Source organism: Coturnix japonica, chromosome 8 (genome assembly GCF_001577835.2).
Source record: "Coturnix japonica isolate 7356 chromosome 8, Coturnix japonica 2.1, whole genome shotgun sequence".
In the NCBI taxonomy this organism is placed as follows: Eukaryota; Metazoa; Chordata; class Aves; order Galliformes; family Phasianidae; genus Coturnix; species Coturnix japonica.
In genome coordinates, this window is record NC_029523.1 from 997667 (window position 1) to 1574382 (window position 576716).

Genomic DNA, 576716 nt, shown 5'->3' on the forward strand with positions numbered 1-576716 from the left:
CAGATATCTCAGAGTTTCCTCAGCCCTTCCTCCACAGCACACATCATCAGGTGCCACAGGCTCATCACAAATGAAACCTTTTATCCACCTCTGCTATCCAGCAACATTGCTAAGTGGCTGGAGCAAGAAATCACTGCTGTATCAGGAATACTTTTTCTAGCGTAAATAACGATAGAGAACACGCTCATCATTTCCTTGCATTTCCATCTTACAAGCAGTGTGTGGGGAGTCAAAAGTAGTTTCCCTTTTTGTCTTCCACTTTTTCCCCAGGCTGTTTTAACTCCTACGCTCTAGCAGGGACAAAATGTCAGAATACAGAAACAGTGAATGTGTAATTAAGAAAAATTTTGCCAATTCTCTCCTCAATTCAGCAGCAGAATTTTTGTAAGAGATAACCACGAGTGCCCTCTCCCACACAACGCTGGACCTCCATTACCAGATTTGCTCCAGTCACTAGTGCAACATCCTTGGGCTGCCCCTGAGCTTTTTTAGTAAAGCTTTCTCTTTCCAAGTTACTTAAAGAATATTAGTCCCTCTGGGACCAATTCTCTGCTACACCACCAGCCCAAATGCTTGTCTTGCTAGTCTCCTTCGTCATTTGGACACTTCGTTCTCATCCTTGCATAAGCCATCAGAATGACCATTCAAGGAACAGAATGACCATCTGCTTCATTCAGCCCTGCATCTCAGAACACAACTTTTGTCTGAAAAGTCTGCAGAGTCCAGTGCAAAACAGAATTACCCAAATATCTTAAGCAACTGCCCTTGACATTCAAGCACTCCATTTTCACCCATGAAATCTTCTTTTGAAAATACCTCTCCAAATTTGCCGTGCTGCCTACTTCTATTAACATACCTGTCAGAAAACTAAATTGACACATAGGCCACCCTGTCTTCAGCCATCCACAGTCTTCCTCAGCCTTTTTCAACTAGGAATAATTTACCTATGTTAACTGCATAACTGGCCACTCTAATGTTATAGACAGTCCAAAGCTATCTTGTGAGATGGACAGACATCTACATGCTTCTTTCCATGCCTACAAAGGAATAAATTCTCTTTGTTATCTAACCTGAAAACACCAACATACTGTGCTTGTGAATAAAATGCAGCAGTTTAAATTATATTTTTATGACTTTCTTACAGCAGTTGTAATAACAGCTCAAAAACCTGAAGTACATCGTAAACTTCAGGACACAAGCATGTCACCAAAAAAAAAAAAAAAAAAGACTAATACTGAAGTCCAAATAAAGCAATGAACCTTGGCAATCTTGAAATGTCTGACTAGGTAAGCTCTACACTTCAATTTTCAAAACTGAATTTCATTATTTGAACATTATCTTTTGGGGAAACATTAAGAATACAAGCAGTATATAACAGGCATTTGGCTACCATATAGCAGCTATTTGATTTTTATCAGCATTCTAAAGTTTGTTTCAGCAAGAGCTATATAAAATATCTTTCACAACAGGAGGTCAGGCTAAATAAACCGTAATTCCTTCAGGGGACTAAGCACAAATATGCTTTCTTTTACCATCAATTTAAGTCTTATGAAATAAAATACTCCAAGAAAAATACTAAAATCTCAGCTCAAACACATCTCTCTCTCCAAAATGAAATATGAAATGATTAAATATGCAATTGATATCTATATATGTCCCAAGCAATCAAATAAAGAAAAAGCTAGAATTGTTTACTGTAGCTTTTCACATCTTCCCCATGTGGAAAACAGACATATGGACATCACATACTTCATTTCCAGAAAAGCCTTATTTGTCAAGAGAAACAACGAAGAATCCTTGCTTCACAAATTCTAATACTGACTGCATCTCCCCTTGGATGTTCTTCTTCTTTTGGAGATCCTTAAAAGATTTTTACTGACTTTAAAACTGTTGTCTGAAATATATTTTGAATGGACATATTACTGAAAGCCTGCTGGCTCCCGGCTCCTGGCTCCCAACAAGCAAAAATATCGAGAAGGAATATTATTATTATTATTATGTTGATTAAATCCTTACAGAAGTAAGAAACTAATGGAACACAAATAACATGAACACTGCTGGGGAAAAAAAAAAAAAGAAGCAAACAAAAGAGAAAAAGTGATATCGTGAATCACAAAGAGTAGAAGCCACTGTAGCATTTGGGAGTCTTTGGCCTCAGTTACAGGTATTGAGCTCTTTGCACAGTATTTGGGACAAGCAGCCCCGCCAGCTGCAGACACAGCAGGTTTCATACTGTGGTTTCATAATTTGCAGGGGCAGGGAGTTAAAGGAAGAGGACTAGGAACACTACGTATGGAAAAGAATCTCCTCTTTTATTCCAAACCTAGTTAGAATTGACAGGTACCCCTTAACACTACCAGTTGGAAACGGCAGTTTAAAAAGTCTCCCTGCATGGTCCACTACCATTTTCCTCTAGTGATTGGCTCTTCCATTTCTCCCATTGCATTTTGAGGGGCATTTCTTTTAATTGCTTCTTCGGTAGCTTTTCAGCACTAGATAAACTTCAGCAATTAGGACCTGCACAGACCCCCTCCCTGTTCTCTCTCTGGGTCAAGCCCACTGAGGTGTTGCTTATACCCATTACAAACATTTCAAATTAGTGTTGAAAAATTGCTTCTCTGGAGTACTTAATTAACAACTCAACTTCTCCCTCCCAGTCTCCAAGTAATTTTAATCTAAATTTATCTATCTTATTTGGAAAGAAAATAATGTACTGGAGAAAAAATTAATGAGAGAGATTTTATATTCCTCAGATTTTTCTACATCAGTTTTCCACCAAGTGAGGAATATATAAGCTTCACTACATGAATCACATCACAAAAAAAGGAAGAAACAAATATATCATACTCACACTAATGCAAACATGACCCTTAGCAAATTAATGCACAGCAAGCTCCTTTCAAAAGTGAATTAGCAGCAAAACAAGACAAGGTATCAACAAGAGCAGGTGCTGACCTAGACACCGTTAAGTAGATAATATCTTCTGTTACAAAATGCAGAAAAATCACAGGCACTGTAAACACAGCCTGAATTGAGCCATTATTACCAGTGGGGGGGGGGGGAACAAAAAAACAGTAAACCTCATAGGTATTGTTAAAGTTCAGATATAAACTTCCAGTTGGCCATAACTCTGTAGGACTGTCAACTTGAATAGAAGAGGAATCATCTCCTCCTGCATGTTTCTGCCTGACCTGAAAAGCTGCAGGTACGCAGCTATGGGAGCGGGCTGACCTGTAAAGTCGCAGGTTCTGGGGTTAACAATATTTACTCTTCCAAAAAAATACAATACATCTGGTGCAGGCAAGGAAGAGGGATAGGGAGGAGCATTGGGTTGGTTTTGTTTTAAGGAGAAATAGGTCAGGTTTTGAAGCTACTTTTCTCACATCAATTATTTGAAGAAATGCGATCCTGTCAGAAATTAGGCAGCATTTGTATGCAGATCTTTGCAAAACAGCACCTAATTTGAAAAGTGTTATTATATTTGAAAATGAGTAAGCCATTCTATTTAATTAAAACCCACCTCTGAATAATCATAACAGAAATGCAAGTGCATGAAATATCAGATAAGGAGTCTGTATTTTTAAGTATCAAAAGAAGAAATACTACAGGGAGCTGAAATAAGTCTTTATACCTTGAACGCTCCTCAACATCCAACCCTGAGCTAGACCTTTGCATTTTAGAGCTGTTATTATTCTGCCCTCCATGTTATGCTTATAAGAATTCAAAATACTCCACACAGAACTATTCAGAATCATGGACACTCCGAGAGCACACTGCTGAAGTAAGTTTTACTATGTACGTGACATGAAATCTGATCCTGTATTCATCCAACATTAAGGAAAAAGGTACAAAGTAACATCCACAGGCATTAGAAACCTGCATTTTTTCTTACCATTTTACTAGCATAGATCACCACAGAAAACATACCAAACATTAATCTGCCATAAGTATTTTAACTAAATAATATCTGCTGGCAATTACTGACAAAAGGACAATTTTAAGTTCAGTTTCCCTTTTAGAAGTGTAGGTGACCAAAATCCAAACTTTTAAGCACCTTACCACTACCATGCATAGTACATACAAACATAAGAAAAAGCTTCCAGCCACACCTGGAATTTCATGTGAAGTTGGACCTCACTCCCTGCTTTGACTCACAATAGACCTCCCTCAGAATCACACTGTCTATGAACAGCAGAACTGCTTTTTTTTTCCTCATGTTAAACTTTCACCATTCCAGCTGATCACTTCACACAAAAATGCCAACCAACAGCAAGGTAACTGTGTAATAAGATAAAGTTAGAGCAAAGGGCATGAATACAAATAAACAATTATTTCGCCATCTTGACAATATTACAATTCTACTAATTTACTGGAAAATATGAAAAGAAATCATTAAGGGGTGTTCTCACTAGATATAGACAACGTATTTCACAAGGTGTGGTTTTCAGCTCCCTTCCCACTTTCTTTCCTCAAAAAGCAACACCGATTACTTACAGTTAATTCATTGTCTCTGTTCCCACTAGGCTGTTTTATTTCAGAACTATCTTTGAAGATGCTATTTACTGAATTAATCAATCAATCCTCCATATGTTAATACTCAGATACTTTGGTTCGTTACATCAAAGAGTCACCACCAAGAACACACTCTATATTATTAACTATATCACAAGTAAATTGTCTGTTTGATCAAGAACATACAACTTCTAAGACTTCCCTAGGAAATTTGCTTATTTGATCATATGACAAGTGGCTTTCTTTAGATCAAACAATTTACAGTTTTAACTTTTTTGGTAACGTAATGCATTCTTTTAAACAAGATGATGTCTCTCCCTTATCTTACTTTCAACTCACTTCCTTGAGAAGTACAAGAGGCAGACCGCTTTGAGGGAATCTGTTTCTGTATAATAGCTATAAACAATGTTACCTAACAAGAACAAATACGAGTCACACTTCAGTACTGGTAAATCAATACTATCAGTACCTTGTATACCTTAAATGTTACCTGGCTGAGTCTTATAAATAAGAGCTTTACTTAAGTTTGGATTTTAAGTCTTAATTGCCCACCATGATAAACATTTAAAGTTTCATATTCAGTAAAGCATTAACCTATGATAAGTGTCTCTGTTTTGGAGTTGAAATTGTACAAGTGTGAACTAGATAGGAACATAAAGCTGCAAATTGCTGTGCAAACACCTAAATCTGCAAAGACAGACAAAAGGGTAACAGGGAGTTTGCAGGGACATCTGATCAGATCTGAACAGGGACAAGGACATCTGATCACGCAGTGAAATATCAAGGACAAACAGATAACCAACATTATATGTTTAGAGACTAGAAAAAATGCTTAGGATATTATACAAAAAACTATTTATGTGGCAGGACTCAATTTGCAAGACGTGCCATCACTAACAACTTACTTCATGCTGATAGAATTTTTAGAAAGGCTTACTAATTTTCATAGTAGTGCTCCTCACATGTAACAAGGTAAGCTGTGAAAATGTAAGGACAGCAACATCTTTCATGTTTGTGAACCGAAAGATACAGTATCTAAATGGATTTATTTATAATTGTTTACATGCTGTTTTGAAAAACTGTTTTGTTATCACATTCCGTGCTATTCTTTCACTGTGCTCTTAACCACCTACAAATTCTTCACACTGTTTTTGCTGTGCCTGGAATAATCTAAAGAAATCACATAGCTATAGAGTGAATGGTTGCCTGTAACCCTGAAAGACATTTGATCGCAAACAACTGGAATCTTAGCAAAGCACAAGCAGCCATGAACCTGGTATTCATTTGTGTGGTACTGAATTATTCATACTGATGGAGAAGCCCTGGCAGACATTTGTTTATTGCTTTGGTAACCTACTATGTGAAATTGGTGTAAGTGAAACACCTTTTGAGGCTGTTTGAAAAATGCAGCAGATATCTAAGGCTTTTAAAGTGCTCTGATAAGAAAGCTTTAATTTAATGTGTCAGTGTTCAATATGTCAGAGCTCAAATATTCTCTCAGAAGGAGCCTTAATGCATATGCATTATTAATACTCTATCTGAGGGAACAGATCTATTTAAGCTGAATCTGACCAATGTCATTAGTCACAGAGTGCAAATTTGGAAATAGGTAAGAGAATAATTTTCACATAGCCTGTGTCACATACCAGTTTTCTATGAAATCCAGAAAACCAATGAGCTATCTACAATTTATGTAGCTTGTTTAATCTAAAACGTTACGTACGTTTTAGGCTTGAGAATCAATGAATCTCAAGACTATTTCCCTTCAATCAGATGATGTGTTCCATTTCCCTTGAGTTGAACAGCACGAATTGACATCTAATTGAAATCGTTTTTCAGAAATATATTAGCCATATCTGAGCTACTGTGCAAATTCCTCAGCTGCCTAAAAACTTAATACGGAGGAGACAAAATAAAAATAATAAATAACAAAAGTCCTGTTTTTAAGGATTTTTTTTTTTTAACAAAATCTCCGCTACTTGGATATAGGACTGAAAAAGAAATATGTCAGATTCATTAGCTCCACAGAATTCATCTGTACCCTAATCACCACAATAATCATGGGTTTCTTGCTGATGTTTCAGGCATGATGTTAATATTGCGATTTCAGTAAAAATGTCAAAGCATACACAGCAATCATTTTACCTCTGAGGGTGACATTTTAACAAGGTACATTAAAAAAGGCCAGTCTCTGTTGGCAAGATGTTTTCATGCACTTTTTAGTTTGTGAAAAAGAGATGTTGAGTAAAGACTAATTAAAAGGACATTGTTGGTTGAGGTTTTGCAATATTTATCCCATGCATTTTGAAATCCAGCAATACTAAACTCAAGTAGAGGCCCTGAGCTAATTAAGTCTGACTCTGCGCAGCATACTGAAATAGACAAACTTCACACACTCCTTCCAGCTTCAGTTCTTCTTTGGTTTCATTTTTAAGTGCATTTCTGCATAACATTTTCCTATCTAGTTTGACACTGGCAATTTTTAGAGTAAACTACAAAGCACAATGAGAAAAAAAAAACCACAATTATATGAGTGAACTGGACATCACTCAGGACAAATCAGCATAACATATGGCGTTCTATATTACATTAATGGATTCAGATACTAAGTCAATGTGAAAACGTAATATGTGGCCTTTCAAGGAAAAGGACTCGAATGCCATTGTGAGGACTACCTCATTCAACTGACTCCATGCTCTATCACAATTAACAAACACTAAACTAAGCACAAATTAACATTTGGTGGATGGAAGTAGAAGTTCAGTGTCCACATGAGACGCGTAATAGTAACTGACATCTTTCCCCTAATTATTTATTCTTTCATCTTATAATGAAAGAAAAAAAATTAAACATTACAGCAATGATGAAAATAGCAGTTGCCACATAAGACATTAAGCCTGATAATTAGCCAAGTGAGTAGTTCTAAAGACCAAGTAATACAGCTGAGGTATATACACTCAAATTAGAGGAAGACTTTCAGCATGCAACAATTTCTTACAATAAAGAGCTGCTAGCACAAAATTGGTTGACAAAAGATGTTATTCTGTGGTTTGGGGGGCTTTTTTTTTTTTTTTTTAAGCAAACATTAAAAAAAAAAAATCTGTTTGAGAACTTTTTAGAAAAAAGGAATATTTACCAGTACTGCTGTGTTTTGTGTAATTTGTAGGTATGAAACATTTCTTCTGATTGCTCTGGTTCTTTTTTTCCCACAAAGGAGGAAAAAAAAAAAAAGACTAGATGGGACATTTTACTGGAAAAATGTATCAAAATTGTCTTGCACTTGCAACCAGTTTTTGAGGTTTTAATAGTTAGCAAGCAGCAAATAAGCCATGCACAATCACATAGCTGACAAACTCTCACTTAATACAAGTCTCTAGTGTGGCTGAGTAATTTGGTGCAGTAATTTGGCTGTACATTTCTATTAATATTATCTTGGGTATGAAATGACTCTATGCTTAAACAAATGCTATTCGACACACTAGATTAAACAAGTGCTCCACATCTAGTGAAGTCTTTGCAGTACTATCTTTAAAAAGGTGCTAATTTACTCATACAGCTATAAGCTCATCTATTATTATTAACAGAGTTCCAAGAACAAAGTAGCAACTGCCCAAATCAACCACTACTGCTATTAAGTAGTGCTTCTGAGGCAATAAGCCATAACCGTCTCACTGTGCACCAGAACCTCCACTCACACCAATGAGAGGGAACAGGCACACCAAGACCAAACTAAAGCAAGTACAATATGTGGGTTCCTGCTAAAACATTCCAAACTGTGTGGGAAAAACTTCTTGAACTCAGAATCCAACCAAAGTTGCAGCTTCGACAGTTTGACTGCAATGGTGATGGTGCTGCCTCAATGTCCTGCTTCATTTTACTTTCTAGAAGAAAAAAACAAAGCTCACAGCAAACCAGATCTTTTCAGATAGTACAAAATACACTAAAATAAGAAAAAAAACAAAAATAAAAGTAGAACAGTGCAGACTCTGCTTCAGCTTCAGAAATAACTGTGAAAAGATGAGCAGTTTCACAAGAACAGTAACCAGTTGTTCCCAGTCTCCCTTGTGACAAAACAACTTGGACAATAGACTACAATAACAACAGAGCAAGCCAAGAGGTAGAATATTTTTTATCATTTGTTAAGGTTGTTTTCTTACAAAGTTAACTAGTATGAAAAGTAGCACTCTGAAAACTGCACTCAGATTTCTAAGATTTGCCATATCAAGTGTGCCAAATGTATTCTGCCCTTCAAGCTTAAACTAAGCCCAGTATGCAATCCTGTGTTCTCCTCTATTTCATACTTCATCAATAACAGAAGCTTTCCATATCCAGAGACAAATTCTCCTCTCAGTTACACCAGAGCAGCAAAAGAATTATTCAGCCAATTTCATTGGATTTAGTTCTTCTCTATGATGAAAAGATATTAACAGCATCTTTCTTGAAATGCATTTACAGGTTCGGGAACCAAAGTAAGGTATCTTTACACTAAGTGCCTTTTCAGCAGTAACTATTATCACTGTTGCTCATTGACCAATATAAACATCTAACCCACAAAAGCAGAAATTCAGCCTAACATAGTCATGACAATGGTGGGGTGGGGGGGTGGGGAAATTCGTAATTTACAAATTCTGAGAAATATCCTAATCTGTTCTTGTGTTACATTCTTAGATGAAGACTTGCAAACACCTGATTTCATACAGAACACTATCAAGAAGACAACAAAACTGCACTGAAATTTCTTTCTGGAATGATAAACATCATCATTCCTGATAATCCAGCAAGCATCAAGCATCTAATCCAGCCCTTCTTAACTGTGCCATTTTTGCAGACTCTGTAAAGTTTAGAAATAACAAGAAGCACTTTGCACAAAAAAAAGTAGTAATTATCATTGTGTATGGTGAATAACTGCATACTTTTAATCATGGCTACTCTTCAGAACAGAATGACACTACCAGAGCATGCAACCTACTCCATCAGCAAGAAAATCCCCAAAAACAACTCAAATCAACCATCCAGTTGATCAGAACTTGCCTTCATTTATTCCCAAACTCTTGTACCTTAGCACTTACTAGAATATCATTATTGCTATACACTGAGGTATGTTTTGAGAGAGCTGCTGTGGGAAATATGCTGTAAGGTCAAACCCCTATAACAGACTAGATGAAAGTAGAAGAGCTTCATAAAGTACAAAAGTTCCGCATTTAAAACTCAGTGGTTAGAAAACAGCAAAGAAAAAGCATTGGCTGATGCAAATCATACCACTATATCATGTTACATGTTAGCCCTGGCCTGTAGTAACTCCTCCAGTTACCATGCTTCTGCATTTCAACCTTTAATCACACGGGAAAAGGCTAACCCAGAGGCATGGGCTTACAGGAGGGATGATCGTCTGTGCAAGACAAGGCTGGCACCACCATGCTCACTGAGAAACCTCAGTATCACTAGTGGAATGAGTACCACAATAACCTGTCAGCCCTGCAGGCCCCAGTCTCTCTGCTCACAAGGCAACTGGCAGCAGCAGCCCTTCCTGCAAAGGCTTGTCTAGGGGCATCACTGAGAGGAGGTGAGTGAGGCTGAGGGGCTAGACCCAGCCCAGCATTAACTGGGAGCCTCAAAGGAGCTGCACATGCATACACAAGAGACGGGAATGTCCTCAAGCACTAAAGACCAGAGGGAGGGAAAAAAAAAAAGAGAGAGAGAGGGCAAGAAAACATGCCTGCACAGAAATGAAAAGATATTTGAGAATAAATGAGGAGATGCTCCTGGGAGATAAAAATAAAAGAAAAGAAAAAAGAAAAAAGAATAGTCTTCGTGATTTTAACATTTCTGTTCTTGGTTTTCTGGATTTTTTGCACACAAGTATGAGCCAGGAAGTCTGAAAACCAATCAAAAGTTGCAGAGCTAAAGCTGAAGCATCAGACTTCCTCGTGATTTCCATGCAAGTTACATTTTATGTTTATCTAATTATCAATAACGACAAAGCAGCAGGGAGAGCACATGGACAGAAAGATAGGAAAAGGTGATGTATGCAGCTTTCTGCATACTTAAAGTCTCTTCCCATTTCCCACTACAATATCAGTAAATTTTTGCCAAAATATGTCATCTCTGTCTTTGCTAAAATGAGTAAGATTTTTATGGTTAGAGGGCTTCATTTTATCTGTCTAGCTCTGGCTGTCTTCCCTTTTATTTTCATTTAAATCATTAACAGTAATCAGACTGAGGTTTTGAAGAAATATATATAGCTTTTAAGCAAGTTTCAGTCATATCAGCTCATAACAGCCTTTTTCTCCACTTTGCCAACTTTTGCAATCATATCCAAAAAAAACCCTTATTTATCCTACCACTTTATTTTCACAGGGACAACCTCACTCTCCCCTGCACTTTGTTGTTTATCATTTTAATAAAGCAATACTTTGTCATCTGATTCCCTTGTTCACATCTTTTACATTCAGTAAGAATAATCTGAGGTGCTAATAATCATAGTTGTCTTTCCAACAAGAAACAGAAATGGAAATAAAGCTCACGCTGCATAACAATAACATTACCTTCAATGCTGCATTTCAACAACTTTGAGAAGTCGAAAGCAGTCTGCTTCTCTTAGTTCAAAATATACAGAGGAAATCAGGCTTTTGAAATGAGATGTAGCAAGTTGAGCAACTTATTCCATATACTAAAGATTAGATTAGTTAAAAACTACCTAGAAAAATGCCAGAATCCCCTCGTATCAAGTCTTCAGCATCGTCTTTCAAACATAATACAACTACTCAAAATTAAATGGGAGGGGAAAAAGTTATCAGAACGGTATATATTTGTCACTAAAACAATTAATACTACTCCCAGTTCCTTAAGACAGCATTACCAAAATAGTCTTAGCAGCAAATTTGGCAATATATAGTGTAGAGTGCCCTCTTTCTTTTTCAAGAGGAGTTTCAGGGAAATACCCCATTAATGAAGATGTGTCAGCACTATTGTTTTTCACAAGGTCAAACAAAACAGATAACTAGGCTGCATTAAAAAATAAAATGTAAGCAGTGTAACTTAAATTAAGAATCATTCCTACGCTTGAGTAATATGACTTTATTTAACACAAATACTTACAGAGCCATCTGAAATTGTTCAAGCCATTTTTTCTTCAAATCTTTAGTTTTGCAATAAACTTCTAAACCATTTTGACCTTGGATATGAATGAGGTAGAAGCCATAAGACCACTGCAGAAAAAGATCAACAACACACATCACCAAGTTATGGAGAACAAATTTTAAAAAAATAAGAAAAAACATCCCTATGTTCCTTAATAAAAACCCTCATCCCTGAAACAACAAGAGCATGCTATTCTGTTGACATGAGAAAAGCTCACTTAAATGTCTTAACCACATCAGAATAAACTAAGTTGAAATCTCTAAATATTCATCTCGGTTTGGGGATAATATATAAAACCTCGTAAATAAATTGTATGTGCACATTCTAAATTCCGGCAAAAGAAGTTTCTAACTGCTGTCAAATCTATTTATCTTCTACATGAACATTATTAATAAGCATTTACCTTTTTATTTTCTTTATCAGTAGTGGGGTTATTTGTAATTTTGTATTTCTGAAGATCTATTATTTCCTTCATTTCATAATTATCACCTCTCCGTTTGCAAACAATTACAGCCAGATCAAACAAGAAGATATGCCTACAAAAATACAACATGAACAAAGTTAAAAACATTCCAGATAGCCAGCACACCAAGTCTCATCTTATAAACCTTAGCCTGTGGCTCCTAAAAGCTTGAACAACTTAACTATTAAATATCAAAACAAGAAACACTGAAAGTAATTATGCTAGAGACATAGATTATCTTATATGATAATGCAATAGCTTATTTCCCAAAAATTACTTCTTCGCAAATTCACTTTCTAAATAGTGATGGTCTCTACAAATGCACAGTGAAATTGAAGTGCTCTCAAGAATCACTGATCTGACCTCAAATATGCAAAGAGAAAGTTGCTTCACAGGCATTTTAATAGCAAACACCAGAAGTCACGACATCACCTGTCTTGCCTTGCACGTTTGTCTAACGTAGTTATCCTTATCTCCCCATCACCTTGAGGTCTTCCATACTGTAAGAGGGAATGATTCTGAAACAGAAATAATACACTTGATTCAGTACAGCAAAAGTGGTAAGATAACACACTCAAATGTTACACCACTCACTCCTTTTACCCCAAAAAAGGGTTGTTGAGGTCATTGTCATTTGAACTAAATACAAGGACTGCTCCAAAATTAATGCCTCTTATTTTATTATGTTGGTTCCTCACATCAGAGGCAGATGTCAGAGGTTAAACCTTCCCACCAGTAGACCATTATGTTTTGTTGCTTTGGACTGATAGCAGCAGAGGAGCAGTCTGACAAAATGGATTCAGACATGGAAGCACGTAGGAGGTAAAGGTGTGTCACTGAATTCATCCATGCTGAGAAATGCAGATTTTTTCCATATTTGTCTTCAGACAGGAAAAATCTTTTGCATTTCACAATCATCTGAATTGCTGTACAAATACAAACATTTATCTACCCAAATCTTTGCAACTATGTATAGACCCCCAGCAGGGATTTACAGAATATTAACAGATACTTCTGCAAGTAATTCTATCATTCTACACCAAGCAAGTCGAAGTCGCACATTAATTTCACCAAGAGTACTTACTATATTATATGAAACGAAGAAAACTATATGTGCATCACTGCATTTGATCAAATGTTATTAAGAACTGTATAAGCTAAAACTATCGCATACCAAATTCTCTATTGATAGTTGAAATTGTCTAATTTCACGGAGTGTTTCATTATCTCTCTTCACTTCATTTACATATTGAGCCAAGTCCTAGAGCATCAAACAAAAAAAAGAGAAAAAAGTCCAGAACAGACCACTTCAATACATTATCTCAGCACATTTATTTCTAGTTCTGTCTTTGGCTTATCTTCATATTTAAATAAGTATATACATACATATATTCAAATATACATACTTGATATTTGTGAATTATCAATCTGCCTGCCTAAAAATAGAAAAAAAGCACCTGCACACCATACATCAAATATACAGCTTTCTTCAGTTTTTCTGTTCAAATCCAAATCCTGTTGCAAGAAAGGACAATGTACCATTTTGTTTTTGTTGTTGTTGTTTTAAAGGGTTCACTTCTTCTGTCTTATTCTAAAAACTGAAGATGGAAATGTAATTCATGCAGTACAGCTGTGGCCTAAAGAAAGCAGTCAACAACATTCAAATACAGATAATAGAAAAGAAGGTAAAAATAAAATATAATAGAAAACATATAATGCTCCTCAAAAGCAAGGATTTAATTTATGTGAAGAAACACATATTAAGGGGGACATAAGAAGCTACTGCACAGTAATAGTGTTGTACAGCAGAGAGAAGATAATAGAGATTTTAAAAGCGCCCTTAAGGCAATATACTACTTGAAGTCACAGGTTGAGATCATTATTGTCTCCCTTACCAGAGCACATAACATAGACATTTCACTAAAGCCTTTAAAAAGCTTTGAATGTGCTTGAGTAATAGTGACAATTTGCTGGGGCTTCTCTGTTTATGGCTAGAGATAAGAAACAAGCAGCAGTAGTAATTGGTGAGGTCAGGGACACTGAGAGCAGTGGTTAGAAAAGGTATTCTGATCTTCACAACTTGCTTTTACAATATCCTTCAATATGGCTATAAATTTGGGAGGGTGGGAAAAGGATACATCTTCTTTCTAATAAAATTTTAATCAGAATCTAAGAAAAGCTGCAATTATCATGCCAGTTCCCTGAAGGAATGCAAGCAGGATACAATCACATCAGTCTTACAAGACTTGGAGTAGCAATTAAATAACCTCTTGATTGTTGCTAAAAGAATTTTGACAGTCAGATTTCTTACCATCTTCTTGTCAGGTTTTTTTTCTTTTTTTTTCCAAATATCATTTTCAGACAAATGAAAGCCTTTAGAAGCAACATATCTATGCTGCATGGCTACTTCTACTGCTCTGACAGGGTTTAGTATGAGAGGATATGGTTTAATTAGGAGGAAACCGATGCTGTGACCTTTGTGAGGAGATGCCACTTCCCACAGAATTATTTTTATTATTATTGGCTGGCTGGCAAGACACAACTGCCGCAATCATTCTGACAAGAGTTTTCTTAATTGGTCTTAATTTGAGTCCAGCCATCACCAGAAACAATGAAGCACATAATCACAGGAAAATAAAAAAGAACAGAAAAATAAAGCCATGGTTGTTTTCCTAGCCAATTATCAGCAGCCAAGATGCCTGCCTTGCCACCAGCTGGAAACAGTACTGGTGCCAGTCCCATTTCAGGCATCTTCCTTGGGAGATTATCACTGAAGTGCTCTATGCACTCACTGCACAGAACTGGGAAACAAAAAGAGAAGCCAAGAACCTCACTTGTTGAGCTAGTCTGTATTCTAAGAATTCAAGTAGCAGCATAGGCAGCTGCATGACTGAAAACTTACTTATTCTGTCTTCTGCATCTCCTGTGGATGATAGAGATTGCAACAGAAGGAGATATGACCTGTACTGTATTGGCTTTCCCCACCACAGAATAGAAAAAAATTCAATTCTACCACATGAATTTCACAATTCATATAGTGAAGCCAACTGAAGCAGAAATTTCACCATACAGAGGAACACAAGGCAATATTAAGGCAGTACTGCCCTTCTATAAAGGATTTCTTTGTGCCACTTGCAGGTGAATGTACACTGACAGGTACTGCACCGAAAGAAAGATACCACTAATTTCAAGGCTAAAGCCACAGAGATCATAGGAAAAAAGTGTTTTAAAGAAAGATGTCTTTACCTCAATGGGAAGCCACCAACCTCAGCTATAATTGGCTTGGAGTTATAGAAATAGTCCTACGTTTTGGAACTAAGACCAAATTTAGTGAAACACCTGCTGCTTACCTCAGTACATGACAGCAAAGTGATAAAAAAGGAAATTGAAACAAGGAAGCTCCATTATATATATGCTCCCTTCAGAAAATTACTGAATTTGTTCCAAGACTTGGGGAAAACCTTCAACTATGTTCTCACAAAGTACACAATGACTTGAGCAAACATCTATTTGATCTGTTGTGAAAAACGTTATTTTCCAGGAAATACAGTTATGAGCCCCATTTTAAATGCCAACATAGACAGACATACTTCATCAGCACAACTTACCTTCATTGCATCAAGCGCCAGTCTTAGATTTGCTTTCTCCATGGGATCTGTGGTGTGCTTTACCAGCTCCTATGGACAAAAGTAGTTAGAACTTCTCACCTGCTGTCTGCCAGCTGAAGACTGAAGTTGTTATTCCATGCACCATCCCTCAACAACCACCAACCCACTCCACCCAAAAACTAGAGAAAACCTCACACCTTAGAACAGAAAACATCACCCAAGAATTCACGTTTTCTTTCCCACTGTAACCAACTTGCAAGCTAAGCAAGGACTGTTGCAAATAAATAATTGGCAAAGATCATTTAAGAATGATATAGTCTAAACACCAATATTTGTATTAATGAATAATCATTAGAAACTAATTTGGCCTACACAGCAATTAAGTATCGCCAATTGGATCTTAAGTCAAGTTCATTTGCTCACTGCTTTCCAGTGTATAATCCTTTCCAAGGCATTCACTTGACCGCAGACAGGGATGTATGTTACCAATAAGATCTCAAGTAACTGGATGACTACCTAAAATGTCACTGTTTCGTTACACCTACAACAAAGCTGACTCAGAGGACACGTTTAAGTCACATGTAAGTATTCAAAGAATCTTTTTAGCCACTTCCCCTTTGGAAAATAAAAGGTTTTTCATTTTCTTCTGAAGTTAAGAAAAAACCTCCTAGGGAAACCGAACCTTTGTTCTGCATGTTTTGAAAATAAAATTATACATCCCAGCCAGCAAAAAAAAAAAAACTCCGTAAACTCCTCTGAAATAAAATATTATTTATATTTCAAATTACAGTTTTAAGAGTTTTTCTGGATTTTTTCATTTAAATTCTATAAAATATATATATTAACAACGTATACAGTTATTACATGTTATCTCAAATCCCTAGAACATAGCGACACATTGTATTTCATCTTCTCATAATGTAAAGGTTGATTGCATAACTACAGAATCCTAGAATTGCTCAGGTTGGAAAAGATCTTAAAGATCACAAGTCCAACCACAACTACCCTAACTTTAATAATCCATCACTAAGAAGTCGTGTTTTTTAAAGAGCAGTTTGATCATTCGTTTTGTTCTGAATTTCTGTTGATAAAAACGTTGATGGCTCAGAAATATTTCAAAAATGTTACATACTAAATCCATGTTGTTCCACAGAGTCAAAATTTTACTATACATGCAAGCAGTAGATCTTTTTAAAACGACATTTTACAAGCATCAGCAGGGTTGACAGTCTCATATAGTAATATATTTCTTTGCAGCTGAACTAATGAGTCTCCTGGCACAGCTATCAAATTAAATTTATAAGACTCTCCACCCTTATTACAGGGCTAACTGTGAGAGCTCGCGCTTTGTGGGTTATAACAAGAAGCATTTCAAAATAAATATGGCTTTATTGTAATTTATGACAGTAGAAAAGCATCTTAAAAGTATGCTGTAAGTATACTTCAGCTTACTCGTTGGGGGATAATGAACTACATTTCCAAGCACCACGATTATAGCATGGTACTACTAACAATTTTAAACATTCCAAGAATGAAAGGTTCAAATACTGGGAAACAGATGTGTTTTTTCATCATTCTCAGACATGCGTTAGCTCTGAGGAATCAACCCTTTAAGAAAACCTGCTCTTCACTGGATTTTATTTCATAACAAATCAAAAAGTCTCAAACCTATAGAAATGTCAGTTACCTGCCTTTGAAAAAGGCTGTAAGCTCTCATTCTTATAAACCACTGATGATAAACAATCACAGTACTGTTATTCAAAAATAAAATACCTGGAGCAGTAGGTGGTATTTTAGCACTCTTTGCATTGGAACCACTAAAAGATCTCGCAAAGTAAATTTCCCATTATTGGCCCTCTTGGAACATTCCTATTTTGAAACAGAAGAATAAATTAGGACAAGAGTTTAAGAAAGAAGAAGAAACAAAGACTGTGTCTAGACATTTGTTCTTGGGTATTTCAACAACAGAACAAAAAACATGGAAAAACTATCACAACAGACATTCGGCATAGGATTGCACTGCCAGGGTATGTACCTCAACAGCTAAACATTAATTTGATGAGAGGCTCCAATAAATTACAAGGAAGATATACAAATTCAGTTTTAATCCACTATGTTTTTTACTTGGATGAAAGCAGTACAAAGTTATCAGGACACATATAATACACAAACATGAACACACAAAAATTCTTATACCTCTAACTTCAACTTAACATCTTCTTTTGTCTTTGAAATGTTGTCTAAGCATGATATGGCTGTTTCCACTTGACTGCAGTACTGTCCATAAATGACCAATCTAAATCAATGTGAGAGATAAAGAATAAAGAGAACGTTTGCTTATTTTATTTTAGGAAATTTATTGATGTTTTTCACCAAAAAAGGCAATCTTCTTTTCAATGGAAGTAGCATTTACACATGCAAAGATCATATGTAGCCAGACTCAAACAATGAACACAATGAAAAATATTCAGAAAAATAAAGTTGAAAGTTGCTTTCAAAATGCTATAAAAATCACTGCAACTTCCTTTAACATTCACATACGTATGCTGCAATAAATGTAGGACTCATTAAAAGCAGCATAACCACTGCCTAAAACATCATGTATTTATAACACAGCAGATTTGCAAGAGTGTAGTGAATAAGTTCTCTAACAAGTTTATTAGGATTAATTGTGCATATCCTTTAAAGAACAGGTAAGTTATCAATAACTGATCCATCTCCAACAGTTTCTATCAGGCTACAACATGTGAGCTTTCAGATCCAAATAACGGTGTAAATTAAAACAAATACCCAGTAGCTGTCAAAAGAACTAGTGCTTTGTGGAAGAGTCTGGTTTTCTAACAGTATCCTCCTGACCCTCCTTAAAGTGCTTCTGTTAGTCTCATTGCAGGGTTCTGCTTTGTTACACTTTTTCCCATGCATTTCTTCAGGTGACTCCTTCCCTATGCTTCAAAATCCCTTGTTGGGCAGTTCCTATAGCTTTACTTTCGCGCCTCCTGAATTCCTTTATCCCTAGCTGAATCTTAGCCACTCTCAATTGGTGATGATAGTGACTAAACACCACTTCTGATTACTTTCAGTATGTGCTACAATCCCTACATCCTGCTGTTTTCCTTTTGCATAATAAATCTAAGCTTGAGATTTCTTCTCAGTGTCCTTCATTAAATAGCACACATTTCAATACTACTTTCAAAAAACAAGTGTTTTCCAGAGCAAATTCTTGTCCTTTATTTCCCTCCTAGAGCAACATTAATTCTATCAGCCTACAGAATAATTTTGTCCTCCTCTGCCAGAAAAGCTGAGATAGAGGACCTCAAAGACAAAACTGTTTATGGACAGTCTGGCAGGTCCTCCTCCCTCAGAAAACAACCTGTCAAATATTTTCCAGGTGGTACTGCTCAGTTCCTCACAAGCCCATTATTATTCCAACAATGTCCCTCCCCAATAATCCTCAAGAGGATCCAATATGATCTGACCACTCTTTTACACTGGACCCAGAAACTCATTTTTAACCATAACCCAGGGGTTACTTTGTGCTAAGTCAGCCTGTAGACCACAGCACAGCTTTTCAGCTAAGTATCACGGGTCTGTAAGTTCAACCACACAGCTCAACAGTTGTTCAGTACTGTTCAGTACAAAAACACAACTTGAAAAGGGGTTAAAAATATTGACAACTAGCCTACAGGGTACAATACACTCCCTTGGCTATCCTGTTATTAGTCTGGCTATTTTTGTTAGTTTGAAGGTGAAGAATGCTTGATTTACTGCACTGTGAGCAAAAAACACTATTTAAGTTTCATTCAAAATGTAGCTGCTACTTGTCTGTAGAATCACGTAAGCTAGAAAAGACCTCCAAGATCATCTCCAACCACCAGCCTTACCTACCAAGTCCCATCACTAGGCCATGTCCAAATATCTCTTAAAAACATCCAAGGAGAGTGACTAAATCAGTTCCCTGGGCAGCCCATTCCAATGCTTGAACACTCTCTCCATGAAATCTTATTACCAAACTAAACCTTCCCTGGTGGAACTTGAAACTGTTGGTATAAAACTATGCAACAATTCTGCCAAAACTGGGAGTAAAAAAAGAGGAAAAGCTCATTAAATAATAAATGACATTTTGACTTCCAGGCTCATAACACAAAATATTAGCTTTATAAAGCTGATGTTGATTTCAATTTTAGATTAGAAATACTCAAAAGTATAGTAAAATGATGTTACAGATTGGGCATAGGTATCATAATTAGTACGTAAATCTTACCTCTCCTTGTAGTTAATAAAAATTTGATACAAGTTCTGATCATTTTTGTTAATAATGGAATCACTGATGTCCTGTGTTAGACTCCTGTGAATTTTCACCAAATCCTTAAAAACAGTGATGAGAAGGGGGAAATTATTTGAAAAACAGAACAATCAAAGTTCTAAAAATAAAATTAAGTGGCTTCATCTTAAATCCATTAATTGAAAAAAAACAAACAAAAAAAAAAAACAACCAGGAACACACATCATTTGGGATTAGAACCTAAATTCAAGGTTTGCGCACCTTCCATACACTGCAATAAAAAAAGCTCAATTCCATGAACTACCTATTTAAGAATCATTTATTCTGGTTTGGAACACGCACTGTTAATTCATCTTCATTTTATAATGATAATTTTAAAATTAAGCAAGTCAAGTAAATGCTTTAGTGACAAGATAAAGTAATGATTCATGTCCCTGAGCTGTGAAAAATTAGTTTTGTACATTACATTGGTCAATTAGTGATGTTCTAGTGCTAAGTTAACTGCAATCATAATGAGTTTCCCAATACAGCAGACAACTAATGGCTGAGAGAAAGGCACAAGTACTACAGAAAGATTTTCTCTGTGAACACGGTAGAAAAGAATCTTAGTTTGCAATTATATAAAAAACCTGTGTGCTATTAAAGATGACTCCAGCCTTATACTGCATGGATGCTGTCAGAGAAGTCGTAACAACTTAAGTCAAAGCAGATTAAAAAATTCTGTAATCAGGACAATTAAGTGGTATGCAGACCTCTGTAATGAAAAACAGGAGAATGTTTTTGAAAGCTGCCGAAAATTGTAAATGAGTGTAAATGCAGTAAATGATACATTACAAAAATACACAGCTATGAGTTCTGAATTAAGTGAAACCATTTTGCATCACACTGATGGAAACTATGAGTATCTGTACGGTCAATCACCTAACAGCTGATGTAGCAGAAGCTCAAAACCAACCAAATTCAGTTGCTACCATTTGTACAACCACATCCTCAGAAGCTTAAACTCCTCCAGCATATAAAGACACTACTAAAGAAATGCTTCCAGATGAATGTACTGCACCAGCACATATTTTCAGGATCGTACAGAAATTCAGCTAAGCAGCAAACCTGAAATAAAGTTGAATGTTAAATAACAAAATGCCTTTAAACTTCTCTCTCCACCAAAATCACTTCACTTTTTAAATTGAACTTTTGCTAACATCATTAAAAGTTAATGAAGCATCAATACTTCAGTACATTATGTTTATTTCCACCTCCCCTCCATGCAACTCAAATGCATGCAGAGACACACATACAAAAGCATCTCGCATGCATACAACAGAGGTGTACAGATGCACGCAAATACACAGCCATACATACATTTTAAAGGACAGAATTTAGAATTCTGAGCCCTGATGAAAGGTGCTATCTATACTGGTGAACAGTGGTTAGGGCCTTTTTCCTTAATAAAAATGTTGACATCAGCAAATAATTTTGTAAGGCTAGCATCCTCATATAATCCATATATAAGGATCACACCACCCTAAAGCAACCTTTTAATGGTGGCAAATCTGTCCTGTTTTGAGATTACCACAACTGCTCTTCACATTGCCGTTCACTGTAGAGCTTGCAACAGCTATTCTTAGTTTAAAGTGAGCTTCCACTGCCCTCCAGCCTTCCTTCTGAGGAACTGCTGCAGAGACAACGTCATAGCAGAGAAAACACTTGCATTTTTTTTTGGCTTAGACAAGTCCTACATTTCTGCCCGTGTTGCTAGATGCCTATGAGATGTTAGGAGCTGGAAATAACTGGGATCTTGTAAAACGCATTTGTTTTCAAAGCAAAGGGTTCTCTAAAGGCAGCTGATATATTCTAAGACAAGTGGGTTACTGAAATCTGTGGCAGTACTTTGGACTAACGGCCAAAGACAAGGAAATTGTAGCTATTAAGACTCACAATATAAAATTTAACAGAGAGACAAATATGGAAAGATGTAAGGTATCACCTTATGATTCATCGGTTCAACAACTGCTATAATTTGACTGCAGTCAGGTTGGTACTAGCTCAGCAATTAAAATATTTCTGCAGAGTAGGTTCCATTGAATAAAAAAAAATCCCAAACATCTCTCCTCACAGCCCTGAGAAGCTGCAGGACATTCCAGATATAGCCAACACAAATGATCTTTCATAGGTGATAAAGGTTTGATGTGTTCTGTGGGCCACGCTTTGGGGATCCTTCCTTTACAGTCTGCCTCATAAAAGAACAATCCTTTCATTTCTCTCTGTTAAGAGGAGTTTCAGACCACGTCTGATGTCTTTCTTTAATGTCAGATAAAGGAAAGATATCTGCTGGATACTCATATCAACTACAAAAAAAGTATGTAAAAATTGTCACGCTATTGTGAATAGGCCAAAAATAAGTGGGACAAAGTGATAATCACAGGAAACCTTGAACAGTTCAGTTAAATAATGTCTCCTACACACTTCAGAGGATTTGCTGTTCCTGTTCAGTGCCAGACTCAGAATCTAAAAGTTATCTGAACATCAAAATGTCTGCAACGGCAGACCAAGCTAGACAAAGATTTGCAGGCTCTCTATAGAAATCCTATTGAAGGCAATGCTGAATGTTAAATGGTATGTAACACAACAGTGACGATTTTATACACTCACTCAAATAGTGGCCTATTTTAGAAATCAACCTATCTTCTGTAAATTATCCTCTACAGGACGAAAATGATGCTTTTTGGTAAAAAAGTGCTTAAACTCGCCATCTGGTACAAGAAATAGTACAAGAGTAACTATTTCTCCCTTTATTCCATTAAAAGGACTAAAAAATAAATAGTAAAAAATAAATAGTGTGCATACTCTATTTCATCAAGAAAATCTACAGCTACATAAATCAATTTTGCACTGCATTTCAAATACTCAATTTATGCACTGACTTAAAACAGAAATATACCATAACCAGATACGAATCTTAAAGCTCTTTATTAAATAAACAGTTACTCACAGGAATGTTGATGAAAACAGTTTCAAACTCTGATGCTGACAAAAATCTTTTCAATGGCACCATAAAAAACTGTGTGGAAAAAATACATACATTGACTGTGTTGTTATATTTTCTAGAATGCTATAGAATCACATATGTAATGCTTTTGTGAAGTAGTAATACTTACTTTCTCTATTGATTCCAGAGTTTCAGTGTATTTCTCTTCAGTTTGTTTTATTTCAGCAAGACAACAACTTCTTACATCATTCTCGGTATGTTTCTGAAATTACAATGAAGCCAGGTTTATGTTATTAACAGGCACCAAATGGATAATGCATTTGTTTAAAACTTAGAAATTAAGATAACTTATTCCTGAATTTTTTTTCAGTGTAATGCAGCCTCCAGAGATGATAGTAGTAACAAAATATTTTAACGCTCAAATAGCTGATAGCTTTCAGACTTAACCTACTAAAATTCCACATCAAAGATGTATAACACAGTACACAGCTAACCGTATTTAAACTGACCGTGAGCCACACACACATGCTGTTTTTGGGATAGCTTGGCCATATATGAAGAGTAGAAAATGCATGCAAACTAGGTAAAAAGTTTCAAATCATATAGACACAAAGCGTCATCACTATCTTCATCACCTTATCACCTTCACCCTACTGTGTTTATCTCTGTATGATTCTACAAGCAATTCCTGCAACTTGAACAGGCTCCTTCTCACAGAACATGGGTATCTGTTGTTCATCAACTGATAAGGGTGATGCAAGCAAATCCTGGAATTTTGTGTAAAATATCTGACTTTGGTCTTGTGCCAAAATAGACTGTTCTCACAATCACTTCTGACAGCATTTAACACAATTTTCTATTCATACCACAAAGTTTTGCATATTGGGTGCAGTAAACAAAAGGAGAAAAGAAAATAATAATGTGTACCTAACAGTACAAGAGAAGAAAATTGCATCTGAAGGTCATCAACTGAGAGAAAACATAGTGGAATAGTTTACTTAAGACGATAATGATAAATCAAGGTTGAGAGAGACAAAAAGCATTATGGCTGCTGTTATTGTCTCTTAAAAGCATCAGGTTCTTCTAAATATCTGCACAAAGATTGTCCTGAGCTTATCTTTTCCATATGCAAGGAGTTCTTGTAGGAGTATTCAAATGAAAGAACTGTGTTAAATCATCATATTAGCACACAGCGCATTTATAAACCTGAGATGAAATTATCACAAAGCAGAAATAATTATCACATTCAAGAAAGCTCCCAGAGCAAAGCAATTGTAACGTCTCCATTCATTATGTGCTGGGGAAGAAATAGTTAGCTGTACTAAGTTTTCATGTTTCATTTATGTTCTATTAGAAACAAACAGTCTGTTGAATCTGAAGAATCCAGGCTAAGATGCAATCCAATTTAAAGCGTGTAAATTCTAAATTCTCTATTAATCGTTTGCTAGAAAGACTGATAGGCAAGTGAATTCCAAATCATTGTGAGCTTCAATATAAAAAGAAATGACAGTAAATAATTACTACTATCCAAATGCTTCTCTAAAACAACCTACTTGCAACTGAACGTGACTTGATCAGATACGAAGGTTTTTCATCTCAAATTTCATTCAGTTATTTCCCAAGTCTAACTTTTTGTCATTGAACAAATGCAAGCAAGAAGCTAATAACTAACAGGTTTCTCCACAAGTCATCTTTGATATTAAGCGTACTAGCTGCAGAATACTGTATTAGCAGAAAAACAGATTTGAAAACTTTTATACTTGAAACTACACTGTTATAAAGATTAAAACAAATCATTATGCTTCCCAAACAATTTCTGTTTGGTTTGTTTGGGTTGTTGTTTGGTTTTTGTTGTTGTTGTTGTTTTTTAAATACAGTACTAACTGCAAAAGTAAACAAATCACATCAGGCATCTATTATACCTGTACTGCAAATCTACATTTTCACTTTCGTCATTTTGTCAAGATTAATTGTCGGAATTACGGCTTAAAAAAACATTTATTTATTAGTAATCTTACATTTCAGTTAAATAAACTACATTTCTTTCAAAACATTACTACAGCTAAATGTTCAACCCCTGGCCAAAAGAGACCACAAAGTAGGGGAGAACGCACTGCATACAACAGATCCACATGCAATTAAGCAGGAGTGAATCTGAGTGAAAGTAGCTATAAAGAGATAATTTCAGAAACATCAAATAATCATGATTGTGCAAAAAAGTTCTGAATTCAAAAACATACGGGTTGCTGCGCTGCTTCATCTTTCATTAGGTCTTCGTAAACCTCCCCACCTTCATCTTCTCCATAGACACAATCATACAGCTCCTCATCTTCATCAATACCAGTTTCACTGAAATGATAAAGAATTAAAAATAAACAAAAAAAAGCTATGCAGCACGAGCAAGTTACAATGCCAGCTCAGGAAAGGAGCCTTTCTTGGAGGAAAATAATTGTTGCAGTATACAGAGAGATTAATTAATAGAATTATCTAGTGAAGAGGAAAATAAAGGTCACCAAATGGATTTTAAAACATTATCATATGAAAACAACACAATACTGAAGACTGAATGCATTTACAACCACATAAAATCACTTAGGCACAAGAAGCAACTTGTCATAACAGTTCTGTCAAGACATACCACCCAGCCCCACTCTTCTCCCTTTTCCCCATCACATCCAAAGGCAGGGAAGCTGACCCTTCTTACTGCCTGGCATCCCACTGCAATGCAGGGCAGTGGTACAGGCTTCCTAAAGGAAAAATTATCTGAGGGTCAAATATAGTGAAGACTGCAGAGCAAGCAGCTGAGAGTCTGTACCTCCATACTATAAGCAGCCTTCAGCTACCCAAAATGATCAAGTGCCTTTTCCTATTTAAAATCAGGTATTTAAAAGGAAAAAATAAATAAATAAATAAAAATATTCAAAACAATGCAAAAGAGGTCCAATTACACAGACAATATAATTAGTTCCACATAAAGTCAGAGCTCAACTCTGCCCTCAGGTAATTTACCTTCATTACAGTCAGCCCTGTAGGAGTTTTGCTTAATTTACACTATGACAGTACATAGTCCACAAAACCCCTTGCACACACATTTCTTAGATTACATCTACAAAACAGCTAAAAGATAATGAAAGTATTTTGATCATAATAATACAAAGGCTTGCTCAGATTTGCTAATCATTTGGGGATTTACTTGTAGGAAGATAACACTGAAATTCTTCTGAGTGAAAAGGAAAAAAAAGAAAGAGAATCAATCCACTCAGGTATATGACTACAATTAAAAAAGGATAATTATTACTTGTCACCATAATGGCAAACCAAAATTTAAAAGAAAACCCTAATATCCCCTTATTCATTAAAATTACATGTTCTATAGCATCATATAAATAGTAGCGTGTAACTGAAATCCAAAATCTTTCATTTAACCCAAGATTTACAACATACTCTATCAAATCAGGAAGACATTTGTAGATATCTTCATCATCAATGCTTTCTTCTGTAGGGAAGGGCCTGTAGAAAGAAAAATACTATAAATTTGTGTAGTTGCAAAGTCATTTTTTGTTTGGCTTCTGACGTTTTCATACAGATAAGTTCATTAGTGTTAAAATGCTTTATGCTTCCTTCTTTACTTGATAAGAACTAACAGTTATATTTAGGTTTTACATACAGCTTGATACTTCATAAAAACTCATTCACACAAGACAGCTGAATTAAAACATACAAAGAAAGGGGAGAATTTCAAAGTTAAAGGATGCAATTTTTCTCCTCCTCTCACAGCCCACCATTAGAATTCCCAAAGTTAAGTTTGACTGACCTGTTGGGTGGGTTTTTTAGTTGGTTTGATTTTTGAGTTTTGGGTTTTGTCTGTGTCTTTTTTACAACAAGAATCTCCCTAACTTGGCACTTTTGCTTACTTCTAGAAAACAGAACTGGGAGCAAATCTTTTATTTATACAGATCAGTAGTCAGGATTACAATCTATATTGTAATTATCACAAACATTCTACAACACTACTCATTTGTTCATTTCCACGTTTCAGCACAAGAAGGCTTCAGGTACTTCTGAAAACATACCTGAAGGGAGGATTCCCTTTAGAATCAATTTCCAAATAAACAGCAAGACAGACTTCTGCTGCTTCTGCCAGATAATGCAAGCCACTGATAAAAAAATATCATGCCTACCTGCATGGCCCTCACCAGCATTTCCAAGGAGGACCATGCAGGAGGCATTATTCGTACCGCTTACTAGGCCAATAACGTACCTTATTCCTGTGCCTATTGCAATAGGAGTGCGAGAAAGTTTTGAGAGTGTCTCTATCACCTGGAGAAAAAGAAATTAACCATGATTAGTTGTAGAATAGAAGCATTAAAACTCTATCTTCTAATCACAGCATATGATACAAGATGACACAGAATCTGGCTGTGCCAAATACTGCGCAGTGTGTACTTCCACAGGTTGCCCACGATGTGATCTTCAGTGCTTGCAGTGACGGAATCACAGAGAAACAAAGGGTTATTTCTTACTTATAAGTTTCAGTGCTACTAAAAGTATATATAAAAAAAGTAGATTTAGAACCAAATAATGTGGTAATTTTAAGTTAAACGCGTACATTAATTGTATCAGCCTCGCTCATTGCTCTGGAGGTTTTTGGGTTTTTTTAACCTAGACACATTTCATTGAGCGTTCCCAAAGGCTGACCAGAAGAGGGAGTCAGAGGACAAGTGGAAGAGCCCTTTTCAGGACTTGCTTGGAAAGATTTCTATTAGCAAAACAGGAAATTAAGCTATACATTTGAGTCCATGAGCTCTGTTTATTTTTAGAAGATTGCAGCAGTATGGGAGATCTCATTCTAAGAAAATACTTCCCATAAGTGCTCAAGGTTATACAGAAGAGAGGAGAACATTAGGGAGGATAGAGGAGAATATCTGGTCATAAACAAAGTCATTTTGCTGTCAGCTATAAGAGAACAGCTCGCACTCTACCTAGAGTGTCCTTTATGTTACAGATAGTTTCTCTTATTTTGACCACTATCAGATTGACAAGTCTCATTTGCTACCGAAAGAAAAGATGCCAAAATGACACACAGTAGGACAAGGCCCCCTGAACATCCCAGGTATTTCAGGTTGGCTCATTAGAACTTAAAACACAGATTAAATTCGAGTCAAACATCTGGAGAAGGTTTGTACCAGTAGTATATAAGATTCAGATATAGCAACAGATGTTCCAGGGGCATTTGTGAATAAAGTTCACAGATAGAGCTATTTATTCTTGAAGTTCTGATCACAAGACTAGCCTGATCATCAAGTTTATGCACTTAAAGCGTTAAAGTGTTTGGAAAATTAACACAACAGAACATTTGATTTTGCTGTACACAAATGATCCCCCCCCCTGCAAAAAAAAAAAAAAATAAAATAAAAAATCTATATATAGGTATAGATATATAATGCTGTGTACATAATCAAAGATGATGGTGCATTAATTCCCCAAGAACAGGAGCAATGCAACACATGCGGCCTAGAAAAAAAATGTTGCAAGCTGCAAATACATTGAAAATGTTAATGAAAAATTATTTTACATTATTCAAAAGGTCAGAAAGGAAAAAGAAATATACTCTTAAAAGTCCTCCTATTTGAAACCGGTTGAGTTGTGGTTTATACAGCAAAACCATCTGTCTTTGCAAACTTGAGAACTTCAGTGCAGAACTGGGCAAAGACCACTGAACCATACGAGACAATGCTCCACAGGAAGTCAGTCGATAGCTATCAAAGAGTCCTGTCCTGACAGATGGGTGAATATTGACTGGCAAAATAACAGGAAAAGAGGTTTAATGATTATTGAAAAAGTGGAGGACAAGTCTGGTGAACTAAATATCCTTCTCCTGTTTCAACGTGTTATTTCCTGGCACACAAAACATCGCCTTCAAAAGGTTTCACCGGCCCACGCAAATCCTCCTCCTAAAGGGATTCTCATTTATCTGGTGTAATCAAACCCAATAGCCATACAGCTTACTCTTTGTACCTAGCTATGGCTTGTTTCAAGATAACATGAAACAATCTGGACAAAAAGCATGAATTTTAGGAAGATAATGAGCAAATATTCTCAAAGCCTACTGTCCATGTGTATTCTGCAGCTAACAATATGCACACACTAACAAAAGCAAGACTTAGACATTATGAGAATATATACTTTATCAGAAATCAATGTGAAATCTGCTTAAAAAACAAACACAAAGGTAAAGAAACCAAAGAAATGTCTGAGAAAATACACATACAAAAGAAACTGTGACTAGAAAAGAAAAGAGACAGCTAGTAATTTTCACTGCTCTTGTAAAAACATAGAGAAAGCTTGGCACTGTATGAAGAAGAAACAAGCCAGGAAGCTAACAGGCAGAACTGTAACAAAATCTGAGCAGTGGATAAGAAGGCAACAGCAATCAACACAGCCACTGTCTGTGTCACAGCAGAGATACAGTGCTCCCTAGAAAGAGGGCAAGCCTTATGGAAGGAGAATGCATTGGGCAGAGACTGCTATTAGTCTGTGCAATAAGAAAATAGGTAAGAACTAAAGATGACTGATGCCCTCATGTTTTTAAGATGAAAATACCTAACTGAAAACAGCTGCAATTTCTACAAAATACCAATCGATGCTTGCCTACTGACCACTCCTATTATAGGACAATTTAAAGCAGCTCTCTGACTAGAAATATAAAGATTTCTACCTGAGGGTTTTGCCACTATTGCTTTTGGGGGAGTTATGTTGGGATATTTCTCCTTCCTCTCCAAATTATTAAGAGAAGGTGTCAGGATAAATGCCACAGCTTACACGAACAAATATATGAACCTGTCACTTTTGGTCAACACACTAGGCTTAAGTTAATACTACACATTTATTTGCTTCAGCGTTAAGTGGGGCAAAGAAGGTTTCTGCATTTCTCCTACATGAAATGTCAGCTCTTTGTTGGTAATGCACAGAATTTTTTCATTTGGAGTTTTCTGGGTCTGTGTCAGAAATACCATCAGAATTTTACCAAATTACCAAATTCTAATCAAATTAGCAAACCATCCCCAGTAAAATGTCTGACGTCCAACAGACTGACAGAGAGGAGATTCCTAAGCAGCTCTACTTTGAAGCCCAAAGCAGTTGTTGTGGGGAAGCTATAATACACTGCAATTTTGAAATCGAAAATTACAGTGTACCATTCATATGAATGTTCAAAAGACCTAATTAAATGCTTTTCATGTTAGTTTTTTTATATATACATATATAGTTTTTTGTTTAGGTTTTTTCTTCCTTATTTTCTTGCACTCAGAGGACCTTTAACCTGTTTTATGCATTAACCCTAGATGATTTTTCAGTTCTCTTCCACAGCAAGGCCTCGAACTCTCCATTCAGACAGATGCTCCTGCCTACGCTAATGTGGATCCCAGCTTCGAGTGCAAAATTAGCACTTCTTGCTTGTACAAAGTCCAGAACAACAATGTTTCTATGGCTGAGACTACTCCACAGCAAACAAGTACACAAAGAGACCCAGGGTCCCTGAGCAACTCTGCACACCCAGGACTACCCAGAACAGGCACCAAGAATTAGATAATGAGTAAAACTCTATTTATGCTACTTACATTCTAGCAACCTATACCATTTAAAAAACAGGTTTTATGTTACAAAATATCTTGCAACAACTACATAAAACCATTTAGTCAAGCTTAAAAGCTCACTAACTCTACATCTCCCCTACAGAGAACCAGGAACTGGTAGGTGTTTGCAAGAGTCTTCCAGTCACATGAAGAACCCCTCCCAGCTCCCTTCTCACTGTCACTTCCTCCCACTGACTAACTCTGTCACACAAAGGTTAAGCAGTTCTTTAGAAGTCACATCAAAGCCACGCTCCAAGAACATGTGAATATCCAAGCCTGGTTCTCAGTATGCTGCCAATTTAGGCAAAACACTGCATGAAATTCAAAATTAGGGCCCTGCTAGAGGAAGTGTACCTTGGCCAATAGCCCAGTGAGGGACACTACTCTTCAGCCTTGTTTCAGGTGCTGCTGGCAAGAGCCACGGCTTCACTCAGCCCATTAATTTCTTACTTCAGTAATTACTCCAACGGCAGATTTTTATTTTTTTTGGCTTGGTATTTATTATTGTTTCACTTGACTTAATGTTGTAGGTCATACACTTCAGATAATGTTAGGACTCTCGTATCCCTTGCTGAAACCTTCTTCTGTAATTTCCTGCTGTCATACTCTGCTGCAGCCAGTCACCCCAAGTATTCCTGCACACACCTACCACAGCAGTACACTAGAGGGACTATTTTACTTCATAGTACATACTACATAGCCTTACTAAGTACTCTGGTGGAGTCACTTCTTTATCTTGTTTCTCAAAAAGCAACTTAGAAATCATGCAATTCAAAAGCAGACAAAATACATTTTAGAAGTACTTTTCCTCTTTTAGAGTAAATAAAAATATATAATTGTGGCTCACTGTTTTCCCTAAAAGGCATTTCCTTGCTGCTGACAGCTGCCTTCAGGACTAGGCCCATGTTTACATTTATGATGTTTAGCTACACCGAAATTAAGACATCTACAAGTGTTGATGGCAATCGTTTCAGAATTCATACCTGTAAAACTTAAAATACGCACAAGCTAAAAGAAAGCAGTTCAGTTTCTTTGTATGCACTTGGACAAGCGTGTGTTTTTCTAACACAGCCAAAGTCAAAGAGTTTGTAACTGTATTCTATTTCAAGACTTTACTTCAAAATCTGGGTATCCAGTTTAGTATCTGAGTGCTACATAGTCTTGGAAAGTTAGCTCTCGTCTCTCCCTTGAAGAAAATCAATTTAGCCAATAGATACAGACAAAAATAAAACAGTTATATTTGCCAATGAAAAATATTTCCTTCAGCCTACTTTTTGACATGCTATTTTGAAAAGCACATTTGGGTTTCTTCCCAAACAGGATTTTACTACATCACATTCTGGGGATGGATTTAAAAAACATCAGTTATACAGGAAAATGAATCCTTCAGAGAGTTGATCATCTCCTTGGCTCAGATAAGTCTCCATTTCATTCTCTTTAAGAAAACTTTTGAAATGTATAGCTACACATCTAACATACTCTCTATCAAGTTATTCCCTATTAACTACTTCACAAGTTGTAAATACTCTCAGCCTAACGTCTATTCATTGAAGACAGCCTCATAGTTGCCTAAGCCTGCCTAAAATTCAGTAAAACCAACTCAAAGGAAACTACATAACTACTATTTGCTTCCTCAGAAGAAAGCCCACCTGTAGTTTGTTATTCTGAAAGAATGTTTCTCTGTCTATGCTTGACTAAGTCTGAACATCCCTCAATTTTGTATGCAGTATCAGCATATTGGCCCTTTGTCACTTCAAGGATCACTTTGTTCAAAGTCTCTCTAAAACATATTCAAATTCCTATTGACAGTAAAGGCACTTGCTCAATTAGGTTATAGGGAAAAAAAAGATGCTGTATTCTATTCAGCAAGTCTATGTGAACTTCTGTTTTCCAATCAAAACACATCAGCAATATAGTAATATACAATGGATTAGAATCTTTCTGAGGAATACAAAAAGCACCACTAAAAGTTAATCATTAAAGAGATTCTTGAGGTATGAACTCTTCACTATTAACACATTTCCCACAGTTTATTGGCAGATTCTGAAAAACAAAATTAGATCAAGTTCTAAGTGTTTCTACCTAGGAGATGGCAGGTGAATTACTTGGAAAATACTTATAGAGGCCCAAGAATCATATTGAGCGTATCATATTGAGGATGCTTCCAAGCCAGTACTACCACTCATATCCTCATACCAAGAGGTTTTTCCATGAAGCTGTTTTCACTTATGCATTACATGGTATATAAGGTAAAAAAGCAAGGAAACTTCACTTTGCATATCTGTCACTCAGAGATAAGATCAATCTGCTACACTTCAGTATGTTCTCAGTATCTTACATTTTTATCATGTGCTACTCTGAGGAAAGCATCTGCAGTTCACCAGGCCCTGGGCAATCACAGATCAATACTTCATTTGGCACAGAAGGGGGGAGTGCATCTCTTAGTATTTTACTATAACCCATCATTTTTCAAGGCCAGGTTGGATGGGGCCCTAGGCAACCTGATCTAGTGCCTGATTTAGTGGTTGGCAGCCCTGCCCGTGGCAGGAAAGTTAGAACTAGATGATATTTAAGGTCCCTTGCAATTCAAGCTGTTATATGAATGCACGATCAGCTCTAAGACCAAAAGATCTCCAAGAACTGTTGCATTAACATTTAAAATTTTAATGTTTAAAAAAAAAAAAAAAAAAAAAAAAAAAAAAAGACACTTGGTTAGACATTTCCAGGGTGATTACATGGCATGATATGCTTCTTAGATGCCTTAGGTGTATTACATGCATCAGTAAGTAAATCTGAACATTCTCTCCCAATCTGATTTGCTCTGGCATTGTGTTGGTATTCTCTGCTAGTTCAGCTTAGTTTTAATCAAAGCACAAGCCTCTAGGGAGGCAGGAAAAAAGAGGGGTATTCCAAAAGGCAGAACAAAATGAAAGCACATGGCCTAAAAGTAAACCTAGTTTCACACCTCTAACAGGCCATTAAAAACAAAAGGCTAGTTTTAACTCCCAGCTTTGTAAATATGCTTCTGCTAAATACTTCCATGGAATACAATAAAGTGCTCAAGTCATACAGACAAACATGGGGAAAAAAATTTACAGCCTTGACACTCTCACCAGCACCTCATTAGAAACACCACGGTCTCCAGACCTTCAGCATATAAGAGTGTAGAAATGTCCGGTTTTGATTAAACAAAACTTCACACAGCAGTAATTTCCATCTCATTGAAATTACAAAATACAATCTTTAAGTGTACAGCAGAAGAATATGTTGAAGTCATTCATTTCTATAGGAATGATCACCAGCCCCAAGGCACTATTTCCTCACTGATATCATCTCCAGTTTGAGTGTCTGTCATTGTCCAAGTCAGATTTTCATTTCTCCTTAACTACATTCTCCAGAAATATACCAAAGGAATACATTATCCTCCTTTCCCTTCTCATCTCATCCCTGGCATTGCAGTAGTAAACAGCCAAAGAATCACAGTGAATGACAGCAAAGAAATTTACAACCCCGAGCCAAGTTTCTGTGACTGACAGGAGCCCACCAGCAGCTCTGAAAAACAGTTTGAAACCAGGTGTCAAGTGCTTATGTAGAGAGGGAGCAAAGGTAAAGCAACTGCCATAAAAGCTGTTCTTGGCAGTCATGCATGTTTCCTCTGAAAACAGCCCCAGCTCCCAGCTGCAAGAAGAGACCTCCATGGTGCTGCTGTGCTGGTTGGGGGAACATCTGGTGGCTTTGACATGGATATCAGGGCATTTTCTCCTACCCTCCCAGGCAGGGGATAGGTACCACGTGTGCATTGCCTTGGGGAAGGCCCATCCTTCATCCTTTTTCTTCAAGTATGTCTCCAGCATCTACACAGACAAGCAAGTAACAGGAAATTCTCTCTCTTGACAGAAAAAAAAGAAATAGCCAAGACAAAAAAGAGAAAAAAACCTCCCAGGTGCTGCTTATCTACAAAGACGGGGAGGCAAAGTACAGAGTTGCAAACTTAGTGAGCCCTGAAAAACACTGGAGAGTCAACAGCTATTGATGGTGCAACATTGTCTCCAAAGCCTTGTGAAAAGGAGAGGGGAGGCAGGTGGCTTGGCACGAGGAAGGCAAGCAGAGCCCAAGAGGTCGTTTTTAGAAAACACTCTGGAAGATACAAGAACAGAAAATCTGATACCCATAAGGGCATGTCAGGGCTGGGCACATTTACATACATTTACATTTTGTTACACCATAGACAGAGGTATACAGTATCTCAGAAGAGCTCTAAGTTACATTAAGCAATATTTGAAGTCATATTCTTAAATTACAGATATAAGGTACCTACTGCGCTTTTCTCTAGTGTTTTAAATTCAAGTATAAACGTAGCTTTCAAGCAATATCAAAGGACAGGCTGTAACCCAAGCTTACCAAGCCTATCTCCCACCCCTTCAGCTCACTGAGCATTTTGAATATTTCATCCCTTTTGCAGGGAGCAATAGCTCAGATCACTCCAGCTCCTCAGTGGGAACAGAGGGCTTGGGGCTGCACACACAGCTCCTGAACATGGCTTAGGATAAAACAAAAGGAGAAACAAAACTGAACGCTCTCCAGGAATTCGTAACAGACAATCTCACTATTAGGAATATAATGAACAAGTCCTTAACAACCAGTATCCAATTACGCACACAAATCTATAGCTATTACACAAAAATTGTTCCTAAAATCTCATTTTTCAATTTCAGCCCATGACAAGGCTAGAGATCCTGGCCCAAAAGCATGAAAGTTTCTCAAGACAGTTCTGCTCTTACAAGGAAGTGAGAAAAACCAAACTGCACAAGCAGCATATCCCAGCTAATGTTAGGTTTGCTTTGTCCAGAAGGCTGAGATACTAACCAAAGAAAGCAAGGGGGGAGGGGGGGTGGGGAGCTTCAGCAGCTGCTTCCTGCCTGCAGCTTGTGGTTTTGGTTCTATGAATACCTTCAAGCCTCACTGTGCCTGAAGGGGTTTGGGTTGCCCTTTTGTTTTTTTCCTGCTAAGGTGATGTTGCTTCAAGAATGACTGCCTCACTCCAAGCACTACTTGAACATGAACTGGGCACTTAAACACTGCAGCTGGTAAAATGCATGTGCAGACTGCCTTCAAGCACACTGCCCATGTAAAAACTGCAGAATAAGTTGGGAATTTGTTCTCCTTTCTGATGCAGTTATTATTTTTCATGTTGTGCTTTAGAAAGTATATGCTCAGGTCAATTCTGCAAAATATACTTGCTGTTGAATCGTTGTAGTTCCCTTCACAAAAGCCTTCATGAAGTTAACTCAATCTTTGTGTTTTCAAATGGTATCTACAATTTGTTTAAATGCTTTCTATGACTTTTAAACACTCTTATTAACAATACCACAATATTTACCTTATTTTATAAGGGCCATAACACTAAACAATTGTGGACAAAGTCATTATCTCCTGTACTTCAAATAACACCTTTTAATATAGTCCAAATCTCTTCTTGAAAGTAAGCATCCATTTTTCAACCTTAATGACTAACAGCAGGATTTTCCAAGGCATTCAGTTAATATGACATGGAAAAAAATAAACAAATAAATGGGCATTAATTGATGCTTTCCATCTTTCAGAACATTTATTTGCCATTTTCCTTTTATAGGCTTCAAAAGACTATCTTTTCTTACTTGAAAACAAGCAAATTCTCTAAATTGTAAATGCTAGCTAAGGTGTTTGTACACTGTACACGTTTTGACTGTGCTTGACCTTGGATGATCCATATTAGCACAAACATGTTAAAGAAATAAACAAGCACTTTTGCATTCATTATTGATTGCACCTTAAGCAAATACCGCTTTAGGTATGCATCCTTGAGTTTAAGTGGTATGTGGTTTCTGCACTCCCACTGTATTATTTCACATTTATATTTAAACCAATTCCTTGTCAAGCCTGATATCAGTAAGAAGGGTGTTAAGAGGAGACTCTGCAATTTCATCCTCTCTTCTGTTAAAAGCAGAGGAAGACTTTTCTCTTCCTGTCTTAAGCAAACCATGCACTGCACAGTTCTCCCTTTTCAGAATTCACTTCAACCACAAATTCAGCTGAGGCTGATGAACGGTATTAAGTCCCACTTGAATTTACTCTGGTACACAATAGTTATTGGGGTAAAAATATGTTCTCTATCTTGTTAATCACATCAAGAAAAAAAGTTTCCCTGCTACAGAGAGCAGTGCAAAGCGAGTGAGCTGCTCTCTGATGCACACAGACTTTCATTGTAGCTTACAATGTAGCTTATCTTCAAATCTCATGCTCTGGAGATCTCTTCTCAACCAGAAGTGATGACGGAATGAATCAGTCCATATAAAAAGCATTGCAGCTGCCCTCCTCACTACAGAAAAATAAACAAGTCAACATAACTCACAACTTACACCTTCTACCACTCTCACTTCTAATTGTTGTCTCTGTAACTGGACAACAAAAGATACCTGAGAAGACATCCCGCCATGGGAATGGCAAAACTATCAATTCCCTTTATAGAAGCCTGAGAAGTGCTATGGTTTGCTTCTATCTCTCATTATCTGTTCATTTAGATGACAAGCAAAACTACACTTACTGCACTAAAAGAGACTAAAAAACAAGGTTTACATTCATATTATGTTTGTTCTTAACTATCCGTTAGCAGGATCCTTACTCTGAAAAATCAGAAAAGGAGAGAAATAAATTATTTTGCTTATTTTAATCACTGTTCTGTTCCCTTGAACATGCAGCAGCTTGCGAACTTGAATATTACCTATAAATAGATAGAACTTTCACCTCAAACAAACACATTACCAACACAGAACTGCACAACCAACACAAAGAAGGACTCCTCTGTGGTTGTTTTTTTTTTTCATTAAAAAAGGAATAATTTGCATGTAATGCTGACTATCCACAAAATACAATCTCTGTGCCAGTCAGTCTCTTACTGACACCACACCCTTCACAATGACAGTGTCCTTATGCTGCCCACACCAAAATTAAGTCAGAAAGATCTTGGAGAGCTTACTGTCAGTTAGAAAACAGAAAGTGCAGACAAAGAGGATGTCTAAGAGAAGTACATTATTTCATCTTCCACAAATGCCTATTTGGGTCAGTGTTTTTTCCCAAGCCAGTCACCTATTAACATTGTAAAACACAGAAGTGTTTAATTATAAAGCAATAATAACAATAACAATAATAACAGCAAAAGAGGAAAAACTTCTCATCTCTGTACCAAAGAGAATATCACATTAGGCTTTGTGCCCAAATCACTCACCTTTCAGAACTAAATTCCATAACAGCTCCATAACCCTGACTATCCTCATGCAAACTAGATTTACTTGAGTGCTACACTGGGAAATGATGCTATCTATGGTTAAGGAAAGCAGTACTTGCTTTAAGTCTTCCTATCATTTTCACACAGCAAAGCGGATGCAACATTGTTCCTGGATGCTCTAATACAATTCAACAAAGCTGTGGGGCTTCAGGCACAGGAATAAAGGTAGAAAGTCTGAGTATGATTTGGAGGAATGCCTTATTTAATGCACCAGTATTAGGTCTTTTCGAACCTTGATAAGATAACCTTCTGCGATTCTAGTCTATTGACTGCAGCACCAGAGTTTAACTGCAGACAGAAAACACATTTTCTTATAATATTTCTAATGATGTTCTTCATATATTTGACATCCTCCAGATAAGGAATTTTTCTTCAGTTTTCACTTGGCTGTATGCTTTTATGCTCTTCAAATACATAACAGGAATCATACTATGCACCTTAGATGCAGATACTGCGATAAATAAAGCAAACCACAGATACTTATCATTAAATTAACAAGTAGTTTTATTTAATGTTAAGATGCATCTCAAGATTTCAGTAACACTCCTGATTTAGGAGATTTCTGTCCCTGTCCACTTATCCTGTGCTCTTTGACCTTGTTTCTGTCCTGCAGTTACATGAAAGGGAGAGGGATTGAATACAGCGTGGATTTATAACAGAGTATAAAGCTTTATCTAAGGTCAATTTCAGTCCTGCATCAAGCACCTAAGAGTTCAGTGAAATATTTGATATGAATCAGGCATTTCAGTCCAACACAAACTGTCCACACTGAACACTATATACACAGTAACACTGTAGTCTCTCAGCAGAAAAGTCTAAGAGTGAACAAAAGCAAAATTAACTGCAGGACAAGCAGACGAACCCAGATAACACAACACGAGTAATTCTGAAACTGTTTTAGACAGGAAGAGCCAACAGAAGCAGCCACACTTAATGGACATAAGGCTACTATATTTTCTGTGGTTGATGCACAAAGTCATTCCTGTGCAGTATAAGTGGAAAAAGACATGGCAATCAAACAACCTTGCATAAGCACCCTGCTCTTGATTGACTAACATACAATAAGAAAACTTACATGATACCAGTAATACTCTACTAGTAGCATTGTCATAGGTACAAAAGCCTTATTGAGAGGCAATGTTGGCAGGAAAACAAATAATAATAATAATAATAAGATTCTCATGGGTCATCTGCCCAGGAAAATAAATCAGTTACTTAAATTTCACTTCACATCATCAACAAAATTACAGACTTAACTACAAGCACAAGTTGAAAGTCAACATTTTCAAGTTACACTCCGTGTCCAGTAGCAATTTAAATTGAGTTATGCTTCTCCCTTCTCAGTTTGCTTTTTTTACATCAAATAGAAAATCTGAAAGAAAAAGGTATGCTGGCTTGTGGATGTTAAAGTAACTGAAATAGAGTCAATATCAAGACTTCAAGAAAGCTGTTAAGTATGAGTGCTTGTAGTTTTATCCTATGTTGATCTAAACATGCCTTATAAAACTGCGTCCTTCAATGTATTTCATTTTTACTTGGCAAGCACTAATTATAAGGCTCATAGCTACTTCCAACAGCAAAGAAGTTCTCTTGCTGCATTCATACCAAAAAATAATAGCTTCAAGGATGAGATATTATCAAATGGTGACACACAGCAATATTGAACTGAGGCAGATGTGAAAAGTAATCCTCAGCAGTGAAATCAAAGGGTTTGGAGAGAGCTACCATCTGGAAAAGATAAGAGATGTCAACAACAGAAAGAGGCAAGAAAGGAGGCTGAAGGAGGGAGGATAAAGCAAAGGACAAAAGGGAGAAATCTCATTTTAGAGCAAGCAATGTTGTCAACTTCTGATGGAGTTTGAAATGACAAATCTAATCTCAAAAATTAGGAATCAGGATAAGAAAACTGAAACCAAACCTAAAAAGCAACTGAAATAAACAGCAAACAAAAAGTCAGTTCCCTCAATAGTAGTTTATTCCCTAAAAAAGAAACAAAGGAACAAAAATATCATCAGACAAGCTTATCCCACAAATCTTTGTCATCTGTATTAACATCGTTTCTTTCTTGCTGTAGCTGAAGCTACTTCTCAGACAGCATTCAGTATTACAAACATAACAGGCCAGGCTACTGCAACTTAAGTGCAATCTATCAGTGGATTTAGATTGCCAAGACGCTCACATTTCTCACTGCCTGCAGCAGTCCCAGTGAGACTTTTCATGGCAACCTTCGACTAGTAAAGCTGACACAGAGCAGGCAAGAGAAGGAAGGGCTGCTGAAGGGACTCACTGCCCAGTTCAAGGTTCCTTAGACTTCACAGTAAGATTTTTGCTGTAAGCATTTCTTCTGCCAAGTCAGCTAACATGGATCAATTTAAAGCCATCATGAGGACTGAAGCACACTGTCAGACCAATCCTTTTTGTCCAGCCAAGCAGCTCTGATACAACTGTACCAACTCGCAACACTTGGAAAATGCTGACTTAGCTTCTAACATCCTACCTACCATTACAAAACAGACTTCCCTGTATAGCCAGAGGTCTGTGCTTGCAAAAATGCATCAGGAAGAAAAACAAGATAGCTTGATAGCATCTATTGGAACAGCCAAACTGACTGTGTCAAGTTATTTTCAACATGCATGCAAGTAGCAGAGCAAGACCTAGTATTAGTATTGTAAGATGAGTAGCTTCATGTATTTGCTATCTATCATTGATAAGGTGGGTTGTTTTTTTTTTCTTTTAATTTAGGGAAAGCATTTCAAAACCAATCATCTTATTTAGCATAGAAAGCAGATCAACTGACACAAGTTTACATTACTGAAACACTGTGAAAGCTCATCTCTCACATCTGTGGGAATACCTGCTTTCTCTATATCAGCTCCAGAATTCACCATCACATACCATTTTGAGGAAACCACTCAGAAACTGAGTAACTGTTTTACACTGTTTTGTCCAAGCAATAATATAAAGCACCTTTCATGACCATAAGAAAAATACATTTAAGGAGAAAGAAAGTTTACTAATTCTTACTCACTCCCCTAAATAGGATACACCTCCTCTCTTAGCCATAACCAGAAACAACCAAACTATTCCCAGTTGGCCTGCCTCCATGTTTTTCCAGCCACCTCAGAGGTAAGAGTTGGAGACTCCCAGCACCTGGCTATATGACTGGACACAGGCGCTTCAATTATAAAAGAGAAATCAAGGCACCAGCATCCACTTAAAAGTTAACCAAATCAGCTTCTACACAAAAAATTATCATAAGCTTAAACACACCATGTACTAAGCAGACACTAGTCCATTGCTGCAGGCACACAAATTCAATAACACCCTCACATCTACCTCCAGTCTCCCTGCACTATCCCAGTACTTTCCTGAGGAGAGCGGCAGGAAGAGCCACACACAGACTGGCAGCCTGCATGGGCAGGAGCTGCTGGGAAGAGCAAATTCACTGCAGCATGATTGAGTAGAGCCTGGGCCCTTTGTGCTCCATAACATTATAACTGAGCAGCTCAGCTGCAGCCTTCTGCTTGCAATGCCTGAATTCAAATGACTTGCACCACCACAGCAGTCTTGTGGCAGGACTTCATGCCACCTAAGTTTCATATTTGCAGAAGGCAAAGAATATTTTACTGCATGAGAATTTTAAATTCATACTATTATTTTATTGAACAATTTCTTGGCCACAAATATTTAAGTTACTTCTCTGCTACTTTGAGTTTGGCTGGTTTTTTTTCTCCATTTGAGACAGAGGAAATAAAATTTTATCAACCCATCAGTGCTAATAATTCTTTCCTTTTCAGAGGTTTGCTAGTGCCAGACAACATAGACTGATGCCCTTAGTTTCCTGTGCCATTCAAAATATAAAATATACTCCCAATCAGATGCAAGAGGAAGCAAACAAAACCACACTTCAAAATTCCCTCTTATATGACTGAAATGATAAAAGATGGCATGATATTCAAATTCTAACAGACATACAGGAACAAAGGAAGCTGAAGTGCAGGATTTCCAAACTAGTTCTAATTTTTCTCTTGCATGTAGCGAGTACTTATCAGGTAGGCAGAAAATTCTGAAGGAATATTTAAATAAGCACAAGAACAACAGGACCAGTCTCCTGGTCAAAAGTAAGACACAAAACAAGACTGGGGAAACTAACCTGAAATGCAAAAACAGAGGAGGCCCAAAAACCACTTGAGAAGGAAGGACATACAGCAGCCTTCAAAGCAAAGAGATGAGAGGGGCTAAGCATGAAGCAGTGAATGAGACATGGCAGTGATGAAGAGCTAACAGTAACTAAAAAGGGAAAACAAACTTAAATTATGTGATGAGAGTTGAAACAGTGACGCAGGTTGAGCTCATAATGGACAAGGCTGGAGCAAGGACAGAATGAGACAGTGCCAAGAGCCAGGCACAAAAGAAGGAAACGGGTGGCTTTGCTGATCTCAGCAGCGAGTCCTCAGAAAAGGTTTTCTGTACTCTGCTGCCCTCACCTTAATATATCCCTCATCTCTCCTCACTTGAGTATGGACAGGTAAAACAGCTGGTAGGACTTCAAAACCAACTCATCCTAACTAACCTACCACAAAGCTATAAAAAGAAGAGTAACAAAACAGTTTCTCCTGTTCACATCCCATAGTTCTGAACCAACACCACAGTGGGGACAGGAGGGTACAATTACTGCTTTGCTCACGTAAACTATTTAAGTGGCACCTTTTTCTAGTGTTTAGGAAACTCCTACAGGCACAGGTGAACTACTCTGAAGAAAGAAAGACTTCCACAGCTGAAACAGGCATAAAGAAATCTACAGATGTTCTGTGATTTGAATAGAAAGGTTCTCATGCACTCCCACTAACTTGGCACCAGCATCATTATGCTTGCACTGATGAACTGCTGGCTAATCTAATTAATAAATCTTGCCTTTGTATGCATTAAAATCAGTCTGGTTGTGGCTTCTACAGATTCTGTATTTATGCCACCCACATGTGGGTGGCAAATCTCCATTAAAAAAAAACAAAATGTAAATGTGAAATATTTTGCAATATTTATCTCATCAAAATGCATGGTATGTGTTTTGAATTTGAGGTCTTTCACTGAGTTTTGGGTGATATCATCTAATCCCAAATATAACAGCAACTTCTAACATCTTGTCTTTTATCTGACACTTGGGGGTGGGGAGGGAAATGAAATCAGGAATACTACAGTTACACCATAGACAAAAAGCATCTGAATTTCACTGTGACAAAAATGAAGCTACTCTATACTCTCAGAAGGCAAAACAGTATCCAAGGAAGAGCAGTTCAGAGCACAACACTCATTATTAGCTCTACATCCATTCAAAATATTACTGAAATACTAAACACAATACTAATACAAATAATAATAGAAATATAAAACATTTAATCTATTTAGTTGAAAGCAAGTTTATACCAACTTGGTCAGTGAAATCCAGTTTTTGTTATAATCATGCTTGAAACATTTTCTACCAGAAAACATGCAATTAAGGGTAGTTTGTATAGCGGCATGTAGTTTGTATAGCACCTCCAAGTTAGCATACATACAGAGACATCAACACTTAAAAAAATTGTATGACAGCATTACTAATGAGGTGGTTTAAAAACTTTCATCAGCTTTACCAAACTAATCCTTTCAGACTTGCAATGAAGCTAATCTCTGAGACTCACTGTTTCTTAGAGATGGAAAAGACCGTCCATGTCCATCCACTGAATCGGGTGCTCAAGCTGCTTAAGCTTTTTTCAGGTAGCTGAAGGAATCTAATGGAATCTAATTGAGCACTTCCCCAAGAAAAAACAAACAAACAAAGCACAACAAAAATAAACTCAAAATCATCTCACTCAACAGCCTTCAGTGTACCAGAACAAGTATTAAGAGAGGGCAAGGGCTTTATTCTCAAAAGTTATTTGTGTACACTGGACTGTTAGAATAAACCAGTGGTGATCAAGTGATTATTTAAAAATCAGGAGAAGCCACAACAGTCAAATATCTTAAATGCAGGAAAATGCTCTTAAGCAGAACACGTACAGCTTTTCCTTTGCACGGCTGGCCATTTGGTCCCAACAGTCATAAAATTTCTTATTACTTTTCTAAGAAAACAAATTTCAAGGAAAACTTAAGGATAAGATATTCACATATTAAACAAGTAGGTCTAACTCCTTATTCCACTTCTTTTGAAGAAAAAGCTTTTGCAGGCAAGAGTTCATTGAAAAGATCACTACACGACTCAAGCTACAACCACTTATCAGGTCCTTGATAGCAACACTATTTAGACAGTAAATACAGCCAATTCTTCTGACTGCGACTGCCACAAGTTTGGTATTATTCCCTTTCCCAGTGCCATGATTTACTCAACTAATCTTCGAGAGTTATGATGTGAGAGGTGTCAGCTATTACACCTACCCATAGCTTTACCTAGCATCAGAGCAGCACCAAAGGTGCACATCAGCCACCATCAGCCACAGGGGGACACAACCATGCTGCACCTCAAGGAACCCTGGAGAAATCCATTCCCAGCTGCTGAGGCACAAGCAACAAAGAACAGTTCTGAATCAGTACTGGAGAAAGCAGTTGCCCTTTTCTCTCTGCTTTCTCCAGCAGGGATCCCTCACAGCCTGAGCCCTGCTCCCCCTGCATGCTGAGACCCCACCCCTTCTAGGCACCTCAGGGAGCAGGCATTTCACACCCCTGACCAACATCTGGAGGGAATGGCCCTCCTTCCAACACAGCTTTAAGCATCAGCTCAATATATACCAGGGTATGTCTTCCATTAAGTCTCAGCTCAAAATTTTACAGCACATGTGCTGGCAAGCACAGCTGAACACAGTGGGTACTGTAATTTGCAGTATTACATGAAAGTACTAAATATCAGTTACACAAAGACTCCTCTCTGTTTACCTAGCACCAGGGAAGAAAGAGCTACAGAATGTGGTACTGAGTCACAGGGAAATCAGCAGCACCTCTGCTCAGCACTTGAAACTACACTGAGTTTTGGACAACAGCTTGCCCCAGAGAAGACTAAATAGGAAGCTGTGGAATAGCCCACACACCCCAGCAGCAGCCTACATTCCACTTTTTGCTCCACTCCCCCAAAGGCATGGGCAGTAAATCTTCTCTTAAGTGTAATTTACATATTTTGGTTAAGAACTCAATTATGGGGTACAACAAAACACTCAGCAAGCATCAATTAGCTACTGCAGGAAAAACACATCATGTACTTCCACAATGTCACTGACGCATTTTGGCTCAAATCAGTTCTAATTTAAAAGCACTTTGAATCTTTCAGCATCTTAAATTAACCATGAAGTAGAATTTTGGAGAATATATTTATGAGAGTTAGACCTCAACCAGCTCTGCTGCGTAATTCTGGCTAGTGCCCCCTTACAAGTGAACTGAAGAAAATAGCTTTCAGTTACATATTGCTTTCAGATATATTCAGACCCACAGGAAACTCAGTTTAAATCAGGACTTTTGTTTTACTTGATTTCAAAGTAAAAAGTTGCATATGCAATATGCTTGGAATAGCACCTTTTAAAAACTCAGATACGCTTTTGTCAGCGACCTCAGCATCACAGCACACTGTACAACAAGCCCATGTTGCTACTTCATATCAAAGACTCTCTTAAGGAAGGTCTAAAGATGTATGCTAGCAATTTGTACACAGTGAGGGGAAATCCAGGATTGAAGAAATTAGAAAGAGCTGAAGTATCACCATTTAATCTAATTTCCGTTAACAATACTTTAATTTGTTCTGTACTGTTACTTTCCAGTTAGCAGCTATCACAATTTGTAACTGTAAACAGGTTGAACTTAACCAACAAATATGTTCATAATCTTTTTGCACTGATTGATTTCACTACTGAATGGTTATTTCATAAATTAAATCATCATTTTTCAGTCATTAGTGTTTCAGTTTAGAAATCTGCTCAGTGTAACAAGTCCAAATCTCATTATTCATGTTGGAATATAAACTACTTTCTTCAATCATTTCTATCTGAAAATACAGACACAGTTTCGGCATAGGAACCAAGAGCTTTCTCTCCTCAGCACCAAGGTGCCATCACCCCAGTCTGCCTATCCTAGAACCAAACACTCCCTTTCATTCTTGTACTTCCCTCCACAGGTTCCCCTTTCCCACTCATTTTTTATAGCTATAGTGCTCACAGAAGACATGGTTACCAACATTGAAGACCTGAAAGGCTATGACTCAAAGCAGCACCGTGCCATGACACAGAGCACTGCAGCTCCAGGTCACACAGTCTGGTAGATAAACCTCTGGTGTCCATGGAAACAATCCTGACAGTCCCACAGCACCACGAGTGATGCCTCAGCAGAAAAACATATCCCTGTCCCACACGCCAAGCCTTCTACTTAGGCAGGTGCTGGCAGAACCAGGACTGAGGCTCTGGGTGCAGAGCAGAGGAGGGTAGCAAAAGGATTGGTTTTTGAGCTGGTGCTGAACAAGGAGCAGTCACAGGAAGAAGCCTACAGCCATAGGCTCCAGGCTGTTCCTGAGCACTCAGCACCTTCAACTGACAAGGGGCTCACATCAAATGATTTTCCTTCTACTTCCTTCCAGCCACTGTGCTTTAGGAACCTCTTTTTGCTTTAGGACTGAGCAAAGCAAGCATCTTACTGAGTTACATGGGCTGATTTGCATCAGTCATTTTCTCTGCTCCAGAAATCGACCACCCTTTTGAAACATTTTCTTTGTAGAACTCTACCAGCTTCTGCAAGAACGACACATTCCCTTCTCATCATGATTTGACAATCAGAGAAAGATAGTACCAGGCATACCTAATTCTACAGCAGCAGGCAAGTTTGCTTTATGCTTCTGCTAGGAGGTGATTTGACCAAAACAAAAAGCCCTCTCCCTAAATAAACCTCATGTTGGCGCAGAAAGACACATCAGTTTTCATAGCTAGGTAGTCTTTATGACCAAGTAAATAGAAGCTTAAATTCATAAATACATTAATATACACTCCAGTGACATTTATTCACCACAATGTGTGTCAGAATGAAAACCAGCAGAACACAGTTCACTATCAAACACCTCTAACCCTGCTGCCAACAGACTGAAAGCTCTCTAACACACACTGCAAACACTTCCCACTAATTTAATGCCTATTTTCAATTTATGAAATACTCAAATGACGTTTGTTGCTGCAAATCATTCATTATAGGTTTCACCTTCTATTGAAAATGGGCCGAAAAAGCAGTAACTCAAACTACAACCAATGAGACTAGCACAGCATCCTATAGACTGTACAAATGCAGAATTTATAATATAGAAAAACAACCCTTTTTGAAAATATGCTGTTATTTGGAACTTTCCACTAAAATTCACTTCTGTTTTTACACAGTAGAAACAAAAAAAAACCTGCATCAAGAGTTAAGATGCTCATCCCCTCCTCTGCACTACTCGGAAGAAGGAGTTTCCACAATGAACACAGCATACTACTGACAGTACACTACCTGTCCCCAGGTTTGGTCCCACAATGGTCTGAAGTTATACCTGGAGAATGGTTGCACTTTCTTGACTAACTCTGCACAGGAAACCCTGCACAGTACAACTGAGGGCTGAAGCCACTGTTTCCCTCTGCCTTAACATTTCAGCCTCTGAGGTAGGAATCAAGACTGATGCTGACATTTTTCTTTGACTAAAAGGAAAGTTTAGGTACTTCAAAATTATCCCAAGGAAAAACAGGAGAACAAACAAATTTAACATTTTCACTAACTTTTTTTTAATATATCGGAGCAGAGCAAAGAAAAGCAGCTGTTTCATTATTTTAAAACCATGCAGAGACAAGCATATCAGGTTAACTGAAAAGGGATCATCATCATTAATGCATACAACAAAGACATTTTGGTAAGCAGTACAGGGACTAATAATTATTTCAAGCTGCTCACTCCTGAATGTCATTTTTGTTTCTGTTTCTTCCCCTCAGCCTTAGACTTTTAGGCAAGATACAGCTGTGATTCAGAATAAGCTGTAGGAAACAATATGAAAAGCAGATACTAGTGCAGAAGATGCTCTGGGGAATGCAAAGTGCTGCACTTCAGTCTTGCCCTGACAAAAGACTAGGCACAGGGGAACTGTGCATTAGAAAGAACAGTTTACCGGTATCTGAATAATTAAGATAAACGTTGTAATCAAAACTCCTCAAGGATACAATGGTTAGAAACTGATTCTTTTCTTACATAAATCCTACCTACATCTTAAAGAAGGTGTCCAATTTATTACTACTTTTGAATAAGCATTCTACTATTTTCTTTTTAACACCGTCCTATAAAACGCATTTCAAGAGAAATATGTAAAGCTTTCTCAGATTCTCCACTATAGCCTTCATTGAAGTCTTAGGAAAACAAGTAGATACAAACTGCATCAAAGGGGCTCTGAAGCTAGATAACAGTACTACAAGAAAAAGAGGTAGAAAAGAAAAATAAAACCAAGAGGGACTGTAAGAAGAGCTAACCCATAATTTACAGAGCTGAATGAACGCCGTTACAGTAAACATAGCATAAGCAAGCAAATCATGAATAGACATTCCTTAAATCAAAAGAAATGTGGTGGAACACGTGTTTTTCAACAAGAATAACAGATAACATGTTTGATGAGCGTGTAAAGAGTATGTCAACACTGAAGCATGTCATACAGCCTGCTGTTCTTTTTTAACTAATAACCAGGGGCAGGTCTACAGATTGTCCTTGACCTGTTAATATTCAGACTCCACAACCAAAATTGTTCAGTCACTTCATCTTATACCATGATCTAATAGTAACAGCAGTTTGCTTCTTCAGCTACAAGAGCAGCCAAGTGTGTAAGTAGACTCTACTTCAGTCCTCATGGTTCAATTACACATTGATTTTAATATGAGTATTACAAGCAGACAGAAAGTATACTATAAACCACTTAAAGTTCTCCCCCTAGAAATATTAATGCAAACTCTGAGACAAAGTAAAGCCTGAATTTGATGTACAAGCCTTGTCTCATAATCTAATAAAGGTTATGCCAGAACATACCGTTACGGAAAAATTAGCATACAAGTGAACACAGACTTAGATCTCAAACTGAAAGCATCCTAAACAAAACAAAAAAAAAAAAAAACCAAAAAAAAAACACCAAACCCACTCTGAAAACAAGCCTTGAAGTCAACGTAAAGCCCAGCAGACTGTCATGAAGTAAATTAAATTAAAATAGAAAAAAAAAAAAAAACAGGTAGCTTTGGTAGCAATAACTGTTAATGGTGAAACATTAATGGTTACCACTTCCTTGCAGAGGTTGTAGGGAATTAACTGGAAAACTTGAAAATAAATGACTGCACTAGGTTAACCTACTTTCTGGATAGGCAAATAAAATGCGTATGTGTGACAGACCTCCCCAGAGCGTAGACCATACAGTGACATCCAGCTCTCTCTCCTTTTCATCACTTCCAAAATAGAAAAAGAATGAATAGAGTATTCAAGTTTTAAAAATGAAGACATCCAATGTTTACCTTCAATATATAGTGTGTGTGTGTATATATATATATATATATATATATATATATATATATATCATATAGAAATTTTGACATGGAAGTAATACCTAAAAGTAGACATGACACGTATCAACTGAAAGTAAACATCCCCTGCTCAGAGGACACCAAGAGTCATTAAGGGAGTAAAAATGGCAAATCACGTAGGTCTGAAACTGTGCTCTACTTCAGGTTCTAACTTCAGTACTTAAAATTTGCACCTCTGATGAAAGTAGAAGCACATTAACCCAAAGACATGGCCCAAGTCTTCTCATGTTCATTGGCAACTTCAACTTCCATTCAGAACCTGAAATCTGAACATATTTGCAACAGGCTCTGTAGGCTCATGTCAAGCCCATTTCATGGGTTAACTGGATTTATCAAAATGATCAGCAGTCACAGGTAACTGCAATAACCCTATTGTATCTGTTCCTAGAGACATAAATTTATCTTCATGTCCTTTAAATCTCAAAATCCCAGAGCAGCGAGAATAACAAGTAGAGAGCTCAGGCAGCAAGTAGGAGAATCTGGGCCAAAACAGGAGAGGGATTCTCTTAGAAAAGTACAAATATGATACAGCACAGAACAGCTTATACACAGAGTTCTCCACTTTTCCATGTATTCTGCTATACTTACAGACAAGTATGACTATGCCTTGTTCTTTCTTCATTCACTCCCAAGTATGCCTTGAAGAACTTCATCAAGTACTATTCATCCCAAATCAGTTCATGTCACTGGAGCACTTGACAGCATTAAAATGTAGCAATTGTAGAGCTGGTTTATTGAGCACACCCTGAGTTTTTTTGTTTTTGTTTTTTTTCATTCAATCATTAAGAACTCAGAGAGTAAACATACACAACTCAGATTCTGAGTGACTGTGTTGTTTTCATCCATTCATTTCCCATTTCCTACTGTAGGTTTTATTATCTTTATCAAAATATCCCATCTTGACATATTCCCTAACATTTTGCAGTTTTATTATGACTAATAGGGTTAATAAAATGTGAAACAACTGGAGTTAATCACAAATATTTTTGTTCATTGAAGATTTCATAACTGTTTCTCCTCTTCTCTCTTTCTGGAAAGGTATTTAAGTTGTCATAACAACTATTGCTCTTTGTTGTGTTGATTTTGGTGTGCGCAACTCAAGCACATCTGCCTCATCTTCCTGGAATCTGCTAGACCTGAGGGAATACTAACACACCAGGGTCCTGAAATTCAGCATGACTTTCTGCTTCATCATTGCCCAGATTTCCTTTGCACTAACAGAGCAACTAAAACCATCACACACTGCATGACCTTAGCATTTGCATTCCATAATTTCACAGCAATTCCTTTCTTTTACATAAACAAGCTTTCTAAGCATCAGTGTAGAGTTGGCCACATCAGATGCTATCTTAAACGCTTTTTAAAAGTGTATTTCAGAAATTAGGTACTTATTTGATGAGTATTCATTGATATCTGATTGTCCTGGCTTTTTTTTTTTTTTTTTTTGCTTAAATCATAATATTGTAGATTATTTCTAGATACCTATTGCAAGGTTCTGCTATTATGTAACCTATTTTGAAAGTAAGTCTATTTGTTTCTTACTGCCAGAGTTCAAAAATAAAAGCATGTTCATATTAGATGAGTTGAATCATAAAAAACACTATGCTCAGTTACTGCTGACAATACTTAAAAGCACAGCAAACAAAGCTCTTATCCTGACAATATCTGGACAGCATTTTCTCCACAAGTCCTCTAATACTCCTCCTGAGGCCAGCGAATGCCTGTTGACATCAACAGGAGCTGGATCTAATCCCAGTTCCCATTTCTGCCACGCAGGAGTTTGAAACTCCTTCAGAGAACAGGGATAGCAGCAATTTGTTGTGGCATATGGAACACCACAGGCACTGCAGCAGGAGCGTGCAGGGTCCAGAGCTGACAGAACAAGCATCAACACTACTTGTTGATTCTGGCACACAGGTAGAAAGGAAGAACCTGACAAAGTTGTGCTAGTGAAAAATGACTCTCCAGCATGGAATTTGCAATGAAAACACTGTCTGGCACCCCGCATGCGTGGGAGGGCATTTCATGCTCTGTAAGGAACTGAACAAGGCAACCATGAAATTTACTGAAGGAAAGGTGACTGAGTGGGAATGGGTGAGTACTGCAGACAGTAGGGAAAAACAGGGGTTTTACAGCTAGAAAGCATAGTTTAAGGACCTTCCTGTTTCTGTGCAACATATCCCTTCTCTTTTACAGTCAGTCTAAAAAACAAAAAATCTGTGCTTTTGTGTCTAAAAGAGAAGAAAACCCTCATTGTGTAACAGCTGATATTAACAGTCATACAACGCTTACACACTGATAACATACTCAAGGGGTTGCCTGCTTTCTACACGCTGGTGCTCCAGCTTCCACCCTACTATCTATAGAAATAACTGCAAATACCCTTCTTTAATCACAGAGATCAGAGTGTCTCCAAAGCAGAGCACGAAGTTCACCACAAATTTCTATATGTTTTGATGCAATACGTGAAAGCTCCAGCCTGTTTACCCCTAGCTTTAAACTCAAGTTTCACCATTATCATCAAATATTTTCTAACCGGTATTATCTAAGGTCGATAAATGGTGTATGTCTATATAGACAACATACAGCTACTACTACCATGACACAAAGCTGTGCTTCAAAAAGAATGTGTATATACACACATATATATTGAAACAAGATAGTATTTATCACCAAGTCTATCGTATTTTTTTTTTCCATTCCAGATTATTTCCTTGAAAGCATATCACTCAATTACAGTTGACACATTTTTCCTGTTGTCTTCATTACTGTACTTATTTGGTCACTGAAATATGTTAAAGCAGAATATTTTATCATAAGACAATAAATTCAGGTGTTTCTTTTTTTTTTAATAAATTCCTTATTTTTTTTCCTTTTAAGTACCAGGTGTGTAAGGCTGAAAGGGTCACATCATCAACAGGTCATTTACATCTCAGCACTGGTAATTACTTGCCAATTTCTGACAACTCAGCTACAGTCTGGCCTACAGGAGATTCAAATGTTTCAAAGGTTGTGGAAATCGCGTGTACGCATCCCATCACCCATTCAGTCAACAGTCTGAAAACATGCATCTGAGAGGATTTCTAAGCCATATTATGTTAGTGCTCATAATCATCCAGATTTTACACATGAGGGAGAAAAGTTTAAAGAATTATATTCAGAAACAGTAAAATGACCAGGCTGTAGCAGAGGAAAAATGTTGGGTGCTGCTTTATTGGCCTTTTGCATGTCTGTAACTTCAGTTCAGGAAGGCTGGAGATTTAAGACTATGTTTGCATGGTTATACACAGAAATAATCAATAATTCATACAAAAGTTAAAAATGAAAAACCGGGCAGAAAAACAAAAGTTTTCTTATTCCCATTGCTGGTAATAATAGTCAGAATTTCCAAAGTAACAGGTACTTTATCATATGAAACCCCATGACACTTCACAAATATTCTCAAGCTAATTGTGCAAACTTGACTCTTTTAAACCATAGAAATAACAGAGCATAATGCTAACTACATGTTTTAATCTGTCAGGAAGCTGCCTACATACTCATTTGCAGAAGCTAGCATAACTAAAGACCAGCATACTTAAGCATAACACACCACCACCTCCAATTGCACAGCAAGCTTTCATACATACAAGCATGCAAGAGCAACAGCATAAAAACAGCAACATTTCGCACCTAGGAGCATGCCCAGCACAGTACTTACAAGGATTGTTTGGGTTTGTCAAAAATCAATCTCCACCCCTACAAGCAGTTGTTATTGCACATGTAATTTCATTAAAGAGTCCCACACACTGGTTTCTTTCACATTTGTCACAGCATTTTCACCCGGTAACACTGGTGACAGTAGCCACTAAACAGTACCAGGAATATGAGGTCTATTGTATGACAGTGTGCCAACATTAGTATAAAAGCCACAAGTCTAATTTTATAGATTTTAATGGATCTAACTACACTCTGGGAAGGTAAGTAAAACAACAAAAATATTGGATGGAAGACTGATAGGTTCAAATAAACTCTGTTAAAAATACAGTACAAGAGTGTCAAAAATATTTGTGCTAGGCTAAATTCAGCCTTAATTCAGAACTTGTTTACTTGTATGCAATTATACAGTAATAATTTGCATCACAAAGTATTTCTTCACAATCAGGCTGTTTTTTAAAAAAAGACCAGTTATGTTCATGTGGTGAGAAGTATGAAAAATCTCAGTAATGAATTAGAAGTTACATTTCAAAGATTTGATGTAAATATTAAGGATATCTGAATGTCTAAATACCTTAATAAAGACACTGATAGCGTACAAATACAAATAAAACACAGTAATTGGTTTTCCTTTCAATTGTGCAAGAAGCAGAGGAATTTCAATCTTTAAGATATGTTATATACTAAATTTGCAAGTAGACTGCATTTTAGCAAATGCTTCCCCTTAAATATCATTTAAGAGGACAAAACACACTCATTATCACTAAGAAACAAGTGCATTTACCTGATTTCTCTCTTTTCCTTTTTTACTGTTACTTAGCAAAAGACTTAAGGACTTGACAGAAGATTCAGTAAAAACAAGGATATTTTGGTCAATAGTCTTAACTGAAGCTTTTCAAACACACAGTCACTTCTTAGACCTGAATCATGACTGAACTCTTACGTTATTGTTACCTCCATGTCTACTTACATAACTGTTAGCTAATTAAAGTATGGGCTCTTTATTTTAAACATTATTTCTTTTTTTAAAGTAAATTTGAATAAACAGCTGTTTCTTCTGCTACTTCATTTTCTATGGAAATAGGGTAATGATACCCTATGACTCAAAAGCAGAAACCGAAGTTGAACTAAAGTTATGCTGGCAATGACGGATCAAACAGATACGTGGGAGGCTATGAACAATACACTGGAAAAAGCTTTTATATTTAGAATAACTAGTGATAGGTTTAAAGAAGAATGTATTTCAGGCTGTGCAAATTAGAATAGTCATGTAAACCAAATGTAGCTGTATCTCAGCTTTACAGTGGTTACAAAAAAAAAAAAAAAAAAAACAGCTTGAAAACTGATTGGTAATAAATTGACACAGGAAGATAAGTGAAAGAATTTCAAGCAGTTGAGAAGAAAGAAACATGCTGGACATCGCATGGTCATAGAATGAAAACACCCAGACCTTCTAATTCCAAACTGTCATTGGATTAGGTCTTGGTTGTTTTTGTTGATTTTGTTTAAGTCAAAAATTGTTTAAGTCACCACACAGTACCTGCTCTTATTCTGCCACCTCTGCCTGTTTCCTGTACATTTTAACTCATCATCTTTCAAATACAGTTTGTAACTTCACTCGTCCCCTTTCGCATCTTCAGTTTTCCTACCAGCAGTTTTCCTCCACTACTTATTAGAACATCCAATTCCATTTTCCTGTTTTCCTAATCTTCCTTTTCTTTTTTCCTAATGGCAGCCCATCCATTGGTTACAACTTCTATGCCACACATACAAAGGAAGTCTTTTATCCTTAAGCAGCAGAACATGAGTGTTAGTCACAATACAACGGCTAAAAGATCCTTACCTTTCCAAAGTCTCTCACATCAAACAAATCAAATGCTTCAAAAAGTTCACTTTTCTTCATCCCAAATATTTCACAACATGCCGAAAGAAAAGTCCTTATGTTCTTCAAGCAAAGGAACTAGGGAAAAGAAAAAAATGCTAAGCATAAAGCATGTCAATCAGCAACCTGTACACCAGCGCTTTGATCACAAATACTTAACAAAATTTGCAGATGCAATCATTTCAAGTCAGCACTTCCATTGTGCCATGACCTTCTTCTGGTTCTAATTCAGCTATAAACATTCCCTGCAGTCTCAGAAGCAATAACACAGCTCTGTGTAGAAACATTTTGTGAATAGAAACAGTTTTAATCATGTAAACAAGAATTATAATAAGCTACTGGATATAAAATTAGCCTAAATACACTTATTTTCCAGTCCTATATAGAAAGCAAGCCACAGAACATAAAGAGAACTTTCAATTTTTGAAATGAACTACCTTAGTAAAATCACATTAATATGAAAAAGTTGAAGTTGTTCTGCAAGTACATAAACTACTTCTTGTGTTAAGATAAAATCCAGGTTTGAAAGTCTAATGGTCAGACATTAAAGACATTATGAATATATATTCACCATTCACAGGAGGGGATGAAAATGACATGTGAAAAATTACCCTTCCACTTATCTACAGGAAATTTAATAACCTTAAACCACCCTGATTTCTGTACAGAATTCAAAGGCTATTTTCTTCCTTGTCCTCCTATATGGAATGTTACCTCCATAAAGATTTCAGCACAGATTGTTAAAATCCATTATACAATTCAGTACTAAACCAAATACAGTATTTACAAGCAGCAATATCCCAAATATGCTCTTCACATGCATTTTATCATAACCTATAGAGCATATTACATATATATGTATACATATATATTACATATATTAACCTATAGAGAATATTACAACTGAGTTCCCAGGGTTCCTCACTTCATATCTTAGAGCTAACCAGACAGACAGAGGAAAAAGCATCACATCTGGTAGATCAGGCTGACTAGAAGCAAAAATTCAACAGAAGAAGAAGTCTAGAGCACACAACTCCAATGGTTGTGGGCAACAACACACAGCAGGAGCCCACAATCTCACTGCCAAGTGCCACTGAAGCCATCACAGGAGCTCCCAGCAAGGTGCCTGTGATGAGCTCTGAGCTGCAACTGACAACATGCACACCAACTCTGAGGGTCTGCAGGTGGACACACTGGTATTGCAGCAAGCAGCCAGCCCCCAGCCTCCCAAAACACCCAGCACCGTGGTCCCACATACTCCAGCTACATCAGGCTGCATCGAGCTGCACAGCCAGCAGGGCTGCTCAGTGACCATGCTGTGCTCATACATACCTGCAGTTACAACTACTGAAACATGAGACAATGAGCCAAGATTTCTTAGTCAACACCACAAGTTTCTCATTTCACAGAACTTACAATTTTCAAGTCAAACTTACTGAGAATACAGAGCCTGCAAACAGTTAAGTTGTGCACATGCCTTCCACTCTAGCCCTGTGAGAAAGCACCAATGAAAAACTCACACCTCCCTTCTATCCCTCTACAGCATGCTAAGTTTACCTCTACAACGTGCTAAGTTTAGATTAGGGATGATGAACTCTCATGGAAAGAAAGCTCACAGGTGCATTAATTTGCTTACCTTTAGAAAGAGAACCAGAAGTTAAGGGGGAGACAGGAGCTGTCACAGACCTGAAAGCTGGCCTAGATTTGCCTCAAGTATTTCCATAAGTTGCACTTGTTTTTTTAATGTAGCTAAAAACTGCTTGCACACCAGCAGGCACACACAAACAAAACGTTCTTTCCATTCTGCAAAACTTCTCCAAGTCTTCCTAGCAGAGGTCTCTTAGAATAAAAGGTAAAGATGGCATTATTTAGTCCAAAATTACAAATCAGTCATTTCAAGTTCAAGGGGAATTTTGTGAAACTAAGATTCCCTAGCCCTCTGTTTTTAGAAATATGTTAAAAGGTTTGCACTTCAAGTAAGAAACGTAGTTATTATGCACGTTCTAACAGAAACCCAAGAGGATTCTTATCCCCACTCCCTACCTCAAACTATTCAGGGGTCATGTTTGTTTTTCAATACTCACTCATTAAGTGTCAAAGTGCACTTAACATACATCATATGCAAAACAGGCACGATGTGATTATAATTCAATATTCAATAACCGTAAGACAATGCTGCAGTGATATAACATGCCTTGTACGATCCAGAAACCACGCACTAAGCGTTACTCAAACCTACCCACACTTGGGACTGGACCACATCATCAATTACAGAGTGCCAAATGGTGCCTTTAACAGAACAGGCCTCCAGACAATACAGACTAACCCCTGCCAGTTCACAGGAAGCCTAATGAGTTTAGCAAGGCATCTAATGATTCAGTAACCAATTTTCTCTTGCAAAACTGAAAATGAAAGGCTTATTTCTAAACCATTAAGTTAACCACAGTAGCTACCTGTATGTAACTCAGACTACTAAAACCAAAATCTGTTTATATTACATGTACACCGTTTTCAAAAGAGAGCAAGAGTAAGAAAACTTTATGAAGAACTAGCTAGCCACTGCGTATATTTTCTACAAGTCTACTGCACTAACCAGATAACTTTCAGAAAGATTTCAAAAGCATTACATTGCGATCATCCAAAACAACAGTCTTCTCACTGAAAACAATGATTTTAATCACTGTGGTTACTGTATTGCAAATTAGTAGAAGAAACCTCAAAATTAAGAAAGAGAATACACCTAAATCCAAGGAAGTTCTCTGAAAGACAACCCTCCTTGCCAGCAATAAAGAGAAGGCAGCATGAGCCTGCAGTCAGTCTCTCAGAAACAAGAATGATTTTGAAGATGTTTGGAAACTCACTATGTTTGTTTGTTTTCTTTTGTTTCTTTTTGGGAAACAAAAAAAGCAGCATTATTCTTTGGTACACCACAGGAGATCAAAGATATGAGGAGCAGTTTTTGTACAGGTGCAACAAGAACCAAATGTCTCCCATTTGGACTGAGCTCTGAAGCTCTCCTTCACAGGAACCACTGTCTTTCAGTACAAGAACTGGTTTGTCCTCATTATTTTGAGACATACTCTTTAGGACACCGCAGTCTGGAATTGTAGATAAAAATAATAAGCAGCAGGATAATGGAACACACAATCCTAAAACAATTACACTAGTGAAAATTAAACCTCCTGTCTGGCTTTTCTCCATGAAAATCAAGAGAGGAGAGCATGCTCAGCACCCAGCTAGACTTCAAAAATCACCATCTTCTAGGGATAGCCAGCACCCTGAAAACATGCAGACGAGTGTGATTGCTCCATCCATCCCTGCCATTTTCTGTGCAGCAATGGATGCTGAGCACAGACAGCTTCCCAGGATTTCCTATTTGGCAGCAAAGTTGGGGAAATATCACCACCAAGTACATTTAATACACTGATGGTGGGGGGGAGAAAAATAATTTCATAATTCATGCTAGTTTTGCTCTATTTTCAACAGTAACACCTGCAGATTACCAATATACTTACAATACAGTCCCAGATGTGCCACCACACTGGCACTTACACTTCTACCAACAGATCATGCTGTTATTGAGGGTGCTGCTGACATGTTATAACTCCTGCAATGAATCTTTTTTATGGAACAGATTAGAACACTAGTGGCTTCTGGTCCATTCTGCTCTGAATATCATTTCCTAGGATGCATTAGGGCAATATTTATTGAAACTAAGAACAATTTTGAGGAAAAAATAAAAATAAAAGAATCTAACATCGAAAGATGGAATCGTGGTTTAAATGTTTGGTAAAGTATTTGTATGAACTTAAATTGGAACTGAGCAGATAAACCAAATCATATTCAATTCCACACAAAAAAAGTATGTTGTTTTCTACTGTGACATTTGCTATTTGACACAAAAATAAATTTTTACTTGAGGCTTTGTCAACATAGTGCATCGCTATGAGTACTGACAGAAACGTATAGACATTCCTCACAAAAGGAACTGAATAGAAATGACTAACTAGACACTAAAAGCACAGGCTGGACTATCGCTGCCTAAAGGGAAGATAGATTTCTCCAGCCAAGCTTCTAATGAAGTGAAAGTTTAAATGCAAAAGAAAGAAAAGAAAACCAATTCCATATACTCTCTATTACTACAGTCTTTGAAGTATTTCTCAGGGAAAATATTCTAGCACTGAGCTACTTCAATGGAATAAAAGTCCATTAGTAGGGACCGTACTCTGTACCTAGACATAGCTTCTGTACTAAAAGTATTCCTAAGAGAGTTCAGAAACCAACATAAAGGGTTTTGAAGATGAAATTCTACCCTTAGATGTTTACATGGAACTGCAACATCATCCAGGCAAGTGAAAACCTGAAAGCCAAAAAAAAATATTTAGAGAGAATGGTAAGGGAAAAAAAAAAAAAAAGAAAAAAAGAAAAAAAAAAGATATTTATTTCAACTTCATCACCTTTTTGTTATATGGTTCTGTCATAATACAGGGAGAAAATATTGGTAGCTAGAAACTTTCCTATATTTATATATGAATCAATAGACATTTATATAGTACATAGGACAAACCAGGACAACACACTAAGCACAGAACAAACTGAAGTTCAGCTCCTGAGATGGCCTGAAGAGATGCTGATCTATGAAGGGACATTAAATGCAAAGCAGAAGGCTGTTATTTTTTGTTGGGAAAAAGGTGGGTTGTTTCCTCTCCTTTGGAAATTAAGTTCACAAACAATTAGTCCAGCATTTCTTAAACATGTACCAACTCGGTGCTTTTTTTTAGACATCATACCCATTTCCTTCATGCCTGCACCTCCCAGCTTTTGCAATGCTGCAAAGATGTCACGAGGTTCCCAGAACTGGCCAGTTGCTCTTGGAAAGTAACATGTAGTAATTATGATATAAAGTAAAAGCAAAGAAAAAGAGGATTTTGCTTAGCTAGTTGTCCTCTCAGTCCACCTTGTCCTCTTAGAGAGGAATAGGAGCTGTCAACATGTAATACATACACAGCTGCAGCTACTCGCCTTTGCCTCAGCAGCTTCATCAGCCACATGGGCATACCCAAGAAGTAGGGGGGTTTACGTAAAAGCAGACATGAGTGACAAAAATAGTTGAGGAAAGGCCAGACATTCAAACTAAGTGTATGAAAGGGAAGTAATCAGATGAGCGAATCTGGCCTCAATTCATGCATCTCAGAAGGCACAATCACATTTGGGTTGTTTTTATATTAAATACTGATGTTGCATGCAAGAAAGCACATACAGGGTTATTAAGATGGGAGGTTTTTCTGTCAGTCTTCATTTATAAGTCCAGCAAAACCGAGTTAAGCAAGAACAGAAGGCAGAAAAATTAAAGAGGAACAAATCACTGCCAGAATACTTGCACGCTCTTTCAAGACCTCAGCACATAGCGCAGAACATAGGCTCCTGACCTTTCCTATCCTCTCCTCGGAGAGGAACTCTGCAGAGAGGGACCTGGGTGTCCTGGTGGACGACAGGTTGGCCATGAGCCAGCAGTGTGCCCCCATGGCAGAAAAGGCCAATGGCATTTTGGGGTGCATTAAAAAGAGCATGGCCAGCAGGTCAAGGGAGGTGGATCCTCCCCCTCTACTCTGCTCTGGTAAAGCCTCATCTGGAGTACTGTGTCCAGTTCTGAGCTCCCCAGTATAAAAAACACAGGGATCTCTTGTAAAGAGTCCAGCGGAGGGCCACAAAGATGGTGAAGGGCCTGGAGTATCTCCCCTACGAAGAAAGGCTAAGCAAACTGGGTCTGTTTAACCTTGAGAAAAGAAGACTGAGAGGGGCCCTGATCCAGCTCTATACATATCTAAGGTGTGGAGGCCAAAGTGGTGAGGCCAGACTCTTTTCAGCAGTGCGTGGAGACAGGACAAGGGGAAAAGGCCAGAAACCAGAGCAGAGGAAGTTCTGCACAAACGTCCACAAGAACTTTACAATGAGTGTGACAGAGCACTGCAACAGGCAGCCCAAGGGTGTCGTGGACCCTCCTTCTCTGGAGATATTCAAGACCCACCTGGACGCCTACCTGTGCAACCTAGTGTAGGGAACCTGCTTTGGCAGGGGGGTTGGACTCAATGATCTCTGGCCAGACAGTCCCCTAACACATGCCATTTTATAGGTTGACCCCAAAAGCAGAGTCACAAAAATAGCTGCATGTTACACATCTATTAAACTTATAAATATTAAAATCTGTTATGATCGTTAACATCAGGTTACCAGGTACTCAAAGTGGGAGCCCATTGTGGTAACGATGGAATTGCACATTCAGGGTTAAAAATTCAACAGACATCGTTCCTGGCTCCTTCACAGATTTCAGCTGCCAAAGAAGATTAGATTAGTTCTGCTCTGCCAACAGGAGTAATTATCACTATATGCAGTAAAAATAGCTGTAAGGATTCTCAGTGAATCAAGTACGGACCCACTGATGAAGTCTTAATTCAGCATCTACTAATGTCCTCTCCTGAGCCAGCAAGAGGGAAAAAGCAATATCTAAGTCAAGAACAGAGATTTAACTTCTGTATCACTCCCCTGTGCCATTTTCTCATGAAGCTCCAAAGACTTGGAGTCCTACTGAGAGCAATGCAAATGGGCTGTAAGGACTTTAAGAACAAGTCAATGGGATAGGATGTGTGGTGTTATTTTCAGTAAGACAATGAAAGCTAAAAGGCTATCTCCTAAGTTTCCGGGGTTGGAGCATCAGCACACAAGTGAGTATTACTCTGAGATAAACCATTAACTTGCAAATGACCATTAAAAAAAAAAATTAAAAAATGAACTAATAAACACAGGAAGAATCAGTTTTAGTTTGCAGCTCAAGAGACCAAATGTAGAACCTATCTCCATCATTCAGATGATCAATATTTTTAAACCTCTAAATCGGAGCAAACAAGCCAAATGTTAAATATCTCCTAACCTTCACACTCCAAAAGGATTGTCAGGAATTATTTTTAGTTGCGCCACAAAGCAGACACGCTAATAAGGACACAGGAGACAACACACTGGGTTCTGAAAAAGCCAGGATCATTACCAGCATTTATACAACTCTTTTTGAATAGTCACTTAAGGCAGGAATCCTTTTTGGGTAACAAAACATGCAAGACTGGTGCTACTATATAATGATCAAGAACTTTGCTTAGAACTGTGCTTTGAAGAGAAGAGCAGACATTCCTTAATTCTGAGAGGATGCTTTAATGTGCAGTCCTACAGACAGAACAGCTAGGGAGATGTGGGGAGGTAAGATGTGGGCATTCTTTGAAGGCCTATACAACACACAGCATGCTGTATGAACTATAAAACATATTAAATTCCTTTGAACCATTGCTAACACAGTACGAATATTAACAGCATGTTCTTTATTTGCTCAGTTAATGTATTAATTAAATATTCATGGAAAAGCTCTTCTTAAAATTCCTGACTATTATTCAATCATGTCTATTGCATTTTGGCTTGCATATGGAATACAGTTTATGTACATTTGTTCTTCACTATGCTTCAAATAAAGAAAAAAGAAATTGAAAGTTGAAGAAAGAGCTGAGGAAGCACTAAGTATGCCAACCTTTGTTAGTACTGACATGGAGGGTAGGAAAATAAAAAACTCTAGACACTCTGGACTCCTGACTCTTCCTTGTCTAAGCTGGCACCGTGGTACTGATTAACAAGGAAAGGCAAAGAAGCATGTAAAATCTGCGTTCCTTAAGTCCTCCTACAAGCCATGAAATTGGCAACTTCTAAGTAAACAGTCACCAAAACCTATCCAGCAAATAGCTGTCATGTCCCACAATGCATACATGAACAGCCATCACCATGCTGCCCCAGGAAACCTGCCCTCCACAGCCTGTTGCAAGATGCACAATAAAACAGAGCTTGGGGGTAGCACAGTTACTAAACAGAAAACAATTTTTAGACCACAGAATCCCAAATGCAGGAATTCCCCAAGTTACAAGTTTAATTAGCAAGAGGCAGGGCTGGGAGCTCAGGACAGTATCCCGTTGTAAATAAGTTTTTGGGGAGCCCTTTGTTCCATGCTGGCAAGACTTAACATGTCTATTCTGCAGTATCTCATCAAAAAGAACAGTAATTAGAACACCGTATTAAGTATGCAAAGTGCACACAGATTAGCTAAGAGGTTCCTCTGCTTAGTTACCTTTTCAAATGACTAGCCCTATCCCATCTTACCTCCTGAAGCTGCATTCCTGAAACAAAGCAGGAATACAAAGAGAACATGGAACACGCTCCTGAGAAGAGCAAGAATAGGGAAAAAAAAAAAAAAAAAACAGAAGCAAGGAAAGAAAAAGTGTGCAACAGGAAAAGGAACAGAAAAGGAAGAGAAACAGTGAAACAAATGTCAAAAAGAAAAAAAAAAATCAAAATAGGCTAATAAAAAGAACCAGCGAGAAAAAACATTTAGCTAATACAATATTTGTCTCATGTTTAAATCACGGGGAAACATTAAGCAAGTCTAACACAAGGGAACAATATGTTAACATGTTGGTGTTAAAATGCTTTGGGCAAAAAAATTTACCAAACTGCCATTTACAGTAAGACAGTGGTCACCATGAATCATACAACCATGACAAGGAAAAGGCTTCTGTAAAGAGTAGAAGTGTGAACAAAACTAGTTTTTCTTCTAGGATGCATTTTCATGGGTTTTAACAAAGTTTCTATTCATTCAAATTACAGCTTTATTGATGAAACATTAGCAGTTCCATGAAACTGCTCGTCTATACTTGGAAAAGCCTTGAAACCTATACCTACACAGAGTATCTAAACATACAGAGAAATTCAAGAAAACGTAAAAGCTACAGCCTACTTGACACATTAAATCTGCAAAACAAATGGAAAATTTCAAAGAAATTAGCACCAATTCTTTCACAACCAATGTTAAAAAGAAATTCATATCTATACTCAAACACATTTCATAGTTAGCCTGACACACTAAGATGCTGCTTACATTGTATTTTAATGTCATTAATTCATCTATTTTTACAAGTCTATAATGTTAGAAGGTGCAGAAGACTCATACAGAGCTTGCATTTAAGATACATAGTTCAATTCACCTTCTTTTTGGAAATACAGTCCCTTTCTCAATGCCTCGCCCCAACCCTCAAACAAGCCCCATTGAAATCATCATTCAAACTCAATCTATACTAGAGAAGTCATGCTTTAACACCCTGGACACTCCTACAAGGCCACACCTGGATCCCAGCCACCACATTCCTTTGTGAAGGCTCACAGTGCAGATGTTTTAAAATATAATTTTAAGACTAGCCTGTACTCACTCATTCTTCTTCAACTACAGTTTACAAACTTTCTATACAAAATACAGATTCAACATTATTTTTTTTTTAAGACTTTAGGAACAAAACATTCAATCCTGCATGGAAATTCAACATAATAAAATGCTTTTTAAAGGGTTAGTAAGCATCTGTTACAGTTAAATCTAATCCAAGTAACTCCTACACTCTTCTATTTCTTACCAGTAGATCATATTGCTCATGTACTAGGTCTGTGATTTCCAGCATAAAAGAGAAACCTTCTTTTCATTCATCAGTGTTGACAAACATGAATCCTGAAACATTTTAAATGCTTTCTTGAATTGCATGAGCAGTCTCTTCCAGGCTCTTACGCTAATGGAATAAACTCCTAGCAAGATCTGAAGATATAGTTAAGCTCTCTACAAATTACTCAATATGAACATGGCTGTCATCTATTTAAAAAACCCACTGCTCTATTCTCACTAGTGTGACATGTCAGGTTTGCAGCATATTAGGCTGCTCCCTGTAGTAAGGACAGGCTTTTCACAAACACACTTGGTGAGCACTTCATAGGGATTGCCAGCTCAGTAAGTAGAACAGCAAAGTCCAGAAGTCCTAACCAGAAGCCAGTGGGAATAGTCCGACCAACTCCAGCAGTAAGTGTGCAGAATTCTAAGTGAAAACTCAGTAGACACCGTGGATACTATATATATATATATATATATATATATATATATATATATATATCTTACATACAGATATATGTTTATTTATTTTTAACACATTTTTACATTCTCTGCAGCTTTAATATATTGTCACTGCACCAAATGTCATCGTTTATTGCACTGATGGCCAAACAGTTGTGATCTCAGAAGCTGAGGAAGAAAACAAATCTCTCAACTTCAACAAACCTAAAATAACTTCACATGGAGATGCATTTTACTTATCAGGCTATGAATGTCTGATAGTTTTGCAACCTTTGCAATTAATCACTTAAGTAACATGTTGCTAGCAGGAAAAGCAAATCCAGAGTTGGTTTTACTGTTTCTAGATCCTTATCAATTTATCAGAGCAACAGGCACCAGATACATCATCTTTTCTGCTCAGTGGAGAAATGAGCCAGGTTAGAGTGCCGCGGAACACAACAACCTTCATTCATCAAACAGCCATCACATGCACCACCTCTATTTCAACACCCAAGAAAAGACAATGCAGATCATTGTGCCATAGCTGTATCTCAGGTGTATGTTTGGTGGCCCTGCTAGGCAGGGGGGTTGGAACTACATGATCATCCTTGAGGTCCCTTCCAACCCGGGTCATTCTGTGATTATGTGATTCTGTGTGACTCAGTCTTGAACCAAGACTGGGATCAAGACTGAGCTGCTCTTACAACTAAATCACATAGCAGCAGAAAGGAAAACTGCTTCACCCTTCGGGCTCTTCAGGTTTCATTTTCTCCCTCTCTCCAGTAGGCAAAAGATTCTGGGAAAAATACCAAAGAGCCACAACCTTCCAGCCCCTGTGCAGGTGTAATGAGGTAGGAGCAAGGATGTAGTCATCACTCCAGCACCACAGGTTACCTTTACTTGCCAACTTTCCTAGTCCCCCAGCACATGGAAGCACAGGGCCCTTCATCCCCTCTTTTTAGGGATGCCCCATCCCAGACCTCATACAACTGCAAGAGAACTTGCTGCTTGAGTCATCATACACCTGATGAGACTTAATCTATCACACCAGAAAAATGGGAAGCCTGAGGCAAACAACTCTCTTCAAGATAACTAGGAGCAAGTAAATCAATTTTAAAAGCAGAAGCACTCTACAATTTATTTTCTCTGTCAAGGAGATGTGCATACACAACTGTGTATGGACCACACATTTAACCAGCAGCACTGCCTCCAAGACTGGGTTCTCAAGCACGGAGTATCACCCCCAGGATGATCACGATCTACGCTACATAAATAAACATAGATATATCAAGTAAAATATATCTTTATTTCGACCTAAAAATGGAAATGAAAGCATAACGCCATTTATTCAATAAATATATAAATGGCCTAAAGCTCTGATACTTCATTTTATACAGCACTGCAAGTTTTTCAGAGAACAAAATTTATTTGGGTGATTTCTGTGACTGACTTAATCGATCATGTCTTTTACTGTACTGCATTACCTCAGATGAGCTTTAAAAAACACTTGCAGCGCTAATGACAAAGCTTTTCAGAAACACTTAAAAGCCAATACATAGACCACAATCTCAAGTTTAAGAAGATGTAGCAGACCACACTGACTAACTCAGTAAGGTGAAGCAACTTGCTCTGAGTCTGCTACTCACCACTTGCACTAGATATCCCTCCAGAAGGAAAAGCAAAAATTATCCTCCCTCAGGCCTCTGCCATGACCTCCACCTACAACATCTCTTCCCCAGGCTGAAAAAATCCTTCCTTCTCTGTTGAGCTGTTTTCCACCAGAAAGCATCTGATACTTTTGAAAACCCCATTGTCCTCCATACCTTTCTCATTTTCTAACACCCTTTTTAAAACGAAAGGCCACAAGTAAGTGACCTTGGATTATGCAGAAGATTGCAATGGTATAATACACTGTGATGCATAAGATACAGAGCCAGATGAAACTAGAGTTTGATCCACAGCTGCAATTCCTATGATTTCAACATCAACAGGACACAAACGCTGACAGTTCTCAAGCTTCCAAAAATGTTCTGCAGTAGAAATTAATTAAAATGCAAGTCTAATGCTTCTTTAATTACAACTGTTTCTCACACAGCCATTCTCAAGTCCAGCCAGTGTTAGGCAAACTCTCCTCCACTTCTTCAGTAACAAGCAATCTTCTTAATTAAGGAATTCAAAGTGAAATAGTGACAAAGTAGTTATGATGAGAGAACCAATAATTTTAAATCAAATTCTACTACCAGCAACATTGTATTACAATATTAGCTGAAAATATGCTGCCTATTTATGAAGGCTCAGTTTTACTTTCTTAAGGATGCTGATAAACAGAGAGGTAAACATGGCATGTTTCAGCCAACTACTGGCATAGGTCTTTGCTGTCTAAAACACTGCATTTGATTAACCTAGCTGCCTGCCAAAATGGAACACATCACTGAAGCAACCTGAACTTGTATGGGAAATGTGTCCAAGTCACATAAACACCTACTTCCACTAGTATGAATTAGCAGCTACGACAGCCTCAGCAGAGGGAAATGAGTGGAACGGTCATGGAAATTCAACTGTCACTTCTGCATGTGGCCCATTCGATGTCTCCACTGAATCATACCAATGTATTGCCTCTGCAGCCCTTGAAGTACACCCATGCATAGGCCAAAACTTGATTTCAAAAGATGCCACTTTGGCACCTCACAAATTTAAACATAACCATGAGCATGGATTCATTAGAAAATATATTTATGAATTTTTTTTAAATTAAAATCCCAGAGCACAAAACACGATTAGATCATCTAAATTAATCAAGTGGTGAATAAGTGCTAAGTTGCAGCAGACAGTCATCTAGCATAGTCTAGATTCCCATTCCCCAAGCCATTCACTGCCCTACCATCAGTGTCAGTGAGCAGCCTCACCAGGCCATACTGCATGCTGAGTCTTAAGGATAGTCATTCCATTTCTCCCTCCAATTCAATTCTTCCCCCCCCCCCCCCAAAAAAAAAAAAAAAGAAAAAATCACTGTAATATAGTCAGTTGTTTCCAATAGCTCATGATAATCAACACACAGGCAAGGCTGAACACAAAGCTCCACATCATAACTGAAGATCCAGTGCTCATCACATGAAATCCAGGAGACGAGCACACCTAGAAGCTGTCTTTTACAGGAAGCAGCATGGAGCTCCAGGGCCTCTCAAACTCACAGAACACATATAGATGAGTAATGGAAACTTTCTTCCCAAAACAGGACCCAAAAACCACAACTGTAGGAAGTTCCCAGGCGGTACACCTTCTGGTCCCTAAATTCAGTGAAGGGGCTGAACCCTTCCTACTGTATACACTGAATGAAGCCTATTAAAATCATAATGTGGCTAGAAAAAAAAAAGAACAAAGTTTTCTATTCCAGCAGCTATGTATGCTAAGAAGATGTAGAAACGAACTCATTTTTACAAAAGCATTCCTATCATCCTGAATTTAACGTGATCAATAAAAACTGAGTTTATAAAGCACACACATCAGAGCAAGATGCTGCCTACCTGCACAGAACTACACAAAAGCCAACAGTCACCCACATAACAGCTAAAAATAAATTCTGTAAGCAGTAATCTATCACTAGTTTTGGTACTGATGCATACAAAAAGGAAAACATAGTATCACAGCATAGAGCCAGTAAAAGCATTTGCCTGCCTGCAAGTTGTGGGCAAATATTTTCTTTAAAGTTATTATACAGTACACATTCAAAACCAAAACATGCAGCTGCTGTAACATACTTTCAGACCTCTGGACAGGCATCAGCTTTCTAAATACTTAACAGAACAAATGATTCTTCAGGATATTCTCCATTTATGTAGCACTGAATACAAGCATTGAAGCAAAGCTATAACAACATGTAGAAATCCTAGGATTGCCTCTTGTTCAGTGTTGTTTTGTTCTACAAACTAGTCTACTAAATACAGTGATACCTAAATAAAACACAATGTGACCCTAGACAAGAACCTAGCTCTAAAAGGCACGGTTTGGTGTGTTAACAAAGCAGGTAGAGATTAGAAAGCACAACAAAATCAATTTATGTGCAGTTGGTAACTAGGATTTTGTAACAATGACACATTTTCTTCTGCCTCCACATGGAAATGGTTCTCAGCACAGGGGACATGAGTTATTTTCAGACTAGTGGACACGATAACTGCACAAGGCTGAGTCTTCCCTCTTAAGTCAGATAAGCAGAATGACAGCATGGAGTCCTTGCAGCAGGAGACAAATCTGTTCTATTTGTTGAATGAAGAAAGAATAGCATGAAAAACTAGACAGAAAAATGACTTAGCAACATTATTTTAAATGGATCAGAAGTGAGATTATGTGAAACACAGGCACGACAATAAGGAGGCAAGGCAATTGAAATAGACACTTGAAACCAGCTCTGCAGCTGTATTCACTGTTTTCAATGGACATCCTAATTGTTGCTTTCAGAAACTAGCATTTCCCTACTTGTGACAATGACATACTACTTTTAAGTCTGCTTCCACAAAACAAAATATAGACCACAAGTCAGCATACAGTAAGGACCCAAACTATACATCCTCACTATTTAATTTCTACACAACTCATTCATTACTAAATGAAACCAAAGGAGCGGCTACTAGGGTTTTTTCTGCGGCAGAGACTGGAAACTCACAAGGCTGTGACTCAGTATTCCCCACTAGGAAAGGCTGTGCTGCACGCAACTTACCAAGCTGTCTGATCCTCACCAGGTGACTGACTCACAAGTCTGCCAAAACCCAGGTCCACTTCCACCACCAGCCTGTGGCCACCACAGTAGAGCAACAGCATCCTGCACAGAGCTTCCCCGCCTGCTCCCACAGCCTTCCCAGTGCAAGAGAAATGAGTTACCATAGCACATGCAGAAACTGTTGAATTTCATATGCTGCCAGAAATAAGCAATGCAAACTGTACTTGCTAGAAGTCCATTCTCTGCAATTTGCAGAAAGTTGCAACAGGAGGGCAACAGGAGGACTTGGACCATCCACATTTTACACTCTGCTTAGACATACAGATCTCATCTACCCATTCATTTCTAGCAGCAACACCAGTTAGGAAATGCAACTGCTTTACATAGAATTCAACTACAAATGCAAGTAAAAACAACAACTGGCTATTAGATGCAATATTTATCTGTCTAGGTATCCAATAAAGTGGTAAAATCAACAATGGATCATTTTGTTTCATTTTTGTACATCCCTAGATCTACCCAGCAGGAAACAGTTTCTAACCCCAAGGACCTCCTAACGCAAGAACATGGAAATCACTTCTCCTTTTGGTCAGACATGATTGCTTTGAAAATGTGAAATTTGATTATTAAAAATATCATATTTAATTCAAAGCCAGCTGGGAAAAACAAAATAATAACATATGTAATTCATTTATTTCCTCCTTATAATCTCAGATGACTTCTATTTCCAAAGAACAAAGAAGGTTTTAAATTGTCCTTATGCAGACAATCAGCATGATCACCAATACCAAGGGAATAGACATGCTCCAAACATTTCTAACGCTGACAAAAAAAAAAAAAAAAAAACTTGAATTTCATCTTTACCCATTTTCTTTTCAGTCCATCTGTAGTTACTCAAGTTCCTTACTTTTCCCTTGGGACACTAGCAAAATTTTTAACAATAATCTAAGGGAGAAAAGAAAATCTCTCAGGTACAGACTAAGACACAGCTTTACTTCATAAAGTGCCAAAACACCTTCTTCACAAAGTCACAGCCTACTTCCAACACACCTCTTGACAAGAGAAAAATATCCTACAGAAAATATGAGAAGACCCCACAGAAGCAGCACCAGGAATTCAGTGGACCTGGCCAAAGGGTAGGTGACAGGAGGGCCAGCACACCTCTCCAGATAAGGAAATAGGCACAGTCCCTGCCATCCCTTGCAGAGTGTGACATTTGAGACAAAGGACTTACATAAGTGAATGCAGATGCATGACAACAGCTGGAAATAAATATGACTACCAGCAAGTACTAAAAGGAAATTCTCATGTTAAAATTCACTTACTGCTATAAAAAGCGAATTAAGTTGAAGGAAGCATAAAGGAGTGGGTCAAACTTCACAATGGAAAACTAGAATGACAGAATGCGCTGATGTGACCATAAAGCTAAGGAAAGTCCACCTCCTTCGCAGTAGCATGGATCATTTCTAGAGGAACACATGAGCTGAAGTTACCGAAGATCTAATACTGAAGTCCACAACCACTTACCTAAATTAAGTTCTCATCACAAAACAAAACTCGAGCTGTCCTAGGGCTTCAAATGATATAAAACCATAAAATTAGCCAGCACGGCAAGCTGAATGTCACAATAATTATTCTTCAACTACATGTTGTCTCTTGCATCAGGAACTACATGAAAGTATTTGATTTTAGTCCCATCAGAACCTACGTTAACTCACCACACATGGTAGCACTCAACAGCTTCACCTTCACAAAGAGAGAATTAATGGAATAACGGGAGCAAATCAAGACAGATGATAATTTACAGGACAGTAATTAACCACTTGTGGCTTGATCATTCAGAGATGTCAGTTCCAGCACAACCACAGTCTTCAGTAGAGGCCTCACCAGGGACCACCACCTCCTCTGCCTGCAGCACCAGGGACTACACTAGGCTTATCACAACAGCATCCCTCCAAAGAAAGCAAGGGAGTAAAATTTCAGACCCAAAGAAACAAGCTATAGCCTGACTGAACTAAGATTTTGTAACTGATCTCCAATACGGTACTTGTTAACTTTCCACCTAACCTGATTTCTGTTTTCTGACTTAAGGTTTGCATTAGCTGTCATGGTAGTCCCTTATGGACACAACCCAGTTGAAATCCTTTAGCAGGTCAGAAATTTGTACAATCCTAGAAGCATTAAGTTTGGAAAGACCACTAAGATTATCCAGTTGAGCCATCAGCCCATGCTCATTACTGCTATAAACCAAGTTGCTCAGTGTGACACCTACCCTTTTTTTGAAAACCTCCAGGGATGGCAACTCCACCACCTCCCTGGGCAGCCAGTTACAATATCCATCCTCAGCCAAAGGATGGGTAATTTAAATCTCCAAACTATTTTCTACCATTTAATTTTCTCTCATCTCCAGCCTGTGAAGAAGAATTAAAATTGACACATCTATCAGCCTCTAAAAAAACATGTAAAGCTCTGTAATAAAGAGAATGAAATGATGGGGATGGGTGTTCAGCCTGAGGGAGCTGCAGCCTGAGTGTGCTGGCTACCACTGGGCTGGTAATTTCTGCCTTGCAAGCAACACAGAAAATCAATCTGAAAAAGCAAAGCAGTTAAAAATAACTACCATTCCCATCTGCAACTGCTCCCACAGGAGACAGCCCCAGAAAAAAAGATTGCTTAAACACTGCCGCAGTGGCACGCATCTCCAGAGTTTAGTGGGACATGCAAAAACAAAGCGAAAACAAGTTATCAAGATTTATGAAAATTAATCACTGTAAAGCAGTTAGAAACATCCCAACCTAAGATTTCTGATCAAGTGCAGCCTAGATCCTTGAAAACCCCACTTTAGCTTCTCCTACAAGTATGGCTCCCACCAGAGCCCCCTGTCCAGCACTTGCATCTACATGGGAAGCAGCATCTGCAGATCACTCATCCACATAGGAAACAGATTCCAGATCAGTGGAGAGATAAGGCCAACAGGACAGAGAAAACAGCCGAAAGGAAGAAAGAGTCAGGAAAGAAGTTAGAGGAAACAGATGCGCCAGAGGGAGAGAAAAATACAGGGTGGGTGGTAGCAAGACAAGTGAAGGTGAAAGTACCATAGTCCTGAACGTGGGTGGAGGGGGCAGAACAAGCTGCAGAACAGAGATGACTCAAAATGAAGGATGAGTAGACACAAGAAGAAAAAAATAAGATGAAACTACTCCCCCAAAATCCACTGCTGTCAGAGCAACAGCTCTCACTAATCACAGAGCTGTCTGGGTTCCCAGACAAAAAAAAAAAAAAAAAAAAAAAAATGAATGAAATCAAGCCACCTGAGTCAGTAGGAAAACGTGAGAAATAAAGTAAATTGAAGACAAGCAGCCACTGGCAGAGCTGACAGGAAAATGAAACTTCCTACAGGAATCACAACATTTCAAAGCCTATGCTATTTCAAAAACAGGATTGAAGGTAAAGTGTAATGAACTTAAGCATAAGTTCATTTTTTCAAGTTTTGAGGTCAAACTCTAACGACACTCAGCATGAAACTGGAAAAACTAAATACCACATTTCTTTTCCAAATAGTTTGAAGAACATCTCCCAAAAATTCCTGCAAAACTGGAAGGTTTAATTTTCTTTTAGAACTGCTCCATCACGAATTTGACAAACAATGTTAAATAAAAACCACTATTCCTCACTAAAATACTACATTAAAAAGATGCAATACTCAGGAGTCGCATTTCAAGAATGCCTAGTTTTGCAAAGCTGCCTGTGGCCCTGAGCTACAAAATCTGACACGTGTTTTTAGGTTTGGGGGACAATTCTCCAATCCTGTCCCCCTACAGCATAGAAATGGCAAATGAGTTGTAAAATGGAAAGATCAAGTCCCACATTCGTGAGTGCCTCCCTCCACCAAGAGATGTGTGGAGAGAGGCTCCACCCAAACACCACTGCTGCCCCAGAGGGGAACATTTCAGCCTTGGTACACTTCTAACCCCAGTTTCAGTTATTTAATTAGCAGTTATTTTCTTACATTCCTCCCACCAGCCACAGTAAACTTGCAATTTCTTCAAAAATAAGAAATAATTTTAAAACCCAACTCTAGCAGTTGTGCAGGAGACTGACAGTGACAGAGCAATCCTGGATTTATTTTTTAATTGGTACTATTAACACTAGACAACAATTAATGTTCCATTTACTACTGCTAAAGCCTTGTGCTCATTACATAACATGATTAACTATGGGCCTTACAGGCAACAAAAGCCTGATTTCTCACAGAAGAATATATAAATCATGCAAATTAACTGGGTTCCCATTCAACCATTGCTTCACACCAAGCTTCCCAAAACTGAAGAGAGACCCACACTAAGTGAGATGAGAGAAAAACCAGGTGGAAAAAGCAAAGTTCAGTAGATATATATATTTTTTCAAATACTTTAAAACAAACAACTCAAAGTTCAGAAAAGTACGTTACACAACCTGAAATACTGCCTCAGTCTGTTCAGAGGGTAAATCACTGAAAGAAACTGAAGCTTAACTGTTTTCTCACATAGCTCGGTGCAGTTTAGCAAAACTAATGCAGGACTTCAGCCTCAAAGCAGCACGTGGACATTTTCAAAATACGTGTTTAAATACGAACTAGATTTTTAAAGCTTGCCAGAAATTCCTTCCTAGCAACAAGACAGCAAACAGTCATGGGCCCAAAGGCAGCAGCATGGAAAGGCGCTTGAAATTCTCAGTCTTCAAGCTGCAGACAGAGCTACAGGCAATAGCAGTAAACATTCTCCACCATTCTCTATTTTCCACTTGTTCTCCAGAAACAATAGATTGAAAGCTGGAGCTAAATCCCACAGACATGAGTAGGATGATATGTGCTTACTTCTAGTTACAGTTCCCATGATAGGACTGCATCTTCACTGTGCCTCTATCCAAAGACAATCAAATCCTGCTAAGTATGTCAGTGCAGTGACAGTGTGGTCTTCCACCCACCTATAACCAACTCCACACTGGAAATCATATAGATTCACTCAACAATCCTCAGGAATTCAGAGGGGAAAATAAGGCCATCCTTAACCGATAAGGTGCCACTGCTATGTAAAGTAATGGAGGGAATTTGAAGTCCATCATTCCAGTATTTAAGTATAATTTATATATAGAATGCAAGCAAAATACAAGGAATTGAGGCTAGGAAGATGTTGTCATCATTATTGAATTTAGAGTTCTTACATGACAGTGAAGCTGCTTTAACAGTTGCTTTTCAAGGGCCAAGCTTCTGCTGTATTCGACTGTAAGGCTTCTCTTCACGTTGAAGTGATATGAACTTAACCCATGGTACAAAGTATCCTAAGACTACACAATACGTAGCCTTGTATAACTCAAATGAATAGACAAATTTAATAGCACCAAGGATTTGGCAATAAAAACCCTCCTGCCCTGATAAGCTTTGTTACTTCCAAAAAATGATTTAAATATGCTTCTGGTATTCCAGGGAACATGTTATAGTAGCAACAATTTTAAATACGTATTTTGTTAATTCCTACAATGCAATAATATCATGTTTCCTATACATCTGAAGCATTTTACCAGTGATTTTTAGATGGATAAAACTACCAAAAAATAGGTAGTGACACGCTAAACCAAATCCCTACTAATCAAATTAAAATGAAATTGATTTAATGTAAAGTTAATTTGCAGGTCCAAAATAATTATCCTGTAAAACAAGAGTCTAATATAATTCTCCCCAATTACATTTGTCTATACCTGCAGGTTTGCAAGCGTATTAAATACCATTTGAGCAGCTTCCATACGAAGTGCTATGATAGCGCTTTATTACACAATTTGTGACTGAAGTTTCATGTTCTGAATATACAAAGAATCAGATATCCTATAAATAGTCCTTCACTGCTTCATGTTACCAAGATATTCACCACTGTCATTTAATACAGGATGAAGCAAAGAGTCACTGACTGATACTCATCTGAAGTACATGTTCCCACTTGACAATAGATTGAATTGGAACCAATAGCTCTCACTGATCTTTGAGGGAACATCTTTCTCCTAAATATATGAAAACAAAATATCATGATAAAGATAGCAGTTTGGATGCCAGTTTATATGTTATACTCAGCAGCTATTTAACAGTGCCTCAAACTTGGCTTGTCAAAGTAAAGTGAGAGCAAAGAAGGCAGCTCAAGATGATGCTGGATTAAGCAGAGAGCAGAGAAAAAGCCAATTCACCAAATCATTCATCAACTTATACTTTTCTTGTGAAACCAGTTCTAAAATACTGAAATAATACTGTATAGGGTAGGAGAAAACATTGTTATGGAGTATTGTGGAATAATATAGAAGTTCTGTGATGCTGTCTTAGAGCATCCAGCAGCACCAAGTGTTCTCTTGCCCTATTTCATTATGCAGGTCTGGGTCCTGTAAGCCCTTCCCATCCCCAACCCACTGGTTCCCTCGAGCCCACCCAGGGCCCAGCAGCAGCCATGCCCACACTCAATCATGTCACACCCTGCCACATCCCCAGCAGTGCCACCACTGCCAGGCACAGACACACTGCCTTGCCTCTCACCTTGAGCCCCTTCCCTCCTGCCTCTCTGCCATTTCCTTCCTTCCTTACTCTTTATACTCAGATTTAATCGATTCTTTTCATCTTCACAGGAGATGGAGATAGGGTGAGGGTGAGAAATACACAATCTTCTATGTCACTCAGGCACAAACGGCACAAAGCCAGCCCCGCGTGCAGTGCCACAGCTTGGGAACAAGACCCTGGACATGGCAGACCCAGGGGAGCACCATTATCATTACAGAATAGCACGGCATGGCCAACACTGGTTTCCTGTATTTATCTCAGCAAAAATCTTAAATGCTTTTTCCAGCCCTCTCAAAATCCCAAAGCATCTCGCTTGCCGATACACTTATTGATCCATCTATCTCTCAGCTTCTCCTAACCTTTCTGTCCAGTTCGTACTTATAAGAAGTCACTGGAAACAACTGGAAGATGCATCTCCTTTCTCAGAATTCAGACATTCACTCTTTCCTTCCCACAAACAAACTTTTCAGCCATAGGTCTCCCACCTCTGTCAGAAGTGGATCAGGAAATAGCTTGGCTTCACCCACGTGACAAAGTAGCACACCACGCACAGTCACTGAGTTAAACTACCCACTGCAGACAAACACTATGGCCTCTGTGAGAAACCAACACTAACATTTTTCCTGTCAGTGCGTTATACAGCTTCCAGCACACTAACGCTTTGTACAAGAGGTGACATTTTAGGTAATTCTTGGCAAAAAGCAATGGCTGCATTAATAACTGTAGGATAAACAGAGCACATAAATAAACTTTGCAGTATAAATAAAGCACAACTACAACCTTCCCCCCTCAAATAAAAATAATCAACCTGAACCAAAAAACCTTAAGTCAGTTTTCAGTAGTTACTGTCTCCATCCTAAGGTAAGCAGAATTACTTGCACACAAAAACAGAGTAACTTGCTTTTTATCAGCTGCTTTTCTTAGCATAAAACAGGGGTCATGTTAAGGTTTTGCTTTGAAGAAATATTTGTTCAAAATTTATGAAGTCTAACACATAGAAAATAAATATGTATGTATACACAGCATATTCATGTATATATATCAATAAATACATTGGAGGAACCAAAAGTAATGCCTCCTATTGATATCCATGGAAACTACAACAGATACAAAGAGTACAACAATACTGACAGAGCAAATTCTCAGCTACAAAACACTATTTTTCAACACAGCCGTCATCATTAGCTGTGCATTTTCACCAGCGATGAACAAGAGCCTGCATGCTGTGCTTGTAACAATCTGCACCAGCAGAGGTGACTCACTGTCACTGTCACCACTGCTGAAATGCACCACCCACCACCTCACTGAGCTCACATCTACTGTTTGGTCTCCATAAACATTCAGCAAGCATTGATGAATGTCAGTGGGTGCCATTTTTCCACATACAGGAAAAAAAAATCTAACACATGGCAACAAAATGGAATGGAATATTGGTGGGCAGGTCCAACCTCTAGCACCATACCGCCACCAATGCCTCTGATATTGTGAGCCAACATAATTAAATAGGAGGAATTACTTTCATAGCAACTGTTATGTACCCTTTATAAATACAACAGTTTTCATTTAGACAAATCACTAAAATAAGGTTAAATATGTTAAAGCGGGCTGAAGTACAGCAAGTACACAATTCACAGCCCTCTTAACTAAGATGTGAAGCAGAGGCACGCCTGCTGGTACACCCACATCCTGTGGTTTCCTGGACACCCTCAGCAAGAACAGGGAGCTCCTGCAGGAAAACTTAGATACCACCCAAAAACATCATGGGGACAACGAAGATAATGAACTTCCTCAGACTGCACAGTCACACCAAATAAAAAAACTCACTAAAATTAGAGAACATTTGAACTTTAACATAAACTTCAGATTATTTTGTTTATTTTTATTAGAATAATAGGAAGTTGTTACTTTTAATATTTAATCTATGTCGACATCTCCTTTGGTGAACCTTCCACACCAGTATTGCATTAAGTGCAGCTTTCCTGTTTAGCAATCTCTTGTAAGTTAACTAAATGCCTTGCAAAAACTATTTCAAAACTAGCTTGCAAAGTATTAAAGATGAAAGATAAGCATTAAACAGATGACATCTTCTACAAATCCATTGTAATCCGCTGGTTTGGGTTTTATAGTTCTGATGATAAATTATTCAAGTTCTTTTATGATTAAGATTAAACTTTAGGATTAGTACTCTCTGTTACGGATCACATTTATTTTCATTATTTCTTCTCCCAACCCGCGTTAGCAAAGCAAACAGCTCTAAGGAATGGCTGCCAGAGAGATGCCAGTGTGGAAGCACACCACTCTATCCTTCAGCACCAGCACCACACTTTAGGGGGAAAGCTGCTCCACACCAGCATGCCTGCCACATCTTCACAATGCACTGAGCACAGTGCCTTCTTCCATCTCCCTTCTTCCTCCCAGTTGTTCACTCTTCTTCGCACAAGAAGGCATGTGCCTGCAACAAGACTCACACAGCACCAGAAAACAACAGAAAGTAAAGCACTGCCAACTATCAGGTCTGAATCAGACCCTCACACAGTTGGCTTTAAGGTCTCAGAGATATCTATGAGCTCTGTCTACATAATATCCTTTTCCGATTGCACACGCACAGGATGAAAATGACAAGTGATCTTGCTAGCCCTTGAGAGGTCAAACAGGGAAAGAGGTTTGGGCTGACACGAGAGTTCTAACTTGAGCTGACACCACTGTCCTTCTCAGTCACAGTAAAAACACCTGGACATGGAAGTCCCTGAGCCCAGCCGTTGCCATTCCCATACAAAGCCCATGTGTAGTTTTTCCACAAGTGACCCAGCACTCAGACAAAAGCAGGCAGCATTCAGCTCCCAGAGGTGGGAAACTGGTTTACAAAGCATAGCACTGCTGATCCCTGCTGCAGGTGAGTTTTATACTTCCACACCTGATGCTTGCTCTCCATGTGAGTGACCGAATCTGCCTTTATTATTCCAAGGACAGACTGCAGTAACCAGGCTCATTGTCATAAACACAGAAAAATGCTAGCAATAGCAGCCAACATCCAAATAGCTTCTAAATCCCATGTTTTGCAATCTAAAACCACTGAGACACTTCTGTTATGCAGGCATCATCTACAAGAAGGTGGAGGGGCCGAAACAACAGCTTCCAAATGCCTAACACAAACCGCCCACGACAACAGCTGTGACAGAAAATGAGTGGTCAGGGGTAAGACACAGGTGGCCCCACACTGGGCAGCTAACAGAACCAAATGCATGCATGGCCAATTGGCTGAGCACGTGCCAGTGCTGCAATACCAGGCACCAGCCTCAGTTTCTGTTCTTCCCCTGAGAGCAGCCTGGTGCTCCCCCAGCAGCTCAGCAGCACTCTGTCCCACTGCACAGAGCCTCTGCAACATGCAGCACTAAAGAGACATCACCAACTGCAATCCATCTGCGCTTCTGATGGAACTTGTAATGGGTTACCAAAGAGCTTCTGAGCAGAGCTGATGAGCTTTAGAGATATCTGATCTGCCACATTCAATGTGAAAAAAAATAAAGATGTAGCAGAAAGGAAAAGACTTGTTTCTGCTATCAGTGAGCCAGCAGCTACTCCCACCTCTGCCTGGGGCAGCATCATGCACCTTCCCGTTCTTTGACACTGGTGACTTCATAACCAGACACAACTGATAGAGGTCAAGAGCAGCACAAACAAAGGCAAAAAACCAAGCAACCTGCCTTCCATGAGGTCCCTTCACCTCCACCCTTCCCTTTCTCTGTTTTTATTGCTCAAAAAGCACTGTAAGAATACCCTGACTGTTCTCAGGTTGCGCAGCAGAAAACAACATCAAGTCACGGAGCAGAGGAACTGTAGTTCTTTTTTTGAGGATAACATACAAGGCCATAGGAGGTTCAAGCAACTCAGCTGAGCAGTACAGACACAGCAGCTTTCAAGCAGGCTGCACACCCATAGGCTGCATGCTAATGTCCAACCTGCTCAGGCAGCTCATGCCCCTAAGGACCCTAAACCACTGCCTCACAAGGACGGGGAGAGTCAGCTCACATTTCTGTGAGGTCCGAGATCTTACAATGCACCAAACACACTCGTATGCTGACACCAGCTATCTTGACAAAACTCACAACTCAGCAGACTCTAAGTCACACTTAAGAAGTTAGCAGCCTCTGAAACTTCAGCATAAGTTATTGCTTGGCATTCTTTACAGTCATAGCAGGCAGCCACAAGCAACCTGCAGAATTGTCATTTATTACATTGTTTATAACAATTCCTGAAATTTTCACTGAATGATTCTTCCCACAAGAAACCACCTCCTCTAACTTAAGAGGCTTTCCATCAAACCCCACAGAACTTCACTAAGACAGATAAGCCGTGATCTTGCAGAAAGCAATGGTACGAGAAGGTACCATTTTTAGCCACCGTAGGTTTGATCTAGCAGCCATTTCCACCCCCCCTCCCCCCATTTAAAGCAGCACAGGGCAGAAATACATCACTGTAATGGCAGTGTGCAGAACAGTGCAGTGCAGGTGCCCTGGGCATACAGCAGGGATGCAGACAGGAGGCTTCTCTTAACTGGGAAACAGTTCCAGTATACAGACATTGTACACTCAGAACTGGAGCTTAATACGTGCACTGTAAGTACTCCAAGATCTAAAATTGTAATTCAAGGTTAAAATAAATTACTAAATGCGGATCTTAGTGATTCTCAGACAGCCCTAAGCAAGGAAGATGGAACATTTTGATACTCAAAGGCAGACCAATATGGTTTTATTCACCATAAATAAAAATAAAGCTGATAATGGTTTTTGCAAGTAACATTAACATCTAACTGAAGCTGATTCAACCAGTTAGCTACCCAAATAATGCTGTGTAATGTCAGGAGGACACACTACCGGATCATTAAAACAAAACTACATCTATTTCTATCCTTTTCATCCATTCTAAGTAGGGCAGGAAACCACTTGCAACAGTTCATATGGAAATTATTTATAGCTTTTCAAGCTCAAGTGAAAATGGGTCAGTTGAGAAGCGATTCATCCACCTATAACAAAGATATAAAACAGGGCTTTGGTGCAGCTAAGCAAGACCTGGGTCTCTCCTGGAGCCTGAATGGTACAGACCCAGGAGAACCTCTCAAAATTCATTCCATTTGGAAGCACATCTCCCCGTGCTGTTAGAGCATTGCCTCTGCACGAACAACTGAAACAGGCACTGGAGCTCCCAAGCCCATTAGGACACCCATCATGCCCTCCCAATCCCACACAGCTACACTGCGGCACCCATCACATCCTTCCAATCCAACACACCACTACACCGGGGCAGTCATCTCACCACTCTAACCTAACACAACTACACCTGGAGACCAATCACACTCATCCAATCCAACACAGCTGCACCACGACAGTCATCACATCTTTCTCATTGAACATAACACCAGGACAGCCATCACAGCCTTCCAGTGCAACATAAGTACACTAAGACACTCATCACGCACTTCCATTCCAACACAGCCGCAACAGAACAGTCATCAAGCCCTTCCAATCCAACACATGAACAGCAGGACACCCTTCACACTCTTCTGATCCAACACAGCTACAGCAGGACAGTCATCTTGCCCTTCCTACACAGCACAGCAGCACGGGGGTTTCCACCCTAACCCACTGAATTACAGTTGGTACACTTCCTCTCCCTATGGTGCACACAGAGAACATGTTGGCAGTGAAACAGTTGACAGAAAAGGAAATTAAAAACTAATGAAGTAGTAGGCTGTGTGAGTAAACATGGACAACGAACCCTCCCCCCAGAAGTGTCTTTCACCGCAGCCTTACACCTGGGTCCTAACCGTGAATGGCAGCTCACATTCTGATACGTTTCACAACTCTATGAAAGGGTACAACGTGCCCCTGTCCCAGCGCGCTGGAACCCACGAGAGTCCCGAGGTTCAGCTGCCTTCCCAACACCCGCGGCATCCCCTGCGGGGTGGAGGAGTGAAGGGGGTGGCAGGAGAGCCGGGAGCCCCGTCACCGCTGCAGCCTCACCTCGGCTCGGAGCTGCCTTTGTGAGGCGACAACAAAACAGCATCCCTGACCAAAACCAGGATGAATTTCGAACTAAGTTATTATGTAACCAAAATATCAACTGGAAGAGGCGACCACGAGGCGTCGGACACCCGCGGCGCAGCGGGCTCCCAGTCGCTCTGCGGGGCAGCGGGGACAGACGAGAAGCAGCGCCGGCACGAATCCGGCCCCGGATCCTTGCGGCCGCCCCCCGCCCACCACGAGCGAGTGCCTTCAGCCTCCCGCACCAACACACCTGGACAGATCCCTACAAACGATACAACGAGGGGCAATTCACGCGACGAACCGCTCGTGGCGAGCACCGGCGCGCGCAGAAGAGCGAAGCTGCGCTCGCTCGTGGCCGCAGGGCTGCGGGAACTTCCCCTCGCTGCCGCACCGCCAGGAGACCCGCCGCGCTCAGCCCCGGCACCCTCGGTACGAGCGGGGCCCAGCAGCGGGCAGGCAGCGGCGGCGGCGCAGCCGGGCGGCGCCCGGAGCCTCGCACAAAGAGCGCGGGGGCACCGCGGCCGCGGACACGCGCGGGGGAAAGGAGCGCGGAACGGGGACGGCCCCGCGGCCTCACCTGGGACATCTGAGGGCGCAAGTTGATCTCCTTGAGGTTGATGGAGTGGCTGCGCAGGTTGTTGAGCAGCTGGCACAGCAGCACGCCGTCGCGCAGCGTCTGCGCCAGGTCGAAGACCTGGGCCGTGTCCCAGGTGACCCGATGGTTGGGCGGCAGCACCTTGCAGCTGATCAGCCACTGCCCGCATTGCTTCCACGGCTCCATCCTTGCCACGCTGCGGCCGCGGCGGCCCCCGCTGCGCCCTCCGCCGCCGCGGCCGGCCCGGCCCGCCTCGCACCGCTCCGCCCCGGCCCGCCCCGTCAGGCGGGGCCCCGCCGCCCCCTCGCGGGGGCTCAGGTGCGTCCGCACGCAGCTCGGTGCCGGGTCCGGATGTGCGCAGCCCCCGACAGTGCGCCTAGTAAAGCAGCCACGAGAGGCAGCGAGCGGCAGGTGCCGGTCAGCAGCTCCAGCAGCGCTGCTTTGCCAAGCTGTGCCACGCGCTGCCTTGCGCCCATCTCTATTTTGTATCTATCTTACATCACATTAAAAAGAAACAGCGCGACAGCTTGTGGCAAGCACACAGCTAACTCCAAGGGAAAATATTTCGAGAATTAAGTCACTACAATTGACTCGACCCGCCCACCCCCCCAAACACAAAGACAACAGGACACTACAATCACCAGTTTACATTCCTCCCCACATCTGCATTTCTAAAGCTGCTCTTTCGGCTTTTCTAGCTGTGCTGCAAGTCGCTGTCTCTTAAAACATACCTACTTGAGAAAGACTGAGAACCTTCATGTTCTCCTCTTATCCCTTGTAAGTGGAAAAAAAAAAAAAAAAAAAAAAAAAAAGCACCTTCGTATTGTTACTTATGTGTAATTTAGGAAGAAAAAAAAAAACCACACAGCCTGGGACTGAGAACATCTTCTAACAAAGAGCACAACCGGTGCTGCCCACAGCTGCCCTGAGCATCCCCAGACGATCAGTCACTGCCCAGCAAGCAACAGCTCCGAGTGCTGCTAATGGTTCCTTTAGCAACACCACACAGCTGCTGGGTTTGCACCCCACACAGTGTGATGAAGCCCTTGCACAGCACACAGATCCCAGTAGCCATAAGGTACTGCCTCACACTGCCACAAGCACCGGGTCCTCTGCCCCGGCATCTCCCCAGGCAGGAAAGGCCCTTGACTTTGGGTCAGGAGTACAGGGTTACACAACGCAGGAATGGCCCCACCACGCTGCCTCCTCCAGAGAAGCAGCAGCAGTTCCTTGCCTGCATCAAAACGGATAGAAATTAACAGCCCGTCACGGTTTGGTTATCATCACCCCTCAGGCTGAACAGCAGAGCTGTTTGATCAAGAATACAATAAAAAACAAACTGCCCTGGAGTAAGGTTTATTTATCTGTGACAAGTTAGACACGAAGTAGCAAGCAAGTAAATACTGCATTATGCCCACAGCCATCCTCCTCAGGCCTACAGCAGACACCAAACTAGAGCACAGCAAACAAACAAACAAGAAAAAAAAGCCATGGGCATCACACAACACTGCACCCACCACTCTGCCCCAGCCAGGCTCAGCTGCACAGCAGCAGCTGAGGGCAGCACACAGTAGGAACACAGAGCACTGGAGGGCAAGCATGATTCTAGGGTACAGCAGCCAAAGCAACAGCACCTGAGTGCTCATACGGACCAAGTCATTGCACCCAGGTAATGGAAACAGTCCAAGCTCTGAACTCCAAGCTTTCCAGCTTGAGTTTTTAATTGTTTTTAACTACCATCTTACAAACCTGCTTTGTGGTCCCACACTGCGCATGAGCTCTTGTGCTGTAAGGAACTCGTTTCACTCTAAGTTTGGGATACAGCACAGGAAAGAGAAATTTGTGCTGGGTGGAGCATGCTCTGTGCCCACTGCCCACACCTGCTCTGACTTCAGCTTGGCAAAGGCACTTGGAGCTTGCTCTAGATTCACATAGGGAAGAATCCACATCTATACAACAACCACAGAAAGTCAGCTGCCTGCAGGAGTTACATGGAGAAGGGTGGGAAGGGGCAAAACAAAGCTGTAGCCCAAACTCAGGGCCAGCACAGCCCTGACAAGAGCAGCAGGCTGGCCACTGCTGAGGAGCAGAGATGTGCACAAGTTCACCTCATGAAACAGCATTCTCAGCTTTCTTCAGTTTCCTACATTGTCTACAACCATTCATTGCTGTTAACAGATGAAAAGAAGAAGAAAAACCTCACCACACTACAGCTGCAATACTGAGCTCTCTAGATGAACCAGATGCTGAAACCACACTGGACGTTTAAACTATTTCCATCCTCATTCTCCTGCCACAGACCAGTTGGAGTGCCCCAGGCAGCAGGAAGAATGGGTTAGAAGCCATGGCAGCCAACTCCTCAGCCAGCATAGACTGACACTCCCAGACCTGAATGTGAGGGCTCCATCTCAGTCACTCAAAAAAGCTTCAGGTATTTTATCTACTGTGTCCCCACATCAGCACCAGCACAGCACTAAACTATTCACTAAAGTAGCTTTATCTTTAGATTCTTATAAAGATATCAGTAACATTCTGGACTTTCATTCCTGCATTCATAGCACTGCAAAGAAGCTGCACATATCCAAAACTAAAAATAATTCCATGAACAGAACAAGTCTGAAGGAGAATTATATACAAAAGTGCACCCAAAAGGAACTTCTGCATATTTTTTTCTTTCCTTCCAGGAGACAACTGTCTCCTTGCTGGAGACATCACCATAAATTTGTTTTCTTTACTTTTTACCCTGTGCTGCATCCTGTGAAAGTGGCAGCTTTCCAGCTCCTCTCTTGTTATTTTATTGAGAGAAACTCAATTTGCTTTGTAAGCTATTGGTTCTGGCTCTTAAAGTTCTCCTGCCTTCTGACGACAGCTCTGAGCACGCTGTTGAATAATACAGAGAGAAAGCTGAGCAAACTGAAACGAAGCACTGCCCTCATTTGTGGGTGCTAAACACCCGCATGCTGCCTGAGCTCTGAGCTCGCACTCAGCATGTCTCAATTAGACCCGCTTCATTATACCGGCAAGAAAATGCAGTTACAGGCTGTGAGAGTATGGAAATAGACAGTCTTTGTCTCAGCCATTCGTATCGTTGTCCTGTTTGAAAATGCATTGGGCTAATGTGGCTCCTGGCCAGAAACTTCCCTTGAGCTGTGCTTTTTTTGGCTGGAAGCAAATAATCAGGAGGTGGCCAGAGTCCAGCATTTCTTAAGTAGCCTGCTCACCTTGCAGCAAAAGCAAATGAGGCTAAGATCACTGATTAGCATTCTTCAGTAATTGGCCTGCCACTGAAATGGATGTGGATCAGGAATCCGGGTGCACCAGGCTGTGTCCAACAGCATTTAGTGCCAGCTTCAGGACTGTTCTGCTAACTTTGGGGCAGAAAGCAAACAAGTGCTGCTGCTTTTCATTGATTTGTTCTTAATTCTTCGTGCTGCCATGAAAAGCCTTAAGCTGCACATTGGATAGATAAAAATTAAAACAACTTCTAAACTAACAAATCTACCTGACTATTAATGTTGTAACTTGCTTTAAAAACCTATCTCCAAATTTCATGGAAATAATCACAGTGATTGAAATCAATGTGATACATTGAAAACAAAAAATAAAGTCATAAGTTAAATAAGGAGCTGGAAGGATGCATGGGACTGAGTATAACAAGAACTAGATCTGAATTTACATTTCAGTAGAGATCTGAGGGATGCAGGCAGCCATGCATATATGTATAATAAATAAGTAGTTTATTACTAAGAGAAATGCCAAGTGCCAACTGACACCAAAAGAACACCAAGATACCAGGGTTATTTCAAAACTGCTGCAATGTGCAGAATGGGTTTGAATGTTTGAGAAATCTATGAGTAATGCCACAAGGGAATATATAAACCAGTCAATATCAAAATAAGACGTTAAGGGAGACAAATTAGCTGCTTACGTCCAACAGTTACCTGCCTACTTAAGCCATCATTTTCAACTCTACTTCTCCCTCCAAATGCCTGCTTTCTATTTAAGTCAACAGAAGCCTGACAGATTATAGTAGGTCCTGAATCATTTGTCAGAATCTTGTAGCATTTACTTTCTAGATAGTCACACATAACCCCTCTAAAAACATTCATACAAAGAGAACAACAGTATGTCTTGACCAGAGAAAAGAGATGCAACTGCCAACATGCAGTCATAACATTCTTCATGTCTTAGTCCAGCTCAGTTTACTTTGATATCATTGATGCCTCTAAGCAGTATACACCTTTTCTTATCCTTCCCTTCACACTATCTTCATTTCATGTCTTCCAAAAATTGTTCTCAACAGTCTCATCTTGTTCCTTTATGCAAAGTCAGATGACAAGGTTGTGGGATAATGAAAATACCTCATTTCAATCAACACAGAAGGAAAGGAGATGCTGATCCAAGTAGTTTCCATGGTCCCAGCTGACAAGGAAGTGATAATTTTACGGAAGGTCGAGGTGACCAAGAAACAAATGCAGAAAACTAGAAACCAGCAGGAAGCAAGCCCTAAAGCACAGAAAAGTACATTTTGTGTGCTGTTTGTGCATAGCGTTTACGTGTATTTCCGTAGTTTGCACAAAACCCAGCATTCAGAAAGATTTCTCTGTAACCTTGAATGAAGGTATCAATTGCTGCAACTGTCACGCTTGCAGGAAGATCAGATGTGAAGACGCTTTAATATAAGGAGTCAGAGAAAAATTCTCCTCTCCTGCTGCATTAACTTCTACAGCAAACAGGACAGTCGCATACAATCTCTAAGACCATGTTTTGGTTTTTTTAATGGAGCATCAGACATGTTTATATGCCAATCTACAGTCAGTAAATAAAAGCTTCCTTATATGCTTAAAAGTTAAAAACAGTAACAGTTTTTAACAACAAAATGGTAGAATTTATTTTCAAACATGACAGCAAGCAAAGTATTTGTACGTGCTCTAGTACGCAACACAGCTTCACCTGCAGCACTACCACACCTTGTGTCTCCTCAAGAATAAACAATACAAATGCTTCAGAACAGGATGCTACCTACTTTGTTAATGAGAGTTCTCGGGTATTGTTCAACTACCCAAGCAAACAAATGCTAGACTGCAGATCAGCAGAAGCTGATGCGTTAGGGGTCTCTTAATTCAGTCTGTAGGGATTGGATTTGCACTGGTAGGGACAATGACAGGGCCTGCAGCTAACAGGGACTGTGAACGCCAATATATAGTGTAAAAATTAAGCCATCACAAGTGCAAGATAGGAATTTTCAGAACTGGTCTCTGAATGTTCTGAACTTCCACTCCTGCATGCTCTGTTTTATACCTAATGCGAAACCTCTCTCCCATGGGTGCCAAGAACATTTCTTTCATTCTGGAAGAAAAAAGGTCTCACCCCAGACCTTTAATTTGCATGTCTATGATCCTCACTTCAGTTACAGTCAGAGCTATCTGTGGCTGCCAACAACCTGGGACACGAAGCTGCGTATACTAATTAGAGAGCCCATTAAGACAGTGGCTGGTAGACACTGGCTGGTAACATCTCGTCTTAAGTCACACCACTGACTACAGGCAAGACAATGACAGACATTACTTATCTCCCTGCCATCAAGTCCCACCCACTATGATGATACCAGAACTTACTCAGTCCTGATTAACAATTATTGCTCCAAGTAAAGCTGTCCATGTGAGATAATGATTTAAAAACAAAGACCTAGATTCAGGTCTACTATATTGATTAGTGTCAGAGCAGAGATACGCTGCTCTCATCACGTTAGAAATAGCAGCAGGCATCTGCCAGAGCAAAGCATTTGAGATCTACCCATCCTGGGGAGATAGGGAGTGCCATTTGTGTGCATAATGACCTTTGTTGGCTGCTCATCTGCATGCGGTACTGGAAAGCTGGCTTTGCAAGACTTGAATAAAGACAAACAACCGCACAATGAAGTTTCCCAGTGGCTTATTTAGACTTGTGTTACACCTTAAAAGATAACAAGACAGCTAAGATAACATTTATGGACAAAACAGAACTTGCTGTAAGTAGCAAGGTGCATTTACAGCTTAAAGTTTACGTTCAGGTGAGGTCAGAGTGGTCCATTTAGCAAGCCCAAGTTGTAAAACTCTTTCTTCCCCATCACCTCTTTCCTTACAGCACTACACGAGGGCTTAGGGTAGGAGTGGAAGTCCATTATTACCTTATAAAGTCCAACAGCTACCACTTGCTTCCCTGTGTAGACCCAGGTGCTCCACAGGAAATCACCTCACCCATAAAAGATTGAGGGATTGACAAAGAACAGCTCTCCGAAGAAATCAAAACTGGCTTCTGGCATAAAGCAGTAAACAGGCAATGCTTTCTGGCAGCATGCAAGTTATGAAGGCACAGGGAACTAAATATAAACACAGTTTGCCTTAAAGAATGTGCCAAGATAATATGAACTTCAGTCAAAGTCAAAGATGTGGCCACTCCAAGAGAAACACAACAACTCTGTCTGCTAAAGAGCTGATTTAGACTAAATTGAAAAAAAACCTCCCCGTCCAAGCACTGTGTAACCCTCCTTCAACTTTGTTCTTTCCTGCTGTCAGCCCTTACATCACTGCAACTCGCATACAATATTCAAACAGGAAAAGTGAAGCTAACCTTACACCTGCAGACCATGCTGCAGCACTTTCCTCAGCCTGCATGAACACCTACTGCACAAGCCAGAAACTGCAAACATCCTTGGTGCAATTTTTAATTGTCATAACTGTTTAAACAAGACAACATCAAAAGGTTTCATAACCAAATTACATGAAAACTACAAAGCAAAGGAATGAAAACATGCCTGTAAGTGGCAGAAAGATACAAGTATAGCCAACAGGAAGCAGCCACCACTATAGCTAGCAAAAGCTGTGGCAGAAACAGGGTCTGCCATCACAAACCCAGATTTTCCTTCCCTCTAAGCCCAAATACTGCAGATCTGTACCTGTTAATTGCTTTCACAAGTATCTGCAGCTGTACCACCTCCTTTTGTGGATTTACAATTAAGTTGTACAAACAAACAAGCAGAAGAACAGGGGATATTTACAGGCTTTTACTTCTCTTTTTCCAAGGAATAGACCAAAGGACAGACAAAGGCCAGGTAAAGGTCTGGCAAATGAGGAGCCACGCAGGGACCCACAGCCAGAGCAGGAATCAGCTTGCAGCAAGCAGGCAGCACACAAGGTGCACATACCCCAGTGGCCAGACAAAACAGCAGCCAGCCCTAAGTCACCCTTAGCTTCCTGGGAAGCTCACAGCAGCCAGGTGGCCCAGCCCATCAGCAGCCAGCTGTGCTGAGCCAACCCTCCCGCCCTGCTTCCCCTTGGGTGGCTGAGGGAGCACAAGTTTGCTTAACTGCTTGGCTAAGCTCCTGTTGGAGGGGGTACATTTAAATTTTATCAAGGAAAGAGAAGCAGACACATAAAGAGACTTCACTGATTACACACTTTGTTATTTTATGTGCTCATTTAGGTGACTGGCCAGACTTACCCAAAATTGTCAGCCCTATGCACTTGTCAACATCATCCTCATGGAAATAAAGCTTGTCTTTTTTTCTTTAAATGGTTTTAGTGTTTGAAGTGCAATTACAGAAGGATATGTACTGATTCAGTATTACCCCAGCCTACTTGTACTAAACCAATAATCAACACCTTCGCCAGCTGTGACATTCTCTGCAGCATGGGACAGCAGAGACAAAACTGATGATCACTCAGCTCCACTGTTTGCAGGAGGCACACAGAAGTGCCATTCATGCACCCAGGCAGTGGCACATGTTGTTGCTTTAGCACAGCTGGTAAGGTGCTACCTGGCTACTCTTGTGTTGCTCAAATGCTGCCTTGGACTGCTATTTCTGTATATGAGATCCCAACCCATAGCTTAGAAACCCACTGAGCATGCAAGGGGAGAGACAACTCACAAATTCACTGATCTGAAAGGGCACAAAAGAAATGGATGGGAACAGTGCCATGCTTATAGCATCCTCTTCCTCTGTAGTTAAAAAAAAAATTGATGCTATGACCACATTGTCACCATTTTCATGAAAATTGGACTGTGGATCAAAAAGATCAAATTGGGCAAACTCCCTTTCTGAGCAGGAACCACACAAAGTTGCTCCTGGTAGAAACACTGCCACAGGGGCTGGTGGCAGACCCTGGGAGCGGCTCCCAGCCACCATGAGCTCTCAGGGCCAGAGTTTAGAAGACGTCAGCCTCAAACTGTGCAAGCTTGTATTCTGAAGGCTGTCTCTTCCTTGCATTCACTACAAGCTGCTGCATGATATTTGCAGAGATTAAGGCTTAGCCCACTGACAAGCCATGGTACCCTTTTAGACGTCACGTGATGGCAATACTGCTAAGATCAGATAGATCAGTTCAGCACGACCAAGGCCACAGATGGATCACAGTTACAGCTAAGACAAACATACTAACCAGACATCAACTACACATACAAGAAATGAGTTAGCTAATTGGCACAACACAGTTCTATTTGGAACTTAGATACCTCAAACAATCTGGCTAATCAACATCATGGTTACTCCAACAGGGAAAAAAATTAACATGTTGATAACAGTTGTTAGTAAACAATAAGGCTTTAAACAGATGGTAAAGTGTCAGTCTGAAGCAAAATGAAGATCTCCCTGCTGCTGAATGATTAACACTAAACTCATTCCCTGTCAAAAGCACCACAATTCTGTGACTGTTTAAATAAGGCCCTGCAGATGTGGGTTCAGGTCATCTACTACAACCAGACCTTCTGGCACTTCCTTGGAAAGCATGTCATAGCCTGAGTTGTTTCTCAACTCTTTCTTTTCCTTTACACTGACTCAAGAGGAAGTTCATTCAGAATTAATGCTGTCACAAGGCGTTAGAGTGCATTAATTGTATATGTTCAAGTACACTTGAATTAAAAAGCAAATCACGCAGCCAGCATCAACTTCAGGAATAGTATATTAACATTTGGATTTTCTTGTCATCCAAAGTACCTCGGAGTAGCACTATATTCCTGCATGCACTGTATAACAGAAGGCTAAAAAACTGGGCAAAAAAAAAAGAGATGAAAAGAGGACTTTCCACATATTGAGGAGGAAAAGCTGCTGTCAGAGATAAACACGGGAGAGGACCCTCTACCTTTCCACGGGTTAGAAGCCACAAGGGCTAAATGATGGGCATGTAGTGGCAGGGGAAGCCAGCCCAGCAGGTCAGTATGGCTTCAGGGATTAGTAAGCAGAGCAGGGGAGTCACTGGGCCACCTCTGACCAGGCTAGGTCAAAGTTGCTAGCTCACCTTGCTCTTAGCAGATGCACTTGGCTGCGACACTTGTAACAAAACATTGAATTTAGTCCAAACTCAGTGCAATAACAACTCAGAGCAGTTTGCAAATCTGCTGCGTATTTGTAGCTCAGACCTACAAGTCCATCCCTCCACATGAACAGGCCAGAATGCCTGCAAAGCAAACACAGGGCTGCCAGTCCCGTGGAAACATCTGAGCACCTATAGTCCTGTCCATGCTGTCCAGCATTGCCATCATTTGCAACCCAGGATAGTGAGGAATCTAACTGCTGCCTGGGGAGAGATCATTCTGCCCAGCAGTGACAAAGAGACGCCTCGTGAGGGCTGCCAATGTTGCTGCAGCTGAGGTCACAGTTAAGTTTCTATGCAAAAAATATTGATTCTTTGAAACAAGACACTATTGCTTTTCATTACCTCTGAGAAATGGCCATGGCAGCATGAGGAAATGCATCACAATTATAAAAGAGTTCGTGCCCTAGCTCTGTAAGTGTTTAGACCCAGGGAAATGGAGCTCCAATCTGTTCACATTCTCCCAGAGCTGACAGATGCGAGCAGAGCACTCTCCTTGCTGCAGTTCAGCCCCACAAAGCAGCAACCAGAACTGCTCACCAGCTCACTGTAGCAACATTGTGTTGGCTGCTGCATCACAGCAGTACCACATTGCCCACACTAAGCCTCTGTGCTCTCAGTTATGCTCACCTGAATTTCTTCAACTGTTGAGCAGAAGTTAATGCACACCTTTGGGCATTTCATTGAATTCCATGCGTACAAATGCATTTTACCACAGCAGGAAAGTATCATGAACATATAAGTATTAAACACACTAGATTTTTCTCACTTGGAAAGTTTTAGGTTCGAGCTAGTCAGGGTATGGGACCATTCCTCCCATTATCTTCTCTCAGGCAGATTCTGCCTGAAATGAAATCTCAGGTCTACTCCCAGAGCCTGCCTGCTAGCAAACTTCTTTACATAACACTCACAGCTTGCCATCAAACGTGTGCAGCATAAATAGCTCCGGGAACGGAAACAACACAGTCACACTTAGAAGTGATTTGATCATGCTACTCAGGGTTTGCCAAATGCCCTCATCTTTCCACAGGAAAAAAAGAAAAAGGTTTCCTGATGTCCTACAATCACAGCAAATTTTCTCCATAGAAATCCCCAATCTGACAATCAGTGTTCCCAAAAAAGCACAGCCTGACAAACAACACAGCTGGCATAGGTGGTGGAGCAACACGGGCACAAAACAGCATCGCTCCTGGGGAAACACCAGTGTGTTTCTTATAGACTGGCTGCTTTCAGCCTCACAGCAAAGAGTTAGCAAACTGCATCTTAAATAATAGAGACCACCATTTAATGCTCATCTCCAGGGGCAGGAGCAGCCAGCAGTGACGGTGAGCTCAGCACAGCTCTGCCAGGTGCTATCACGGGCTCAGCACCAAGCACTCCCTTGAGCAGTTATTCTGCCCTTCCCTTCACTGAGCCTGCTTACAGAGATTTACCTCCACTGCTCACAAGTTCGGGTTAATATCAGCTCAATGTACACAGCATGAGGAGGGAAGGAGAGTTAGCCACCTGAATTACATTCACTGATGACCACATTGTTTTCTTCATGATGATATTAAGTAATTATGCTATGGTATGACAGCCCTTTGGCTTTCAATACCTTGTCTCACCATTCCCAGCTCAGTCCCAGAGCTGGATACAACATCACGCTGCCATCAAAATGTCACTTACATATTGGGGTTTTTTTGTACTTAATATGTCACAGCTCAACTGTGACAGTGGCACAACGTCTGCCCATGCAGGAGGAGTGGCAATGACATACAGATCAGGGCAGCTGAAGCATACATGAGCAAAGTGACAACACAGCTCCACTGCTGCTAAGGTGTGTGCAGCTATAACATCTCTGGTGCATGCAGCACCGATCCCCCAGCAGCCAGCACAGCAACACACCCCTGCTACCTCCTGTCAGCAGCCAGAAACTTCTGGTTCTGCCATGCTCCTTACATACTCCTGAGGGGTGGTCACAGTAGTGCCGGCCTGCGTACCAGCTGCACACCCAAAGTGGGAAAACAGAAGTTAGCAAGAAGCGCATCTTGTCCTACCTTAACTATGAAAAACAGAGAGCTAGGGTAGACAGCAAGTAAGCCAAAGCAGCGAAAGAAAGGCAGCATGTGAAATTCTAATTAAAAAACTAACCAAAAGCAAATATACTAGTGATCTCTTACAGAGAGCAAAAACCTTTTTCACTCCTGAAATGGCATGAATTTAAATTACATGGAGAAGTAACCATCTTCTAATAGATTGCATACTTAGGACTTAAAGCAGATTAAAAGCGAAAATTATGCTAAAATCGTTGGGGAATGTAAATCCTCGTTTAATTGGCACTGCAGGAGCTGCCAGGAATAATTAATAGGGCTATATTTAACAACTCTGGCAGTGCTTCCCTTTCAGATGCAGCTTGTTCTTGCCAACCTTACTCAACCTGAGGCAGCCCGGTGCTGGCAGCGCTGTGGGCAGGAGCTGGAGGCCCTGGGAAGCACTGCAACATCCTAGGTGCGAGGGCACCAAGAGGTGAGTCCTCTGCTCAGAGGGCAGCTTCATGTGACAGCGATGTTTAAGCAGCCTTAGAACTGGTGGGACCAGATGAAACCAACCTGTCAGGTTTACCATTTTTCTTTGTGCTTTAGTGTGTGAGTGCTGTGGATTCACAAGTTCAGCTACTCCTACCCCACACATGATGCAGCCTGTCTTTGAGAACATGCACACAGGAGAATGACCTTTTCAGATCACATTGAAGGACTGAACCCATTCAAGGATTTCCATCTGTTGTGTTCTTTCCCACAGCAATTACAAGAGATAACTATTAACTTGTTATCTGCTAGTTTTATTTTAGCACTCTCCTCCCATTTCTTTTCCAATGAGAAGTCCAGGAGTCCAAAATAATGCTGTTGTACTAAGAAAATGGAAAAAGATTGAAAATGGAAAAGAACCCAGGCAAACTAACACCAGATCTTCTACTCTATCTGGGTAAAAATAGCTGCCCATGACCACATCTGTCACAGATGCTGCATTCAGCTCTAGAGGTGCAATTACTGCATTCCTAAATTCGAAGGCAAATCCTACTTGAAGAGGGAGAACAGAAACCACAGACACCCAGCAGCAGCTTCAGTGGGCAGTCTTGCAAAACCTCAGCTCCAGCAACAGCTCTAAGGGGACAAAGCAGCCACCAGCCACAGCAGCGAGACTCAGCCTCATGCTGACATCAGCTACTGGTTTTGTCTTCTGAGACAGGAAAACCTGACTGCAGCGCCCATCCCTGCTAGCTGGCAACTGAGAGCCCTGTCCCATACACAGCTTCAGCTTCTTTACCAACCATATAATTAAAGAGGAAGAATGAGAGTACAAGAGCAACCCATAAAAGTCAATGCAAGCAGCAGTCAACTAATATGCATTCTCATTCTCAGTCAACTGCATTTGCATTTATTAAAGCCAAGGTGTTTGCTTGCAGGAGAAAATGCAGGGCATTTTGTTGTTGTTGTAGCACTGGAAATAGTGCTGTAGCATTTGGATAATGCATGCAACTGTACTTCAAGGTACAGCAAAGAAAAATGCGGTCCTAGCAAAGACCACCACACCTGAAGCAAGAAGTAGCGTAACTTTATCTGCAGCAGGATAAGAAAAGACCATAAGCATAAAACCTCTGTCCTCAGGAGCAACCATAACACTGCAAGAGCTTTTATTTCAGAACTCTGTTTTAAGAAACATTTTAAAATCCAAAGCAAACTATCCCCACTCAGAGAGAAAATTTGGTTTCGTGGTTAAGACAAAACTGGAAATTCAAGCACATTTTAATTTATAGTCTACACGACAGAGAAATACATTGTCTGTGTCCCAGTTCCTCACCTACAAAATAAGGCTGAAAATATTACTTTTCCTTTTTAATGGCACTGCCTTGTAGATAAGCAGATCACAGAGCAGGTATTACATATTACTCTGTATGAGGTACAGCATTCAGAATAAAGATGACAGAATCTCAAATGGGCATGTCTATATTAATAACTTACATTAAAATTTAACGCTCACCATAGAAATCCAAGTCTATGCCTTATCATGCATTGTTTGAGCTGCCCAGATTTAAATAAAAAACAATAAACATGGGCCTACATTTCATATGCCTTAATAACCCTCAGAAAGAAAACCTACCAAAACTACTAGAAAAGAAAGTGAGGAAGAGCAAGAGTTGAAATGTGACTGCAGACCTTGCACTGACATCAGCACCAGCTTCAGCTCACCAGCTGCAGAGCTGAGCCCTTCACTTGCAGTTGCTGAGCAAGTAATGCCTGCTGCCACTGTTACTCTCCTGGCCTCTTCCCCTGGATCTCCACCACCATTTATACTTAAAGCACTGCAACAAACAAGCAGGAAAAGCAGCAGAGGTCTGCAGAGCCAGGGAGGGAGCAGTTGTTTGATGCTGGCAGAAGCACTGCTCTTCCACCCACAGCTCACAGGGCTCATTCTGCTCCACTCCACGCTGTCCTGCTGATGTGGATTTAACTCCCAGAAAAAATAATGTATGATTAAATTAGAAATGCTACTCTAAATCCTATATCCTCCATACGTGGGAACTCAGCCTGAAAACTTCAAGTGCCCATACGCATGCATGTTGCTTTTCATGTTTCAAGCCAAGGTCCCTATAAATCATGCCAACCTCTCCTTAGCCACATTGACCTAATTGCAGCAAAGAGACTTGGCTCCACGGACGGCTTCCTAGGCTCTGCCCCAGAACCAGTGTCTTTTGCTCAGCTGAGTCAGGAGGAAGGCACTGATGCAACCAGCACGACTAGTTCCCTTCCAGGCATGCTATGCTGCGCCTCGTGTTCCAGCTAGGCCAGGGTTAGTTCTTCAGGCCAAGAGAGGCTTCTCATCAGCACAGGTTGGCTTTCTGCAGCTCACCCTTAGCAGGAGTGATTGGCTCCCCTCCAGCAGGCTTTGTTGGCTAGCCTTGGCTCTGGCCAGGGTCTTGTCTTCCCTCTAGAACAGTCAGTCCTCAGGGGCTGTGCTAGAGGAGGTTGCTTGAAATGCAAGCAATGGTTCCTGTTCCCACATGGATTAAGAGACAGGCACTTAATGTTTCCAAATCGATTTCAATAGCTGACTGAACTAGTCTGTTATCTCCATCGGTTAAATTCCACACTGGCATCATCTAAAGACAGTCCTGCTTTCACCTTTGCATTGATTTGTCCATTCAGAGCCCCAGAACGCATCTCCAACACAGCTCTCATACGTATACAAAATATGCTGATCAGTCCATATGAAAGAGGAACTGCAGAGGCCAGCAGGGCCAGCAATGCGTGCTAAGTGATAAGTCAGACAAACACTGCCTGCCTATGAAGATAAAGAACAATTGCATGGCAAAGGCAAACAGATCCCAAATTGACTGCAGTGCAGTCTGTCTCCATACAGACCCATGAGTCATGTTGATTTGGAAAATTCTTTACAAATGCTAGTAATGGCAGGCAATCATTTTAATTAGATATGGTCTAATTAAAAAAAGAATAGAGGCTTTTATAGTTCATGCCTCCCCAGTGTACACTAGGAATCCCCACTGTTTGGCAAACAGGAAAATTGTTTGTATTATTTAATAACCATAATGCTATCAGCAGAGCTTTAACACAGGATTTAATGCATACACTCTGGCTCAACCCACAAAATATCAACTGGCCGGCATGCAGACTGGCACAGCAGGAGTTCCATGTCTCTAACCAACATCTCAAAAGATCTAAAAATGATAACATGCACCAGAGGAACAGGCAAAACCCTTCTGAGTGGCCACTAACTCACATGTAAGAGCTGGATGTATCTATTCAGATACAATAAGAACAGGCTTAAAGCTTCAAAGCAGCACCTCAGGTTTACAGGCACTCTGCAGACTTTGAGAAATGAAGAGAGAAGTGATGCCAACACCCTTCTGTTCATCCCCCATCTGTCCACTGCACCATCCTGCTTCCTACAGCACCAGCAGTGCCTGGCCACCTCCAGCCCACAGAGCTGTTGGTCATCCTGTGATGCCAGACTGTCACAGAGGACATGAAAGTAGTGCTAGGCCATCAGCAGCAGCTCTCATAGTCACATGTTGTGTAACGCTCTGGCTCTGCTAGGAGAGGAAGCAAAAATACCACAAGAAAAGCACTTCCTGTAGCATTTCTGATCTAGTCAAACCCAGGAAATAATGGAAATTACAGTGGTGCACAGAGTTTTGAGTTTTTTGAGCTTATTTTGCATTTCTGTTATTTCCTGTGTTTTTCACATGAATATATTAAGCCATAACAAAGTGATTACAAGATAATTGAAGATATAAGATCTCTCTACACATACTTAAAAAGCTACCTCTAGGAACCATAAAGTTTGGTGAGCAATTGGCCAGCACTGTGCCACTGTGAGATGCAAAGCATCACTCCAGCTCAACCTGCAACCACTAGACCTCAGCACTGCTACAGATTGGTCTAAGCACAACATGTCTTCCTGCTCAGGGGAACCCAGCAGCCTTATCTCACAGGGAGGTCAGCAACAAATCCACAAGAACCTGTTGTTTCAACACAACCAAAGTACTCCTGAGGTCACACAATAGCTCCCTGCAGGCCTCCACCACCTTCTCCACAGCAGCTTACCTGCTACCTGCTGGCATGGAATGAGGCCTCTGAAGGACAAGGATGAGCTTAGTGACAGGATGAGGCTGGACTCAACTGCAGTACTCACAGCCAAGACTGCCCAACTTGGGTGTCAGCATTCCTAATGTTTGCTCCTTCCAGTGGTCCTACAATGACCTTCATCACTTGAGGTCACATTAGGAGATCGTTTGCACTAGGAAAATCACCTCTTTTAAGAATCAATACTGAGAACGGCAATTGATTGCTAAATTATGAGTGCAGCCAACCACACATTTGAGTACTAAGAGACTCGATTCACATTAAAGACAACAGTAAAACTTCCGCCCACTCCAAAACACCACATTGGAAGCACACTTCAAAGTTTCTGTCACTTGTCTTTCTACCATAACTCCAAAAGACTTAAAAGCTAATGTGACTGTACTTTCCAGCTTATTCCAACCCAACTGTGACTCCCTTGCCCTGAAGGGGAAAAAGAAGTTTTGAAATTGAGTTCTTTCCAAGTGCATCGCCCAAGTTTTGTCATTTCCTTCTTTCAGTGAAACGCACACATTCACCTACTTTTCAGTAACAGCATCAGATGATTCTTAGTCATCTGTTTCTCAAGGCTCTATGTGGATGTCATGCAGCGTGCACAACAACTCATCCATGCAATGCCAGGAATACCACCTTGTCATTGAATTTTTCTTCCTAATGGGCACGTAGGTTCCACGACACTCTGACAAGGTCCCATTAGCCTTCTAACACATCCTTTTTCACTCTTCACAATGTGATCAGACCCCCCCCACCCCAGCATCCCAGAGGCCCAGGCCCAGCAGGGCACCAATATCATCATGGGATATTATGCTGAATAGCACAGAGAAACAGGTCCCCCACTTGCTCCTGGGCTACAGGGAATAGACAGGGTCTGATGGCCATGAGTCCCTTCCTTCCTGACCTTCTCACTGCACCACTTAAAAGCTTCCCAGAGATCCTGGTCCATGTTGCCCAAGTGCCAGGTGTCCAGTGCTGGTCCCCTGCTGCTGTGTGACCAGCATGGCACCTGCAAAGTGAGGACAATCCTAACAACACTGCACTGGAAGAGACAAAAAAAAAGCTAAAAACCTCAAAAACCCATTTAAATGACACATAATTCTGTGATAGATGATGATTTCTGGAAATCTGCACTAATGTACATATTTACGTACATACAAATGCAATTACATGCTTTTTATATTCACCCTGCTTTCAGAGCACTGTGGCTCTCCATCAGGATCCCGTCAGCACCACAAAGCGCTGACTGCACACCATGTCTACAAGCTACATCTGCACAGCTACGGAGCACACGTGTCAAGTGCTGCACATTTCCTAACGTCAGCACCATTTGCCTCACACATGACAGGCAAATGGATGGATTTAGGCTTTCCTGCTGATCTTTATTTTTCCAGGGAACGGAGGTGTCTATTCCTGAATCTACTATTAAAAATACAGATCAAGTGGTGAGGTAACCAACTGAAAACAAAAGGTGTCACTGCCAACCTATATGAGGACAATAAGTGTTCTCAGAATCTGTCTTAGCCCAAAAACATTACTGAGATGCTGCTAGCACTGTAGCAGAGCCTGGAGACAAAATAGACATTCTAGCTCCTTAATGAAGTCCACTTAACTATCTTTAATGAGGCTAAACATTACTGTACATTGCACTAAAAATCAATGAGATGACCTACATGCACACCCACTGAAAGAAAGGTGGCAGGTTTGGCATTCCATAATTTGCAGGAATAAATAAAAAACCATGGTTGCACTCCCCATCTGTTATCAGAGCCTCTTTGGGAGCCACTTGCCAGGATTATTCAGCATACCCTGAGCTTCCTCAGCACAGAAGCTTCTGGCAGCTCAAAAGGACCTTCAGCTTTGAGTCTTGCATTAACCAGTCCCGATGGACCAAAGATTTGTTACAGCAGTTTTCCACAGCCATTAGTACCCAGAGACTTTCATATTTCTGGCCATTTCTGAGCAGGCTAATACCGAGCATTCTGAGCAGTGCCATCGGGCTCCTCTGTCTGCATGACTGGATTAAAGTGAATTCAATTACATGCTTCAGACAATCTTTTTTATGTTTGCTTTGCAGCTCCATCCTCTGCATTTTTGTCCTTATCTTTATGACAGTGCTCTGTACTAAAAATCTATGTTGGAGTTCCCACAAAGCAAACATGCTGTTTGGCATTCTTCCTCATACATTTAATTGTTTCATTTCAGAGCAGCATGCAGACACCAGTCCCAATTTACCCCTAACGAAAAAAGCAGCATTTGAGAGCTTATGAACTACCACATTTTAGAATGAGCAAAATGAAAGGGGAAATAGCTTATAATGTGAAGGGACAAGGAGAAGAATAAGACAGATCCAGATGCTGAAGTAATGCTGCAGAAAAGCATTTCCTACCCAGTTTCAAGTCTGATGAAGCAAACCCTTTTTTCCCCTCATCGCATGCTCTACAAAAACCTACTGCATTTTGGGTTTCACTGGATTATTTCATTAGAACACATTTTCATTCACCCTGCAGGTTGGACAAACAGCTCCCAATGCCGAATTCAAAACTGAATTTATGAGCACTGACAGCTGGAGCGAGGGCTGAGCAGAGGTGGAAGGATGTAACGTTAGGGAAACATCAGAACAGCTCAGATAAAGCTATCTGCAGTTCTAGGAAAAGAGGACAACCCTTCCATACAAATTCCATAATTAGTCCTTCAGCGCCCAACTGGAAAAGAATTATTCACGGGGCAGATGCACATCTCTGTGCTGAGCTGTTGCACCTGTCCGAGGGCTCGGCTCCTGCACATTGTCTGCTCCCATCCATGCTGCAAAGCCTTCCCTTCCGAAGTCTTTCCTTTTGTGGCCTGAAATGCTGGAGATTTAATACTACACAAAGAAGGAGCTTAACCAGTGTTTAATAGAACCTGATGAGGCAAAGGGAATTCTCCCTGTCCTATAAGTTTCACTGAGATAATATTAATAAGATTCCTGCTTTGGAACTGTTAATTAAAAAAAAAAAAAAAAGATGGAACAGAAAGAGCCCCATTATTCCTGGATGAAAACAGATGACTGTGCCAAAGGAATTCAGATTCACAGCCTGCCCCAAAGGAAGAGCCCCCACTCATGCAACCAACCATGCTCTGCGCCATACAGCTGCCAGATAGGACCCAGTAACTAGATGGGTACAATTAAGGGAAGTTTTATTAAAAAATAAGGTGAAGAAAAGGAATTAAGTTAAAAACACTTCAGCTTCCCAGAAAACACTCTATTGAAACGTCTGTGGCTTTCATAACAGGGCCTGAAAGGCAACCTCTGAAAAAGGAACCAGCAGCTCCTTGGTGATAGAAATCCTTTTGCCTCTAGTAAACGGTCAATAAATCAGACTAACAGAAAGGGAAAATAGGCCAGTTTTATCACAGCTCTTTCATGCAGCTTCTTTCTGTAATAAAAAGCATTTCTGGTGAGGCAGGCTTATTCCTGCATGATATATTATATATTCCTATTCATTCACTTATGTCCTAAGATGAAAGAAGAACAGAGTGACTGCACTGGGTTTGATATAAAACTAATTAATGCATAATACTCCAATTGTGAATTTAGCAATAGTTTAACCACATGGCATTAGTTACTATTAAATGACTATGCCTAAGCATGCAGCTAATGACACTCTTCCTAGAGAAACCCATGAAAACATAACATCACAAAATTAAATGCATGAACCCATGAGAGAAATAAAGACAAAAAGAGAAAACTAAAATGCATGTTTTTACAATTGCAGAAATGAGGAACCTCAAAAGCGTATTTCTGCCTACTGGCCAGGAGGGCCACACATTAAGGTTGCAAGGAGCTGGGATGGTTGTGCAGACTGAATGCTTTATCCAGGGCAAACACTGCTTCCCTTACTACTTAGCAGCTGGCTTGGAGAAACTAAACTTAGCAGGCCTGAGGTGTAGGAAACCAGATAGCATGCTGTATAGCTGGATAGGAAATGCAGAGCTCAATGTGTTTGAGGTTAAGTTTAAGCCCTCACTTCCTCTGGGTCTATTTTAAACGGTGGCAAACGATGGCATGCTTTCTTACAACAAAATGACAGATGATCAAAGGTCAAATATGATCTCTATGTCAAGCATTTGCTCAGGGACCTTTCTTTGATGGACTGGGCAGGAAGTATCTTAACATGGTGTCTCATACTTCCTCTCATCTGTGTTTGCTCAAAACATACCAGTAACCGGGTAAAGCTGGAGAGCTGCTGTGGGGAATGGGCAGAAGAGCATCTGCCCACAGTAGGAGAAGCTGTTGATTTTGGACGGAGTGAAAAAAAGTTGATGATGACTTCGGACACTGCCCGTACACAGAAAATGATAAGGCAACATCCGTCACACTCAGGTTTTCAGATGCTACAGCTGGGAAAAGGACAAAAACAAATCAAAGGCTTCCTTACACTTTCTCTGTTTGGGAGGTAGTTAGGGATCGAGGCAGTGAAAAACGTTAAGAAGCTCTGCACCAGGTACCGTAATGAAACCTTCCAAATGCAATTTTAGCCATGGCTTTTCCCCCTGACTATGGCAAGCAGGATGCACGACTCACTGGGCCATACTGCCCACAAATAGCACTCTTACTAAAATCGCTGCTGTTGTGAATTACTCAGGTTTTTACTGTAGGAGCCAAAGAGGTATGTTACTTAATACAAGATATAAACATAAACAGTAAGACAGCCTTTGTCCCAGAGCGTAACAGCACATCTAAGCACTGTAGCCGTGCCATCTGTCATAAGGCTCATTTCCCCTTCGTGTGTTTTCTCCCCTCTCCTTCTCATACCTACAAATCTGCAGGATAATGCCAGCATTGGAAAATTCTTTTAAATCCAATTTCTACCTTGCCTCAGGCACTACTACAGCAGCTCACATCTCTGCAGCACCAGTCTCTGCCCTGGCATCCCCAGGCACCCTGCAGCTGCCCATCCTGGTACCGCTCCAGCACAGCACAGAACTACCTGCTAGGAAGGATAACTGGATCACTCTGCTCCTCTGAACATCCACTGAAAAGTCATTAGTTATAGCTAGCATTTTATTAAGCTGAAAATAAAACCACCTATTCAACCTTGAAATTCTGACAGCAACTACTTTCATGAGAAGTGCTGTAATTTATAACCGCAGCTGTGAAGACAAATATAAAGCAGCACAAAGCCCATCTCTGTCGTGAGTTGACATTGGCTTAATGGAGCAGGGAGAAATTTAGAGTAGAGAATAATGAATACCTAATAGAATCAGAGAGGAATTTTCTGACCATAGGTGAGAAGGAAATCAGAATCACTATTCCTTGAAAGCCACTGTATTTTCTCCATACCAGGTCCCTGTGCAGCACAGACCACTCCACTTACTTTCAGGATGCCAGTAGGAGTTAGGGGAATGCTGATCTGAAGCAGAGAGTTAAAACGCACACCACAGTCCAAACAGTTGGAGGCAAACATCCTCTTAAACTCTTCTTGGTTGCACAGAAAAACACAAGTGCAACTTCCTCATGAACTTTCCCATCTTTGCTAGCTAACTGAATGCTTCTGTGGGCAACTGACTGGGGCTGTCTCAAAGCACAAGTGGTTCTCCATGCAGAATATGATAGCTGTACCACTGAACTCAAAGGAGACACGTGCAAAAGGAGAGTGGCTGAACTACCAGAAAACCAGCTTGTTGCAAAAATCCTGAGCATTCTCATTGGGTGCAAAGTACCCTCACTGTCAGAAGAGCAGTGGAAAAAAAACAAAACCCCAAGTGTCACCAACAAAGCAAAAAGGTTCAAAAAAATTATACTTCTGAGTTTCTAAAAACTCTGTTGTGTTTTTCACTATGTCACTTAAAAAACAAAAGCATGATTTTGGTGAATAGTATCTGGCTGTTTTCAGTTCAACTGTCAGTGTTTTTGAATTGGAACGCTCTATTTAGAAAGCTCTGAAATATTTTCCAAGTATCCAAACTCCCTCTTCTCTCTGACTGAAAGCTTTTGCTAAGCTTGGACTAAAATCATTTATAATTCCAGTTAGCCTACGTTCCAGTGTATCACCCACCTCTAATGGACAATTAAAAAGTATCATACAGGGAAAAGAGCTCCACAAACATTGAGCTCAGCTGTGACCCGTTGTTCTCCCACACTGAACACTTTGAGGCATGAGCAGCTGGGCTGAAGGCAGGCTGCAGGGTGAGCAGGGCAGGCTGACACAGAAGGAAATGAGAATCCTCTACATGGGCTGCACCTCCTCATCCCTCAGCTTGATGCCTTCCTACATTGTGGCAGCTATTAACACTTCTGTGTGTACTACAAGCCAGCACAAAGTAAGGCCACAGGGAATAAAAGAATTCTGACATCAGACCTGAAACCTCAGCAGAAAAGAGCTACTAGTTCTTGAAACCCCAAAGATGTGACCAAGCCTCAGAAAATGGTAGACAGAGATTGAGTGCTGGCACACTGCAAGGTACAAAGGTCATTGAAGCCAAGTCCCCTCATTCATGTTGCCTTTTTTGTACTGACTGCCAGCTAAGAAGATCACTCCAACAGGATGCCCTCAGAAGGAGGCAGAGCATCCCAAACTTCATTTCCGGAAACCACTAAAGTAACAGGAAAGGCTACAGAGGATAATTGCAAAGGCTTCAATTCACTCTAAGTCAGTGGGGCATGAAGGACGAGCAAAAGCACTGAAGCACAGGACTACTCCTGCCAGCCCCACCACTAAGCCCATGCAAATCACTTAATCTTCCTATTGGCTCCCCCTTTGGGTAAAAAGGAAACGTTGGTATTTATTTAACTTCCAGTTCACAGACAGGAGGATTAATTAGTTAACAACTGCTAAGTGCTTTGAAGATCCTGCTCTGCACAGTCACTTGTCAGTATCATTAACTAACGCTGGGCTAATGGCACAGATAGAACCAGCCATTTTCATCAGTATCAAAGCAGAATTTAGGAGTCAGACCCAAGATGAATTCTATCTATTGAAAAATCAACGCAGTTACAGGAAAAAACAAAAGAGCAAATTAAATTCATTTGTACCAGTCCACCAAAACACAAGAAAAAAAATACAGTGGCACTATGCCTGACCTCACAAAACCACAGCTCTATTAATAACTTTGGACCATATTCTGAGAGCTGACACTTTACACCTTCAAAAGTCATTTACACCACTGTGTAAAGAGTTTGGGTCTTGAGTTGGTGGCAGTTTCCGCTCCTACAGCCTGCTCCACACCTGCAAGAATGATGGTATGCGACTACGGCAAGCAAGAACGGAGCACAGCACACATAAGTTGCATACCAACATTTTGCAAAGCTCTTCCTCAGAGTTCTTTAACACTGATGCACCTGTTATGAAATCCAGACATTTACAGTGCATCTTTGTGAGGAGATTTCTCACATTCAAGTTGATGTCCTGATACAAAGGGAGGCAAGATACAGGTGGGCAGTCCAAGGCTTGTGACAACTGGCTGCCCTGCAGCAGCCCACACCTCATCCTGCAGAGACAGCACAGATAGATGGCGAAGATGAAGCCTGGAAAGTTGAGAGAGAACCTAAAATAACTTCAGAAGATGCTGTCTCAGTGCAGCTGCCCACATAGTTCTGCTGAGGAAGCCAGGTGCATCCTCTGTGAGCTGCCAGTAGCTTACATCTCTGGACCTAGATCACCTGTTGCACAGAAAACACGTCCCCAGTTTCACATATAATTATTTTGTTTATACATAAAAATGTTTTGTAATTCATGCATACAGCAGTACCTGTCTCCGTCCTGGTATCTGCATAATTCCAGGCACACAACACATCATTCTTCCAACTCTAGTTGGCAAACTGAGTTCAGGGCCTCCCTTAATTACTTTACATGACATAGAGTGACTGGTAAACCTGACAGTTTTAAGAGAAAAAAAGACTCTGTATGTTTCTATTTCCCTAAAGTTCCACACAGCTTTTTTGATCCCAGCCAAAACCCTTGACTTCCTTTATCATCTCACAACACCGTTGTGCAAAATAAAGATTAAAGTACATCTTGCAGGATGGAAGAACACGGTGGAAGAAAAAGCTGAGCAAAGAGGATTCCAGTTAGCATCAAGAATTTGTAAAGCCTTTTTGGTTGTGCTTTTTTTCTTTCCTCTTTTGAGTGACTCACAAAGATCTCAGGCCCCAGGCTGGCAATGCCTGTTGGCAAACAGAACTGAGGCAAAAACAACCCAAAATGCCCCAGTTTCATACAGACCAAAGCAGCAGCCTGTGAGGCAGATGGGCGCAGAGGAAGCAGAGCCCCGTCTCTACTGCACTTAAGTGACCTGGCTGCGAGGAAGAAAGCAGTTCCTCCCTACTCTCACTTCCAGAGCTAGAAGGCAAAATGTGACTCTGAGAGGTATGGGTTTACTCCTAGCTAAAGAGGCCTCACTTGTCACACTGTGACATGCCGAACACTTTGGGGATGCCTGCCTTGGCTTCCAGGTATCCCCCTGGGCAGGAAGGAGAAGAAACTCATTCACGAATCCACCCCCTGACATCAGTGCTGTCAGCACAGAGGCAGCTGCTGTGGTTAAAATAGCATAGGAGAGGAACCCACTGAGCTCCTTAAAAGCTTCTTAAATCTGATTGTCAGTTACAAAACCTTGAACACTGTTGCAGCAGGGTGACAACATGTCATTAACAATTAAGGACATTAAGTTAGTGTTGTAAAATGTTCACATCTTCAATAACTACACCTCACACAGGAAGTGAGAGTTCAATTTGACACTTCAGAGTAAGGCTTAAAGTTGTGGCTACTGTTAAGGGTGCTTGACCTTTGAAGTCTTCTGATTACCAAGCTCTGCTTTCAGATTCTTGTAATATGACCAAATATGAATTATTTAAACTTAATTTCTACATAATTGAACACTGACTGCAGACTAGTCTGTTTATCCACACAAGATTGTTTCCCCTCCTCCCTTACAAAAATGGAAATAAAACTGTTACCATGTTAGAAACGTAACTATTGTGATACATCTCCTCTTGAATTGTACTTAAGAGGCTCTAACATCAGTTCAAAATCTCTATATGCCAGCACCAATGCAAGTTATGAAGACATAGGCTACTCCCCAAGTAATACATCCTACTTATTTCCATGGAAACTACAACAAATATAAAGAGCACAACACCACTATTCAGTAGAGCAAATCCTCTGCTACAAAACACTGCTTTTCAACACAGCCACCACTGCTAGCTATGAATTTTCATCAGCAAAAATATCAAGGGGTCAAAGTCCTAGGCCACAATAAAAGAGAATAAGACCAAATGCAGCAGACACAAAGGGCAGAATCTGCTTACCTTAGAAAAGCAGAGATCTCCAGCAAAACACTCTCACCTCCACTGCCAACCCTTAAATGAGGTCCAGAAAAAGATGAATCCTGGCTCCACCACCCTCCAGTCAATCAGGGGCATTGCATGCACCTGAGCTCCCCTGGGTTGGCCCTGCCTTCCCACCAGGTGCTCAATCACTGCTTCAAGCCCAGACTTAGCATTTCCACTACAAACAAACAAGAGCCTGCATGTTCCACTCATAACAATCTGCAGCAATGGAGGTAAGCTGCTGTTTTATGGCTGCTATGATGCCAAGAAAACATTGCCTGTTGTAAGGTGGAATGACACAAAGATGACAACAGAGATTCAAAAGATTAATTAAAAGGAAAAACTCAGCAATTTGGATTCCCTTGCTGGGAAATGCTGAGGCAGTCAATACCAGGGAGCAATCTCCAAGAGATGCTGCCATAGTGGTGGTCAGCCCTTAAATGAGGTCAAGCTCCACTCCTTCCAGGAGCACAGCTAAATTACTCTCACCTGTGCTCCCACAGCTGACCCAAAACTTGCCTCAGCTGATTAATCAGAGGTTCAGGCTGTGATTACCAATTTCCCCATACACCTGTGCAGTCCAATTATGCCTGTGCTCACATCCACCATTTGGTCTCCACCAATGTCCTGCAAGCAGCAATGAATATTAGTTGATGCAATTGTTTCTGCACGGAGGAATTCAGTGACATGCTTGTGCTTCACACACACTTCCATTTAAGACACCATTTTATCACACTGACCCTCTGCTGCCATCTGTCACACAGCAACTAAACACAACTGAATACTGGTGGGAAGGTTTAGCCTCTACTGTCTTACCACCAACATCCTCCTGTGATGCCATGGGCCAACATAATAAAATAGGAGGCATGACTTTTGGAGCAGCCCTCCTAAACTTATAATCTGCATATAATACTGGAAAAGTTGGAAAACCAAGGATACAGACAAATGCCAGACTTACTTCCAGGACTACAAAATTTCCCAGCCCCATAGACACGCTGTTAATTAATCACTTTACACGGGTTTTCTTGTTGCAGCTGGAACCACTGGCTTTTTTTGGACACACAGTGTTGGCCTAGAGATGTTAGAAATACCATAAATCTGAAATGTGAATGTACTTTCCACTATGTAGGGTTTCTACAACCAAATACATCACCCACGTTACTTTTATCTCAAGCCAAGACTAGCAAGGGCAAAACACAGTCTTTTATTGACTTTAGAGCTTAGTCCCTTAAGTTTCCTGCCTTCTCTGCCTCTAAAGCAAATCACAGGCCGATGGCACCATCCTGAATTGTATTTTGCAGTATTCTGAGCCCTGTTTCACACAGAAGAAGCACAGCCAGGGCTCAGAGCCCTCTCCAAGGCAAGGATGCACATTACTCACCAGCTGTGTGACAACAGGGGTAATTGCTTTTCATTTTTTAAACATATGGTGACAGGCAGACCGAGCTCACACAGAAGCTTCTGCTCAGCCTCTGGGGGAAGAAGAGGAAAAACACTTGGTGCTCTTTGCCAAAACGTTTTAGATGCAAAGCGGGGCATGAGCAGACCTGAGCACAGTGACTAAAGCCCTCACAGGCCATCCGTGCAGACAAGGAAAACAACCCTTCAGTTACAGGTTTTCCAACCACCAGTAGGAAAGCAAGCCAATATACTCCACTGCAAATAGAATCTGTTCTTATTATATATGACCCAGAGATTGCATTATTTAGGGAATGAAAAATGTCAGTTCTTGTCAGCACCATTTCCAGTGCTTCAAAACCCACAGAATTACCAAAGCATCCAGATTGTGCTCAGCTTACTCTGTTGTTCCCACACAGCACAAGTGAGCAAAACCAGCACACTTTATATTGTTTTGATCAGATCTGGCACAACTTCTTGCAGTTCAAAGGCAGCTGCCATGACATCCCTACAAGGCGTGGAGCAGCTCCCCTTATGTGTCCTGGGCTCAGAGGGGCTGCGGGCACAGCACAAATATAGCACACCTTCCTCATAATTCCTACTGACCTTCTGACAGCTCCCAAGGCCAGAAGACAAACAGCATAATTCCTATTTGTGGTCTAAAGAAAGATGGTCTCACTGAGGGGGCAAAGATATGTTTCAATTTTCTTGTATAGTTGCTTTTAAACGTAAAAGAGAACATGAAGCACCTGACCAGAACAGGCCTAAAAATAACACTGGAAAGCAAGAAACAAAACAAAACAAATCCAACCCTGGAGAAAAAGAGTTGCAGTGTCTACCCTGGGTACAATCCAAATCACATCAAAGCGTTGCTGTATCTAGGGCAGTGGAGAAACATCCATGCAGGACTCAAGACATCCAACCACGAATGAGCACTGCAGGCTGCCAGAAGCAAGCTGCTGGCAAAGCATCCCCTCACAGCACAGCACAGCACACCTTCCCATCCAGCCTGCCCCGCAGCCACCACTGGGCCTGGCACCACTGACAGCTCACGGCCTTAAGGCTCAGCAAAGAGCCATTTGTGTGCTGTGGTTTTAGGGCCAAATCACAAGCAAGACAAGGACTGATCCTGCCTGCTTGCCAGCACATGTAAGGAAAGTGTGACAGGGAGCACAAACACCACCCAAGTCCTGGTTTCCAAAACTCTGAAAAATTGAGAGGGCAGAGAAAGATGAGGATGCTGATACGCTGCCATGACTGAAAGACCAAGAAAGGTAGCAGTGGTGATGTTGTCCCATAAAGCAGCCTAGCTTGAATCTCGTGACTGTGCTTCATCAAGAATAAAGGATATTGGAAAGAATTCAGACTAAAAACTGAAAAGATCATGCTGAAAGTTTAGCCAGGAAATCCTCACTGAGTCCATTCTCTCTCTGATGGCACAGGAAACATGGGCTCACAAGGAATCAGTTTGATCATGTAGCTGCTAAGCATCTGAGGAACAGATACACATAGATCCACAGTACTACAGAGATAGCTGCTTACAGCTCTGTCACTAGACAGATATATAATTTGTTATACCAGCTGGATTCAATTATGAAGGTACAGGGTTCATTAATCAGTAAGGTTGTATCATTTTCATAATCTTAGAGAACAAATTAAATGATTGCTTTTCTGATTACTCAGTCCATGTAGTTCTCATTTGTTCTGGTTACCAGCTCTGCAACCTCCCAGTTAGGAGCCTGTTTGCATTATTAGATCTATTGTCCGGATGTCAAAAAATACATAGCATTACACATAAGTTTAAAACCCACATGTCCCTTAATAGCATAGTAAAAATACATCTAAAAAATGGGATTTTTTTAAGCTAGACTTTGAATACAGTGTTCTGTAAATGAGAAAGTTGCTCAAATGTCAAAAACCCACATCAATATGCTGAGTTTATTACAGAACAGCTCACTGGAAATTAACTGGGTACTAATCTTTTAATACTGCAGCTGATCCTTGGTCAACCTGTTACAAGAGCAAATTGCCATTCCCAGCTGTGCCGCACCATAAGAGGATAAACATCAGTGTGGCTGGCCCTTAGGAACCTATTTCAAGTCTATCTGCTCAGTCTTTCGCAGCTAATCAGAGCAATGCTAACAGAAGAAAAGCTGCCAGAGGGGAGGATACGTGAATATGAATGCAATTTAACGCTATAGTGCAGTATAAAACAAATCATGTAGTAAGAGACCAAAAACTCAGCCATGAAACCCTGGAGAATTAAGAGAAATGGGAAACGAATTGTGCCCAAGCACTCATTTCAACAAGAATCTGCGGCCTAAAACTCTGGCAATCCGGGCTTAAGTACCTTCCAGGCTCTGTTCTCCCCCACTGCAATAAAACCGTGGCAGTGGAGCTGGGGCAGCTGTGTGCCTCAGTGCTCCACTTGTTTCTGAAGAGGCCTCTGGGGCTCCTGCAGCTGATCTGGCAGTGCCAGCCACAGTGCAACTGTGTGCGTTTGGGAACCCAAATGTCTTTGGCTCTTACCAGCTGCTACAGAAGCTACATTTCCACTGGAGTGAGTTGCACTCAGCACTTTCTATCTGCTCACCCACTCTCTCATTCCAGATGCTTTTTCAGCCTCTTCCGCTCTTATTTTCACTTGCACTTACCCACCTTCTGCTTCCTTTCCAGTTTCAAGATGACTACTCCAAGGCACCTGAGCAAGAGCCCTCTGTGTCCGCAAAGTCCTCTGTTGACAGTGTGATCCTATCCCATGTTAGGGGCAGGGTTTGTCCCATAACTCTGCTCCTTGCCTTGTCCCTCCACTCCCCAAAGTTTTCAGCTGCATCCAGTGAGAATTACCCGGGCTTGCAGGGGGCTGACTGACTCCTGAACAACTTCTGTTAAGCATCATTTCCCATCTCACTTACATGGTGTTATGACTTATGCTGTCTGTTGCTGCTGAAATTGCTAACAGTGCAGACTGAAGGGAGAGCGGGGGAGAGAAGAAGCTTGACAGATGACTGATGAGAACTGGAAAGTGGTGTTAACCATGGAAAAATAGAGCGTAGTTGAGAATCACCAATAAATCAGATAGAGATGCTTTCCAAGGCTTACCTGAGGTAGATTTAAAAGCTGGTACCACAGAACCTTGCTCCTCATTAGCCCTATCAGCCCTCCCTTTGCCCAGATGCTCTGCCCAAGAGCAACCAAAAGACTTGGCTCCTCAGGATGGATCAGCATTACATGGAATGGTTGTGTTTTTTGTTTGTTTAACTCAACAGCTCCTTAAACAATCACCTTCTCTCCAAAGATGAGCCAGAGTGGATTCAACTTTGACCTTTTCTCCTACTTGGGAAAAACTCAGCCCCACCTGAGAGCAGCCAAGTTAGAAGTACTTACAGCAACAGCCACTCTGCCACCCTCTATGTAAAAGGAGGGTGTTCCAGTGCTTCTGCTGACAACATCTGAATGACCAGAATAGCCCTTCTGAAACCACAGCAAGTCCTTCCTCTTCTTGCTGATTCCTCTGTGAGCACAGGAGGAAGGATGGTCTTGTGGCTCACAGAGACTTGGCTGTCAGCATGCACAGCTGCTATTCCTGGTGGTCACTGACTTCTCTTGTGACTTCTGCAAAGTTACCTAACTTCTCCATCCACTAAACTGCCTGTCTGCTGTAAGCACAATGCATAGCTCAGTGTTGAGCTTGGGTGTAAACACCATTGGAAAACATCATGGTTTGGGGTAGATGGGAAGTGCCATAGTTTAACATTTTGATGTTTGTATGGAATTATTTTGTTAAGTTCAGTTCTCTTCAAGCAAACTGAATGTGCAGTGCCTTTATCTCAGCATGTGCCTCACCAAGACACAGAGACAGCTTTTCAAATGTAATTATTCTGCATTGCCCAGGGGAGGAATGTGGCAAACATCCAAAGGAAGCAAGTCCGGAACCACTTCTGCTTCACCTTCGTAGTTAAGGTCACTTTCAAGAAGGGAGATAGAAACGTCATTAGTACATGTTTCTTGTAAACCTACCTCCAGGCAGCTGCTATCAGATAAATTGTCCGCATCAAACAATTACTGCAAATTTTCAGTGTCTAGGTCATTTAATTCTGATAGATCATCCCAAGATATCACTGTCACTGCAATCTGTGCCTGGCTAAGGGAGGTGATTTACATGGCCCCAACGAAACCAAAGCTGTGCCAGTACACGTTCCTTTGATTAATTACCAGTGATAACACAGACTGACAGAAAGCCAACCCGTGTGTGGGGCCCTTTGTGACAGCGCTCACCTGGAAAGCCGCCTCTAGAGGCAACACAGAAGGAGGCAGCACTTTGCCATGTGTTTTAAGTGTTTCCTACGGGCTACGAACAATTGGTTTTACAACTCTCTGAATTCCATAGAAGCAAAGGCATCAACAAGAAGGTTTCAAAACATCATCTGCGAGCCCCACCTTATTTGGGATCAAGCTAAAAGCAGCAGCTACCTAAACATGGAGTGGGTACATTTCTTCCATCTTGACATTAAAGAGAAGTTAAAGAATTACTCTAAATTAATACACAGGCAGCTTTGAATATAAATCTATAATTAAGCCCAGACATCCTGTACACATCCTCCATCACAAGAGACAATTTCAGCTGGTTCATCTCAGTTTACAGCTGGAAATATATGAAGTCTCAGAGAGAAAGGTACAGATCATTTCAAGAACATACATTAGAGATACAATTCCTATAACTAATCCGTATTGTGTCGTTGCTTCTTCTCCCTTCCTCTGGCGCTGCATAGCTCAAGGGCTGCTATCGCAACACAACACAAGAAATCAATCCAGTGTGTTGCAGATTTGTATCAGCAGAGCACTGATCTCTGTTATCTGCATTTTGCCATGCAGTTTCAAGAGCAGTTCATGTTAAATAAAGCTGCTGAGCACCGAATTACAGGTTTCTGTTCACGTCCTGATTTCCTTGGTATCAGTAAGGTGGCATTACCACCTGTAACAGCCTGATGCCTTTTGTTATTCAGCTTCTTCAAGCAAAACAATCTCAGATGCATTGCAGAGATTGTAATCTAGCAATACTCACGGAGCTACTATGCAAAGCTTTGGGTTTTCTTTTTCTCCCCCCTTTTCCCTGCTGCAATAAACTCCTTTCCGTTCGGGCTCCCTCTGGCGGACAGTGTGGGAACTGCAGGCACAGCGACCCGCAGCCGTACGGGCGTTCTCAAAGTGCATTGGGGGGAAGAAAAGGCAGAAGAGTCCTGCTCTGGGACGCAACTGCTTTCCTGGTTAACATCAGAGTTTGTGCACTGCAGTATTATTCATCTTACACACCGAACGAGGAGACAACTCCGCAAACAAAGCTGTGTTACTTGACCAATGACCTCCAAGGCCATGATTTGCTTTTATCAGAACAGCAGGTGCACAGCAGTCCAGAGCCAAACCCAACCGCGTGGGAATGGAGCAGGGACTGAGAGGACACGTAGTGAGGAGCAGACACAGGGCTAAGATGGAAATGCTGCTGCTGGGCTGCCTGCGGGATCACAGCTTCCTGCCACAGTGTCACACTGCGGAAATGATGAGTGCCATCAGACTACAGTCCAGCACAAAGTCCTGACAGTGAAGCATGGATGTTAACCATGCAGCCGTGTTCCCATCTGCAAGAACAGATGAGAATTCCAAGCAAATCTTTGTCGTTCTCCCTTCTCCCCCAGGCTAGAGAAAATACGGAAGTCCAGAGAAACAGTGAACTAAAACCAGATACTCCTTATGGGACTAGTGAGCAGTATTTGATGTCTAAGTCAAAGCAACTTCAAGGGGACAGTGGTGCCTCGGAGCGGTGTAGAAGTGCTCCTGCTCTGCCTCCAATTCCCTGTAGAGAAATGCAACACTGCACTCACATCTCTTCCTGTGCCACACAGGAGACAATCTTCTGCCAAAGCCAAGCAGACTGGTAAAAGCAAATAAAACATTTATGAGTCAGACATATCTGATACGCACACTGCCCCACCACATTCATTAGTGCAGATGCTTCTGGAGCTGGGTTACAGTCAGGGGACCCATTACTGCCACCCCCAGCAGCAGAAGGCTTTTGTGTGAGCAAACCGAGGAGTTTGGGGGAACCCCATTTTCCTACCAGCCCAGCACAGCTGACTGATTTCTCCTAACCCTTTCCTGATATCTTGTTTGTAACAGAAGTAGCGCACTGTGATGACTGAAGAGTCACAACTTGGTGTCTTTCTTCATCACGTGGCCAAAAGTTGCAATTACATCTTTATTCCCTAGTGAAGCCTCCACAAAATCTGCCCTACTAGGGGAAAAATAAGAAACCACACACTCAGGAATGGAGCTCTAAAGCACAGCTCTTCCCTCTGTACTGCAATCTACCTTGGAGCTGGCAGCAGAAACCTTATCAGCAATTGACCAAACGTGAATGACTGCCTCTAGTACTCATGGAACAAAGGCAACCCCTTTTATCTGTTTATTTTCCAAAGGATGGCTTCAGAGGTACTGACAGAATCAAGACAGTGACTTGTAGCACCACTGAAAAGGAACTTATAAAGAGAAGGGAGACAGTCTTTTACACCATTTGATAGTGACAGAAAGAGGAATTACTTAAACTGAAAGAGTGGAGATTTAGGTTAGATATGGTCAGCATGAGAGATGAGGAATGAAGGAAAGCCTCTAAGCTGTAAAAACTGCCTGGGTTTTCTCAAGAGGCCAAAAGGGATGAAATACACCTGCTGAGTTACCCCAGCAACTGAAAGAGGAAGACAAACAGCAGCTGCTGTAACCACTTGTTCTTCCAGGTGCAAAAGAGGAGATTGAAATGATTAGATTTTAACAAAGAAACATCCCAATACATGAAATACAGCAAAAAGATTTTTAGATGGGCCTTCTCCAGGGACCTGGCAGCCACCAAGCAGATCTCATTCTCTCCAACAGTAAATCAAGAGGAAAACTGACACATTTTTCCTCACCTTACAACCTTGCAATATGGTCACTGTTGCATTTTTTCTTCCAGATGAGACCATGGGCTCTCACTCAAGCATATGCTCAACTTCACAAAGGGTGAAGGTGAAAGAACAGGGAGGTAGTCCAAAGCCTGAACTCAAAAGTCAAGGTGCTAAGCCCAAATGAACACAAAACACGAGGCTCTGAAAGAAATGGTTTGTGCAAACCAGCCAGCTGCCACTGGTTGTACATGCAAGATGTCTTTCAGAGCATTGCTAACATAACATGGGCTTCTAGCACTGCAGGGGATCTCACAGGGTATATTTGGATATGTGATTTGGCCTCCAGGATGCAGCCTGCTCAACAGGGAGAAGAAACGTTATTAGACTTGTCCCATGTGCTCCAATACACTGATGAATGTACGTTTGGTTCCACAGCAGGAAAGGCACAGCTTCAATTCCTACAATTAAATATAATCAGAGCATTAGACTAATTTGGGAGTGGCAGACAGGAAGTCATGAGGTGTGTCAAACACAAAGGTAGGCTGTGAAGAGAAGAGTATTTGTTAGCCCAAAGATGAAAACAAAAGAGGGGGCTGGACTTCATCCAAAGATGCTACACATTTTCAAGCTACGTGTCCATAAAACAAATCAGCTCCTGCACCAGTGCTGTGAAATGAGTAACATTCGCCAAGGAGTCTTCTATTCACCCTCAATTCTAGTGTTTAATATTGTGAGGAGCTGGCACAGCCCTCAGTGCAGACCTCAGTCCAGCCTGATCCCAGCATCATTCAGGAACACGTTAGTGTAGTACTCAAACACTATCAGGTAACGTTGTACCAACTGCTTTCCAGCCATCCGCTGGTAAAGAAGCTTGCTACATGCCAGCAACTTTCCTCCTCTCAACTCAGTATTAGGACACAACAGTAGATGGCGCTGCTCGAATTCAAAGTGAATCCACGCATTTCCTCCACACACATCAAGTAGCACTGCTGAGGCTCACCAGGGAGTTCAGTTCACATACAAAGCGTGCAGGAACCAATTATTAACAATTGAAAAGCATCCTGCATTTGTTTTATATTGAGTGTTTCCATGCAAGAGCTCAACTACGGGTCAAATGTTAGCAAAATGCTGAGTGTAAGACATCACATCTACCCATTCAAAAGTTCACCTACCTTTCAACAATGTTTTTGTCTTAACCTATTTCAAAGAAACATTACACATTCCAGTTTACATGAGTCCACAGAGTAGAAAACAGTCTGGGATCTCAGTCTGTGTGATACCAACATTATTTAAAGAGAACCTAATGGATACTTCAACCTCATACTGTCAGAGAGCAGAGGAAATAACAGCATGGACAGCTTTGCTGCTATAAAAGCACCCAATTAAACAGCTGTTCTGGGAGCTACTCCAGCTACTGCACAACAGAGATGCACAAACTTTGTACAGAGAAAAAAAGGCTTTATATAGGTAAGAAAACATACTTCTATATGTGTCTATGGATACTGTGTAGGTTTAAGCGCAAACATTATACAGACTAGATTCCTCCACTGACTGTTTCACAGAACATCCTCAGAGCTCAGAAGCACAAAGCTCATACAATTTTTTATCTATGGAACACAAATAACGCATACCCCAAATTTCACAAATGCTGACAAAATACAAAACAATTGTTCAGTTTTCAGACCCCAGACTCACTTTTAATATGGAAACAATTCATAAAGCAGGGCTGCCAATATCCTAAAGCCATAATGGCGAATATCCACAGCCCTCACCACAAAATACTTTACATTACTATCTTTTTTTTTGTTTCACTGAAGCCTCAAGAGCCATTCCCAAGACCAGTCAGATAACAGAAACCTCTGTCCTGAAATCCAGAGGCATAACTTGGGTGGTACTACTTAGAACACTTCAGACTAAACATTTTAAGACAAGGGAGAAATCAACCTGCATATCTGTCACCACTCATCTAAGAGCTCAGAACGCACCTTTGACCTGTTTTATTTCACTAGTGGTTATGACAACACTTGAGTGGAACACACTGAAAGCTAAAAGAACAAGCTGGATGAAATGGCTGTGACAGATAAACATGCTACGAGCGTAGAGTTAATTAAGACAATTATCTTGGAAAGGCTTTATATTGATCCTTTCACTTGGAAGTAAGATTAACATCAAAGGAAGATAAACACCAAGAACAAAAGCAAACATTTCCTTGATTAATAATTCAGTCATGCAGGTGCAATCATGGTGTTATGCTGCCCAATCAACAAGCAGAAAATACCGATCATTATTTGATCTTCCATTATGCCATGAGAGGTTTTATTGATAGAATGATAATCAGCTATAAAACACCTCAAACAGTATTTCCAATAAGAAAAAGTACAAACTAGTCTTTAAAACACCATTAGATAAATTACGTTTAATTTTCTTTTACAGTGAATTGTACACCTATAAGGAAATAAGGAATTTTCACCTGTCTACTGGCCATGAAAAAGATCAGCACAATTGAAACAAATAAAGAAACAAACATTTATTAGAAACTGGTAGTTTTATATAGCTAAAAAGGTAAACATTCATTTCTTAAGAGACAGAGAATATACAACTGAACAGTCATCACAGAGGCACATAATGAAAAATGAATTTTGAGGACTCCATCTTTCCCATGTTTGAAAGCATCACCACCATAACTTCCAATGTTCATAATGGCACTTGCGCACTATAATAAAAAGGACCAAGTCTGGAAGGTAGACATTGCTGAAGTCATCACACATACAGTACATTGGCTCATTGGTCACAGTCAGACAACACAACCAGGCAACATCACCAATCTGAAAAATCCCACAAGATACAAAGGTGTTGGCAAAACCAAGAAACATTCAGGCTGGAAAGGCTTTGTACACATGGCTGAGTTGGACAGAATGACTTCTCAGTCTTTAAAAAAAGTGCAAAGTCCAAAGGTTCCATAAATGGAAGGCCAAAAGGCACAGCCAAAGCTGTCATTCTCTACAGTCCGATAGAACATCTGATAATACAGATCTTAGGAAGTCATGTATCAGTTTATGATAAAAACAACAACACAACAAGCATGGAAGCACTGAACACAGATATAGACCTGACCTGCTGACTGAAGAACATGGCCCAGTATTCTGTACAAGGAGCAAGGGGCAGTTGTTGATGTGTTCAATTTTGTGTCTACACATGCACATGTGGATGGGGCAGCTGTCTGTGTGTGTTTGGCTTTGTGTGTACACACAGAGATCCTCAAAGGCCTTGCAGGAACTTCACATAGTAACTAAGTTCTTCCCGCATGTCATGGTTTTATCCATGTCCATGTAATCCAATTTTAGGAAGTGGTCAAAGAAGTGTTTTTTGAAGGTCAGCATGAGTACAAAGATTACCTCTGTAAATTTGTGATTACTGTAAATTCAGAATTAAGACATCATATAGACTGCAGAAAAAGCATGCCAACAGAATTCAACACTAACTGTTATTCTTACCTCAATATCTGGGACTGAAGGCCAAAGAAAAAAAGAAAAATCATACCACCAGCCCCAGCTCCACATCCATCCAGGGAAAAAATAAACCACACAGAAGTGACCTACATATGGAAATATCTGTTTTCTACATGGAGGAAGTGATGCTTTAGTTTTTTTTTTTCTATAAATGAGGAACTGTTTCTCAAGTATTTACAAGTTCCTTGTGTGTGCTTCACGTGCTATGTTAATGTGAACCCGACAGACATTAGAGATCCACAGCTCCATTTGGTCACACAGACAAAATGCTTCAGTATTTCATGACCCAAATTTCATACAGAGGAGACAGAGCACACAGAAGACAGTGAGGAAAAGCGGATTTGTCCTTCTGACAAGCCATTAAAATCTTTACATAATAACACAATCCCTTATCTGCTAAAAGCACACAGGGAACTGTAACCCTTTGGGAGTAAGGGAAGAAACCGAGTCCAGAACAAGAAGCCTTTTCTCCTCAAGGCAGCTATGATGAGCTTGAGTTCTTGTCTAAATCACATCATTTCTTCTAACACATCCAACAGCTAATTCATTATTACCTTAATATCAGATTCTTCACCTCACTTTTAAACAGTGACTTAGACGTGTAGGAATGGATCCAGTAACCCAGTAGGTTTTTTCTGTTTCTGTATAGTGTGATTCTATAAAACATCTAACTGTAATTGAAAGCTTGTCATATTAGCATTTACAAGTGCAAAAGCAGGTACAACGAAGCAAGATATCAAAATCATTGGCTGCATTACAAAAAACATGATATAAATCAATTGAGGTATTCTAGATACCACAGAGCAGTAATTTCTCAGGCTCATAGTCTTTAAAGAAGAAAGGTCAGCTTGAAAATAAAGGTGGTGGACTACATTTAATGTGTTACACTATCCCTTCCTGTACCTAACATAACAATTTTCAGAACTTAGACGGCCTTTGATGATAATGATACTAAGTGCTTACTTCTAGAAGTGCAAAATGTTATCTGTGAATTGTTTGAGGACAGGCAGCATGATAAGACAGTCACTTTCATCTATTCAGTATCAAGGCAGTACAAACTTCCCTCTACCTTTGGTTTCATCTGAGACAAATTCAGTTAGAGAAAACAGAAGAATAAAATATACATGATTATATGAATATGTAAGCATATAGTTGATTAAAAGATACAGGATTCTTTTCCTCAATTTAGTGACATTAAAGTGCAATATAGGTATCTGTTTACAAATGGTGATCTAGAAATTGAAAAAGTTTCTTCCCACTGGAGGATAAAAACAGAAGTAAAGAGTCTCTCTCAAGAGTCTGTAATTTTAAGAGCAGATTACTGAAGAAATCATTTTTGTCCTGATAATTCCAACCAAATCAGCAATATCTCACCTTTCTCCTTAATTTCACGCTATTCCTAAATTCTGCTTCATTTTTTCATACACAACATAACTGATACTGACAGCTGGAAGAACTTTCATAAAATTAGGGGCTATGCCCCTATAAAGTCCTTGGATTCCTTCGGTAGCAATAATTCTTTGAAAGAGACCAACCATGTTCAGCTGCGGAGCTCCTTCCACTGATGCTAGAATAGGAAGACAGCGTTATTCAACAGTTCCAGTAATACCACAATTCTTCAGCAAGTATTAAACAACTGAGTGGCTAGCTTATCATTCTTAAGGCCAACAATGAAAATATATATCTTCATGGCAAGTCTCTTCAATCCCCAGATATACCAGAGAGATCCATGTGCCTAAACCCCACTGAAATGCATTACTCACCTACATATCGAATATACTCTCAATATTTCAAGCTTTTCCTCTTCCCCCTGCATCCCCCACCCCCACCCCCAGGTCCAAATCCTGCCTACAGCTGTCACAAATGATGCAACTTCAAAGAGAACACACAGCAACTTTTTCATTACGATGGGACTCACCTTGAGCCTGCATGCGTGTTCTGACCAGAGCAAGAGGGTAACTGGCTAACTGCCCACATGTGCTGGAAGCAGTACCACACCCCAACAACACAAAAACCCCTGGGTTAGCAGAGCTTGATGCATAGTGTTCTAGCCACGTACTCTTTAAGAGCTGTCAAGATAAAAGATTAAATAATAAGATATCTGCATTTGGAAAAAGAAAATAATTGTTTACTATTAAAATCTGTTACAGGTTCCATCCTGAAAAGCATTAAGCTCCCTGAAAGCACACATGTAGGGCTGGAATAAAGGCTACACATAAAGACCTTCCCATGTGGTAAAGGACTGCAGTCTGCAGCAGTTAGTGCCAAGAAAAAGAATTCTTTAATACTCACACACAGCAACAGGCAGCAATGCCCATGTTCTAGTTAATAGTTGGGAAGTAATGACCCAGCATGCCACCAGGTGCAACAAAAGCTTATGCATCCAGGCAAGTCACTCCATGCACAAGCAGAGATGCAAGCTGTAGGACATAACTCCCATACAGCTCTAGAAAACACTTCCTAAAGCTGACTACAATAGCTACAGTACCACAAGATTTCTCTAGTAAAATTCATCTGTGCATATTAGTTACTGGGCATAATTTGAAGCAACACTCAATATCTGAAGGTAGACAAAACACTTTAACTGGTGCTGATGATCGTAAGAGGTGCCAGTTCCCCTTTAAAGGAACCAGTGCAGCATTGAAACTGATCACAAGAACTACAAAGCTCTGGTGACATGCAAAAATACATAAGGAATTTCAATTACTCTGATCCAACTACAAATCAAAAATAGCAAAAAATGAGCATAGCTACAGGACATGTAACTTAGTATGAACACTACTCAAGTTTTTAAGGCTCGGGTTTGCTATATAAAGGTTATGTTCCCAGCCAATGGGGTCATTTAGTTACACAAGAGCATTGTGTTACCAAAATCTAATACACTGCCTCCTTAAGAGTACATTTCTTGTTTGATAGAATGGAAGAAACGTTAGATGAAACTTGCATTTAAGTGTCAATCTGTACAGTCTCCCTCCAATGAAGGCAAAAAGTAAATCAAAGTCAGGTGAGTTCAGTAACAATTCCCATTTATCCAGAGCAACTGCAACACTACAGATGTATTATAAACCTGAGCAACTCTTACTCAGTTCATAAATAAACTAGTAGACAATACATGAGCACACAGTCAGCAATCTGAACTCACCTCATAAACAGCAAGGTCAATCCCAGCATAAGGAATTATACCCAGAATGTTAGGAATATAGCCTTTGTAGAAGGCCTTTACACCTTCTGTCTTCAAGATCTTCTTAGCACAGTCAAACATCCCAGAATACTGCCCTGTTTTACCCACAGCCAACCTGGTCTTTAAAACCTGAAGGGGAGAAGCAGTAGCCTTAGTTACATACATACTTTATTACCATAATTTATAAATACAGGACAATAATGCATATCTGCTTACTCAATTTTCTGGAAACGCTTTGAATTTGGAAGTTCAGGTCTTTATGATGACTGTTAAGGGCTGTCTGGTACTAAGCTTCTTCCGATTTTATCATGAATGCAGACCACCACCACAAACACTAATATACGCTACCTTACAATTCAGTCAAAAAAAAATAATACATAGGAATATATTCTATAGAGGAAAGACTAGTTAATCCATCAAGCCTCTCCTGTAGCTGTTTTATTCTTCCTCTACAATCCAGCTCTTCATCTGACCTGGCTTCTTATCATAACACAACTTTATCGGCTGTGTTCCAGACAAGATCATTCCTTGCTTACATACATAATGGGAAAGACAGGCCTAATTCAGAAACAAGTCTGAATATGTACTTAATGTTAAACACATTATAGGATCTCTTTTTACCAAACTACATTTTCAAGACACATTTAATAGTATATTTCAAAAAGGACATTCACGCAAAACACAATCATGCAATGCAATAACCCAGATTTCTGGTGCACACAAGTGATATCAACACCTGAATTCCCCTTATCTTTTAAGAAGCAAAAGATACCTTAAAAGGACAGCTATACATACAGAAAAGTGACAGCCATCAACTAGAACAGTGTCTATTCTAATGTGTTTAGTGCTAAAATTCTAAAAAGAAGTCAAAAGTAAAAGTAACAATATAGGATACAAGAGTATATGTATATAAGAGTGTATGTGTAGGAATTCCTACAATACTTGCAAGTGCAAAAATGCCCAACCTGACATCTGGTAATCTGTAAATAGAAGCAAATTCTCTGCTACTAACCTCCATGGGATAAATAGAAGTTTGCGCTGTTGCCCCAGCTAAAGAGCCCGATACAAATCTTTCAACAGTGCCTAAATTTCCATCATCCTTAGTGAGTATCTTCTTATACTGTAAAGATAAATACAAAATATCACATGCTTTTTAGGAGATGCAAGACTTCTGCTGCAGTTAGGAGTACAATATAACATGTCTTTTCAAGCTTCACTTATTTTTTCACATATTAATAGTTGTATTTACAAACACAACAAAGTTGCACTATCCTTATTCCAAGTCTATTATCAATGATGCACAAAAACAATCATTCTAGCATGCAAAGATCCTATATGTTAAAGGTGCCAGTCACTCACACTACCGTCCAGTACTCTACAAACAGCCTACAATGTGCTGCCCAAAGAGGGCTCTGACTCTCTTGCAAATCATGATCCTCAGTTGGAGAAGAAAAGCTCAGCTCATATGGGCACCTACAGAGCTGTACATACAGTACCAGACAGGACAACTGCCACTGTATAGAAATGCACCTAATGTCTGCTCCGAAAAGGCTGAGCAAGAGGAAGGAACAGAATGCTTACAGTTCCTATATGGAAAGATGCCACTCAGTCTTGCAATACCCCAACATTTGTTTGACTTTTTTTTTTTTTTGCTTTTATTTCACTGCTGTACAAAAACATGCAATATATTAATTTAGCCTTACCTAAGGAAAAAAAAATAAAATAAAAAAAATCAGTTAACTACACCAGAACTGTAGTTCATTTTCCAAAGGAGGATTAAGCCTTAACATGATGTGTAAAGCTGATTCTGAGGTAAATATAACTCAAATCCAGGGTGAGGGCATCTTACACAGCACTGTGATATTTGACTTACTAAGAACCCTACGCAAATCCAGCTAGTAAAATGAGCTAAGGTTTTGGTTATTCTCACTTTGAAGAGAAAAAAAATGAGATTAACACAGTACATCTTAACATATATAGTAATGAAAACTGAACTACAGTTTAAAATTTATGACAGATTTCACCTACGCTGCTTATAATTCAATGGCCAAATTAGGAAAGTGAGATTTTTAACTAGCAGAAAATAAAGGCTATTTTAAGCCTGAGTAACTCTACATTACTATTACAAAATCCTAAACCATGACAAGAACTCCTATACAACAGTACACATAATAAACAGTAAGAATAATACAATATTTTATATGCTACTACATCCATTTCTGATTTAGCATCCTACCTGTTCATAAGCCCAGAACTTAATAGCTGTCTCAGGAGCTATTTTGACAACATTTACACCATTTCCCCTCCAGAGTGATCGAACACCACCTTCTTTCAACATTTGTTTAAAACCACTGGCAATATTCATTTTGTTTGATTTTGAACCATGAACCTAAAAAGAAAAAAAACAAAACCAACAGACTAAGTGTTAGTACTCTAATTCACTTGTAAAACTCATCACCTAAGCAACCAGTCAATGCATAAATAAACAAGCAAAAAAAAAAAACCAAACCTATTCACCACTGAAAATTACATTTTAATTGCACAAGTAGAATAATACATGGTCTACATTTTTGCCAGTAGCGATATGGAAAACACTCTAATGGGCACAAAATATAGAACCTGTTAAAATGCAACCAGATCACCAGAAGTTACATATTCTACTTGACCATCTGCTTTTTGTAGCAGGTCCCTAAAACTGAAATGATATAATGGAGATGAAGTTCTTAGACATTGCACCTACCTGCATCATTACTTTTAGACGATCTAAAGGTGCTGTACCTGTTCGAGAGACAGCACCAGCCACTCCTCCTGCCAAGAGCTGCTTCCACCACTGTCCACTCTTTTTCTCTTCCTCTGTGAATTCATCTGGAACAGTCAAACTATCTCCAATATCCAACACCTATTAGAATCCAAAGCAAAGGGCTGCAAATGACCATCTTATTCCATTACCTCAATTTTATCAATAGTTCTAATTCCAAATTAACTGCCCATCTAAGATTATGTAAATATAACTTTAGTTCAACGTAAATACCCACCATTTCAAAGATTGCACCATCATCATTAAACATTATGACAAATTTCTGTCTTGAGTATGACCCAAAGACATCCTCTCATGGTCAGTAAAGGTTTCCAGAGAGCACTAAGGCTCAAATACTTACTGTCAATGCTAACCTTTCACCAGACAGTCTTCCAGGATTAGCTTGGTAATCTCTTAAGGACACTAACAAGAGATTTCTCTCTCGTGCTAATTTATTCACACATATGTGGGATTCTTTATCCCCCCTACTGACATCTTTCACTTATAATTTTATATATCTGAAAAATCAACTCCCCATAGCTGTTGAGTATTAGCTTATAAAAAGACAGCTCTGTGAAGTTTACTCTCATTACCAGTTACCCTGAAATACATAGTAATGATTTTTATTCAGCTATACACATTGGACATCTCATTAACAGTTGCATCTTTGCATTACCATCCAGTATGATCAAAGAACATCCCAGTATTATGCCTTGGAAAGTTTTATCACTAGAGTCTATATTATTCGTACATGTCATTTAATGGATTCTTTGCCGTTTGCGTAACTTATAAGCATGATTAAAACAGAACTGCACCAGAGATAACAAAAAGCTACCTGAAGAAAGCCTATAAAGAATCAGGAATGTTTCAGTAAATGATAACAAGTACTGAACTGAAAGTATGTTAGCTGACAAACTCATTTTTACTGTTGCTAACGTTGAGTTCAGACACCACACCCCAGTGAGATCTCTATTAAATAAGCTGACTAATGACTTGCTTATCCAGACTGTAAAAATTGCAGTATGCAGATTACACATAAATCCACAAATACGGTAAAACGTAACTAATCTGAGTACTGAACATGAAAGAGACTTGAGAGAAAAATCTTTTCCTCTTTCTAACATTCATGATTTCCATGCCTTCAGTTACTCAACAACAAATAGTAACTAAGTATCAACCAGAACTCTCAAAATATAAAAATCAATAGATTTTACAGATACTATATGCATATCTACCCGAGTTCTAACTTTACGTCTACTGACCCCTAAATGCTAAATCTCTAAGCCTCATAAATTTAGGAGAGATTTATAACAAAGATCACAACTACCTTAATAATTGCCAGTGCAGCTATCTCCTCAGAAGAGCCTGAGGTTAATTAAAACTACACAATTGTATAATTATTACAGTCTACAATTCAAAAAAAGCAAGCAGTTTCAAGAGCTGTCAGACAGGCATGTGACATCTCGCATCTGCTCTTATCTGAAGCACCAGCTGTGTAACTGCATAGCTGGATTATGCTTGCTGTGATAACTGGGTCATCACCAAGCCCCAACTAGAACACCACAAGAGACATCAGTATTTCTTCTTTCGGAATAACTAACAACATACCACAATAACAAGAACAGATCTATTTTTACAAGTGATACAAAGCCTATGATTAAAGCACGAGTATTCTTAGCTGCACAAGCTGGGACCATGCCCATCTGATCACAAATCAACTCCAAGTACTCAGCAAACACAGACCTGGTATCTTTTTGGCAAGCACATCTGAATTTAGTCCATGCAGTGTGAGCTGCTCTAAGATTTCACATAGTAAAAGGCAGTCTGAGATGTAAGTGCTGACCAGTCCCTCCAAGTATGATTGGTCTCACTACGTTCAAAGAAATTAATTTTCACCTAACTTTACAGATTATCTCAAAACTAAACGGATTACCCATCCCTATACAAGAAAAACAAAATTAAGTGGATTGTTACTGGCTTATTTACCTTAGTATTTGTTGCTTCAAGTCAGACACTGAGTTGGTAAGAGCTCCATTCAACACTAACCTAAAAAAACTGTCTGCTTGTTGCTGTACATCCTATCATTCTTAATGAAATTCCAAGGCACAGAAGAATGTAAGAATGTATCGCTGACCAAGGCAACTGTGACTTTGTGGTAATATTACTACAGAAACACAATTACTGAACTGACTTGAATATATGAGTTAAAATGTTTCACGTATGTTTCAACATAACCAAAGCACTGAACAGAAGAATGTAACGTAATATGAAAGAGAACACTTGATACTGTTATAAATTTCTTTCTATGGAATATCCCCAAGGGAAAATAAATACCTCTTCCTAGGAATTAATAGGAATTAAAAGGTATATGAAAGCTGTTATGCTCAATACTGGAAGTTGTCCCAGCAGAAATGAACTTAAAAGATGCATTCAAGTTGAACTTACAGTGGAATGTTTCCAATATCGGATTATTTCCTCTATGTCCGTGGCAGGGTTAAACATAAAATGATCTCTCCACTCATTCCAATCTACTGACATTGTCCCATCAGCATCAATACTAAAAAAAAAAAAAAAGACAAACAAAAGACAGAAAAAGGAACACTTTATTTTAAATATTGGCCATCACAACGATCCAGCCTACAGACAATATATGGAAACTTCAAGGGTATATCTGCCACAATAATCATTCAATACCATGTATTTCCTACCCCAGTGTATGTAGCGTTCTCCATTTTAAAAACATAAAACAACCTTTGTTTCTATCAACAATATTTGTACTGAAATAAGGTAGAAAGAATCCCTTCCCATAACCATACACTAAAACAGTGACTAATCCATCTATAACCCAAGAACAGATACAATGTAAGAATTCCTACATATGTGCTACTGAAGGCATGAGCACCATTTCCAAGTTAGAAATCCATTCAACTATTGCATTCTCTGAATTATACAAAATATGAAGGTAAAGAAGCTCAAAGTATTAATTCCTGACCTTTGCAGAATCTTTTCGGCCTGTTTTTCTGAAATGTTTATACCCAGTATCTTGAGGGACTGGACAACTTCTGATGGTTCAATTTTCCCTTGGAAAAAAGAAGATGATGAGCATATACAATATGGAGTTCATTCAGCTTAACACATTGGTCCGTGACTGCCTCATGAGACTGAATGTGTACAAGTCTGCGGAGTCAGACAACATAGATGACAGGGTCCTAAAGCAACTGACTAATGTGGTTGCCAGTCTGCTCTCCAGTCTGCTCTTGATAAGTCGTGGCCAGCAGAGCTGGAGCACCTCTTGAATGAAGACAGGCTGAAGGAACTGGGCTTGTTCAGCCCAGAGAAGAAAAGGCTGTGGGAAGATCTTCCAATTTAAAGGGAGATAATAAATGTAAGGGAGACTAACTTTTCATACAGGTGATTGGACAAGGGGAGAGGTTCTAAACTAATCTAAACCTTCCCTCCTTTAGATGTCAGGGGGAAATTTTTCCCTCTGACAGTGGTGAGGTGCTGGAACAGGCTTCCCAGAGAGGTTTTGAGTGCTCCATCCATGGAAGTGTTTAAGGCCAGTTCTAGATGGAACCCTTGGCAACCTGATCTAGTACCTGGTCTAGCAGTTGGCAGGAGGATTGGAACTTCATGATCCTTGAGGTCCTTTCAAACCTAAGCCATTCAATGTTTCTAACGTTCTATAACATCTACACAATAGCAGAAAATAATTTTAAAAATTTAAAGAGATTATGCATTTTTATTATCTAAGGACAGAGCAAAGGTAAGAACATTTAAATCCCATGCCCAAATAAGATACAAACACACAGTAAGTTAATAGTAACTTTGTCAGTAATTCATACACAGTAACTTCCTTATGGCTTCACTGTCTACAAAGCAAAGATCTCCAGATTAACAAACCTGGAAGTTCATTAAGAAAAGGAAAAAAAAAAATTTAAAAAAAAGACTTATTTCAACCTACAGTAAACCATAACTGTGTTCCTAGTAGGGCAAAGAAGTTGAGGATTCCCACACACAACTTTTTGTCTCCAATTAAAACAAAACTTAAGGTAACAATGTAGTTTCTTCAAACATTTGAACACATGAAATAACAGCATACCATCATTGTTTTTATCCAGGCTTTTAAACGCCAGTTTCATTTTCTTCTCATGATCTTTAAGATACTGCATAAATTCTTCAAAATCTAGTTGTCCATCCTGGTTAGTATCTCCAGCTTTAAAGATTTTCTGTTGGGAGAAAAATTAACATTTGACTTTAAGAAACACAACAACTCACAAGGTAATGACAACACAACACAGCTGAGGTTTAACAAGTACCATATTGGTCACACTGAGAGTCAAGTCAGGAAAACACACACCTAAGCACACAATCCAGAGATGGTTTCATCCCCTGAATTTAACTAATTCTTTGTAGCTCCATAATGAAAAGGGGAAAAAAGTCCATACTTAAAGAGAGCAGTAGATTTTAATCCCTCAAACTTCCTTATTCAAACACAAGTTACAAGGGATCAAACCATCTGTGGAAGACAGCCTGGGAGACATGACAAAAATCACAGCAGGAAACAGTTCTAAGCCTGCGATTTTCTAGCCCTGCTTGAAGTCCATGACATTGCAGTACCATTAAACTGTCTCTGCTACTCCTTAATCTAGGGGTCTATTCTGAAATATAACAGCAATTAACTATTTAACTGCTGACACAGAAAATCCCTCACCACACACACACCACAACAACATCTTCCACTCTGGCATGTGGTTGCTACTAGCTGCCCCACAGATCAGACAGCCTACATATAAAATTAACCATGAGTTGAACACAATATACAATTGCCCGCACCGTAGAAAACAAGCCTGAAATACAGACAAAGGCCATGGAAGAGCTGCCTAGGGCTTATACTTTTCACTCAATGAGCCAGGGCAGTGTATAGCCTTTATGTGTGAAAACACACTTTACAATAAAAGGGAAACTAAACCAATCCCGTGGAGCATCAGTGTGTAACAACTGCAGCATGTCTGCAAAGGCAAAGCACAGAGGCAAGAAATGCCCAGGTAAGCAATCCCTGCACATGTATTAGCTGGGATCTGAAGTCACAGCACAAACTGCTCCACGAACAGAGCAGCAGACAGCTGCAGGATCAGGATGGAAGGCCCAGCAGCACCGCTCCAGTGAGTGCTGCCCATCCTCTTTATGTGCCCACAGTGCCACTGGCTCATCCGGCAGGATGCAAAGAACAGGGGAAGGAAGTCCATCCCAACACTTCTGCTCTAAAACAAAAGATTTGAGGGGAAGTTGTGTCCCTTCATTTGGGCATCAGTTCCTGTGTTGCCGCTCAGTGTGGGTAACCCCAAGGGGACAACATGCGGTACAAAAGCAATGTGAAAGCAGAAGTTTCTAAGCTCTTCAAGCCATACTTATAGCATGATGAGCCAAAAACTCTTCCAAACACCTTCTATTCCACAAGACTGCCTTGCACAACTGCTCAGTAAAACAAAAGAATTTGCTCAGTCACTGGAATCAACTCAGTCTGTTTTAATTTTATTTCTTTTTTTATTTTATTTTTAAAATCCACCATAATTAGTATAAAACCTCAAGAGAGCAAAGTCTAACAAGATTAGCCTACAGACACCCAACATAAAATATGCTGAGAACTCTGGTCTGTTCATTGCTTTCCAAAGTGTTCATACATATTTGTAATGCCTCCTTAATCTTTCCTATTCACACACTTAGAAGTTTCATGTTTAAACTAAAAAAAATAAAAAAGAAAATAATAATAAAAAAAATACCGTACCCATAGGCTTCTCAATTAAAAGGCTCACTCAACAGTGAAATACAGGGCAAATTATTTAGGTCTGCTAATACAGGATATCATGCACAGTGAAACATATGCAAGGTAACACATACTCCAATAAAGGTGTTTCATCTCAGCTGAGAAAAATATTTCCATGGTTCTGGCCTTGATATACTTAATATATTCCAGGCTGGCTGTTGTTGCTATCAATAACTTGTCAACCAAAATCTACCCACCAGTTCAGTTACACATAATGCCCACATCCTATAAAAACAAACAGGTCTTATTTACTTGAGTTTATGGATGCATTCCCGACAACCACCTTCTAATAAAAAAAATACACCAAAAGAAGTCCATTAAGAATGACCTTTGGCAGAGGGAGTCTCTGCATTGAAGATAACACCATCTCAGCCCCTTGCCCAGCACACATAGCATCCCCTACCACACGGCCCTGAGGCTCTCCCAGCCAACTGAGAAGGGGTCAGTGACATGAACTCCCATCAAGGCCAGTTGGTACCGCTCTCTACCTGAGCTACACAAATACAGAAGAAGGCAAACATTGTTCTGGCTCACAGGCACAATAAAGCATAAGCAACATTCCAATTACAAATCCTTCACCGCTGAGGATGACGTGAGCCAAAGAAAGCGGAAATTCCTAGGAGGTTTATAGAGCCGGTAATTAGCTGGAGTGAAGAGGGGCACCTTTCTCTGCATCTGCCCCACAGGCACACTTGACACTGCAGCTAGGAAGCCGTGTGTGTGCACGAGCATCCACCTATCCTGTCTTGCAGGTCTTCTCCAAATTTCAAGCCAGTTTCAGCAGAATAGAAACAGCAGGGAACCGAAATGCACGTTGTACCTCAGCAGGCACATGCATTTTTTCACACCACAAAACTGAAAAGTTCATGTAAACAAAAGAAACTTAAAGCCTATAAAAATGTACTCTTTATGTAAGTTTGAGACTAAAAGCAGTCATCTGCACGTCTGAGGAGCAAACAGAGCACTCCGAGAAGTGCCTTCCACACAGAGAGCAGAAATGGGCCAGTGGGAGCTGAGCAATCCCTGGGCACAGCCTCTGGAAGCCAGTAGGTGCTGCAGGGAGTGCAGTGCCAGCCTGCACATACAAACTGCCTGTTCACAGCATAAGCAAAAACTCAGCACAACTACACCAGGCCATGTCAGACCATGTCTGGTCAAGTTGTGAGCTCCTCCAAGTACAGAGATGCCACAGCTTCGCTGGGCAACCAGTGTTCAGTCACCTCACCAATGTCCAGTGAGGAATCAGACTCTGCTGCTCCTTGTTTCATGCACTGCTAGATTACATAGTTCACATAGTTACAACCACTTGTCACCATGTCACTTCCTGCTTCAACTGCTTCTCTGGTGGAAAACTGGATGCATTTTTAACATAGGTGTGTTTACAACAATAGAACAGGAACTAGCCTAGGTGCCAGCTGCTGTGCGTGAGCCCTGGGAACCAGTGCTAAGTGTGCCCAGCACTAACACCTGCCATGTACTGCTGGACCTACCAGGGAATCACATCACCCTTCAGCAGTTGGCCCAGCCCTGACACACAAGAGTTTCTTTTTTCAAGGGCTGCATTTCTTTTCTCATCTAAAAATACCAACCTTGAAGCATAAAAATCCCCCATACAGTGAAGCAGTGACCAGAAAGAACTGCTAACAACTTACAGAGCTACAAATACTTACAGTATCTATTTAGATCATCTTTCATTCTTGTGCTATGGGCCTCCACACAAGCTGACTAGAACACTGCTGTGCTGACCCTATTTAGCCATGGCATTCCTTCCATTTTTATTTTTTTTATAACATTTATTTCACTTCTGTTCTTTTTCTGCTGGGTAGTTTGTTAATACCACTGCTTTTCAAGTCCCGCACAGCAAGGGCACAGGAATTTGAAAGACCAAAAGTAGACTCAAACAGTGAAGAACTTTCTCAGATAAAACATTCCTTCTCCAGAAAGGTTCCTAGATGTGGGAACCTAAGCCAGCGTGTCTGTTGAAAACGTCAGCAAAGTGAGACACCTACAAACCCTGACGTCAAAAGTGTCCCAATGAATTATCACATTACTCCGTGCCAAAGTCGTGAACTTTAATGCATTCACTGCTATAGAAAAGAAAGAAAATGCAAAACACTAGAAATCATAATCCATTTACATAGACTTTTCTTTGAAATCTACACTTGAGCCTTCATACAGTACTTATTGTCACTGTTTTTGTGTTGTGTGTAAGTCATCCTACGTTTCTGGTTAGTAAACTAACCAAAGTAAAATGTAAAACTAAAGTACAAATGATTGCCAATCACCTATATTAGCCTGTTATTTCAGCTCATTCATACAGCTAAAAAAAACTTCACAGGAAGCAATCCATCAAGAAGTTACTGGGCATTTCTGGCTTCCTATGCTGCTAACTACAAGTAAAAATAAACAGCATTTAAAGATTCAGAATTGGTGCAATTAGCAGTTCATTGTTCTGTAATCTACAGACAGAGCTCCAAAGGGCACAGTCACAGAGACTGCACAAAAAACAAACCAACACCAAGGTAAGAACAGTGAAATCTCTTGGACACAGAAGATTCATGTCTTCTTTCAGTATCCTTCAGATGCCTATCTCAAGGATATTTCTCCATGGCAACGCAGTCATTCCATTCTCCCCCTATCCTGTTCTTTCCATCTCTGCCTTCAAAATAATTAGCGTCAGTCATTCACATAACTCTGCATTCCACAATTATAAATGTTTTAGACTGAAATCTATTGGGACTCAGATCCAGCCACAGCTCAAACACAGGCAGCCTCCATCTTCCCCAGACACACATCCTCCCATACCAAGAACTGATACTGTTTATTTCCCACCTGTATCTGCCAAGTTGACACAAAGTCATAACACAAGACAATAATGCAAAACAGTTGATTGAAACCACTCTTGTGACAGTGTATCAGATGAGGAATAAATATGGAATGCACTCAAAGGGCCCCAAGATGCACCCACATATTACTCCAGCCTCTGTGTCCCAATAACACGCTAACAAGACTGCTGTGACACTGTCAGACACCACCATGAACAGAACCCCCCCATCCTCATACTGTTTGGGACTGTTACTGCATCAGCTACAGTTTCCCCTTCCTGCTCTTTGCTCTCAGCACCTCACACTGCAATAGGGAAGGGCTAGCCAGTCTTCTCACTGATTCATCACAGGTAAGAGAGAAATTAAAAGATTCACAAACACAGCTGATTACTCCAAGGCAACCATGATCTGAACACTGAGAATGTTTGAGAACCTTTGGGCCCTATCTCCATTACGTGGAGGTATCTCATCACACTGCTCCTTCAACTAAAGGGGCCGTCATATATCTGGGCATAACTTGACTTAAGTCTAAACCTGACAGTCAGGCCAAATAAGATCATACTGTTCCCAGAATGCAGTTATTCATTCCAATACCATCTTCCTACTCCTAGCTGCAGGACTCGATATATAAATAGTTCTTGAGTGTGAATGGTTGGCTGTTTCTAGCACAAACTGAAGCTTAGAACACGGAGCTTGCCTCCTGCAGGTTTACCATAAGGATTGATTGCAACAGAAGGAAAGGGTGAACAAAAATAGTATAACCACACACACCATGTATGGTGCTCGTATCTAAGAGACTCGCTGCATTCTGAAGACACAGGATGAGATCATTTGAGATCTGATCCCAGCATTTATTTAGTATTACTATCAGACAACTCTCCTAATGAAAATTAACTGTGCAACAGCTATTAAAGTAGTTGTAAAGAGCCATTTGATGCTGCCACCACACTAAACTCCTTCTTTGTAGGCACTGACATACAGTGTTAGGAATCTTCTGCAAAGCTTTAAAGTTATCCTTTCCTAGCAAGTAACATACCAAATAAAAACGGAGCCATCCTGGCAGCCCTTAAGAAGCAGACATTTTGGATTTTTTGGCGGTTTACTTTTCTGTCACACACTGACAGGACACAGGTCAAACAGACCGCAAAGTTGTGAGCTTCTGTCACTTTGGGCTAGGATGCCTTTCTATGGAGAAAAAGAATGATTCTTCCTTAAAGAGGAACAAGTGACCCACTTCCAACACATCAAACTGATATCTACTGTGTTACTTCATCTAAAGAGTGTCTCGTCGTACATTAAACATGAGTAAAACTGTCAAGAAAACAAATGAAAGCTTAATTCAAAAGGAGCACATTCACGTCTATTGCTGGAGTGAATAGCAGCTCTGTAACTTCAGAAATTACACCAACCCCTAGAGAGGGACTATATATTGTTTCAGAGCAAAGAGGAAAGCAGTAATAAGAGCATGATCAATAATTTATACTGTCATTTGGGATGGGCCAATAGACTTTGCCAGGAAACAACTTACATCCATCAATTGCTTACCAAAAGTTAACTAGGAGGGAACAGTGCTCATCATGAGGGCAGTGACCAACACCCCCACAGGGATGTGTTTCACTACAAACAGGAGGATTTCTGGGGATCTAACTCAGATGTGCACCTCAGCAAACAAGTGCAAGACCCTGACACCCTGACTCAGCCACAGGAAAGTGCAATCTGCTCTTCTGTAGGATATCCAAAGGTCTGCTCATACCCACATCATCACACTATCAGCAGGGCAGAACCCTTAACCACATTTATAATATTGCTCCATTTCATTTCCTGACTCATTAGTAGCAATTATAAGACTACTTCTGCCTCCCCAGACATAAAGGTAATGACTAAATATGTAACTTTATCAATAAAATACCTTTTTACCAAGTAAGGCATTTTACTGATTTCAACACCAGTCTAGAGCCTGAGATAGGGACTGAGTGAGAGAACGTGGCTTTGAGCCTCAAGAACAAGAATAGGAAACAGATGAGTTGCATAAAGGCAGGAAAGAAAGCAGCAGCAAGCCTCACTGAGGATCCCTCACTATAAAAAGTCTTCTCAAGTAAAAACTACATGCGCCATTAAAACGGTGAGCATATAAATGCTGTAGTGCACTCCAGTAATTGTTTGACGGATCTCAAAAGCCTAACATGACTCATGACTTACACTGTGTTTCTCAGGTAACTAGAACAGCCCGTTCCTGCTCCCCATTCCAGCCTTGAGGGTGTAGCTTATCTCAGTCGATTTCATGGATTTCACTACCAGTTTGTCCTGCATCAATCAAGGCTTGGACAGATGCTTAGCCCTGTGCTTTGCATGGAAAACATCACACTGAACACAAAAATCACTTGGAACTTCAATTACAAGTTGCTCAAGACTTCATAGACATGTCACTTACGTCTCAGGACTCTCGGTAGACTATGTTGGAAGACTATCCTCATTAACCGTCAGAAAACTGGACACCTATCCCTCTATTGTTCTCTTTAACTAAAAACCCTAAATTGTTATAGTCTAACTGGTACAGCAGGTTTTCAACAACTTGTACATAATGCGTGACTGCAGCTCACAACCAGCAACACAGTTCTCATCGGTAAGCAGACCCAACTGTCCCTCCTTAATCAACCAAAGGCTGAGAATTCAGATACACTGATTCCATTATAAAGACGATTTTGACAACACGCAATATTCAACTTGAAGCATGCTTATGACTCATTTATACTCTCACAGTAGCACCATTCAACTATGTGAGACCTGCAGAATCCTTCTCCCTCAAATATCTAAGGCAGAGAGTTACATGTATCAGGAAGAAGGAAAGAGGCTGCACCTATGTCTGACTTGCAGAAATACAGCTGAAATGCAAACTCCTCCACACTATTTAGAAGTGATGTCTACTGAAAGATGCATAAAGCCAGACAACACTGCCTAAGCATTGCTGCACACCACCATTAGCAGGAGTCCAACCCATACACCTCACATGACCGCAGATACAAGCCTCCTGCTTTCCAAAATAATTTACATGTCCATGTGCCAGCTCTGCTTCCTAATGAAATATCAGCACAAGAGAAAGTGTTACAACTGCTAAAATTAACTGAGCCCATTGAAGACAACTTCAACAGCTTCAGTAAACAATACCTTATAAAGAGATAAAAGTGAAACCTAGAAGCTGCTCTTATAATGCAGACTTGCTTTATCATACAAATACTCACACAGAATTGGGTATTAAATGATTTTATGTTCTAATCCTGAGGCATCACTGAAAATAGAGAAGTTTCTCGCCCATGTGCAAGACAGATTTGGTGGTGTAAGTGCACTTCAGTACTTGATGACTCAAGTTTTACTGACTTAAGCAAAATCATTCAGAAAAGGGAATAGCAGGACATCATAGTCACAGAATGACAGAACAGCTTAGGTTGGAAGGGACCTATAAGATAACTGAGTTCCAGCCCCCTACCACGTGCTAGCTGCCACCCAGCAGCTCCAGCTGCCCAGAACCCCACCCAAGCTGGGCTTGAAGGCCTCCATGAATGGGGCATCCAACACTTCTCTGGGCAGCCTGTGCCACGGCCTCACTGCCTGAGAGTAAAGACCTTCTTCCTAACATAGTTCCTAACCTTCTTCCTTCCTGTCTTTCAGTTTAAAGCCATTGCACCTTGTCCCATCACAATCGCTACATAACCTACAGCTCAAAGTGAGAGCACTATCTGTTCTATGGTCAGAAGGTCACTGCTATACACAGATGCTTTTACATGCAGGAGCTGTGACACCAGCTGCTGCCACATGCTGACAGGACCTGGGCTCACCTGCTTGTTCTGACACCGAAGCCAGCTGCCATACAACTGAAACGGAGGCTTTACCGACACGCTTACTCTGACCTAGATCGTGCAAACAGTGCCAGACACACACACAGCCGCGAGCTACATCCTTCCCCACGCTGGGGCAGAAGCACCATCGCACATCGTGCTCTACGGGCCAAGGAAGTGCAGAGGTGATGTGCGATGACTAAGCCAGGCCAAGCCCATTTGGCAACAGAACCACCAGCTGCCATGCTCCTAATAGAGTTTGCACTCGAGTTACCTCGTTTATAAGCGTACAGCACAGCTCCCGGAGCAGGCCCGAAGCCGGCTGAAGCTCGGGCAGCCCCCGCGGACAGCGCCGCCTCTCACCGTCCCTCGGGGCGGCGGGGCGAGGTCCCGGCTGCGGGAGGGACAGTCGGAAAGAACCGCGCCGCGCTCCTACCTCCTCCGCCTCCTTGCCCAGCGGGATGCCCATGGCCTGGAGGCCCGTCTGGAGCTCGGCGATGTCCACCCTCCCATCCTCGTTGAGGTCCAGCTTCTTGAAGAGGTTGGCGTACCGCGAGTCTCCATCGCGGCTCCCGTCGCAGGCGGCGGGCAGGACGAGACGGCGCAGAAGCGGCAGCATGGCGCAGCGGACGGCAGCACCCACAGCCGCTCGGCAGCGCCCACAGCCGCTCGGCTCCCCGGGGCTGGGCGCGGGCGGGAGGGGCCGCAGGAGGAGCCGCAGGAGGAGCGGGACCGGCCCCGCCCGAGGCGGCCGAGAGAGGCGGGACGCGGCCGCGCACGGAGCCGTGAAATGGCCGCTCCTCCCGGCCCGCCCCACGGCGGCGATAGGACAATACAAATCATAAATAGGACAATACATAGGCAGCCTCATTGAATTTGCAGGCAGTGAGCTGCTGCTGTCTCCTAGCAGCGCAATAACACTTCAGTTTGGTAATCACTTCTTAATCATATACAACTAGATGCACGCATATACATACACACAAAAAACTTAGCATCTAACAAAAATTCTTGGTTAGCAGAAATTCATGCAAGTTACTACGTTGATTATGTGCTATAATTCAACTGAAGTGCAGCAATGCCTAATATGGATGATTGAGTAAGAAGTGGCAAAAATGAGATAACTAAACAAGCAAAGAACTTCAGTGGGACAATGGCTTTCTTCCTAATAACTTCACGGTTGTCATTTGCACTTGTGAAGTGTCAATAGCCCAAAAGTAAGAGGAAAAGAAGAAAAGATGCACTTATTCTTCCTGAAGAGACAAGGAAGAAAAGCCAGCTGTAGCTTTGACTATGATAAACGTATCAGGACAAAGTCAGGTTTGACTACAATAAATGTATCAGGACAACTGGAATCTCCATCATGCATTATGCTGTTAAAAGCTGTGTGCAAAATCAGTCACAACAACAAGCTGTAAGTCTGCTTCTAGAACTCATATTTACAGATCCTCCTTTGAATTGAAAAGATGGTGGAAGACTGAAAACACAAGTTGTACCCATTTAACCCACATACTTAGATGTGAAGCAGCAAGGAACTTATTTTTCACTTGCCTTTGTTTGCCCAAAAATGAAGTAGTGCAGGTATGTGCACCAAGTTTAAGCTGTGTTACTTCAATATGAACAGCTGATAGGAAGAAGAAAAGTAAGTCAATGTCTCAAACATTTTTGCGTACACTGATAGATAATCTGTTAGAATCTGTTAGCTGTGCCTGTGAGGGAGCCATTGTTCTTGCTGAAAGATGCAAACTAGTCTGGCCTAAGCAACCTGCTGTATGACACCTGATACTGCAAACATGAATGCATTTCCAGGCATCTGCTTAATTTACATACCTGGAAACCAGAGAATAAGTTCCTGCTGTTATGGAAATAGCACTACCAACATCATTTCTTCTACGGATAGTCTTACGTGACAGGGTTGGGAGCTGCATTATTTATTAAGTTCTTCATTTAAAAGGAGTTTGGAACCACTTATATTCTTACACAGCCACAAAGGGCATCTGTGAGTCAAGAAGTACCTTGACTAAAATACTCATCTAAAACAGAACTGAAATAAAACTCTGTAATAATCTCTGTTTCACTGATAACAACACTGAATAGAATCAGAACATTCAAAATATATCTGTTTAACTCAGTAAAAGAGCTTTTAATTAGTATGCATTAAAACACACTGATTCATACTAACACATCAATGTTTAAAACACATCAATACTATCTATTTAGAGGAAGTACTATAAATATCATAAAGGCTAAGAAGTTAAAGCAGACTTAATATATCTTATTGATTGACTAAAAGATGCCCAGCTGAATGGCCTGTTTCAGTGTTTGCTCAAGACAACATAGCTCTAACAGTAGAAAAGAAGAAAAAATAACACAGTGGATAATACCTTTAAGTAGTGCAGACTGCTCACTGCATGAGCTAAAAACCATCTCTGGCTTAATATTGTGTGAAGGTGAATAATTTTTAATGAGATCACATCCAGTTCTGCAGCACAGTTCAAGAAAAATCTATTAAAAACAACCAACAAGTTTACATCACGTGAATGAGTGATCTTCAGGATACACACAGTAAATGAGAATATGTCAAAGAGTATTTTAAAAGCCCCAAGACATTGATTTTACCTGCAAACAGCTGCCTACAATAGAAGTTATTTCTTTTTATTTCTGTTGTTTCTCAAGTTAAGTCTGACACACTTCAGAAATACAATAAGTATTATCTGGTCTATTGATACATTATTTCAGTCATTGAAAGTGCCGATTTTTTTTAAGCTTTATTTCCTACCTATTGAAGAAGACTTGTTTTAAGTGTATTAGATTCTCTTATAATGGAATTCTGCACTTTATTCTTACATCAGTGACAACACAGGCTTATTATATAACTCAGTGTTTATCCTACATACTATTTTAAGAATCTTTTGGCTAAAGACTATAAATACAGAAAAATCCATACTTTTGACTTTCACGATAAAGGTTACACTCAAAAGACTTCAATTCACTACTTTAAGAACATAAATACACAACCCTCAAATGCAAAGAGTAAAGTTAAAAGGTAAAGCTTACACCTGAACTAAAGTCTATGAGAAAACTGTTTAAGAGCTTCCTTACATTAATGCAGAAAATAGAGAACAACAAGAGCAAGAACTCCCCTTCTGAGAAAGGGACTGAGTAAAACAACACAACTAATAAAACAGCTACCCACGCTACAGAGCCTAAGCAAGAAAAACAGAACCCACAACAAAAAAGCAAAACTAAAATCACACGGACAAAGCCTAATAACAGAAACAACATACAAAAATAACTGAGCAATTCTCATACATAGAATAAAACAATTCTAATCTCAAACCTAATACCTACTCTAGCTGAAATCTAATGTTACATTGCAATTAAAATACAAAGCACAAAACACCCACCCAACTCTCCCTCAGGCCCTACCCTACAAGGAACACAAAAACAACAGCTTTGGGCTGTATTTATATAGGTCTCTGGTGGAGGTGGGTGTAGGTGAGGCCCCAGGTGGGGCTACTAAGGGCCTTCACCCCACTAATTAACTCACCCAGCCTTCTAGGAGCATTCAGCTATATAAAGGTCTGTAGCTTGTTTTGGGACCTTAAAATGGCTTATGAAGGTTATTAGTTGTTTATTCCTTCTCTCTTTGAAGGAAACTGTAGTGACTTGCTATTTGCTTTAAGGTATAGTGTGTAAGTTCTGCTTGTATTTTTTAGAGCAGTTTATAGGTCACCTGTTTGGCATTGAGCTCTTTACTTCTCAGGGTTTTTTCTTTTTAAGCGTTAATGTTTTCAGTTCCTAAAATTCCTCAATGTTTTTCGAGTGACTGTGAGAGTGTTTTTTATAAACTTGATTTAGTTTTTCAAAATTAAGAAATGCTGACTTGTTTGTTTAGGAAAGGAGTGGCTTCACTTAGCTTGATGGTGAACAGGTCTTGTAATGCATATTATGTGCCCCTATTAGATGCTGGAAGTATCAGATTCATGTAAGGCTCCTATTGGATGCTGGAAGCATCAGATCTATGTAAGAGTGCTGAGGAATGTGGGATGCAGAGAACTGCTTTAGTGTCTTTTGTGCTGTCCATCCCTATTAACCAACCAACATAGAACTGAAGTGTGTGGTGAAAGTGTTGTTCAGAGGTGGAGTTCCTATAGCAGGGTTACACGAGTAGGTGACTTTGTAGCAATAGGATGAAATGTGAGTGTTTAGGGGAGTTTTTGTTAGAAACAGAAACTGATGGTGGAGTCAAACAGAACTACCCTTAGTTTTTATCTGGAAGATTGTGTTTACTTATCATGCTCTGGGCGCTGTAAGGCAGCATAAGCGAGAGTATTTTTGCTTACTTCCTCTTTTAGTCCTTACTTTTTCGTAGGATAGTGCTGTATTTCAGTTAGCTGAGCTGTGCACATCGTTTGTGCTGTCTGCATCCATTTTGGGTGGATTCCTTTAGCAATGTTTTCACAGTATTTTTTTCTGAATAATAGGTAGATCTTTTAATGAGTTTTCTGAAGGCTTTGTGTGCTCAGCACCATGCTGCACAGTCCTGCGTGTTCCTTCTTCGTGAGAGCAATTGTGTGGCTATAGGAAGTTATATATGCTGTTAAGTGATGCTCTGTGAAGAGGAAGTGGAGGTGCTGGTAGGTGCTGACCGTGGTTTGCCTTAGGGAACTGCAGGATGGGAGTGGCTGCTCACTGGAGAAGAGGTGCTGGTGCTGAACTGTCTCTTATGCAGAGTTTGCTGCGTGGGCGCTGCTGGGATCATATCGCAGCACTATTACTGCATGTAAACACAGATATGCGATCTGTGCTTCACTGTAAGTTTATGGATGTCTGTTCCTTGTATCAGAACTGGAGCCAATGCATATGTTAAGAACGCAGAGCTCATCTGCTGTGAAGACCCTGCAACTGGTTGAGTTCCAACAGGAAAAAGAACTGAATTTGGAGTTTAAACGTCAACGATTGCAGGCGTTTTTGAAAACCCCGCATTCAGCACGTCCAACGTCAGCACTCGGCCGTGCCCCAGTGTGGCCGCACCCCGCAGGGGCCCTGCTGTGCGGCGGGGCTGCCCCGGCCGGGCTGCACCAGCTCGTCGTTGCCGACCGGCGCCCGCAGCCCCCGCCCGGTCACACGGAGCCGCGCTGCCCGTGAAGCGGCGCCCGACCCGCAGCCGTCGGGCCCGAGGAGGGGGCGTGGAGACAGCCGCGCCCCGACCGTTGCCAGCGCGGCGCCCGCGGAGCGGGGGAGCGGCTCCCGGCGGGCGGGGCCGGCGGGGAGGTGCCGGCTGCCATGTAAGAGCTGCGGGGCGGGACCGGGGGCCGAACAGCACCCCGAGCCGGGAGCGGCGCCGAGCTGCGCTCCGTCCTCTCGGTGCCGCCGTCGCTCCGGGTATGGGTGCGGAGCGGGGTGGCGGAGCGGAGCTGCCGTGCGGCTCTGAGCGCACGTGGGGGCGGCCCCCGGGGGGCTCCCGGTCCATGGCCTTCATGATGATAAAGAAGAAGAAGTTCAAGTTCCGCGTAGAGTTGGAGCTGGACGAGCTCTCCTCCGTGCCGTTCGTTAACGGCATCCTCTTCTGCAAGGTGCGGCTGCTGGACGGCGGCAGCTTCAGCGGGGAGTCCTCCCGGTAGGTGCCGTCCCGGGGCGGCCCCACAGCCCTTCCTCTGGCTTTCGGAGCCCCGCAGGGGGCGCGGGAGGCGGGTTCCGGGCGGTGCGGTGCCAGCCGGGGGTGCGGGTTAGTTGGCCTCACCGCGATGGCTGACCCCCATCTTATCCGCGCTGTGAGTGGCAGTGGCTGGGGGATGAGGTATGGCATTTGTAGAATCGTCGTCGACTCTCTGATTGAAGTCGTAATGCTTCAAAACAAACGCTCTTAAACAAAGGCTCTTAAACTCCGGGAGAAAGGTTTAATGAGTCCTCGAGCAGCTGAGCCCACTTGTGCTGGAGTCTCGATGTCTTGAGCTGATGGAGTGGGTGAAAGGAGAAGGAATTCCTGCCGCTGGCTCTGAAGTCGGAGTAGCTGGGTGCAGGCTTTCTGCCTGTCGTTGGATGGATATATAGATACTTGCAAGGGGAATTCACATGAGCAGGTTCGAGGAAAAGTGCTGTCTTCTTTCCTGTATGTGTTCGAATCACTTGCTTTACCGGCTCGTCCTGCTTAACTCTGCAGTGAAACTGAGGCAGTACTCAGTTGTCCTTTTTTCTTTTGCGCTGTGCCCCAGAAGTAGAGCTGTCACCTGCCCGGGTGCTGCCCTGATGAGACGGCCATGCTTCGGACTGCGGGCGAAGCAAGGTGTGCTGTGAGCCACAGGTTCCTCCAGGTCTCCCATGGGGACAAGAGGTGGCCCTCCCACTATGGTTATTCCTTGTGTATGGCTAATTGTATTGCTCTCATGTTATTACAAAGAAGATTAACTGGAAAATGTCTCTTGGACTTCTGGGAGGAGACAGAAATTAAGAAATCTATGACTACTTGGTTATTCCCCTATTAAAATGTATACTGCTGTCATAGAGTTTACAGAAGTATGTGCTTTTAATTCTTTAAGTGAAACTGATCTAAGAGAATAAAGAACACTGGAGAAGTTTGGCCTAGAAGCTTGTTCTTGAACCATTCTATTATACTAATGTGTGCAGTCAGATGTTGTTTTCTTTGGTATGGTTGATGGGTTTTAATGGTTCATTAGTATTCTGTTCTCATTTTGTCTGCTTTTTTTCTTCTCGGTATTCTTCTTGCAAGCAACTTCGTTGCAAGTAATAGATGGATAACCATCTTAAGGCCCTGATGTACTTTTGCTGTTCTAATGCAGTCCTTATGGCCTTGAAGTCACTTTCATGGGCTGATCTGCTTCCTGGGTAGTTCATTTGAAAGCGGCTATTTTCAGGTGGGCCAGTGTGAGTGATGTGAAGGAGATGAGGCAGAACGCACCTTCAGGAGGTGTCAGTGGAAGCACAATGAAGCTGGGAGCTGTGCTGGAATAGTGTACTGCATTTTCAAGCTTTGCGATTCTTCTATCTTCTTTTTTTCCCGGGGTACAGTTTAAAAATAAGAACAGCAGTGAGATGTCAGCGCATTAAAATCCCAGAGAGTGTTTGTGCTGCCCTGAGGAAGGTATAGAATTCCTCTGCAGTGATCCCTCAGTGCCAATTTAGGGAGTGCCTTTGCTCTCGGCTTAAGAATAAACTAATGGGTTTTCATAGTGGTGATTCAGCAAAGGTTTGAACAAATAAGGAAGAAATTAAATTAACAAGTGTGACAGCGTTTCAAGATCTGTCCGTTAGACTTTTCTTCTTAAAATAGCTGTCATCTTCTTTTTGCAGGTGTTTCAGTGTGAGGTGGTGGTTGTTTTCTGGAAGTAGATACCTTTGAAGGGCTAGGAAAAGCTTGAAGAACTTGATTGTGTTTCAGAACACAGTATACAGACTTATCTAAAGCTTTGTATTATACATGGAAATACTGACCATATCTCTTTTACTCTTGTCATTAAGGTCTAGTATTTTTTCAGGGAGAAGATGCTGGGAATCCAGTTGATACCAATACAAATCAATGGCCAACTGCCCTGACTTAAAAACGAACAAAAAACCTACTACCAAATATAACTGTAAGAGCAGCAATATCAACAGGCTATAAAGTAGGGTAACAGTAGTAGAAATGCTGTAAGAAGTCTAGCAGCAGTGCAGTCAAGGCCTGTATGTAGTGAGTTGTCATGTGAGTAGATTCAGGCAGACTGACTGAGCTCTGGATGTTGCTGTATGAATGATTAAAGCTCTGATCCTGTGAGCAGTATCAATTCACTGCATGCTCAAGTGTGACACAAAGAAGACAGACAAGTTTGAGCTACTGAAAAATATTTTCTACATCTTAAATATTTACTGTCATGTAAGAACTGTTACAAAGACATAGTTTGTATTAATGAGATTCTGTTTGTAGTACTGAGGCTCTTCTGGTTGGTACAGATGTGTGCTTGAAGTGTGTTTAAAGTTTATGACCAGACAAAGACAGCATATATAGCCCAGGACACAAACCAATTTCCAAAATAAATAGCAAAACATCTTAATTGTTCACAGATGTGATCTGTACATAAATGTTTAAAACTCCAGTTTGTTAACATTGACTTGAGAGCAGCCTGTGGTTATCTGTGAATATTCAGTGTAGGTGAAGAAAAACTGTATTACAGTATCAAATGCTTCACTGTCTGATAAAAATGTTCCATGTTTTCCAGTAATCCATTAGTTTAAAGTATTTTCATTTTTAAAGAACAATATTGAACAGGCAAGTAGTGGCAGTGATTAAACTTGAGGGAGGTGATGTAGGAGACCAGGATCCAAGAATTCTGAGGAAGAATGGGTTACAAGCTTTCACTTGACAGCATGGGAAGCCTTAATTGCCTTGACAATTTGTTTTAGGTTTTGTTTGATTTTAAGCTGCCAGTCAGCCATACAGTACAATTTCTTTCTCTGAACTTTCCAATGTGACTTCTGGATCTTTACAGTATTGTGAGATTTTTTTTACAATGAAGGATGGATTCTCAGCAAATATACAGGGTATATGCCAAGCAATGCTAACAGATCCCATTTTTACTAAGAAAACTTTCTTAGATGTGGCTTCGTATGCAGAAAGGTGTTTGTATGCATTGTTATTATTTCCTTGGCCAGTGGTAACAGGTATTTATCCCTGAAACTGGATACTTATGCAGATTCCCAAGTACCACGTATTTGTACACTGTTCACAAAATAGTGTGTGCACGCTATGTACTGTGGAAGAACAGTAGTTTGTCCCAGGGCAGAGATTATACCTGAGTATTTTGATCAGGGGATGCTAGTATTCTGGAGTACAGGTTTCAATAAGTATTTTGTGTATTATCACTAGTACAATGCAGACGAATATATTGGAAGCATAGACTGACTGACCTCATTGTAAATTGACTGGAGAAATAATTGATAGGCCCCAAGGGTAGATAACTGCTTATTGTTCAAGTTGTTCAGCCAATAGCAAAAAGAGAAGACTGCATATGAAGGAACAAATTGAGTTTTCGAAGCTAAAGGATCTTATTTCGTAAGAGGGAGTTTTTTTACATTTTACTGTACAGGCTGAGGCTACAGTAGTTATAAACCTGGTAGTTAAATTTTCAGTTGGAATTTCCCTACTACCACCCTTTGGTATATGAAAGGTGTGATGGATTTGTGTTTGTAGGCTTGTAGTTTTCAGTTTGGTCCAATTCCCCTCCTTCAGAGTTCTGATTCTTATTACTTTAGGCTGCTTATGGTTCATTTGTTCATCTATGATCCATCCAAAACAATTAGAACTAAGTTGATTATTATATCTGTGATAAAAATATTGATAGAGATAGGAGAGGTGCTGAAAATGCTTTTCTGTAATCCATATGTTTTTCTCCTGAAGATTCCAGAGTTCATATATGACAAGCTTTTGAGTTCTGAGAGGTAGTTGCAGAGCTCCTGCATTACATGTGTAATTATATTCTTATTTCAGAGATACTAGGTAGAAAAGCAATTTTCTTCCAGGGAATTTGATACCTTCCGGACAATAGGGATTTCTTGTTTCTACTGATGCTTGGCTGCCTCTTTGCCAGTCAACTGAAACTACATTTGCTTTGTGTGGCTGTGGCAAGCACATTTTCTGCCCCACTAGGTTCTTTAAATTGCTTTCTAATCATTGTTGCTCTTCCTGCCGCTATTGCTATTGAAATACTGCTTTTGAAAGGGAGAATTTCTCCTGATGGTAACACAGCTCAAACAGATTCCTAAACAAACATATTTGTTAAGAGGACTTACCTGTCACATGGTGCTGCTGTCTCTCTCATGTTCATCTTCCCATACTATGTGTGAGTTCCATGTGCAGTCTTCAGACTTAGTAATGGGTTGTGCTATTCTTAATAGTTTTTCAACCGCAACCTGATTTGCCGATAGGGAAACTGGAATAAAATACATTTTCAAAAGCTATGAGTAAAGTTAATGGTAGGGAAAAATCATCTTTAGGCCTCAGTAGCAGGTAAGAGAATGTTTGTCTAAATGACGTTTTGCATTAAAAGAAAGAGGTTAAAATACAGGTGGGAACGGCTTGTTGTGAGACTATATTAAAAAATAGCCTGAAGCAGCTCTATTTCCATATTATGATCAGTTTGCATGTATTTTATCAGGAATACCTGACATGAGTATGACTAGTTAGAGTTAACCTAGTTACGAGTAAAAACTTTAAGACAGGAATCATTTCCTATTTCATATTACATATACTAACTGCTGTGTAGTGCCCTGTAAACTAGGGGCGCTCTTCCTGCAGAGCTGCTTGCTGGTTTTCATAGTGCTGAGATTTGTGAAAAACTGAAGAAGACGTGGAAGCTCTGCTTGTAAATGACTGGTTTTGTTTGTGTTATTGCACTGCTTAGGAAAAAATGTTTTCATTGGAGAGAATGCATCTTATATGACTCAGGCACAGATGAAGCCATGTTAAAGTCAACTGTCTTTGAAAACAAGAAATAGATGAGATTCTGTATAAGCTTATTATTACAGTGTATTCTACAGACCTGCTGCTCTCTTCTCTAACTTAAAGAGAAGACTACACCCAGTATTGTTTATTTAGTAATTTACAATTAAGTATAGGGTTTTTTTGAGACATTATATTCAGCAACAAATGAGCAAAAATGTTCTGTGCTCTTTAAAGACCATGAGGCTTGAACTGCTGCATATAAATTAGATATAAGTGATATTTAAGGGAAGACTCAAAGGTGGGAGAAGGGGTGAACTGAAGTTATTTGAGGTGGAACCAGGGTGAGGAAAATAGCAGTAAAATAGGTAACGGGACAGAATGGGCCATCTTACATGATTATCTGGTTGTGCCATGTTCTTATCAGTGCAGTCTATTTTATCTTCACAATCAACTTGTTTCTAATTCATTTTCTTGGGTGTTAGCTTCTGTTGGGTGTGTGCGTGTATGGTGGGAGGCTGGGACCCTCAGTGATAGCAACTGGAGTCAGAGCGTTCAGAAAGAAAAGAGAACAGAATCATGGACTGGTTTAAGTTGGAAGGGACCTCAAATATCACCTAGTTCCAACCTCCTGCCATGAACAGGGTTGTCAGCCATCAGATCAGGCTGCCCAGAGCCTCATCTGATCTGGCTTTGAACACCTCCAAGGATGTGGTATCCAGTGTGTCAGAGTAGCCTGTAAATGAGGTTGATGGTGCAATCTATATCTCTGTCTGATCTGTGTGGCTGGCTGTGTATCTATGTGGTATGCTGGTGTGATTACCTGAAACATATCTTCAGCATCATTACTGGTTGGACCAGAGGCACGGAGATCCAGCATAATGTATTTTCCCCTGGAAGAAGCAAGCAAAACTTGGATAATGCTGGAGAAGCTACTCCCACTCTGAATAAACAAGTTTCTAGTTAAATAGACACAGTATTTTTGCCTTTAAGGAGTTGTGGCTTGATTTCTAAGCCTTTGTTTATCTCCTCCATTTAGGAAAAAGTGATTTTTCACAGGATGCTTAAGGTCTTCACAAGCAATTTGTTTTTGCAGTAGTGGCCATTAGATGTAACAAGCCATTATTAACATGCTGTTTCCATGTGGGAATAAATTAGGACCATTACCCAATTGGACTGGGGTTTTTTGCTTCTTGTATGTTTTTTGTATTGATTGTTTTTTTTCCCTTGTCTGTGGATCAGAAGAGAAAAGCAATTATTCCATTGTTCTAAAATGCAGTGGTGTAGGGCACATAAAATACTTAGAGGAAGGGACTTGTAGACAGCTAGTCTCATTAAAGTTTAGTCAGTGTGAAATTGTACTATTAAAGAAAACCCACAATTTGTTCAAGTGACAGTTAAGCATGTGTGGTCTATCTTAAAATATCCGCCTATTCTGCATTATTCTTGGCTATATCTTACTAATAGTGTTTGCTCTTGCATTGTATGGAAGTGCTACAGCCTGTACATATTTGACTGTATCTTAGTAACCAAGATGCATTTTGATTCATAAAACAACTGTTTCTGCTTTGCACGTGGTAAAGTGACTATGAGGCTCATAGGAAGCTGACTCATAACGGAAAGCTTTCTCCAGTGAGCCCCATAACATAGGCACAGCTGCCAAGAAGTTATCTGAGTTCATCTCCATAGTAACCAATCAATGTAACTTGATTTTTCTGGAGGTCCTGTGCGATAACGAAGAATCTCAGAAGCTTAAATAGTGAAATTGTTAATATTTTGCTTGTGTCCTTTCAGTGTAAGGGGAATAAACTGCCGATGTTTTTTCTTAAACAAAAATTACCTTCCTTAAAATGTTATGTAATTTTTTTCTATGCCATGAAATTGAAGGAAGAACAGTTCAGTTATTGGGTTTTTTTTTCCCCTCTTTTTGTAGATTGTATATGAGTTTTTCAATTATCTTGCTCTTTTAAACTATGTGCCTGTGAAAGAAACCGATTACACTTTTGGGGGGGGGGTTGTTCTTGATTTTGTTTAATTTTTGAGGATTTTAGCATCAATATCTATAGTTGAGGTGTTTTGACAGTAACTTTTACTTTCTTGTTTGTAAGTAAAATTGAAAGTCTAATTATCATGTTTGATAATTGTAACACTGTTTGCCTGAAGAAACCCTGACCTTTGATGTGACTAGATGGAGAAATGCTTCAGATGTTGCCTGTATCCCAAACTATGCTTCTTTAGTGCTATTTTTCTTAATTGAGCAATGAAATGTATATACAGGTAATGTTAGTACATTGAAATAAGTTTAAGATCCTTTTAAGTTTTTAAGGACACAGTTAAATTTACTAAGCAGTTACTACTTATTTGTCTTGCAGTACGTGCAACATGCAGACACCAGATACCAGATAGCAACTGGCAGCAAGATGCTACAATAACTATTAGGGCCTTCTCTGTGTAACAGAACTTAACAGTTACCAAGTGTCCCTTGAACCATTTCCTTTCACTTGGCCCCTTGGCTTAAGCCTGTTTCCAGTGCAAGACCTAGCTTTGTATTTTGCCTTTTCTGATTTTTTTGATTCTGTTCTGGATCTAACTGTCATACTGGCAGGTTTGTGGTGTTTTTATTCTTTCTAATTTAAAGCACAGTGAGGTTTACAATAGAAGACATAATGGATGAAAGGTAGGTTGTGGTGTACAGAGCCTTTTCCTCTTAGGTCACATGCTTGAATGTGACTCAGTGTTGTATCATCAGAATCCGTTAGTCTGTTGCAGTAACTAAACTGACTCATTTCAGACAAGCTAGTTGATTCCATCCTTAGTAAGTCATTGTGTGCATATGCACTGTAGTTGGCAGTCTGACCAGCACAGCAAGCTTGAACCTTGTGATTCATCCTTTCTCCATAGGTGATAAACACTGACTCCAACTTAGGTAGAATCACAGAGTTGTACCTGTGCTAAAGTTGTCAGGCTTGATCTTCCAATAATAAGGTGTTGTAGGAAGTTCATACAAAATAGCAGTATATGGATTAGGAAAATGGAAGAGATGGAAAAGGGGCAAATACTGCTTTAATACATGAAGATTTGAGTGACTGGAGTGCTAGAAGGTACAATAGATGCTCCACAGTTCCAAGTTGTGAGTTTAGAAATGTGTGACTAGATGAGAGATTGTGAGTCTTTATAACAGTCTTTATCTCCTCTTACTGACAAACAACCCAACCATATCTTTCCTATATGCAGGGAGGTGGTGCAGGCGAACTGTGTCCGCTGGAAGAAAAAATTCATATTTATGTGCAAGATCAGTGCCAATGCCACAACAGGGGTTCTGGATACTTGTATCTGCAGAGTGTCAGTGAGGAAGGTAAGTAGTGTTTCTTTTTCTTCCTCTATTCTTTCTTTACTTGTTCTGGTTGTGTTTTTAAGAAGCTGATAAATGTAGTAAATTCTAGCTGCAAGTATGTTAGCTATTTTTCTAATTAAGACTTGCAGAATAATTTTATTTATTGCTTTATCTTGACTAAGTTATGGGAGTAACATATTTCATATTGAAAAGGTCAGTCATTCCAGCAGGGCAGCAGGGTAATTGCACGTAAGCCTCTATAAAGGTAGCTCTTGATGGATCCTTCTAGCAAGCGCCAGTAAACATAGAAGCCTTGAACTTTGTTAAATGTGAGAATTTAGAGTGAAGCACTTGTGAAGCTAGACTTCACAGAAGGCAAATGCTGCTCTGTTGTCAGGCACTCCCTTCACAGCATCAAGGTATTGGCAGGTACTGAAGACATGATTGTTAAGTGAGCACAGTGTAGTCTAGCAAATGTGTGGTGAGATATTTTGAGACTCAGCCTATTTGCTTTTCTAAAGTCAGTATTTTTAGTGGTTGGCTTGCATAATTATTAGTGTCTTGTTTCTTTCTTTCTTTTTTTTTTTTTTTTTGTAGGAGTTAAAAGGAGGAAAGGCATATGCAAAGGTAAATTCAGATATTTATTTTAGCCTATGGGTTGTAATTTATTTCTTGTCAGTTTATGCCATTTACAGTTGAATAGTACTGTAATACCTGTAATTTCCCCAGGTGTACTACAGTGACAGTTGTCTGAACTAGATCAATCTTTCAATTGATTATTTTGAAAGGGTTGATGAAAATAAACCCTTTTGCAAACGTTTCTTTCAAAAGAATACATCAAATTCTTTTTGCTATTTTGATACTTTAATAGTTAAATGAAGACAGATCTATGTGGAATTTGATGCTCAGTTTGTCTATGTTTCATCTTGTGCCTCTCCCTTTAATACACATCATCTTTATTGCAAGAAACAATAGCTGAAACTACTGTGCATGTATTAAGTGCCTTCATTTAGTAATATGTGTACTATTAACTTTCATTTTTCTCTTTAACAGCTGGGCTTTGCAGATCTAAATCTAGCGGAGTTTGCTGGATCAGGAAATACCACTCGTCGCTGTTTATTAGAAGGTTATGATACAAAAAATACAAGACAAGATAACTCCATTCTCAAAGTAATTTTTCGCTTTTTCTGCGATTAAACTAATACAGCATAAAAGTTGTGTTATGTTTAAACTTTAAAGTTTTAAGATTTTAAGTACACCTGCTAAACTAATTTTCCCCTTAGGAAGAGGTTTAAGTGAAAACATAACTCTCCTTTAGAGAATATCATTAAAATCCATATGGCCAACAATAGAATTGATCCTACTATTGGATATAGAGCGAGATAGATGTAAAACAAAACCTTTCAATTGGTGTTCCTACTCTAACAGCAATGGAAAAATGGAATAGTGAGGCACAATGGAAAAAGTAAATCTGTGAGAGTGTAGGAATAACATCTCTAAGACTGGGCAATTTCCTCTGCAGGTCTCCAAGTGGATTTTAATTTCCTTATGTATATGACAGCTTTAACACCTCCACAAATCCTGGAATGTAACCTTTTCTTTTGGGTAGTAGGAAATATAACAAATGTTAAGAATTGTTGGAACTCACCCTGCTTTTCTCTCCTGTTTATGGAGAATGAAAAATGGAGTAAGCTGCAAAAAACTCATTACAGGAAGTTGCAAGTAAATTTAAAAAATAACTTGTCTTGCCAAGAGTCTAGAATTGATTACTAGTATACCATTCATGTGTGCTCTCTGTCTTAAATATACTCAGTGACTTTTAATTGATGGCTTTGACCCAGCCAACAAGTCATCTCATTGTATTACTGTTCTATGGTATTATTTACCTGCTGTGGTTTTGCTTTAGCTGCGATGTTTCCATAGATAGTTCTAGTGTGCTGGCAGTTTGCTAAACGCTGTTGGCAAGCAACATACTTCAGCATTCACTGTTTTAAACAAAAATCTGTTTGCTCATGAATCTTCCAATTTCAAGGGGAAAATAGAGACATAAATTCCCTTTTAATGGTTTTAAGATTTTTATCTGCCTGTCTTTGACTGAATTTTTCAAGTTTTGTTTTTTCAAATGCTGCTTTGTTGTGTTTATTCACAGTACATATGCAAACATGCACTTCTTTGCATAAGCATTTAGTTGCATGTGTGATGCTTTCTGCCTTAAGATTTGTGGCAAATACAGCTTAGTGATATGATAAAATACTGCAGTTATTTCTTAAAGTTCTTCTCTTTGTCATGTGCAGGTGTTGATCAACATGCAGCTCATGTCTGGAGACCCGTGTTTTAAAATGTAAGTTTTCAATAATCCATGTTGGATAATGTTTTTGTCAAGATTATGTGACTCAGTTCCTGTTTGAAATTACACTTCTGTTTTATGTATGCGGTTACCTTCACAATAATAACACTTAAGTAAAAATGAAATTGTGATGGTAGCTGAATAATGGTTAACGTAGTAAAAACAGCAGTGGAAATATCACAGTTCTCCTTGCTGTTAAATACTTGGTACGTTTTCAAGCAAAGGCACTAACCTGTACACCTGCAATGATTATTTAAAAAAAAAAAAAGAAAGAAAAGAAAATGAAGAGGCACTTGAAGCTGTTTGTACAGCAGCCCTGTATAAAAACAGATCTGACTAATGCTTGTTTGAAGAATGCGCTGTTACCGGTTTTGCTTGCAAATCTAAGAAGGCTTAAAACTAACTGTGTTAAGACTTGAAAGCAAATCACTTCAAGATTTTTTGTTATCAAAGATATTTCTAATTATATATGACAAGAGAGCCATTTTGTCTGTATTGGATTTTTAAGGAAGTTCTATTTGACTTGTCCAAGTTATTTGAGGGAAGGGCTGATAAAATCCATTTGTTCACAATAAATTAAATTCCTTAAGTCCTATTTAAACCCTATTTTTTTTAAATTTCTGTTCATTGCGTTGATTACTTCATTACTATACTAAAACTAGCAGGGGATAGAATTAAAACAAGAGGATGTATTTCTTCATACAATGTGCAGTCAAGCTGTGGTACTCCTTCTTACTACATGTTGTGAACAATAAAACTAAGCTCCTGAAAGATGTAAGAAAAAACCCTGAATGAAATACTTTTTTGAGCTCTTAGGTAGATATTACATGAAGCTTACAATGTTTGTAAGCTAGAGCTGAGCTGCTGGAATAATATTCAGGAGATAATATTATTGTGTGCCCCTATTATTTCAGCACTATTTGCTCTTGACAGAAACAGTATGCAAAGCTATATAACCCTATGTTCTGAGACAACATATTTGGCCTTTTCTGAGTTCTATAAAACCAAAATCTCTTCTAGTTAGTATGATAGAACATGACAAGGAAAAGAAACAGCTTAACGAAGGAAAAATAAAAAAAAAAAAAACACAAAAAAAAACCACTTAGAAGTATTTGCTTGCTTCATAGTTGCAATGTCAGTTTCTTCTTTCTTTGCTGGTTCTCAGATTTCATTTACACTTTGAAAACCTGGATCACAAATATCTCCCAAAGCTGAAGCAGTGCTTATTTAACAATTCTGCACTAAAACAGTTTTCCATCAATAGGAGTTATTGCTTGTTCAAATTACTGTTATCAACTGAATTCAGACTCGTGTTTTATCAAATGAATGTAGGCAATCTGTGTTCTTCTCTATAATCCATTAATGGGATAATACCATACAGGTTTATTTTGGAGCAATGAAAACACACTTAAAGCTTCCCCTTTTTTTTTTTTAAAAAAAAAAAAAAAAGAGAGAGAGAGAATACAAAACAGTATCTTTGTTTAAAGAATTCAGATGTAGCTGTAGCTCAAGGAAAAGCAGCACTGAACTCTGAACTTGGTCTAAGGAGCAAGTGTGTTGAAACCAGTAGGTTTTAGCTGTTTTGAGGTAGATTCTTGTATACTTAAGACAGATAAGACTTGCTTTCTGTACAAATACAGACTTGGCGTTACTGCCATGGAATTATCCTTACCATTGTTTCCGAGGGAATCTGAGAATGGAGCTTGTACCAGATTAGCTCAGGTGGTTCACTGTAGGAACTCTTCTGTCCAGATGCACCACTTAAGTCCTGTTACTTTTCTTTGTCCAACCTTAGAAAAAGCAGAGTAGAACAGTGTGAGATCTTCTGTCAAGCAAAGCTTTTCCATTTCCCTAGGTTTCTTCATTTCTTTGAGTCATACTTATTAAAAATATCACACTGGTGATATATAAACAATTTCTTGGCCAATTAACTGTTACTGTCTATACCAATAAAACATCTTCCTGTTTGAGAAGATGACTAGCTGAACTCAATAACTAAATACTTTTCTGTCTTCTTAATTAAAAACTCTATAGCTGAAATTATTCAGATTTGGCGTTTTCTTCTAATCTGCAGCTATACCATTTCCCAGAATGTAAGCTTTCAACACAAACAGTACAAATAATTTATCTAATCCAGATGTTCTTTGTAGAACAAGTAAATAACCGCTTAAAACTGTTGCACAATCTGAAATCAACTACATATTTTAAGAAGTCAAGATGGCTTCACAACTGATCTGGGGCGATATCCCTGAAAGCATTCAGTTCTTGCTTCAAAAGGTATGAAGGTTGCTCTGAAAGTAATGCTTCCTATTTATTTATATGACTATGGCAACGTGTTAAGGAAACACACAAATGTTATTATAAGAAATACACCACTGTTACACATGCATTTTATGAGCAGTGAACAAGACACTGCATGTTGTGCTTACAGAAGTCTACATGGCTATCTAGAATATGGCTTATTGGCTTGTTTTTCAGGTTGCTGTTAGCACTGCAGAAGTGCACCATCTACTCATGTCAGTGTGCTCACATCCACAATTTGGTCTCTGTAAAGTCTCAACAAGTGTCAGTGGGTGTCATTTTTTTCTGCATAGGGGAATTCAGTGATGCACCTTTGCTTCATACACGCTTCTATATCGCGTGTCATTCTGTCAGGCTGCCCATCTGTCACACAGCAACGAAATGTAATGGAATATTGGTGTGAAGGTTCACCCTCTGCTGCCATACCACCACCATCTCTCTCTGACATTGTGGGCCAACATAACAGAAGGCATTACTTTCAGATCAGCCCTTGTATGTTGGGCATTTGTGTCCTGAAGTGCTTTTTCTGCTGTTCTGTCTTAATTTCTAACTTAACGTGACAGTGGATGTTACTGTATGTGAAGACAGTGGCTGATTTATTAAATATCAAACAAAAATGTTAACAAATCTGTATGCAGAGCAGGAGTCTGTTCCCAAGGTCAAGATAACAAAGCATTGCAAAACATGCAGATGATATCTTGAAATGTACTTCAGTTGTGTTTGCTTGCAAGAGCAGATTACTTTAACTATCATTTTCTAATACTAACAGGTTTCTTCTTTTTAATAACGTATCTCATTAGGTTACAGTATTCATTGAAATTAGCACTTAAGCTCTATAAAAAACTTTTTTAGTACTACCCCCAATTTAAATTATGTGGTGTGTGATGGTTTGTTTAATTTGCAAGACATAAATTTAGAGAGAAATGCAGGAGGATAGGAACAGAAGTCCCTCTGGTAGGAGGGTGAGGGCAGTCACCCTGGAATCTCTTTGTGTGCTGCAACAGAAATGAAACAAAGCCAAAAAATATACTGCAGTGCATAAGCCAAGCAGGCAAACTGTAGTTATGTGATAGGGTTTGTTTTTCTTTTTAATTTACTATCTTACCATATATTCCATAAAGTATGGAGTAGCATGCAATTCTTAGCACACCTTTGATTTGTATGCTATAACAACAAACAAAGCCTTCAAAATAAATACATTGCTCAATGAGTCAAGAAAAAAGAAAAGCCTTTCCAAGGATCCCCAGAAGTCTGAAGGACTGAGCAGATGGATGCTGTAGGAATGTCCTGAAGCACAGTAGCTAAAGCATTTTTTTCCCCTTTCCTTTCTTTTTGTTTTGAACAGTAGCTAGACAGCGTGTTCCCAGAAAAAGGTTACAGGATGGCTAGCATGAAGCACAGTATGAATTATGCCTACTTGAAAAAACATAGATATCTGTGCTGATCAGTTCAGAAGAATCACAGCAAAAGTACAGCAAATTCTAACTGCTGTTTTCTTACAGGCCTCCTTCCACAGCAACGTCTATAGCAATTGCGGGAGAATCAGAATCTCTGCATGAAGACAGAAAAGGCAGAGAAGACTTAAAAGCAGTACAACTGGGTATAGCAGGTATAAAATTATGTTCTTAGTTTCTATAAGTATTTTATAACTGGCTTCGGAGCTTCAAGAACATGCCTATGAACTACTTCTGATCTTAAAGGGATTGACAGGTGGCTTTTTATTTATGTACCGGTTTGCTTAATGGAAAGATGGAAAGGAAATGGGCTTGATGAATTGCCTTTCTAACATTTAAAATCTTTCATTTTCAATGAGGCACGTACCTTGATTTGCCTTGGATTCGTATTTCAACAGAATATTTGATTTGGCCCTTGGTCTTCAATTTCTGGTGGTTTTAGGGATATGCCTATCCCTAACTTTGAGTAGAGAATGTTCTAAGTATTTTGTAAAATACTGAAATAGTTCTTCTGAAACAATCTGTGTATGTAAAAAAAAAAACCACAAAAAACAAAAAAAAAAAACAAAAAAAAACCTCACTATGAAAATACTTTATTATGGATTGTTTGTTTTTGTTTGTTTCTAACAAGCTTTAGGCTTTTACAAATTGTCACCCTTAAAGCTGTTTAATTTGTCTTAACCACAGTTGTTTTATATAATTTTTACCACACAGCACCTTGCACACAATTCTTTTATGAGAAGTAGGATAATCACTTTAACATGGTGTAGATAAATCTAAAACTATTGTATGGTTAAGTGTTGAGTCCTAGCCTGAACCACTGATTGAGCACCAGGGGAAAGGACCTGGTCAGCCCTGGGAGCACAGGTGAAGGCAATTCAGTTGCGTGACCTGAAGGGGTACAGCCTGGCTGCATCTCTCTTAGTCCTCATTTAAGGGCTGACTGCCAGTTTGGGAGGATCTCTTTTTGGAGGCTTCTCCTTGGTGAAGCTTTCCTTTGTAAACCTGGAATCCTTTGATAGCACCTTCCTATCATGCTTGTCTTTCTGTCATCTCATCTCTGTTGTAATGCCTTTTCCCATCATATTGATCTATTTGCTACTACTATACTTAGGCAGCTTATTAACTCAATGATACTCTCAATTTTTGGGAGAACTATGTTATATATATATATATATATTATATATAATGTATATATTTTTAAGGGAATGTGTATTCTTTGACACGCACAGTATTTTTGAAGTACTTAGACCTTTGAAGGGATTCATAAAACAAACCCTGTCCAACCCCTGATCTCTCTAGGAAACCTGATGTTTGAGTCTAGTCAACATAAGTAATAATAAAGCTGCATTAATGTTACCTGATGAACGCGTTTTGCAGATGCTTCATCAAAGAGCGCCTCTGTCCCTGATGAAATCGGTGCATGCGGACATTCCAGAACATCAAGCTATGCAAGTCAGCAGTCAAAACTGTCAGGTAGCTGTTAACAAATTCTATATGAATTGTTTGCAGATTGTTGCTTTTTATTAACTTCCATAATTGTACACTGTAGAAAATAAGTATAATTTTATGATTTATGATTTTATGATTCTTATATGTGTAATATATCATCTGTTCAGATGGGAAGTAAATTTTTGCTGAGCTTTGTTGCTCCAACTAACGCATCTGATAGTCATATTGCATTTTGCATGTTTAAAAGCAAATAGTTTATCAGTGGAGACGGCCTTATTTCCAAAAGATTAAAGTGAAGCAATGTCCAAATAATTGTTAGGAAATTGGAGTTAATTAAAACAAAAAGAAAGCAGCATGTGCTAGAACACAAAAACTGTAGTGAAGTGCCTAATTGATGTATGAAAATGTTTGCAAGACTCTTACAATTTCTTTTCAAGGGGACAAAACACAAGTTCTGCTTTTAGGTTGGTAAAAGGTAACTGATGATTATGGTAGCTAACAACATACCTCACCTAGCTCTACTGTGTTTTCCCAGCAGGATACAGCACATGTCACTCTAGATCAGCTAGTCTGTCTGAACTCTGCCACAGGAGAAACACCTCAGTGGGTAGTACCTCAACAGGAACTGGAAGTATTCTAGAACCCTGTAAAGAGACTGAGCCAAAAGTAACTAGCACTGATACATCATCAGATGCATCATCAGAAAAACTGTGCAGGTATGCTCAATTTAAAAGCCTTATCTAGCAGAACCAAAACAGAACTTACTACATCACATGTAAGATCTCTAAATGTAATTGTTTTTGCAGGTATCCTGTAAAGCAAGACTCTGTGGAATCACAGCTCAAGAGGGTTGATGCTACCAGAGTTGATGCTGACGATGTAGTTGAAAAAATACTCCAGAGTCAAGACTTCAGTTTAGACTCAAGTGCAGAAGGTATGGAGATAAATAAGGAAGCTTAAGGAAAGTTGATATATTTTACAGGCCTGAAGACAACTCTTTTCATAGTCCCTGTTGTGTATATAGACCATCGTATCATTAGCTTGATCCTGCCGTCCAGTAGTTGGGAAGACTTCTTCCAACACAACCAGACTTGTGTAATTCTAGTAACTTTCCCAGATAATTGCTTTTTCATCTTAAAAAGATAAAAGCAGGTACAAATTCATAGGGAAGTTAGTTCCTCCCGACCTATAACCTGTGAAATTATTTACTTGAAAAGTTTTCACCTGAAAGCATCAGTTAGAAAACTGATAAATCTTAGATGACTTAGTTTTATAAAGGAAGCTAACATATGTTTATACTGTTGCTTTCTAGAAGAAGGTTTAAGGTTATTTGTGGGTCCTGGTGGAAGCACTTCTTTTGGAAGCCATCATCTACCTAACAGGTATGTTGCCTTGATGACTAATCCAGGGATCACACTAAACAGAAATGCATCCTATATGGCAGTCCTTCTGTATATATATTATTGGTATTTTCTTTCTTCTGTATTGCCCAAAGGCATCATAAGAATTTGATTGTCAGGTTTTAAACTAGAAGACAAAGGTTTCTTCTAAAATCAAATTGATGTGCCAAGCGAAAGCATAACTTCTGGAGGTCCTGAAGTCTTAGTTCCACATTTTTCAAATATGAACAATGTTCAGTGGAGACTTTTAAGTGTTTTATGCATTCACATTTACAGTGTTAAACGTTAGTCTTCATAGTACTGAAGTTTCCTTCAGTTTTGCTCAGCTCCTTTTGTTTCCACAAGTTATACTATTCCCATTTCTACAGCCTTTTTATCTTCAAGCTTTTTGTAGTCCTAGACTCTGTCCTTTGATAATCTGCTTGACATTTTTCATATAGTTGTCTTACAATGAGAGAGATTTTATTCTCTGAAATCTATTCAAAGATTCTGGTATATACCTTTATGCTAGTTAGTCTTCTCAGACTAGAATGCATTAACAACAAGTAACAAGGTGCTCTAACATAATGATTCTGCAGCTCAATGTAACTCTAAGATTTTTCTATAATCTCCTGAAAGTAGCATAGCACGCATACTTCAGTAATTTCATTAAGTACTTCCAGAGTGCACTGATAATGAGCTGAGAGTTATGAAACAAATGTATGTAACTCAAGCAAGAAATACCGATGGTTAGAAGACAGTTATTGGTTTATTTTCCAAGTGGGCACACTGATTTCTAAATAGGGGAACTTGAATGAATACACAGCGTGGTGCCGTAGTACACAGAAATGTCTTAATTCAGTTACCAGGCACTGCAGTTTGCTATGTAAAACTACCCATTGTGCTATCAGGTTGGTGAGTTAGGGAGACAAACGTATATAAATGTGAGTAAAGACACTTTTCTTTTATCTTAACAGACCTAGCACTTCGTTTTTAGAGTATTACCTATTTATGGGTGTGTGTGTGTGATATCTGCATATATATATATATATGTGTGTGTTTGTCAGTGGGTGGAGGCAGTATCCAAAAGATAAAATTTAAGGAAGTATATAGAGGCCTAATGGTAACTTTGGCAGGTCTCTTAATATTATTTCTCTTTCTTTGTTTACTACAGTATTATGCAAAGCTCTTTAATGTGTTAAGTTACTCTGTAGCATGGTAACAAGGGCATGTTTTCCACCTTTCAGATGTAGCTGTTTTGGTACAAGCTGCCTGGTTTCATTTGTTTTTCATACAGTACGTTGCTATTTATCTGTAATACTGTTAATTCTGTTTTCATTGAAATTGATCTAACTTCTTTCAAATGTTTTCAGAGTAGGATCTGGAGCATATGAACAGGTGGTGATTAAACGCTAGCCTAGAATGACTTGATCAGAAGAGGAAAACAGAACTCTAGCAGTAACGTTCTGATTCACATTTCTTCAATTGCAAGAGTTGTGAAAGCCAAGATGAACTTTGTATCAACTTGTTCTGGGAAAAGAAATGGAATGCCTCTTGGTCAGTGAGCTTTATTTTTTTATGATATCAAGGCAATTTCTAGATGTCTACATGTTGTGCAAGTACTTGGACTTTTTATAAGCTGTACCTGATGTTTAAGTGAATTACTTTTAAGTTGTTCCAAAAAATTTTAGAAGCATGATTAAGTGGGTCCTATTTCAATGTTTTATGTAGCAGGTCACATGTAGTTATGTGCCCTGCAGCTTCCTTTGTAAACAAGCTTCAAGAAGTCACAAATGAGCCTATATAAATGAATTGAGACTCAGATTGATCCTACCTGCCATGAAAGCCTTAGAAAAGTTACCTTCTTCTATCAAGTCCAAGTTAGTATCACAGGAAGGTTATGGCTTCCTCAGAGCTCTGTTTTAAACAGCTGAATTTTTTTCTTAAGAATACTGAACATAACTTCATCTTAATATTGAAGAGTGGAGGTGAAATTCACATGTGTTAAAAAAGCCTCTGTAGATGTACATCAATCAGAAATAGGTTGTGCTAATTGTAATTGATATCTAGATGTTTATGTGTATCAAATACACTGTAAAAGTGACAAAAAAAAAAAAAAAGTAGGATATATCAAAATACCAATGCATAGCAGTTGCTATCAAGAATGCTTCTTGTTTCCCTTAGGATTGTTAAGGATGGAGTTCAGAAGTCCCTTACACAGAAACTTGCTTCTGTGCACAAACCTAGAGATTCAGTGGGATGGTACCAGTTACAAGCCTCATCAGTGGTTTACTACCACTTCCAACTTTTTATTGTAGCTTAACCCTCCTCAGTGCTTTTCTAGTGTTTTGAAGGTGCCTTGAGGGGTAGGGAAAGTACAGAGATATCAAACTATTTACTAAATAATTTAGACTTTAAAACTAAGTAAACATCTAAACTATTACCAGTATAACTTTTCAAGATAAGCACTTTATTGTAGACATATTCTACGCCATTAAAGTAATTACTGTGCAACACATTTGCCTTTTCATGTTGAACGCTTATTACTTCACTATCTGTCCACTGTTATGTTAAGGACAATGTACTGTACTTAAATCTGTGCTAATAGTGATTTACCTGCCAGATAAGATGAATGAAGAAAGAAAATGATTAAAATTTTCACAAAGAACTACAGAAGGATCCATGTTTCTAATGATGTAGTTCCAATGGCATATTTGCAGTTTGGGCTCAGATCTGCTGTATTCTTACTGAAAACTGCAGGTAATTTGTATTTTGCTACGACTGATTGTATTATTTATCTGTAAGACTTAAAGCATACAAATAGCGTGGCCATTTTTAGAAAGCCCTGAATGTTTTAAATTAATCTCAAACTGATGTTTGATATCTTTTCATTGAAGTGTGTCGGCCTTATTTAATTGGTACAATTAGGGAAAATCAGACTTAGTTTTCCATACATACATAGTTGTTATTAAACTTGTTTGTTTTGAATGTAGTTTCAGAGTTTGAAGCTTGAGTAGTAGTGTTACTGAACAAGATGAATGAGTTATTTCTCTATTATGGTACTTAAACACTGCTTTCCTACTGTAAACTATAATCTAAACATTTTAATGGGTAAAAAGAATGCAAATATATTTTAGCTGCTCTAAGTGTGATATAATCTAAAATTTCATTGGAGAAATGAACAAACAATATGTAACTGCTAGTATTCTGTCTCTCAGAACCGGACAGTTTCCTAATTTATGCAACAAACTGCCACAAGCTACTGCAAGCCAGAAGATGCGTGGAAATTGCATTGTGTTGCTTTCAGTGCTCCCAAATACTGCTACACTTTTTTTACAAGTCTAGTAGAACCAGTATAAGTTTGATCTTAGTTTACTAGGAAAAGTAGGCACAGCTGGAAGGAATGTATAAACACTGTACAGCTACGTATGTCATTGTGAAGGGGAATTTCCATAGCCCAGATTGGTATTCTATGTTAAAATCCACAGCTAACTGTCATAGATAAAATATTTGTGTACTAGAAACCAGAAAAGCAGATTTTTATAAATAGGAGAAAGTTTTACATGGAAATTGAGCTTTAAATAAAGCTGTGTTCTGGCATTTTATTGTTCATCTTCAGCCTACAATTCTTTACCAACTAATTCTATACTTGTGCATATTTTAGATGGAACATAACCTCAATACTTAAATATTTTTTCTTTTTTGTAAACTATGCTGTAAGACTATTGGATGCACATGTTGTAAAGTGTTTGGGATATATTTACTAGCTTTATTTAATGCCAATGTCTCAGACGTACAATAAACTGATGTTGGAAAGAATATGCATGATTTAGACATGGGTCCAAAAAAATAAAATAAAATAGGAGACAATGTAATGAATTAAATTAAGGCTGTGCACCGCTGTTGCATGTAATATGCAAAGAAAAAAACACTATAGTGTTAGGAGAAACAATTTTCTTCCTAAAGGGGAAAAAAAAGAGACACAAAACACCAGAACCATGAATGCTATCAATGAACACACTGGTGTATTTTGTGGACCTTCTGATAATGGCTGATCAACAGAGGGAAATGTGAGCATGGGGGGAAATTTTTTTTCTCTAATTCTTGCTAATAAGTAACTTTCTGTGTTCCCCACACCCAACTGCTCCTTCTTGCCTGCTTTCCTCTTCCTACCTGTTGAACCAGTACAAGTGTCAGCAACGGATTGACTGAATTCCCTGTATGACCGCACAGCAGGACCTACCAGCAAGAAAGGGAAAACAATCAATCTTAATTTTTTAACATTTAAAAACATTTCTGTTAAAAATGCATTGTGTTGCTTTCTTGTTATAAAAACATAAAGTTACATTACTGTTTCAGCTTTAAGTGAATAGAAAGGTACAAGCACCTTAGCAAAGAAGGTTTTGCCCTAGTTCAGAGATGTATAACCAATTATAGGAGTAAGTATGATGCTACTTTGCAGGTGTTTTTTTTTTTTCATAGTCTTCTCTTTTGACCTATTATTTAAGTATGTGCTAGTGTCAGTGCATTTGATTTAGACAGTGTCCAAGCAAATTGTTTGCTTACAGTACTGCGTGAGATGTGATGGTATACAGGAAGTAGATGCAAAGACTGCATGAGAACTTTTGTCATTTCAGAAACTCTTTCAGAAGCCTTTCAGAAGCTTGTGTTTCTTCTATTTAATTTAAATAGAAGAAAACAACATGAAGGCATCAGTAACTAGCCCTAATTACACATTATCCAACTTAATGATCCAAAACTCATTAATCAAAATCACATTAACAAGCACGACATAGAACCTTTTACCCTACAAGCCTGCCTGTGACAGGACTTGAACAGTTCAAAAATGTATTGGCTCTACTATGTATTAGAAAAAAGGCTGGGGAGGTGGGCAGTTAACTCCTTCAGGCTCAATGAATGAGGTATTTAGTTTTGTTTTGTATCTAAATAATTCAATACTTCTACAATTTATTTGTAGAACTTGCTCACTTTGCATCTAAAATGCTGGTCAAAACTAGTTTGTCGGGTTATTCTAACCAAAATCAATCCCTACTAATATGTTCAATAGCTGTCAAGTTATTGCCTTTATCTTGAGTACTCTCTTATACTGCATTTCACCCTTGGCTTTTATTATTACCTTTTTTTCCTGTGTGCTTTCTCCGCTTTCTCCTTTGTTTCTGATGCCAGAATACACTGAACCCTCCTTCGGGGTCTGATTCCACTTAAGCTCTTTCTCAATGCTGAATGTGGCTGTTTTACAGAACTTCTTAGGCTTCTTGTAACCTTTGTTCACTTTGACACCCAAGTAACACAAAATTGCAGAAGTAACTCAAAGAATCACAAGGCTGCAAAGGACCTACAAGATCATCTAGTCCAACCATCCTCCCTTTACCATACCTACAGAAAGCTACTAAATCATATCTCCTAGGTCACTACCCAGACACTCATGTCGCTCTCACTGAGTTGTTTTATTTTTCCTGCCAAATCAGTAAAATGTTCATTATTGTACCTGCTGGTTAATTTTTCTACAGTCCTCATGACACTAACAGGTATCTCTTGCTTCAGGATCCTGAAGTTGGTATGTCTGTCGATGCACGTGCCACCTCCTGGTCAGTAACGTTACCACACATAATTTATAACATCTGATTTTCATAAACTTCATCATCCTGATTTCAGACTGCAAAACTGGTGTCCATCAGTTTCAAGTGTCAAGTTTAAATGTGACACTAGGAAGACATAATCATCAGAAGAGTATCACGACAGTGAACAGCTGTACACAGTGTGTCCTGTGGGAGGGCTAAACCTCGTGAAAAGACCATGAATTCAATACATCAAAGAGAACTTTAACACTGATTTAAGCAAATGGAAAGCTGGCACACAAAATTGTTAACTTATTTTAGTAAAAATATGTAGTTTCAATTTAAATTTATCTGTTCCAAGTAGGTCTTCTGTATATGGTAAGCAAGATATTCTGAATTACAGCTGTCTCTTTCCTTTCTTTACTGCCAAAACTGTAGGAAACATAATGTAGCCATTCTCTTTAAGAGACAGTATGTAGAGTTTTTTTTGGTTGTTTTTTAATTTCCACGAAGGTGTAAAACACATTCCACAGACACGAAGTTAGTTACATTGATACTTGCTCATTCCAAGCCACCAAAGACACTGTGAGATACAAACTGCAGACTCAAACCACCTCTGATGGCACAAAAATACAAGTTATCAAAACTGGGGCCACATTGGTGTGCATGGAAAAAATAAAGCTGACAGATACGTTCTGAGCCGTTTATGTTTCCAGTTAGCATACAGAATGCACCAATCTACAGCTGCTAAAATCAGTGCTTTCATTACTTGACCTGAAGTAAGAAAACCAATCTAACTCTCTTCATCTTCATTTTCAATATTGAGCATCACAGCAGAATGATCACTGTTCAGTGTGACCTTGCCAGTAATAAGCCTGCAAAAGTTCTCAAAAGTGCCACAGAGCTGCTTGACTTTAGGAAAAGAAAAAAGTTTTCTGAGAGGTATATAGACCACGTTTCCACTGACAAATGGCTCCATGCTTTTTTCAACAGCCAGTGTCTCAAAATCTTCTGAAAAACAGTTCACTGAACATTGCAGTTTCACTTTCCTCTCTGTAGGATCATCATTATAGTCTTCATATTCTGACATTAGGTGGTCCAGCAGACTTTGCTTAATGATTTCTGCTCTGAACATAACTTCACTGACCACCGCGTTCTGCAGGTACTTCTCATCTTTAAGGCTTGGATACACTGCTTTGAAGACCTTTACAGCATACAGGAACACACGTAATATTTATTATTATCATAGATTCAGATTGTAAACATTTATCAAAAAACTTCCACAATACAAACATATTTCGATTCAATCCTGTTTCACTTTTGACATAATTTCAAATACAGAATAACTGCATATTGATTTCATGTGTTGCCTCTGCAACAGTAGTTAGAAAGGTTAACAGAACCTCAAAATAATAATAATAAAAATAATAATAAGAGTTTGTATCTGCAAGTTGTACTCACAGATACAGGCAGATAAAGCCCAGCAATTCCTTAAAGCTTTTAATCCTTCTTTTACTTCTCATATTACTGATTATGAGGCACTGGTGACAGTTTCCCAGCTATGAAGGTTCTAAATCCTCATAGGCAAATATGCTTTTTGTTCTATTTTCAGAATCAACTGCAAACATTTTTTTTTTAAATGCAGCAAACGTATAAAAAAACCAAAACAATACTGTGACATCAAAATTGGTGAAATTGCTTTATACCGAGGTATTCTGTACTGTGAGGGTGGTGAGACGCTGGAACAGGTTGCCCAGTGAGGTTGTGAATGCCCCTCCCTGGAAGCATTCAAAGCCAGGCTGGATGGGGCTTTGAGCAACCTGGTCTAGAGGGAGGTGTCCCTGCCTATAGCAGGGGCTGGAACAAGATGATCTTAAAGGTCCCTTCCAACCCAAACCATTCTATGATGCTATGAATCTATATCCCAAGAGGTTATAGAAATGAGGCAGACAACTTCATTCCCATTAGCTTACTATTAAGTGCTTTATACCAAAATGTTACCAATGCGACTGCTGAAGTTTAAGTCTGTAACTATTTATTGCTTTCTGATTAGATCATTATCTGCTCATTTATTTACACAGAATGATAAAAAAAAGTCTGACAGTCACAGTTTTGATAAGAACGAGATGTAACACTGCCCTTGTTTAATGGGCAGTGATGTCAAAACCCACTACTTAAGACACTGTGACAAATCATAATGAAAGCAATTTCCACTACATGGCAGTCACTTGAATTTATTTTCAGGATTCTCTGGACCTGCTCCAGTACCTCCATGTCTTTCCTGTGCTGAGGTATCCGTAGCAAAGGAGAGATTTTATTATAGGGGTAATAGCCTGGTAAAATAAGAACTGTTATCCATGTTACTAATTAGTAAACAATCTAGAAGGTAAGGGCCTTCATACAATTAGGAACAAAAATTGTGGTCTTAGATACTTCTGAGCTGATTGGTGGGCATTAACCAGAGCTAAGACTGGATAGCAACAGTAGACAACAGAAACAGCTTCAGTGGTCATTTGTATAAAGTCTTATGCTATATTTGTCCTCTTAAATGAAGGAAAGAGTACTTACAGTTTTGTAAGCTGCTTCATTGGGTTTCTCACACTTCACAGGTTCTCTAGTTTGAGGGTATTTTTTAACAAATACACCTATTTGGGTACAGAACCCAACATCTTCCATTCCTGCTGGGGGGTTCCCTACACCCGTGAATTCCACCGAGTAATCATAGCGTTTAGCAGTATCTTGAGCCCTAAGATAGATAACATAATCTGATCTTACTACATATCCAAGTCTTTTAATGTTGTAGAGACACACCCTCACAGATGAGAGAATGTGCCTGAAGATAAGCACTGAAAAAGCTTTAGCTGGATCATGGCGATGATCATATTCCTACCACAGCCTGAATCATTTAGAGTCACAAATTCAGGCAACTAGAAATTACTGTTATATCTCACACAATTCTCATGTTTATGTGTTTTGTTTCAGTTCTTTCATTGCACCATGATTCAGTAAACCATATTTTGTTAACACATTCTGCTACTGGACGTATTATTTCATAATCTTACTTGTATACTCTTACAGAAAGGTCCAGAGTAAGCGAGTGCTTTGGTTACACCCCATACATTACCGAGCACGCCTTTAGGTTTACATGAAGCTTTGGCACAGCAGGGCATTGCTATGTGAAAATGCCTATTTTTAGTAGTTCATGCTTCAGATGCATTAACTGTAACAATGATGTTTAAAAAACAAAAGTTTTAAGTATTTTTCACACAGCAGTTAAAGAAAAAGCAAACCAACTTATCACAGAATGCAAAACCAAGAGAACAGGCTTAATTACTTGAAACAGCAAAGCAACAATTCACCAAATAAGTCAGTGTGAAACTCTTGACAGCAAACCATATGCACAAACCACTGTGAACATGTTTAGCTATTCCACTTTCCCAGTACTGAGTACTCAAAGCTGTCTGCATATGATATTTATTGAGCTCACCAACTTTGAAACTGTGCTCGGTCCCATTCAAATTTGTGGTCTGGATGCCTGAAAATTGTCACTCCTGGAAGCAACGTATTAAACTCTGCATTTGGAGTGCTGATCACAACCATGCTTGGAGCCATGAAACCGAACACCACTTCAGGAAATTTCTCTACTTCCGCTTCTTGCAGGTGCTCTATTCTGTAAAGGTAAGTTTACACATGTCTGTAAAAAGACGTAACAACATTCTAACTTTCTTAACCAGTTAAAAACGAACAAGGAACACATACCAGGACCTTCTACTTTTAAGCCTAGGTCTGAAATGTTAGCACTGGTAGCACAGCTGACTGGCAACTTCCAGATGTTTCTGTCTTAGATGACCTCCTCTTACATTTGTACTCTTTCCTGCATCTCATTTTGCTACCATGTGGTAGCACCACTTAAGTAGTAAGTAAAGTTAATTTAAGCATAACTTAGAAAATGCTGCATTTTGCTTCTCTGTTTGAGAGGTTTGATCAAGACTGGAACACAGATAAAACTCTAAAGCAAATTCTGATGAGTTCAGAAAAACCCAGTGTGTTGGTCTAATACTCACAGCTCAATGCACGTTACCAAGTCAAAACCAAGCATGCAGGAATCTTTATGAGCAACTGAGCCTTGATGCAAAGTCACAGTTAGGGATCTTTCAGATGGGTCCAAATAATCAGCAGGAAGAGGAGTTAACCTATGCCTTAAAAAAAACAACAACAAAAAAGCTTTATAAACAGAATAGCACAGAAAGGATCTTAGGACAAGATACATTTTGCATGCAGCTATACTAGCAAATGCCCTGCTTAGATACTTAGCAAATCTCCTGAAGTTTAATCATTTTACAGAGAAAAAAAGAAATTCTAATACACATACTTCTTATAACCATTTCAATAGGATGCAAAGCGCAGAGGAGTTGATCCAGCAGTTGTCCTTTTCCTTTACATAAATTTCCACTAGTTTTAAGACACCCAAAGAAGATACTGCAAATCCTGACAGCAGCTTAACCCTAACAATACAATACTTCTGTTTTAAAAACATTAACTTTTTTTCAAATAAAAAAGATTGAAAACTGAAGTATATGTGCAAAATCAGATCTGAAAAACAACATCAGACAAAACACAAAGCAATGCTACACTTAAAAAAAGGCTAGTTTTCTTGTTTCTTAAGAAAGACCAAATGACAATGTAAGCACCTATAAACTACATATATAATGAAGCCATATGAAGCTTTCAGTTGAAATTAGCTTTGAGAGACTTTGGCGTTCCTCCAAATCTGCCCTGTGCTTCACAGGTCACACGAGCTTGAAGCTGTAGAACTTTCTCAGACACAAAACGCTGAGTCAGCCTCCCATTTCATTAAGGTGATCGAAAATGAAGACCCAAAAAAGAATTACACACTCATTTCAAAAAGGATCAGACCTGCATACCACAGTAATGCCACGTATAAGAATAAACAGAATAACACAAGCTATAGACAGTGCATTTGTACCTTTACAAACAGTAGACTATTTCTCAGATGCAAACACTTTCAGGGCCATGACCCAGACATGTGCTACATTAGGTGATGTTACAATTCCCAACAATTCCCCCCAGGAAATCTGATACAGCTGGCACTGTAACCAGTTCATAATGGACTGCTCTACATTTGCCAACCGATATTTCCATGTTTATTCTCATTTTGAAATATTAATAATGTTAATTATGTTGATAGTGTTAATAAACATGTCAAATCAAACAAAAGCCTTACATTAACACAAATCTAAAGCTTACATTTTCTCTTTCATCACAGTCGCACATATATCTAACCCAGCTAGCACTTCGATGCAGCTACAGAATTTCAGCATCCAGAGAAGCGTACAGTCGGCACATCCTAAATCTGCCACCTGTAAAACAGATATTAGCAATACAGAGCATTCGCACGTGAAATGATTTGAGACTTCCATGAATGTATTCTGTGTTTATAACAAAAACATTTTAATGATAAAATAATTACTAATCATAACTATTCAAATAAACTAGACAAAGTAACGAAGTTTTTCAAAACAATAAGATCCTACAAAATGCTTTTAAAGTGGGACAAATTTTGATATGACAGCTATAAACAAGCAAATGTACAGCATCCCAGTAGCTCTAGAGGATGTATCCCACATGAAGGCACACACCATCAAATAACAACAGGAGTGGCTGAAGGCCAAACCTTTAGGGTGGATAAAAATTGGTCTAACATAATTCCACACTCTGAACATCACTTCTCAACATCCATGTGAGCAACAACATAAACCTGATACTACACATGGACCTAAAAGCTCTAGAAGTTTTAAAAATAAAACAAAAAAGCACCACAATGAAAGACAAATGATCCAAAATCCTCAATGTCAAATCAAGTTCAGAATGCTACCTGCTCCCCAAGATAAGCTAAGACATGTTTTCTTGTTTGTATTTTCCTGCTTCCCATAAATTAACAATAAATTACATTCATGCCTAAGAAACATCATCAAATGTTTCTTAAAGCAATTTGCTTTTAAGAATAGCTCCTCCAGTAGTATTGATATCTAATTAGGTCACCAGATTATCTAGTCATTTCCTGCCTTCCAGAGCTATATAATATTAATTTCTTTTTACATTTATAAAAGAAAACAAAATATACCTACCCTTTTTGGCTTGTATTTCCTCACTAAATCTTTAACAAACTCATAACGTTGTTTGTATAATGGTGGCATGAATTTAATCACTCCAGTAAACTGCTCATCTTCCAAGTTCTTATCCATAGTATTTTGGTAAGCCTGAAAATACAAAAGTTAGCTCATTATTTTGAATATTCTATATCATATCAAAATACAGAATTGGCTATTAACAGCTGTGTTCAAGTTACAGTTGAGGAGAGAAAGCTCTGATTTGTAGCATTAGAAAAAAGAAACGTTAGCAAAATTAAACCATAACTACACCATCTGCATGTAACATGCACGTATCTTACGTGCTGAGTCCTGGCCTGAACCACTGATTGAGCACCTGTGGAAAGGAGCTGGTCAGCCCTGGGAACACAGGTGAAGGCAATTCAGCCGCGTGACCTGAATGGCTGCAGCCCGGCTGTACCTCTCTTAGATCTCATTTAAGGGCTGACTGCCAATGGGGAAAGATTTCTTTCTAGAGATTTCTTCTTGGCAAAGTTTTCCCTTGTGAACCTTGAATTTTCTAATACAGATGGGTAATTTCTTTTCTTTCCTTTACAGCATTTTTTTTTTATCATGCTGGTCTTTCTACCATCTCATCTCTGTCGTAATGTCTTTTTTCTCATATTGATCTGTCTAACTGCAACAGTAAGCAACCTTTTCATTAAGGCAACAATTACTTACAAGTCTGTCTTAAACAATGACACTTATGTTATGCTGACACAACTACAACATTATCTTGCATTGTTTTTCCAGCAATTACAGAAAAATATTCTCTTAAGTAGCTTCTTTCCCCTATATCTATGATTTGATTTCTCTTACTTTTCTGATGCTTGTTTGTGCATGGTTCCCTGTGAGTTCTGTGACACAGTGAGCAGCAAGAAATATCTGAAAAAGCACCGTGTTGCAAGAGAGCACTGGTTCTTCTGGATTCTATGGTCTCACGGAACCATGGGATAACTTGCTTTGGAAGGGTCCTCAAGAGGTTACTTAACACAGTCCCCTGCTCAGAGCAGATCCACGCTGATCTGACCTAATTGAGTGGGTGGCAATGGGTTGGAGCTAGATGATCTGTAAGGTAGCTTCCAATCCAAGACATTCCAGGATTGCTCAGTGGTACTTCCCCCATTTTAGTTTAAAACTGCAGGTTGCATATTCAAGGTTTATTCAGTTCAAAAAGCTCACAAGCTGAGTGTTTTATTCTTAAATTAATCCCTCTGTACCATAAAGACTGAATGCTGCCATTCTTCTCCTTGGCTTCAACAAATGCATTAGGGCAGTTCCAGAAAAAACTCAGTGTGAATGTGAAGCGGGTTCTTACACACACATCACCAGCATCTTCCTTTTTTTTTATATTACATGTATTTCCTTACTTTTTGCAAGTCAAAATTACTTCCTCGTTGCTGTTTTTTGCTTTCGCACATATTCTGTCTGAAGACAAGCTTGGATGCCTAGGAAGAGAGAAACTAATATGAGGTGAAGGGATCAACAGATTCTATGTAAGTATACTTAAGTTTGAAACATTACCACTAAAGAGGGGCTGTTTTACAACAATGTGAACTTCCAAAGAAAGAACACTGAGTTTTTGGAGCACATTGACTAGATGTTCCAGCAGGAAAAGAGAAATATGTGACTTAACAATTTGGCTTATATAAGCGATAACAAACTCAAGCTGTCTTGAAGTCATTATGCAAGTGAAACGAAGCACTCCAAGAGTCAATGGTATGTTGAACAAGAGAAAAAAATGTAGTTTTCAAAATAAAGCTGTGACTCCTCACTAGCTGCCTGTGGTGCGTGGTCTTTCATTGCTAAAAGGATATTGTTGTACAATTCATTCTGCAATTAGTCTTTTCGTTTTCTCTAAGATTAAGTGGATATTTACTGCTGAGCGATGATAAGGGCAGCAGGGTCTTGCAGTAATGAAGGTGGGGAAAGGCCAAAGGGAGATGCTGATGTGACCAAGAAAACAGGAGTGTGCCCAGATAACACAACCGGCACTTGGGAGAACCCGCTGGCTGTCACGGGGCGATAGTAACTCGCTTTCAACGTACAGCACAAGTAGTGCGAGAAGGCGGACTGCAGTCCAGATCAATCAGTTGCTCTTCCTAAGGTCTGACCGTTCCACTGCTTTCAAAACCCGCGTTTCCTGCAGCTCAGCCGGCGGCCAACGGCTGTAGGGCCTGTCCTCAGCAACGTGCCGCCCGCCGTGAGGCCTCAATTGGGCACGGTACAACCACGGCCCCTCCCGCCTCACGTAGCCGAGCACACGCGCGTGGCCGCGGGGATTGGCCGGCTCGGGCCCGGAAAGCGCGGCCGTCACTTCCGCTGCGGTCGCCATCTTGTCGGCAGTTGGAGGCAGCGCCCGGCCCGGCAGCCCGCGCTGTGTTGTGGCGCGGCCGTTCGTCCGCCCCGTAGGCCGCGTGTGCCGCCGGCCCCGCCGCTATGGCCAACAACAGCCCCGCCGTCGGAGCAGGGAACTGCCAGGGGCAGCAGGCGGCCCAGCACCAGCCCGGCGCCATGCCGCCGGCACAGCAGCAGCTGCAGAGCGGAGCGCCCAAGCCGGCGGCCTCGGGCAAGCAGGGCAACGTGCTGCCGCTGTGGGGGAACGAGAAGACCATGAACCTCAACCCGATGATCCTCACCAACATCCTCTCGTCGCCCTACTTCAAGGTGCAGCTCTACGAGCTCAAAACGTACCACGAAGTGGTGGACGAGATCTACTTCAAGGTGAGGCTGCGGGCCGCGGCCTGTGCTCCGCGGGGCGCTGCTGCCGCTCGGCCCGAGCCGCCCGGGGCCGGCGGGTGGGAGCGGGTGGGCGGGGACTGCGGCCTTTGCCGGCTGCTCTGCCTTCCTGCCGGGTGCCCTGTCTGTGTCTAGCGGGGAGGGATGGGAACGCGTCTCTTAGCGCTTAGGGTGTTCGAGATCTCTTGTGTTTCAGAAGAAACGTGCTTCCCGTTCGCTTTGGAATTAGGGAGTTGTGGGTTCGCTTTGAGATGGGCGGTTGGAGTCAGGGCAGAGGGCGTGAAATGGCCGGCCCAGGGCTGCGCTCCGGGCTGCAGGGTGGGGAGGGGAGATTCGCCTTTCCTCACCAGTCTTCCCAGTCAAAAACAAGCTCGTTATGGTGCTGCTCCCACCGCTATTTTGCTGGATTTGCTAGGAAGAGACCTCCTGGTGCACCCACTGGGCAGTTCTTGTTTTCTTAGCGGGACTGAATCAGTTTTGTAGCAAGGCTTCCATCAAGCCTTTCTCCCAGGTAGAGGTGTGCATAATGAATGCTCAGCGGCACAGCTTCGTGTTTTGTTCTGAGAGCCAGAGCACTGCTTAGATAATCGGGCTGCAGTTTTCAGCCAGCTGTATTTTGGGATATTTTTCTGGGTTGGGATTACACGGTAACGTTACTGTGTCACTGAATTGATTCTACTATATCATCAAAGGAAAAATATAGTAGTCACTCAGGCCCAGGGTGAGTCACAGTCTCACAGTCTCATGTGGGTTGGAAGGGACCTTATAGATCATCGAGTCCAGCCCCCGGGATTCGAGCCTCTGTGTAGCAGAGCGGCACTTCTACCACTTGCGCCACAGGGGGATTCGAACCCGGGCAAGTCAAGTTACTATAACTGCACATAACTCCACAGAAGCATTTTGTAAGGTTTGGCATTGTCTGCCCATACTTACAAGGGTTGTATGTTTTCCCTCTGCATGGCGATGCTTTTCTGCTTGACCTGTGGCTTTGTGAGCAGACTTCAGATTTCTTCCAGCACGCGGAGTAACAATGTGTTCACCACTCGCTGCGTGGAAGGAAAATCATGTTCTATCAGAACAGAAGGCAGCAAAGTTTTTTGTTGCTAAGGAAGTCAAGAACTGAAAAACTGAAAGATATTTGGAGTAAACTGGAGAGCTTAATGCATCTCATACATGGATTTGTTCGGATGCAGTCAAATAAACAGTTGATGTGATTAATCTTTGTATTAACAGAGTTCAGCTGCAATAGTTCAGCTAGCTCCGTGTTAGTGTTTCATTCTTTAAGTGGCTTCGTTTTGGAGAGGACTGTTGACATATAATTAAATGTCAACTTATTAATCCAGGATAGGGCTTGTATACTGAGCTTGACAGTTATTTTTTCTTAAAAATAAATGCTAAAGGGAAAACTCAGATCTTTACTTAGGTGTAATAGATATGAAGATAGTCTGATGGTGAGGGTATTTGAGACATATTTAGAAGAACTCAATTCTGTTCATATTTTGAGGTTCCTGACTAATGTTGAGTAATTGCTGACCTTTTTTTTCTTCTCTTTTTGAATGATTTCTACCTTATGCTTTCATGTGGATTTGTTTTGGGAATATGATTAGGTAGCTCATGACAGAAATTCAGTCTCGGAATCTTGGAGTCTCGGGAAGAATGTTGTGATTTAATATAGGCAGCCAACAGTAGGGTCTGCTGAATGTACAGATTCCCTGTAGGTATTTAAATTAAATCACAAGGAGTTGAAGTCCCCTGCTTGTTGTAGTTCTGTACCTGCAAAGAAGGTGACTTCCTCTTTCTTCCTTTTTGATTTTATGTCCTTCTGTGTGTCCTCAACTTCATTTACTTCCAGCCAAGAGAAGCACACGCTGTAGTCTTTGTCGGATCCAAACTTTAAGTATACTTTTCAGAAATAAGTGTTACTTCTGGGGCTTTTGTTGTTGTTGTCTGGGGAAAAAAACAGCATGTTTAGATTGAAAAATGCAAAGCTACCATTGTGATAACATCATACTCCATCCTTTAACTAAAGTCCTTCTATCTCCTGTGAGAGGCATAAACAAATAGAAGTTGATGTGTGTAGGAAATGTCATTAATGAACCCGGACGTTACTCCTCTGAATGTCACATGCAGCGTGGGCAGTGTGGGACTCTTTCTGTCATACATAGGGAATGATGTTAATGACATCTGTACACTCATCTCAAAGTGCATCTCTTTATTACTTAGGAACCGCTTTAAGAACATCATTGCAGTTTACAGGGAAAATAACACCAACTTTTGAAGTGTTTGTAGCATCAAACATAAGATGCTTCCTTGTGTTTGTTTGTTTTTAACTCTGTGGTTTTGGGCATAATTTCTTATTGTAATTTAAAAAACCAAATGCTTTGTTTTAATGACAAATTAAACTTGGTCTTGAGTTTATGATAAGCTGTTCAAGACTGATTTAGGTAATCTGTTGTTCAAATCAAGTTTGTATACATAGTTAAACATGATGGACGTTTGTAATTGTTCTTTTTTCTTTGATTCTCCCTTCCCCTCCCGTTCAGGTTACGCATGTTGAGCCATGGGAAAAGGGGAGCAGAAAAACAGCAGGCCAGACAGGAATGTGTGGAGGGGTAAGTAGAAGTACGTGCTGCCTTCAGTTTTTCTGTTTCTGGTAGAACAAAGTTCCCAAGAGTAGCTCAGATTTGCTCGTATGTTGGCTCAGTTACTACATGTACAAGTATTTATTACAAAGAGTTGATATATTCCCCTTGCTTCCAAAGGAGATGAAACTGTGGAGGCAAGTAGCATTCCTTCTTGCACATAGTCCTGTTAATAGATTTAGAGTTAGCCTGTATTAGTTACAGTATTTGTTGGCTTATTTGTTTTCGTTAACTTCCTGTTTGTCACCTGACATTTTTTCTTTATAAGGTACGTGGTGTTGGAACTGGAGGAATTGTGTCCACTGCCTTTTGTCTGCTCTATAAGTTATTTACACTGAAGCTCACCCGTAAGCAAGTGATGGGCCTTATTACACATACAGACTCTCCATATATTAGAGCTCTTGGATTTATGTATATTAGGTAAGTGTTAATACAACCAGCTAATGGCTCACGTAACACAGAATGGTCCATTAAAGTTTTTCTGTTCTTTTTGTACTTAAAGGTACACACAACCACCTACAGATCTATGGGACTGGTTTGAATCCTTCCTTGATGATGAAGAGGTATGTCGGCGAGGGTAATAATTTATTTTCTTTTGTTTCTTTCCATGTTACTCCTTCAGAATTTAATGCCGTTTAATAAGGATTTTCTGCAGTTTGATGCTGCAAGTTTTTATTCTTGTAATTTCATTTATTAGTGCAGGAAGCAGATCTGAGCTGGGAGTTGGATCGTTTTCCTTAGATTTCAAAGGTGCAATGACATTTTCAATTGATTACTGTGTTATTTTGTAAGAAACTTGTAACATCACGCAAAACAAGTAGATTAAATCAGAATGTGGACTGTAGGCTTTATGAGTGTGGGTTCTGTGGATTTTTATTTATTTATTTTTTTTAAGAAAAAATGAAATTTAAGCTCTATTACATTCTGAGAATGCTGATTTTGCCTTAAGCAAATATTGCTAGGACAGGGGAGTTGGTACTCATGTGGTTTGGGAAGTACGAAGTAGGAAGCAACGTTAACCTAAAAAGAAATACCAATATATATGAAATATAAAGACAGTATATCTTGGGAAGAGAAACAGCTGGATTTCTGCACTAAGTGGAGTTACTAATATTTTGGCTCATTAGACAATGAAAAGCTTTATGAGGTGCTGACATGGGAATGTCATTAAAGCAGATGCTTTACTGTGCAGTAAGACAGGAATGTCTTAGTTCCTACTTACTGTCTGGAGAAATGGAGTAGGAACCTGTCAATGAGGTTTTTAGGTATATCATGTTGAATGTCAAGTCTGTTACATAGTGTTGTGTCCTGTATTCATGGAGCAGATTGTAAATTGCATCCTGGGTTTAAGAATTGTACAGGAAAAATCCCTTGTGCTCTTCAGTGTGACAGTTGTTGACTTCTTCATGAAAATTCAATTGATGTCCAAATACCCGCATTATACCTATAGCTGCAATGCAGTGCGTTTTTAAGCAGTTTTCTTTCATGCCAAGTATGAAAAGCACAATGCAAAGGAAAGATATTTCAGGTAAACTTGTGCTGTTGTACATTTTTAACAGAAAACAAATTTAAATCTTGATTGCATAGCTGTGATATCCTCATTCTCCCCTAGATGGTGCTACTATCTAATATGAACTCTGCATTATAACTTGAGAGGAAAATTGGGGCAGTGTTGTTTTCAGGGTCTTACGAGTAGCTTGATTCCCAGGACAGTAAACAAATCAGACATGATTCATTATGCAGATCTTAACTGGTTCATTATTCCAAGTACCTATTTTAGTTCATACATTTTAGTCCTTGCGGTTCTTGGTTATCAGCATTTGTTTATTGTCATTTAAAATGCTCCAATAGATCTTTGGAATTAGTGTTTGATTCCCAGCTCCTGTCAGTAGCATTGTGTTATGCAGGAAAACTTGCTTGGGGCTGTTCTGAAGTTGCTTAGCCCTGGTCAGACTCATTGGATGAAGCAAATTTATCTGTAAGTTTAAACCTACAGGATTTTTTCCTTGAGTTCTAAAACATGTGGAAGCACTTCGTCTTTTGACATGCTGCTGTGAAAATCAAAGACTTCTCGGGATACTCAGCTACTTTTCCTAATGTTTCTTACGTTTATTTTGTTGAACTGTGCGTACTCTCCAGGTGCTACGTTTAACTCATTTTTTTCTTCTTTAGATCTCTGCAGCGATTATATTTGGAAATACTGTATATCTGAACACTTAAATGTGTGTGAGTGCAAGCAGTTTTACATTTAGATTTTCTCTTCCTGTTTAGATAACAAATCTCACTTTCCTTGTGTGCTTGCACTATAGGTTTGGGACTGACAATAGCTGACTAACATGTCCTGAGCTGTGAGAGGGCATAGCAAGAAGGCCTTCATGCGGTAATGACCCTTTTCAGAGACAATGGTCATCATGGATTATGCGTTTCCAATTATTTGTTCATTTATTTATTTTTTTACATATTTCTAAATTAGAAACCTCACTGCTTCATGGCAGTTGGTTTGCTATTGCTTCCAATATTGTTAGGATGCCATTTTCTGCTTCAGATTTTTCTATGATCATTTTTAGATAGGCAATGATATAGTTCTTAAATGATTTAGGCCACAGGGTTGGGTATTACGCAGTTATGCATCCAGAAAATGAAGTATAAAATGCCGTTTCAGAGAACTCCTCAACATTGTGGCATTTATATAAAATGCAAGATCATACTGTATAACCGGACTGTGTAAGGGGATTTTGTGTTAATCTCTGCATTGACAGTCCCTTAGCATCCAGATGGTGCAGGATTAATATGTTCCTGCATGCATATGTACTAAGTCCCACTCCCTATCTGTAACATACTGCCGCATCCAAAGGGTGTGCAGTTAGACTTTTTCTAAGGAAATATATTAGAATAAAAAACAAGTAAACTTATGTAATCACGAGACTTCAAGAGGGCAGTAATGTAGCAGCATTTTTTTCTTAAATCATTAAAGAGTATTTTTGACCATCAGGATATTTTCTGTTTGTATTTTATAGGACTTGGATGTGAAGGCAGGTGGAGGCTGTGTCATGACCATTGGGGAGATGCTTCGTTCCTTCCTCACTAAGCTTGAATGGTTTTCCACGTTGTTTCCGAGAATTCCTGTGCCAGTCCAGAAGACTATTGACCAGCAAATCAAAAGCAGACCCAGAAAGATTAAGAAAGATGGCAAGGAGGGAATGGAAGAAATAGACCGGCATCCAGAACGTAGACGTTCAAGGTTGTTTGCATGTTTCGTTGTAAATAAACGTTGAAAGTTCAGTATTGAGTGACTTCCTATGAAGAACTAGGTCATCTTTCAGTAAGATGGCTTTTAAGGCAATTAGTTTATGGATATTAATGGATAAAATGTTGAATACTGCTATTTTGAAGGCTACCTTGTATTTAAGATGAAATATAGGCTGTGTATGTAAAGCATATGTTGAAGAGTAGATAGGTTCCCTTTCCTTGGAAAACTGTCATTTCATATTTTTTTTCATAATACCCTTTATTTTAAAAGGTCTCCAAGACGATCCATCAGTCCCAGGAGGTCTCCCAGGAGATCCAGAAGCAGAAGCCATCATCGGGAAGCCCATGGGTCATCTAGTTTTGATAGAGAACTTGAAAGAGAAAGAGAACGTCAGAGATTGGAACGTGAAGCTAAAGAGAGAGAAAAAGAGAGGCGTAGGTCTCGAAGTACCGATCGTGCACTAGAAAGGAGACGAAGCAGAAGCAGGGAACGATACAGAAGCCGTAGTCGAAGTCGTGACAGGAAAGGAGACAGAAGAGATAGGGATAGAGAGCGAGAGAAAGAAAATGAACGCAGCCGAAAAAAAGAGAGGGATTATGATAAGGATAGAGGTAGTGAGAGAGAAAAAGATAGCGATCGATCTAGAGAAAGATCAAAAGAAAGGAAAAGTAAGGGTGATACAGAAGAGAGAAGACACAAGGATGACAAAGATGACAAGAAACACCGAGATGATAAGAGGGATTCCAAAAAGGAGAGAAAACATAGCAGAAGTCGAAGCCGTGAAAGAAAGCATAGAAGTAGAAGCCGAAGTAAGAATACAGGTAAGCGCAGCAGAAGCAGGAGCAAAGAGAAATCTAGTAAGCATAAAAGTGAAAGTAAAGAGAAATCAAATAAACGAAGTAGAAGCAGAAGCAGAGGAAGAACAGATAGTGTTGAGAAGTCAAGAAAACGAGACCACAGTCCCAGTAAAGAAAGATCTAGAAAGCGTAGTAGAAGCAAAGAACATTCCCACAAACATGATCACAGTGATAGCAAGGACCATTCGGACAAACATGATCGTCGAAGGAGCCAAAGTACAGAGCGAGAGAACCAGGAAAAGCAGCAGAAAAACAAAGATGAGACTGTGTGAACTCTTTAAGAAGTGGATCACATTGAATCCTATAAATGTTTGATTAAATCCTGCTTATTTTTTCTTAAAGTTGAGATTGTGCAGTAGTTGATGAGCATTCTTCTCCAACCTCCCTCTAGGCTGCAGATTGTCTTTTCCTGTTCTGGGTAGGGAAGTGCCTTTGTAAACCCATTCAATACATTGACGGTTTCAAAACCATTTGTTTAGTTTAATTCGTAATCCAGAGATTGTTGCATTTTTATTGTTCAGATGTTTCTGAAATGTACAGTTTGTACATATGTCCTGAAAATGTTTTAATTCTTTTGGCGTGGTTGCCATGTTGGTTGAATTTGTATGAGGCAATAAACTGCCACTAATTCTACTTTGATTTTGTAGACGTGGAATTATGGTTTGTATTATCCTGAAGGTAGCATGGCTGTGCTTTACATAATAGCATGGCTTTTTAGGGATGGACCTTGAGTGTGTATAATAGCTGAGTTATTTATGTGCATACGATGTACACGGAGGGCTGCAGGTTTAGAATAACAATTATGTCCGCTGCACCTGCTGTTTTCAGAAACTTTTAAAATGTTTTTTTGTTGATTACCACTGGTGTCAAGTTGGGAGTGGAATTCTGAGGAGACAGTAGTTTTGTTGATAAGTTGTAGTTCTCTGGGCTTTTTTTAGTACAAAATTCTTTAGAAAGGCTACCTCAGGCAGACACTGTAAAGGTTGATGAACGAGCACTGTAGCCATCTATGCATTTTGTTTGGGAGAAAAAATATGTAAGCTTCCGATTTTGTTAAATGCAGTTTATCAGTTTATGGTATTTTTATGTTAGTCAGCAGCTGCACTCTGTAATTTATGATAATCCTGAGCTAATGAAGGCATTTCACATGGGAAGAGGGAGGTAGGAAGAAGAAAATCATTTCAGATTCAGTTTCAAGCTTCCAAAGCATTTTTATAAGTGTAAACATTTAAAATAACAATTACCTGATAGTGTCCTTTTTTTAAGTCATATTTTCTACAGATAGTAAGATTGCAGTTTGTGCTGAACATTTCATCTGGCAGATTTTTCTTTTTAAACTGGTTATTAGAAGCAAAAACCAAAATGCGTTATAGGAAAAAAAATCGTGTCATTAAAGTCCAAGTCTATTTGATAGAATATTCTGACTTGTATTCTAAGTGAGAAGAACCATCTGGAATAAACTCTCAATTAATTCCTTTGTACTGGGTCTCAGCTTTTCCCTGCATGTTTATTGCCACTTGAAGAGCGTTTGTGTTCCTCGGTCTTTAATTTTAAAACAAAGCAACATTTTGAACAAATTAGGGATTTTATGTAGCACTGTATAATATTTTATGTGATCGTGTTGGCTGAAAAAGTAACCACAGTGGAGTATGAGGAAATGTTCTGCCTTTTCCAAAAACCACGTGCTTAATGCTTTAATTCAAAAAAAATTAGCAGAAGAAAAAGTCTGATTAGTACACTGCAGTAATAATTATGACTTGATAACTTACCTCCCTATCTGATCCAGGATATCAGTCTAGGCATGTTCTGTGCTGCTCTTTCCTCTGTAAATCACTGTAACAATTCAGAAATTAAGAATCAACTATCTGGTGAAACACATTCAATGTTGTTTCCAGCATTTTATATAGAGAAATAGAGCACAAAACTATGCTGTTGGAACCCTTGTGAAATGAAGTAGAATGGATTGAAGTAAGGCACATTTAGAGCAGTGACCGTGTTTAATTTATAATTGAACCTGTCTGGGCTACAAAAGATAAGTCTGCCTTTTATTATGTACTATTAGACAAACAGTAAATGTCATGTGACAGTGGAATGGCATGATGGTACACAGGCAACAGTGTAGGTAACTGGCTTTTAATTACGCATTGTAAGATGAGATGTGAGACGAACCTGTGTGACACTAAGCTTTGACTGTCAAATATATTATTTGCAACTTGGTTTTACACAGTGCTAACATTACATGTTCTCTGAACATGACAATTGGAATTAATGTACTGTGTTCTTACCCATTCCAACAGAGCTTCCAGAACAGGTTACTGAAACAACATGAAACAGGAGTATGAATGTTAAGTTTTAGGTTGTAGGCTGCTGAATGTAGTCCATGTAAAACAATGGACTACAATTGCATCACAATATGGTTTGACAGTGGGTTAAATGTATGCCCTCAGAAAGGAATTGCAAGGAAATTACTAGTACTTCATAATAGACACTGCCCACTTGGGACTGGTTTATAGATGTTGATCTTTTTGGATTAACTAATTGATTTTAAAACCTCATTTATTTGCTTATGTTTTATAACCTCCATTCTCCTGATGGAAAACTAACTTCTCTCTATTCACTAGATTCACCAATTAAGTGTTAGTGATCCTTATGCAAGATCTGCACTAAGAAAAAGCAACTTTTCTGTGCTTAATCTCAAAATGCTTCTGTGAAGCTCATCACAAATACTGCCCAGTAGCATCCACTGAAGTTACTCTGGAGTCAGGACTACAATAGAAAAGTTCTGCTGCATGCTGCCCTTACTCAAATAACTCGATTATGTGTTAACTATACAGTGTGCATGGGGTGAAAAAGTGTTCAAAGAAATTTTAAGATTTACCTGAATATATTTTTTTAGGACAAAATGTGAGTTTCAGCCTCTTATCCGTAGCCGGAGACACTACCACTGTGTAGACATCACCACAAGGTATCTCAGTAATATCACAGTAACTTACACCTGAGTTAGATGTACAGGTGAAATTGCCTTTTGAGCCACGTAAATCAGTAATGTAGCTTATTGTTTCTTCAGAAGCTCGCCAGTACACCCGGATACCATTACTGCCAAGTCTATATAGCTGCACTCCAGAAGGACAGCAGGCACCTAGCAGAATAAGAAATGCATCAGTAAGGATGTCTGTAAACTACAGCATGTTATAAATTCCTATAGTGCATTTTTGACCAGATGACATGATAACCATCACGTTAAATGCCAGCATTTCCTTGAGAGATTATCATCCAACAGAAAACCAGAATAATTGCTGAGCTGCTTTAGGAAACAAAATGCTCTCTCAGACACAAATGATGGAGCTGGACTTTAACTACTGCTTTATAGTACTGAAATACTGTTTCCTGTTATTACGGATAAATTTTCTACCTAGGATCTGTGGATCCTAATTAAATTCTTGTTTCTGTAGTATTATTATTAAAGCTTCCTTTTAAGTTGTAAGAACAGGGTTTAAATTATATGTGAAATTAATTCTATGTGCTTTTATTTGAAAGACGGTACTTGCAACTTATACTGAGTTTCAGTTATGTTACTTGCATTAGAAGAACACTATTCAATTAAGCTGTATATTAAGTCATTTTCTTCTCAGTCACATTTATTGTTTACGTACTGGAAGAATATCCTTGATATGTGCAATGGGATGTCAAACCAGTTTCACTGATGGCTTTCAGAGATACCGTGTAGTTGGTGCCACATATGATGCATCCCAGGAGACAGTAGTTTTGAAGAGTGTGACATTTTGCCTGTCCCTTTGGAGACTCCAATGTTGTTGCATATGTCTGTGCACCAACTCCAACAGACCAGCTGATATTTGTTACAGACTGTGTCACCTGAGTTACGGTCATGTCAGTAGGGCAACAAGGAGCTTAAAAATAAAAGAAAATTCGTTTTTTTCACCTGGAAAACAAAGCTCTTTGAAGAATTGCAACTAGAGCAGTACATGATGCTGGGCAATGACAACTAGCACACTTAGCAGGCAAACCTTAGAATGGGGAAGATGACTGGCTACTTGTCTAGGGTCCAATTAAGTAGGGTCCATCTGTACCTGTTAAGTTATGCAACTGTCAAGGTCTGCCCATGTTCAAATGTTTTTTTTTCCTCTACAAAACAAAGTAACTGTTAAAAACTGAACTGCCTGTTTAAAATTGATCCTGGCCTATGTTAATGCCAGAACTGGAATTGTCTGGGTGAAAAATGCAGGATGAAGTTCTGCTAACAAGCTAATAGCAGGAATTATGGTAGGAAGTGCTTTAATTTTCTCTTGAGCCCGTTCAGTTTGGTGATATGGGCAAAACCTCATTGCTTCTCCTGGTAATATTAAAATGCTGACAAGGGAGTTGCTATATTTTTAAGCTGTGACATAATGTAACTTCCTGCACTAAGGCTTCTTGCATTGAGGCAAATGCCAAGTGATCCTTCTCTCACACACACTCACAGGTATGTATTTTGAGCAGAATGTAGAAACTATAATTGGCACAACTGGTTATTTTCATACATATACACACACTTACAAACATATGTAGAGATATTATAATGTCATTATATTAAGTATTTTGTGTCAAATACAATTCTCACATACCGGTCTCTAAAGGGACACTGTAGCTTGGTAAGCTCTGTCCAGCTGGTGATTGTGCTATAACACTGACAGAGAAAGCAGATCCACAGGGAAGATTAAGTAGGGTACATGTGTTTCTAGAGCTTGTACAATGCCAAAGTCCAGCCAGTCCGCGAGCAGTTACAATATACGTAGCTTCCTCGTTGTTAGATTGCCAATGCACACTGACCACAGAATGAGCCTCCTTGGAAATGCTTTTAATTTCAGGACTGCAGGGAGCTGAAAGTTGGTGAACAGATTGTTTACACATACTGTAACAGTTACACAAAAATTAACTCCCAGTTACAACTAACAATCTCCTTTGGAAAAATATGTAATCCTTACATGGTAACACAGTGTGGATTTAGCACTCATGACAGAATGATAACATAGTTTTTTGCATAAATAACAGCAGTGCATCGTAAATGTGATTTTCAAAAGCTTGTAGCATTCAGTAGCTCTAGGTCCAAGTCCTTTTTTAGGTCCCTCATCACATTTTTAACAGTTGGAGTAACCTTCTATTTCCACTTTTGTCAGTTACAGTAACTTAGCCCTTTGTTAATGCTTCTCATCCATTGATCACGGCAGTCTGCCTGATTGTTTCTTCTGCTAAAGGAAGGTAGGAATGCACGTACCTGTTGCCACATACTTAGATGCACACGATGTGTTGCTGCCCCTGGCCTCGCTGAAGGAATAAACGGTGACGTTATAGCGGGTGTCGCAGCGCAGAGCAGACAGGGTGCAGGCCGTGGCTGTGTCGTTGCACAGCACCGTCCCTCTCCAGGAGGCAGCCTTGGTCTCGTACATTTCAGCACCGCGGACGGGAGCCCAGCTCACCTCCACCGTGTCGCCGGACACCAGCACTGCGCGGAAGTTACTGGGGCAGCACGGAGCTGGAACAGGCGAGGAACAGCAGGAAATTCAGCCTGAGCAGAAAACTGTCATTTGCTTCTGTGCTTCATAGCTTAAATCGCCAAAGATATCTTACATTGCACAAAGTAATGAATCCCAGACTTACTTCCTGAGTAATTCCACACCCTTCCTATATGTAGGAATATATGTAATATGTAATATTGTAGTATATGTAATATACGTAATATGTATATATGTATTATATATATGTATATATTTATTATATATGTAATATATGTAATATGTAGTATTTTTGTGTACTTATACATACGTAGAATTATGAATATGCTTGATTTAAAATTGCAAAACAACTAGAAATTATCTAAATAATTCTTAAGGGCATTCTTTGCGATTTCCCACTGCACTGATTATTTTGAAGTTTAAGTCATTCTGTTAAAAAAATAAAAAGTACAGTCAGCTCTATCTGAAAAACAGGTAACAGATCCAAAAGGAATTTGCAAGAAGACGTTACTACTTACCAGTGGTGTAATTGAATACATCACCTAAAGGACTCTGCCCTGCCTTGTTATATGCAAAGACACTAATGAAATAAGTAAATCCGCAGTCTGACTGGAAACGGCACCGTGTGTGTGATGTGTTGCAGTACACTTCCAAGCCATCGTCGCTCTTCACAAAAACCACATAATAATGACCCAAATTTACTCTAGACCATGATACCGACAGGTTTCCACGTTCATCCTCTTCAATTGATATATTTCCTGGTGCACAAGGAACTGGGAAGAGGGAAAAATCAGAGAAAGCAATTGTAATCAGAATGTTTGTATTCAAGTTATGCTATAGGATGAAAAAAGGGAAAATCTGATACATGTAGAATTATTTCAAGAAAACAGGTACCTCAAAATGAAGTAGGTAACGTTGAATAAGTCAGGAATTAAGTTGTGTCTGTAAGGTAGCACGTTATGCTTACATGGGCCATGCATCTAACAGATAAGAAAGCATTAAACTCTGACATGGTAGTAGCATTAAGTAGCTGAGATTAGCAGCTTTCTGTGCTGACAAAGATGCTACCTGAAATGGTCTATGACCGCATCTTAATTCAGTCCACTGGTGCCATTCCAGTTGCAAGTGGTTATTTGCTAATCTGCATTCCATTCAAAGTTAGAACTAAATCTAGCCAGAAAAAGTTCTCAGCTATGGCCAGTCCTCAGTGCTATTTCCTCACAGGTTTCTCCCAGTCTATTTGTGACAGATCTACCACAGTAGGATGTATCTTCTATTCCTTAGATTAGTTTTACACTCAGAAAATTGACTCTTGAATATGTATTATTGGTAAGAGGAAAAGGCAGACTTCTTGTTTCAGCTAAAAATATATATACCATTCCAAGTTTCTCACAGAAATACTAGGAAAACTTAGGCTGTTATCCCCTAAGTACAAAGGTACATGGCAGGGTTCACGCACACAGTTCAGAAGCAAAGACTATTTTGAGAACCAGGAATTTAAATGGCCTAGCATTTGAAATTAAATAAATGTATGTTCAAATGCCATAAGCTACGTGATAATCAGTTATTCACATACTAGTTTTTAAGCTCACTGCATCAGTAGGATGACTGGATCCAGCATCGTTATGTGCTGTGACAAAAACAGAATATTCAGAGCCGCACTGGAGTGATGGCACTATGCAGGAGGAGGAAGACGTGTTACACTTCAGCTTCAAGAGTCCTCTGGAGGCTGTCACGCTGTAAGTCAGAGCTCCTTCTGCTGGCATCCAAGAAACAACAGCTCTTAAAGCTCCGCTGCTGAAAGCTACTTGAACATCTGCTGGTGCCTTAGGACCTACGGTACATCAGTTTGGAACATTTGTAAATACAACTTTGCATATGGTCTACAGACATGATCATTTTCAGAACTTGCAAATGAAGTAATTTTTAACCCTCATCGATTTTAAAGCTGTGGCTTAATTTTCTAAATAAATATTTTAGTTGTACTTCGACAAGAAGCATTCTTTTAAAATTCCTTGCCTCAGTTTAATATTCCTTGTTTACAGTAAGAACAATCCTCACATTATCTAAGCACATGTAATCTTTACCAGGCCCAAAAAACGTTGCTGGCAGTTAATGGTATCTTTGCCTTAGTAACATTCATTAAATGTAGACACACCATCTGAGTTTCCATGAAACAAAAGCCATATGATGTGACAATCTATCCAATGTATCTTAGAAAAACACAATGTAATCTTATGTACATAAATACTTCTTGGTGTATCTCCTTTAAAATGCTTACAAAGTTTCAGAAAAGAAAATTTCTTACTTGTTCTTTGATTATATGTGAAATCATCTCCGGGAAGACCATTGGCATTCCAGGCATATGCTTTTATAGTATAGAGAGTTCCTGGATCTAGATTTGAGAATATGAAGGAGGTATTGGTGGTGTTGTGCTTCAGCATCCTGCCCAAACCATCTGACCTCATCAGGGACACAGAGAATCCCACAGCCATATACACAGCTTTCCAGCTCACTGCAATGGAATCGCAGCTCGGGGAACTGACGGACAGAATTGGAGCAGACAAGACTGTTGAGAAAGAATATCCATGAAGCTTTAAGTTTTTCAGTAATACTGTTTGGAGGGTCCAAGTAGCAGACGAGTGCCCAGAATTTTAAAATCACCACATTTCAAAAACAAAACAAAACAACAACCCCAGGAAAACAAATTAATACAAGTTTGGCAGAATAAATCAGGAAACTGATTTGGTCCTTCTGTTGTATAACAGGCTTTGTAAAATGAATGTAATTCATGCAACTTATAAACAAACTATGAAAGGTTGAGTGTGAAGAAGAATGCAAATCATTAAGACACTGCATTTCCCATCATCGAAGCTTTACATTATCTTATTATTTTGTACATTTAGCTGTATTTTTTTTCCCATTTATTCCATTCTGTTTAATAGTGTCTTTTGTTCAAATAAAATCCATACATCCCTAGAAACTCCATTGAAACTTTCAGTACTGTCACAAAGCAAAACCACTAATTCGGGCTCATGTTCTTGTCATTAAGTCAGACAGTACGATTCTATTCCTCAAAAAGCTCAGATACTTGCATAAATTCTTTACATTACAATAATACACAAGTGAAATGACAACAGAATCCACCTGTAGTTGTTTTTCTGGAAGGTGAAGGCCGGCTCTTTCCTCCTGCATTTACAGATCTGATGGTGATTCTGTAGCAGGTGGCTGGTTCCAACCCCATCACTGTTCCTGGTGATTTTGTGACAACGGTTTCAATGCAGGAATCTCCGTCCTGTGCAGACAGTAGATAACTAGTAGCTCCGGGTACCGCTCTCCATTCCACTGTGATACTATTGCTAAGTTTTGAGTAAGCTTGATCAATAACAGGAACGTCTGGAGCTAAAACACGGATAACATACGTGTGTTCAAACTGGGGAACTCCAAGTTGGGCGCTGTACATTTAACAAAGACAGATCAGGACAAATGGTCTGTACCTTCTATTAATGATTTCAATGTATTCTTCAATTATTAATCATTTATATTTATCTTTAGTTTTTAAAAGTTACATACTATAATGTAAATACCTTTATTTCAGGGGGGAAAGATGTTTTTCAGCACACAAAGTGTAACAGCTATTGAGAAACTGTGTAATATTGGAAAAGACTTGCTACTAGTATAACACGTTTTCAAACATGAAAGACTGTAACAATTAGTTTGATAGGTACAGTTAAGGAGGATGCCTTCTCAGATACACAATAACATCCTCTCTGTTCCAGTGTTCAGTTACAATTAAAAGTACTTTAAAAAATATAATTTCAGCAAAATATTTTCTCAATGGCATTTCAGCATGAGGTAAAATGTACTTTGTTTATATACACTCTTTATCTTGCACAGATGATTTATATGCTAGCAGTCCTTGGAAACAAAATACCATTTATCAGCAGCAGTACTGACAAACATACACAGCTTCACATCTGCACTTGTAATGAAAGGGCAAATAATATGGAAAGCTGGAGCAAGCAGAGCATGGTAGCTCAGGAAAACATAAGCAAAAAGAAGAAGAGAAAATGAGCTCATCATGCTACAACCAGATCCAGTGCGAGCATCAGCCAAAGGTTCCAACAGGAATGGCAGCTATTCCCTACAAATACAACAAACATCAGGGATGAAATCCCAGTCCTTTAGAGGCCAACTGGAATTACACTTCAAGAAGGCTGTCTTACTAACCTGTTGATTGCATAGTCTGTGTTTGTGCCAGAATAATTCCATTCTTGTCAATGGCTTCTGCTTGTATAGCATAGACAGTATTGGGAATTAACGAAGTTAAAGTGCTCTTAAGTGTAACGTCACTATAATGAGCCAGGAAAGAATGGCCTACAGTATTCACAGCTGTAGCCGTGACTCTGTAAGAAGAGGCTCCTGAAAACTTGGACCATCTGAGATAAATGCTGCTTGAGGTCACATCATATACAGACATAGAGAAACCTAAAAGAAAAGCACAAAAAACCAAGGCAACACACAGAGAAAAAAGAACACAAAACCCAAATAAACCACAATCAGAAAAACATTTCAGTCATTCTTGAATGTAGTGAAGTCTTGGCAAGATGATTGTTCAGACCCTTAGAAAGCAGGTCAATATATTCAGGAATATCCTACCTACAGACACAGCGGATTCTGAAAGCACTCCTTACAGTCTCGCATTCCTCATCTTACACACACATAAGGCAGTAGGAGCTTTTGGCACAGAGCGTGAGACTGAAGGAAGTGCAAAATGCACACAACACTAACAAAATACTTAGTGCTCAGGAGGCTTTGGTATTGATATTTACTTATTTTGTGGCACAAAAGAGTCTACCCATGAGTGTCTGATAGAACTGAAACTCCTAAAAGTGAGATTCACAGTTCACAAAGATAACAAGAATATAATCACAGGTTTTATAAGAACTCAGTGGATCTTGAAAAGTTGGTTTTTGTTTGATTGATTGTTTTTCCTGAAACATTGAGAACTTACAGAATTTATTAGAAACCAGAACTGTGTATGTTCTCTTTGGATGCATTAAGAAACGAGCAGGCAAAACCAAAACACCACTTTGAAGACGTACCTGTATGAGCTGAAAGGACCTGAAAAGGAAGATGTAAAAAATGAGAAACACAATGCACAATATTCTATTTGGGAAACTCAGGAACTGCTCACAATGCCAGTAATAACAATATCAGTTTAAAAGATGACACTTTTTAACACATTTCACTGATGTGTCTGTTCAGACTCGTTAAACACAGACACTGTGCAACCAGTGGCACGGATTATATATCTTATTCTCCTCCATGGATCTGCCTGTCGACCCAGCGTTCAGTTGCCGGCAGGCTTTAAAAGATCCCGGTCTCTTTATAGCCTGTTTTTTTTACAGGTGACATTACCAGTCACCTGTAAACGCTCACATTCTTGACAGTGCTCATAAGACCAGCCGTACTCACCGCCCGCAGGCTGTGGAGGAGCAGCCCGACCTGCAGCAGCGATGCTCGCTCCGAACCGCGCATCTCGGAGCCGCGTCCCGGGCCGGGATCTGACACTGGCGGCCACCGGTCCCGCCTCACCCCGCCCCCCCTGACGGCAGGAGGGATCCCGCAACGAACCGATCGCTCGCTACACCGTGAGTGGGGGCGTTACTGCGGCACAGGGGACACTCCTGCTCCCTGAGGGGCCGGGCTCCTCAGCTGCACCGCCAGCAGCCTTGTAGCGAGAAACCTGCCTCAAAGAACAGGCTCCGATCACTCCCTCGGCACCTGGAGGGCGGAGCCCGCGGCCGGGCGGCTCGTGAAGGGCGGGCACGGATCGAGAGGCCGGTACCGCCTGTGGAGAGGGCGCGGCCACGAGTTGTGTGGGGCTGCGAGCAAGATGGCGCCTGCCGTGCGGGGCCTGAAGAGTTTGGTGTGGCACAGTGAGTCGGGGACGGGTTCGCTCAGCTGCTCTTTCCCGCCCGTCCGGGGGTCGGTGTTGCGGCGGTCTCGCTGCTGTGGTGGAGCCGAGGGCGGGGGTGCGTTGGGAGCCGAGTGCAAGGTGTGCGGCAGGGCCCCGTGCTGCTCGTCCTCTGCCGTCCCGGGCGGGGGCGGATTGGGCCGGAAGAGTCTGAGCCCGCCGAGGTGAGGCGGACCCGGCTGGGTTCCGTCGCCTTGTTGAGCCGGGGTGGAACTCAGCTGCCCGTGGCTTCTCTTCGTTCCGAGCACGAGTTGAGGCTGTGCCAGGAGGTGGCCGCACCTCCCGTCCGTCAGCAGGTTGCAGAGCCCGCTGTGTGCTGATGGACGGGGCTGCTCCGGAGCTGCTGCTTCCACATAACGCAGCTTTCTGTAAGGGGCGAGTTTCCTGCTGAATCCGAGCAGGAAGCAATAGCGAGACAGGTTATTGTCGGAGTTTATCGCCAGTTGTGCTGAGGGGAGAGTAATAAAATAAAACAAAAAACAGGAGGAGGGAGAGAAAAGAAAAGGGACTTGTTGAAAAACCGGCGATATTTCTTATGACTCAGCGTTTTTGCAGCTTTGTTTCCCCAGACACACTTGCTTATGGGATAGATGCAGTCCAGGTACTTTTTAAGGGTCGTATGATCTGCTTCTCCCTTCTTGTCATTTGTTATGTGCGAGGCGTTTTGTACCACGGAGGTAACAGCAGTCTGTTATTCTATCCAATTGTGTCTAGTTATCTCACTTTCTGTTTCTTTTATGCAGAGGGGAAGTGCCTGAACTGAGTAGAATGGGATAGGTGGTTGGTATGAGGAATGAAGGAAGTGACCTCATAGCGAGGAATGGAGCACTGCTTATGTACGGGCTTCTGATTGCTAGAGAAAGAGATGATTTTGAGAGCTGTAAGTGGAGTGAGTTGCAGGTGGGGACAAAACAAATGGCCCATTGCAGGGGAAAGTTCGTGCTATCTGCTGTGCTGGTAGCTTGGAATGATTATTTCTTCATGATGGGATGAAGCTGAATTGTTTGAGGCTATAAAGCGAGAGGATAAATGTGATGGGGGAAAAGGGCTGTATTACACAGCAGGCTTGGGTATGGGTTTTGGTGTATTAGGTATGGTGTCGTGCCAGAGGGCTTTTCACATAAACAAAGATGGTAATATTTACACTGAAAAAACTGATGTACGTTTGTGCTGTATGTACACGTGCTGATCTGGAACCTTTGATAGTTCTTTCATTGGCTGGAGGCACAAAATGCTGAACATGTTAGCTTGTGTATTAGACCTCTGTTAATAGAAGCTTTATATTTGTGTGTGACAGAATGGCTGCTGACTCATCAGTTCCCCCAGTTTTCTGACTTCTGAGTTTATCTGCATTACTGATAAGATTATTATTTTTGATGAACTGCTGTCCTTGCTGTAGGAAGGTACAACTTGTAGTTCTGGTATCTCCTAGAGGCAGGATCTGGTTATGTCCTACAGCTATTATTACTACGTGCTTTTTAGTTATTCTTGGAATGACTTGATTTTTCTGATTGTTAACCTGTTTATCCCTCTTCTTTTCTTTAGAGCTGAAATCTGCGATATTTGATGACTGTAGGAAAGAGGATGAATGGAAGGTATAGTTGTGTATAAGTATCATTTGATACTTTATTTGCTTAAAACTTTGCTTGCTTTCCAAATAATATGAATATCAGCTCTGTTACTTATTTGTTTCTCTTGATCTTCTTCACATTGCTGCTTCAATTTCAGTGGTATCCAGGAGAAAATGACACTGCTGTGTGATATATGAGCAACAGGATTCAACAGTGCCAGACAGGCAAGGTTTGAGACTGCTGCCACTAATGTGTGTGCTGCTTCCAGTGATGCATGAACAGTAGTAGAAGTAATAGGGAAGTACAGATCGAAAGACTGAAAGATCATTCGATCCAAGTGTTCAGTTTTATTCTCATTTGTGTTGAAGCGTTGTGAATATCTTGCAGTACGTGTGTGATTTATCTTTTGTTCCTTTTTGTCCCATCCTGTGTTTGCTGATCGTTACCTTGTTTTTCTTATTTACCTTTCAGTAGATGCCCTCAAACAGCCCAGATGTTCCCGGGATTCTGCTAATTGCTTTTGAAAGGCACTTGGCCATATTAGTCATCTAATTATTATTTGTGTCATTCTTGCAAGGCTTTCTAAAAGGACAGTAGACCAGAGAGAACACCTGATCCTTCAGTTTCATTAGAGTGTGTTTTTACATCCATCTTTTGGTGCTTTTCCTTTTGCACTTTCTAATTCCTTTGCGTTGTTGCAATTTAAGCCAATTATTACTGATAGGGAAGAAAACCAAACTGACTTCCTCGTTCGATATGGCTGATTTTGTTCCTGCAATTCATTGCCATATTCTTTTTGAGTCTAAAATGATTGTAATTAAGTGAACTTAATACGGTCTTGATTCTTTGATTGGCTCTTGTGGAGTTTCTATGAAATGTTTGCATGTGACCTGCAATGTGATGAAGTATGTAAGCAGTGCTACAGAATACCAGAGGAATCTTCTAGTTTTTTTTGGTAGATACTCAGACTCAAGGAGGTCTGTAGAGATGGTCAGGAATGCTGATGGGGCCTCCTCACTTCAGGAGTCTGAAGGAAGAAGTCTCTGGTAGCTGGAAGTAATTATCACATGCAAGAAGCAGGCAGGTAGCTTGGGAGCAGAAAGAAACTGCTTGAGCTGTAAAACGATTATAGAGAAAGAACAGATGCTTCAGAAGTCTGTATGATAAACTGGGCAGGAATTCAAGACTTCTGTATGGAAGTAGAAGGCTTGAGATAATTTTCGGTAGAAAGACTAAGGATAAGGTACGTATTACAGATGCAGTTAATCATCTGAAATCCTATATGTAGGGAGATACCTTTTGACATTATTCAAGAATCATTTCCTAGGAAGATAGAGTGTAAAGAGATCTTTGGAATCAAATTTTCAAGCTAAGGTTCTCAAGAAATAATTCTCTACCCAGTCAGTTTATCTAATTGTTGTTTTTGTTATTATTAGGTAATTCTCTTAGATGATTACACTACTAAATTACTGTCGCTGTGCTGCAAAATGACTGATCTTCTGGCAGAGGGTATCACAGGTGAGCATCATTCTTTGCAATATGAGCAATGTGAACCTTTGTGTCCTCAGTCTAGTGTACTGCTCCACTGGATACAGTAAGGAGTTGTTTAAAGAGGAAAACAAGAGTTGAATGAAAGTTGATTTGCTGAACGTGCCTAATTTGTGCCTGCAGTTACACTGAAACAAAGTACGCAGGAAATGGGAGAACAAAGTACAGTAGGGGCTGGAGTCCAAGATAATGCTTGAGTTTCATTTTCCCCCTCATTTGATGAACTGGAAGAAGAATAATCTTGATGAGGCAGTTCACTTCAAAGTAACATCCTGTTGTCCTGCTTTTCTGGGGGGTGTAAGATCTGCCTAGACCTAAACCTCAGTTGGCAGAAGGATAAGTGCTGTAAAAGGCTTATGGTAACTTGTATTTAAAGCAATAAATAACAAATAAATTAAGAAAAATCAAGGTGGATACTTGACAGGGATTTTGTAGATAACTTGTGGGGAATTATTTTTATTACCTTATATTGAAATATTTTTTCACGGTTGCATCAAGTCCTTAAATCAAAATGTAGTATTTCTTATGTTGCAGTGGTGGAGAATGTATATAAGAACCGAGAGCCTGTTCCACACATGAAAGCAATATATTTCATAACTCCAACCAAAAAGGTCAGTATTTAAAACAAAAAAAACCCAACAACCCAAAAAACAGTGTAACTGTTGATGGAGAGAAGCAATGTTTCATTGTATAGAAATCAGTAACCTCACTGACAGGCACTGCATCCAGTAATAATGCAGTAGGTTAAGCAACTAGAAGTAATGACTGTAATAGGAGATTGTTGCTACATCCCAAAAATTATTGTGAGAACAAATTTGAGCAGTGCTTAAGTTGGAAAATGGTGCAGTGTCCTGCTTTGGCTCATGGAGTGACCATGGCTGAGGTGCACGACTGACCTTTTGTCATAGTATATTCATGTTGTTTGTGAATTAAAAATACTAGTTGATGTTTTTATGGTGCTTTGCAATATTTTTAAGGTACGCTGGGTAATTAAAAGTGTAGGAAGAGGGAGGGGAGAGAACTGGATATGTGAGGAGAAGCAAATCAGTGATATTTTTCTCCCTGACTCCTCCCAAGTCTGTAGATGGTCTTATTGATGACTTCATCAGCAAATCGTCCAGCAGATACAAAGCAGCATACGTCTATTTCACTGACAGTAAGTAAGCTTCTGTATTGTCTCTGTTAGAGCAAACAAGTGATCCTCTGTTATTTTTTATAGCATCCAGCATGAATATTTGAGTCTTGCTTCTTTAGGTGGAATTTGAGACTCAATTCATCAACCGTATTTTGGTTGTCAGAACTTCATTAAGGTGCTGTGGCAATACTGAGTTCTTCCTGTTACCAATGCTGACCATTCCCTATCTCAGTTTTTTACTTCAGCGATCTAGTTCTATTTTTTAAGTGTTTCTGTTTTTTCTGTATAAGAAAGTAAGGAGGGAGGCAGTTGAAGTAAAATTATGTACCTTGTATAAATGAAACTATTGGAAAGTTCAAATGTGTGAGAATTTGCTTTAAAGCTATGAAATTTTGTCAATAATTACTGTAGCTGATTAGTTCAGACTTGTGAACTAGCTCTTCTTCCTTTACCTGAAAGAAGGGATAATGTGGTACCCAACATCATACATTCAAGTGATGCTAAATTGCAAAGTGCAGATATGGTTCATGTGACTGCGTGTTACTTTGCAGTCAGATTCTGTGATGAAATTGAGATGCAGAGGAGGAAAAGTAAAAGAAGAAACTGTCACAGAATCCCGGTAGTTTCTGTGGCTGTGCATGGATAGTGTTTTATTCCACTAATTAATGCTTTTCAGCAGTTAGGTTTTCTGCTTCGAAATAGCATCCTTGTGTTGGTAACTGAAGGAGCTGTGTTTTCTCATAGCAATTACCAAATTACTCTCAGTGTCTCCTGGTGTTTTATTTCATTTGATGCTGGTGCAGCACTTTCTGGCATCACTGAAAATATGTTGTTCTCTTGATCTTCTGTTCCTTGCTGTATGTTGGCTGGCTTTCAGCTTGAGCTTTTGTTACAACTTCTCTACTGAGAGCGACAGCTTTACTGTCACTTCAAGTCTGTTTAGCGTTTGTTGTCCAAATGCTCTTCAAGTATTTTTTTCTATTGGGATGTAAATGTAGTGAAACACATTTCTGAAATCGAGTTCCAGTATCTTGATGGTTTGATACCTGATGTTTTTTCTTGTAGCATGGGATCTACTTTGTCTTTTTCAACTGCAGAAGTTTTTGCTAAGCTCTAATTGATACCCTGCACTATTGTAGTTTGCTAGCAAGCATATATATGCTATATGAAGCTAGTGAAAGGTGACAAGCACTGTTTCTTTAAAAAGAGATCTCAAATGCAAAACACTGGTTGTAAATGTTATTTTACTCTAGGAGTTTGAACAGCTTGCTTATTTTACTGTAAATGGCTGTTAATTACTGTTCTGAAAGAAGGAGAGAATTCAGTGATGTTGTAAACTGGTAAGTTTAGTGAGAGGCTGTGGGGTCAGAACTTGAAGCTACAAAGAAGTTGTGCTAAAAGCACATGAAAAAGCTTAAATACTCATTTTTGGGGAAACAAGTATTACTTAGCAGGTTTTGAATGCTGTGAGTTGATAAATGACTTAAGCTGTAGCTGGAACGTGCACGAGAGATTTTTAGCTTAGTGTCTTTTTCTGTAGCTTGTCCTGACAACCTCTTCAATAAAATTAAGTCTTCCTGCGCCAGATCAATAAGGAGATGCAAGGAAATCAGTATTTCCTTCTTCCCAAATGAGTCTCAGGTAAGTGTTATTCTTGAACTCAACCACACTTGGTATCTCGTAAGACTGCTTTCTACTGTTGTTGATTTTAACAGGTGATTTCCATCTAATTATTTTCTGTTTATTTTTGCTGACCAACTGTTTGTGAGGCTTGTTACTGTTCTGACATATTTCCAGAGCTTGCTCTTGTTTTTCAGCGGAAAACAAATGCTCTTGTACCCCAAGATTTGCTGTTTGCCTACAACCTCTTTGCAAAACTGGAGATTAGTTGTGGCAGAATATCTGACAGAGGGGGTAGGGAAGGAATCTGTGCTTAATGAGTAGGGAAGTATTCTGGTTTGTCTTGAAGCAGTAAATGATGTTACTGCTCATGGTGTGATGTTGTTCTGACAGTGTTAGATAGGTTGGTTCACAGAGGTAGGAATAGTTAGAATTCCAAAGGTAGTTACCAAGTGAAAATTGGGAACAGGGAGCAAACAGAGCAAACAAAACTGAAGATAAGGAAACACAGAACAAAATATAAACAAAATATAAACCTCCCTATGAAAAGAGAAAAACAAAACCTGTAACTATTTGGCTACTTGAATTTTTACTGATAGGGAAACAAGGGAACTACCAGTGATGGAGTGTTTTCATTATGGAAGTGTGAGTGCTGTTTTGAGAAATGCCAACGTAGGCATCATCTGATACAGGAAGCTGAAATGCACTCTGCTAATTGCTAATGCAGTTTAGCCCCAAAACTATGTCTGTGTTTGGGAACTGCAGAACTAACTGTAAATAGCTTTCAGCAGGCCTCTCCTGTTCTTTTTAAGTCTCACTACATTGTCAAATGTCAGAACAGCACTTGGTCTCTTAGTTGTTTTTTAGTTTTCTACTCTTGTTGTTTTGAATTGTGCAAATATGTTGAATCCCTAGAAAAGAATGGAGAATGTAAACTGCTTTTTCCTATCTCTAACTTGCTGTACCTGTGTTCTCTGGTGATGGAATAATTAGTCAGACTGAACTCTAGGCCAAATCCAAGTGATTATCAACACTAAAGAAGTAGAACCTCTGTATCTGGGTGGAAGTTCTTTGGTTCTGTTTTTAGGAATTCCTCTGAAGTTGGCAAAGTGCCTTTTACAGACGGTGGAATTGATTCTGTTCTTGCATTCCACATAATGAACTGTTGAAAAAGTAATTGTGTGCTATTAAATATCTTTCATCAAGGTCTAATACATTATAGAGTTGGAATTCTTGGAGGTAAAGCCTTTGTTTAAGAGAGCTGCACATTAGGTAACTGTAAACATAAAGTTCAAGCAGGTCGGTCACCTTTTAACAGATGTTTTACAAGCGCACAATTATGCCTTTTTTCTTGGTTGTGCTTTATGTAGGTATTTACTCTCAATGTCCCAGATGCGTTCTATTGCTGCTACAGTCCAACTCTAGAAAATACCAAGGAGAAAGATGCTGCGATGGAAGCAATGGCTGAACAAATTGTTACGTTGTGTGCCACTCTAGAAGAGAATCCAGGAGTGCGGTGTAAAAGGTGGGGTGTTTATTTGTGTAGTTCCTTTCACTTTTGCCACATTATTTGGTAATAGGTTGAGGCTACAGAATGATCTTATTTACTGTGGGTTAACTGCTTTTACTCCACAGCTCTCAACTATAGAAAGGTAGGAATTTGCAAAGCAGTGTGTGTTGGCCTGCATGGACAGCACTGATCCAAGGTTTGTTGTTGATGTGCTTTCCTGGATTGCTGTCTTTATTTCTAAAATAGACTCAGGTTTCTTTTAAGAGAAAGTAAAACTACTCTCTCTTGACTAATTTTAAATAAAAATAAAAGCCTCTTTTGTAGTGTACTGTAAGCAAATAAATGCATGTTCTCTGCTTTTAAAATCACAGTATTTCTCGATTCCAGCTGCTAATATGTTAAACATGTAGGTGCCTGGATATTTAGTAGTGAGGTTTTTAATAATGATTCAAAGACTTTTCTGTTTATATCTGTTGTGAGTATTACTCTGCTTCAGCCACAGTACCCTCTGGCTTTGCAGTCGAGGTGTTACTTTGCATGTCTGTGCCTATCTGAAAAGCTGTGGATTTGTGGCTGTTGCAGGAGGGTGTGTGCACTTTGTAGTTTGGGTTCTGTTTAAAACTTAAGACAGATGTGACCTTGCTTTAAGAGTAATCATTTGAGAAGTAGGTGAAGGTAATTTATGGGATTTTAAACAGTACCTCTGTTCTTCTGACTATGTGGTGGTTTTTGGCTCAAATGCATGTCTCCCATGCTGGAGAAGTTCTGGTGCTGGGCCATCAGACTAGGAGATCTTGGTTTTAAAGGTAGCACTTGAATGTTTTGATGATGTGATTTAAGTTGCTCTTGTTTCCTATCTTCCCAGCACTCCATCAGATAATGCCAGCAGACTTGCACAGCTTGTTGAAAAAAAGCTTGAGAACTACTACAAAACTGATGAGCAAAGCCAAATAAAGGTAGAAAGTGAACTACAGTATTTGCTTCTGAGAAACAAACACTTAGTGGAGTATGTTCTGTCAATTGCTTTGGCAAAAATGTTTCTTTTCTTTGTTAGTTAAGGCAAGTAATTGGCATTAAGCTGTTTGTACGTGAGCCTCTTCCAAGAGGCAGCAACTCGTGTGGCTTATCTGTATGTAAGGAAACACAGTCTGCATGTTATTGAGCGAGTTAATTGTCCTTGCAAAACTGTAGGTAGACCTGAAGAGAAGGTAATAACTTGTGTTTTAATACCTTTTTTTGTGGTTTTATATAAGAAGGCCTTAGTTACGTATCTGATGTGGCCCCCTTACAGGGATTTATTTTCCACAAAGATGCGGTCTGTCACACAGGTGATGATTCCGATGTATTCCTACATGGTAGACAGCAGCTTCAACACAGAAGTACAGGGTAAACCATTTTGACTTCGTGGCATTGCACTCTGCTGCAGAAATATGTGTATTTGATGCTATTGCCACTATATTGAACCCCAGGATGAGTGTTTGGATGCCTTAGTTCAGAATTTATCTTACACTGCAGCTGAATACAGGCAATGGACTCTGACATACAAACTATGGCTGTATTTGTGCATAGGCAGTAGGAGGTTTGTGCATTTTATGTTTGTTTGTTTGGCTAAAAGTACTGTTCTCATTGTTCAACTGTTTGTTTCCATTTCTGTTGACAAATAGTCATCTATATTTTTTCAGTTAAAGAAGATTCCGTAGTGATAGGAGGCTTTAAAAAAAAGTGTGTGGGGATGTAGTTTACTGTAGATGGATGGTACAAAAATGAACGCATCTTAACTTAATGTTTACTTGATGGTTCTCTAGGCTAAAACCCACTCACAATTAATAGTAATCGATCGAGGCTTTGACCCAGTATCAACTGTCCTTCATGAACTCACGTTCCAGGCAATGGCGTATGACCTGCTACCAATTGAAAATGATACTTACAAGCAAGTACCTTTTTAATCTGAGCACTTTATCCTTGATCATATCTATGGAATTGGTAGCTGAACTGCAATGTAGGTATTTTTAGCTGCTTATGGTACGTAGGGATTGCTTTGATTAGTTAATAGGTTTTTTAACTTAGTTTTATTAGCTTCCTTATTTAGTTAGGTAGGACTTAATTAACTCTTTTGCTCAGCTTGATGCTAACAAATGACTTTCATTTTTAGTTGTCTGCTGAAGTAAATCTCTGTTGTTGGTTTGTTTGTTTTTTTTATTTAAAAAATGCATTCAGATTTAATAGTAGACAAGAATCAAAGCTCTGATAGTGCACAGACAGATTCCAAACTGCCTCGCTTGGTGTAATAAGACAGACCAGGCCACTAAGAGGACAATAACCTTGGAGAAAAAGCACAATTATCTTCTTTCAGGAACACTTGTTTTCATAGCTCCCATCATCCTATTTAGTCATTGCATGTTTACATGTTTCTACCTGAAATGCTTGTTTATGTACGCTTTCTTCAGTGTAAATGCATTACGTTATTACTAATTGGAGCAGTGATATCATTTCAGTGCTTTGCTCTTGACTTGTCGTGACACTGAAGATGTTTGAGTCTTTGCTTTCTGATCAGCCACTATAGGAAATCAGTCTATGTGCTCACTGTTCAGTTAAACAAACAGGAACGTTTGTCTTTAATGTTACATGAAGTTAGTGTCTCTGACAGTGAATTATGTGTATTTTGAATGTAGCAGAGGATGTTTTCTAGGTAGAGTCACAATCTGACTTGCTCAATTAACTTTGTAACTTTTCTCTTATTTTTCTGCATTCTGGATGCACATATGATCTACGTGAGTTCCTGCAATTAGAAGTGTTTTGTGATACGATTGTTCATTCCTTTGTTCTGTATGTTTATAGAAAAGAAACAGTAGTTTTCTGATGTTTTGGAGCACGTTACTTGTATAGGTGAAGTAGTTTGTACTACTTAATTGGTTCTGTGAACAAATGGGGCTTCAATTGCCCTTCAGGATTAGAGTCTGTTTTATATTTGGTACATAAAGCCGCATGTCTTACTATGTTATTTCGCAACCAAGTTTATTTTAGTAGCTGATGAGAAATTGAAGTGCATGTAAATGTATCATTGAAACTGTAGCTGCTGTTGGTTCAAAAAGAAATGCAGAAGATATTGCCCTGAAGAACTGTTCTCCAATTCATATATTCTTCTATATTCTAATCTACAATTAGTGAAGTGTAAACTTAGTTCTGTTTTAGACCATAGCTTGATTTCTAAATGAAAGCTCATGTATGTAGCTGTGATTGCCATGTGTGCTGATTAAGTTATAATAATTGATGCTCCCTAGAAAGTTATTAAAATGAAGAAAAACAATAAATAGTATGAAACTGTAAAATGAACCTGAATATTCTTTTTGAAGGTACAAATCAGATGGGAAGGAAAAGGAAGCAATTCTGGAAGAAGATGATGAGCTCTGGGTGAAGATTCGACACAAGCATATTGCAGATGTAATAGAGTATGTATTTGAAGTAATGAGCAGTAGCTAAAAGTACACTTCACCAAGGCTTCTTTCAGACAGGGGATGTCTGGACTTTAGGGGGGGAAAAAAAAGTGGGAGTAGTGAAAACAGCTTATAAAATAGTCTTCATACTGTTCAGTAATTGATGCCAAGAAGAACATGTACTTTTAGAAACAGTATGTATGGAGAAATGCAGGTCTGTTAACACTCATTATGTTCTTGAGTAAACCTAAAGTCAACTGTTTTCCCAAGAAATATTGTAGACAGGTTAAATCCAAAGGGATTTAGCAACAAGTGCTAACACTGTGTGCATTGTCATCTGTGGCAATATTGAAGAAAGCTTGTCTAATTTCACTTTTGTTTGTGGAAGAAAACTTCTATCTCTGTGTGAGAGACTTGTATTTGAAGCTTTTACTTTGTCAGATCTTCTTGCTGCTCAGTTCTTGTATGACCTCATGAGAACACTGAACAACTGTGGTCCTGTTCTGATTATTTTCACCTTTTGTGCAGGGAAATATCTCAGCTGTTGAAAGAAGTTTCATCGAAGAAGAAAGCAACAGAAGGAAAAGTAAGCTGTCGAGGGGTGTTTGTCCTGATAATTTGTGTTCAGCTGATTAGATCTATGTAATTCATGTAAACTGAATTGGAGAGAAACCTGAATATACACAGACAAACCTGTAACTATTGCAGTGTTTGGAAAGTGCAAAACAGCAACAGGAAGGGAAATAATCATGTCTAAAATGGGGATGGAAAACTCAACTTTACATGTTTCTTTGCAGTTAACATTAACCAGTCTGGCCCACTTAATGAAAAAGATGCCACAGTATCGTAAAGAGATCACTAAGGTAAGGAGTGTGTCATGACTGCAGCTTAGTGGAAAATCTTTTATACTCCGTGATTGTGTTGTTGATGTCCAGGTTTATTCTGTCCTTTTCATGTTGAGTGCAATATTTAACTGTTCTCCATATTATGTTCATCAATGAGAAGCTTTTGAAAAGAACTTTTCCCAAGTGTTTCATTTTAGTATTTCTAAATGCTTTATTCTTTGTGTGCTTGCGGTATTGAAAATAGCAGAGCAGTTAGTGTTTTATAAGTATGATGGGGATCATAGAAATAGAGAAAACACGTGATGACAGTGAATAACAGCTGTAAGACTGAGTTTTGTAGCTGATCAAAATGATTACTCGATGTGTTTAAATAAATAAAAAACAAGCTATGACACTGGATTTTTCTGTCTCCTAGCAAGTTGTCCATCTTAATATAGCAGAAGACTGCATGAGCAAGTTCAAAGCTAACATAGAAAGGCTTTGTAAAACTGAACAGGTATGTTTAAAACAAGCTGGAAAAGAAAAATCAGCAACCCTGTAAAACTGGTGCTGATGGAACTTGATTGTTTTGGGGAACAGGTGCTGCAATACAGTATCTCTACTATATGTCTAATATGTAGCGTATATATGTCTGTATACACTAAATATATAATAGTGTGTCTGCATATACTAAATATGTTACAAATACAATAAAGTAATTATATATAATGATATAAATATATCTGTCAGTATAGTGCATGTGGGTACACTAGTGTCCATCCTTTTTCTTGTTACTTTTGGAGGTAGTAATACTGGAATTAAATGATGTTTCCAAGATCCTTAACGATTGAGGTGTTGCTGTTAGAGGTGGGGATTTTTTGTCTTTGAATCCAGCTGATCTGTATGAAGGTTACTTTCATGTTTTCTTTCTGATCTGCAATGTAGTTGCCCTACTATGTTCTGACGAAGAAACACCTTCTAAATATCTCAGAAAAGCATGTGTTTGAATTACAGTTGTAATTACAGTTACACTAGCAGTCTTAATTAAAAACTAAATTCATAGTAATGTGAAGTTTGGGTTACTGTGTCAAAAGAGGGTGGCCAGCTGGGAAAGGGAAGCGATTGTTCCACCTTTTCCCTGGTGAAGCCCAATCAGAAGTACTGTGCCCAAGCCTGGAGCCCCTGTTACAGGAAGGATGCAGAGCTCTAGGAGCAGGTCCAGAGGAAGGCTACAAAGATGATTGGAGGTGTGGAGCACCTCTGGCATGAGGAAAGGTTGAGGGAGCTGGGCTTGCTTTCTTGGAGAAGAGAAGGCTGCTGGGGGGCATTGTTGTTTCCTTCAAGTACTTGAAGGGCACCTGCAAGAAGGACGGTGACCAAACCTTTGTGTGATCTGATAGTGACATGTTAAGGGAGGCTTAAGCTCAAAGAGGGCAGTTCTAGGTTAGTTGTCAAGAAGAAATATTTTTCCTTGGACAGTGGTGAAGTGCTAGAGCCCATTCATGGCCAAGTTAAATGAGATCCTGGTCAGTCATGTCTAGCAGCCCTGCCTATGGCAGAGGTTGGAACTAGATGAATTTCATTGTCCCTTCCCACCTATGCCATTCTGTGATCCTACTTTAACAGATAAAACTATTTTTGAATTAATATTTTCAAAGTGTTGTGGTAGAACATAATAATTTGGAGGGAGAGGGATGTTTTTTCTTGTAGCTTGGAATGAATCTGTAACAGCCTGACACTTCATGTCTGCAGTACTGATACATCCATGGCTGTAGCTGCTTGCATTTGAGCTGCTGGCTCATCTCTCTTAAGCAGATGGGACGTCTGTTATTTTAGGAGAATTTCAATGTTTTGTCTGGCTGATAACTTTGGAGCTTTTCCAATGTCCAGTACAAACTGAGTTACAGTTTTATAATTGTGTGATGTGTTATTATAATAATGTTGTATTTCTTGGAAAAAAGGAAATCAAAAGCTTTTCACAATGAGTTTAAGTGGATTCATCCTGTGTTTTGTTTCTCTCTCTTTTTTATTTTATACTTGTGGTCTGCATTTTTTAAAAAGTGTATTTCAAAACACAGAAAAGCTGTGCTTTCCTTACATGAATATTCACTATGTTCTTTGCTTTGTTTTTAATATAGGACTTGGCTCTTGGAACTGATGCAGAAGGTCAAAAAGTGAAAGACTCGATGAGAGTCCTCCTTCCAGTTCTGCTCAACAAAAGTCATGACAGCTATGACAAAATTAGAGCTATTCTCCTGTATATCTTCAGCACAAATGGTATGTTAAGCTGCCTTGCTTTTAGTCCCAGTGTTATGGAATAAATTTCAAATGTTTTGGTAGAGCCCAGCATTTTTTACTTAACTTAAGCAGCTGGTAGAGTTTGAAAGAAATACTGCCTATCCTCTGTAGCTTCTCTTCCCACATACGGCATGAAAGATAACAAAGATGCTCTTGGTAAAGAAATAAGGGTTTAAATTCAAGCACAGATCCATATTCTTCTTTAGTATCATTCTTGTGCTTGAATGTGTGCAACACCTTGACTTTTCTCTTTTTTCATGCAATACTGAAGCTGTTAAAAGGGGAGCTTCATGTCCACTGCAACCTGAAAATGGGGAAGAATTTGTACTAAAGAAATAGAAAAAGTCCAGAATGTAGGTTTAATGAATCTATTACTAAAGCGAGCTCTACTCTCAAAAAAGTACCACTGAAGCAAGTTCTTATCTAAAATACAGATAATGCTGAAATTGTGTACTGGCTAATAAAAAACAAACAAGCAAAAAACCCAGCCAATCAAAAGTAGTAATAACAACAACAAAAAAAAGCCCAGAATGCATAAGGTAGAAGTGGTTTTGCTGACAGTCATGTGGTAACAAAGTCGTGTGTTTTTCTTCTATCAAAGGAACTACCCAGGAGAACTTGGACAAGCTGATCCAGAATGTACAAATAGAAAGTGACAGTGATATGATAAGAAACTGGGAATACCTTCATGTTCCTATTATGTCTTCAGTAAGATTTTTTTAATTTCCTACTGTCCAAGCACTTGGCTACCACTTTTCTAGTACATCTTCAGTTCTTGAGGCATGATTGCCTGTGGATTGATTAGCATTTATATAATGGTCTGATTGTAGCAGGTGATAATTTCTTTAATAATTCCTACTGACTTTTCCCTACCTGCTGCAAGCTTTAAAGTTTCAATAAAACCCAAATGTCCTGTGTAATACAGCTAACATTTAGAATATCTCTTCAGTCAGCTGTTCAGCAACAAAAGCAGCCCAGGAGGGACCGCTCTGCAGAAGAAACTTTTCAACTCTCCAGGTGGACACCTCTTATAAAAGATGTTATGGAGGTAAATTTCTTGAGTACATTGCAGGGAGATTCCAAGTGTGCATTTGTGTTCGATTTCCATAATATTATATATTACTTTTGTTTAGTAATGACTTGTAATCTCTTGATAGCTAGAAGGCCATCTTCCTTGTTGTAGTTTGGCTTAAGATTGAAGGAAATTGGAGTGAAAGTATTTTTTGAAGTGCCTATCACGTAATAGGTAATACTCTGTGTAATGTAGATCTGGATATTAATTGTTCCTGTTGTTATTTGGGTTTTCTTCCAGAAGGTTTCGAGTTAGTAATGCAAATCATAACTGCAGATTGGTAGGGGCTAGGAAATGTTAGTTGGCATTGTTTTGTCACTGACGTCTGGCAGAGTAGAGGGGTTGCTTGGTCTTTGTTCTGACCCAGTGCAGTCATTTGCAGGTTTTGCTTTACTTGATAGATTATTGAACTTAATGGCCCTTCAAGGGTCTATTACTTCTCTCATAGGATCTTCCTGAAAAATGAAGTCAGTCAGGTTGATTGCAGATGACAAACTATACTAGTAATACCTGAATGATTTTTAGAGAGAAAGCACGTGTACTCCCATTTCCTAATGATGTACAAAGCTTCAGAAGGATTTTTAGCATTATGTGGAGCAGTATTTTGCTACTTGGAGCACTGTTCTTGGAATGTTGGTTGCCATTGGTTGTTCTGAGAAATGACATTAAGTTCCAGTTAGCCATCCTTACTGGAAGCTGAAACTTAATGGGCTTTTGTTTTCCACAGTTTTTCAAAGTGAGTCTTTGTTTTGTCTTTCAGGATGCTATAGAGAACAAACTGGATTCAAAAGAATGGCCTTATTGTTCCCAGTGTCCTCCTACCTGGAATGGCTCAGGAATAGTAAGGTAAACTATTTGTTTTCTGCAGAAGTAAATTTACGTATTTCTTGACATCTTTGTCGTATGTTTTAAGGCTTCGCAGAAGTTAATTTTCTGACTGTTAAAATTTAGATAAGGTGATATTTGAGGTGTTAAACTACATTTTTAACTCACCTAAAGCATACTCAACTTGATTGTTAAATTAGTAACTCTTCTTAGTCTTGGGTAGTTTATTATCTGGACTTACTTAGTGATTTTTGACTCACATTTAGAAATGCATTTCCATGTTCTGATTAAGAGAAGAGCAGATTGAATCACTTTTAGTAGTGTAGTGTGAAGCTTTAATAACGGATGATCATCCTGTGACTGCTACTGTAACTGGAAGCAGGCAGAACTAAACTTCATAGTAGAGAAGCAACAAGGTTTTTGCTTTGGATTTCTTTTCCGTTTTGATAGTAGAACAGCTTCTGTGTACTGCTATAACTTACTGTTGTAGTTTTCAATTAATCTAAATTTTGCTGTATGTACTGCAGGACAGAAGCTGTTGCTGCTTGTTAAGTGTATTGTTACAAGCCAGAGGTCATTAAAACTATATAAACGTTATGAATTGCATTGCAGTGCTCGCCAGAAGCCTAAAGGTAGTTACCAAGATGAGCGAAGGAGCAATGCAAGATTGATTATCTTTGTGATCGGAGGAATTACTTACTCTGAGATGCGCAGCGCTTATGAAGTTTCTCAAGCCCACAAGTCGTGTGAAGTTATCATTGGTAAGCCTACGGTGGGGAGGAGGTGGTATGTAGGGATTTACTTTCAGCACAGGTATGTTGTCTAAGAATGCTTTTCTGTAGAAACAGAAGGAGCTTTGTTTTACTGGAAGTTGTTGGCCCACATTAAAGTCTGTGATTCAAACTAGACTAGGGACCTGAAACTGGTATCCAAATGAAGAGTTGTCACGGGTTGTAAGTTTGCAGTCCCTGGCACCCTCTCTCTGCTTCTCCAGTCTCTCCTGGTCCTGAAATACTGGCAGGTTTCATTTAACTGAGGGCAAGGGGCGGAGCGTCAAGAGACACGGTGCTTTCTTCTGAGTATCTCTGGTATGTGGAAGAGGTGCTGCCTAATCTTGACAGCTATAATTACGGTGCTTTATATAACATATAAAAGTATTTTGAGCTGTTGTACTTTTCTGATGGCCAGCTACAGAAAGAGAGCATTTTGCTGTAGCTGGTACTTAAATGTATATTTTTGTGTGTATAATATTTAGTTATATGTATATTTGTTACACAGCTGTGGTTTTTACCTTATATATAATATTTTTAAGAGGGAGTGTTTATAAACCATACTTGCACCAGACTGAAGTCACTGTTTTGTCAGGTTCTACACATATTTTGACACCTAGAAGACTGCTGGATGAAGTCAAGAGCCTTAATAAACCGAAGGATACAGTCTGCATCAAGGATGAGTAGCAATGGTGATGCTTATGATGCTTTAGGCGAAGACAAATAAAGTAGAACATGTACATATTCTTGCACAGCTGACTCTTCCAGTTGGTGCACTGGGACACGGTGTGTTCCTGGCCAGCTGAATGTCACTTTAAATTATAAAGATGCTGCTCTTTTGGGAGGGGGAGAAGTAGAAGGCAGAAGAGAAATAATCAGGGTGTGCTTTTACAAAAGGGTATGTTAGTCCCTAATAAATTATATATGAGTTATTCAGATTATATATGAAATCTAATTGTTTTTGAAAACTGTGAAAACTTTTTCTAATAGTTTGTTTCTAAAGATGATTGAATTAAGAAGGGTCTCAGCACTTAAAGGCTTCAGAAGGAAGTTTGTAAACAGAAATGACAAAACATTCAATGCAAGTGCAGCATCTTTGACTTGTTCTCTGTAAAATAACTCACTGGAAACATGAATTATGTCATTGTTAAAATGCATTTTTTTTTTTCCAATGGTAGTGGGTAAGGTAGAAATACAATCACAGACTTAACAAGCAGTTCTAACTTCAATAAACAGCTTTGGAGAAATGCTGATAACTGTGGACCAAAGTGCACTGTATATTTATGTATAGGAATTATTACTAAAGCTTTTCAAAGATAATTTCTTATAAACTTCCTGTTTGTCTACTTAATCTATCTATTTAAGAAATGAAATTCTCCATGACAGTGTTCTACTGGCTCCCAAACTATGTAAAATATTAAATGAACATTAAATTTCTGGGGAAGAAATGAGAGAGAGGAAAAGAAGGGAAGGCAGATGGTGAGTCTTTGGCAGGACGTGATGCCTTAATAAATAAAGGAGCAAACAATCATCAAAACTTGTTATCTAGAAAATTCACTGTTCTTTTTGTGTATACATCAGTTTGTGTTCAAGTGGATCAAATAAATTGAGCTCTGTCGTACCACTAATAATTATTTGTATTATAAATTTATTTAATAACCTTTAAGGGGATAATATTGTACTGAGATGCACTCATATACTAATGTTAAATGAGAAATGTCATAATGTAACCTAATAGATTACTCAGATGTTTATATATGCTTTCCCCAGCCTGTGAGGGTATTCACTTCTGGTGTTGCAGAAAGATGTTCTGTTGTCCTCAGGCAAACTTGTGGGTTAAGAGAATGTCTTTGCTAGTTAAGTTCATTCAGAATTAATTAAATGGTGCAGATTTTTTCTTCCCCTCCTTTAAGGCAGTTTTATAATTTATAAAAATGTGTAACTTAAAAGCAATCAATGCACAACAAAATAACATCAGAATGTCCTACTTAAGGACCAAATTAACAAGTTGTATAAAACCTGTTGTTTTGACGTAGATTTATTGCACAGAGATGAAGAAATATCAATTGGTAATGCTGAACTAAGTCTCCTTATTCAGCACGTTGTCCAAGTGAGAGGAAATCAGGCTGAGAGACTTGAGGCTGTTCATCTTGGAGATGAGAGGCCCAGTAGTGGCCTTTGAGTATGTGAAGCAGGGCTGGAAGAAGGAAGGGGACAGATTCTTTAAAAGAGATGTTTGTGACAGGAGGGGAGAAATGGTTTCCAACTAAAGAAGAGGGGATTTGGATATAAGAGAGAAGTTCTGTACAGAATGGGTAGTGAAGCGTTGGAACAGATTGCACTGAGAGGTGGTGGATGTCCTTGGGATGTTCAAGGTCAGGCAGGAGTGGGCACTGAGCAACCTGATGGAGCGGTTGATGTGCCTTCACTCACAGGAGAGTTGGGCTAGATGATCATGAAAGGCCCCTTCTAATTTGAATGATGCATGATATACTTTGGATTTCAGTGAATAGAATCTCTGGTTATATACACTGCTGTTAACTGTCTGCTTGCTTTTAGTAGCTACACTTAAATGGATTTCAGAAGAAAAATCGTGTACCACATTCTTGGCCTGCTGTATTTCTAGTTTTTGATAATCCTGTAGCCTACATCAGTTTGAAATCCCAGTCAGGTATATCAGCCAAGGTAAGGACATCTAATTGAAGCAACAGCTTAACTGTTAGGAATATGCAAACAACCAGTGGCATGGCTCTGTTTCTGAGACATGCAAGGATCTGCCTTAAAGCACTGTCAATGTAGGGCACTCCAGGAATAATTGTGTGCCTTAATATGACTTGATATGCCAGCATCCTGCCTACAGGTGCAGAACCTGCTTCTATTTGCTGATGTGTTCAGGTGGCTACTTTTAAAGCGGGAGAAGAAAATGTATGTTGGAGTGAAGGAAACTCATTCTGCTCTTTGGGGGTGGAGGGAAATGGAAATTAAAGAAGCTAACCTTGCTTGATAGGCCAGTTTTTTATAAAGCTACTTTAAATGGATGCTTAATGAATGCTTAGAGAAGGCGGTTACCATAAGCAGTAACAGGGGCCAGCCAAAACATCAAAGACTTCAATGGAACAAGCAGATCATTTTCTAGTTCAGACACTGAGGATGAACATGTGGAAAACCAGTATGTACAGTCACAGAACTAAAGCCAGCTCATTTTCTGATCTTCATCAGTTTATATTTGTGAAGATGTTTGTCATTTTGTATCAACCAACAAAAAAAAGGAAGTAGCATTTGAAACTAGATTGTTAAAGCTGTTTTCTTGCAGCTCTTGCTAGATCTTCTGAAATGGCTTGCACCATTTTTTCTGTAGCTTTCTTCAAGCTGTTTGCTGTTTGTATCGCATGATCCAGAGTAGAATTTAAAATCTGTTGGAAGCAATAAAATACAGCTTTGCTGAATGCAGTTGTTTCCATAGGTGTAGGATAGGAAGTGCTGTGTAGTTAAGGCTCCCTCTGGCATTTTCAGCAGTGAAATTCACTACTCTGAATATGTGTTGAGAAGTAAAAAACGTGTTTTGCAGGCTACTCAAGGATTTAAGTTGAAGTGTTTGTTAATTATTTCTCTTGGTGCAGTCCTGCAGCATTGAAATGAAACTACAGGACAAGAAGATCATGTAATGGAGGGGGAGTAAGGATGGCTTAGAGCTGTTAGGGCAGTTTCTACCTGCAGATTCTGAAATTGCTCACATCTGAGAAGCAAGACGTAGAATATTTTAGAGTATTATACTACTTACTACAGTACTGCCTAAGAAATACTTAAATGTATTCACCTCAGATCAGCAGCTATACCTTATCCTAAGCTTTATATGAGCATAGTAAATCATACGTGACTTTGGAAATGGTACAGAAAATTCCAGGTGTCTGGCTTTGTACTTCATCCTGTCCCAAAGTGGACTAGACTGACTTAGATTGGGATGATCAGTACCCTAAGAAAGGGGATGTTCAACAGTGCCGTGATATGGGGATACGTATTTCTTGATTAGTTTTAAGGTTTTTAATTTTTACTCGCAAGTCTTACGTTTATGTTGAAATCCTTGGCATTTCTGTTTCTGGTGTTGATTGCAGTTGTGTTTCGAGCAGACTTCTTGCTGGGTAAGCATTAATGTGAAAGGATAATTTCATCATCTCTGTTTTAATAGCAGGGTTCATCAGCCTCAAACATAGCACGCTCTGTAAAAGATCAAGCACTGCCCCTGCTTATGATACGATGATGTTTTTCAGTGCTGAACCTTTAATAATGGCATTCTTTGTCACAATGCAAGCACAGTGTAGTTGTTGTAGCTTACCTTTCAGGAAGTCTTTTGATGGGTTCAGGAGGCTGTTGATTTGTTTGAGCCTTTTGACTGAGGATTCTCTTCTGTGAATAAGCTTAGGACATTGAAGCCATGTGTCAAAATAAAAGCAAAGAGAAGGAATGTTATATACATCTAACATCTTTCTCTGGGTAGCATAAAACTTAACTTTGCAACACTACTGACTAAGAATTTGAACATATTAAGGATTTATGTAAATGCGACCAAAACATTTCCTTGCCTTCCCTTTTTGGGTTGAGTTTAGCTCTTTAACAAGTGATGTGCAGATTTCTATTGTATTTCTTAACTTCAAAAGACTCCAGGAGCAAGTGTCACATAATGACATAATCCCAGTCCTAATAATGATATCAGTACCACTTTGATGCAGTTTTTCTCTCTTAATAGAGAAATAGCTCACCTGCACTTTCTGCTCACTGTTGAAAACTAGAAACTTTCCTGCCTTCAGTAGTAAGTAGTAAGTACGAAGTCTAACAGAGAAGTGACTTTAGAAGCTGGATGTTCTATGTATTAAAAACCAGGCAGTCCTTGACTTTGGTGTATGACACACGATTACAGTACAGAGCTGATATTTCCTTTTAATACTTGTTTGTTTAATACTTGTAGCTAGTAATGAAAAGGTTGGCATAATAATGGCCAGTTTTAATGCTGTTCTGTGTGGCACTGGAAAACTGGAGATGTTACTGTTGATAGTGAAATATGGGACTTGTCAAAAAGCAGTACAGAAGGCAGCACAAAGAATTAAACTTGTGTAGGTGTGTAAATGTTGGGTTTGCTCACTTCACTCCAGGATCTGCACTCGTGCTGTTTAGCTGAAGTGCTGTAGCTTGCTCGTGCTGAATGAAATTTAGCCTGATACATGTACTATGTATTGTATATTTTTGCTCTTAAAAATCTGGCTCGTAATGGAAAATGATTTCAGCAATGTGTCATACTTACAAGTTGAACCAGAGTTGTTATTTCCATGTGGAGCACAGGACTGAACAGACTCCTGGTAATTCATGAATTTAAATGGATTTGGGCTTTCTCTGGAGCATCTGCATTTAAACCCTGAAAACAAAGACAGATCATTGAACAATTGGAATGATGTAAAGAACAAAACTTTGTGTAGGTTTTGGTATCTTTGCAATCTTTATACCTTTCCTCTCTCTATGTAGTCTTGTATGGAGTATTTTGTGACTTCCACATTTCACAAATTCTTCAGTTTGTGAACCATAAGAATAATAGGCTGAGAGAGCTTCTGAATCACTGCCTAAAATCCAAAAATACAGGAAAAACGTGAAATACCAGAGGTTTTGGCTTGCATCTCTAAGTCATATAACTTTAGCTAAATAATTTAAGCCCTTCACAGTCAGTAACAATTCTGCAGTTTGAAGTATTTTTCCATCTACTTTACAGGTGGCCTCTAAGTTGTTAATGGCCTTCAGCTCTAACTGAAAACCTCAAATGCACATTTTTGCTGTTATTTTCAGTGCTAGAACTGAATAGTAGGTAGGAAAACAGTTCTGATCTTGGTGTCTTGTTGCTACTTACTCAGATTTGTATCTGATAAATCAGTTGGTTTTCTTAGAAAGAAGATGGTTTGTATTCCAGTTTTCCTTTCCTGGATGTTATTTCTTGGAGCATGAAAATGGAATGGTATCTCAATTAGATTATAATACCTTTATGATGAGCCTTACCAATGTATTAATGATTGATAGCTTAACTGAGAAGTGAACAGATTTACTTACAGGAAGAACTCTTATCACTCTCACCGACCCAAGAAGGTGGCAAATAGAAGCTTAAATTAAAAGATAATTGCAAAGCCATGACTTCTTGTTCAAGGATACATTCTGACAGAAAGACTCTGCCTTATCAGAGCTGTTAAGCATAGCCTAAAATAATGACACTCTTTTGAAAAACAGCCCAGTATAAAATTCTCTGTGTAGAGATTCTTACACATGCTGTATCAAGATATTATCCATGGTAAGGATGATATGGTTTCTTAGTAACTGAGCTATTGAGGTTTCAGTTTTGCAGCCTTTGGGGATCTGGAGGAATATTTGTAATGTACTTTCTGACAGAACAAGAGTGAAGATGATAGTTAGCAGTATTTGATATACGTATTTTCACTTATGGTATTCCTGCTCATGGAAAAGTTTCTAAGACTGATCTGTTTTTCCTTCCCTGACAGAGGGAGAAGAAAGCAAGCTAAATGAATTTTACTAGGTAAGTATTAGCATCTACTCAGTAAACAGTCCGTCAGCATTTTTCTCTTATGCTTGCCTTCTTTAGCATACTAGCATGATGATGATTATCTTCCATGCTGAATGTTGTTATAAGAACTAACTTTGGATGGAGATTTTGGAAATTTTTAAAGCCCAAATGAGCCACAGGGAACTATTTTAGCACCTTGATGAATTTGTAAATGAAACTTGACTGATTGACCCTTGCACTTAAAATATATATGGAGGTACCAATGTGCTCTCCTTTCAAGACTACCAGATCAGTTCGTTACAAATATTTGAGGTTATTGTTGTTGTTGCTGAATGCTTTGCTATCATCTATCACTAAAAAAAAAGAGTAAATTTATGTTCGTACTTTATTAAACTGAGTTTGTGTTGTTTAAGCTTTATATGGTTTAGGTGGGCTACTTGAAAAGGGAAAATAATCCTGTCTTTAAAAAATAAATGGATGGATGTTATTCCCTTTCTCCAGTGGTCTCATATCTCATATCGTATGTGATGAACTGCTAATAATTCAGAAAACAGATCATCCTTGCATTTCATACTTATCAGAAGAATACTCAGTGAGCGGAGTCCAGAATAGAAGCATACTGTGCACATGCAGCTATCAGTTCATTTAGCTGAAGAGAAGTGTCTGTACCTGGCCAAAACACAAATGCTTACCCCTTCATACTCTCTTCACTGGCACTATATTTTGGACTTAATGTACCCTGAGTATGGAATCCAAGACCTTCAGCCTCGTATTTTCCTTCAGGTGGAGAGAATCTCTGTTGTGCACAGATGGTAAAACAAACTGGTGTTTTGTTCATATTACTGTACACATCACACAGTGTGAACAGAAGCATCAAGTGTACATCAGTTCTGCACAGCTTCTGGCTGTCTAGTTGCCATCAGATCTACGGTTTGGTCCATTACCTTTCTCATTGTAAAGGAAACTGGAAAACTTAGGAATACTTCTTAATCTCTAAAGTTGGAATGCAGAACATTGTCATGTAGTGTTGAAGATTAACACATATTCATCTCCTTCTGTTATTGCTTGCCTACAAAACCTTGTAATTTTAAGGCAATTGCCTGTGGATGTTTGCATTCTGAGCAGGTAATAAAAGCAGGCTAGTAAACATAGCTAAGTCTTTCCTAAGAGAAGCTTCATCACATGGTTTCAAAATACTCTGTCCCTTCCATTTTTTTTTTCTTTCAAAACTAATCCAAGTTATATGACTGTAGCATCTCCAAAGCTGAGCTTTCACACTGTGCAAAAACTAAAGGAAAAAATATTTCATAAATTATCTGCAAGATGAATACGTTCACCTAAACTAGAATGAATATGAGAACTTGTCATACCATTTCACTTGAAGAACACTTGCTTGCTAGCAGACAGCTTTTTCCCAGAGGATCCATTTCTCTTCTGTAAGTTGATTCAGCTCTCTTCTGTAACCTTAATTGGTTAAGAGGAAAACATTTGATCTCATGAGATGCTTGCAAAGGAGCACAGGTACTCTGGAGTTGTTTGAAGTTTTGGTGGTTAATTATGTAAACATGTGTGTTCTTTTTAGTGTAAAATCCCACACAAATATAAGCAAATGTTTTGTTGTGATCCTGTGTTGTATCTAGTCATTCATATATTGAATTAGCGTGGCTGCAGTCTGTTTTATACAGAGGTATGATGTAACTCTTAGCTACTAATGATGGTGGTAGTGTTTTGGCTTCAGAGTAGGAGAGCTGGCCCCGAAGGAATTCTTAGGGTTCTCTGAGAAGTTGCGTCTGGGAGCACTCCACCTGCTTTCAGCTATTCCAGCCATCGTCACTTTCTGTTCTAATCAGCATATGATTACAGAACAATTTTTTGTGCTAATTCCAGTAGTTGTGTAAGTTTTTTGTACTTACGTATGAATCCGAAGATGGCACCTTTCACATTGTAAAGAGAAGCGGGTGTTTTTCTGCAGGGTTACAGAACTTGTCTGGCTTGTATTTTCTCCTTCATTGTTCTTGGGAAGAAATGCATTTTCTTCAGGAGAGTCAGTAACACTTGAAAGTGCTGAGCTCTGTACAAATTAACCCCAGGACAGCAGTTTTCAGTCAAAGTATTTCAAGTAGATGACTTGTACCAGCCTGCATTATCTAATTATGTCTTACTTGAGATTCAGAGGAAAAAATGACTTCTAAGATATGGAGTATGATATAGACTAAGATATGGAGTATGGAGATATTTATCTTTTGTTTTGTAGAGAGCTAATTAGATTTTTTTTTCCCCATGTGTTTATGATCCAGGACAAAATATTACTATGTTTAACAGTAAACTCCATTTTCTGTAGCAGAATATTTAGTTTTCTAGCATTTCTGCAGTTCAAAAATCAGGGACAAAGTCATCTTTCTTCCAGCTGAATTGCAGTTGTGGATTTGCAGAACCAGGCAGCTCTGTATATCTTAAAATAGTTTGCTCTTTCCCCCCCCCCCCCACTTTGAAATGAATGTTTTTGAAGCTAACACTTAAATTATTCAGTGCAGCTGCATTTATACTAAGTTTTTGTTGCAACTAATGAGAAATTAAGCTACAACTTCATGCAAGAAGTTTTTCCAAAGTAACATGCTATCCAAAAGCATCATGCTTTTACAAATGTTAGAGGAGAACATGCATTAACCACACTGATTTTCTGCAGTAGAATGGAGTAATGCAGTCTTTAAATGATTAAACTCAGTTACCTCCCAAAGACGATAGGATGAATGGGCAGATCCACAGGAAGTAAGCGAAGGAGCCCATCTGTGCTTGCTGCCGTCAGCTTGTTCTTGGATGTCTTCAAGCAGCGTGCCAAGTCTAAATATTTCCCCTTCTACTTTTCTAAAATCAATCACAATACACAGCTAATTAAACTTCTGTTTCTTACTATGGCAACCATATTTGGCATTGCAATGAACAGTTAATAGAGGGAAGAAGGAAATGGAGTTCACTGAGTCTCTTTTAAATGCTTGAATTAATCAAATAGATATCCTTGTTATAACAAGGATATGTAAAGCATGAGATGGATTTCGGCCAAGTACCTTCTAGCTTACCCTGTGTAATGTTAAGATAATGATTTCACCTCTGAAAAGCACAAATGGCTGAAGTAATAGTGGTTAGATGCTTTAAAACATGGAAAATATGCTGATGAAGTACTTTGTGCTTATCTTCAAACCTTTCAGGATCAAATTCTCCAATGCCGGTAGACTTGTCCTTGTAGCACTGCAGCTGTAAGTTACGATGCTCCTCTCTAGCAGTTAAATAATTCCTTTCCAAGGCATCAAGGTGTGTTTTCAATTGATTTAGAACCTTCAACAATAAGTTCAACAGTAAATGATGTTACTGTTAGTAAGACATACTAATATCTACTTTTGCTATGTGAGACAGATGTATCGGCAGTGATATTAGTAAGAATTTTGCTGCAGCTCTCAATTTTATCTATAGCTATCCAGCATGCTGTGATGCTTGGTTATTTAGAAGTAAAATACTCAATCACGCTTCAGATGTACCACCCTACTATCATAGATAGTGATTTCTATGCCAACTTAAGGCCTTTCACTAAGTACTTCCCAACTGTAATCTTTAAATTTAAGAAATGAGCCTCTTACTGAGCTCCTCCATTTTTGCTTCTTAAACTCAGTTTAAATCTGAGACTCAGATCAAGATTATTTTTAAAGGTCTGTCTGAGAAAAGCACTGAGTACCCTGCCAGGAAAACTGAAGTCTGTTAGCCAGCTGAAGTACACTTCTGATAACTGAACAGGTGGTAATTTACCAGATAATCTTCTTGTAAGAGAGATGTCTCTCTGGTCATGTGTTTAGAGAAGTCTTCCACCTGTAAGAGAAAACACCAGACTTATATATTGTTTGTTAAAAACAAACGCGCCATACTACTGTAAAACTTAAGAATCAATGTGAAATAGATACTGAAACAGAGCTCTTTACTTTCGTTTTTAGTTGATCTGTCTGATCCTTTAGTATTTGAGACATCTTCTCTCCTTGTGTTGTTTCGGGCAGTAAATTAGAAGCATTTAAACAGCGTATTTCTACTGTGCGAGTTGCTGGAAGTGCTGATGTTGTTGTCCCACACGGCAGTCCTACAAAATGCAAGAGAAAATGTGTTAGTTAGACTGCTTGCCAAAACCTTCCACCCAAAAGTGCTATTGGTTTACTTGAAATTAGTTTTTCACGCTTACTTGGTTCAGACAAACCATGTGCAGGCTGTAGAAGGACACAGGTGTTTGCTGTAGAGTCCTCAGGGGCTCCTGAGTAAATGGCAAATCCTGCATTTGGAAAACCCGACTGAGGAAGTATCTGTCAAAGTGAGAATCTTGGTTAGAGAAAAATCACACAGAATGCTCTGGACAATACCAAGTTTAGAAATGTGTAGGACAGCTTTCTGAAGTTAATGGGAAGTTTGTTATAACCGCACCATACAATTTGCTTTGATTTTGGTTTGCGTAGTATCTCATTGTGCATGTACTGAAATATGCAACTCAGGGTTCTGAAAATCTGAATTTAAAAACTTGTGTAAATGGGAAGTATATTATAAAGGTGAGAAAATAGTTCAGAGCCTTGGAAATAAGAAAATGAAATGAGAGTCTTCTTGGGAGGACTTCTGTATCTGATGACTGTATCTCAGGAGATCAGTAGGATTCTTGATGGCAGCGTGCTGCATTCACATCTAAATATACCATCAAGAAGTAATAGGGAAAAGTATTAGAAGTTGTTCCATCCTGAACAGGTTATGAAGGGATAAGCCCAGGAAAGGACTTAAGCATCTGTATAGCTCTGTGAGTGAACTCAGTGGCAGGGCATGGCATTAAGAAGTGCTTATCTAATTACCACAAATCTTAACAGGAAGTTACTACTGTAAGAGAAATCTTAAAATTTGATGTAAGACAAATCTCCTTATGGAGCAAAACCTTCAGAAATAAAGTGACCTGTCAGGGGATGCTGGGCTGAACAGCTGGAGAGTGTTTGTATTCTTCAATGTAAGAACAGGCAGGGGATTAAAAATGTTTCAAGAATAAATTCCCATTTACACTACTTCCAGTGAATGACAACGTTTCTGTATAACAGTGGAAATAACTGCTTAGAGTGAACTTCCTAATGATTTGCCAGGATGATTTGCCATCAGAAACAGCACAGCAGAGCACTGTTAATTGGTAATGAAAGCTCCATGGGGATTCTGCCTCACAGAAGTTTGTCCACGTGCCTATTGATAGTGGTACGCTTGCCCTGCTGATGGCTGTTGAGTGCCTGCATGAACCAGGCACAGTGAGAGGTGACCTAACACAGAATACCTTTTTATTATAAGCACTGCTCTTTACTTTTGTGTTAAGACTTCGCTAAATTCTTAAAGCATCTTAATTACCTTTCGCTGCTGGGATGGTTCTGGAATGCTCATTTCTTCCTGATTTTCTAGGACGTTGTTGCCAGTTACTGATTGATTTAGCAGTCTGGGGAAGGGTTTTGTTCTTTTAATGGTGGGAACTGATTTCTTATTCTCACTCATTTCTGGTACTTTCATTTCTGAAGTGACTTCATTATGGCCTTCCTGACGACTCTGAACTTCACCTTGGTCTTCTATGAGCTCATGAGAAGAAACTGATTTCTTAAGCATGCGTCTCTGTTCTGTGTTTTGAAAGATATTCACTGCTTTGAGCCTTTGTAAGTGGTGTTCTTCAAACTTGGCTGCCTCTTGTTCACCCGTTGAAGGGCCTTTGACACGTTCAGAAGTCTCATGTTTGTTTGTGGCTTCGTCAATACTTTCAGTCAGGGATGTTTCTGGTATAGTCTCACGTTCAATAAACTGCCATGTGCTCATCAACTCTCCCATAGGAAAATGACGCAGAAGGACATGGGACATGTTTGAGTGACTCGGAGGGTCTGTGCCATCTGGTTGGCTACCACCAGCTGGTAATGCCTGTGTGAAGGACACTTCACTTCCAGCTATTCCAGCTTTACTTCTGACTGTCCTGATGGTACCTGTGTTACAGTCAAAGGCACCTTCATCTTGTACATGAATGTCATCATTTGCTGATGCGTTTCTGTTATCTCCAGAGCAGGGTAAGTTTAAAGAATCAGAAATACACACGATACAAGTGCAGCCATTCAATTGATCTGACTTGCTGTGATATTTGCAGGCTATTCCCCCATCTCCATCACAAGGTAAATCATCTTGTTCTGCGTCCGTTGTGTCTGTGATGTAGCTTAATTCATTTGAAACTGAACAGCTCATTGGGGCTTCCACCCATGGGCTGGGTGCACTGAGATGGTGTCTGTGCTGCTATGGAGACCAAGAGGGACAGGTGCCAAAAGTGCTGTGAAAGGAGAATGGAGTGCAGTGCAGGTAAGCGTGGGTTATTCTTTCATAGTCCTCCTGCTGATAGGAGACCAGGGTGCTAATGGAAGGTAACGAAACTTGCGCTATAGCAGCTCTGCGAGAAGAAAACGCACTCACCGCCCCGGCCCGCTGCTCCCCGTTATTCGGCTTATTCCTCATCCCCCAGCAGCTCACGCTCGGTGCATTCTGGCAGCAGAGCGCTGCGCTGTGCCGGGAGCTGCGGCAGAGCTGGATCCCTTCGTACCAGCGGGCAGCGGCAGCAGACAGATAGAACCTCACAGCTCCCTGCTCCCGAGCTGCGTCTGCTGCTCCCACCCGCGCCGTGCGGTGCCACCTGCCGCTCCGGCTGCGGGGCTCAGCCTGTGCCCGCCCCGTCCTGCCGTGCCGTGACTCCCATTGGCCGCTGTGAATGATGCCGCCTTCCGCCGCCGCCGGCCGCAGCGCCTGCGTGCAAGGCCCGGAGCCGTTGTCCGCCCCGCCTCGGGGCCGCGCGGGGATTGGCGGGTTCGAAGCGCGGCTGCGCCTGGGCGGCACCGCCAGGAACTGCTCGGCGGTCGCTCTGGAAACTGCCGGCGGCACCGGGCCCGGAACGGCGGCACCAGGTGAGGAGCTCCGGGACCAGGTGAGGAGCTCCGGGACCAGGTGAGGTGCCCAACAGCCGGCGGAGCTGGGAGCCGCGTCCCGGAGCACAAACGGCGCGGTCTCCGTCACGCCGCGCTTGCAGGTGTCTGCGCTGAGCACGCTGAGATGCGGAGCGCGGCGTGCAGCCGGTGTGCGCTGCGCTGCTCCGGATCTGGGCTGCAGGTCGCGGTGTGCCGCAGTCCCGGTGCCGCGATGCTGCTCCCTGCCGGCCGGGCGCTGCGGTTCCTGCCGGCTTGGCGCGGGGCTGACGGGCCGGGCAGGGCCGGGCTGCGCCTCCCGTGTAAATGCCGGCTTTGTTGGAGCTGGAAACACGAGCAGAGTTGTCATCCTTGTAACGCGGTCTTTGTGAAGCCTTTGTACATACGTTGCCGTGATTTCGAAGCGCTCTGTTGGCTCGTGGCAGCGTTCTGCTGCGCTGCTTCCATCCGTGGTTCCATAGACACAGGCGGTTCTACAGCCCTCAGGACAAATGGACTTTATGCCTTCAGTTACTTCCCTGCAAAGCTTACACGAAACCTGTCTGAAACTTGAGCCATCACCATTGGGCCAGAAGACGCTTGTGCCGGCCTTGCCGTAATGCTCTTGTTTGAGAGCTGCTTGCTGTTGGCTGTTGCTATTGTCCTGTTTTCTCTTGCTGGAGAAATACAGCACAACTTCATGCTTGGAAGGTCAAAGTATTGTTTTACAGATGCTGATGGAGATCTCAGCACTTTCTTTACATCCCGTCTCTGTCACTTGGCTTACACTGCTGTTTCCTTCTGTCCTTTTCTTTCTTTCTTTCTTTCGCTTTCTGAATTATTTAAAGGCCGTGGCACATCGGATCGTGCACAACAGCAGCACTGCACTAACACAGCAGGTGTTTCTTCTGGGGCATTGTAAAGGAGATCAATGCGATTTGAAACTGAGCTCTGTCTCTTTGTCAGGGTGGAAATCTCTCCCTAGTTTGCTAGGGCTAGTTTTGCTGTCTGTTTTCCTCACTTCTTGCCACCAAATGGCAGCAGAACTGATCTTAGAGCCTGGTCAGAGATGAACCTGGTACGGCTGTTACCAGTCCATGGAAGGAGAGAGCAGAAAGGCATCAGATGAAGGAAGGAACTGTTTGCTTTCATGTAGGCACTCAGTGGGAAGTCAGCCATGCAAATGATTGCATCAAAAATAGAAGGCTGTGTTGTTAGAGATCACAGCGTCAGGAGTGTGAAGTGTCGGAAGAGCAGAAGTAGGAAACCTGGTGAGAGCTGGTCTGAGATGGTGTGACGTTGAGCAGATGGTTAATGGCAAGTTGCCTCTTAGTGCTTCACAAGTGTTCCTGTTCAGATAAGGGAACTTGTGTAAACCCTTATTAATAAGAAGGGGAAGCTTTTGTGCCGCTGAGTTATGGAGGAAAAACATGATGTGATGTACAACGGGGCCTCTCCAAATCTTTTAATTTCTTAGCTCATTTTCTACCATTGTCCTGCTGTTACGCTGCTCACAATTCTGTTCCAGCCTGGCTGTGGCTGGGCAGTGTGCAGGATTGATGCATTGATGTGTTACAGTGGTTGGGTACAGCTGTGGCAGAAGAGTCAGGTCTTAGTAACACATCTCAGGTTTTGCTGTTCTTCAAGGCGCAGAGAAGATGCTACTCCAGCATTTTGCATCAAAAATCTCATTGCATGTAGAATTAGTTCCTTGTTGCCTGACTAGTTTTATTATAAGGATATTAGTTACGTTATACTGCTGGCACTTTGTCTTCCTTTCGCATGTTGCCATGGTGGGGGCTTGCCTTACTGCAGGGTTTAGATGGCTGCTGTACATGACCTACTTGTGGTGTCCTTAGAGTTACAGTGTCCTTGTATGTCCTTGTATGTCCTTGTGTTGGCTCCTTGCACGCTGGTCAGGTATTTAGGTGTTTCCAGAGAAATATTCTTTCATGATGGGATATTCTGTTCTGAGAGATGTTCTGTGAGAGGTGCTGAGAGCAGTGCCACCTCTGCATTGCTGGGCTTTGCTGTTTCTTATGCCAAGGTATCAGTGCAGTATGTGCAGTACACATGCATTGGCTGCTGCTCTGTGTTCCCATATCTGCTGTTATATGTGCTATATGTGCTACATGTGCTGATGGTTCTGTTTGTTTTTGCCAGCAGCGTGTTCTCAGCCTGTAAGTTACTGTCCAGCCTGCATCATTACAAGATGCCTGAACCATTTCGCTTTACAAACCTGTATTACTGCAGTGCCTAATAGGGCACTTCCTTACTTACTGTGGTTAATAGTTGGTGTGGAACCATGATGGTACTCTGACCAACACACCAGCAATGACTAGATGGTGGTTTCTCTCCCTCATGTATTGCATTGTTGTTCAAAGTGCCTGGCATTTCTTTCTGCTCTTAATGAGTGACCTGTTAAAAGGAATGCATATGTATTTCAGTCTGATTGTTGTGTTAGGCCAAAAAGGGCTGTAAGTGTAGGGAGAGTAAAGAGGGTTTGTCGTACATGAGAGGGCCTGGAAGAGCTAATCTTCCTCTACCTTGGCTTGGAACGCACCATGTGGCGAGGTCAGTTGTGTTTAGGTAACCAAAGAATGTGTAAAAATGAGATCAAGCCTGTTTAGAAATAGGGCAGTAAATTAAGCGTCTCCACTGTGACCATGTTTGTCATAATGCAGCAGTGTGCTGGCAGTTAGATAATCCACGTTGGACTCTGCTCTGGAGCTGTGTCCATGCTTTCATTTTCAGCTGGGGTCGCAGTGTGATCCTCGCTTTGCTGTGAACAAGCTTTGTCTCAGACGTGCTTGATGCCTCTTGGTTTTTGGTTGGTTTTTAGTGTCTTGAGAGTTAGGAGGACCTTCTTGCTAGGATCTTTTTTAAGCTTATTAAAAAATAAAATTGTGCACTAGTATAATTAATTATTCTTTAGTCTCGTAAAGCAATTGTAGATTTTTATGCAGAATTTGTTATTAATTTTTCCTTCTGTTATTTAATGTTTTCAGTAAAGCAGATTTCCAGTCCTGATTCAGGCTGTCCTGGGCGTCCTGCCTCTCAGTTATCTCTGGGGCTTCCTCCCTCAGCCATGCTGAGTTAAGGACGTGCACAAAAACCCTTTTTATCCTTTTCAGTAAATGTAGCACTAGGAACAGGCTGGGGGCAGGAGTGAAGAGTTGGGTCAGTTGGATCATTCAACACGAAGGTACTTGTGAGTGTCACAGCTCCTGCTGTTTTTTGTTTACTGTTTGACAAACTGCTTTTGTTACCTGTGTGGAAGTACTGCTGGTGATGCTGAAGCAATTAAGTCTTGGGCATTAATTGGCTAACGAGAGAGATGAAATAATTTTATAGATCGAGGAGTCAAGGTTCCAAGTTTCCCTGTTGTAATCCTGTTCTTTTGGCTCATACAAGGTGGTTACCCGTGGGTCAGTCAGTTCTAGCAATGAAACACTTCGCTAGCATTCTTTTGATTCTTCTGACGAGGAGCAGATGATTTCCTATGCAAAAAATAGCTTTGGGAACAGGAGAGGAAGCTTTGTGTGCTGCTTTCTGTTGGCATGCTGTAAGTGAGATCCTGGTGTTGTGCAGAGTGCGTTGGTAGGGTTCCTGTTTTGTTGAATGGGTGTCACGTGTGGCCCAAAGCTGATATAGTGCCCCGTTTCCACCTGCTTTGGGACTTTCTGCAGTAATCAGTGATGTGGCTTAGTTTCATGTGGTCTGATATTTGTCAGTCAACATGGCAGATAGATCTGGGGTGGAGGAGGAAGCATCTTGATCAAGCACATTAGATGCTGGTATTAATGTATTTACTTACTGCTTGTCTGGTAGTCTGATAGCATAGGCTGGGTCTTCCCCATGCACTATGTAATGACAAGCTGTGCAGAGTCTGCTCTACCAGGCATGCTCCTAGTTACAAAGCCCCATGGTCCCGCTCTGCCCTCTGGGTGCAGCCCACCTGTGTCTGACGGGCTGTGCTCAGTGATACACTGGAACGCTGCTTGTGTCGGGTCCTTGGTCCTTCATCTGGAGCCTTGTGGTTCATTCCGAGGGTATCTGCTCTGTGTGTAAAGCCATCTGGAGGAAAGGTGATATCTCAGAGCTGGAATTGCTCCATATTTGCTGTTGACCGTGAATAAAACCTCAGAGTCACTTTGTCAGTACGGGGGGTTCTGTGTGGTGCCAGCTGATCAGCTGTTGAACTTGTGTTGTGCCAAAGTCTGGAGAAAACAGCTGCTTCCCAGCATGTCACACTGCTGTGTTAAGGACTGTTCAGAGGGGAATGGTTATTACTACACAAATGCTATTGGCTGTGCTTCCTCGTTAATAGGTGAATTTAAGAAATATCCCTGGACACCATTAAAGACTAAAATTGTGGTTTGTCTGGTTCCAGTTGTGGTTCAGTACCTCTGGACTCACTGCTGGCATTTATATTTGGATTTACACTTTCGAGGTCTGGAGTCAAACTAACCTCTGTATTTCAGTAAGAGAAACATTGCTGTATTTTTTTGTTCCTTGCTCTGTCTTTGTCTTCACATGGTACACAAAGCTCTGCTTTGTTTTCAGGTTATCCACTGCAAGATTCTTTTCCTGTTCTTTCACTTACGCTGTAGCTGCTCCCTGAAAGGAAATTCAGACTTAGTTCAGCATTGGAAAATTCTCCGTGATCTTGAAACAGCCACTCTCTATAGCTGATTTTTGTGAGGAAATAGAATGCATGTGGTTGGTCTGCCTCGATTTGTACTTTCACCATGTCAATTCTGAATCTCCCAGCCTTTGATGACATCATTTGGCAGATGCTTCTGTAGCTCTGTGAAAAATAACAGATGGGCAGAGGAGGCCTTGGTTTGTTGCCTCCTTTAGGCAAGGCAGGACAAGCTGGGCTGGGTGCGTTCCGGTAGCCAGCCCACAGTGACTGGTCGGAATGTGGCTGCCAGGCAGCCCTGTGGCTGCTGATGAGCACAGTAATGAGTGTAGATCATCAGTCATCGGACAGCAAAAAAGGAAATATGGTCATGGGAGATGATGAGAGGAGGGAAGGAGCCAAAGATGCTGCTGGGATCTTCTGATTTAAGGAGGTAGTGTCTGCAAGAGTGTTCATGGTTGTCTACCTCCTTAATTTGTAATTAATCACTGATTAATGTGCCTCTAGTTGGATGTGGGCCAGCTCGATGTGTCCACGTCAGCCACCTAAGGCAGCCATGTGCCATGCAGTCGGCAGGAGGGAGGCACAGGGCTTCCAGCAGCAGGGAGGTGGCACCCACTGGAGATGGCATAGAGGATGGACATGGAGCCCAGTTAAATGAAATAGTTGAAATGTGATGCAAAGCATATTAGTAACTTCTGGTTCCCTTGTAGTGCTGAGCACCAGGACTGCTCTGAGGCGATGAGTGCAGGCAGGGCAACTTGCAGCTGGCTGCTTGCGGGAGTTGCCTGACTTGAGTTTGTGCAAACCTGTGCAGAGCAAAGACCTGTCACGTCATCTTCCCAGTGTGTGGGTTACAGTGGTATTTAAAAATGTATGTATCATGCTTTGTAATTGCTAAAGTATACCCACACCCACTTGTTGATGCCAAGTAACTCCGGTGCTGAGCATGGAAGGGCAAAGTAGTTGTTTGACTGGAAGAACACTGTGAATGGTCTGTTTGAAAGACGCTGTCAGAGAGGAGGGTGGTGAGAAGCATGAATATTTGTACTGGTGACTGATGAAACAGATGAGGAGACATTGCCTTCCTTGACAATTAACAATATAGAGATGGGTGAGTTCTGGTGACAACTTTAAGTCTGAGTTCTGTTCTTGTTTTGTGACATCTCTGCAAGCTCTTGATGAAATATGCATTTGTGAATTACACAAGTGTATGTTTACTTGCAAAGGAAGGTAATATTAGTGCTAAGCAATAAATACGTCAACTCCTCTACTAAAAATATATTTAAAAGTGGGTAAGCTTCTGAATAGTTTCTTTTTGGCAAATTGTTTTCCCTGCCAGCCTAAACAAGTCTAACTTGTGAGCACTGGCTGCTGCAGTGCCTTTGAAGTGGAGCTCATACGGCAGCACTGCGGCACTTTGGAATGTGTAACCATGTAAAAAAATAAAAAGGCAAAACAAAAATATCCCTTTCTTTTGGGGAGAGGAAGGGAAAGGGAGTAGAGCTTAAACCTCTGCTGGCTTCTGTGCTCCTGCTGTTCAGAAGGGTGGTTTCCAGAATGGGCCTTTGCAAGTGGGATGGTGTCAGCCAGTTCTGGCAGCTGTTCACATGTAAAGCAGTTTGGAATTGGTTTTAGGTTACACCTTTTATTTTGTACCTTTCATCCTTTATGCTTTTTGCATGGAACTTTATGAGGCCAAAAAATACTAACAGGGATAAATGACTTGAATTTTCCAACAGAGCAGAGCGTTGTTTTTTGTTAAGCTTTCTTGCTTGCTTACGGGAATTGCTGTGTATATATGAATGTTTTGGCTCTGGCTTTACATTCTTGATTGACATTTCCTGCTTGGTCGGGGCAGTGTTATGCTTTTACATCAGCTACAAATGGTTGTGAGCTATTAACGGGATGTTATGAGACTTCAAGCAAAGCGTCTTGTGTTCCCTTTGCAGGAACGCAGCTGAATGGAGCTGAAAGGGCCACAGACGAAAGAACTTGAACGCGTTTCTGAAAGTTTAAGATGTGTCTGACAGTGACTTGCTTACCTTAGTAACAAAGAAGAGTATTTCAACAACAGCTTAGGATACCTGTATGCCAACTTATTAACCTACTAACTGGAATGGTGTTCTGACAACAGTTCTCCGTAGCAAACTGCTCGCCTTGCTACAACAGTAGTGTTTTCTCTACTGATAATGCAGCTCAATGGAGGAAAATAATGTTTTGATAAGCATGCGAGAAGACCAGTCTTTTCATGTGCGATACAGGTAAGATGATGAATTTTAGTTCGGATGAATAAGCACTGTTAATGTTAGAAAACTAACCATGTTTGCAGTAGTTTGGTGTCTCTGTTACTACTGAGACTGAAACAAAGCTGAATCGCTGCTTCCTTGCTTTCCTTCATTTCTGAAGTTTGAAAATTCACTTCCGCTATATAGTAGGTTAGATTGGATGATTCTAGAACTCTGTGTGGCTGCAGAACAGCGTACAAGTGTTTGTACTTCTGTTGTCTTTCTGCTTGGACTGTGAGAAAATGATGCAGCGTATGATCCCTGTGTGGTAATACCTGCTGTCTCTTCGTTTAGTTCTTGGGTTGCTTCTGCAAGCTTTGTCTGCTAACATTTTCTGTACTTGTCCCATTATTGCTGCTGTGATGGGCACTGTCATCTAGAACACTGTTTTCCTTACCTATAATAGATTTGATTGAGTGATTAAAAACTGCTTTGATACTTTGAACTAAACAGTCGTATAACTGCAAGTCAAGAGGATATGCCATTCACTTCTGAATGCTTTTATCCTTTTTCTTTTGGAATCCACTTTATCAATGTGAGATGAAATGTTAGCGTTCCACACTCCTCCTAATGAATTTGAACAACAGAAACATTGTGCAGTGCACTGTAATTGAGTGGCTGCTGCTGGGAAGGGTAAATCTTGCAGCTCATTCAACAGGATGGGACGCTGGAACAGTGGAATGATTGTTTGAGAAAGAAATGCAAAGCGTGGTTCTTGTGCGTTCCCCTGCCCTCTCCCCCAGTCAGCCTTTGGAGGCATTTTCCTCACTAACAGAAACACAGCACCACCCTTATTTGTGAGATAGCACATGCTGTGGCTTAAGATTAATTCACATGAACGTGAAGGTACTTGTAGTATCCACTTGTAACTGCTTTCTGTCAGTGTTAGGTTGGTTGTCTTTCATAGAAGTACAGTATTAGTTCTGGTTCGCAGTGCACTCAGCGGGAGGAACTTACTTGTGGTCAATATGGAAAAAAATGGTAAATAAAATTTATTTTCAACTCTTCTGTCTTTCCTTGCTAAGATCTGTATATATTGGCTTTGATAGTGGAAATCAGTAATGATTGAGCTTGGTATTTCTGCTGTGTTTGTGGTTGTTTGGATGCATCCAGCTGATGCCCCAGGTCGTTCCCAGACAACTGCAGCAGATCCTTGCTCTCTAACAAAAGCTGGGGCTGTTCAGGAATAGTAATAGGAATAGGATAGGGATGAGGAGCATCCTGCCATCTGTAGTGTAGGACTGTGGCATTAATGATTCTTTTCTCTCTGAAATTAAGAGAGGCAACAGGTGTTTTTGGTTTTGTGTCCCTGCATGGATCCTTGAGTTTTACAGCGTAGTTACAAGGTAACACTCCACCAAACAGCAAAAGTTTTCAGAAATCCTTTAAGTAGGAATTGAATGGAGTAAAACTAAATTAGCAGTGTTAAAAGACTCTAATATAATCAGTGTAATCTTGTTTTCTTCTTCTTGCTTGATTTCTTACCAGTTTTCCATTCTTTATTTTAAGATGCCAACAGATAAAGGATGGAAGAGTCCAAAGGGGAATAAAATGGGGAGGCCTGGATGGAGGCATATGCTCAGTGGTTGTATTTGTAGAAGGGTCCGGTTTCAAAAGAGAACATTAAGGTCAGAGAAGACCAAAAACCAAACCAAAGCATAAGGGAGCCAGGAAGATGAAGAGCTTGGAGGCAGAGATAAGGATGAGGTAGTTTTACAAATGAGAAATTATTCAGGAGATGCCAGCCTTTCAGGGAGCAGGTGGAGGCAGCTGTAAGCAGAATAATGGAGTATTTCCACAGCCATGTCTGGAAGAAAGCTATCCTGTTCAGCAGGAACAGTTTCATTACGAGTACCCAGATGAATGGGCCTTGTTTTCTCGTCTCTGTGAATTCACTGCATCTTTTGTTTAGCCATTCTGTGTTGAATAAGTAATTTGATTCAGCCCTTGGAACAGGGAAAGTAATTTCATATTCCGCTTCTAACTATTTAATGACTTCCTAAAACATTGATAACCTGGCTCTGTCTGGACTGCTGGCATGCTGTGTAACCATTAGCAGTTAGAACAGTCTCTGATGGGTTTCTGACTGTAGAACAGTTACGTGCATCTAAACATGTATGATTTTTCAGAGCAGTCTTCCAAAGTCTGTAAAAAAATATATATATTCATACATGCACATTTTCTGGGTCCATTTTTGTACTCTATGGATAAACTTAGAAACCCTTTTGCTCCAAAGTGGTAGAATAACTTAATAATTCCATCGCTTTTCTGAAGTGTGAATAAAATATTGAGTAGAAGCGACTGTATTAAATGAAAATATTTTGTTTTATCTGTTCTTATCTTTTTATAGTGTATTTAGACTTTGAAAATGTGGAAGGCCAGTAGGAATGGATCCATATAGCTTCAATTTGTTGTACAGATTCCAACTAGCTTTGAAGCAACCTTCATGGAGGTGTGCTCATATAGTATTAATTGCTGACTTCTTTTTTACCCAAACAGTTTTTAATTCTTGTTCTCATTTACTTCCTATAATTCTGGTTGAATTGAAACAGCTGATACTCATCAGCTTATCTTTTCTGTATGGGGAAGAAAACACAACACCGAAACCGAAAACAAACCATGTCTTTCATATGCGTAAGTGTTACTAAATCAGGATTGCAGAGTCATAAGATTGTTTCACATTCCTTGACAAAACGGTAACGCTGCCTTGCCATCTGGCAGTCTCTGGAATGATGTGAAATTTCTTGAATGCAGAGAATACCAGAAAAATCCCTGGTCCACAGCATTCTCAAATTGCAAATAAACCCATGATTTTTTATGGGCTAAGTCAATTTTTACATCTGGAGTCTGGTGCAGCATGTTGACTCTTTTTTTTTCTTGCCATATAGGCATTTTAATGAAAGTTCCACTGCAATCCTTTCAAGCTAAAAATGAGAGGAAATGAACACGGTTGTATAATGTTCTAACGTTTTGCACTGGGGAGCACCATATTTTCTAGCCATCATTTTAATTAGGCATGTCAGTTAACATGAGGTGCCCGGAGAGAACCTCTTTGGATAGGATTAAGATTACCCAATGATGTGTTTTAAATCTTAAACCTTCAGTTGCTGATGGTGTAACATGCTGTGCTTAATCATTTCTGCCTTTTTCTGTCTTACATTCAACACCTGCACAATGTAATAAAAAGCAAGCTGTGTGCTCTAGCAATAGGAGTGCTTTAGCTTCTCTGAGAAGCTTCCAAACTTAACATCATCACATGTGTTATGGATATCCAACCTGAGAAGTCGTACCTGGGAAGAACTTCATGCTTCAGTTACCATTTGCTATTTGCATCATTACTGACTACCGAGCAGACAGTATTTTCAATTGCAAAAGTTAAACATGTCTGTCATCTCACTGTGCTTAAGTTGTGGAATGTCAAAGACCAGCAGGTATGGTACTATTTTGTGCTAGTAGCTTATTTTACTTACGATCCAGATTCTTCTGGTTCTCTTGGAAAGTCAGTAGGTTTATCACAAATGCTTTCTTCTTACTCAGGTTTCTGTAGAGTGTTGTATAAACTATTTCCTTTCTGATTTAGAAAAGTAACCGTAAAAACTGCAGGTAAACTAAATATTCTGTTGCTGTGTCTTGTAGAAACAGCTGTCTTGTAGCGCTGCTGCTAATACAGCTGTTGGAAAAGCAAACATTTGGAATTGTTACTGATCTTGCTTATGAAGGAAAGTAGGCGTATGTTTTGAACTAGATTTCTAGAATATTAATTCTTACAACCAGGTAGATATTTTTATTTGATATTATTTTATAACAAAGATACATTAAATTATGCAGAACGTTCTGTTTTGGACTGCAGTGCCGAACAGCTGACACATGGTCCCTCTAGAAGAAAAGCTTAAAACTGCACAAATTGACAAGGCCACCATTTTTTGGCAGTATTAGCAAACACTTTTTGAACTATTAGAGAATGTCTCTTACTACATTTCTTCTCAAAAAAATCTAAAAGTAGAATGGTGGCATTTTTGTAAGCTTTGTTAAAATGTGGATGTTCTGAAAAAGCTGGAGAGTACTTCAGGACTATGATCCTAAAGCCGCCTTCCTCCTTACCTCTGCCTCCCTGCCTCCCTCTTATCTCAGAATTGCAAAGTAGGAAATTTTACTGTATGGTTGTTAACGCTTCATGAAATTTTAGCTTTTTACCTGTTGTATGCCTAAATTTGCAATAGTGGAAGCGCATATGAATAGTTTTTGGCAGCCACTGTTCTCTCTCAGAGCTCCTTTATTCTTGGTTCAAAATGTAATCCACAGATTCACCGATATCTTCATTACTGCTCGCAGTATTTTATACCTGCATAATTACATAGTTATTTACTACTAATAATCCAACATATTCCAGTGCCTTCTGGACTTAACAGCTTTTCATTAAAGTAACAGGAATAGACAGACATTTTGTTAATTAAGTCTATTTTTTTTCCCCTACACTGAGAATTCTCCTCTAGTGGCGCTATAGGAAATAAAGTACAAAGTAGCAGTGAATTACATAAGAAAGACCTTTAGAAGTAGTTGGAACTACATGATCCTTGAGGTTCCTTCCAACCCAGGTCATTCTGTGATTCTGTGATGGCCTTTGACGCACGAGAGCATGTGGACTTTGAAGATGTTTGTTTTTAATAATGCATTTTGTAGGTAACTACATTAGCTTCCTACCAGCAAAATTGACTTTTTGGGGGACACAGAGTTGGAAGGGAGAAAACAGTTGCTGTTAGCCTGCTATAAATACTGCCACATCCATTTGTACCTATGTCTCACCATTACAGTGTTCAAGTCTTTGATTATTCTGCACTTGTAAGCCTATTAGTAAAAAGCTAGGACTATATTATTACATTTGTCAAAATCAGTATTTGGTAGTAGTCACTTGTGTTTTAGTTCATTGTTCTGAAGTTATCTAGATGGTGAATACTCGGCATTTTAGGATCCCACAGATTCTGTATATGAACAAAGCAGTATTTGGATTTCTTCCTCAAGACATAAGAATAAAAACAGTTGAAGCTTTTTGTTCCATCACTATGTTTGCATATCACTACTCAAGTGCCAAGTTGTGTTTCAGGCTTAGCTTGTGTTATGTTAGTGTATTATGGTTGTTGTTTGTACTGTGCTGACTTCATGTCCTAAACAAATGGAGATTACCCTCTGAGTAAAATGCACCTTTTCAGAACTCAGGATTATTGGACAAAATACTGCACGCAGAGTGACAGGTATCTCTTCTGACTTAACCTGTGCAGGATGGAGGCTTCTTGCCTGGAGCTGGCTTTGGAGGGTGAGCGCCTGTGTAAAGCAGGAGATTGCCGAGCTGGTGTGTCTTTCTTCGAAGCAGCTGTTCAGGTTGGAACTGAAGACTTAAAAACACTCAGTGCTATTTACAGCCAGCTTGGCAATGCCTATTTCTACTTGCATGAATATGCAAAGGCCTTGGAATACCATCACCATGATTTAACTCTTGCAAGGTAATCTTGTGTCTTTAACCCTGTTCTTCATTTCATCCTGTTCTTGTAGAGGTGAGCAGCTGGCTGTTGGTCTGCCTACCAAAACATGCTGCTAATACTAGATAATGCATGGATGTGGTGACAGGAGAGGGCTGGGGGCCTGGTAGGTAACTTGATTGCCCTTTAACCTGGGAGCTAATTCTCAGCCTAGCACCGTAATCCTAGTACTGACTGAGGCCTTACCAGGTTTGTGGATAATTAAGAAGCTTCTTTAAATCCAACCTTTCTTTACCCTTCTATGTTCCTATAACTCAAATCGTCCTGGCTCTCTTGTTTAAAGTATAATGTATCATGTTTCTGTTGTGTAAAACTCACAATACATTACACCAAAATCTAGAGCTGTGTATTTCATACACTATTTATTATCTCATTTTAGATTATTTATTATAGATCCAATAAAAGACGCACACTCTAATGTAGGACTTAACCACACTATAAGCAAAAAACTATTTTTCCCGCCTCTTTTACTTGCTTAAATGTGGTAACCACAGAAGTGCCCACATTCAATAAGCATCCTCGTGGAAACCTGCTGTTTTGGTATCAGAGGTACAGTGGCTCAGTGGTGACCTTTTGCCTTGATCTCATTCAGAGCCCAGAAGTGTAGGATTTCTTCTGAGCTTTTTGGGAGACCAGTAGGTTTACTGTGTAATAAAAGTCAAAGACAACTAAGAAATAGTTAAAACCTTCTGCCATCCTGGGACTGCCTTTTTGTATAATTATTAAGAATCAAATGTTTCCCTAACGATAGATTGAACCATATTTATGTGATTGCCTCTTAGATATAAATGAATGGAATATACACATATGCTTCCATTTTCTTTTCATAAATTCTAACGTCTACCACATGCTGATTGTTGGCTTGGTTTTGAATGACTTCACTTCTGCACTTTTAGGACAATTGGAGATCTGGTGGGAGAAGCTAAAGCTAGTGGAAATCTGGGCAACACCTTGAAGGTACTTGGAAACTTTGAAGAAGCAATTGTTTGTTGTCAAAGACATCTGGATATTTCCAGAGAGCTTAATGATAAGGTGAGTGATGCTTAGGAATCCGGAAATAAACTCCTAAGAATACTTATTAGTGAACCCTGTTGTTCGGTGATGAGTGTGCCATCTTTCAGAGGAAATTAAATACTGAATAGTCCATTATTTCTTATAGCTGATAAGAATCTGTCAGTTTTAAGATGGCTGTTTGCTCCTGGGAGACTTTGGAAATAAAATCTTTTAATAATTGGCCTCAATAATTATATCCTATATACCTCAAAAGGAAATAATATGCGATACAGTTTGGCTGAGGAGTGCAAGTGGGTGTGATGTGGGTAGACAATGAGAGCATACTCAGAATGGGCAGAGCCTGCATTGGCAAGTAGTGAACAAACTCCTTTCTGTGGGCCACAGTAAAGGTTGTTGTGACGCAGGAGCTGGAAGCAGAAAGTTGTAATGCTTTGCTTTGCTGTTGTTTTAGGTTGGAGAAGCTAGAGCACTGTATAATCTGGGAAATGTTTATCACTCTAAAGGGAAAAATGTGGCTTCTGCTGGGACACATGATCCAGGGGAGCTTCCAGAGGATGTGAAAAATGCTTTGCAAAAAGCTGCTAATTACTATGAGTAAGTAGAAGCTCCAAATATTGGTGATTGAGAAGATACGTTCATCTGGTTTGTTAAAATAAAACATTGAGATTTGTGGAGTCATGAGCTCATAAGCTAAGGTCTGTGAATTTCTTCCTTTTAAACTGGAGAGTACACAATTTATTGTTTAGCTCTCATTTTCAGTGTACCTTTTATTACCAGGTAAGTCCTTCCCCTACATTAGAGTTCAGCATTACTCTTAGAACAAGACTGAGACAACTGAATTTTGTGTACTTGCATATAATATAGCTTTTTTCTTAGAAGTGAGCAGGCCAGAATGAACAAGAACGCAGTTCAGTATCTCATGTAAAGTGTTCTCTACTCTGTGGAGGAACTGTGGTTGCATAAAGGCCATTAAAGTAGGCCAAAGCAGAATACTCTGCTTTTCCCTTCATCTAATTAGGATGTACATCTGTTTAAATGACTGCGAGGAAAAAATAACTTCAAAGGCACTAGTCTTTCTTTTCTCACTTCTTCAAAACAGGGAAAACCTGACAATAGTCACAGAGCTGGGTGATAGAGCAGCACAAGGACGTGCCTTTGGAAATCTGGGGAACACACACTACCTTTTGGGCAACTTCAGGAGTGCAGTTTTAGCCCATGAACAGGTACAGCAATGTGAAATATCACCAGTTGCTCCAGTCCTCATATACGCTTGTTTTGTTGTATACTCATGAGCTTTTTAATGCCAGCTTTAGATCTTAAGGCCTAGCGTCAAGTCTGGCTGTTCTTTTCAAGCACTGTTGGCTTAAAGAACAGATAGTTTTGGAAAATCTATGGGCGTTCAATTTTATGTGCAGATGTATGTTACGAAGTACAAAATGTGATTAATATGCTTATTTCACATTTTTAAGCGTCTCCTAATTGCAAAAGAATTTGGTGATAGATCAGCAGAAAGAAGAGCCTACAGCAATCTTGGAAATGCCTACATATTCCTGGGTGAATTTGAAACCGCTTCTGAATACTACAAGTTAGTTGACTGCTTACACTTATACCTCTTCTCATAGAGTCAGTTTCAGTTGTGTTGGTACTTGAGCTTGCTGTAGAATAGCCATCTCTTCAAAATATACTTAGAAAATGGCTGCGTTTGTTTAGTAAAAAATATCTGATGTTTTTCCCTACTTAGGTTTTCTAGGATAACGTTAATCTTGATCTTTTTTGTTACCTGTAAACAGATATTTCTCAGCACTGTGGATGTCTTCCTGTTGATGCACATTTATACACTTGATTCTAGAACCAGGCATTATTGTCTTAGGTCTTAGTGAGTTGTGGAGTGATCGATCAAAGTGACTTTTTAACACACCTGATATTATTAGCTGTCTCACGTTTATTCACCATTAGAAGTTGGCAGTGCATATCAGCATGGTTTTGCATATTAGTTTGTGTTTGTAATTAAGAGTTTTCTTCTTTAACTCTAGACATGTATGCAGGCATGTTGCTGCTGTAACTCAGGAAAATATAAGCTCTGCAAAGATGCAGTAAAGGAGTGAGCATCTTCCTTGGACTTCAGGGCTTGCCCATTCTTCTTGAAAATTGGAAAATATAGTACCTCAATATTGAGGAGATTCTATTTAAATTCTTAACTAGCAGAGATGGGTTGGCTTGGTGGTTATAGGTCTGTCTTGCTCAAGTTGATGGAAAACACACAGTAATTATTCTAATGTGAATAATAAACTGTTTCAAGTACATAATACTAGCAGATCACCTGTAAGTTGTTGATGAAGCAATACATTAACACTGGAGCTGAGGGCTCTGTCCGCTCTGCAGTGAAGTAAACAGAAATGGACTGCAGTGAATGGGAGTGGAAGATGCCTATAATCTCGTAAGATTTTGCAAGGCCATTTATTAGCAGCTAATTGGTCATTCTCGTGTCCCAATCTATTTAGTTTATGTAACAGATTCTTACTTGCATAAGTAGCGATTTGTGAGGTGACTAACCCTTTCTTTCAGGAGGACATTACAGCTGGCTCGGCAGCTTAAAGATAGAGCTGTGGAAGCACAGGCCTGCTACAGCCTTGGAAACACATACACTCTGCTTCAAGACTATGAGAAAGCAATTGATTATCATTTGAAACACCTTGTGATTGCTCAGGAATTAAATGACAAGTAAGCCTCAAGAGACTGTTTCGTGTGTATGGTGCTTAAAGTAATTTTTGTAACTTCAGACTTAGCTGACATTGTTCAGTGTGCCACATTTCAATGTGAACTCCCTGCAGTACTGAGCATGTTTGGAATTGGTGAGGAAAAAAAAGCTCATGAAAGTATTGCGGACAATGAATGTGATGAGAGGACAACTGATGAATGACTGTCTCTAGATCTTCTTTTCTTGGTACTGCCCGTGAAAATGAAAGGAAAAACATATTTTGCATGATTTGATTGTAATAGTTTGAATATCTTCACAGGAGTTTTTCTTCTGCTTCTCCACAAATGAAGAAAATAAGGGATGATGAAGGGAGGATAATCTAGTTGTAAATAATGCATCTTTTATAATTATTTGTAAAGGGTTTTTTTTGGGTAATTAAGTGTTTGTTTTTGTGCTGGCAGTGGTGTTTGTTATGCTGGTTTTTTTTTTACAGCTTTTAAATGCATAAAATAAGCAGAATACCTGAATAATAATAAACCACGCAGTCTGAGGAACAGAAAGGGGGTTATGCAATGTTTCATGCTTGCAAAACTATAAGGAGTGGATTAAATGGTTGCTGTAAATTTTAAAATTTAAGTTTTCATGAGATTTGCTCACATTTAAGCTAATACCAGATCACAGTTCTCTAACATGGTGGTGTTGGAATAGTTTCTGGAGACAGTCTGAATTTTCCTTGGCACAGTAATATTGTGGTGACATTATGAAAACCTGACCTCTAGTGTTCAGAGAGTACATGAAACATATCCCTGAAGATGTTCTATCTTTTGCAGAATTGGTGAAGGGAGAGCATGCTGGAGCTTAGGGAACGCATATACTGCTCTGGGCAATCATGACCAAGCCATGCACTTTGCTGAGAGGCACCTGGAGATCTCCAGAGAGGTACGACTGCCACTCGTGTCTGTTGGCTCTGTTGGCTACTAGGTTTTTGCTCTCTCTGAGAGCCTGGCAGAGGTTATTGTAGGCTTTGGTTTGTGCCTTTGATGTACTTCATTAAAAAGATGGCTTCAACAGTTTTCATTAAGACAAAGCCTTTTAAACTCTTTTCTCTTAAGAAGTCTGGGAACAAAGTTTCCTTTGTATTTACATATGTATATGTTTATGTTACAGTAACAATTGCTTATTTTATTTGGTTACAGGTAGGAGATAGAAGTGGGGAACTCACTGCTCGACTTAATCTCTCAGATCTTCAAATGGTTCTTGGATTAAGCTATAGCACAAACACCTCCATGATGTCAGAAAGCCATGCGGTAGATAACAGTCTGAATGGTACGTGTTTTCTGACTATAGATGCTGTATTGTTTATTTTTTCCTCTCTCCCACACAGAAACATAAATGGTGCAGTGCTGGAGCCCTTCAGCTTCTGCTTTTTTTGGAGGATTTCACTTGTGAATCGCAGGTTACTGCCTCATTTCTTCACATAACACATCACCTGAAGTTTCTAATCAGTCTTTTTTTAATGTGGCAAACGTAGTTGTTTGCTGCCCAAATTATATCCTTCCATTTTTTTATGTGCTGTTGTAAGAACAGAAGGGGTTATAGTTAAAAACGCTTCATTTGATGTTTTTCTGTGTGAAGATCCATGCTTCTCTCCTCCGTCCCATGAAAACAAGTTGCATACCTTACATCTATGTGTTTTTTAAAGCTGCTTTTAGTACGGACTATTTATTCTCTTGTGAGTTTAGATCTCAGAATTGCTCACCTTGGGCATTTGATGAACACAGGCACAGCTTTGAAGGCGACACCATAAACCTTAATGGCAAAACAAGATGAACTTTTTTCTTTCTTGAAGGTACCCGGCCAAGGGTGGGACGTCGTCACAGTATGGAAAACATGGAACTTATGAAACTAACACCCGAAAAGGTTGGTTGGTGCCTTTTTTTTTTTTTTTTTTTTCTTTCTCTGCTGATGAGATTGCAGTGAAATGTAAAGGTTTTTGTAAGAGTTGAATGTTAAAAATGATGACTGACATCAAAAGAATTCCTGTAATCACTTCTTTAAGAGTGTGGCTTTTGTATGATGTAGAAAATGATTCAGAACAGAACTCCAAAGCTTTAGGTCAGTCTTCAAGGAGAAGTCTCTTTGGAATTTAAATGTGAGCTGGCACTTCTACATAAACAATCCCAGAGTTAAGGTGAAATTGCTGTTTTTTCCCTGCACGTTGGGCTATCTGATGCCCATCTTTTCAAGTGAGCCAAAGCATACCACCATGTTTAAAAATACAAAATGACGGTGACAGCTGGTGCAGCTGCAGCACTATTGCTTTGAGTGCTGCTTTGGACACGGACTTCTAAAGATGCTGGGTTTTATTGCAGATGGATTTCCCTGCAGGGAACCCTTAAGCTTTTGGCAGTATCAGCTGTCTTTTCTTATTCTCTGAACCCATTTGTCTGTGGTATCTTTTAAAATATGTAGCGCCTGTGATTGTCTGCCCTAAATATACTCAAATGCTTCATGTAGATTTTTATAATCTAGTATTAACCTAGTTTTGTGGCTTAGTGCTTATAAAGGGCTCTTTTCAAGACATTCATGTAGAAGGTTCTGAAGTTTGCTCCCTAAATGTCTTTGATGTGTAGAACAACACGGCAGACACTAGCAGTAAGTTTGACTGTACAGGATACTGTCATCTGGGAGCTGGATCGCAGGTTGATCTCTAAGGCTTTAGAATGAATTCTCTTTTGCTGGAAGATTAGATTGTGGCTACAGGCTCTGATGCAGGGACAAGAACTTGTTTTGTTCCAATTAGGGAAGTTTGTTATTGTAGAGGAAGTTATCAGATCTACGGGGCACTTATTTTAGAAGAGAATTTAGGGGAACTCTGTCAGACTAATAAAGCTTTCCCTGCTGTCTTCAGTGAAATGAGATAGTTAATACTGTTTGCTCTTTTGCTGGCATTTTCTCCATTCTTCCTACAGTTTCTGTGTGCACATCAGCACGTTTGATTACACAGGCCATGAGCACATGTTAGTCAAATCAGTTGTTGCATGATGGCTCAGTCATAGGGCAGATCAGTAACAGTAGTGTCCTGATTCCGGTAACAAGATCTCAATAATCACAGGTCAAGTAACAGAAGCAAAAACTAAGTTTTTATGTTCTAGTGGTTGGATAAAATGAATAGCATAAAGCTGCATTTTGGGAGGAAAAGAATATACAAATAAAAAATAAAAGAATATATGATGAAAATGTTTTTGTTTTTTAGGTTCAGAACTGGAACAGTGAGATCCTTGCTAAACAGAAACCACTCATTGCCAAACCTTCAGCAAAACTGCATTTTGTTAATCGACTCAAAGGCAAAAAGTATAAAAATGGCACCACTTCCAAAGTTCTGCAGGATGCCAGTAATTCTATTGACAGCCGCCTCCCCAACTCTCAGAGGGTAGGTTTGGAGTCCTGTACAGATCATAACCTTGACTTCACATAATCTTGATTTGACTAAAACTATGGGAAAGATGTCTGTACAGATAACATTTTTAGTTAAACACTGTAGGTTGATGTAGAATCTGCCATTGTCCTTCTGTCTCCTGGGCAGTGACAGCTATAAGCCTCTCTTACTATTGGGACTGCTACGTTTTCTTAATGGATTGTTTAAAATTAGAGCTTAGCTTGCATGTATTTTATTTCTAGCATTTCTCCCAGACTCTGCTTCTACTAACTTACAAAATATAGCTTTTGGGATTCAGACAGTGAAAGGTGTAATTAAGGGTATATTTTAAATTACTGCACTCTTTGTGGAAGTTGATTAAAAAGAAACAGTCTCATTTGATCTCGTAGAGTGCTATTGAACACAGATCTAAGGAGCAAATGGCAGTTTCATGGCTTATGGGCACTGGGGTTCTTGGTGGACTTACTTATACCACTCAGAGTACTATTTCTTCCTGAGAACAAAATGCCTCTACTGGATTTTACCTTCCAGAACCATTTGCCATATTATAAATGTGGCTTCTTTGGATAAATCTGTCTACAGGACTAGATAACTAAAAAAAAAAAATTAGTTTAATGAATTTCAGATATGCAAATATATTACTGGAATCAAACTGCCCTGCAGTTGCCCTGATTTTTAGGTACTTCTGAGTTACAAGTACCTCTAACTTTTCTCTCCTCTTCAGAGAAACAGTCGAGAAACAGTGGCAGATGAAGGGTTCTTTGATCTGCTGAGCCGATTCCAGAGTAACAGGATGGATGATCAGAGATGCCACTTCCAGGAGAAGAACAGATTCTCAGCTGCTTCAGTAGCAACGTCCTCTACTCCACCTAAAACAATACGAAAATGTAATTTTTAAAATAAGATCTATAACTGACTTCAGTTCCCGTCGAATGCTATTTTAAAAATGCATTTGAATGGAGAAGAACTTATTTGCTTATTTGTGTTCCTTCTTCTTCCCGTGTAGCCTTTTCTGCTTCTGTAGTCTCACCCCACACTGATGAATTTCTGGATTTACTTGCGAGCTCACAGAGCCGCCGCCTCGATGACCAACGCGCCAGCTTTAGCAATCTACCTGGTCTGCGTCTTAACCACCGCACGAGTCCGTCTGTGCTGGGCCACTTAATGGCCAGTAACAACAGAGAGCTAGATGAGGACTTCTTTGATATATTAATAAAATGCCAGGTAAGGCTGTGGGATCACTGGGGTTCGATTTGTGCATCAGGCTATTTAAAATCTTTGAGAAGGTTTCCATGCTTAGCACAAAGGTTTTAAGATAAAAGTGGATTTGGTAGATAAGGACATAAAGTTAAAAAAAAGTAACAACCTATATGTATGAAAGTAAAATGCTATGTATATATCATATCTATGAATGTATACTGATAGATATTTTAACATACATACTCATATATACTCTTGTATGTGACCTCGTTACATACACTTTTATATAGACATACATTCTTACGTGTGGCCTCATACACAGTCTGATGTGTATGCTTATATACTTACAGCCACTGGATAATTAATCTAATACATATTTTAAATATATAATTATGTTAATATAAAATATATTAAATGCTACATTAGATAATAATATATACAAACAATATATTTAATATAATTCTATTTAATGTATTAAATGTATTATATTTGTTATTAAATGTTTAATATCTCACAGGTATGTACTGTGTATATCAATAATGTATTATATATTTATTTAATGTATATGTTTATATTGATTTAAATATAATTTTCTATATTTACATAGTATTTTAAAATTACAAAATAACATATTAGTAATATGCTGTTATAGTATGTAATGTAATATGTAATACAGAATATAATATTGTTAATATTAATAGCTATAAAATGATATATATATATATATTGGATACTAATAGCATTATTATTAAACATATACCTATGAAATATTATGAAATAATAATATAATTTATTGTATATGAATTATAAAAATGTTATATGAATGTAAATAATATAAACATAGATATTGCATATATATTGAATACCACTTAATATATACCAGCATAATCCAATTATGTAATAGATATCAAATATATAAATAGATATTCAATTATCCAGAGGCTAGAAGTTATTGTGTTGGTATTTATGCTTACAATAACCAACTTAAATGACCAGTGATTAGTGTGAGGGATACTGAAACTAAGGGAAAGAAGATGAGTCTGTGCATTTGGAGCTGGCTTTGTTTGCTGGACACCTGATCTAGCAGGAATTCTAACTCAGCAAATGCAAACCCAGTCACTACTGGGTTACTAAGTTTTGGTGGCAATTATTGATCATCACTAAAATTATCGTAACTTGCACATACTGTGAAGTATTGTTTCAAGTGATTTTGCTGCCAAGTATTGCATATATACCAACTGGAACAAATAATGTAATGAAAAAGACTTGCAACCTGACAGTTCCACTACTGATTACTTCAAATGTAAGTTAAGTTGTATTAGCTTTCATGGAAAGCAACACCTGGCATTGAGTAGAATTACAGCATTCATCAACCTGATGAAATAGCATCTTTTGTTTTTGAACCTTGGCTTATTTTCCAAGACAAGCAAATAATCTAGACATTAATAATATAATAAATGTTGTGTACTTTCTGTAACTAATTTGTAACAAAAAAGGAGAAAGGAATGGAAAGCTTCAGTCCTGGCCTATGGTACTGCTGTTACTGCTTTACACAGATGCACAGCAGGGGGATCTGACTAGAGACTTGTGTCTCAAAGGTGACAGTCCAAGGCCACGGTGTGACAGCCTGAGCCTGCTCAACTTGGTGTGAAATAGCACAGGAACAGCCCAGACATTTTATGCTCTGCAACACAGTGATTAAAATGTATCTGTCTGTGGAGTCTCTAGATACTGCTTTTCCAAATCTGACAACCTAGTAGCTACTTTTCACTCCATTAGCAGTGAAAGGAAGGAAGACAGCTCTTCTACTACAGGAGTTTTTTGTTTTGTTTTTTTTTTTTTAACAGCTAAATAAATGTTAGCAAAACTATGCTTGAAATTTTAACAGTGTAATTTCATTTCAGAACTGCTAAGGCATATACTTGAAACAAAGCTTACAGTTTTAAATGTGAAAAGCTTTTAGTCATTTTTTCCATGTATGTTGTTTGCTTATTTCAATATTATACAGCCCAGTAAATGTACAGCCTTACTGCTTGGTCTGTCTATAGGGTTCCAGACTGGACGATCAAAGATGTGCTCCTCCACCATCTGCAAAAGGACCAACTGTACCAGATGAGGACTTTTTCAGCCTCATTGTACGATCCCAAGCTAAGAGGATGGATGAACAAAGAGTCCACTTACCCTCTGCTATAAAAGGACCAAGTTCTAGCTGAGGAGATGCACAGCTCACACTGTACAGTAGCATCTTTTGTTTTTGTTTGCTGGAAAAACATATGTGTCTTTTTACAAAGGACTGCAATTAGTAGTTTTGTCTCCTTTAAAATCCCTTTTTGTCTAATAGCAGCACCACACTTGTGATTGGTAGTTGGGGTTACGTCTTTGGATGTGGCAGCTACTTTTAGCTGTGTCTGAGATACAGATTACTGTATCTCCCTCTTAATTGCCTCTAGTTTATGAACATTAATAGCAGGTTTTTTCTCCCTCCAGGTATTGTTGTTGCTGGTGTGCGATCTCTTCCACACCTAGTTTGAGTGCTAGGTTTGTATGCTCTTTGTAAGGATAAAGACTTGATTTTTTTTCTGATTTATACCACCCTGAAAAAAGGTCCCATTTTCTTTTATACTTTTTTAAATAAAAGTAATCGAGAAATTACTTCAATACCGACTCTGTCTTTGCTTCCTCTAACCTGTGTTTCTGCATCATGTTAATTAAAGAAAAAACAAGAACAGAATTAACTAAATCAAAATCTTATTCGGTTTGCTCCTCTTCAAAATGAAAATACTCTTTTAAAAACGTACTGGGTTTATTTTATTAATATCTCCGTAAGTATGGAACTGCACTAAGTAATGCAGGGAACAATCAGAACTAGTTTACGAAGTTATACTTGTATGTTAAGTAGCAGCAGTCAGTGTAATTCTAAAAGCTGATGTACATTCACACCACAAGTATTCCTTGCACTAGGAGTCTCACAGGGATGGTAAGCACTTGGCACGGGCTCCCATGAGCAGCAGCTACGTGAGCTTTAAACATTCCAAATAAGGAAGGTATGCCTGCTGTTACTGCGGGAACTCAACCACCACTACTCCTGAAAACATGTGCTATGCTGGGGTGTTTCTGGGGAGAAACAGCTCTAATGGTTACTGTTCATCCTCGAGACACCTGTACTGATGCATTCATTACTTGAGAACCCTTAGATCTATGCTACATGTAGGTACCAAGAGTTACATGTTGCTGATCTTAACGCTAATGGTGGCAAACTGATCACAGGCTATTCTAAAATCAAGTTTTCTTTCAAATTTTTAATTCTTGTATCCCTAGAGAAGAATCCAATTGTAATTTTAGCTTTAGAGTGAAAGAGCGATTTAAAAATAATTATGGAAACAGGCTCCATATAATTCCAACTATTTTATAGTTACTGAAGATTTTACATTCTCTTGTAACTCTTTTAGCACTGGAAACTGACTCTCCCACTGAAGCAAAAACAACTGTTTTGTTTGCTTGTTTTTTTAAGGAGAAATGCGAAATGTTTTTTCCCCAACCAGGTGAACCGTCACTTCATGGAATCTGTTCTCTGATGCTTTTACTTGAGTGTCTCCTATTGGCTTTTGATGTCCTTGACCCAATCTGATGCAACATCAGTTTCTCACACCTCTACACAGGATTAAGTTAAAAGAACATTACTAAGATTTCCCTAAACTGAGTGTCATGATGATTAGTGTTTCTACTTTCTGAAAACTGATTTTAAACCATAAAAAAACAAGTATTGTCCTGAAACCTCACTTTTAGCTGTGATTATTCTTATATGAGTCATATATTACTATCCCCAACTTTCTTCAAGTAGTTTTCCAGTTACCTGATCAGCCTTATTTTTGCCCATCATAGAATATCTGTTCTTTCCTACCAGAGAATATCTGCTTTTACTCGGAATGTATCACACAAACTTGATGTTAAGCCAGCAGTCACAATGCTGTTCTCCTGGCTGCAAAATCCATTTCTTTCAAGTTCCACAAGAAGTAAGCAATAATCTCATACTATAAAACCCTGCCTTACAGCTATACTTACTAATACAAAGATGAGTTCTCATCAGCTTACTGAGCTCTTCTCTCCATCTGAGAACTAGAACTAGCAGGTACATAATAATTACATGTTAGACAAAACTTACCGCAGAGTGTGGGGCGCATCAGTCTCCTTCCTGTGACTCACATGTACTGCTCCTCCTCTCTTCAGCTGGTTCCACTTCACAACTTTGTCCTTCCACGTTTCTGTTACGATCACAATTTTTTTCACTTTCTTGCTCTGCTTTATCTGTCCACTGCTTCTCATGCTCAAGTGCCTTTTCTCCGGTAAGGGTTGCAGTTGGTGAAGTTTCTAGTCTACAAACTTCAGCCTCAGTGTGCAATCTATTCTGTAAAAATTAATAAGTTATTAATCAAGCAACCCAAACTGATGATATCTGTAGCTCTGAGTGCCTCTTATTTCCAGAGACAGAACTCCCTGAAATTTCCTAACTTAAAGGATTATTGATACCCTTTTTTTTTTTTTCCCCAGAGGGAAACATTACATGGAATAAGCACAATCTAGAGTATAAATCTGTTTTATATTTTCTGTAATTCATAGAAAAGTTTTCTTTTTTCCCCTTCCTTTTCTGTGTAACCTATCTTCCCTGACAATACAGTGTTCAAGTGTTTTAATTCTGGAGGTTCCTGCCACAGTTAACCATGGCTCCATATTTTTCCAGAATTAATCATGCCCAAGATAATCTATAGCTCCTTATAGGGTAACACTACGTCTTCCCTACCAGGTTTGTGTTAAGCTTGTTGCTTAAGCCCATTCTAGCAGACAACACTGAAATCTATCAAACCTAATCCCAAGGAGCACCAAGACTAACGTACACCAGCTTCTGTTTTTTGAGCATCTTCTGCTTGCACATCTGGCCCTGCACTTGCATGCAGCACATCAGGATTACTGCTGCTGTTTCCAGGTCTCATCTGAACATCTCTGTCATAAGGGCCTCTGTAAACGCTAGGAGTCTTCTGTGAATAGTAGCCATCGGATTTACTCCCATCATACTGGCTGAAGTCTATTGCCTCCCGTTGATCATCAGGTAGAGGAAGCCTTTTCTTCTGAGAAGGCATTAAGCACCTTATCACAGACACTGATGATGCTGCGCCATAGCAGAAAGCCTGGGGGAGGGAAGACAAAACAAAAACTAAACCGTTAGAGCCTACAGTTTTCACACAGAATTCAAAGCCACAAAAGATTAGGACACAGAAAAACATTCCTTGCACAAATAATTTTACCTGTGCTATTAAATCTGTTGACAGTACAAATAAGAAATAAATAATAATACTTCAATAAATCTAATATGTAAAAAACTAATTTGAGCTTCCTAATACTATAAATGCATACGAACCAGAACAGCCAGAGCCATCATGATGAGCACCGGAACCTGCAGAATCAGTGGTATCTCCTTCATAAGTGCTTTGATGAATTCACCAATACCTTGTCCCACATGCTTCAAAGGCTCAGTTACAAAGGTGGTAAAAGTAATAGCCAATGCCTAGAGAAGTGCAAATGGAAGCCTGGTATTGGGATGGGTTACAAGGAAACATGAAGAGTCTCTTTGATTCTGGCTTTTACCTTTGTTGGTGGAACCAGCAAAACAGGATTTACTAGCAGAGTTTCGTAGTACTTCTGACATGGATCATCCTGAAATGTCCACTGTCTTCTGAGCCATCCTGAAGTCAAAGCAGGGATGCATTCTCACTACTTGTTAAAACATATTTTATGACATAGTAGTAATACAGGAAGTAACACTTCAACCACAGATGGAAGAGAAATCTAGATATGTTCAACAACCTAAGGTTAATTTGGCTGTGCAGTTTATCCAGTCAGATGGGGCTGAGGAAGGAGAGGGAATGCAGGAAAGAAAGAGAAGGAACTGTGGGTTTCCTATGCTGAGTCACAAAAGTTCTCTTTATTAGGATAAACTGAGTCCCTAGAGATCATAGATGAAAAATAAGCACAGCCTGTGGAAGCACTTCACATCTGGCACGTTTTGTCCACAGCCATTGAAACAGAGCAATGTTGAGTGTTATTACTTATCTGCCAGGCTACAAGTATGCTTAAGAATGTATATGCTAGATTTCAGGAGAAAATCTGAGTGAGCAGAAAGATTTTATTCTTAAGGGAACTCAAAGCTTTGTGTAATCTATGACATTAGTGTTTTTGTAGTTTGATTTCAATGAAATCATATCATAACCCACTGAAATTTAACACAGAGCAATCACAGGCACTGAATTTCAAAGGCAAGACCACGACAGGCATCATTAGTCTACTTGCTATGTAGTACAGGATAATAAATACTGGTCAATAACGATACAATTCAGCCATCTCTGTAAAATAACAGAGGTAGATTAAATAGATACATAGCAATTGCTGCATTCACATGAGTGGCCGATGGAAAACTACCTTTAATTCTGCTGTCCTGTCTTCAGTAACCTACACTGAGCAGTGCTGGGGACAGCAGCTGGCAGAACATTCACAGGTCAAGTTTAGATGGAAAAGAAGCAACTCCATGACAAACTCTAAGAACATCAATTGTGATGTCAGCTCTCCTTCAAAGGAAAGTCTTGTGACATGGAAGAATGGTGAATCCTCATAATCGTGTACTGCTCAAGAACATTCAGCATACTTACAATTCATGAAGAAATTAGTGTGTGTTGGACACAATTACTGAATATTTTGTGGTCTTATAAGCTACTACAAAACAATGAAAAAGCGTATTTACCAAAAAGGCTCTCTCTCCAGTCCAACTTCTCAGCACAGACGTTATCAAACTGCCCCATTTTGGCAATTTCTGCTTGATGCTGTGCAAAAGCCCGCTGCAAGAGAATCGGAAATAATTGTGAAAATTAAAGACAGGTTAAGATTCACCACATATCTGAAAAAGCAAACCAAACTCACTTGGAGTTTTTCAGTAGGGACAAACAGTTTTCAGAAGGCAGTGACCGCTTCAAAGACGCTGCTGCCACCTCAGCACAGCCCCTGGGACAGCTCCAGAGCAGCCCCACAGCCCCCTCAGAGCATGCACTGGGCCCTGAGCGGCCCCGCTGCCAGTCAGGGGCACGATGTCCAACCCACCTGCCATGCAGCAACCTGCTGTGCTACACAGGACTCCCACAGCTGTGTGGGAATTACCTGGGCAACGCTGTCACAAAAGCTTGCTACCTAGACAGCTGGGTTCTAAATACTTGGTGGAGATGGACAAAGACCTACCACCACAGCTACCTATGATGGAGTTTGAATTACCCAAACAGCAAACTTCAATATTTAAAGATATAAATTCAGGACAAAAGCAATCTGACATCATCTTGCCTCGAAAAGGTTTCTAGATTAAAACTGCAGACAGCTGCTATGGACCTACTAAAACATGACAACTTTCTCTCCTATTTTTTAAATAACTCCATTAACACAAACACCGACATTCACTTTAATGTCGCTTTACAGTTTGCAACTGAAAATCCAGCAGAAAAAAATTCCAAGCAAACCATCAGCTGAAAAATTCTGACATTTAGTGATTCCAAGTAAGTGCTCTGGAGTTCAAGAGCCACCCCGCTGTGGCACTGCCCTGCTCTGGGCTGTGATAAGCCATAGGGAGATCCTGATAGCAAGACATGAGGTCCCACATTTGGCATCATGCTACAACTCAGTAGGACAAATTCCTTGTCGTTAAGAGCAAGGCCATTATTCAGTCAGCTGCTCCTTGATCATTAATGAAGCACTTATCTCTGGTCTATCAATCACCTATTAAATGGTTTCACTTCATCCAGGGAATCTTTGAAAGAAAGAAAGCAATACTTTTTCATGACACTTCTAGCAAGCTCCTTTAGATGGACTTCAAGTCAAGGAGCACGACTTGCCCACACAGTGTAATCACCACCCACTGCTCATTGATTTATGTGCACCCCTGTGGCAAGCGACGGACTGGCAGCATCATTCATTAGGCTTCACACATTTAGCAACATACAGACCTTTCTTCCCCTTATTTTGCAGACAACTAAAGTTCCTCCTAACTATCCAATATTAAGCCTAAAAGCAATTAAAATTTCAAAACAACTTACCTTATATAAGTAAAGCCAATTCCACGCAAAACTGATGAGAAAACTTATTAGTAAAACCCGTTTCAGCTGAACAAACCAATGGATCCGTGTCCACAGCTCTGTAGCTATTATAATCACAACACACACTAAGCACAAGAGTATCTGAAAAGGAAAACAGGAATATCATTCAGATTTGGAATTTTTCAGGCTTACTCTGAGGACATTTGAAGGAATTCCCAGCTTTTGTTTTTCCTGGCATCGTTTACACAGAGCAGCTGAAAAACCTATTGCTTTCACAGCAAACCTGCTGCAGTACAGAGTAAAAGATTGTCACTTTTCTTATTATTTTGCCGTTTCTTCCTTATGCTATTTATAACACCACCTATTAGAATTCCTACCTACAAAACTAGTATAATTCAGCACTTGAGCTGCAAAGCACACGGTGTGAATCACAGAGTGACTGCTGCCACCTGCTGGAGGTTGATTAGGAGACAAAGTTACGTTCTAAGTGCCAGCAGCAGAACTTGAGAGAAGCACTTCACAGCCTGTTCCCAATTGAGGATCGCTAGGAGCAAAGTGGCCCTGATGACAGCTCGCTTTTTCATGGGACACCAAGAAACTCCCCACAACCAGACTAACTATTTTCAAGCTCTTTTTATCTCACAAATATTAGCATATTTTGTAAAGATTTATTGCAAGAACTTCAGCTTACCCTGAGTTGAGCACTCTGTATCTCCACTTTAAAGGATACGACATTTCCGCATTATACAACAGTACATAAAATTTTTCCACATAACTCACAAAAACTCAAACCTAATCTAAGACTCCAAACATCCACTTCTCTCAATAGAAATACATTCCAGCTCCTATAGAAGCCAGCAGCTACAGCATCTATTTCAATGAGAGACAAATCTGGACAGCTGACAACCTGTGCATAATGAATAGAAGCCATGATGACAAAGCAATGGAGCCCAAAGAGTCCCACAGCACAGTCATAAAGACCCCAAAAAAAAGAAAGAGAACACATTCCAGAAAGAAGAATCTCAATGCTGCAAGCGGGAAGTAAGACCAGAGGAATTTAAAAGTTTAATTTGTGTTTCTAATAACTACCTGCCCTACAGCTTCAAAAGCAAGAGCTTATGACAGGGTTTCATGCAGAGCTAAGGTGGTAACATTGCTGCACAAAGAAACAGGAGAAAACAGAACTGAACACAAGTGTACTGCCTTCTCTTACCATAAACATATTGTACAGATCAATCCCAAAGGTGTCTTCAAATCTCCAGTGCCAAGCTTTATAGTCGTGGTGCTTAAAATTGACCAAAATGTTGCTGAGCGCATCATCCACAGCACCTGACTGCCACGATTCCTCCTGCAGGAACCGGAGGATCTCCATGTGTGTCTGTTTGGTAAGGATAATCTCCGCATCGTAATGCACTTGGTCCATGTTTCCCTCGGGCTGAATTAAAAGCAAGACGCTGTGTTGATTCTTACACTCAAACTCAAACCTGCTGCTCTTAAACAATAATAAGTCTTAGAGAGAAACCTACAAGGGCTGCCACGAGCAAATAAGGAATCTGGCTCTCCCGAGTTCAACAAGTGCTGAGGTGAAATGGATACGGCATCACTACAAACTGCTGCATCCCAGCAGCACATACTGTGCTCTGTGCTCTCAGTTCATACACTGCCCCTGGATGCTTCACAGATCCAGGACAACTGTGCCTCTCATGAGCAAACAGCACAAGCTCTGACAGCAATCCTGCACGCACACACTGCCATCATTTTTTAATCCACAATTCAGTTTCCTTCATTTTAATCTGAAGTATGACAGAATGAACTCCAATTCATTTTTAATGCATTTTCAGATACTCACAAGGCCAAGTTTCCTGGCTTCATTTAAAATCTTATTCAAGTACCGCTTAAAAATATAAAAGCTCCGGCTCTCCCGAGATTTGGCGTTTCTCTGCTCACACTCTGCAATCTGCAACGGAAAGACACTGACACTCAATTGTTGCTCAAACGTCGTTTGGTTCATAAATAAACAAATATCTCCAACACAAGAAACTCATGATTAACAGGGTCACGTTCCTGTAGTTTAGCAATAATCCTACAATCATTACATCAGATACAAATCACAGCTGCTGCTGCTTTCCATGACATTGGCCAGTACTGGAGGGATTTCAGATCTGGTAGTGAAATGGTTTGAATGCCAATGTCGGTAGGAGTAGAGAAACTACAGATCTGGATCTCTTTCAATTCCAAGTTTGTACCATGTGAACATCCCAAGTAAAACAATACCAACATCCCACTTCACTTGGGGTCTCAAAACGACTGAGCGCTACACAAGCAGCACTGCATCCTTCTGAGCTCAGAGCAAGCAGCACTGCAGGGAGCCTGGGGGGCTGCTGAGAGCTGCTGCCACTGCAGACTGTGGGGAGCCACAAGTGAAGCTCTTTGTACCCACAGCACAGCCCTGCAAACCTACACGAACTGAACAGCTCAAATGCAAAGTTGGATTCTCTAGGCTGTGGCAGCACAAAATAACACCACCACAACATTCACAGTCAATACTGCACATAACTCTTACCAGCTTCTATTCTACTACAGAATGTTTCAGGAAACAGCCCTTAACTGACAAAGCAGTGATTTGGAATTGAAATCAAAGCACTGTCAGTGTTTCATGTCACACAGACAGGTTCCCTCTAAGTAACACAGGGTTTCCCAAACCAAACTGACAGTTCTTGGTGCTACCCATGGCATCCACCACCTCCGCATCAGGCACAAACTGGAAAATATTCTGAGGTTCCATAACAAACCTTCTGCTGCAAAGAATCCACTTCTCTGGAACAACTCGATAAGTTTTCAGCGATAATTCCATCCACCGTCTTATCCTCAGAATCATGATAATTTACCTGAAGTTACATTAGAAAAACAAACTTTCAGAATCCAAGAATTTAATCAACGTGCCATGTTTTACTTCTACAAACAGGTCGATGACTGGCAGAAGCAAAGGTGCTAAAACACAAGGGTTGGTCTTCACCGCAAACACTCTCAGCTACATTCACAGTATCACAGTCTCGTGCGGGTTGGAAGGGACCTTAGAGATCATTGAGTCCAACCCCCGGGATTCGAGCCTCTGTGTAGCAGAGCGGCACTTCTACCACTTGTGCCACAGGGGGATTCGAACCCGGGCCCAGTGTTGCAAGGCAGCATTGCTACCACTGCTCCACCGGGGCACACAACCATTCCATTGCATCCCTGCTGTTATTTCGGGCTCTGAACCAACAGCTACCTCACACCTGTCTGCAGGCTGCCCCCAGAAGGACAGGTCTCGCCCTTTCCCCTTGGCTGAGCACTGCTGAGCACACGAGCCCCCTCAGATTAGATAATGTTTGGTAACCACTGACTCAGCAAACGAAGGGGCAGCTTCCAGCCAGCCCAAATCCCCAGCCCTGCCGGCCATACAGCCAGACTGAAAGTCAACACAGCTGCATTCCTTGCTGTGCCTTCCTCAACTTTCCAGTTTCCCCCTTCACCCTGAAAGTAGCATCTCTGGGAACTGTCCTCTTTACAAGAATCACAAAGACAAATCATGTAGTTTGAGCTTCAAAAGGTTCATAAAATAACATTCTGAAATACTTAAGTATTATTCTAAACTACAAAACCAAAATTTAAAGCTGAAGAATGCCAAGGGTGCTCGTGCAGCCAGCCATAGCTTACAGTGTGACAATAACCAACGTGCATCTTGTGATACATTGATTAGTACAGTCTGCTCCTCAAAGCAACAGAATAGGATTCACCATCTTAAAATTGTATTTTCATGTTCTCCATGTTCCCAGAGCACTGACAGCACAGCACTGCCCCAGTTCTGATCTTCCTTATGAGGGCTCTGATGCCCAACACGGTGGAACTCCATCGAGTTTCACAACACCCTCAGGCAACGAACAGGTTTTAGCCCTATATTACAGGGGAGTTTGATAGCTTAACTCAAACGTTACCCATTAACCAGACGCTTCATTTTCAGATACATAACGCTGTGCTCTGGTGTGCAGTGAAAGCCACTCAGTGCAGCACTTCCCAGAGCAAAGATATAGAAGCACAATACACTTCTGTGTACAGAGACCAGAACGTATCTTTACAGAATGATAAAAGGAGCACGACTGTCATACTTTTAAGTGCGCGATTTAAGGGCAACCTCTCAGCAGGACACGGCTCAGGACAGACAGACAAACAGACGCTCGAGCGCTTCTCGCACCTTGTAAGGCCTCCTCATGGTTCCCGACGCCGCGTCGTAGTTGAGCATATCGGTGGGGTCGATCCACTCGTCGTCCTGGGCCCCGCCGCCCGCCAGCAGGGCCGCGCACAGCACCAGCACCAGCATCGCTGCTTCCACAGCGCGGGGCTTCGCGGCGGGGGAGGAGGGAACTGCTTCCGTGCGAGGGCTGAAACGGCCGCACAACACAGAGCAAACGTTCTCGTCACCATCGCCGCTCCCGCCCTCTCCTCGGGGCCTCGCAGCCCGCCCCGCCCGGCCGTTCCCTTCAGAGGCGCCGCCACAGCCACAGCCACAGCCACCGCCCCAACGGCCGCCGCTCGGCCTCGCGCCCCTCGTACCTGAGCGCCGCACGCCGCCTCGCCGCGCTCCCCACAGCCCCGCACACGCCGCAGCGGCAGCTCCAGGCCGGCACGGACGGTCACGGCTTCTCCCCGCCCCTTACGCCGCCGACCCCGCCACGCAGCCCCGTCGCGAGGCGCGCAGGCGCGGCCCGGCCCCTCAGGGCACGGACACACAGCGGGGCGGGCCGGCACCTCAGGCCGGCGGGAACCACCAGAGCGGGGCTGCAGCAACACCACAGGCAGCTTAAGCATGAACCAGCTCCTGGCACAGAGCTGGAGTAGCACTGGGGTGTTACAGAACAAGAATCTCAGGCTGCTGCAGGTGTTGGAGGTCTTTATTGAGATTATAGCACAGATACACTTCTATATTTACCTTTCCACTTGTATACGATAGTTAAAAATGCTTTGCTACAGTGCACGTATAATTTAGTAATCAAGAGAATCCCAAACTGAACTGCAGTTCAAATAAATAACCTAATGTTTTAAGGATCGAATTTAAAAAGTAAAAGGAACTGTACAATATGAAAAAATAGAACAATACATAAACATTCAAATCTAAAGTTCTGTAGAAATAAAACTAATTTCCCATACATAAACAGTGCAAGAAATAAAATTCAGATAAGCTTCTGAACTGGGAATTTAAATTACTTACTGGTTAAATTATCATGCAGACATAGCATTTTAAGCCATGCTGGTTTCTATTATAGTGTTAATGGTATCCCTTATACTTTGATAGCCGTTAAGTTCACTGTGACAACTGCTGCCAATCCACTCTCTTCTACAGTACATTATACACAGAGGTATTCTGTTGCATTCAAAAAGCAAAATATTTTATGTTTCTACAGAAAAAAAAAATCATTAAGTTACCTTCCCCCTCCTACCCCCTCCCCCAGCACATCAGCTTGTTGAAAACAATGTCATGTAGTAACAAGAGCAACATTTCCCCCTTTAGATGAAGAGAAAGAAAAGACCATCATCAAGACGTGGTTACCGCCTGGTCGCCTTTAAAGTTCAGAGTTCATTGCTAAAAAAGTTGAAACCGCTGATGTTAAAAAGTCTGACCTCTCGATAAGAAGTGATGAATATAATAAGTCTGAAAAAACAGTGGAATATCTTATGTGTATGTGGAGCTACTTCGATACTGACTGCAAGTGTTGTTCAACTTAAGTTCCTCTATAAAATGTTCATTGAGGCAAAAACCAAGGAATGCAATTAATACCAAACTGTAAACACATCATTCATGTTACTCAGAGTGCACATCGACAACGAAAGAGTTCTTCTCAAACTTTGGCAACAAGACTACAATAGGTCACAGCAGCATGAGTTCACATGGAAGACTGAAAGCACTGCAAAAGAATATACTGAAAACACCAAGACCTCCTAGAAACCAGAAAAATCTGTGACAAGCATCCCTCTTCAAGACACTCTCCTACTCAACTGCTGCTCTCTGAATGCCTATTTATTATTACTTGGTTTTTACAGTTCCGTAGTCTCAGGTCTCTGTGCTTTAGCTGCATAGGTTGCCTTTAGCTGCACTCTAGCCGTTGTAGGTCCAAAGGGTTACAGTTCTGTCTGCTGACGATGACAAGAAGGAAAGATCTTGCGTATGCCATCTGCACTGAATAACTTTGTCCTTGTGCTCTCCTACCACCATAAGAGGAAGCTGCTTTGTGAGGTCTCCTACAGTAGAGGAACAGACACCATCAGTTATACCATCAATTTACCTTCTAGCTCTTTATGATTTAATACAACTTACAGGTGCGTTTCACCTTAGGAAGCATACTGGACCTCTCAAAACAGACACACACACACACCACACATGCAACTGAACAGTCTAGGGAAAGGTGCTAGAAAAAGAAAGGGTGTAAAATACATCTAAACTCTTCACAGTAATTATGATGATACTTATGTGTTTTTTTTTTAAATAAGGGCCAGTTTTTTAAATGCTGTACATGATGCATGACGATCAGGGGGCTGGAGCACCTCCCCTGTGAGGACAGGCTGAGGGAGTTGGGTTTGGTTCAGCCTGGAGAAGAGAAGGTTGCGGGTTGACCTCATTGCAGCCTTTCAATACCTGAAGGGAACTTACTCCCAGGAGGGGAGTAAACTCTTGGAAAGGGCTTACAATAGCAGGACTAGGGGAAATGGTTTTAAGTTGAAAGAGGGAAGATTTAGGTTGGATGTTAGGGGGAAGCTCATCACTAGGAGAGTGGTTAGGCCCTGGAACAGGCTGCCCAGGGAGATTGTGGATGCCCCGTCCTTGGAGGTGTTCAAGACCAGGTTGGACAGGGCCCTGGGCAACCTGATCTAGTAAAGGTGTATGTTTGGTGGCCCTGCCAGGCAGGGGGGTTGGATCTACATGATCCTTGAGGTCCCTTCCAACCCGGGTCATTCTGTGATTCTGTGTGCAAAAGTAAATGCCAATTCTTCAGGCAACAGCACTCCATAGTTATTACCAACATGATGACATTTCAAACACACAAAATTCTACTCTTTCAAACCCAAATGTTACCTTTGATTCAATCTCTGTAGGAAAAACAAACTGGAGACTAACCCAGAATTTCCTGCAGTACGTTACCTTGCAAGTCTGTCACTTTTATTTTCATGTCATAAGATCCTGTGAGCAAGTAGTGAGCCCCTGGAGAGAAGCGCACAGAACGAACATCACTTGCATGAGGATGATAGCTCTGGACCATCCGCCCTCCTCGAATATCATACAACATGCAACTGGAGTCCTCTTGTCCTGTAGCCAGCAGACGACCACTAGGATCAACAGCTACTGAGGCTACAGCACTTCCTATAGGAAAAAAAATACAAACCATTGTGTTCATGCAAATGAGGAAATGGAAATGTTATCACTTTGTAGCCAGCGAGGTCTTTGTTTCTATACAAGAACGAACAAAGGCATGGAAGCAAATCTTACCTGTTCCATGAAACGTTGTTCCCACAACACGAACGCAACTTGGAACTCTCAGATCCCAGAATCTTACAGTCTTGTCTTGGGATCCAGAAGCAATCATCCAACCACTCCATGTATAAAGTGCTAAGATATGACCTGCAGAAAAGGAGATTCAACATAATTAGTCAAATAATAAAATGTTACATTTCTGATGATATTTTTTTTGCATTCTGAGATTAAATGATCCTGTAGGAAATCAGCAGGTTCTGAAATAATAGCATAAAGGAATACTCAGCACTGCACCTTCTGTGGAAGGAAGTATGAACTTTTACCTCTATGCTGGCAGCCGGCATACTGAAAGGGAAAAAAGAACCAAAACCCAACAAAACAAAACCTACAAAGAAACCAACAAAGAAATTGCCAAGCAAAAAGATCCTGAACACAAAACCAACTTTCCCATTATCACTGGAGCAGGTTAGGGATAACTGAATTGGTGCTTAACACACAGATGACATTTCAAAGCAACTGTTACATTAATCTAATACAGACTTTCGAAGCGCAAGACAGAAGTAACAACTTACCTGTATGACCACTTAAAGCATGCAGACCTTGCCCTCTCTGACAGTCTGTTGTATATATATTGCAGTCCCCTGCTCCAGCGCTTATTAAGATAGCACCACCACTTTCTGGTCCTTCCATAAAAGCAAGATCTCTGATTGTCCCATCATGCATACTGAATTCCAAATCTGGCCCTAAAATAGCAAAAGCAATAATAAAAAGCAACAAAATGAGCTCTGTCAGTGCTGCAGTCTTGAAAGCAGTTACAACGACAACACAAGCTACTTCAGGCAGCGGCAGTATATGCTCTATTAGAAACGGTACTTCCAATAGAATGCTCCATTGGAGCTCAAGCAAAACCCTCAATAACGCTATTTTCACTGGGTGTTGTTTGTAATTCCTACAATTTTAAAGCACTGCTAAAAAACATGTGGAGATCATCTCCACAGGCAGCTCCAGGCAAGGTTCACGTAGTGATCATCAGCTCTTTTTGTCCACTGTGGTAAAGTAACACAAACACAAGGTCTCCTCTGCCAGGTGGAAAGGATAATAAAAACCCACATAGGACAAGTCAGCCTCAGTTCAAAATAGAACAGCCATATTCGTAACACTGGTTGTAAGAGCAAGGCAAAGAAAATACTATTTGCATGATAGAAATACCAGATTTCTACAGTGAAAGAGATGATGAAAGAACTAGGCAAGGAAAAGGGTGACTCAAATTGGAAATAAACTATTACTGGCAATTCTAACAGACTAGAGCTGCTGAGAACATTCAGCTATTGACCAATACTTGAAAACAACTTTCAGATGGCAGCACAATGCCACGGAATCTCCAGATCAAGGACAAAATGCAAGCAAGCAAAAAAACTCCAAGCATCCGAAGTACAATAAACCTCAAAGGAACTCCCTAAACAACACCCTCAGCGTCTATTTTCTTAACAAAGAACACAGTGAAAATAAAAAGGAAAAGGAACTACCATTCACTTATTAGAAAAGCTACAGCAAAACTTAAGTACGTAATCAAAGTAATTTAAATGGTCTTAAGCAGTGGATGAACAATCAAAAATTACTGCTTGATACACACACACAGACACACACACTACCTGTTGCATTGCATGTTTCAGCATTAAAAGGCAGAACTTTCACATATTTATCATTAGAACCAGTAGCCAGCAGCTGTCCGCAGGGGCTCCAGGCCACACAGTAGATTGATCCTTTATGATGCTTATTCCTTTTGAAGCGAACTACAGGTTGCTTAGGAGTATTATAAGCACTGAAAAACAGCAAAACAGAAGTGTTTTCTTTTTATTTGTAAGGAAAATTAGGTGCTCTGTAAATAAATTGAATTGTTTTCTATGTGTTAACCCTGCTTGAGAAAGAAGCAGAAGAAAGTTGCTTAATGGAACAACTTTGCCCATTAAATGAATAGTAGTAAGAAAAAAAGCCCCAGCCTTTCTAGCATTCACATATACACCATGCATTCAAAGTGAAGAAACTACAACAGCTTTACACACAGCAGAAGTAAGAACGGTTCAATTTAAGTACATTCCCTCTATTTCAACTGGCGTCAGACTGTTACAAAGATAAAGAATGTGTTTAAAATCATTTCTCTGCTGACTTGAAAATCCCATGATGGAAAGTTTTTGGCAGGCTGAGCAAAGCAAAGGACCAGTTAAGAGGAACAATTACATGTTCAAAATGAATCAAGTCTCTGCATTCCATTGATACCCATACACATTATGTCTCCTGTCTGAACAGATGCATGCAGTTCTCACAAGAGACCAAGGCTGTAGACTCAAACTAATCTTTCCCAACAGTAAGTTGTGTGAGGGGAGACTAATTAGTTGATAACGAATTGCCTGTCCCACCAGATATGTCAGCGCTGTTTGACAACCAAGGAGAGAATATTTGGGCTTCAAGCCCAGCAAGTCAGTCTGCACTGACTACGAAAAATAACTATGGATTTAGCTGATATATTATCAGTAAGTATTTCAGTTTTTTTGACCGATTAACTACAAAGGCTACTTACTGATTAACTGTACTATGTTTAAGGGGAGAGGATGGGTGGGAACATATTGAACCTATTGAACACTTCAAAAGCCTGAATGTGAATCCTAAGCCATGCATACTTGTAGCTCCTTTAGAACCCGTCAGGTTGCAGATGCCTGTGCGTCCCCTCAGCTCCAAGAACATAATGTTATTAGAGCAGGGACAAGGAGATGATTAAGATGGCAGTGTTTATTTCTAGGCAAATACTAGAAAAATAAAGTTCCAGTCTTTCTTACCTTGGGTCAATCACCTCTGGGTAGGCACACACTCTCAAGGTTTTAGAGTTGGAGCCAACTGCATACAAACTTCCGCTGGGATGAAAGGCAACAGCTCTGACAGCTTGTGTGTCTTCTAGAGTATTAATGCAAATGAACTGCTTTTTTGATTTGTCATCCTATGTAGAATGATGACAGTCAAATTAGGTTCTTAAAGCAAAACCGGATGTTTGAAAGTGGACTCGATTGTTGAAATAATGGTTATAAGTTACTCTGAAAAAAATATATTAAAAAGCAGCAGGACACCAACAACTATCTTAACAGCCCAACTCAGAAGCCAGGCACAACAATTTATTTCTACAAATACGCATCTAATCCAAGTGAAACTTGTAAGGGGACCAAAGCCACCAATTGAGCTGCTGCTCAGCACTACTCATGCCATATTTTAACATTTGACATCTAGAGTACTGTGACCAGTGCTTGGCTCCACTAAGATGACCAAGGGAGAGGAGCTTTCCTTGTGCAAAGGGGAACTGAGGGGGTTGGGACTGTTCCAGGAGAGAAGGGCCAAAAGGAGGCGGGGGTCAGTGGATTTCATCAATGAGTATAAAAACACGACAGCAGGAATGAAGACACATCAGTGCTACCCAGCAAAGGACAAGAGGCAATGGGCACAAACAGAAATACAGCAAGTTACATTTAACTATTTCTGTTGCTTTAAGCAGAACACCCAGAGCAGTCAAGCACAGAAACAGGCTGCCTACAGAGGCTACAGTCTTAATCCTTTTCAACACACAAAATCCCACTGGATCTTTCCCTGAGCAACCTACTGCCACTCAACTTTCCTCAAGAAGCCGAATGTGGACTCATTCTTCAGAAGTCCTTTCCAACCTCAACAGTTCTGTGACAGTAAGTATAACATTCAGTCTAACCATCTATTAGCAATGAGAGAATGTCACATACTCGGGATAAAGCACTGAATCTTGCAATATCAGACACTATAAGAGGCAGTAAGAAAACTCACCTCATCACCTCTTGTCCTATTTAGATTCCCTGGGGAGTCTTCCAACTGTGGCTGATTGACAGCATGTTCTGATACACTGTTTTGATTTGATAGAGAGTTGAAATGCACAACAGAAAAAGGAGGGGGGAGATTTGTTTGTAAGCATTTCTGGACTAAAGCTGCAGTCTTATGCTACATTACATGTTTAACTCCTTATCACTAAACTATTATTTTTACAAGAGGTTGTCATTTGTTTTTGGCAGCAAACTCAAGGCACCAAACAAGTCAAAAATTAAAGAAATAAAACATTCGCTTTCATGTTGTAATACACAGAACACACACGTGGCAAAATACTTTCTGCTTTTAGGTTGGCATTATTTTTACACAAGAAATCCATCTCTCACCCCATTTATTTTTTATTTCAGAAGCTTAGTAGAATTACAAAATAAACAGGAACTACATGAATAATATGGAATAAGAAGCCTGGAATAAAAATTAAACATAAAATAGAAGCCATCACAAATAATCACTATTTCTCATATGTCAAAAATTTATTTTAAAATTCTTATAAAAATATCTAGACAATAAGTCACAAACCATAAACCCCCAATTCAAACAACAGATTTGTTCGGTATTGAGAAGCAAACACAAACTGATATTCCCACTGTGCTAAGAGAAGGGAATTCCCAGTCCTAGGCAGATATCAATTAACTTACATTTGATTCCCCTGCACAGGTGACTCTTCAGGAAAGGGTATCTGATTAGCTGACCCACGCTTTCGAGGAGTGCTCGTGTTCACACTTTGGCCATCAGTTGGCATCCTCTGCGGAACATCTGATGCAACGCTACTTGCTAGACTGGTAGATGCATTCCCTTTGCTCCCATTGCATTGCTGGCTAAGTGTTTGTACATCATTTCCAAGGCTATCCATGCCTATATTTAATTCTCCTAGCTTCTGGATAGATCTAATTAAAAACAGAAAACAAAACTAGGTTGACATACAAATTTGCAGAGTTATGTGAGTGGCTAGGAAGAAAAGGAGAAGAGTAACAGATATCCCCAACCTGTTAAGAAACTGCTCTGTAAGATTCTGTTGCTGGTCAGCTCCATCTTCTTGATTTACACCTCCTTCCAGCAACATCTGCTGATATAACTGCCGTTGTTGCTCCTTCTGTTCTAAGTGCTGCTGGTAACGTAGCCTTTGTCTGTAATATTCTTGAAATTGCTCTGTTGAATCACGAAGCTTAGAAGAAATGTGAATTAAATAGTTACTTGCAGTATTCAACCTCAATACTCACTGTTTGATTCATGACTTCATTACAGGCATCCAAAGGCTAGCAGTAATTCCATTTTCCCTAAAACCAAATACAATTTCTATACTAAAGAAGGAAATCACTGCCATACTTTGTTGATAGTGTTGGAGTACTGCCTTTGTGCTTAATTCAGGAGAAGACTGCCCTTACCCATAAAATTTCCCAAGTACTAATAAACATCAAAACAAACAGGTGATCAAAAGGGGAAAATATAAGAAAAATAACTAAACAAGCTACATTCCAAATCCCAACTCGTGTTTTCCATATCATTTCAGTATTTTCTGCTGTGCTGATACCTCTCCGCCATCAGTCTGCAGCACAGATTTATACCTCCCAGTGATCGACATCAAAAATAAGATGTAGCACCTCTGGGCAAAACAAATCCTTGAGCTTCCTTTTACATTGTCTCTTCACATTTATGTATTCTCTCTCTTTAGCTTCCTCCACTACTCCCTGCCTTCTGCACTCACTGCCTGCCACTAGATCCCAAGGACTTCCTGCCTTCTGCACTCCCTCCCTCTGTTGCTTGTTCCAAATGTCACCATCACAACCAGCTGAGAACAAGTTAAAAACAAGAACAGTGAAACAAACAAAGCCAAAAGTCCATCAGTCTACGGCCCAACTATTAACAACAGTGATGTGCATTTTCTGAAAAATAAAACAACATTTTTACCAACTGAGAGGAAAAAAAAAGTAGAAGGCAAAAATGTTTCTCATGCTTGTTGGGTTTTCAGAGATGAAAACTTGGAAATTATCTTTGAAAGCTTCAGAAGCATTCTAACTATTTCAGATATGTGCCCCATTTCCCGATTGCTGAGCTAGCATCATATAAACAACACACACGCTCTGGTCCATTCTTTTATTCATAACTAATACCCAGTTGCTGCAATTGGATCAAATTCCTGGATCCTTTAGTCTGAGTGACAATGTTGTAGAATCCAACATCTAAACATGTTCTATGGATGCTCCATTGTATAAAACCTGGCTTTTAAAAATCAGTTCTTCCAGGAACAACACAATCCAACCCGCACGAGACTATGATACTATGATAATAAGAATTAAAGAGACGTGAAAGAATTCCTTCTCCACACAGACAAGCACATACCAATAACACATGCAAAACCCAATATAAAGAAACCCGGCTGGATATTACTTTGTTTCCTGCTTGTGTATAACAGCCCAGCCAACATCTTCACCTACAGAGTAACACCTGCTGCCTTCATTCTCTCCCATAAACTCTGCTCTGGTTTTCTGACTTTTGAGGACTTCTCTGCCATATGCCTAGCTAAGCTCTTTCCTCTCTCCCTCTCTTTATTCCCAGCCCACATAAATAACTGCACTGCAGCAAAGTGGTTACTCAGCAAAGTCCTTGAGGGGAGCCAAGTCCTCAGAGGATTTTGTTAATCCCCTCATAGCCCCATTGCCCCACTCAATCACCCAGAGTCTACATTCAACTAGCCCTGTTAAGATTGGACTGGTTTGCAGTCCCATAGAGATGACAAAAGTTTACTTAAGGAAATCAAATTGCAGTCCACAAACCAACCAAACAACATACTTGATGTTATTTCTTCATTCAAACACTTAGTACAAACATTCAGGTAAGACTAACAGGCAGATATTTAGAACTGTGGTAAGCAGAATGAATGAGTAACTGCTTCATCCCTTCCTACTGAACCGCTATTTCACCTTACCCATATTGTCACTATAGGACAAGGAAAAGTCAGGGCACAAAGCTTTCAAGGTTTTGTTTGTTTGTTTTGATATTTATGCTATTGGATTCCAGACAGCAAAGATACGCTTAGCAGGGATTTATTTGATATTCATTACCCGGTGCTCTAGGCAAATTACATGTGATGGCCCCTAAAGCTTGACACTAACACCAAAACTGCAAGCTACCTTCTAGATTACTGGCTACAACACTAGAAGGATTCGTAAGCATTGTTCAGTCTAACGTTGCTGACTTAGAGCTCAGTAAAATTTAAGTTAAATGCAATAGTTTAGCAACACTAATGTGAGAATACGTAGTTACGTGGTGCAATACAGGCTCAAGTGACAGCACAATGTTTTATAATGAAAAAAGAAGCGTCTTACACAAGATGCAATAATGTAGTTTCATTTGTCAACATCTCAAAAAGCCACCAAGACTGAAATCAGCTTACTTTCATGCATCAAGTTCTCAACACAAAAAGCAAATTACAAATGTATCAGAACACAGCCCCAAAGGCTTCATTATTTATCAATAAACAGCCAGTACCTCATTTTTCTCTTGTTTGGCGGATCCCTGACTCTGCGCTCCACTGACTTGCTCGTTTTCTGCAGCTATGCTCTGGGACAATCCCTCGCTGCCAATGGGATGCTGTGGCTCCACAGGAGTGTCACTTCTCGCAGCAACATGAAAAAGAAATGGAATTGAGGAAAGGTATGAGTAGAAAGTTCCCCGGTAAGAAGGGAGAAGTAGCATGCTAGAGTAAAAGCTATAGGAATTAAGCTAACTGTAACATCCAGCTATAAAGACGATAAAACCAAACATTAAGCCAAACAATTCTTTTCAAGATAAACATTAAGGTATATTTTAGTAAGTATTTTTTTCAGTTATTTGCCGTATCATGACCAAAGTTTACAGACACTGAGAAAGGAACAGAACAACAAAGATGGAGTTACAGCCATCTCACAGCATATATTTTATATATATCAGCGAGGAAAAAATTCAAGATATTGAGCACAACCTCTATTACATAATTACAACACTATTTTGTATTTATGCTAGAACTTCAAGTTTCTGTACATCTAAACTTGAAGAAAATCCAGCTTCAAGCCAAAAGGCTCACAACCAACTACGAAAATCTGATTTTAATCATAAATGCACGAGGAATAAAAACCCTTGTCTATAAGAGTTTTACTTAACCAGCCATTAAACAACTAAGCTAAGCTTCAACATAACAATTAAGTCCAGAAATACGATGCATGAGATTAAGTAAAAAACCTGCAGTTGCACTCACCGCTCAGGTGACTCCTCAAAAATACTGTGACATTCAGTATTCTCCAGCATAAGACTTCGGCTGAGATTCTGTACGCCTGGGTAGTGGAAATTAGCAAAGGAGTGCGACATGGGAGATGTTTTGGTCCCGAGGTCTGTGATGCGCTTCTCATGATTCGTTAACCCGCAGGACAGCCCATCTAAGGCAGGGTTTAAGGAGCGGGTCATGTAAGCATCAGCTGACTGAGGTCTTCTCATCGGGGAAGACGGGTATGGAGAAAGTTTGCTGATAAGAGGCGTCAAAAGATCAGCATATGCAGCTTTTGTGGGCTTGAGGAGTTTATCAACATGAATATTAAGCATCTTTTGTTCAAAAGCACAAGAGAAGACAGTAGCTGGCAGGTTCTGTAGCCACGATAACAAGCTAAGGTCCAAATCATCACACCCATTACCACATAAGAGATCGATGCCCAGCAACACTTCACTTTCCGTAATTTCTTCTCCCGTTGCTTTACTCTGACAGAACTCCACACAACATTCATAAAGCAATCCCTTCATCACAAGCTGAAATAAACGATTGTTACTTGCTTTGAAACCAGCCTCGCTCAGTTTCCTATCAGCAGGAATAAACTCTGCCACCATGACACAAGCTTCTTCAAAGCAGTGCACCCGGGCTGTGCTGGGATTCCAGTCTTTGAATTCTGCATGGTTGGTCAAGCGAGGCAACGTGAGCAGCAAGCAGAGTTTGCTGTAGTCTTCCTTTGAGGGGCAATATTCTTCCAACGCATGTAGGCACTGCACAGCCTCTCGCATTGTGAATTCCAGCTACAGAAACATTCAAACCAACAAGAGTAGCTCATAGTACATATGTTTCTATAGTAAGCAGAAAAACAACGTGCTGCAGCAGGATTTTTCCACCATTTCTTTATTAATATTACGTTTCTATTTCAGCAAAATAGCATAAAATATTGAGTTTAAAACTGCAGATGCAAATGCATTTACAGAGTCCAATTCCTGGATGTTCAGACTTCCTGAAATCTCCACCTTCTGCCCCTTATTTTCTATTGCTCTGTGGAACTTTCACATCACCACAGACTTTGCAGGCTTAAAACTTCATATCTGCAGCTTAACAGCTTCAATTCTATGGTAGTACAGAAGGTTACTTCCATCCTCAGGGCCAACTCTCTATATATGTATTTTATTCCCCCCCCCCAAAGTCTATGGAAAGCTATCAGCATACATTACAAAGAGTGGCATATTTCTCTACTTTCCAGGAGAGATTTTCAGGATCAGGACCACAAAGATGACATATGGTCACTCATCTGCACTGCCATGTTTCATGCAACCCTTGCATATCAAGTTCTATCTGAGACCCGAGGATCATATTCGCTTCCAAAGGAGACCAATTAGTTTGTCCATTATTTATGAAACCATTTGGTAACAGAATTTGGGTATTCAGCCTGGGAGCATTTGTTTTTCCTTTAATTAGACCACGTGATTAAGTTTTTGCCAATAAAAAATTCCCCAAACAAAGACAGATCTTACGTGCTGAGGCTCGTCTTCTGCTGACATTGCATTGTTTACACATAAGGCTTCCAAGAACTTCTGCTTCATAATTATGTAACGAAATCTGCAGGCAAGGAGTGAAACATTACCCATCTTGATCCAGCGGTTCAATATTCTTTTAGAGACAAGCAATGTGTTTCACAGCTACTTCTTTGAGTTAGGGATAGAAACGACTGCATTAAGAAACTCTGATCAAAGTTTAACAAGGTGGTAACCACAAAACTTTAGCAAGACACATTTTTCTTCAATTACTGCTTTCAAAAATAACACATTAAAATATCTTGAAAAGTTGAAAGGGGATAAAAAATACAGCAAGTACACTTGCTTCTTAAAGAGAAATACATCCAAATGTAAAAGAACAGTTCAACATGCAGCATCGCCTTCCTGAGATGTAAAGCAAATGAAAGCACACTACATCTTTTGTGCACACGGATTTTTAACTTCAAGTGTAACAGACCCACATGCAATTAGGAATTGTACACACACACACAAAACATTAAAATCTTAAACCTACTGTTACCATAAAGTTTAATTTCCTGTATTTTTCACAGCCACTGCCAAGAGCAATATAACTCACACACGGACACAGAGATATATTCCATTCTACCTTTTCTTGTCGAATTTTTCCATACATTCGAGAGGCTGAATAAACTGAAGAACCTCATCCCACTGACCATCAAGGATCAATTGTCTAATAAGAGAAAAACAACAACACTGCTTAGTTTCACCAGACAAACACATCTTCATTCTTTCTAAGCAACCAGCTTAAGAAGCTAAACACTTAAATGACAGCTGGATATTTAAACATGAAACAGACAATCAACCTGTCTGGACAAATGAATGCTTTGCACACATTAACATGACTGATACAGTACAATACAAAGCTCACTATTTTGTAAAGAAATCACTTCGTGCAGGTACAAACACTGATGCTTTTAAAGACATATCAGTGAGGATGAAGCAGTCCTGTTTTTCCCGCTTTACTTATAATTCTTACCGAGTATTCTTCAAGCAAGAAATTTTTATTTAATTTTAAAATCTTATTTCATTTTTTCAAGGAAGCAGAATTGAAGTGGACTTAAAAATGAGTTCATTTTAATTGTATAAATACTGCGGGAGCTAATTTTAAACAAAGAGATGCAGAGCACCAGTATTAAGAATATAAAAGCAACAGTTTGGAAGTAACTATGCCAGTGAATAGTGCGCTGTGTTGCACAGCTGGATTATTTCAACTCCTAATGCGCTTGCACAAAGGTATTAAATACCTCTGACATGATATTACATGTCATAGGAGACTGCAATGCTGAAGAACTACAGTGCATCTACAGTAACTACTTCAAATAATTCAGAGGACAGTATAACAAATGGTAAATGACACAAACTTCCATGTGTTGATGATTGTAGGCACCTCATCCCAGATCTTAGTACCAGCAGACTGTAAGAATATTTTATCTGTACTAGAAGCCAATCAAGGACATCCTCGTTTCCACATGACATAATAAGCAGATAACAGCAGATCACTGCTGCTAGAAGATCTCGCTCTCCCATCTCCTGCTCAGGTGCTTTGCCCAGCTTAGCCCTTGCTGACACTGACGTGTGTTAAGACTCCTTCCAACTTCAACTTCATTAGCATGCCAGAAAAATAAGTCAAAATGAACAAGCACATGAATAAACAAGAAAACAAACAACCTAACTCTGAAGCCTATCTGGATGCTTAGTCATTGACATTAAGTAGCTCACAGAAGGAATTTGTTAACTTCAGAGCTGAACCACAGAACAAGGCTGGATCACATAACTGGGATGAGGATTCAAAACAACAACACAAGAACAGCTGTTTAGTGTCACGGAGCTGCCCATGAAATCATAGAATGACAGATGCATTCAGACACGTGGGACTGAAGCGCTGGAGAAAGGCCTACCTTAAGAAGAGCATGTCATCTGAAAACAGGCCATTAATGACCCCACTTTCTTTCTCAAGCGCCAGCATACTGATATGAAGCTTCCTCGAGTTCAGAAAATCTAGGATCAGTTTAATTATTTCAGCTTCTTTAACATTCACTGTTTCTTCAGCCGTCATGATGGCAGCCTGAAAGAAAGAGAAAATTTTAGCCATGATCGATATCTTTATGCTCACTTAACAAATGTTGACTGCTAAGATTTCTGCCATAGCTTTACAGCACAGAATACAGCTTTACAGAAATGAAAACCAACTTCCAAGCTTTGTGTATTGAAGCCTCAGGTAAGACTAACACCGCACCTTTACATTTCTTCCCTATGAATATATAGGGTCCAGAGAAACCAGTCTGCCGAGAAACCAACCCTACTGCAGCAGAAGCACTGTATATGAAACTGCACCTCACTATTTGCCTTTCAGACAGGTTCAAAGAGCATAATTCAGCAGCTATTATTATACTATCTAGACATCTTACATACAAACTTAAAACCAGATTTACAAAAAGTGAAGCACACTAAAAAGCACAGCAAGTCCAAACCTCAGTCCCTTCTTTTGAATAGAGATTAAACCAAAGCTCTCTCTCACTCCTCCATAAGGAGGCCTATTTCTGTCTGCACGCTTCCCGAACAATCTAACTCCACAAATCCAGAACAGCCCAATTCAGTCGCTGGCTGCCGGAGCCCCCCACTCATCCACCTGCCTGCAGCTGCCTGCTCCCAGCCCCTCAGCACCATTCCCTTCCCACACTGGGGCAGCTCTGCCACAGCCTTGTGCCTGAGAGCAGCTCATGGTGTGCGGAGCTCCCGACATCTCCTGGCACTACAGAAGGGCCAGGCACCAACTCAGCGCTTGCCTGCTTGCCTGGAAGGCGCAGGAGCACTTCTGCTGACACGTGGAACCAGCACAACCACACCTTCTGGCAGGAGCAAAGCTGTAAAATGACTTAAATGGATAAATGGATTACGAGAGCATACAAAAACAAGAAGCCGGTATCAGTGACGAGCCCCCAGCAGGAAGCCACAGCCCCAGAAGTGAGCCAAGTGCAATGGAAGCCATCAGAAAAATGAACAGATGTTAAAACACAGAGCAAAGTGTCCACAGTAAGAAGTCACAGATACCCTAATAACTCTAATAATACCATAATAAGATGATACATATACTCCAGTGGAACTGCTCATCATAAACCGATGATGCTGAACTTGAAGGAACACACACACACACAAAGGCATAAAGGAAGAGTTTTCTTCTTCATTTTCATTACAATCTCACAACAGCTTTTTTTCCAATGAGGTTTTTGCCAGAATGTCTGGCTGGGAACAGATCTGATGATAGCAGTTTATTCTGGAACACCAGAGATCCGGCTGTGCCAGAAGCAATGGCCTCCCTTCTTACAGCGGCCGGGTTGAACTCCCATTGCAGTCACCCCAGCCAGCAGCAATTCGGGTGGGCTCTGGGCAGACACACGCTGACACTGCGCACCCACTGCTGGCTGTGAAGTCAAGGGGAAAAAATACCATCTGGCTTGGGGAACACCTTCCTACACATGGACAGACAACACGCAAACCCAGAGCCAGCACTTGTGGCAAAATGCTCCTTCCTCACATTCTAGCACCATTTTTATTTTCCCTTTTGGCAACAGGGTCGGGATTTTTGGTCCCAGAGAAAAATGTGATTCCATCCTTATAGACTGGAAAAGAAACGAACACAAACGTAAATGCTGACCTCCTGGTTACATCTTCATTCCCAGCCTCTCCTAAGGCATCCGCATTTCACTTTTACTTTGCTTTACTGCATTGCTCGCATTGCTTCTTTGGCAAACAACAAAGTGAAGCTGAGGCAAACCTGTACTGAGCCTCACCAGCAGGAAACCAGCACCACAATTCAGTCCAATGCTCCACTTGAAGCATGGAACATCCACACCCCAACTTTCTTTATTGCTGGATCCATTGGAGTCTGCTCTAAATAGGAAGTCATCCCGCAGACCTTCAAGATGACCTTCAATTATTTCATACAATTCATACAATATTAAGGTGAAAAATACCTCTAAGAACATCGAGTCAAACCATGAAGGCATCACCAACACAATCTGCTTAACCACATCCCACAGTGCCACATCAACACGGTTCTTCAGCACCTCCATTGCTCCCGCTGCTGCCACAGGGACAGCCCTCACCTGGTGGTGGGCTCCGGCAGCATCTGCAAGAGGCAGCTCCTGTTTTCTGTATGGCTTTAACAGGACCAGCTCGTTCTGAATGCAGAACTTTTGCCAGATGCTGAAACTTCAGCTCTTTGCTCACATCCTCCACATAAACCGGATCAAGGATGACCAGCACCCCCCCCATTTGACGTGGAATGAATAATGGACAAGCAGATAGAAAAGCAAGGTAAACCTATTGAAGGAGGTTCCTCACTTCATAGAAAGTTTCAGACTGATGAGCCCAGACTCCCCTGTGCTGCGCTGTCAAAACAATCAGCAGCGCTGTAACACCATCACGGCATCACAGCTATATATAGGGTTACACATGACGCTGTGAAGTCAGGTTTCCTAACAATCAATGCGCGTCTAATAATAATGAAAACAAATAAAAAACAAACACAAGGGAAACTCAAGATCAGAGCTCAAGCTGCGTCTCTGGTCCATCGCACCGCATTGCTTTGTGCCAGCACATACAGCACCACAATCTGATCAGCTCCAGCACTGATACTCAAAAACCGAAGCACAGCATTAACCTGAGGTGTAAATGATGACAAAGGAGGATTAAAGCTTAAAACCTCAGGTGTCCTTCACTGACGTACCTTACCCCATCTTTTTTTTCCTTACCCCATCTTTTCACAGCAGCCCATTCCAACATCTGTCCCCCTTCCGAGTCCCCATAAACATCCCCTAAAGAAATACAAAGCAAGAAAAACCAAGGAATCCAACCAACTTCCCTGCCACTCAGCTGACGCACCAATTCTCTGCTTCCAGCGCACAAGATGCCATCTCACAAGCTCTTTAGAACATTACCTATCTTCTCCCGTGTTTCCTACGGAGATCTTTCACGCTTGTTCTGCCTTTACTCATGTCCTAAGAACAAGCCAAAGGCATGAGCCGCCCCATGGCATTATAAGCACGTTGTTTTGTAAGGAACATAAACAGGCACGTATGTGTGCTACTTCAGGAGAATACTCATAAACCAGAGGATGATTTGGGCATAGTCTCCAAGTTACCCTTCTTAGAAGAAACCCAGTCGCATCTGCATTCATGTGGCACTTACAGCAAGGTCTGTACAAATACAAACGAGTTGTGAGACTCCCAAACAAGCGTTATCCCGTTGTCTTCACCCCTGGCAAACAGGCCAGCAGCACACGGACGCTGTGTCGGCTCGGGAGCGGCGCGCAGCCACGCAGCGCTCCCACACCAAAACACAACGGGGGACACCAAGGGGTTACAGGGGAAGCGACCGCGTCGAGGCTACAGCGCACCTGTACCGAGACCGCCTTTATTCGTCCCACACGCGCCGCCAGGCGGGCGCCCCTCAGCCGGATGGCTCGGGCACGGCGACCCGACACACGGCGCGTGGATCGGGAGGACGCAGCCCAAAAGGCGGCGCAGGGCAGCACCGCACAGCGGCCCCGGAGCTCCCCGCGGCCCACACCGGGCCGGGCCCCTCAGCCGGGCTGACAGGGGCCGCCCGCCCCGCAGTGCCGCAACAAAGGGACGGCGGCGACCGGGCGGCGCCACGGCCACACGATGCTCCACGGCCACACGATGCTCCACGGCCACACGATGCTCCCGGCGTGAGGGAGGCGGCACGGACACGGCCATGGCCGTACGGTGCGAACGGGCCGCTGGGGCGGCCGGCCCGAACCCAGCCGCGCCCGGGGACCGCCGTGCAGCACCGGGACCGCCGTGCAGCAGCCGGCCCGTAGCGCAGCCCCGAGGGAAAACCCGGCCCGGCCGGGCTCCTCCGCCGCGCGGCCCCCGCCCTCGTTCCCTCCCGCGCTCACCTGGGGCCCGGCGGCCCGTCCGCGCTCCGGCTGCGGGGCGTGATGAGAATATGGCGGCGGGCCTCGCTGCGGGGCGGGCCCGGGGCCGCTCTCGCTGTGCCGGGCTCTCGGTTGTGCCCGGGTCTCGCTGTCGCTCGGCGCCGCGTCCGCCCTCCCGCTCGCCGCCCAGGACCCTCCCCGCGCCGGGGCGGAGTGCCCGTCCGCCGCCCGAGTGGGAGCGACAAGGGCCGGCCCGGCTGGGCGTCGCCGCGGGGGCGGGGAGCGGCTGGTGGCGGCGGGGCGGGGCCGCGCTTTGTTAGCGGCGGGGCGAGCTCCATCCCGCCCCCGGGACGCGGCGGGTGGCGGCGGGGCCGGGCCGTGTGCCCGGGGAACCGCGGGCGGGGCGGGGCCGGGCGGCGGAGCCGGGGCTGCCGGCGGCTGCCGGGACGGCGAGTGCGGGCTCGTCGGCGAACCCCGCCCAGCGCGGCGGCTCCGGGCGCGTCCCTGGGAGCGGCCCGGCCCGAGGCCTGAGTCCGGCTCGCGGCGCCTCTGTGCGGGCTGCGGGAATTGCCCCGTGCTCGCTGCGATGGCACGAGCGGGGCGCGGCCCGGCCATCAGCGCTCAGCCGCGTCCACAGAGACGGCGCCGAGCGGCGGGAATCGGGCTCCGCGCTGCCGGCACTGCTCCACAACGCGCTGCCACCTCCTGCAGGGCCGCAGTGCTGGAAGAGCGTGTGTTCCTCACGAAACGTCAGATGTGTGAATGCTGCGTGTGAGACACAAAGATGCGTTTTCACATGATGTGACGTTACATCAGTTCCATTTAACGCATCTTTGTAGTTCTCAGAAGACAGCAGCCAAGAATTACCATGTAAACACCAAATATACTTTGTGCTCAGATACTGCGGTGAGATGAGATGCATCAAACCATGCTAAAATGCTCCTGTGGACAAAACTGCTTCGTATACAGGAGCACATGGGCCAGCCCTCTCGAAATGGAGGACGACAGTCTCCTAATAGAGGAAGCAGCACAGACCCGATTCAGGTTTAATTACACGGGTGTGAAGCGTGACAGGTTGTCTGTGAACAATTGGGACATTGCATTGATTCCGTTTGCAAACTGTTTTGTTAGGAATCAGCCCACGAGCAGCTGGGAAACGTCCTCATAATATTGTTCTGTTTCTTCTTTCTGAAAGCAATGCGCAGAGATGTCCTGCAGTCAGCCCCGTGAGAAGCAACTCGGGCAAGGTGCCACCTGGCTGAGCAGCAGCGACTCCACAGCAGACGAGCCAGGACTGGGAGCTGCCGGCTCCCTCTGCAGCAGCAAAGTCCAAACAGCACATCCCGGGAAGCTGGCTGGGTTCTCCAGCTACAACAATGACCCTCTCCTCCTGCTGTGAGAGCTGTCGCTTGTTGCTCCATTACATCCAGAGGCAAAAGACTTGAAAACATTTGCAGAACATATATTTGTATATAAATCCATTTTAAACTTAACCTAACAAAGCGATAGCCGAGCAAGCTTTAAAATTTAATCTCAGTTTCACAATGGCTTTTCTGCGGTTTACCAACCTCTTGCACAGTAACTGTTTTCAGGGAGGTCTGGGGATCACATCAGTGAGACTCCACCTCTGGAGGGCAAGAGTTGTGGGACACAAGAACAGTGAGGCTTCTCTCCAGTTAGAGACTCCAAAGGGCAAATAAATGCTGAATTTACAACTACTCTGTTTCCTACTGAGAATAAGGGGCCCTTCCCAGGGAAGCAGTAAATTCCTACAGCCTTAAAAGAGATACCAAGGATCTGCCCTCGGGGAGGGGTGAACCACTTGAATTACTTGATGTGCCCGCTTGAGAGGGTAATAATTCTCAAATACATTGTGAGAGTATGTAGTAACACCCTATTGGAAAAGGGGAGATAGAAGCCCCCTTCTTTGGTTGTTCACACCTTTACTCTGCACAGAAGGATGTTCTTTGGGGCGGCTTCAGCTTGCTTTGAACTCCCTCGTCATTATGGCACAAGAAGGTGACTCCACGAATAGCAAAGCTGTTGGGTGTGGGCTTTAGAGAGCTTGAAAATCAGGATTAGTAGAGCAGTTCTGCACTGGCTGGAGACAAGGCACAGCACTGCGGTCTGTTTTGCACTGCCTTAGAGAAAATAAAAAGAAGGGAGTATTTTATAGATAGTGCAGGTGGCCACAGACCGTATCAGCAAAGCTCGATGCATTCTTGGAATGCTGACCTTGCACATTATCTGCCGCTGGCATCCAGCAGTTTGTGCAAAGCATCTTTCTGCTTCTCAGGGATTTTAACAGACCCGATCTTCACATTTTCTGTTATTTCCATGTGCAAGCAACTTTTAAAGTATATGCACGTTTAACTCTGCATTTGTTTGTTTCCATCCGTTTGTAACGCTGTGCAGGGAGCTGGCTGATAAATAAGCAGTTCTTGGGGAAAGGAGTGAAGACTACTCATTTTCATCTATATCAGTTCCAGTTCACTGCCACAAGTCCTGCTATTGGATTTCCTACCTTAACGAAGCTGCCCTTGGAGCACATCTGAAATTTAGCCATTCTTTATCTATGGCAATTAGCACAACCATTCAGTTGGCCTGTTGGTGTAGCAGTGCTGACACATCCCATTTCAGCAAACTCCTTGCTCTTGCTCTGCAATCCAGCGCAACACACACAGAAAGGATGGGAAAAAACACACTGATTGATGGATGTGAAAGGGAGAAGTTTGGTTTTTAAATACAGTTTCACTTCAGAATTGCCAGACTAAAAACACAACTTATCTCACCCAACAAGTCCTTCTTTACTCGCTGTCCTGATCATCTGGCTCAAGACGAGGTCATTTTGAGAACCTGCCCTTTTGAAGCAATCCTATTACAGTGACCAGGAAGCTGCTGTGATTTTCTTTAACACAGAACTAACTGGACCACAAGGTTCTATCAGTTGACTCGAAATTGTGGAACTCACCTCTGAAGAGAGCAGGATAACTCTGTGTAGGCCGCAAGAAGGTAACAAGAAACCAAATTACTCATTAGCCTGGTTCAAATAACATTTAAAAGCTAAATTATACGTGAAAGGCAGCAATGCAAAAAGGAGAAAAAAAACCTTGCAGGCTTGCTAAAAATTCTACATTGCTGAAGTGCAGCACGAATGGGAACCTGGTATAGTTTCCATTGATTAGGTGTAAGCACACGAACAAATAAACACGCATTTGGTGCCATGCTTTTATTTACTTAAATGAAAGGAAAAAACTACAACGGTACCACATAAGTAGCAATGACGATATTTTACAGCACAGCATTTGAAAAAATATGGAAGCTATGCTCCATAGAAGTGGACAAGTAAGCACACAATACACTGTACATTTTTTCAACAGTGCCCATTAAATCAATTAAATAGCTGAATTTGGCTTTAAACAGCCAAATAATAAAAACTAACAGTCATACTAAAATAAAATAAAAAAATCAGTAGCTGTTGTGACTGTTAGATTATGAAACTTTGCTCCAAAAACTAACATGATAGTTTGGCAATTCAGTCATAGCAACAACAGTAATACCCCTGATGAAAGCACCAGTGTGTTCTGAAAAGGTCAGTGATAAATACTGGCCTTCACGGAAAGCTTCCTTATTATTTTCATGTTTTATTTCAATTTTTTATTTATTTTTCTTTTTTAACATGATCCCGACCACAGACCCACAGTAATTAGAAAATCTGCAGGCTTAAAAAGGAAAAGCATCTCTAGCTTTGCTTTTCCCGTATGAAGTAAAACTTTATACTGCGAGCAATGGACTTTCCAGCGGCGTTATTCACATTCTGCTTCTGAACATTGCACAAATCTTTCACCTGTTGACAAGTGTAAATTTCATGAATACATTCAGATATACCTACAACCCATCAGACAGCTCCTCTGTTACGTTCTTAAGCTCACTTGGATTAATCGATGTGTGTCTCTTCACGCTGTTGCAAATTACCAGCTAAACCACAGCACACGTTAGAAATGAAAATCCTCCCATTATTAAACTTCTTGTCGAGTTCTTCCACGTGTCTAAGAGTTGCTTCCACCCTTCTGGCTTCTTCTCTTACNCAATTTCATACGGTTATTCAAGATGTTCCCACAGTGGTACCTGCAGGACCCGTCTAACAGGCAGAATGTGCAAACCCTCTTGCCCCCATTTAGTATTATTTATAGCTATATACACAATATGTATACACTGGAAATATAAGAGTTACATATCCTGGTGATATACATGCAAACAATAGGAATCTGCTAACCACAAATAATTTTGAGCCACAAACATATTAAACATATATTTTAAAGTGTTTTTTCTTTTTTTTTTTGTCTTTTTTTTTTACAGATTTAACAAATATACATAAATATAAGAACATAAATTACAGTAAAACTGACAGCATTTTTGAGAAAATATTTGTAACCCAGATGCATCGATGCCTAAGGCTTCAGAATAATTTAAAAAAGTACTGAGCTAAACTGTTTAATCATTCAGGTGCATCTTTCTATAAGTAAATGAGTACATGATAGTAGTGAGGCATCGTTTCTCTCAGAGCACTTCAGAGAGAGAAATACGAACTTAATTTTAGTGTCCCTACGAAAGAGAATGGAGTACACACTTAGAGCACAACACTGTCTCATGTTCATGTAGTCGTCGCAACACTGAAAACGGAACAGAATCACAAATCATTCAAGTCTTTTCCTGAGAATGAGATTTTTCCCCCAACAAATCCTCTGGTGAACGTTATCAAAATAGCCACAGATTCAGGGGAGGCTTCAAGTTTGTAGTTTGGTTGGTTTTGTGTGTTGGTTTTTTTTTCCAGAACAGTGCTATGCTAAAAGCAAATTATAAGAGAAACACTGAAACAGAAAAGCCATCTGTAAAATAATCAAACACTGTTTTGAAACAAAATGCAGCCCTTTGTAAATAATACTGAAATACGCTTAAAGTTCACTTCTGGCAATGGTTATATTATCAATTTATTGACATGGACCCTTCAGCCATTTCTGCCGTATGTGTTTATGATTGTTCAGTATCACCGATAGCGCCATCAAGATCTGATAGCGCCATCGAGAGCAGAATTTAGTAAGACACTGAGAATTCTGCAGTCAGTTGTCTGTTCCCTGGAACACTGATCTGAAGGCAGGAAGAAGGAGCAGGGGCCTAAATCTTCAGATCAGTGGGAATTAGATACAGTGCTTCCATAAGATCTGTGTCTCTGTGTGTTCTGTGATTCTTCTGGATATTTGTAGTGCTCTGTCGGGCGAATATCAGGGATCTAGTTCTGATTGTTTCATGAGCTTTAATTCCTCTGGTGGAGACACAGTAGCTGACTGTGCTCTCTCTTTATCTGCAACAATGCAAAATAATGCACATCTGCTTAAACCGGTTTAGAGGTCTGCCAAATCTTTTTGCTCTGCATTATGAACACGCACGTATTCGGTTGTTAGATCTCTGATGATAACTTCCTAGGACAGGAATAATTCCTTTATTCAACTACACCCTGACCTGCTAAATAATTTATTTGAAGGGAATTTTAAAACAACTCAAGGATTTTTGCTTTACTGTTTATGTGCAAATCAGTACTATTTAACTGAAACAGAATTATAATTACTTCGGAGAATGAGCTGATTTTATTACAGTGCTCAATAAGGATTTTGCAGAACAGACCCATTCAGCTGTTTTTCTGTAACATATAATGCTGTATAACATTTAGTCTTACAGTCAATAAGCAAAGTTCCATGGTACTGAGGATATTAGGAAGTATTTCTCTCTCTAAAGAGAGAAAACAATTTCAAGACGAGCACAAATACAAACATATAAGGCAACGGATGTAAAAAAAAATGTAGTTTGATTCACTAAAGATGAACATTCAGTGCTTCAGTGTATCCAACAAAATACAGAGCAGACATACCCTATATATTGTATTAGCACATACAGATCTCCACACAAGTCAAACTTTCCATAATCACTCCAAGTACTCACTTAAGTGACAGTCTTCTGCACTCCTAAACACTGTGTTTACATTCCAGTTGGACATGATAATAGAACTTGGTGTCCAGTTTTAAGTTCTGAGAGTCTTGTTGGCAACTAGAGATCTATTTCCTATAGGCAGTAAAGATGAAGTGCAAGTTTATCATAATTGTCTGAAGCGAATTTTCTCCCATCTACTATGCCTTGGTGGGTAAAAGTTTCTTCGGAGTTACTGGTCTCTTGGTTTGCCACAAATGGCTGTGAATGGTAATTGCATCAACACTGGCAGACAAAGTTTTAGCAGGTATGTGGCTAAACTGCTTCCTGTCAGAGTTGTATTTATACAGTCCCTCAATCATTTTCTTTGTGATAGATTTGGGACCTATCCCTATTAACTTGTTAATTTCTTCAGTATCAGGGCAGTATGTATACAGAGATCTGAACTGGCAGCCTGAATCCCGGAACAAGATTAAGAAATTATTGGCATCGGATTTCTCCATTTCCTTGAAAAAAAAGAAAAAAGAAGAAACAAAGATTCACAACATGAATTTTGCACCGTATCTAGAAAACATTCAAAATTACCACTGACATTTTGAATTTGTTTTCTATCAGAGCTGAAACTGATGTGCAACTCTTTCTGTTAAAGCACCTTATTTTCAGTCATTGTAATTTGCTAAGCAAGTTTAGGAACAGGAAATATACATGTGTCCAGATGTGCCCAAAAGATCTGCCAGTGCTAAAACGGGTTACAGCCACCCCTAAATGCATTGAGACCTGGTCAAAATAACAAGTCAGTTGATACGTACAGAGCAAAAGTTCTTCATTAGCTGAAATCTTCAGATTCCTGCTCGGCCCAACAGAAATTCTGTGAGACGCGCTCTGAATACATATGCTGCATCCTAGAGATAAGCTTCACCACTTTACAGCTGTTCTTTCCTGAGGTTTCTAGGGGTTATTTTGCTCTCCTACTTGAACTAAAGGAGTCTGTATTGACTTCTCATTTGCTATTTCCAAAAAGTAGCTTTAGTTATAAGAGTACCTTTCAATATTTGCATTTATATTCAATGTGTCTTCCTAGTATCTTAGCTGTGGTTTGACAGGCATTTGTGCTTTAGAGGAAAAATCCCCTTACCTCCAGTATCTTTTTCTTTTGACCTTCATTCACTTTTCCAGCCAAGCAGCAATGTGCCAGAGCATTCTGAATTATGTACTTATTGGATTTAGCACTGGGTTCTTTGAAAAGCTTTGGTCCTGCGGGGGAAGAACGTTAAGTCAGATAAGTTAGTCAATAACCCAGCAAAGCGTTACTTTAAATACTGTCAAGTACTTTTGCTATTAACCTTTTAGATGCACGAAAACACAAATCTAGAAATAAATGAAATAAAGCTCACAAATTTCACAAAGAAATAAAACACCATTCTTTCATTACTAACAAGTGCCTGCCATCACAAATAGAACTCCACCGGCCCATCAATCAAACATGAACTCCCTAGAAGCTGACATAAAAACACTCAGCACTATTTTACTATTTACCATACAAAGTGATATTAGGTGGGCAAAAAAAGTCTTTCTAACGATGGTGGTGCAAGATCTTTGCATTATCCTATGGTGTATGTTTGGAGAAAATGGATGAAGACGCCATTATCTTTGCATTCATAATATAATAAAGAATTAGGAGGCAGACTGTGAAGTTTTTAATAAACCACAAAGGATCTGTTTGAAACAAAGGCCCTGAATATTTAAGTTCACATTACTAAGAAAACTATTTTCCTGTTGCATTTTTGTTTTTGCTTTTTATCACGCTACTCTAAATTGAGCTTGAATTTCAACTTCTCTTGACTCGCTAGAAGGATTGAAATGCACAGAGTAACTTTTGAGTCCATCTGCTGTTCTGAGCCTAACTGCAGTTTATAAATGCTACTGAGTCAGTACCTTTATTACGTACTTCAAATTTTCATCTTGCATGATAACCATGTTTTAGATATTTTCATTGCTATGGAAGCATCCTCATCAAGTTTTAGAATTCCCAACACAGGCAATCAGAACATTTTCATGCACAGAACCACCAACAGAAAGGTACTTTTCTGAATGTTGTTGTCACTGACCTGTGTATTCTGTAGCAGAGGCGACTGAAGAAGTTGTAGATGCATTTTCCCAATCTTTTTCACCATTACGACTACCACAGCGACTCGGAGATATGAAACCTTCCACAGACTCAGACCTAAACATTAGTTTTAAAAACTGTTTTAAAAACACCAATATTAAGAGGATAAATTCACATTCTGTATACTTTTACAGAACACACATGAAGACGACTCGTTTCTGAAATTCACTACGAATCATTATCTCTGATTTCATTTTCAGGTATTTCTAAATGCAAAACATATTCCTGTGTCCCAGTGAACACAATTCTTTCCTGTACCACCACTTACAGGAAATCACAGAAAATAAGTTAGTACGTTAAGAGAGAAAAGAAGCTACGGAGCTGCACGTAGCACACTGCTTTAGTAAAATATTCACTTTGAGATTGAACTACAAACAGGTGAATTCAAGAGGCCACATCTGCGCCTCATTGACAGCTGCCCCATTTGTTTACTTGGTACAGTTAATGAGATAAATGTCCACGGTTTTATTTCCTAATGCCTGAGAGTGGAAACAATCTATGTCTTACATCAGAAAAATATACCTGTTCTCAAGTAGGAAATATACAGATCACCTCTTTCAAATCTATGTTAATTTTATATAGATGATTTCTCTAAAAAACAAGTGGTTATTTTAGCTTTACCTTGGCGTTCTCTTGCCTGACTGCACACTCTCATTGTCCCCTGTATTCAACGATGCCAGTGAAAGACTAGATACTGAAAAAACACGATAAAGCTGTGAACCTGGATAAAAACAAAGTTAAAGCTTAAAAATCTATGCAAGTAGCAGAGTCTGTTCATTAGACCCAACACCAGCATCCAAAAGTTTCTAAGCACTTTTATGTATGCTACTCTTACTCCAGTACATGATATACCTGCATGCATATTTGGTACTCTGTATTCACAACGCTTTCTGACACACAATCATTTGCAGCTATCTGGGATAGTCTGCAACTAAGCATTAATGTGAAGCATGAACATGGGCACCACCCAAATCAAAGAGTGCAATAAAAGTTAAAAAGCCCTCATTAAAAAAAAACACAAAAACTTCAGAGATTTCATTTAAAGCTTACACTGGACTCTAGGAAAGCATTAATGAAATAGCTTAAATTTCATTGGAAGATGAAGGGAAGCTGCTAGAGAAAATCCAGTAACATAACAAGGCTGTAACAAAAAAGGATAACAGCAGTCTGGTTACCTTCTTCTAACTGTAAATTGGCAAGATTTCTTTCAATCACTGCTGTAGTCATCAGATAACTAAATGAATTTGTTCCACATGATTGCTGCTGCTATGATGCTCATAACTACACATGCAGCAGCTAACCAAGTTAAACAGAATAAAAATACCAAACAAGAGAAATGTAATTCTGACTGTATTGATCAGGAGCCTAAGCACTCCTACTTTACAATGATTGTTTTATTTATCAACCTCCTTTCTGCCAAGTGTTATTCGTTCTTAAGTTTGACAGGTATGAGAAGAGATTAGTGACTGGTAAGAATACTTATGAGTGTACGAAATTTGTTGCAAACACTGCTGTTTCTACAGGTTTTCATACAGCTAAACACTTCTGTTTCTTAACATATGCATGCACGCATAGCAGGTAAGTGACATTCATATTTTTATTTCTATTGACAAATTTTGCTCTCTGGTTTTGACATGTGCAGCTTCAGTTTAGCACATGACACTTCTAAATGCACGTGCTTGTTAGTACCAAAACCTATGCTGGTGTTTTAGCATGAACAGACTCTTTTTCCACATGAACATGGGTTACCTGGTGGACCTTTGACAGGTGTCTTAGGTGACTCAACATGATCCCTATGAATAGACTTTGGACGTGGCTTTTTTTGTTTGATTGACAGAGAACGTGGTTTTATAACAGTATCCATTTCTTCCATAAGCTTTAGTTGTTTCCTTCTCATGTATTCTTGCTTAATGAATTCTCTCCGTGCTCGTTCATCCTCCTTCTTCTGACGTTCTTCTTCTGTTTTGCGTCTAAAGAAATCATCAGATAAACTCAACAGCAGCAACTTTCCAAGGTAACGGTTATAGTCAGCACACTGCCAATGAGCTAAACACAAATATTAGATTTTCAGAGCTTAAGAGTTCTCAGACATCAATAAGAGGAATGGAGGAACTTGCCATTGTACATTTGTGCAGACTGAAGCCCACACTGATGAGCCCTCCCTCAGAATTTCAAGTGCAGGGCAGGATAACGATCTGAGAGGCATCAATCAGGTTAGCAGGGCTAATGTTCAATGTAAGCTATGGACTGAGACCACCAGCTGATTTCACAGGACCAGCTGGCACATCTTCAGCTAGGCTCCTAAGCACATTTGGCTCCAGCACTAAATAGCCTTGGATATATTGAGATGAATAATTTGACATAGAAATTACGCTGTTAACTATGACATTTCTATGTTTGTGGTTACCTGCCATTTGGATAAGGATACTTAGTTAGTTTTACCTTGTCTCTTCTTTCTTATGTTCCAGCTCTGCTTCCAGCTGCTGCTTTCGAAGCAGAGTCTCTCTTTCCCTTCTCAAACGCTTCTCCAGTAATGCGGCTCGTTTCATTGCCATATCATTTTCTGCCTTTTGATCATCCTAGCAGCAACAGTATTTGAAGGAAAAAGGACCCAAATATTAATATGTCTACATTAATCAACTGATTTTGTCATTATACACTTAACTCTAGATTGGATTGCAGTATCTTAACACAGTTTGGAGATAAGTAGAAACAAATTAATTTCAAAAGATTTTCCTTAAGAATACTAAAAAGGAATTTTTACTTCCTAAGTGAAACACAAAATTGAACATTGGGATGAAAAAAATTGTTAAGTGCAATGTTCTAGTTTAGAGTCAGACACAAGACCTCATAAACTCCTGTGTTCAGCTTTGGAAGATTACATGGAAATGAAGGCAATTTGTCACAAAAAGCAATAACAAGGCAGCGTATAAAATAACTTCTGCTGATCAAGCCAGATGTTTTCTTAGAACTGAGAATGTTCCCAGACAAGAAGGGCACGTGTCCTTTCACCTTTTGTTGCAAGATTTTGAGGTATTCCAAGACAGGAAAGCTAAATCTTTCTGGCTTTCATTGTCTAGACATCCCTCTCCTATGTATATTATAGCTAAAAGCCACCATGAATATAACTTTTAATTTCAAAAGGGAGTCTCAAAAGACTGTACTCCCATAGGTAGGCAACAGAGAGATAAATGCTCCTCAGTGAACAACTGAGATATTAAACCCACGCTGTAGTTACACTTGGGCATGGAATGGGGAAGTAAGAGTTGAAAAGGTAAGTAAGCATATTTAATTAAGGTCACAAAAGCTTACGTTAGAAAGAAATGTACATTCGGCACACATCTTCCTCACCAAAACCCCCAAGCATTCTCCCGTGACCAGGAAAGGGGACACTCTGCCATGCTCAGAACTGCAATACACTAGAATCTGACCGCTCTTATGCTGTCAATTACTCATCAAAAGCAGAAGATATGCTTGCACATTTATAGTTGCTTTGACTTCAATACAAAGTCATGACTGAAACGCCGTATCTGAACCAAGTAGTTCCCCTTTCAGAGGAAGCTGTGCAGCAAACATACACGTCAGGTAGTTCTCTTACCTTAAAAAAGAATCCACAACACACTTTCTGGTCATCCTCAAATTGTTCTCTATCGCTCTCACCTTCGTATTTCTCAACAGATACTTCCTTGTTTTCTGGTGGCTTCAAATCTGATAGGGAAACTTCAATTAAGTTAGCTGTTTTGGGAGCAGCTGTTGGTAATACCGGTTGGCTTAGCTGATCTTCATTTGGGGTGAGGCAGACGGTTTCTACGATGGGCTGAGATAATACTTCAGAAACACTGGATTCCAGGGGTTTAATCTCCTTTTCCTCCGACTTCTGTTCACACTTCTTCGGAAATTTTGGTCCTTCTTCTTTTGCTGCCTCTTCCGTAGGCTTGACTTCCTTCAAAAGACTTCCCTTCAACTGAGGTTCATCTAGCTGTTCGCCATCATCTCCAAAGCAAACAAACGATCTAGTCTGAATGGGAACCTGACTTGGAGAAAATCTTCTCAAGCGAGGAAGACTATCCACAGACCTTGGGGCAGTCAAGGTACGATTTAAAGGTGTTATTTTCAATTCATTTGGCCTAGGAGTCCTTTGCATTTTTATGTGAAAAGATGCACTCTTCCTATTGGATGACTGTGGAGATTGATGTGAAGAGCGAGGAGATTCCTGTGAGAAAGGTGCAACGGGAGATGGAGCTCCCATTTGCCTCGATGAAGACTTAAACTCCCGAAGCTGCTTCTGAGGAGAAGGCTGAGGAGGAGAAATAACCCAAGCCTGCTGCTCTCTCATCTGCATCAGCATCTCCTGTTGAAGGGACAGACGTTGCATTTCTTGTTGTAGAAAATGTAAGGAAGAATTTAGCTTTTCAATAGATTTGGTATATTCTAAGATATCTCCTTCATTATAATTTTCCTCTGAGGGGCTCGCTAAATTCCACTGCTTTTCAGCATCCATAGGAGTAGCAGGAGACTTGGACCATTTGTTGTGAGAATTTTCAGCGTTTTCTTTCAGCAATTCTGAAGCTTTATTAGTTTGTTCATCCGTTTTTTGAGTTTCTCTTTCTTTCAGTCTATTACTGTCAGTGAATATCTTCTCATCTTCAGCTCCTGCTGCTTCTTCTCGGAGAGGTGATACTCCGTCGCCTTTCTTTTTCACAATGTTAAGAAATGCCGTTCTTCCCATTTTCTGCCGCTGCTTAGTGAAAGCAGCTTCAACTTTCTTCTTCTGGGCTTCAATCGCTCGTCTCTTTTCCTCCAGCTTCATCCTAAGATGTACCAGCTCTGAAGCCAGTAACTGTGTAGTGTCTCTTCCTTGAGGAACAGATGCCTCCTCAGGAATATGAGTCCAAGCAACCACATGAGGAATATTCAGCTCAGAACCTTCTGGTGTGGTTTTCTGAGAACTGCTGCCACTGCTTCTACTATCTGTATGATTCAACTTTCTGAATTTCTGCTCTGCAAAACTAGTCATTTTAACCCCTGAACTTGAAGAAGCACTGCTGCCAGCCTGCGATTTGGTACTTACTGAGCTGGGACAGGGACTTAATTGATCTCTGTGATTGCTAGCTCTTATGTCATAATCCTGAAGAAATTTGGATGGTTCTTCCATATCAGAGTCCATGCTTACAGTATAATCTCTTAAAGAAGAATCTTCATCCATAGTCTCTGGAATATCTTCCGAAGGAACGTGTATTCCAGTATCGACTTCTGTATTGTCAGTCACGGGACTTAAAGCACCTTTTGTATCTGTGATCAGATCAGGGGTAGGCTGATTTGGCTTAACGTTTGAATTCAAGATGCTCATTTCCTGATTGTGAAGAAAGAACCCATTTGTAATTTGGTCTGTCTGGATAACTCTGGGAGATTTTTCAGTGTCATGAATTATCTGCAAAGCCTCTTCAATTGTTGGTGTCTCAATCTGATTGCCAAACTCATCCAGAACTGCTCTGTTTTGCAAAGCTCCGTTTGGAAACCTGCAGCGACTGCTTTCATTGGCATTTCTTTTATTTGTGGTAAAAGAATGATGGGCCTTTGTGTCTGTATGAGATACTGTGTCCTTTTCCTCTTCAATATCTTGATTCTCCTCCTCTCCATTTACTGGTCTGAAGGACAGATTTTTTCTAATATGTTTGGGCACACGGTTGTTGTTTAACGTAAGGCCTTCATTGCTCACAGATCTAGTAATACCTCTGTTTGAAGAAGATACTGGAATGCTTTTTTCTTTGTCAAAAGAAATGTCAAATGAAACTCCATGTAACGATGACCTTATAAGATAAGAATACAGGAAATAACTGAGCAACTCATGATTAATAACAAAATATTCATATTTGTTCTACAGGTTACTTGAATACTGTAGTATTAAATGGACTGTTACATGTACCATATTTTGACCCACTCCATTTGCAAACAGAATACATTAAAAGTGCACAATAGAATAGAATCTAATAACACTTTCTTTAGTAGCTTCAAATTAGTTTGAAGCACTTCAAGAATACAAAAATCACCAGTCTAGATCAGAATGAAGGTGTGAAAAGACTTGCAGAATAACCCTTCATTTTTAACTCTCACCATTTTAACTCAAGCTTACATTCTGTACATTCAGAGTTTATGACTGTTGTAACTGAAAAAGGAGACATTTCTCCAGCCTGACTGTTCTTACTATATAGAAATAAATAGCATTTGTGATGCTACTGAACTCATTAGCAATGTGACTCTTAACTCATTTGGCTAACTGTAGTAGGTAAACGTAAACATACTTAACACCAATGATTTTTAAAATAATTTATTTAAGGTTGTTTCCTATTATTGAATCCTCAGTCCATGACAGTTTTCTCTTTGCTTTCTACTTTTGTAAACTAATTACCAGATTTTGAAAATTCAAATTGCAATGGAGAATTTACAACACAATCACTTTCTAACCAATTCCTATGGCAAGACTACTTACCTTTTTTCTTTTGGCCATGTCCCTACATAGCCATCTACGTAAGACATTGATGTTGACCTTCTGATGACTCCTAAGTGAAATTAAAACGGAATCCAAGATAACATTAGTATGATTTTTCATAGCAGTTACTTCTTTTTCTTTAACAAATTAGTTTGTTTCAATACTTAAAATGTTGCAACAGCAGAAATTTCTTCTGAGAACACAACGTGAGCAACTGAGTTAATTAATTTCATCCTGTATATATATATGTTATACTCCTTAGACATCAAAGAACTTATTATTGAGTAAAATATAGAATCATAGAAGCATTTGAGTTGGAAAGGACATTTAAAGGTCATCTAGTCCAGCTCCTCTGCAATGAATAGGGACATCTACAGCTTTATCAGGTTGCTCAGAGTCTGGTCTAGCCTGACCTTGAATGTCTCCAGGAATGGGGCATCCACCACACCTTTCTGGGCAGTTGTGCCACCATAGAAGGCCAGAGAAGGTTGGTCAGCCAGGACTTGTCCTTGGGGAAACTAGTATTACTACAAATACTACTAAAGTAAACTAAAGATAATTGTTGTAAGCCATATTTCACATAATAGAAAGTGAATTCAAATAAAAAAATGCAAGCGGTACAAGCACAAACTTCCCCATTTGTATATTTTACAAATTTCAGAACTCATTCCGTAGCCTTTTATGAAAGACTATCCCAGCAACATCTGGCTTGAATAAGTTTTGAAGAAATTTGAATAACGTAGTGGTTTACTCAGAGAGTGGCATCTTGTCTCATTACCCCTTATATCCATTTGTAAAATGTTACCTGGGACAGATGAATAAGGCTGCTGGGGTGTATGCAGTTGGTGAGATGGCGTGTAACCTGGACTTTCCAATCTATAAGCAAGAAACATTGACTCAGAAGTAATACATCAAAAGCCACATTATAAAAGTACAGCAAGTCTTAATGTCCTGGGCCAACAAAGGATACCACAGTCTTCACACAACTCTCTTTCCCATTGCTTAACCTGCCATTTTTGTGTTTCAACAGCAGTACGTGCAAGGAGCGGATAAAGGAGATTCTGTGACAGATACATTAAGTACAGTAATAATATTCATCACTAGAACAGTAGTTCTACTCTCCCTTTCTAGTTAAAACAGTTTGTTTTTTTTTTAGTTCACAGAGGTTTGTAATAGCCTACCTGTTTGAATCCAGAATAGGCTTTCATAATGCAGTGACTGGAACCAGGCGTCTCTTCAGTACCAAACACAGACATGCACCAAGATATATGCTTTTGTATGTAGAACATGTAAAGAAGTCAGACTTCAAAACATGGTGGATTAAAACTTTTCATGTTCTGAATTTTGTTCACTCCCAAACTCTTTTTTTTCAGTAATTAGCTTTCAAGACCTTGTGCCTTTATAGTTTAGATACAGTGTGCTTTAGAAATGTTTCTAAAGAATATTTGTGGGGAGGATATTCTTGTCAATTTAAGGAAAACATCGTTAGTTTATAGTATACAACACCATCTTCTGTAAGTATACATTACAACTACTCTAAACAGTTTCCCTTTATTGCATGACTTTTGGTGTTAATAACACTGCACAAAGGCCAAACATATCTGTTTTAAATGGCATTTGAGATTTCCGTGAAAGCTTTTAAATCAGTATTTCTAAATTACCTTAATACAAGTATGCATTTAATCTGAAAATTTGTTTTACCACAAAAAAATCTTCATGATTCATTTTCTCTCAGTAAATAACTGATTTTGGCACCAAGACTGTGGTTCCATGGCAACTCAGGCATTATAACTGTATAACTGTGTGCTACCTCAGACCCACTCCTCTGTACTGCTCTGGCTCTGCACTGAGTCTACCCTGAGTCACTGCTGTAATTCAGCCAGCAGAAAAAACATTTACTTTCTCTGACTGGGTTACTTTTTTTTTTTGCTCCTGTCATTGTGTACTGAAGTGACTACATCAAACAGAAAAGCAGGCAGGAACGACCAGTTGGAACAAGAATGAAAGCCAGGACCAAGACATACTGCACTCAGAGCAATGTTGGCTGATGGCAAAATGCAGCCTACACATTAGATTTCTAGTGCCTGAATTAACTCCTCAGGCCTCTTCTTCATCTATTGATCCTGTGAAGTACTACCACGTTGTATAAAGTACATCGGTCTACGAATAAAGATGTAGCTCTTTCTACTACTTACAGGTTGCTCTCATAATAACTCCAGCACCAAAACATCTCCACCGCTTTTAGAGAGACTAAACAAGTGCTGTAATGAGACTGCAGAATGCATTACTCACCACCAACCATACAGACTTCACAGTGATTTTTTACTGAACAAGTCTGGGAAAAATACGCCATGTTACAAAACACAACGGTGGCAACTTACGGACTTGATAGTTCAATTTGGAACGGTACTGGTTTGTTTATGAATTGAATTCAGACGCTTAACTCAAAGCTCTCAGTAAATCCTCTTCAATTTACGAATCAGTACAGACAAAACATACACACTTGGACAAAATGTACGTATTTTTTTAGATGAAGAAGATCCTTTGTTACTACTGGAACTTGTCAGAGCAGGGATACGCTCTGTAGAAAGGAAGGATAAAATAAAGAGCTAAGACCTTCACTGGACTGCTTGCAGTAGCTTTGCACAGTGTGAACTGGCCTTGGGAACCTCTCTGTTCCAAAAAGTATACTGAAAACTACAGTTTATTTTTCTCCTGGCATAGTAGCTTCATTTACACTAAAATAACTTCATTGTCTGCATGGGAAACACATGAGATACATGCAAAAGAACAATTCAGAATCATGCCATTTTATGACTGTAAGAAACTGTATTCCCTAATACAAAGGTGGTATAGATTCCTAAATAAAAAACAACAATCAACAAGGGCTGGCAAGGAAGAATTTGCTGAATATTCAATTAAAATGCTAATTTTGTCCTTTCTGTGTCAGTTTAGAAGCCATCAATAAACCTTTGACCGCACTTTATAAACATAATGTAACTCTACCTCCCATTCACTAGGTTCAGATCAGATCACTGAAAGGCTTCCTTCACCCTGTCAAGAGAACGATTAAAAGATTGTGAAGGGGTACTACTGAGTCTCTGGCTTTACCTGTTTACTAAGTCAGAACCACATGGACTATCCACATAATTTCTTCTGTTAGCATTCATACTGTGAGCAGAAGCTGCATCTTTCACAGGTTCAGCTGCCAAGAAGAACAAAGCTCAAGTTACCATAGTTTAGTTCAACATCCAGACCAGAAAAGATTTCTGAAATAATCTGAAGTAATTCTTTCTAAAGATTTAAAAATCAAATGTTCGGAGATTTCATTATATAGACTGAAAAAGCAGTCACTTCCTTTCAGGTTTACCGTCTCGTTTCCACAGTCTTCATATTGACTGACTAGAGAAGGCAAAGGAAACATTGAAAGAAATCTCATTATGAGACACAGCATTATTATTATTTTCAAATGAAAAATATTTAAGTGTTCTTTTATTTTTAAATATTCTCAAATAGCTGGTTTTCTGTTAGAAAAAAAACAACAAAACAACTTTCTTCCCCACAAACCTAGACTGACGTTCCATGTGGGAAACAGTATTTTGGCCATCACTTGAATTAGTTAGCAATACTAAAAAAATACCTTTATAATCTCTTTCTGTGTTATAAATTATATAAACAAACAGACAAAAAAAGGTCACACAACAGAATTTACTTCCCAGCTCCTGGAGAGACAATCACATTACTGTTGTATGAATGCTTGAAATACCATGAACTCTATGTTTACTATCTCAAGATCTATTTGAGAACTGGATTTAAATCTGTCAGTTTTCCAACAAAAGCCTGTGCCTTGCATCCAGGTGCAAAGCGCAAGCCTCAAGTTATCCTTTTATCTGCTTCCTCCAGATTTCTGTTTCTTTCTCTTAGAAACTCTTCCTCAGACATACAGTTTTTCAGGCTAAATTCTGATCCTGACTCCTGATTCTGGATATAATCCCTGCAAGGGCATAATAGATTCTAGGCTTATTTAGGTCAGGAAAATTTGCCAATGATTATGCCACTATAATTCAAATGAGGCTTTTGTAGTAAACAACAAAAACTAATTATGATTTATGAGATGAGACGAAGGTTAACACGAGGAAAGAGTACTTTGCTTCTTTAAGGGGTGGTACAATGCCAAATCCTGTTAACAGAGATATTCACAGCATTTGGGAACGCTACAGTAATCTGAACTCATACATATTAAAAACGTGCATATGAAAACCAGTCCTTTATGTAGTTACCTTGGGGATGCACGACAACACGAGGTTGTACAAACGATGGCTTCACCACTTCAAACCACCAGAACAGTTCTGCCATGAACACCATGTAGTTGCTCTACAGGTAAAAGAATTGAAGAAATATATGTTAAAACACAACCCATAACTGCAGGCAAAGAGAATAAACAGTGTTTGGGATCCATCTCTGTTTCATCCAGTCTACATTCACATCACCTTAAAAAATGCAATGAGTAATGGTGACTTACAGTACCATCTATCTAACATCCCTAACTAGGGAGGCACACAGGATGCCTATCAAATAGGTTAGCCATTTCCACACATAAAAAAAAAAAAAAAAAGGTTAAAAAAAAAAAAAAAAAAAAGCCCTAAGGAAGTAAAAGCAGCAGCAGTACAGGACTTTTATTTTAACCTTTTTCAGCAAAAAAGATCTCTGGTTGGCTCAGGTATATGTGACTGTAAGGTCTGCAAGCTTTCTGCTGTCAATCTCCCAGTTAGTGGCTGTTTTAAGCAGAAAGAAATCTTGAGTTTTTGGACAGCAAATAAACATCTGACATAAACACTAAATATCAATTCATTACAGAAAACAAGTATACACATTAGGTGTAAGGATATCTTTATCAAATCAACCAAATTGTAAAACAGGAAATGTTTCATACAGAATTGAGATGATTTCATTTAGTATCAGTAAGTTTCAAAATGTAATTTAAAATATCTGACAATTCTGATTCAGATTCATTTTTCCTGGACATCTCTAATGCAGATAAGCCTCCACTTCAGAGAAGGGATGCTCTTAGAATGAAAGCTGCTCATGTAGTTTAGTAGACAGTGAAGGGATCAGCCAGATGTTGCCACAGTTATTAAAGACAAGCTATGAATAGACCAGGAAAAACACTCTATCGGATTGTTCAGCACAGTAGAAATGGAATGAGAAAAGATGCATAGCAAAACCTTTTCTGTGCAAGCTAAATACTAACCTGTAGCACTCTGATACAACCAGAAGAGAATACACATCAACAGAACAGTATCTACCTTTCAGACAAAATATGGTCTCTAATGTTACAATTTCTATGCCATCTGTTAATACTTTCAAGCCTTCCTTCCCCTGAAACTTGTACATTTCTAACTTGAAATATTTTTTACTATGAAATTATAACATGTTCTCATCATGGCTTTGTTCCCATCTCAAGTAGTACTGTATTTAAATATGGCAATTCCTATTTCTATGTGGAGACCAGGACTGAATAGTGCGGCTGTTCTATGAAGGTCTCAGATGTTTCTTCTGAAAGTATTTTCTATGCAGTCCTGAGCTGCTGAAATGAAGCTTGTTTTTCCATAACCCAGAGCAGCACTTAACAAAGAAAAGTGAAAGTGTTGGCTGCACAGCTCCATTACTACTCAGGCTATGCTGACGTTTTGTGATGAAATATCATGTTGGAATCTGCATTTTCCCTTATGTTATTTGTAGTCAGAAAAGTACGTTAATCATTATCCACGGGGAAGACAGACAACCAATAGCTTAATTTTTTATTTGTTTTTTGGATGGACTAACTGTGGGCCTGCAGTAACAGTGCTGGACAGAACGCAGATATTATTTCCACAGATCTTGCCTTGATCATGCCAGCAAGTTCTAGTAGCTTGTCATATGTGATCACTACATGCACATACACCCAGGAACAATCTGAAACATAACAGTATTTCATTAGTTGGAAAACCAGTCCAGAACTAAGCTCTGAACAGTTCACGCAGGCTGCAAATACTGCTCAGCAGATGGCAGACTTGCAGCTTCACTTACACTAAAACCATCTGCTGTACTTTTTCAAGTTTTATATTTCCACCTGCAGACTGCTCATTAGTTGCATGTAGTAAGATATATCAGTAGCTGCATTCTTGCTATTGTATCTTCTGCTACTAGAAAACATCCCTTATTTTTAATATGAGGCCTTAAGTTATTACTTGCTTCTGCCTCAAAGAAAGACATAAGGAAGCTTGATTTACAAAAAACATACACTAAAAAGATAAATTTTCTCTTAATTACCTCTATTTTCAACATTTAGAATGGAAATTATGAAAAACAGAAATAGTGCATCCAGTCTTGTCACTCAAACTAAGCTACATCCCTTGTAATATTCATATGTTTTAGATATGCACGTTTGGAGAACAACTGCAAGATCATGTATATAAACCATGCAAACCACTTATAATCAAATTAAAACCCAATAAATTTGATTGGAAAAGCAGCCATAGGTACATCAGGCATTCTCAAAATGAACATAAAAATCCACTGTAAAATTCAAATCAAAAGGCATGTTAAGATCTCTGCTCTGTAGGCCAGGAAAGGACGCCTGAAATGCAAACCAGTAGCTTGCATGTTGTCAAGTGTCAGGACAAACGTGTCCAGACCAAAGAGAACTGGAGTGTTTCAAACTCTGTGGAAAAGACCCTTCTGCAAGTAGTCCATCTGCTACATGTTTGCCGTATGTTCCACTACAGGTTAACAATTGCCACAACAATTCCAATTGCAAATTCCAGTATATCTTATTCCAGATTGGAACAAAGAACAAAGCCAACTAACATCAGTGAAATAAAAGCCCACTGTTTCCCTTCAAGTAATGACTGAGGAGGGTCTGGTCCTTCTAGGGAGGGAAACCCCTTAAACTATTCACTGGTTGAAACTTCCTCCTGATCTCTACTCCTTTTAAACCACCCAGATGCGAAGGTAGCCCCTGTGCTATCCCTCTCCACCCATTCCCAAGTGCCTCACCAAGCACAGCCAGCTGCTCTTCTGGGTCCTTACAGAGCCCAGATGCACGCTTATATGGGCTTACACAGGGCAGCAGCCTCATCTGCACAGCTGCCTTGAGATAAGAGGGAAAGCTGCACAGCACTACTGGATGAAGCCAAGTCCTTAATTTCCAGGATTAACCTATGCAATATATACAACAATCATTTTTCACATCACAGAGGACGCTCATTATACCTTCTACGCATGTTGTTACCTAAGTCACCAACTCCTTTACATAGGAAAGTGCATATATTCACAAGTGCTCAAATGCAACGTATTTTAATTCTTTAGATGGTCTGTTCTGCTCAATTCAGCAGATTTTCTCCAGTGAAAAGAAGCTCTGGAACCATGTTCTCCACTTGGTTTACAAGGCAAACGTTTGCTCTGTCAGCTCTTGTTAGTAACTAGGTACAAAATAAAGTACCCATGAGCTTAATTCAGATTCTAAGCAGTTCAGACTCGGGCCTGCGCTAAGAAAGCAGCAGCTGCTCTGTGCAGACCAACTACACAAATGTATTACATACATACATACCTATACACACTCTTAGTGAGAGAGGAGGCCTCTTGAGACACTCTCTGGACACCTTCCAAAAAGCCACTAGTGGCTCCCGCAGTCCCTACTTCTGAGAGGACACTGCTGGCTTCCCAAGCATTGCTCCACCCCAATGAAAATAACTGAGTCAGTGTGCAAGAATGACTTGTGTGAGGAAATGAATGCATGAGGTGAACAGCAGTCTGCTATTAATGGATTTCTTCTATTAATAATAGCAATGTAATTAGCAGAAGGTGTTTGCTATTGTGATGCACCTTACACTGACTCCATCAAAGACTGTAGGGTATGCACTCAGTGATTGACCACTCAGCACCAAGTCAGGATACCTGGTGTAATTTCTATGGCAAGCACTGTCATACCTAAAAAATTCAACTCCTTTTTTTCTTGATGCTTTTTCCAGCAACATATCAGTGGTTTGATTCTCTTTTGTTATTTCTGGCACCATTAAGAGCATAACAGACTTTTACACGAAGTGTCATAGTGCCACCTACTGAACAGCATGAGTCACCCTGAAAAGAAAGACAGTTTTTTGTTGGCTGACACCTGAAAGCACAATGCTAGAAATCCTAAAAACTCTTAAGGATATTAATTTTGTAGACCAGTTTAATTCAGTCTGTAATATTTAAAATACCTGTTTGGGAGATAAGTTTTTTCCAAGTGACAATGAAATTCTTTGTGGAACATATAAACTTCCTAAAACCCCCTTTAATCAGATGTGTTGCAAAGCTTAAAAGAGCTCCTTTAACTGTGCATTCATTTTGAAAGTAAATTATTCTAAACACTGGAAAAACCGAGTTCATAGCACAAGCCAAAGTTTCCATGTCAAGGTTTAAAAGAAAAACTTGGCAGTCCAACTGTGTAGAATTTACATCTAAATAAGTATCCACACCACAGCAACCTGTAAAAACATGGTCACAAAGGGCCCTTTCTCAGTTCTAGAAATACTCAAAATCTTTGAAGGAACTTTAAATTCCCTATAAAAACACTGTTCAGAAACAGCAAAATTATTGAGCCTGTAGCATTTTAGAAGCGTCTAAAATGATGCACTGGGATACTGACAAAATATTTATACTAAGCTTCTTATTTTATACTGGTTTGTGATGCGGTTCAAACCAGTATCTCCCATTACACCTACAGGACCACATGGGAAAACAGAGACAAGAGAGGCTGCAAATACAACAGACTTGTTACAAGTACACAGGTAAATTAATTTATATAAAATTTCAAAACACCAAAAGCTGATTGAAAGCAGTCATCAGGCAGCTTTGCATACACAAAAAGAACAACAGCAAAGTAGTCTAGACTTAGAGGGGCTGGTCCTGCTGCCCTTACTCATCCTGGCAGCTTATTATTTATTTGAAAAGGACTGGGTTCAACCCTACAGGAGACAACAAAGCTGTCTGTATTCAGGCTCCAGCCTCTGTGACTCAGCTTGTGAGAGTGCTGTAAAAATCATAAAAAGCAGTGAAATGACCCAGATATTTAGAAACCAATTACAGACCATCTGCAATGGATATGCTGACTCCATAAAAATAATATTTCATTCCCTAAAGGCAGGCCAACAAGAAATTTAAGAAAATAAAGAGCATTTATACAGGGAAAAAAAAACCCCACAATAATGAAGAACTGAAGTTACAATCGCACAAGAAATAAATCAATTACTCTGAATTTCCATGCTGCTTAGAAACGACAGGATAACCAAATGATTTTACTCTTCTGAAAAGATTAGAATCTTAGAAAGACAACAGTAAGAAAGAAGAGTGAAATCATTTTGCACAAAATCCAAGTCAGTAAAAATGTACTTTTTTGAAAACAGATTAAAATTAGTAGACCGACAGCTGCCAAAAGAAAGTAGTTCTACATCCTGCTGCAATTTGTTGCTTGTTGTACCACAAGAGATGCAATACGCTCTTCCACTCAGCCATAGAGCAGCAGATCAAAAGGCTTGACAATACTACTAGAAGAAACAGCCCTGTGGACACTGCTTACATTTTCTAAGTGTTTCCTTGTTTATTTTTTACCTTTACAGAAGAAGCTGCATAGAGCATGTCCTCAAGACTGAAATGGCAACACTGGTTAAGGTATTCCTGACAAAATTCTTGAATCAGCTGTAGGTTATACAGGCTGTCAGCCAAAGACATCGTCTCTTTCAAACAAATATCTACAAAAGAAGAACAGAAGTGAAGATTAGATACAGCTCCTGATCTGCTGTAAGTGCTTTTGTTTTCACTGGATTTCTGGAGCATTTCTGCATAGATCTGAACCTGATTTTTTCTTTTCTGCATAAGGAGATTTATTTTGCTATTTCATACACTTAAGAAATAACAGTACTACATTGTACCTTAATGCAGCTTTGTACCTTGCGATATTTTTCTAAACTTTTCTTTAAACTGTAGCCAAGTTTATTTTTTCTTGCTTTGACTTCAATGAAACTTCAGTTATTCTTGATTGCTATTTTCATATAATAAAAACCCAATTTCAATCACTAAAAAACATTTCTTTGTTTACATTTTCTATACAGGATCACACGCTTCTTCACCAAGCTCTCTTTGCATATACAGTACATTTTAATGCCATTCATTCTGAGCTTTCCCATACATGCAGCATCAGTTTAGTATCACATATTAACTAATGTGGATTTCAATCTTTGTTGTGAGTCTTTATGAAAATCAGAAGTGTCTGATTTATGAATTACCACCTGTGCGTTTCAAGGTGCTACTTTCCAACTGAGCACTGATAGCTGTGAATGGAATGGTGCAGTTACACCATTCTAAGCTCTAAGCAGCTTACGCCCAGTTAACCGCCTGGTTCTCTTTTTATGACAGTTAATTGGAAAAAAAATTTGGCTAAACTGACCAAAATTAGTAATGCAAAATTTCAAACTGATGCATTTAATCTAATGGAATTCTAATATGATTCAGTACCTGAAATTGATACAGAGAAGGAAGCTATTGTGCATTAACAAATGTAAAGATGGTTTGTGAACTTTCAGCATTACACAGCGATGAAAAGAGCAAACAATGCTAGAATGCATCAGCAAATGTGTTTCTAGTAGTGACAGGGAAGTCTTGGTATAATGCAGTAATGAGATGCCAGTCTGGATTTCTGTGTGCAACTATAACCATCCACATTCAAGAAAGATGAACCTGAAGTGGACTAGTTGCAGAAAAAACTATTGAAGATATTAACAAGAATGGAAATCCACTTCATAGGGTGAGACTGAAAAGGCTGGATTTGGTAGCCTGAGCAAAACAGCAGAAAAAAAAACAGAGCAGAAGACATCAGATTAGAGGAAGCTATTGAAGTTTAGGGCGCTGCTGGAGAACAACAAATGCATGTAGACAGGCGACAAGCATATTTCAGCAGGAAACAAGAATAAGACTTAAAATCATGAAACAAGTGGGGTTCTGCAACAGTCTGAACAGAAGCACAGATTTTAAAAAGCGAGACAGCTTCAAGATTGAACATGATATGTCATGAAAGGAATGATATAATTTCAAGCAGTAGCCAGTCTTCCGTCTCACCAACACAGTCTTATATTCCTAGAAGAAAACCTAGATTTGAAAGTTAAATTAAGCCTGAATGAGAAGGAAGCATTTTTTTAGAGCAGTGTTGTCTGGATTCATATTTTTCTCTCTGTTTTTAGTGCATTTTTAAGCACTTCTGCATATGCACCTTCGTCATCTTCCTTCCTCAGTTCCAACAGAGGATAAAATCTTAGTGAAGTTTAGATAATACTACAGTTGATGCACGTTAAACACAGAAGACTGGAACAGTCTCTTACAGTGTTTCTATTTGCTTAGAGTATCTTTGAATTCATTTCTGAGACAATGGCATACATTTTTATGTCTTTAGGGCAAGACACCTAACAACATCGAAGTTCAAAGATGACAAGTGTCATGTTGTGTGCTGAAAGACAGATGCTAAAGGAATCTGTTGTTAAGAATATATAGTGTAAGAGATGTAAAGTCTATATTACACTCATACTAAAACAAGTAAGAAGGAACAAGGTGTTACCCAGCTTAAACACAACCCAAATACTAACTTTTCTCAAACCATATACAATTGTGTATACTTGGTTGCAACATTCATACACACTAAAAGTTGTGTTTTTGAAAATTCACAAGCCAAAGAATAATGATGAATGTATGCATTGTAGTGCCTTTCATCTTCAAAGGCTAATGGGCTGGAATCTTCCCATAAAGTGGTTGTGAATATGAAATCCATATTCCAGTACCTTTATATCCTTGTTCATATTCCTGGATTTTTTAGCATGACTATATATACAAGTGTTCCCACGACATCAAAGGTATCACAAACAGAACACAGGCAGAAAATGATGGGTGTTAGCTGCCAAGACATTTTACAGCTGCAAGACGCTCTCAATTGCCAAGCGGAAGATATGACTTGAACCAGGCCACAGTGCAAAGATAAAGTTGCTCATCATCTGAAAATTGCTATTGTAGAACAGCATGACGCTAGTATGTTCTACACCATATGCTCTTGTTTATAATGATATTTATAACTATCAGAGAAAAACCCTGAACATAACCATCTGCTATACAGCACAGCTACACACTTTGTCTACTTTTCTGTCAAAGACAAAGTGACCCTTCCACGGTTTATATCTGTAACTGCTCAAACACACAAGAAAACACACAGCTTCAGGAATCAGAGTTCTCCAGATAGCTGCAAATTTTGCGGCATGACAACAGAAGCATTGCCACAGCGATACCTGCAATAACATACTGTCATGCACTTGTATCAGTGCGACAACACAAGAGTAAATACAGTGTGGAAGGACACCTTGATGCTTTTTATTCCAGTTTAAAAATCCATAAGTAAAAAGTTACACCCTCACACTCAGACTTTGCCTCTGACACATCTTATTCAGCACCTTCCTTTATATATATATACAGATACATAGATTTATAGATATAAAATAGAGACATTTCAACTAAGATGTGTTAGACATACCCTCGAGTTTAACAATATCTGGACAGTAGAAGTGGATCAGGGCTGCTAAAGCACAACCATCTGTACCATCTTTCAGCAAATTCTCCACCAATGGAATGCAGGGCAGTTGCTTGAGCAGTGTTTGTTCCTTCCTGTAACGAGCCTACAATACAAAATGAAGGGATTAAGAAACACAAAGGCTCTGAAACATATGAATAAGCAGATTCATATTGCAGGCTTTACACTCAGTGAAAAGGCAGTGCTCAATAAATAACTCAATATTCTCAGTTTCAGATTTCCTAGAACTAACTGTATGCTTTGGTTTGATTGCCAGAAATAATAGTTAAGAGGAAAGGAGCCTATATGACAACATTGACACTTTCCTTCTAAACTACCAAATTTTGATGATATCTGTACAGCTAAATTAAATATCATACAACTTATTTAACATCCAGTCATCCAGTACTCATTTCTATTCAACCAGAAGGGATCTTCATGTAAACAAAAGAGAGACCCCAATCTGCTGTGAAGATCACAGCTCCACTTCACCAGCAATACAAATGACTACGACGGTAATGCATGAGAAGCTTTCCCAAAATCTCAGTAACACAACTGACTTAACAACAAGTTCAGAAACACAGAAATCTGCATCAACTACACCTCATTACTAGTGTGTTACACTGCAACCAGTTCAGAACATAAGCAGCATTAATGGTCAAGTGCTAAGACCAGGCAGCAGCCCAGTTAAAAAAGGAAATACTTTGAAAAACTACTCAGTATAGAAAGGGCTCATCAGTTTAGAATGCTAAGACAGCATTTACCTGCAATTAGTACATTTTTAGGGTTTTCTTTTTGGGGCAGGATGAGGGGGGAGGAGAGACAGCTCGCTTAACAACTGTTATTTAGGACTTGGATTTCTTTTCATTATCTCTTGAGAAAACAAATGGAGATGGAAGATTCTAATTTGTTAATATTTACTACAGTTTATTTTTTAAACAGTATCAAATGATAACTTTCTCAGTCATACCACAGAAGTAATTATAATGCCAAGAGTGTTTCTAAGTAAATTTTCGTAATAAAATTCCATTCAAAGACACACATTAAGCTGGAAACCAGACTTGTCAGAATGTGGTGAAGCTTTTCAGGATGTCATTCCAGTGAAAAGAAGACTCTGGGAGACCTCACTGAAGACATCCAGTATTTAAAAGGAGCTTATAAGCAAAATGGAGACCGACGTTTTACATGGACTTAAGTTACAAGACAAGGGAACAGTTTTAAACTAAAAGAGGGTTAAACCACAACATTAAGATACTTGGAAGAAGTGTCAAGGAACTGGAACAAACTGCTCAGAGAAACTGTGGATGCTCCATCCCTGGAGCCAGGTTAGGCACTGGGTAGTCTTATCAGGTGGGTGGCAACCCTGCCCACGGTAGGGTACTGGCATTGGATGTGTTTAAGGTCCCTTTAAATCCAAGCCATTCCATGATTCTAACAAAGTTGAAGCTGCACGTTCCTGTCTGCTACACTCCACCTTTCAGCAGCACTGGAGCAGCTGCTGATGGGGTGCATGATAAAACTTCTGCTCCACCAAAAACTCTTCTCCTTTGTTTCTACAGCTAGTGAGTGGGCAGGGCTGGAGGCTTTATGGGTGGGGTGGGAACTGTTTTAACTACCTTTGCTGGTAAAAAAGAAAAAAAGCCTGTAGAACCACAGACTAACCCTGAAGGCTATACTTACTGTCACTAGATTTCTGTTAGGGATGACAGGGGATTATTACATTAGTGTCTTCTAACAGGCCCAAGAAGCACAAATCTAGTCTAGTAATAGAAGACATCTGTTCTAAGAAAATTAAGGGCTTGTATTTAGCCCAGAAAACTTGTAATTTAACAAATTAACATTAATAATTGGTTAATTAATAAATAGTAACTGATTAATAATGGAGAATTTATCTTCATTTCATATTTGAAACAGACTGGTATTTGCATCAAATATTTTGCATGCTACACTAAATATTCACTAACACAGAATGAATTACTAACAATTTTTCTTGTGTTAAACATGGCCCAAATGACTTAAACTAAGCCAGTTAAATATTGTGATTTAATTACGGAATAATGTTAGAAGATACAGGATATACAGGACTCTAACATTATGGTCCAAATAGTTCTGTAATATCTTATATATTCCTGTAAGTATAAACTCTCTAATGGAGTTCTGAAAAACAGATGAATAATGCAACGGTCTTGCATAGTAAATTCTGTGAAAGTCTGCTGTCACACCAAGGATGCCTCAAAGTAGCCTTACAAACACTGCCTGGAAACTGTGTCAAATCATTAAAGTGAACCTAGAAAGAGGACTTAATTCCTTGCTGAGTATGCCAAGAACATCGTTTCAGGAAAATAAACAAATATAACCTGACATGCCAGGTTCATTACGTTATTACAGGCATAGTGTTTCAATTTAGCTGAAAAGATAAAAGAAATTATGGCGAAAAAGAGAAGACACTGGTAATTGCACTGCATTTTTAATTAGCTTCCATTTGAAGAAGCCCTTCTATTCAGCTGCAATCTTTTCTAATAAATATGGATGCAATAATGCAAGAGACAAACAAACCTCTAAACAAACCTCTACAAATAATGCTGTAGTGCTCATTTAAATATAAAAGCTAATACAGGTGTTTTGTTTCTGAGATCCTACAGAAACCAGCCTGAATAAGAATCTTTGAGCTTACTTTACTTGGACAAATCTCTGTGTAGTTGAGACACTGGCATATGAACAAGATCAGCTAAAAAGTAACTAAAAGCCCATCAGCTACTCTGCCTGAAGTGCTTGTGTGTAGTCATGAGGCAATCATTAATAAGAAACACTGATGCCTTTACCTTTGGTAAGGTGCTATAAATTCACTTCTCAGAGCAAGTTTCCAGCTGCCTGAATGCTGAGGCCTACCCCACCATTGAACATCTGCACTTTGTAAAGGGCAGATAGAAGCGGTTGAACTAAAAGAACATTCGAGCCACTGCTTTCCTACTGTATTATCAGTAGCATTAGGGTTTCAATTGCATCGCTACTCAAATAACAGGCACAAAGTAAATACCTCTAGTGTAAGTTGTTTACGGACAACTGGTAGGTGAGTTTAGGTTACAGGTGTCAATTTTTAATCAAGTTAGTTTACTTAACTAACACTTAGACAAAAATAGAATCAAAATATTCTGAAGCTATTGTGAAGTAGCCACTTCTCTGCATCAACAGAACAACAACATCAACAAAAATGTGCTACGTTTTCTGTAAAGCAGTAAAAGTAAACAAAATGACAGTCTCACTATCAATAGGATGATTTTGATTACTTCCTGTGGGAAGAGAACTATCTTAAGTCAGTCAAAAAATTAAGGAATTTGAGACAAATAGTGAAATGATTGCATATTAAAACGCATCAGAAAGTTTCAGCTTCCTTATTCAATCAACAACCAAATTATTTCTGTGAGTTGCTTTTTAAGAGTCAATATACCCAATAGAACATATCTACTGGAACTCTTTGAGAAGGTATTTGGAAAGAAGTTAACAACTGGTAGTATCGTTTTATGCAAAGCGTGAGTAAATCTCACCCAACATTTTATCTTTACTTCATCTTGCACAGATTACCTTGCCAAGCAGGGTGTTTGGGATTCTTTTGTTTCTTTACCTTTACTAAGAACACCTTTTCCGAGTAATCTCATATCTAATTATCATATCTAATTATCTTGAAGAGATACATGAAATGAATAATTAGACCAGCATGACATGGACAAAGCCATTCCCAAAATAAGCTAATTGATCAAAGTGAAGCAGTTGGGCAAACTTACAGGAACCAGTTTCCAATACCATTTGGTAGGAGACTTCAGAGGAAGCAGTAGGAAAAAAAAAAAAGGAATAAAAGCAGAAAGCAAAGGGGAAAAAAAAAAGGAACAATTTATCAGATTTCACCATTTTTACAAAGCAATTTTCTTCAACATTCTCATTTTGTATAACAGTAAATTATAATTTAATGGTAAACATTAGAGCACTACAGCCACTGTGTATTGAACTCATTAGCAGAAATAATACAGTAGAAATATGCATCTTCAGTCTTAGTAGATCAACGTTATCATTTTCCCCACATAAACAGATAAGATTGTCATATCAATGCAGTTCTGTTAATTGCTTTCACACATGTAATTGTACCCTGAATATGCAATCTGACTAAAGAATTCATTTGAGACTTGAAGTTACGATTTCACAAGTATCAAAATGAACTCCAGCAGCGTATATGGAGAAGCAGGGAAGCTAAAGCAATGAAAAAAGGGACAAACACGCTGTAGTACATTACAACCAATTGCAGTGAAGTTTGCATTAGTCACTCCAAAGCCAAACAGGTTTGTAATGCTTAGAATATTTTTGAACAATCATACAGCAGTTTCCAGAACAAGAGGTGCAAGCAGTTATATTTTTCAATGACAAATCATACAAGCATCAGCTGCATGATGTGCAATGACCTGACATGTAGAAGGAGGTTTGAATACTCACAGAGAAATGATAAGAACTGGTATACACAATTCTAATCTGACACATTATCAAAGTCACAAATTTGACCTAAAAACTTAAGGTGAAACATACTGAAGTTGGTGGATTTTTCTCTAATGGATGAAGAAAAGCTGAAATCTCTTGGAACAACACAATGGGAATTGAATGTCTCTCGAACTTGCACTTGGTATGAACAGGAACAAAATTATTATGATGAAAATTACTTAGAATTGGTCACTTAAAACAAACAACCAAAAAACCTGACAAGGTAAATCCTGACTTGGTTTCATGGTATTTTTTTCCCTTTCTTTTTCCCCCAAGAGAAAATTAAAAACAGTGTCTGATGAAAACCTGCAGCCTTACAAGAAGATTCTTTTATCTCCTACAAATAAAGTTTTATCATGATTCCACGATAAATTTAACTCCACATAAACTCATCATATGGTGCCAAAAAAAAAATCAAGGCAGTCATGCCCTTCATCAGGCCCTTGTTCCTGCTTTCTTCCTTGCACCATCACTAGTATTCATGCAGCTGTGCGTTGAGTACATCAGGAAGTTCATCCTGCTCCAAAGCCGTCTTCTTGGTGGGTTAACTGTTGCTAGCAGTGGGGACTTATATTAAAATGATTGTGGAACTATAGCGTTAGTGCTTTACCTTCACACAAAAAGTTGCACTGTTTAAACTAATTTTAAATCATGTTTAAGGAGTTCAGGTCTTGGGGTAAATACACTTTGATTTGCTTTTGTCATGGCATTTGCATTGATTTGGCCGAATGCTGATTCAGTCTAAATCACAAGAGATGTAACAGTTTAAGAGAAAGTTCTGATTACACTGAAAGACGTTAGTTTAACCAGTGCAACTGTACATTTACAACATACTTTTCAACTGAAGCCTGAAAACCAAAGCTACCACAAAACTTCAAAGCCTAATTCTGCAAGATGCAGAGACTCTACCAGAAACAGATGAGATTACCACAGAGCACCGGCAGACCAAGATCCACAGGGGACTACCTGGAGCTAAAAAGCATACATACTCCTTCCTCTCTTATCTTCTACAGGAAGCTAGCAGCAGAAGAAAGTGAAGGAAAACAAAAGCAATCTCATAAGCTGTTAATACTACTTGCAACTATTCATAAATAGATAAGTCTATCTTACCAGTTCTATTACTTATTAATATGATACTTCACTTTTTTAGCAATACAGAGTTTTACTATTTATTACGGAAAAGCTCACAACAGATTTTGAACAAGAGAAGGCATTATATTCATTGTCTTTCTTATAACTGGTTTCTAAAAGCAGATTGCACTTGTCATTGCAGTCACAGAAATCTTATTATACAAATGGTATTTGTAGAAAACAAACAAACAACAACAAAAAACAACCAACCAACCTGCAATGAAATGATTGCACAAACAAATGATCTGCAATGAACTCCTACTAGCAGCAGAGACATCCAGGGTCAACTGGAGCCTGAGTTTTTACCTACGTTTAGTTTTCCAGCTAATAGACAAAGGTATACTAACATATAGTGTGGAATATCTGACAATGTAATTCATGATGCTGAGTCTCACACCAAGGAAAATAACCTAACATGCACCTGGGACAGCACTATCTAAAAGACAATTACAAATTTTTCCATTATCTGACAACTGTCCAATGATTGCTATTTGGCAAGTACATTTGTAACCTGGCCAACAGAATAGGCTCTGACTGCGTTAGAGATTATTCATACACAATAACATCACAAATGCTCACACTAACTTTAGGCAATTTTTCCAGTCCATTGAATTTATTCATGGGATATGGTTATGGACCATGCAGTCTATTTCAATTCAAGAACAACGACATAAATACTAATCTTATCTTGACACTCCTCATGAAACACAAATTGTAATTTAAGTGAGAATAAACAGTATTAATTTTTTTTTTCTAATTATTATTTTTTTTTCTTTACAGACACAGATCATTTTACGTAATTGCTCTGATAAATGCAGTGTTTGGGTTTTTTTCCGTTACTCCTGTGGACCATACTAAGATTCTAATGCACTTTGGATTTTAAACATTATTCACATCTTTAAAAAATGATTTATTTTCCGCTAGGATAGAATTATCCAGAAACATATTAAACATGCACATTTATATACTCTGGAACTGCATGCAATCTTTTCACATTTAAACAGGCATAATACTATTTTATTAACTGAACTCCACAAAAAACATAAGAAACAAAACAAAAAACCCACACCCTTTTAGGAAAGTCAATTTTTATTGTTCACACTTTAAAAAGTTGCAGTAAACATCTCGGATCATAAAGCCATCCTTCCCGTGATGCCACATGCAGATTTCTCTCTTTTGAGATGCATGTAATTCACAAGGGTGAACATTGAAATAAAAAACATGCATTAAATGTGCCTTCTGTTTTCACAGTAGACTCAGCTGCAGTTTGAACTTATCTGGAGAGTATTCGTTAATCTTAATAAATGCCTTACACATACTGTAACAGGTGTCTTCTTGCTGTCAAAGACTGAACTGTCATCAAGGACAACTGGGAATAAGAGCAACTTTACTATTGTCACATCTGTAAGGAATAACTTCATGGGAATTATGAAAGTAATTACAAAAATTAAAAAGGATTTGGACTCTGTGATTCTTGTGTGTCCCTGCCAGTTTATCACACTCTATGACATTGAGAACTCAAAACTTGTTTTCTGTAACAAACAGTTAAAAAGTTCAGTTATTGCAAATATATGTTTACCAATACATACCATGTCTAAGTAACTGTTATTTACAATGAATGAATCTTCTCAATTAAATTAGCTTAACCCCAGCACCTACCTTCTGACCTCCTGCAGATTCTGCACTGTGATGCTCTTTAAGTTTTTGTTCCTGTTCCATTATGTCTTTCAAATGTTCATTTACCTAGAGACAAAAAAGCTTATTCTGAGGTCCAAGAAACCAGTCGTAGAAACTGCAAGTTTTCTTAAGGTCTGTAAATCACTACCCTAAGATTTAAGAGATATTTCTGATTCCGTAGCTGTGAAGTATAACCTGTAAATGTCATCATTTCAGCTGCAGTCTGGGTCACTTATATTTAGCTTTACATTGTATTAACAACTCTGCCCTTTATTATGCTTGATTGCATTTGATTAGGACCGCATTGCTGTCATTTGATTTGATTATGTGGTGAAGGTAAACAATCTCGAGCAAGTTGTGTTCAAATACAAACAGAACACTTTGCTTTTAAATGATGATAAATTACAGACTAAGAAATCAGCTCTTTCAACACAGCCAGCAGGAGACACTCAACCAGCTAACACAGTATCTCAAAACGACAGCAACTGTTAGCGTGCCATATGTAAGTTATACCATTCTATCTTACTTAGACTTCTCATTTATCTTGTTTGCATAACTTGTTTAACTCATTTCTGCAAATTTCTCTTTTTGTTATCCACAAAAGGCAGATGAAAAAACAGTCCCTGTCAGATACACCTACGTACATACGTATCCCTACCCACTCATCTCTAATACAATCTTACAGACTACAAATAAAATCATGGCTTGTTTTTCCAGTGTTCATACCTTGTTTATCCAGAACATGACAGCATCCTCTATGTCATAAGGTAGATCCGTAGCTTGGAAGAAGGATGAATACTGCTGAGTGCATGCAATCACTTTCTCAACGCTGACCATCTCTACGGTATATGCCATCATAAGAGTATCGATCATGGCCAAATGTGCGCTCTACAAAGAGAAACAGGAATGCCTAATTATTATGCACATTGAAGTACCATTTTCTTACGTACTGTTTGCAAACACAGCCAGATGCATACAGAGGCCAAAACTGTAAATGCTACAAGTTTTCTGTCCGATTTGCATTTTTTCAATAAAGACAAACAACAGAAACCCACACAACACGTTTGAGAAGAAAAAGCCAAAAAAAAACCCAACAAAAAATCCAAACTCTTATCATGAATTAAAATAACTTCCATAACAAAGTTCAAAAGTAAAGAAAGCAAATGGAAACAAAAAACAACTTTCAAGATTCAAGCATTACTTCAATTTGATGTTTTAACTATGTGTAAGAGGCCTTCTGAGATCTCCTCAGGGAAAATAACCCCCTTGGCCTGATCAACGTTCTTTGTACTGGAAAAAAAAACTGAGAATGGATGACAAACAACCTTCATCATATTGCTGCATAAGTTTACTTGTTTTTCAAGTCATAATCCAGGAAGAAAATACAATTACACTAATAAAACTAGACAGCAATATGACAAAACAATTATTTATCCCCTAGCAAACTTATTTACTTAACATAGATGTAGCTAAATACACACAACTATGTTTAAAACAGGCATATACTGTTAAATAAAATACTGCTTCTGTTAACACAAATGTTTCCATGCATTGAAAGACCGTGGCAATTTCAAGGTTTAAAAAAAAAAAAAATAAAATAAGCAACGAGGATTTTCATCATCTTCTCATGACTGAATAAGAAAATGATGTCAGTTTCTAGAGGTATTGCTTAAGAGATGTGCCTCTGCTTCACGACAAGATAACTAAGCATTAAGGAACAACATTTCCCCTAAACCAAAATGATTTCCAAACACAGTATGTTTTTTCAAATGCTGCTCATAAACATTTTGCACTGAAAACAAAGACCTCTAAACTCTTGTTAACATCCACCAGCTCTGTTCAAATCTATTAAAAAATATGCAGATGAACATTTCACAGGGTAGCTTCTACAGCCATGGCAACAGCAGTGAGCACCATGAGTCAGGCAGCAACACGCTCTCTCATCGCTGCAGTTGAGGCTGTGCACGCACTTCATTTATTCCAGAATTCCCAGCAGGAAAAAGATGAACAGATTCAGATTTCATGCTGCCCGTAGTGTTTGTACTGCTGAAGAATGTTATGGTGCTGCTCTTAGAATCAGGCAGCAAGAAGGACATACCACTTTTATGTAGCTAAGCTGCTTTGTTTGACAAGGAAAGGCAGATTATTCTTTACATACTAACTACGTATTTTCATGAATTGTTCCTGATAGCAAACCTTCCTGGCAACAACCTGTGCTCTTCCATCTGCTGTGACCAGGGAGCCTTCTCTGCCTGCCACAGTGTGGGAGCTGCCTGCACTTGGTGCCTGCATGGCTGATTGACTGAAGAGCTCTGCCCCAGCCTCCAAGGTGCTGCTGGAGCTGTGGTTTGGACGTATCCAGTAGCCTTACATACATACCTATTAGTGGGCATAACATTTATCCAAGAAGGGTCAGCTCCCAAACACAGCCATACCCCGTGCTTCACTGTGGATTTAGAAGCTGAATACCACTTGCTTCTCAGCCTCCAGTACCTGTGGTAACAAATGGCAAGGACACCCTGACCAATACCTTAATACATCACAGCTTCTCTGCTAAGGACAATACACAATTCACATCAGTGTGGAACAGAGGGCTTTAAAGACTTTCACCCAAGGCGCTGAGTCTTTCATTTGGATGTATGCTTACACTATCTCACTTGAAAAGAAGACCAGTGACTCGTTCCGAGCCCAAGCTTGCTCCACTGGTAAGAAATTGAGCCTAACACTATAAACACACTCTTTGATATACTCCAAAGCTGTGAGAAGGTCAAAGACTTGTTCCTAAACACACTCTTAAGTCCAAGGTACAGAGAGAAGTACATTGCCTTTTCAGTGGCATGTTATTAAGAGACTGAAGTTAACTGAGCAGCCTGGTTCAGGGACTCCAGAATTAGGTTATGAAGAAGCATATGAAAAATGACAATGAACAGCTTAGTACTGCAGCTATGTTAACCCTCATTAAGGTACTGATACACATACAAACAAACTGGTAAACAGATGATTCATATGTTAGTAAAAGCCAGTTCCTACAGTACCTGTAGTAACAGAAAATTGCTGAGAACATGCAATTTGAAGAAAGTGAACTCGTGACACTGTGCTACACAACTCAGATTTGCAAAACCAAAGCAGTGCCCTTCACTCCACTACAGAGTTCACACAAGATCTACTACTTAGTTCCAACAGCCACAGCTTGAGATGAAATCCACGTCTCACCCTCACACATCAACACACTTCAACCTTTTGTTAAGTGACTGTTTGGAAAGAAAAGCAATGGTGTGAGTTCAAAAAGGACTGCTATCACACGGAATTCTCTACTTGGCTTCTGCCTAACAAGACGCTCAATATATCAAGAATGCATTACCATTAGCTAGACAAATCACATATTTTCAATGTTTCCAGCACATTACTTAAAAACTGCAAACTACTTAGGCAAGCAGATGCAGCAGTGAAGAGCTGACCCTTGCCAACAGACTGTTACTACCAAAAAAAGGTTGAATCAACAACTTCTGTGCACACTGACAGGATCCACGTCAACTCTATTTTAAGCTACCACATAAAGGTATCTTCAAAGTCTCACAAGTCCCATCAATTTATTTGCCTTATAACTCACAGAGGACATTCAAAGGGGAACATTAAAATAATACTGAAAAGAAAAATGTTGGTCCACTTGAGATTATGATCCCAAGAAACAACCCACAATTTTGCTATTTTGGCCCATTTTGTTTACAGACCAAAACTGACTGAAATAACCAGTTATGGATTTATTATTTTTCCCCAGAGAACTGAAAGCAATTGAATAACCTGTAACTTACACCTAAAATAATTATACTAAATAATAATAATAATTTCACACACAATTCCATTGTTTTTTCCCCTCCTTATCTGAGAAAAAGTCAAGCAAGCTACATTCTTTTACATCTTCTAATTCATTATGCTAAGTAAGAAAGACTAAATTACAAACTGTGCACAGAAACAGCATCCCATTGATTAAAATACAAGCTTTATCAGCACGACTGTTGAAGTCCTGGAAAAAAAAAGTTTGAATAGTAATTAAGTTCCCAAGAGAAGTCTCCTCCTTTGATCATTTCACTACAATGATGCAAAGTACCAACATCTTACAGTATTATGCATTTAAAAAAAACACTCCATTTTGAAGTGGATTTTTTTTTTCTTTTTCAAGACAAACACCATTTAGTTTTTCTCAGCTACACCCTGTACAGAACACAAGAGCCTTAACTCCATCATCCCATATAATTACTGGTTACTTTCTGCTTCTTTAATGCAGGCTCCACAGCTTTCTTTTCCACTACTGATTAGTTCAGTAAGAAGCTTACTGAACTGTAGAATTATTATCCTGAAGCATCGCTGCTAATGCTTTCTTCTGTCTCATGTCTGATTGTTTGGTTCACCCCACCTCCCATCAGTAACTACCAACAACCTTCTCTACTGAAAACACTCCTCTAGTCTCACTGTGCTTTCAGAGACTTGGCCTTGGACAGGATATCATTTCTGTAAACAGGAATACTTATTTCTGTTCTCATGGAAGTTGGTTGTGTCTGAAGAATCTTCTGGGAAAAGCTTTGTGAAGGAATTTGGTCACGTTTAGGAAAAGAAGCTTTTAGGCTGCACTTCGCACTTGTAAAATAAACGTGTATTTCTAGCTATATTCCCTAAAGATTTTACCCACACGGGATTTGGCACTTGAACAAAGAATGGAAGAGATCAGATCTCTATAATCAGGTGGGAGAATGTCTGTGCCACATTTTTTTACTGCTCGCTACACCTGCAGCCAACTGTGTCTACTTGATAAAAACAGGTTTTGGATCCAGGTACTTAATACAGCATAGAACAAATTTGCTTTGCAACATTCACATGTGGCACCTGCATCGCTGGTGACAGCTGCTTCATCAGTTAACAGTAATGAACAGAGGACTGTTCCTCCTCAGACCTGATGAAACATCACCTGAAGATATTACATACAAGTGCAAAGAATACAAATATGTTCAATGCTTCATGTGTACCAGTTACCTGGTGATGCTAACTCTAAATAGCATTTCTCAAGGTAAAACTGCAATTCTTGTTACTCTTCTGCTAGTGTGTCAGCTCTGAAATTAATGCCTCTTGTTACGAATATTACCAAAGATCCCTTGCTAATTAAGAGATACCCAAGAAAACTGGAAAGAAACAAAGCAAGGAAGAAAACAGTAGCTAAGAGAGATCATCCTCACAGAAAACATCACTGGATTTCTAACTGCTACAACGTATGGACCGTGCAACATAAACACCATAGGACACATACTTAATGAGAAAACATTAATGAGACAATAATACCAGGAGGCTGACAGACATAGTAAACAACAGGAAAAGCAAACAAATACAGGATTACATATACAGGACAACAGCAGCAGCAAATGGGTACATTAAAAACACAGTGGTGATCTCCTCAAGCACAGCACTAACCCACATCTCTGAACCGTGTTTTCTTAAGCTCTCAATGAACAACATATCTTGAACTCCCAGGCACGTTTCCTCAAAAGGCCTTCACTTAAATAACTTAAGTCTCAAATCAATCCAATAGCTTAATGAGGTGCAAGGCAAGGTTAAAAGGTTTTTGGTCAACAAAACACAACAGTCAGAGGTATTCAGCTCTGCCATTTGACAGTGTTCGGACATAATTCTTCTTTGGCCTCATGCAGTACTTACCCCTCACACAATTCTAAAATAACCCCAATTGTCTAGTTATACTCGTCCTGCAAGGCACCAATCAAGATGCATTACCTCACGGCACTTCCATGAAGCACTTCCATCCTGCAAGATGCTTGTTTAGCAAGAACAGGTATTACAGTGTCATGTTAAGCACGTCCTAACAAGTTCTACAAGGTAATGGTTTTTCTCAATGTTTATCATAACCCTCCATATTTGGTTAAATGTTCACACTTAGTAGTTGGTTCCAGGAGTGTATAAAACCATTATGTGATTGGCTACACATATTTGACTTGGGAAATATTTCTAAAAATGGAATCATTGAGTATATAAACTTGCTGAGTTAAGCATTTTGGTAACATGTTCTTCTGCTTATGGCTTCTTCATTATGCTTCTGAGGAAATTTAATACTTTCATCTATTACCTCAATCCAGATTAAATCCTCAGCAGATCTCAGAATTCTTTTTGAATGACACAACCAGGTAGGATGTCACCCTTTGACCCCTCCACATCTCTTCACAGTGAAGAAAATACCTACGCTATGAGCACTGGAATCATGAACCAGCAGCTGATGGTTATTTTAACATTTCTATGTCATCCTCTTTATAGTTTCATACTATATAACAAATGTACATTCAGACAACACCAAGAATTACTCCAGCAATCATCACTTCAATGATTTCACATCAAACACTCATTTTTCAAACAAAAAAATTGCAATTCTATCGGTTAAACTAAAATGGGAAATTAATGCAGAGTAACTCATAATTAGATAGAATTACACACATGTACAAGAATAAACAGCACTGGCCTTTCCAATTTCCTTAACACTTATTAGAACGATCGTTCAGATTTCTGCTAACTTGTACTGTTAAATCCCACCTAGAGTATCAGAAATACAAATCTTTTAAACAATTTCTATCTTGTTGTAGGTAAGCATTGCTTTCTTGTTCTCATGCTCTAAACATTTAAACCAAATTGAAATGGTAATAATATAAAATGCCATCTTGACTTCTTGTCTCACAATAATCCCCATCCATCTTTGCAGAATACAGGAGTTGGGAAAAGGGGAAACAGGTCTGGCTCTGGTTGTAAACCAAGTAGGCCGTATACAAATTAGTAGTTCCTTCTTCCTGACTCACTCATACCTGCATAGTAATGACACTGAAGGCAGTCATTTAACTTCTCTGGCAACTCAGCAAAACACCTCCAGAGGTGGTTGTCCACTGGGAGTACCCAGAGCCTGTTCACCTCAGAACATCTGCTTCAGGAATATAGCCTCAGGAACACTGGAGAACTACCACATCAGCATGGGGATGCAGGAGCAGCTGGGTGCTACACAACATGGGGTGAAGAGTTCACATTTGGGTGGCGTGCTACAAGTACGTCAGCCAAAAAGGGACAGAGAGAAAAGGCTGAGGTCCCAGGATCAATTTAGATGTATGGCTAGTGTACCACCTCATCGCAATGTCAATCGAGGACTGTCTTCCACCGTGCTTGACTCACACAGCACAGTGTGAGGTGCTACGTTTCACTGATAAGGCCACCCACAGCTATCACGGAGTTTCAAAGCAGTTTTGAAACCTTGCAACACAGACCTCTAATTAATTTGTTTTCCAGTGAACTGTTGCTAGCAACTTTTTGAATGACAGTTCTTGGCACTCAGGTAACTGATGTAACATGCTTTCTGATCTGTAGCATTTTGTTTTGCCTTTCCTTAATACTAAACTAGTTTGTTACTCTCACACTACCTCCCAAAAGTTTAAGCGCAGCCTGAATATCCAACACCCATCTGTTCTAAGTCACACCCTTATATTATAACTAATGTATTAAGATCAGCAGCCTAAAGTAAAACATAGGGTGAAACTTCATGTAATTCTCAGCACTTAACCTCTTTTCCTACTGCGCTGCGGTCTTGGGTTCTGACAAATGAAGATCTAATAACAAGCATGCAGGGTACAGAAGGACTTAGTTCTCATTCAGCAAGAGAACACAAATCTGAATTCTCAATATCATTATTTGTTTAAGTTGGTGCTGTTTGTTTTCTTTTATTTATTTTAAAGTAAATACACAACACTCACTTTGCTACAAAAGGAGAGGTGAAATTAGCTTTGGCTCCCTCATTTCTCAAGCCAAGAAAAAGACTCAATAGGGCCAAAATCATCAGTGGAATTAAAATCCAGTATTGTTGCTAAAAACAAACAACACACTTGCAAGTCACCCAAAGAACAAACTCTACAACCTGCCATACTGCTGTCTTCTACAGTATAAACCAACTCCTTTAATGCAAGCATAAGTAATGCACTCTCCGATCCAGCATAATTCAGCCTATCATAAAAGTCCTACGGTTCTCATGACAATATTCGAAGTTACACGAAGTAAGAAAACAAACAGGATGCTCTTTCAAAAGGGGGAACCAAGCTCCAGTCTGTTTGCAGAGACCAATGTAACATCCCTACATTTCTGGCTGAAAAGTATTTCTAATTTCCGATCTGTTTGTTTTTTTTTTTACTTATACCCTTACATGCAATTTTCTCACGTTTCATTCACTAACATCACTGCGATACGGCTTCATCTGCACAGTTCTGGGACTACACTCTTGCAAGGTGAGATTTTAACTTCTACTCAGTTTCCTCAGGAAACAATGCCTCCCAGCTGCAAGTCCTGTGTGCAACTCTTGCCAAAATACAATACTGGAAAATAAAAAACTTCAGTTACTCATTGAAGGCTTTTAGGAAGAACTGCCAGTTATAAAGAAGGAATTGCAGATGTTTTATGCTTTTGAAAAACACTCATCTTCATTTTTGAGGTGACCATCCTTATTGGTTTAAATGTACATTTTCGCTGTTTATTGGGGATACGCACGTGCATCTTTAAGCACCTTACACAAAAGAAAGAAAAGACCATGTTGTGGTTACTGCCTTTGAAATGTACGCGTTCAAAAGCTTGGGAGAAATTCACTTCTTCGTGTCATACCACTGTATTTGTAGAAAGCTGCTGCTTGAGAATCTAAGAACTTATTTCTTAGCTTATCTTCCCTTGTTGAAGGAAAATACTCATTAAATCAAAACATTATGTCTTGTTGCGCAAGCGTGCTGCCTTTAAGAAGGGAAAATGTTAGATTTGATTTTTATATGAAAACACAATGGAATCTTCCTCAATTTCATATGAACAGGTCCCGCATAATTTCCTCAGAGTTTCTTTATTAAAACATACAGGCAGAGAAACAAGGTCATCACACCCATTACTGTAATGGTAATTACAATAAGAATAGCAATCATTTGTCCTCTTCCTCAAAGGACTGTAGAAATACCACGTTCATAGTCCATAACACATAACAATAAAACATGAGAGAGAAACTGACCTTGTCTAAGACCTTCTTTTAAAATAACAGCAAAGGTTAAAAGAAATTCCCGTCTCCTACTTAAATTAATTCTATCAGCAGCATTAAAGAAATTAAAACAGACACACAAAATCACACTGATCACAAGAAACCTGCTTCCCCACGGCTGTTACTGTAGTAAACACTTGCAGGTGACAAGCTGCTGACTAATAGCATTACTAAATGAGACAGCTGACCAACATTTTTTCATCCAGTGATTAAGGGGTTGTGACAGGCCAGCTCTAATAGTGGCTGCTAAGCAAGGAAATGGTGCACAGTTAAAGCATAAGTGGGAAAGGTGTACACGGCTTTTTAGATACATGTATTCAAAAGCCTTTCCACCTATTAGGTTAATCCAGACTTTAAACTCGCCAGCTTTATAAAGATTGGTCTTGGATATCCTCAAACAGCCCATGGACATATGCTTCTGTTGCCAAGCATCTCTCCACTTCAGAAACAACAGGGAATTTCAGCTGTGTATTAGCAAGGTGATTGGATGTCTCTCTGCTTTGCACAAAGATAGGTAGTTCTTCATTGAAGTAACTAAAGCTTTTCTTTTTAGATGCTATTTTAGCAAAGGCATGAAAAAATTATTAATAGAAAACCCTCCTCAGGAAATCTATTTTCTTTCTGGTGAGGCTTTTTAAAACTGAAAAGGATAATTAGTTTGCGACTCCCACACCAAACTCTAAAATGCTTCTTTCACCAAAGAAAAGGAGTCCAGAAGTCCACTACAAACCATTCAGTGTTGCTCAAGATTTCCTGCACATGGACCTGCTATTCTCACCCTCATCTGTTACTGCTTGACTTACAACGTTGCATGCAGTACAACAAGATGAGGTCCTGAACACATTTTACTGCCTAATTTGTAGAGAAAACCCAATTCCTCCTTCTGTAGATCTGTATTTTCAAGTGAAATTGAATAAAAAAACATCACAAAAAACTCTTCTCTCTCTCCCTCTGCCACATATAGAGCACAGCAATCCAACACTTTCCAAAGAAAGGCTCCCCCTGAGCTGCACACCACAGAGTTCATGTTCACCTTGTCCGTTCTCCAAGTTTTCAGATTTTATCACTGATTTCCATGCAGACTTAAGTTGGATTGATACCAGTTTGCTATTACACTATCAGTTTAATACATGACTAGAAAAACATTAAAGAAATAAAAAACACCTGCTAAACCATGTACTTTCCTTTAACATAGTACAATTTCCTCTTCTAATCACAAACCATTATTTTGTCCCAGAAGCTTCGACAATATAGCAAGCGATAGCAGTATGCCCAGTCACCTGCAGACTTGCATCATGTTCCTTTAAACTGGAAAGCACCATCTATGCAAATATCACTGTAGGAAGGACAGAGAAGGAGAGGTGGGAGTTGCACTGTAGGAGAAGATTGTTTATCATTCTTTTGGAAAATATATTTCTGGTAACGTGCATTATCACAACATGCCTACACACAGATCTGGACGTCTCTCCTTTACTGGGGCTGGCACACACAGACAAGATCTTTTGGATAACATAACAGAAGAACTTCTAACAAACACCTCCAAGCACTCAACTCGAGTTATCTTCTGGTAACAATAAAGAGGAAAAAGAAGTCAAGCTGCTCTATGACAACAGAGCTTTGTGGATGGACACTCTGCTTAGCAGTAACTTCACCTGCTCTCCCATCCAGCCCTCATTCCAAGTCCACTGGAAAATGCAGACCCCATCTTGAGCCATCTAACATCTCCCATTTTTCCTCAAGCCTGAATCCTTCTGGTCTTTTTTTGTGCTGTTCTCAATACACACAGGCTGACCAGGAATTCAGTTACTTGGCCAGCATTTCAGTCCTTCCTTTGGCAAATGAATAAATTTGATTCTTTTTCCTCCAGTCTAACAGCTATCTTCAATACACTTGTAAAAACTTGTACAAGAAAGAATTTGTAAAATAACACTGGGAGAACGGCATTTTTCCAGATCAAATAACTTGCAGAGAACATCTAGAAAACTGCAGTTTGGATAGGACAAAAAAGGACAACACAATCAGACAAATAGTAGCAATAAATTTTCATATACTAGGAAATCAGTCTCGCATGATTTAAACTTCAATTTATTCATGAAGATGCTGGCTAAGATAATCATTGTCTAATAACAATTATGAACCAAGACCTTCATACAGAAAAATGGATTTAATTGGAATGAGAAACAGGCAATTTGTACCCCAAAGCATGTAATAGCAGCAGCAGTCTTCTGTGCTGCTGTTTTACCTTTCAGCCTTAAAAAGATGGTTGGTTGCTGATAGTGTTGATGATTGAGGAGATGATTAATTCAAGCGAGATCAGTTCAAACAATGGCCTGATTAACAAGACCTCTAGCTGAGCCATCCTGGAAGAGATTCAGTATTTCAAAACAAAACCAACTGCATTTGCAAAAGAGACCACCAGTAATTCCACCATAGCATCACAGAATTACTCAGGTTAGAAAAGACCTTGAAGATCATCAAGTCCAGCTGTAGCCTATCCATAGTACCCTAACTCTAACAACCCTCTGCTAAATCATATCCCCGAGCATCACATCCAAACGGCTCTTAAACACATCCAGGGATGGCGATTCAACCACCTCCCTGGGGAGCCTATTCCAGTACTTCCAGGTCTACACAGGTAGCCCTCCTTAACTACATTCAATGTTAAGCTGGTGAAGATTATACTAGTAACAAGATTTTATAGATTAATTCTGTTAAGACAAAAGAATTGACAAGAGATACGCACATTTAAATTAAGATGTTAAAGCATAGTCACCAATCTGTCTCAGAAGAGTAACCTGATTTTCATATTAAGTGTTTTATGGACAAGAAAGTTTATTTATCAATTCACAGACACTACTCATGACTCCTTGATGAAGTTCAAGAACATAAAGCAATACCTAAGGTAGCTCATTTAACAGAAGCACATAGTATCACATAGTATCACTCATTTTAGTTCAATAGAGCATGTATTTATTCCTTTCATTTCTATCAGCTGTTCAGTACTCGATTTCCCACAACTCATCTGTTGCACACGCTACTGCTTTGCTTCCAGAGTCACTAAGGGCAATCTCAAGTTGCTTGCACTGTCAGTTATAGTTATTTCAACTGGGTAAAATGTGCAGCATCAATATGTGATTAATTGCCACAATGTGTGGACCCAGAATGTCATTTTCTCCTAATAATTTCATGGGAGCAGGGATGTAAATAATGCCATGTGAAAGACAGCGTACGTATCTGAACTGTAGTCTATCTTCTGCTAAGACTAGTAGTCTCTTGCACATTTTTGTCTCTTCTGAAGAGTGTATTAATTATTAAGAGCCTTTGGACTATCTGAAAGTCTGCCGATTTCATGGATAAGCTACATCTTGAGTACAGAGACTAGAGTAAATAACCTAACAAAAAAGCATTGTACAACAAAAACAAATCACAAAACAATTTAAGAGGATCTTTCTGCACATATTTTGCCATTCTTTAAGCAACAGCAGAAACACTGGGGATGTACTGAGATAACAGAAACAAAAACAACGGAACAATGTTTTTTAGAAAGTCAGCAGACAAAGCAGAAAATTATGAAGGCACATATCCTTCAGATTCCATGCAGAATCATTTCAAGGTCAAAAAGTAGCTTGATTTACTAAAATAAGATAACACTGATTCAAAATGAATGGAAGGATCTTTAAAACTTCTGAAAACTCAGCCATAAACGTAACTGAAAAATGTAGGGCATCTGATGATACTAATACATTCTGATTAAATACAATTCTTAATGCTAGATGCATGACATAATTTTATAATCTGATCAGCTAAAATGACAATTCAACTCTAGATCCTAAGTCATGTATGAAGACGTGCACCTTGAAAGAAACACCACAGGGTTGAGTCATCTCACCATTCCAAACCATTTAGTTTTCTCAACAATCTGAAATAAAGTCTCTTCAGCGATCAGATCCGAAGGGAATGCAAAATCTGTGGGAAAGGTAACTGAGTAACAGGACAGATCTAAGCAGTAAAGCAAGCAGGGCAGGAAGAGCTCAGAAGAGAATCACATAATCACAGTGAAACGGAAGACTCTGCTTTAGCTCAATAGAAAACAAAAAGGAAAGCAATATTTATGATCAAGTTGCTTTCTTCTTTAATAGAAGCTTAAAGTTGCTTGAGAAAAAGAACCTAAAGTAATTGACACTACAGCCATATGTATGATAAGAGCTTAATTGTGTTTAAGTCATTAAGGCATCAGATCTTGTTAGAACAAGCAAGGCTTAATCACCGATCTCCCTCCCTTAGAACCAGTACAGGCCAATAACACCAAGCCACGTGTAGCCTGCAACAGAAGTTCTCAGTCTCCGGATGTTCTGGGAAAAATCAGACAAATTCCCCCTCCACGCCCAGAGGCATATGGAAATATTTACTCTTTTTTCCAAAATACATAACACTGCACCGTTTTCTAGTGTATGCATGTCCTGACTTAAAATACTATTTACAGTTCCAACTAATGGCAACAATCGAAAGCAAACAAAAAACCTACGAGAGTACACCTGAGGATACTTTAACACCTTAGAAAACAGCAGAATTAGTTAATTACATGAAAACGATTTATGCTTATCATGGTAGGACTGATAACAATTTCAGTAACTGAACTGTGCAGGACTTTCAGCATCAGTGTTTTCCACTCCAGCTGTGCTTCCCTCTTCATCAGTTCCTCCACTCTCTTACGTTACTTTCCCATCACCGCACTGTATGCTGTTTTTATTTCTTCCTACTGCTGAAAACACAACTAAAAAAAGAAGAGTTTGAATACTCATTATTTGCAAGTATATACACATATTTGCTAAATTTCACTTTAAGTAATTTAGCAGTACAGAAGTTTTGAAGCTTCCTGACAAAACAATATCCTGAGTTACGCTGGATTACAGCTTTTCTACTTTGCTGAGGGAGACTTTCTGTGGTAGGGCAGGGTTCTTCTGATTGAAGACTGAATTTTATACAGCAAAAAGTATATGGAAAAAGAAAGGCCTCCCAACTGCCCCCAGCCCCAGAGCTTAATTTCTAAATCAGAGGACACCAGGCCAACATCAGCAAAAAGTGCGATAGGAGGGTAAAATATCTATCAGTAAATCTCAGAACAGATGCTGCTGATAATATGGATTGCATTTGTTAGACAATCTGCTGCCATAGATTGGTTGCTGAAACGCCGCTATCCAGATTGTTTCATGTGATGTTGTAACCTTTAATAACAGACACCTCCATTCTGTATTTAAAAAAAACATATGCTTACCCAAAAAATGAGATTTTACATTCTATAGCTACGTGTCCTTCATCAGTATCCTAAATGTAAAATTAGTCTGACCCACCATTACATTTTTACCCATATCTACATGCTGACCCATATCTACATATTTGCTCTATTCATTTCATTTTTCATTTTTAAAAACTCAGTCATACCTCACCTGCAACTTCTTTACCAAACCTGTCTAAACAATTTCAACGCACACTTTCATTGCGTAAGATTAGGCCTCTTCATATATATATATATATATATATAGACTTGTATGCTTGAATGCACTGCTTTGTACTACATTTCATTCAACACAGGGAAACTGGAAGGAATAAAAAAGGAAAAGTTCCAGAAATTAGTTAAATGCTGCAGTGTATGCAAGAGCAAAGATTTTCATGTTATGATACAACAATATAGAGCACAATGTCATCTCAGTAGGTGAGAGCAGACTACCAGGTTCCTGTCTGCAGACGACCAAATGCAGATCGGCAGCATTCTTTTGTTATACTGTACAGTGAGCCCCAAGTGTATTCCTGTATTCCTTCAGCATTCCCCATGGTTTTGTGCCCTCATCACGTGTCTGTGTACTACGCTGAGCTGGTAGCGAGGCTCTCCTGCTGTTTACATGACAGATCTGTACCTCCTGCTAAATGCTGCTCACTATTTCCCATAATAGGAAGAAAGGCTGCTCCTAACGAACCAACTGCATACTACAAACATGTAGGATCGTTAGCTTTCCACTATCCATCAGAAGGGTATTAGCAAAGTCTTCTCTTCACTCAATATAAACAAACTCGTGAAGAAAAGATCTCCTAGGTACCCTGCAAAACAATTCATAGATTCTTCTTGCAGAAGCAGCTTAAGTTACTACACAGCAAAAAATTTATATTTAACAGAGCAGGAAAACATTTGTTAACACTTATTTAATAAACCTTTCACATATTTTAAAAGAGACAAAGAAAGGTCATAGCAACAAACCAGCAAGCAAAAGCTGAAAAGCAGTACTTAAATAGCATCATTAAAATTATGCTCTCCCTGTTTTAAGTGTTTAACAAAACATTTCTTCCCAGATGAATCAGAATCCTTCCCAACCATTTTAGAAATCATTTCTCATGCACAATCTGGCATCCTTCAGAAGCGTATATTCCTCATAGTTTTCTCTCATTATCTGTCTTGCCTTTTATCTGTTTTCCCTTGCGAAGCTCTGGGATTTCTGTGTTTTTGTTGCTGCTGCCTCTCCTCCCCTTCTTTGTGTGACATAAACAGCAGAGTAAGAAGGAACGCGGAACAAGAATAAGACCAGAATATTTTTGGTTCAGGACTCAAGGGTGCTTTAGGCAGAAGAACACCAACTACTTTTTCAGCCATTGCAGCACTCAATTTCCTAATGAGCAAGGAAACAAAATAAAAACCTCTGAACAAAACAGAGCCCAAACGGATGCACTACTTGAATTCTTCATGAAAGGCAGAAGACTGTCAAGTATTACCTTCTCTCCAGGAATACTTCCCCTCTTTATTTCCTGTTATCATTTCAACTACAGCAGATTGGTTTTAGTATTACCACATATTAATTGAAACAAGATGTGCTGCAATTATCTCTCCTCAATTTAGTACAAGAGGAAAAAATATCACCACAGCTTCACATCACAATGAGCATAAGGTACTCGGCTGCTATTTCTGAATGTTGACAGCTTCCTTCCTCTTGCAAAAACAAATTTGAAGACAATTCCTTCATAAAGCAGGAATCTCTCATTGATTTGATAACATACTTTCAGTGCAATATGTAAAACACACTCTATCCAGTAGTTCTGTTCAACCAAGATGAGTCCTACAAGCTGTTCTGAAGAGCAATTAGATTTTGTTATCTTACATGCAAGGATTTCTACTGATAGAGATATTAACTATAAGATATATTGCTGGAACCACAAATGAGGCCAAAATCCTACACAGACTTCAATGTTGAGATTCAGGATGCAAGAAAGGGGAAAAAATAAGAAGTGAAAATTACAACTAAAGAAATATAGAAAGCTTTCTGCTTTCTTTCAGTGGGAAAGTTGAAAACATGAAAATAAGCAGGTTGCACTTCCACTCTCCCAACATTAGAGCTCCTGGAATGGGGCAGCAAACAACTCCTACCTTCCTACTTTGAAAGACAAAGCCAACCTGACGCCAAGACAACCTTGACACCAGGAGCTCAGCTGCCTTCTGTGTTAGTTGCCAACTTGGTGCACAAGTTGGGCAGGAGGCATGTCATGAACATCTTATTAATGTTGCAGAAGACATCGTGACCACTTCATTCTTCTGCAAACTTCTGATATTGATATCTATGTGATTCCTCAGAGTTAATTCCTACCAATGCCTACAGTCTCCCATAAGAAGTCTCTGATAAGTAATAGTCCTTTACAATAATTCTTCTTCCCAGCTACTCACAGGCCAGGATGCCAATAGATCTAAGTGCGCTTGAACTATGAAATTTTATTTCAGCTGCAGTTTCTTTCAACAATAGGTCAAAGGAATACAAGAGTGACTCAACCTGACTACAGCCCATACTAATTACCTGCAGCACTAAAAAATACATTAACAGTAAATAAACAGATATACAGTCCTTTCCAAAAAGGAACAGGCTTAAATTGAATACACTCTTCAGTCCCAGAAAATTAAGGAAATAAAACACCCCCCAGCAACGCACATTTACTGGTTTTGTGCACAGGAGGATCTAAACAATTCTAGACAAGAACTCTATAGAAACTGCCCCAAAAATCACTGCTTCTGTTTCCATGAAACAGAAAAAGAACCCTAAGACAAATGATTCAAAAACAAGCAGCAGTAAGAGATGGCAGAACAAAATGCCCAGCCTATGAGTCAGCACAATTGCTTGGCATAAATGGGATACTAAGTTCTTAGCTAAGGTAAGAGCAGAATAAGCTTTATGAACAGTGTTGTAGATAACACCAAAGTGCCAACAAACCCTTTGTGCTTTAGGGCCTTGGTATCTAGGCCACCTTTGGGATGCTGACTTACCATGTGAAACAGATATACCATCTCCCTTTAATTGGTACTGTGCAAATACCTGACAAGACCAGCAAAAATGCTGGATCGCTCTTCTCAAGAAAATGAGAACCGTGAAAGGAACCTGTACAAAGAAACTGTCTGCAGAAGATGTCAAGCAAAAACATGGAACATCTCAGTCGTGTACTATTCCAGCCTAAAACCAGTTGACCCGATCTGTGCAGTGTTTTAGACTCCATAATGGCTAAACCTAAGAATATAAAGCAATTTTAAATTCAGGTTCTACTTCATCACTACATTTGCTTACTGTTTACTCTTCTGTGAAACACTCTCTTACACAAGATACTTCAGTATCACAAGTCAGTTAACATTAGTCTCCTTTGTTTTAACTTACTTATTATAATGTCTACTGGCTCAAGTTGAATAAGTGTCTGATCTTTTTTATGCACCCTCAACTAACAAGTAATTCACAATCACACAGGAATGGAAACTTGTTACATCACGCCTAAAACCAGAAAACAAATTCTTCAAGGCAGAGCCATTTGCTATTCCTTTGCTCTGTCAAGTGTGTAGTACACTTCCTGTTGCCTTACAGAGCTGAAGGAATTCTGGAGCATGAAAATGCAGAGGCTGCAGCATGTAGCTACAAGCTAATTGGGTGAGCTGACGGAGTCCTTCATCAAGGATAAATATTCCTCTGATGAGTGGGACTGTCATTTCAACTAAATGCACTCAGTAAGAGATCAGAAATCTGGATTGCAGGATGAGTTAACTGCTTAGTTACTACTTAGTGCCTGTTGTCTTACCCACAGAAAGATGCAGATCTTCGCTTTGAGTTCCCCTCTCCTTCCACACACACTTCAGAGTTGATGACCAACTCAGCAGCAGACAACACAATACCTGAACTGGTCAAGGCCACAGGAATTGCCTCCACTCCCTGCTACTAAGAGAATTATTGCCAGACTTCACAAGAGACATTTTCAAGGAAGAAAGTAATCTGCAGCTGAATGGATAAACAATTTACACGATAGACTAGTACTTTTTATATTAAAAACCCATGTCCACATCCCCTTGACTTTTAAGAGGTAACAATTTTTAATCCTACCAGCTATTACGAACATATTGCTGGAGTTTCGCTAGAGACTTGGATGACAAACTTCAGATATACAGAGAATTTAAGTATTTTTTGATCAGTGAGAGTAATTTTCCCAAGTAATTACACACGGATGTCATTTGAAGATCACTGCCCAGCTGGCAGATGTTTTTTCTGCAGCATTATTTTCCCAAGTCAGAGTTCATGCTTACTCAGCACTATGCCTTTCATTGCTTAGTGCAGGGTTTCCCATTTGTTTTTAAATATTTTCTGCTACTGAAACCATTACACATTAAAAATAAATAAATACATTTTCCTGGAGATAGTATTTACATACACCACGTACCAGCAGCAGTCAGCCCTTAAATGAGATCTAAGAGAGATGCAGCCATTCCACTATTCATGCAGTGTCTGAGTCTAATGTAGCAGAGCCAGAACAACATGAATTTCCAACTGGAGTTCTGACATACTACTTGGTTCTTTTGCCCTGCTGCCAAGAATAAAGGTAACAGGAGGATCCTATCAAATACGACCTAACAAAAATAAACTCAGAATTAAAGTTTGAAGGGCTTGCAAGACACAGAGAACAGAAATAGAAGTACCACTGAAGTGACATATCTTGTTATCTCAAGACACAGTCTTCTAGGAACAGTTTAAATTACAAATTTTTAAATCAGAACAAGCCTGAAATAAAACCTGACTTTCCACTGAACTGGAAAAACAAACCCAAGAAACAGAAATTAACCAGACCCCACATAGACTTCTCTACCCCTACACAGGAGAGCAGTTAAGAAAAGCCTTTGCTCCTGTTACTGTCTGTTCATTTCCTAGGTGGGCCTCTCCCAAATTTATTCCACCAGAAGAAACCAATGAATACATTTATAAATTATGCACGTGCACATCTGTGTTAGTATGTGCACGTATACAGACAATTACAAAAACTCGCAGCTACTCAAATTAGATGCCAATGCAGACGAATCAGTAATGACTAAGAAACAAACTAGCACCCATCCATACCTGAACACATAAAGAATGAAATACATCCGCCTCATAGATTGTTTTTTAAGTCTTCAGTATGTTAGGCACATCCTAAAGGAAGGCGAGGTTATAGCTGTGTAAGCAATTGAGAAGGCCAAAATTTGACATGGCTGATTTAGGAAGTATCCTGGTTACATGTGAAGTAAACCACAAATTCATCACCGCAGCCATCGCCTCACTACAAACACATACACAGCACAAGGAATTTCTAGTGTGTTGACTGAAGCTACGCACATGAAAAGTAAAGCAAACCATTCCATATTCCAACTTCTTTTCCTATTCTTCTAAGATAGCTCATCCCTTTTCAGCTCCAGAAATGCAATACATCTCTGCAGAAAACACTAACTGTCCCCTAACATACACCATCTTCTTCCCTTCCCTCCAGGGAAGACCAGCTAACTAAGACAAAGATTGCCATATATTTTTCTATTACATTGCATGGAATTAGTCTGAGCATGGTTTAACACAATCTGGCCTAAGAGAGGAACGCATGAGTTAATTACACATACAAATCTTCTGTTCTACAAAACTAAAAACTCATTTTATGCTCTAAAACAGGATACGTAACTTACTATCTAAGACTTGGAGAAACTGTGACATATGGAACACTAAGGAAATGGTACCAGAAGATATCAAGGGGATTATTTTAAGAGCAGAAATAGCGCATCAGCCAGATTTGAAGTCCCCTGTCAGCTTTACAAACTGCATAGCAAGAAAAAAAGGTTGATAGTTCCCAATTAAGATATAGTTTTGCTGCTAGGAACATCCCTTGCATAGGGACATCATTCTGTTACAACAAATTAAAACTCATTGGCTCAGAATAAATTGAGATTCCACTTTCCGTAACTACTTCTCTGCTAGTAACCATGTTAGACTTGGCTGTCCTCCTGCCCAAGACAGATGGGTTTCCGTTGTTCCCTATCACACAGGCTCTGCTCAGTTGCTTGTGAGCCAGCCTAACAGCATCAGTTCTCTCATCTGATTCAGTGCTCAGAGGGCTGGAGCCCTCCTGCTGTGAAGAGAGGCTGAGAGAGCTGGGGATTTTCATCCTGGAGAATAGAAGGCTCTGGGGAGACATAATTGTAGACCTTCACAATAAAGGGTGTCTATGGGAAAGCTGGAGACAGACTATCAGAGAAGAGATGGTAGACTTAGTTCAATCACAAGGAAAATATTATTTACTGTGTGGGTGTGAAGCACTGTTATAGGATGCCCAGAGAAGCTGTGGATGCCCCATTCCCAGAGGCATTCAAAACCAGGTTTGATGGGTCTTTGTGCAACCTGATCTAGAGAGAGGTGTCCTTGACGTGACAGGGTGTTAGAACTCAACCGTCTTTAAGTTCCCTTTCAACCCAGGCCATTCTATAGTTCTAGAATCTGTTGCCAGCACTGAGGTAGGGATAAGTGACCCAGGCAGGCAGAATAAATATCTATGGATATCAACAAGACTCATGCTTGAGTAACTGCTTGCTGGACTGCACGTAAACAACACAAGAAAAAGCCAGAAATATTCAACCACGCACTAGGCAAATAAGAGACTGCTATTGAAATCAATTTCAAGCAGCATAAATTACTGAATTAAACACTTGCAAACTAAACTAGAGAACAGCGATGTATCTCAACTGACAGCTCGGAGAAGAGATGCCTCTTACAATTTCTCTAGAAACAGATAAAATAAGAGTCATCGACTCCTGATTGCAAGTCAGTAACCCTGCGACTTACCAACTAATAACAATTGACAAACTGAAAGGTTGTCTTTAGTCATATTCTGTCAAATGCTGGTTAGTCTTCTTACAACAAATAAACACATATTGCTATTGAGCTTACAATAAAAACATTGCTCTATTTTCACCCACCTTTACTCTAGCAAAAGCTACAGGTCAGATTTAAACAAAAAAGATGACGGTAAAAAGTAGACTGTTAAGTCTGAATTCAGCTAATGGATCACAGAAAACTTATACAAGTCCTTTCTCTATTAGAAATTTTGATCCTTGTGCCCAATATACTTTAATCTGAAAATACCAGATTGTGGCACAAATACCTCTGAGTAAAGCAGGAACAGTAGTTCTATTGAAACGTTGAAAAAAGAAGTGAGTGATCTGAAATGAACAGACTTGAGTAATGTTCTGCGTTTGAATGGATGTTGCCATCTCAGCCTCAGCAGTCTCATACTGTTTACTATATTAAATAATACATTAAAATATTTTTAAATATCTCACTCTAAACATTGTTCTATCAGAGTGTCCTTTCATAGGCAATCTCAAGGAAAAGACTGGCATTGGTGGCCACAAGTAGCCAACATTTCTACAGCTTTTTTTTCCCTTCAGCTCCAATCAAAGAGCAAAATGCATTGCCTTAATAGATTAGTAATAGAATCATCCATCTGTTGAACCAGTGCTTTAATTAGCAAGTATAGGAAGCAAAGGCACATTATTAAGTCTTTACAAAAGGATATATTGCTGTCACATTAAAACAAGTAACATGGACTAAGTAGAATGATAGGTGTTGTCAAGTACTAGCACTGAAAAAAACCAAACACATGCATTCACAGCTATGAGGAGATGGAAACAAAAACAACCATAAGCCCCCTGTAATTAACAGCATTTGAGAAAAATAATTCAAGAAAGCTACGCAGGTTAAAAAGAAACAGAGATGCAGTTACTGGGAGCACACAATAAGAAACATCCAAAATTTAACACTCACCATCTGAATGGGTTTTTTGTGAAGATCTCGTTCAGTCACCAATTTTTCTTGGTCAGTGACATAAAGGCCTTTTTGTGCCAGAGCTTGTATAACAGCATCATGACCTAAAAGTGGTTTTGCAGCATCACTTTTCAGAATAAGGCTCCCAGCACGACAGTAGAGTTCTGCAGATAGCAGCAAGTTAACTACAGGTGGTTTAATGTGCTCCTGGTCATACTGGTCTGTGTAAAATGGCTCTCGCAGTTCTTCTGGAACATTTTCTACAAAGACCAAAAACAATAAAGCGCCGGTATTAGAAAACAGATACAAACAGCACTAAGATTTTTTTGTCTGTTTAAACATATGGATTCACAGTTAGGTCACAACAAATTTATTCAAGGGAAAGTGGAAGCCTTTACTCAGTCATCATGATGTACAACACCAGGGGGGGAAAAAAAGCATAGAAAGGTAACAGTTTAACTAGAAATAGAAACGTGAAGAAAAATCTGATTTTCACTCAAAGACTGCACAGCAGAAGGCCTATCTGTGGTTTACAGCATCATTTAAGGTTTCATGTGAAGTAAACCATTAAGGTTTCCTGGCTTCTCCAAATACCTCTCTAATTCTGATCCTGATTCTCTTCAGCAAAGCACTGCATAGTTCAGATGTATAAAGGCAAAACAATACCTACTTGAACACAAAACCTGTTTCAATTACCATAATAAAATAGAAATAGAACTTGATGTTTTAGTGGAATTTATCAATACCAGAGACAAGAGGAGAAATCTCTGCTCAGCAGCCCTCTGGGTTTCATATTTGCTTGGGAGGTTTGTTTATTTCTTTGCCAAGCGCTACACATCACAGCATGATGACATTCAGCAGTTAAACATACAGAAGTGCATGTTTTAAGAGAATTTAAAGAATGAAATATAAGACTAAAATACTCTAGATTTCTTTTTCTGACATAATGCTCAAGTATTACTTGCCTCTTCATACTACTGAGTTTCCTCAAAACTGGGGCTTGGCTTGTTTCAAAATGAACCTGTTTAGTACCAGCTGCTTATACTGGGATATAAACTCCAAAAGTGGCAGTTCAAGATAATCTGTAATAGCTTTTCTAAACACTTTACACAATACAGTATAGAGGGAGTGTATCTCTTACTGTCTGTTGCAAATGTAAGTTATAAATTAATTCAAGATGGCATTAGATCAAATGAAATCAAATCACCAGTGATAGGAAAACAATTTGGACGCAGTTTCAGATGCTATACATCCAGACATACGCTCTGCAAGATGTTCCCCTTTGTCCCCGTAACTATTTCATTCTCCTCTTTTCTATTTTTAATTAGTTAAGCCAAGGTTATTTACTATGCATGAAAAGAAAGAGCACGTGATTCTTGCCCTGAGCCCGAGTGGAGAAAAAGAATGTAGGAAAACAGTGATGCAACTCTGTTTCTGCTCGATCCCTGCTCCCTCAGCTGAGCCGGCTCAGCAGCTGCACCGATTCGAAACAGAGGGTGGAGTCAATGGCCCAACACGGGTGGAGCAGAAGAGAGGAAAAAACCCACAGAACATGCCAGCACGGGATAATGACAGATTATCTTCTTCCTCATACATATTCTATTACAACTCATATGCTTCCACTATGAGCTCTACATCAAGAGCTACCCCTTTCTGAGATGGAAGGTAGCTCAGGTTTGCATTAGAGAACGCACAGAAAGGAATATGAACATGTACTTTCATAAACATCACAAAGAAAGTAAAAACTGCTTAGACACTGCTCCTTGTTAATTCAGTATCAGGGAGAAGAGAGGCACAGTGCACAAATTGCTTAAACCATACATCTCGATTTGACTATCGAGCTATTATCTCACAGAATGCAGAGGAAAATATGCTGCCAGCAAAACTAACTTGTCCCTTATAATGCAAGTCTAATGTCTAATAAGACTAACAGAAAAAACCCCAAAGACAAACATCAACACCCCCCATCGATACAGTAGACGTACCAACCAAATGGACCAATGGCATGCGATAGTATTTCTCTGCTATGCTGCTATCTTCTCTTGCCATTTCCCTGCCTCACTTACTGACTTTTTAGATGCTACAACCTCAAAATGCCACGAAAAGCAAAACACACAAACATTTCCAGAAAGCTTCCAGGCTTCCACATGGATGAATTTCAACCCTTGAGTTGCAGGGCTGTAAGACTCTAACAGTGAACAATTCAACAGTTACGAATCAAAACAGAAGTGTCCATCCAGCAGCTCTTAGTTATTCTTCAGGATCACGTTAACAAGTTAAAAACATCAGGGCTGCCCAGTTACAATACGGATCATTCTTGGAAGCCACATGACGATGTAAAACCTCAGCAGAGAAATGGACATTTTCTACAGGTTGTTGATCTCCATAAACAGCACATTAAGAAAAAACTACTTGTAAAATGCTTTGAGATTTAACAGATTTTTTCTGCCAAAGTACTGACTAATACCTTCAGCCACTTCCTACTGCAAACCCAGCAGATGAACTTATGCCAGATCTTAATGGTCTCCATTATGCCACAGTTTTCAGCAGAACAAAGGCATGCTTCAGCCATAAGGTAACAGAGCTGCTGTCACTCCAGCTCTACTTACTAACAAGGAGTGCAGCACCTCATTTGTCATATGGACACGGGGACTGGAACCTCCATGAAAGCCAAGTATCTAAAGACTGGAAACTGGTCAGAAAAAAAAAAAAAAAAAAAGGCAGTTTCTATAATTTCATTTCAGATGAATCTTCATAACTTCTTTGGTAGGAAGGGGAGACATTTCAGTTTGTAACTCTGCTTCAGACAGACATTCAAGGGCTCACCAAGGCCTCCACTCCTACATTTAAAGCGGGTTAGTAATTGATGGCTCAAACCGATGCTGCTGAAAATGAAGTCATAAATAACGAAATGTGATTTTTAATCAGGAAGTGGAAGAGAAAACGACGCCATTTGTACTAAACAGCAATTTTTACTTTTTCGTTTGTTGAACCTGTCTGCCACTCAGTTCCACTGCTCCTGGCTGCCTCCTGCCTGGGAACAAGTATCCAGAAGGTCATCCCGCAAAAGCTGTGTCAGACTGAACTTCAGGATCACAGTTCTTTTTGTCTGCTACAACTCAACTAAATGTGAGATTCTTGGATCTGTTGTGGCAGCACTTCAAGCAAACAGATCCTTCCCTCCTGTTTCTAGATGCCACAAAAGCAGTTCTGCACTTCCAGAGTGCACTTCGTGTAACTCCCATAAGGCAACTTGGTGATGAGCAAAAAATTAGTTCAAATGCAGAAGCTTTGGCATCCTCAGCCATGGCAAATGGACAGCTTAAGATGAGAAAAAGCCTCAATTCCTTACTTTGAACTATTAGATCAAATTGGAAAACAATCCATTAAGGTGTAATGTAGTCCTGCACAGTATTCGCTGCCTGACGCTGTCCTGCACCACTACCTGGTACAAGCCACGTTCAGAAGTCTTGCGCAAACCAACTAAACCAAACAAAAGCCTGCAGGCAAGTCTTTCACATTAAGGAAGGGAAAGAGTTATTTTCTCTGTCATGATTACAGCTTAACAAATAGCTCAACAGAGGGTCTGATCCTGACATAGGAAAGAAACACTAATAAACAATTAGTCAAATACATTCTCCAGCAGCTGAGATCTTTAAGCCTTAAGATCTACGTTTCAGGTGTAGGTAGTGTTATGTCAGCCTTATGTTTTTGTTATACTTTATATAGGTCTCAGTTTCTAGACAGATTTCTTATCTCACACACACAAAATGAAAAACAGCACAAAGTAAAAAAAGCAAAACCTTCCGATGCCATCCAGAGCTCAGTGCTTTTTCTGGAGCACTCAGAATCACATCAGAAAAGCTCTTCTGGGTCACACTCATTGTCAGCCTGACCCATATTCTGCCTTCAGCGGCACAACGGGAAATACCGAGCAGGGGGAAGGTTTAACAGCTACTTTACCAACACCTGCAGACCTATTCGTCCTCACAAACAAAAGAATAACTTAAAATAATCCCTGCCAATAAAGGGATCAACTTCTATTTGCATAAATGCCTTCAGAACTTATTTTCAGGATGGGGAAGATACGAGAAATAAAAAAGATGATAATGTAGTTATGATCCCATCTCACTCGTTTCACATTCACATTCACACAACCGCCAGCAACAGGATATAGTTCACATCTCCTACACAATAACTTCATTTCAGAAATAGGAGATAAAGACTTCTTGAACTTTAGCACCACATCCAATCACAAAGAAAACTTTTTGCCAGCCAAAACTATGTAGACATGAGGTGAAAAATCTACTTTGGCGTTTGTATTACAAATAGTCTTAATTTAAGAACAATTCTAACTGAGGGTAAGAAAAAGAAGAAAGAAAGCAGACAAAACTCCAGCAATACAACTCCTTAATATGAGAGAAAGGCATTTAAGTACTGCAGCAAAAGATTTATTTCTTACTGCCATTTGAATCAGTAATAACGTACTGCCCAAAGAAAGGGGAAGACTGAAGGGAGTGGTGGGAAGGACAGAGCTGGCTACATTTCGCTTCCAAGTCTTGAGGAATTTTGACTCCCAGCCCCATTTTCCAAGATAGCGATCACCAAAACCACGTATTCAGAGCCTTGGGTTCACCAAAACAAACATTACGTGATTCACTTCAGGAATGCAAGTGGATCCTTTTATGCTCATCAAAACCTACCAGCTATCTGGATAAATGTGCTTATGTAACACTTCACACAGGGAAGCTGAGCAGTTCCCAGCTCACTTTACCTGCACAGATACATGGAAAGTGAGAACAAGAGCATCTTTAAGCATGGAGTTACTAAATCAACCCAGCAGGTGACTCTCACTGCAAGAATGCAGTTACAGGATAGCTGCAGTAGCAAAGGCAATGATGGCTGAGGAACACTAAAGTACAGGTAGAGCTTAATCTCATCATCTGGCTACCTGCTTCATGTTACCTTTTGCAGACAGGCTCTTCAGTTTTAATGACAACCAGGCTCAATGACAAGGAGTCACTGAAACCACTGATTACAAGCCACCTTACCTGATGTTTATCGTGTCGAAAAGAATCCTGACAACTGCTAACTTATTAATTTACCTTCCCATAGTTGTGTGTGTGCAGCTACCAATGACTCTGGCAAACCTGGTAAGCACAGAAGCTCATTTGATTGTATTTAACTTACAAAAAGTTACTTGTAAAGAGTCAGTCCGAGCTTTATGTCCATTAGACAAACAGGAATGACACGAGAAGCTTCAAGCAGACCAAATCAGTTCATTTGCAAATGAGCAAATGTAAAGAAATCAGGTCTGCTGGGGAAAAATGATGAGACGTCCTGGCCTGCACCGCTCCACATAACAGATGAGAGTATTTAGTTTCAACTTGCTTCTGTTAGATACACAATGTTCATTTCCTCCCTTCCTGGCTCTACTGGCAACATCTGCAAACAGCAGTAAGTAGCTGCATTTGAATTCTGAAAATATTAATCATCAGGACAAAGCTATTTTTAAGTTTCTTGGCTAACGTTTAATTGTAGATGATGCCAATTGTAACGAATCGCTTCAGACACCTATAAGGGGTAAATGTCACGTTAAAAGGCACATGGATTCCTTTGTTTTCACTGCAGAAAACCCCCAAGACAAGCTTTAGGGCAAGCACTGGACTTGGGCAGTTTTTATTTGGCTTTAGTCCTGTAAAAAAGAAGGCCTGTTAAGCCAGAGAAATTCCTTACTGTGGCAGGATAATATGTTGTGTAAGTAGTAGAATAGCAACAGATTTAGCTTGACTCTAAAATTCTTCCCATAATATTCTCACAATTATAAATGCCAGAGATAAGTCTCAACTTAGTAGCGAAAAACTGGCAGCGAGGCTGGATGAAGAATCACATTTAACAAGTATCCACCAGAAGTTCTCTATGAAATGGAGAGAATGTACAGTTCAAGGTTCAAGAATCAGAATTCTCTGTCACACTGGCCAAGGATCTTGAGAACCAATTCCAAGCTGCAGAGGGTCTGAAAGCAATTTGGAAGACAAAATTATAATTCAAGATGATTTTGACAAGTGGAAGAAGAAGAAGTCTGAATATAGGATGTAGTTATATAAGTATAGCTGTAAAGCAGGAACCTACAACCACACAATTACAAGATGGGAACAACTGAGTAGGCAGTAGTTCTGCAGAGAAAAAGCTATGGAGCCTTAATGAATCACTGATTGAGTGAGTCAACAATTCTGGGCTGAGGTAAAAATGACAAACATCATATTCTAGTGAATAAATGAGATTGTTAAGGGTTGCAAAGATGAAGTCATTTTTCATGTCTCCCCTGTACTGCTGAGCGTAACGCAGAACCATTACATCAAGATCTAATTACAGAATTCATGCACAACAAGACCACAGAAAAGATGGAGGGAGGAAATTAAAAGTAAAAAAAGCCCAACTTTATAGACAAAAAAAATGAAGCTGGAAAAGATCCACATGTTTTGTCTGAAGAGCAGAACCGAGAGCAGGTACTGCTTTTATGACGTGAAAGGTATTGCACAAGGAAGGCAACCACTGCCATCACATCCCCTGGGAATATGACAAGGAAGAAACGTGTTTAAAGTGTGGCAAGAAACATTCATGCTCTTCTAACATCTAGAGATAAATAAGGATTCAAACCGACTGCCAGACATGCCACCAAATCTCTGTAATTACAGACTTCTCTAAAAAACCAACAGGATAAACAAACATCTGTCAGGAACGATATATATTTAGCTCAGCCTCTTTGGGACATTAGACAAATGAGAGCTTTTCCAGTTAAATTTTCTGTGACTACAGTAGAATGAGAAGACAAAAACCTCACACTCCAAAACGACATCCACTTGTTATGTTAGATATAACAAGGATACTGAACGATACATCGTACTTGGAAGTCCAATCGCATAATGCCATCAACACAGTTGAACTATCCCTTTGGAAAGTGTTTTTTCTGAATTGAAGCGGTTCACTGCCAGCACTGGGAGTTAATGCTGAAAGTGAGTGCTCACAGAATTGATTGGTAAGGTCAGACATTCCCTCTCAGTCACTGCGAGCTGTGCCACCTACCCCTGGTTATCAGTAAACATGTCATTTGACCTGTCCTACCATTTCCTTCAAGAAAATACCAAGGCACAAAACCTCACGCTTCCTTAGCACATACATACAAGTGCTGAACTCAACTGTCACTCCTTAAAAAACAAACAACACCAAAACCAAAAAACCTCTTTGTCCAAACTATTCTTCATAGAATATGTCTTCAGGATGAGTGTTAGTACACTCCTAAATTAGCAAGGCACTTTACAAGTGAGACAACTTACTTTGAGTGGCCTATGCTGTGAGCCAGGCCGTTCTCACACCTCCTTGGAGAATAACAACAATACTCCATTAGAGCCAGTTACTGGATGTAGCAATCATCAAATACGACTAAGCCTCAAGGAATGGTACCCATCCCAAATATTTTCTTCCAGGACATTCCCTGCACACAGTCAAAAAGCATGGACAATTTTGCTGATATTACAGTACGCTTTTAAGAACACAAAGTACATCCCCTGGACCTAAAAGATGCACCCATTTGATATAACAAATCAAATCAAGATCACAACAACTCACCATTTTCTTTAACAATCATTTCTTTCAGAGAGGACAGAGGAAAAAAAAATCCTCCACCTCTGGCACACTCAAGGAATTCCAATATTTCAAGGATTAAAAAAAGAAATAAAATCTGGCACCCATTAGAACACTAAGGATCCATTAATTCCTTTGTATGAATGCATATAACAATAGCTCAGAGGAGACATGGCTGGGGTTGTGATCCACTCAAAACACCCAATCCCAACAAACTTCCTTCCTTCTTAGAAAAGGTGAAGGTCAGTTCTTCTGTTTTGCTCTAAGTATAAAGGAAGCATTTGTATTCCAAACGTGCAAGCCTTGTATACAGGCTTTCCCTGCTTCAGTCACAATCACTTCTTCACAGCCATTAGAGATAATATCAAATTCAAGACCAGTGAGATCGGAAATGCTACAATTGTGTTTGTTCACCTCTTCCTACTGAACATTATGGCACTATTTGAGGTCAGAAGGAGCTGCTACCTCCTCTACTCACATTTCTCTGATGTCTGGACCAGCACAGAAACCAAGGCTAAGGAATGTGTTCTGGATCACCCTTCCCATACGCTGTTAACCGAGAAACACTCTGTAAGTTGCTTTACGCATGCGATAGAAACTCACCCCATATATACAGAGACTTTCAGCTGTGGGCCGAGCATTTGTCTAACTCCAGTAACAAAAGCCTTTCAGGGTTTCAGAACACCAGGTTATGTAATTGCCAAAGCGCTGTGCACCCGACCTGCCACAAGCAGAGCCGACAGAGCTGAGCTCATAGAACATGACGGCTCGAGACCCAGAACCAAGGACTTGTATGAACTTTCATGACTCCTATTTCAACTCTTACGTCTGCAGAGCTGACAAGGCCCTACATAAAAACATAATATGCTCATCCTGTTTTACAACAGAAAGCAAGCAATATTTATTGGCAATTACTAATATGAAAACAATACTTCGATTTCTTAGATAATAAATATGCAGTTTAGTTCAGTAATCAATAAACACAGTAGAACTGCACTAAGTTCAGCCACCCTGAAACTCCCAGCTTTATGCAAACCCCACATCAAACACCGCTATTTCCCAGAAGCACCATAAGGGCACATCTTTAACCTTGCTGGAATACATTAAGCAATGCTCTGGCTTAAATGCAAAAGCTCGAAAGCCCCAGAAAAAAAAGAACCTTTTTCTGTCATTCCCTACAGAATAAGTTTAAAGATACTGACAACTAATGCTGAAGCCAACTTTTAAAGAAAATCCCTACTTTCAATCCAAAATCATTAAACCATTCACATACTGCAGCTGGAAAAACAAACAAACAAACAAAACCAGCTTGGTAAATTTCCAAGATGTCTCCCTCAGAAGACCTCTGTAAGTCTGATTTTGCTCAATAAATACCAATTCAAGCATCGAATAATAGCTCTGGTATTCCTCATGGGCCAGGGTGGCAAAGCTGCACAGATGATGCCTCTCGGGGGCACGGCAATCGCTGCCATTTCTGCTTACGGACAGAAAGGATGAACCTGCCGTGCTCTGTAGGCCGACAACTGGCATTAAACGCTTTTCTCCCCAATCCTTCTTACTGCTTAACCACTCCAATGGCTACGGGCTGCTGTCACACGTCAGAACCACAGCACGCATCCACTCCCACTGCCAGCCCCTAACTCAGCTCTTAGAAAGACAAACACGGATTGCCGGTGGTGTTGTTTTGCCTTCTAGAAAAGCGTGACCCTAGGAGAGAAACAAAACACAATCTAGAGAGCTCAACTCCTAAAATAAGATTATATTACCTCTATAACGCAGAATAGCAACAACAACAAGACTCAAGGACAGATTAGCGTTACCAGACGAAGCCCACAGGTAACAAAGCACACCAGCACGGAGCGACGAGCAGCGCCGCAGCCCCGGGCAAACGCATCAAAGGAGGAGAGAAGAGCCACCACCTACCTGTCCCGAAGGCTTTGGCCACCAGCCAGGCGAGATTACAGGCGATTTTCGCTCGGGAGAAATCATAATGGTCGAAGGGTTTGATGGCAGGAACAATGAAAGTCTTCCTCATCTCCCTGGTGTCCGCGGCATCCCCCATCTTCCCACGGGACCCCTGGCCGATCCGAACTTACATGGTTCCAGCTCCTGGTCCCGCTGCCGTGCGGCACATCGGCGGCGCGGTGCCGGGGTAGCGCGGGCCCAGCTGTCCGCGCCCGGGCCGCCTCCCGCCTTCCTCCACACAGGAATGTGGCGGATCCCGGCGTCCTCCTCCTCCTCCTCCGGCCTTTTGTCTCCCCGCTCTCAAGCCGCCGCCCCCCCTCGCTCCTCCAGCCGGCTCCGTTGACCTCGGCCCGCACGGCCCGGGTGAATCCGTCCGGCGGGAGCCCTGCGCCCCGGGAGCGGCCGGCCGTGCCCCCAGCCGCAGCAGGCCGGGACGCGGCCCTGCCCAGCGCCGGCACCGAGATGTCAAAACGCCGGGCAGCGGTTTCCAGGCGGCGCGGGGCTCGCCTCGCCCTGCCAACGGAACAATGCGGGCCGGGAGCGGTGCCGGCCGCACACCGGTGTCCCCCGGCCGGGCGCTGCCCACACGGCTCGGCCCCGCTCTGCCTCAGACGCCGCCGCTGCGGCGGAGCGCCCGCAGCTGCCGCACCGGACGGGAGACGCGCGGCTGCGCATGCGCACACACAAGCACGGCCGCCGCCGCCTGCTCGCTCGGGGCGGGGCGGGAACGCGCGGTCACGTGGGCGCACAGCCCGCAGGGGGCGGGGCTGGCGCCGGGCACAGCCCGAACCTCGGGCGGAGCGATGACGGTAACGGGGGGCGGCCGGGCCGGCGGCGGGGAATGGAGGGGAAGGGCGGGAGGTGTTGGCCAAGGGGACCGACCGCCCTGCGGAGCGGGAGGAGCTTCTGTGCTGCGGCGCTGAGCGGGGAGCGGGTGGGCAGAGCGGGGCGCGCTGCTGAGGAGGCGATGGAAGTGTGGGTTGCTCAGGGCCGACCTGAGGGAGAAGGAGAGCGGTGGCGCAGTGGTTAAGGACGCCACTTTGCAACACTGGAGACCCCGGGTTCGAATCCTCCTGTGGCGCAAGTGGTAGAAGTGGTAGAAGCCCAAGGAGGTTGTGGATACCCCGTCCTTGGAGGGATTCAAGACCAGGTTGGACGGGGCCCTGGGCAACCTGATCTAGTAAAGGTGTATGTTTGGTGGCCCTGCCAGGCAGGGGGTTGGAACTACATGATCCTTGAGGTCCCTTCCAACCCGGGTCATTCTGTGATTCATTCTGTGATTCTGTGAAGTGCCGCTCTGCTACACAGAGGCTCGAATCCCGGGGGTTGGACTCGATGATCCCTAAGGTCCCTTCCAACCCGCACGAGACTGTGAGAGCGGGAAGCGGCGCTGCTCCGTGTCGGGCCCTGCTCTCTCCGTGTCGCTACCGGGGCTGCTCCTGCCGGCAGCCAGCAGCACACGCTGGTGCAGCCCGAGCGAAAAGCTGAGGTATTCGCATAACGCTTCTATTCGTATTTCTTACGTCTTTGCGTTTAAGTCGGACTTGGCATCTCACTGCTGTGTGCTACGTGTGCTTCCGGGGCTGTGAGGCAGCTCCGTGTCGCTGACAGGAGCCGGCTGTGATTCCCTTTGTAGGAAATGGGAAGCACCCAAGTACAGGTGGAGCACTGCAAAGTGCTCCGTACTCCGTACATGAGAAGTGCAGGCTTCATATGCACATATTATATTTATATATGTACACATATTATGTTTAGTAATAAAAACTCGGCAGCAGAGATTAAGGTTAAATGTGTGTGTAGTTCCCATTTGAAATCACTGCCACTAAAGACATGAGCAAATGTAATTAACTTTACAATTGTTTTTCTGGATCAAGGGTGCCATGCAAAGAATGTGTGTTTGAAGAACTAACTTGGATGATTTCTGTCTTCTTGGGCATCTCAAAAGAGAGTTTAAAGATTAAACAGTAAATTTATACATCTCTCTGGCTATTCTGTCCTCAGAGATCCAGGCGTTCTCCTGCTGAAGCACTTACTGGTTTTAAAGGGATTTTCCTTATTTAAGAATTGCTGCACTCAATTCTTTGTCCATTCTATTTATGTCATTAATTATGCTTCTCTACATGACACCTTTTTTCAATCTTTGTGTGCCTGTTGTCCTACATGGTGTGACTGTTACCATACAGTAATTTTCATCCACTACCTTCATCACATGTAGCATTTTTATTTTGGCCTCTCATCAGCTGGTCCACCCTGCTACCTGTGAACTGGTTCCTCCTCAGCGGCCCTAAATGGCTGGTGGCCGGGTTACTCTGTTTTCACATAGTGTTTATTGAAGCTCAGAGCACTTTCTCAGTTGCTTTACCTGGGTAGGGGGCAGTGATTGTTTCAGTTCTCAGCCCAAAGAATGGGAGTGGCAGTCATAGTCAAGGCTGTTTGAAGCAGGGCCTTCTCTTCTTGTTAGCCAGTGTAGTTGAATGAGGATGAAGGAAGGGTGCAGGCAGGTTGAAACTTGCTTTCTAAAGAAGGTTTGAGCCTTCTTGATGATCATTGCTCTGGGAGGCATCTGAGCCAGACAGAGAACATCTGGGATGCTTAGTTGTACACAGATCTTCATAATCCCTCACATAGGCTTTGTCTTAACAGACATAGTACAGTCCTTATAGGTGATAATTTAGTGTGTGAAGCAGCAGCCTGGGTGTGTGCCTGTAGGCACTGCACTGAATCAAGGGAATTGTTATATGATGCAACAGAAGTAATCCCTGGATTACTTCTGTTAATAAGGACTAGAAAGGGGAGTTGATGGTATACCTATCTGCTTCCCTTTAGTCTGGCAACTTGTGTCTGTGACAAGCTCTTTCCTGCTTCATTGCTTGTGTTGAACTGAAAGGAAGCAATTGTGTTATTGGAGAATGTAAGGTAACAAGCTAGATATTGCTGTCAGCTGTGTTGATGCAGGTCCAGCTTGTTCAATCAAGTGAGTAGTTCACTATTTGTAAAACATCTGCTGAAATTGGGTACTTGAGTCTCTGACCCAGCTTGTTCTGTTCTCTTTCAGGAAGAGCAGTAAGTTGCGGTCACCAGATAAAAAGAAAAGAGTGAGGGAAACAAAAACCATCTCAATGAGAAAGTGTATCCAAGATATAGGGCATAATGCTGCATTTTCTTCCTTTTACCTCCAAGTTCTTATGCAGTATTTTGCTAGAATAATTAGGAGCATTATTTCCATTCTCTGAGGGAAGAGTTGAACTGGAGGTGGGACATCTAAAGACTAAAAACTAAGATCTGTAAATGTTTTGTTGTACTGGGTTGTAGTTGTTCTAGTCAGAGACCAGTGGAAATGTAGAACAAAGTGACGATGTTACTTCAGAGTTCAAATTACAGTGCTATAGATACTGTAATAGTAGGCAAGCAGTAGCAAATAAGGCTTTGACATTATTACATTGCTCTGATTTCATTACTTAAGAGTCCTGCAGAAATATCCTCGCTGCTACTAGAGAGCAGGTTTCCTGTGTATCAACAGATGATTAAGAGCCATCTGCATGGAGATGTGCTTCTGCTGTGCCTTTAATCATTGAAGACATACTGACATGTTTCCCAGGGCCAATTCCCTCTTATAACCACTGACTGTGTTTGTGGCTTCTTGCAGAACAGACAGGGTTGGTAATACAGAAGCCTTTTGTTTTTGCTCTGAGTCTCACTGATCTGGTAGGCTCTCTTTGTTCTTGTCTGTCTAGCCACACTTTTTCCTTGTTCAGGTTGAATAGTGCAGTAATGCTCTGTTTTCAAGCATTTAAATCAGTAGTGTCAGGGGGAGCTGTTCCTCTGCAGCTTTAGTTTACTCTGAAGCTGAACAGAATGAGAATGAGAGCCATGGCTTTACTCCAGTTCATGGAGTCCTCAAGAATGATGAAACATGTCTAGCATTTGTCCTTTTGTACATCTAACGTGTTTGGTAGAATTGCAAATAATCTCAGAGGAGCTGTTATTTCATATGCCTACTTAGTTTTAATTTGCACAAAACTGGTAGGTAGAGGTGTTCTGGAGGCTGATGTGCTATAGGCAAAGCCCCCTGAGGGAAAAACAAATTAGTCAAGAAAATGAATGGTATTTCATGGTATTTTCCAGCTATATTTCTTTAAGAATTTCCCTGGCGATGATCCTATCAGATAAGTTCAGAGCAATTTTATAATTGATGGGTATATTTTTGTTGTCTCTCAGTTTGGAATTGAGAGGTTTCTTCCTCTCAGGTGCAAGCCCAAGCTACCACCTTTCCACAGCTCTTTTCAGTGCTCAGGTAATGGTTGTAGCCTTCTGGCTGCTTCATGACTGGCCTTTTCATGGAAGAAAGCTTTCTGTAGCTGGAGCTTCAGTTATTACATGATGCTACATGTAACAGTCTAATTTCTATGTATTTTACCAGATGCAACCTGAAACAATATTGCTTTGGCAAGTAACTGTACAGAAAGACCTTGTTCTAATAGAATCATAGAATTACCCAGGTTGGAAAAGACTCTGAAGATCAAGTCCAACTGCAGACTAACCAGAACCCTAACTCTAAAAACCCTACACTAAATCATATCCCTCAGTACCACATCCAAATGGCTCTTAAACACAATGAGGGATGGCGATTCAACCACCTCCCTGGGGAGCTTCTTCCGGTACCTAACTACCCTTTCTGTAAAGAAGTTCTTCCTAATATCCAACCTAAACTTGCCCTGGCGCAACTTGAGGCCATAAATAGACACTGTGCCAAAGGACAGGAAGTTGGAAAACTGGAAATGGTCATTTGCGTGGCTTGAAATTGCTAATCATTTGATTTAAACAAAACCAAACCAGACCATTTTAACGTGGACTTTCTAAGTTTGTGTTTTATAAGACTGCTGTGTTTTTTTGCCAGTTGTTTTTCCAACCTGTCCTTTCAGCCAAGTCAGCTGCTTTGTCTGAAGAATTAGCACAGATTTAATCTACTGAATCGTTCAGCAGGTAGAATCCCATGAGTCCTTCATGTGGATTTCATACAGCTTTTCCCAAAGGGGAAATATGCTGAAGAATTTACTGATGTATATGGCACAAAATTCTCCATTTATATTGGAGTTCTTTGGACTTGTTTAATACCAAAAAGGTTAGAACATCTGTAATGATCTGGAATGTAAAATTGCTGATGACAGTTTGATTTGAGTTTATTCTGAAGTTTAGAAGTATATTTTAAAAGCTGCAATCTGAATTCTTCTGATCCAGTCATTATTGTGCTGGATTTTTTTACAGCCAAGTTACAAATCCCAGAAAAATAAGGCTTGCATGGAAAGTTCTTGGCAGATCCTTCTTGGAACAGCACAAAACTGCTGAACAAGGAAGCATTCATTATTTCAGTCTTGCTACCCTCTGGTGTTAGAGTCACCATCTGTAAGGTTACTGGCATATTCTTTGAATCTCTCTAACAAAAAGCATAGGGGAGCAGTTATTCAAGTGTGGTAGTGAGAGATTGGCTGCATTTGTTAAGCTTGCTTTCTTTTTTAATAGCTATCGTGCTTTATCAAGCTGAGCTAATGCATTGACTGTGTGTTCCCATAGTAAACAACTTTTAGGAAACCAGCTAAATTTCAGAAGGACGAATCTGTTGTTTCATCTTCAGAGGTTGGTGGTCACGGAGCTCACAATTAAAGAGGGAATTTGGTGCCACAAGGCATGGGAAGCAGAGTATTGTTTGCTTAGTGTTTGTAACTGCTAATTGATAAACACTGCAAATGGTTCTTAGAAGAAAAAGCTTGAGAGCCTTAAAGGATGTGTGTTTTCTTGAACATTTAGTGATATGTTCTCATTTCTTTGGGTTATCTGTAGTCTTACATAGTTGCTGTTTATTGATATTTTCACTTTTTGTCTTCAGGACCTCCATTTTATTACACCTGAACTGCGCTTGCTGTTCTTTGTAGCATAGAATAACATTTTCTTTTACGCAATAAAAATTGCACGTACTGAGTTAAGCTTTATCTCATAAGAGATAACTACTATTTTATCTATTCATATTTAATTATCGTTCTTGCAGAGCTATGCATGAGCTACACTAGTGCAATAGATTCATACAGTGTCCAGTATTAGCTACAATGCTGTTCTGATCAGAGGTGTCAAGCTGTGTTGTGTCTTCATCTTTTAAGCAGGTGGGAGTTGTGATGAATTTAGGAGGTATTAGGTTGGAAGCTGTTTTCAGATGAGTTCTTTCTACTTCTTATGTTTGGTTTTGAGAGGATATTCTTTAACTAATCTGCTGGTACCAGGAAGTACTGATTAGTCTGGAATTGAACTAGAAGCACAGTTGTTTTGTCTGAGCTGGGTTTCTTGGAAGAATGTAAATAAAAGCAACTAGAGAAAGCTGTAATTAGAGCCAAGCTTTGAAATGGTGAGTGTTCAGAGATGGACTGTTAAGGCCTAAAGCGATTTGGGTATTTTCATGGACTTGGTCATCTCCTTGTTTACCTCTCATGTTCAAATGGCAGCATGTTCTTTAGTGGGGAGGAACTGGCAGGAGACTTTTGCTTCACTTATTTGGCTTTCCAAGATTGTAAGTTTTGGACTCTATGAAAAAAAATAATATGGGTGGGTTGGGGAAGGAGTGTTTGATGTAGCAAAAGTGAACAGTCGTTCTTTTCTCTGCATAAGGAAAACAAACACAAGAAGTACTTTTAGATGAGGAACAGTAAAATTTATGTATGATTTTTGGACGGAAATGAAAGTTCATTTTATAAAGTATTGCCTTTTGAACTTGGGTAAGTTTTCCTGTTTAAAAAGTCACGGACAAAGTTCCACTCAGTAATGGGCATCTACATTGCATTGCAGCACTTTGTGGTAAGGGATGTTAGCTGGAGGTGTAGCTTCATTGTTGGTCAACTACATCACAGTTCTTTTATCCTCTATTTTGCTTAGCAGTCACAGTTATTTTTTTTTAACAAACGACAAAGATTTCTGCTAGGAAAATTAATACCATATAAGTCACAGGACTGCAAAATGAATGTCAGATCTTCAGAGTGAGTCAGTGGAAAAAATTATCCACTAATTGTATTTTTTTTAGGTGAGCTATTCAGAGTGCATTGAATACTTTGTGTACAGAATGACATCACAGGAATTAAATATTCTGTATGCTGGATCCCGGCAGTAGCAGTCACTCAGAGCAGCAGTGGAGGCTGATCTAAAGGAAGCGTTTGGAACTTGACTTGTGGAGCTGTGTAGGCACCGAGCGGCCGTATCTCGCCTCCTGCCGGTGACGTGCTCCCCGCCTCCCTTCCCCTCAGCCCGGCCAGTGCCGCCATTTTGAGAGCGGCTGACGGACGCAGGCGGGGCCTGAGCTGGAGCTTCCTGTGCTCCGAGCTGGGTACGGTGGTGGCGGCGCTCCGGGTGCTGCTGCCCTGTGTCGGCATTGCTAACAGCGAGGTAATTTTTAAAGGAGACAGCTCGGGGATATTTATTGAGGGTGGGATTCAGGTTGGGTATTTCCTCGGCGCTGTATTTTTCTCAAAGGCAGGAGTTTCTGACGGCTGTTTCCTTTCTGCTGTACAGGAGCATGTTTTTACCGAGATCTGTTAAAGTCAAGAGGAGTGCTGATGAGGACAGAAGCTGTACAGCTAAGAAAAGTAAATCGTCTGCTGGAGGGTCTTCGTTAGAGGAGAACACTGAGTTCCAAGACGGTAAATCAGCTGCAACAGAAACTTCCACTTCAAAATGCGACTCAAATGAAGTTGTACAGTGTGCGGAGCCCATCCGTGTTCCATCAGGTCTTGGTGTTCCTGACCCATCCTTAGGGAAAGACAACCAAAATCCCACTGAAGATGGCTCTTCAGAAGAACCTGTAAAATCCTTCAGCAAATCCCAGCGTTGGGCAGAACCTGGAGAACCCGTGTGTGTTGTCTGTGGTCGCTATGGAGAGTATATATGTGATAAAACAGATGAAGATGTTTGTAGCTTGGAATGTAAAGCCAAACACCTCCTGCAAATTCAAGAGAAGGAGGAAAAGCTGAAATCTGATCACCTCGCAAAAGGAGAATCTCACGAAGAAACTCTCCTGCTTAATAGACCTTATTTCTATAAAGAGCACTCCTTTATTTTAGGTTTGAGAGATGAGCAGGTTCAGAACCTTAAACTACAGTTAGGTATTGCAATCCAGGGCCAGCAAGTTCCAAGGCCTATAATAGAGTTTGAACACTGTGGTTTTCCTGAAACTTTAAACAATAATTTAAAGAATTCTGGCTATGAAGTCCCAACTCCCATCCAAATGCAAATGATCCCTGTTGGACTGTTAGGGAGGGATATTGTGGCTAGTGCAGACACAGGATCAGGAAAAACAGCAGCCTTCCTGCTCCCTGTTATTATGAAGGTTTTGAATGAGGTAATGAAACAGTGCGTGTTTAGAGAAAGTGATATGCAACCTTACCTCCAAGATTTTCAGTGTAATTGAGAATGTAATTGCAGTCATCTTAATTTCAAGTCTTTTATTTATTTGATTGAATGTTGGCTCTTTGTGGGAGAGGGTTGTTGGTTATTTTGTGCTCTGAGTGCTAAATAATCATCATTAGTATTGTGTAACATATAGTTTCTGTTTGTTAAGAGAGGTAGCTAAGTTTTGAGGCAAACTTCCTGCATGACTTAGAAGATTTCAGGTGTTCTGCAAGGAGTAGTTGCTGGATATTGATGCATCAGGTGGCTGAAAGATTTCTGACATTTGTATGATTTTTGTCAGGTAATTTCAGTTGGAATCTACTTGGCTGACCATCAAACTACTACAGGAGTTTCAGGTTATATCGTGTTTGAAATCCTTTAGCTTTATAAACAGTGCTGTCAGTGGGGAGAAAGCAATTAAAATCTTTGCTTCAGAAGGATGTGAATGTACAATGAGAAATAATGACAGATAGCATCTGTACCTTGTGCATCAGCTCTATATTGCATGAGTGGCTACAATCAAGAAAACTTTGAAATTGGAAAATTTCAGACCTGATTCCATGTGATATTTTGCTCTGCTGATGTCTTTTCTGTAGGTAGATGGGTACATGTATCTATATTTCAACCTGACAGTCCAAAGATTATTTAAGTAACTCTGACTCTTCCAAATGCTGTATCACTGGAGGTTGTACAGGAGCATCACAGAGGAGCAGTGGTGTTATACTCTGGTGTCTCTTCTGTCTGGCTATCCTCAAGGTCTGCAGGACAGTTGTATGCATATCATTATTATTTCACTGGGTAATCTCCTTGGTTTTCTGTCTTAAGGATACTTTACTAGTAAATGTTTATGTAGAAAGTATTTCGTTTAAGATAATTTTCATTTTAATGTAACAGACAAATGGTACATTAAGAATGTAAGGGAAATGTGGTTATAAGATACTGTTTGACATTTCCTGGCTTAGATACTTCAAATTGCAGCGGTGAGTTTTCAGTTGTTTTCATCTTGGCAAGCGTTCAACTTAACCGAGTCCTTCTGGACTGTGTAATTCCCCTGAAGATACAGTGGGCAAGAAACCATTTACTGCTGTTGGTTATTTGTTAATATTATCACCCACTAATATAAGTGGGTGACAGGGGTTATTGATTTTGTTTTGAGGTTTTCAGCAAGATGTTTTTGCTGTATAAGGGGTCCTATTGGTACTTGTCTTCTCTGTCTAATACTTACTGATGTGCTTAGTCACAGTGGTGCCTAAGATGATAAGAAGAAATATTAAGCTTCTGTGATATCAAGACTTATGAATTCTGTGCAGTCTCTAGGTAGAGTTAGTATCCTGTGTTTTGAGTTCATGTGGAACTTCTGTAACCAGTTGCAATAACTAAAATACAAAAATAACAGAACACCACTTGTATTCCTTCTTGGGCCTTTTTTTCTTGTCCATTGTCAAGGATTTCTTTTCTACCTTCTATCTTCAGACAAAAAGGGCATTAGTGGTCTAACTGTATCCGCAGCAGCAACACTACATATTTTGTATTTCAGTACTGGGTGAGGTAGTCTTTGAAAGCTTTTTACCTCAACTGTAAAGTAGTTCTGTGTTCAACAGATTTCTTACCTCTTCTTTTGTAGACAGAAACTCCATCTGCCCTTATTTTGGCACCGACAAGAGAATTAGCAATTCAGATAGAAAGACAAGCTAAAGAACTCATGGCTGGTTTACCAAATATGAGAACAGTTCTCCTGGTAGGGGGTTTACCTCTGCCACCCCAACTTCATCGGCTCAAGCAAAGTGTCAAGGTAAGGACTGGGTTGTTTCCACAACATTCACACAGAAGACAGATGTGACCTTTGACAGACGTGGATACACACAGATGTGGAGTTTTCCTTAAGTATGTGAAAGCTACTGAAATAATTATTAGCTCTTGGAAAGTTTACAGTAATAATTCTTTACATTTTACTTCTGATTGAATGTAGTGAAGGTGGTGGTTGCTTTGGGAAGGATCACACTAGTATTGCTGCTTTCAAATAGTGAAATGTGCTGTTTTTCTAGACAGAGTTGTAGGTAAGGTTCAAAATGTTTCTATTTTTTCATCCAGTCTAGATTGCATTGATGGTATGTAGATGGTTCATTAGAGTACTAAGGTCATTCCCTTTTGAGTCTTCATAATTAAGTTACCTAGAAAATTTAGAGGTTTATTTGAACATAACTAGTTTCACTAATATCACCATTTTCACCTCAGTGCTGTAACCTGATAGTTTTTTTTAAGGATTTTCATCCATCTTTTGACATTTTTTTGGGTTTTTTTGTCTTTTGTCAGGTTATAATAGCAACACCTGGAAGACTTCTAGAGATCTTAAGGCAAAGTTCTGTTCAACTGCATGGCATAAAAATTGTAGTAGTGGATGAAGTAAGTTTGTTAATTCTCAAGGCTATATGTATATACTCCGTGTAGAGTCATTGTGGGTGCCTTATTGAATGATCAAATGTATGGAATGTTCACTATAAAGATGAAATGTATTTGTTATGAGAGGATTTCACCTTAAACCATTTGAGATGTTTGAACAATGCATATTCTGCTGACTATAGAGGACTTGGATATCTGACAGCTGGGATAGTGCTACTAGACCACTGTGAACCAGTTACTTTTGTTTTTCCTACATAGCTTTTCTTCTAATGGAAGTTTCTACTGTGTTTGGATTATTACATGCCAATGACATGCATCATGGCTCATCTTTTCAAGTTTAGGCTTTTGCTTTTTTTTTTTTTTTTTTTGGGGGGTATTGTTGTGCTGCTGTAGTATTATTATTATTTTTTTTTTTACCTAGGTGGATACTATGTTAAAAATGGGTTTCCAGCAGCAAGTGTTGGATATTTTGGAAGATGTTTCTCCTGATCATCAAACCATACTGGTGTCAGCCACAATTCCAGTGGGTATCGAACACTTAGCAAATCAGCTCCTGCACGATTTTGTAAGGATAACAATTGGAGAGAAGAATCTACCGTGCTCCAATGTGCGCCAGATTGTTTTGTGGGTAGAAGAACCTTCTAAAAAGAAGAAACTATTTGAAATACTAAATGTAAGTGCAATGGGTTTTTCTCGTGAGACGTGTATAAAACTTTGTGCGTCTTCACAAAGCTCTGCCATGTTCTCATCTTTGATTCTGATCTGTATGTAGTCAAGAACTGGGTGATGTTGAGCATCATGCAGCTGTGATATTTCAACAGTGCTGCAGCATGAGAGCCTCATTGGCAACTTCAGGACGTACTCCACCTCTGCCATTCACACATCCTTCAGTGCAGCAGCAGACTACATTCCTGTTCTTAGAACTAAGTGAAAAATGACAATTTAGGTGTTTTTGGTGATTTGCAGAATGACGCCTTGATGATTTCTACTGGTTATCTGTGAGTGGTGGAAGAGCAGGACTTGTTAAAACTGTCATAGCTGCTTTATGGCCTAGGAGTGGTTTGTCATTTTGAAGGTTGTTGCAGAATAAACCAAGTGAGAAAGTTAATTTAGTGCTTTCCTGATTTGTTTTTTTTTTCCTTATGTGAATATTGCAGGCCTTAATTACATATGTGCATTTTAATAATACCAGAAGGGATGGAAGGGGGGGAAGTGTTGAGTGAGGTTATGCAAGAAATAAGAATTTTTAGCTGAACTTCAAGACTTAAATTCATAATTACTATGTTGTAGCTTTTTTTTTTTTTTAAGGAAAGCTCCCTACTTCTGAAATGTGCATGTTACTGAGATTAACTTGGATTCTGAACTTAGAAATCTTATGTCCGTGATGTATTTGTTCATCTAGAAGGGATGCTACTGCTAGAGACATTGAGCAGCTGACATCAAATGAGTTCTTGATGATGAGCAGCATAATGTAGTACCTTCTTATATAGTGATTTAATTTTACAGGATAAGAAACTCTTCAAGCCTCCTGTGTTGGTATTTGTGGACTGCAAGCTAGGAGCTGATCTGTTGAGTGATGCTGTTCATAAGATCACAGGATTACAGTGTACTTCCGTGCATTCTGAAAAATCTCAGGTGGAAAGAACAGCCATATTACAGGTTTGTGCCTCCTAAAGTTTATAGGTTCTTGGTATTTAGAAAATGACCTCAATTAGGTCTAAGTTTACTGTTACTCTGTGGTAAAATATGGAGTTTTTCTGGGGGAAAACAGGAGAGAGTTGTGGGGCTTGTTAAAATTACAGATGAAGTCATTTGAAAAGCGGGTAAATACTGGACACAATTTCCTGGGTTATTTGCTTTGAAACACAAATTTTAAATATGCATTTCACTTAATCGATGCTTTTATAATTAAAATGGTGGTTCTGTTTTTTCTTTAGCACTTTGTAAGTGATGTTCCTACTTAAATCAAGAATACAAGGGATCGTTTTGTCTTCTTTAATAGAATAAACCCATCAGTCACTGTTACATCCAACATAGGATTTAATGTTTGCAAACACTGATAAAGTATAAAAAAAAAAATTAAAAGTCAGTAATTTCTTTTTTTTTCCTCTATCAGGGATTACTTCAAGAGAAGTATGGAGTGATAGTAAGTACTGGAGTCCTTGGACGAGGACTTGACCTTGTCAATGTCAAACTGGTAGTAAATTTTGATATGCCTTCAAGTATGGATGAATATGTACATCAGGTAAGAAATACTGTCACTGATTTACTGAAACACTATTTGAAATTGTACTGAAGTCTGACATCTGCTTGGGGAAATTCTCTTACATGGAGAGACTGAGGGAGAATGGACTCGTTTGGGATGGAGAGGAGAAGGCTCATGGTAGATTTAATTGCAGCACTAATGGATGGTTATGGAGCAGACAGAGCTAAACTGTGCTTGTAGATGTGCTGTGAAAGATTAAGAGACAATGGGCACAGCTTGCTGCAAGGGAAATTCTGACCAGATAAAAGGGGAAGGTAATTTTAATGAAGAGAGTGGTAAAGCAGTGAAACAAGTTGCTCAGGGTGGTTGTGGAATGTTGGGAACATTCAGAACTCAGCAGGACCAAGGCCCTGAGCTATCTGAACTAAATTTGGTTAGCGCTGTTTGGGATGGGAGTTTGGAATGGATGACTTCCACAAATCCTCCTAACCTCAGTTATCCCATGTTACTAACTGCAGTACGCCTCTTTGTTTTTGGATTCTTTGTACTTAAGCAGGTAGTAAATAAATACCAAAGTTATGCTTGTGCTAAAATACTGTTTCTTTTTGGACTTAGGAAATCTTTTTAGTTTCTTTTCTAATTTTTCAAGCACTTGGGATATAATACAGAGTAATAACTTTGTCATAAGAGCATTGAGAGTAAAGGGCTTTTGCTATGATGACACTTGCACATATTGTGTGTATTACAATATACATCTATGTTGTATTGCTGTAACCTAAATGTGCTTTTATAATAGAAAATGAGATATGAGGGAATTATTTTTACTATTAAACTGAGCCTTAATAACTTAAACTGAGCTGTTGCTTTTTCAGGTTGGAAGAGCAGGGAGGCTGGGGCACAGTGGAACTGCAATTACCTTCATCAATAACAACAGCAAGAAACTCTTCTGGGATGTTGTGAAGAGGGTCAAACCTACAGGCACGATTCTGCCCCCACAGCTGCTTAATTCCCCGTATCTTCATGACCAAAAGAGAAGGGAACAACAGAGACTTAAACAACTAGAAAACAGTCTTGTAACCGGGGATAATATTATGGACATCATTAGGAAACATGACAAAAACAGTTCTCAGAGGTAACGAAGATAAAGCAGACTTTGCATTTATTATGGAAGCGTAATAAAAATAAATGTGGAATTTTCATGTCTCGCTGTGTTCTCGTTAAGACAAATAACAACCTATGCATTCTTTTTCTAGTAAATCTCGTGTTTATCTGTTGTATTAATAGCAGGGGTTGGTAGCTTTTCCCTTTTCATTGGCTTTTGTCTCCCTCTGCTGGACGTTGTACGAACATTCCCATTCAGTTGTACGGTACTTCTGAACGCGCACGTGTTGTGATGTGTTTGCAGCCTTGAGGCGGAGATGTCACTGCACGATTAGGCACTGCCCGGCCTATGTCCCATTGCCGTGATGCTCAGCCTGGTTCCGTGCAGCCGCCGTGCTGTGGGATCCGGACTGAGGTGCGGAGGCCCCGGGCCGCCTCAGTCCCACCCCCCCGTGACGCCGCTCCCAGCCCGAGCCAATCCGCTGTGCCCGGCACATTCAAACGGGGCGGGAGGAAGGAGCGAGCCGAGCTCGGGGCGCACGGAGGGGAAGAGAAGGGTGAGCGGGGCGGCCGTGGGGAGGGCCGGGGCTTCCCTCACAGAGCGGGGATGGGTCTCCGGGGAGCGCGGCCGTTCTGAGTGCGGCATCGCGCGAGTGGGAGCTGTGAGTGTGATCCGAGAGCTGTAACTGGGAAACTGCCGTTGGAGCAGCGCTGGGGCTGACGCTTCCTCATCGCTGGAGTTGCCTTTTTTGTTTTACCCCGACCGTTCTCTTTTTCTTTCTGCTAACGATACGGTTCTTGAGGAATCGGCCGGCGGGTGACTTCTTGTTGGTATTTACCGGCGATTTGATAAGGTGTGAGGGGGGTGATGATGTTGGACCTGTAAACAACGCCTTCCTGTGGAGGTTGGGTGGGTACAGCTTCCTGCTCTGGTTTGCTTTGGTTTGTTTATTCTAAAAGATGAGTAATGTGGAAAATATGAGAACCGTACAGTTCTTCTTCCATTCCTTAGGTTAGTTACCTTGTGTTTTTGCTGCATGAGAATGGAATAGGATGGTCTAAAATAAGATCTTGTACCAGGTATCTTTATTAACTGTCTTGTTTTGTTACTCCATTTTATATTGTACATCAGAATCCTGAAAGAACCTGCTTTGTTTGCAGCGTTCTGCTGTTAACAGCATTGGTGTCCTGTTGGTGTCTCTAAGTTGTCAAACACCACAGCTGTGATGTTCTGAGTGATGGAGGCACCGCGTTCCCTTTGCTTAGGAATGGTTGGGGATGGCCTGGAACAGTGTCTGTGCTCATCTTTGTTACTAAGTATAATCCCTTTGGTCTTAGTGCTGATTGCTGCTTCTTTCTGATGTTTCTGAAGCAAATGGTAGAACTCCATATAGGGAGTTGAATAGCTGGTAAAAATAGTCACTCAAATATGGAATTAGTGTTTGAGTGCTGGGTGTGAAACAGATGATGCTGATTGTTACTGGTATCTGGGAATGTATATTTACTGCAGTGTATGCAAGGAGCTGCCCATGCCTTGAAATATAACTCACATCTGTGGTAAACATCATGAAATTCTTGCTTTATCTTTCCAGGTTCTGTGAGAAGAAGCAACCAAATATAATATTTTAGGAAGTTGTTGTATTTACTACAGTCCTAATGTTAACTTGTTTGAAGACAAAATGCCTGTTTACACAGATTACATAAGAAAGTCCTCGAAGTCACCACGTTCTACCCCTTTGCAGAATGTTTCTTCACAGAATTCCTTTACCAGCAGCAAAATGTTGGGGCAGCAACTGGCATCGCAGGTGTCAGTGGAAGACCAGGACAGTCTTCATTCACGTTCCCAAAATAAGTCTGAGGAAGTAAATAGGACCTATGTGATCTCAGCCTGTAAAAATGGGGATGATGCATCACTGACACCGAAACCTCGGGACAGATTAATGCTCCAGAGGAGAACTAGAACGGGCAAAAGCTTGGCATCAAGTAGTGAACAGTCTGGTAAAGATACACCCCAGGGCACAGAGAATACGCAAGTGGAGAAAAGGCTTACCCTGCAGAGGCGTGTAAAGAGTGGTTCTATAGAAAAGAGTAAAATTAATGGGAATGCTGTACCTGGAGCAGAAAACAGCGTCTCTGATGCAGAAACAAAACACAAGATTGCACTTCAACCCAATATTTGTAATGATACCCATTATATTAAACCAAGCTGTAAGTTAGCTGAGGGTCAGCAAGTTACAAAGTTGAATTATAAGTCCAATAGCAAAGATTTGTTTGATGTTGAAAACGATGGCTGCACGCGCTCAAAATGTACGATGAGCGGTGCTGATGCAAGGCTTCAAACAGAAGCTCCTGTGTCAGAGCAACAAGCTGCCTCAAACTATGTTGATCGGATATCAGGAGAGCAGCTGAATGAAAAAGGTGATATAAAAAGAATGGCTGCAAGGCTACGGTTACAACAATTAAAGCACAACAGCTTGGAAAGACCAAGAACACCGACAAAAGCTTGGACAGAAGAATTTAAGCTTACACCAAAGAACAGCACTTATCAGGTTAAGTCATCTCTACCTGCTTCAAGCAAACCAACAGCTAATCTTCCAGCTGTGTCAGAAAAGAAAACAAGCTCTCCTCCTGTGGGTAGAAGTGCAAAAGCAGACGAGAATGCTGAAGCTCTAGCTGAAAACAACAGCAGTGAGAAAGATATTTTCAAAGTAGAAAACAGCAAAGTCATTGTAGCTGTGCGTGTGCGGCCTTTCAGTAGCAGGTTTGTGTCCTTGTCTTATCTCTGCTGTCTAATACTTTCTATATTTTTTTGCTCGTTTCAGCTGGGACAGAGCTGATTCTCTTTACAGTGCCTGATACGAGGCTGTGTTTTGGCTTTACGAGTAAAGCAGTGCTGATAACACAAAAATGTTTTAGCTGTTGCTAGAATACAGAGCCAAGGGCAATTCAGTTTCTCAGACCCTGACACTGTCCTGCCAGAGGGTGGCGAGGGGTGCAGGGAGATGGGAGGGGATGGAACCAGGATGGCTGCCTTAAGCTGGCAGTGCTCCATACCATGTGGTGTCACAAGAAAAAACTAAGGGGGGGTTGGCTGGATGGGCAGCTGTTGGTGGGGACAAGCTGAGCACTGGTTAGTGAGTGGTGAGCATTTGTCGTGGATTACTTGGTTTGTGAATATGTGTTATGTCACTATCTCAACCCATGGGTTCTACTTCATTGTTTTGATTTTTTTGATGTCTTTTCCCCCATCCCGCTGGGTAGGGAAGGGCTTGTGAACAGCTGCTCAGCACCAGCTGAGCTGCCAGTTGGGTTAAACAACAACAGCAGTGTATATAGGTTTCTGTTTTGTTTGTTTCTAATGGGCCCAATAATGTTTAGTACATAGTTTGAAAGTAGCAAATATTTCTACACTAAGGTAAAGGCTTTAAGAGGCCGAATGTGTTTTATTGCAGCTTGAGGTTTATTCTTTAGTTGTTATTTGAAGTATTTTGAACTTGAATGCTTTTCAGTTTTTTTTAACCTATGATTGCTCATCTTTGTATTTTCATGAAGAAGTTAACTGAAGAAACATGGTAAGGAATGTAGCTTATGCTTATTCATCTTTGTATTTATTTTTGCTCTTCCATTCAGAGAGAAAAAGGACAACTTGCTCCCTGTAGTATCTATGAGTGGATCAGAGACGTCTGTACGAAATCCAAGCACAAACCAACTTTACAACTTTAGTTATGACTTCTCCTTTTGGTCCTTTGACAAGTGTCATTCAAACTTTGCAAGCCAAGAAATGATTTATAAAACGTTAGCATTGCCGCTTCTAGAAAGAGCTTTTGAGGGATACAACACTTGTCTTTTTGCTTATGGGCAGACTGGTTCTGGAAAATCTTACACGTAAGTTTCTAAATACAATTCTTACTATCTTGTAGCCATTTATTAACCAGTACTGCTGGTTAATACTGGGTATCTGCTGTGGCAGAGTTGGACAGGAAACAACTAGGATAGAGAGAGGGGCTTGAATTACTACACTGATGGGATGCAGAGAATGATATGCATACGTGTGTATACCAGCCACCTATAGGTAGGGTTGTTGTTCGTAGTACTTTCCATAGTACTTTGTCATTTGTTCAAGGATTTCTCTTGGAATTTTCAACCCATTTCTCAATGGGGTGAATCACGAAAATCATGACAGTCCTCAGACATAATTTCATCCACCCTCCTGCTCAAACAATTGTTAACTTAAAGCAGGTTTATTTCATAACTAGTTGCTTCTGTTACTGGAAGAAACATGTGATGTTTTTACTCCAGGTGTACAAATAATATTAAAATCAGCAATAAGGAGTTAGAAAATGAAACTAACTAACATTATTTTATAACTACAGGATGATGGGCTTTGATGAAGACCGAGGAATAATTCCAAGACTTTGTGAAGATCTTTTCACTCGAATAGCGCAGACAAACCAGCAACAGGTAGGATGGTTATGCTGCTGACCTTACGCAGAACTGTGATGAAAGTGGTTCTGTTCTGTATCTTTAACTGTTTCATTCCTTCACTTTATTCCATGCTGTTTATTTGCTTAGTGATGTCTGTATTTTATTGCTGATACAAATACTTCTGCTAGTACCTCTGATTAGCGGAATTCTCTGCATGGTCCAAATCAATGTATGTTTTGCTTCCTTAGTGACAATGTTTAAAAATCCATAACCTAGAATAAAATTCAAAGCATATGAATTCATTTTAAGTGCTGTTACACAGAAATGTGAAATACACTTGAAGAGTTTTCCAGTTCTGATTTTCTACTTCAGTTTTCCTGGTGAAATTACTTAAATAAAAGGTCAGTTATCCCCACCTGAATTTTTTTAAGGTTCTAAAAAATTTCACTATAAATAATGTTTCCTTTTTTGTTTTGAGAGTAGACCTTTATTCAAACATAACTCTATATGAAAGAGAGGGCTTTGTAATAGAAGATGGGATTTTTGAGATCGCAATTTCTTTTGCTTGGAATTCCCATCTAAATCAAACTTTAAGTGGATTAGTAAACAGTTGTGACCATTTCTATAGTGCCTTAAAGAAGGATTACATTCTGTTTCTCTCAGATATAACTGGTATAGCAACAGCAAATTTAGAGAATCATTATGAACAGCAGGCTCTGATCATGTGTTAGTTATCAAAGGAGAGAGTGTTTTAAAAAGTTTCTTGGACAAGATAAATGCATCTTTTTTATTATTGTTGTTGTTATTAGGTCTTGTATCACCTTGAAATGAGCTATTTTGAAGTTTACAATGAGAAAATCCATGATCTCCTTGTCTTTAAAGCTGAAGGCAGACAGAAGAAACAGCCAGTAAGTTGCCCTCAGAAACAAGTACAAACACCATGTCAAAATGATGGTATTTGTTTTGTAAATAGTAATGTGTAACTGATGAGTGATTATCTAAGTATTTCAGATAGCTAATAAGATTTAAGGTAAACAGAACCTTGCTTGTGTGACTTGAACGATGGCAAGGCATGTAAATGTTTTTTTTGTATGTATGTGTATATATATTATATACAGCATTGAAAACAGCTTTTTAAACCACTGAGAAATAGTATTTGTAAAGGGAGTGTTTCTATCCACTTATTTTCCTTTGTGTGTTTATGTTGCTCTGCTACAGAAAAATACCCTGCTTTGTGTGCTTGGCAGTATTGAACAGAGCAATGGTTAATTCTTGTATGTAAACTGTGAGCTCTAGTTTGAGAGAGAAGATATGTATATCATAATCTAGATGATTATAATCATTGAAATTTAGCATGAGACTTTGTGTTAGGTATATATGCAAACTGCCACTTATTTCTAAGATAATTCTCATCTAAGTAATGTGCACTTAATAAGCTGTTTTATCTAATTATTCTTTCCAGCTTCGTGTAAGAGAACATCCGGTGTTAGGACCATATGTGGAAGACCTAACAGTGTAAGTCTTAACTACTCTCAGGAGGTAGTCCCTACATCAGGAAGTGCTTCTTTACTATGTGAGTGACAGCACTGTCACTGATTGCCCTGAGAGGTTGTGGAGTCTCTCTCCTTGGCATTCTTCTAATGCTGCTCGGACACGTTCTTGGGCAGGTTGCTCTTTAAGGCCTTCCTTGAGCTGGAGGTTGGGCCAGATTATCTCTGGAGGTCCCCTTCAACCCTAAGCAATTTGTGATTTAGTAGATGCATGACATAATCCTGGCATACTGTGTTATTATCTGGAGACTAAGTTTTTGTGCTCACCAAAAATTAGGCGATATCTTAATTTCACACAGTCTATCTGGGCTTGCTATATTTCTATTGGCTTTAATGCAATTAAAATTATTTTACAATATTTAGAAGCAGTGTATGTCTCAGGACAACTGGATCTTTTGTGATATATTGGTGTTTTCTCTGTAACTTAGGAATTATTTCAAAATGCACACAGTGGGTAAAATTGTTGAAAAAGAAGTCTGATCTTTTTTTTTTTCCCATCCTCTCACTGTAGGAATGTTGTCAGTTCTTACTCAGATATCCAGGTAAGAGTTGTTCAGTTACACTTCACCTTGCTTATTCCTTTGCTACTGAAAACTAAATTCCGTGGAAGGGAAGAAGAAGCTTTGTGGATTGCTCAGTGTTCTATGATGTTTCAGCAGATGTAAGAGTACAGTAAGCTCTAGTTCTATGCCTTGGACCTGAGTAGACACATATAAGCAAGTGTCACTCTCTTAATGTGGTTAGGTTGTGATTCTACTCTTATGGATTCATAATTTGTGTTAATAATTTGATTTGCAAGTACTTTAAGCTACAGTTAACCACCCAGAGTACACCAAAAAGTTTTTTTCTCTTATGCTTTTTTCTGTTACAGAGTTGGCTTGAACTGGGAAATAAGCAGAGAGCAACGGCTGCTACAGTAATGAATGACAAAAGTTCTAGGTCTCATTCGGTCTTCACTCTTGTTATGACACAAACCAAGGTACTGCTGTATTTTATTTTTAATTATCTGTTCAACTCACATAGTAGAAAATAGTTTTGTGTGCTCCCTAGAAAATTGGGAAAGTATACTTGAATGAGGTGGGTATGTTTTAACATGGCTTTCTACATAGTCAACTTGTTATATTTTACTTACTTTGAGTATGTTCTGTTATCTCTGTGCTATGTGTATTTATAGAAGTAATATAAATATGTCTAGTCTGGCAGATCTAGGAGTGTTTTTAAGTAGCTCAGGACACTTATGACATCCTTTCGTCTCTGGGGTACAGGCACTACAACTTGATGTTTGATTTACAGGCGCTTAAGAGATGAAACCTGACTTAGTGAGATAATCCTGAAAAGAAATAAAATAAAATAAAATAAATGGAGCTCCTCAAGTCTTGAGACTGACAGTTTGCTCCATTTACAAATAACTTGGGTCTGGTTTTGTTCTTAATTGTCCTTATTCTTCTGCTCATTTACTTGAGTCCTGTTAACCTTCTGCTCTCTGTTTACACCAGTAGATTTTCTTCTGGTTGTTTTGATGGTAGAGGCAATAGTGAAGCAAGGGCAGTGAGCTGTAGTTTTAAAAGTCTGTTTTTGTGCAATTCTTGTACAATTATGCACGTGTAAACTCTTGATGCTGTGGCTGATTGTGTGGATGTATTCTTCATGGGATGTACATGAAAGTATCCTGTCAAAAAGTTAATAGCAGTGTTACTGTTTGTTGGTTTATTTATTTGATTTAAAGTTAAAAGCTTGGTTGATCTCTACTTGTCCTCAGATGTTTGATTTTGGGGTAAATGCAGGTTTCTCCAATTTTTTCAGGTAAAGTTTGTGGCTGAAGAACAACGTGATCACAGACTTACCAGTCATGTAAACCTAATTGATTTAGCTGGCAGCGAATGCTGCTCTACAGCTCAGACCACTGGAGAAAGGCTGAAGGTAAATCATGACTTGGTATCTGTGGGGGAACAGTTTTCTTCAAAGAGCACCTCTAGTCTTTAACACTGAAACATCCTTCTCTACCAGAGCTCTTGGGCAAGTATTGTTGTCGTAAAAGAATATGTAGCCCTTATGCTCATAAATTTTGCATAGTATTTTGCCAGTTAGAGCAAGCAGCCTTAAAATGTATTTTGGCTGTTCTATATGGCAGGCCAGATCTTGCTTGGGACAACACTCCCTTTGCTGTGCAGGCCTAATGATCCTCTGAAAAGAATAAGAATGAACTACATGCTCATGCAGCTGACTTGCAAATTAGTGAATCTGATGTTATGTAGTTGGGGTTTTCTCCCCTTTTTTTGGAATTTAAGTCGAGTTCCTATTAAGGGTCAACTTTTCAACCTGCCTATGTAAGCTTAGTAGTTCTTAATGCTGTTTAGGACCAGGATCTCTTATTTCCAATTGAAAATGAATGATACTTTTGCATCTTGTTTTTTAATTAGTGGTCACGTTTGATACGGCACATCTACACTATATGTTAAATAAGCGCGAGTAAAGTGACAGAATCAGCAGCACTGCACAAGAAAATACAGTTATAGTTTTTTTTATTTTTGCTTTGTGTAGGAGGGTGTGAGTATTAATAAGTCACTATTAACCCTTGGAAAAGTTATTTCTGCGCTCTCCAAGCTGTCTCGAAATGGAAAGAAAACTTTCATTCCTTACCGGGAATCTGTCCTTACCTGGTATGTATGCTCCAGTTTGTTTGTTTTGTTTTGTTTTTTCATATGGCAGTAAAAGGTTTCCTTGGGTTGTGAATTCTCATCCCAGGAGCCATTTTTTCCTTTTATCTTTGTGCAAAAGTAGGTTGATAGGAGGAGCTTTGTAGGTATAATTATTCCATCTCTGATTTGTGGCTTAGTACATTTATTTTCCTTCATATGCTATACAAAAGATGTTACTACATTTATCTGACTGCATCTTCACCTTAGTGCTATTTCTTGTCCATCTTACCAATGAAGTAATTCTATTTCTCTTTTGTATTTTAGTTTGTTTTTTAGTTGCTTGCTTGTTATATCATCTTGCGTCAAAACCTTGAGTTATCTAATGCTGCTTGTGTTAATTTTGGCAGGATTGCTATGCAGCATTTTATGTGATTTGGATGGAGGCTGATACTTCAGTGGCTTAGCAGAAGATTCATTCCCCCATAGGGGTGTTATTTCCCAAGTGATCTTTAGGTTAGGACAGAACTTTGAATGTGTGGCTTCCTCTTAGAGCAATTAATGTGTTTCTGCATCCAGAGCAAAGTTTGTTTCTGCTTAGGCATCTGAAATGTGCTTATCAAAATGACATACAGGGGGAAATTAATTAGCTGTTTGAATCAAGTAAAGAACAATAGGACCTGAGCTTGTATTCTAAGTTAGCTGACAGTCACTCTCTAACTACTCTCAAAGTAGCAAGATAAGAGGTATTTTGTCTATGATTTACTTATAATTTCCTGTCAAATAAAGGTTACTAAAAGAAAGTCTTGGTGGAAATTCACAAACTGCTATGATTGCCACAATAAGTCCAGCTGCCAGCAGTACAGAAGAAACACTCAGCACTCTTCGCTACGCAAAACAAGCTTGTTCAATTATCAACATGGCTAAAGTAAACGAAGATGTGAATGCCAAATTAATCAGAGGTGAGGTTGACATCTGCAGACCTTTTTTCATTTCTGTCTGCTAAAGTTATTGCTCCTTCAGAGACATTAATACCGATAATTGTGCTGGCAGCTGATTTACTTACTCTTCAAATGTTTGCTGCTGTATTTTTTTTAGACAGTCAAGCACCATCTCTGAGAAAGTTCTGCAGCTTTATGAACTTGTTGAAATTAGAACACTTTTATAAATAGCATTTTGACATGCCACTTGTAACACTCACCTTTGAGTATTGGTTGTGTTCCGTTTTTCTTAATTACATGCTACTCGATTGCTCTGTATTTTTTAAAATGAGTCTTCCTTTCTGCTTTGTGTGTCTATTCCCTTAACATGGCTAGTAGGATATTCTTTTTTTTTTTTTCTAATATAGTGCTTCTTTGTGAGTTGTGAGTGGTTTTTTTTTGTATGTGCTTTTAGTTGTTTTAATTTTTGTTTTACTACAGGGAACAAATATCTTAAGCTACAGCTGTGAACCTGGAGTAGGGAGAGATGTTTTGCTTTTAATAAGTTATCAGGGAAAATATTCTGATTTGTCTGAAATATCTAAACCCTATTATGTCTGTATATATTTTTAATGTGTTATTTGTTTGTGTTTGTCTAATATAGAGCTGAGAGCTGAAATCGAAAAACTGAAGGCAGCACAGAAGAGTGCTCAGAACAGGGATCCGGAGAAATACAGGCATTATTTGCAAGAAATAACATCCCTGAGGATAAAATTGCACCGACAGGAAAAGGACATGACAGAAATGCAAAGGTAAGGTAGTCAATAACTCTGTTTAATTACCAAATGGTAAAATTTATGTACTTTAAACCTGTTCTTAAGGTAGTGTTATTTTTTCCCTGAACGTGTTAAGGGCTTGGAAAGCAAAACTTGAACAAGCAGAAAAAAGAAAACTAGAAGATATAAAAGAATTGCAGGTATGCTTTTTTCTTTCACTTTGTCCTTCACTTTCCTTTATTATTTGCTATGTAAAGATGACATCAGTGATCCTGACAGAAGAATTAGGATACTTAGAAGATTTGTTTCCTTAATGCTGTTGTTTTTTTAAAGATAATAATATAGTTATTGAGATACATAAAATAGTTTTTTTTGCTGATATCTTTTATCTAGAAAGCAGGAATTGCATTCAGAATGGACAATCGTTTGCCAAACCTTGTCAATCTGAATGAAGATCCCCAGCTTTCTGAAGTGCTGTTGTATATGATTAAAGAAGGAAAAACTACAGTTGGAAGGTATACAGCCAATTCAAAACATGACATCCAGCTTTCCGGTGTGTTAATTGCTGATGATCACTGGTATGTAGTATTCTTAGAAGTTATTTTTTCCTTTTATTATTTATGCCCGACCAGGAAGTACTTTTGATCTTGGCTTGGCTTTTGGAGTAGCTGTTCCTTCTGGCAGTAGCAAAATACAGCTTTCTAACTACAGAGGATAACCTTTTCAATGTTCACTGATTAAGGAAACTTGCTTCTATTTCTCCTTAAAAAGCTATTAAGCTAAGTAGTTCAATTTTGTTGCACATTTTGTTAATGTATGGAGATCTGTTCAGGTAAAAATCTTGAAGGTCCTGATTAAATGATGTTCTGTATGATAATCCTTTCCTATTCGACTAAATGAGCATTGAAATGCCTTTACAATTCCCTCTTGAGTCTGATAATATCTTGAGTCTGATAATAGTAACTTGGTTATATTAAATAAATATTGTTTAAATGGTATCTTGTGCTATTGATCCTAAACACAGTGCTAAATTCAATTAATCAGTTACTGAAAATGATTTATTGAGATATGCTGAGAAATTAAGCCCTATCAAAAGAATGCTCTGATAACAGTGCATCACTTTCTTAGTAGGAGCTTCTTTTTAGATTACATATGCATTCTCTTCCTACATGTAGGTTGTCACTCACAAAGTTTGTGTAATGTTGTAATTAAACAGTACAAAGACAATCTGTGCCCAGAAAAAGAACATGGTGTGAAGTATTGATTTGTAATCTGTTAAGAAACATCACTTGCAATTAACATCAGCTACTGATGTAACAAATGTTTTTGTTTTCAGCATTATAGAAAATACTGCTGGCCAAGTAAGTATTATTCCACTGAGAGAAGCGAAGACATATGTAAATGGAAAATGCATTGTAAACCAAACAGTTCTGCATCATGTAAGTAGCTGACTTGGTAACAGAGGAATGTATGCACATGTGAATTTTGTAGCTGTATTCCTATTACAATTTCAGGGTACTTTTTCTTAGGGGATGGGCTCTGATACAATTAAGCTTCTACTCCTATTGTCTCTGTTTCAAGCCTGTAAATCTAAAAGCTATGCAATAATTTTTTTTCTCCTTTCCTGTTGTAGGGTGATCGAGTGATCCTTGGTGGAGATCATTACTTCAGGTTTAATCATCCAGTAGAGGTTCAGAAGATTAAAGGGCCGTCTTGTGGAACTACAATTTTGCATGATGGTCCTAAAGACTTTGAGTTTGCAAAGAATGAGCTGCTTGTTGCACAGAGAGCACAGTATGTACTCCATCTGTTTTCTTCTACTAAAAATGAATTTACAATTTTTAATGAAACTGTCCAGTAGCTTGAAGTGGTAAGAAACTTATGGTCGTTGTTGTGCTATATGTGAAAACTGGAGAATGGAGTGCTATTAACTTATTTTGTAATGGGAACACAACTTCCAGACTTAGTTGAAGTGAATGTTTACTTACAAGAGGTGATACCACAGTCTTGTCCACTTGCCAAGAATGCTGACCACAACTGACGAAAAGGTTATACTGCAGAGATCCACCAAGTAGCACATCTCTTCAGTAGTACTATATCCCCAAATATATAACATCAGAAATCTACTTCTGAGATTTGAGAGAGCCTGAAAAACAAATATACTATGAAAATGAGAGAGAGATGTTGCAACTTGAGTCATCTGTGATGGTTGTTCTTAGATTCTTCTTTCTCAGGAGTAATGAAACTGCAAGCTGCACTGACTTTTCTGCATCTTAATATGATTTCATGAGTTTCTTCTATGGCTTTTACTTTTGTGAAAGATGTAATAAAGTAAAACTGGATGTTAAGTAGGATATAAAATACTTCTTTCCTTGTCACCTCTATCTCTTTTCTCTATGAAATTAAAAATACCAAGGTGAAATATAAAAGTTGTAAAATATGTTTTCACTGGTAATATTGGAGACTATTTAGCATTACTCCTCATGTCACAATAGAAGTGGGTAAAAATATATAATCTATGCAGCCTATAAGAGATTAAAGCCAGTATTCTAAATGCATACTTTTGCTTATAGGCTTGAATCAGAAATTGAAGAGGCACGACTCAAAGCCAAGGAAGAAATGATGCAAAGTGTCCAAATTGCAAAAGAGATGGTTCAGCAAGAACTGACGTCACAAAAAGAAGCTTATGAAAGCAAAATAAAGTCACTGGAAGCAGAGGTGGTAAGTTGCCATGGCATTTTTATAGCAAACTTAACAGTAAGAGAGAATAAATCGGAACATAATAAAACGGACAATAGTATGTCGGGAATTATTTGTTGTTTGTTATATGGTGGTTTGTTTGTTTTTTTTTCTTTTCCTGTCTTGCATGCCATATGGTATCTTAGGGAGTGCTGGGACTTGTGCTTGATTTAAGAAGTAAATACAAATATAAAGTCACAATTATTAACTCAAGAAGTTGTAAAGTAGGTATTCTCTTCAGAATTATCCTAGGAACTTTGCTCTGTATATAGTTAGTCGTGAATTAAAATAATAATCCTGCGGGAATTTGATGAAAGTCTAACTTGTATGTGAACTAAAATCACGGTGGAAATTTATTCTTTACATCTTGTAAATTGCTGTATTCTAGTATGGGTTGTGTAGCCCCTGTAGGAGCTGCATGTTCTTGGTGTATTGAAGTGAAAATAAACCTTAGGGAGTGGATCAGAAATACTATAGCAGTGTTATACCTCTTTTTGTCTATCCTTCGTTATGTTAGAGAGAAGAATCTCGTAAGAAGCAAGTGCAAGAATTGAACAATCAAAAGGCTGCTAGTAAAATACAGGAATTAGAGATGGCAAAGCAAAATCTTGAGCTAGAACTGCACTTCAACAAGAAGCGCTTGGAAATGGAAGCCCTAGCTACTAAGCAGGTATTTATAAAACGAAACAGAAGGGTTTCTAAGTGGCATAATTGTCTTTTAAATAAAACACTGTACTGTATTGTGAGAGAAATGATTTTTCTCAAGTATTTTCTCCTATGTGATACTATGCAAACAAATGCATTTTGTTTACTATCTGAATGTGCTATAGCATGCTGTTCGCAGATAAACTACTGCTGACATCATTATTCCTCTTGTAAGCCAGGCTATTTCGCTTACATACCAACAGCCACCATTGCTAGTGCCAAAAGTCCCAGCTCTTAAGAGTGAACGTAGTAATGGCTAATGGTCTTTTTTTTTTTTTACACTGGTATTCATGTATCTGACTTTAGAACAACTATTTCGTTGCTTTCTTTTTTTAATTCTGCTTATCTTTCATTTCTGTATTTCTTTTAAATATTTCAGTATCTAACCAAAACAAGAAAGCTGTCAAAGATGGAAGATGAAGGGTTTCATACTGATGGCAGATGTGGAAGATGCATTTCTTTCTGTAGTATAAATCCTTAAAATGTCAAAGGGAAGACTAAGTATAAACATAATTAAGCACTGTTGAGTTTTATGCTTTGTTTCTTTTTTTTTTTCCTCTGTCTTGCTCAGGCTCTGGAAGATCATACTATTCGTCATGCAAAAATACTTCAAGCTCTAGAAGATGAGAAACAGAAGATTGCTGAAGAAATTGAAAGCCTTCAGAAGAATCGTGGAAGTGGGAATAAAGCTATGAATAGTAAGTCTGTACTTAATGTTGCAGGAGCAGTGATTTCTCTTCTGCACAGCAGACTTGGATTTAATGTGTGTGGATCCAGAAGTTTTCTTCCTCTAATGCCTTTCTCACAAACATGAAAAAGAACAGTCTTAGGGCTGCTACAATCCTTTACTTTTATGGAAGTATGTATACCAGACCGTGCTAAAATCTCTGCTTTATCTCATTCAGGGTGGTTTGGTGGGTTCCCAGATAGTCAATATTTACCCCAGTTACTTTAAATTTCTTTCTCAGTCTGGCTGAACTAGTTAGGAGTTAATCCACTGGAGACACTGGAGTAACAGTTGCTTCTGTTTAGACTCCTATATCAGATTAGCTTAATTGATAGTATCTAAAGTTATGTTGTTACTTTTTATATACCCTTCCCTTTTTGTTTTTTTTTTTCTGAGTTATCTATCTAGGAAGCTATTTTTGCTTTCTCCTCCACTGTACTGAGAAAACGCAGTCCAGCTAAATAGTTAAATTCCATTCAAGATGCTGTGTGTAGTTTTCTTTTGCATTTTCAACCTTTAAGCTGTTGCATTACATAACTTGATCATTATGTATTTTACTCTTTATTAGCTGCTCTTAACTGGAATTCTTTGAAATTATCTGTGATGATCAAAGAGGCCAACACCATTAGTAATGAATTAAGGAAAAACACTGTTTTTAACAGGTAAGTGTCTGAGTGAGCTGACTTTAAGTGTATGTGGTGGGGATTCTAGAAGTACAATCAGCTATTTGTTTTTCTTTGAACAGATTTCTATTTAATTGAACGACAGATTATTTTTCCCATCTAGCTCTAGAGGAATGTGGAACTTAGTTGTGTTACTTTGAAATAAAGTTACGTTTACGTTAGGCGATTCATTTTGAATCCAGCATGCTTTGGGGGTGAATCAAATCTCATGATGCTTATGTCCATTGTGGTTTGGCTCATGTATCAGAGAGGTCCTAAAGCATATTAAATACATTACTTATTAGTGTGAAACTTCTGATCTTGAAGGTGTTTTTCAGTGGAAATGGCTCTAACTTTGAACAAAACTAAACCAGGATATATGTGCCCAGCCCCCATGATGTAGCCTTATAAACTTAATGCAATAGAGATAGTTCAAAGTGAAAACCTCAGAACATGCATGCACTGGATATTGAGGACTTGAGACCAGTTGTTCCTGTGTGATGGTTAATTGTCCTTGGCAGGAGCACAGATTCACTGCAGAGATTCTCCTGCTCTGTGTGTAAGTGGCTACAATAGTAGGGGTGATGAGTGGATGTGTTTTACTGTGGTTTTCAGATGTTTCTGGCAATAGAAGTCTGTAACACGTATTTGGTTCTGAGTTTCTTGAGAGCTAGGCATTATGGACTGCAAAGGTTTTGGTTTATTTCTCTTTTAAATATAAATTAATTTGAAACCGAAACTAATCTTTGTATTTTGTGGAAAACATGATGTTTTTGACAATTACTGGGCTTGTACTAAAAAGTTTGATCTCTGTATGATCTACCTACAAGTACTTTGTGTTTACTATAGCTTTTTATTTTTAATTTTCTCAAATTCTTAGGCATGAGAAAATCGATGATAGAACAGGATCGGTTTCTTCTGTTCAAGTGCAGGTTCGTAACCTGAAACTGGGTATAGCAACTTTCTGGAGCCTGGAGAAATTTGAAAGCAAACTAGCAGCGATGAAAGAACTCTATGAGGTTAGTAAGAACTTAAGGAAAAGAACTAACTGATGAGTAGTAACATTTTGTTGAAGATATTTCAATCATCAACATAATTGTATAAGGAGAATCTTGTTGGGTTGTTTTTTTTTGGTATGTGATCTTACAAACAAACAAAAAAACAACCACCCACACAAAAAATCCTCATCATACATATGTGTATATATGAGTATATTAGATATGTAAAATTTGTTGTATATATGGAGGTTTTTTCTGTATGTATATCAGGTATTAAAATCTTTCCTTGCCTTGTTTAAAAGGGAAAAAATATAACAAAGTAAATCCAGGAAAAAAAGTAAGAGAAAACCTTCCTTTACAATGCAATTCTGTGAAATGCAACAATTTCCAGTGGTAGAAGTGTATCGTGTTTATTACTAAAACCTGCTTGGATCTTGAAAACAGCAGAGAAGAGAATTCTATGTCATGCGCAAAAATATGGCTAAAACCATTACAAATGTATTTATTTTTGTATCTGCTTTTGTGTGAATTACATGCACAGAATTTTAACAGATGTCATAAGGAAAGAGTTGTGAACAGGCTTTTTACTTGGTATTCTTGTATCCTTTATCTCAAGATGCTGAATAGCAGTGTCTGTACCAAATGTCTCATGTTTCATTTTGCACTCTAAAAACTTGCATGTCAACCTTGCTGCCAGTTAGTTATTTTCTAAATTGTACATTTCCTAACAAAAAGAAAAACATGAAGGGGGGATTGGACTCAGTGGTCATGGAGGTTCCTTCCAGCCCTTACGATTCTGTGGTTCTGTGGTTAGATCTGCTGTTGTACAGCCGAATGTGATGTCTTCATCTGTATAGTATGCTTTATTATCTCCCTGTTTTTACTTAACCTTCCTTCTCTTCTGTTTCCTTTATTTCCCAGAGTAATGATAGCAATAAAGCTGCTGATGTATTTTATGACCCTGCTGATGAATGGGAACCTGACCTTTCAGATGCCTCAGTTTCTTCACTTTCCAGGAGGTGATCATTTGCAATTCCTTCACCCCTGCTTGAAACAAATCAGAAGTTAACTTGTGTAATTTTACTCTTGTGCCACTCATAATCTTTTATTTATAATTCTTTGTTTTAGATTATAATAATGACAAATCTAGAAATTAAATGAAAAAATAATTTAAAATCAAGTTAATGTGAAAGAAAACATATGTGAGGGCCAGGGAAATTTAATACTAAGTTTGTAATCTTACTGCATTTGTACTGTGTTCCCTCATGAAATGTGTTTTAATATGCAACATGTTGTCAATGTAATAATTACTGTATTCCCACAAAAGCAGTTTGGCAGATTAAACAGTATTTCTTAGGTTGTGCAAAGCAATGGATGAGTAAATGGTGCCAGCAGTTACTGTATGTGTAGCAGTTGACAATTAGCTGATGATAAAAGCTGTTGCCAATTATCTTCCAAGAGTTATCCCCAGAAATTGATCAATTTACCTCTAGTATAGGATTTTTGATCAACCTGCAGAGGACTTGATAAGGGTATAGGTACATGTGCATTTTCAATTAGTAGCACAAGCAGTCTTGAATAGGCACTTCAGTTGTCACAGCCATCCTTGCCTTTTCCAGACCATGTGTTAGTGAGTACTTCATTCAAAATCTTATTTTTCCTAAGTGGACAAGAAATAAAGGGAAAAAAGGCTCCCTGAGACCCAAGATACATTCAGCTGAAACATATGTGAGGCTTTGTAAACATCTAGGTATCAGTATGGAGTGAAATACATTGTTGTTCAGGTTTTTAATGTCTTCACACTCTTGTACTCTCCAGAAGTAGAAGTTTCATGAAGAACAAGAGAATTTCTGGATGTTTGTCTGGTATAAAATTGCAGCCAATCCAGAGCACATCAGCATCCTATATATCAGGTACTTACCATACGGCTGGTAACTGTTCCCTTGATACTGAGAACTTGAAAATACTACTTAGTATAATGCATGAACTTGTAATAATCATGGGGGGGAGGGGAACACTACTTGAAACTCTTCTTTTTGTGAGTTTTACTTGCAACAATACTATTCTTAACTGGAGGTTTACGGGAGAATGCTGATAGTTTATGAAACAAACTGCCAGTGTCTGGGTGCTGGTACAATTGTTTGGAGAATGTGCTTGGATTGTTGCTGGTTATTTAGCTGCTAATTCTGCTGCTGTTCTGTCTGTTTAATTCTGTGTAGAGTTTCAGGTCTATGTATTTTACTTTTATACCACACAGGTGCACAGGATAAATCCAGCATACACCCAAACTGTTTTGATTCTCTTCTTCCTGGAATTTGCAAAGAATCTATAAGTTCAGCCTTAGATTTATTGGAACAGAATGATGAAGGAGGAAAAAGCATTGCAGATCATCTGCTGATTAATTTGTTTACAATTTCTTCTGGAGTTTCTGCTATTTCTAAAGCCTACGAACAGCAAGATGAAGAGTGTCAAAAAAATTGTAAGTCTGGCCTTCATAACCACTAAGATGAATGTTTTGCAGTGAATTGCCGTTCGCAGGTGCAAACACACGTTAGGTGATGGAAAGAATAAGCATTCCTCCTTCCATTTGTTGAGGAGACATTCTGAAGATCTCTATTTTTTTTGTAGTTATCTCTCTTGACCACGATGCTCAGTCCTTCAGCATCAAAATTACCTCTGCTTTTGACCAGCTTGTGGTACTGACCAAGACTTGGCTTAACAATGTGCAGAAGTGCGCTGGATCTATGAAGGTTGATGAAGAAATAAAACAGGAAGTAAAGAACTTGGGAGGTTATTTACAGTTACTGTTGCAGGTAAAGTATGCATCTTGGAAAGAGAATGTGGCTCAGTTGATGTATAGACAACTTCCATGTATTAAAGTAATATTAACTACACATGTGCTAAAAACAGTTAAATGTCTAGCATATAGAACAACAAGTGAATGGAGCCAAGGCAGATGAATAGCAAAGGATATGTTTGTAATGGCTAAACTGCTATTATTTTGCTAGGTCAGTGCAATGTAGACCTGTATGTCTAGGTCCTAACAACGCAGGCTTCCCAGTATGGTATTTGTCCTGATCTGGCAAGTTCTGCCTGCTAAGGATGACATAGAATAGCTGTGGTTCAGCTCATGTGTTGTAGAGGGTAGTGAGCTGTTGCTTTTATTGTTAATTCTTATTTTAGCATTACTAGAGCTGCTATTATCTGGACTGCATCTATGCAATTTCCTTAAAATCACAGACAAACCTCAAAAGTATCTGTAACTCAGTTACAAACCTCATAGTGATTGAGCACCTGGTGGGAAGGCAGGGCCAACCCAGGGGGTGCTCAGATGCTTGCAATGCCCCTGAGTGACTGGAAGGGCTGGAGCCAGGATCCACCCCTTCACAGGGGTACTTTCATGTTACAGTATTACAAGCCTTCTAAAGGTTAATTCTATTTAAATTGTTTAGTATAATACTTCCATTTTTCTTTAAGGTTATCAGGTATTGGCTTTTATCTGTGGTGGGGAAACAGTTGCAAGTGGGAAGATATAAAGCTGAAAATGCAATGAGCTGTTTGGCATTACAGTCTTATACTACACAAAGTATGTGCTCTTTGAATGTATGTACTTTCTACTTTTAATGATTAATATGCTTTTATTTCTAAGGGCTGTTCTTCAGATATATCCTCAATGGTAACAGAAGCCCAGAGCAAAGTCAACGAAGCAGTAAAACAGGCAATGAAATGCATAGGACACCTGGCAGTGTTCACAGGAACTGATATTTCCTTTTTTGAAGAGAACAGTATTCCTACAATCATTCTACAGGTGAAAAAATGTTTAATGGAAATGATGACTTTCTAGATAAGTACGAAAAATAATTGAGCTTGTCCCTAACAAAATCTTCAGAATTCCTCCTGTATTGTTTAATGTTCTGTATCCTAAAACATTGGACTTAATTATGAAGTAATTTTAGTGTTGACATTGACACTTGTTTCAAGTAGTTGTGATTGTAAGAATGATGGTTTCTCAAACAATTTAAGAAATGGAATGAAGTTTTTTTCGGTTTATCTAACACATCATTTTTATGTAGATGAAAAGATGTTCATACTTGTAGCGTTTGATGAGAAAAAACAAGATTCAAAACTACCAAAAAACTCCAGATCATTCAATTGAGAAACCCCAAACTTTTAAGTCTGCACAACCTTCTTATACAAATAAGAAATGTTATACTTTCAGGATTTCCTCTGCACTGTGATCATACAAGGAGGCACATTTCAACATGTTCAGTACTTTTAGCAGTAGTCTCTGATAACACACTGAATTTTCAGAAATCTGAATAAAATTAAAAGAAGCCCCTGTTGTTCAAGAAACACACCTGGTCAAATAGGCAAGTGATGAACAATTGCTTGGGAATGAGAAACAAACATTTTTTCTAGTCTGTTATGGAAAATCCATTTTGTTTCCAAAGTGTAGCTGAAATGCAATGTGATTGAGAACCTGGTGGGAAGGCAGGGCCAACACAGGGGAGCCAAGGTTCATGCTTATGGCCAGAAGTTGTACCAGAGGAGGTTTAGATTAGATGTAAGGAAAAACTTCTCTCAGTGTGGTCAGGCACTGGAATGTCTGCCCAGGGAGGTGGTGGAGTTGCTGTCCCTGGCAGCGTTCAAGAGGCATCTGGGTGAGGAGCTACGAGATCTGGTTTAGTAGCTTGTGATAGCAATGGTGATGGTAAGATGGTTGGACTAGATCTTGTAGGTCCAACTTTGTGATTCTGTGATTTTTTATGGGTGACCTGGAGGGGTGGAGCCAGTCCATCCCTTTCCAGACAGCATATCCGGGTTGGTTGGGGTGGAGAGAGGATCTTGCTGGAGATCCCTGCCTACCAAGGGTAAGCAGATCCTTTAGTTTCTGTGCCTATGCCTGTTTCATTTGAGCAAGTACTCGCTGCAGCCACAGGGTCTTTCCCTTGTGTTACAATGTTACAAATGGCCATATGAGTAACTTTTAATTACATTTTGACCCTTTGCTTTACAAGGACTTCCTACACGCTGTTTATGATGGAGTGGGCTCAGGGCTGGAGTTGCTTACAGATGCTATACGGGAAAAAGCAACAATGATGCAGAAAGAACTAGTGAAACAAGTTCCACAGAATGAGGTAATATTAAAAATCATAAATTACTGGTATGTTTTTAGAGACCCTTTATCATATTGCTTTTTTCTTCTGTAGCTCTTTCTGGAAAGTTTTGTGTGAATTAAATTTACAGTGAGTAACAGAAGGAGGAGATGAGAGTGACTGAAGTCTGGCAGAAATTTTGTTTCATGTTTCTAGCAAACGGAATTGTACGAACTGCTTTCCAAGTGACACTATTCACTTGCAGCAGGTTATTTTCTACTGGCAGGAGTCCTATGTATGTATGGTGGTTGAGATCACATTTTTAACTAATTTCTCCAGAGAGAGAATACAAGGGCGTGAACTAAGAGCTCACCTCACTGCTTATAATGGCAGTAACGTAATAATTACAGGAGAACTTTTCTTTAATCAACACTTAAGTTTTCTCATTTGATTCTCCTGTATGAAGGGATTAAATGAAATTTTGCAGACATGTTAACTAGTGGAGAACAATGATAACTGTTTAACTTTAAAAAAAATTCCATCTTAAGTTGCAGAAAACTTTGCTTTTGAATATTATCCTTGTTAGTATGCTCGTTGTTCTGTTTCTAAAATATTCTTATACTTCTACTGTGTCTTGGCTCAAATGTGCTATGTAAATAAAAATTCCTTTATAGATCCAAAGCCAAATTAAGGATAATGCTGCAGCTTTAGCCAGGTTCCTTGAAAGTAATGTCTCTCATTGCGGAAAGGTAAGGAAAATATTTCACCAGAGTTGTGCTTTGAAATTGGATTTTAAACTAAAAATGTGGATTTAATAACAAAAAAACAAAAACGATTGAGGTTACCTTTCATATACTTAAAATTGCATGACACCAATTCTTCCTTTAAGGGCATTCTTGTGATTGGAACACTGCAGATTTTCTGGTCACTGCATTTCTACTTAAAAGTGCTTGCTTTTAATTTTACTTATCGTTTCTAGGGTTATTTACACTTTCTTTTGTCTTTGTTCATTGTTAATGGCCTGAAGTTCAGTAATGTTAGTAAAACTGGGTAACTTATGCAGTAATTAAGTGCTGCAGTTGCTGGCAATATGAATTAAAAACTAGGACAGATAATCTACCTCCCAAGAACTAGACTTATCTTGGGATTTTAGTTACCTTGTTTGTTTGTGTTTTCCCTCCTGTCAATAATAGACACTAATTCCCGGAGCTCTTCCAGTGGCCTAACATCCCTTTTATTTAGTGTTTCAGTGGCCTACTTTTGTGTGACTAAGTCTGTAATAGTGTATTAACTATTAAGGATTGTGATTGTGTATTTGGTTTATTAATACTGTTTATTAATACAGGTAAGAATACAATCTCAGTTACCAGAAGAAGAATGTCTGTATCAGGAAATAAAGAGAAGCTCTAACATTGCTGCAAAATATTTGGAACTAGAGCGGTGTCTATCTGAAGTCCATCAGATCGTTTCTTCTACCTTACAAGGTATTTACATGTGTTATTACCTGCCTAGGTAATAACTTGCAGACTAAAGGTGATCTTTATAGCATGGGGGAGGGAAGGCTGGTTGGTCTCTTTTTTGCAGAATAGTACCTTTGATTCTGCTTTTGTTTCTTGTAGGGTCGTTCAGAAACACGAGCCTGCTGAGGAGCTTTGCGGGAGAGATTTCTATCATAGCTGGTTATTTGAACAATTATTTCAGTTTACTTGCATTGTCTTCTGCTTCTGCAAACAATCCTTTCCAGAGAACACCTGTGCCATTTATGAACTTAGATGAATTGGACTCTCTTGTTGATTCACTTATTTTGAGTTTTGAACTTGAACAAGGACAGCCAGAACCAAAATCTCAGGTTGCTTGTAATGGAACTACTGAGACTGAAGGAAGACAAGTTGAAATGGGTGAAGCAGAACTGCCTGGGAAACAGAAGGGAGTAGCAAAACACATATATAAGCTCCAGTCGCCACCTGTACTTCCAGGGGAGCTCTCACCTGATAGGATGATAGAGTGGGTATGAAATACTGCTATCAGGAATTCAGGGAAATGTATTTTCTTTACATGAAGTGAAGGTAACATATTACTGAATGCTAATACGTACTGCTAGTATTGGTTAGTAAATGGTATGAAAATGATAACTTTATTGTATTATGTTATGTGTGCCTAGAATTTCCCAAGGAAAAAGAAATCTAAGACATTGTTAGAATTTGAAATATAGCCTTTCTTTTAGTAGAACAATAATTTACTATAAAATAAACTTACAAGAAACAATTAAAGACAAAAGTTTGGGGGAAAAAAGCCATGAAGAACCAAAGAAAATAGCACCAAAATAGAACTTGGATATGATGTGAAGTAAGATACTAAAAACTGTTGGGGAAAAACAGGAAACAGTATAAGCATGTTAGAACATTGTATTTTATGCCTTTGACTTGGGTGCTTGAAGGAAGGAGTAATGGCAGTTAAGAATGTGGTAGATGATGCAGGTGCCTATTTTTATTTTTTCTTAACGTTGTTGCTTCTCTGCATTATGATCTACTGGTGCTGCAGCAACTTGAAAGTGTTTTTTATGCCTTTAATTTTTTTGAAATACCAACTTCATTTAAAAAACAAAAAACCAAAAACTTTTATGCTTTGTTTATAGAGGGAAAAGAGTAAATAACACTGCCAAGTATTTCACAAATCCTTGTTTTTAGTGGTTTTGTAGTCTATTTTGTCTTAAAGTAGAAGTGATAATGGTCTTCAACTCTGAAGCAAGTTTGTGTTGTGTTGCTGGAAGTTATCTTTGGCTGCTCAACTCACTTTGAACTCACTGTTCATAATGAACTAGAAGCATAGCATTTACTAAATAAAATGCATGTCATCCTGTGAGGCTGTGGAGAGTTGCTCTGAATTGCACAACCTCCAAGTAAAAGAAGAGCGCGTGTATTACAGGCATAGGACTAGTTAAGGTTCAAGTTTCACACTTACAAAGTGAAAAATGAAGCAAAAATAGAAAGTATCTGACTAAATCTATGCACATCTCTGGCTGTCTTCCATGAATGTTCTGTAAATTCAGGTGACTCTGACATGCTCTGGAATTATAACAGAACTCCCATTGGTAAATGTGGAAGGGTTTCATCCACATCACTGATTTTAAAACATCGTATTCTACTGCTTTCTAGACATGTGTTCGATTAGCTTGCCATCCTGCCTCATTCTGAGGTATAATTTCTCTAGATATCTATGTTGTGTTATGGCCTGGACTTAACTGTGCTACTTTTTAAACTATTTTAAAGACTGTCGCTGTTTGTTATACGTAATTATTTCATATTCCTTTGTTACCAGGATGTGATTTGTTAAAAGGATAGGGAACACACTTACATCTTAGTCCTTCTTGTGGGTTATTTCCTGCACTTTTACTTATAGAATGACAGGAGCAATAGAAAAAATGGAGCTATGCTAGGCTAAAAAAAAATGGCATTCCCAATCAGCTGCTTCCTCGTGCTTTTTCCCCATAGATATTCCTTAACCATTGACCTTCAGTCTGCTTGTTGGAGTCAGTGAAAACTAACAGCAGAAATGAAAGTGTTTTAGAATATTTATTCTTTAACACCAGATTTCAGGAGACCTGGCCTTAGCACATCATACAACAGTGCTAAGAAAATTAGGATCTGAAACGTAAATATATTCCTTTATATCAAAGCTTGGAAGCCAGATATTCATGCCTCTCATTTTTACTTCTGAGGGAAAGTGCACAGCATCTTGAGAGTGCTGATTTTTGAGAACAGTTCAGGCTTTCAGAACTATTTTCTATGAATGGGCAATAGTGAAGAGAATCAATCATTCTTTTCCTTTGAGAATTAAATGGCTGTTTGCTGTTTTTGCACTTTTCTGCTTTGGAGGGAAATGCAATCATGCGGATCTAGTAATGACTTATCCAAAGGCTAGGGAACCTTAATACTTTGTACAAAAATGTCCTGCAGTGCTGTGCTATCATCAAAAGTATTTATCGGTATTTATTGTGTCTGCTAATGTCTTTCTCACTTAAGGTGCTGTGTTGCTTAATCACTTTCTTCCTGTAAGTCCCTTATTAGATTTTCAGGGGCTAACAAAGTGTATTGAGTTCTCCAGTTTTTGTACTTTGAATGCAGAGGAACTTGGTGTACGTGTACTTGTGGAAATGTGTATTTTTGTATTTGGCTGAAAGCTTTTACATACTGTAACTGATTTTTCTGAATCATTTACCTTTGTGCTAATGCTGTAAAGAGTGATTGTGTTAACTTATGGTTTTTACAACCTTAAATGTAAATTCCTTGTTGTTTTCTTCTGTATAAAGTTGCTTTTGAGACCTTGCTTTGTCGTACTTGCTGGGAGCGTTCTGAAATACCAGAGGAAGTTATCTGCTGTAGAACTGAAGTGAAACAAAAAAATTGATGTCTTTATTGAAGTTCAACTCTTCCTTTTGTGGATGCTTAGCAGCACACATTTGGAGGCTGATTAATTGTGGTCGGATCCACATCTATTAATGCTGTAATACACAGTTCTTTTCAATTTCTGCTTATTTAGTGATGCCACGGTTTTTTTTACATGTGTTACTCAGTGATGTTCCACCTGCCAGATGATCAATCATACTTGCCTGTCTTGTGCTTAATGCTCAGAAAAATATCTTGGATTTTATAGTTTTGTGTATCAGTAATAGCATTTATCTACTACTCTTTTTTTTTTTTTTTTTTTAAAGGGAAGATCAAGTCAGTTACAACTTAGGGCTCAAACTGATTTTTCAGTTTTTACTCTTACAACCAGGTGAATAAGACCATGCAAGCAAGTTGATTTCTGATAGAGACTTAATGGAGGTATCAGAGGGTTGATGGGCAAATTCAATCATGTCAGGTTTGGTTTTTGGACAATGAATGAAAATATTGTTACAGCTTATACAGTTTGTCTTCTTCCCTTTCATACTAACTTTGCTTCTGTAGCAGAAAAGCCGAGTCCTGGCTTGAACCAGTGATTGAGCAGCTGGTGGGAAGGCAGGGCCAACTGCAGGGGGCTCACACACATGCAGTGCCCCCCTGAGTGACTGGAAGGGATGGAGCCAGAATCCACCCCTTCCTAGATTTCATTTAAGGGCTGGTAGTGGCGATGGGCATCTCAGTGGACTTCCCCGTATACCTGAAACCTTCCTAAGGTAAGCAGGTTCTTTCCATTTTTTTCTGTGCCCATGGCTGTTTCGTTTCAGCAGGCACCCAATTGCTGCAGCCTGGGACTTTTCTATTCTGCTGTCATTGCTGCACTTTCCATCCTCTTACATCTTCTTTAATCAGCTTCTGCAGTTTGTCTTGTTAATACTGCTTTTGCACTTCTGTGTAATGTTAACACAATCTACTTCCTGCTAGTGTTCTCCTCACTAGGTGCCCTTGTTGCAGTTATACATCATTGACGTAATTCACTCATAATGTGGTGACTACATATCGGTGTAAGTTAGAGCATATTGCATTAATACATCATCAAGTCCAGCTGAAACACCAGTAATCTATACATGCAATATACCATCAGAGTAAGGTATATTTATAACTATAGGTTGACCAATATATATATAATGGAAATCAAAGAATTGAAATTATGCCAGGCAGACTTTGGGATGAACTGATATGGCTATGAATGGAACACTTGTGCCTTTCTGGATACTTACAGGTAGGTATGAGCTAGAATCACCTCAGTGCAGCCTTTGTATGTAGCAGCCAATACCTTTGTGGATGCAGTGAGGGCTATGTGAATGTCTGCTGGTGGTCTCACACAGATTTGACCAATTCTTGCTATTCTGGGCTCTTGCAAATTCAGCAGGACTGTGAGTCTGCAGCCTCTCTGTCCCTGGGAGGATTTCATGGGCTGCCTCTTGGGATGTGTGTTTTCTCACCTTGTCTTGCTTTTCTTTTTGTAACTACCTTCAGTTGCAACCTTAGGAACCTATAGATCTGAATCACATGTATTTGCAGAGAAGGGTTTTCTTCTGCCTGAGTTTAGTTAATCTCATCTTTTGAGGCGTATGAAGAGGCACACTCCTGTCATGACTTGTAAAGAACATGTACCTGTGTTAGAAGTAAAGATATGTAAACCAATTACTCACTAACTCATAAGATTACTGTAGGAAAAGAAAACCAGCAGGCTGCCATTTAATTTGATCCAGTAATATCACCCTCAAGAAAAAAGGAGTCTACATTGCTTCAGTTCTGCAAATATAAGCTGCTATTTTTGGACAGGAAGTTTCCTTGCAATCATTATATGCTCTAAAATACTGTGATAAGGTGAGTCTTGTTTCTTGCAGAAATATACACAACTTCTAATCTCATAATGATATGGCTCTTCTGTGAAGTCCCAGTCTTTCCCTCTTATGTAAAGTTATGTACAATATTTGTCTTTTTGCTTTCTGCTCTTTGTAGGACTTGGTGTGTATATGTGACAAGATTTTATTTGTTTTATTCCTTGCCATCATTTTCTCATATCTGTGTTTGTAATAGTGGTAGATTCTAGAACAGGAAATGTTGTGTATTCTAATCTGTGTTCTTATAATTTGACTGTTGCAGTGAAAACGAAACAGAAAATGAGGTCTCCTGAGCTGCTGTTTCACCTACAGCAAGCAGCACAAACCACATAAAAACTAATACTGCCGGTATCTTTCCATCTTGCAAGGTGGTTTTTGAATATCTCAAGTAATAAGTTCAAGTAAACTGTAAGCAGAAAAGTTTATGAAGAGTTGAAAGAAAGGAAGGGAGATAGCAAGTAAACTTGTAGTTATCTCTGATAATGGGGGGGAAGGAAAAACCCAAAGAAACGAAACTCCAAATGTATAAAGTTGAAAAATACACTAAATAACTTCTGTCCATTTTTTTTTTAAAGCCTACTGTGTTACTTCATTAATCTTTGCACAAATCTAGTAGGTTAGTAATAAATACATATATTGCTTTGTGTTAATGTCTGAATGTTACATATATATATTTTGCATATAGATCTATGTATAGAATAGAGAAAACATCAAAAGTTAAAATCAACTGAACAAAAATTTCCAAACCTGCCAAGTAACCATTTCAGACTCTGTAGCTTTAATGAAACTTCACTGCAAAGCAGGCTATTAGGTAGCACTGAGAAGATGAGGCTTGCTGGATGTAGCAAAAGACTGATAAGGAGTGGACTAAGGCAACAATAGGGTATTATTATCACTTATTTATTATTATATATCACTTATTTCTTGGTTGTAATTAATGTTTATATATTAAGCATGTCTCTAAATAATCAGCTGCGCCCTGTGTTACCACAGGATTGAACCCATGCTGCTGTGTGTTAGTGGGTCACTGATTTCCAGGATCACCCAGAGATGCTGTGGGCTCGTCGTGTTGAGGGATCCATACAGAGATCTCCTGGCACTGCTTTTCTTAGGCTGCAGGCCCCTCAAACATTCTAGTAGCAAGAGCCCCTATCTATGTCTGTATGCTGTTAGTCTCGTGGCTACTTCATCAGAGATTGGTTAATTCCCTAAGTTATTCCATTTTCAGCCACTAGATGGAAGTGTCTCATAAGGATTTTGAAGTTGTGACCCAGCAGCAAGCGCTGAGTGAATATGGGAGCAATCTCATCACTGGCTTTTATACCATATTAGCAAAAAGCATTGTTTATTTCCTGCACAAACAGATCCATCTCTAAGTATAAATAAAAGTTTTTTTCCCCACATAATGAATGATGTTGCACTTTTTGCAGACAGATGAGTGTTCAAATTGTCCCCTGATGTCTCTATCAAGTGTTGCCCTTGATGGTGTGGGTGCTGTTTTGTGGTTTGTTGAATTGTTCTTAGCCAGAAGGAGGTGGGTTTCTTTGCAGATCAGATGTCAAGAGTATTTCTGTTTGCAGAGTACTGATGTAATTGGATTGTAATAGCTGCAGCTTGACCTCTCTAACTTCTGATGCTATTGAGATGTCATAATGCTGCTACATCCTGTTCTGCTGTGGCTGGAATTACATGGGAATCTACAGCGCTCCTCATCTAGCAGATCCAAAGTGCTTTGCAAAGGTGAGAAACTATTTCCTGTTCAAGAGATGGGGACAAAGTATTTGAACAGATTAGAGGGTTCCTGCTTCTGTTACAGAGCAAATGTTCAATCCTATCTTTATGAACAGTTCTTTAGAAATAGATTCTTCTGCAGGATCTTTGCTCTCCATTTCATATATTTAACATTGAGAGAATAGTCATGTATGAGCTGTCACAGAAGCTTAATTTAGTACATACTGTGCACAGATATAACACTGTATTGGAACTTACAGTTAACTTTCTGAAGACCAACTGTAGACTAAAGCCTTGTATAGGATGATAGCTGCTAGGAAGGAGGCATTACTACTTGACCTTTGGAGCACCATGTGTAGGTGAGCCCTGTGGTTTTGTTTGCCTTGTGCTTGTAATCAGAACTTGCTTTAAAATCTCTCTCTTAGATGACCCCTTTTCATTCTCCTTGAAACTAGACTCCCATGGTTTTGGTTTACAGCAGTGGTTTAGGAAATATGAGGCTTCAGTCAAATGCATGATACATAAAACACATTCATGACACTCTATTGGTAGGTTATGAAGTCTAGAGAATTAAGATAGCTCTGGGCTGTGTGCTCCAGTCCAGCAACACTGTGTCCTGAGAGGGCACTTCTCAGTGCACAGGATGCTGGTAAGGACTCCAGTGATCTGCTCTTCAGTAACACACAGAGAAGGAAAGCAGAATAGCAGGCTTTTCTCTTGGTTTGTCAGATAACTGGTATTTTCAGAGGAAAAAAAAATCTGAATGATAAAAATATAATACTGTTCTCTTAGTAGTATCTAACAGACTTAGTACAGACTTAGTTAACTGTTGGAGGTCACCACAGTATTCTAGAAATGTGGAACATTGCATAGCACCCTCACCTGAGTGTCTCATCTTCCCTTGTTCTTGTGGCTGGTGTATTTAAGTTAAATGGGATACTTGTTTGGGACTGAAGGTATAATGAAGCTGTTAGCCTTGCTAAGAGTGCTCAAAAGACAAAAGCCACGTATTTATCTTTTACTGTTGTGCAGTGCTAGTGTGATTATTGCTTACGAAAAGTTCCCTTGTTGTGATATGTCTTCACCTGCCATGTTGTTTTGAAGAAGTCATCTGGCAGGTGTTTTCAATAGGGGCATAATAATTCAGTACATAGCGCAGCACACCAACAGCTTTTCCCATTTCTATTTGGTCTCTGAAGTCACAGTAAGTACCAGTGAAACAACTTGAAGTCCCAATAAGTACCAGTGAAACAATTCTTAATACAGAATTGGAAAACATATCTAAGTTACATTAAAAAAAAAATAAATGTAACTGCACAAAGTTAGCTTTGTGTTGATTAAAATGGTTTTCTCAGTCACGTCCCCTGACCGTACTGTTGGAGAATTTGCATACATCAGGAGCTGTGTACGCTTCTTTTTGAAAGACTGTCAATGCTCTTCATATGATCATGAGAGGCCAATGAGAGCCACATTCGTGTAAGTAGTGGTTTCTGGCTGAGTTATTAGGTTCCTTTTAGATGCATCCAAACCTGGTACGTAATGGCTTTTTATGTTTTCTTTGCTAAAAAGGAGTGAATGCATTCCTATGTTTGCGTCTGGTCTCTTTGCTATTGCTTCTGCACTCTCAAATATCACAATATTCAGAGCACAGTGATATATTCCTTCTTCACGAGATGCAGACATTGATGTTCATGCTGCCTGTAGCTGCTCAGCCTGTGCTTTGTCTGCTGGAAGCACTTCTCGACCTTTGGGTTTTCTTGCATATAACTTTAATATGATAATAAACATGTTTCTGTTTCAGTGTTAAGAAAAACGAAGGCTGTACACATAGTCTGAAAAAGATACAACATTGCTGTAATTTGCCACTGCAGAGATTCCATCAGGAATTTTGATAGATGAAGATATTGCTATTTAGATGGCTTCAGTGCTTAGCATGTAATAAGTGTTTTCCAAACACAGTAAATCTCTATCCTGAAGACTTCAGGGCAGAAGATAAGTGGAAAAAAATTCCATTAGGCAGTTATAACTGAGAAAGTTCACTTACATAATACAAGTAGCTTTTCTTACATTATGTTGTTATTCCTTAGAAACACCACTGACGAGAAGGGTGAATTGTGCCAGTTCTGAGGGGAGGTCAAGGAATGGGGTGGAAAATAAAAATCTTCCTGAGATCTCCAATATGATGAAGACTACAAAAGGTATGAAGATAATATCCATGTTAAATTATGGTGTGCTTATGTTGTAATTACCAACCTTGCTTGCTTTTCATAGGGTTATTGAAAACTAGTTACAAATTTCTTCTAACTTACCTGACTGATTCTAACTCCCAAATTTCCCCAGTATATTTGTGTCCGTTCTGCAGTGCTGCCGAGTACAAAGTAGTCACCTATTTATCAGAATAAGTTGATTAACATAAAGTAGGTCATTATGTGAAGAGTATACGCAGCTCTCAAAACTTTGGCCTGGTAATAGAAGATAGTGAAGATGAACATGGAGGGTGTCTCCTGACCCTCTTTGACAATTGATGCTGTCATAAGTAATAAAAAATAAGCTTATAACCTTCCAGTGGTAATTTTAGACTGTTGTTTACTTGAATGAGTATGGCTGTTTTATTCTGTGCTTGTTGTCTAGTAATTATTCCAGGATCTCTTTTGCTTTTATCTTATTGGTGCTGTGTAAATAACGCAGGCACTTAGCAAACACAAGTGTGATGAGGCTGTACAAGTTGCACAGATTTGTAATGTGGTCTCTAGAAAATACCTGTGTCGCTTTCTGGTAAACAGTAACATTTCTGTGCATGCCATGAGCAGTATCTAGCTCTTGTTAACTTGTTCCACTATTAAAATAAAAAGGTCAAATACAATTCTTCAGAGACGTGACAGCTGCATAAATAAGGAGGCTGTTAAAGTGTTGTATTATATGTGAGATTTTCTAGTAACTGCCATGCTCTTTAGATGCACAGACACCACTGACTGCAAAGGGTTTCCAGCTTCTATATCTTTATGATTATTCTGGAAACCACCTTCCAGCCTTTAAACTGACACTGCAAAGAGATGCACAAAGTGCACTTAATCCTTCCAAGTGGTGGCTTTAAGTATCCAGGCTTATGATTAAGTGTTTTCTTTGATGTTTAGTTGAGCTTAAAGCTTTTGGCCTGTCAACACTGGACTGAATTCTATGTAATGGAGCACCAGGGGCTGAAATTCAGTTATCTCCACTCCTTGTTCCAAGAGATTTCTCTGTTAGGGTTGCCTTCTGAAATCTATGGAGAGATGCTCACATGTCATCCTGGGGTGTCTTGTTGAACCTGCTTTGAGTAGGAATGTTTTTCTTCTTTCCGCTTTTAATTCTTTTATGTTATATTCTTCAAATCCACAACCATGTTTTGGTGTGGACAGAGCTGGATTTAAAAAAAAAAAACAGGGATTAAAATGCATTAATGACTGGAAAATTAGTGAACAAGCAAGCAAATTACAGAGCTGCCTACTTGATTGTTCTAGTGAATAAGTATCATTGCAACTTAAGTACTGAACAAATTAGACTACTCCTTCAAAACCTGCAGAATTGGCTAATCTGGATGAGCTGTTGAGAGATGCAAATAGTGAGCAGCAATGTCCTTCCAGCCCTTTGTTCAGAATACAACACAAATTCATGTTACCTGCAGTGACTAAGGAAAGTAAGCTTATTAGAACACGTTTTTGATACAATAGGTACTCCATTATGAGCAACACAACAATTAGGTTTCAGTGCAGCTTGGTGTCTAATTTTGTATATTTTGTTATTTTTTTTGTGTAATTCTGGTTCTATTTTTTCATATAACGATAACTCTATATGTGGTTACACTTAATGATAGGATAGGAAACCATTTTATGCTGTAGGTTGCTTTGAAGATCTAGTCCTGTCTGTCAGTTGTGTTGGCTTCAGGTTCACTGTTCTGACTATCCACTGCACAGCTTATGGAAGGTAGAAAGGAAAACTTAAAATTACATAAAAGAAATTCAAATAAATGAAATAATGAACTTAATCAGAAAGAAAAGTATGTGGATATATTAACTGTAGCTTGGTATTTTTAATGCAAATATCTGTCTTTTAATAAAGTAAGCAATACAATGTCCCCCTGGCATTCTTTTTCTTTTTTTTTCAGATGAACAATTTTTCAAGAGGATTACAAGGCTGAGTAGTCAGTTTTTGAGAGGTGGAGTGTAGTTTAGTTGGTGGGCCTGCTGTGATTGGAATTGATTAATGGGTGTTGTGATAAGCATAGAAACAGATCAGTGGCAGCTTATCCTGCTTTCAGCTGTCACAGCTGTGCCTCTTCACTCTTCTTCTGCCCTTATCGCACTCCCTGGCAGCCTTTAAAGTGCCTCCTTCCCTGTGGAATTTCTGCAAATCATTTACTCAAATGCCAAGATACCACAGAAGCAGCTGTTTCTGAGAAAATTTGTTCAGGCTCACATATTTGTTGTGATGAAGAATATCGCATTGAAGAATCCTTTCCTCCTGCACTAGGAAGCGTGCTGTGCCCTCCCCAGAGAAGAGGGCTCTGATGGGCAGGTGCACCCCTTAGTCAAGAACTTGTAACCCTGGCTCGCACAGTGATGCAGTTTGTAAGCTGCTGGCTAAGTGAAATCACTGTTTCTGCTTGACAGTTGCAATAAACAATCACTGAATGTTAATTTTACCGGTAATAGCTTGATAGAAGCAATGCTACAGCGTGTTAAAATCCTGCTAGCTGCCGGTTTTGTTTTGTAATGAAACAAAATTGGTAGATTTTATGGACTCTATAAATGCAAATTTCAGAATTTGAAAATGTTGTGAAACATTTCCCTGGGTTGCCCCAGTGACGGGACAGCTTGCAGAGAATCAGACCTAACGTTCCAGGGGCATTTCTCCTATTGGCTGTGGCAGATTGATTCATTTTACTGGAAACTGAATAAGCTCAGAGCATACAAGTAACTGTACCGTTATTCCTGGACATTTTGTAGGCTATAATACTTAAGTAGAAAATAATCTCTTTATGAAATTTTTTGTTTTGCTATGTATCATTGTTGGCTGATCTGTAGCTTTAAATGTCTGTGATGGTTGTATCAGCATTATCAATAAATATTAAAATCAAAATGAAACTTTCAGCACATGCAGGCAATTAAAGCTGAACTTGAAAGTAAGTGAGGTGCATAGAAGAAGATGCCAACTCTGACTACATCTGCAGGTTGTCTGACTAAGGAAGTACGCAGTTTACCCACTGTGGTGGTCCTGTGAGCAAGAGTACGTTCAGAAAAGTTCAGTATAGAAATACTTAGAGCAGAAAAGATTATGTGCTCAATTTCTATTACTGCATGTACAAAAACAAGTTTGCATTGATTATTTAGAAATAACTGAGTCGTAAGTGGGAAAATTACTTTTCCACGTAATTTGTTTTAACTTTCTCTTTCCATTTTGATATGAAATACATCTGACCGAGAAAAATATATACAGGAACTTCTTTTTGTTTTGAAAATCCTGATATTTATTTAATCTACAATTCTATTGCATGTCAACTACAACTTGTAATGTCTCATGTCATATGAAAGCAAACAAATCAGGTTACATTAATGACTCGTCTGAGATTGTGTGACGGCCAACTCCTTCCCTGCTCCTTTGTTATAGAAAAAACATGACCCCGAATCTTAAAAAGGTTTGGAATAGAAGTGCCTACAGTTACGGTATGGTAAAAAGTTACAGTGTTTAGGACTGAGTTGTTTTGGTTTTCTTCACTGAGTGGTTTTAGATTCAATTTTCATTTGATATAACGCAATTAAAAGTATACTAATCACAGTGAAAGCACTATTGTTTTTCAGGATGTTAAAATGGGATTAAAATGATGGACAAAGAATACCTGCAGATTTACTTCTGTGTTTGCTTAGATTTATTTTGTGCAGTATTTTAGATGCTTGAATTCGGTACAGTTTAACAATGTTTATTTGTATATTATCAAGAGTCGCGTTAAAGGAAGATGTTGAGTGAGGATTTATCATAATCAAAGACAGAATGTGATTGTGTTGCCCACATGAAGTGTGGGTGTTGAGTTTTCCACATGGTGATGAAGTACCACAGCACTTGTTCTTCAGGGACCCAGCCCGCACTTTTGTCCTTCCTGCGATTCCTTATTTCAGACTTGATAGAGAAAGCATTCACTGTTGTATCACTTCCTTCAGTGCTAATAGCTTTTATTCTCTTCAACAAGTGTTTATAGAGAAGTGTTGATGCTTATTAATCTGTTTCTTGTCTTCCAAATGTGCTTATGCATGATTTGTGGTAAAATGGCATTTCTGACAGCTCTCAATGTAATCTGCATAGCACAACAAGATTGTTACATTGAACAGATGTGGTTTAGAGTTGTTATTCTTTGTAATTACCATCATTAAGTGAAAGCATGTGTCAATCAACTTTGTACTTAAAACACACCAGTCATTTGTAAGGCACGTGCATCTGCATTTCCAGTATCGATATAAAATATTTTGATTTGAAGTGCATGTTGTTTCTACTTAATACAATACTTCATTAAACACATGATCAAGTATGTTAAAGCTACAGATCATCAAATTGACAGTGTCTTGTATGTGGGATCATTCAGAGATATGTGTATATATAAAAATTTATTTATTTTAAGTAGGCTTGTTCTCCTTTTCTCATGTAAAAGGAAAATATTTAGGTTTAATTTTTAAGTATTTCTAAAGTGACTACTAGGAGGTTCTGTGAGAAAGACCTTCACTGTTCTTGAGGGTATTTTTGTTGTTGTTACTTGGGGACAGGAAGGAATATGCTTCAGTAAATTGACATATATACTGCCTTTTTTAAGAATTAATTTTTGAATCATTAATGTTGCTAGGATACCTTTTACACTCAAAAATGTTCACACTGGTAATAAACAGGATTAGATCAGGAAATTATATTTTGAGTGGAGTTGAAAATAAAGGTACCTTAGCCTGATTGCAGCGATATGATAGGATGGAAGTCTGGGCAAAATACATGAAAACAAGGTCGCTGTGAGCTGACATTTGTTTTGCTCTCATTTCTTTGCTCACTGATTTCATGAAGTTGTGATATAAGCAGTAGAGGTGGCACCTTTGTGGATTCCTTTTTTTCTTCATTAGTTTCATTTTCTTCCCCCTGCACTGAGATATTCTTCTCAGAACCAAATAAGATTAAGTTGGATGCAAGACACTGAACGTAGCTTATCTTGGTGAGTTAAAATGGCCCTCAATCTTTGGAGGAATTTTAGCTTGTAGCTTTAAAATCAAAGTGGCTGTTTTGAATTGTTTTTCTTCTCACATAACTTAAGGTACTACTTCACTTAAAATCATGGGTTAGGTGTAAAATATCTTAATTACCTGTATTGAGGCAGGAGTGTTTTCAGAATGTATTGAAAATGAATTGATGCTCCTGTAGGCAAATATAAAATGCTGCCAGCTCTCTATAGGGCAAAAAGAGATGGCTGAAGCAACTGTTTAATAGGTATTCCTACAGAGGGGAAAAAAAAATCCAAAATAATCAAGGCAAACAACAACAAAATATGTGGTTCTATACCCTGCAACTTTTACAAGTGCTTCTCTATAGAAAAGGTGGATCTGAGATAGGAGATTCTGATGTTAGATCTTAGCACAGGTGAGCAGTCCAACTAGATATCTGATTTTTAACAATACGCTCATAAGCAATTAAGAAGTTTTTAACGTTCAGTTTCCATAGAATGACTTATGTTAGGATGTTGCCCACTGGAATGAAGATCATTCTGGTATCCTGTATGTGCGGTCTGACTTGTAGCTGCGTTATGAGCTTATTTTTCAGGGATTAATATTACTTAAGATCTATGGAAGGCACTTGGAATTTCATAAGGATATTGATTATTTGTTAGATTCTAATAATCTGATTCCTGGTTTACTGGTAAATGAATTAAAATAGAAATTCAGAGAACCTATTTGAAATGCAGAGACCAATTATGCTGTTACAGAACAATAAGTGACAGAGAACCAGGAAATAACTTTTTTCTTCTTCAGGAATTGAAGGGAAAACAGAATACTTACAGTCCAAATCAAGAGCCATATACAGGAAAAAAGCAAACACATAAAAATAGAGAGTGCAACAATACAGTCTGACAGATAGTGAAATGTCTGTTATTTCAGCCCTTTCTATTATTGAAGAAATCTTATAGAAGCAAACTGATTGCTAACTTGAAAGGTATCTGATATCTGTCACGGGAGCACATGATAAACAGCTCTACAAGTTGGTTAGTACTTAACTTGGTCCCAGATAATTTTGTAGCTTCTGTGAAGGGATGATACCTGGTAATTCTCTTGGCTGTTACTCTTCCTATAGCTTATATCCATACTCAAAATATAGTTCGAAAGTGTTAAACTTCATGTAAACGTATGCCTCAGTCTGGAGCCAGAGGAAATCTTAGTGGCTTTTATGACTTTTTTGCTTAGTTACTTGTTCTAGTAACTAGGCTTCCTTAGGAGCAAATTGCTGTGAGGAACATTTCCTTATAGGTTATTAATTTAATGTAACCGCGTAGAGCTGTGCACAAAGTATTTGTAGAACCTACAGGTAATCCTCAAACCTTTTATTGTTCAGGGGAAGAACTCTGGAAAGATGTTGCCCATAGTCAAAGAAATTACAAACAGTTCAAAAAGTGATCTGAAAGTATTAAAGGTGGTATTTGAGCCAGTTCGAGGCTGAAGCATCCCATGGTAAATGTATGATACTCATGACTCATGAAGGTGGAAGTGGTGACTGAACAGTCAGTGCAGTGATATGGTTGATAGGAGAGGTTTCCATTGGGCCTTGGCTCAAAGTAAGCAACTGAACCGTTGATTAGTTTGAAATTAGGATTCCTTTCAGCACTGTTAAGCCTGGTAGTGTTGTTACTGGTGCTACCAACAGCAGGGTTGATTTTTCATCACTGTAGTTTGTGGAAAGCAGCCTGTGCAACAGCTGAAGCACATTGGTGTGGCTGGGAAGGGTAGTTTTTAATATTATGCACTAATCCCCCCCCCTTTTTCACCTTATTTGGCATTATTTAAATGAAGAAATGCAACTTATTCTGATTTTTTTGTTTTAAGTTAAATATAAGAGTAATTTGTCACACTGTTACCTTAGTTTGAAGTAATAATAACATTATTAAAGGACTTACTTATGATTATTTTGGAAATTACTGAGATAATTTACCATGGAAATGGCAGCATAATAGAACCTAGTCATATTCCTTTGACTTAATTTTGACGCAGAAAATAGAGGCTGAGAGAGTTGTTTAATTTACTCCTACACCCTACACTGGGTCAGAGGTTAAAAAAGGCACAGAACAAAACTGTTTTTATCAAGATCTTTCACTGTTTCTTGTGCACTCACACAGTCTTTTGTAATCAGTCATTGGTACAAGTTTTTGTTAAGCATATTTTATTTTTCTTTTTAATGTAGAACAATAAACAAATCTATCAGTAACTATCCAGTGATGTTTTATATCTCCAAGAAAGGATGTGTTTGAAATGTGGACCAAATACATGTTGTGTAGAGAACAGTGAATTTGATGTAAAAATCAGCATAGTGGGTGTTTGCTCCTCTTGAGGTGCATATATAGTTTTCATAAATGTTAATGAGATTTATGGAACTGCAAAGGAAGATACAGAGCAAGGTATGTATTTTATATAAGGTAATACCATCCCATAGGACTTCTGTGCTCTGCTTTGTACTCTATGGAGCCCAGATATGTCAAAGTCCTAAGCTAGTCTTTTGTGCATTTCTTTTGCGTGTGGCACAAATCACCTTTGAATGTAATGAGCTCCTTTTAACAAACCTGTTTTTGTCCCATTCTGGCAGTGGTCTAGTTTTCTCCTGATAGAAGTAAATGAAATCAGCATCAGCTGCTAAATATGAATTGACAGTTGCAAAGCAAGCCAGCTTTCTTAACAGTTTATGCTGGATGCTAAATGCATTTTAGTAACTATTTTAACTCCATGTTGGAATTTAACTTTTAGTGTATTCCCATGACTTTAGCCTTGTTTTGCTTGAATACTAAAACTTCCTTCAGAATATCAGTCCAGTTCCTTGAGTTCTTTATTCAGTAGCTATCACTCAAAGAGTTTCACTTGAATTTAAGATCCTTTCCAAAATGTGAAGGAAGCACTTCAGCTGTGGATAATGAGCTCTGACAGTACCTGAGCTGCAGAAGGAGATGAAATTGCTATCTATTGAAAAAATACTTTTTCCCCCCCCTACATATTCAGGTTAAATGTGTGCACATCCTGGTAGCTGGAACATCTGTTTCTAGCTTGTTGTTCCTCTTGGCTGCTTCTCAATTGGATTTCCTCAAGCAGGTCCAAAGCTTGTCACCTTAGCCAGGGTCTGTTAACTATCACCACTGGCCCCACATTAAGTAGGAGGTTCAGGGCTAAGCTAATAACTCTCCTGCCTTTCTGACTGATCACAGTGATTCTCCCTGTGGCTACTTATCATGCTGTATTCCTGTGGGAGGGTGATCTTTGTCTGTACCTCAGCTGGGAATTGGTTTTGCTTTCTTCACTTCTAAGTTTTCAGACAAAAAAACCTGAAATCATTGTTGCATTCTGACCAGCTATTTCTGACTGCTATTTATCCCTTAACAATTCAGATAATGCTTTCTCACGTAACTAAGTTTTGCTTGCTTCTTTTTCTTTGGGCACGGTGTAACTGCTGACTTTCAAAGTAGAGATTGCAGCTGAGTGTGTGTGGCAGAGCAGACGTATTACGAATTGAAGAAAATATGATGCTGGTTTATGTGAACCCTGACTCGTGATTTGTTGCCTCAGGTGAGGTGATATTCATGATCTTAGCTTTAGTGTACGTTGAAACATAATGTTTCAATGCTGCTTAACCAGGTTATTAGGCTGCAATTAGTGCAGCCTTTTAAAACTTTATAAACACAAAAGAGAGTTGAGTGATGGAGTAAAATCTACAGAAAGATCTCCTTGGCTGCTTTATAATTGCTGGTTACCTCTGGGCACCATGATAGATATTACCTTGTCTGTGAATGTGTTTTGGTTGGCTTTGGTTTGCACTGAACTGACTCAGAGTGAACAGTGGAGCTGTGAGGACACCATTTCACTCTGAGGAACTTTGAAATGGCAGCAGCTGAGTGTGCAAATTGGTGCATCTCCCCCTGGAAACCCTCCTGTGGGATTAAGTTAGTGTCCTTAGTATTACTGTAAGCTGGTAGAAAAAAGAATGATAATCTTCATTGGACTTGAAAAGTTTATCATTAGAGGCTAACACTTGGACAACGTGGTTCAACCTAAGCTTGGGTAGTTCTCCCTTTATAATATGATGTTTTTTGGCTTCTTAAATTCTTCCTTAAGTAGGATGGTTTACCTCACCCATGTTAGCTGCTTAGAAACAAAAGCAACTAGTGTGAAGTGTTTGAGGAGGTCCAAATTTCAGTGCACAATCACAAGACTCCATTTAAGCAAGGGCATGGAAAAGGAGCAGCTCAGGGGCAGAGGGTGCTTGGTCCTACCTGGAGATGTCTTCTCTCCCTTTCTCATAGCAGTAATTGTGGTGTATGTACTGTCATCGGGCGCTCTTGAAGGACTGTCTGATTGTGCAGTCTAGGCAGACAAGGCAGATAGTAGGGAAAGAGAGAGAATGAATTTACAGTGTAAGAATTCTCTCGCCAGTTAGCAATGTTTTTTATTTTTCTCTCAGCTAAGGACAATTCCTTTGTTGCCTCTTAATATCCTTGAATCACAGTGTCCTTTTGAATGTGATCATTCCTGGCCTGCTCTCTTACGGTTCTTAATGTTAACGTATTATATTTTCCCTTGAATATCTGGTACTGTCTGTGCTCTTCTGTAAACACACCTTTCAGATCATAAGTGATGTGCAAGTACGTGAGTTAAAAGGGAAAGCAGAGGATAATTTTTAGGAGAATTTTAATCTTTTTAAATTATTATTCATCTTTAAATATTTAGAATTTGATGTAAATAGAAAAGATTCACAGTCAAATTTAGTTATAAATTAATTGGCTGCTATCAGACGTAAATTAGGACAATGATATACGCACTCAGGTCTGTCGAGCACTTCCAGATACAAAATGTATTATTTCATTCTTTAAACCTTGCAGGAGGATTTAGTGGAACTCGTACTTATCCAAACTATTAAAAGATATTGCACAGAATGAAGTAAAAATATTTATTCACCCTAGAAATCGCTTCACAATACAAATGTGTGACCATGTAGAGGAAAGCAATGATGAGAATAAGGATAAAGAGAAGAGACAAAAATTATTAATAGATTTGTAATGATAGGAAGTTTATCCTAGGGATGAGGTAAAACGTAATGGTTCATAAATAGCAAATTCATTATGTTTTTAATACGCAGGTTATATTAACACCATATAACATCTTTATAGTACCATTAGTACCACTTAGTCCTAAACTCAATTCGGAAATAAACATATCCAAATCTTTCTCATGGAACAATTGGCCAAATAAATTCTTTAAAATATAAATGGTATCTGATTAGTGTGTGGCTTTTTGAATGATAAACGGACTTACAAATGCCTTATGTCAATCCTTACGCAGAGTTTTAAACGTTAACAAATTAATTTATTTTAAAGGCCGTATCAAGGTGAAAACGCCAGAGCCCTAGGCGGCAGGACAATACATCACAAAGCCATTTCTCATTCAGTCACAGTAATGGCAAAGGATATGTTAAGACATAAAAACGTGATATGGTTTGTTAAATATTCATTCATAATTTGCATTCATTATTAAATCTTGTGTTAACGCTAATCTTTAATCTCAAAAATACATAATGTGTTTTCAGATAGACTTTACGGCACAATAACTATTTTATACTTTCCACATTGCTTTTTAAAGATTGACTAGGATGCACCAAAACGGTCACCGTTAATGTTATTATTCTAAATAGATTTGTTCTGCATTGGTGCTGATTTCAATAGTTTATTCTGGGCTTTAGGTGAACATAAAATAAATACCTGTTTGGTAGATGATCTGTTTTGTGATTGATGACAATTTAGCTACCCCAGCACTCCATGGCAACACCGTAGTTCATTGTCTGAAACGCTTGCAGTGCAGTGCGATAGCTCCAAAGCTTATTTTGTAGTGGTCACTGACAGTTAGCTCATGATAGCGGAGAAGGTTGCTTTACTACATGTTCTTTTTTGGTGCTTCTGAATGTCAGGGAATTTTGTTATGTGACACAACAGCTTTAGAACTTCAAATATAGGGAGCTATGCTGGCTAGGATGTAGTCTTTGCTGAATTTCCATAGCAATGCTATTCAATTTGTGTTTTGTGTGGTGAAAAGAAAGGCCTGTATGAGAGGACTGAGTGTGACAGAGAAGTGATTTGTGTTATAGGAGACCAGGAGCTACTCAACGAACCATGTAAAAACAGTTCATTAAAATGTTTATGTGCTTGGCTGGCTAATGCTAAGAAAGCTTTATTGCGGTCTTATAAAACCTTAGTAACTTCAGGTTGAAGTCAGATCGATGCACCTGTAATAATTCAGACAAATGCTCAATGCAGGTTAAGAACCACCAAAAAAGAGGGCAATATTCCTTAAGCCTTTCTTCCAGAGCAATCCATGTTTTAGTATTTAACTTGTACAACTACAAACCACCTTCGGGAAACGTTTCTGACCAGGTCTACTCTCTGTCTGGATTTCCCTGGATCCTTTGACCCCCAAAATGTCAATTAGGAGGAATTGGAGGTGTATGACACTTGTCAGCTTCTACTGCACAAGCACTAAGGTACGGTGGGATTTACTTGAAGTACGTGTTGTGTCCTATGCTTATGCTATACACTTGACATTATGTCTAGTTCTAGGCAGAATTCTGGTTGTCTTAATTTTGAAGACTGTAGTAAAGAAGGAGGAAATCATGCCACTCAATTGTATTTCTTGTTTAACTGTTGACTGGTCCTTTCAGTAAGCACTTAACTGAAAACGAAAATGTCACAGTGAAATGGATTTTTTTAAAAATATTTGGACACTGTGAGTTATTGAGAAGCTCCTGAATAGAGAGCAGAATTGGTATCGATGCTACGGGCTGACTTCTAGTGAAAGTGAAGTGCTTGTGAAAGGAGCTTTGCTGCTCCCTGTCAGCAACGCTGCGAGAAAGCTACGAAGCTGCTGCAGCTTTTCATGGCAGCTCAGCAGGAGGCTGACAAAGACTCTCTGCAAAGAGCGTGAAAAGCCTCAGTCTCTTCAAAACCTGGACTACCCATGAACCCTGAGTAGAACTCATGGAGCTGGGTGAGAAACCTCCCCTAAAAGTGGTACCTTAGTTGGGCATTGGGTAACCTACACTTATTTCTCACGATAGCCTGGAAATACTGATAAAAGGAGAAAAGTTTCTTGGAAAGATGCCTTTTCAGAGCAACCTTCTGATTCCTAATCAGCCACACGCTCTCCCTATCCTCCAGGAGAATATGGACCATCAATTTCCTCATAAGATGAAGGGGAGGTAAAGCAATAGTTTAGCATCCTATGCATTATCTCTCTTTTTATGATTACAAATAGAGCACTTAGGTTCACTGACCCATATCTCATACCAGACATCAGTAGCCAGGTCCAGATTTAGGTTATTCTTACCGCACTGGATTATGTCTTGTGATCAGAATCAAATTTACCTAATATAATTCCTTGATTGTGGTATTCCTTAATGGCACTGTATGTGGCACAGCCAGACCTTGGAGGTATAAAGCAAATGCCCACAAGCCCCAACAGAAGACTTGTTAGGGCTCTACTGTAAGACTCTGAAAGGCTGAGGGGATGCTCTCTGTTGGGTTTAATTAAGCTGTCTTTCTGCTTGCAAGGTTTAAAAAAGGGAAAAGCTAGTTTGCTTTCCGTGTGGCTTTCCCAAACTCTTTCAGATGTAGTTGTAAGCTTAAATGACCCTCAGTTCTGCAGGATATCAACTTGATGTGTGTAATTGATTGCTAAACATTTTTTTTTTCAGCTGGTTAAATGGTAAAGCTTAATATATATATATATATTTAAATATATATATATATATATTTAAAATATAAATATAAATGTTGATTAAAGTGCTTTTGTGCAGAGGGTCAGAGACATTAGCGAGCTAGAAAGAGAGCGTGAGCTCTGCTGTGGTACTTCTAACCTGTACGCTCTATCACATAATTGATGCCATATGGCTGCTCTGAGGGTTTATGTCAGGTTTCAAATTGCAAATATTAAAATCCATTTAGAATCAAGTGTGCTTCAGTAAGGATGCTGTGCAGAATGCTCAGCAATGTAGATTGCCAATGGTATAATGGCAATGATTATAAAGGGAGAAATTTGAATGACCACAGTAACTTGTAACTGTGGGGTAAGAAGGGAGAAATACCAAGGTGTAAAACCACATGGTAACCTGAAATGGATTAGTATAGACATGCAAATGATAATTGCTGGTAATTTTGTTTTTGTTATAATTCGTGGTATTTTTCTAAATAACTGACAGAAGACATAATGCATTTTTCAGGGTTCTGCGATGGCCAGCCAACAAATGGGATCTGTCATGAAATATTTGCAGCTCCTGCAAGCAAAGAAGGTATGGTGCTGTTAAAAGTACAGGCTGAAAAATGTTTGGAGTGTACAATAGTGAGATTTTTTGGCTTAATAATGTGATGGCTGGGTGTCTGTAATGGAACACGTTCACCCACTTGTAGAGATGAGGAGAGGAGGCAAATAGTAAATGCTCAACCACTGTCTGGATAACAGTGCCTCATGAGCTTCACAAGCACAACTTGTTACTACCAATATATTCTAATTTTTTTTCTTTAAATCACTAGTAATATTAAAGCACAAGTTTAACTTGGCAGAGCTGCTGTGCAACTATAGTTACCTATGAAATTCAAGAGGCTAGGAACATGTTTTGGTCCCTGCTGGTTCTCTGCTAGTTATGTCAGTTATAGAAAGTATTCAGTATGAAGTGTGCACAAACGCATCTGACAGTGAATGTAAACTATGAGCTTTGTGTATATTGTTGAACATTCAACACACAAAAGCAAGTTGTAGTTTGTACCAATTCAAGCCAGATTGAAAGCAGTCATTTGGGGTGAAAAGTTCAGTGTCTCATGGACACAACTCCTGCACTACCCCGTTCATCTACAGAGGGTATTTTTTGTTGGTTGGTTTTTAATCTAAAAAGCCAAAACATTGAAGCTTTATTTTCCTGAATCCTTTTTCAGGATATTTAAGTGTGTTTTTATTTTAATTCTCTGGGATGTACCAGTTCAGATGTTAATTTCAAAAACATTGGACTTCAACAGGGTTTTGTTAAGCATTTCAATGTATGTGCTTGGAAAATGCCTATGCCGTTAGTCTAGATGGTAAACTTGCTTGGTGATCACTTATTTTTGTTTTAAAGATGAGAAGTTGCATTAATTTGTAATATCTCCTGTTAAAGTATGTGACACTGAATTAATATCAAAGCAAGATGCGAAGCTGAAGTAATATGTTTACAATGTGGCTCAGGAAGAAGGAATTCATTCTGGGGATTCCTTTTTTATAGTAATATAATCTTAGTGCAGTTTCATTTCCCTTTCTCTCTCTGCACTAACAGGATCAAAATTCTTAATGCTATGTGGTTTTTTTTTTTTGTTTTTTTATTTTTATTTTTTTCAGTTCAGCAAAGGAGCTGAAATGATTTTAAATTAAAACCAATTGTTATTGGGATACTACTTGTAAGATGCTTCAAGGATGCCACAACTTTCTGGCTGTGTAGGGCAAAAAAAGTTAGCTAAAAGGAAACTGGAATCTGAAACAGACAAAATCTACAGGCAATAAATCTTATTATAGGGGAGAAGTGATAGAGAGAGAGATGAGAGGAAATGAGAAGAGAGTATCTTTCTTAACAGGAGCAGAAGCAGTTTATATGTCCTGAATTTTGTGCAATCATTAAGATAACATCACGTATCTTGCTTATGCTAAATTAGCTCTTTGTGTAGCTCTCAAAATTAACTCCAAAGCTCTGTTATTTGGGCAAGATATTTCTGGAATAAGTTTCATTTAAGACAGCACAACAACAGTGAAGTTAGAAATGTGTTTGTGTCTTTTTTTTCATGACTTGCCCATGTCTATTCTCTATGAAATTGATGTCAGAAAAGTATTATATATTTTCAGTGGGAAATAGAAGGCTGCCCTCCACTATCCTTGTCAGGACGTCGTATCCCTTTAATCATACTTTTCATTTCAGTACATTGAAATTTCCGTTACCAAGGACAACATCATAAATAAAAGTGTTTGTGAAATTTTTACCTGCAGCTTCCTAACTTTGTGCATTAAGCATGAGACCAGCAGAGAGGTGGTCAAATGTGAAAATTTATAATCATTTATTACGTACGGCTGAAGCGAGAAGGGAATAAAAGCGTGAAGGCATACATCTATAAACTGGAGCAGAAAAGCTTAAATGAAAAGTAAAGTGAATTTCTGTGTCTTGTCATAAAGTAATGAGAAGCTAGAGCTTTATTCATAGCAACCCAAGATGCATTTACTCTCAATCTAGCCTTAGCAGTAAATGCTTCCCTGATGTATTGCTTTGGACTTACAAAGAAATATTTGTGCTCTACATAATAGTATAGTTAGGAGAATTACTGCATGGCTGAGGAGATTCTATAAAGGTTTATAGCTGGTGGTGTTACTGTAATTTAATCACAATGTAGCTAATGTAGTACTTTAATATCACAGGTTACTTTTTTATTTACCATTTATTAGTAACTGACAGTCAATCATCACCACATCATAAACAAATCACACAGGATTCTATAGGAACCCTGAAGTTCCAGAATGGATGCACTGCAGCTCTTACACGTGCTCCATAATGAGCTAAACACCACAATTATTTTTTAACGGAGTAATCCTGTAAGTCAGGGTTCTTGCTTTCAGTCCATCAGCCAAAGAAAATGTTCCATGTTATGAATGCAATTAGTGTTGCACATTATGCATGCGCGTGCGAGGTAACACATCAATCCATTACAAGTAATACTGAGGAATGTTTTTAGAAATATGAAGACGATGCAGATAAAACACACAGCGAACAGGAACTTGCAGATGTTGACGAATGAGTTTCTACAGGCCGGTGATTATGTGCTCTTAAATTCAGCCAGTTTTGTGTTAGTGTTAGTGCGCTTTGCAGACTGAGAACGTAAGTGTAGCCAATAAATGTGGCCGAGTTGATCCATGCTGCCCAGACACTGAAACCTCAATATATCTCTTGTGATAAGATTGATTTATTTAAATGTTTCCTTATTGTGCTATATGATTAAAAATCCTTAAGATGATCCTTTTTTAGATCCACCATAGCATTGACTATCCCTGGTTTTGTGTTTATCATCAGCTCTTAGAACAGAATTGTAGTGCAGCATCTGAAGTTGCTTGTGTTTGCAAAATTCAGCACCCATTGAAACTTGGAAAGTATTGGCTCTTGGGACCAAAACTTACAGTTATCCCCAGACCCTAAATACATTGTGGTCTTTTAATTGCAAACAAAATCTTTGTGTTTCGGTATTCTCTATCTGTAAGGAAAGGATTAGTGACCAGCATGGAGCTGCCATGTTGTTTACTATGTGGTAGCAATAAACTACATCAAGATGTATGGTACTTTCTGTCACTTGAATGGCTTCTCAGTAAGTCTGCTAATTTGCATCCTGGTGTACCTTAATGCTATTGGAATGTGTCTATTTAAATTAAAATTTTCTGCAATCCGTCTCTTAGGGTAATAAATACTTCCTTGAAGAAAAAGCATGAAAAGCCCTCTCCTTTGCTATTAGTGTAGAACAGGAAATCCCCTCTTCTGTTCAGCATTGTTTGTATCTGTAGGTTCTCGAGACTACTTGGCCATTAAAAGATGTAAAAGGAACGTTGTTGATTTCATTTTTTTGAGGAGACTAACTTAACAAATAAAACAACCAATCCCAATCATGTTGCTGTTAGACTTCGCTCTCCTTACAATTGTTTGACAGATCTCTTAGGTCATAGGAAGCTCTTTGGTTCCTTTGTATATTCACTGACTGTGATAGAAGGGTTTTTCAAAGAAGAACCCAAATCACTGTTGTGTGCTCCTGAAGCTCAAGTGGCTGCTAATTGTGCCATGCACAGTATGAAGAAAATGCTACTGAATCTCTAAACATTACTGGTAATATGTAAACATAAATAGTAAAAGGAAGGTGCCAGTAGAGAACTATGTTCTGCCTGTTATCATCCTTCTTGCTTTTCAATGGCTCTCCCTCTTCGCATGGCATATTCAGTGCTCCTGGATTGGTCAACAAAAATAGAGTTGAAATCATGCGACGTGGAGCTGATCTTTCTTAAAGTTATGTGATATTCTGTTGTTGTAACCTTTTAAGGGTAAAATGGCACAACTTACTTCTGAATAGATCACAAGTAGATTGAACTGCAGATAAAATTCTCTAGTCAGAAAGGATTTAATACCAAGTGCATTCAATTGATTCCTTCCTTGTGAAGATATCCTATACATAGACTCTTGGAAGCTGTGGAACCATTGCTCTTAACTATTACCTTTCAAGTATTCTTCTGCTGGGTAGGACTGGGGACTGTGTTCCTGGCATTTAGCCCATCTTTTCCAGTCTGTTTTCACTGCACCTGTTGAAGCAGCCTCGTACCATCGCTGCTTTTCGGAGAATGTGCCATTGAGCACTTTGTTCCATTTGCAAACAAACACAGAAATAGACCTTACTGTTTTTTTTCCTCGCCACCTTAAATTTGCTCAACTGAATAATGAATTATTTAGAACTCAGAAATACCAACTCACTTCAACAGAAATAGTGCATGGATGCGCAACAAATTTTCAGACAGGTTTTACCAAGGAACAATGAAAATGTTGGATGTTTTGGGCCGTAATAATTTGTTTTAATATACCCTCCCTTTTAAAATTGACCATTTCAAAATACACCTTTTTGAAGGCTTTAAAAAAATCCAACAGGGAACTGAATAAAAGTTAGATATTCCTTCCACCTCTTTCTCCCCATTAAATGTTTCTGTTTATTTTGTTATGAAAACTGTGTTGATATGCATTTTTGGGTCAATGCTGAAGTAAGTTTCAGTGCCTATTTTCAGACAGTGAGTGCAAATTAATTATTGATTGTGCTCTGCATCCAGATGAGCTTTTTTAGTAAGGAAAGACACTGTCTGTTGTTGGTGAGCTGTACCTGACGTACTGTTTGTTATACTTTGTGTATCTTGATGCTTTTTCTACAGGTCAACAACCATCAGCTCAGCAGTTTAAGACTGCCCTGCGGAGTGCACAGGAAAAATAAGAAGTGTACTTCAAAGCCTGTAAGTACAGTGGTTTGTTTGTACCCACACAACTGAAAGCAAAAACTCAAAGGCATACTTGCAACCAACATGCAGTATAAAATCAAAACAGCTGAGATAACATGATGATGTGTGAGCAATCAGAATCCAGCTTGGCTTTCACAATCACGTGGCTGGTCTGGCTCTCAAAAGAACTCCAGCTGTAAACTGGACATATTTGTTACAGAATGATCATGAGAATGTAAGCACGACCCTTGGAAACTATTTTCACACTTGACAACTTGAGATGTATAGTAAATTTTTAAGTTTCTTTATCAAAACGATGTATCTGACACCTGGAATGAAATTTGGCAACATCTGGCTTTTTCCTCTTTCATTTTCTCAGAACCAGATCTTATCATGACAACAAGGATTAAAACACACGCAAAAAAGCAGTCCTTCCCTTACTGCTCCCCTCTTTTCTCCCCCCCCCCTACACACACACAATTTCTGGATAGTTGCTATGAGTTTCAGATTACTAAACAGAACATCAATAGGTGAATGTATGGCTTTGAATAAAGTAGCATATGATCATAGGCCCATCAGAGGTTTCCCAAATCAAGAACAGCAATTGGAATCTAACTTGCTTTGAAATCTATTTTGAAGTGGCTACAACCAAGATGTCCATAGCAAATCTAGACCTGAATGTTTTATTCCCACACATAGAAATTCAGAGTGGACAGAACTTCACATTATCTGGTAAGGGGCTGCGTAGCAGTGACTTCTGGTAGCAGTATTTTGTATGAGTGTGGCTTATACTTGTTTTTATATTTGTCTTTGATGCAAAAATGTCAGAAAGGCCAGAGATACTGTGATCTTGCATTGATGTTTAAAGGTGAAGTACTCTGTAGAGAGTTTCACTTTCCTAGCTCTGGATTAGCTACAGAGAGCACTTTGCAGCTGCCTTGTCCATATGCACTTTCTGCTGTTTTCTGCCACCAGCCTTATCTTTACATAGACAGAGCTCCCCAGCAAAAGCCCAAAAGGCGTTTGGCTTTTAGGGGATGGCAGCATCAGGAACCTAAAGCAATGGAAAAGATGTGTTTGGATTGAGGCCTCCAAAGCTGTGTTTTTCTTGCTGTGCATCTCTACGTCTAAACCAAACAGAACTGATCTGATGTGAAAAATGGAGGGGAGGATGTGGCAAAGCTGTTCAGTCACATAATAAGGAGATTAGCTTTATGAGGAAAAAGTGTCTATCATGGATCCCTCTGACTGGAGAGAATTTAGATGGAAAGCTTTGAGTTATTTTTTTTTTTTTTTTTAGGCTACTAATGGAACCTAGGATGGATAACCCTCTAGGAAGTGTGAAAGTATAGGTGTATTTTTAGATCTCCTGAGCTTAAGCTGCATAAATTCTGTTCAGAATTATAGTTAGAAAGTGAAAATAAATACAACACATTCTACCACTAACAACAGATAGTTCTGTTATGTTGAATTAACAATATTTAGGATGAAGTCTGAGCAGCTTTTCTAAATGTGGAAAAAATCCTATTGATCTGAATGTGCTACAAATCACACCCAGCTGTTTTTCAGTCATTGTGCTTAGATTTATGGGGTCTGCCTATTATTTATAAAGAAAAGAAATTTAGACAAGTGTGTATCATGTTCTTTACAGCTCACTGAAGATTTTCTGGAGTCTATGGATTGAGATAAGCTGTAACCTTAGGCTTCAAGCTACTGTATGGCAAGAGAGGGCAGTATGCAGTAGCTTCTGGTCTTGAGGTCCTCTGCAATGTGTGTGTTTGTATGTATATTTCAGGTGGAGAAACGCTTACTAATACAAACATGTATTAATGGTAGCATTGGGATTACGCTTTGACTGTGTTTAGCTCATATTAGAGAGATCTCACTGTTGTCCTTGCAGTACAATTTGCACATCAGTAATTCTGAATGTTTAATTTACCATAAAGAGGACTTATTTCTCCTGTACTCACGTTTAGAAATGCAAAAAGAAGAAACACGGAATTTAGCTTGACATAGTGTGAATCGATGTATTTTGCGCTACATACCTCACCATAAAGAGGCTTTGAGCTTACTGGGTTTGTGTTAACTTGTTCAGGGTGGAGCAGAACAACCTTCAGAAGAAGAAAGTCATTTAAAACCTTTCTCAGTAGAAAATGTTTTAGATGTTATTGGTTTAAAGAACAATAATGAATTCTTTGGGTGAAACACATTCTATTTCTCTGTGTCTTGGAGGAATTTTTAAAAGTACAGTTTAAAAACAGAAAAGGTATTTCTGAGCACAAGAAACAGATGGCAGCTGGAAGAAGTTACAGACTGCTAACAGTAAGCAGGCAGAGTGGAATCTGCAGCTCTTTCCCATCAGCCAGAGTTCCAGGTACAACACTGTGTAGAATGACACTTGTACAACAGCAGTATTAAGCGATGGAATAGCAGGACCGTATGCTGTGTGTTAGTTGTCTTAACCTACTGAGCATGTGTGAGCAACTGAATGAAAAATAGGACAGAAGAAGCATGGCAGTCTCCTCTCTCTCTGCCTGGAGCTGTATTTATCTTTAGAGGTTTACTGTATATTCTAATTAATTTGATTCATAAAGCAAAATGGCTTCATGTGTTGGCTTTACGTGCAGTCAAGATTCTACAGAATAACGTATTCATTTGTAAAGTGTATCTGAAGCAGGTCATTCAAAAGACTTGCTACCAGCAGTAGGAAATCTTTTTACACCATAATATTCAATGAAAAAAAAACCCAATATATATATTCATATATATGTGTATATATATATAAATACACACAAATTTATATATATAAATACACACACACATATATCCTGTAATTGTAGTCCTTACAGACTTTCTGTAGTATTCATACTGTCCTCTTCAAACACGTGTGGAAATAAGAATTTTAATCACCTCAGAAACAAGCAAACAAAACCCTCAAAAAACAACAGCAATAACAAAACCATAGCAACAACACAGGCTTGTACCCGGTTGCTCCAGTAAGATTTTGGTATGGTGCTGATGATGTACTTGAATGAAATCAGAACTTTTGCTGTACCTCTTGTACAGAACCATTAGGTTTTCTTATTATTCCAAAACTACCTTTATTTTCATGTAGATTGTTACTTTTACCTAAAACAAACCTTATGGTAGCAGAAAGCAGTAAGGAAGACCAATTTGCTAAAGTCTGTGAAAAATCTGGGCTGCTCCTTCAATATACCAGGTGCTCTACTGCATGTGTTATATAGATTCAACTGTGATTTCCTGTGTGGCTCTTTAGCAGCACGTGTTTCTGAGAAGGATACGTTCTGCAGCATTCCTGCTAACATGGATGTTTTTTTTCCCTATTAATTTCTGAGAACTGTGATAGCAAATAACTAATCCAGCTACAATGAGATTTTTCAGCTGTTACTGCTCCTTCCCTTAGGAGGGCTTCAACCTGTGTTTCGATAAAACCCCAAAGCCTGACTTTCTGTTTCTGGCTGTGTGCTGGCATAACTTTCATTGTGGGTTAGATTTAACTTTGTGGCAATTTGCACAAAACAAATGCAGAAGAATAACATTTGTATGCTTTGTTTATTACAGGGATTCTTGTTGTGGAAGCCAGAGTGCTGCTTTGCTTGTGCAGCTCTCCATTTTACCCACACTGTTGGAAGTGCCTTTCTAACATGACTGATCTAAGGAAGAGCCATCTGGTTCCCCACAGATGAGGTAGAGAGGAATCAATCTCCAATGCTAAATCAAAAAACTCTGGACAGTAGGTTGCTATTTGCTCCCATGCCTTTGCTATGGCTGTTTTTATTATTAATTATGGGTTTTCTGAGGCTCTGCTAGTTCAGTAGCACTACAAATGTTTTGCTTCAAAATATTGTCCAATTGGGTATTTATAAGAATGTATTTGGGTTTTAATTATGCATAGTTTTTACTTGAATATTTTGCTAATATGTTTAATTGACCCGCTGAAGTATCCCTGCATGTCTTCTAGTAGTTGAGAATTCTTAACCTTATTCAGTTGTATGGTGTTGGATGAAATGTGCTGCCTCCAGAAGGAAGCTTTTAGAAATAGTTAAGAGACAAAGGTTAAAAACTGAGGGGAAAAAAAACTTCTGATGAAAACAAACAATAAAACAGCAAAACGCACCTTGAAGATCACCGCTGCCCTAAAGCAGAATAAGCTCAGTCTCCACAAAGCAAACATCCAGCCCAGCTGAATCCCGGCAGATGCAGTTTTACCCAAGACTTGTTATTGTTATGATGCTGTGTACTTCCAAGGTGCTAGGGACACCTGACCTCCTGCCTGGAGCAGCTGAAGGGCTGAGGCAGCCACCTGCAGAACCACACTGTGGGCAACACTATATTAATGTCACAGCACCAACACCAAACACGAGTCTTCATGAAGGATTAAGGATGCCCACAGCACTTCGTATCTCCAGCAGTGAAATTTTTATAGGACTTATTATGAAGCTCAGGAGGAACAAACACTTGGTGTGCCAATTCAAAATCAGGAATTTTTAGTGATTTGTTTATTTTCTGTAGGATGAGTTTATATCCAAACCGAAGTGGCTACCTGGTTTGTTTGCCTGCGATTACACAGAATGCACAGACCTTGGGACAGAGTGAGAAGCAATTAAAGTACGATTTCTGCATTTCTTGGGCAATAAATAAAGCATTCCAGTGTGCCAGAGATCTTGAACTTATATATTCCAAAACTTAAACAGTAAACACCAGTGTTTAGATGGGCAGTCGTGGCAAGACTCCCTAATTATGGAAATACCTGCGTAACAGGCAGTGCACAATTAGACTGATTATTTGGTAGCCTGAGAAATAGCTTTTTTTTCCTTCTTGCTTATTCTCTGCCTCTTGCCATGGCATCTCCCCGTTCTGGCTTCTTGCCCAAGAGGGAAAGCCCTAAACTCCTAAGAACTTGAAAATGGAGGAGATAAGGGGATCTGAAGGTGTGCACTTTGTTGTTTTCCTTTTAATTTTCTTTTTTAGCATATGCATTTAGCACATAGCAGGTCCCAATCACATTGCTAAATAACATCACTTAAATGGCTTACGTATTTGCACGCTGCTTACATTTGCATTGTTAGCATCAACATGAAACGTGGCTACCAGCAGCTTTTGGTAGCATCAAAGCTCAGTGAATCTTTAAAAGCTTGGGACTAAAGCATTTTGCAGATAATTTTTGTAGATCAGTTTAAAAATGCCTGTGGTGCTGCCCATGTCTCTATATATTGAACAATGCGATTAATCAGCTGCCTCTGTCCAATGCTTTTTATGACATGCTTATCTTGCTCCTTATAACGTTGGTATTTACTTTTTATTGCAGTGTAACTTCAGAGGAAGTTTCCAATCTTTTTTTTTTTCCATAGTGTAAATGCAGATTTTGGATGATACAGTGAAAGGAGCCGATCAGAACAGCCCACATGAGCTGTATTCAAAGAGATGAAGAAAATGGGTCTTTGCTCTGTAAGTAATTATGCTTGTGTGTAATTTTCCCTTACCTGAGTTGCCAGGTCCCAGGGTTCTGGTTATTCTGTTTACAAATACGCCACATGACATAAATGAGGTATGTTTTATACGAAGATGTGCTCTCAAATGTGGCTGTATATTCTTTGAGTTGATTTTCTGCTGAGTTCACTGACATAATCAGTAAATAACCAAAGTACTGGATTTATTATTATTATTATTATTATTATTATTATTATTATTATTATTATTATTATTATTATTAAGAATAGGCATGAAACTAAATTACTGTTTGTCCCATGGGTTTTATACATTGGCACTGGGTAATCCAGGCATCCACCACATGTGAATGAGCTCTGTCTGATTGCTCCCTGCCTGATGAAACAGCGATTCTGCTGGTGGGCAATTCCAGAAACACTTAATCTGTCCTTAGCTGATTTGCACATAGGATTAAAAATATAGATTCCTTTTATTTATGCTCCTTAAAATAAATAAAATAAATACAAATGAATGTAACAATTGTTAACGTGTTTCTGTACCTGCCAGCAGACTGCGGGAACCAGGAATATGTTGTGTGGACAAAGAGGTTTTGATACGTCAAGGAGGTACATAGTGAGTGTGTTATTCATTCTTACTTCCAGTCCAATACTGGTACAATGTTAAGAAAGCTGTTAAAATAAAAAGCTTTGATTAAGCTATGTGTTATTATTTGCATTATACCTTGCTGCCCTCTTTGCTTTCTTCCTGTTTAGATTTATAAGACGGTGAACCAGTGTGCATATATTTCCTAAAGAATATTCAAGATGATGCATTTATATACACACATATATTTAGTTGGGTATCTGGTAATGTACGTATTTTTCTTAATTTCTTTCTTTCTTTTTTAAAGAAAAGCCCCAAAGAATTGGGGATGTTGGCTCTGTCCTTTGCTACAGCATCTGTCTTCTGTTTTCTAATTTATTTGGGGATTTTGTATGCAGATGATTCATGTAGAAAATTATCCTGATTTCTAATTAGTGTCTCGGTGCTGAGTTTCTCATCGCCGAGCACCTGAACACCACAAATTCTGTAGGTGATGCACTCCCACGTTATCAAATAAATGCTCAAGGTACAGCTTATAATGTTGAAGAATAGAAAAATAAATTGACCTTGATGAAGTGTGTCTTCTTTTGTCTGTTCCCAGGAAAGTTTATTTCAGGTATTTCTACTGCTGAAATGATTAGAGTTAACAGCTTTTTCCCTCCATTTTATTTTACAGGGTCTCTTCATCTTCCTGATATATGGGGTGTACAACACAGAGGTAAGTCTGCTTGGAGTATCTCAAGGCTGACAGAGTGAATGAGAGAAATGACAGGTTTCTTATCTTGATAACTGAGGGACAAAGTTGGCTTTCCATATGAGTGTCCTACTGCCCTTCATGCTTGGACTAGCTTATATGCATCCCAGCTTACCATTAAACACAGACACCCTGAATAAAGGGACAGACTCATTTCTCATAGGCACTGACTAATATTTTACTGCTGCTTGAAGTTTTTTTTTTAATTCCTGGTCCGTCTTTTAACACTGAGCTAAACCTGGCTGTCCTCAACTTTCATCATCTAATTTGTGATCGAAAATGCACTGTTACCTTACACACTCTTTAAAGGAAACTGTTCAAGAGATAAAAGGAACTCCTTATATATACACGTGCCCTCCAAATTTTGGTGGGTGTAACAATTGCATCCAATTACATTTTTTATGTTAATTAGGTTATTTTGCAGATGTCAGGGTTTGACCTGAGGCTTCTAACAAAGCAGTTACGTCTGTGGAAGTACTTTGTATGTGTGGGCTGAACTCTCATAAGGGATTATTTTATGTGGTATAAAAATCATAAGCAATTTACCCAGCTGCTTTCATTGCTTCCATTATGTCTGTTACTGGTAACTGGCTGCATATACATGTCCAGTTCCAAGGTTTGAAGTTAAGGCACCCGTGCAGTTTAAATCTGTATAGAATTTGGGATTCCTTAATAGAACCCTGTGGAAATATGAAAGATTTTCAAGGTCTATGGTGAGAAATGAAGCAGGGTTTTAGTCAGACGTCTTTAGCATGCAACAACCCACAAGAAAGATGCTGTCTCAGTGTGTTGTGGATATTTTCAGACAGGCAGGAAGGTATTTTGAGAGTTGGAAATGACTTCTGCTGTGAGGATGAGTTATTTCTGTGCGTGTATGGAACAGGTACCCAGTCCATGTTTGCTGCAGTGTGGGCCTGAGAAGGCAGCGTTCTGTGTTGTGTTCTGTGTTGTGTTCTGTGTTGTGTTCTGTGTTGTGTTCTGTGTTGTGTTCTGCTCTGGGGCCTGCAGGGCTTTCGGTAGATGATGTGGTGCAGTGACTGCACGTGTAAGATGTGCCCAGGGGCCGCAGCTGGGCACGCTGATGTTATTCTGTGTTAGCATCTCGCTGCTGAGAGCTTCCATTGACTCAGTGCAGCGTTCGTAAGCGAGTGGTGTGTTGTACCTGCGATGCAGGCAGTAATCGCGGTGCTGCGGCGGCTTTAATTAGAGCTGCGGGCAGAGCTGCCGGGACGCGGCCTGTTACTGCAGTCATTACCCACGTGTTACATGTTCCGCGTGTCCTGCGGGCACTCAGAGCAACACCCGCCGTTGGTCGCCGTTCGGCCGTGGCTCATCGCAGCGCCGTGTGCTGGCAGCGCGGCCCCGGTAGCGGCGGCTCTGTGGGCTCCGCTCGGAGCTGCGGGCGGGAGGTGGCGCCCAGGGCCGCTCCCGGGCGGGGCAGCGAGTATTGCCCGCCCGCCCCGCCCCGCAGCCCCGCGTTGTACCGCGCTCCGCTCCGGGCCTTGCGGCGCCCACCAACATGGCCCCGCGCCCCCCCCGTAGCCCCGCTCCGGCTGCAGCCAGCCCGGCCCCGTGGCGCCTGCGCACTGCCTGCCCGCACAGCGCCCGGCCGGGCCGTACCCAGCGTGCCGCGCGGCGCGCATGTGCAGTGCGTGGCGCAGGGGCTGCTAATTCCATTGTGGAGCGGACGCGGCGTTATTTGTAACTGGAGGCGGCGGCGGGAGCCGTAAGTGCAGCCCGGGCAGGAGCCGCCCGGCGGCCGCGGGCGTTGCGGGTGGCGGCGATGCGCCCGGGCGGCGGCTGCCGGGCCGTGCTGGGAGCCCGGCGCTGAGCGCGGCGGGGGCGGGCGGGCGGCGGGTCCCGCGAGCCCCCCCTGAGGTGCGGGCCGCGCTCCTCCCCGGGCCGCGCCTCCCGCTCCCGGGGAATGAAACTCGGCGGCGGTTTCCTCGGCGGCGGCGGCGGCGGCGGCAAGAGGGCGGCGGCCATGGAGCCCGGCTTCCCCCCCGGCATGGTGATGTTCAACCACCGCCTGCCCCCGGTCACCAGCTTCACCCGGGCGGCCGCGCCCCCCCCGGCGGCCCAGCACCCCCCGCAGTGCGCGCTCCCCCCGCCTTCCGCCGCCTCCGCCGCCGCTTCCTCCGCGGCCGAGCCCCCGGCGCCGCCCGCCCCCCAGGACGTGACTTTCAAGAAGGAGCCGGTGGGCGCTTTCCCCTCCGCGCCCTCCTCCGCTCAGCGCGGCCCCTGGGGCTTCCTGCAGTCCCTGGTCAGCATCAAGCAGGAGAAGCCCAGCGAGCAGGACGAGGAAGAGCCGCCGCAGCACCACCACCACCACTACGGGGGGCTCTTCGGGGCGCCGGGCGAGGAGCGGCCCCCGGGCCTGGGGGGCGGCGGCGGCGAAGGCGGCGGGCAGAGCGTGATCCAGGACCTGAGCCTCCTGCAGCACCTGCACCAGCATCCCCCCCGGGACCTGCTGCTGGGCGGCAGAGCCGAGGGCGGCCCCGGCAGCTCGGGCGAGCCGAAGCACGACGCCCAGGTCAAGAAGGCGAAGAGGCCAAAGCCAGAAACTCAGGGAATCAAAGCCAAGCGGAAGCCCAGCGCTTCGTCCAAGCCCCCCCTGGTGGGTGACGCAGAAGGTGCCGTCGCGTCCCCGAGTCAGAAACCTCACGTCTGCGAACACTGCAGCGCTGCCTTCAGGAGCTCCTACCACTTGCGCAGGCACGTGCTCATCCACACCGGGGAGAGGCCTTTCCAGTGCAGCCAGTGCAGCATGGGCTTCATCCAGAAATACCTTCTGCAACGGCACGAGAAGATCCACAGCAGGGAGAAGCCTTTTGGGTGCGACCAGTGCAGCATGAAGTTCATCCAGAAGTACCACATGGAAAGACACAAGAGGACGCATAGCGGAGAAAAGCCATACAAGTGCGACACTTGTCAGCAGTATTTTTCAAGGACTGATAGACTTTTGAAGCACAGAAGAACGTGTGGTGAAGCCATAGGGAAAGCTGGCGCTGGAATGGAGCTCGGGTCATCACACAACATGGGTAGCTTGGCTGCGTTGTCTCAGGGAAATACAAATTCCTCAAGGAGAAAAAGTAAAACGAAAAGCGTATCCACTGAAAACAAAGGAAACAAGTGTAGCAGCAAAGTAGCGGAATCTCAAGTTACGAGTAATGTGGCCATGCCAAATTATGCAGTCGATATTCCTATTGTGTCTTCCAGCGGTGGTCTCGTTGGCACAGGCATAGAAGAACTTCAGAAAAAGGTGCCAAAACTGGTCTTCAAGAAAGGAAGCAGAAAACAGGCAGACAAAAACTACCTTAACTTTGTGTCACCACTGCCAGATATTCTTGGGCAAAAAACCCTGTCTGGGAAACAGAGTGGCTCTCTGGGCTCGTTAGTAGCCAATACCAGTGTAGAAAATATTGGCCTTCTCCAAAGTCCAAGCGGTAAATCAGGTCAAATAAGTAGTAATTATGATGATGCCATGCAGTTTTCAAAGAAAAGAAGATACTTGCAAACTGCAAGTGGTAACAGTGCCTTTTCAATTAATGTCGGACACATGACTTCCCAGCAGTCCGTCATCCAGTCTGCAGGTGTTAGCGTTATGGACAACGAAACTCCCTTGTCTCTTATCGATTCAGCATCCTTGAACAGCGAAATAAAGACTTGCCACGACAAGTCCGGTATTCCCGATGAAGTCTTACAGAGCCTTTTGGATCAGTACTCTCACAAGTCGGAAGGCCAGAAAGAAGATCCCTTCAGTATAACTGAACAGCGTGTGGACTTGCACAGCTCGGGAGAACATTCAGAGATGGTTCAGGAAGAAAATTTGAGTCCTAACTCTCAAACTGTTCCAAACGATAAGGCGAGCATGTTGCAAGAATACTCCAAATACCTCCAACAAGCTTTTGAAAGAACGACCAATAGCACTGGTTTTGCATTTGGACCCAGTTTCCAGTTTGTTAGCTTGTCTTCAACTCTCCATAACCACACTCTGTTTCAGGACAAACAGATATACACTACATCTCCGCTCGAGTGTGGCTTCAGCCAATCCGTTACCTCAGTATTGCCAACTGCGTTGCCAAAACCTCCATTTGGGATGTTGCTTGGTTCTCAGCCAGGCTTTTATTTATCTGCTTTGGAGGCTACGCATCAACAGTTGACTCCTTCTCAAGAGCTGGACGATCTCATCGATCCTCAGAAAACCTTAGAGACTTCATCTAACTACCAGTCAACATCTCAGAAACTGACTGGCCAGAAGGAACAGAAAAACTTAGAATCCTCAACGAGCTTTCAGATCCCATCTCAGGAGTTAGCTAGCCAGATAGATCCTCAGAAGGACATAGAGCCTAGAGCAACCTACCAGATCGAGAACTTTGCACAAGCGTTTGGTTCTCAGTTTAAGTCGGGCAGCAGGGTGCCAATGACTTTTATCACTAACTCTAATGGAGAAGTGGACCATAGGGTAAGGACTTCAGTCTCAGATTTCTCAGGGTATTCAAATATGATGTCTGATGTAAGTGAGCCATGTAGTACACGAGTAAAAACCCCAACCAGTCAGAGTTACAGGTAAGGTCCCGACTGTGACCGAGCTGTGGGGTCTTCTTACTGTAGTTTTACTTTGACAACACTGCCATTGGAATGTTTCTACACGGTCCTATTAAGAATAATGTAACATGCCCTTTCAATGCAACTTTTCATATTTAGTTTATTTTGTTAGTGTGATTTTTTTAGATCTGTTTTATTACGGTTTTTAATCAGGAATCAATAGATTAAAATAGTGTTTTTGTTCAAGTGGCAACGTTTAGCAATCAAATTTACATATATAGATTGTCAGGGAATAGCCCAAAAAGCTTAAAATGCAAAAAATTAACTTTGTTCCTAGGACTAAGGTTTATTCTAATTACTTTACTCTCAGGAAAGTGTAATGAAGCATGGGAATTCTATGCACCGCTAGTGTATTGGAACTTCCAATTTACAGATAGTGACAAATGTGTATATCTCAAGCTTTTTGAGGAAGGGATCTGTAACATTTCACATTGCTGTCTCTTATGTCTGGGCTGGTCTGAAAGAATTTTTGCTACCTAAACTGTGTTGCTTTTCAAGTACTTCTACGTGATGCTGATTCCGGACAGGTTGAGCAGATGCTCTTGGATCTGTACTAAGAACCCAGAACGGTAGCTTTAATATAAACAATAATGTCCCCAGAACTCCTTTGGTAAGACTGTAATTCCGTAAAGAGGTTCTGTTGACACAAACCATGAGAACAAAAAGCATGCCTCTGGTTCATGCCATTGTAACCCCAACTTGAGGCTACGGTTGTATTCGAGATGTCCTTTTGGGATGCATTATTTATTTTACATGCCTCAAAAGAAGATGGTCTTTTTCTCCTCCCCCTTCCCGCATTCTTTTGATGTTTAAGGTTCCCTTTTTCTCGTTGTGTTCCCAATACCTGGATTTGTGTTGTTGGTTTCCCCCCTCCCGTCCCCCCCCTTATTTTACACCTTTTTCCTTCCCCCTTTTGCCTAAATTGCCTACTCCCTCCCTTACCCGTCTTAGCTAGCATTTAAAAAGTTTTACATTCCAGAAAATGAGTATCTTACCATGTATTTCTTGATGTCTTACGGCATCAAATAATGAACAGCGAACTCCCACACCTTATAGAATTCTGTCAAGGTTTCCGTGTACAATAAGAAATAATATACTCCCAACTGTACATACCGAGGCCCTGGTCCTGCATCAGGATCAGCTGACGTGGCCCCCTGTGCCCCTCTTCGTTACCAGTGGTGTCATTGGAGCTCTTTACGGATACAGGGGCTTGCAGCAGTTCATCGCTGTGGGCTTAGGGCCTAAGGCTGCAATTCCATCAAAGGTTTCTGGTGATGACGTCAACTACGAGAGTAGGACTTGAGTGGCTTGTTAATATCAACAGAACTTTTCTTTGGAATTATTGCCTTACGTTATGTATATTTTGTGGTACATTATTTATTATATGTGAATCATGACTTGATGCCTGTGGAGCCACGGAAACCTGCTCAAAATACTGGTGGCCATTCAGAGCTGCTGAAAGGCAGTGGCACTGCTCTAAACCACTTTTTTAAAATGTATTTTTTGATTAGTTTTTTAATGTAATTTTGGTGACGTTTATGCTGATGGTTTTTTTTGGTTTGTTTTTTTTTTTTAATGTACTCTTGGTGATGTTTCAGTCTTATGTACTTTTCTGGTGTCAGGAAAGTACCAGTGGTTGTTTGCAGTCTTATTGTGTACTCAGCCTATTACAGGCTTCCATGTATAATAAAGTTATTAACATTTGTGCAAGTGTAAAACACTTCTGTTATGAAAGTGGTGTATTATTAAATGAATCATTACAAAAATCCTTTGTAATTTCTCCCTTTGTCCCTCACCACTAAAATTTGAAACCCAAGCCCACTCGTAACCTCTTTTACTAGGCAAACTTTCTTTTTCTTACTAATCTAGAATTCCCCAAAATCCACGTAACTCCATTAACGTTTGCTTTATTACTTCTTTATGTATTTCATCGTATTTCAGTTTAGCGAAAGGGAACAACAGCTGTTCTCTATACGCAGATCCATGTTAACGGGGATGAAATAATCCATAACCACTCGTTGGCTCTTTCAGTACCTCTTCCTTTGTTTTTCAGAGGTTATAATTTACTTTCTTTATATTGTGTGTAGTAGAGATTGCGTATGTATTGTTCTGGCTGTTTGCTTTAACTTAATACTAATAAAACCTGTTATTCACAAAATCATAGAGATATCACTTCTATTATCCAGTAACGCTTCTCAGAGCATCTTAGGGAAATGTTAAGTGAGAAAGTTTTGAGAAGGTGTGATTTAACATTACCAGCATGTTCTCAGCTTCTGTTCTTCCTTCAGTTTCTTTCTGGATCAGATAATCTGAATGTGCAATTTTGGACATCAGGTCTCTGTCCCATATTTTGAGCTGACAAGGGGAAAAAAAGAAAAACTAATGGATTTGCTCCTACTGTTTGTACAACCTCACCTTTTAAGATCTGTGTTTTTTGTATATGGTTTTGGTTAAAAATACTACAAGTGTGTATTGTTAATTTGAAAGATGTTTTGTAATTGCTGAAAATCCGGAATGACACCATATAATGCAATTTTGTTCAAAGTAAAGATTTGAGAAAGTCATCTACCTGTTTTATTTTCCTCCTAAACTGACTTACCTTCTAAGGAACACCTGAGTAAGGGTAGTAGTATGGTAGAGTACTTGTAAGTGTGGTATTTAATGAGAAGGTGGTTTTCAGATATCCTGAGGTCATGTTTTAATTCAACTTCGCTTGTAATTATAAGAGCGGCAGTATTGGGAAGCTCAGCAGTGGTGAAGCACTGAAGAACAGAAGGCTGCAGTTTGGATCACGGCGGTGAGATGGACGAGAGAAAGATCGTGGAAATCGTGACAAGTAATGAAATACAGCAAATAAGGATGAAAATCTTCCCAAGTAAATATAAAATGATGTTAAATGGTTAATATTCAGCCAATTGCTAGGAAAAACTGGAAAGATCCAGGAGGGAAAATCACTTATGGCTTATTTATTTATTTTTTAATTATGGTAGGAGAATAACTTATTTACTATCACTAACACAGGGAGTATAAAGAACTGATATATAGGATGATAGAAAATTGTCCATGAAGTGTTTTCTTACAGTCGTAGCTCACATAACCTGTTTTTGCTTGGAACAGGCATGATTTGGTACCCTGAATTGTGAATGTTTCTGTGTACCCTGAGGTGCTAAAAGCTCACATCTGACTTACCCACAGGTAACATTAAAAAGCTGCCTGATGTGTGCGGTAGTTCCTGAATGAGCTGAGTTGGACGCAGACTTGTGGATGGTGGGTGGAATTTTAGAATAAATGTTGGTGTTTCTCATGCTTTGCATGTTATTTTCTGCACACATTTCCCAAAACAAAATTAAGGAAGAAAACCTTACTGTTCCATGGGCATTTCATCTCTCTTTAAAATCAAATTGATAATACATACCTAATATATATTAATCCTTAAACTAGTGGCATCCTTTTTTGGAGCTTGGACTTGAGGCTTAGTTCAAATAGCAATTTCTACCAAGTGCCCTATATTGTGGCATCTGTTTCTCTTTGTCGTATGATAGAATTGGCTTTCTGGCATATGTATGTAGACCCTCCAAGTGAATTTTAATGTGATTTTTGTACAATTACTTTTGTACAGGAATTTAAGAAAACAATATGTAGTACTTTGTGTAGCATTTAGAATACAGGATATACCCTGTTTACTGTATTAATGGCTATGAAGTATGAATATGCTCTGGTGTTCAAAACATGGTTCTTGTCCCCTTTTTCACTTGCAGCTAAAACCCAGGTTTATTTTAGCATTGTTTCCCAATGCAGTGAGACGTTTCAAGGAGAACAAGTCTCATGTCAGTACAGTTTGGTTGTTGTTGCCTCAGACGCTAAAAAATGACTTTGTGATGCCCAGTTTCAGGTTGACACCTGTGACCTGAAGGGACAGGTACTGGGACATGTCTTTGACAGTGATTGGAGCTGAGTTCCTTCTGTAACACCCCTGCTGTTCCAAACTCGATTTGTGCTCAGATGAACTGGGGAACAGATACCAGCTTAGTAAATATGGAATAGCTGATTGTCTAGAATAAAGTAGGAGCTGTGTGGCACGGTCATGAGGGAGTTAAATTCTCTAAGGTGACATTAAGAAGCCTAAATCACTAGCCTGTTCTTTCTTTTCCATTGTATTCACTGTAAATCTAGCATCTGGGGAATCCATGTTCTGTGAAGAGCTGCCTCATGAAGCTTAGTCCTGCTTCATGCTCTGAGGGTCGTCATGCAATTGGTTGTGCATGCAAACGGCAGTGCCAGCGTTGCTTGGGAAAAGTCATCATGTAATCAATTTGTCTTAATGCACGTACAAGATGCGGTGAATTGAGGATTAGAAAGATTTAGTGGTAACGTTTATAAAATTCTAATGCTTGGTTTTTAATCTTGATGCTAATGTAAGTTTTTGTGTTTGGTATGCTACGATAATTACATCTTGGTATGTTTTGTTTTTATTGCATCTGTAGTGGATTTTGCAATTTTAGAACTGAAGGTACACTATGAAGTTGCCTTTGTGCTTGGGGGACTTGGTGTTAAATCTGATCAGGTATTATCTGGCCAAGTGGAAGAATGAAGAAAGAACTCGTTTATTAGTGCATTTATTTGATTACTGTAACTTACTTAATCTTACCTTTAAATTTGTTGTATGTTGTATGTTGTCTCTGTGGCACTACAAATACAAGAACATGACATGAGCAAGGCATGCAATGGTTGTTATGCAGGAGCTGTAGCATGTGTCAGATACTCTCTACAGTAGCATGTGTGCTGCTTTTGATGCTAAACACCTGGTAAGGGTAGGTTAAAACCTGCTCAGGGTAGATTATTACCATTAACAATTACATGTCATTGCTGTTCACATGAAATTTGCACTTTGTGCTTTTTGTAAAGTGTTGTTTTGATGTTCTTTGAAGGCTAAAAGGCAGATTATGTTTAATCTCATAATTTCTTTTTACTGTGCATACTTCTGTCTGTGCTTGTGCTCTCTTCCCATTGGAGGGGAGGTTGGAGTCCTGATTGAATCATGATGTAGGTGTGTGCTGGCATACGGACTGAAATTGTATTGGCCATGGTAAGGATAGTTCAGTCTGCTCAGACACTGAGTATTTTTCCTTGGGAAGGGGAAATGTGAGTGGTGGGTGGTTGTGTTCTGAGATGAGTGGGAATAAAATCAGTCTGAAACCTGTTCCAAAAACTAGAATTTACAAAGAAAAAATGTATGCAACTTGAGTGACAAGGTTTTGAATCACTTTAATTTGCTTTCTTGTAACAGGAAAACGCGTAGATATGTAATAAAACAGCTTGCATGTTCTATCTGAGGTGCTGTAAAGTAGAGTGTGTAAATTATGCCTATGGATCTTATCTGTTAAATGAAGTGCATCTCTGCAATGAAAAGTGGATTAACTTAAGAAGTGCTTGATAATGTTGGAAAATGAGATTGGTAAGGAATAGCTTATGCCATCGCAGAGGTCATTTATATTTCTTTAGTAAACATCTACCTGGAACTTGGTCATGTTATGCAGGATGACACATTTATTTACTTGTAAGTGCTCATGGTGCTGCGTCTTAGGGGGCAGGCAATCATGTTACCTTGGTAGAGAGAATGTGGCCTTCGTCGTGCAGCTTTTCTGTGGTCAGTAATGATGTGCAAGCATGACACAGTGCAACAAGCTCAGTTTCTTAAAACAATATTTTTTTATTTTTACCTTATGTTTATGAAGACCTGCCACTTGTAAGTACAGAGCCACTAACTGGAAATGAAAAGCTGAAATCTCTGCCAAAACTCTGCCTTTATTTCAGGTCTGGCCAGCTTCAGTCTGGAGAGTTACTGAAAAAATTATTAGTAGAGGTGTGTTAACAGTAACTATTGAAGCTGTGTGGTTTAAGAAATGTCAACCTTTGAAAGTTTGGTCACATTCCATCATGAAGCGGTTTGTGTACTTGGTCCATCCAGCCCTGTAACTAGATGGATGTGTGCTTGGTGATTTTAGTGCAGAGTGAAATCCATTTGCAAGATGTATGTAATTTAAAATTGGATTTCCAGAGCATTCATAATTAGAACTTCTTTCCAAACATACTCTTTTAATAGTTAATTTCAGTGTTAGTCTAAGGTGATGAAGGTTAAACCAATTCCTCACGTCCAGAGATGTTGGAAACTTACTTTTTGAGAGATTGTAACCCTTTCTGTGTAGATATGCTGAACTATGTTATTTGTTTATTTACTTTGTAGTCTGGAGATACAACCTAGAGTCAAAGTAATTTCATGTTTTACATGTTTCTGGAAACCATGCTTCACAGATACCAAGTGGATGTCAAATCGAATAAGTCAGTTGGTAACTAAAATCATCAGTTTCACTGTTTTAAACACCATATTCTGATGATGCTTGCATGTTTTGTTCTTCTCACAATGGAGCTAAATGAAAACCCCTGAGAAAGAGTTCCTTCTAATGTAGCATAATGAAGTCTTTAAATGGGTACAGTTGTAGGTCATCATGAATAGGAATGCAGTGACCTTTGTCTTGACAATGAAGCTGGCACAAGCTTCTCAAAGAGCTGTTCTTTTTTATTTTGTTTTTTAATTCTCCGCCAGAAAGGACACAAATAAAACAGAGGATCCCCCTTCTCCCATCAGTGAGCAAAATCAAAAGAACAGAAAATGTATTGTGAATTGTCAGCTTGCAAGATCTAGAAATAACGTGGAGTGCTTTCTCTAAATATACATCTTGTTGCAGAGATGGTGTGCGAGAAGCAGGGAAAGAAAGGGAAGTAGAACTTGCAAAGGGCCTTCAGGTTTCTTAACGTCCTCTGTGATAACCTGGTTTGATTTTTGATACGCAGCACTGAGATACTCAAAATTACCATTCGCTTCTTGTAATTCCGAGTCTACAAAAATCACAAAGCTGCATGTGATTCCTTTTCCATTAAATTATGTGTGTATCCGCGGGCTTATAATGCACTGCACCAGATGGTAGGAAGGCTCAAATGTTTGGTGTTGTGCATTTAAAAAAGCACTCACATAACAACCAAGTGTTTTGCAGAAGGCACCTGGGTGCTGTGGCTGTTTGCTGCTGAGGAGGCCCCGCTGTCCCACCTACGTACAGGAGTGCTTCCTGAATTGCAGTGCTCAGCAATTTTCTTGTACTGTGGAAGATCATCTGTCACTCTTAAATAATGGCAGTACCTGCTCATTTAGGGTTTTCTCAAGGTTTCAGCAATGTCAGTCTGAATTGTGTTGTCTTGTAGAGGAGAGGCCTGTGTGGCAAAGCAAACTCTAAAGTGAGCAGTGAAGATAATGGATGGAGATGTTTTTCTAAGAGAGAACTCATAGCCACGAAACTGCTTCTCCATCATCAGAAAATGATTTTTGTTTAAAAAAAAAAAAAAAAAATTAACTCTAAAGGAGTAAAAATTGGTTGTTGGGCTCCTTCAGTCAAGGACCCTCTGCTGCCTGCTACCCTGCCATATTGGGCTGCTGTGTGGGCAGTGGCAGGCAAGAGCTGGGGCATCAGCACCTGGGAACGAGGTAAAAACATAAAGTATGTCTAGAATGGTCTGGGAAAACCATGTGCTAGTGCTGTATGAACATATCTGGTGTATAATGAGATGTGAATCTGATGTACAAGGTCGAAAGTTAGGTGGAATAATACAGTCATGGTTGCTTGGAAAGACTTGGAAAGCATATTCTCTGCAAATGAGATATAACCATCAAGCTTACTTACTAAGCTAGGGCCTGCTTCATCTGCTATCAGAGCCTCTTAGTTAAGTAATTTAATGTCTCATGCTGTGGGAGGTGGAAAGTGAGAACAACAGTTTTATTTTCCTTGGGGAAAAAGGTGTGCTGAGGGGTCTGAGGGAGATTCAGCAGGAGCATCAGGTGCGGTTTCTCCACAGGTTACTAAAGCTGTGGTAATCCAATTAAACTTTGCTTTTTGTTGATGTTGTTCTTTAGTTTAGTTTTGTTTTGTTTTTAACCTCACTGTCTCACTGTGTTGATAGAAGCACAAACTGCAAACATAGGCCTGAGCAAGTGCTGGGGAGAGGCCTGTGTGGGAGGCAGGCCTGGGCAGCAGGCACTGGGTGCTGAGCGGGAGCCCTGAGTGGGAGCCCTGAGAGGATGCTGCTGCTGCTTAGGGAGGCTAAGAGCAGCTTCTGACAGACCTGACAGCTGTCCTTGATCAAAGGGTGCCTGCAGCCTTTGTTCTACCTGACCCCTAATTAGGTAGGATCAAGCACCTTTTTAGTGTGCAGTTGTTGAGGAGCTGGGCCAACAAGTGAAGGAGCTGCTCCATGAGTCAGCGGGCTGCACAGCATTGGGCAGGATGAGAAAGAAATTGACTTTATCTTCTCTGAGAACCCTGCAGCTTCAAATACTGTTCAGCAGCTTCATTTAATGACCTGAAGGGTGGGTCGGAGTGCAACCTTGGTAAGTTTGCAGATGATAGAAAACTGGGAGGAGTGCCTGATACACCAAAGGGTTGTACTGACTTTCAGAGCAACCTGAATTGCTTAGTCTTCCATCTGGTGACAAATAACCTCAGGCACCACCAGGCTCGAGAGCCATCTGGCTGGAGGGTGGCTTCACTGGACTAAAAAAGGCTTGTGGAATCCCAGGCTGCATTAGAAGTGCTTCCAGCAAGGTCAGGGAGATGTGCTTCTACTCTGCCTAGCACTGGCAAAGCCACACCTGGTGTACTGCATCTAGTTCTGGGTTCCCAGCATGAGGGAGAGATGGTTACTGGAGTATATCCTGTGCCAGGGCTATCAAGGTTGACTATTGTGTATTAGGAGAGGCTGAGAAAGCTGGGACTGTTTAGCCTGGAGAAGATGAGGCTCAGTGATTTTGTCGGTGTGTATTAATACCTGATAGGGAGAGATGAAGGTGAGGAGGCCGTACTGTTCTCAGCAGGGCATACTGACAGGACAAGTTATGATAGACACGAGTATTGAAACACATTAAATCCCATTGTATGCAACAGAGCACTTTTTCTTGTTTTTACTGTGAGTATTGTCAAACAGAGAACGAGTTGACAGGAGGGGTGGCAAAGTCTAAATCTATGGGAATATTTAAATCCAGACTAGACACAGCCCTGGGCAACTTGCTGTAGCTGACCAAGATGAAAAAGGGGGCTTGGACAAGTTGACCTGAAGAGGTTCTTTTCAACATCAACAGTTCTGTGATTCCATACAGTTTTGTTTGAGATGTTTGAGAAGTGTCACATTTATGCTGAGGGTACACTATTTGTTTGTGGGGTATATTGCAGTAAGGTATCTGGAAGTGCATTGTTTAGTAGAACAATAGTGCTAGACAGTTCTAGACATTGCTTGGAATACTTATCTCTGCGCAGTGTTGAGCAGTTAAATGCTTGAGATTTCTAGCTTGGACACTTCAATCTGCTTTAAATTGCTGGTGTTCTCTATGACAAGCCTTCTTAGTCTTTTATTAAAAATAAAGAAGAAAATACAGTGAAAGTAAAATAAAATTGGATTTTTTTTCCTGTTTTTTAAAAATTTTATTTTATTTTTTTTTATTTTTTTATTTTTTTCCAACCTATTTTTTCCACTTTCTTCTTAACTGTGGAAGGTTACAGTAAGGAAATATCTGACAGTCTTTTAATATGACTTGGGCCTGATACTTGCTTTTTTCCTCTTCTTTCCCCAGGTTTTTTAAAAAATGGCCTGGCTTAAAGCTGCTCTTGTTCAGAGCTCTTGTGGAGAAAAGGAAAAAGCCAAGTAGAGAAAATGCAGTTTCTGTTTTTGCTTCAGACTTCAGTGTGAAATCTTTCCTCTAGAGAAAGGCAGGCTTAGAATGTTATCTTATCACTCTGTTGATAAGTTGTAACAGTGGTAGGCTGTTTCAGGCATTACTGTTGGCTGTCATTTTGGTCATGGGCTCAGTGGTTGCAAAAGATTTTCTTGACTCATTCAGCTAGGTTATTATTATTATTATTTTTTAAGTGTGAAAGTGTAAAAGGGATGGGGGTTAAAAATGCATACAGGGAATAGATAACAGTAGGAAATTAAGTTTTGTATTCCAAACAAAGTATTTCACGTCTTAATCAAAGCTGAATATTATGGTGATGTCATGTGGGTCTGCTGCTGGATACATGGGTCTGGTCTGGCTGTTTGTTGAGACCAGGGCAGTGTTGCTAAATGAGGTTGTTGTGAACCCTGGGATTTAATGTGGTAATGGATATCAATAATAATGGGAAGTTTCATACATTTCCGACACCTACTGAAGGACTTGTTCTAAGTAATGGCCCCTGAGGTTAGCGTTTTTCTGGCACGCTAGCTATAGGTCTTTCCTTTCTGTTCCCCATTCTTCTTCTGTTTGTTAGACTTGATTTCATCACAGTCCTTGGATTTCATCAGCGGGTGTTGTTTGGACTAACTCAGTGTTTTCAGCTTTCCTGGCTACTGTAAACAGCAAGTCTTTGGTTTATGCTTACAGACATGTTTTATTCATTTAAACCCTTTTCATTGCATACTGTTTGTGTACTTAGTTTGTCAGGTCAGTCTAATTGAAATGCAGTGGAAATTTCTATGAAAATCCCCTGTTCTCAGAGATGTTGTAGTGAACTGGCGTTATGTTCTAAAAGAAGAGTAGGTACCGGGCTATTGTCTACTGGAGTCCTGCTCTTAGAGCATACTGTCCTGTGTGACAATTTCAGCTGAATTATAGCTGAACACCGTGATCATTCATTTTTACCAGACATTTTGTTCTAATAACATGTAAAGCAGAGCCATCTCTTTTTTTAGGTCTGTCAGACTCTAGGCACTGAACTTATGGAATTTGTCAGATAACTAACAACAGTATTCAACAACTATTTAAAAGAAACGATGACTTCAATTTGTAGTTTAGAGTATTCGTGTCTTTTTGTGTTGTTTCTTTTTATGTTTATTTACTTTAAGATAGGAAGCTGAGAAGACAGGTGACATACCACATGGCTGAATTTCTGTCGATATTCTAGTTCGACAGCAGCCTTTGTCATTTGAGCTGGTGAAGCGCCTGACTGCTGATAAGTAGCTGGTTGTATACCAGTGCAGATTACGTGAGCTGTTTTTCCAGGTGGATGCTGACATCTCAATAATGGTGTACTTAGTTATTTTGGTTTTTATTGTACACCAGGACACAGTAGTTCTAGCAGACAATCTTTTGTCATCTTGAACTTGATCATTGGTCTTTCTACCTTGTTCCAGTCTTTCTTCCCTTAGAGCAGTTCTTAATGTCTCAACAAATGCAACAGTTGTATCATTCATATCTCCCTGCTCCACTAGTCTTTGCCTTCCCTTGTTTATTAGCTCACACTTTTTAAATCCCATATGTGTGATATATTCCGTTCTCCTCCTGTTCTAACACTTTTATTTCTGTTCCTGAGTTCCTTGCCTAACCAGTTTCCACATCCCTGAAATTCCCTAATTCCCTATTTATTCCTTCAAATTCTGGCATTCTTGCTGAAAGAATGTGTATAAATATGAGAAACTTGAACTTTATGGTTCTTCACGAGTGTGATGGTTGAATTCTATGTAGACACACTATTGGAACAAGTAGAGGACAAACAGAAGGACTCCGATTCTCTACAGGTTTCTCAGTTCCAGTAGAACTTGTGCCCATGGTTATGATGACTGCTTTTCACATCACCAACTGTACTGCTTTCGGGGTTTTCTAAGCATCATTTTGCCATTGGAAAGTAAAAACGGGCTAAAAATAATACAAATTCCTATAGAAACATGATTTTATGATTTTATTAGACCTAAGCCTTCAGAATTCCATTTGATTGCCTTATGGGCTCTGATCTCAACTCTGTTAGTTGCATACATAAGCACTGTCAGTATTATGTGTGTTATTTTAAAATGCTGTTGTTTGTGCAACCATTAAAGGATGCTGAATGTATAAACTGGAAGACTGAGTCTCACGTTAAGCTTACCTGGCAGTTTCCTTGCTTTAAAAGTCTGCTTTCCTTCACAAGACTATATTATAACCCTCAATTTAAGTTTTCAGTTTGGTTTCTCTTGGATAATCTTACATTAAGGTAGTGCTGGAGTATTTAGAATTACGAATATTACTTTATTTAAATGAATTGTTTTCAGTGAAATCATGTTGCCTTTCCATTATTAAACAGCAAGATTAATATTTGGGCACTGGAACATTGAAGGTCTCTAACTCTGATGTTACAGATGTGAATGTTTCCACTGGCTAATATTTATGATTTTCTTATTTCCTAAAAGGTAACATTATTTGTTAGATCCTCATAGTGAAGAGCTGAATATCCTTTTCTTTGAATGAAAGCGTAACAGTTTTCCTCTGACTGATTGTGCAGTCATGACACAACTGAGGTGAAGATCTAACTTCAAACATTGCAAGATAAATCATTTCCACATTCTTGCTTAAGTGGCTATTTTAGTGTGGAGAAGCACATTTTCTGTTGAGTGCTAATGCCACTGTCTCCTTGACCCAAGGTCTTAACTATTCTGAGTAAAGTGGGCTCAGTAACTGTTGTAAGAACGAGTTTGTAAGTAAAATAGTTGCCTGGTTGAAATGTTGCATTTTCTGAACCTTTTGGGATTATCCATTGATAAAAGCACTGATCGAATGAAATGTGCCTTATTCAAGATATTAGCAGTCATGTGTTCTTGTTAGCTTTTCTTATCTGTAGAAGCTTAGAAGCAGGGCTGGAGGCGCTGGGCTCACAACATGCACAGGCTGCACAAGGGACCAGCAGAAAGGAAGAGCTTCTCATCTTGTTATCTTGGCCAATGCTTTGCTTTTGTTTTCAGCTATGAAATCTATTAGCATGACTTTTTTTTTTCTCCTTTTGTACTTTTGTCGGCTCCACGGTTTCCTCTGTTACCACCCAATGTGTATCCAGCCATCTCTCCCAGTACTGTTGCCCAACTCTATTTGCCAGAGTCGGGGAATATGTGGACAGGTCTTTGCTTCACATTGCTCTCTGCTTTACTGCTTTTGTGAGAGCGTTTCTGCAGCTTCAGTAGATAGAGGCCAACTTTATAACAACTCCTTACTTTCTGTACTTTCCACATCCCAAGGAATAGCATCACGAAGGATAAGATGGCAGTTGGTTTCAAATGTATTTCATTGTTTTTAATTCAAATAGCAGCTACTGTGAATAATTTGAAAATTGCATCGTGCTACTTTTTAGAGGAAATGGAAAAAGTGTCAGACAAAAAGGCATCTGAAATGAGGCCCTTGATTTACAAAGTATACTAAGAACACCTATTGGCAATATGGAGGAAGTGTTAAAAGTTAACTAGACTCATTTAATCCTGAGTGCTTAAAAGTAGATGGGTTAGAGAATGGGTGGAAAATAAGTTTTCCCAGCAAATAACCTCGTGTTCTTCAAATGATGATGGAATCTTACAATAGGCGTGTTAGTAGTGGGCATAGGAAATGTGAAGTCATGATTTAATAATGTGAAAAATGTCAGCAATAGGAAGGATGGGTAATGAGAGCCCAGTGGCATTTTCTGGCTATGACTACTAAGGGGAAAAAACACTATTGTTCTACAATTGACCAAGTATTGTTTGCTTATGTGTGTGTGTATAAAATTATTGTATAATATCCTCTTTCAAGTTCACTGTCAGTCAACTGCTATTATGTTAGTTTTGTTTTTTTTTAATGTCAGTGCATTATAGGGCAGATTTTCAACGCTACATGTATAAAATTTAGCTACATTATAAGGCTTTGCTTGACTAAGAAATTCCCTACTGATTTTACAGCAGTTCCCAAAGGAATCAAACATATGGATGTGGTGAATAGCTATGTGGGAGAGCACCAGGAGCTGTAAAAATACGTGCAGTACCTAGAATCCTACAGAGAGCTGAAAATTAAAAGCAGGTATGGTGTATGTATTGTGTACTGTACTTAAGGATGCAAAATAAATGCAGAGAAGTCACTCAAGGCCTTGCCACCCTCCCATTGCTCTGAGTCTGATACAAAAAATAAGATTCCCCTGAGCAAGAAAACACAGTTATTCTATTTCCTTTGCAGATATGCTCAGTGACACTTGCTTAGCTTCTTCATATCTTTATTCTTTGTGTTGTCCTTGAATTGAAAACATTTACAAAGCATCTACATTGGTATGAAACAGTAAAATTAGTAGGAGCTGCTGGGCACAGAATACCAGATGTGTTCCGTATGCACTGAACAGGTAAACGTCCCAGAGGAACAGTTTGCAGTTTTTGAGGTTGCTAACGGTGGATCGTTTGCACAGAAGTGGTTTGTTTTTTTTCTAATTATAATCAGTGTGAGAATAATGTAATAAAGGGGTAACTGGTGTTTCACAAAATGTTTCAGAATATAGAGTGTATTTAGTAATGCAGTGTTAATTTGCACAACCAAAGTTATAAACCTTTCAATCGTTGCAAAGATTTTATACTTTTAAGTTAGTGTTTCCTTTCAGCATTGTCCTGAGAATGTTGAGAAAGTCTTTGAAACAAGTTCTTACATTTGAAATTTGTGTGGATTAAGTTCAGTGCATCACTGAAGCAATGTACTCTTAATTGGAGCGGAGGGCAGGTATTCAGTTCTTCAAGTACAGAGTGCAATCACAATATTTTTCATTTGAAACTTCTCCTGCTCAGACTCAGAGTTTTGATCTCTTTGCAGAGGTTGAGGTTTATGAGGGTGAAATTAAAACCTAAATGTTTAGTGAACTTTGTTGTACTTGAGCAATGAATTGAACCTTTATTAACAGGATATTAGCATAAATGGTATCAGTAGGAGCATAATTTGTTAGGCTATTATTTAATACCTTTGATATCTAGGGAAATCTATGAATATTTGTTATATTTGCCTGACTTTTTTTTTCCACCCCAGATTTAATACATTTTTAGTAACTGCTTTTCAAAAGTAAAATTTGAGTTTTGTCAGTTTTCTTCCACTTAGCTTCTTCCTTCCTGTTTCCCTCCTCCTACCCTTGCTCTTACCCTGAGTGTCTGCTAATGGTTCTGTTTGCTGTCTGCTAGCTGTGACTCCTAAAACGCACCAAAGGTCACTGTCACCTTTTCCTCTGTTGTGAGCTTACATCCAGGACTGATCATCTTTGCTGGCTTCAGTTGTCTGAAGCTCTGTATTTAAATTTTAGCAGATGAGCCCCAAGGCTCCTGTGCATATATTTATGTCTATATGTATATTTTTTTTCTTAAAATGAAATCCATTTCTTAGAGCAAGGCACCCGAGTTTCCCTCTCATTGCATTACAGAGACTTAATGTCGTTAACTTTTTCACTGTGGGAGCTGCCTTTGTGGCAGGTGATGGAAAGAGGTGTTGTGTGGAGGAAGAGCTCTCAGTTTAAAGCCAAGCCTGTGCAATTGTATGGGCTCAAAGCACAAATCAGCTTGGGGAAGAAAAGGTTGTTGGTAAGAGAAATCTGGCTGGAGTGACTGAGGCATCATTGAATGACTAAAGTATTTGTTTGACGTGTCATGGAAAATGCTCTTAGATTAGTGGAAATGCAACTTTTTGTATTAAAAAAAAACCCAACAGATTATATGACTTCTGGATGGTTCTGAACAGATGAGGATTGAAAGTTCAGCATCTCTTACATTAAACTGATCAAAGAAACATTTTCTGGATAACTTAATTGCATTCATGTTGGAAATGTTCACTGCAGCATATAGCTTGATTTCCATAACCTACTGTTCTTGGGATCACTTGCCTTGGGCTATCTCATCTCTGCTATGTCATAAAGGAATCTGCTTCACATAGGTGCTGAATGATATTGTTTTTAGTTAGGTTACAAATCATACCTTTAATTCACCATTTTATCCATCCCATCAGGACAGAAACATGACCTCCATAAGGGCCTACACTGGTTTAACTAAGAGTTTGTTGAATAGGAAAAGCTCAACTATGAGGACATAAACAGTAGTCCTAGACAATATTACCTGGAGGAAAATGAGCTGGTTGTCAGCTTTGCAATGTTTCCTTGCTTTTCCTATTGTGAAGGTAGATTTTGTTTTGTAAAGCTTGTTTAACCTTTCATGTCACTTTGTTTAACGTGAACAGCTAAATGAAACATTAAAAATCAATTTATCATCCCTTGTGTTGGAGGCACACATCCTGATTTACATGCCAACATTCAAGACTGTGGCATGGCCACCTGCTGCACTTAGCACAGCCCTTGACTAATTGAGGTGGGCAGAGGCACCCACCCTGGGCACCTGACCAAGTGCCTGGCCCTCCCCTACAAAGGAATAGGTCTGCCCTGAGCTTTGTCGTGGATGTTCTCATCCTGTTCCTTCTCTCTAAACTTTGGTTTCAGGGAGGAAAGTTTTCTGTTAGTGTCGCATTCTTTTGCAGTGTTTCATTTTGATCTGCAATAGATGATGGAGGGGTGGCTGGGCTTTGGAGACTGAGTTAGCTCCAGTGACTCACTACAGAACTATTCTATTGCCAGTCTCTGCTGATCAGGAGAATAGAAGTCATTCAAGTCGCCTTGGGAATTATGTTTTACCTGCTAAGCAGCAGCACTTGTAGCAGGGCTAAGGTGCTGAGGGCTGGGGAGCAGCTCCTCCTCTGCCTGTTTGTGGCGGCAGAGGCTCTGGATGATGTTTTTCATTCCATCTTTCCAAAGATTCTCTGAGAGAGCGTTCATAGATTGGCTGATTCCTTCACAGTAATAGTCATCATCAGCCTTTTGCAGTTTGAACATAAGGCAGTTATATGAAATAGTCAACAGATGTGTTCCCTGCCTTCACATGGGAAAACAGTTGTGTCTTGAGATACGTAGTCATTGTTATTATTCATTATATATAAGGTATTGTCCATTAATACCCAGGTGACTTGGGAGTTTCTCTGAAGTTGCCTTTCAGTATTCTTTTAAGGGAATATTTTCTATTACTAACATCAGTGTCAGGCATTTCCTCCTATTGCACACTGCTGCCAAGCAACTTGATTCTTCAGTCAAGCTCGTGCCATCTGTTTTTAATTCAAATATTGTATTTGAATACTGTGTTATCGAAGTAACTGTTTTGTTCCCATTCACTTAACAAGCTACATAGTTTGCTGACTTCTCATATTGGATAGGTTTGAAACTTGTATCCTGTTCCTGGTTAAGAAAAGTTGTGACATAGAATGAGTCCTCAGGAGCTACAGGCTAATGGCATCTACTTAGGGGTTGTGAAAATTCCTGTGATAAATTATTATTCAGTGCAGATGCAGCCCGTTGTTTTGGTAGATTGTCTTAAGGCACTGATTCAGAACATACTGTTATCAGTATTTTTAGAGGGGTTTTTTTGGTGTTCTGTTTTGATCTGATTGCCTCAGTGAGTTCTCCCAACTAGGCCGTGCTGTAAGGTGTTATCCCAACAGCAGCAAGACAGCTTGTTTCCTGTATCACTGTGACATTGGGCATTATTCTTTCATTCCATGGCTTATGGTTCAAAGGGAGGATTTTATAGCAGAAAATGATAACTTTCAGGTAATGCTTTTGAACTTTGTGGTGGCTTGGATGTTTTAGCATTTAAATAATCCACTCTGTTTCTATATTTTAAATAGTTAGCTAGTTATCCTTCCAACTGTTTTCTTACTTTTTAATTTAAAATACTGCTAAATATAGTGTTCAGGAATATTCATCAGTAATTACTTGTGAAGAGTGTGCTCTTTTCAGGTGTCAGGGGAGAAAGTGACTGTGTCTACATGTTGGATGTTCAGACAAGGAGAGGGAACCATGCTGCAATATCATGAGTCTGGTGAGGAACACAATGAGCTAATTATTCACATAGAACAACTGAGAAATACAAGCCATAAGGAAAAGAGAAGCTCTGCTAGCTGAGTGTACTGAGGTGCAAATTTTATCCTTTTTATCTTTTCTTAGAGAAGATTCTCGGTCAGCCTGGTTTGTCCTTAGCCTCCTACCTACTGAGGTTAGGAAGCTGTAGAAAAGGAACATGAAGAAGCTGCTCGCAGCTTTTCCAATAAATGAGCTGTTGCAGATGGGTCAGAGGTAATCCAGCATTTGTCTTTCTGTTCAGTTTCTTCATCGTTAATGATGGCTTTTGAACTTGTTTCAAGTAGTTATAGATGTGGTTCACAAATGGCCTGAAGCTTATTTTTCTTTTCTCTGAGAAATATGACCTTTAAATAAACAAACTTTCTCTACTTTGTCTTTAATTTTTGGTTTTTATTGCCTTGCCCTTCTTGACCTGGAGGTTTTGACCAACTACCTGCTCTTTTAGCCTTCTAAACATTCTGCAGTGATGATGTGGATGTCTGTGTAGTACATGTAAGCCACATGTCATGGTTTGAAAGCAGTTTTGCCATAGAAGTGGCAATTGTTCCTAATGTTTTTAATCCTGTAGTGTAATCTCAGAATTATTAATTTAAACTAATTGTGTTCTCATTTACAAATGGTGAAATGGTGCATCCTGAAAAATGTTGTATATCCAAGACCATTCCCATCCATCAAAATTCCAGAAATCTGTTGAATCAAAACTCCCATTGACTGCTGCAGGTATTGTAATGGGGTAAAAAAAAAGCAAGGTCTGAGAGAATACCTTTAAAAGGTATAAGTCTAATAATATATTTACTGTGAAGTGTTTTATTAAATTATTTTATTAAATATTATCATTTAATATTTAATTTAATATATTTAATATATTAAATTTTATTAAATAAATATTAAATAATAAATTATTATTTTATTAAATTATTAAATGTTTAATTTTTGACACATGGAAGGTGCAGTGGCTGAGTGAATTGTTTGTCTGCCATATACTGATTTAGTTTCCCTGGTTTGATGAAGTACACTGAAAATTCTTAGGAAACAATTAGAGGATCTGCTTACTTACTCTTTTGATACTGATAAGCTTATACTGCAGAATTAAATACAGCAGCCAACCACTGTGGAACAGAAAAGTAAAGGAATTTCTTCTGTGATGCTATCTGAAGGATGAAAAGTGGAATAAACGAAGATTTTATTTTAATGCAGTGATGTACAGGGCACAGGATTTGGACATGAGGTATGTGATATTTACAGAATCAAAAGATGTCATTGAAGTCGTCTCCTCTTTTCTAGTTGCAGAACTTGACAATTTTATGCTTGGTATTTTATTTCTGATGCTTTGCTAGAAAATAAGCCTGCAAGTGGAGGACAGCAAATACTTTGCAGCTCTGAAGCAGATTATCTGAATAACTGAATTGTTCCCTAAAACTATGTGAAGCCATTAGAGCTCCACTTATACTGCCAAAAGAATGGTGTAGAGGAGGTAAAATTTAGATGTATGTGGGGGGGACTGTCTAAAAATTCCAGGGTAAAGAACAGAAGTGATGTGAAACACAGCTTGAACACACGTTGTTGATTTAAAACACACTCTTTATGCTTACAAGCATTGGCATCGATGTCTTTACAATTAAACATATGCTCAGAGCTGTATTCAAGAATAGGTCCTTAGCAGTGTTTTTTTCTCTCCTTCCCCCCCCCCCCCCCCCCCCTTTTTTTTTTCTGTTGCAGTATTTGAACAAAATAGCTGGCAGCACTTCATTATCTGTGCTACTGACACAGTGAATGTGATTCACACACACTTGGTTTTCTTTCTTTGTCCTGTCTTTGTTTTGTAGTCTACTAGTAATTTAACAATGTAACTTATTCAGTCTCATGTGATAGTAGATTTATTTCTTAAATTATGCAGATTGCCTTCATGAGAGGAGTATGTTTGGATTATCGTTTCACTTTGTGTCAGTATTCATTATGTGGTAGTGGATTTCCAAACACAAAGAAAGGCCAAAATACATTGCAATGTCCAGAAGTTCAGTAATTTGAGTGACATTATTAACACAATCTAGCAGAGAATTTATTTTTTTTCCAAGGATGAACTTAGTGGAAAATAGGTTGTTTTGCCCACTGTAACATCCTTATGTTTATTTTCTTGAGCGAACACGCTACTGAAGGCAGTGTCACTGATTTATCTTTTCATTGCTGCAGTGATATTTTGTTTGAATTTAGAAAGTTACCAATTTTGGGAGACTGCCAACTTTTCTTACCTAGGAGTGATCTCAGTGCTTGGGCACCTGCATGCTGCTGCTGGGGGATTGGAGCTCTGCCCTGCCAGCTGGGCTGGAAGTGGGAGTTCCCTCTGGGCAAGGTTGATGAGGATGAAGAGAGGCCAGAGGTAAAGACAATTGTCTGCTGTGAGTTTTCTGAGATAAGGCTGGAGGCTGATGGAGAGGGTGGGAGTCTGAGGGGAAGACAACACAGGCAGGGAGTGCTAAGTGTTGTAATCACAAGCTTGTAAGTGAAGGGAAAATGGAGAGGTATCAGAGAAGAGCCTTTCAGTGAGTGGGTTTTGGATCTGAACTTTCTGAACTGAGACTTGTACGTGCTTGCCTCTTAGGAGGAAAGAAAAGGTGGGATTGGGTAGTTCTGTTCCTCACAATTTTGGGAGCCCCTGGTGGGTAATGTTGGCCATGGCCAGTGCTCAGATGTGAGTAGGTGTGGGTTAAAGCCCACTTGCTGAGTGGGATAAAATGTCTCTGTCCTTATCAGTGGATTCTCCCCGCTTAATTCAATTTGGGCTCAAACTGGGCCAAAGAGAAGATTTGGGCATTCCACAGCTATGCACAGATAATAGCTTTTGAATGCATACAAACCATGTATGGAGAGCTGTACACTCAGGAGTAAAAAAAAGCATGATCTGATGTTTAATCCTATGCTGCTGTGTTGATGATATCCTTTTTGCTGCTGGTTAGCAGAGAATTGTGATGTTTCTGTGAGCTGGAGGGCAGGAGTTGGGGCCTGAGAGACAGCAATGCTGAGGGGAGGGTGTGGTGAACTTGGGTAAGTGCTGTCATTCATTATGAAAGGCTGGCGAAAAGAGTGGTGCTAATGAAAGCACGAAGTGATCAATGGGCAAAGTTAAATAACAGGAATAATACAATCTGTAATATCAGTAGGCTTGACACCCTGTAACAGAACCATTGCACCTCACCTTTCCTAAACCCAATGTCATTGTGTTGGCTTTAGGAAAAGCCAGCATAATCCTGTGTAGTCTAAAAGTGGCATTGAATTCTGAACAAACTGTATTGATATTTTTGCCTTCATTTTTAAAGAGTCTGCATTTTTGATTCCTCCTTCATGAAGTTACAGCATCTCTGAAGTTTGGGATTTGGTAGGTTAAGGTTTATTACTTTCTTTCTTAGTGCCACTGGCAGTTGTGCTTTATGAGATACCAATAAATCAGCTCCCTTGTGTTAGCACACTGTTTCATATATGATTTGGCATATATATCATATGCGTGAGGAGTGCGTCTTTAGATGAGCAGGAGTTTGGATTCCCTGGCAAACTGTGTTTGTTCCTGCATGTTCTTGTAATGATCTCCCACCGCTTTATGGCTGAAGACAGATGTGTTAAGGACACTTGTCTGTAGGTGTTTAATAAGAGAATGATGGTGAGGAAATAATCAGAAATATTCATATATGTTTCCTGAAAAAATTTGGATTTTTTTTATATTGGGGCCATCCACCAATGTAAATGTTGATCTCTGGCTTTTGCAGTCTGTGGAAGGCAGAAGATAATTTGGCTGTTCTTTCATTATCAATGAGTACTTTGTTCATTTGAGTTCATTTGAGTGTATCAGTATAATGGTGACTAAAGGAGATGTGACCAAAGCACAAAGTAAACTGTCATGCAGTGCTGTATACCCTACTGAACTGTGCCATGTCTTTTTAATTTTTATTTTATGTCTTTGTGAAGGGTTTATTAATAGGTCCACTCTTATGTTTGAAAGTAGGCATCTACATAAATACTTCACTTAAGATGGGCTCCTGTGGAACTGCCTCCCATGACTTTGAGGAGTGCTGGGTCAGAGCTGTTCCCCTTGCCTGTGAGTCACCTGGCTTGAGGAGCTGTGGTGGCTGCAGTGTATTCATGCACTTAGATTAGCAGTATCCTCGCCTGGATTGGGCAGTTACACAAGGGCAAAGCTAAAGCAATGAAGAGCTCCTACACAGAAGGTGGGCATAGCTGTTAATATTTTAGGGAGCCTTTTAGGAGGTGTTATATTACATACCTGATATCTTAATAGTATGCAAAATGCCAGTATAGTTGTGACTGCAAGAAACGGTCCAAAGTACCTTAATCCTTATATCGATAACACTGCTATTGGGTTACATGCTTTTAATCCCAGAGGAGTTGTCGCCTGACATTAAACTGTCCAAATAGTATTTATATCTGCTGCTGCCCTGCAAGATCACTTAACCCTGCACAGCAGTTTAAAAGTAGTTAATGACAGACCCAGCATGACTTGCCCCTTATGAATGATCACATAAGTTCGACCTGTGCTGTCATGGTTTATGGAGGAAGGCAGTTTGTCCATAGCCCGCTTCAGCCACAGCAGGTAATTTGAAATGAAATGAGACAGTTTCTACAAGCAGATTGATTTGGGAATCTTGCCTGTTCTTCCCTTTGACCCTTGACAAGTTGACACTACAAAGATTGTGACTTTAAAAAATGATTGGGTGCAAATACATTTAGGTAGATGATTTACTATGTGTTAAAGCAAGGACAGTGCGTTTAGAATGGAGCTGTGAGGGAAGGTAATTGTAAACTTTAACAACTCATGTTTTATGTTTCTGTATCTTATTAATTATCTGACCAGGCGAATCTTCTGGTAACAGAGGGCCAAGTGCTTTGCCTACTAAAGCCTGTATGAGATTCCATGTATTCTGCATACAGTATTTAGGATTTTATCTATCCAGAAATCAGTGTGTCTGATTAGGAAATGCAGTAGGGGGCTGTAAGGGTTAAATCTGAAGAAAATTATCTGAACACATAGGTTTCCCAATCCAAAGATGTCTTAATTTTTTTTTTTTTATCCTTTTGTAAATTCAGTCATTCAAATACAAATACTGAAACAGCAAGATCCAGTATACGATAGGTAACTGGCAAATGCTGACATAATGTAACGATGCCAGAAGGAGAGATAAAATCACAATTACATGACTATAAATATTTGGCTCTTGCAAAACCTACACCCTCTTTGTTAAACAAAATTATTTGGACTTTACAAGATACAACAGGAAGATTTTATTTGAGCGCCTTGTTCTGATACACATAATCAGATTTTCCCCAAAGCCATTTTGTGATTAATTATGTCATTTAAAAATAATTAACTAACATGTATTGCTTCTGAAAAATTGCCTCATGGTGATTCAGGTCGCTACGTAAAGCGTGTATATGAACACTGCCGAGAATGTGTTGTATGAATTTTGTGATGGTCTTAAATTGAACATTTAATTATATCACGGTCCTAGAAAGCAGGAAATATCTCTGTTAACCCACCTACCACTAAATGTGCTAAGCGTGCAATTTTATGCAGAAGACAAAGTAAATGTTTGCACAGACAAAGTTCATCTTTCTGCAGCTCTCTCTCCTGGCGTTTGTTTGAAATGCTTTGTACAAAGCAGAATTTTGGAGATGCTTGTAAAAAAAGATCAAATCTTTGGAAATTATTTAATACCCTTTTGACTGTGTCTTCAGTGAACTATGCTAAAAGTATTTTGCTGAAATGTTTCTTTATGTTGTCCATTGGGTTTAATAGACGTGCCATTTAATAAGCTCTCTACCTGTAAGGATAGACTATTTGACCTTTGTGACCTGCCAGTGGTAGACATAGTATAAGATTGCTTTGTGAAATAAAGCTGTCGGTAACATCAACAAAATAAAAAATGATCGTATTCCAATACTCTCTGCTGAGTACTATGACAGCACTGAAATATGGAATAAAATTGAAAGTAGATTAGTTTTGGGTCCTAAGTCATGTTTTGACAAGATATAAGAGAGGAGAACATATCTTTGAACTTTTAGTTTTAAAGTTTTTTAATGAAAATATTTATCATTTTGTAAGGTTCCTTCTTTCTTTATCACAGCTGGGCTGTATAACCTTAAAACAATCCATTCTCTTATTGTGAGGGATATAAATACTGTACTATCTTTTATATTAAACATCATAAAGGATACATGCACGGTGTGAAATTGCTTGACACTTGCAAGTAAAGGACTGTCATGTTAATAAAAAGCTTATTGGAGAGGTTGAAAAATCAGTCATTAATAAGCCACATATTTTTAAACTATGTAAAGCATGTAAATACTGCAGACAAGAAGGCAGATTTTGCCATATTTCCTTCTCTTTCTTTGAAGTGCTTAACGTCTAAAGCAGTAGTGTAAATAAGAATGGCCAGATTGCCTGTTCCGTGGTTGGTGTAAACTTTAAATGATTTGTAAAGGGATCCATTAATGTTTTAGGTTATAACGATTAATCAAACCAAATGAAGAGTTTATGAGGGGAGTAATGCCGATGCAGTTGTGAATGCTAAATGTTATGCAGCTCGCTTTCAGTCTCTTCTGCAAACCAGCTTAACTACCACCCCCCAAATAAATGCACAAGAGAATCCCAAATCCCCAGTGTCCAGTTTGGAAAGCAGCTATGGATAATGGAGGGAGAAGTACATTCAAATGATGTGGTGGTCTTTGTGTATTTGTTTGCATGTCTAATAAATACAGAGCCATTTAATTTAAAACTCAGAACTACACATTTTAAAATGGGGAACAAAATGGTGACAAATCCAAAAATGAATTAAGGGAAAGTAAAGGAGAAGCCGATGCATTACAGCTGCAGCAGGGACTAAATTGATTGACACACAACTCATAAAATGCCGTTCAATTTAGTTATTCTCATTTGTCTCTTCTGCACTTCTGGGTTCTCATTTGTTGCTCTAATATAAATGCGAGTGTTGTTTTTCTTTCTTTCAGTACTTTCAAGTTCGCAAAGCAGTTTTATGACAAATATTTATTTTTGAAGATGTAGAAATTAAATATATTTCATGGATGAAGCCACAGGATTTTTTACAAAGGTATTGCCCTGTAATTTGTCCAAACCAATATGTTTTCTGAAAACAGTAGGTAATGCAAGATTTTTTTTTACACTGCTACAGAAAACAAAACAATTCATAGAAAATTGGGGAGCAGTGTATGGAATTTCTGTCTTGTGCAGTGTGCATAGAAAGACTTGTGATGAGCTTTTAGCAGTTCTATAGTGAGGAAGATAAGACTATAAAATGCAGGAAAATAATATGAACAGATTATGAAAGGAATATTATTAGGACCATCCTTAGATGGTACTTCAAGATTTAAAAGAAGAAAAGTAGAAAAGATTTCAGGAAAATTTGCTTGATCTGTAATGGGCTGAATCAAACACTAAATACATTGGACTATATGATGACTTTGTTCCACAGCCTTAGTTTTGCCCTTTGTAATGCTGTGAAAGCAATGTCAGTGGATTATCCTTTGGCACTGCAGATGGTTTGAGATGATCTGTTGCTGAGATCATTGGTGGAGGCAGTATTGTTTTACTCTCTGAATTAGGTTAATCTCCATTACTATTAATTTCTCTGATTGGAAAGTGTGCATGTCCCTAGTAGCAGCATCTTTCCCTGAGGAATGTTTTGAGCATTTCAGGATCACTTCAGTGCTGACAGGCAACCACAGCCTAGCAATTTTGGAGGGCACAGCGTTTTCACCTCACCAGCCCTCCTAGTAACCATGGCCTGGGAGGGAGGAGTGATCTGCTGGAGACATCAAATGCCTGCTGGCAGCTGTGGGTATCTCAGGAGTAGGGCAAACTTCATGGCTCAGGGAGGTACACATTCTGTGTGTCAGTGGGGCCAGCGTGGCTTGTTTTGTCAGCAGCATTGCTCAGCTGAGCTGTGGGTTTCCTTGGGAGCCAAAGGAATGGGTCCCCCTAGTCTTCCCAAATGGTGAATCAATACGATAATGTTTATTGTAGCACTAATCTTACTTGCATATACGTATGTGTATTAAAATATATGTAACTCGCTAATAATCATATTCCTTTCAATTTTACTATGCAATGAAAACTTTATTTTAGCAACTGCTTTGGCTTCCTCTCCTTTTTCCTTTTTGATTTCCTTTTCCTTTCTTGTTTCCTTTTCCCTTTCTCCCCTTGTCTTTCCCCTTTCTTGATATTTCCTTGCTTTTCCTGGTATTTCCATTCTTTTGCTTTTACAAAAGGTTCATAGTTGAATTTTGCTTATTTAAATCTGCGTTACTACTAATCTTTTGTCTTTGGAATTTAAGCTCCTGTTTTTACATCCTTTTCCTCATAATCTTTAAGCTGTGTAAGTTAATTTCAGCAACAGAGTAAAGAATCCCAGCCCCTTTTTTCAGTTTCTTAATAGTACTGTGTACATAGGCATTGGGGTTCAAAAACGTTACATGAGAAGTGGCCCCTGTTGTGCTTGCAACTTAGCGATCCGGTTTTCAGTGTTTCTAATTCTGATGTGATCAGATTGGTTTTTGTGTGGCACCAAAAGGTGGCAGCACTGTCTCCGCTGTCCTTGCACAGTCGGTTTATACTGTGACTTCTGTACATCTGAAAAGAAGAGGAGAGATGGGGGAGAACGTGTTAACATGGAGACTGTGTTATTGAATGCAGTAGTAGTACTTGGTTAACATATGAGTAATGGTATTAAATAGCTCTGCTTTCCTAATGAAGATACAGGAGTGTCACGCTAACATTTGAGTGTCACATGCAGGCTGTATACACAAAACTTTGGTGATTGAGCAAATGTCTGATTGTGTAAAACCAAATATTCCCAGATCAGGGAGTGGTGGTTGATAACAGAAGACTAAATCAGCGGCATCAACCCCTGTCGTGCTGTGTAATCTGCGTGCTGCTGCTCCTGTTAACCAGAGCAGACTCTGCAGAATCCATTGCTGGCTCACTGCCATTCGCTGGAGGTTTTGATTAATAACTTCCAAGGAAGAAAAGAAAAGACTTTACAATGATGGTTTGTCTTCTGTTATTCTGGTAATTATTTTTGTGAGTAGGACGTGCTAGAGAAATGTTCTGCATTTTGACCAAGCCAGGTAGCTTTAGAGATCAACCTTTTTAGCAACTATTACTGCTACATATCACTTTTACGATCAAAGTGAAATCATCTGAAATACAGCTTACTTATGTTGTACTGAGCTTTTCTTCTTTTATTGAGGATATACATTTATTTCTTCCTTTTTTTGCTCTGTTGAATAAAGTCAGTGCTATGGCCTGAAGGCTGCACAATTCTTTCTTTCTTGTTCCTAGCAAATACTCTCCCATCCGCTATTCCTTGGCCTATGTGGTGTTTTTCTGGGGAGGAGGCCTCTGTGTGCTTCCCTTCAAAGGCCCCACCAACTGCTTTTCAACTTTCCATTTGTAATCTGTGATGGATTAAGTACACTTCATTGTGGATGTAATTCCATTCTATCAAGCTTCAGAGTTTGTTGCATAGTTAAGCTTGCAAATAAAATGCATATGCTAGTGCTGGGAGATCTGTTAGGCAGCTTGGATTGCTCTTCTGCTGTGTTTCTAATAGAAACAAATGTTAAAGTGGCTTAAAAGTGCCCTCTTACTTTCTCAGACTCCCAAAGAAACAATAATACACTTAGGCACTGAGAATCCCAGCAAGCTCCTTAGCAATGTGAAGCATGCTGCTTTCCCCTGTGGATGAATGAGCTGTTCCCCACTGCGCTTCGAATCCCAATTGACTTGGGCAGAGAGATGGGAGACCATAATGATGAATGAAACGGAGTGTCCCAGATGACAGTGCAGAGCAGTACTGTTGTGTTGTTCACTTATAAAGTACTCTAGGTTATTTACTGATATTTTTTTCAAGGTTACATTGCTGTACATAGCACAGGTCAGATCTGTACAAGAAATACTGTAGTCTAAGGCGTTTCTAGTTGTAGTGTTTTTCTTGCCCTTTCATTTTCTCTCTCTCTCCCTTCCCCTTCTAATCCCCACCCCCCTTCCTGCCAGAGGTAGGGTGTAGAGGATGACAAACCCCATCTATCTGAGCAGTGCTGGATCTGCTCGTACAGCTCTGGATGTTCCTGTAATGCACAGTGCAGCAATTGTGTGTCAGCTCTAAAACAAAGTTTATGATATTTTTGAAGACTCTGTTAGTTCTTGTCAATGCTAACCTAGAAACAGCAACAGCAATTCACTCGCTGCGAAGTTAGTTTATAGACCTCGTGTTGCTTGCCAAGAGGACTTTATCCTACAAGTAGTGAGGTTGTACAGAGGAGAAATCAAAAAGGAGCAGGATGAATTTTTGAATGATTAAAGAACTGTGATATTGCATGGCTTCATCTCTGTTAGCCTCCTGCAGAATTGCTTTCTCATGCCACCAGTGAGCAGTCAGGAATTCATTAACATACAAATGCAGCAAGAGTAGTTGCTTTAGTGGCACACCTATTTACCTGGGACTTGTATCGCTCTGATTCCAAAGGGGAATTTGGTTGAGTGGATTGCAAACCCAAAATGGTTGGTTGGTTGGTTTGTTTTTTGAAGTCTTACAGTGTATGCCAGCAAGATTTTTTTAAACTCATATTTCGTCACTTTTTAAATATTTGATTTAAAAAAAAAAAAAAGGAAATTTAATAGCAATCATGACCCTGTGTGATATTTCTGTATTGTTCTAGCTGGTGAGAAACGCTGTAATCCTCTCTTTGAATATGTTAGTATTCTCTCTGCCTTGTATGGCCTTTAACCCCATAATGTGAGCACCTATCAATCATTCATGCATTTATTTTCACAGCGCTTTGTGGAGGTAGGGAATACTGTAGAAGGGCAGCTCAAGTACATGGTCTTTGGGGACTTACACAGCATCAAGTCAGATACTAGTGGTTGGCCCTGGGATTTCTCACTGTAAGATTCATGTTCAATAAACCCTCTTAGCTCTCCAATGCAGGGCAGAGGTAGAGGACTACATTTGAAACAGAAAATATCTAAATATGCCTCTGAACTATTGTAACGTAAGCATTGTGCACTTGCCATTTCAATAATTAGCATGCAAAAAGACTGTGCACAGAGACCTGTGAATGTAACTAAGACCAGTGCTTCACACAAACAGGTTTTTACTTTAAACTAGCACTCTCCAAAGGTTCGCCAATGTGACGCTCATTCTTTGTATTGAAAAGAAATGCAGCTCAACACTGACAGACTTATTTCTTTAGTTTAACACCATGTGATTCTTAACCAGTTATTTCCTTTTTCTGTATGTGAAAGTTTTAACAGCCTCTTTCATAGTTTCTGGCACAAAGTTCTGGATGACAACTCTTCTTTTAGAGATAATTTGCGCTGTCTCAAGGTACTGTTTTGCTGCTGTTGAATATTTGGCTGCAGGATAGTCCCACTGTGAGGGTAGTTCGTGTGACTGGAGCTGTGGGAGCAATTTGTGCCAAGATTCATTATGATGCTGATAAAGTTTTATTGTTGTAATCCTTGTGTTTCAAGTTTTCAAAGGATTATCAAAGGCTCCATTGCTGGTGAGGAAGAATCTGAAGAAGATGTTCTTTCCTATGTGGTAATGTGACATTCTCTCCTGGGTGACCATGTCATTTCTCTTCTGAAATCCATAATTATGTGACACTTGGATAATGAAGTGATGATCTGGTTGAATTGCAGACTACACTGTCTTTTACCCTTTCCTAGGATCCTTTACAGTATGCACTACAACCTATTATAGGGCTTCTGGAGGGTAGCCAGCTCTTAACTTTGTCAACTGCTCTGTCCTGTGATCTTCAGTTAGGCAAACTCCTGCTGCTCTACTGGTCCCCCAAAAGGCAAGCTGTTATCTGCATAGATCCTTTATCTATCTTTGCTAATACTCAGAAAACATTGTCAGTCAGGCTTCTCTGGAGTAGGGCAGAAGCACAAGCATTCCGTTCTAAACCTCTGCTGAGCAAGCATTTATTTTATATATGGATGGATAGTTAAGTCTATAATAAAATGAAAAACCTATATAAAAAATAAAAATTGATATGCATGTAGTGCCATTTCCATTCATAAATACACAGGGTTATTGTCATTGCTTGCCATCATATTGAATTCACTCTTCACCAGATACTGAATGACAAACTAAACATAATATTGAGGAGTTCAATTTTTCTTTGGCCTTCAAAAGTATAAAAATAAATAAAAAATCACAAGAATGGCTCAAAAATAACAATTTCGTTTTTAAGTTGAAAAATCGCTATCAGGGTTTGGAGCCTGTGTAATACACTTAGATTGTTTCCAACCTTTTTTTTTCCCTTTTATAATGAACTTTATTCAATTGAGATCGTGTTATAAGGACTACTCTCCAAGAGCTTGATGTTAAATATGAAGTATCTTGCAACTTAGCATAATACTTGAATTATTGACAGCAATCAGAATTGGATTTATGATCTACTTTAGAAAGCATGCACACTCTGTGATGTTAAGCAGGGTTTAAAAGATAGGAACAATATCAGTTATGTGTTTAAATGTTCATCATGGTTGGATCCCACTCCCTACAGGAAAAAAAATAGCCACTGCAATGCTATTATTCTGCAAGAGGGGAACAAAGGATAGCTTGTTATTCATGCTTGCTTATTACTTTCAAAAGAAAATAAGGATTTGGAGTTGACATGTCATTTACCTAGTAAGAGAAAAAAACAGGAGAGATGGTGGATGTCTCCATAAATACTTTATTAGGAGTATTTTATACTAAGTAAATTGCTGTAGTTATAATGAATGCAATTTCTGGTAGGTGGTTTTTTTTTTTTCCCCTTGGATTTTTAAATTTTTTAAAATTTTATTTTTATTTTTTGTGATCTCTAGTCCTTGGTATGGACCTGTAACATGGACATTCAAGAAATGAGTAGAACAGCTCAAGGAATAACACTTGTTTTTCAAAATATCCACATTAATTTTTTTTTATCAATGTGGGAAAGCCCTCCTACCCATAGAAATAACTAAGGCAATGCATGAAATTTTAGGTGAAGGACAGAATTACATTCTGTAGGGTAATATTATGGAAGGTAATTATGAAAAATATGCAGCTATGTTATTTCCATTTAACACTTTTTTTTGCTAAGTAATTTGAGTGGGATGTAGTTCTGATGCCCTGAAAGATAACCACCATGCTCACCTTCAGGAAGCACAAGGAGAATCTGAGGAACTACAGACTGGTTGGCTTCACCTTCGCACCTTTGAAAGCTATGGAGGAAATCATCTTAAAACTGCTTCCGGCATCAGGGAGAGGAAGCCATCAACTTGGAGCAACCAACATTGAATTCACCAAAGGCAATTTCTGCCTGACCTTCCAGGTCGCTTCTGTGGTGAGATGACTGGTTTTGTGCCAGGGAAAGCAGTAGATACTGTATAACTTGACTTTAGAAAGATGTTCAGCGCTGTCTCATCTGGGATCTTAGTAGCTTTATTTGTGAGATGTGGACTGTATGAGTGACCGCAGAGTCTGTGGGATATCTGTACTTGTTGATACTGGGTGGGATAAGTCCGTGCGCTGGCTGATGTAGTTGGAGCTGCTGTATTTCAAAGCAGGCTTAGTAAAGGTACCTTACTGCTGGGTCTTCCACTTATGGGGATTGAATTATTAGCACACACTTGGCTATCATACAGACTGCATCAGAGGAAAATGTCCTTACACATCTCCTGAGATAATTAATAAGGGCTTTATAATCAGGTCATTAACTTGGTGCCTAACTCTAACTAAAATTCTAGTTGCTAAGCTCATATACTTTCTTACTGATGCTTGACAGCAAGATTGAGGGAGTTTCGAGTTCAATATGGTTTTATATGTGATTAGCTCTGGCTGTTTAAAGGATGTTGATATTGAAAGGAAAAAATAAGCTACTTAAGGATTTTTCTGGGCGTGTTTGAAAGGAACACCTTCTAAGCCATATTTCAGAAAGTATTGCAAACTTGATTCCTCATTTTCTTGCTCGCTATGATTACACAATTTGCTATTGTAAAAGAAGAATAAATTGCATTCAATATTTAGGTTAAGTCCTGTTATTTCATCAGGGCTACCTGGCCACAGTGTCTTATGCTCCTTATGTTGCCTGAACTACATACTGTTGTAGAAGCGACTCTGAGGCAGAGGAAGGAGCAGTGCAGCCAGTGGCCTCTTTGCAGTAGGTTAGGTTGTCAGTGTGGGCACATCCTTCTCCTGTTGCTGGGTGAACTTGTGAGCACCCCGGCTGGCTAGCTGACAGGTAGAACAGTCAGGAGGGCTGCGCATCTTCCTCTGAATCAAGTGTCAGGGGCGGTTAGGAGATAATGAATTGTCAGCACTTCAAGTCCCTTGTGTCTTCTGGGGAAAAGCAGAGTGCAGGTTAACAACAGCACTTCTCCCCCCCCCCCCCCCTTTTCTAACTGATCTGTCCTTCTCCCGGTGCTACTGGGAGGGTTTGCATGGACTTCTGTCCTACTCACCCCAGCTGAGCACCAAGTGGCCTCGCTGCAAGAACTGGCTGTAGGGCAGAGGGTAGGGCTGCCGGTCTGCCCTGCCTCCATCTGACTGACTGTGGAGCTGCTGATGGTCTCTTTGCTCTTGGTCAACTTTAAGTCCAGCTGAGGCAGAACAGACTTCTCTGGTCCTTAGCTCCGGTAATGTTGTCCATGAATTCCAAGTGCAGAGGCTTTAATAGCTTTGCAGTACTATGAAGTACAAATGCAGTGTCTGTTGCATTGCAGACTCCCTGACAGCAATGCCCGTTCTGGGAATTGTAATTGAGGTCCTGTAGCAGTAGCAAGTTTCTGGATTGTGTCATGCCAGGGTAATAGACTGATTCCGCAGCCCAAAGGGAGCGAGCTCTGGAGGAAGGGGTTCCAGATGGCTGAACATGGTTCATTTGGCTCAGTTTGTTGGAATTGCAGCTAACAAATGACTGAACTCTACTTTAATAAAGCTTTGTGGCTAGCAGAACAAAGGAGCTGAGAGTATGAGGTATGACAAGACAATTGCAAAAGGCTACTTAGCTTCTTATAGTCCCCAGGAGTAATTGCTTGTTTTGCTGTGTCTGGAGGTATATCACTTTACACAGTTATCAGGTGCTTAGGCTTCAAATAAGGAAATCAGATATAAGGCTCAAATATATTCTTTTGCTAGTGGGAAGTTCTTTAAAAATGCAGTCACAAGAATCTGCATAAATGTATACAGATTTCAAATAATCACTCTATCCCTCAGGTTGAGTGACTGATCTTCATTTTCTCTTTGAAAATGGAGACCAAACATGCAATTTAAAAAGTTCTGTTTTTCTTGCAGGTCTTCATTCTGCAACGCTTGCATGGAACAGTATTTACTTGAATGAATAGTACCATTGTACTTATTTGCAGGAATAATTGCTCTTTGGTTTTAGTAAGGGTGACAAAGTTGAGCTTTAATTTGCCACAGTGAGGGCATGTGCTAGTGATTTTCTCTTTACTACATATAAACAAAGAGCACTGAAGTGTACAGACAGATTAAGATTTTTCTGTGTTGGTATCTTCTATTTGGTTCTGTGGTATTAAGAATAGTTCTTAGGATGGCAATTCCCTCATGTGAGAGTATTTGTCTAGACATGTTAAAACAGGGAGATATTTCTTCTTTCTCTTTTCATTTAAAGAAGCAGACTTCAGTGTCTAGTAGTTGAAACATAGGAGAAAAATGCAGAGAACTGATTACAGATTTCAAAGAAAAAATGTTCATAAAGTTTAGAGTGAAGCTTTTGAAGGAACAGGGAAATCAGGATTTGTCATCGAGATTTTGCAGTGAGCATTTGTGAGTTTGTCTGTTGTGATACAGATTTACTCACGTAATATTTCTCTTGGAGAAACACGGGATCTTTTTTTCCCCTGGCTGCTGTCAAACCTCTCAGCTGTATCTGATCAATTTATTCAGTGGACAGGCTGTTTCCAGGCTCTCTTTCCCCTCCATCTTACTTGAAAATATCAGGAAATATTATTTTATTTTTTAAAGTCTGTTTGTTGTAATATGTTCTGACTGCTTACTGAAACAACTCAGAGCGATTCATAAATATAATTTTTCTGGTGAAGACAAATCACTATGAAATCCTGTATGCAATGGAGAATGGCAGGCAGATATAAGAGGGTTGAGTTACCTTTGCCAATGCTTGAATAAAGTGTTTTAATTCTACATGTTATTACTGCAGCCAGTTGCTAAGTATTGTAAAAAATCAAATAAGTTACTCAAATTTCTATTTTTATTCATGTTCCATTTCGTATTACAATATACAAATTATTATTCAGGAGAACAGAATTGAATGATGAACATCAAACCAGAAAATTATTTCCTAACATATTTTAAGTGCCTTCAGCCAGTATATACAACTTTTTCCATTTTCTTTAAGAAGAAACTTGTAATTCTGAAGAAGTCACGAGGTAAGAAAATGCATGGGTTTATTCACCTTGGATTAAAAGGAGCAAAGCAAAGAAATGGGATCATTGAGGCTGCAAGAATTCCTATTAACATCTGAATAAACTACAAAGGAAATGAAGTGTCAAGCCTTTTGCTCTCCTATGATGAGTAATGGTGGCTTTTCTTTCTAGTAGCTCAGAAATATTTGCTGTTGACTCTGTTTTGTAGGGACTAGAGAGAGAATGATAGCACGTTGAACTTTGTCTGGAGTTCTTCCTGTTGCATGCTCAGGACGGAGCAAGCGCTCTTTGCAGTTTCTTTCAGCTCCTGCTTACTTGGCAAGAAGGAAATAGCTCGGCCCCTTCTTGAAGGAACCAGGGGATTTCAGTTGTTCTCTGGTTATCAGTTAAGAGACTATGAGTACATCCTAAAAGTTGGACCAGAGGGAGTGCTCACTTAGTTCAGCCAAGTTAATACAACAAAGCTTCTAAACAGAGCTCTTTGAGACACATTTAAAACTAACATCCTACTTTGCTTTAGTATGGAAAGAGCTTTAGGAATGGTATAGAACGCAATTTCAAATTCCACTTGTCTCATTCTGCTGCCCCGATTCGGTTACTGGCAGCTAGAATCCAGGACAGAGGAATGGAGATCATCAAGGGATGCTGAACACTAAGGCTTCAAAAAGGATGCACAATCTTCTAGATATCAGAGTATTAAATAAATCTCTGTGACATTCCTAGTAAGTGGACTGCCTCATGAATTAAACTGGTTTGTGGGGATAGAGGTACATTTTCTTGTCTGTGTTTGCTCCCCTTCTGCTGAGACAGTGGTGTATGTGTTTTGATGGGAACATTTATTCAGCTGAACTGAAACCATCAATTCATTTTTGCAGAGGTCACCAAAAATCCATCAGGTGGTAATGACATTCAGTCACTACTGATGTGGGCTGGATCTGAGCCAGCGATCTAGAGGAGAAAGGCAGTCTAACCCATTACCAATCCTCAGGAGACAGCCAGTCCCCTACTTTTTGCTCATCTTTCTGCTTCTACTGCTCTCATAGGTTAATCCTTCTTCTTCTATGTCTAATGTGATAATCTTTCTTTTCTCACATATCAGCTTTTCACTTTCTCGACAGTATGTCTGACAAACATCCTCGGCATTTTTCCTTCTAATGCATAAGGTATTAGTAGAGCAGTGGTCAACAGGGGTTATTTAAATACAAAAGAAACGAAATCCTATCCACACAAAGGGGATACTTTATTATAGCCTTTCAAAGAAGAGAATAACTCAGTAAACATTTTAAAAGTTCTTAGAATATGGACACAAAGACCTGGTCTGCCTTTATGCTGTATTCCTGTAATTCGAATTATCTCGTTCCGCTACTAGAAATACATACCTTGGCAAATTGTGCTTTTCATATTCTGTTGTTCCTGGCAGAGTCAATGTCACAAGCTGTTTAACACCCTCCACCTCTCCCTAATAGACTAGTTCTATTCCACTTAACATCAGTGCTCTTTCTGCATCTTAACTGTACAGAGGATCAGACCATGTTAGTTCAGGTGCAGTGCTGTGATGGAGCGGCTGTGCTGCTCATGATGTTGGTGTTGTTTGGGCTGTACTTGAGAGAGCTGATAATCTGTACCTATGTGCCAAGTGGTAAGAATTGACACAGGATACAAAACTGGATACCAGTGAAGATTTGCTTGGTCCAAGCGTTCATTCTGAGGCGATAAAACCCAAGAATTCTTCCTTAGTATATATATAGTAAGGAAGAATTGTTATGTATGTATATTGTGTGGTTCCTCCTCACTGCTATACTATATAAATGCATTCAAAAGAGAATTTCTAAGGGAAATTCCCATGGAGCTATAAGCTAACATATTACATAGAAAGGTATTCATTCTGGAAAAGGTTTTGCAGTCATCCTGGAAGTACTTTGCTGCTGTTGGAGTGTCTCTGGTTAGGGGAGAAAAGAATCCTGTGACAATTTATAATGCGCAGGATTTGCTGTGGATATTTTGAAAGCGGTTTGTGTTCTAAGATGCTGCTCCATAACAACGCAGTCTTTTTTTAAATGCTTTATCAGCTTTTAAAAATCAAGCTTTGTTATTTGAATTAATTTTGTTGAGGTCAACTTGGTTTTAAATGAATACTTTGACCTTAATCATGCGTTATTCCAATGAGCTGTGAGCTATAATAGCAACGTCTACCCGAGTGTCCTGTGCAACTTTCCACCCTCCCTCCCCTTCCAAGTGACAGAAATCAGGGCCTACTGTTTCTATTTAACAGAAATTGTTTTAAATTAGCCTGGAGGTGTGGTTACTCCTCTAATCCAGTGCTTGTAAACATGCGATCCTGCCAACAGAACTGTGTAGGGTATTTTAAGCTGATACGGAGTGGACCTATGCCAAGAATCATTTTGCAGGAATGTCTGTTTTTCTGTGTCATGCCTTGCTTTGTACAGCTTCAGCTATGCAATAATCCCCCAAATAATTGCAAACCTTCTGTGAAGAAGTTGGAGGTTTTAAAAATTATACCACAGCAAAGCCTTTTTTCTGTACTTGGGAATTCCCTTTCATTTGCATACATGAAACGTGCAATTACTGTAAATGAGTCGGAGCAAAGCTAATATTGTCACCATTTCCCTTTTGCATTTGATTACATCTTGTATCTTTTCAGGAACTGTTTGCACTTATCTGCTGAGCTTTAAATACTGCCTTAGTGAATAAACATTTCATTTCAGTAAACAATCCCCAGAAATAGACTTTTACCGCAAGCAGTTTGTTTTTAATAACACATGCTGGCTCTTGGAGTTAGATTCCTAAAGGAACTGTAAAATGCATTGCTGTCCCAGCATCTAACTTCCCTTCTTTGTCAGCCTCTAACAGATGTGCTAGGTTCTCTGTAGTTACAGGTCAGCTTCTGTTTATTAAAAGCAAAGCCAAAGCAAACCAAAACAAAACAAAAAGAGAGGAAAAAAGAGGAGTGCACATATACCAAGGTAGGTTTTTAAACTATAAGTTGATCATTTAGAATCCCAAGTAAGTGTTACAAGTTAAAAATAAACTCATATTTATGTGAGTCCTTTGTAATTTCAAGCGTGGTACAAAGGCTCCTGTTACGAAGTCAGCACTGCAATTCTTTGTGGCACCTTTTCTGTGAGAGGGCACTTCTTGCTGCCATCTTGAGCTTGCCTGGATTTCTAATGAACCTCAAGTCCAAGAGATCAAATTTGGTGTTTGTTTCTCTTAGTAGTGGGCTGTGGCCACACATTCTATGAGCAAGTAAATTTTCTGATTTGTCTGGGGCGTGTAGGTGCTGGCATGGGAGTGATGCTGTGGGGATGGCACAAGATGGGAGAAGCGTGCTGAGCAGAAGAGGGATGCAGCCTCCACGTTGCAGGAGCATGAACCCACAGCTCAGGTCAAGTTGAGGTAGTGGGAAAGGGTATCCCTATAGCTCAGCGTGCTCTGACTCATGCTGTGGGCTTTGAGCCACAGGAAGACTGGGCACAAGCTAAGGACTTCTGGCAAACACGGAGTGTGGTGAGGGTATCTCAGACCTCAGCCCAGAGCTTTGAACAGTGGCCTTTCTTACCAAAACTGCCTCTGGGGTTTCAGGTGGTTTTGAAATCTGAGATTTTATGTCTGAGAGCTGGACAAGGTAGACTAACAATCATAACGTTTTAAAAATATTTTATTTTTCCTCTGTTTGTTTTGTCAGAAACCCATTTGATTCAATGATATGTTGCATTTAAATTTGGTATGTGGCCAACAACTAGGAGCAACAAGGAATCTGAGAGTGTGGAGAGAGTTTCTGTTTTGGGCTGGTCTGTCAGATATTTACATCAGTGTAATTGTAAGAGTTGCATGTGTCCCATTAATATTTTGATTTTTTTCCTTGATTTCATTTTAAAATTATTATTATTTTTTAACATACCATGTCTAATGTTTACTACACATTTACAGTAGATTATATTCTGAATTCCCTTAAAATAATATACAACAAAGCATAATTTGCCTGGTAGATGTGTCAATATATTCAAATCAGGGTCTACAGCAGAAAGCTCGCCTACAGCTTGTGTTCTTTTACATGCACGTGCTTGGAAAACACTTGTGCCTGTCATTAGCCTCCTCACAAATTTCAGCCATGAGATTTTTGTGAACGAAAAGGAAAAAAAATCAATTCTTTGTGGATTCATAGTGCTTGTGTATGAGGATTAGGCTAATACAGACTCACAAGCAAAAATCGATACAGCTTGAGAAATCCCTTCTGCTAACGATAGAACAGATCATGCAGTTCACAGCCTTAATTATGTATCTTCTTTATGAGACCATGGTAATATTTCTTCACATGGACATACAAGTAAAATTAAACCTTCATCATATACTTTTTTTTTTTTTCTTTTTTTTTTCTCACTGGGAAAATATAAGAGAAGCATTTTTTTTTCTTTTTTTTTCTCACTGGGAAAATATAAGAGAAGCACTAAATACTATTTACCTGGTGAAGAAGTACTGAAAATGACAGGCTATTTTATAATTTGCTCAAAATCATCATCCCGTAAGGAATGGATTCACTTCCCCAGTTTCCTCACCTCCCAAATAAAAATGTAGAGTAGTTCCATAGTAGTGCTGGTGGTGTTAGGCAGAGGTTTACGGTGATTAGAAAACTTATTACTCAGACTTTATGCTTTTACGAAGTAGCATCACAGAGACCTTGTGATTTAAGGGTAATAAACATTTCTCGAGGGGAACGAAGGGTCCATTTCTTTCAAAGGGCTGTGTGTTTCATGTGAAGTCACCCACATCCTCCTGGTGGTTACTGAAGAGCTGAAATGCACCACTAGAAGTTTTTGTGGCTGCAGATTTCAAAGTGGAGTTCCAGGATGGGTTTTTCTGTAGGCATGTAAGGTGCAAGTGTCGTGCACATCCCAGTTGAATTTATGGTCCCCATAAGGTGGTTGGAACAGATGGGTTAGTCCTTGCAAGCTCTTTCAATACCTGCTGCCACTCGTTTTGAGGCTCTGAGACATCCTAACCCAGCTGGTATTCAGCAGATTTCCTTCTTCCAGGTTCTAAGCAAATAATCTAATCTGAGTGCCACTAAATGTTCTGTTGCAGGTCAAATAATATATTAAGTCTAATTGCTACATGCCCACCTTTTCCGTTTCTCTCTTTCTTCTGTCTCTCTTATCCACCTACTGTGGTAATAATTACATCATTTTTGCAATGGTATGTGGTTCTGCATGAGAGTCAGGTTCTTCCTGTGGTCTCCAACAAAGAGGATACATTCAAAACTTGTGTCTTGTGATGCTCACAGAATAAGCAGTGAATAAGAGAGATTTAAAAAAAAAATAAAAATCATAGTATCATAGAATAGCCTGGGTTGAAACGGACCTCTAAGGTCATCCAGTTTCAACACCCACCCTATTGGTGTGCCTAGAAAGGATAGGAGTTTTATTTGGTGCTTTGGAGGGCGAGTAGGGCTCCTGTATATCACGCTTTAAAGAAACAGAGTTTGCCACTTATTAATGGCATTTTTCATTTGTGTATTTTTTTTTCTTTTTTAATGAAGAAAAATATCTGTGAAAAGAAATGCTTGGCTTGATTTGACTGGTGTGTTGCTGAGCTGGAGACACATCTATTCTCTTTGTTGCTTCTGGGATAAGGCAGCATATGGTGGTTATTGCTGGATTAAAGAACAAGGCCCCATTTTAATTCCAGCTGTGATCATGTGTCTTTTTGTGAGCTGCAAACACTGATGAGGGGTGGATTTAGAATATGGGATTTGAATTTTATGACCTTGATATTCTCTTAAAAGGGAGCTTTAGATTGTCAGTTCTTTAGATTGCTTCAGTTTTCTGGATTTGTAATGTTAATGGCAGTTGGGCACAGCTGGTGTTGGTTAGGATCATCTTCTTGAGGATACCATACCATGTGGCTGCAGAACTTAAAGAACTGTAATTTGTGAGGTGTTTAGAGCAGTGGAAATTCAACCAATTAGACCTGAAACTGTCATTTTGAGATGTAATGTGTTTATAACATAGATTGTGTGATAGATGATTTAGCTCATGATTAAGAATTGAAATGAGGGGAGAAACCCTAGAGATGATGGTAATTGAGATCAGATGGGAGAATACTGTGTAAATGGAAGAAATGTAGTGCTCTACAGCCTTTTCAGGATTGCAGTTTGAGTTTGTCTTATATCTGCCATGGAGTGGTCAAAGTATTAAGGTTTGGAGGGAGCCTTGTTCTTACCATGTTATGCTGAAGTCATAGCAGGGAGTTTTCACGAATAGAAACTTCTGTGCACTCTCAAACATACTAAGCACTGTATGGTAGAATAAATTAGATCTCTCAACTTTATGAATTCTTCTAGATACTTTGACTGTTTCCTTCCTACACCTTTCAAACATAAGTATGTCACCTCCAGTACCTTACCCTTCTTTTCTTGAAATTTTTTGTGAGGTGAATGGTCAGAATCTTTCCCTGTTCACCACAATTTAGTTTCCTCCAAATGAGATAATCTATTCTTCAAAGCACAATCTGCCTGGTCTGTTGATTTTGTTTGTACAAACAAAATTCTCTCTCTTTCTCTCTTCCTCTCTCCCTCTCACTTCCTTTCATTCTTGTGCTTCCAGGGTTCAATCAGTGCTTTTCTGTTGTTTTTCCCACATTTGCCTGCACTTTCACTGTTACTGGTTTCAGTTTGGTGCTCTGCACTATTTTTTTTTCAAATTCTCTTCCTTTTTTCCCCCCTGTATTTTCTCTTACACTGACTTCTACGTTTAAAGCTTCAAACTGTGTTTTCATTGCTGATGACATCCAAGTTCCCCCTGAAATCTCTCATCTCTGACATTTACTCCTTGTTCAGAACATCTAGTTACCTCTAGCTCCATCCCGATTGCTGTTTAACATCATTACTCCCAATGCTCATGGTGAAGGTATTGATTTTGACTCTCAAGCCTTTTTTCCTTTATCTTGGTGGATAAACCTTGTTAGCTCTTCCTGTGCATGTTGCTTGTTTACATTCCTGCAGTAAAATATTTGCCTTTTGCTGTGGTGGTCTCTCGTCTTCTCTCTGCAGTCCTCAATCCTATGAACAATGCTGCTTTCTTATTTGGTACCTCAGGATACACCAAAGCCTGACTGATTCATTGAGGGCTTTTTTTCCAGTTTCCTTATCAGTGACATGACTGTTGTCCTTTGCCTTGTCTGCTGTTGTCCAAAAGTCCACAGGTTTTTCTTCTTCCTGCTGTGCTTATTTCCTTGTTGCATTATTTCCTCTGTACCCCTCAGGGGCATCTTCTCTTCTGCTGTTTTCGTGCCCCATGGAGGTTAGATCAAAAGGTTTATATGGTATTTAAAAAAAATAAAGATTCTGTTAGTTCAAAGAGGAGGATCTGGTGTATTGTTCTGAGCAAGTAATGTGCAACTGAGGAGCTTGAACATTGAATTTTCCACCTTTTCAATTTGTTACCAGGAAGTGATGAGATGGTACTGAAGGGTTCTTCTGCACAGTAACTCACATTCAGGACTAATTTGAATTGCAACTTAAAACAAAAAGGTACAAATTGATATCAAAGGATCAATGAATAGAACAGAGAATGCTTAATAAGCTTACTGTAGGTCTGCAGTGCTGGGACCTCTTCCCAATGATTTAAAATGCATTTCATGTTGATTTTCCAAAGTTTAGAGGTATTTATACAGGGGATTGAGAGGTTTTTTAATGCTTGTTGCTTGTAGTTGGCACACCCTTAACTGCCAGATATATACTGTTACAATGCTGCTTATTTGGACCGTGTAGAAATTAAAAAATAAAAGCAAAGCTCATATTTTGATCTTAAATGCCTCACTGGTATACTGACAGTATGTGCTTGCTTGTTCAGAACTCGATGATATTTATGGTTGGTACTTGTGTCAGAACATTTTCCTCTCCCACAGTCTCTGGTGTCATCCTGCAGTGAACGGAGCCCCTGCTGCAGTTTACCTCGAATGCTAAAATACGTGAAAGCAGTTTGGGCTCTGATTCAAAGCAGAGTTTTGCCATGTGTTAATTATTTTGGAATCAGCAAACATGTGCTTAACTTAGAAATGCTCCCACACCCCCCTCACCTTGAAATGTGGGTGCACTCCCATGAAGGGTAGGAACAGTGTCTCAGTTTTCACTGAAGAAATGCCAAAGCACTTAGGATTACTTTGTTTGGAGAGCTGGAGCTTTAAGAAATGCAAAACTGAGTTGAAAATTAAGTTCTGAAACTGGGCAACATATATAGATTCTGTACCAAACTGTATATGGCTTTCATACATTCAAGAAGTTACAAATATTACGAATAGTAAAAATATATTAACACAAACATGGGAAGTGCTGCCTTCTCATGTTTGCATTACCTGCCCACCTTGTACTTTATTTAATTTTGACCTCTGCCTGTTTATTTTGTTTTTAAATGTTATATGCACATTCAACTAAATATTAAGTAACAAATGTAACTGAGGAAAGAATGAGAAATGGCAGCACAAGGAAAATGCTGTTGGTTATTTTGGTATATAATATTTTGTGTATATGTATCATACTGATTTCCTTACAGAACATTTTCCAGATGAGGAGTGCAAAACTCCGCCAAAATTTTCTTTACGTGTGCAAACATAAACATATATAATTCCAGCTGCCCACATCATCCCTGTCTTCTCATCACTCCATTTGAGGCTGGCATTTAATTATCTCTTACAGTTATAATCTCATACTATGAGAAAGTTATTAACTTTTAGGAGGATAAAATATATGAATTTGAGTGAAACTGCCATGAAAAAGCAGGCTGTATCCTATCCTTTCCTGCAGGGTTTAGTGTCTCTAAGAGAAAAAGCAACTACTACTGTATGCACTCAAAGTACCTAGTTTTTTTTTCTCCTTCATAGTTCTTAGTGTCTTGGTTTTGTAGTTTAACGAAATGCACTAAGCATTTCTCATTTCTGCTCACTCTAGAAAGCAAAACCTCATATTCTCACTACAGTATGCTAAGTAATACCATTGTTCCCCCCTCCTTTCGTCTTGGTCAGATCCCATGTACTTGTGGTTTCAAACTCTGATTGTGCCACTTAAATCTTTTTAAGATTTTGTTTGCTGGTTTTGGCACATAAAGTTGGCTGTGCTTATAGCTCTGTCTGTACCTCAGGAAAGTGAGAGAAACAGGTGTGGTTGGATCAAAATGTCCAAAAACATTGTTATCCAGAAAATGTTGCTGGTCTGTCCTGTGAGATTTCAGACTGTTCGTGTTGCTTGGCAAGGAAATATGTTCTGCAGAGCTGCAGGCACTGATTTTTCTGTGGGAGAATCAGAAAAATGCAAAAAGTTTTTTTTTTTTGTTTTTTTTTTAAGTGTCACAAAGCAGCCAAGAGCTGACCCAGCAAGATTGCAAACTGACTTCTTAGTACTGAATGAAATCCTGTGGGTAGCATGTAGTTAAGTTTCAGGGGACACCAAAAGTGAGGAGTCTTTATATTCCAACAGAAACCCATTCCAGATCAAAATCTTATTTTGCTACCTACTGTCCCCCTTTACACATATACTCCTTCCTATGAATCTTTAAGTCTAGTTGTTCCTTTTACAGGGACGGAACATTAGCAAACCTTCCTGATTTCTTGTGGATGATATGGAGGCTTCACTGGTCAAAAACAAGTTGGAACTCGGATAAGTAGATGTCCAGTAGCTGTCGTCCTGCTTCCTCACTTCTGCCATTGGAGGTACTTCTTCTCTGGCATCATGTGTTATCCTAAGTTGAAAGGAACCCACAGGGATCAGTGAATCCATCTCCCAGCTGCACAAGAAGCACTGCAAAATTAAGCAGTAGTGCGTTCAAAAGAAGTGTTAGTTTAAGTCTGTTTTGTTGTCTGTACTGCATCCTTTGGGCTTACAAGGTGCTGCTTTATGCTGTATTTTGTATTGTAAATGTGAAGAATTCCGTATGCTTCTCTTCAGCTAATCCTAAGCTCAGTTTCAGAGTGTATGTGGCACATAGCATCTCCTGAAAACCTGTCTGCTTTACAGGAGATGTTTCTTTCTTCTATATACTCAGAAGCATATGTAGTGTTTGTTTCTGAATTTTTTGGTGTGACTCCTGTGACTCTGGCTCCAGTAAGTAATGCCAGTAGCATAGGTAGATGGATCTGACAGAGCTGAGAACTAACAGCGTGTCAGGCGCTTTTCTCCAATGAAGGCTATAGATCAGAGCTAGGAATCTGCTGGAGCCTGAGAGGGTGACAGGGGAATAACATCCCTTTCTCTTCCATCGACAGGGGTAATAACTCCTGGCTCTCTAGGGACAGATTGTAAAAGCCAATAGCCGGGAGCTGTGAAGCAGGGAGGGTAGAAGAATTGAAAATTAAAGAGGGAGTGAAAATTTTGTGTAAGGCTTTAGTGAGATGTTGGAGTAAACCATCAAGTGTCAGCCTTTTAACTGCCTCGTTGTGGATAGAAAAGGTTCTTGCAATATTAGTTTTTATTACTTTATAGAGTTAAATGTTAGTAGAATACTAGTTAAAATGATTAACTTATGCTGTGTGTGCTTTCATGTGTGGCTAGCTATCACGTGTTCTGTCATAACTGATGTTATCGAAAGAGTGTAGAAAAAAATATTTACAAGTATTGCTTTAAAATTTTAAATCCTTGAATAGTGAAAAAATATGCTGTTAATGTCACTACTGTATGCAGGTATTTTGAGCATGGGGATGCTCTACGTCATGTCAAAATCAAAGCATGAGTTCAGACAGCTGTGTGATTTATAGCTGATCTCTCTCGTTAGGTAAAATTTCACATTCTTGGAGCTTTTGTAATTCCTAAGCATTTGAATTCTGCTTGCAGCTGAACCACAGTGGCTGGATTTTACTGGAGTTACGGTACCTGCATCAGACAGAGACTCTATTGCTCATTTCTTACCAAAGCTGAAGCTTTTAGCAGTTTAATAGCAAACATTTAGAAAGGCAAAAACATGATATGAAAGTAGAGTTCCTGAGTTTTAAAGAAATAGGAGCACTTTAAAGTGCTGTTTTTTGTGAGTTGTTCTTGTTCAGTTTTTAAACTGTGACTGGTGTTTAGTTAAATCTTTTACAGACTCAGTTCACTGAAGGTGACAGAAGTACTCACTTGAGCTCAATGAAAAGTAGACATGACAGTAAATTTTTCAGTCAGAGACAGGAGATCTTGTTATAGGAGTCAGTATGGGGGTCAGGGCAGAGCCTGTTGATGATTGAGGAAAAGAGAAGTAAATTCATTCTGCTTCAGGCACTTTGTCAAGTGCCAGTAGCTTACCATTGAGAACTAGTCACCCGTTCTAGTCTTACAGCCCTAGAGGTCACTCATTTGATATAAATCATAGCACCGCATAGGCTCAGCAACCTATTGCCATTCGAGATGAAATAAAAAAAGAGGAATGCTTCATTCTGAATTGAAATGACTGTGAATATCCCACCACATGTTGCTGTTTAATGCAATATGTGCTTAGATATTGATCTCCAAAATCAAGTCATTAAAATGTGCAGTTTTTGTTTATTGGAATGAAGCAATTAAATGGTTCAGTTATGCCAGACCTTACCTTTTCTGATGAAAACTATTGATTTCTTGCCACAGCTTTATAAGCGACAATGTTTTTGATTACTCTTGACAAACCTCCTTGGAGTGTTAATTAAAATTGTACCAGATGAGCAGGTGTGGGAGATCATTAGATCGCCCGGATCACACACCGCACTTCATATTCTGCAGCCTTGCATAATGAATAGGGCACAAGAGGGGAAAAACAATATCTTCATCAGCAGAATTAGCATCTTCTCTCTCTTTTCTTTTTTAACTAGGTGACATTACATTTTACAGTGCATCCATTTGTCAGCTATTGAATAACTTCTACTGCAACTGATTAAATTCAATTTCTTTTGAAATATTACATTGCTACACAAGCGTAAAAAATTAAATACTCGGCTGGTTTATGTACAAATGTTCATAAATCGATGATATCCACCGCAGTCTTTTAAAAGTAAGGCAGAAACTTTGTAGATTTTCCCAAATCAGGCATTGTAATAGTATCTGCATTCTTGTTCTGAACCACACGGTGATATAAAATAGCTTGAGAACTATCGATTATATTGGTTTTGAAAGAGCAAATTATTTCATGATTTATTAATTTACAATAGATTTTTTTTTGACTGATGAAGTATTAATCAGTTGATAATTTTTTCAAACCTTATTATTATGCTAAGATAATTGTATTGCATTTATTGTACCTGTGTTGTACACAACAGCGGCAGGATGGAGAATGGCTGCTATTGTAGGCAGCTCTTTTGACTTGATATAAGAAAGAGAATTAAAGCAACTAGGAAAATTAGGGATGTAATTTGATGACATATATGTTTGGAATAGCAGAGAGAAATGTGCAGAACGTTTGATCACAAGCTGCTTTGCCTGTCAATAAGCAGCTTTCAGTTTCCTTTCATGTCACAGGTGAATCTTAGTCTGTGTGGTATTACTTGTAACCTGGCTCGCCCAACTGAACTGGCAGGTAGGCACTTTATGGTTTTAAACTGAAAACAAGGATTCCTTTTTTCTAATACTTCAAATAATATTTAGAAAAGGTAGTGCCTAAGCATCAGCAGCATTTGGTATAGGTGTTCTCCTCTACTGAGCAAGAGCTGGAAGCCATGTGCTGCCTTTAGAGTAAGTTGCCTTATGTGTGGCTGTTTGTCTTTCTGGAAATTAGATAAAACATAATGTGTAGTACTCGCAGTTTGGCAGTATTACAATATGTACTCAATGTTTCTAAAACTATTTGAAATCCTAGCATGAATGTAAATTTAAATTGCAGATCTAATCTACATTTCTAAATGTTTAATTGACTGCTACGCTTTCCAAAACCACTCTAAGGGAAGTAATGTTGAAAATAGCCAATCCTGGTTTAACTGCTGTGATTACAGAACTATGAGAGCTAAGGCATGACAAAGATAGACAAGAAGGTTTAGAAGTTACCTACATGTTGGAATTGTGGATAGATTTTTGTCTTCCAACAGAAATCCAGCTGACTGACTTGATCTGTCCTTTTAATGTTTGTTGAGTAATACGAATGAGATTTGGTATAGACCTTCCTATCTCCAGCTGGATGTTTAATGAAGCCTGAGAAGCAGTTCCTTTACAGGATAGTACGCTCAGTGTTTGAATTGTAATTGCCTTTTTTTTTTTTTTTTTTCTTTCACTGAATGGTTGTCTTTTTTTTCTTTTTTTTTTTTTTTTTTTTTTTTTTTTTTTTTTTTTTAATCTGATTCTTCAAGTTGTGGCTATTTTTGAGATATGTGAGGCACTCTTTATTTCACATAATGAATTTACTATTTCCTGGCTTCACCAGCAAATGTTCAATGCAAATTATTCAAATGCACGTAGTTTGCTGGATATTTTTCTGTAGGCAACTTGGAGGCACTCTGCCATCTTGATAGTTACTTCAGATAGATAGTTCAGACTGAAAAAACAAAGGAGAGAGAAGTGACCAAGATTGCCACCTGCATAATGGTTGCTGGGTTGTTCCACAGTGTATGGAACAAGATTGATTCTCAAAGGATGGTTTGGTGTGGGAATCTCTGAAACAGCTGCTACACCTGGTACTCCTTGGAATAGCCTTCGTGAGAGGTTGTTTAGTGAAGTGCAATGGAAACTAATATGCACTCCCAGCCCGTCAGAGCTGTGGTATACTGTGAGAAACCTAGGACTGCTGTTGCTTATGTGCTGCCATTTGGATGGATAAATCATTCCCTGCGATGCCTTCTAAGAATCAAATTTAAAAGAGTTAAAATTTGCAGGAAAAAGACAGTAATGGAGAAGATCAAATAGTCTAACATGTATGAGAAAGAGAAAGAAGAGAATGTTGTGTGCTGTAAGCACCTGGGGTTTGTTTTTCCATGTTTCTCAGTACTTCTGTTCCTTTTGATGTGAGATTTTATGAAAATAGTGAGTACAGTTAAGATTTTCACTGGCATTCCAGATCTATCGTCATTTATTGAATAATGATGCTGCCTGTAGAAAAAAAAAATTGCTATAAGTGGTCAGTATCCTAAGAAAGGCTGAGCTAAACTATTTCAGTTTTATACCCTAAAACTTAAAATGTTTTTCTTCTGTGTGAATGCATCCAAATAATAGGAATTCAGATTGCTGTCGTTCCTGTGTTCCGTGCTTGACAGGCATGGAAAAACGTATCTGCTCCTAGCTGTTGATTTCCTAGCTTTTTTCCAGAACAATTACATCATCATGTTTATTAGTAACTTTTTCTTTTGTTACACTTAAAAGGCTGTTAGCCACGTTGCATGTAAAATGAGTGAGACCTGGAATCTCTCAGGATTAGTCCTTCTCTTTATTCTTTGCTCCATATTGAAAATCGTTCCTGTCAGCTGATGCTCTGCAAGCTGCCTGGAAGAACTTTGGCATAGTTTTCCTAACCTTTCAAACAGTAAAAGCAAAACTCTCCTTTGATAAAAAAGCCGGAGGACTTTGGCCCCGAGCCATTAAGGATGCAGGCAACCGCGCTGCGATCTGACAGCGTATTCCACAAAACACTGAGAAGTTCTCCCCGGGTCCCTGGAGTGGGCTGAGGCTCTTTGCTTGTACTTAACATATATCAACTGTCACCCGATGGCAGTCGGTGTAGAACCGAACACAATGGAACATCCAGATGGTCTAAACAAAGAGAGCAAATGTTCGCTGCTATTAAAAGCTGTTTACATCAACTTCCAGTATTTCATGTGCTGAAGTTTATATTGTGTCACTACTGGGGTGCTTAGCTCCATCCTCAGCTCATATCAGGGATTTCTAAACTATTGTTGCTTATGTGTTAAAATAACATTCTGAATATGCCTCAAATACACGCCGCTGAACCTTTTTGTTTTTTAGATAGGAAACTGGTCATTGTATGCTAATCAGACGCTTTCAAATATTGTAATTGATTGTCCCATCTAATTTCCCCTTGCTTTTCCCCTAGCGTAGGCTTCTTCCAGCACCTCCCCCAGCCAACACACACAGCACACAGCGCGGTGCCGGCTCCCGTCGGGCACCCATTCCTCGCTGCTGCAGCTGTGTGCCACTGCTGTGTGTGCCCAGCTGCAGGGGGCATGCGGCAGCCTTTCCTCCCTGCCGCACTGTAAGATGTCCTGCTTGTGGGAGAGGTGTGTAATGACAAATGGATGTTTTACATCTCCTTCTCTCGACCCCTGTTTCTGGCATCTGCATTACTGAATGTCCAGGTCTGCTGAAATAAATTAACTGGTAGGGCACGAGATTCCCTCGCTATATTGTTTTTCATGAAGCTGATGTGAAATTCCTAGGAAGACTGTGAATGAGGAAAACTTTCCAAAATGTTGCTATATTTTGCAAGCACAGTTTCAGGTTAATTGTGTGCTGCTCTGGAAGGAATGATCAAAGGTGCTTAAAGCACTTCAAAACAATAATAAATTGAGATGATTTAATCAGTTGAGAGATAACAGTTTTCTTCAAACGAGTGAAAGATTGTTTCAGAGCCATTCTGCATCTGCAGAATAGTTGGTTATAACATACAAATGAACTATTTATTCAGTTTGTTTTAAAATGAAGCCTAACCAGCTCTCCTTCTTCCCAACAAGCATCAAATTTTCCAGGTCTTACAAAAGATAGAATTGGACCCTCAGCTTCTTCAGGTGAGGACTTTTCTCCTGTGCTCTGCACACCCAGCAGTTGATGCCAGTTGCCATGCTACAAATAATAACAGTTTTTAAAAAAAAAAAGCACTTAAATTCTTGTCCTTAAATAATGTTTTTCAATTTGAGGGTTTCACTATTATTTCATATTACAATTTGTATTTACCCCAGCTTATGTCATTCAGCTTCTTGTTTCACAAAATGAACAGAACCATATGTATATCTTCTGAGAAAGAAATCCTGTCACATTTCATAGTTCTTGAGTAAACAGAGTTCTAAACAGCATTACTGTCCAAAGGGTTTATGCTGAGTATACTATGGATATTCTTTGTAAAATGTTTATACCAGATTTTTGATGTAGTACAGTTAATTTTCAAAATTAGTATATTAACAAAATGCTTAGAGAAATAACCATTTGGAATTCAAGAGCTTTCTTTCATAAACAATTAATATCTTGTAATTTTATAACTTAAGTACATCACTTTATGCTGAAAAGTCTTTTTTTGCTTGTTTACAAATAGTAGTTCTGTTAGTTTCTAAGCCTGTTAATTACAGTGTTGATTAAAAGAGTTTGGATATCGAGATACTTCTATCTTAGTATTGAGAATTGTGAAGTGATTCATTACTTTATAAGTGTGATTTTAATTGCCTCTTTATAAACAGATGAATGAACAGTTGAAGTGCCTCCATCTCGCTGTTCTTAAAACTGTACAAAACAGGGGTGCTGTATAAATGAAAATGTGATATTTTACAGAGCCATTTTCTGTTTTGACAATAAAATATGACCAGAATTCAAAATAGAAACTTCAATATCTGGTTTTGCTATTAGATGTGAAGGTGGTGATATAAATGCAAGTAGTGTGTTTTTTCCTGGTGTGTTCTAGACAGTAATCACGCTGTTGAATACAAGACCAATTTCTGTCTTCAGAAAACTTTGCACGTGAGTTTTCCAGATTCAAACTGAAGTATTTGAATAAGCTGGTACTGGTATGAATAACTTTGTCAAGTCCTCCATCATTTAATTTTTTTGCTGTAGTAAAATATTTAACTGTAGGCTCTTGATTTGAAAACTTTGTTAGTGGGCTTTGTTTCCCCCCTAAAATGATTCAGAGGGAAAAAAAACCAAAAACACAACAACCTTCCAGGACTTTTGTGCTCTTGCTTTTTTTATTGTTGTTGTTTTTAAATGGCTAAATACCCCCAGCGCTCTATCTGTTGTGCAAGGACCACATCCTCAGCTTGGCAAACATCCTTAGGAAGAAAGTTACTGCTGTTTGTTCCCTTTGGGCTCTGCAATGCCCACAACATTTTCAGAGATAAAATGGCTCAGAAGAATCTTTTTGGGGGATTGTAATGGGGAGGGTCAGATACATCTGTCACAAAGGGCCTATGATCCATCTTATTGTCCATACTATTTCTCTACTTTTGCATCCCATTAATCTTTGAAACTAGGGAGTACACAGACTGCTTTGGTTTCTTTGCATTATGGTGAACTTAGCTTGTAGGACTTGTACTATAGAAACACCTTGTTAAGCTTTCACACAACATATTTGCAAATGTTCAATTACTGTGGGGTCAATGCATCAGAAAAATAGGAAGAAGTAGAGTTAAGCACTATTGGCTTTGTTAAATGTTTTTAGAACGTAAGGCAAGTTTATCCATTATGTTGGAACATGACAATAAAATAAATTAATATAATTTGCAGTCAAAAAATAATTAATCTTTGATGTTTCAGGTCCATGGGTTTTACTACCAAAATCATAGGGAGTGGATATATGAGAAAATGTTTTGGAATAGAAGCTGTGTAATTAATGTTAAGCATGAGCAAAATCTTTCTTGATAGTGAAGAATGACAGAGAGGATAAAATTTTACTTATATGAGGGAGCAATGAGAGGTGTCAGCACAGCACCATTACAAACCCAGAGTTTTCAAGTTTGACAGGGTTCAAGCATAGTGCCCGGCACAGATGAGACATTTGGAGCCAGATTGTCAATCCAAATGCAAGCTGCTCCGTTTCCTGTTTATGCCTGCGCAGAGTTACACATCCTGACACGCTTGCCTTCAGCTGCAGGTTTTTCCGCACTCCCTAGGAGATTTCTTCCTTAAAACGGCTTGTTATTTATCATTTAAGTAAGCCATTGGAATTTTGTTAATTCCTGTTTTACTTAACACATGCAAAATGATATCATTAGCTGAAGGAAGATAATGCTAAGGCAGTAAGAGTTACCGATACTACTAATTAAGTGACTATTGCAAAACAAAATCTGATCAGACTTTGCCTGAATGTAGAGAACTGATGCCAAGTTTACTGCTTCACAGAGGTCTGGCCTATTGTATATTTGACCTGAGGTTATCAGTAATTAAAACCTGTTCTAGTAATTTAAAAATAACCTTTTGGATATTAAAAGTTTATGTTTTTCTATCTGTCATAAAGTTAATTAAATATTCTTTGCAGAAGGGTTTGCTTGGTACGTTTATGAAATTCCTCTGTGAACAGAGATTGGTTCTGTTATTCAGCAGGATAATTTGTAATTCATCCTATTTTTTCTTCTACTTCTTTTTTTTTTTTTTTTTCCTTGTCCAGGTGAACTAAAAACAAAACATACCTGACAGTATTCACTGTGCTTTGCCCTTCCCCCATAAATCAGATTACCATGTGAAATAATTTGGATTATAGCTAGGCTAGCCCTATCAGAACCCTATTTTGGAGTTCCGCCTTATCCATTTTATTCTTTTCTTTAACAACTGAAGTTTTTTGAAATTTAATTGGCTTTCTTAAAGGTAGCACGAACTTTCTGTTGATTACCTACATGCCTGGCTAAAGCTGAAGCTGAAGCTGAGTAGTGACTGTGAAAGAAGATGGCTAATGGAGCCTTAATTTCAAGAAAAGGTACTGTTATTTGATAAAATTACTGACAAGGGACTGCATATTCCTCCACACATCTGCCTTTTTGTTGCTTTACTGTAATTTGAAGTCAGATTTTATCACAAGCTGCACTGATTTATAACAGCACCAAACTGAAATTTAAAGAAATGTTATTAATCTAACAGTAGATTATCCCTTAAAATAATTGATGTATGGCATGAGCAGAGTCAGTTTATAATAAAAAGTCAGAGTGTGTTGAACCTGTGTAATCAGGAAGAAAAAGAGAGATTGTTCTGAAGCTTTTCTGCAAATCAAATGGAATTAGAAGTAATATTTTCACCATACTCAGGATTCAGCATTATTTCAGGGGTCAGTTGGCCTAGCTTTAAAGTTAATGGCCCTCTTGTCGTTGTCTCTGTCAAAGAATATATCTTGTGAGGTACTTATAGAGACTTGAGCAAAAAAATATCTAAGCACCGCTAATGAAAACAGAAGTTCTTCATTTGATCACTCATTCATAGTTTGGGAATAATACCATCAAACTCAGTAGAGCAATCTTTGCTTATGGATGTGTTTTATATTGCTCCAGTACCTAAATGCTTGCCAAGGATTAATGGGTTTTAATTTAGCACTTCCAGTCTGAATTAGAAAAATCTCATAGTTTCCATTTTACAGACAATGTTATGCAGCAGTGATCATGCTGCTTACAGTTTAAGACTGAGACTTAAGCCCTGGTGATTTCAGGCGCAGCCCCCGGGTGGGCTTTTAGATGCTTATCCCTCAAACTTAGATACCCAAGTTTCACACCTGACAATGATGTTCTGAACTTTTGTCTGCTTTTCAACTCCTTCCCTTCCCCTGCCAAAAATAAAAAAGAACCCGCAAACAAACCACCCCAGGCCACTAGTCAGCTTTGGAAAAGACATTACAGAAAATATCATTCATATACACAACTGAATGAATTCTTTTTCTCCTGAGGGATGATTATATGTAATGAGAGTGTAGAGCTGGGGCTTGGAAATTTGCTTTTAATAGATGTTAAAGTAATGACTAAATGCAATCAAGTTTATTTCCTATGTTATTTGAAGCCGAAAGGGTGACTATAGCCTCTTTCCAGATATTCCCTGTTGTCTTGATAAACTTTGCTAAATAATAGCTGATGAGAGTATTTATATCTTGAGTATTGTTTGACTGTAATTTTCTATTTTTATCACCATTTTTTGTTTGCTTCTTACATTATAGAAGTACTTGATGTAAATAGCAAAAACAAAACAAAAAAAGTACTTTATACCTTTTTTCTCAATTGTCTTTTCAGTAAACACAACATCACGAAAAACCTTTGCAGTACCCAAGTTAACTTTAGAATGGCTAAGCAACAATTCCCTTGATGACTGTTCACATTGTGAGAAGCATCAACACACATGTTTTGTCTATCAGGCCAAAAGAATATCCCATTTAGGGCTTTTCCCCACAGTAATTAAGACTAAAGACAGCAAAACAGCATTCCCTTTAGAGGATGTAGCAACAGAATGAACTCGACATTTGTTAAAGCTCTGGTACCAGTTCCTTTTTGCATTATATTCCAGTGTGTCTTCGGTTTCTTAGAATTCTCTTCCAGTACCTTACCAGCCTCTGAGTAAAAAAGTCTTTCTCCTAATTTCTAATCTAAGCCTCCCTTCTTTCATTTTAAAACCGTTCCCCTTTGTCTTATCACTACCAGCCTGTGTAAAAAAAAATAGTCAATTTCCCTCCTGCCTGTAAGTACTCCTGCTCCCTTCAAGTACTGGAAGGCTGCAATGAGCTAACCCCCAAGCCTTCTCCTTTCCATGCTAAAGAAGCCCAACTCCTTCTATCTTTCTTCATAGGAGACATGCACCAGCCCTCTGAGCATCTTTGTGGCCCTGTGAACTCCCCTCGACAGCTTCAGTAATAGTCTCACTGTTCTTCACTGTAGAGTGCCTTACTGGAGACCACCACAGATTTTTGCCTTAATAAATAACTAAATTGACATGGGCATATTTTTACTCCAGACCCAATTTTTTCTAGGCTTTTTGTAGAATTTTCGTTGTTTTCATGATTAGATAGGGGCTAATTTTGTCAGCTTGCTTTGCTTTTGTTTAGTTTCATTTTATATTTGAATTCTTAACCTTTCCTTAATACTTTCAGTGTATTTTTAAATTATTGCAAAAATTCCCCTTCCTTCTCCTGTGGCTAGCAGGAAGCCAGCAGGATACCAATACAGCTTACTGACGGAAATTAAAAACAAAACAATAGGTAAGGAAAATAAAGAAATAGAACAAACAAGAGACACTATCCTCGCTGTTGAAGCTTAATTGGTTCTGCAGTGCTTGCTCAATGTATGGGAGCTTGTTCATGCTTAACCAGGAGCGTTTCTACAGAATATGGCTTCTGGTTGTTTCAGCATCTGCCATTTAAAGACAGTGTTGCACTACTAGCAATGTCTCTGTGCCCATAAAATGGGTAAAAAAGCAGTAAGCTGGCAAACAGTGGCCCAGCAGCCCAGACTCCCTACTCAAGGTGTGATAGTTTATTCAGAAAGGCAGTTGGTTTGTTTATCTATTTTTGAAGCACAGTTCTGCCATTTATAGGACCCTCCAGGCAGGCACAGCAGATTTTGGGCTGTGTGGATGCTCTCATCAATGCCTTCAGTAGGTGAGATCCATCTTACCCTCCTAACCTACCCTGAGATGTCTGAACTGCCCTGCACTGCTGCTCCCAAGCAGAGCCACAGTGTGTGCTAGAGGAAGACTTCGCTTTATTGTGCAGTCCCAGACAGGAGCACCAACAACTCCTTATTGTCCAAGTACACCCTGAAGTCCTGCTTGTGCTGTTAACAGTGGACTTAATGAAAAAAGAAACAGGGAAAGTATATTTTCTTTTCCTCCTGGTATGATTCTGGTAATGTGATTGGGTGATGAAGTTGCCTATTTCTCCTTGAATTGAAACATAGATCCTTAGGGTGTCTATTTTATACATTTATTTGCTAAAATTATTTAATTTTACACCTCTGTAAGTTGTAATCCTCCTGTCTTCCAAAACCACTGGTTGTCCACCTCACTGTTTTCACCAAAGTTGCATTTGTTTTATTTTCTTAAATGTTTATTCCAGGCTCATCAGCACCATGGATGTGTGGTCAGACACTTGTATCTGATTTAATATCTTCACTCTGGACACTGGGAGAAACAGACTTCTTCATTTGCCACTGACACGTGCGTGAAGAACAGCTCATAACATGATTGAACTCCATTGATTTTTCATAAAAGTTTAATAAGATGATACAGGTCAAAAGCTCTGCAAAATTTGCAATAAATTCCTGTAGTGATCTGAACAAGACTTGGTGGGGAGAGCTGGTACCAGAGGAATTTAAATACAAGTTCAATTATATGGAGGACTTACTTTTTTGTTTTGTTTAATCATTTTGAATCTTGGATTTCAGATAAGATTTCTGATACCGCACACCTCTCCTTGTTTACGTGTTCTGTTTTTTCCTTGTGTCTATTGCATGTAAGGACTGTTTTAGTCCCTCTACTCCTCCAGAAGGGATCTCAGGAAAACGTTTGAATTACCCCCAGAAGAGGAAACCTCAGATTTACATGTCAGTAAGCTGCCCATTTCCCCCTGAATATTTGCTAACACTTAATGAATGTGTTTACATGAGGTGAGGCTCAAGCGATGCTATGGCATTTAAGCATGGTGTAACAAGTCCATGACTTTCCTCCTGTGCTTTGTACACTCTTCCCAGTGCTGACAAGTGCACTGTTTGGTTTTGCTCTCTGTACTGAACTCCAGAGCTCAGTGTGGCTGTGCTCAGAGAGAGGGTGTTATTTCCTTCGCACATGTCTTGATGATGTGTCTATTAGCATCCATTGTGACAGAGATATTAGGATTAGGAGCTGAAGCTGGTTAGTGGCTTTCAAAAATCATCACTGTGGAGAGGGTTGATACTTTTGCTTTGTCAGCAAGTCAAGGTGGCTCATCAAGCAAAAAGCATCCTGAGCTGGGAGTCAGGAAGGGAAGAAGCAGGAGAGGCTCCTGTTGCTGTCTCACTGGTGGGTGGGCTGCACAGGGCCCAGCCTCTGCCTTCACCCCAGCTCTGCTCTTTGGGTGCTGGTGAAAGCGCAGGGCCCTGGGGTCACCTCACCCTGTGATGCGTGTTGTTACTGAGGGCTAAGCTACTGTGCAGGGTAGGAGCTGAAGATAGAGTATTTCCCGTTTCCATTCTGCACTCCTAAAGGTGCTCTATAGGTGCCCTGTACATTCCCCCAAGCCCTGCTGGCACTCTTTTCTGTTTTCTTGGGTACATTTTATTATTATTTAGATCTGTTATTCTTTTCCACCTCTGTCAAGACTTCTGATTTTGAACCATGTCTGTGCAGTTTATCCTCCTGCAGTAATGCCACGACTACTTGCGTGCTGTGCTCTGTGGGATTCAGAGCTATGGGAAAACGTACAATGTTGTGTACCAAAGGAATGGAAGAGTATTAGTCTATTGAAACAAACGGAGATTAAAATCGAATCCAGACTTGCATTTGCTTGCAAATTACAGGAATGTGACAAGCGTAATTTAATAGAGAATGGTTTAACTGTGGCTTGGTAATGATGTACCCTGTCCTGTGCAATAAACAGGGATGGTTTTACTACAGACACGGAGGTGATGCCTCACAGAGGGAAAGCAGCGTCTCTTGCAGGTTATGCAGCCAGCCTTAGGGCTGCTGAGTTGCTGGCACGTGCCCCTCGCCTCGCGGCGGTGCCAGCCCGTGCTGCACGGCAGGAGGGGGGGGAGGCCGAGCAGCCCCACGGAGCAGCACCCCCAGCGGGACAGTGCGCGGTCGGACGGGTGTGACGGGGGAAGGAGCCTGAAAACACTCGTGGGAGCTTCAGCAAAACGCTTTAATGTTAAATTCTTTTGTACCTGCTGCCTGGGAGGAGCCGAGCCCTGAGGAAGCAGGTAAGTGGGAAGGTGGAGGGCTCGGCTCGGCTGTAACCTCTGCGGGGCCGGGCCGCAGCTGGGCGCTTTGCACCGCTGCTATTGTTCTCTGCAAGAATTGGAGCACCTGCGTGATTGTGTTTGAAGTGCTTTAAGTGAAATTAATGAGTAATTTACGAATAAATAATAGGAGGAAAGATGTACATTGTGGCCATAAAAGTAATTTTGGATTAACCTTTTAAACTTTCACCTCTTTGTGAGGCCCCAAAGAGCAGCCTGCTGCTTCTCTATTTTTTGTTGGCGCCTTCCCACATAGCGGAAAACCCTGTTTCTTTCACCTGAGTTTTGTGTGAGGATTTTTCTCTGTGTTCTTCTTTTCTTCTTCTTATTCCTGTTTTGAGATGATAATTTTGTTTTCTCCTTTTCATCTTTATTTTGCTCCAGGAACTTTGTTTTAACTTCTGTACGTTCTTTTCTATTATTTTCCAGGAGGTGCTCTGCTTTTTGTCTTTGAACTTGTGCAAAATATCCCTTCCCAGATCGTGCATGCATACATAATCTGATTTACTTTGTAGACACGCAGACGTATTGGTCAGATTGTACTTGGCACTAATGCAAGAAAACATCTAGGGAAGGCTGTACACCTGTGTAAAAAGTGGAATGCAATGTAATCCTCTGCTATCACAGAAACCAAAGGGTGACTTATTCTTACAAGAGAGGTGTTAAGTGTTACTGCCTGCTCTGGCTCCAGTCCCATGATGGGCAGTGTCCCTGCCCGAGCACTGTGCACAGGGCTCAGGTCAGAAAGCAGGCGCATACCAGCCTTGGCTGCTCCAGCTGTGTGTGCTCCATCACAGTAATCTACACAGTGATCTGACCATTTCTTCCTGAAGCTGTGCTGAGGACATTTGTTCTTCCTGAAACACTGTATTGTATACATGGGATCTTGGTCATGCTGGGTGCTGTAACTGTAACAAGTCTGGGTAAATGCCACAAAATTTAGGTGAAGTACTAGGCAAATTCCTGTAGCAGGAGAAGCTGGCTTTGCCAATTTACTCACCAAAGCATCTTTGTCATGTGTGTGTGTACAAAAATGTCTGAAGTGGTAGATTGTGAAGTGGCTTCTTGGGAATACTGACCTGAGTGGATGGCTGTAGTCTTCTGTCTGTAGTGAACACCATTATTTCTGGGAAATTAGAAAAAATAGCCCAAACTCATATGATGTAAATAAGTTCAAAAAACACAAAACTTATTTTGAGAGCTTTCTGGCTGTTGCTGTGTTTTGGAGTAATACATTGTCCAAGACATGGCACTTCCATGATGTATTAAGCTAATATATCATAAGAGTGCCATAGCCTTGATGATGTATTAATGTAATATATCGTTAAGGTGCCATTGCTCTTTTGATGCATTACTCAAAACATTACAGACTGTTTGGGTTAGTCCACAAGCATCTGTGTGCATGAGGTAGAAGACTGCAAGTATTTCTATATTTGAATGTACAGTGAAATTGAAAAAAAAAACTTTTGCATGTGCAAGAGCAGTGTAGGAATATTAGAAAACTGGGAGCCTCTGGAGAGAGGATTGAGCCAAGTGGTGGGGCCAAAACTGAGGTGGGAGCTGTGTGCTTGAAAAATCTCTGTCTGAAAGATGTACAGAAGATTTGCTGAGGGGAAGAGAAATTGCCTTTATTAGAACCAATAATAAGTTTTCATTTCCTTTTGAAGAGAAACGTGATACATGCTGTAATATGGGAACAAGTTCAGCATTTCCTAAAATGTGCTGACATGATTCTTCTCAGGGTGCTTTTTTGCACCTTATCCTACACCTTGTGCTTTGCTAATATATTTTCTGGGAGAATGGGGCTGGATAGATTTTATGCAGACATAAAAACTCTTTTGCCTTGACTTTTATTTGCTGACATTTGTTGTGTATGTCAGCCACTTTTGTTTTCAGAAAGGAGGGTAAGATGTCCGGTTAGCACTGAGCATCTTTCAGAACTTGTTTTTACCACATTTCCTGACATATCTTGTTTTGGACAAGCTTTGGGAAAGCATTCAGAACCAAAGTGAAAAATCCCTCGCCCTAAGCTGGATATCAAATTCAATCAAAAGATATTACAACGTGCATTAAGTGCCAGTGGTGGTGATGACAAATACTGATCTCACACATTGCTTTCTAACAAAATGTCTCTATGTGTTAAGTGTGCATTTTTCCTTCTGTTCTTTCTTCTTTTGTAAATGCAGTGTAATTTAATGGATGTCGTGGGTGTTATTGACTGGACGTACGTCCTTGGCTAGGCAGCCTAGGTCGTGTTGAAAACCCAGGTCATAAATGCACTAGTCTTGCAGTGATAAATTGAAATATTGCTGGTTAGTATTGTTATCCCAGTTTTGCCACTTGTAGAGCAAGATTTGCCCAAGTGTTGATTTTTTTATTTATTTATTTTTTCCTTTACTGCATTTAGGAATGGAAGGTTGCAGAGACAAATGTAAAATCCTGTACTTTGAACACTGAGAAGTGCTTTCAAGAGCATTTCTGGGTACTGTGAAACAGCTTCTTCAGTGTAAACTGCTCTTTCGCTCTCTATGTGGAGAGGCATATAAAAAACCGCATTTCCAAGTTACATCCCAAGGGTTATTAGCCAGGACAATGTTCAACTTTACCCAGTTTTTTTACATCCTGCTACGCTGACCACTAGATGGCATTGATATTGTTAAGATAAGTGGGAAAAGATGGATGGTGCTAAAACCTCCTCACTTCAATGGCCCCCAGCTTCCTTCCTGCCATTCAGAAAGCCCAACCAGACAAGAAAATCCTCAAGTACCCAGAGTTAAGGCTGTACCTTAATTTTGAAGAGTTGCTTGCTGACAGCACAGTGACTACAGACATGATGACCCACTCCATGTACTCGTGTGGGAGATTCCTGTTCCCAAATAATTTTCAGTTGACTGAGTGCAGGCAAACTGCTAAGATTGGAGCTGCAGAAACCTCAGCCACAGCCCAAGGAATGCAGTGATGCTTGAATGTTCTGGCTTCTGCGCTCTAATGCAGTCATCATGCTCAGTGGGTTACCTTTTTCAAGGTATTTTCCTATTTCTTCTTTATTTATTTATTTATTTTTGGTTAAAAAATTTGTTACCCTGATAGTAATCTTCATAATACACACATTGCTCTGAAAGTAATGCCTCCCCCTTTTTTTTTTTTTTTTTCCTTTGGAAACTATAACAGGTACAAAGAGCACAGTAACACTATTTCATAGAGCAATTTCTCAGCTACAAAACACTATTTTTCAACATAGTCACCACCATTAGCTGTGCATTTTTGCTAGTGATGAACAAGAGCCTGCATAGCATGCTCATAACAGCTGCCACCCAGAACACAGTTGGTCTTTCATGTCTCTTTTGCCACTGCTGAAACATCACCTACCACCTTACTGTGCTACCATCCACTGCTTGGTCTCCATCAAAATTCAGCCAGGATCAATAACTGTCAGTGGGTGCAATTTTATCTTCACAGAAGAATTCAGTGATGCACCTTTTCTCTATATGACTTTTGATGTCAAACTGTCCATCTGCTGGTATCTGTTTTTCCACCAAATTGTAACAGGAATATTGATGGGAAGGTTCAGCCTCTACTGCCATACCACCATCTACTTCTGCTGTTGTAGCCCAACATGATATAATAGGAGGCGTTACTTTCAGAGCAGTCCTTGTAGTTACTGCCCTGCTTAACTTATGATCAAGTTGCTCCTCTTGTATTAAATTACCAGAAAATATGAAGTTACTTGGTGTTCTTGAGCGCTTGTGGTAACGAGTATTATAGTTGGCATTCATATTTAGGTTTCTTAGTAGCAGAAAAGCAGACTTGTTTGTATTTGTTTTGGGAAGCAATAGGTATTCTCTGCTAATAATAGTGGGAAAATATTTTCTTTGGGTTTGCCACACCTCTGCTGATACTGAGGTGTCAAAAGAGAAAAAAAACAGTCGGTTTCTACTTCCAATGATTTCTTGAGTCGCTATAGCTTCTGTCCCATTGGCTTTGCTGGCCACTCAAGTAGTGTGGCAAGTGGTAGCTGTGATAGGTCACAGGCAATTTGACAGTTTGGCATAGTTTGTGACAAGAAGCAGTTCCTAGCCTAGCAGATGTTGCCTTGCTGGTCTCAGTGCACATGTTTGGGAAAGTCTACTGCTGTGTGTCTGTCACAGCTTGATATAGACTAACATCAAGTGACAGACAGCCTCTGGGACCCAGCTTGTAGCCTGCGTGATGCAGGAACTCAGCATCTCAGTGCCTGCCTGAGGCTTAGTAAAGGTTTGATTCCACAATCCTATTTCTTTTGGGATGACTGTGTAAAGAAGGATAGCAAAAGCCATTTGTGTTTGGTGATACAGCAAAAGGAGATCAGAATTTACATATAATGAATAATGAATTGTTTAGAAAGCAATGCCTGACTTCCTCCAGCATAGCAGTGTGTTTCATAGAAGTACCTTTAGCTCTCAGGAAATCATTTGTAATTTGCTATTAGAGGTAATTATTTTAATGATTGTTTGGTAATGTGACACTGGGCTTGGAGAAGGCAGGTAAATGAATTCTCAGAAAACTGTTTTGTGATTATCTGGTTTGTTTTTCTAGTTGTTTTGTTTCCTGATTAAAGTTGAGGAGATGGTGTAAGAATGAAAGGACTAGAGCCTGAGAAACCAAGGGGCAAAGTAGCTGATGGATCATTTTGTGCAGATTGTAGTAGATAGAGTCAAGAACACTGTTGTGGCATTATATATACTTTTATTAAGCATTCAACTTTTACAAATATATTATGTGCCAATAGCTAGATACTCAGCCAGGTCAGGGCTTTGTCATGCTGGTGATAAAAATCCAGCTTCCTGCACAGTGGGTAAAATTTGATTTTTGTTTTAAATGATCGTGAAGATAATGTCACTGGTACTTCCTCCCAGCTGTAGGTGTGCACGCTGCGATTCAAACTCTGTCCTGAAAACAAAGACATTCTCTGCTAAGGAGATAGAAAACCCCATAGAAGTGGCTTGAAATTGAATTAAGCTTATTGATATCAGCGCTGGTTATGTGTACTGTTTACATCAGTATTGTTATAACTCTTCTGGTGGCAGTGTGTAGTCTCCTTGAAAATATCTGTGGTTATTATGTATATTACTAGAAACTGCCGTGTATCCCTCTTTAAAAAGAGAGGCTGGTCTTGGAAATCAAAATGGCTAATTTTTTTCTCTATTAGCTTCACAAGGAGTTCCTTATAACTAAAACCACTGACCCAATGAGCCAAGTGCCTCCATCAAATGTTTCATTTAATGATGTCTTTTATTACAGTTCAGCGACCCAATAGACTGAGCATGGTGTGCTGAGTGCCTTTGAAAACTCGGCAGTAAAACTTCCTGCGTGTCGTATGCTGTGAAAATGTTCCCCCCTGACTGGAGTATGGGGGTTTTTTTTGGTGGTTTTTTTTGGTGGTTTTTTTTTTTTTTTTTTAGTAACTTTGAATAAATGAAGCAGGAGGCAAAACAAATGAGCAGAATCAATGGCTAAAAACCTACCTGTAACAATCAAAGGTCATTGTGCTCCAGAGAGATGTTTTATAATGTGAGTGAAATAAGAAATTAATGTATTTCAGTCAAAACGTTGACTCAGCCATGAGAATGCATTTCTCTGGGACCCTTCTTGTTCTCTCCACACCTCTTGTAGTTTGCTATGTTCTCTTGCTAGCTGTTCTCCTTGTTTCACTCCTGTCCCTTCTCTTCCTGTGGTCTGTGTCACTGCTATAGCAGGGTAACCTGGCAATTCCTGGGTGAAAACTCTGATTTGTAGGCTGTGTTATCTTCTGCAGGAGCTTTGAGAGCAGTTAGGCACCCAGCAGCGTGGGCAGGAGCCAGTCTTGTGCTCCCAAGCTGCCCTGTAGGTCCCTCATCATCTGTCACAGCAGTTATTTCATCCTGGCCTGTGGGGGCTGAGTCACCAACCCTAACGACTTTAGAAGTGCATAACCTTATTGGGTGGAATTTTTTGTGCTGGAGGGTGTTTTGTTTTTTAATATCAGTAATGGCATTTAAGTAAACTAGGTGAAAACTAACCCCCCCACCCCTTTCACTTTTCACACAATATTAACCAACTGTTACTAATTTAAAATGATTTATAAAGTTTCTAACAAAATTGAAGCAGTCCTATCACACTACAGTGAGTAACTGAGTACTTCACAGTATCACCATGCATAAGAAGTGTAACAGGCTAATACAGGAATGGTTAAATTAATTCCTAAACCAAATCTGAAGTTTTTCTGTAGTGCAGTTTTTCTCACTCTTATTTAGTTATTTTGTAGTGATTCCATGTGATCCTTTTCCCTTTTAGCTCATGCAGAAAAGCACTCTTGAATTGATGTTCTTGTGGTGTTTACATTCTGCAATGTGTTAGAATGACCAGAAACCAAATAAACTATGTTATGTGAATGAGCTATGCAAATAAACTCTTCGGATAAAGTGAACTGACTGCCCTCAATCATTTTCAGCTTCTCTTTTCTCTCTAATTGGAATGAATTACTTTGTTTACATTTCTGCTGTGGCTTTGTGTGGTTTCTTGTAAAACCTCATCTCCTAGTTGTTCCATTCTCATTTAGCTGTGCAGTGAGTTTTACCAGCTTGTAACAGCTCTATCAGCAAAGGGAGAAATACTTCCTTTGGCAATGTCTCAGTTATGGATATTGCAGACGCGCTTTGTGAGTTCTGCTTGTGATCCACCTAGAATGGGATACAGAGACTGGTAGTTTCTGAGGTATGTGATGCCAACATGAATGAGGTGTGCCAAAGATCTAAAACTAAAGACTTTATTTCTCGGGAATTTCATATCCTTAAGATCAGTTTTGCAATACAAACTGAGTTACTTGGAAAAGACGCCACTCATTTTTATATATGTAAAACACGTGTGTTTGGCTTCCTGTCAGAAATAGGAATTAACAGCATTTGAAAAAACTTTTGAAGGCTGTTACAGCTGCAGTTGTTGTATTTTGTCTTGGGTGGAGAATTTCAAAGGCTTATTTCATGAAAATAAACTCTTAAGGGCAGGAACTGTTACTCATCCATGTTTGGAAAGCACCACCAACACGATTTGGATAACAATAGTACTAGAGAAGGCTGAAAGAATAATTAAAGAGTGGAAATAATGAGCTAAGGGAGGAACACATAACTTAGTGTGGTGATGGCTGCACATTGACTGAGAGAGGCTAAAGCTGCCTGAAGAAACATGATGAAGTTTCTACTTATCGGTGATTGAAATGATATCAAGTAACTTGAAGAAAAATCCTCTGAAATGGGGGGAAAAAAGGAATTCGTTCTCGTTTGTGTGTTATCCCAGGAAATTTCCTTCATTCTTTAGCTCTTTTTTCTTCCTTGGGAAGAGGGAGCCTGACAGTAGAACACCATTCCATTTGTGAATTGTTTGCTTATTCTAAAACAGTTCCTTACACTACAAACACATAATCATTTTTTTCTTGGTTAAATTAGTTTGTATTGTATTAATTATAGCTTTCATGAGAAGATATAAAAAAAAGCCCAGCAGAACAACTACAAAGTAGCTACCAGGAAGAAAGCAGGGTTTTTCTAGTGTCCTTGGCCTCAATTTTATCATCCGAAAGTGATCGCTTCCTTTCTGGAGCTTTTTTCATGTTTTGTGTATATTATTTCTGTGTTTTGTTGTTCACATGAAACTGACCTCCAAACAGAGCTAACATGTAAATACAAGGGAGGTGAGAGAGAAGCTGGGTAAAACTATGGCATCGGTACAGTGAACTTTTAATGATAATTTAGTCTAAGTATTAGAAAATATGTTAGTAAAATACTGCTGTTTTCTTCATGACTCTCACATTAGATAGATGGACAATGGTTCTGTATTAGGTAGGGGGACATAGTGCTAAAGCAGCAGATGATCTCACAAAACTTTCCTTCTGCTTCTGTTCACAGGCTGACCACTTGTGACACCAGTGTGCTGTATCCCCACATAGTGTTCAGGCTCTGTCACCTTTGCCTGCAGCAGCCTCTGTTGCGTGCTTGTGGTTGTTGCTCCTTCTTGAACAAAACAGCGCTGAGACATGGTTGATGCTGTTCAGCCAGACTTCCTGAGGGCTCTGGAACACCAGGTGAGATATCAGCCAGCTATTTCTGACAAGGAAAATGTCTTAAGTCTGTCACCGTGGAAAGTGCATTGCTTTTTGGTTAGTTTTATTTTTTTTCCTTGCAGGATGCTCAAGGGGTAAGTCTGTGTCAAAGCTGGATATATAAACAAAGAAAAGAAATAAAAACTTTGTTCCCTTTACTCTTTTTGGCAAAGGCCGTTTCTTGGTTGAGTATTACTGTGTGTTGTTGGAGCCAAAAAAAAAAAAAAGCCACCCCAAAAGCCTGTCTTAAAATAATATCATTCTAACACTGATGCTGCTTCTCTGTTTAGATTCCACTGTGAATATCATAATGTTGTTGTTAAACTAAAATTCTTGCATGTTTCCTATTTTCCTTCTGAAAACAATGTTTGGTGAGGACTGTTGATGTTTTAGCTGGTTGTTGTAAGCTAAGACATAGCAGGCTAACTGGTGGTGACCTTGCCTTGCTTTTGGCTGGGCTTTCTTTAGCCTGGTATGGCCAGGTTTCAGCAATTTTTTTCCTGTTTTGACATTTATGGTCACTCTGCTGCCTCTAAACATGCAGACACCGTTGAGTCCTTGACACTCCTGTTTTTATTCACTCCATCCTCCAACCCTCAAACATATAGATGACTTCTGAAAATATAAATGCATTGGGTCAGGTTGACTTGTGAGTTCTGTTTGTGGTACAAAGAAAAAGAATATTAAAGAGGGAAATTTCAGGCATACAAGAAAAATGTGGAAAGGCAGCAAGAGCTCATGTGTAGAGTAAAGGTGTCATCATTGGAAGGATCAGGTGGGTTTTAAATAATATAAATGAGCAGATAAGAGACACTAATACAGAGAAACAAAAGTCATAAGACGTGCCTGGCTCCAGCATGTTGGGGCAGATCTTACTAGGAAGAATAAGAATTTGTTGTAGGGTATTTCACTGGATTTGCTAGGAAAAAAGACAACGTGAACTTTGGGGAGGAGCTATATTGTTTTGTTTTAAATGAAAATAAACTCCAGTGATAAGCTTCAGGTGTCACAGCAGGAGTTGAATATATTGATTTAAACATATTTAAATAATTATTCCATGTCATTTTTTATCTGAAAGCTATAAAAATTGTAAAATAAAATGAGATTTATTAAATGAAAATTAGAAACAGTATCACTTACTGTGGCAGGTCTGTAAAATACATAAATGATAATTTATTCACGCCTTGTTAATACTTCAAAGTGATGATAATAATCCACCATATTTTATTTATTTTTTCCTTTACATTAAAAGTGAATCACCATGAAATATTTATGAAACATAAATATAATATTGTCTATTCTACATTGGTGCTTAGTTTGTATTATATTTTATTCTGGAACACCTCTGCCCCCAGTTATCTTTCTCTTTCTACTATACCTTATGGATGGATTGTAATAGGCATCCACAATACTCCGTATTTCTTACTGTGGAATTCAAACTCAGGCCGTTTTCTAGACCACCTTCCTACATAAAACTGTGATGTGCTTCTGCGCTGTAGGAATCACTTTGTAGAGCTTCCCCTCTTTGATACTTGTAGATCTAGATCAAGTGGTGAGGAGCACCACAGCTATAGTGATGTAGTGCGTGTTATAAATGCTGTTGTATTGTTTAGAAAAGCATTCCCCTCTCTTCTATTATTCTGCAATGCTTCTACTTACATGAGTGGAAAGACAGCACTGTAAAATGGGGCACTAGTGGTCCCCATGGGGAGCAGTGCCTCACAGATTGTCCTGTACAGCCATCAGAGAACTGGATTTTTGAGTGTGCTTGAGGAGTTCCCAAAAGTGGTTTGTGGCATGTGTGTGTATCCATAGGCAAGTCAGTAGCTATTGAGTGGCCTTCAGCAGGTTCTGGTGTACATACAGTAGTTTGTTCAGGGTCCTTCTTGCAAACATTCTTTATTTCCTTTGATACAGAGTCTCAGTTTTACTGTGTAACTGGCAGTCAGCAGTAGTAGTATCCAGCAAACATTCAGTAATATCAGGCAGAGTGTGGCTGACACAAATACCTGCAGGGAGGCTTTTGTTCAGTGAAGTTTTTGGTTGAGGATATTGCATTTGATTTTACACCACAGAACACACACAGCTTTGTGTAGCTGCAGCAGCACAGGTGATGAACAACTGGTGTTACTGAAGTGTTCCTATGTTCTGCACCTTACACCAAGAATCATTCCGTTCTACACTAAATTTACTTATCCCAAAGCATAGACTATCTAGACTATGGGCTTCATATTAAGGGTTAATGAAAAGTGTTATTCAGTATTCCAGGAAATTGTCAAGATCACCAAGTATTGTACTGATGACCTGTGTTACATTGAACTCACTCTCTCCATGTTTCCAATAAAAACACGCAGCAGATTGTTCCAAAACCAGTGTCAAACACAGTTAAAAATAAATTCTCTCATAATTTAGATCTGTATTCCATATACTAAATATACTGTCTATGTATATGTTATATAAATGTGTATGTGTACATATATATGTGTTTTCCTTAGATGAGATTTTAATCCTGCAACATCACCTAGATCTAATGAGATATTGTGATTTTCAGTTATGATTCCCAATATTTAAAAGTATCCTATCTATTTTACTCTGTTTTTATTGCAACACTAACACAGCTTTGTTTCATTCAAACACAGTATTTGTAAATAACTAATTATAGACCTGTTTCTTCCCCTTGAAGCATTAACACTTGGCACCATGCAGAACAGTCCCTTTTCAGCTACAGGACAGTTTAGGGGAAGCGATGGACTTGATCTCAGAACAGTAGGGTGCTGCTGACAAGCTGTTGGACCACTTCACCCCCTGCTCTTGAAATGGCAATCAGATGAGCCAGAGGGCAACTTTAGGAGAATATTTTTCTCTAGTAGCTGTAACATCTGCCTCCTTGGCAGCCTCTGCTGGCAGTTGTGCTGGAAGCTCTGGAGTTGCCCCTGGCCCTGTGCTGTATTTACATTGCTGAGAGGTTATCCTGAGCTCTGCTGGATCCCGTTACCCGATTTTCTTTTGTTCTGTCATTTTTCTCCTCCGATTGTTTGGCTGCTTAACCCTTTTTGAACAATGTTTAAAGTGAAATTAAGTGTGCAGAATGAAATGAAATGCATTAACTTGTTGAACTGGTAAATTTCTTTTTGAGTCAGTGCAGCATTTCTGATCTGTTTAGCTGGGTTTATTTTGCTTCATCCTACACAATTCCACTATAGCTGTCCGAGTTTTTGCATGTGCTGTTCTCTACATTTTTTACTTTTCTCTATGCATCAGGGTTTTTTTTTTTTTGAGCTCTTCTATGTTTTACATTTTACTCTCCTCTTCAGTGAAACTGTGCTTTGACCAGTGCTTCTTTTCGGTGGAATGATGTTAGTATAAAGACAATTTAAAAGTAGTCAGCATGGACATATCAATATTTATTGAAATACTGAAAAAAAAAATCCATTGGCGATGAGAAACTTCTGGCAAGAACTGACATGACAATATGTATTTCACCGATACAGTAGGAGAACTTCAACTTCAACAAGTAACTCACTGCACATTCTAAGAGTTGCATGGATTTAAATCCAAGGCAGCTGCAGAACATCTGTAGTACAAATAGTCAGACCTTACAGATTGTCTGTTTACAAACACAGAACAACTATAATAAACCAGCCAAAGCCAAAACCTTTGAATTTTAGTCTGCTTTTACTAATATGTCCTGTAATCAATAAGGCAGTCAAAAGCAAATGTCTGGTTACAAAGTAGTTAACAATTAACATGAGGTTTGATTATTTTTCTTTTTCTTTTCTTTTTTTTTTTTTTTTCTTTTTTTTTCTTTTTTTTTTTGTTTGCAAACTTTGGGCAATCAAATGGGATTCTTGGAATGACAGATATGAGCAAATATATGTTCATAGAATCATAGAATGGCCTGGGTTGAAAAGGACCACAGTGATCATCCAGTTTCAACCCTCCTGCTTTGTGCAGGGTCACCAGCCACCAGACCAGGCTGCCCAGAGCCACATCCAGCCTGGACTAATTACATGTTAGTTCATGTGAAATAGTTTCCATCAAATTGTGTGAAAAAAATCTACTCTCATACATCTTTATTTGAATTCTTTTGTCCTGTATGTGGATTATCATGCTGCAAATACAGCTAGTTACATTTTTAAAGCTTTTAACTTAAATATTCAGCGATATTCACTGTAGCATTTCAATAGCAAAAAAAAAAAAAAAAAAAAAAAAAAAAAGAAAAAGAAGAAAAAAGAGAATGCAAACACTTGAAATATGCTTTGTTTTTCTTTTAAAAAGAAAGTGAATGACCAAACTTTATACTGATGATATGTAGATATCACAGCCGCAGTCAATTGCCACCTGCATCTTACCGTCTGTTAATTTGGTTTGTTTGAGGGCAAATGCTTAGTCAAATAACATTGCCACACTTGCTGTGTGGGTTGACTATGGGGATGTATTTGGTTTGCTTTTGGCCAGTATGACACTGTGTGCATTCTGTGATTCAAGGCAGGCATCTAGGAGGTGCAGACATTGGGCTTTGCTGTGTTTGTACCCTATGCATGGACAGTATACAGGTGATTAAAATAACATGCTAACTAATGCAGATGTAATAATTAATGTCTTTGGTATACAGTGTGTGGATAGTTGGAAAAAAAAAAGAGAATGCACCTTTTCAAGTTCACATGAAATAGAAGCTACAACTCACATAATTTACAATAGATTTAAATAAACTACATTTAGGATTATGAAGATTTACAGACAATTAATCAAGTGAATGATTTAAATTTGTGAAGACCTTTGTGTGTCCCTGAACTATGTTCCACTAAATTGAAGACATGCTACAGTAAACACATATATTTGGCTTCTTCATTCTGGCTATATCTTAGATAAAGATGAAACCAACAAACAATAAATTAGCATCATAATTGTCTACAGTGGAAACTATCATATACAGTATAAATAAACTATTCAAAAGCCAGCAATCTTCATGAAAAAAAAAAAATCAAAGATTTAGGATTTTATACAGTTTCTACAAGTGATTGTACAGCTGATAATCTCAAAATTAAAGTCAAACTGAAGTCCCCTCCCACCCCACTGATTTTAGTGTCTCACGACATACAGTAATTAAGTACTGGTAAAATAATTACCAATTGGAAAGCAACATTAAGGAAATCACTGCTTTGCAATTTTATCACAGTTTTTTTTTTTTTTTTTTCTTTTTTCTTTTTTTTCCCCCACAGGACCTAAAGAATGTAAACACTGTGTTTTTGTTAATGTTGCAGGCTAATACTTTATTTTAAATATACGTTGATCCACATCTGCACAGTTACCTTTAAGGATAATGTAATAAGGCAAGACTTAGAACCGTGGCACTACATTTTAATACTGATACCTTCATTTGAACAGAGAGAGAATTGTTTGTTCTTCTCTAATATTTGTTCTGCAGCAGACTTTGGCCTACATAGACATAGCAGTATCACTCTTCTTTTTTTTGCCTAAAAAATGGTGTATTACTTAACTTAAAAAAAACAACAGTTTGATTAGATATTGGACATCATCTCATGTAATTTACTTGCCTGTTCTTGGATTGCTTAATGCATTTCTGCTCTTTTTTATTTTATTTTTCTTTAACAAGAGTATTTTGTGTCCTAGAAAAGGTTTTTGTCAAAGAAGCTGTCACTTTTGGTGGCTTAGATATATTCATTTTCTTTTTTTGGAAAAGGCCACAGCTACATAGCAGAGCCACGTTTTAGCCACTGTGCTACTGAAGTATATATTTGAGTTGAATATATATATATATATATATATAATTTTTCTTTTGCATATTTATCTTAGGTTTTTTAATGACAGCCAGTGACAGTAGTAGAAGAGGGATACTGCCTGATTTAACAACGTGAACACATAACGAAACAAACTTTAGAACACAGTAAGAATGCCAAGCTAACTTGATAACAGACTCTTCATATTAGCTATTTGCAGGCCTGAGAGACTGTCAAAACCAGCCTCTAGGGAAGTGGTGGCCATACTACCTAGAACGTGGCCTACGCCAGCTCTCTCTTACATACTGTTGAATGGATGCCACGTTGTTTATCACAGAAGTGTTGGGTCCTTGGAAGAATGATAGAAGATGGTGTAGATGCAGCTTTGCATCTATTATAACTGCTCTAGAAGTCCTGCTGTACAATGAAGGAATTTAGTGCGCTCAATTTCTCCACTCTCTTAGCTCAATAATACAGATCAGTTTTCCCCTAAATTTCTTCGTATTGGCAATCAGAAGTTAAATATACAAGAATCATTCTGTCCTTATTCATGTTGGCATTGGTGATAGTATCCACGTTTTATGTTTACTTCTCTCCAGTTTATAAAGTCCTATAGAGATTCCTTTGGGGATGTGTAGCATATGATTCACAGTTTGCAATACAAATACCCTGATACATCACTTATTTACTATTAGTATTTGATTATTATACCATTTTGCAAAGTCTTAAAACCACATTTTAATTAGTGTTGCTTGGAGCAGTTCAGAGTATATTTTTTCGTTGAAAGCAGAAGCTCTAATGGATATAATTTATGCTCTCTTTGCATGCAGCATCTCAATGAGAAGGTTATTACATGGGACATCTCCGTTCAGGTGTTTGTAGTAGAGGTATTCTTCTGCCTGCATACTGATGGCCCGGATTTCTGGTAGTCGCAGGAGAAGCTGCCCGAATTTGTCTGTTTGCTGTGGGTAATTACACATTGTGTAGTCCAGCAGAGCAGCATTCACTTGTTCCTGAACACCCTCCACAAGCTGGAAGTTCTCTAGGTTTTTGACATCTGAATGGTAATTAAAACAACAACAAAAACAGTAAGAACAATTGAGTTGCATTTTAATTACGGCTTACTAAGGCAACATTTTGCTAAATATTGTGGGTTTTTTGTATTATTATTTTTTTCCTCCTGACAAAAGCATACTCTACAAGCTGCTGAATATTCAGCAAACCCTTTTGCTCTCTTTCCTGGGAAAATGATCACAAAGAGCTTTAGCGGAGTGTCTTGTTGAAATTCTGCATATACCTCAAATCAATTAGACACCAATGGAGTCTGAGCAAGGTCAGCTCTTTTCATATCTTACAAAAAGAAAGGTTGAGGATTCCTAAAGTAGAAGACCGTGATATATTGCTAGCAAATGAGTCCCAAGAGGAAGCCCTATCTTTAACCTAGTATGTTACACAATTCATATAATTCTGTATTAATTTTTCTGACCCAAGGTGAAATCTGTGTCCAGGGTATGATGTAGTTAATTCTAATAAAAAGTGACAGGGTTCTTGTTTCTGTTTGACATTTTCTAAACGATTCTGAAAGCCTTTGACTTGTCTAGTCTATGTTAATGAACCATCTGGTACACTCCAGTGACTGCCAAAATAATCTTCCCTACTAGAAACTCTCTAAAATATATATTTCATTGACTAATGATCTTTATAAATTGAAATCATTGTCCTTTGGGGGGAATACCAGATAAAAATGGTGCCCTTTAGCCTGACTATGCTTTCTGAAATCCAACGTGCTAATTTTATTTGGTATTGGATAACATGGGTGCTTACATCAGTTAGCAGGCAAGATTTGTTCACTCTTCCTCTCTTTGATTATCTTCTTTCTGTTTCTACACAGGAAGTTTCAGCTATGAAAATGGCAGTCAGGGATAAATCACAGAATCATAGTCACAGAATTGTAGGGACTGGAAGGGACCTGTAGATATCATCAAGTCCAACCCCCCTGCCAAAGCAGTCTCCTAAGACCTGGTCGCACAGGTAGGCATCCAGGCAGGTCTTGAATATCTCCAGTGAAGGAGACTCCACAACCTCCCTGGGCAGCCTGTTCCAGTGCTCCATCACCCTTATCACAAAGATGTTCTTACACACATTTGAGCAGAACTTCCTATGCTCCAGTTTGTGGCTGTTTCCCCTTGTCCTATCGCTGTGCACCACTGGAAAGAGTCTGCCAATATACTGACTCCGTACTGTTTGAGTCCCTTTGTTAAATGTGTTTTGATGCTGTCTTTTGACATGTCTGAAGATTGCAGAAATTATTCCCACATTTGCAAATCAGACTTCTGATATAATGCAGAAAGTGGGAAGCAATCAAACTACTCTTGCTGGGAGAACTTACTTTGGTTGATGTTCAGTCATCTGTACCATAGTAGAGTACTGTAATACAGTTTCTTGTAATGCTAGAGCACAGCAGTAGAAGCATATGTACTCGGCTAACTCACTTCGAATTAAGACAAATGTGTCCCTATATGGATATTCTTTGAGCAAGGGAGAGGGGGAATTTGGCAGAATTTGGTTCATTGTAAATCCCAGCTTTGAATGGAGGGGAAATGAGTGTTTTCCTTTGTAAAATAGGAACACACTTTGGTTTCCCAATGCATTACACTGGAAAGCTGTGTAAGTTGGATCTAACTGCACCTTTTCCTAGAAGAGCTTTAAATAGAACTTATGGTTCCTGCTCATAACTGTGCTAGATTAAGAGGAAAATGGTTGAAGGAGGCAAACATTTTTCCTCAGGATCAGAGAACAGGAGGGAAGTCATGGTTCCCAATGGCAGAGCTGGGTAGCATGTACAGACTTGGAGCAGGAGGCTCTCTGCAGCATACTGTACTTGCTGCCGGCTACCCCTTTGCTTCACTCTTTCATGGGCTTTCTGCAGGGTGGATGGTTCCTTTCATCATTACTGTCTGCCTCTTTCCTGTCCCAGTTTTGTTCTGGAAATGACACAAGTGGCTCCCTGAATCAGATGCTGCTCACTTGGGAGCCAGGACATGACCTCTGCTTGAATTTTGCTATCTGGCGTTAAAGAATTCCCGAGCAGTACCAAGGTGATGATGACTGTCCGAGTGGAATCATCTGAAATTTCAGTATCCAGAGTGAGGGGAACTGGAAATTTCAGAGCTGCTGTGCATGGCTCCTGAGCTATTCACACTTATTTATCTGAAGTCTTTTTGCCAGTGTCTCTGGTAAATCGTGTTTTCATATATTACTCTGGATGTTTTCTAAGAACTGTTTATGTTTTCACGTAGGTACTTAAAACTCCTAAGGTATTTTGCAGGGAGTGTGAGTTGATTTAAAAGTTGAGTGTTGTAATTATGATTAGTAGATTACTTTCAGAGGCAAATTGCAATCATGAATGAATTGGCAGAACATAAGTTCCCCCAGAAAATATGGCCTATGTTGGGAGTTAAACTGCATTAAACAGGAAGATAAATTGTATAATGATTTCAGAATTAGCATGTCAAACCTTTTCCTTGCTAAAAATAACTTCAAAATAACTTTAAGCACTTTGGTATGGCAATAAAAGCATTAGTCAGATTTAAAGATAAGTACAGTTAATATGAACATTAAACAAAAAGTAGTTTTGGGGCTTGTATGCCACATCCAGCCTGAGGAAATGCTTTTAATGTATTCCTGGCATTTGTGATGAGAATCGGATGTTTGTAAACAAGGTTGTTTTAGTTCATCAGTCTGAATGCAAGGAATTTTCCTTACTCTTTCTATACTGAATCGGAGTATTCATGGTCTAAGTGACTACAGTGTCGGACATCATTACACAATTCATCTGTGTGTTGATCTCTCTGGCAGTGCAGTCTTGACAGAGGTGGTATGGAGGCAACCTGATGACCGGTTGTGTCTTTTGAGTGAGGTCCTTGGGGCATAACCAAGATTGCCAATTTAGTACTTAGATGATACTGATTTTATCTAACTACAGTTTTATTTTTGTTGCGGATGTTTCTCATGTGCTTTGGGTTTGTTTTTGTTCTTGACAGTTATTATTTGACTTTGGCTAAAGGTGCTTGATTTAGTTTTTCCAAGTATTTCCTTTTTGATAAGAATCCTTTGAACGCTAATGAGGTAAACTGGCAAAGCACCAGGTGATGCTGATGTAACTCTGATGAAGTCAGAGCTGTATAATGAGCTTGAAATCTGCTGCAGATATACAACACATCAGTCTTTTGTGCTTTCGTGTAATTCTTCGCTCCTGTCTGCTTTTTGGAATTGCAGTGTCTCTTACCAATCTTTATATTGGTTAGTAACAATTAAAGTACACATGTTTAAGCTTAATGCAAGAAATAATTTTCCAGGGTTTAGACACTTGTAAGTTAAATGAGTAGGAATAGTTCCCCCCCCCTCCCACCCACACACCCTTAAATCCTAGCAGCTAGAAAAAGTGTTTTGTGTTGCTTACAGTAAGTATCAGTCTCTTATCTCTTCTACTTTATTCACTCAGGGACTAATTACGAACTTTTTACATGAAACAGCCTTACTGCAAGCTCACAGTGGGGCGCACATCTATTTCTATCCTTATTGGAAAGTAAACCCTTAGGTCTTCTGGAATATATTATATGTTTTACAAGAAATAGCAATTGCTTTTCTGTCAAACAAAGAATGTTTTGTTCTCTATAGCTTACTTTTGACGATTAAGACAAAAACAGTATTATAGTGTGTCAGGATCTGCTCTGCACTTACTATAAGAATGTGCTACTATTCCTGCAAATCTCCCAATTTTGATTATTTTATACATCTGCTATAAAGCTGTGTTTTAAGCTGAAACTGCATGCAACATTCAGACCAACAAGAACACTTCTGCATATTTTTGCCAAAAATGGGTCTGGTCTTTAGAGGGGTAAATATTGAGGTTTCAGAGAGGTTTTCTCCCTCTCATATTCCAAACATGAAATACTGAAAATTTGGTGGTGTATTAATCTGTAGAGAGATTCTTTTGGTCTGGGAATTCTGAAAAGCAAAATGAAAGAGAATGAGAGATTTAAATCTGAAAAATAGTAACTCCTTAGGAGCAGCATAAATACATCCCAGAGAAAGCTGGTTAAATTTTTACTGCACACACATTTTATCATGTGCCTTGTCTGTGTAAAACAAGGAACAGATGCACACACAGATACATCAGCTTCCACTGTGGATTTTGCACCATTGCAAATTATAGTATTGCAAAGGTGAAATAAGGTTAATGTTCAGGATCCTCTGAAGGTAGAAGTCCTAGAAGACTGGAAGTGGGTGTTCCAGGCAGAAAGATTTGATCCCAGCCCAAGGCTCATCTTCCTTTCCTTGAAAGGGCACAGCCCTAGCCACGTAAGGAGGCTAAGGGATGTTATTAATACCCAACAGGCCCCAGTGCTTAGCAGTTCTTTGGAATGGTCAAAAAAGTATAGATAAAATATGATGTTTCCTAAACTCTGGCAGGATCTCTTAGCCAGGATGTCCTTCAAGCTCATCTCCAAGAATCTGGTCTATTTTTTTTTCAGCTGGACTGGAAACATTCTTGGTAAATTTTGGTATGTGATAAAGAAATCTTTGAGAGCAGGAGTAGTAATGGTTGATAACTGCTAGCTTGAAAAGTACTCATGATTCTCTGTAGTTCAAACAACAGCAGCATAGCACATCTGCCATGAAAGCAGATATACAACATTCTGTGTCTAAGTTTTCTTGACAAGCAGACTACGATAATGAAGGAAGATCTGTGTTAAAGGTGAACATTATTATTATTGCAATTATTGCAAAATTCCCCTTGATTTTATTAGAGCTTGTTTGTACTGAATATTATTTACTTAGGAGGCCTGGGAAGCAAATTATTTTAGATGTGTTTATTAATCAATTGTAAGGCGCAATACTCAGCACTTCCCAAAACTTGAAGAAATTTTACATTATAGCGACTGAGGTCACATATGTCTTAAAATTCTCAACTCTGAAGTAAATGCATTTAAAACTTTTCCTGTTTTTAAAGGGTTCTTTCTCTGGCAGTGGTTAAGCTGTAGCAGTGTAAAAATTTATCTCTGACTATTTATGAGGGTCATAAAGTAATTTTCATCTTGAGTTGAACGTAACATCAGATAATGAGCACACTGTTTTGAAAGTCTTAATTAAATTATTCTGTAGCAATGTTTTTAGTTCGTAGGTAAGTGTTTGGCAAAATAAAATGTATTTGAACGTTAAGAATAAGATGCTAATGAGAAAGGAGGCTGTAATTCACAGTCCAAATGCTATTCCATCCCCCATATTTGATCTTGGTGGACTTTGGGTTTGTTTCAGAACAATTCAGAAATCAACTAAAACGTATTTTGGTGTTATTTCACAGTGATAGGCTTCTTTCTATTGGTATTTAAAATATTGAGGCATATTTTTCACTACCAAAAAGACTACAAAATGACAGATTTGTACTGAGAATATCAGTTTCTGATCTCTATTAGGTCCTATGTTTATTTACTTCATTAAATAATTGTATAATTTCTTTTGCTACTGTTAGCTCTGCAATGAAAAAGGAACTAGGGATTACTTATCTGAATTCTCCTTACAGAACTATGAAAATATTTTACTAAATTTCAGTTGTTTCTGTTCTTGCACTCTCAGTGAAGTCAAAGAACGAAACCTGATTTGATCTCTTCAATCTTTATGACTGGTGTAATTACTGACTGAGTCAGCACTCAGGAAAATAAAACAGCTTGACTTTCAGCAACTCAGGCTGAGAGTTTACTGACTTCAAAGTTAAGCAAACAAACAAAATCTCCACCTGCTTCTCATCCTGGCAACGCAGGAATGAACATCCTTATATGTTTCAATTGACACACACGTGATATGGTAGTCACTGAAACACAGCAAAACAGGATCATGTCAGGCCTCTTTCGGAGTAAGAGCTACTCACAAGTCCTGAGCCCAAGTTCATAGGCAGCAGTACCTGTAGATGTGAAGTCCAGTGTTTCGCACTGGGGCTCACGAGGAAAAGCAGGACTAGGTACATTGGCTGTGGAGAGCCAATGGGGAGAGCAGGTTACCTCAGAGGAGACGTGGATGGAGCAGATATACAAGATTCAAGCAGTGGCTGTACAGCAAGTGCTTTATTTTAGAAATGTCTTATCTGAAGGACAACGTAATTTAAAAATTACTATGCCTGGAGTTTATTTTCTGCTGATATTCCAGGCTTATCCTTACACTAGGTGAACTATGGAGAATGTGCTTAACTCTTTGCCCCGCCTAGCTGGGACTGAATGCAGCCTGGTGGTATTTTAATCCATGCTTAGCATTCACTGATGTAATTAGGTTCCACATAAGAGAGATGCTGTTGCTTTCTTTGAAGGTGCAGAAGGACAGAAATTTCACAGAATCTTGGGATCGCTGAATCTGGAAAAGACCTCTAGGGTCTTCAAGTCCAACCATCAACCCATTTCTACTGTGTCCACTAAACCATGTCCTTCAGTGTCACATCTACATGTTTCTTGAACAACTTCAGGGATGGTGACTCCACTGCTTCCCTGGGCAGTGTATTCTAACACCTGACCTCTCTTTCAGATTCTTTTTCCTAATATTAAGCCTGAATTTATTCAAAGAAGAAAGTGGAGTCTTCCAGTTCTTCAGAGGGTGATTTTAGTTATTGCTGGCTACAAGCTGTTCTTTCTGGAGGTATGCCCCAGTCTTTGGGTTGAAGCTGTAGTGCTGAGAAAGATAGAATGCAAGGGTTTAAACCCAAATTTATAGCCTGGTTGCAAGTTGGTGGTGAGACACACCTGGTCCAACATGGCTTTCTGGTTCCTGCTTTCAGGATTGTTTGTGTTTTTGATATGATGACTTTTAAGTTAGCCTGCAGATCAGTTCTAGAAAAAAGGAGTCAACTCAAGTCTCTTTTTCAGGGACAAGTTCTATATAGCCGTGATTGTATTTCTATGCAGGTATGTGTTGATAAGCTGGGGCTGGAATGATTTAGGGAAGATTTCATGGATAAACTAAGAGGGAACATCACTTAAGACTAATTTTTCCTAACCCCTCACCTATTCCCAGGTCCTTAGTATATGCCTGGGCTAGAAATGACTGTATTTCTAATATTCAGTTGGAATAAGCACAGCTAAGAAAAACAGCTAAGAAAATAATTATCATGATATCAGCGGGCTTCAATATATACATGTTTAAATGTGGGCAGACCCGCAGCCCTACCATTAGTTTCATATTACACAGTGATCAGAGAAAAAGCATTTCGTTTGAGAAAACGAGAAAATAAGAGTTATCATAAGAATTAACAAAATAAGAATAAACAGAAAATGTAATGAACCAAGAGGTTTCCCAAGTTAATTTCTGAAACATTATTTCAGTCTTCAGTAACGCATGAACAATACAGGATTGTTGATATTTTAAAGAAATTGGCTGTCAGTGTCTACAATTTGTAGGGCGTGAATAGTTTAAAATGTCATAAATATTTATGAAGTTCCTGTGAATGGTGATAGGGGCATCATACAAAATCCTTGAAGTTATGAACTGAGGCAGAAAGGGTTCTGTGTGCAACTTGCAATAAATGGCTGTGCAGTATAATGGAAAGAGGAGCAAGGAGCAGTCTGGTGTTTGGATGAGAAGGCGCTGAATGTGCAGAAACAAAACGGAATGAAAAGTTTAGAAATACGCTTCCTTTTAGTTAAAGTTTGCTTTTGCTTAGACATTTTCAACTTTTATGAATTATTAGATCTGTATTTTGCAGTCATGAGAAGTTTAGACGTTATCTATCTTTTTCCTCCTTATTCCTTTTCTGTTACTCGAGTACTGCTTAAAATAGGAGTAATGGAGCAGATGAATCTCAGAGGTATTTCTGCTGCTGTCGCTTGAACTCCACCAAAGGGGAGTATAGTCCTAAAAGAAGTAGTATAAATATTTTCTGGAAAAATATTCTATACACATTTCTACTGAGGTTAAAACACAGAAGTGCAGCTGCCACTGAAGCCCTTTTGAGTAGCAGGCTCTATCCTTTTATAAAGCCCATCTGTCTCTATAGAGTATAAAAAATGCATGATCATAAAAAGCAGTGCTCCTTAGGGGAAAAATCTCTCTGTACTAATCTTGTAGTCACTTTACAAAACAGTTTTTAATCCCAAATTTGCATTTGATTTTCAGTCAGGAACTTTTGTGGTTTTTGCAAAGTTTTCTTATTTCATTAGAATAAGATATGAGGTACAGTTTGTTCAGGTGGCAAGTCCAGACTATGAATAAACCAACGTTATCATATGAAAGAGAATTAAACAGGCAGATCCAAGTGGGGATATATTAAGCCAAATTTAAGCTCCAGTAGTTGAATTTAGCCTGTACTAGATGTCTGGTTTGCCTCAGGATATATTCAGCTTTTCAGCTAATCGACTGAGGAAAACTGCCTCAGGTATGATAAAATTTACACGACAGCTCAGTCGAATAGTTCTTGTTATAAATACTAGCTTAAAGGCATTCTTCTGGTCTTTGGGTTCGCGACTGTATTTGCATTTAATTATTACATTGCAAACTTTTTTGAACTTGATTAAAAATATTAGGCCGGCCAATTATATTATTATAGTGGTTTATAGGTAGGAGCAGAAATTCATACCACCTTTTTACTACTTGGTGAATTTTCTTTGCGCTTTTCCTTCTGTTTATATCCAGAATCCCACTGGAGTGGAGGCTGTTACATTGTCTTTTCTTTAAAAGAGGAAAAGCAAAGGAGTTTTAGTGCTGTTCTGCTCGGAGGGGTACAGAACGATACCATAGATCTCTGTCAGTGTAATCAGAGAATAAATTAGAACATTAAGTCCTCTGCCTTATTAGAGACAAGGATCAGAGTGATACACACATCCTATCTTTTTTTTTTTCCTTCAAATTTTGGTTTAAAAAAATCATCAGTAAAATAACTTCTTTTTTATATTTTTCTTTTGAAACAATCTGAAGCAAAATGTCATTCATTTATTTGCTCAATGCTGAAAGCCCTATGGCAGAACTACAGTAGAAATGACTTCTTTTAGCCAAACACTTGATTTTTTTTTACTTGGAAGAGCTAGAATCCACTGTTGATATTTACAGCTGTTCACTACATAAGCGTTAACACCAAACTGCAGTTTTGAGGTCCTTGGCACATTTAGCTGTTGTCCTCTGTTTCAGTTCCACATAATTAGTGTTGATAAAAGATTTGCAAGCTTAGATGTAATGTGTTGATGAGTTTGGTTTCTCTCAAATATTGTCCTGCATTGTGTGCTGTGTTATGGAAGAGGTTAGTCTAAGGAAGCCCAAACAGAAATATCTGCAGCTATGGTGGCACTCTGTGATGCTTCTCATCTGAGTCTCCTGATACTTTATTTGATTAGGTTGTGGATTTTGTCTTCACTGCTTGCTCTCTGGAAGGATTTTCAGTTTCAGATTCACCACAACTGAAATCAATGCCCACTTGTTGAGGGCAGTTGTGTCTAGGCCTTCCAGTGCTGTGCAAAGCAGGGTGTTTCCCCACCTGCAGGTATTTCTTGATGGGCAGGACTGAACTGTCATTTGGAATGCAATTTCTATTTTATTTCTCATTTTTTACTACAAGATTTCTGTGTTGCTTTTGCAGTTTTTCTAGTACTGTTTTGGATTTCTTTCCTTAAAGGTTAATTTTCCTAAAATTTATGTCCAGGGCAAGAAACGTGGCTTTCCTCTAATCTTGTGGCCATGACAGATGATGTCGCGGAATGCAGTTCATGTAAGTACACATGTGCATCCTCATGTTTGAGTTTCATAGCAATGCACAGGTTTTCAAACTGTAAGGTATTCAGCAACAAACTGTGCGTTTGTAGCTAGAGAAAATCAGCACAGTCTCCAAGAGCCAAGGTAACCACTGACTCCTGCAGCAGAGCCCACCCTGCAGGAACAGTGCTTGATGATGCCAATGGTCTGAACATGTTCAGAGCAATGCCTGTTAACAATTACTTTTGTTCTTGGCATTCCTGGTTTACCTTCATTAATTTGAAGTTCACGTGTTTCCACTGGCAAATAAACTTATTGAAACCAAAAATTACACTTCCCTGTCCCCCCCCAAGTGAAAAGTTTTTCTTAGTCCAGGCACAGTCCAAGAAGCTCAGAGGAGTATGCAGCCATACTGTAGTACCTTTTTAATCTCTGCTCTGTTTGTGAAATTAACACAGATATTGTTGGCCTGTTCACCATAATCAGTCAATGTACTTGATATAGTCTAGTTCAATCAGAATTAATACAATTCTTACTACTTCTGTTCAGCCAAACATAATGAGCTTATAGTGAAGGATAGCCCAGCAATATGTTATTTTGATATTCATTTCCTAGGTCAGCTGGAGATCCCAGCACAGAAAAGACAAATCAAGGCTGACACTTGGATAAAAAATCACATACTTGAAAAACTTGACGTGGAATCCAGTGATGTCAGAAATCCTACCTATTGGATGCTTCAAATTCAGAAATTCCTCATTTGGACCAAAATAACAGGCATTTATAGTGTACCTTACTGCTGGTGACTATTTAACAGCTAGGTGCTCTCACAGCATGGTACTCTTTATGTGCTCCGTAATGAAAGTTCGCTATTGATTTTTCTGTAGCAGCTTGTAACTATTATAGTTGATACATCAATAGAAAAGGAAAGCACAATGTTTCATAGCAGGCAGAAAATCAGAGAATACATGATGCTGTGACAGTAAATCATGGCATAATCTCAAGAATTGATAGATTGTTACTGCTAACTTGAAACCCATGGCTTTCTGTGAAAAGGCCAGCCTATAATCGCCCAATACGTTCTAACAGACTGACTGCCGGTAATAGTGGTAAAGGACACAACACAATGCTTCATCTTCAGAATAATGGTTTCCACGAGGCGAGTTGTTTTGTTGTGGTGGAATTCATTTTGTGCCGTACCACAGAAGGAGGGCAAAAGAATGGTTTGAATGCAGTTTCGATGAACAGTTAGAGGTTGTAGGGAAAATGATGCTTTATTTTCAGGAAAGCGGAGAAGGGTTATGTTTGAAAAGAAAAAAAAAAAAGGTAGAGAAGTTGTCATTAATTTTTAACTTGCAAAAGTCTGCAGTTAGTTGAAAAGGAAACACAAAAGACCTGATTATTCTTGAGATCAAAATATTGGAGCTGTTCTGTCAAGAAAGGCAAATGCAGAGAAAATAACTTTACCACAGCCGTTTCCAGCTCCACAGCATCCTGAAAGGGCACCAAAGGCATGTAAGTAATTGAAAGCTCTTTTAAGTGCCTGCTTCTCTTTGCCATGTTTTTGAGGGGCATGACACGCTCAAAATGTTAAGGTATGCCTAGTGAGGGTTTAACAGGAAAGTTCTTAATTGCTCTGTTCTCTCTTTACTCCCTGGATCAACTCTGGTATTTTTCTACAGTTTTAATTTATTATGGGCTCTTACTTTCCTCTCTCAAAACAGAAAGGGAAGAGGAATGACAGGTAGAAGTGAGCTGGCCAGCTGGAACATGGTGGGCAGTTGAGAGGACTCCTGTTCTGCAGTAGCCTCTTGGCAGTGTTCCTCTCTGAAAGAATACTTTCAGTGTGCCTTACTGTTTTCCAGCACTTCTTTAGAGAATGTGAGCATGATACCTGTCCTTTTCAACCTTGCCAGTTTCTTCATTCTCTAACACCAAATGTCTCCCTGGAGAGATGCTCATAGACAAGAGGAAATGACTTTCTCAACCTTACCCATTCAGCCTGTCTCAGGCTGAGCATGAAGAACAGCGTTCTGTTCTGGGATATGGTTTTTCCCTTACTGAAAGACAGGATAACATCATCTGTCTCATCCTGAGCAGTCCACTGATCTCTTACAATCTTTGGTGGTGGGAGAGGAGAAAAATACTGTTATAGTGTTATTCCCTGTTCTGATGCTGAAATTCATCTCCTTCCTGAGATTTCCCTTCATCTGGCAAGCAGAGGTATTGTGCAATGTATTTAGGATATTCATCAACAGGGGATGATTCTAAATGTAAGATTTTCCTAATTAATCCTTGAATAATATTACATAGTGAATTCTTAAAATTTCCTTACAAAAGTGGCTGTGTGCAGACAAAACTTCTGGAAGCCATGTGGACTGCTTTCTGACTTACATTAGATTTTTCAGTTTGTCCCATTCTTGATGGCTCTGCAAAGGCCCAGAGTAGTAGGGAGAACCTCTGCTCTATGAAGTTCATCCAGCCTCAGTAGTGGCTTTGCCAGAGCCTGACGAGCTGCAGTTTTCGCTCCCCTCCCCTTTCCTGCTGGCGTAAGTCAGTGGGACGTGCTCCAAGCTGTGAGCTTGGGAATGAGTGTTTCTGTACAGTCCCCTTCTGATGCCCAATTCATGATCACAGCTGTGTTCAAGGCTGACCTGTAAAGTTGGATTCTGATTTTTTCTTTCATTGTTTCTTTCCTGTTTGCCACTATTTCCTCCCTCTCTCACTTGGCTTTGATCACAGTTCTGTGGTTTCTCTTTCCTTCCTGTCCTTTTCCCCCTTCTAGGTTCTTGTTCTGCCCAGGTATCCTATTCTCTACTACTGTTCTTCCACCACTCTTGCAGTTCTTTCCTTCTCCTGGCTTCTGTTTATTTCTCCTACAACTAACTTTCAGTGTTTCTTTGCTGAGTTTCAGTTCTCTCTTTTTCCTCTCTTAGAGACAATTGCTTCTGTTTCCCATCCAGTGTCTAAGCTGGCATAAGCGTCAAAGGAATGAGAGAAGGACAGGGGAATGGGGCACGTGTCTGCAGTGTGTCTCCAATGAATGGCTGACAGTAGCAAACAGCCTTTCAGGTAAGAGTCTTTGCAATGTGTGTTTTCCTTTCAGTATAGAAAGTATTTCATAAGTTACAGCAATAGTCAAGTGAATTTTGCCGTTGCATTCCTTTAGCATATTCCTCCCTCTGTGAAGGATTTAAGTATATGTCCAAATGAAAAATATAGAGTGGTCTCTATTAAAATTAAGTGTATTCATTCATTTATTTAAATATACTCACATTTAAATGCGCTCAATGGGTGATTCCTGGAACCTTGTCTAACAAAAGTAATCGCTGATGTAAAGTGCTTATGCCAATACCAGCTAAAAAAATCTGTGTAATGATATATTTGTTACATCTAAAATACATTCAAGCTTGTATCTTAAATGTCTACTACGTGTATTGAAGGTTGGACAAAAATTCCAGAAGTATTTCCAAAGCAGACACAAATGTATATGTGAGTTATTTGCAAGTGATTTTCCCCCCTTGTAGGAACCGTTTAAAAGCCATTGTTACCAGTATTCTATGAACATATTAGAAAGTGTAAAAGTGCACCCCAACTGGGTTATTCTGAAATCCCCACTGTCTGCACACAAAGGCAGCAGCACAGAATGCAGATACTGCTTCTAATTACTTGTGAGATTTCTATCTAACAAATATATGACCTAATTTTCTCTCAAGCATCTGATCCTTTTGTTATTTCAGAACCTTCTAATATATGCATTTAAAATAAAATAAAATAAAGGAAAAGGATGATGGTTAATCTTATTTTCCATGGCTTGCAACTGTGAGACAAAAAGGCAACATAAACCTGTAATGATCATATTGGATCAAGCTCATGTCTCAGATAATGCCTTTGTACTCAGCAGTGGACTTAAGAGTCCACAACGTTCATTGCATTTTGTGAAATAAAATCAGGATAAATCAGAAGTGATTATTAAATTTTCTCTATAATTTAATGTAGTTTGTAAAAAAAAAACAAACAACCCAAAGCTTTAATCAACCATGAAATAGAAGGCTCTCTCAGAAAATTCTACAAGAAGTTTATCATTCATGATTTTGACATCCAAGGATGAGACGAATTACTGAAAAATAATTTCTTAAAAATACTGGTTTAATTCAGAACTCTAATAAATAACCCCAGTTTTTATTTATGTACGTGTAATCTGTGTTTTATTCACAAGAATAGTTGATCAGACATTTCATCAAGAAAGATTTCTGTACTATAGCTGCTGCTATGACTTCTTTCATCCTGCCTGCACTATGTTTGAAACCTGCATGGGAGGCTGTACAACTAAAACCTGTCAGCTCCATGAGAAAGTGTTCTTAGGAGCAAAGGTCTGTTTATCAGAGTCTTCACTCCATTCATCATCATTTAGCGTCTCTAAGAACTTTCAGGGACTGATTTTTAATTGTTTGACTGTGCTACAGATTTTGACAGATAAAGAGAAGGGAAGATGTCTTTGCTTTTGTTTCTCTAAAGAATTCAATAAAAACAGAGAAATAAAAGAACAGGGCAAAAGGAAATCTACTTTGTCCTGCATGTTGCACACAATGCTATAGTTCACTCCTGAAGATACTGTTTTTGCAGTTTTAGACACTGGCATGAAAATAGAGCAAGGTACTCCTGTTATTTCCAAAGGAAAATATCAAATTTGCTCAAAACATATTCCACATACTTTAGATCAGGTTTATTTAACTATTGTCTTTGGTCTTTAGCTTATTTAAACAGAACTGTTTTCATTTGGTTGTACCATACATAGTATCTGTAATACTCTGGATTTCACCACTTTTTACAAAGATTTCTCTAGTTTTCATTTACCAGATAAAGTAACTCAGATATCATATAAAATTCTTCTGAGCTGCAATAGTCTGTAATGGAGATTGGGTAAAGCTTGTAAAAAGAGTGAAATTGTGAGAATTTGAACTTCTTGCCTATGAAATTTGCTTTCCCTGATGTGGGTACAAGAAAGGACCCACATAGTTGTTGTCACTGCCTCCTTCAACATTTTGTTCAATTCAAGCTGTACATCTCCATCTAGACAGTTTGTACATTATGTCTGTAATTTTCTATTGAGTTATGTCATAGTAATCTAAAGAACTGTTCGTCTTGATTTCTAGAAATGGAGCCTCCATTTTATCCTAAGATGAGATCACCCGAAAGCCAGTGATGTTCACCTTTAAATAGGCCTACTTCTAATATAATTGATCCCAAACTAATACAACATAGTTGATCCTGTATGTTTTAATAGACTTCCATGGACACTGCACAAAGGCTATATTAACAAATTTATTAACAAATACCATGGTATTAACAAATACCATGTAGTCTCATCATATTATGTCTCAGTTACCACAGCACTTCTTCCTTTGTCCTTGGGAAACATCACTTTCAAGACTTTCTTCCAAACGCACTGCTTTGCTATCTTTGCATCCTCCCTTTCTCTCTGCTACCTCAGACACAAATTGTGTTCACTGTGTTCACTGTCGATGTCCTGTAGCTGTTCCTTCCATATTTATCATCAACCGTTCAGCACCATGAGGTCACTTCCTCTTCTGGCTTGCCCTACAATGCCATCTCTGTCTCACCCGCACCCTTTCCAGTCAAAGCGCCTTTCTGCTTTCTGCACTCTGACTCATGCTGAGTTGGAGCTCTCCCCAGCACTCTTGATCTACCTACTTCATATCTACTCTCAAAGCTTTTACTCTGTCATTTAAGAAAGGTGACCCTGGGCTGTAGATGCGTTGGAATTGTCTCATCTCTATATTCTCTTCCAGTTCAAGCCTAGCTATCACTGCATATGTACATCACAAACTTTAAAGGAATATAGGCTGTTAAGAATTCCTCATCAGAAAATTAGGAAATGTTATCCTACTAAGAGTTCTACTCTGAACAACGAGTTTTTCACAGTGAAAGGATCCTCCTAGGTAGATGTCTCATTTTGTGTCTCATTTATGTCTCTGGTGTCACTCCCAGCCTTTTTGTGGCTGGGGAATTCCTTCCAATAAGTCTTCTATTTGAAATACTGTTAGTACAGCAAAAAAATAATTAAGAATCAAAGAGAGCAAATATTTTGTCAGAAACTAGTATATGGAAAAATGTACTAAAATAACTCTTGTCTATTAGCCAGCTTTCAGCTAATAATAAATTATACTCTGTCCCTCCCTTGTTATAAATACATATTGATTAATTTTAAACTCTGAACTTCAGAATGAGTTATATCTGGTCATTGCTAAACTGCTTTCTTCACTAAGGGGAAAAAAAAACCCTCAACACCTATTATACTGCATTTAATTAAGACAAGCATCAGCTTTATGTACCATTATTTGCTTCTGCCAAGTCTCAGTGGCATAAATATTGAACAGTCACATCTCCTGAATACTAATTTATTCTTCCTGAATTCCAAAGGATTACATAAAGTTCAGGAAATGTTTCTTTGCCAACATTATCCTCAAATACTTAATGTAGATAAATATGAGGTTAGGATATGAGCCTGAATTTAACAAGTGTGCGGAAACTGTTTTTCTAAATTTAAATGTAATGTGGGGAAGCCTGGAGGACATGGCTGAATGTTGATTGTACAGAACCCCTTGACTGCATGTTCGTCAGGTACTGTCTTAAATATGCTTGTCAGTGCACTTCGGATGAGTATAAAAAAACTGTCAATGGATTTAATAAAACCATCTCATAATAACAATACAAGTATAAATACATACTATTGATAGTGTATGTATACGGTCAATTGTGAAAATGTTTGTATATTTACAAACTATGAAAAGTATAAACTGCTAAAATGAGCATTTTGGCCTCAGAACTGACTGAAGACTTAAGACAGTCTTCAAGACTTAAGTGTTGCCTTTCACAGGAATTAAGAGGAAAATCAGTTAGTGAGGATCGATCTGTTCCTGGATGAGTGTTCCACGTTGGACTTGCACTGGCTTGTCAAAGCAGACTTTGTTATGCTATACTTTGCATATTCAGAGCACCCACTTCTGACTGAAAGATTGGAAAGATTTGCTAATTCTTCTTACCCAAAAGAAATGGGTATGGAGTATTGTCTGGTCAGAGTGGATCTCTGCTGAACCGTTAAGTGACTGGTGTGGTTTGTCTGAAAATCGAGTTGTTGTTTTTTTTCCTTCTTTCTTTAACGAAAAGGCCATTGTTTGCTGCCCATTGCGATTAAATGTTTACCATTTCTACAGGTCCACAGGTCCCTCTTGTCTCACATTAAGTGAGTTGTGAGATCGATAGTGGCTCTGCAATTATTTGCCCATTGATAAAACCTTCATTTCTTAAATGAAGTACATTTATCTGTGTCCTGACAATGATAAGAGAGCAGTACCAGTCAGCTGCTGCCTACTCTAGCATTTAGCTCCAGGCAGACAAGTGCTTGGATATGGGTCAAATGATGTCTAACTTTCTTCATATTGGCATTTCGCTTTATAAACTGCTTTGATGGAAGGTTTGACAAATCATCCTTGCTGCTTTCAGATAATAAAAACTAGCAGGACAAATGGGAAGTTTTGGTAAAAAAGTGAACAGTGGCTGATATCAGGTTAACTGACCAGTTTGTAATGCTACTGGATTGTGAACTGAAAAGAGATTTGTTACCTCAGAAGATGATAACAAGTAACCTGTATTATAGGCAGGTGTTTGGTTCACAAATTAATTTTAAAAAATAATAATCATTTAAATCAAATTGAGTGGTTGAAAAGTTGATCTGAACTTTATTTTGTGATAAGAAGAAAATGAAAGAAACATTGAGACAGATTTTCATTCTGGTAAAATCAGTGAGAAATTCTATTTGACTTTAGTGAAGCCAAGATGTGAATCACTGCAATCTATTTCTTCCCCAGTATTAGAGAATTCAACACTTAAATAATTAGAACGAATGGAATAAAATAGAATAAATTTCTAATTCTGTCAGAATAGGAGTTTCCAAACTGCTGTCAGATTCATTAATGATAATTCAGAGATAAACTGATTCAGTTGCTTTTCCTGTCTGCAATGTATGTTGATATAAACTAACAATTTTTAGACCTACCTTTTTGATGATGTGTACTGTGGACTATACAGCTATATGCTGTAGAAAAATTACTTGTATTACTCTGGGATTAGGGTAGAGAATTATTGACAATTTGGCTTGCTTTTAGAAAGCCAGTTATGTTAATTCCTATACACTAGGAAATTTGATGAAGACTTACAGACCTATCTGAAAATCAGCTTTCTCAGATATGCCCTTTCTGTTTTTTGGATGTGAATTAAGAAATTTAAAGCCTGCAGAGCAAATGTGGAAAGTAGGTTTAACACCCAAGTCTCTCAAAGATTCCTTTTTTCTAGTTCTTCACTGTGTGCCTGCTCAATGTTTCCATCAATTGTACAATGGCTACTGTTGATTCTCCTTCCTTGAAAGAAGCCTCTCAAATGCAATTAAGAGGTAAAAAATAAGAAATAAATAATATGAATTTTGAATATTATTTTACCGTTAGTTTACTACTGAAATGTTAAGGAAAAAGAAAAGAGAGAGAATATTATTTGCCCTCAAGGAGAAATTGCTGTCCTCTGGGGATACAGACAATATGATATAGTCAGGAATAACAAACAGCTTTACAAGGCAGCCTTGTAATTGTGGTTATAAAAAACCAAACAGTTTCTTTTTAATAAATGAATGTTGTGGATTATTGAGTTTGTGCTACCACAGAAGCAATAGTATAAGACTTTACTGGTTTGGTGAACACTACTGAGGGGCCGTCCTTAGAAATGAGAAAGGTTAGTATGTCTTGATATGCTTCTTATTCCATTAAATGTTACAGAGTCAGATTTTCAATGTAAGTCAGCTCAGGTTTTTGAAATATTGTTTTGATTAAAAATGTATTTTCAGCATTAAGTTCAGTTTTCTGTTGAGATGCCTTAAGAGACAAAGATATGCAAGAAATGCATCTCAGTATTTAGATACAATAATTGTTCCCAATTATTTCCACAAAATTTGCTGTTTAGCTAGTTTTTACAACTCTGCTGAATGCTTACCAGCACTGATAGGTACTTTAATGTCTTAAAAAGCCTGACTCACTCAACTTCAGCCAGACAGTTCATTCATACTTTTGGGCACAAACTTAGGTAGTTACCTGGAAAAGGTATCTATGTTTTTTGCTTCAGTGTTATCATTGTTCTCTACAAATAAATGCCTTAGTTCTTTGGGTCACGGGGCATCATCATTGTGTTTTACTATTTACAGAATAACATTTTGCTTTGACTTTTAACAAAATGAGTTTTGCAAAGCGCTAAATAGTGAGTTAATAGTTGGAAAGGTGCTGACCCTTTCTTTGCTACATCATTTCTATAAAGAAGTAATATGACTACAAGGCTCCCATTAGCAGGAGAACTAGTTCTCTTTATAGCAGCATAAATGAGAGAAAAAATGCTATTTGTGTTTTGAGAGAGCTTCATCTTAGCTTTCCATAGCAGATTCAAACACTATAAATACCGCATGGATGGACATATTTCAGAGAGTAATTGAATCTTCTCAGCATATGCAAAATTGTCTTACTCCTCTTGGTTTATCTGCAGTTGTATTATAATAATTTGTAGAATTTTATTCCTTTAGAGAATCTTTTTAAAAAAAAAGGATAATTAAAGGAAAAGATCATTAAATATCAGCACTGCTGATATTCCTTTCATTGTTGTGCTTGGCTCAACTCTTTGCTCTCTTTGTAGACAAACAACTTCTGAGTAAAACCATAATTTTGGCTATGGAGAAATTGCTGGATCTGACCTTATTTATGTTTTTAAGTCTCTCCTTTCAACTGCCTGCCAGTAAATAAGAAATTCACTTAGCTAAAGTTTATTTAGACCAGTTCTATTGAGTCAACAATGTGCAAACCTGAAACAGAAGACAGGCAGAAAAAATCTGTTCCTATGAAGTCAATAGGAATCCATCTCCCTAAGCCCTTTTTTTATTCCTGGCACTGGTAATTTTTCTTGACTGATTCATTGAAGGGCACTGGTTTAACTAATTTGTCTTGCATAGGTATCTTTCAACTGTGTCCCCTCTGCTAGTGCAAAACAATCTTCCCTTTAAAGGTTATTTCCTACTTAGATTTGTCACAAAGCTATTATCATTAATCTGCACTTCAGGAGTTCCTTTCACTTTTTGAAGACCACGAGTTACATTCCTGATTTATGTGTTACTGTATGACAACCATATGCAAACAAGACTGTTTATACTTACCAGAAGTTCCTTTAAAAAAAAAAAAAAAAAAATATTTTAACCATATCTCCAAATCATCTGCTTTACATAAACATATTCAATATTATAAAAATATACCAATCTGTATTTTCCTCTGTGCTCTGGAACTTATAATTGAATGTTATCTTTGTTCAGGAATATTCAGAAAGTAAATAGAGTAAGCTTGTAATACTCTACTAAATTCTATAGGTTTTAGGAACCACTTCAAAACCCACTTTTAATCTTTCCATTTAATTGTCCTGCAAGTGATTATTTAAAAATGATCACCTGTTTACTGTGGATCTCATAAGATATATTTTAAAATCATATTTGTTTTTCAGGAAACAATAACAAAAGCAAAATATATTTAGCAGTTTTAGGAAAAAAGAAACAACACAACAGTAGTAAGGAATAATGTAAGCATAAAAAGTAGGATTTACCTACCTAAACTAAACAGCACCAGGAATTTGAGACATACAAAGTCTCGTAGATCAAACTGCAGGGAACGAAGCTTTGCTACTAGTTCTTGTGCATGGCTCATAAGGTTGTTGAGGGTGGCTCCAGCTTGTGACGCTATTACGGAATAATCTACCTGTGAAAGAGAAGTATATTTCTGTCTGACATCTGTCTGTGCCCACAGAACAACTTTAGAGTATTTCAAGCAATCACATGTATCTAGGATACTCCTAGATGAAACAATACTCTAAATTTAATGATGTTATCAAGTCAGGATGATTTCATATACAAACCCATTTTAGCACAACGGTATATATTGGAGTTATTATTAAACCATATATCTTAATGGTATGTCACACCTCTGAATGTTGGTTTGTCTGTATTAGCTTGTGTTAGAAGCTTTATATCTGAATACTGCTTATGACACTGGGAACTATGTCCCTTATTAATTTGTGTCTCTTGTTCTCATTGCAACTGTATGATCTTGCGGAGAGAGACTGATATAGTTGGGCTTTGCGCCCACACCAGGCATATTAGTCCTGAGGGATACAGAGGTATTCATGGGAAACAATCTGGTGCCCATAACTTGGCCAGAAACATCTATTCAAGCCCAGAAATGTCGGTGTATTCCCACAGGAAGTGGAGGTATTGTGAGGGTAGTTTCTGTTCTCTTTAGCTACACAAAATCCTGGCACTCTCTGGAGCTGGCTCCAAGGGACGTGTTCTAGCAGAACCTTTTCTGCTATGGGAGGAGGATTGGGCAGGTGCGTGGCACAGGCCAATTGCACCGACACTGTTCTGGGCAGCCACTGTGGCACATGAAGCCCCTTGATCTGCAGCACAATAAGGAGTGTGACTGCAGGGGAGGTCTGCTGCCCTTGTCATACTGCCCTTTCCTTCTTGGAGAGACTGGCCTCTCCACAAGCTGTCCTAAATGGCTCTTGTGTGTAGAGAACCAACAGAAAGCTGCAGTGAATGCTCTGTATTTTTAAAAGGGCAATGTCTATAAGCCAAGGGTCCTTAAAGCACTTCCTATCTGTTATACTCAGTTGCAGTTCTTGAAATCAGTCAACCTCACCACTGTGCATGCTAAAACATTTTTATGGAAATGCTAGTGTCATTAAGGGGATGCACAAATAGCTGCACCAGCCACTGCTGCTGTGAGGATGGTCTCTGCTAACTTCTGTGGACTTTGTCATGGGATGATGAAAGCTGAGACATACTCCTGCCCTGTGGCCTCAGGGAATGCTATGATCTAGAGACAAAACATAGGGGCTGTGATGCACTAGGTGTTTTCAAAATTCTTTTCTTGCCTGGCTGTTCTCGTATTTGCAGAGCTTTAGTCTCTTAGGGGCCTCCACAGCAACAGGGGAATTGACAGCCATACTTCATACAACCACACATTGGTGTAGCCCAGATTTAAACTAAGGCAAAGCCCAATGGTAAGTGCACGCTTTGTGTTAGCAGTGTGTTTAAAGATGTCAGTGCAGTAATCCAGTCTTTAAGGTCTCTCATAATAAGGTACTTAATAAAGAAGGACCAGGTAACACTGAAGGAAAAAGAAAAGTACTGAAAATTTTGTTTTTCCAGGCACTGATCCCTTAGGATTTATATTTTCTAAATAACTGTTACTGAAACATGTTTTTTTCTTTATTTTAAAAGTGTTAAATTGATTTTGCTCAATCATAAACAGCTGTAAAGCAAGAAGAAACTCTAGGACTTAAGCCTGTCAAAATTTCAGCCAGGAAAGATAAGATAGATGATTGAAAAGGACTAAAACTAACCTCTCCTAGAGATGACCTTTATGTAATCAATAGGTTACAGACTTTAATAAGACATTTTATTTATATATACTCAGTGCTCCAGAGACATTGATTGGAAGCAACAGTACAAGAAAAATGAAGTTACACTTTTGGCATGAATGTTAAAAATAGCACTGGAGAGCATTTAGAGTCGTGCTTATGTTTCAGTGAAGTCAATGGATTATGCTTAAATATCCTATGAGATTGTTTTTATTGCTGTCTTTTATACTTGGGAACACTGAAGTGGTGACATTAAATTGTTTTTTCAGAACCAAAGAAATCTGTGACTAACCTAGGATCCAGTCTTTGTAACTTCCAGACAAACTGTCTTTCAAAATCTGCTTTCCACTTTGTCTGTTCTCTCTCTCTCTCTCTCCCTCCACCCCCCCTCCACATACATAAATGTATTTCTTTATATATAAGGATATATGTTTACTTAATTAGTAATTAAAAAGTAGTAACATGCCCAAATACTTTATAGAACAGTTTAATATGGTGATATGATTCAACTACTTCCTATTGAGAAACTGGTCACATACAAATATCAACTCATTCTCAACTTAATTTCCATTTTGTAATGTTAATGCTTTGTTAAGTGGAGGAAGAAAGCTCAAAATCCCTCACTGAGGTTCCAGTTTGAGGGGGAAATATGCCTTTCAATTCATAATAAGAAGTTAAGATGTCTGGATGTCAAGAATATCAGTGGCTTTAGTGCTGCAATTATGCCGTAATGGAAAAGCCCAGTAGATGTCTGGATCTCCCACCATCCCTCTACTGGAGAGCTCTCACGCAACCTGCTACTCTTTCAGGTGCATTTAATATTTGCAACACCAGCAAATTTGTCTGGGAGGCAAGTCCTCATCTGCCACTCACCATGAGCTGGCTGTATTAAATTTTTATATTTATTGACATTTCATTACCATAATTGACTGCAGTTGGTTCTCTAGTAGAAGGCACAGGGCTGCCTCCTAAGCAGGAGAATTGGTCCCTTGAGTAGGATTTGCAATTAAAAACAATGCAGGATGGATTTTTTTTTTATTGTGTAAATATGATGAGTTGAATTTTCGACTTTAACTAGAGAATACTGGGTGTGCAGGAGGCTTTTTTCAAGAGTGAGCAAAATTATAAGTCAGTGGAAAGACGACCCCCAAAGGTGTCAATCAGCTTATACAAAATCAACTGTGCATGAAAAAGCCTCAGTTAATGTCTTTTTGGAAAAAATTGGCCACATTAAATAGTATACTGTCCTGCTTGTTTGGTTCTGTATGCAGAAACTGATAGTAAAAGGTGTTTTAATACTTTCACCTTTCAGTTCATGATAAAACATGCTTTTAAAAGACAAAAATTAAAAGAGTATTGTTTTTGAGCTTACTTGCACAGTGACATATTAATATTTACTTATCGCTGTATGGCAAATTCCATTTGGTAAAATCAAATCAACAAATGGCTTCCCCATTATTAGTACTGCGTAGTTTAGTTGATTTTGGTGACAAGTTAACTGGCATTCTTGAAAACAGAGGTTTCAGTGATGCTTTCATATCACTTAATTTAGAAATAAAGCAGTAGGCATAAAGTTCTGGCTGCACAGATGACTGGAGGTGTAAATTCCTCATGTACCAGTACTCAGTGCTATCTTGCATGATGAATATAGAAATGATAAAGAAGTAATGATAGAGATTTGACTGGGTTAGCTCAGTACAAAAGCAGTGCCAACAGAACAGCCCTGTATGATGATTTATGCTACTACCTGTTCTTGCCATTCTGGTACTTACACTTAATTGTGTAGGGTTAGTGTGGGTATCACTGTATGTGCTATACTACAGGCTGTGCTGTAGTACCGTTTGCTAACTGATGTGCTTAAATCTAAAATTAGGTACTAGAAACTTCCACTCTGCTGCCATCTAACTTTGTGCTTAATGTCCTCACCGGTCTGCCTCCCACCTGGAGAGTCAAACTGGCTTTACGTATGGCCAAGACTGCTGCTGTCATGACAGTAGAAAATAACTGTGCATCCAGCATGAGCTGTGGCTCTTTTAAGATCTATGGACTAGATTACCTAAGGTATCAAAAATGCCAGACTGGGAATTTTTCAGCAGTCAACTGAGATGTCGGAAGTCCAGGGTCAAATCTCTAGTCCAAAGACAGCATGAAATGTATTAGACTGTATCCTAGCAGCTGGGACATCTGTTGAAAGTCCGAAATATGAAGTGGCCTCAGGTAAACCTCACACATCTTGTAGATGCGTTCTGATCAAGAATATTGGGCAGAAATCTGTGTAAGAACTTCCAGTTTTGTACTCCATGTAAAAAAACGTGTTTAGCTCATTTCAACAGGCAGCATTCATGTAATACCCTTCTTTTCAGCATTTCTGGTGGCCACTTCTTACAGCTACCCCTGAGTTTGCTGGCCTTCCCAGCTTCCTGTGTTGCAAAAGTGAGGGCCGGGACAGTGAGGCAGCAGGCTTTGCAAAAGAGAATACAGAAATACTAACAGCAATGGAAGAAAAAACCAAAACTAATAGTAAAGAGGATCATAACTTAAATGGTGCTGCAGAGGGGGTATGGTAATGCTAAGTATTTTTTCTAAGTCCTTTTTTTTTTTTTTTTTGATCCAGTTCAGATTGACTTAAAAGTGCCAAATGCCTTAAATGACAGTGGAAGCAAGTTAGGCCAGTTCTGAGTGTTTATGAAAATTCTTCTTAAATATAATATATCTTGGTAAAGTACCTCCAGTTCAGCAGCATTTAGAAAGTCAGCTATTGAAAAATTTCTCAACTGGTAAGCAGAGCGGTTAAGAGATGGAAATGACTAATACTGCAGATTTTTTTTCTCACATAAATTAAGTTAGCTCACTGCCCTTTTGGCAGCAAACATCTGGGTGCAGCAAAATGACCATCTTCCTCCCTGCTCGGCTGTGTGCTACTCTGGCAGCAGAGCCTGCTGCTGGCTGGGGGGCCTCTGCTGCTGCTCCCATCCATGGGTGGCAACCTGCACTGAAAGACCTGAAGCCTTTGAGTTGGCTTTAGTATCTGGCTAGGTGGCTGGGTGAGCATTTCTCCCAGAAAAAGGCATTAAGCATAGTATATACCAAGCAAGTTAATGTACTATCACATCCTTAATTTCACTATTTTCACTTAATTTCATTCATTATTTCCTGAGGTGGGAGAGAATTTATATTTTGCTGGCAGTTGTGGTGGTTATTAAATTCACGTTCATATTTTCATGTTTTTAATACTTTCATTAATTATATTTAAAACAATGCATTTTATGTTTCAAAGCAAGTGAATGTGTAAAAGCACATATAAGTGCCTCCACAAAAATCAAGGAGGATTCGGTGCAGACAAAATCAGCAAATGCTCATATCAGTTTTAGATATGTTAATTAAAATTGTGATGAGCTACGCAGTGTAAGATGCTTGTCATTTTAACATGATATACAATAATAGAAGATAATGAATTAAGTTGCCAGTGGACCTTTCCCCTAGGATGGTGTTATTGTGCTTGCTAATTAGTTATAAAATGCAAATGTTAACACTCTAAAGTATTGCAAAGTGTGTCTAACTTAGTTTCAAAAAAGATTAGTACATCAAGATTGGAAGATTTCTGTGCTCTGTTGTTGATCATATACAAATCCACTTATAGTAGATATATTTATGTCATAAAAGGCATGATGATAAAAATATTTTTAAGTTTCATTCAGAGAGCTATTTTAACCTGTAACATTAAATTTTCTACTTTAGTAATGGTGGTAATCCATTCTTCAAACTGTTAATATGAAGGTGTTAAAATATAACTGACCTAGAGCACAATAGAATCCATTTATTTGCTTCAGTGTTGCAATGGTCTTTGTGTTTCTTATGTATAGAAGAGGTGATATGCAACCACTGCTGAATGTACAGTATTGGAAGACAGTCCATCAATGGAGATTTTTTGTAAATGTTTGGGCAACACCAATAGGACTGTACTAATTCAGTCTATTTTTTCAGGGACTTGAAACTCTTTTGATTTCATTTTCCTTTCTTACGCTCTTATCTGAATCTCTTCTCTACCATGTTGAACTCTTTCCTATCAGTCTAGAAGACTGGATGCTTTTGCTTTTGATCCCAAAACTATTGCTGCTTCAATGGACTAGAGATGGTTGAAACAGATAGATGTATTGCTTCTGTCTTTGAACTGGATTTGGAATTTTATTCTTAAAACATCATTGCTACAAGAGGTTTGATAGCAAAGCAAATGTGAATAGAGATCAGGTGTGTTTTTTCACAGGTGTGTTCTCTCTCTAACACTTCTAAATTTGTATGACAGCGCTGCTTCTGCAAGGGTCACCCTTATTTGTGAAACAATCATCTGCAGCCTGCAATCTGAAAATGAAGCTTTTTCCTGAAAACCTTTTCAGCTGTAAGGCAACTTGGTCACCTAGACAAGCAGATTCTCTGAGGCCAATGAATTCACGTACATTGGGAGAGTTGAAGCCTTCTCTGCAAGTGGTAAGTCTAACAAAAATGGCACTTTCACAGAAAATTCCCCAGGCAAAGCCCCTATGCGATGCCTCAATGCCTTTCAGTAAAGTACAGCTGAAAGAGCTACAAAGCATCCCATTTCAGTGGAGGTCCAAGCCACAAAATTCTGATCTAAATTGAAACTAGATTATGATTTACTTCAAAGCAAAATGCTGTTTAGATCTTGGTTATTGTTCATGTTCTCCTCCGGTGTTCTCTTAGAATATAAGTCTGGGTGAGAGGATATATATGTCTGATGTATGCAAATTAATCAGTACTTTGAACAGTCTCAAAAAGTATCAGATTTAGGCACATTCTTAGGCAGCCTTTTTAATCTGAAAGGCTTTGACCAAACTCAGCAAACAGATTTGGCAACATTGACGAGTGGAGGTATGAACAAAATGAGCGACTTGTGTCTCCAACCCTACAACTGATGTGTTGTGTGTTGAATGCTGCCTGAAAATGCAAGAGCAGTGACATTCTGTACAGAACTTCACTATCTATCCTGTATATGCTGAGTCTTGGAAATTGACTGTGTTTTGTTGGAGTAGAAGATACAAAAATAAAGCGCTCAACTTGGATGTGTTAAATTTCTATAATGGCAAATTGTCTGTTAAAATCACAAGGCACATGGCAAGGCTACTAAACTTGGCGGATGGAGAGCATATTGGCAATGATTTACAATTAACTACCACATTGCAAATCACTCCTTGGCTGTTTTCTATTATGAAATTTGGAGAGTTGTAAAATGCATTTGTGCTACTTTATTTCCTTTTGAAATGGTAATTACTGCTGCTGAGGGGCAGTAGTTAGTGCAGAAAATGAAGTGTGCAGCACAGGGAGGAACTTGTTTCTGAGGAACTGCCGAGGAATTGTAATGATATGAAAAAAGTGCTTTCCTGACACACATGCACACAAAAGAGGTTCATTTATGAAACTCGAACCAAATAAATAACAAAATAAAGTAAACCACAGCCTTTTTGTACGAGGGACATTGTTCACTTTGTTGCTGACTACACTTTTTTCCATTCAAAGTAGGAACAGTGGATTGACACTGGGAAAAACTCATAAGCCAATGGCTTGAGGGAAACACAGATGTATGGTAATGTGATAAGAATGCCCTAGGGTAACAGGTGTGAGCTGATGTGCTTGAAAATTATCGAGTGTGCTTCTAACTACTGGCCCATTTTAGATACCTAGGATTGAACAAAAAACGGTATGGCCCTGGAGAGCTAGATTAAGTTTGACTTTTATATCTGAGGAGCAGAGGCTGTGCACTCAGAGCGGAGAGAGCAGGTATGCTCTAATTAAGTGGTAGTAAGCTCCCCCCTGACAGTTTCCCCCTTGACTGTGATTGTAAAAAGGACTGTGTTTATGAGTAACTTTTATGGAGGAATATATTAAGGAAAGCAAGGAATGAGGCTTCTAAGGTCTTAAATTTGGTAACTTGTGGCAATAGTCATGATCTCTCAGGTAATAAAGTAGGCTATCTAGCTCCGGACCTCAGTTTAAAGTTAATATATTTGAAAGCAAGGTGATTGACTGTAATTTTGCTCATAGTGCTTTGCTGGTAGCTGTAAGTAAAAACATATACAGCACTTTTCATCAGAAGTGTCAGAGTGCTTTCCACACTTTAATCAATTAATTTCTGTGAGACGGTGGCATGTTTATTTCCGTTTTCATACTGGAGGAACTGGAAGGATTGGGGCAGCAGCCAGCAAGTTTGCAGCATTTAGTGGAGCAGCAAATACTGGTAGTGCCATGGTCTAGAACTGTGTTTTCCCAGAGTTATTTTGCAGTTAAATAGTGGAGAGGAATAGTCATAATTCCCCTGTTACAAATACATTTGAACTAGACTTTTGTTTTAGAAGGACAACAGACCAACTTGATGCTGCCAGGATGGTCCTTTTTTTTTGATGTTCAAGAGTAGTTGTGGTGGATCAGATTGGCTTAACAAGAAATTAACTATTGTGCTACACTGTGAAAAGACAGTAGCACGCAGTAGATGAAAGCAGGAACAAAAAATATAGAAGCACTGTCCAAGTATGTAAGGAAGATTCTAAACTAGCCTGTTTAAATCAGCTAAAGCTGAGACTTGTGCAGGATGTCAAATCACTAGTAAGGGAACAGCAAGGAAAATCTGTTGCTGAGTTGACTGGTGATTTAGTACAGGCTGTTAGACTAGACTGAGGTACTCAGTGCCTTCTTTGCATCAGTCTTTACTGGTCTCTTAAAACTCTCTGCTTTGCAGCAGAATTCAGGAAGGAAGACAGTCATGTGCTGAAAAAACTTGCTGAAAGGAATGGGTCTGGTTCGGTATTCTGATAAAATGACTCCCTGCTTCCCAAGCAGCCTAAGTGTGAAGAGGAATGCACAGCAGAGGATGGAAAACTTAGGGGTGCTTGCACCAGTTGCAAGTGACAAATATTGGCATAGAAAAGCCAAACTAGGTTGAAAGGAGGATGCATTAAACTTACTTGACAAATGTGGGGCAAAAATTGATGTAAACTGTTCAATTTATTCAGGTTTAAATTTAGTTGGAAATAGACAGCTTCCAAAACCAGCTGATGATTTCTTAGTGCATTTAATTAGCGTGCTGTTGTCCAACAGCAATAAAATGCTATGCCTTGCCATGAGAACACATACAGCTGCTTTTTTTTCTTTTCTACAAATAAAAAGATAAAAGTGGCTAATTCAGATAAGAACTATTAGTGTGGAAAAATGGAGGCAGTGCTAAGAACGTAAAGGTATGTAAATGTCTAACAGGTTCTGTGGAATGTATTCACTGGGCACCCTTAAAAGCTAGCTCATCACATAACAAAGGAGGCATTAATTTAGCAGTTTATTCAGTAACAGAAATGAGTCTATGTGCTTGTGGATTAACAACAAAGGAATCAAACCAGAACCCTGTGTGGTAAATAAAATAGTTGCCAGTATAATTCTTTTTGTTTTGCAGATTGTGAAATGGAAATTGAATCAGTAATTTTTTTCCTTAGCACTGATATTAATCAGGAATAATGCAACTATTTTTTTCTCATATAGTTAGAGGCTACAATTTTATCTCATGTAGGTTTTAGGGACTTTCCCACAAGGTACAGCAGACAGTTCTGTAGAATTTTCCCACTACTTTTCCTGTACAAGTGATTCATTTTCCCCTTCTACTGTGCATCTTTTAGTCACAAAGGCAGTTATTCCTCTTCCTTTTCTAAAGTCGAAGCCATTTCTTAATGCTAGGAAGTGTTTATAAACATCATTATAAACACTTAGCATTAAGAAATGGCTACAGTGTGAGAACTGTGACTAAACCTGTATGCAGATTCCAGAGCGTGCAGGCACAAATGATGCATCTGTATAGCTAGAAAAAGGAACTCTTTCTCATGTCTGTATACATCTAGATGGTTTACTTTGCAGTTGCTTAAATACCAGTGGGCCGTCATTAGTTCCCACTTTGAATTGGGAACATAACACACAGGTGTACTTTACTTCTCTTTGATACTGAGATATTTTTTTTTTTTTTTCAGAAAGAAGAATCTTAGGAATAAGGCTCTTTATTGCGTTCTCTGTGCTTTGGAGACTATGAGTGAGTCAAAGCTTCCTACTTTATTCAGTTTTTCTCACAGTTTTCCTAGTATTTCCCCACATTATGGATTCTGCGTTTTGAGTAACCCAAGCATCTGACATCTGTTAGAAAGCTGTGCAGAAACTGCAGTGCACATTGCCCGGGACAGCTCCTGAGACAAGATCTGCATGTATATCCTATGGTCTGAATTATTTTCCTGGTTTTAGGTGTCTCAGCTCCCCAGTCTCTCACACAAGTGCATACTTCTCTAAAAGCAAGGTATTTCTGAGGCAGTAGCTGCAAGTTATCCAGGTTTCTGATCTAGTTAGCGATTCCTTTGAGTAAACCATAATTCTGTAGGGAAAATAAACTAAAATTGCTTAGACCTAAAGCACAGAGTTTGGGACATCTGTTGTTGCTGTCAGAAACAAACCTTTTTAGCTCCAAGAAAATAAATCCTTGAGAAACACTTCTCATCTGCTGTTTTTCAATCACTGAGGTATACAAGTATATTTGAAAAGCAAAGTGCTTATGATTATATCTGCTTTTATAAGTTTAACTGTAATCAACGGACTAGGAACAGAGTGCACAAGTCATTTTAGCTACATTATTTGTGGAGAATCTCTGAGAACACAGAAGTGCTTCTGACCTAGTTAAACTCCTGCTATTTTGAAAATGATTATTAAAAAGCCATCAATACTTCTCTGAGCCCACGTACTCACTTGTTGCCCGGTAACCAGAAGGATGGAGCCTTCTTTCCCGTGTACCACTTGCCGGTAAATGTGATCTAGAATTAAGAGTTCACTCCAGCAGTTCTGAAGCAACTTCATTTGGTCATCAACCTGTAAAGCAGACATTGGTGGTGTTACACTGGAAATGAGCCTTACATCACGCCACAGAGTCTGGAAGCTGGCTACTGTGCCTCTTCCTTCAAGTATCAGAATGGTCACAAGAACAGAAATGCTATCAAAAATTATTTGATCACAAAGCTGCTATTCTCAGCTGAATAATCAGAACACTGCTGAAATCATTGTCTGTAAAATGTATAGAATATTTACAGTTGATTATGTTATGCAAAGTAATAATAGTAGTATAAGATAGTTTTGAAATGCTTGTAGCAACATTATACGTTTTTTAGCAAAAAAAAGAAAAACAGCATATTCAATGCTGATGTGAACTTTCCCATACTCCCCATAATTGAACATCAGCTTCTGTAAATAGAGAACCTCTGCAGGTTCAAGACCAATAACGCTGTAACAAGCCCAAGTTGGAGATAAGTCCCTTTCAAAAGGAAAAAGCAAATAGACAGGTAAACATTCCCTCTAAGATGGCTGTGGAAGTATGAAAAAAGAAAACATAAACACAAGCTGGGTATCTTCAGGTGACACCGGCAGGGCACAAAAGGGGTGTATACAAGGCAGGGACAGATGTATCACTGCCTGCATTTGGGGATAGAAGGAGTATTCTGGGCATTCCGTAAAGCAGCCTGTATTAATTTTTTTTTGGTATAATGTTATTTAGGATGTGCAGAATATTGGACAATAAAGGCTCTCACTAAACTGACTGTAACTGCAACTAGATAACATTCAGTTTCATTCATTTAAAAAACTGAAAATTGATGAATATTTGCAGGAACATGGGAAAAAAATGCCCAAATTAGGGGAAAAACTTCAAGTCAGAGTAAACATCATTATCCTCTGGACTTGTTCTTACAGCATTTACTGACTTCTTCCCTAAAAGAAATTAAAGCCTACGACTTCAGATAGTTCTGGAAGGGTTAAAGAATGCATACATGAACTTTGCTACAATTAAGTGCCTAAGATAGATGTGGCAATAACATCTATATCATTCAAAGGGCTCTAAGAGCCTGCATTGGTAGTAACTGCTGCACAGATTTAAGATGATATTAAATAGGAGAAGTAAAGAAGAAATTATCAGAGATTATTTGCAGTGGACAGTTGCATAAAGTTTCTCAGAGTGAGTTGTATTAAAATAGTCTTTCAAAAGTTCTTATTTTGATTGATTTGGAACTATGATAATGCTCAGGAAATTGCATATGAGGAGCAGTTTTGCACAAGCCGAATTAGATACTGCAGGAGGTGCTTTCAAATTTGATAATCATTTGTACAGTGAATTCTTGCACTTTATCATTTCAAGCTTGTTTTCCAGTTATGTGGTAGAGAAAGTGGTAATGTTTGTTACTAATGGATTTTCCAGGTGTCACCTATGGAAGTTACCGATGTCCCTGTTTCCAACCACCTGCCGTATGGCTCAAACTTTAGCATCTTAGACATTGAGTTCTCTCTTTGCCTCCCTCATTTGTCAGCTTTCTTTCTCCCCGGTCACAATCTTTTCCTGACTGTTCTGGTCCCATTTTCTCTCCCTTAGGTTCCTGTATCAAATTATTCCCCCTCGCTGGACTGTGCAAGAAAATGAAATCGGGAGAGAAAGGGAACAGATCAGCATGAAGCTAATGTGGAAGCACCTGTGCTTTCGCAAGGGCCTTCTCCACAACTGCAGCAGGTATCTCTGCTGGGAAATGCTTCATTCCCTCCATTGCATTTTCTGTGTTGATAGCATTTTCTGTTTGTTTTTTCTTTGTTAACTTTTTGTTTGTTTGTTTTATTTTCATTTTGATATTCCAAAAGAAAAGAAAAGAGAACAAAGGAAATTATTTCTAAATATTGCCAAAATAACATTTTAAGGTTGCAAAAATGAATCGCTACAGAACTATTTAATGCTTGTATTAAGACTGACCTATTCCTGTGTTTTTTCCAATCTGCATTTGCGTTGTAGTAGAGATATTAATGCATAGGGACAAGAAAAGGCTGAATTAGTATAGGATAAAACACTCTCAATTTTGATATTTCAAAATTTTTGCTTTGAGGTTTTAAACATAATCTTTTAACACAATTGCTGTTCTGCCTACAGTCACAGTTAATACATGTAAGCTCAGATAACACTTATAAGCTATGGGCAGCGGAGATGGAGGACAGAAGGAGGTGTGAACTCTGTAGATGGATATATTACAGAGTCAGAGTAAAGCTTGTGCTATCACAGACTCAGCCTTGCTCTATCTGTATGCTGTCTATGCCTGTGATAATTCATTTCTGTTCAGACTGCAGAGCAAGGCTGATTGTGTATTAAAAGGTATCTATCCCCCTGCCTGCAACATGTCTTCGACTACGAAGCCATTTCCACCAAGTGCCTTGTTAGCTCAGGAGTGCTCTTCTGAATTATCCCAATGAAACACTCACTACCCAAATGTGTGCCCGATTTCAAGTAAGGCATTTTTAGAAGGAATTGTTTAAAATTTACAGCTTCCAGTACTCTTGGTTTTTATGTGGAATTGTTCATGATCATTCTCTCCTGTGTACAACAAAGTGTTCCAAAATTCGAATAAATAATGCCAACACGATCATTTGATCCTAAATTAGCATTTCAGATAAAGCTACCACAGCTTACATCTGAACAAAACAAGCTGTGAGACAGTTTTAAACATTCAGCATCCATGTCATAACAACCAATACCTGAATAAGAGGTCAAGCATTTGATTGTATTATAAATGACATATTTCTAGCTAACCCATCTGTCTCAGCCACAGGCAGCAACTTTAGAAAACAAACTGCACTTTACAGGTCTGGCTTTCTGAAGGCCCCAACAGCAGCTAGTCTGCAATCAAAGCCTACCTCCCAAGCTTTATCATATCATTACTGAGCCAGTGCTGTGAGAACAGTATGAGATGGCAAAATCACAAAAAAAAATGTTTTGCACATAGCCTGTTCCTGCTGTTCTACAAGACTCATAAAACTAGCAACAGCGAACATCTGCTAGTAGTTCACAAAATCTGTCTCTCTGTATTCACTGTAATTTAACCAGTGAAAGCCTATAAAATGGATATCATAAAAAGCAAAATATACATCCAAAACACAGTGTTGGCTTCAGGAAACGATTAGATCCAGCTGCTTTTGCCATTTTAAGAAAGCTGGCAGGGCAGCAAAGTGCTTCCCAGTTTGTACAAGGAAGAAGCAGAGATGGCTTTAAGGAGTGTCACAAATTACTAAAGTGGTGGAGCAATTACAGCCTACTTCTGAAAGGTGTGTAGATGAGGAAAGCGACATCCCTCCGTTAATAGGCACTGGATATAAAATAGAAAACAACACAGACACTGAGTAAACATGGTAACATAGCGCACCTTATGCTAGGATGAGCTGGTAAACTTTCAGAAGTGTGTAGTGTTAGCCAGAGCACAAATACCTTTGTGTTTCTGTGGCACGCTTGTGCATAAGCATACATTGTCTGACAAAACTACAAAGTAGCGACAAATGCATCTCTTAAAATGATCTTGAAGCCAATGAAGCTTAAGCTTTGATGGATCAAGTGAGAGTGAATTCTGAAAAGGAAGGTACTTTGCAGGAAAAGCACCTTATGGACTTGTGACTCCGAAGCCAAAGCATGCTGCTCCTCCGTTAACAAGGTGAGGAGAAGAGAGGGTAAGATTCTGTGACCACGATGTTTTAGCTTCAGTCATTAGCCCTCAGTAACCAACACTGGTTGTGTTCATAGCGTGCATTCAGTTAGAAGCAAGCCCAAAAGCTTGTTCTGGTGGCTAAACTGTGAGCTTTTTTGGTTTGTGGAGATTGTTGAGACTGTTATCAATTAACAGCAACAACAAAGTGCCCTTTGTAACAACTACTAGGAATGCTTATAAATAAAAATTGAACATCATATAGCCAACAACTGACTACTACAAGGACTCTCCCCAGGTCTGCAGCTGCTTCCTGCCATAACAACCTATTGACATAAGCATAATGTAGCCCATGTCTCACCTGATATATCTGATATATCTATTTGACAACTATGTAGTCTCAAACAAAATTGAGAGTGAATACTGTGCTCAGATGGTTAAATTTAGGTCCTGTCTGGCCAGTGTCATTCATATGACAGTATAACTGGAAGTTATATTGTTGAACCAGTATGAGGCTGAAGGTGACAGTCTCAGGATTCCATCTTGTCTAGTGATAAGACATAGTGTTACCTCTACAAACAGGAGTCAAAACAATGGTCAAAACAGCAACACATTAATTCCCCATCAAAGAAAAATTTCAGGACACAGCCCTCAGCAGGTAGAGTGATGTGCTGTTTTTTTGGGGATTCTCCCAAATGAGGGAATTACTGCTTGCACAGCCTGTTTGTCTCATTACTTCAAAAAGCAAAAGTCTGTGGGCTGTGCTCTCCCCTGGTTGTCTCAGCCATTGTGCATTCCAGCTCTTCTGAGTCAGGCCCCAGTGCAGAACTGCTGTATGGCTGGGCTGGGGGAGAGCATGTCTCAGGACCAGACCAGATAAAGGTGGATCTATGCCCCAATCACAAGGGACTGCCTGCATTAGCTTTCTTTATAATTTCACTATGCAGTAGTATTTCTCTTTCAGAACATGGGGAAAAAAAGGTCAGGTTCGTGTAAAAAGGAAGACAAAGAGATGTGATTCTTCATTCTCTCCATGTCCTCTGACCTTTTCCCCAGGATTCAGTAGGACCACGGGGCCTGGTGACACTGTTACACTCCTTTGTGTCTCCTGTGGAAGATTCACATGGCTTTGTTCATCTGTACAGTGAGCTGCACACTGTTAAATATCTAGATACAGGTCTGAATACAGATTCCCAGGTGCACCACCAAGTTCTTCCCTGCAAACTGGAGTTATAAGGTGATTTGAAATCACTTGAGTTCTGTGAGTTCTCTGCTGGCAAGGATTAGGAAACAAGCGTGCACTAGGACATATTTAGACACAACTATTGGTTTGCATAATTTATCTTACTCTATATAATGAGTCATGCAAGATATTTCTGGGGGTGGAGGAAATAGATTCTCAGATTGAAGTGTGAAGGTCTAATCCTGAGCGCTGTGCTGACACATGATCTCTTGGTGGGACAGAAAGTTGGGCTGGGGTGGGGATGAGGCAGTTGCATTTGTCTGCCAACTCTGGAGTCCCACTCATCCAGGCACTGAGATTTTTTGGGGGGCAGAAGGGGGGGTGATGACTAGAAGGCTGTCCAGCTTGCTGGGGCCTCAGTTGACACAGCAATATCCAATCCCACATTATCCATTGCAGCTAAAGGAAGGACTTATCTCAGAAATGCTGGTTACTCATCTGAAAAATTACTTGTGCTGATGTTATAGATAAGGAGGCCTAGTGCAACACAAGAGTAGTATTGTTGTAGAGTGTATGCTTCCCACAGCACGGGACGTTAATCATTATAAACTTTCGTATTCTCTGAAGAACAACATTCAGATTGTCAAATGGTAGAATGAAGAATAATGTGTATGTTTTGCTGAAATGCTCCGTAGTCTTATCAAAACCACACTGTATCTTTCTTTTAGGAAAGTGTTTCACAGTATTTAGCGTACAGTAACAAATAACCCATGGATTTATTATGATATTTCTTCTGAAGAGGTATAATCAGCCTGGCGCTCAATGAAATACCTGGTAAAAGTTTCAGGGTCGTGCTTTTTTTGTGTGTGTTGCTTTAAGCTAAATATCTTCACTAAAATTATTGCTGCAGATTCAGTTAAACAATATGCTCATTTTTTATCCAGTCTGCACCAGAGAATCCTTTTTCATCTTTTCAATTGCATCAGCCAGCACTATAGGTCTATGCTTTTCTGCTGCTGAGAATTTAAAAGGGTATCTAATGATTAAAACAAAAAATCTGATGTTTAAAATGTACGCAATGTCTTGGATTCAGCTGGATTGTTTTTACTTATGTTTCTAAAAGGGAATGCCGATGCCACTTTCCAGTTCTACAGCCATTGAATAACCATTTCCTCGTGAACATGAAGTGATTAAACATCTGTCTGAATTGTTCAGCCTGAAGCACAAAGGTTCAAGGGATGGTTGAACTTCCTTTCAAATGTGCTTTGGAGATCCCTTACAAGTCATTGCAGACATATAGCTTGAGTTGTTACTTCATTTTCTTATGCTGTAGTGAAGCAAATTGCCCCAAATCAAAGTTTTATAAGACAAGTGCATTCCAGAGGCTAATTTTTACTACCGAATGCATACGTGGTTTCCAAATCATTACATAGGTAGAAAAGTATTTGAGCTCTGCAAATGGGTTGCTGCTAACAGTGGGAAGCCTGTGCAAGGTTGCTGTCAAAAGCCTATGTGGTTTTGAAAGAAAATGTGCTAACTTTCATCATCAATGAATACCTTACTGAAATGTAATCATCACTGATAACCTCAGAAATAAAACGCTACAAAGTTCAAGAAAAAATGATTTAAGATTAACTACAATTGTTCTGTCTCTTTACTATAAACCTGTGTTACGCAAAATTGCGCATTCTCTGTTAAGATAGGGAACATCTTTACAGCCCCTCTTAGATGACTGTCCTGTTGGTGTCTAGCTCTAGTGTGAAGGGAGTATAAGACATGTTAGAGTTTGGTAGCAATCTACATTTTTTTCATGATTTAGAAATGAAATATAGAAATATTCCAGCGTGTGCCTCTTCCTGCTCCTTTATGGCATTGTAAAGAGGATCTTACAAAGATGCAATTATACTCACTATGTGCCTGTGTGAGTGTATGCGCATATGTACATGCTTTTGCCTTCAGTAACTTCTAAATCCATCAGCCAATGTCAGCTGGCTTCAACAGAGAGTTCGTATATCCAAGCCATTACGTTCCTACATGCCTTCCAGGAATCAGTATCTAGATAGAGGAAAGTAAGTGCTAAGTACCACCCTGAAGGAAAGTCTAATAAGCTTACCCTATATTCAACATCAGAGAACAGAGAGAAAGAGAGAGGGCTAAAATGCATCATTAATTTCCTGCTCGTAGAACTGTTAATATTTGGAATATCAAACTGCCTTTCACTTACTTAAAGGCATAGGTAAGGAATTTATAGCAGAAAGCATTGCTTTGTCTTTGAAAGGCCCCATGCTTTTGTATTCACAAAATTTGAAGTGAATACACAGTGCCCATGCTTTGAATGGCACATAGTGTTTCCTGGTTAGCAAATGCCCAGTCGGAGAGCAATAGCTTTTTAACATCTTCCCTCCCCTCATGCCTTAGGACGGCTCTCTAAGATAACTGTGAAAGAGGAGATCACACCAACCGTGACCAGGCATTTCCCAGTTTCAGTGTTTGCCTTCTGTTAAGTCAAATACTTTCATAAAAAAACAACAACCAGCCTTCAGTAACAGTTCATGACCATCCTGTGTTCTTGCAAGAATATAAAACAATGTGTGTGGGTCTATGGCCCTCCCATTGCAGAAGTGTATAGGGATGCAGCAAATGCTGATCCTATTAAAGAACAAGATCTCTCTTCTTTCATTAGTCTTTGGATTCTCTGGAGAGCATCCCACTCTCCAAATAGAACAGATTTAAGTTCTTCAAACATCAAATGAAAGGTCTGTCATTATAAACTTTGTGTATATACATAGAGTGCAGCAAATGCAACATAAAAACCTGTTTTTCTCTCATTCCTGAAAAAATACATACATTTCTTTGCAAACTGCATGAAGATTACTTAGCATTTTGCAGTCAGCATTATTTCTGATGAATTATAAATGTGTTTTTCCTAGGTTCTTTTTTTTTTTTTTTTTTTTAATCTGAAAATAAAGAAACAATTTCTTTTTAGCCCCATCTGAAAGTTTTGCTTACAATGCAATGTTTTTTTCCCTGTCAAAGTGAATGCAAAGACAAAGAAAGAGGAAAATTATTCTTCTCAGCACCTGTTTTACAGAGTGAAGAAGGCAATGTCTTCTTCTTTGGGACTGGACCCATGGAATTGATCTTCAAAATACCTCTCCTGTGCTTATCTTTACTGATGTTATTACAGTATACATTTATGCATAATCCAGTCTAGAACTTAAAAAAACAACAGATAATGCTGTGTAGTTTGTGTAACAGTTTTGAGAGTAAAACTGTTTGGTTCCTTTGAATTACTCCCGGGTTTTCTGATATCAGCAAACTAAACTCCAAAATGTGCTGGGCCTGATTCTTACCGCTCAACTTGCATGAATGTAGGTCCTTAGACTTTTGTCAGACCCACACAATTCATCATTATCATTGCCAGTCTGATCTGCATTTTAAGAACCACAGAGATGTCCTCTGGGGAATCAGAAGGCAAGACTGAGTCTCATAGATTTTAAAGTAGTGGTGGTGAATTTATTCTCAATATATTGAATCAGCATTTTCCCTCTATTATACAGCAACTTTTGATTAGAGTCTCCAAGGGTTTCTCCAAGTCACAAGTATTTCAGCATTATCTGAAAAAGGAGTTTTAGTATATAATGTTCCTTTCTTGTTTGATGATTTATTGGATAAATTATCACATCATTTTTCTTAAAATGATAACACCAGATCTCAACAGAGATCAATACAACACAGAGATGTACATTGTTAATAGTGTAAAATATTAAACTCATTATAATAACTATTTTCTACAAAATAAATATTCTATTAAAACTCGAGTGTGGATAATAGGGAAAAATATTTGTAGCTTGTGACATGAGAGACGTGCTAATTTCAGAAAGAACCTTTAACATGGTAACAGGCTGCCAGAGCAATCTCCCAGTGCACAGAATCCTGTTCCTTCAAGTGCTGCATGCCCCAAAACACTGGTTTTTGCATACATTTATACAAGAGTTGCTTAAATTGGCTCTAATTTAAATTGTACTGTGTGGATACCTTCCCATTTTGCGTTTCTTTACATCCCAGACATCTATTCAAGGGGTATGGAGTATGGGAAAAGTGCAAGCCAAGAGAAGTACAGTTCTTTTAACAGCTGACACCTACAAATACTGGTTAATGTGCACAGCATTGGACTGTTTTCCTTATATGGGAAGTATGCAAGTAATCTGATTTCATGGCTAAAAAGGAGTTACTTTAAAGTTACAGCTGCGTACATGAGAGAAGAAAAATGTTTCGGGTATGTGTTAGAAATACCTGGGAAGGGAAACTATATAGTGCACATAAAGAATCTAGTAAATCAGATGTTACATACCATTCTTAGTAGGCACCAAATGTGAATGTAGAACTAATTTTTATTCTGATGGATCTTTTTAGATTTGCATAGTAACATTTAGGTTTTATTTTGGTTTTATTACGTCAGTAATATTTTCTAGATTAAAATACGTTTTGATGGGACTCCCCTGGAGTTTCCTCTTCTGCTAATTCTACATTGATATTACTTGTTTGCCTACTTATTATATATATGCTATACATGCAAAAAACTATGCTGGATATGGAAAGACCAGTTCTATTTTTTAAATATTCTTTTTCTCTTGTTTGCAGATCATTTCAGTCTTTGTCAGGATCTAGAATATGTTGTTTTTATACTTTGCTTTTCATAACTCTCTGAATACTTCTGACCAACATCTGATCGTGTAACCGCAGATATTTCTTTTTGCCCCTATTTGAATCGCTGAAACATATAGAACTGAAGTCTCAAGACTGGGTGCTGAACAGGACAGAAAGTCACCTGTGTTACACCTTTGGCAACAGAAACCGGATATTTCCCACTGTTTTCCTGCTTTGCAATTTAACTGCCAAAAAAAAAAAAACAAAAAAAACAGCAAAAGCAGTAAGAAATCTTGAGAAACAGTGTCTTCAGACAGAATGTGAAAGGAAATGCTGTACTGATGAAGAAAAGATACAGAAAGGTTGTTTTACATCCCAGGATCTGCAGCAGTAACGGTAAGTCACTGGGGCAGAGATAGAGAAAGAAGATGCAATTATATGGGAGGAAGTAAAAGAATATTTAGCACTAGAAATGGGTTTGTCATGTACTAAACCAGTACCGTTCTAATTAAATAAGAAAAGTTACTTAAAAACATCCCCCAGTTAAGCTGAAGCCATAGAAGAAGGTAAGAACTGGTAAGTTACTGTATATAGGAGTGATCCCAAACACTCATTTCTTCTCTTTACGTCTTAAAAGCATTGCAGGAGGCTCTTGGTATGCAGCTACTACCAGTTAGCTAAATTCTTTCGATTCTGAATACCATCTAGATGAAAATAAGCTGCTTCCCTGACAAATGCAAGTGTAGAAGAGCAGACAGATCCATGCTACTAAAAATCACAGGAAGTGCTGATTGAATGAATGTTCAAGAAGTAGTGTATTAAAATGTTTCTTTCGTTTATCCCTTTATTTGGCATTGCTTCATTTATCCCACTTTTTTTCCCCTGTATGCTCATTTGGAAATCTCTGAAGTATCATTGAAATAAGGTTGACACAACTCTGCTCACATCCCATACAGATAAAAGCACTGCAGTTAGGATTAATATTAATGCTTGTTTAAAGATATCCTCAAATAAACTGTTTTTTATTTGAGCTGCTTTTTCTGTTGATGAGAGGAGTTCTTGCAGTTCAAAACATGGATCGTGAGAATTTTTATGGGTAAAAATGACTGAGGACAGGTGAAGGAGACAAGCACAGCTAAGCAAGACACTGACTTTTCTCTGTTGTCAGAGCTGGACACGTTCACAGGTATCCAGAGTTTGAGCCTCTATGCTGAGTTCCTAAATATTCACCTGGAAACAAATAACTGGGAATTTAGAAAAATGAGAGACTAATCAGTTATCTAATTCATAAGTCTTATCTTTGCTCAATTCTGGATGTTCCATGTTTGTTGCAGGGGTGTTGGACTAGATGTACCTCAGAGGTCCTTTCCAACTCTAGGGATTCTGTGATGTCAGCTTTGGAGATGAACAACAAAATCGAGTTGCTCTGATAACTTTCCATTCACCCAGGAGTGCACCATAAGCTACAACTCTGAAAGTTGAGCTCTAGTCAGACTGGCAGACCCTTGATCGACGGACAAGAGTTTATAATAAGATGGCATAAATTTTGTTTTTCAGAAATCATCTTGAACACAGCTTGTGCTGAAGTGTCTGTCAGTCTGCTGTTCATCTAGATCTGAGCACCATTTTCTATGTTTTGTAATTAAGTTCACAAGATTTATTTCTGAAGATTTACCATGACTAAAATATTGCTTTGATACCTGGATGTAAGAGGTTTCACTCACTAATCCCATATTTATCCCAGATTTATCAAAGGAAAGGACATTCCAGCACTGAATCTAATAGCTCTCTTTTAGGTTAGGTGTATTGGAACTTACTTTTTAGTATGACTCCATGCTAAGTCTGTGTAAATCTGTATCAGGGCAGTTTTCCTACCTATAACAGCCTGAATGGCTTTGAAATCTAAATGGATACAGGATTATACAAACATTCAGCAAAATTTTACTGACAAATAAGAGACTGATTTCTCTCTTTGGCTGTTTTTATTTTTTTCCCACCAATCCGCCTGAAGGTCTGTCTCTTTCAGACTACAAAGCCTTTAAGGAAGGGTCTGCCAATTGGTATGTTTTTATGCAGTACCTGTTTATGCTACCGTAAATCTAATAGTAGAAAAGCGTTGCCCATCTGTGTGAAGCATGCATGGACACTTCTCTGTAAATAAAGTTTTATATCATTCAGTTTAAACAGCCAGCCTGCCGAAATAAATCCAGAACGTCCAGTTAAATAATAGAGCAAGATATTGTTATTGAAGTGCACTGTCTTCTTACATAAATGTGATCTTCCGTTTAACAACACAATGAGAATATTTTTGCCAGTATTATTTTTTTTTTACAGTGTTATTGTATAACCTGATATCCCAGGTAACAGCACCTTAGGTATGGTGTTAAGTACTGTCCTGAGGTTGGATGGTATATAATGAATTATTTCATTATAAGCATCTTTGAGTCTGATTCAACAATTCATATGCAGTCAGAAGTCAAACAACAACTAAACACAAAACAACACCAACAAAAAATGTCTGTGCTTCAGTAGAAGACTTCAAGGAGCAGGTCTTCAGTTTGTATTATTTTACATCCCTGAAGACTCTGCTAATGCTTACGTTTTTTTAGTACAACCTAACATAAGCCAACTTCTGAATTCAGACTCTGGCGACAGCTCCTTTTATATTCCCTCTTGCATGAGCACACACAGCACCAAAATCCAATCTACTGTGTCAAATATATGCATTTTGTAAATATGTGACTATTTGATAAATGGAGTTGAAGCTTTTTATTTATTTATTTATTTATTTTTAGGTGACTTCTAACAACTGTGATGCACGTAGTTCATTTTTAGCTCACGTGTTGCATGCAGATTGTGCCTGTCTACAGTACTGTGGGCATACAAAGTTTGCTGAGGTGTCCAAACTAGATTCACTGTGAGTACTTCTCCTGTATATGCAATTAAAATGTAATTCATTTCTAGATATCATCAATATTCTGTCACAGTATAAGGGGAAAATGGACTAGATGACCCATGAAGTCTATTCCTGCCTTCATATCTATTATTATTACCTCATATTAGTAAAATTACATTTTCAGGTCACCTATATGTGCTAATTCCCTTTACACAAATATTTGGCATTTATTAGTTGTTTGTGTCCATTTCTTCATGTTCTATTTATAAGGGATTAAGTACAGGTAGAACATCAAATGTAGGAAAAACCTGATGTTTTGTTGTAAATAATTCATAAAACTATGTTATGACCCTTATTCCCCTTGAGTCATCCACATAATGAGCCACCCAAATGAAGCAGTGAAAACATCCACTTCCCTTGCCATGGGTGTGCCCTGACGGGCTGCTCAGGGTCAGAAACCCATCCATCTCTTTTCACACACGAGCTAATCAATTCAAAGAGGGAAGTGCCAATGAGCTATTGGATCAATATGGTGAAGTATGGAGATTGATCTTATCCCAGAGTGACTGCATTAACAGACTCGTTAGTGTGACCTCTGCCCTCAGGCACGCATTATACAGGATTGCAAGTCTGCTATCAGAATGAAGACCTCAGGTCATTGCTTTTAATAATCTGCTTTGCTGAAAGAATTAAAAGTAAATCTGCAAAGGGATGACTAATGAAAATATGAAGTGCTTTCTTCTCTCATCTTGGAACCCTTGCAAAAATTGGGCCAGCTTTTTGCAGCTCCCACTGCCATTGGCAGTCTGGCACAGGCTGTGCCAGGCTAAAATCTGCTGAGGGCGTGTTAGTACAACCAGCGCTAGTTTGCCTTCCTGTCACAAAAAGAAATGAACAGAAAGAAATTGAGCACAAAACTCTGAAAAGTATCAGCTGTGTTAAAATCAATGAAAGCCTTCAGTGGATTGCTTTGGCTGCTCTGTCTGCTCCAGAGCTAGGCTGAGTGCCCGAGGTGTTTCCCTGGTGCCCGTGGAGTCGCAGTGGCTGTTGCTGCAGTGGAGTTGCTCACACTGCCGAGCACAGTGCTGCCAGCAGCAGCATTCATCAGCTCAGGGCCCAGCCTGGGGAGTCACAGCCTGCTGTCACTCAGGCCAAAGGTGACTTTGGTGGCAATTGCCTGAACAGCCAGCATGGAGTAGCTGCTCAGGAGTTGTCCCCACAGGCTGTGCCGTGGGACAGGCCTGCAGAGGATCTGCTGTGTCCTGAGCATCTAGTGTGCCGATCAAATCCTGACCCAGTCAAACTGGTGAGGTCCTTCTGCTGTGCAGAGCTCCTTGGAGGCACTGGGTTTCTCAGTGTACATCCTGAGTCCCATCCTGTCCCTTAATTGACCTATGCCGGTAAGTGTCACTAACTTTACAGGATGCCTGTACATGAAGTACTGCAAGGAATGCTATAAGCAACTATTTCAGGCCAACTTGTTTTAAAGACTAATCTTTCTGACATACAGTTTCAGAGATGCTGAACAAAGCTACACTCTGTTGCCTCAGAACATGATGGTCATATTGTTAATACTTCTAAAACAGTGAATAATTTCTTTGCAATGAAATATTTATGCATAAACCACATTGCAATACTGTATTTTTATTATACCAAACATTTTTATAGTTCATTGTATAATTGAGTCAATGAATTAGAAGATTACTAAAAAGGGATTAATGCATTTTTAATGAAACTGAATGATATAACTTCTGTTGTTCACTAAGGATAATGGCAGATCTATCAGGTTTGTATAGATAAGAGCTTTGTGAGTTTATCTGAAAGCCCACATAATGCCTCTCCTTTAACTGTAACTTAGAAAAACAGACTTAGCAATCCTATTCAGGCTTCTAATTCGTTGTTTATTTACATGATCTTTTTTCCACCTTGTGATCAGATCACCTGTCTAATAATGAAAATATGAATTTCTTCAGCAAAATACATCTATATCCAATTGTATAAGACTTCTTGAGACAGTACTCTTTCAGAGTCTAAATGGAAAGACCAAGATAGCCATACAATACCCATGGGAAATGTTTCTGAACTCTTGGGTTAATAGACAGGGGCACTGGTGAGAACTTTCTACACTAACAGTGAGAATGTAGATGTTTCAATCTTCACACGGCTTAATTAGCTCACTAGTCGAAATTGTAAATACTTTCCAGGTAGCAACTGCTGTGCTTAAAAATATCTCAATAGAAAATCCATGTATTAGTATAATACCATGATTGAAATTCTAACACTGCACAGAATATTGCACTGCAGGCTAGAACAGTACTAGCAAATTGAGCTCTGATTCCAACATATATATACAGAGAGAGAGTGTGTGTTCTTTACAATATAGTGTTTCATTTTTTGTTTGAGGGGTTTTTTTGTGATGATATAAGGATAGTGAACATTTACATTAGTACAATACTTATATATTGTGGATGAGGAACTTTATAATGACACTCTTAGAAATATATTTGCATTTTTCCATGAGAGGCATGTAATTAAATGGGCTTGAAGAGAAGAGTTATACAATTTCTTGTATCTTTAAGTAGAAACTGAGATAGGATATGTGCATATTATGTACATTCATGTTGCATACCAGATGCTGTAGTACTGCTCCAGAACTTTGTGGTGTGAATTTTATAAGACCACATAATTAAGTGGCAAACCACAATGAAATAGGTAACAGCAGAAAAATGATCGTACCATTTTATTTCCCTCCACTGCAACGGGATTTTTACATCATATTTTTTCCAAACAAAGAAGCTATTCTAGAAATATTTTGGATTTGAAATGCTTTTAGAGTTCTGCTACTATATATGTAGCCTTCTGCGTGTGAAGCAGGGAACTTTGTACGCAGCTGATGGTTCTAGCCTGAGGAGGAGATTGACTCAGGAAAGCACTTTCCAATTTTATTGGAGCATTTGTTCTGTACTGACTGATGAGAAGTGGAAGCTTATGTATTTTCACTAAAATGGAGGTGATTCTTCTGAACAGGAGCAAGGGAATGTAAACGTAAAGCATACATGGAACTGAAATATCTTTTCTGTAAATAATGACATCTTTATAAATTGAGTGCCACACATGCAGCGATTGCAAGAAGTAAAAGTTGCCTTCCAGTGAAAAGGTGGTTTGTTTCCCCATAAGATAAACCACACAATGTATAGTCCAGTCATTTTTATCAGACAATTAGGTCTTTAACTTACTGCTAGTGAAAAAATGACCAATTTTCATTCTGGATTTCACAAGTATTTTGTATTATGAATTTTATATCATGGGCATAAAATGCAAAGTTTCTGGAGTAAGAAATCGCTTCTCTCCTTTAATGGCAACTACATGAAAACTGGTCAGGGATACAAGGAACAAAAAGACTTTAAGGTGAAGTCATCAAGTTGACCATAAATCTAATTAATCTTATAAATCTGCAATTTACTTTGTAGGTCTCCAACTAATACTGTGGTATCACTGCCACATGAGCTATCAACAGATGCACCTGTCTGGTGTCAGCATCTATGGCTGCAGTAGGGATATCCGTTAGTAGTATCTGTTTAGGTGGCTGTTATTTATCTGCCTACAAGTAAGTGATACGTATTATTTTGTCATCAATGAAACCTCTCATTTTAGCTTCGGTATAACAGAGGAATGGCTGAATGCATTTTTTAAACGCCCTCATTCAGATTTCCACTGTGAGCAGCTTACAGACTGATAGCATTCAGGAAAACTCTAACAATAAAAAGATGATCTACTGGGAAAGTTAGAATAGATTGGAAATACATATCTAGAATGGAAATGCTTCCTTTGCCTCTGCAGAATAAATAATAAATGCTTTCCAGGTAATGACTACAGCCCTTTTGATTACAGATATATTAATAAACTAAAAACATCTGTAGATTGACAAGTGTTTTGTGGGCTTATACTGAAAAGCCAACCACTAATTATGAAAGCCTGACTCGACTAATCAATTATTCAGATAAACATTAGGTGCCTATTATATGCATAAACATGGGAATTATATTTCCCATAAGTAACTTTCTAAAATAACAAGCCCCAAACATGCAAATTTGAAATGGAGAGAAGCAGCACTATTATGCACTTACTGCACGTGCAGACCTCCCACTGAATTATTCAGGAAACACTGAACTGGGAGCCTCAGTCTTCTGACTCTGAGCAGCATGGCAATAGCAGCACATGCCATGTTGTATTTGTTATGCATGTAATATTGATTTAGCTCGTTCTTGCTGGTCATGTTTCAAATTCATTTTGTGTTTAGGAGATAGAGGAAAGGGGAAGCATCCCTGGATTGCTATTTGCAATGTATTTTTACGCCTGTTGAACACAAGATTATCTGATAAATTAATAAGACCATGGCTTCTGAGTGCGGGAAGAATACACATTTAAAAAGGAGCACAAGTAAGGTAATGAAGTGTATTTAGAAGAGGTTTATATTTGCCTGATTCCCCACCTTCTGCATGAAAAGATTGGGAGAGTGCGAGCATTATAGAATAGATTCATTAGTGTTTCAGTTAATTTGTAAGGCTCTGAACACAATAAGGCAATGCCCGATTGTTCTGTGCACTTAGAAAAGACCTCGCTCTTAAACAGAATACAGCAACAGGGATACCAGAAATAGATGTGACCAGACACCTGATGACAAACAGTGACAAATCCCACTGACACTGCCATGACCCCCGGTTAGTCAAGATTTAATTAAGGAGTATAATTAAGTCAGTGGAACGGAACACTAATGAGTGTTGATTTTTTTTTTATTTTTTTTTTTTTTAATAAGGGTAATTACACATAAGAATATAAAGTAATCTTGGTCCCTACATCTGTCATTAAATTAGAGTATAGAATGACAATCAGAGCTTGAAATACTCTTTTGGTGTTTTCCCCCCCTTTACTAGAATAACACAGGTAGGAACAACACAGCTCCAGTCAAGCATCTGTACACGTGCTAGCAGATGCTACTGGCCCAATTCCTGCATGTGTCCAGCATGTCAGTAATGTGACCTTGGTGGCCCAGTGCACATCAGTAAAGTTAAACACGCATGGTTCTGTCCGTCACTGTGTTTGTACTTGTTTGTACCACGCAGGGGGCATGCCAGCTCATTTTCTAACAAGTGACATTCTGTTGCTCTTCTCTTTCAATTAACGTCCTCTAGATTTAATTTACTGAGTCTCTTTATTACAGCAAGCAATTGATTACAAGGAAGACATATACTACAGACCATCCCTGTGACTGCCTGCAGGCTGGGTGCAGTTCACCTTTACAGTCAAACAGCACATTTCCTACAGCAAAGGTATTTTATGCCTGATCTCTGGTTCTCTGGAATTTATCTCTATGCAGTTAGTTGAGTGAGGTAGCTGAAATATCTTTATCGACATGATTTTGCTTATAAGATAATATTGTAAAGTAGATTTACTTAAACAAAACGTTAAACGGGTGGAAAACATCAATGTGAATGATGATGACAATGGTAGGAAAAAAACAATTTTCCTATGGTCTCTAAGATTTAAAGGAATGCCAGGGCCAGCCTCTGCTGGGATTACTCTATCTGCTCCCAGCTGGTAGCCAGCAGTTCATGACAGCCTTTTATCCGTTATCAAAGCAACAAGTGGAAAAGCAGATCCTCCTGACTGCTAACGCTCTGTTCAGTTCTCTCTGTAGAATTTCTGTTTCTAAATCTTTCCTTTTAACAACTCCTCAGATTTCCTTCCTACTGCTGCAGTAGACACTAAATATGTCTCTCAAGTCTCTAGCTCACTTGTCTAACTTAGACTCTGCAGGGCATTAACGGAAGAGAGAATAATTGCATTACAACAGGACATCTTCTACAGGGACTGACTGAAGTTCAGCACGATCCTGATCCTGTTCACACTAAGGTGCTGAGGGTTTAGCAGCTGGGTTCAACAAAAGCAAAAGCAGATGCTGATTACTCAAACGATGCACTTGCAAATGCAACACTTCTATGACAGTTTCAAATGCAAACATGAGGTAGGATTAAATTTAATCTACTATCCCAATTTTTATAAGTAGAAATTTTACTATATCAACAGCAAAGCACATTATATTGAAAACATTTCACATATGTTCTGTGCTTACTTTCCTTTTCTGCGCTTATAGGGAAAATAAGAATGTAAAATTTGGAACTACTGAAATAAAATTCAGGCTGAATTCTTTCAAACAAAATCTATCCACTGAAACAGAACAGTTATTTGTTATTATAACATATATATAGTAAAAATTTGCATCCCAAATTCTGTAAATCATTCTGTCATTGAGTAGTGGGTCTTAGAAACACAATCCTATAACAGTTATTACAAGTATATGTAAAAAATCAGCAGAAAAATTTGACTAACAAACTCCTAAGTAGGGTACGTTAAGACCATGAAGTATGTTAAGAGTTTTTAATTATTTTCTAAACTGTTTTTTTAACCAAATTTTCTGTGGCATGTGATGGGTATGCTTCGGCAGAGGATGCTGTGGGAACACTGCTGGGTAGGACATACAGGGACATCTCTCCTCTCTGTACTGAGCCTTCTGCCTTGTTGCCTGAATCTCTGCTTATTTTGGCCAGTCTCAGATTATTGGCATTCAAAATGGCATGAGCTGGCCATGGGCCTTCAGAATCTCAGCTGTAAAGCAGCCAGTAATGTCACATCTTTAGGAGGTGCCTGTTGTCACTTCTCTGGAGAGGGCACTGATAAAAGGCATGGGATCACTGCTCTTGCTCTTTCCTGTAAGCTCAAGCATGTGAAAACCCTTGTGAAAATGAAATACAATAAAAGAAGAGGGCTTGTAAAAACATCATGTAAATGATTTTCCTGCTTTTATCTCTACACCGGCATGTGTCAGTGTAAAAGAGTGGATTAGGCAGGCTTGCTTCCGTCTGGGCTGCAGACACACGTATGCATAATTGATTCCTGACATCTTCTTCTCCCCCATGCTGTCCCCACGAGGCCACCCCTGTCCAGCTATGTATGAATGAACAGAAGTGTCTTTCATCCCCCACTTGCTTCCCGGTTCAAAAGGAACTACAAAAATAGCAGCAACAAAAATCCAGCAGCCTGCCAAAAGGCCTGCACACGTCCCATTCTTAAAGGCATGTGAAAGGTTGGAGAGCTCAGCAAAATTTTTATGTACGGGAGCAGGCCCAAGGAAAACTCACACGCCATAACCAATTGTGGACAGAGGATCATCTATCAGCAGACAAATGCAGGAACTCCAGAATGTCTCTCCTCAAATGAAATAATATATCTTTGAAAGCCAATGCCCGTTTTAGGCCTGAGGCCCATATATCAAGCCTGAGAGGCTTGTGGATACGCTCCAGGGCCATTAACCTTCCACCTGTTTCCCCTTGTCCTTCAGGATGAGACCCTGCCCTTGATTTTACTCCCTTCCCCTGTTCATCTTCCGACAGAGTGTAAATGTAAAGCAGAGGGCCTGTGAAATAATTCAAAGGCAATGGACCAGGGACATGGTTACAAATCTCTGCCACTGGCACTGTGACTTATGCAGGCAGTTTGTCACACATGAGCCAGGTGACCTCTGTGACATAACAGAGAAAAATATCGCCCGAGATCAAAAGATGAGATTCAGAGCGCTCTAACTAACTCTGGTGCGGGCAGCAGTGGCCTGGGCTCGCCTCCCTTCCTGGTGTAGCCAGAGGGTGGGCTGCATTCCTGCTAATTGAAGCCACCTCGTTTGCTCACCTCTCTGCCCAAACCATCCTTGTAACACCGCCATCAGAACTGGATTCCTCCTAAAGCTGCTGCTTTCCAAAATGGCTCATAGACGTGAATTGACAGCAGACGGCAGAATGTTGATCAGCAGATCAAAACGAACACATGCCAATCGGAAACATCAAGAGTCACTTCTGCAACTGAGTCTGTGTTAAATCAGTAATTTTTGGAATGCTAAGTGACAGTGAAGCTTTGTGAAAATATCTCCTTCCCTGCTATTGCAGTGAGAAGCCCTCGTAGCCTAAAACATTTACTGAGATTCAATGCTCATGGCAGTTACAATGAAAGTGGAGTTAGTATCAAAAATGATGTAGTGCAACCAGATAACACAGCATCTGTATTGCTTGATATTTTACACAGACATACTGCAGAACCAGAGTATCAGTCCTTTGGAATAAAGTCTAATCAGATGGATTTTTTTAGAAAGATCTTGAAGCCATTTTTCAAGCTGTGTAGTGTATAGAAAGTTTCCCGGCTGTTTTCTACATTCAGGACATCTCTGCTGGGTGCAGACAAAAGAAGTCTAGTGCAGTGTTTCTCTTCCACTCCCCATAACCTAATATTATGTCTGGTATGGACATTTAATTTTGCCTATTTCATAAAACAAAATTAAAAAACCCAACCACAACACAACTGTTGCAGTATCCTGAGCATGATAATGAAATAAGAAATACAACTGTAGCTAGATCAGCCTAAATCCCATCCTAATCCTAAATCATTTTGGCACTTGCCACCACCTAGTTGATGAAAACCTCCGTTTAATCCTTGAGTATATATAAAAATGCACATAAGCAGGCACATGCGCAACATCTAGTGTGCTACTTACACGTGTGCTACGCATTATCTGACTGGCTAATTTCATCCAGTCTTATCATAAGCTGACTTTGAACATTTTGTATAGAGTTCAAGCTCCCTTGCAAAATGATCTGAATGGATAATGTTCCACTATTAAAGCATTTCTCAATTTGCTCAGTCTAAAATCATGAAAAATTTTGAACTACGGTTGGGACTTGAGGCCAAGCCATTGCAGTAGTTAAAAGGAAACGTGTGGCTGAAAATCATTTCATTGACAAAAGCCTGACATAGATCACTAAACTACCCTGATGCAGTACACTGCAGCCGTAAATGCAGTAAACAGAAGTTATTGTTAAAGAAAGATTACTGTGAAGTGTTACTACGTGCTTTTGTAAAAATAAGGCAGTTGCTTGATTTTACAGTGCTAAAATGTTTTGCTCCTGTTTGAGTCCTATGATTACACACAGCTTTTCCTTTGTTATATATCTCTAAAAGAAGCCTGGCAGAGATACAGTAGTCAGCATCTATATCCAAGTTCTGCCACTGATTTCAGTGAACTCCAGTTTAGATCCCAGATGTCTTAATTTTTGAAAATACCCGGAGCATTACTTTTTGATGTAAAATATAGGTGATATATCCAAGGGTTCTGGTACTCAGATCTTTAGCTCTCATTGAGACTCCTACTGAATATATTCATTTGTATTTAGGCTCTCTTTCTGCATCCAGTTTTTACTTTTTTTTTTTTTTTCTTCCTTTGGATATATTTGATGTATCCCTGTAAAATTAATATTTAATTTAAAGAGCACCTAGCCCAATCCAGCGTCTTTTACAGTAAGTATGATCTAGTGCATCTTTTTCTGTAATATTCATGAAACTTGGAAATCAAGGCTAGGCATCATGTTACTCTAATAGAGGACTTTTCTTATTTAAGAATTTCATCAGTTCAGAATGAGCAAATAGCCTACTAGAATTTCTAGGGCATAAATCAACTACTTACCAATGTTAGTATGTGTATAAAATATTATTATATTAATTTGATAAATTATAACCTTTATAAATAAACACTCTCAGACGCACATGCAGTGTCCAGTTTCCCCACTGCAGTGTGCTTTAATGTGACTACATAATGAACATCAAGTACTTTATAAGACTAGGAAGGTTACAGCACTTTCATTCTTCAGAAGTGAAGCTGATTCTTGGTTTTTGTATATGATTTCTCTTGCCCCAATGAAAAAGCCTTAAATTACTTGGTTGCCATACTGTGCGGGTGCTCTAAGTCCAACTAATTGTATTTTTGAGTTTTTAGGCCTCCCTGAATCAGTCATATAAAACAAAAGAAAACAAGAAACTATTTCACATTTTAAAGTAATAACAGTAATTGAGGGCATGAATCATTCCTTACATTCTTTTCCAGCTACAAACAATTTCTGTTGGGAAAAGAGCCATATAGTATCGACAGTGACAACAAATTGTATTGTCTGGTGAACATCTGTTTCCGACTCCCACACTGATATTGCAGGTTGGCTACCTCTGAGTTAGTCTTCGCAGGCTGCCCAGCCTCAGAGGAACTGGAAATTACTGGTACGTTCAACTTTTATTATTGGAACACAGGAAAACTTTATCATCATGCTGGGAAGTCCTGTATCTTTTGAAATATTGTAAAGAGGGTTATGTTAGAACAGAAAGCCACGCGTAATAGTTTTTACGGAGGAGAAAAGTGGCTCCTGTGTTCATCATGTCCCTCAGGATATGCAGATATTCAGGTCTGAGATCAAAATGTCGGAAATTTATTTTTAATAACACAATAAATTAAAAAAAAGGGACCAGATTCTGTCAGTCTTCCTCAATATGTAGTATTGTGTTCCATAGGCAGTATCTCTGAAAGCCAAAGCACAGCTACTACAAGGCAAAGCAGGCTGGGCATTAGTGTGAGTTGCACAATCCAGCCCTAGGGAATGGTGGTCTCAAAGAGAGAATGGATCTGTTCTGATTGATATTTATTGCACCATCGTACTATGCAAGCATCCTATAAAGAAAGACTGTGTTAGCTAGCTAAAGCTATAACTGTGTTTGTTAAACAAACACAGATCTCAGCAATGTTTTCAAAACTGAGACGAGTTTGTTAGAATGATCAGTGTCATTTTTTTTTCTTTTCTTAGTTATGCCACCATTTATTACTAGGTCCAGAGTAAGAGGTAAAGTCCTGTTTGGCTGCGATAGAGAAAAAATGAAGTTATATTCTGTATAGGCAGTATGTGCCAGTTTGATAATGCCCCAGCACCTGATCCGTCAATACACAAGCTGGTGTTGGGGTAAGCTGCTGAAAGCTATTGTCTTCTACTGAAAAAGGGAAAGAGAAACTTCACTGAAACTCATATTAATTAGAGTGGCCAGCATGCAGGGGAATCAAAGACAAAACATGCAGAGCTCCCACTGAAGTCAAGAGGAAAAGAGTACGCCTTAAAGAAGAGGCATGTGAATGAAAAGTAAATGCTGTTCAATGTTGGCAAATGAGCTAACCATGTAAACACTGCCTTTGAGGCACAGCATTTCCCGCTGCAAATACTCCCACTGAAAGTTCATTCTTAGGAGGGAGCGTTGTCCTTGACTACACTTGCAGAAGAAGTACCTATCTCAGCAAGGACAGATCAAAGTAAAATAATTGCTACATGCATATTTCTACTAAAGAGTTATTATTCTTGTCGCTGTTCTTGATACTTACTCTGTGTTTTAAACAAGGACCCTTGTTTTCCAAGTACTGCACCACAAAGATTGCTTTCTGATGCTACTCCTTTTAGCAGTTTTGGATTTCTCAAGGCATAGCAAGGCTGGGAAGAAACTTAGTAATGAGTCCAATATTCCAAACATTGTTGGGACACTCAGGGTCTCAGCCTCAAAGGCAGAAAATTGTCTAGCCTTGCTTTTCACGTGCAATATCAGTGCAAATGTACCTCTCAAAACAATACTCCAGTAGTATTTGTGAGTAGCTGTCTTTCTGTCTCACTTTCTCCATATAAAGGTGGGAGGAACATTGCTGACTGCACACTGGTTACAAAGCTCTTGTAGAGCTGAGCACAAGCTGCAGCATTAGTTTTGGCTTTCACTTGCACACCAGATAATTTGTTTTGATGATTTTCACTGAGCTACAGGAGTAGCGAGATGGAGTGCAGTCTGCAGACCTGCCTGATCCACCCACTCTGGACCTTCTCCTCAAAGATTTCCACCTTTTCCTGAAAGGCTGGGCAAGGACTTGAAGAGAATGTTGGTGAAGCACACCGGGTGTTGGTGAACTGCTGCACTCACTGCAGGTCTGTGCAGCCCACGGCCACTAACAGCCCCAGTTACTACTGCCCAAGTACTGACTGTGGTGCTAACACTAAGGAAAAGAAGAGCCAGCAAATAACAAAAAGGGGATTTAGGAATAACGCATAGCAAATGAAACTAAAACATTGACCCAGGCAGCTCTACAGAAGAAAACAGGAAACTGGCAGATGCTGTGAGTGAAACTGGAAATGCGCTATTCAAGATCTTAACTTGCACTTCTTACATGGACACAGTTCTCATCAGCCTCAGTGAACTTTTCTTCCAATAAGCAAACAAAACCAGGCCTATAAGCACAGCTTGACTTAACACTGAACATCACCATATGCAAGACTGGCTTCTTCAGCTCTCTGTTTAGGAGCGGCTGTAGGTGCATGTTTATTTCCTCATACAGGGAATTCTTGCCACTGCACGGAGAGCTTCCCAGCACTCTGTTGCTCCCATAGATATTTCCCCGCAAACTTTTAAGAGCTATGAGATAGGATAGTGGATGACCAGACACCCCTGGTGCCCCCCAGGGGGGCTGCAATGAGTTGGTTCAAGGATGGTGAGCCGTGACTCAGCACCACCAGCCAATGCTCATTGCTCAGCACAAATGGCACGAGTGCAGTAAGTGCTCCCTCCCAGGTAAATACCGAATGGTATCCAGATGAAACAAACTGAGGGTGCTGACTGTAACACCAGAGTAAGGACACAACTCTCCGTCACATCCAGTGTCACTTAGATGGGACGATGTTTCCTGTATTCAGCAAACATGCCACTAAAAGAATTTCCTTGGCATAGAGACAACGTGGAAATGTCCTTTTAAAGATCAGTTAGTACCAACAGAACTCATGAGCTAGCTGGAACCATTTCCTATGCTATGGAAAGAACACTTGAATAAGGCTAACCAAGACATTTCACCCTCCCCACCTCCCCCCTCCCCATCTATTTCTGGATGTCTTCTTTTGTTCACCCTTTGCTAATTATAGAGGCCTTGCTTAGGTTATATTTATAGCCTTAAAAGAGTTGCCTGACTTTTAGAACACTTTATTCATGTATATTTCCTGTGTTTATTGTTGCCTTTGCTAATTTTTTAAATTAAATTTACTTGATCCAAGATTTTATTTAGCAACAAATATCAAAGTAAGTTCTCTTTCAACAAATGAAGAGCTGTATTTAGATGCAAAAAACAAAAGCTTTTTGCTATTTCTGAATTTCTGAAGAAAAAAGAAACAAATTTAGTTTCTTTCCATTTCAGAGCAATGAGTATGATGGGCAATTCCGGAACTGGACACAATGAATCCCCTTCTTTTTTGCATTATATTTTGCTAGCTCGTATCTCTAAATGTATGTATGTATATAAACTATAACGGTTTCTTTAATGCTTGGGGTGTTCCCATGACAGTGTTGTTTATCTGCGCAGCCTGCACCTGCAGCCCAGAGCTACAGGAGTAGAAGAAAGCCCTTCAAGATGTCCACGTGAAATTGTAGCTTCATTTTCCTACTGGAGCCGTTCTTTCTTCAGCTCCCTTTCTTAACACCTGCCCTTTCATTTGCTCGGGAGTTGCTCTGCAGACATGCCTGTAGCCACCAGCAGCACCGTGCAGGTGGTCAGCGAGCGGTTTGCTCCTTGCTGCCCGTCCGGCCTGCAGCATGAGATGCGCGGGGTTGGTCCACGTGTTGGATCCTCGGTAATGAGGGTCAGACCAAAGCTTCCTTACTTCTTTTGTTCCCCGAAATGCTCTTCTTGTTATTTAAAGGACTGTTGGAATGTTGCTGTTGAATTGAGTGCTTTCTTCTTGCACCAAAACTCGCTCTTTGTTGAGGCTGTTTTTGCACCTTTGCCTACAGGTGGGGGGAAGGTAAGCAACCGAATTTTGTTTGCAGAGCACGGAATTAACCTTTGTTTCCATTTATACGTAGTCTGGCACGGATTCGGATACTTCTAACCTGAGGCTATGAAATGGAGTAAGCTGTGACAGCCTGATACGTGACCGACATAAAGAAACGTGTGGCTGTACTTTGGGGTACCATGAAATGACACACTCCCCCGGACACAGGCAAGTTGCTCATTTAGGCAGCTGAAAAGCTGCTTGTTAGTGCAGACTGGGCAAAGTCTGGGAGCTGAGAAGCAACAGACTGAGAAGTTTCGGTGCAGTTTGCTCTTCTTGGTGTTACTGCTGCCATCTGAAGCTTTGTTTTATAAGAACTTTTAAAAGGAAAAGACTGAAGTCCTCTGCTGTGTTGCTGTGTATATAAAGCTGTAGAGTGCATTTAATGCTTTGAGTTGTTATTTGTGGGTTTTTTTGGTTTTTGTTTTTTCAGATGTTGTGCTTGTACAGGGCTGCCATGTGGCTGTACCTGTTGTTCCATTAAGCTGTGGCTATTCAGATCTCTTCATTTTGACTTCATAAATCACACTTCCCTTTGCTTTTTTTTCAGCATTTTTCAGCCCTAGGGCTGGGTGCATTAGGTGAACTGTTGGCTCTACTGTGCTGAGTGTGCAAAAGTGACCATCTCTGATCTGGAACAGCTCATCTCTATATAAGAGAGTATAAATTATCATGGATGTATATTATAGAGCTTTGGCAGCGTTAGTAGGAAGTCAGAGTGACTTCAGTATGGCTAATAGAAGAATATCCTTATATCTAAACAGCCCGGATACATTTATAGAGGCTTAGGAACTGTCTCATATGAACAGAAATTGGTGTACGTAAGCACTGTATTAGGATGACATGAGTGTCATACAAAGGCACTGGATCTGAATGAGACTATTTCCACAGAGCTAAGAGCCATGATCTTCCTACATAAGACTTACTGCCTGCTTCTAAGAAATTCCATAATTTGTAAGATGAGGGGAGGGCTAATTCTGTGGCAGGAACTTCCAAGTTCTGTGAGTCATTATGATATGCAAGTTCTAAACAGCAGTGTTGGTAGTTCTTTTTTTTTGAATACTGCCCTGTAACAGTGCATTTGGTGCTGCACCTGGATAATCTGGCACTGCTGTCAGTTGTTGCATGCTTCTAATAGTGATCCTGCTCTTTTGAAGGAAAAAAATGAACTCTGATGTTAAACTTCCATTTTGTATAGCACAAATGGCACCAAGTTGCAGATGGTTATGTCACTGTGGGTCATCCTTCCTGCCAAGCCTGCAGTGTGAGATTCAGGCTATCTAGCAGTAGTGGCTGCGGCTACAGACCTCCCTGAGTCCATACTGCAGCCTGTATCTATGCTTGCTGTAAGCATTAGGATGCTCGTTATTTTCTCTCTAATAATAATTTGCAAAATATTGCATCATGGCTGTGGGATTGGAACTAAGCTTGCTGCAGTCAACTACTGTGGGAAAATACACTTGCCTATTAGAAGTGACAGGCTTCCAAAAAGCACCCACAGCACCAAAAGCACAGTTGCTTCATCTCAGCTTGCTGCTGAACATCAGCCATTGGATAGGAAAGCAACTAACTGCAGAGTGCTGAGTTCAGCCTCCTGCTATCAGAGGTGACAGCAGCATATATATGGCAAAGTAGACAGCTTTGGCATGAATGAGCATAGGGGACTATTGTCATCTTCTTAGAAAAGGCACCAGAGGCTTGGAAATGAACAAGCGGTTTAGAAAGGCTACCAAACAGCATCCCTGCATGCTGCAAAACTGCACTGAGTTGCAGGCTTTCTTCAGAAGTCAAGAAGATCATAATGTGGACTTCTAACAGAGTGGTCCCTACAAGTTTCAGTGGGGCAGCAGGTATAATTCCATGCTTCGTTAAGCCTGGCTTTGCTGGTGAGGCTTCTTTCCTTGGCAGTCATTTCACTATTTCTTCCCACACAATCTCAAAAGAAATATCTTTTTCTCACTATGAAAAACTTAGTTAAATCAAATCAGTGTTTCTAATGAAAATAATTTGTTGGCTCAGTAAGATGCATACTTTCCCATTTCCCTCAACACATACAAAGTTTGAGAAATGGTGACTTTTTTCAGATACCAGTATGCTTAAACCAGGCTAAACATCAGTAACTCCGTATGGCACCATGCTCTGCAGTCAGGCTGCTGATACTAAGGAAAATCCTCAACCTCAGTTTCTCATTGCTTCCCCGAGTGAAAGAATCCTATGGCAGTTTTATTTCATCAGCTATGTTAAGTTACATTTCCTGCCCTGATAAATGCATGCTACAAAGTCCAAAAGCACTTCAGGTTATCAAATTGCCTTTGATTACTTAAGTCGAAATAATATTTCAACCTTTTATCACTCTGAAGAAAAACTTTTAAGGTATTCCACTACCGATAATTTTTTATTTTCTAAAGAATAAAATTTCCCTCATCTCTATTAGTTTGGTTTAATAATTCCATTTCTGTACCTCAATTCATTATTTTTTCTGTGCACTTTTTGATATTTAATCTCATGGAGATTGAAGTTTGAAATTAAACTCCATATATTGAATATTATTACTATATTTGTCTAAATGTATTTTATGTGACAAGAAAGACTCCAATGCTTCTGTGGACCCAATTCACACTATTTTAAGAGATAATTTGAAACTCTGCTAATATAGTTGTGCCTTTGAGAAATATAAAACTACTAAAAGCATCTGTTTTCTTCTTAGCTGCCAAAACATCTGGATTGCCATCATGCAGTGGAAGTCCTATAGACAGGGCCCTTTGGAGAAGTGCGGTTAAAGCATCGCTTCTTTGAAAGACGCATTTACAGCTAATGGACAGATGTGTACTTACTGTCCCAGAGCTGGTGCTCTGACATCAGTGAGCGGCCTAAGTCGACTCGCAAACTCGGTGAGTGGTTTTAGGATGAACTTCTTCAACATGAAGTATGATGGCCCTTCCTGCAATCATTCACTAATTGGGCTTGTGCTCACATAGTACTTTGACCTATGACATCCCCACTAAAATAAGCAAATAAGTCAAGGTAGTATTTTTATGTGAGTCACAGGTTCTTTAGTGCCTTTCTTATAACTGTCAACGTTTAGTGAATTTTCTGATCCTCAGCCATGTGAAAGTATCCTTCGGACTGTTCTCCAGTGCAGGCTCTGTTTTCTTCTGCCTCAAGCAGAGACTGCTTGCTTTTATGGTTTGAAGAGTACTTTGGAAGTAGTTGTTGAATTTTCCCTGCTGTGAGCTGATGAGGAAAGACCGGTCCCCAGGAACTGTCTGCATCTTCTTGGGGCCAGACAACCTTTGGACTCAAGAAACTCTTACAATATTTTCTTTTTAGCTTTGTACAGAGACCTTTCACATGACTCAGACAGCTGACTACAAATCTAACCTCCCTGGGGCATTCCTGAGTTTTCATAGCTGAGGATAAGATGGATATTACTTTTATATTTACTAAGCTTTTGGCAACTCCAGAACAGCAAACAAAGGTCTTCCTCACTATTAGTACTATCATTGTAATTGGAGGTTTTCTTGTTCATGTTTCATCTGTACAGAAACATTTGTTTTGATGAAGAAGCAAGAATTATGTGATGTCAAACCACATTTCTCATGTAATTACTAATTGCAGAGTGTCCTCACTCCACAGGACAGGTGCATGTTTGAGATTTTAGCAGATGCTGAAATGCAAGTTATTAGACTGCAGCTTGCTGCTTTGGCTCTTACTCTGGCATTGTTACTCATTGCAAATAGTTGGCTTTGTTAATGTCTCCATTAATTTCTGATACCCAATATGAAGATGGAAGGTTCTGCACTTTACCAAGTATGATCTTTACATTACATACTTTTAGAACTCATATAAGGGTAGCTTTTAATACTTTAAGTTGCTTCATGATTTGAAGCAGCTGAAATTTTAGTCTTAGATCTGCTAATACACCTTTTTATCTTATCTGCAATCATCTGATGGTTCAGTTTTTATGTAGAAAAGTCAGAATAATAGGAAAATACTTCAAGCAAATATATGTTTCTTTTCTGCATGTAGGTGGGGAGCAAGTTAGCTGTTTTGAAAATCTATCTGCATCTTCCTCATAATTACCTTTTCCTTCCTTCTGCATTTAAAATCTGCCATATCCTTAAGTCCTTTTTTAACTCCCCACAGATACCTGTGTTCTCCAGAGCAACCTGAAATAGCTGTTGCTACGTTGACGGGAAGGAGCTGACAACATGAAGTGACAACAGAAAGGTCAGGAAAAATTTCAGTTCTGATTCTCTTTTCTCAGCTGCAAGGAGTTACTGCTACCTGGTACCATTAATAATGCAGTGGCTGATCTAAGTGCGCTGATAGAAAAGCTGAAAAGTTGGAAGTAGTTGTAACTTAGTTCCTAAATGACGGGCTTCCAAGTGTGTTGATACCGTTCTGGAATGCTGTGCAGTTTAGCAGATGTTGTCCAACTAAGAAAAATGAGCAGGCTATGCCACAGGGTACAAACTAACTGGAGGTTCTATGATATCAAGGGCACAAATACTGAGGAGAAACCATTGCCTCTGATAGATGCAGCCAAAGCCTGTATGCTGTGAGTTTCTAGAACACATGTATTTCTAGAGGTCTGTGTGTACAATGGTAGTATGCGTATACTGTGAGAGACAGGAGCTATTGATGGGCACTTTCTCAGAACAAATTTCTGCACCTTTTGTGTCCATACTAGTAAACATGCATTAGATGAAGAGTATCAACCAGTCTGAGGTTAGAAATTAAGACCATCTCTAAGGCTGTTCCCAGCACAGCATGTTGAATGCCAATAAAATCTGCTTACAGAGTAAGCAACAAAACTGTGAGAAATAACTATTACTCAAATATCTCTCCACATCATCACTTTAATCATAACTGTACTTTTAAGGCAGATCGAGATAACTTAAAAACCCTTACACTGAATAATATCTCTGCAAATCTCAGTAACTTTTTAAAGTGATCACTCCAACTTGAAAAGCTTATCGGGTTCAAAGTTCCCGGTTCCTGACTTTAGGACATAGTCTCTTGGAAATGTGTTCTGTTTGTCATTCTAATCTGAACATTATTTAAAATGAGAAGTATGGCTTACTAAAAGATTATAAGCAACATGTGGCAAACAAAGACGTGACAGTTTTTACCCCTTTTTAATCCATTTTCTTTCCTCCCCCCCAGTAACTTCCTCTCTTCTTTCTCTTAATTTAGGCTCAGTTTATAATAGTTCCTTCAATCATTGTCATGAAAACATCTGAGAACAAGTGGAGTTGTATAAACAATGTATACAGCTCACTTTTCTTGCAATCATGGACTTCATTTCTTGTGTCTGAATCATTAAGGCTATGATAGAAATACTGCTGTGGCAAGCATCCTGGCTGCAGGTCTTTCATGGGCTCTCCCCTCTGTGCTCTTGATATAGGTAGACTCAGTTCTCAGTGAACTTACATAGTTATGGTTTTATTTGGAGGAGATTTCTGCACCAGAGGGCTGTGCATAAGGATTGGATGCACTGAGTAGTCCAGCTGCCTTATGTTCATAATGAAGAACCTGAAGGTAACTGTAGATGATGTAGATTACTGGAGTTCCCAGTGTATCAGTGGTGATAAGAACTGAACGAGTCCTTAAGATACTCTCCCTCCTTGCTATCTGTGATGTACACCTTGCTTACAACTTAGTCTTCATAGTTAACTACACGTATGCATACAAAATAACTGCCACATGAGAAAGTTAGTATTCCAGTATGCACTTAAGTAGGGAGTGAACACAGATGGGCAGAGATAAGTTGCTACCTCAAATTTGTTACTTGAGGTAATAAGATAGTTATGTAAATGACTGCAGAATGGTAACAGACATTCTACTCGAGTACAAGGCAGAGAGAGGCTGTGTATAGGGAAGGAGTAAAATTCATTCTATTCCTATGGAGTTAAACAACTATTAGGATAAACAGTAAAATACAGGAGAGTAAAACTAAAATCTGATACGGCTTATTGCAGACTAAGATGAAGACAGGTACCAATTTCTCCCCATGACAGATTGCTTACTTAAAGCCAGATAAATGAGAGATGCCTAAGGAAAAAAATAAACCATGCTTTCTTCCTCAAAGTACAACATTAAAAATCATCTTTCTTTCTTAAATAATATAATGTGAAATTGTTACCTACCTTAAGTTCTCTAAAAAAGATGCTACTCCTAGCCCACTCGACGATGGAGAATAGGGTTTGGTCAGCCATTTTACACATAAGCCCAAATGTGTTGAGCTTCTCGTGTTTGCTTCTGTTGGCTTGCTCTTGCTGCAGATATGCCATGATCTTAGCTTGGACTTGTGGTTCGTCTGGCTCACATTTCAGGAGTTCCAATATCAGATGTGGAATACTTGCTGGTGAGCTTGTTTGATAACCATCCATGTATGAGTAGCCCATTATTGACTCTGGTGAGCTAGTGTAAGGGTCAGGGTACTCGGACTTGATAGCACGGCTTGGGAAGTGGCCATATGTTTGGTAACCTTGCAAGCTGCCGTGGGGTGGCATCGTCATACTAATTGGAGAGGTTACAAAGGGGCTTCTGTCATAGTCTGTGGGAGGCAAGGCAGTGTGGTTCAGAGGTAGGCCTTTGGAGGCAGAATGGATGTTCTGGATCGCAGAGGATATTGTCAGGTCAGTTGGCATAGCTTGGATCACCTGAGTCATGGCTTCCAGTTTAAGTCCATTTGCTCGGATCAGCGCTTTCTTCTGCTGCTTTAAGGCACGGTCCCGTTTGTACATGGGCCCAAACTTGTTCCTCCCCCCACGCATCCGATCCGCACGCACGGCTGTCAGGGGAGAGGAAGAATTAAATCATAACGAAAACTGGAAATGGACGTTCTATAACAAAACGTACATTAGGACAGAGCATAGATACAGACATGTAACTCCTTGGTTTCTTTCATTTTTTTCAAATTCTAAGTTGGATTTACTCCAAAAGAATTTGTTGTTTGATTTAACAAGTGCCACTTTTTTCTGATAACTGAAATAGCATGTGCACATTACTAGCTTGGAAGGACTGCTCATTACAGTGATTAAGACACAGGGACAGACACAGTGGTTGGCTATGGGAATTTCACACCTGCTATGGGATCATGTGGAGATCTCACCGTAGATTTGGTTTTATGTCAGGGTATTGTGTCACTAAGAAACAAGGGCTGGTGTCCAGAATATGTCTGAGACATATCCAGTAGACCACATTGCCTCATCGCAGTCATTCCATTAAAACATCTGAAATGTAAATTGTGAAACGTTCAGTAGTCACGAAGAAGAGAACATCTTTTTTTCCTGGCAACAAGGAACTATTTCCTTTGGAGGATTCTGTTCAGGCTGGTGTGTGACTTTTAAGACATTTCTAGGTAGCTGAACAGCTCTACAGAAATGCGTGGCTGCAGTTGTAATGTGCAGAGAGAAGCTGTCAGCCTCCTGCCTTCCACGTAGAGGGAGGAAGTGACACAAACTATTGGCGCTGTTTTGGCTTGTAATATCTCTGGAATTAGAAATAATTAAAACAAATCCACGTCAACAGCTGCCTTGGGAGTCACGCTGGTGGTCTGTGTCACAGCAGTGACTGTCACTGTGCTATAGGTGTAATGCAATAGTGAGGGGCTCTTGCTAAGCCCACCTCGCCCAACGGCAGTCCCACTGAGAGAGGAACCTTTGACAGCTGGGTGACATGTGGAGACTGCTGAGATTGCTGGAGGTTAAGTTCTTGAGCTTTTTATCTTAGGGATTAGTAGAACATTAAAAATTTATTCTGGATGCTGGATACGCATAATACTGTACATTATCATAAGGACTTTAACGCTTAATGATTCTTTATTTTTTTAGTGCCTGGTAATTTATGAACAGGACTTTAAGGCTGTATATATATCACTATCAGGGAAATACACGTATAAATGTCATGAGGATTTACAATTACGGAAGCACATGTTGTTAACAGTTCTCAAAAGAGAGGAAAAGAAGTTGTATGGGTGTACAGCAAAGGGAGCTGGAGTACACATCTAAAGCACCTCTAAAACTACATACACCTTACTTATGTTTGCAGTCAAAATGTTCCTAATAGTGCTGCTGAACGTTGGTTTTGAGTGAAATGTAGAAAACTAATTAAGTCACAGTGCTGCCAAATGTAATTAACTTTAAATCTGCATACACAGTATCCTTCCAGGTATCCAGAATTAACGGCTGCATGGCACATTCTACTAGCAAATGCTCTTGGTGTAACTCCTACAGAAATTAGGGTGTATTGCATGCAGTCATGGAAGCAAGAAAACTGGACCTGTATCATTGTCCACAAGTGAGAGGGGATAAAAGTAGTTTATGCATTTTATCCTTATTCTCTACCAGCAAGGAGAAAATGACTCCCAACATCTGGTTATTCTTTTGCTTGGATTTGGATGTGTGTGCAGAGTTTGGGATGTGTAGTGCAGTGTCAGTGGTAGCTGAGGCTGTGGGCAGATAGAATAGTGCTGAATTAATCAGGTTGCAGAGGGCTGATTATTGTGTTCATCTTCAGTTATAGCAACAGTTTTCTTCTGCCAAACTCAGGTGATTGGAACTTGTCCTTTATGGCTCCCTTAATGGTTTATTGTATCCCTTGTTGGTCTGATTCTTCCTTGTCAGGTGTCTCGAGTAAATGCAATTTCAGCACGAAAGAATTTAGAAAGATGTGCTCGGTTAAGTAGAAATGCTGTTTGTTTTGAAAGCTCAGTTTGTTTTATTTATCAATGCTAGAATCAATTTGAGCCTCACATTTGAATCTCAGTGACACTTTTGCATTTTCATTTCTCATAGGGTATTGTATCCTCTTCATTCCTTTCTGTACAGGACAGAGCCACATGAAGTAAAGCAAGTATACTTCAAAGTCCTGGTTCTTTCATTGGTAATACCATCTCAGGTGTAGCATCACAAAAAATATAAGGCATGACTTGAGAATTTTTTGGTCCTTAGTCCCCAAAGAAAGTTGCTGTAAGAAAGGACTTGTACATTCTGTCTCTCTTTTTGTGCCATATTATCAGAAGATAATACTATAAAAAGAACCCTGGATAAAATAGAAGTAAAATCACATCACTCTAACAATGAATTTCTGAAATCTAGATGCCTCTTACATATTTAGTTTAATCTAAATTAAATCCTTTCATAAAACTGCAGAACTAATTTCCATACTATCTAGAATCCTTACTTTGCAAGCTTGGAAGTACGGAAATATAGTATGTACATACATGAAAATGGAGTGTGTGGCTTTGACAGGTTTTCGGAGATGTACCTTTTACTTGTTGTTGAAGGAAGCCACAGTCACACTGAACATAAGGCAGCTTTTACTACAACTTGAAAAATGTGATATATTGTGTAATGCTTATAAACAGGTGTTTATCATAACACATGCTGCTGCAGTTGATATGAGCAAGGCTGGGGCTCTTACCTTCTAGCTTCATTCCAACGCTGAGGCATTTCTGAAACCGGCAGTAAGGGCATCGCTTCCTCTGCGTTTTGTCAATCTGGCAGTTCTGGTTTTCTATACACGTGTACCTCTTGTTATTCTGGACTGTCCGCTTAAAGAATCCCTGCGTGGTAGATAGAAAAGTCAGCCCTTCTGCTCAAGTGGCCTGTTTCAGCATTTCACTGCACAGAAAGGACTATAACATATTTGCCAGACTCCGGTCCAGAACTTATGCAATTCTAAAGTTGGTTTTAAATGAAAGTATGACCAGACCCTACAGGAGCTTCACTTGAGCCGAGGGCTCTGCCTTTTAGACTTGCATCAAAGCTTAGCAAGAGTGGCTGTTGGCACAGCGAAAGGAGAGGCTGGGCAGCTCCTTCTGCATGGGCTAATTGTAAAATAAGTGTTCCCTTCAAAGCAGTTCTCTGTAAAATAAGCAGGAACGCTGTGGCAAACATAAAACAATACGGAATACCTCTGGTGAATGGATATCCCAGTGGTGCGTGCTAAAGGCATAAGTGCTTGTTATTCAATTCTCATTGGTTATTTTTTTAATGAAAATATAATGTGCCAAGTTAGTTTTGCCATGCAACTAAGTGTTTTAAATTGCTTTGTTCAAGTCATGGAGCTTCCTCACAGTGCATTACTTTGATGGCTGTAAAGAACTTTGCAATTTTTTACCTGACAAATTAGGCGTGCCATAAATTCATATATATTTAAACTGTAGCATAATAAAACCATGCAGATAAATTAATTCAGAAGTAGTTAAAGGTGGTTACCTTTACAGAAGTCTTAATCTCGAAATAAGGAACAATTTAAAGCAAGTCAAGCATTTATAACTTTGTATCAGGTGAGATCCTGGAGTGTCTGGTTGGTGTAAGAAAAGCAAAGTCACCACCATCACAGAAATGCACCCTGTGGTACCGAGGGATGGAAAATCGTACAGCTGCACGGCACCTTGTGAAAGTGAGCTGTGCTGAGGAGACTCTTGCTTTGTCCTCCGGGAAAAGAACTAGTCTGAGCATATGTAAATCAATGGAGATCGGTACTTAGGACAGCTAGGAATAAAAGTTATGCTATAACTGCATGGCTTTACAGCAGCAAACTACTTCAAAGTAACACTAAAGCTATGATGGAAAACAGCCCACGTTGTTTCTTCCCTTCTGTGCAAGTGAGATCTCTACAGCATCTCGGTGCTTCATTTTTTCGTGAGAATCTAGCAAGAAACACATTAGAAATAACCTCAACTATTAAACATCTGCCTTAGTTTGTCTTTTTTTGTTTATATTTGAAACTTTTTTTTTGCCGTGCTTCTGTTTGTATGAAGTAATGAGTACAGAACCTTGCAGCTCTCGCAGGTGAGCAGCCCGTAGTGGTACCCCGACACTTTATCTCCGCACACTGGACACAGCTCCTCCAGGTCTTCGTCGTAAGAATAATTCACCATTTTAAACTGAGACACTGGGAAGAGGAGAAATAGCACGATCTATTAGGATTTACGTTAATGACTCGCTGTTCTCATCTAGTGGAACAGTTGTTTGTTAAGTACAGTGCTGAGAACTGCAGAAAGTTCGATGTTTCAGAGTACAGCTTGCACTGGAACGTGCAACTTTTGCCCAACAGAGCAGGCAAAGCCAAACCCCTCGGCTCCTCACGTTTAGCTTCTCAGTATTTACGCTCACGGAGTGCTCTTAACTCAGCGCGTAGCTGAGGGAATCACAAACTGAGTGAGTTCGTTTAAATCCGAGAGTAATCAGGAACGGGCTTTTAAAAAGTGCAATGAAAAGATGAAGCGTCACCGCCGTATTTAAAATGACTCGGTTCGTTTCCTTTAAAGTTTTCTTTCAACATCAGCCTGCAAATATTTACTTAGCCTAGGCTTGTATCTTACAGCCCAGCACTTTTGTGCCGCGCTGCAGTCAACTTACTTGCTAAGCAGGAGCTCGTGGGCTCGGGGCGACCGCCGCCCCCCGCTCCGCTCCGCAGCCCGGCCCCGAGCCGCCGCGAAGCGCTGCCCGCAGCTCCGGCGTGCCGCGGCCGGGCACGGCGTCGCGCTCAGCCTCGGCGCTGCTGCTCGGCCCCGGTGGCCCGGGCGAAGAGGGGGTCCCGGCTCGGCACCGGCGTCCCTGGGGGTCAGAGGCTGCTCGCCCGGCGTTCGGGCCGCTCGGGGAAGGGGCTGGGGAGCCGCCCGGTGGGAGCACGGTGGGATGAAGGCGGGCGCTGAGCGCGGTCGCTCGAGTCGGGCTCCCTCCGAAGAGCCCGCTCGGCAGCTCCGGCGGGCGATTCACGGAAAGCGAGCCCGCCCGGAGCGGCGCCGCCGATTTCCCTCCCTGGACCTCGGGTCGGCGGCGGCGGACGGTTCCCGAGCGGTCGCGGAAGGCACCGGGCGCCCGGCGACGGCGCTCGGGACGTCGCCTCCCTCCCGGTAGCCCCGCGGATGCCGCGGGCGGCGGAGCGACCGTAGTCCGCCCGAAACGCCCCGCGGAGAGCCCGGCTGGGGGCCGCGGGTGCTGCGCGCCGGGGCATGAACCCGCCGACACGCGGCCGGGGCAGCGGCTCCGGGGCGGCCTCGGCACGGCCGGAGTCACCGCCTGCCAGCGGCGTGGGGCGGACGCGGGGCGGCAGCGGACGGGGGAGGAGAAAGGCCCGGCCCCCTCTCCGCTCCCGCGGCCGCCGCTCCGGGACCCGGCGCTGGGACCGAGTGCTCTGTCCTCGCAGGAGAAAGAAAAAAATAAAGTGGGAAAGCGGGGGCTTTCCGAGCGCTTGGCGGGGAGCCTCCTCTGCGGGCGAAGAAAGGGGCGGGTGGGCCGCCCCTGGCACCTCCGAACCCCCGGCCCACTCCGCCCCTGCTTCCCTGCGGGCTCCCGGGACGACATGGGACGGCTTCCGAAGAGCCACGGGGCAGGACCCGCCGCTCGGGGCATGTAGGGGAGGGAGCGGGCGGCGTCCGCTCACGGGGCTGCGGGAACCGATTCCTCCCCGGCCGGTCGAGGCGCTTCCAGCTCGGGCGTCCCGCCGTCACCCGCGGAGGGACCCGGCACGGTGCACCGCACGCCGGGGTCTTGGCGAAGTTTCGCCCCGCGGCTGCTGCCACCTGCGCTGTACCCGTGGGGTGCCGGCAGCGGCCGTCCCCTCGGACCCCGGGGTTGGCACTCGGGCTGTTCTCCGGGACTTTTCCGTGCCGCTCCTCCGCCGTAAACTTAGCGATAGTTTCGGGCGGAGCGGGGATGGGCCGCCCGCGTCCGTTCCGGCCCACGGCGGTGTCCCCGAGCAGCGACCCGCGAGCGTCTGCACCCCCGGACAAGGCTCCCGCCCGCCGCGGCCGCGCCTCCCGGCCGGGCTCTGCCACGATCCGGCGCCGGTGCCCGCCCGAACCGGGAAGGAGCGAATTCGGAGGAGCTCGAGGGCGGCAGCCCTAAACTTTTTTGGCAGGACGCGGGGGCGGTTTGCAGGGTGGGGAGCCGAGCGTGCGCGGAGGGGGAGCGCCGTGCAGTTCCTGGACCCTTACCTTGCATGTTTTCTGGCATCTGCCCCTGTTCCCCATTCGACCGGGCGAGTCCCAGAGCCTCCGTCTCCACTTTGGGCAGCATGACAAGGCGGCTGCGGGCCGGGCTGGGAGCTCCGTGTCCGTCCGCGGCACCGGCACCTGGACACGGCAGCACAGATTTAGCGGGACCGCGGGGCGCTCGGCGGCCGATGCCTCTTCTTCCTCCTCCTCCTCTTCCCTCCCTCCGCTCCGCGCCAGCCCTTGCCCCGCCGCAGCGGGAGCGCCGAGCGGCCCCGGCCGCCGGGAAGCGCCGCCGGGTGCCCGCGGCCGGGAGAGCCGCGGAGCGGTTGTCGGTCTGCAGGCGGCGGGGGCGGAGAGGAGAGGAGGAGGAGGAGGAGGAGGAAGACCGGGGGGGTGTCGGAGAGGAAGGAGCGACCCCGGGGGCCCGCAGCAGCTCCGCCCGGGGCTCAGCGCGGCGGTAGCCCGGCGCCCCGATCCATGCGGAGAGGCGCAGTGCACGGGAGCGCTCTGCCGCCGCCGGTGCTGCTGGACAGGGTTCCCACCCCCGGCCCCCTCCTCCCTTCCTCCCTCCTCCTCCTCCTCCCCCTTTCCCCCGCCACAAGTGCGGAGGTGCCGAGCCGGGACCTCTCGCCCCGGACCCGTGGGGAGGCGCTCCCGGAGCCTGGGGGCCGCGGGGGGCTCCGGCGAAGGGGGGCACCGACACGGCTCTAGCAGCCAATACGGCGGAGGAGAAACGAGCGACACCCCCGCGCACACACGCGCGCACACACACGCTCGCACACGCTCGCACAGCGTGATCGCCCCCCGCCCGCTTGTTGGCCGGGGCTGCGGGGCCGGGGCTGCAGCCGAACCCGCCCGCTCCAGAACAGCCCGACGGCCCCCAGACCGCCGCGCACCCGCTGCAGCTCCCCTCTGACTCCCGCGGGATCCCCGGCGCTCTCCTGTCCTCCTGCGGGCGGGGACAGGCAGCGGGAACCTCGGCGTCTGGGGATCCCCGGCCCTCGGGACCCGCTGCCGCCTCTCTGCCCCAGAGCCTGAACGTAGCGGGCGGGAGCTCGCCCTGTCTATTCTGTCTCTTTGCGTCTCCTTTCCCTAAAACTTCTTGCGAAATCTATCGCTGCCGGTTGCATCGTTTGCACAAAATCCGATGCTCCGGCCGAGCCATCGCTTGAGCAACCGCTTCCCTTCCTCGGCTCACGGTGCAGCGTGCGGCACCACTCCCCGCGTTATCCCAGATAACTCGTTTCTCTAACGGCGGTGTCTCAGCTGGAGCTGGGCGACCCCGCAGGGCGAGGCGGCCCGTCCCGGTCACGCTGCGGGCACGGCGGGCTCCGGCCGCCCCCACCGGGCGGTGTGGGCTGAGCGTTATTGTCACCTCTGCGAGCATCCGAGACCCCCCTCCCGTGCTGCCCCGGGAGTTCAGTCACCGTTGTGTATATGAAAAGCTGAAAATAGTCGGCGCTGAAAACTGCTTCCGATTGCAAATGAGGCGCGGAACCGTCTGCGGCGCTGGGGACCGCTTTTCCCATCGGATGGGACAGATTTCGGAGCAGTGGACCCGTGCTCGAGCTTAAAGCCGCTTGTGATGAACGAAAGGGAGCGGGGGGGGGTGCATCGCGTGTGCCATATTCTCCACAGTTGGAACTTTCCTCACCCACCGACGGGCAGAGCTTTGCTTAACTGAGTGCAGACCCCGAGCCTGCCTTACACAGACACACAAATGTGTCTGTCATTCCCACTCTGTGCAGGGCGTTGTGGGGCTGGACCCAGCAGGCAGTGAGGCTCGGAGCTTACGGGCTCCTTACGTTTTGCCGTTCCCCTTCGGGATGAAGCCGTACAGGGAAGTTTTGGTCCATGTCACGGCGTTATTGCTCAGGCTGTAACTTCACACCTTAGCATCTCTCCCGCAGCCCGACGCAGAGGCGCGACAAGCCGCGGGACGCGCCAGCGCGGTGCTCAGCGGGGCGGCCGAGAGCTCCCGAGGGGCTGCGCCCATCCCCTGCGAGGAGCGGGCCCGGCCGAGACCGTGCGGCCGCTGGGGAGCATCTCCCCCGGGCCTCAGTCACAGACAAGCCCACGGAACCGCGTTGCCGTGCGTCACCCGCCCCGGCTCCGGGCTGCGGTTCGGCTTTGGCCGGGGCTGAGCGCAGCAACGGCTCCGCTACCTCGGGCGCCCGTCCCGGGACTCGAAGCTCGGGGCTCGGGCCGGGGGCTGCGCTCTGCGGCGAGGCCACGGCTTCGGGCCCGGCGAGAGGGCGGCCCGCTGAGCCGTCGGGGAACCGCCGCTCCCTCTCCTCTCGGTCACGCCGCACGGGACTAAGTCCCGCCGAGGCGCCCCGTGCCGCTGCTCTCGTGAATTCTGCTCTGAGCAAAGCACCTGCGTTTGGGCGAAAGCTGGGGAAGAGAACCCCGCGGGCAGACCAGGCAGAACGGCCGAAATGCCCGCACCCCGGGCCCGGCCCTGCCGGCGGTCCTCGGGGGCTCCGGTCTCGCTCATGGGCTCTGCATCGTTCTGCCGGGCAGGGATTGGGCAGGCTCGAAGTGCGCGCTGCAGTGCTGCTCTGCCAGCCATCGCTACAGATGAACATACTTTGGAGAGCTTATTACATATCCACGTTTCTCCGAAGTAACAGTTTAGGGCAGTACACATTATAAATGATACCTGGTCCCTCGTGGCTACGTTTAATTTAACATGGAGTTCTAGCACTCACGATTGCCTTGAGCAACCTTAATTACCCTTTCTTCTAATCTCTTCTCCATTCCTTACCAAGTTCTCTAAACTTTTTTTAAATGTGATTTCTCTCCTGAGTTTGCCTGCCTTGTTCTGACTTTGCCTGAAGGTCTTGATTGACGCGTGTAATTATAATTATAAAAGATGATGGCTCGGGGAGCCTCCAGCAGCCTTGATTAGTACAAGGAGCAAGACCTGGAATATTTTATACTTCCCTATTTAAATGTATGTACATTTACATTAAAAAAAAAAAAAAACACGCAGGCTGATTTTCAATAATTTGAAGCTTCTTCCAGCCCTGTCTGACAGCAGAGGGTTCTGTACGGTGATACTTCAAGCTCCAATTTCTTACAGCTTCAAAGAGGCCGCAGAACTGGGGCAGATGTTGCACACACAGGGACATCCCCATCCCCGGGGATCTGTTGGAGAGCAGCAGGTAGCGCTCCCTGCCACTTCAGTAGGGGGAAGTGGCCCAAAGAAGGTTGGGTTTATGTTCCCAGTAAGCAAGCTGGAGTGAGAGGGAACCTCGGGGGGGTGGGACGACGACATCTGAGACAAACTTTGGAGCAAATGAAACAGAGAAATGAAAGACTGAAGTTTTCTCTTGAGAAGTCTAAATGCCAAGTCAATCAAGGAGACTTATAAGGAAGTATTTAAGAAGGAAAGAAATCCTCATCCGTTCTCTGCCCTCCCCCATCCTTTTCCTCCGCGTTTGTAGCCCCAGAGTGAATCTCAAGGATCTCTCTCTGTAATCGGTGCCAGTTGTGGGTGAGTCCCTGCCACGGAGCTGGCTGCAGCAGCACCCAGCCCTAGCAGCACCCAGCCCAAGCTGGCACACCTCCCTGCGCTGCTCCGTGCCGCCCCATGCTGCCTCATGCTGCCTCATGCTGCCCCAGCCCCGGGCAGTGCCCCCAGCCTGGCAGTGTGTGACGGAGCGACATGAGCAGCTCCCCGCTGCAGCTGTAACATTTATAATGCGGCTTCTGCTTCATCTCACTCACCTCTCACTCCCAACTTTACGAGACTGTTTATACCAGGAAATATGTATCTATCACAGGCTCCATTCTAATTCTTTTCCTTTCTTTTTCTTTTCCTCCTTTTTATTTTTCTTTTCCTTTTCCTTATCCTTATTTTTTTTCCCTTTTCTTTCTTTTTTTTTTCCTCTCTTTTCCTTCTTCTCTTTTGCCCCATGTCTTCATTCCCGTTGTGTCCCTGCCATCCCCACCATCACAATCACCCCCACAGTACGACAGGGAGAGTTCCCTGAGACCTCTGAAATCGCCCAACCCGTGAGCTCCTCTCATCCCTTTGCCGAGGAACGTTGCGTTTGGCTCCTGAGGATTGAGTAGGGCGGAGGTTGTTAGTGCCTCCGACTCAGGCTTTAGAAAGCAAACTGTCCCTTCCAGAAAACTGCAGAAAGCACAAAAACATACTTTTATTTTTCCGTAATGTTTTTGATCGGCTGTCAGCGAATCAGAGGCAGCGATCGGGCTGCAGTGCTTTCTGAAGCAAAACGCACACCACAGAGGATCACTTTTGAAAGCCTGTTGCGTTTTTTCTGCTGCAAACCATTCACTGCTGCCTTATGGGCTTGCCGATCCCCTCCGGTCCGAACCGGAGAGCCTTTTCCAAGCAGTCAATTATTGACCGAGGAGCTATTTTTAACGCCCGGCCGAGCTTAGTGCTGCGCGCTGGAACGCCCTGCTGCCTTATAAACACCTGGCAGCGACGGGTGATGCGAAACTACGGGATACTCCAGGGCGAGGAGCGCGTCGGGCCAAGTGGGTGGCAAAGCAGCTCCGTGATAGCTTTTCTTTTATTGCCGGTGACTCACCGGAAGGCGTTGAGATGCCGCACCCCGTCCTACCGCAGCCCGCCAGGCTCGGGGCGCAGCGCGGTGCCCCCGGACGGTTCGGGGCAGCGGATCTCCCCGGCGGCTTCCCGAGGGGCTGCTCCTGCGCGGCCCGGGGAGGAGGCGAGGGCTGAGGCAACGCGGGCGGCCCGGTTGACTCGGGAGAGGCGAGCCCTGCCCGGAGCTTGCGGGGGGGTTCCCTGCATCAGCAACACCACCAACGAACCACAGCCTTCGCCACAAGCCAGCCTGTAGCCTAACACACTCAAAGAGTTGGTTTTGCAAGTAGAAAACATGCTAGTTTTCTATCTTTCTTAACGCTATATAATATGCCTTCCGTAGAAGACGCATTCAATCCCAGCGCTGCTCGGACCTGTTGCCGCTAACTGCGAGAAGGGAAAACGGTCCTCGCTCTGGCCGATGCTCCGAGGACAAGCAGCCGGGCCCCTCCTTGTGCCCGCCCCGCGGCGGAGCCGCAACCCCAGCCCTGCCCTGAGCTGCACTTCGCTGCGAGGGGTGCTCAGCCGTGCTGCCCTCCGGAGCCCGGCCCGAACGTCTGGGTGCAAATACCCACCCACCGTACTTGTTTACTTCGCTGCTGGGGTCCGTTTGTCTCTGCTGCGCTGCCACTTTGGAGCTGCACATGGAACATCTAGTTATAAAGGCTGCAGCCTGGTCTGGAAATACTCCAAATATATTTGTGTATAAAGCAAGGCTCCTGTCAGGGCTGAGCGCTGGCCTCTGTACCATAAGAGATAATTGATTTCTATCCTGCACAGACAGGCTTAAAAATGAAATTTCTTTTGCTGAGGCAACTGACCTTGATCTGCTGGTGAAAAATAAAAAAAAAACTAAGAAGGAGATGGCTCAGGTTGGTTCCTCCCCCCCTCCCAAATAACGGTTGTGTTTTGAAGCTTGCAAACTTTATTTACAAAAAGTAATTTAATAGCTGATCTTTATCGTGAGCAAACCCAGAGCTTGTAGATATCTATGTATCATCTAAGGGTTCTCCACACGTAAGTCCATACTCATAAAACAAACCATGAAAAGATAAAATAACATAGTTTATACTGAGAAATCTCTATAAGGATTGTGTACGTATGCAAGCCTGTGCATTATTTATAACAATGTATTAATATATATTACTGCCTACTGCTGCACATTTTGGCTTGGCAATACATGTAAAGTACTTGTGGAATAGGTGAGTAAACTCTTCAGTAACATTCCTGTCCACCCCGCAGCGAGGCGCAGCTCTTGCTGCAGATAATTCTTCCCTGCCACCCTGCGTAAGGACAGGCTGGGAGCTGACTTCTGAGATGCCCACATGGATGGGTGGAGGCCTTCCAGCAGCCCTGGAGGTTTTCCTCTGGAGACCACAGGCATCATTGTTGTTTTGCTCCGTGTACTAGAGAATTTAAAATCTGACTTCCTTATAAGGCTCACTGGAGAGACCCAAGGATACGTGACATTTTTCTACGTAGCTCATTTGCAGTCTAATGATGGCAAAAGTGTTTTAAGGGGAAGAAAACTGTATGGAAGTCAATACTAACATTGAGATATCACTGTTATAAGCTGCCTGGGTCTTGCAGCCCAACCTGTGCTCACTCCCGTGGAAGCTTTGCTTGCTCTGCTCACCAAAATCCTCATCCAAACTAATAAAGACGGTATTTGCTGCCTTTGTCAGTCATGTGAAAGTGCATGGTACATACATGCTAATAGTAATAATACATACAAAACGAACCTTGCCAAACTGGAGAGCACTGGTTAGAATACCATAAATTGCTGGAAGACATACACTGAGATTACAATGCCTGTAAGAATTACACAAGCTGAAAAGCCTCACTGTAAGAAATCACAAGGAGATTATTCGTCTGTAAGAAATCACAAGGAGATTATTCGTCCTGCTCTACAACTGTTTTTTCAAGTTAGTGAAACAGTTATTCCTGTTAAATAATCACAGCTATTGCTTACACCAGTTGCAGGGTCCCTAAAGATGCTAAGACAACAGTCTGACTGGAGGACAGTTCAGCTGGCTGTGTGACTTTGTGCTGCCTGGGAATCCAAACAGAAAAAAATCATGGCGCCTCCAGAGGACCGTATGATGATCTTCACCTGGAAGATGCCATGTGCTAGTAAGTTCCTATGAATTCCAGCTACATTTTTTACTACTTGACTGTAAACTTAAAAGCAGGTGTCAGCTCCAGTCTGGCTGTTTGCTCTCTGAGGGGCAGATCCACTCCCCTTTAAATGAGAGAAAGAGTTTTATTGGCTTTCATGGGAACTGGACGAGGCCAAGAGGAAGCAGGCTCACCCTTGCGGTGGTATGTTGCTGCTCTGAACCATAGACTGACTTATCCCAGTGGATAAGCACTGGCTACCTGTTCATGCGCAGGTGCCCCCAACAAGGGCACCTCACACACCCACCTGCTTTGCTTTGGCTTGGGGAGGAAAAAGCAAAGGATGTGCTGGGAAGGACAGGATAGAAGGGAAAGTCCAGAGATGGGATTTAGTCTACTTGGTGTTGGTCCAGACTGTGCTTATTCCATGGAGGGATGGCTTTTCCTTCCGATGATATATTCTCAAGAGCAAATAAGAGCAGGATCCTGCTTCTTCTTACGTTTAACCCTAAGGGCATGTGGTGGTCAGGGTACGCACATCAAGTTAGGCATGTTTGTCAGGAATACCACCAGGAGCTGTGGAGGTGCTGTGCCACACAAGGCAACAGTCCTGCCCTGGACACAGAGCACTAAGGGTTTCAGAGACTGTCATAGGATTCAGATCTGCTTTTCCTGGGCCCTGCTTAGTGAATCTGACCTGGTACATCCACAGTATGGCACATATGAATGCATTTTGGAAGTATGGTGACAACAGGGCTTTGCTAATTCATGACCCTCTTTCCTTCATATCTGCATGACTTAGGGAACCCAAAATTTATTTGGTGTAAGTATGATGGAAAGTCTCATTTTCTGCAGTTGTGGACAGGTACCCTGACAGAACAGTCTTAGGGCATTATCCTCTAGCCATTCATTCACAACCCAGTAAAGTGTGGTGTTGGGCATGGCCCTTGTGTGGGAGGTGTAGAGCAGGAGGAGGGGGTAAGCAGGGCACTCCTGGGGGCCGGCTGCCTGGGGCACAGCTGGGTCCCAAGTGGGAACCTGTTCTTGGGTACCCTCCCCTTCCCTCTGAGAAGCAGCAGCTCCACCTAGGATATCAAGATCAGGTTCCAGCTATATCTGAAGTTACTTCCTGCAGCTGTTGCTGCGCCCTCCATCGCTGCGGTCCCTTGATGGCCCATATCACACCCTGCATCAGGATGAGTGCCTTGCCTGCACGCAGTGACGCACTTCAGGGCAAGAAGAGGACAGTGATACCAGGTACACCACCCCGGGCCAAAGCTCCCTTTTTCATCTTTGCCATAAACTGCTGTGCCAAGGCACAGCCTTGTACACCCAGGGGCTGCAGGTCCTGCAGCGTGGCTGGGCTGCCTTGCACAGGCAGAGGAGCCTCCCAGTCCGTGTAGGAGCAGTCTACTTTGGTGTGCCATCTGCAGCCCTGCTGGGGCTCCACCAAAGCCCCTGCAGGCCTGGGAAGGTGGAGCACAGTGCCCCTCATGTTGGCAAGCCAGAGCAACTCACACCAGCTGGCTTTCTCAATGGAGAATGAGCGGGTGCTGTTCCATATCCTGCTGGAAGTGTTTACTCCTTCACTGCTCTGAGGTATCAACTGACCTTCACAATCCAGCCTATTCCTACTAAATGAATATATGTATGCGTTTTTAGATACTAAAACCATCTGCATTTAACATCCTTACATGTTACTTACAGAACAGCAACATCGAAAGAACCCCTGAAAATATTCCTGAGATTTTATTCAATAAGAACAGTCAGGCCAGAAGCAATTTATGCTTGTCACCGATGCTTATACACACATGATCATATGCAATTCCTTAGTTATTAGCAATTATAGCATTTAAAAATGCTATTAAAGCTCCAATGGTAAATTTGGCAATCACATTATCTCTGCAGAAGAAAATCATTCACTCAGTCATCGGCTGTTTACTTTCATTTTACATAGTGTCATAAAGTTCTCATTTGCCTAAAAACACACGTAAATTAATCAGTTTTGTTTGCTCGCCCAATCGTAATGATTTTTCTCAGTTTGGGCAGCCTCAATTTAATATATTTACGCAGAGTCATCAAAACAGAAAACTGTTACTTACCGACTGATGTAAGTCCATGTTTTATAGATTCCTGTATGATGGCCGTGTGAGGACTAGAAGACATTATTGAGTGTAAATATACAGTACCCTTGGGTGCAAGGTGTACAGCATTGAGCACGGAAGAGGTGCAGCCTGTAAACTTTTCTGGCCTTGAGACCAAGGCTATAATAACCCTCAGTGAAAGTCGGAGTGATGAACAACAACAAAAAAATTATCCTAGAATTCAGAAAGTAACAAGCATGTCTTTCGGTGGACTCTGTACTTTTTCCAGCATTAGTGACCTGCTGTAAACCATGTATCCCATTTCATGATAGTCTGTAATCAGAAGAATTGGAACTTGTGATAGGTTTGGCTCCATCACGTGATTTAGTACAGCTTGATAAGAAGGCCCTGTTATAAAGTGACAGCAGAAAAGATAAGAACTCTTGGCAGATAATGACAGAGAAATGATTAACCCAGAGTGGAGAGGTGCTATGAAACCCAGAGAGTAGAGGGTTGTAAAGCTGTGGGGTCATAAGATTATACTGAGTGGATGAAAAGCCATACCAATGTAAGTGTAATGACTATAAACTCAAGCTTGTGACCTATCTTCCTGATGTCATCACCTCTTTGCACAGTGTACTGCAAGCACGGTTGTTTTGGCTTCTGTAAACACTCTCGGGATGGCAAAGCAAGCAAGTGTTAATTCCTTAAGGGAGGCTTGGGAATGTGCTTGGGATTCTGTGCCCCGGTGACAGTGTGAGCAAACCTCTGTGATGGGTTTGTCAGACAAAGCACTTTATTGCCCAGCCTGCAGGTCGGAGACAGCTCCAGGTTGTAGCCACATAGTCGAAAGTGTAACGCTTCTCAATAAAGTAAGAGTTTTACAGCATGGTTAAGCATCGATACTCAGGATTATGATACATAGATGGTATTGGCTCACCTCTGGGGCTGCTGAGGTACAGAATGCATTTGCAGCATGCAAAATGGCTGCAGATGCTTTTCTGTAAATACAAATTAGAACATTGGGCAGCTGTGCTGATGACTGGCTGATTGCTCAGCTTGGCTCTGAGTGGGCAAGTCCTGCTTTGCAGCCAGCAGAGGAAATGTGGGGCACCTTGCCCTGCAGCACCCCAGCCCTGCAGTGCTGTGCTGTGTGGCACCCCATGTCATGCAGGTGGGTAGGGGCCACGGGCCATGTAGGGGTACGTTGCTGTGCCCTCAGTGCTCACTATGGCCTACGTGCAGTCTGTGGTGTGAGAGCAGGCTCCCACCTCAATGATCAGATGATATTTGATATGTCAGGTCTCTTGGAAAATCAAGAAGTTCTTCCACTGTCGGCTGGATCTGAAGCCTCGTGAAGTCTTCATAAGTTTTGCTTTTGAGATTCGCAGAGGGCTGTAAAACAACATCTGCTCTTTTGTGTGCTTCCTCGCCGTGGTTGGACTTGGATGAAGTGATTAGTTTGTGCTGAAAGGGGACAACTTTTCAGGCTTCTCCTGAGACTGGGGTTGTTGTGTCAAACTCTGCATCGACTTGTAAGCCTTGGGCATTATGGCCAGAAGCCCTGCGTTGTTGAGTAGCCCCCAGAAAAGGAGTCAGGTTTTAGGGGGAAGACCTGATTTTCCAAATTAAGTTATTAAACACTTGCAAGTGCATTTTGGATGCTTTATCTGCCTTGATGGTGTGTATAAATTGGCCATTTGTTCACCCATGTAATGAGTTTTGATTGTAAATATTCATCGTGTTCATGGTATGTGCAGCAAGTAAAATCATATTGACTTGTGCACCAAAAACTTCCTGAGATCAAGTTTCTCTTCCTTGTTTTTATACTTGTAAAGGAAGCAAACTACCAAACTACCTCTGAGCAATGCTGTGAATTATTGTCTTGTAATGTTTATGAGATGCTTTAAAAGCAAAAGAATGCAATGTAAACACATCTTCCTATTTATTACGGGAAAAATAATTTGTAAGTCTGGTTAAACAGACACTATGGGTGTTTTTACAAAGTCACTGATATTCTTTTATCTGATCACATTGTCTGGAAGCTAAGAAGCCAGCTTTTACCACAGTTTTAATACAAACCTAAGTAATTAGTCTCTCTGTCTATTCCAATTCATCTAATCATCAAATAGCTTTTAAATTCTGTTCATAAAAATACAAGCCAATCATTTATTCCATCAAATAATAATAAAGGAACTTGATTGTCTTCCAGGACAGGAGATAAAAGCTGAATGCAAGGCTTGAAACTTTCTACTGTGCCATTGGAGACATTGCAGGAGCTCCACTGGCCCATCTGCAGGAGTGTCTATAAAGGAATCTGCCCTTTGTGAGGGAGAGAGATACTAAATCATAGGAAATAAAGAAACTTCATGCTTTTGGCTTCCAACTATGGCATTCCTTTCCTTGTTTTTGCATCAGTATCAAATGTCAGGGTCGCTTAAAAATGTTCTTTTTCCCCCCCTTTCTGATACTTTGTCTCCATGGATACAAGAATGTGTGCCAGGTGCATGACCAGACAGACTTTCTTTGCCTTTCTTTGTACTGAGTCCAAAGGGGGAAAAGTAAACTCATAGGAGAACTTCAGTACAATCTGTATCAGACCATGATCTGGCATTTCTATATATTTAAGAGGTCTTTCAGGAAGATGATTAATTGAAAACTGTTTGCTGTCTTTATTTTGCCCGTTCTCGTATGATGAAATTGTCCCTTGTTTGTCCCTTAGTGAAATGTCCCTCAAAGAAAATGCACCTGATTTCAAAAGCTTGGCAACGATACCTCCTTTGACTCTTGCCCTTCAAATTATTTTGCAACCATTTACTACACAAATGGGATTAGGCGTTTCTCCTCTTATGGACATTTTCTCTCATGGCATTTCATCTGGGCACGCGAGGATGTTTAAGAAGCTCTGGAAACAGCTAGACCAAAGAATAGTGACCTCTCCCAAGAGTCTTAAACCCTGCCTTGTTCACTCTGGTGTAAATTTGGTGAGGCCAGCCAAGAGTCTGCCATTTTCTCTTATTAGTTTGGATGTTGCTCTTGCAAATCCAGTATATTCCTCTTTATCTTTCTATGCCATCTCAAAGTATCGCAGACCTCCCAGGCGGTACATCTCAGTGAAGCTAAACGCTTGGCACAGCGCACATCAGCTGAGGGACAGAATCCTCGTGTACTGAAAGTCCAGGGCAAATGTGGCATGGTGCCCACCAGGTGTGAGCTGCTACCTGGACCTGAGAGTAGGCCAGTTGGTTTCAGCTGCAGCTTTAAGTAGAAAGAGATTTACAAGCCCTGGTCCTTCATCTGGAAATCACTCTGTAAAAGCTTCATTTCAGCCACTCCTCCTGGCCTACCACAGAGATTTAAAATTCTTTTGCATGCTTCAGTGTATTTTCTCCACCATCAGTAACTATATATTAACTGAAGATACAGTATTCTGTGGAAGAAATTAAGAAAATCTGATATATCTGTTGATGATCTTTTGGGGTTATCAATGAAACAATTCCAGTACTGAAATGTAACAGTTCTGATTTATTAGATTACTTCCAGCAGCTGATTCTCACTTACTGTTTGTTCATGTGGTGTAACTGCACTGTTGAATGTCTTGCTTGTTTTCTTATGTATACATACATACTTGTAGGTCACTCTGAAAGTAATGTCTCCTATTGTTTTGTTTTTTTTGTTTGTTTGGTTTGTTTTTTTTTTTCCATGGAAACTACAGTAGGGATGAAGAGCACAATATCACTCTTTATGGAGCAGATTCTCAGCTACAAAAGATAATTTTTCAGCATAGTCACCAACATTAGCTGTACATTTTCTTCAATGAGGATCAGGAGCCTGCATGCCATGCTTATAACAGTTTGCACCAGCAGAAGTGACCAACCACTGCTGTGGCCACTGCTGAAATGCACCACCCATTGCCTCATGTTGCTGCATCCACTGTTTGGTCTCCATAAGCATTCAGCAAGTGTCAGTGAATGTCAATGGGTGCCAGTTTTTTTTCATGGAAGAATTTAATGACTCATCTCTGCTTCATACATTCATACTTCCCTATCAGATACCATTTTGTCAGGCTGCTCCTCTGCTGCCATCTGTCATACAGCCAGAAAATGCAAAGGAATATTGGTGGGAAGGTCCAACCTCTGTTGCTGTACCGCCAATATCCAACTCTGACATCACAGACTGATACATTAAAATTGGAGGTGCTACTTTTGGAGCAGCCCCAGTATATAAAAACATGTCACGCTTATCACCTCAGTAATCAAATGTAATGATGTTAAAATACACATCATTGTGTGCTACTCCTTACTAGTGATTTTCAGCATGTTCAGATTCAGCTGTGTTGGACAGAAGCATGGTAAGTTCTTCCATATTAACAGTGCAAATCTTTCCCTGTGACTACTTTACTTATTTTCATCTCTTATAAGTTTATCTTCTCTGATTGGGTGAACACCATTGAATAGAGACCATATTTGAAGAGGGAGGATGGATTGTAGAAATTTGAAAACTGCTTTTTGTGATTGTTCCCTGATAATTGCTTAGAAAAAGGGGTTTTTTTAGTGAATTTTTTTTTTTTTTTTCCCTGATAAGTGAATATCCAGAGGAGGAGGTAAATACAGATGTCTGGAAATACTCCCTAGGTTAACTGAGCAATAAGGGAGATTTCAGGAGCAAACCCAGTTGTGTGCAGAAGGAACCATACAGTTGTGGATCACAGAAGTCCTCCTTTGGCCTTAAACAAATACTGAAGCAGAACTGGGGCAAGCTGTGGTGGGGAACGATTTAATGCTAACTTTCTGCACTGGAGAAAATCAACCTTTTTCTTGGCAAGCTTTTTCTAGGCAAGTTTTGCGTCTGCCTGTTTGTCTATTTGTCTGTGTCTACGTAAGAGGCTTCAGTTCTGATTTCTTGCACAAATTCTTTCCTTCAATAATCTAACTTACTGGCATACAAAGAGAAAAGATATTAATTAATTACAAAACCTTTTCAAAGCTTATCTAGCAGCTATTTACTAGAAATAGGAACAGGCTATTTGACTATGTGAGAAAAGAACAGATTTCTGTGGAACAGGCAAGGGGAAATTACTTCCACGTATGTACCAGTAACAGGTGTTGTGAACTCATCCATCATCTTACACAGCACTCAGGAGCAGAAAGCAGCTTCTCCTTAGAGCATTATTAATAAAAGATCAGGAATATGTTCCTTTGGAGGGATGAGAGGAGAAAGAGTCCTAAAGTGAATGTTAAGTGGTACTTAAAATCTTTTGAATTTGGTAGCTAGGTGCTCTGTTTTTTCAAGATCTGAACATATGTGCAGGGAGAGCAGTTATGTGCTCTGCCCCTTGCAGAAAACAAGCCCCTCATAAAAGCCAAAACTAAAAAAGGCCCCTCACTTTCACTTGAGGCAGGATGGAAGCACTAAACCTTTCCTCAGGACGCCACATCCTGAAAGACCCCGTGTGCTCTGATGAGTTTCTCCTAGTCTGTCCCCCTGAGGGACACCAGGCATGTGCTGCATCTCCCTCTGGCCGGCCTCACGTGGGTGCACCTGAGCTGGATGCTAATGCAAAGTGGAAGACAGCAAAGGCAAGTGACTCAGCATGGCAGTTTGTGTCCTACTAGGGGGGTCTCCTAGCAGAATCACAAACGAGGGCTGGGGAACAGAGGAGCAGCACATAATGCCCACTGTGTAGGCTTAACTGCTACAGGAGGCAGGAGGAATTGAGGCTTACTGCTGGTGTGATGGGTCTGGTGCAGAGCAGAGCATTTGCTTTTTTCTGTCTTCCCAGCAAACAAATGCAGAATTGGTTCCAATTTCAAAGCCAGCTTTTGTTGGGAAGCATTCTGGACAGCAGAGAAAAGTGGGGCAAAGGCCATTCAGAAATAATTTCTGATCATTTTATTAATAACTGTGAGAAATGTAGCACCTGGCAAGAGAGATAAGTGGATTTTCCTAAGCTCTGTTATAGGCAGGTAAATATCGCTCTGGTTTATGGCAGTAATAATTAAACAGCGCACTAGTCTTTATCTTGACAATTTAAAATTTAAGGTAGTTGTTTTCTGGAGGCACATGATGAAATCTGGACGCCAGCAACTACTTTAGATGTAGAGCTTTGTGGTAAAACACCGTATCTGTCCTGTCCAGCAGATATATTTCACAAGCACGTGTAGCAGTGAGGAAACACCGCTTTTTCATTGTCTTCTGAGTCATGGAGGCACCGCTCTTGATAAATATTGCAGCTCTTAAAAAACAGAACAAATAGACTTAAGATCTGAGAAATGCTTAATTCCTTCAAGAGCGTATCTCCCCAGTGCAGCCACATTAATAATAGATTAGTGTAACACATTAATTAATATTTTTGTATCTTTTTATACTGTGCGACCAGAGTTTGTCAGACATCATCCTTATTTCATGAAATGCTTGGGTGACAGCACAAAATAGGAATTATGCTGGAATTGGGGTGTCTGGGAGAGCATGAACCTGTGGGATTTCTGAGGAGCCCCAGCTGGCAGGGAACAGCTTTAAATCAGACCACCACCACATCTGCTGTGATGTGTATGGAGCTGTTCTGCCCTCCACTTTGCATAATACTCAGACTAAGCCCTTCATCTCAAATTGAGGATTTGGGGGAACTTCAGCCCACACCCTGAACAGTTGAAAATTCACATTAATCTCACGCTAACAGCATTATGCTTTCTTCTGTTCACCACTACCTGTCCTCCTACTAGACTGAAATGTTTTTCTATGGTGCAGACAACAGCGTGCCCAACTGAGTCAGATGCCTGATGGTGTGCTCTAGAAACCCCATCAAACAAATAAATGGATAAATGCAGAAAGAGAAATTTAATAGAGTAATAGTGGAAGGATAATCTAAAAAGAAGCTTTGATCAGAGCCCCGAAGGCAGCAGCAGGCCTTAATGACTTCACCTGGACTCCCTCGAGTCATGAGTGGCCTCATCTGTGCACCTGCCCACATGGCTGTGGGGCCATATAAGCTGTTGGGTGGAGCCTTTGCTGTTTCTTTGAGTTGTGCTTAATGTGGGTCTGATCTTGCATTGTTCTTTGGGTTTTCTGGTTTGACTGTATGTCTCTTTTATTCTTCCTGGTGACTGCTGGTGACTCCGTAGGATTTGCTGCTGCTCTGTTCAACCAGCTCCTGCGCTACGGGCCCCTACTCCTGGTAAGGTTACTACCCAATCTGTTATGTTTGCTGTTGGCTGCTAGTTTGTTTCCTTTTAAGGTACAGTTGGCCTTTGCTGCTCTCTCACAGCTTTTGTGCTAAGAAATTACTGCTTTCAGTTCATCTAAGACTCACCAGTTGAAAAACAGAGCTGTTTATTCAAGGAATGTCTACTCTACTGTTTCTTTTCTTCAAAGCCC

At 39.8% G+C, this 576716-nt stretch overlaps 16 protein-coding genes and 5 long non-coding RNA genes across 55 annotated transcripts in view; 10 read left to right on the forward strand and 11 right to left on the reverse strand.

Annotated features, from left to right (window-relative positions):
- The window catches only part of VAV3 (vav guanine nucleotide exchange factor 3), a 149567-nt gene extending 66334 nt beyond the window's left edge, over positions 1–83233 (reverse strand). For all 4 annotated transcript variants that reach the window (XM_015869510.2, XM_015869511.2, XM_015869512.2 and 1 more), the window contains exons 1-15: positions 82965–83233; positions 55062–55178; positions 27253–27311; positions 26436–26501; positions 25232–25340; positions 23161–23253; positions 22995–23063; positions 19985–20088; positions 17920–18019; positions 17497–17592; positions 15724–15792; positions 13290–13376; positions 12548–12633; positions 12056–12188; positions 11611–11720 (exon numbers count right to left, since the gene is read on the reverse strand). In XM_015869510.2, the coding sequence (XP_015724996.1) occupies positions 11611–11720; positions 12056–12188; positions 12548–12633; positions 13290–13376; positions 15724–15792; positions 17497–17592; positions 17920–18019; positions 19985–20088; positions 22995–23063; positions 23161–23253; positions 25232–25340; positions 26436–26501; positions 27253–27311; positions 55062–55178; positions 82965–83168 (1502 nt within the window). In that variant the 5' untranslated portion in view covers positions 83169–83233. The remainder of the gene's footprint in view (positions 1–11610; positions 11721–12055; positions 12189–12547; positions 12634–13289; positions 13377–15723; positions 15793–17496; positions 17593–17919; positions 18020–19984; positions 20089–22994; positions 23064–23160; positions 23254–25231; positions 25341–26435; positions 26502–27252; positions 27312–55061; positions 55179–82964) is intronic.
- A 35769-nt stretch (positions 83234–119002) lies between these two features.
- SLC25A24 (solute carrier family 25 member 24) lies at positions 119003–139471 on the reverse strand. Its single transcript, XM_015869405.2, has 10 exons — positions 139022–139471; positions 130203–130329; positions 129093–129180; positions 128546–128657; positions 126044–126202; positions 125540–125692; positions 124316–124423; positions 123265–123432; positions 122041–122191; positions 119003–121689 (listed from the first exon to the last, which is right to left on the reverse strand). The coding sequence occupies exons 1-10, from the start codon at positions 139454–139456 to the stop codon at positions 121511–121513; spliced, it is 1680 nt and encodes a 559-aa protein (XP_015724891.1). The 5' UTR covers positions 139457–139471; the 3' UTR covers positions 119003–121510.
- Positions 139472–143866: 4395 nt separating this feature from the next.
- FAM102B (family with sequence similarity 102 member B) lies at positions 143867–165103 on the forward strand. 4 transcript variants are annotated; one of them, XM_015869415.2, is made up of 11 exons: positions 143867–144205; positions 152252–152372; positions 152949–152978; positions 153405–153521; positions 154646–154692; positions 158502–158608; positions 159834–159929; positions 160441–160621; positions 160712–160839; positions 161218–161287; positions 162658–165103. In XM_015869415.2, the coding sequence occupies exons 1-11, from the start codon at positions 143973–143975 to the stop codon at positions 162698–162700; spliced, it is 1173 nt and encodes a 390-aa protein (XP_015724901.1). In that variant the 5' UTR covers positions 143867–143972; the 3' UTR covers positions 162701–165103. The 4 variants fall into 4 exon arrangements, with proteins under 4 accessions (XP_015724901.1, XP_015724903.1, XP_015724902.1 ...); XM_015869417.2 differs by having other exon boundaries at positions 162663–165103; XM_015869416.2 differs by having other exon boundaries at positions 143868–144205; positions 160444–160621.
- LOC116653747 lies at positions 147987–159898 on the reverse strand. Its single transcript, XR_004308136.1, has 4 exons — positions 159814–159898; positions 156371–156488; positions 149841–149910; positions 147987–148508 (listed from the first exon to the last, which is right to left on the reverse strand). It is a non-coding gene; the product is annotated as an uncharacterized LOC116653747 (long non-coding RNA).
- Positions 165104–165578: 475 nt separating the features above from the next.
- HENMT1 (HEN methyltransferase 1) lies at positions 165579–184400 on the reverse strand. Of its 5 annotated transcripts, XM_015869411.2 has the most exons (10): positions 184291–184400; positions 177546–177719; positions 176706–176818; positions 174404–174481; positions 173013–173144; positions 172132–172244; positions 170928–171062; positions 170351–170533; positions 169432–169609; positions 165579–168067 (listed from the first exon to the last, which is right to left on the reverse strand). In XM_015869411.2, exons 4-10 carry the CDS (start codon positions 174452–174454, stop codon positions 167657–167659), a joined length of 1203 nt encoding a protein of 400 aa, XP_015724897.1. In that variant the 5' UTR covers positions 174455–174481; positions 176706–176818; positions 177546–177719; positions 184291–184400; the 3' UTR covers positions 165579–167656. The 5 variants fall into 5 exon arrangements, with proteins under 5 accessions (XP_015724897.1, XP_032302031.1, XP_015724898.1 ...); XM_032446140.1 differs by lacking the exons at positions 177546–177719; positions 184291–184400 and having other exon boundaries at positions 176706–176825; XM_015869412.2 differs by lacking the exons at positions 176706–176818; positions 177546–177719; positions 184291–184400 and adding an exon at positions 175082–175251.
- Positions 175359–183993, forward strand: PRPF38B (pre-mRNA processing factor 38B). Its single transcript, XM_015869406.2, has 6 exons — positions 175359–175757; positions 178316–178384; positions 178683–178834; positions 178917–178977; positions 181432–181655; positions 181935–183993. The coding sequence occupies exons 1-6, from the start codon at positions 175473–175475 to the stop codon at positions 182791–182793; spliced, it is 1650 nt and encodes a 549-aa protein (XP_015724892.1). The 5' UTR covers positions 175359–175472; the 3' UTR covers positions 182794–183993.
- Positions 184291–193843, reverse strand: FNDC7 (fibronectin type III domain containing 7). 4 transcript variants are annotated; one of them, XM_032446137.1, is made up of 13 exons: positions 193753–193843; positions 193137–193158; positions 192262–192519; positions 191179–191433; positions 190340–190600; positions 189608–189865; positions 188550–188804; positions 187794–188051; positions 187144–187398; positions 186175–186429; positions 185400–185660; positions 184807–184836; positions 184291–184354 (listed from the first exon to the last, which is right to left on the reverse strand). In XM_032446137.1, exons 3-13 carry the CDS (start codon positions 192509–192511, stop codon positions 184317–184319), a joined length of 2376 nt encoding a protein of 791 aa, XP_032302028.1. In that variant the 5' UTR covers positions 192512–192519; positions 193137–193158; positions 193753–193843; the 3' UTR covers positions 184291–184316. The 4 variants fall into 4 exon arrangements, with proteins under 4 accessions (XP_032302028.1, XP_015724874.1, XP_032302029.1 ...); XM_015869388.2 differs by lacking the exon at positions 193753–193843 and adding an exon at positions 193510–193697 and having other exon boundaries at positions 193137–193155; XM_032446138.1 differs by lacking the exons at positions 187144–187398; positions 193753–193843 and adding an exon at positions 193510–193697 and having other exon boundaries at positions 193137–193155.
- A 26-nt stretch (positions 193844–193869) lies between these two features.
- STXBP3 (syntaxin binding protein 3) lies at positions 193870–212246 on the forward strand. Of its 6 annotated transcripts, XM_015869401.2 has the most exons (20): positions 193921–193973; positions 195557–195606; positions 195740–195811; positions 197019–197100; positions 197665–197741; positions 198208–198286; positions 199806–199906; positions 201256–201410; positions 202261–202351; positions 203201–203325; positions 204749–204844; positions 205358–205415; positions 205627–205692; positions 206090–206170; positions 207792–207930; positions 208553–208659; positions 208901–208999; positions 209784–209869; positions 210461–210609; positions 211214–212246. In XM_015869401.2, exons 3-20 carry the CDS (start codon positions 195776–195778, stop codon positions 211303–211305), a joined length of 1719 nt encoding a protein of 572 aa, XP_015724887.1. In that variant the 5' UTR covers positions 193921–193973; positions 195557–195606; positions 195740–195775; the 3' UTR covers positions 211306–212246. The 6 variants fall into 6 exon arrangements, with proteins under 6 accessions (XP_015724884.1, XP_015724887.1, XP_015724883.1 ...); XM_015869398.1 differs by lacking the exon at positions 195740–195811 and having other exon boundaries at positions 193870–193973; XM_015869397.1 differs by lacking the exons at positions 193921–193973; positions 195740–195811 and adding an exon at positions 194862–194946.
- On the reverse strand, positions 203245–223702 carry AKNAD1 (AKNA domain containing 1). The gene is made up of 16 exons (XM_015869337.2): positions 223661–223702; positions 222572–223486; positions 221391–221508; positions 221140–221291; positions 220970–221029; positions 220371–220504; positions 219901–220036; positions 219085–219242; positions 218542–218635; positions 217864–217967; positions 216509–216591; positions 216114–216227; positions 215915–216025; positions 214952–215033; positions 214684–214753; positions 203245–214031 (listed from the first exon to the last, which is right to left on the reverse strand). Exons 1-16 carry the CDS (start codon positions 223700–223702, stop codon positions 213912–213914), a joined length of 2493 nt encoding a protein of 830 aa, XP_015724823.1. The 3' UTR covers positions 203245–213911.
- A 238-nt stretch (positions 223703–223940) lies between these two features.
- On the forward strand, positions 223941–247618 carry GPSM2 (G protein signaling modulator 2). Of its 7 annotated transcripts, none has more exons than XM_015869393.1 (15): positions 224034–224145; positions 230740–231051; positions 236352–236573; positions 237506–237641; positions 238075–238217; positions 238723–238846; positions 239093–239208; positions 240189–240344; positions 241152–241260; positions 241518–241647; positions 242171–242241; positions 243578–243754; positions 244485–244647; positions 244767–244984; positions 247009–247253. In XM_015869393.1, the coding sequence occupies exons 2-15, from the start codon at positions 230990–230992 to the stop codon at positions 247171–247173; spliced, it is 1992 nt and encodes a 663-aa protein (XP_015724879.1). In that variant the 5' UTR covers positions 224034–224145; positions 230740–230989; the 3' UTR covers positions 247174–247253. The 7 variants fall into 7 exon arrangements, with proteins under 7 accessions (XP_015724876.1, XP_015724879.1, XP_015724877.1 ...); XM_015869391.1 differs by having other exon boundaries at positions 224053–224165; XM_015869392.1 differs by having other exon boundaries at positions 224072–224185.
- On the reverse strand, positions 233559–236352 carry LOC116653748. Its single transcript, XR_004308137.1, has 2 exons — positions 235270–236352; positions 233559–234745 (listed from the first exon to the last, which is right to left on the reverse strand). It is a non-coding gene; the product is annotated as an uncharacterized LOC116653748 (long non-coding RNA).
- CLCC1 (chloride channel CLIC like 1) lies at positions 242279–257806 on the reverse strand. Of its 3 annotated transcripts, XM_015869407.2 has the most exons (12): positions 257674–257805; positions 257315–257501; positions 255876–255971; positions 254933–255040; positions 254297–254518; positions 253084–253224; positions 251751–251844; positions 250601–250698; positions 250374–250520; positions 249853–250143; positions 249123–249365; positions 242279–244629 (listed from the first exon to the last, which is right to left on the reverse strand). In XM_015869407.2, the coding sequence occupies exons 2-11, from the start codon at positions 257438–257440 to the stop codon at positions 249141–249143; spliced, it is 1548 nt and encodes a 515-aa protein (XP_015724893.1). In that variant the 5' UTR covers positions 257441–257501; positions 257674–257805; the 3' UTR covers positions 242279–244629; positions 249123–249140. The 3 variants fall into 3 exon arrangements, with proteins under 3 accessions (XP_015724893.1, XP_015724894.1, XP_015724896.1); XM_015869408.2 differs by lacking the exon at positions 250374–250520 and having other exon boundaries at positions 257674–257806; XM_015869410.2 differs by lacking the exon at positions 242279–244629 and having other exon boundaries at positions 249229–249360; positions 257674–257806.
- A 187-nt stretch (positions 257807–257993) lies between these two features.
- WDR47 (WD repeat domain 47) lies at positions 257994–276458 on the reverse strand. The gene is made up of 15 exons (XM_015869513.2): positions 276201–276458; positions 272176–272342; positions 270864–270947; positions 270236–270320; positions 268713–269515; positions 267968–268091; positions 265465–265643; positions 265117–265365; positions 264422–264497; positions 263419–263576; positions 262237–262406; positions 261157–261327; positions 260600–260731; positions 260255–260473; positions 257994–259356 (listed from the first exon to the last, which is right to left on the reverse strand). Exons 2-15 carry the CDS (start codon positions 272331–272333, stop codon positions 259214–259216), a joined length of 2751 nt encoding a protein of 916 aa, XP_015724999.1. The 5' UTR covers positions 272334–272342; positions 276201–276458; the 3' UTR covers positions 257994–259213.
- Positions 276459–276615: 157 nt separating this feature from the next.
- Positions 276616–280756, forward strand: LOC107317145. The gene is made up of 2 exons (XR_001556747.2): positions 276616–277223; positions 277375–280756. It is a non-coding gene; the product is annotated as an uncharacterized LOC107317145 (long non-coding RNA).
- Positions 279394–342884, reverse strand: CAMSAP2 (calmodulin regulated spectrin associated protein family member 2). 6 transcript variants are annotated; one of them, XM_015869456.2, is made up of 18 exons: positions 342555–342884; positions 332988–333247; positions 311502–311663; positions 310758–310841; positions 307226–307258; positions 303408–303549; positions 300452–300591; positions 295099–295192; positions 293930–294023; positions 291624–291694; positions 290819–290888; positions 287927–290138; positions 286771–286907; positions 286078–286298; positions 284950–285049; positions 284270–284385; positions 283297–283415; positions 279394–282667 (listed from the first exon to the last, which is right to left on the reverse strand). In XM_015869456.2, exons 1-18 carry the CDS (start codon positions 342691–342693, stop codon positions 282362–282364), a joined length of 4500 nt encoding a protein of 1499 aa, XP_015724942.1. In that variant the 5' UTR covers positions 342694–342884; the 3' UTR covers positions 279394–282361. The 6 variants fall into 6 exon arrangements, with proteins under 6 accessions (XP_015724942.1, XP_015724947.1, XP_015724945.1 ...); XM_015869458.2 differs by having other exon boundaries at positions 282362–282667; positions 284950–285022; positions 342555–342883; XM_015869461.2 differs by lacking the exon at positions 332988–333247.
- A 440-nt stretch (positions 342885–343324) lies between these two features.
- Positions 343325–356828, forward strand: DDX59 (DEAD-box helicase 59). 2 transcript variants are annotated; one of them, XM_015869464.1, is made up of 8 exons: positions 343325–343405; positions 350145–350970; positions 352645–352812; positions 353334–353423; positions 353842–354093; positions 354927–355079; positions 355537–355665; positions 356499–356825. In XM_015869464.1, the coding sequence occupies exons 2-8, from the start codon at positions 350149–350151 to the stop codon at positions 356760–356762; spliced, it is 1878 nt and encodes a 625-aa protein (XP_015724950.1). In that variant the 5' UTR covers positions 343325–343405; positions 350145–350148; the 3' UTR covers positions 356763–356825. The 2 variants fall into 2 exon arrangements, with proteins under 2 accessions (XP_015724950.1, XP_015724949.1); XM_015869463.2 differs by lacking the exon at positions 343325–343405 and adding an exon at positions 349637–350018 and having other exon boundaries at positions 356499–356828.
- A 95-nt stretch (positions 356829–356923) lies between these two features.
- On the forward strand, positions 356924–382287 carry KIF14 (kinesin family member 14). Of its 3 annotated transcripts, none has more exons than XM_015869453.2 (30): positions 356924–357284; positions 358320–359488; positions 360358–360612; positions 361101–361188; positions 361962–362060; positions 362615–362667; positions 363214–363244; positions 363574–363681; positions 364506–364622; positions 365244–365362; positions 366128–366300; positions 366923–367070; positions 367171–367234; positions 367428–367612; positions 368371–368473; positions 368668–368828; positions 369608–369755; positions 370291–370443; positions 371050–371176; positions 371774–371867; positions 372748–372886; positions 373787–373884; positions 374684–374778; positions 375123–375344; positions 375494–375678; positions 376515–376673; positions 377884–378003; positions 378636–378710; positions 379307–379445; positions 379581–382287. In XM_015869453.2, exons 2-30 carry the CDS (start codon positions 358407–358409, stop codon positions 379973–379975), a joined length of 4935 nt encoding a protein of 1644 aa, XP_015724939.1. In that variant the 5' UTR covers positions 356924–357284; positions 358320–358406; the 3' UTR covers positions 379976–382287. The 3 variants fall into 3 exon arrangements, with proteins under 3 accessions (XP_015724939.1, XP_015724940.1, XP_015724941.1); XM_015869454.2 differs by lacking the exon at positions 356924–357284 and adding an exon at positions 357304–357637; XM_015869455.2 differs by lacking the exon at positions 356924–357284 and adding an exon at positions 357304–357581.
- A 32671-nt stretch (positions 382288–414958) lies between these two features.
- ZNF281 (zinc finger protein 281) lies at positions 414959–420276 on the forward strand. Its single transcript, XM_015869526.2, has one exon. It carries the CDS (start codon positions 415029–415031, stop codon positions 417675–417677), a length of 2649 nt encoding a protein of 882 aa, XP_015725012.1. The 5' UTR covers positions 414959–415028; the 3' UTR covers positions 417678–420276.
- Positions 420277–486978: 66702 nt separating this feature from the next.
- Positions 486979–569656, reverse strand: NR5A2 (nuclear receptor subfamily 5 group A member 2). Its single transcript, XM_015869514.2, has 8 exons — positions 569361–569656; positions 560559–560696; positions 558393–558511; positions 557033–557174; positions 553753–554399; positions 521363–521482; positions 510771–510918; positions 486979–490400 (listed from the first exon to the last, which is right to left on the reverse strand). Exons 1-8 carry the CDS (start codon positions 569422–569424, stop codon positions 490153–490155), a joined length of 1626 nt encoding a protein of 541 aa, XP_015725000.1. The 5' UTR covers positions 569425–569656; the 3' UTR covers positions 486979–490152.
- On the forward strand, positions 516891–523200 carry LOC116653761. The gene is made up of 3 exons (XR_004308178.1): positions 516891–517069; positions 520603–520661; positions 523029–523200. It is a non-coding gene; the product is annotated as an uncharacterized LOC116653761 (long non-coding RNA).
- LOC116653762 overlaps positions 567122–576716 on the forward strand; it is a 69216-nt gene continuing 59621 nt past the window's right edge. The window contains exon 1 of the long non-coding RNA XR_004308179.1: positions 567122–567273. This is a non-coding gene — a long non-coding RNA (uncharacterized LOC116653762). The remainder of the gene's footprint in view (positions 567274–576716) is intronic.

Bases quoted from the DNA above. Each gene is read 5' to 3' on its own strand.
- SLC25A24 (XM_015869405.2), bottom strand. From the start codon at position 139,456: ATGAGGCTGCCTATGTATTGTCCTATTTATGATTTGTATTGTCCTATC. The intron at 124,424-125,539 runs GTAGGATGCTAA...TTATCTTTACAG, and splicing joins AGTTCTGGGCTTATGAACAG to TATAAGAAGATACTCACTAA. The intron at 121,690-122,040 runs GTGAGTCCCATC...TTCCTATTCTAG, and splicing joins AACACGCATGCAGGCTCAAG to CATCAGTGGAAGGAGCTCCG.
- FAM102B (XM_015869415.2), top strand. From the start codon at position 143,973: ATGGGTGCGGAGCGGGGTGGCGGAGCGGAGCTGCCGTGCGGCTCTGAG. The intron at 152,373-152,948 runs GTAAGTAGTGTT...TTTTTTTTGTAG, and splicing joins GCAGAGTGTCAGTGAGGAAG to GAGTTAAAAGGAGGAAAGGC. The intron at 154,693-158,501 runs GTAAGTTTTCAA...GTTTTCTTACAG, and splicing joins GGAGACCCGTGTTTTAAAAT to GCCTCCTTCCACAGCAACGT.
- HENMT1 (XM_015869411.2), bottom strand. From the start codon at position 174,454: ATGTGCGAAAGCAAAAAACAGCAACGAGGAAGTAATTTTGACTTGCAA. The intron at 170,534-170,927 runs GTGAGTATTAGA...TTACCTTTACAG, and splicing joins TTGGTAACGTGCATTGAGCT to AATAGAGCACCTGCAAGAAG. The intron at 168,068-169,431 runs GTAAGTACTCTT...TATGCTGTAAAG, and splicing joins ATGAAGCAGCTTACAAAACT to GTCTTCAAAGCAGTGTATCC.
- PRPF38B (XM_015869406.2), top strand. From the start codon at position 175,473: ATGGCCAACAACAGCCCCGCCGTCGGAGCAGGGAACTGCCAGGGGCAG. The intron at 178,385-178,682 runs GTAAGTAGAAGT...TTTCTTTATAAG, and splicing joins AGACAGGAATGTGTGGAGGG to GTACGTGGTGTTGGAACTGG. The intron at 181,656-181,934 runs GTTGTTTGCATG...TTATTTTAAAAG, and splicing joins CCAGAACGTAGACGTTCAAG to GTCTCCAAGACGATCCATCA.
- FNDC7 (XM_015869388.2), bottom strand. From the start codon at position 193,572: ATGCGCGGTTCGGAGCGAGCATCGCTGCTGCAGGTCGGGCTGCTCCTC. The intron at 189,866-190,339 runs GTAAGAAATTTT...GATGTACCGTAG, and splicing joins CACATATAATCAAAGAACAA to GTCCTAAGGCACCAGCAGAT. The intron at 184,355-184,806 runs GTAAGAACACAG...GAATTGTTACAG, and splicing joins TGGAAGCTCTGTTGGAATGG to TGATTTACAGAGGAAAGAGC.
- STXBP3 (XM_015869397.1), top strand. From the start codon at position 194,877: ATGATTTTGAGAGCTGTAAGTGGAGTGAGTTGCAGGTGGGGACAAAAC. The intron at 195,607-197,018 runs GTATAGTTGTGT...TGTTATTATTAG, and splicing joins GGAAAGAGGATGAATGGAAG to GTAATTCTCTTAGATGATTA. The intron at 209,870-210,460 runs GTAAACTATTTG...ATTGCATTGCAG, and splicing joins AATGGCTCAGGAATAGTAAG to TGCTCGCCAGAAGCCTAAAG.
- AKNAD1 (XM_015869337.2), bottom strand. From the start codon at position 223,702: ATGAGGAATAAGCCGAATAACGGGGAGCAGCGGGCCGGGGCG. The intron at 221,509-222,571 runs GTAATTAAGATG...TCACTTTGACAG, and splicing joins AACCATCCCAGCAGCGAAAG to ATACTTCCTCAGTCGGGTTT. The intron at 216,026-216,113 runs GTATAAAGATTG...CTTTGTTTTCAG, and splicing joins ACTACATAGAGAGAGGAAAG to GGTTTAAATGCAGATGCTCC.
- GPSM2 (XM_015869390.1), top strand. From the start codon at position 223,953: ATGATGCCGCCTTCCGCCGCCGCCGGCCGCAGCGCCTGCGTGCAAGGC. The intron at 236,574-237,505 runs GTAATCTTGTGT...CTGCACTTTTAG, and splicing joins CATGATTTAACTCTTGCAAG to GACAATTGGAGATCTGGTGG. The intron at 243,755-244,484 runs GTAGGTTTGGAG...TCTCCTCTTCAG, and splicing joins GCCTCCCCAACTCTCAGAGG to AGAAACAGTCGAGAAACAGT.
- CLCC1 (XM_015869407.2), bottom strand. From the start codon at position 257,440: ATGCTGGTGCTGGTGCTGTGCGCGGCCCTGCTGGCGGGCGGCGGGGCC. The intron at 254,519-254,932 runs GTGAGTATCTGA...CTTTTAATTCAG, and splicing joins AAGCCAGGAAACTTGGCCTT to CCCGAGGGAAACATGGACCA. The intron at 249,366-249,852 runs GTACGTTAGTCT...TAATTTTTACAG, and splicing joins CTCAAAAAACAGAAGCTGGT to AATAGATTGCACACTGAGGC.
- WDR47 (XM_015869513.2), bottom strand. From the start codon at position 272,333: ATGACGGCTGAAGAAACAGTGAATGTTAAAGAAGCTGAAATAATTAAA. The intron at 265,366-265,464 runs GTTGGGGATATC...GTTTTTAATTAG, and splicing joins ACAGAGCAGTTTCTTAACAG to ATCTATCCAGAAGCTAGGAG. The intron at 262,407-263,418 runs GTAAGAAAGACT...GCTGTTTTTCAG, and splicing joins CCAGAGGTGATTGACCCAAG to TGCTTATAATACTCCTAAGC.
- CAMSAP2 (XM_015869456.2), bottom strand. From the start codon at position 342,693: ATGGGGGATGCCGCGGACACCAGGGAGATGAGGAAGACTTTCATTGTT. The intron at 333,248-342,554 runs GTAGGTGGTGGC...TGGTCTTTGTAG, and splicing joins GGCCAAAGCCTTCGGGACAG to AAAATGTTCCAGAAGAACTG. The intron at 307,259-310,757 runs GTAGGTGCTGGG...CTTCCTCTGAAG, and splicing joins AATCTGCAGGAGGTCAGAAG to TCTCCTACCAAATGGTATTG.
- DDX59 (XM_015869464.1), top strand. From the start codon at position 350,149: ATGTTTTTACCGAGATCTGTTAAAGTCAAGAGGAGTGCTGATGAGGAC. The intron at 353,424-353,841 runs GTAAGTTTGTTA...TTTTTTACCTAG, and splicing joins AAATTGTAGTAGTGGATGAA to GTGGATACTATGTTAAAAAT. The intron at 354,094-354,926 runs GTAAGTGCAATG...TTAATTTTACAG, and splicing joins AACTATTTGAAATACTAAAT to GATAAGAAACTCTTCAAGCC.
- KIF14 (XM_015869453.2), top strand. From the start codon at position 358,407: ATGCCTGTTTACACAGATTACATAAGAAAGTCCTCGAAGTCACCACGT. The intron at 369,756-370,290 runs GTAAGTTGCCAT...TCGTTATGTTAG, and splicing joins AGTCACTGGAAGCAGAGGTG to AGAGAAGAATCTCGTAAGAA. The intron at 379,446-379,580 runs GTATTTACATGT...TGTTTCTTGTAG, and splicing joins CGTTTCTTCTACCTTACAAG to GGTCGTTCAGAAACACGAGC.
- ZNF281 (XM_015869526.2), top strand. From the start codon at position 415,029: ATGAAACTCGGCGGCGGTTTCCTCGGCGGCGGCGGCGGCGGCGGCAAG.
- NR5A2 (XM_015869514.2), bottom strand. From the start codon at position 569,424: ATGTCTTCTAGTCCTCACACGGCCATCATACAGGAATCTATAAAACAT. The intron at 560,697-569,360 runs GTAAGTAACAGT...TGCCGTGTCCAG, and splicing joins ACATGGACTTACATCAGTCG to GTGCCGGTGCCGCGGACGGA. The intron at 554,400-557,032 runs GTAAGAGCCCCA...CTCCCCTGACAG, and splicing joins CGTTGGAATGAAGCTAGAAG to CCGTGCGTGCGGATCGGATG.